The sequence below is a fragment of the Vanacampus margaritifer genome, chromosome 1 (assembly GCF_051991255.1).
Source record: "Vanacampus margaritifer isolate UIUO_Vmar chromosome 1, RoL_Vmar_1.0, whole genome shotgun sequence".
Lineage (NCBI taxonomy): Eukaryota > Metazoa > Chordata > Actinopteri > Syngnathiformes > Syngnathidae > Vanacampus > Vanacampus margaritifer.
The window spans coordinates 31,379,740-31,937,635 of NC_135432.1; the positions used below are offsets into that span (position 1 = coordinate 31,379,740).

At 39.4% G+C, this 557,896-nt stretch overlaps 6 protein-coding genes, 3 long non-coding RNA genes and 1 pseudogene across 18 annotated transcripts; 3 read left to right on the forward strand and 7 right to left on the reverse strand.

Annotated features, from left to right (window-relative positions):
- Window positions 1–29,105: 29,105 nt before the first annotated feature.
- LOC144041090 (dysbindin-like) lies at window positions 29,106–41,966 on the forward strand. The gene is made up of 4 exons (XM_077555259.1): window positions 29,106–29,362; window positions 37,923–38,072; window positions 38,253–38,405; window positions 39,299–41,966. Exons 1-4 carry the CDS (start codon window positions 29,320–29,322, stop codon window positions 39,607–39,609), a joined length of 657 nt encoding a protein of 218 aa, XP_077411385.1. The 5' UTR covers window positions 29,106–29,319; the 3' UTR covers window positions 39,610–41,966.
- Window positions 41,967–44,059: 2,093 nt separating this feature from the next.
- On the forward strand, window positions 44,060–61,992 carry cdh26.1 (cadherin 26, tandem duplicate 1). 5 transcript variants are annotated; one of them, XM_077574508.1, is made up of 18 exons: window positions 44,060–44,195; window positions 45,460–45,504; window positions 45,574–45,669; window positions 45,754–45,912; window positions 47,923–48,070; window positions 48,373–48,542; window positions 48,649–48,777; window positions 48,866–49,051; window positions 49,118–49,383; window positions 49,596–49,738; window positions 49,830–50,051; window positions 50,568–50,789; window positions 51,648–51,772; window positions 52,379–52,435; window positions 52,545–52,619; window positions 55,798–55,833; window positions 56,562–56,633; window positions 56,731–58,004. In XM_077574508.1, the coding sequence occupies exons 1-18, from the start codon at window positions 44,169–44,171 to the stop codon at window positions 56,947–56,949; spliced, it is 2,397 nt and encodes a 798-aa protein (XP_077430634.1). In that variant the 5' UTR covers window positions 44,060–44,168; the 3' UTR covers window positions 56,950–58,004. The 5 variants fall into 5 exon arrangements, with proteins under 5 accessions (XP_077430634.1, XP_077430635.1, XP_077430653.1 ...); XM_077574509.1 differs by having other exon boundaries at window positions 45,577–45,669; XM_077574527.1 differs by lacking the exons at window positions 56,562–56,633; window positions 56,731–58,004 and adding an exon at window positions 61,168–61,502.
- Window positions 61,993–67,742: 5,750 nt separating this feature from the next.
- Window positions 67,743–73,405, reverse strand: mtg2 (mitochondrial ribosome-associated GTPase 2). Its single transcript, XM_077548177.1, has 6 exons — window positions 73,041–73,405; window positions 72,225–72,372; window positions 72,028–72,143; window positions 71,717–71,935; window positions 70,367–70,505; window positions 67,743–70,070 (listed from the first exon to the last, which is right to left on the reverse strand). Exons 1-6 carry the CDS (start codon window positions 73,245–73,247, stop codon window positions 69,712–69,714), a joined length of 1,188 nt encoding a protein of 395 aa, XP_077404303.1. The 5' UTR covers window positions 73,248–73,405; the 3' UTR covers window positions 67,743–69,711.
- A 1,003-nt stretch (window positions 73,406–74,408) lies between these two features.
- On the reverse strand, window positions 74,409–83,893 carry LOC144061884 (calcium-responsive transactivator-like). Of its 3 annotated transcripts, none has more exons than XM_077582792.1 (8): window positions 83,679–83,893; window positions 81,915–81,991; window positions 81,744–81,825; window positions 81,483–81,615; window positions 80,860–81,219; window positions 77,337–77,438; window positions 75,906–76,033; window positions 74,409–74,732 (listed from the first exon to the last, which is right to left on the reverse strand). In XM_077582792.1, exons 1-8 carry the CDS (start codon window positions 83,733–83,735, stop codon window positions 74,673–74,675), a joined length of 999 nt encoding a protein of 332 aa, XP_077438918.1. In that variant the 5' UTR covers window positions 83,736–83,893; the 3' UTR covers window positions 74,409–74,672. The 3 variants fall into 3 exon arrangements, with proteins under 3 accessions (XP_077438918.1, XP_077438909.1, XP_077438928.1); XM_077582783.1 differs by having other exon boundaries at window positions 80,851–81,219; XM_077582802.1 differs by having other exon boundaries at window positions 80,851–81,219; window positions 83,629–83,735.
- Window positions 83,894–84,509: 616 nt separating this feature from the next.
- On the reverse strand, window positions 84,510–87,126 carry lsm14b (LSM family member 14B). 3 transcript variants are annotated; one of them, XM_077574967.1, is made up of 8 exons: window positions 86,932–87,126; window positions 86,689–86,849; window positions 86,342–86,471; window positions 86,082–86,261; window positions 85,687–85,770; window positions 85,450–85,614; window positions 85,178–85,313; window positions 84,510–85,107 (listed from the first exon to the last, which is right to left on the reverse strand). In XM_077574967.1, exons 1-8 carry the CDS (start codon window positions 87,050–87,052, stop codon window positions 84,981–84,983), a joined length of 1,104 nt encoding a protein of 367 aa, XP_077431093.1. In that variant the 5' UTR covers window positions 87,053–87,126; the 3' UTR covers window positions 84,510–84,980. The 3 variants fall into 3 exon arrangements, with proteins under 3 accessions (XP_077431093.1, XP_077431084.1, XP_077431103.1); XM_077574958.1 differs by having other exon boundaries at window positions 85,450–85,617; window positions 86,932–87,125; XM_077574977.1 differs by having other exon boundaries at window positions 85,450–85,611; window positions 86,932–87,122.
- Window positions 87,127–112,313: 25,187 nt separating this feature from the next.
- On the reverse strand, window positions 112,314–366,031 carry LOC144037061 (cadherin-4-like). Of its 2 annotated transcripts, none has more exons than XM_077548199.1 (17): window positions 365,783–366,031; window positions 364,726–364,837; window positions 262,019–262,042; window positions 199,266–199,492; window positions 189,439–189,636; window positions 156,013–156,168; window positions 151,543–151,687; window positions 149,657–149,829; window positions 143,493–143,630; window positions 136,636–136,821; window positions 133,194–133,450; window positions 127,237–127,379; window positions 121,808–122,047; window positions 120,248–120,484; window positions 117,741–117,880; window positions 117,495–117,659; window positions 112,314–114,810 (listed from the first exon to the last, which is right to left on the reverse strand). In XM_077548199.1, the coding sequence occupies exons 1-17, from the start codon at window positions 365,837–365,839 to the stop codon at window positions 114,604–114,606; spliced, it is 2,805 nt and encodes a 934-aa protein (XP_077404325.1). In that variant the 5' UTR covers window positions 365,840–366,031; the 3' UTR covers window positions 112,314–114,603. The 2 variants fall into 2 exon arrangements, with proteins under 2 accessions (XP_077404325.1, XP_077404330.1); XM_077548204.1 differs by lacking the exon at window positions 365,783–366,031 and adding an exon at window positions 365,520–365,621.
- LOC144037075 (uncharacterized) lies at window positions 131,145–135,043 on the forward strand. The gene is made up of 3 exons (XR_013288812.1): window positions 131,145–131,205; window positions 133,880–133,949; window positions 134,293–135,043. It is a non-coding gene; the product is annotated as an uncharacterized LOC144037075 (long non-coding RNA).
- A 10,212-nt stretch (window positions 366,032–376,243) lies between the features above and the next one.
- Window positions 376,244–378,800, reverse strand: LOC144035457 (E3 SUMO-protein ligase ZBED1-like; annotated as a pseudogene).
- A 128-nt stretch (window positions 378,801–378,928) lies between these two features.
- Window positions 378,929–399,891, reverse strand: LOC144062466 (uncharacterized). Its single transcript, XR_013296403.1, has 4 exons — window positions 399,842–399,891; window positions 384,635–384,674; window positions 384,425–384,534; window positions 378,929–379,696 (listed from the first exon to the last, which is right to left on the reverse strand). It is a non-coding gene; the product is annotated as an uncharacterized LOC144062466 (long non-coding RNA).
- Window positions 399,892–452,955: 53,064 nt separating this feature from the next.
- Window positions 452,956–455,189, reverse strand: LOC144044585 (uncharacterized). The gene is made up of 3 exons (XR_013291305.1): window positions 455,138–455,189; window positions 453,328–453,437; window positions 452,956–453,261 (listed from the first exon to the last, which is right to left on the reverse strand). It is a non-coding gene; the product is annotated as an uncharacterized LOC144044585 (long non-coding RNA).
- Window positions 455,190–557,896: the final 102,707 nt, after the last annotated feature.

The following is a 557,896-nucleotide window of genomic DNA, read 5'->3' on the forward strand; positions in this document are numbered from 1 at the left end:
GAATACCGTTTGTAGTGACGTAGAATGGCGGCAGGCTCTCTGCCAAGCAATGTTACATGCCAATTAAGAAAGCAAGGTAAGCCTCCGTAGCTTTCCTAAAGGGACGATCACAACAGACTTACAAATGAATGGATGGCAATGCTGCTTGTCCGTTGAGCATTGACAGACACTCCATTCATGTGTAAGTATGTGTGTGTTGTCGAGTCGCGCCGGGAGTGACGTCATGCAGCCGGGAAATTCGGCCTTCGGAGGACCCAGCTTTGTGAATTTGGACACAGGCTGGGAATGGAATGTGCATGCTTGGGCTAACGTGTCTGCTTGCACTTTTGTTTGAGCTCAAAAAGTTATTATTTTTTTATATTATTTCATGATTTGAAGATGCAAGTATTTGCACATTATTTTAACGTTTTGTCTGTCTGATGGTATTGTTTTTAAAAATAAATCAGACCATGTTCAAGTAGTTACTCAGTAGCCTACTTGAGTATTCTTTTCACCAAATCCTTTTTTTTTTTTTACTTGTGCTTGAGTAATTTTTTGATGATTACTTTATACTTTTACTTGAGCACATGAACATCCTGGGAGGAGACAAAGAGTCAGATATACGAATAGTTACGATGCAATGAAAGTGAGAAATGAGTGCAAACTTGTAAACAATGGCCACAAGTATTGATGATTGAACATGAAATCAGCAAGATTGAAGTGGTTTTAGTTGAAATTTCTGCTTCTTCCTCTCACTTCCTGTTGTTGCCATGTCTTTCCTTCATCATTACTTGTCTGTGGCTAAAAATACCTGCTGTCCTGTCACTATAACAGATCACCTCAGACGAAATCTGCTGCCAGCAATGGTTGGCGTTTAAAAGGGCAACAACACCACTCACTTGGCACACACACACACGTGCACACACGTGCACACACGTGCACACACGCATGCCATACACCTCCATAGATAAGCATTTGTAACTGTAAGCGCACATAAAAGCCTGTTTGCGTGTGTGTGTGTGTCTGTGTTAGACAAACAGGTGCGGCCAAACGACGCTGGCAAAGCTGCTAGAAGGGCCAAACGCGGTGTAATAAATGTATGAGGCCAAAGCATTACACACAGGCAATCTATCCACAACATAGCAGCTATATTATTCTCCAGCACGGCTCCATGGTGTGATGAAGACAAAGGAAATATTCTACATGCATACGTGTGAAATGTCTTTGTATGCAAGTGGGAGTTATAGAGGGGAACTCTGGTGACTGGTCGGGAAATTAAATAAACAACAACTTCTCACTCTTCTTTTCACACTTGATATGCCTCTCAACTGAGTCTCTCAGTGACAGCGTAAGGTGTCACTGTTTGATGGCTCTGAGATTTTTCTTTGCTGTTGCCATGGTTACAGTGACCAGCAATGACCTGCAAAAACTGGAGGTGAAGTTGTCATTTATCACAGGTCAGTGGATGAATATTGTTGGATATAATGCATGTCCAGGTCAGTCTGTTAATTAGTTTAATTTGGAATACAGTTGTCCTTTTAACATTTGAGCTCACCAAACATTTTTGCAGACAATAATGCAATTAATAGTTGATACAATCCTGCTGGACTGAGACGTCCAGCACAGTCCAAAATGAACAAAAACTGAATGCAACAATTTTTGCTTCGTTTTCTCAGCTGAACTACAAGATCTAAGACTTATTCTTTGTACACAAAAGGCCTATTTCTCTTGAATATGTCAAAAATCAGTATTAGTGATGTTCCTTTGCTGAAAAAATTCATCCTTGCGGATCTGAATAAGAGCATGTTTACTCCACATGTGTTCCTTAGGCTGCCCACGATAAAAGGCCATTCTAATATGTGAACTTTAATCACACAGCACAATGACACCGATTCCGACATTCTGAGTTCAGTACAACCAGTATGTTATGCACACACACAAAAATGCACATTTTGGAATGGCCTTTTATTGTGGGCAGCCTAAAAGGCACACTTGAGCAACAATCATGCTCTTATCATCATCCTGATATTCCACACCTGTGAAGGGGATGGATTATTTTGGCAAAGGAATGGCATGGTTCAGTGGAAAAGTGGTTGTCTCCCAATGCCGAGGTTGTGGGTTCGCTCCCTGGCCCTTGTGACCATGTCGAAGTGTCCTAGAGCGAAATACTGACTTCTCAGTTGCTTCTGATGCTGCACCATCAGTAGGCGAATATGAAGACAGTGTGAAGCGCTTTCAGTGCCTTAATAGGTGGGAAAGCGCTATACAAATGAAAGACCATTTATCAAAGGAGAATTGGAAGAACATAGATTTAGACAGACTTGTAAACACAATTTGATATTCATAAACTGGCCTCTGTACGCAGAAAAAGTCTTAGATCTTTGAGTTCAATCAGATCAATCACAAAAGTGTAGTGCTTTTATTTTTGTTCGGTGTATACGTGTATGTTTGTTTGCTCATATTAATACTACAGATGCCGACAGTCATGTACTATACATGCATGTTTTTGCATGCAGTTTAGTGCTCGCTTGTCAGTCTTATTGGGAAGAGATCTTATGTTCCCCATGGTAACATACATGTTTATTAGCGTGTGTATTAAGTTCAGTTTTTGTCAGATCTTGTCTAGGAATTTTTTTCTTCTAGTGCTTAACTAGTGGTTTCAGTTTACTAAGCATGTTTTCTTCCCACTTTCCTGTCATTTTTGTGGAGAGAGAAGCAAGAATCAATTTCCGAAAAATTGCAGTAAGTATTCAAGCAGATCCGATTTCATATCATAATCCAGAATGTATTAACCAATGTTATCTTGCTATCCTTCTGATATTTCAGCTGTGTGGCAACATTTCTCTAACCTTGATCTGCAAATTGAATCCTCACGGTATTTGTAAATTCACAAACTCCCGAGAATACATCTTGTACCGAGCCCTTTGATTTCCACTAATCTGAACCACATGGTGGTTCGGACCAATCACAAAGCGACATTGTGTTTTTCGGGGTGGGATATGCAGCTGTGACGAAACCAGGAAGCGGCGACATCGTGGGAAAATATACTAATCTAACATGGACGAATGGACGCTGCAATTAATTCTGTTCTCGTTTCCTCCGTTTCCTTATTGAATGTTGTATAGCGAGATGCACTTTGTGCATTTTTATCAAGTTGAAAGATGTTCGTGCTTTTTTTTTCTTCCTAAAACGAGACCGAGGATGACATTTTCATCCGTTGCTGCGATTGGTCAAACAAACGTGCACAGTGCCGCATCGTCCAGTCAGCCTGAAGTATTGTACAGAATGTCCCGCCTTTCCCGAGTAAATCACAATTAACAATCTAGCTATTGCCACGTTAACATTTCTTAGAATTCATGCACAATTTGTAAAAATTATAATCTTAAATACAACATTTCAGTGTGGAATTAGGAAACTCACAAGAACATTGCAAATGTGATTGATGTGAGACTTTAATGAAAGCAGTCAATGCTAAATCCTGTAACAGCATTTCAGATCCATTCGAAATTAAGACTGGTGTCAAAATTGTCACTTTGCCTCTTCCTCTTGATTATTGATTTTGGAAGAAGGATATGTGAGAAAGGGTTCAGAATCATTCAACTGTGGAACCAGCAAATCTCCAGAGTGGAGACTCACAGTGGGCACATGTCCAATTTATATCTACATGCACATACAAGGAGGCCTGGGTCAGATTTAGGAAAAAAAAGAAAAACAAAAAAGGATTGAAAAAAAAAATCTGATATGTCATCAAAGGTCATATAAAAATCGTAACTGACCCTGACATTATACCCCATGGGCATGTTAGCTTAAAATGCTCAACACCCCTGAAGCCCTTGACAAAGCAGCCAAAGATGTAAGAGAGGGAACCTGGGCTCATTGAATGTAAAGTGAGGAGGTTGGGAAATTGGTGCAGAGAAGGGACGAATAGATGAATGGAAGGAGTATGGAGGAGTGAGGGAGGAAGAAAAGGGATGGATGACAAGGATGAACGTTTGAAAGATGAAAGGAGAGAAGGCGTGGTCCTATACTAAACTTATCCCATGGGGTATGTTTGTGCAACAAGACAACATTTTTTATTTTTTTTGACAGGCTATATCACTTAAACTACAACGTTCACATTGAATCTGCTTGTTTGTAGATAAGTGTAACAAACCTGAAAATTATATATTAATATATGTAGTTTGCCCTTAAAAAAACCCACAACTACCTTCTTGTGGTGATCCTCAAAATGAAAAATAGCTCAACCTACCCAACTCTCCCCAACCAAAAATCCAACAACTTTACTTTGTGTTGTGTTATACAAAGTAGACGTGACAAGAATCCTGCTAGCAACTCGATATGACTATTTCAATGCATTTGTTTTTGTTGCTGTTAATATGATGAAATGTCTCAATGCTGTTTCAAAGTGGCAATCTTAATCACACGTTTACTGGCATATTATGTATATTAGTCTTGTGCTGGTTGGAGGGATAATGAATGCAATCTTTTTATTTTTCCATTCTTATTTGAATTGCTTGCTTCTTCTTCTTTTCTTTTTTTTGCAGCAGCAGACTTGGAACCCACCAATTTCATGCAATTTAGGCTCCCACATTTGGCAAGTGTCAACAATATGCCAACTGCTCCAAAAGCAAAAGTTAAAAATTGCACAGAGCAATGAACTGTGGGTAACACAGTAACAGACAGTCTGTGTATTGTTGGCATGGAGATATACAGTATATACGCACATACGTGCTGACCCCATCAAACCACTAAAGCACATATAAATGCAAGAAGAACGGAGCTTACACAATGTGCTTGATATGTGGAGTGCTTACCGCACAGTCTACGCTACTACACTACTGTGCAGCACATGCACAGTTCAGGTCAGTGGTGCACTATGCTTTGCGAGGTGCAGTGTGAAAAGGCCCTAACAGTTCAGGGACCACAAATAAGAGGTTGGTGAATCTGGGTGCTTAGTGCGAGTTTGTTTTTACTTGGTCAGCCACCGTTTGTAGCGCTGTGTTCGTATTAGCATGTGATGCGATGTAAACACTGGCAAGTAGGCTTCACAGCATAAAAAAATAAACAGTCCGTGTTAAATTTCCAGTGTATGATCAAATATGCAGTAAGCAGTGTTATTTTAACACTGTTAGGATAAAAAGTTACACTGTCAGAGTAAATTTCCTTGAGTGTTGGAGTGGACGTTGGGTGTAATCTGAATAGCACTACCTTGAGTAACCACACCCTAATTTCCGGTGAATAGGGTTGCCAACTCCCTGAAAAATAAATGAGGGACACCTCATTGAGAAGGATGCCCAACCTGATTGCTTCAACCTTGATGGCGCGATTTTTTTAAAGCTTTTTTTTGGGGGGTGGGTAGGAGAAACAATTTTTGAACGACATGAACACATGTAATAGTTGTTATCCAGAAATGTACTTTAATACAAACTAACAAAATTAACTTACGAAAATAAATATCTGTCAAACAGAAACCTTTCCTATACTTAACTTAAAGGGATACTTGACTCATAGAGCCATTTTCAGCAGTAAATAGTTAATATTTTGTCCAGAATGAATTTGAGAACTTCATGTACAAATATTTCCACTTGCTGTCGACTGAAGATGGCATCACCTATGCTGAGGAAGTAGGTAACGACCAATCATGCCTCACCTGTTTTCTGGGTTTGGTCAGCAAACTGAGCCATGATCGATTGTTGCCTACTTCCTCGGCACAGGTTATGTCATCTTCAGTAGACAGTAAGTGGGAAAAAAAATATTTTTAAAGGTATTTATTGTACATGAAAAATAATGAAGTTAGCAAATTTATTCTGGACAAAATATTAACTATTTCCTGCTGAAAATGGCTCAATGAGTCAAGTATCCCTTAAACAATAAATAATAAGCAGAACATTCAACCTGTAACTTATGAAAAGCTCAATGCCCTAGACTATGTATATGTATATATATTTGCCTATTTTTCCCATTTGTATTTCATCATCATCATTCAGTGTGTGTACTTTAGAGCACAGACAGCTGAGTTATAGCTCAAACCATGCATACAATGTGATAGACATGGGCTACGTCTGCAACAGTCACATGAAAATTAGATCAACTATTTTTTACTATATTTATTTATAGTTAGTGTCGTATATCAACTAAACATGCAGGAAAAATTATACAAATCTGTTTGAACTTAATAAATGTAAGGCTGTGTGTGTTATTCATCAATGCTTTTATGTATTATCTATTTAACTTGTACTTGTCAATCTACTATGTTTTCCATACAACACAGATATTCATTGCACATACAGTATATTTACCTTGATCAGGGGGTTAAAGAATCATTCTTTACATACCATATCTATCGCTGGCGTTGCCTGGTGGACAACAATTTTTTCTGGGGCTCCCCTAGTTTAGTTGTGCGTTGTATTCCACGTGTCCTACACGGCTTCACCACTGGAAGCATTACTTGAGGCCAGTCAGTCCACCATCGAGGCTATGGTAAAAGTGCGCCAGCAGGCAGTACAGTGCGCTTGATCGATATTTTCTCACATTTTCTCGACCCATGTGTTTTGCATCCCAGTCCTCTCTGTATTTCTACAATTGTTTCTGCCTTTATTTGGAGGAGTACTGCTGCTGCGCTGCCGGTCAGATTGTCAGCTATGCACTTCCGCAAACAACATTACGTCGACCAATAAGATGAGCGGATTCTCGTCATACATGTAAATGAATGTGTTGTCAGCTCATTGCTCACAGAGCAAGAGGTCTTTGGAACTTTACTGTAAGTTCTCACATAAAGGTCACTATTATTCATTGATTCCATTGACATCTTGCGGATTATTTTTGACTCTCACGGTATTACGGGATGAAGTGCATCTCTTGACAACTCAATATGAGACGCGTACTTATAGGTCTAAAAACGGAACGATTCCGTATTTCATTTGACCTAAAACCTATTAAAAATCCCATACCGTTCACCTAAACCGAATACTTCAGATTCCAGCTAGAGTCATGAAGTTGTCAGGAGACCCGAGGAAGGATCAAAGAAAAGAAAGGAAAGTGAAATCCAGCACCGACCAGACATCACCTACTACCCACCGGGTTACCAACCAGAATCTTTCACCAACCCCAGAAACATGTAAATTCCAACAAATTAGGGAGACCTCAAGAGACCAAAGGAAAGACTGAGGAAAGGAAGGAAAGATAGATGAAGCAGAGTGAGATCCACAGACATCAGCCTCCACCGATTCAACTACCAGAGGAAGAAACAGATTGTGTTTGAATTTCGGTAGATGCTGGTGTGGTGGATCTGGCATGCATGAAAACCTCCACCAAAGAGGGGATCCGTCGACCCCCCCGGCCAGGACAGAAAAAGCACAACTCCCCAGGCCCCCCCAGGCCACGGCAGCGCCAAGGCACAAACCACCGGCCGGAGAGCAAACCCAGGAGCGCCCCCCACCCCAACACAGCACGCGTCCCAAGCCCAACGCAGCAGAACGGGGCTGTCGTCATTTCAATGCTTTACAATACTTTGAGCTGATTGAACGATGCGGCATCTTGCACGTTTGTTTTGACCAATCAACACAATGGATGAAAATGTCTTCCGTTTCATCTTAGGGATGGGGGGAGGCCAAAGCACGAACATTTTTACCAGGTAAAAATGCCAGAAGCGCCTCTTGCTGTTCAAATTCGACAAGAAAACGGTGAGTAATTCAGAATTAATTGCTGCGCCCATTTGTCTGTTGGGTTTGTTTGTTCCCCCCCGCCATCGACGTTTATTGGTTTTGTCCCGCCCTAAACAACGCCTGATTGGTCCGACCTAAAAAAAAGTCGGCTGCAAACGTATCAGCGGGAGCGGTTCGAGATGTATTCTGCGGAGCTTGTGAACTCACAAATACTGTGAGAATTCATCTTGTTGGCAAGGTTAGGAAAGGTGTGTGCATGCCTAAAGGTTACTTAGCACACCTAATTGTCACCTGTCATCACCATCCCTGAATTGTCAAGCAGGAGCACACAGCCCGCTGGTATGTAGCCGCTTATGAACACCGATTGTCATGCTATTTTGTTTTGTATATGCATTTTTCTTAGCGTTAGTATTTAACGTTGTGTGTTAGTTAACATTTATGGATATTAACCGCGGAGTTTCATTCATGCGCAAATCACAGACGATCGATCGATCGCGGCCAAAATATAGTCAATTAATAATAACAACTGCGATTTTATTGTTTGGTTATGACTATTGCGTACGAGTTCTATGTGAAGCTTGAGTAAACAGTCGCACGTTTTTTTTTTACTCTCGGTGGCGGGCACAAGACAGCCTTTGTGCGCATGAGCCAACCACGCAAAGCAGTATGGGTTATGTAGTTGATTACATTCAATAACGATTATTGTGCATCAGCTTTGTTGTAATAAAAAATAGATGTTATTTGAAATCAAATGAAACAACATAGACCATACATTTCAACAATGAACAACAATGTATACAGTACTGTACATGTATTTGTATGATGACACATGTAATATTAGAATATAACATTATATCGTTGTGATATTATTTTTATCTGTTTTGTTCCAGGTTTATGACCTGTGGTCTTGTGTACAATAAACAAACAAAGACAAACACGAGTCATAACAATGTGTGTGTTCTGCGGAGACTTTTCGGAGGGCTAAAATAAAAAAATCCGAAAAGTGTCAGATTTACACTCATTGGTGTGGACACAAACACTTTTCTAGTGTTAGATAGAACTCACGTGTTGAATAGAACGACAGTTCAGAATTAGCGACTCCAAATCCGGGCTGCATTGTGTGTTGAGCTCTGTGACATCAGAGCACCATTCATGTATTAGGCCACCTTTTCATTTCCCAGATAGCTCTGTGACATGGTTGGTACGATGAAGTTGGAGGCTGGGGAGGTGTGAAACTGTTTGCGTGAGTTCACTGTCTATGGCAGTTACAGACTTTACCAATGTGGGAACACCAGTTGCTGCAGTTTTAGCTTTTTGCTAACGTAGCAGGGTAGTGGGATGACAAAAAAAAAAAAAGAGGCCAGCGACAATGTACAGCTGGCCTCATGTTTACGTCGCATGTTTATTTTCTGAACTTTGTTGCTTCAGACATGAGGCAAAGAGCAATCTCAAAAGCTCTGAAGTGTATCAGTACCTACACAAGAATACAGCTGGACACATTTTGTTAAAAGGAATCCCGACTGTAATGCCAAGTTTGCTGTATATTATTTATTTGGTTGTTACTAACAACTATGAGATTCATTTTTCAAAAATAATTTACAGTTTAATACATTTTGTAGAAACTTAATTTGGACCCATGCCGCCATTGTTATTTACGTTGCAACACATTCTGTGCGTAGTGACGTAGAATGGCAGCAGGCTCTCTGCCGAGCAATGTGAAACGCCTATAAAGAAAGCAAGGTAAGCCTCGTAGCGTTCCTAAAGACACAACTGCGATCGGTAGAGTCACCCTTACCACGCCGTGCTCTCGTCATTCACTGGACGCAGTCAAGAGTTTTGATCGTTCCTTTAGGAACGCTACAGAGGCTTACCTTGCTTTCTTTATAGGCGCTTCACCATTCCATGCCGTCACCATTCTACGTCACAACGCACAAATTGCTTTGCGACGTAAATAACAATGTAAGTCCAAATAAAGTTTCTACAAAATTTATGAAACTGGAAATGATTTTTGAAAAATGTATCTCAAAGTTGTTTGTAACAACCAAATAAATAATATAGAGCAAACTTGTCATTACAGTTGGGGTTCCTTTTAAAAGAAGTTGGACACAGTCTTTTTATTTATTTATTTATTTATTTATTTATTTATGGCTTAAAGCCGACATAAGAGCCAGTCAAAGCCACATCTTCCCACTAAATTTTAACTACATGACCGACCGGGGCAGTCTACAGTAAATGCTTGATGTAAACAATCTTTATTTGATGTCATAAACTGCAATCAATCTTCACCAAAATATATACGAGCAATTATGTCAATGTTAAGTGGTTTTAGTTACTGGTTAAATACATGTTTTGATTGATGGATGGATGGATGGATTGATTGATTGATCTCTCAGGGTCCTGTTATTACCGTATCTGCAACAAAACCTGACCTGAAATGTCTTCATAGAAATGTTGAACCATTGGCATGTCCATGTATCTCCGTGTGTGTTGTACAGTTGCATGAGCACTCAATAGGCCTATAACTCACCTACCTGTATTTTCTGACATCTCATTATCAGAGTGACATTCGTGCAGTCCTGCCGAGCCATCTGGATGCGTCCCACACATGTGAGAGAAACCAGCCTGGGTTTAGATCTGACTCACATCAAACAGCCTCTCTGCCCACACACGCCTGCACGCACGGACGCATGCACAAGGCAAACACACAAACGTCTAATACAGATGGCCCAGAAAGTGTTGTTTCCAATATCTGACATTTAAAGAATAGGCAGGCGACAAAGAGATCGAGACAAAGATGCTGACAGATGCTGTGCTCAACAACATATTCTCCAATCAAATGAAAGCAGCTGATTGAAAACAGCCTACACATCTTGCGGTGACCTTGGCTCTAGAGTTGAAATATTGTTTCTGGGAAAGTTCCATCAAAGTGTAGAATGAGATGAAATGAATTGTTTAGGTCTTCATCTTCAAAAAAAAGAATGGTATCTCCTTCCTTGCTGAGCTGCCAGACTGATAATGACGTACATGAAAGAAACTGGCCAAGAAACAAATAAGACAGCTGAGGAGCATCACACACACCACAAGCAACAAATCAGCAGTGCTATTTTATGAATTTCAAATGTATAAAGAATGGCTGATAATGTTCCACAATGTGTCATGTTGGATCAGCCTTCTCATAGTAAAAATTTAACATATGCAAGGAATGTAGTTGTGAAGTGGTTAGTGTAGCCGGTTCACAGTCAAGCGGTACTGGGCTCGACTCTTGATACAGACTTTCCTATTTATATGAAACTCAAAATCACCACTCGCCAAAACATCAGCTGCAATATGTCTCCATGCTGAAAATAACAGCAACATTTTGTTTAGCTTCAACCTGGACTAAACATTTACCTGCCTCACCAGCTACATTTTGTTGTGCTTACCCCTACATTAGGAGACACTACCCCCCACCCCCACCCCCCAATGAAGGGCATGAAACCTGACGTGCTGAGGATTATGCGGATCAGAATTGTCACAGTATTTAGCGAAGGAAGACGGCATTTTCTTGCCCATTATGTTAGCAAACTTGCATTCAAATGAAAGAAAGTGGCCGTTGTTTATGCACTGGATACATCATTACAATCACATGACTGGATAATGGCACGGCGCATCGTATGTTATTAATTTAGATTCTTAAAAATAATAATTCTCTCCATATATGCACCCATTACAGAAAAAAAGTTAATGCAGCTTTAATGAGGAAAATCTTAACGTCCATAAAATCCAAAACATTGGGACGGGCATTCTAATGTTTGCTGAGGTTGAAGTGGTCATAGAGACATCTCCCCAAAAATTGGTGATTATGGATCAGTTTTCTGACATTAAGCAACATTAAGCTTTTTCTCTCATGCGTGAGCATGGATGGACAGGAAAATGCTTAACAACTATAAAATTGAAAGATTGGAGCTATCATTCGGATATTTTCAGAGGTTAAAGTGGGAATAAGTAGAGATAGCCACACAAACTTGGGTGAAGACAGATCACAGTTTTCTGATGTTAAGCAAAGGTTTTTACGCTTATGTTCAGCGACTGTCCCATGCTCATCTGAGGTGAAATGTAGTCCTGTCTGCTTTACCTTCATCACTGAGCCGGGAGCACAGGAAGGGAAGAGGACTTTGGAGGGAAAAATAGCGGAACAAGAACCAGCGGCCACAAGATAAAAGATGGGACAAAGTGAATATGACAGATGCCAGAGCTGCATTTTCTGCGAGGATTCACGGCTGTAAACCAACCTGGGTTCTACCTTAAGCCATGGTATGATGGTGGAGCCTGATTAAAATAAACCATTAACTGTAAAAAACATTTACCAGAAGGAGAAGCGGCATCTTTCAGGTGCCATCGACTATCAAGCCATACATGAACACCCAGGAATGCAGCCGTCTTCTCTAGACCCGAGCTCCTCTGAGATGGACTGAAGCAATGTGGAAGAGTGAAATGTGGTCTGACGAGACCATATTTCAGATTGTTTTGGGAAATCCTGGTTGTCGCCTCCTCTAGGCCAAAGAGGACCATCCAGATTGTTACCAGTGCAAAAGTGGGCAATACCTCCATTACATTAGCCGTTCATTGACGGATGGCCAAGCCTGAAAAAAATACACGGACTGGATATCGACTGAAGCTGGTTTGCGTCCGTCAATCTGTGTCAATGCAGACGGTTCTTCTCAGTCTGTATTTTTATAAGGCTTCGCATCATCAAGCACTCGCCGATAAGGCAGAAGCACACACCAAAAGGTGGGTATCCGTCGGTGATCTATCATGGACAATCATCCATCATAAATACACAAAATGTAACATTTTGTAATATATTCTTTGTTTAAATTTAACATATGTGTTTAGATTTATCATTTATATAAAAATAAGTAACTATTTAGTTGGATAGATTTATTTAATTATTTTGTTATATTCTTGCTATTAATATTACTATTGCTGTTGTTATGTGCTTCATAATATTTTACTATCACCATTACTATTTTTAATCAACAATTGACCTCATTAAAAAAAAAGAAAGCTATATAGAATTTTGCCTGAACAACCCCACAATTCGTAACATTTGGAAACATTTTCAATTGAATCTTGAGTTTAAAAATCGTGTGGTAACGGAAAAAAAATACTCATCTAACCGGCTGTCTTGTGTCAACATCATTCAAATTGAATAGGTGTGTTTCCAAAGTAAATATAGCGTACTAATTCAAAATAGCTTACAAATTATCTCATGCAGACCATTTGCTTTGTGGGGCAGCATCAGTACAAACTTGAAAGGTTTTTTTCTGTCACAATAATTCATAGAATCTGTTCTCGTGTGCGTCACATGTACTGCAGCTACAATAAGCATAGACAGAAGGCCTGTGTGAGTCAAACACAGAAGAGAATTAAAGAGTTATCTTAAATTCTGCATCTGAAACTATTCAATATTACGCTTTCATGGCGAGCTGTAACGTGCTGAGGGCATGCTATGAACGTCTCTCGACATTTGTGTGGAAACTGAATGCAGTTTCGCTATGAGTGAGTCAGCGCAGTCAGCCATAGAGGGGGGTGGTGGGGACAACAGCATGCACACACGCAGGGGAAGCGAGGGACTGCAAATTTACCGTGCTGAATAACTGCTGCAGGTATGGCTCATATCGCATGTACGCTGACGGTGTCATAGCTTTACCCTCTGCTGAGAAATGTGGCCTGGAGAGTCAGGCAAACAAGTATCCGTCTCATGCAGGTCGCTGCCACCTTCACTGACATGCTTAAGCTTCTGCTGCATGCAAGGTGAGGTTCGCTTTATTCCCCTTCATCTCCTCCCTCCTACCTTCTCTCATCTATATTTGATTGCTCCCACTGTACCAACTTCATTTGCTTCCTGTGAATTATGAATGAGGCACGGAGTGGAGGCGCTTTTTCCTCTCTGCTGGTTTGATCCCCGATTAGCAGCAAATAGTGTTATCTGCACTATTCGTGAGCAGGTCTCATGCTTCCGATGTGTGCCACCCAGTGAAGAAACTGTGCCATCAAGCGCTCTGCCTCACTAAGAGGAGCTATGACAGCATGGAAAGTAGTAAATGGATTCATTAGCTTTCTTTAAGCAACAAGAACCCTTGATGATGAGCAATAGGAGTGGGTTCAAGCGACAATATGTTGTTACATGGAAATTAACTCAATGACCTCTTGTGAGTGCACAATCTACACACTCACACACGAACACAAGGGTGCATATATTGAACCTTGGCCACGCACACCAGACCAGTGATTCTTAACCCCACCAGCTTCTTATGCACATTCACTGAAGATTTCTTTGTTGAAAAATAAAATGGGTATCTTTTTTTCCAATTCAAGACATACTGTAGGCATAGGATTTAGTTTGCTGGTAAACAAAATGAACAGGGAGAGTAGCCTTTTCATCAAATCTGGCTCTCTTCACCCTCATCAAGTATTGTGTTATGTATTCCACATCTCCTGTCAAAAGAGCCATTTTAAGACAAAAAACAAACAAACAAAAGAATCTGTCCGTCATATGCAGCATCCAATATGTAGAGATTCACTTTCTTCTACCTTTCGTCTTCTGTTTTGGGAATTTGTGTGCGTGTGTGTGTGTGTGTGTGTGTGTAGGTGTTTGTGTGTAATTTTTCAGACTTTATTTTTCATACATTTTCAGACTTTTCTGCCTTTCTGTCAAATTTCTGAAATTTTTGGGCAATTTTATGGACATATAGTAATTTTCTGCCTCTCCTTTTTTGGACATTTTATGGCTATTTATTGAAAATGTTCTGCCTTTTTTTGCAATAAATTTTCTGACAATTTTAGTTTTTGGAACATATTCTTTCCTGCCTTTTTTGTTTTTATTTTTAAGAAAACTAACTTTCTGACTTTGTTGGAAATGTTGTGTACATTTTATAGTAATTTTCTGCCTTTTTTTCAAAATTTTCTTTCTTTTTTTACATTTTATGGTTACCTGTTGAATGTTTTCTTTTCTGCCTTTCCCTTTTCCTTTTTGGGCATTTATGGCAATTTTTTGGACATCTTTAGGTAACTTTTTAAAAAGTGGCCAAACGAGGGCCGTGGTGTGTGTCATGACCTCTGCTGAACCCCTGAGTCTGACTCGGGCCCTGTCCAACAATGGCGGTTAGCCGTGTCGTAGTTTTAGTTTCTTTATTCCCACGTTCAACAAGCGATGTCGTACTTGAATCACCCGCCATTGTCACTTCTCCTGTGTCCGTCTTTTTCATGTTGTTTTGATACATGCAAAGCCATGTTTGTTCTGTAGATTGCAATAAAGTTAGGGAAAAAAAGTGTTTGTCTTCTTCGCTGATTTTTCTTCTTCGCTTTCCGTTAACTCCCTGTGGCTGCGCTACAGCGCCACTCCAGACTTTGCATATACATTACATCCGTTAAACGTCCTCAGCGTCTTCTTTTGGACACACGCAAGTCTTGAAATGCTTCTGTGTGTACGAGATTTGTTTGAGGAACGAAGCAGGTTTTGCTTCCGTCTGGACAGGGCCTCAGATATGGTTTGATCGAACTCAGGTTAACATTCACTGCTCCAGACAAACTCTTTACCAGGGCGAAATGCACTTTTTGAGGTGCGTGCCATGTGATGCACATTACCTCCCCCGCACCGCTCAACCGACTTTCAAGCCAACACGCACACTTGCTCACACTCGCCTCACACTTATCCAAGATTATTAATAGCGTGTTGCAGTCCTACAATGCATTTGAGAAGTGCAAGGCAAGCAGTTCAAAACTCAAATGATGACGTTACTGTTTTCGGGGAGGGGGTAAGGTTACATCATCACATGTGGCACAATTCCTGGAAGAGCAAAGCTGACAGGGGTGTCGTCCTCGTTTAGTATGCCGCCCTCACACACACACGAGCGTGGTTCTCCATTCATGAAAACCTTGGGATTCGCTGACACAGACATGCACACAAACAGATAAAAGAGACACATTGTTACCAGTCTGCCTTTGGACAATGTTGTATCTAACAGAAGGGTCTCGGTGTGGGCAACAGAGTGCTGATGACACAAAAGCTGTTCAACTTTTCGCTGCCTGATGGAATGGGAGCGTGTGCATGCGTGCGAGCGCGCGTGTGTATTTGGAAAGCCCATCATGGCATTGGCAAGCACGCTAGTGAGAATTCGGAGTGAGGATGGCGTCTCCAACTGGAACGCAGGTGTGAAAAGCACCAACATCCTCTTTCTTTTCTCTCTCCTTGCTGCCACCTCCTTCTCTCGTCTGCCTCTTTTGCTGGCCTCATCTAACAGCTCAACGAGACAGGCCTAACACAGAGAGAGTCCCTGGGTGTCTGAAACGTTAGCGTTACAGACTGTCTGAGTCAGAACAAGTCTTGAACTGCAGAGGTAGATACACAGAGGCATGGTTCTAAAGAGAGACACGGAGGAAGTGGGGGGGGGGGGGGGAGAAAAGAGAACACAAGAGAGCGTGAGTGCATGTGAATGAGCGTTGTACAGCAGGGAGTTGGATGGAGATGGAGAAAGCTGCAGAGAAAAGACGAGCACGAAAGAGAGAGAGTGTGTGAGAAATAGAGAGGGAGGGAGAGAGCGTAAACAGCGGAGGGTTCACTGAGTTCAGTGTGCAGTAGCGCTGAGAGATGGGCATCAGAAATAGAAGCCCAGGAGGCTGTACAGTGGTGCGTGACTCACATACTCATACATACATTCGCACATGCAGTACATATGCACGCAACCGCTCCGCCATGAGAAACATTTGACACCATTGCCTTTCAATCATTACCCATTAAACACATAAAGTCCCAGAAGAACAGAGCACTTATTTGAACAACATGGCACATCTTATTTTATCTTTTGTGTCACCATTCAACAAATCATTTCTAGTTTGAAAAAGAGATCAAACAACAGTTCTAATCAAAGGCACACACATTACCAGCAAAGTAGTGCGTTCGGACATTAATGACATTCATGCTTTCCTCAGATGGATAGATAGATAGATAGATAGATAGATAGATAGATAGATAGATAGATAGATAGATAGATAGATAGATAGATAGATAGATAGATAGATAGATAGATAGATAACAATATTTACTAACAAAACAATGGCTAGGGTACTGGGGAAAATAGCCAAATTCAAAAATAAAACAAAAAACAATAAAAATCAAAACTCAACGTAACAAAGAAACACGAGGTGACATAACAATCACCACTAAAAGAGACAATGACTCGACAAGGTTAATTAACACTAGCGATAATGATCCCACACAGATGGAAACAAAGCAGGGAACTATGGCCCCGCCCAGACGGAAGCAAAGCCGGCTTCGTTCCTCAAACAAATCTCGTACACACAGAAGCATTTCAAGACTTGCGTGTGTCTAAAAAAAGACGCTGAGGACGTTTAATAGCTGTAATGTATATGCCAAGTCTGGAGTGGCGCTGTAGCGCAGCCACAGAAAGTTAACGGAAGCGTAGAAGAGAAATCAGCGAAGAAGATTAACACTTTTTTTTTTTTTTAAAGAAACACACAGAATATAAAATATATTAACAGACATTCAGCACCCCCAAAAATGGGCTAAACACGTGTCTGGTTGTTGAAGTTCATTCATTAAGGCACCTGAGGCAAGCTATGGGGGACCTCAAGGCTCTAGGGATTGGGAATCCAGGTCCAGAAAGTAAAAACCCTGCCACAGATTTACGCTCGTTTCCACCTGTTGAGTAGAAGCACCTGAGAGTAAAGCTATACTGTTTCTGGGTTTTGTATAGTACAGGCCAAAGGTCTGGACATACCCTCTCATTCAATACGTTTGCTTCATTTATTTACATTGTAGATTCTCACTGAAGGCATCAACACTATGAATTAACTAATGTGGAGTTATGTACTTGAAACAAAAAAAGGTGAAATAACTGAAAACACATTTTTATATTTTCTGGCATTCTCACCTGTGGGAACTCTTCAAAGACTGTTGGGAAACCATTTTAGGTGACTATCGTTTGAAGCTCATTGAGAGAATGCCAAGAGTGTGCAAAAAATAAAATAAAAATAAAAACAAAGGGTGGCTATTTTGAAGAAACTAGAATATAAGGACATCAGCGCCATATAACTCAGGTGACAGGGTGGTCGACTCGCAACTTGAAGGTTGTGGGTTGAACTTCAGCCCTTGTGACCATGTCGCAGTGTCCTTATTAAGCAAGATACTGATCTGTAGATGAGTGAGAAAACAATGGTTAAGAGTTCTGAGTACCCCAAAGGTTGAACAGCACAATATAAGTAAAACAATTTATGGTTAATACTAAAAATTGCGAGTATATGTCACTCAATTACATACTTGTTGCGTGTATACATTTTTTGGAGTTGTTGCCTCTTTTTTTGTTTGTTGATTAACTAAAAGTTAAAGTTTTGCAGAACTTGAATGGTTTGATTACACTAAATTAAATTATTTGATACATAGTAGAAACGTTCTGTTACAGTAATTCAATTATTCTCAGTTACTAATTTATAAATGTTATAAAACCACTGGATTAAGTTAACATAACTATAAGTACACGGTGGGTCGCAGGGATGCTGGAGCCTATCCCAGCTGTCTTCAGGAAGTACACCCTGAACTGGTTGCCAGCCAATCGCAGAGCACACACAGACAAACAATCTAAGGACAATTCAGTGTTCAATTAACATACCATGCTTATTTTTCGGAATGTGGGAGGAAACTGGAGTACCCCGAGAAAACCCACGCAGGAACGTAGAGAACATGCAACCTCCAGCCAGGAAGGCCAGAGGGCGGGATTCGATCTCACAACCTCTGGACTAGGAGGCAGACATGTTAACTGGTTAGCCGCCATGCCATGCTGCCTGCTATGAGCATATGTTTATAATCTCACATTAATTATTATTAATTTATTTAAACCAGGTAGGAAACTGACAACAAATTATCATTTACAATGTAAACTATGGGGCTAAAACAAAATTGCAAATTATAAAGTAAAATAAATTATGAAACATATACACAAAACTACATTACATAAATTTTTATTTTTAGTATGTTTTATATTTTAGTTGTTTTTTTGAAACAACAGAAACATTTTAATCACGAAATAACTCAATTTTATTAAGTTACAGCTAATTTATGTTTTTTAAGTTGCCCAAAAAGTTAAATTTATTCAAAACTTTTTAGTACAAATTACTCAAGCATACAAAGTTACACCAACTTAAAAAAGTTAAGTTAGTAGTATCGTTGTTGCGATACCGTTTTTTAACCCCCGATACAGATTCCGATACCCAGCTTTGCAGTATCGCCCAATGCCGATACCTAAATTGTTGTTTTTTTCTCAACATGAAAAAGCTGTCCTGCCATTGGTTCAGAGCATTCAAGGGCCAATAGGATATGTTAGCTCGGCATGCAGTGAACATGTCACACATCAGTGAATGTCGTGCATGAGAAAGACACAAGATGCTGCATCCAAAGTCCTATATTAGCGTCGGAATTAATGGTATCAGCATGGGACTTGTTAGTACTCACCGATACCACTGTTTTAATGCAGTATCGGGGCCTCTGCCGATACCAGTATCGGTATCGGAACAACACTAGTTAGTAGTAGTTGTCATAAAACTTTGAGTATTGTGGACTTAATCTATTTGATTATTTTGAACGTTCGGGTTTACAGTGCACCACTGATAATTAAAACAAAACATATGTAGGAGCAGATACTGTATGTGTATGTATGTTTTTATATTTAATTTACAGAATTAATGAGCATGAGAGGCTTTATGATCTAAGTTGTGACTGATGAAAAAACAAGCTCATCCCACTGAAATTCTAAGCATATTTAACAGATGCTTGTTTGTTTATATATATACGTAACTAAATAAATCCTCTTATCGTCATATCTGAGGGACAATGAATCCTTAGATCTATAGCTTGAGCTTCTAGTTCTTGTTAATGCCTGGTGTCAGGTTTGCAATTGAAGCACTTCCTCATGTCAAGATTTCAAGATACGGTAGAGACAGGCAACCAAACCATTACAAAGCACAAAAATGTTTTTGTTCATTGTGCATATATTTTTTCCCAATTAAATTTAAAAAAAACAGTCCCATTCATCCCATTTTTTTTTAAACTTCATCTTAAACCACTAACCACAGGTGTGTGCACTTATCCTGTAAAAATGAATATGTATATGTATTACTGTCTGCTTTAGAGCTGTTAATGTTTGCATCATGCTGTGGAAATACCGTATATGTTGACATTTTAACGTACTAAATAGTAATGACACAAATACATTTTTTACACACACTAGATGAGAACTTTTTAAAAAGTTACCTAAAAATGGCCCAAAAAAGACCATAAAATGCCCCCCCCCCCACCCCAAAAATGAAGAAAGGCAGAAAATTACCACAATATGTACAAAAAAATTCCAATAAAGTCAGAAAGTTTATTTTCTTAAAAAAAGGCAGGAAAGAAAATGTTAAAAAAGCCAAAAATGTCAGAAAATTGATAGCAAAAAAATTCCATTTCAATAAATAGCCATAAAATGTCCCAAAAAAGAGAGGCAGAATTTTACTATATGTCCCTAAAATTGCCAACAATGTCAGAAATTTTGACATAAAGGCAGAAAAGTCTAAAAATATATGAAAAATAAAGTCAAATTACACTTACACACACACACACACACACACACACACACACACACCACCACCAATGTATTGGAAGCATTTTTATTGAAAACATATCACACATTCATTCAGTAGTAAAAAGAAAAAACTTTATGCAGTTAGATTTTTTTTCCCCCTTCAATTTTTTGCCCTGACTAATTTTTCCAAGAAGATAATAAGTTAACTGTTGTGATGAGTCCAAGTGATACTAATCACTTAGTTCAAGCAGCCTGCTCTCCCCTCACGAGTCACTCGCTCACATTTAGACACACTTGCAAAACTGACCTGACAATCGTGTAAACTGTCTCTCACAGCATGCTCCTTTACAGCTTACCAGACAGCCACAAAGTACAGTATCAATTATATAACCTATTGTCACCACCAGCCTAGAGGCAAGGTCAAACCATGTGCGTAATTCTCTCAAAGGAGCCGTCACTGTTAGCATGAAGAAAGAATGCTTCACAAAAGCACTGAAGCCAACTGACTACACGAAAAAGCCAGACCGTTTGTTTGTCCCATTTCACAATATGTAATTAACACCTTGCCAGTGCAGTGTGCTTCTTCTTGGTGAACAAAAGCATCTCTCCGTCCTGCCACATTTAGCAAACAGCACGGAGATACTGTCGGAGTGCAGGCTCAGCAGCACACACTGGAACACTGTCAGGCAGGTGTGCGTGTTTGTGCATGTGGCACTGGGATGTCTGTTGCCATGGTGATCCCCAGAATATCCCCACACAACGCAGTGATCTTTTTTTAATAAAGTTGGAGTGCTTTGACTTGACTGTCTGTCACGAAGGTACGTCTCTGAGGGGTCGTCAGGGACATCATTCAGGATTACTCATACACACAAGTGTGGTTTTTTTTCTCCTCACACGCATACACAAGTGAAATGCTCCTACACTAGAGAAATAAACACACATTAGTAACATGCTATTATAGACACCAGTGAAACACTTTTACATACACAGGTGAAACGCGCTCATTCACCTTTCCTAAACATATATTTCTATACGAGTACATTTCAGTATGAAATGAAAATATTCCAGTAGTGTATGAGAAAGTGTTTCACGCGTGTCTATAAGAGCATTTCACGTGTGTGCATATGAGATGATTTTTTTGTGTAAATGGAAGCCCTTCAGACAGGCTTCAGATGTATGCTTAAAACTGCTGACAATATAGCCGGCCCATGGGTCAATATTTTTAACTTGAGTTTTGATTTGTACTTCCTTTGTTAAAATGAGGAATCGCCTCTGAATTTATCTCAATCTCAGAATTATGTATCTGGCAAAGGTATGTATATGAGATTCAGATTTAAAAAATAAAATAAAAACACTGTGTAGCTCTTTTTAGTGATCTGTCAAGTTTTTTATTTTTATTTTTTTTAGACAACTGACCACAGACTTTTAAGTAATATTTAAAAAAAGAAAAAAAAAGAAAAAAGGTATCTTTGATAAAGCAAGCACCTGTTTTTTGCCTGTCCAAGAGGACAGATTGTACAAATGGTTCTAATGTTTGTATTTGTATTCTCTTTGGGCTGCTTGGTTGTCTTTTGTAAGTCAGGGTGGTAGTGTGTCAGTGAGGTTGCCCATCCGTAGAGTCGCTAATGACAGAACCGCCACTGGCTGAAGCTATCACATTTTGAAACTTTTCATTCTGTTATATAAAAAAAAACAGAACAGAAATGTATTGGACAACTGACATTTAAAAAAAATATATACAGATTTCACAAAGCCTGCATGCACTTTATTAATTAGGCTTTTCAACTGTGAATGTGGAAAATGGAATTTGTGAATAATTTTTACAGTATAATCGTGAATTTTGTCCCTGATGACACCCCAAATGTGTGTGCCCAACATGCATTTTATTTATCAGGAGGCTCAAAACGCATGGCTTACAACCCAAATGTTTGAATTTGAGTGAAGGCAAAATTACTGTGGGTTGTGCACGACTGTGCGTGTGCATACATTTTTATTTTATTTGTATTTTTTATCAGAGTGACTCACAAGCCACATCATAGGCGACACTGCTGGAACCTGAGACACCGCTGTTTCAAAGAGGACTAGCCAACACTGAGACACATGCAGCACACACTCGCACACAGCAACGCTATAAAATAGTCTTTGGAAAGCCCATTTTCACTTGAACGTATCACGTGTCAAATTAATTGGGCTTCAGAAATGTGGTGTTTCACTTTGAGCAAATATGTTTTCCTTTCCCCCCGATTTGTCATGAAAATTAACACTTTTTCAGAGCCTATTTCGTCTTGTGTTCAATGTATTGATACAACTTTGCAGGCGACACAAATGTACAACACCACTTTAGCCAGTAGATGTCAGTATTGTGTCACACTTAAACACTCGATGAGGAACTTTCACTAGGCGCGCATCCCAAAAAAACAACGTTATTTATTCAGTTAAATCTCTTATTTTATTATGTATCAAAGCAGCACTATCACTTCAGCTCAACAATGGATCTAAGCAGGTTGGAACGGGTGAAGGAAAATGTCAGGGGTGTTATGTGAATACAGATTCTGCTAGGATGAAGGTAAAAGTTTAAAGGGAAGCGATGAGGCTGGCCATGATGTACAACTTAGAGACAGTGGCACAGAATAGATGACAGGAAGCAGATCTGGAGTGGTGAAATGAGGATGTTGAGATTCCCATGACCAGGTTGGATAGGATTAGAAGCTCTCTCAGGGCCACAGCCAAGGTTTAGATATTTTGGGGAGAACAATGGCTAGAGCAGACCAGTGTAGTGGTCCCTGGAGAAGTGGGTATATTCTCAATTCAATTTTCACCTTTTTTAATTTAATTTAATTTTATTAAAAGGAGTCCAGAAAAATGTCTTCTTTTAGAAACGGCGACATGTAAGAATTAAAAATACGTCATTTGTACTTGCTCACAATAAGAACATTATCATGACTCGTTAAGAACAGTTTGGGAACACAAGCAGCCTGAAATAATATAAACTGTATTTATCATGAGGTAAGCATAAAGTATATGTTATAAAACAAATTACAATATTTAGTGAACATTGAACAAAAATAGTGTAAAACAGTCTGGTTAGACTTCAGTATTGCTTTGTGCTGTCTTAAACTAGTTGTCCCCGTTCTTTTGTTTGTTGCTATAGACAAATCTTTGAGTAGCACCTGGAAGTGCACCTCATAAGAGAAAATTAAGTATTTTTCTTAGCAATGAAATGTACATGTAGCGCGTCTCCCAGACTTATTGGTACAACTGTATGCCATACGCAGTGGCAACTGTACACAATGTATCCTGTTAATCTAAAAACAAGATATACATATATTTTGAAGTATTTTTATTGTAGTGTTCCATTCTCTTTTTCATTATTTAACTTTTGTCCATTTCAATGTGTCCCAGCTGGGTGGGAGGGCGTCCATTTGTTGACAAGCCACCACTACTGGTACAACCTTAGATGGTTCCAAAAACTGTCAAAGGCCAAAAATTAATAGCCATGTCCATTGACAAAATATGAAATTGGCACATTACCTCATCATCAGAACAGAAATAGAGCATACATGTCAACCCTAATTTGGTCCCACCTGTATTACAAACCCATAAAATCCTTATTTTCCCATAAAAATCCTTATGTCAGTTTTATCAATACTAAAGCTGTTTCATGCAATAACATTAATCTTACCTTACTTTCTTTCTTATATGAAGACATTGACAGTATCTTGTTCCAAATGACATTTTATTGCACAAAGAAAAAACAGATTTCTAAATATCACAGTGACTGCCATCTGGCATCATAAGGTGAATCAATTTTAATCAAAATTTTATCATGGACGGTTGACTTTTTTGTTGCTTCACATTTCTCTCGTGCAACTTTGTCTTTGACATCGTAAATGCCAGATGCCGCAACCTTAATGTCCCGTGAACAAAGCGAACATGATGCATACTCTTCTCCAAGTTTTGACGGACCAATTACCTTAAATAAATCCGTCCATTCCGAACGAAAACGTCCGGTGTATCTTGTTTTTTTTGGCCGGCCTGTCCCCCATTTTCTCAACCACTGCGAACGACTCGCAATTTTCGCGCTAACACAAATTTCTTAACTGCGCATGTCAGGAAACTGTTAGAAGTCTCGCGCGATAGACGAGATTTTGTGACCGGTTGTTGTTTAAATCGAGCTTATGCACACGTGTAGCACGTAGCCGACAGTAAATACTAAATAAATTTAAAAAGGGTAAGCAATATATACTAATATTATTATTTTCATGAAAACAGTTAAATCCGTATTCATTTCCAAATACGCCCGTATGCTTTTGCAACACTTAAAAATCCGTAAGAAATACGGACAAACCTTATGGGTTGACATGTATGATAGAGCTAGCAAGCTATTTATCAAGTATTGACATAGACTGCAAAGATTGCCATGAGGTGGTTAGACCACAGAACCTTTTCCAGCTAAAAATGGACATAAATGGCTGTTAAAGGCCTCTTAACATAGCGGAAACCATTTGTGATACTACAGTAGATGCCAATTAACACACCATGTGTGAGCGTTATGAATCTTTGTACCGTACCAGTGCATTTGTTAGGATTCATTCATCTTGACAGTGAGTTGACCTGTGCACTCTTATTGACTAGATGGCATTGTCCCTTATGCAGTTGAAAATTGAGATGAAGTCCTTCGGCAGTCTATATTCAGAAACACTGCATTGAAGATTATAACAAGCTTTACATCAGAGATGTTATACCTGATAAACAGTATGTGGTTTTAAAGTGACCATGCTTGCAGATGCTTTTTACTCTCCTCCCTCCCTTCCCTTATCTTTCCTCCTTACTGGCTTTGTCTCATGAAGTCTTTTTGTCTAAAACTGTCACCCTACCGTCTCCTGCTGCATTTTTCTCAGAAAATCAAAAATATGGAATTAATCAGCCCAACTCCCTCCCTACAGATGATGAATATTCAGCAACAAGAAGCTACATAGCATTAGCCTAATAACATAATTGCCTGAGTAATGTTTAATTTACTGGACTCTATTTTCTTAGACAGCACATGTATGCTTGTCTTAGAAACGGGTGCATCGAGATTTTTTTGTGCAGGTGCTAGCCTTGGCATGTTGGGCGTTTGGAACTTGGAACTTGGGGCATTTTCTGTTAACTGACCATTTGGTAGCAGAAAGTAAAAGCAGGTCTAAGTTGTGGCTAAAGTAGTGTTACGTGATTTTGGTGGGTTTACGTGGGCTGGGAGGGAGAGGGTTTCATACGGGCACATGAGCGGTGGTGGATGGCGGTCTACAAGCTTTCACTTCACAGTGGTCAAGTACTGCAGCAAGTGTCATGTTTTGGTCCTGTGGGGTTGGGTTTTTGGGTGTTCTTGTTTTTTGTCTTTGTGACTGTGATCTGTGTTTTATGCTGTTCCCGTGTCCTCCCCTTGTCTCGTCAAGCTTTATGTGGTCCACCAGTGTTTGCCTGCACTTCCTTGTGTGTCAACCAATCAGTGCCCTCAGCCACTTGTGTCTTGCCCAGGTGTGTCTCGTCATGTCTATTAGTGTTGGTGGTCCATTGTGTGTGTGTCAGCAACATGTTTTGTTGTTGCCCCACGTCCGGCTGTCACCTTGTCTAGCCTTTTACTTAGCTCATCGGTTTTTGATTATGGACTTTTCTTGTTTACCTTCCAATTCCTTGTTTACCTACCCGCTTTTGTTTAGTTAAAGAAAAATAACTTCTTCTTTTTTTTAACCAAAACTCTGCCTCCTCGCTTCTTGCACTTGGGTCCACAACCACGCCAATCCCTGACAGTGAGCCCGTTTATGCTTCCCAAAAGACAGAAAACTTCCCACCCAGTTAGAGTGGGCACATAAAGAGGGCCCACTGTCTTAAAATCAATAAAATAAAATAAGAAAATACCAATGTGCTTATTAAACGTTTTAAACGGCTGGATCGGGATCGGACAATATTTTGCATTCTATCGGTGATCGGCTGTAATGTCTTAATTTTACCACTTGATCAGACATCATGTTAAACATGACATTACATGCTATAGTAAATCTTTATCAGAATTGTTTTGTGTTTATTTTTGTTCCATGTATTTCATTTGCCGTCACTTATACGTGGGTTTCCGCTCTTCGTGGGACAGTCTCTGTCCCCTGCGAATGCCGTCGGTCAACTCGAGTATATACTGTGTATATAAACGTGTTTTTTTTTTTTTAAATGCTTATATTGCTCCGCCATCAGATCGAATCAGTAAATGTATTTTTGCAACTCGTTGATTCCTGATCATTGGTCAGCCATAGAATTCAGATTCTGTGTAAAGCCTAGTGTTTTTCTTCCATTCTTGTGCTGAGGTTAACTACACGAATGTTGCCAGACTTTGACCCAAAATGTGTAAAAGGCAACGTTGGAAGTTGTGTTTATTTCTGTTGACACTGACACACATCTCACGTAATCCCACCATGGCAAACTACCCTCCATTCATTCCTGCAAACGTTTTTAGTCTGCTGTTGTGTTCTACTTAGAGTGCTGAGCCGGGAGTGAGTGCCAGACACTCGTTAGCTCTGGCACGGACCCGCATTTTTGTTTGTTTTTTGGAGAGGGGGGAGGGTAATTCTATGTTTTGTTTTGTTTTGATTTGTAAATATTGAAGATGTTTAACAAAATCAGTCAGGATAATCTTTAGACAATTCCAATCTGGTCGTTGATGGGACTGGACTTCAGGAAAAAAAAGCACGAAACTGGAAGATATCAATACAAACCAGACCATAACGAAAGAGGAGTCATGGGAGAAATTAGACACCTTGTTCAAGAGTGCCTTGTGGAAGGTCCCTTCTGTTTTAGACCATGTTGTTTCCCACTCCAGCTCTCGCTACTTAAGCAGAACTGGCCACATCATTAAGGACCCCTTTCACCCCAGTAATCGCCTACTCGAACTGTTACCCTTGTGCCGTCGTGACAGGTCACACAAAGCTCGGAATGACAGACTGATAAATTGCTTCTTTCTCAGGGCTACAGTATCACTAAAATAATTAACTCAAAATCATTACCCAAAGAACTGTTCTACGAACTGTCTTAATCATCATCCGTCCATCAATCCATCCATCCACTACCACTTAACCGGGGTCGGGTAGTGTGGGCAGCAGCTTTAGCAGCAAAACCCAGACTTTCCTCTCCCCAGCCACTTCATCTAGCTCTTCCGACAGGATCTCATGGCGTTCCCAGGCCAGTCAAGAGACATAGGCTCTCCAACGTGTCCTGGGTCATCCCCGGGGCCATCAATGGGACATGCTCGGAACACCTTTCCAGGAAGGCAGCCACGAGGCATCTAACCCGGATGCCCGAGCCACCTCAGCTGGCTCCTCTTGTTATGTTCTGAGTTGGCTGGCTTGCTCTCAGTATTTGTGTTTGTTACAGCTGCTGCCTCGTCCTCGCCTTTGATGCTTGTTTTAATTTTTTGTAAGTATTCCTGTTTTGGTAGTTTGGATTCTTGCTTTATTGCAAGCTCTTTTTGTTCGCTATTTTCCGCGTTCGGTGTTGTGCGTTTTCTGTCGTTTATTATTCTTGCTATTGCAAGCTCCTTCTGTTAAGTACTTCCGCAAATTGTTAGCTTGCGTTTTTGTTTGTTAGTCCTTGCATTCACAAGTGCGCTATTGTATTTTTGCAGCTGCGTGTTGCAATAACTTTTGTCAAACTTGATTTGCTTGTCCATGTTTTGGGGATCCTCACACTTGAACATAACATGGCGGAGCAATGGCTCGATTCTGAGTCTCTCGCAGGTGACAGAGCTTCTCACTCAATCTCTAACAGAAAACCCGGACGCCCTGCCAAGGAAACTCATTTCGGCCACTTGCATCCAGGATCTTGTTCGTCTGGTCACGACCCACAGCAAATGAACATAGATCAACCGATAAATCGAGAGCTTTGCTTTTCGGCTCAGCTACTTCTTTACCACAACGGACCGATACAGAGTCTGCATCACTGCAGATGTTGCACTGATCCGCCTGTCGATCTCTCGCTCCATCCTGCCCTTACTCGTGAACAAGATGCCAAGATAATTGAAGTCCTCCAACCCGGAAAGGGCATTCCACCCTTTTTCGACTGAGGACCATGTTTTTTTTATTTGGAGGTGCTGATTTTCATCCTCCAGTAAGAGTTGGAGAAGCCAACAGCACCACATCATCAACCAGACATGCTAATCGGATGGTCTATTAATGCGGATCTATGTGAAATATTGCTTGCACTTCTGTGTAATAACATTTATTTCATGTTATGTGCAGTAACTACTCCTCCCACCCATTTAGTTTATCCTTCTTATCTATACATTTCTTTATTATACATATCTCGTGTTTGTACTTTTCTTATTTAATTTTATTGCTTTTGCAGTAAATAGACACGAAGGAGTAGGAACCTCAAATTTTGTTGTGTTGTATACAATGACAATAAAGGTGATTCTGATTACCTTTTGCAAAAAACAATTTTATACCACTCTGTATTGGATCATAAGGTAGTAGAGAATGTTGTGGCTAGTTAGTGTAAGCATAGCATGATGAACAATGTGAACAGCTTTGCTAATAATGAGCATATTTATTTTTCGGATATAATTTATTAATACGATCAAGGTGGTGTTGCTACATTACAGGGCTTTAATCATATAACAATCCTTGGCATGTTCCTAAAGATTACGTAAAAGCCTGCTGATCCCATGACCCCCTCTTTGTTACCAGTTGGTACAGGCCACAATGTCTACTATCACTCACCCTGTCTCTAAGCTGCACAGTGTGCAAGACTGTGTGTGTTTGTGAGAGAAAAAGAGAGAGAGGGAGATGGGGGGCGGGGAGGGGGCAATAAGGATGCAAGTGTGAAGCAGCGTGAGGGGAACCTAGAAAGGACGACGGGGGAGATCGCAAAGGGGAGAGGGAGTCAGGAAGAGCAGAAACAAGCGTGTAGCTGCAATAGCCTGGTGCAAAAGTGTAGAGAAGCAATGAGTAGATGATCGTGCACCAGCATCCTGTCCCGCAGCCTTGACAGGAGGTGACAAGACAAATTGACACATATTGCTACATCCCTGCATCATGTCATCTACAGGGTCAACCAAACACAACAAACGTCTAGCGTGTAAGTAACCAATTTGTTTCATTTGACTTGAATGGAAGATGCTGCAGCACAATTCGAGCTGTATTTGATTTGCAATGCTTAATATTCTTATTTGTGCGGTACCTAATTGTTCCATCTTGAACTAATGCATTTCCTTTGGCGATATGGAGCCATTTATTGTAAATGAGCAAGGGGTATTAATATGATTACTTATGTTGAATTGACGTTTTATTCATTATTTTATTACGCTTGCTTCTAACATAAACCATAAGAACCAGTTATGTCGATCAAAAGATGTCTGAACTTAGTGGCATACAGTGTGTACAATTGGGACTAGGTGGCAAAAAATACTGATTAGAATATGTTAACTGACATATCAATAATGAATCCTTTATTGCTTTATCGTAGGTATTGTTGCTGCAGTTATGTCAATCGTTCTGACAAGAGCAAGACCCACACAGAAACAGAGTCATGACCACAGTCTTCCTTTCTGAGTAACTTCACCAGAGTTGTAGTGTTAAAATGTCAAGTGAGCTATATTCTAGCCCAGAAAAGGATATTCTTGGTATGATGGTGCATGTGAGTAGAGCACTACATAAGCCCAGTGAAGATGACGAAAAGCCCGTTTTTGTTTATTTGTTTGTTTGTTTTTTCAGATGGAAAGCAATGGGAAATAATAGAGATCATAGTTGCATTTAGCTGGAGTGATAATCCTTAATGGCTTTGGGAATGTGGATGGAAGTGGCCTGGGAATACACAGTTTTGATCACAAGGCTGAAGATGAAATCATAGCTTGGAGTTGGAAACAAAAGAGCAGTGGAAGTATTGTTGTTTACGTTCATTCTAGCTATTCCTACAGGATGACAGCAACCAAGGGCATCCATATCAAGAGCAGAGTGAGCCGTATATTTACAAATTAATACACAGTGTGTTTACTTTGAGGAGTGTGTGGTGTTGGGGGTTGAGTAGTATCATGGCAGGAGTGGTGGCTACTGTGGTGCAGTGACCTCACACATAAATGATTTAGGCTTGATGGTCTGCTCGGCCAATGGAGGGGAGTGATTGGCTAATAGCAGTAATACCTAAAGATGATGAGTCTGTACACTGCAGAGAGCTGAGTCTCACCCTCACTAATCCCTTGGGGGGAAATAAAAGCTGCAGGTCGTCTAGGCGGAATCGAGCTGGAGATGGATGAGCTTTAAAATGTGACTGCTCATGGAATGAAAGTACAATCTCTCTCCCAAATCATAACACGGTCACTTTTCCATGAAGACACAAAAGTGATCATGGGATTTCCTCCCTCTCGTCACAAGGGGATTGAAAGCCTCAGCATGTGACTGCTTGGTTTAATAGGAACATTTGTTCTGTGCTTCGAGTGCAGTTCCTACTGTAGCTCTCTTGATCTATGACTGCGCCATTAAAATGACACAGAGCAGGCAATGACGCATGTCTGTTAAAACAGAGATGCACCAATACACACGCAATACTCGGGTAAACAATTAACTAATTCACTGCCATTGATGGCTATAGACGTCATAAATTCATTTTAATTATTTCTATTAGTTTAACATTTTTTTCCAATTTTTTTTATACAAGAGTATGAAAACCTAGATTTTTTTGTACATATAGAACAGATATAACAATTGTGATTAATCATGAGTTAACTAGTAAAGTCATGCGATTAATTCCGATAAAAAAAATTAATCACCTGAAAAAATAAAAATAGAATAATTGTAATTATTTTTAATAATCTTTATTTATTTTTTTTAAAGAAAAGATTATTAAAAATTAGGGGCGTCAGGCGATTACCATTTTTAATCTTAATTAATTGCATGACTTCACTAGTTAACTCACAATTAACTCTTTGACTGCCAGATGTTTTCAGAAACGGGATGTCGCCAGTGCCAGCCGATTTAAGCATTTTGACTGATCTTTCAAGGTTCACAGAAAATGTTGTGTTTGGACTATGGAAACACACATACTACCAAATGAAAGATTGAACTCTCATCTTTCAGCAGAAAAAAAAGTTTGTTTCTACATTATTCCGTTCTTCAGTAATCAACAATAGAATATGGTTAGTTTCACCAAAATGCTCTGTTTTGAAACAAAAAACGGAGAAAAAGAGCTTTTTGTGAAACAATGTTATTTCATGCACTCTAGTGAATTGTACACTTCTTTTTGTCCATGAATGATGCCACAAACACTTAAACAGTGCTTTACTTCTGTAAAACGCTTTCACCAACAATGAAAAAGTGTTTTTAGTTTGCAAAATACGTTTATTTCCATTCAACAGTGTAACAATTTGACAAAACAATTTCACAAACTATTTACAAATGTGTGCAACTGTGGTACTACTTACAATTATGTGGATGTTTCAAATACAGTTTTTCTTTTTATAACGCTCTCCTGCGTGCAAGGAGAGGGAGCAGGACAACAGATTACTTTCACTTTCATTGTCCGTTTCGCGTGCAGACGTTACACTTTCTTGACGGCCTTTTTTTCCGGGGAATAGCAAATAGCAGACTGTACCCACTACTCCGATGAATATGCATTGGACTCGGGGCACTCTTCGTCGTCCGATTGAACGTCCGCCTGAGCGTGCTCGTTTGTGCGCCGCGTTTTCCGGTGTCAGCATCGCTCGCCCGTGAACCTTTATGACGTCGTCATAGCCGCCGCGTCAACGCTTCCAACTTGGCCGTCAACCTCGGAGTCACCATCATCATCATCGATGATGATCATCGTCGTCATCAATGTGCTCTTTAGCGTTGAAAATTCCCAACTGTGAGCTGCTTGCAACATTGTCCGCTTCCTCCTCCATCTAGCTCCGCCGAACGTATTCTACTGCCGCGTCAATGCTTCCAACCACGGAGTCACCATCATCATCATCATCGATGATAATCATCGTCGTCATCAATGTGCTCTTTATCGTTGGTCGATGCTTTTCGTCTTTGAAAAAAACGGCTCTAGCGTGAGCTGCTTGCAACCGCCATTATGGCTTCTGCAGCCATTGTCCCCACAACACTCTAGCCCCGCCTCACGTCTTCTGCTGACGCCCACCCGATCTTGTCAAAAGAGAGTCATCGCTGGCCTCTAGGGGCCAAAAATAGTCATTAGGCTCACTAGACCTGCTTGAAACTTTCAGCACAGCTCCGCAAGGCTTCCCTGCACCCGTTTCAAAAAAAAAATAAAAAAAAAATGGGTGGACGTCTTTTAACGTCTTTGGCACTCCTCCGTAGGTTTTTGCAGAAGGTCATTTAACGTCTTTGGCAGTAAAAGAGTTAATCACAAATGTTATATCTGTTCTAATACAATAAAACAAAATTCGAGGTTTTCATACTCTTGTTAACAAAAGTGGGAAAAATGTTACACTAATAGAAATAGTTAAAAGGAATTTTCGACGTCTATAGCCGTCAATGGCAGTGAATGAGTTAATGCTTACTCTGAAAGTGGATGAGGCACATCGGCAAGAACCCAAAATTTAAACAGTCTCTTATGCTAGGAGTTCACATCTTAAGCCACATTCCTTTGCAATATAAATTGCTGACAGCTTGATCCAAACAAAAAAAGACATGCATAAAGACATGGGCCAGATGATTAGGAAATGAAATTTGTCATTGATGTGTTTATATCCTATGAGTTTTGGCTTTAGTAACCCCCAAAAAAGGCCAATATCGCTGAATGAGTTACCAGCTCATCCAGTCAAGCATTTACAACAAATCACTGACATTACAGTTATATTTAATTGAAAACACGTCAGGTTACATAAAGCCTCATATGATGGTCTTGACAATTTCTCTCTCTCTCGACTAACATGCGTGTAGAAGGCAGTAGGTCTTGCACCGCGATGCACTCTGGAAGGGTGCAGCTGAAGAACTGTACGAGCATTACATAAGAGCAAGCCTAAGGCTATTATGATTCACTGTGGGCTTAGACAGAGAAGGAATTTAGAAGCCATTGGTCGTGCCTTAGATCACAAGTGGCCTGGAATTTCTGCGGCGATAATACAACACATATACTAATATTACAACATTACAATAACGCAAAAATTGAATGACATACTTAACTACTATCCATACAGTGCTCGGCATATATGAGTGCTGCGCCCCCTTCGGAAATTTTTTTAGATTTTATTCGATATCTCAATGAACATAAGAACAATTTACAAAATTTTGACAAAATGTTTTCTGTAGAATATGTGCTCAACTCACAACATGAAGGTAAGGTTGTAATAGGATGCATAGTTTACAAAATATTCAGTTTAATCAAATTAACTAATGCAGAAAATGAATGCATCCCACAACAAAAGCGACTACATCTAGTATTTTCTATGACCTCAATGACTATGGATAGCAACATGTCTGCTAGGCCTGGAATTAACTAGTTGCCAGTCTTTTTCTCAGGGTCTACTTATTTGTGCAAAATGTACTTTAATAAATTTTATTTCAAAACTACTTTTTTTGTGGGCTAGTAATTAACAAATCTTATATATATATACACAGTATATACATGGCAAAAGGGTCCACGTGGCAAAGACATTTTATATAAAAATAAAAATAAATAAATAAAATAAAAATAAAAATAAATAAATAAATATAAATAAATAAATTATATATATATATATATATATATATATATATATATATATATATATATATATATATATATATATATATATATATATAAATAAATACATGGATGTACCTAAAAAATTGACAAAGTTACAGCACGTTCAATGTTGGCAGGTTGAAATCCCTAGTTTTGAGGAAAAATGGGTTTAAAGTTCGGCCCTTGCGCCCCTTTATAACTTTAGGTAAGTTTGATCTCTCAACTAACTAAATCAGCCTCAACTTTCCAGATCACATTCAGCTCCGAATCTTTTGAGGCATCATCAGACAAAGTTTGGTTATTTTATTGTTGCTTCTTGTAATAGTTTCTTGTTTAAATGATGTCATATTACATGTATTTACAAGTCACTCCATATGCACTGTGTGCATGTTGGGGCGGGGAGACACCGCTGTTGGAGGACCATCATGATCATTTATCATCTTCATATTTATAGCTCGTATTTGATTTTAATTTCATCCCACTTAAAAGCGCATACAGTGAACATTTGTGGTGATACTCAACATTCGTGCAAATAACACAAAATTAGAATTGAATCCACTAAATTTTGTGGCAAGGTGGGCAATGGCCGATCTTGGGGATGCGGTCATTTCAATGTTGAGGACACATGATGACAAAATACAAACAGAATATGGCTTGTTGCATGCATTCAAACAGTGGATTGACAGCCAAGCACTGCACTTTCCTCAGTCCTGCCTTTGAATATGCTGAGGCACTTTGACTACACATTACACTTCAACGGCAGCCATCCCAGCTGTTCTCTCTTTCCTGACCCACCACAGTAAATCCTTTACATGTGACCTTTGTTTCATAGTCCAGATCAGGATAAAGCCGCAGCCTAACAAAGAATGAATCCGTTGTGGCTATGAACAAAAAAGTCTCAAAGTGCATTCCAAGGAAACCAGTCCATTTGCTCAAATTATTCCTTTTTTATTTATTTTTTTTCCTGGAGAGCTCAGTATTGTTCATTCGGTAATTTTACTGATTTGACATGTCATTATCATTGCTCTCTCTTTTTTTAAACTTTTTTTTTTAAATCATTTTCTTTTCTTTTATTTTGTATGTGGGTGATTATGTGTATGTGCATGTGCGTGTGTGCGTGCGTGTGTATTCATTAGTTCACCTAAAACCTATTAAAAAATCCCATACCGTTCACCTAAACCGAACACTTCAGATGATTGATTGAAAATGATTCATTTTTCTAATAGAAATGCTCTTAGACAACATACTCTCGAAGGCTATCATTTCTAGCATATGTCAATCTGAAAGCATTACATTTATGTAACCATGCTATACTACAGAGCTGGCATTTACTGTAGTTTCATTTCACGAGAGAGTTAAAAACAAAATGGGCGTGAACATTGATTCGCCACTGATCAAAATGGCTCCTTTCATTCCTTTTGAATAAAAACTGTGGGACGTCTGCTGATTGAGCAAAAACATTTACTTGTGTCCTGCAGCAGTCCTCGGTGTGCTTTTATAAGGAAGTGCAAGCCGACCTACATGACGGATGAAAAAGTTGGCCGGGGAGATCACAGATCAGCAAAGTGGGCAGTTTGCGCCGTGTGTGGACCCCCCATTTATGAATGAAAAACGATATACATCCACCACACGTTTGCAGCCTGCACCTTGACCAGATTTACCAAAATCACGTTACACTGCCAACAAATGCGTCTGCCACATGTTTAAGTAAAGGAAACTCCCTCAGTACGCCAAAACGCCCAGCTTGGAACAGAGCGACGAACCAAATTCCCAAACAAGCACATCGAGGCTTGAGTCAGCATGAAAATCAGGATAGGCTAATTTTTTACATAAGCGTAGCTGCGCTGTCTACGAATATAGAGCCCTTATAGTGCATTATGTTTTTTTTAAGCTAATTTAAGTGAATCAATTTTTAACTCGTAAAACCCCCCAAAACATTGAATTGTTGGGGATTTTTGAAGTCCAAACAACACATAATTTTTGGGCTTTGTACACCAAGCAAGGTAATGTTAGCTAAACTGCACCTCCAACATGTCTTTCGGGATGGATAAAAACACGAGAAGTTTAATAATTGTATGATTCACATTGCTGGGTGCATGTTTAGCTCCAGGCAGAATTACAGAGAGGAAGGCATGCATCTAAACAATTTTTATAGGCTATCTGACAAACTATTAATTCTGTTTACATTCTGTTTATGTTGCCTTTCTACTTCTGCTAAGCGATCAGGCTCACATTTGATGTTGATCAATGGACTTTGACTTGCACCAAAGATATCATGTTGAGGCAATTACTCTCAAATTTAACTTTTTGGTTGTAGTTTGCCAATTTGTCCATAACCGCATATCATTTTACTTGGACTAAGGTATAAGAAAAATGTTGGTGCCCATACACAAAAATAAATAAATAAATAAATAAATAAATAAATAAATAAATAAATAAAAATAAAAATAAAAATAAAAATAAAAATAAAAATAAAAATAAAAATGTAAAAAGTTTATCTAATAACTCACCAGGTTAAAAAAAAACAATCAAGAGCCATAGACTGTGAAGCACGGACCATAAAATAAAGGACTGATGTAATAACAGCAGTGGAAAAACCCTGCAGTGAGGAAAGAAAGTATGACAGACTATCTATCTTGGTCTGCATACATTTAAAAACTGTACGGTTGAAGCAGCATCCATTTGCTTCAATTGTGTAAACAAGTCATTCAGGGCATTCACTCACTAAGCAGTAAAGTGAGCATATACTAGTGCACGCATTCAGACGTGATCTCACACACACATTCGCGAACGAATAATGTGCACTGGTGACATGAGTCAAAGTGTCAGCCCTGGCAGCCCAGTGGGGGCAGGCCCAGTGTGTCGAGCAGAATTTAGCACAGTTACACAACCAAAGCTGGTCAGTTTGGCAAAGCATCGTACTAAAGGTGGATCTTAAGGCAGATGTTCAACTATGTGCAGTGGATACAAAAAGTCTACAACACCCACTGTTCAAATGCCAGGTTTTTGTGATATAAAGAATTAGGCCAACGGAAATCCGTGATTCGTACAATTTTTTGTACATTTTTATTTGTTTGGTTTTAAATAGTGCACCGTAAGGCAAACATAAATGTGTTCAATATAACACGCTTTAAACTACTGCTAGTGCTAACACAAACACACATATCGCTGGTGTCGGGCCAAAACCATTCACCTCCAAAATAGTCACTTTTCAGGAGATCCCAAAAGTGGCATATTTATTCAACCATTAACATATTGCATCCTCTAAGAGAGTAAGCAATTTTCAACACTTAAGATTGGTAAACAATTTGTAAAAAATAACATTACATGTGTAGAATGACCAACACTATAGATTTAAAAATATATATATTAATTTGACCGAATTGTGACCTATGAGGTTTCAGTCAAACTCCAGTAAAATGAGAAGAATGAATGTCCTTATTTTATTAATTAACTGCATTGCGCCATACAATGCATTCTGGGAACCAAAAAGGCAAGTTATTATTTTGCTAGTTGCGGGCAATATGGATGGAGGCTCCATGCATAATAGACACACAGTGAAATACATTGTGGGGACGTGCGGGGTGAATGTTATTATATTTTTTAAATTAATCCTCCAATTAATCGGTAATCAGCATTTATTCTACCCAAAATTGCCATCGGCTTCAAATTAACCATATCAGTCAGGCGCTAATAATTATAATACATTACTCTGATCTCCTGTATTCTTCATAAAGCTATGATTTGAAATACCAAATATTTTTTTTCTTAGATTCAGCCAGACACATTTTGTGTATTTGCACAAAGTATCGGTAGTAGATCAATATCGGCAGTATCGGAACGGTAATCAAACATCACTAATCCACACACGCATGAGAAGAAAAGTGACCCATTAATATTTAAATCTAGATCTCAACATGAGGAAAGCTATTCGTGTGTGTGTGTGTGTATTACAACTTAACTTGTCATTGTTCAGCGGAGACAGACAACTCCCAGAGATTGTTGGACAACGATTCTACGCATCATCTGAAGCTGAGGGAGAGGCAACGCTTTTTTGAGGATGTCTACCAGCAAGATGTGGATAATTACCTGCCCTCAGCTCACCTGCAGATTGACAGCAGGAAACGTAAGTGGCTTTAAGAGGACAATATAGCTACATAAAACGCTTGGAGTTTAACAACAAGCCACATGCTGTAAATTGCTATTCTACCAATAGAACATCAACAGATAAAAGCCTTAATGGATCCATTTACATCACAGTGCCTCTCAAAATGTTAACACTTCACAACACAATTTGTGTTTGCAGCCCCCATGGGAAGTATTTCCTCAATGGAGGTGAACGTGGATGTGCTGGAGCAAATGGACCTGATGATGGACATCTCTGACCAAGAGGCCCTTGACGTCTTCCTCAACTCCGGATCAGGAGCAGATGAGGGAGGGATAGCATCCCCTCTACCAGGTACACATCCAAATAACACACCAAATAAAAAGTTCTTATTTGTAGAAAGAAAAGCATGATTCTCAAAGGTTTGTTTTCTTTTTAATCACAGGAACACACACTTTTTGTCAGAGAAAGGCATAAACCAGGAATGGGTAACTGGCAGCCCACGCATGCCACCACGCTCTGGGTAGCCCCATGATTAAATAAATAAATAAATACAAAATTGTGAAATCCCCCCAAAAACGGACGATAAACACTGGAAAAAGATAACGACAAAATGCTAAGAAATACTGAAAAAATGAAAAACAAAACATGCACGAATATGCGTGTGCTGAATATGCATCAACTGTAGTTTTAAGTTTGAGTATCACCATTTACCACTAGATGGCAGAGATGACTTAGTTGCAGTCACACTGGGTATTACACTGCTCTATACTACAAGATAGGCCTAATGTTTTTTTTTTGCGGATTTAGAATGATAGTACATCAAGAATATTACAATTTTGAGTGAGTTGATTTTTGTGAGAAAATGCACAAAATGAATACCTGTACTTAATGTCGATTTGCCGTTCAGCAGTTTTATGCCATCCTTGAATGGTAATTTTATACACACCAAAAAATTCACTGTATTTGATTATTCCATTGTTTGCTTCAAAATTTGTATTGTTGGGTTGAGATCATTTATATTTATTTATTTTGCACGTATTTTGTCCATACCCAAGTAAGCATTTTGGTCATACATCTGGTTCATTAGTTTATTTTTAGATAACTGTCCATGCAGAGATCGAAGCGGTAAATGCAAGATATTTTGGGAGTAAGCTAAATTTCATTTCAAATGATTTCACAATCTAGGCTAACGAACTGAAACGAGAGCAGAGAGACAGGCATTTTTTAACAGCATCTCTTTACAGATGGTGAGGACGAAGATGAAGACGATGCAAATGAAGAGGCCGAGGTTGTCTACAGAATGTGTCCACCATTGCAACGGCAACATGAAGTCCACGTCGGGCCCAAGTCTCGCATGTCATCGACGTCATCGGGCTCCAGTGATACGAGCGGGGGCGGGGCAGACACACCTGTAATCCAGTCGGATGACGAAGAAATCCATGCTGATACCCAACTGCTGACATCTGTTCCCCACACTGGCGGGGATGAAGAAACAGAAGACGAGGAAGAGGAACAGAGATGCCTTCTGACTAAATCTTCACAAAGACTGAATTAGAGACAAGCAGGCAGGGTTAAGATTCAACATTCTCCTCTTGCTGTCTTATGACGTTTGCAGAGAAACCCCAGCATGATTCACCTGCTGTGATTTGTCCTTTGAAGAATTGTGTGCATTTATGAAAAAAAAAACGTATTCTTGACAACTTCAAATTTACATTTTTTTCCTCTTTGTTCATAGGGGGAAAAAAACTGTCCGTTGAAGTTTGTGCTCTTTGTTTCCTGACATTTAACGCAAATTATGCAGTAGGAGTTATTCAACGCCCACACACTTAAATGTTCTGGCTGCTTGCTGCCTGAGGAGAACCTCCCTCTTGCTCACTTTGACTTCAAAGCAGGTAACAAGCAGCCATGGAAAACAAGAAAGTTGTATGAAAGAGCATCTTTACAGATTTACAAACACATAAAAAAATAAACCATAAAACCCCATCAAAATGATGTCAGGTTGTCCTTTTGTGATGAGGACATGCCACTGACTTGAGTTCTGTTTTGATGGTAAACATTTTGCAGGGTGCAACGTAGTAAAAGTTAACAACTTGATTCTCACGCCTTCATAGCAGGTTTTATGTTGAAAATCACGCAGCAGAGGCCATAAAGTATCATTTGGAAAAAAGACAATTATAATGGGTGTGTTTATTCACAACACTGTGTGATGAATGCCACTTACTGAAGTTATGTTTGTGCCCAATCCTTTTGGTAGTGATTTTAATTTTGTTTCACTAACTTAATTTCTTCTTAATTAAAAAATGAAAAAAGCAATTCCCCCAAGGTTTTGTATGAATTTCTAGTTAGCCTTGTAAATATAGATTTTTACACAAAATTATTATTCAATAAAGGTCTTGGTGAAACTCAACATTTGAATCACTGCTAAAACTATGTGGTGGCCATTGTGGCCAAATATAGATGCTGGAATGTACACAATTAGAGAAATCTCAACAAAAGACTGTTAATTATTAAAGTGGTAAAAATTAGATAAGTGGCAGAAATCCTAATGTAAAGTTGATAAGGTAAGGCATTTCAGAATTCACAGACACACACACACATATATATATATATATAGATAGATAGATAGATAGATAGATAGATAGATAGAGAGAAGGCGGCCATTTTGCCACGCTGTCAAGTGAATATGACATCACAGTTGCTCAGATCTTGGATAACAGCCAATCACAGCTCAGCTTCAGAAAACAGGTGAGCTGTGATTGGTCGTTGTCTGAGCCCTGAGCAACTGTGATCTCATCTTTAGTCGACAGCAAGTGGCAAAATGGCCGCCCCCCGAGATGGATGAAAAACAGCTGGATTTTACCACATAACTCATATTCCACAAATGTAATATTATTCAGAATGCCATGTTTAGACTGGTGAAGTTACATATAACATATTGCCAAGAAATTTGAAGGTTGACTTCTCCTTTAAAAGATTGGATTTTCCTTTTACAGACACATCAGTTTGCTTTTAGTGACCCAAAATTCATTGATTGCAGCTTTTATGTGTTTTGATTGTGTTGAAATTGAAATCCAGCAGAATGTGTAACTTTAGGGAAAAGAATGACGACCAATTCGCTGATCATGCCTAATATTTCCTTATGCATGATTTTACATGTCCACCACAAATAGTAAAGTTGGCCCCTGCTGGGCAGCTCTGGTAACCAATGCAAAGCATTATTCTATTTTTCTGTGAGGTGCAAATGTTGTGCATCTGTTTAATGTATTAAAACTCACCTTAAACAATCTTCTGAAACAATTCAAGTAGCCATAAACATGTTTTATTGAGTGGTAAAACCTGTCTTGTGTATGAGCAATCTATTTACACTATTACAAATGCACTGTGAACGCATGCCTTTAGTGACTATATGTCTTTCTGTTGTGCAACATCATTGTGTTGTGCAAGACTCCACTCAACCAACGCCTTTTATTAACGGCTAAGTACTCAGTCGGACATGCTGTCCCCTCCCTTGTGTGAAATGACTTTTCAAAGTTTGTATACGATTGAGTGGGTGTGAAAGAATCTGGGCCTGGAGAGGTTGAAAAACCACAATGTCAACTGGGCTTCTTGTTCATACATTGCCATCCATCAGAATGGAGAAAATGTGACCCACCTCGTGACCTAACTGGTGATATATGGTCCATATTGTGCATTTATTGAAGGTATAGACTTGTCATGCCACAGTGAGGAAGGACTGTAAGAATGTTGTTGTGGATTTAAAGATGTGTAGAGTTCAACGGGTATTCATTCCCAAAGTTGGGCCCCTTCCCAACACTTCACAAACAAATTCTATGTGTACTGTATGTTGTTTCCTATTTGAACATTTTGCTCTCATACAAATAAAAATGATTAAAATTTAAAAAGCTAACGCAATTATTATTATTTTTTTTACTATTATTATGCTTGTTCTACAATTATGTCCAAAAAGGCTGCACACTCCATGTGGGATGCAATAATTTGCCACTCACTGTCATGTTGTCCATACCTGCTTTAATAAGTACTTAGATACAGGTGCACACAATCATGCAGTAGAGGATTAATACTGGCCATCATACACACCATTTTGTATACTTTGGTGTCTAGTTGAACAGGTTTTACAAGTTTGTAAAGCTATAGTTTTATTATCAGTTGTCACCAACAGCATTATCGACAGTACTTCTACCTTTGAATGGGTTGTTTTCCCTCCTAGAGGCATCAGGCAGATTTCTTTTCTTTTCTGTTTTTAAATACTTTTGGTTCCGTTAGGGGTGGGGCGATACGGGTATCTCTCCATTCGATGCTGTGACGATATGTGGCCCACAATGACGATAGTATCACTATACACGATATCTACGATATTCAATATATTGTCAGAAATTTTGTCATGGATGGGTGGATGGATGGGTGGATAGATAGATAGATAGATAGATAGATAGATAGATAGATAGATAGATAGATAGATAGATAGATAGATAGATAGATAGATAGATAGATAGATAGATAGATAGATAGATAGATAGATAGATCCCTTAGAGCTTGTATTATTGACACATTTTCGCTGTAGGCCCATCTACCAAAAGCATGCGTGGTTAACATTAAGTCAGTCCACCATGAGGTATATGCTAACGACCGCCCGTATCCCGCTGGGCGGGAACGTCTAAACATGGCGACTTTGGTGTTTTCGTTGGGGTTTGGAGTTGGGGAGACCGCTGGGGTTGTTTGTTCAAACAGTTAGTCTTGATGCAAGGACGTTAAAAAGAGGAGCTGTTTGCGAACACATTTGCAGTCTTTTACTAGCCCCGACGCGGCAGCAGGTTACTTTGTCAGTGTTCACCGCTCATTGCAATACGGGCAGTCAAACGAGGCTAATAAACACAATTCTGTATCATGTTAACGCAGATAGCACATTATTGAAGTCAGAGCGTTAAAATTAAACCTAATATTACTATTAAGATAAATTGAAACTCACCTTGTTGGCAGCTTCTTCCTTGAAGTTCTGCTTGGATTTTGATAATATTTTTGAGGAATCCGACTTGTCTTTATGATAGAATAATTAATACGCCTACATGCACGCTTCATCCATACCAATATCAGTGTTTTTTTGTTGTTGTTTATAAACTCACGCACAAGTTTTCCTGACCAAACTCCTTTTCACCATTTTTCTTGAATTCTTTTTTCGACAGTTAACTTACAACGGACAGAACTTACAATAAATGTAAAAAAATTTAAAAAAGTCAAGACAATGAAAAACTGCAAGTTTAACTTTCGAAAACTAGAACTACAACTATTGTTTTACAGTGTGTGCAGTGTAATTAATTTATTACTGACCATGTCAATAAAAACTGAGCATTATTACCTGCCTAATTTTGACCCATATCTTGTAATGGAGCTCATTGTGCATTGCATGGCGATAAAGTCATGGCTGTTTAGTGTATGTGTTGAAGGGTACCAACGTACCATAGTCTGTGTTTAGTTGCTGGGGGCGATGACGTGGGAGTGCTTCCTGAGCACAGTGCCAGATGAGTCAATCAGAGTAACTGCTGCACTCTAATTACACAGTACCCTTTACATACAGTTAAATGCAGGAGCTACATGCAATTGTTGGCTGTAAAGTTTCCCTTAAGTAACATATGTGTGCTTATACTACACACTGTATGTGAGCTCAGTGTGGAAAATAAAACATGATGTGCACTTTGTTCAGATTTATTTTGAAACTACAATTGAATATTTGCATGTTTGCAGGGCTGAATGTGATACGGGCCAGGCATAAAAAAGAAGTCACCTGAGCTGACCTGAATGGGGTACAGTTGAGCTGAGAACATTGTTTCTCAAAATACAGCTCAGAGTACAGCTCAGTTAACATTAACATTACCACATGAACACTTTCTGGGATATGAAAAATCGAAACATGCATACCCATAACACAACTCCAACTAAGTGTACATAAAAAGATCCCGCAATAAATACTGCGCATGTGAACAAACACTCCTTTGTCAATGCATTCAAGTGAATCGGCTGCCTGCAGGCTTAGTGTGCTCTATGTATCAACGCTGATAACAGGAGAACCGCAGAGGACATCAAGCAGGGAGGATCAAGATGAGGACCATTTCCATGCTTTTGCTGGTAGGCATGAATTCTTAACAATCCAGTTTTTTTGTTTTTTAAAGTACATTTACATTTACCTCTATGAAGTTCAAATTGTATTTCATCTCTGTGTATTTGTTCAGAAAATTATTTTTGCTATGCCTCTATTGCATGAATCTTTGGTTGAAAATTTTCATTGTACCACAAATCTTCTGAATAACGTATTTCACCCAAGTAAAGTTTTTGGGGGATGTTCGAAGAATATAACTGAATTTACGATTATCATTGTGTAAAGGTGATTTCCTGCGTTTGGGCTACATACGTGTGTGCAATTTCATTTAAAATGAATGAATTGGAATGTGAAATACGAAGCCATTAATGTTTCATTTGCACATTTCAAGATAAAGTAATTTTAACCTTGTGAGAGAATGGCCTATTATCATTTTCAAATACAAAACAATTGTCAAAATAGCTACTGCTAATAAAGAAAAACAATTACATGTGCACCCAACCTGACAAGTGACAGATACGTAAGAGGAAGAAGAGAGCGAGATTTAGAACTGTAAATAAGTTACTTTGCGATTCAAAACACAATCCCGATTGCACAAACTCATTGTTATTGATGACTAAACAAACATGATCTTTTAATCCCTGCTCCCTGCTGAGGCATGCTGGTGAAAAGGTAAACTCAGACAATATCAAAAGAAATAAAATAAATCGATAAATCAAAAGAAACTTTCAAACATGGGCATACCAATGTGATGGTCTGGGGCTTGGAAAATCCTGCATGCGAATGCCCAGCCATCAGTTTGTGCCATGAAGCTCAAACGCTCTTGGGTTATCTTGCAAGGCAAACATAGCAAGAAGTCTCTTGAATGGCTCCCCAAAAAATAAATAAAAAGATTTTGGGGTCGCCAAGTCAAAGTATGAACTGAAATGCTGTGGTAGCCTTAAACAGGAAGTTTGTGTAAAGTTGAAAGAATTCTGCAAAGAAAAGGGGGGATTACTACAATAAATAAATAAATACTGTAAAGAAATGACTCATCAGCAGTTATCGCAAACACTCAATTTCAGGTATTATATGCAAAACAATTTGAAGTCAGGAAGAGGGAAAATACATTATGAAGACACAGTATCTATGATTAATAGGATTTATTGTTACCACCGCAAATGACATCTCTATACGTCTTACAGATACAGGGAACAAAGTGTTAACATTTTCAGGTGCATGAATGAATTCAAGGGTGGACACGTTTAAGCCTTGGTTGAGGTTAATGACATTTGGATTCTCTTGTTTCTGTAGGCTTTAGTTACATCAGCGGCAGCCAACATCCAAGTTGATAAGCGGGTAACTTTCCATAAAAAATCTAATTATCAATCGATCATTTTTGGGTGTTTATTTTAAATGTGTGTTCAGCAGGAAATTCTGATACGTTCCAAAAGACGGTGGGTTTTGACTACAATTGAATTGATTGAGGAAGACCTGGGGCCGTACCCTAAACAAGTGTCTCAGGTGAAAACAAGATTGTGAGAACCAAATCATATCGGCTGAGTCAAAACCAGCAGCCAAAGGCTCAACTGTGTTTTGTTTGTTTAGATATTCAATGACAAGACGAATCAACACACTAATCACAAATATGTTATAAGAGGAATGGGCGTGGATGAGGAGCCATTGGGAATCTTCACTCTTGATGAACAAAGCGGGATAATCTACGCCCATAAACCCATCGACAGAGAGAAGTACAGCTTCTTCCACGTAAGCTCAAACTACATCATACACGGTGTTGTCACAGTTACCTTAAAAAGGTAATTTAGTTATTTTAATGACTACTTGCTTTAAAAAGTAACTTAGTTACTTTACTGATTACTTGATTTTAATATTAACTAAGTTACATTACAATTTTCTTTAATTCAAATAGTTGTATTCAGCAAATACCGACAACCCTTCTTAACATAAAAATGACACCCGCTATTGCCACTTAATTGGAAGTGCATTTTTAACAGTGGCATTTAAGAATAACGTTTGGTCTTATAAAAAATAAAGTAAAAACGACCTTTTGACTTAACATAATTATTTTTAGTTAAAAAATAAAAGATGAGTCTTTAATAGATTTTACGTCACATAAATGGGCTACTTGTTTTTTTATAATAAAAAACACATACACACAGTTAGTTACATGTCTAGTGGGGACATCTCATTGACATAATGCATTTCCTAGACCCTTACCCTAACCCCGACCATCAAAAATGATTGCCTACCCCCATTCCTTACCCTAACCTCAACCATAACCCAATTCAAACCTAAACTCTAATACCAAATTTTGACCCTCAAAAAGAGGTTTGGATGCATGGGGACCACCAAAATGTCCCCAGAAGAACACATGGTCCCCACAATGATAGTAAAAACCCAGAAAATGGCCCCATGATGTGATATAAACATACACACACACACAATCAGACAATCAGTCTTTCACTTAACATAAATGAATTTTTAAATTAAATCTAAAATAAAGGATGTTTTTTTACTTGACATATTTAACTATTAATGTTGTTATAGTAAAATTTAACATTTACATTGTACATTGTTTGCAAATATAACAATAATTTGGCAGCGCAGAGTATGCAATAAGCCTTAATACTTTTGTTTTTAGCTGTTCTTTAGCTAGGTGTTTAGTTTTTTGTTATGTTTTTTTTAGCTTGAAAGAATGAATCTCACATGCTCCATTCCTCATAATTCCTCCTTTGCTGTTTACGGACATGTCAATATATGCTGAAGACACTGTCTCTTTGGCAGACGATTTGAATACTCCCACAATGGCCGTCACTATGTTCAACCTGTAAATACCAGAGTTTCCATTTCTTAGGTGTCAATAATGTAGTTTTGTTGTTGTTGTTGAGTGACTTTAGTGAGTACTATAATGTTAGGAACAAGATTTTTCTCTATTTTATTATTCATTAGTTTTACATATAATAAAAAATGCACATGAGTGAGAAGTGTGCTGATATTTTACCTCTTGTCAATTCTTCCTTACTGGTGACTCTTGCTGGCCCTTAAGTGCCACTACCTGTTGAAATAAAAGGTGCCATTTTCTCAAACACTTATGTTACATGTATGTTGAAGTAAATATAGGAGACTATGTAACGTTTAATGGTATTGGAAGAGTGACTATAGACTGATTACTTGACTGGAAATAGTAAACAGTAACATGTTAAAATAGCCGTTACTTGAATAACTGATCGTACATTGAGATAGAGGAAGCCAAACAACCATGACCCCCCCCCCCCCCCCCCCCGCCACACACACACACAAATAAATCTTCAAACTAAAATTTTCTTTGCAGCCCCAATAGTGCATTAGTGGAATATGAGTTAAGCAGAAAAATCTAGCTTTTAGCATTTTTAGAAGGCAGCCATTTTGCCACTTGCTGTCGAGTGAAAATGACATCACAGTTTCTCAGGTCTCAGGTAACAACCAGTTACAGCTAAGATTCAGATAACAGGTGAGCTGTGATTGGTCACTGCCCGAGCCCTGAGCAACATTGATGTCATCTTGGGTCGACAGCAAGTGGCAAAATGGCCGCCCCCTGAGGTGGATAAAAAAAAACTGCTGGATTTTGCTTTAAACTCATATTCGACAAATGTAATATTAATCGGAATGTCATGTTTGGACTAGTGAGGTCACATATAGCATATTATTGTCAAGAAATGTTTAAGGTTGACTAGACTTTAATTATTACCTTTACAAGTGCAACATGTTCATCCGCAGATCAAGTTTGACATTTTGGACAGGCAAACAGGCAGAGCAATAGACAGAGAATTAGCATTTGACGTTGCCATAAAAGACATCAACGACAATGCACCAAAATTTGTTCTGCCGCAACTGAGCGCTGACGTTAGGGAGGACACAGAAGAGGGTGAGTTTCTGCCTCCGCTCATTGAACATTCATATTCCAGTAGTTACATATACTCTATGTACAGGGTTGGGGAATCCAGATCCAGAAAGTAAAAACCCTGAAACAATTTGGCATTAGCTACAGGTGCTTTCACTCAATAGGTGGAGACAACCTTGTTTACCTGCCAGTTAATTAGAAACACCTGTGACTAAAGCCAATCAGTGGCAGGGTTTTTACTTTCTGGACCTGGATTCCACAACCCTGTCTATGTATTTTATTCATCTACTTTTTTGTGTATGCCATCCCTAAAATCCCATGTTAAGGCTACTTGCCTATTAGGATAGAGGTTATTGACCTTGATCAAGACGACAGCCCAAACTCTGCAGTTACCCTGAGTGTGATATCCCAGTCCCCGCAAGTTCCTAAAATTGACTTACACCAGATTGATCCGCGAATGGCTCAACTTACGTTGAAAGGGTGTTTTGACTATGATGTGAGTGTCACCGACTTTTTCCTACCTGACTGCATTTGAAGAAACAATGATTTGTCCAAGTGACGTCTATAATGTCTCGTTATTCATTGTAATATTCATATTTCAGAAATTCAAGACATATGAAATAAAGCTTGAAGCGAAAGATCATGGAAAACCCTCCCTATCATCCACCGCTGTTGTCACTCTCAATATTATTGACACCAACAGTCATCCGCCAACGTTCAAAGCAAAGAAGGCAAGGATGTTCGTTGGGACGACTACTAATGAAGTTACTGATCATGATGATGCATGATGCTCAACATAAAAATGTTCCTCTGGTCCAGTTACAAGGTGAAATTCCTGAAATGGTCACAAGGGAAAATGTTTTAAGACTTGCAGTAGAGGATAAAGACACTCCGAAAACCCCAGGCTGGCGGGCCAAATACTTCATCGTCAAAGGCAATGAGGAAAACAATTACAAAATTGAAACCGACCCAGACACTAATGAGGGTGTCCTGAGTGTCATCAAGGTAACCCCCCCAAGACTGCACAATTGTTCATTAAACCAGATCTGACTTTGTAATTGTGTGTCCTAGGGCAAAGATTTTGAGACATCAGCGATTACAAACCTGCAAATTGGGGTAACGAATGAGGAGCCCTTGTTTGTATGTAAAGATGCAGCACGCTTGAGCAAAGGAGTCTCTGATTCAATTAACGTCACAATGAAAGTGACTGATGTCAACGACCCACCTCAGTTTGAGAAAGTTTCAGCTGACGTCTACGAGAAGGAAGAGGAGGAGCCAGGAAAGTTGCTGTACACGCCGAAGGTTCATGATGTTGATTCGGACGTATCCAGAATTCGGTTGGTGTTTACAATCAGCACACCTTATGATATAATAAACACATTTTTTAACCTATCATGCTGGGTGGGACACAAGGGCAAATTGGACATCCTATTAACGCAAAAAAGGGTAAAACACAAGACAGGAAAGACACACGTCACATGTTTTAGAATTTCCCCCTACAAAGCTGAATGGTATGGCTGCAATGCAGCGTGAAAACTCTTTTGTCTAGTTTTGTCTTGTTAGATGATCCTGCCGATTGGGTGACCATTGACAAAAAAACAGGACAAATCACAACCACTAAGAAGATGGACAGAGAGTCGCCCTTCGTTCACGATGACGTTTACAAAATAATGATTGCTGCAATAGATGATGGTATGGAGAAAATACAAACTACAATTATGTTGTGTTTAGTAAAAGCAAAACACAATAAAACAAGTGTCATTTTTTTGCTGTTCTTACCTAGGTAAGCCTCCAGCCACAAGCACTGGCAGCGTCTTGGTTCACCTTCTGGATATCAATGACAACAAGCCAAAGCTGAGCAATAATAGAGTTGCAATGTGTGGAAACAAGGTCAAGCTTGCTGCAAAGGATCTGGACTTGCATCCTTACAGCGGGCCCTTCACCTTTTCACTCAAGAGTAGGGATGCAACCCAATTGCAGCGATGGAAAGTGGATCCTAACACGGGTAAACATAACTATTTGTCTGTTTAACTCATTCACTCGCACCCAATTTCACTGAAGCAATCCTCTTCACTCCCGGCTGTTTTACTGGATTTTGACAGATTTTGCAAGGCCCACAGAATATTGTGTTCTATTGCTATAAAAACATGGAACCTACCAAAAGAAAGATTAGAATCTCTTCTTTCATCGAGAAAAAAAAGTACTTTTCTATTTGTTTCCGTTTTGCAGCAAATAGCATTAGAATATAGCAAAGTTTCATCATTATTCACAAATCTGCTTACAACTGTGGGTAAATCAGCTTGTTTTCAACGTGGCCCTAGTTGATCTCTTCTATTCTGCTCCCAACTGCTGGCCATTTTTGTAATAATTATAATTTCTTCAAAAATGTATTATTATTTTTAAACGTATAAATACGTCTTTGGGACATTTAAGGTAGAACATATTTCTACGTTTTTGGAGCAAATGAGTTAAGATTGCAATTGACAAACCACCACATACTTCGTTTTTCATCCTGCACCAGGTGAGGAGGTTGAGCTAGTTAGCCTGAAGACCCTTGCTTACGGCAATTACTCAGTGACCCTCGTGATTGAAGACCAGCAGGGCATAACCGGAGAGGATACTGTAGTCGTAACTGTGTGTGACTGCGAAGGAGGAGATGTGTGCCCAAATAAAAAGCCGCTCTCAACAAGTCTGGGACCAGCTGGCATTGGACTGATCTTTGCAGCGCTGCTCTTATTTTTGTGTGAGTATTTGCATATTTATTGTGCTAAAAAGTACCCAAAAGAACCCCCGTCTGTCATTCAGGTAGATGAGGACTGGAAGTACAGCAGTATCTTGAGTTACATGCTCAATTATTTAATTCGTTTTCTCCAATGAAATGAAGTCAAATGCTATTAAGCCGGCCGCGCTCACACCTCAATAAAACACCCTGATTTGAATATAATGAAATAAACTGATTTTATGTAATTAAACCAAAAGTCACATGAACGCACACCTCAGTATTTATGTAATATGTGCATATATGGGGTGTGGCCTAGTAAATTATGTCAGTAGCTCAGATTGCAGCTCTGGTTGGTTGCTTACAAAGCAGTTAGTTCAGGCTTAGCAAATGCTCCTTGTCGGTGTTTTCATTTGCAATTAAGCATAAATGACCTCTCTAATGCAGAAAGCTCACAAAATAAAGGGTTGCTTACATGAATTTGGTATGCAGGAACTGGCCTCAACACTAAAAACTATAAATACAAGCAACAACAGGGATTGTGATACCAATGACAAGTGACCTCACAAATGTTCTCCTGGATTGATAATGAATAAATGTCTTGCACAGTATTCGGTTCTTCACCAGTTCATGACTATTTTTGCATGCAGCGCTTTAAAACCTTCTGTTGTATCAATTTTTCCCAATAAAAATAAAAATGACTGCAATATGCTGCTCAACAGTGTTAGCACTCCTGCCAAGCTCCCTCATGAATCAAATCCTCATCTGTAAAATACTGAAAACACCCATCCCGGCAGGGTTGAGTTGATGCAGATTAGCATTGCTGTGTACCAACCATGTTGTTAGAATGCATGACATTCAGACTGTCTTTCGTGTTTGCAGTACTCGGCTTCATCGTCACGTGTGAGTGTGGGAAACAGTTCAAGCACTTATCAGAGGTACAACAAGATGAGGGTCACCAAACCTTAATCAAGTACAACCAGGAAGGAGGTGGCGCGGAATGCACGGTATGTTAGCTTTGCCGTACACAAATGACAGGTTATGGGTTGAGAGAATGTCGCTTCAAAGTCACCTAGGTCGTGGTAATTCACAAAATTGGAATCGCCCCAACTGACTTCTGAGTTGAAGAAGTGAAGAAGCCCAAAAGGCTTCTTCACTTCGCGCATGGCACAACATAAGAGACCGTAGTTCATTGGCACCTCAAACATACTAACAAGTAACATGCCGATACCATTAATTGTGACGCTAATATAGGACTTTGGATGCAGCATCTTGTGTCTTTCTCATGCACGACATTCACTGATGTGTGACATGTTCGCTGCATGCCGAGCTAACATATCCTATTGGCCCTTGAATGCTCTGAACCAATGGCAGGACAGCTTTTTCACGTTGAGGGAAAAAAAAACGTAGGTATCGGTATGGTATCAGCATCGGCCGATACGGCAAAGCTGGGTATCAGAATCGGTATCATGGGCCAAAAACCGGTATCGGAACAACACTAATCACCACTACCGCCACTTCTTCTCAAATATTTGCCATATTTGATTGCTCCATGATATAAACATTATGTTGAATGTCTAAACTAGCATTAATGAATTGCAATTTCCACCCAGATGGCTAAGATGGCTCCAGTAATGATCGAAGACTTGCATACTTACAACTCAAGGATGGTGAGTAACATGCCAAGACTACTTTTGTGTCCATAGATTGGGCAGCACGAGAATATTACACTTAATGTTGTAACAATATTTTCCTAATAGTAGTGTCTTTTCCCATCAGATTAATTCTGACATGGCTTCATTGGGCCAGCAAAATCACAGAGGGTTTTTCCGGAGCAACAACGGGCATAACATAGTGAGTATTTATATATCTATTAAAGGGAAGGTCCAAAGTTTCACTCATAAATAAACACTTGATAAACACTGGATGTATAAACGTGAAATCCTTCTCAATTAACACCTCTGGGCCTCTGTTAATGTCTTGTGGTGATTTTGTCATAAACCACCACCCCCAGACTGTATTTTACCATTTTGTTGTGTTTTGCCATAAAAAGGATGTTTCTGGGAGGGAAGTCAATATTTACTCCTCCAGCCGATCACAGAGCGGGGGGGGGGGGGGGGGTCGTGTCGCTGAAGGCAGGCGCAATGTTGATGAGAGGAGTGTTGGTTGAGCCATGGGAGGAGTTCGTTTTGAATTGTTTGTTGACAAACACAAACGGTCAAAGCTTAAGACCCCACATTTAACCCCTGGGCGTTATTTGTCCATTTTCTGGCTTTTTTTCTGTTTTTCTGTTTTTCATCAAAGAAAAAGCATTTGAAAAAAATACACTAGGGACCTGACATTTTACCAGGATTGTTTAAAAAGGTAGAAGTTCAAAATGGCGCCATGCTGTAATTTATAATTATTACCAAACAGGAGGGAGATATTCACACGAAGTTGTTGTAATAATGCCCGATTTTGGCTCATTGACTCCCGTTATAAATCACAGTTTTTGATATGCTGTAAACCTGATGTGTTATAATGCATTTTCCGTGATTACTGATGCAATCGCTTCTTTGACGAGTCATAAACATGAAAATAGAGGAATTTGTTTGTTTAGGGTGTTAACACAAAAATCCACTAGGTGGCGCCAAAGGCTAATAAATGAATACAAAATGCATGCATAAAAAATTCTATTGTGACTTATGGACTTGTTTGAGCCTCTAACTATGTCATATGAAATATATAAAATATTCTTTTATTTTATATATATATATATATATATATATATATACACCATAGTTAGTCTTGCTATTAGCATAATACTGCTATTGTTGTCCATAGGGGGCATTAAAAAAATAAATAAAAACTATATATGTGTAGATAGGTCTGATGCCACTGAACATTTTGAGTGGTTGAAAGTGAAAACAATATTCATAAATGACTAAGTTATCTCACTTCAAAGGAAATGCCGTATTTTGGCAAAATTACAAGAGTTTTGTGCTATTCGGAAAACTGCCATTGTGTGAAAACTAGGCATGCAGAAAAAATTCTATTGTTATGACTTATGGACTTATTCAAGCCTCTAAATATGTCATATGAAATATTTAAATTAGTATTTTATTTTATATATATATACACAGCATAGTTAGTCTTGCTATTAGCATAATACCGCTATTATTGTCCATAGGGGCATTAAAAAATTAAATAAAATAAAAACTTTTTATGTATATTTAGGTCTGATGCCACTGAACATTTTGAGCGGTTGAAAGTGAAAAAATATTCATAAATGACTAAGTTATCTCACTTCAAAGGAAATGCCAGATTTTGGCAAAATTACAAGAGTTTTATGCTATTCAGAAAAATGCCATTGTGAAAAACTGGGCATGCATAAAAAAATTATATTGTTATGACTTATGGACTTATTCAAGCCTCTAAATATGTCATATGAAATATTCAAATTAGACCTTTATTTTTTCCTTTATACAGCATAGTTAATTTTGCTGTTAGCATAATACTGCTATTATTGTCCATAGAGGGCATTAAAAATATATATATATTTTAAACTATATATGAATAGATAGGTCTGATGCCAGTGAACATTTGGAGCGGTTGAAAGTGAAAAAAATATTCATAAATGACTAAGTTATCACACTTCAAAGGAAATGCCAGATTTTGGCAAAAATTACAAGAATTTAATCAAACTATAATAACGCCCAGGGGCAAGCATTTGGAAGAAAATGTTTGATCACAATCTCAAATGGAGAATTTTAATATTCAGTGGATTATGAAAGTCTACATGTCGCTGTCCTGTCAGATAAAGCCTACTACAACATCTGAAATTGATTTGGGATTAATCAGAAACACATTTAACATGAGTTTGAATGTGACAAGTTGATCCTGAGCACAGCCACATCCTAAATATAAGGTGTGCACTATTGTGCAACCACATTTTTTTTAAATCAATTATAGTACAGGTTATAGCTCAAATTAACTCATTCACTGCCATCGACAGCTATAAAAGTCAAAGAAATAATTGTAACGATTTCTATTACTTTAAAAAAAAAAATCTACTTTTGTTAACAAGAGTATAAAAACCTAGATTTTTTAAATTGTACATTTAGAACGGATATCAAATTTGTGATTAATCGTGAGTTTATTGAAGTCATGCGATTCATTAGGAGTAAAAAAATGTAATCACCTGACGCCCCTAATTTTTAATAATCATCTCGTCAGGCGATTACATTATTTTACTCGTAATGAATTGCATGACTTCAATAGTTCACTCACGATTAATCACAAAAGGTATATCTGTTCTAAATGTACAATTTAAAAAAATCTAGGTTTTAATACTCTTGTTAACAAAAGTAGGATTTTTTTTTTATGTTGTAAATTTACATTTTCATACTCTTGTTACCAAAAGTGGAAAAAAATGTTAAACTAATAAAAATAGTTCAAATTAATTTTTGACGTCAATGGCAGTGAATGAGTTAATCACTGAAAAGTTTTTGAAATTATTATCTAGGTCTCTTTTTTTTCACACCACACATACCTGGCATTTAATTTTGAAAAAGGGTGTGTAGACTTCTTATATTGCTGTATGTAGTGCCTAAACATCACAGGAGCCCGCATGGCTCAGTGGCAGAGTGGTCGTCTCCCATCTGTGAGGGTGTGGATTCGATCGATGTCGAAGTGTCCTTGAGCAAGACACTGAAGCCCAATTTGCTCCCAGTGGACAATTGGCAGCAGCCAACCACTGGTGTGTGAATGTGTGCGTGAATTGGTAAATGTGATGCATTGTAAAGTGCTTTGGGTAGAAGGTTATATGGTGTAGATTAGAAACGCTTTATAAAAAAGCTGTCCATTTACCATTTCTAACATATGGGAAGCAATGTAGGATGACGGTTAGAGACAGGAAATATCCCCAGTCTGTATCAGAACTATACAAAATCCAATTAGAGAAGGGGACTTGCAGTACATTAGACACACTTTTTCAGACATGGTAAAACTAAAGACTGAAAAGTTGATTTACTGTTAATTCTCTTTCTTTCAGCACACTACATGGTCTGCAAACAAGAACATGTACCACGTAAGTGTGCCTGCATATACAGTATATATATATGGGTGGGAATCTTTGAATGTCTCACGATTCGACTATTCTGATTTTTGGGTGTGCAATTCGATTCAGAATCGATTTTCGATTCAGAATCGATTTCCGATTCAGAATCGATTTCCGATTAAGAACGATTTTTGATTCAAAATGATTTGATTAAAATGATTTTTGCTTCAATCTATAGATGTGCAAGGAATCGTAATTATCTAGTCTGACTCGCTAATGCTAATTAGCGCGCTACTCGCGGCACTTTATCACTCAAAAGAACGGCTCAAAGCTGCAAAAAAAACATTTTTATTGGAATAACTTGATTGGGACTTTTTCTTTCTACTCTCTAATGTGGCTACAACTTAACAGTGTATTAGAACGCGTGGAACCACACTGCCCTTCAGTGGCCAAATCGGGTACTACATGAACAGCGCTCTCAATAAAGGCACACACAAACAAAGGGAAGACAGTATAAAATAATTTAAATAAAATAGATTTTGGGGCATTTAAAATCGATTCTGAATCGTACTAAATGAGAGTCGCGATTCTTACGAGAATCGTTTTTTTTTTTGGCACACCCCTAATATATATATATATATATATATATATATATATATATATATATATATATATATATATATATATATATATATATATATATATATATGTGTGTGTGTGTTGTTCGACATACATTGTAAATCTACTTTCATGAGTAGGGAGGCTCCCTGAGGTCTCAGCGGGCAAGCAGCTTACTGACCAATCGTAACATTTCAGATCACCTCAACAGGGTAAGAGATGTTTGAGTTACATCAACAGTTAAATGGATAAATGGATGAGGACATCAGAAAATAAATACCACAGTAAAACATTTTTGTGCACCCACAGAGACTGTCCATGATTGACGGAAACTCTGTGAACCACCCAGAATATCAACCACATGAGTACGTCTATGAGGGAGAAGACAGCAAGTGTCAGTCACTGGATGAATTGTCTTTCAGCATCTGTGCAGAGGACTTTCAGTTTTTGAATGATTTGGGACCAAAGTTTAAGCCCTTTGGGAGCATCTGCAACCAGATCATTCAGGAAAAAGGCATGCACGTTTAAGAAAGGCAACAATGGCAAATTACTACAAAGAATGTATTTGAAGCAATTACTGGTCTAATCTGCACAGGATGATATCACATGTGGATGATGCACCTTGAAAAACAATTGTCACTAGGTGGGAGGGGGTGTTACAAGATGCTGTATACCCCGTCCCAATAAATGATGACCCTTGAAAGTTGACGGGTGTGGTGAGGGGGACAAAAAGCATCGGTTGATACACAAGCATCTGCTGTATTACTGCCTGGCTAAAATGGTTTGTGAGCATACACTTTCTGTATGGATTTCGACTGGATTTGCATGAGAACAGGTTGAATTTCTTGCCTTTTTATTTTACTCGGGGTACAGCTCTCTTTAGATCATTTCTAGCTTGGGAGTTTGATTTCTCAGGGCAGTATTATTTTAAAATGTGTATTTGGCAATGAAGGCTCATTAAATTTGGAAATATATTGGTGTGTAACCCAAAGTCACATCTCCTGCGACCCAAATAAGGTTTCACATTATGAATGGATGGCTCATTTATTGATCGCTATCAAATTGGTGGTAATCATAAATATCAGAGGCCTTTTAATAACACACGCTGCCTTGTTCAGTATGCAAAAGCGTGTGTGCTTACAGTTAATCAGCATGCAATTTTGTCATCATTTACTTTATGTGTGCTAATTCCTTTTGACACTGGCATGCAACAAGCCCAACCAAAGGATTATGACATGAATTGCAGGGTTAGGTGGGGTCCTGGAAGATTCACAGGGGAAAACAGAAGGAGGAAAAGTTGAGTTGTGTTATCTCATCGCACTCTAATAACTAAATTCATTCAGTGCACTTGACCCAAATCATGAAGGCTTTTTTAAAAATAACATCAACAGCTGTCTGTCTATGGCCAAGGTGTAAAAGATACACGTCAGACTGATGACTGTGTCATGCCATTTGGGTAGTGCTGAACTTTTTTTTTCTTTTTATCTTTATATGTTTAAACTGTTTGACAAAAATGGCACTGACGACGCCAAGGAAGAGGTCCAACATGTATTTGGATTAAAAATAAAGAAGAATGTACATTATGTTACTCAGCAAAGTTGTTTCATGATGTCAAAGCACTTGAGATCCAATGGAAATCAAACAATAATTCCACAATTTCATAGGATCCAAGAGCTGCATTTAAAATTCTGCCTTGCCCAATTTTGGAATGCATATGTCCAACTGTTCAACATTTCATGACATCCTGCACAACTTGCTCGACTCTAACAAAGAGCTAAAAAGCCGAATTCACAAGTGTTTGATCCGTGAATCAACCAATACATTTCCAAGGACATTCTCGTCCGTCTATGCCTTCCTGTGACTCTCTCAGCCTCTCATATCTCTATTGCAATCTGCTGATGGCACTCTGTGACATTCTCAGCTCAGTGTTGACTCAGAGAACATGCTGTTGCAGCCTCACAAAGGTGTGGTACTGTTAATCAGTTGTTAGTTGCCATTTTCGTCTCATAAGGTCACAATGTGGACAGATTGATGATGACTGAGGACAGTTTGAATACCAATTCTAGTTGAACCGGGAATTATTATCCATTAGAAGCCATTTATGGATAAAATACTATTGTGCACAAAGTGCTGAAACATTGAACAGCTGGGCATGCATTCAAAAGTTTAGAGAGGTCAAATAAAGGTCATAAAAGGTGAAAGACCTTTTTGTGAGCAGTGTGTGTTGTTTTAAGTCAAACTTCAGGTGTAATTACTGTAGAGCTTTCATTAAAATCTTTAACCATGAAATATCCTTGAAGTATTCCAAATATAACAAAAATTATATATTAATTATTATACGTCTACTCTGCACTCTCACCACTGCACAGTTTGCATCATTCAGGCCCATCCGCCCACTCACAGGTTCTGCTCAGCCCAAACCTGCCTGACATGCCAATACACTCTCTCATGTAGCTTTGTTGATTTAAGGGCCTATTCTCAGTGGGATTAACTTCTACAACAACAACATACCTGGATATGTTATGGAGACTTTCAACCTCAGTATTTTATTAATGCTGGTAAGAATGACCTTTGGGGGGCAGTCTTTAAGGCCTGAACATTTGAACATTACATATATATATATATATATATATATATATATACATATATTAGGGGTGTGAATTGCCTAGTACCTGGCGATTCGATTCGTATCACGGTTCATAGGTCACGATTCGATTAGATTCCGATTAATCCCGATACGTATCTATAAATTGATAGTTGCGATTTTTTTTTTTTACTCAATTTTAGAAAATACTAATCAGTAAACTTGTACATGTACACTGTAAGATTTGTATGAAAATGTATTTTTTTTATCTGAAAATTCAGGCTTATAACTGAGCCACTACATTTAACAGGTTGCAGTCTGTTTCATGTTTGAACAGCCCTGAAATAAAAAATATTAAGGATTAATGTTCCATTAATAGAACATTCTTCTATGCTTAATGTGTGACCCCTAACCCTAAGTAAGACGTTTTGATGTTTAAAAATCGATTCAGCCGCATATTGAATCGATCCGAGAATTGTACGCTGGTATATCGCGATATATTGCCGAATCGATTTTTTCTAACACCCCTAATATATATATATATATATATATATATATATATATATATATATATATATATATATATATATATGTATATATATATATATATATATATATATATATATATATATACATACATACATAGATACATACATACATACATACATACATACATACATACATACGCACGCACGCATGCACACACACAGTAATACAACAATGCAAATCGACTTCCAAAATTCCATGTGTAGATTTAAATGTGAAATCTTTATAGTGTTTGGGAAGGCAGTGGAATGCTGCAGCTATTTTGCAGTGACAAAAACAAAACTGGATCATTGATTCCTTTCCTATTAATGAAAGTTACGAAGGACCTTGTCCATATTCCGTGGGCACGGTGAGTACCGTCCAACATTGAACATGTTATATGGCAAGCATTCCATTCACAAAGTACGGACTATAAATTTGCACTTTTATGTTTGACTTTGTAAAGATGACAGTGGATAGAAAATCAGCCTATTTTATGTTGCATGGTGAAGGTGATGAGTTGGAGCCAAGAGACATATTAGAATTTGATGAAAACACTGGGGAGATTATAGTGCATGGCCCTGTGGACTTTGAAAAACACAAATCCTTGAAGGTTCGAGTGAATCTACTGAAATATACATCCTGGAATCTATTAGAATGAGATGCAAAGTGATTTTTTCACATGATTTGGCCTTTGCATTACAGCTGTTATTTCAAGCAATAGACAGGATCAAAAATGTAGTGGACATAAAACTGGGTGTGTTTTTCTAAATTGTTTTAGAGTATGAGTTCATACACTTGAAAATAGGAAAAAACAAAAATGTTTTCTCTTTGACAGGCACTAGACTCTGTGCTGTTCAGGCAGTAGATGCCGACACCAATGAAAATAAAATATTTGATTTGCAAATACTCTCAGTAACGCCCAAACCACATGACTTGAAGTTCTACCTTAAGACAACTGATGCTCAAACTGGAGAAAACAGAAAACAGGTGCGCTGTGATTGGTCGTTGCCTGAGCCCTGAGCAACTGCGATTTTATCTTCAGTCGACAGCAAGTGGCAAAATGGCCGCCCTCTGAAATGGATACAAACGGCTTGCATAACTCGTATTCCACAAATTTAATATGAATCCGAATGTCATGTTTATGCTAGTGAGGTCACATATAACATATTATTGTCAAGAAATGTTTACGGTTGACTTCCACTTTAAAAGTCAAGAGAAAAGTGATTAAGAATTAGCACACATATTTCAGCTACTTTGACAGGAGCAATAACCACATCCAAGATTCTAGTCAGAGAATCACCCTACCTCAGAGGTGGGCATCGTGGGCCGGAGTCCTGCAGCTTTTGCATGTTGCCCTTCTCCAACACAGCTGATATATGATCAGCTCATCAGCAAGCTCTGCATAAGCCTGATAACGATCCTGTTGATTGGAGTCAGCTTGTGTTGGAAGTGAGAAACCTCCAAAATCTGCAGGACCGAGATGGCCCACCTCTGCTCTACGTGAAGGACAATATCTACAAAGTCACAATATGTGCTGTTGACAACGGTCTGACCAGGAACGGGTTTTACATATTGTGGAAAAAATGTTTGTACAGCTTTATTCAAAATATGTGTGATATTATTTTGGCCACTAGGTGTGCCTCCAATGATGTTGGATGAGGACCCACTTCCCTGACAACGTCTTCTTGCTGTGCTTCAACTTCTTCAATGGACTTTCACACTATTCTAGTTAATAATGTTTAGTATCACAAACAATGTCAAAATGTTGCCTATTCGGCATCTATTGCAGGCTGATCATCTTGGAAGGTGGATTACCACATTTCCGGTCCCTTCTCAAGGTTTCTCCTTTTTCACCTGATGTTTTTTTTATTTATTTTTTTAGTTTTTCCTTGCCCTCTTGTGGTTCGATTAGGGGATGTGATTGCTTTGTCAACTGTGGGCATGTGAAGCCCTTTGGGACTCTTGTGTGATTAAGGGCTATATAAATAAACTTGACTTGACTTGAAATATATACATTTTCCAAAATTTAGGGCTGGGACCCGAATTCTGTTGAAGGTCAATTATTATTGAAACTAGCACACAATTTCTTCTGGATTAATGTTGTACAAAATCAATTTTTTTTGGTTCATTACCATGGGTTTATGGACAGTTCAGTTTGACTGAAAAAGAATAGCATTTTGAATTTCAGCCTGTAGTGATTCAAGAAAAAAAGATGGCCGTACTAAACAATTTATTAGTGCAAATCACACCGCATTTTCTTCCTGAGAAGGATGTGCCAAAGTTACATAGATGAAATGTTAAGTCAGTACTTAATATCCATCACCAATACTTTTGTGGCCTGCAGATGCTGAACACCCTCCTGTGTATGCTGAAGAAGGAGACCGAGACTCTCGCCCCAAGCTTCAAGCCATTTCTATCCCTGAAATTCCCTTTGACCCAGACTGTGACTTAGATTTCACTATCAGATCTCCCACTTCACTCCAAATGCCAGATATGAGCATGACATATATACAACATAACTACATCTCATGAAATACAAAACCTACAAAACAATACACTGATCCCAGCCATAGGCAATATACTGGAAATGGGCAAAAACCAGGAGTACAAGAGCACTCCATTATATCTGTAAATTGATACACGATAGGGTACGATATGATGATGTCAGTTAATTTCCACAGAAGAAAGTTATCTACACTTAATGAAGAAAGGCAAGTTTTGCCACATACAATAATGGCCTCTACCCATTTTGCTCCACCAATGCAGAACAGTGCAATGGGAGTTATGGGCTTAGCCTTGTTCCAAATAAACCTCGGAGCTCAAGGGAAAGTTTGGCTACATGCAGTATGAAATCATGGTAGCAGAGCTTCACACAAGGAGGACCTTAGGCAAGTCCATATAGGCACCGACAGAAGAACAATGTGCAGATATGTCAACCCAGATTCATCTTAATACAAGTTGTCAAGCTCTGAACTCTCACATTGTTGAGACAAGTTTTCTGCAATGTATCCACACATGTTAAATTCAATCATGTACACTGGGTATTTATTTATATATATATATATATATATATATATATATATATATATATATACACAAAAAAGCCTACACACCCTAGTTCAAATGCTACATTAATGTCATATAAAAATGAAAAGAAAAGACCCCAAAGACAAATATTTCAAAACTTTGCCAGCATTAAATGTGAGTCATGTGACCTTTAACCTGTGCACTCAATTGGAAAACAATAATAATATTTTTGAGAGGTCAAGTAAAAATAAACTCAACCAAGATAATGTAATTGATCAAGTCTATACTATCACTATCATGTGGCTGTGTCCATAATCCATCAAATTCGCGCTCATGTTGAACGGAAGTCGGCACACACTTGCCATAATTGTGGTAAAATGTCTTATGGTCATCTCGTTACATTACGTCCCCCCTACATGCATGAGGGAAACCACTGATCAGTGGGGGATCACAAACAGGACAAACTACTTCCGTTCAGTCCGTCAAAACAAACATTCCCACTAACTCCCCAGACCAGATCTTCCCAACGTTCCGTGGGTGAATTATGTACCGCTCACTACAAGACTAGCTTACTAATGTATAATTCATGTTTCCATTTTGTTAATTTGAGGTATACTGTCTGTACTTGTGACTTGTTTAAAGACATTACCTCGTGACTGCTTTCTCTGCTCCCAGTTTGAAATGAAATAATCTGTCATTGATTTTTATTTTCTTTGGTGCACACACACACACACACACACACACACACGCACACACACACACACACACACACACACACACACACACACACACACACACACACACACACGCACACACACACACACACACACACACTCATTGGGTCAAATACATTTCCATACCGCACAAACATTTGAAGAAGACGACGGAGATGAAGATCAACATTTGAAGAAGACGACGGAGACGAAGATCAACGTTTGCAGCACCTTTGTCAAAGTCCTGAAAGCGACTTGTTCTTTTGGACTATTTGCGAAAAGGTAAGGGAAAAACACACCAACTAATCATTTTTCCACACAGTGGATGTGTCTCTCCATTCTCATTACCAAATTACAACAAACAAATGTTGTTGTTTTTTTAAATGATAACTGAAACTTAGGGATGTCAGAAATGGAACATTGAAACGATCAAATCATTTGAAACGATTGATTCACAAAAAGAATCGATCTTTTGAAACATTCGAAACATCTCCCCACAGCGACATTTGGTGACCAAGTGTAAAATATTACAATCAAACAGTAGATCAGTGTTGCCAGCTCCCCAGTAAAGAAACTAACTATTCGCCTAATTTACACAACTGGCAATCGGGCTTTAATTGCAATGGACGCCATAAGAGAGAAAAATAATATCATGGGAAACAAAAACTGAATAACCCCCACCCCGTCAAAATAAGTATAGAAGTACAAATTAGCTTTTTGTTGCTGATAATTGGTTTGTTTTTAATTTTGCCTCTCAACATGACTTAAATGCTTTGATGAAACCCCCAGTGCTATCACATTTAATCAAAAACTACATTACAACAGGCTACATTTCAAAAGCTTTTTTTTTTGCGAAAGGGCATCAAGTTTTGACAGAAAGTATTAGAGAAGAAAAAGAATGACCTGCAAAAACATGAGAATTGAACCTGGGTTACCTGGATAGCGGACCTTTTTCTCAGCCCATTGTGCGGGTGCATTACTACTAAACCAACCGCCGCGTTTAAAGCCTTCAAGAGGATGTTGACATTTTATTATGTAGGGTGATGAATCAGCAGGGTAATTTTAAATATAAAGTATACTTAAGTTGGATTTATTTCAGATTCAAGCTATTTTAATATAGTGCAATGGTCGGATTTTATTTAATTTTAGAAAAGGCACTTGTTGAAACAATGTGACATTTGGAGGCGTAATGGAACGCGAAAGGCAACTGTCACGTGACATCCTGATTCTGAGACAGATTTAGGAACGCGATTCGAATAACAAGTTCCGCCTGGGTTCCGGTATGTACCAAAACAACCATACGTCACACATTGTGGCAGTTTCGCCGTAGAGTAAATAACGTGAAAACGCCGTGCAGAAATTAATGTACAGGATTCATGTTAGGCGATCGAAGTTAGAGAGTATTGCATAAGATGGCCGCCGGTGCGACCGCCTACTCGCCATAGCGAGAAGTGAAGCGACCGGCAGCCATCTTCCGACGGCCCATCCCCATCCTGCCTTCATATGCTATGGAAAAGACGAAAACTCCTAATTTTGACCGAGTTCTGTTCATGTGCTTTTGTTGTAGCAAAAAAGTGCACATAGCAGCTGATGTACTCTTCTGCTCGTAAAACCGAACAATTAAGGTAAACAATGAGTTAACGCCTTTATGGGTATAAATATTTCTTGCCATTTACGAATCCTTCGGCGCTCTCCACCCATGTTGAAACTAAACTTGAAAAGTTCTCTCAGCTCGGAAAATCTGTTATAAAAGTATTACCCTGCCTTCACGTGCTACGGGAAAGATGGACATTTTTACTGGGAAACTCGGAAATTACAAGTGAGTTCTGTTGATGTGCTTTTGTTGTTGTACCAAAAAATACAGCTGATGTATTATTTACTGGTAAAACCGAACAATTAATTGTACTTATTTGCCGTAATTACAGCAAATAATGAGTTGTGAAGAACAGGACATTGAATTGTGTATGCTACGTAATTTTGTAGAAACAACGTGCTAGCGGACGATAACGTCCTTATAAGTGTTCATATTTTTTTACCATTCACGAATCCTTCGCGTTGTCCACCATGTTGACATTTGTAATGTTCTCTCTGCTCGGAAACTCAGGTATCAAAATAAATTCCCAGTTGTCCAGTGGAAAATACGACATGAGCAATTTTCTACTCGACATGTAGTATTTACCATAATTTCGATAGCACGTGAAGGCAGCCTATTCCTAGTTGTCCAGTAGAAAATACGACATGAGGGGGCCTTCACGTACAATTTTTTACTCATATGGTATTTACCATAATTTCGATACCACACGAAGGTAGCATAACATTTTTCCATTAATTTATTTCGAACATGCATTAAGATAAGATAAGAGTACATCATAATACAGTAACTTGTAGAAAAAGGCACATGGAAAAAAAACATCAAAATCAAGCCCATAAAAAAGTTAAGAAAACAGAACAAGTTAGAAATAATCAATACATGTAGGCAATACCAGACCTGCTTAATGTTTGAAAAGGAGTAGGAGGTTGTATAAACTTATTTATTCCTACCACCATATATTTACTGTACTTCATTATTGATTTTTGATACCTAATATGTGACTTTTTTTTCCTAATTTAATTGCCACAGTTACGTACTTGCTCACAATGAATTCACAGATGTTCCCGAGAGAGGCCTACACAAATAGGTGGAAGCGGGTGCGGGGAGTGAATCTTAAAGTGAGAGAGACTGTAAGAGCAGAGATCCAAGCGGAGCAGGCTGCACAAGATGCAGCACAGGCGACTGCACGAGATGCGTCACGGGTAGATCAGCCTTCACAAGATCTGGCACAGGCAGCGCAGACTGCATAAGCTAGGTGGCATCAGAAACAACTACAACCGACAGAGTAGACTGAAGGGCAGCGAGAGTTTATGCAAGTGTTAACACGTTCCATCATCAGCTCTGAAGAGGACAGCATAAGCAGTGTTGGTTCTGCATCAGATCTTGAAATGTGGGATACAGCCGTGGCTGATACAAATAACCCCTGCAGCATTGACGACAACAACCCACGATGTTCATTCAGGAACTTTTTACAACACTGGGCCTTAAAACACTGTATTCCACATTCTGCTCTTGGTGATCTTCTTGTAGGCCTAAAGGCCAATGGGCATCCAGAGTTGCCTTTAACCGCCAGAACACTGCTATCAACCCCAAAACAAATCATGTCAGCTGCAGTATCAGGAATGGATTATTTCCATTTAGGCTTAAGGAGATCTGTTGAAGAACAACTCAACCACTACCCAGAGGAGGCACTGAAAAAAGTGAACACACTGGAGTTGTCTCTGAACATTGATGGCCTTCCACTTTCAAGAGTAGCACGTTACCCGCAATTCTCTGGACCCAGTTCAAGGTGAAGTGGCACTGAATTATCAATTTACAGTTAAGCACAATCCCATTACCAGGAACGTTAGTGGGAACCAGAAATTGTTATTTTTCTAGGACCGCCTCAAAAGTCTGCTGTTTACTTGATGCCGTATAGAAAACTGAGCTCAACTAATTCTTGGTGTTACATTCTGTACCAGATAACTTAAAACAATGTATTACAAAATGTGAGTTATTTTCTCTATATTCCTGTGAATTTTTCCATTTTAAATCGTAAAAGCTGCACTTTTACAATGCCGTTTGCGCATACGCAATTTATCATCTACTGCCCTCAAGTGGTCAAATTGACAACTTGACTAATTTGCTTCCAGTCTATTATTAGGAGCCTCTCGGCTTCAAGTACAGTTTAAGTACAGAAATAACAAAAACAACAAAGTAGTGAAGAGTAAAAACCTCAACCATCAAATAATTAGACAAAACGTGACTGCAGGAAGCAATAGATGGCTCTGTCTGCTGAAGCAAGAACTGTAGCTAGAAATGAGACATGCAGGGCCGGCCCTCTTTAATTTGGGGCCAAAGTGTAGATTGTACACCCCCTTACAGACAACTACAAGTAATACAAATAAATTGCATAAGTACAGTGCAATATAACTGTTTAGTGCATGGGTGTCAAACTCCGGTCCTGGAGGGCTGCAGTCCTGCAGTTTCCCTCTTCCAACACAAGCTGATTCCAATCAGCAGCATCGTTAACATGCTTATGCAGAATTTGCTGATCATGTATCAGCTGTGTTGGAGAAGGGAAACATCCAAAACCTGCAGGGCTCCGACTCTCCAGGACCGGAGTTTGACACTTATGATGTATAGACAACAACATAAGCGATCCATCCATCTATCACTACCTTTCAATGTAAACAGCAGCAGCAGCAGGTCAGATTCAGGGTGCCAGGTCATGATCTCATATTTATTTAGTCATAAAAAAATAATTATATAAAATATATATGCGGTATAATATAACATATAAATGATGTAATGTAATATAAATGTAAAATAAATATAATATATATGCTCTATAACATTTTGTAGCATCCTCGGTTGAAATAAAGGTGGTCTCTCCAACTGATGGTTCATAACTTTTATTTAACCTTCGTGTGAACACTGTCGGAGCTACAAAACAAATAACTCAAACGGTATGTTTTGTGTATCCTTTTACCGTATTTAAGCCATATACTAGGGTGACCATATTCCCATAAAAATAAAAATAGGACACTTGCCCCAGCCTTGAAATTGTGGTACCAGTTGCAGTTGTACAGTGTATTTCACCTCCTATTAGTCACACAATGTCAACCGGACATTTTCATGAATTTATAAAACCACCGGATGCCCCCAACAGGACGTAAGAAAATTACTCATTTGGTCACCCTACCATATACTATAAATGAATTGCCTTAAATTATTACCTTTTATAGCCTTGACAATCTCTTGAGTACAATTTATATTGTAAATAAACATTTTGGGTTTATGAGACCTTTTCCTGTATCCTTCAAAATAAAAGTATCAACTATATTATAACAGCACAACAAAACAACGCAATTCTGCAAAACAAAAACAAAAATAATAGCAGGGTAATTTACATATTTTAATTTAGAAAACCTGAGGGGTAAAAAAAATTTTTTTTTTTGGTTTGCCCTACAATTTGGCACCCCCTTCACTAGATGCCCCGCCCTAGGCGACCGCCTAGTTTGCCTATGCCCTGTGGACATGAATACTCATCCCTCATATTTGTCTGAGAAGATTGTGGCCTCTCTTCTCCCACTGCATATACTGTACATGTGGACAAAATTGTTGGCACCCTTCTGGTAATGAAAGAGAAAACAATAGTGGTCAAATAAATGACTTGAATTGGACAAAAATTATGATTGGAAAATATCATAATGAAAATGAACCGATCAAAATTAGACATTGCTTTGAAATTGTGGTTCAACAGATAAAAAAAAAAAAAAACAAGCTTTGACAAAAATTCTGGATCCCTTAGTTTGCTGCACAACCTTTTGAGACAATCACTGCAAGCAATCAGAATTATTATTTTTTTAGTTTTCAGTAGCACTATTATGCAGTTATTTTGGCAAACTACTTACGTTGCCTTAGGTTTGAAGGGTGCTTTCTCCACAAGCTGAGCTGTTGGCTTGTGACATTTATTCAATAGCAGCGCAGAAACAATTGTATCAGCAAAGGCTGTGTCTTCCAAAAGGACGAATTTGACAGCCCAGTGATGTAACTTCCGGCACACCGTGACCGCACGCCGGTGTCCATTCACGCAGCCTTCAAATATGGTCTTCATTCCCATGGAGACGGGCCCAGAGCAAAAGCTGCTTCCAAGCACACTTTGTAGCCTACATAACTCCGCTCTTCTTCTACACTGTCTCGTTCATGAACGCTAATAGCATGGCAATATGTTCAGTCAAGTCCCTCTTTTGCCTGACCCTGGTTTCTGATTGTTCATTCGAGAATATTCACAAGTGAGTGACAGACTCACATCTATGGCTGAGCTCAATTAACTTAAGGTTTGTCCAAATAAACTACAAGTTTCCCCTTCCATTGTGTGCTGACTCAATGAGGTCATCGAGGAAACACGTTTTAAAGATGTGGGCAACGTGATGGGGGCCATGGTATGTCGTTTTCAATCTTACAAGGCCCTCAAAGTGCTTTACATTTTGACTACTCATTCACCTATGTCCCAGCATCAGGAGCAACTGGGGTTCAGTAACTTGCTCAAGGATACCTTGACATGGTCACAGTGGGCTGGGATCGAAACCAAAACTTCAGGGTTGTGAGACGACGACTGTACCACTGAACCACATCACAATGATGACAGAGCTGCCAAGAATGCCAGAAGATTTTTTACAGGAGTGCTGGGAGGTGGCAGAGAAGGCTGTAAAAATGCATTACACTTAAAGGCATCATGTCAAAGAGGAAATTTGCAGTTTGGATTTGAACGCTATATTTTAGCATAAAGTCCTGGAAGTCTTTTGACAAAACTCACACTATTTTTACCATCTTGTGGGTTTTCCTTCCTCTGTGCTACCGTCTCAATGGAGATAGCCGTCATACAGCTCCCTAAGGTGAAGGATGAGTTCTTCTGTGTTGTGCCCGGTGAGTGCTGACACAGGAATGATTCTCTGAGTAACATGGCTCTTCAAAGTCTCCAAGTTCTCCCGAGCTTCGCGTAGGTCCATTTTATTGGCCACAATTGCATGAGGTCGCTGAGACAGACCAGGCTCATACTGGTCCAGTTCGTAGCGCAGGTGCTGGAGCTGAGTCCAGGGCTGTGGAGAGGATGCGTCCACAACAAAGAGCAGGAATCTGCAACGCTCAATGTGCCGCAGGAAAGAGATGCCCAGGCCTCGATTTAGATGTGCTCCTTGAATGATGCCTGGGATGTCAGCAACTGCATCAGGAAGCAGATCATTTGAAATGCATAGCATACTAGCGTATCACCAAAGTATTCACATGCTCACTATTTTTAAATCAAGTTTCAGCCTCAATCCAAAGCTTTGACAAATTCCACAACTTTAAACAAACCTTGTTATAATTTTTAAAAAAGGAAAGAAATCACATGTGCAGGAATATTCACAGCTTTTGCTGAATACATTTGTCCATTGTCTGTGTACATTCCTGCATTATTATTTTTTCTCAATACATCACGCACTGTGCTACAAATAACAATCCTGTTATCTTATCTACCTGCAACTTGCTCATGATCCCTGTAGTCGACAATTCCTACATGTGGGTTGAGTGTGGTGAACGGGTAAGCAGCTACAGCAGGCCTGGCATTGGAGATGGCTCTCAAGAGAGAGGATTTGCCAGCATTTGGAAAACCAACCTGATGGAATAAATGTGTGCAAATGAATCAAATGTTTGCAGAGACTATGGTTGAACGATTAATTGTATTTGCAATTAAATTGCAGTTTGACAAAGCTGCGATTTAAATGCTCATTGAACGGAGCGGAAGGAGGGAAAGAGGTGGGACGGGCAGGAACGTCATTGCTGTAACTAAAGCCTGGTTGGCGTCATAAGTGCACATCATTTTGGTGAGTTTTTTTTTGTCTCATAAAACCTTGAGACGAGTGTCTAACATGTTTAATCAGTTTGATCTAGGTTTTAAAACAGCACTTCACCGTTGTGAGTTATGACTTTTCGTCGCGCGTTTTGTAAACTGAGTGTACAAGCAAGTGTGCGGTAGCGGCTGATAAAGTTCAGTTCTCCTATATTTTAAGCCTAAATAGGTGGCCATATGTTGTGTCGTCTGATTTCATGAGTGAAAATTAAGACGGACGAAATTATTATTGCTCGTCATCACCGTCATTTAGGTGCAGCCTCTTTTAGTGTACATGTATTGTAGCGTTGGTGAACAAATCAGGCCAAGCGGCGCACAAACAACAACTCTTTAATGATAATTTGCAAGTAACTGTCGGCCGTAAGTAACCACGGCAGAACACAACAGCTCCGAACGCGCTTAGTTTACCAAAACAAAAGTCTGTGTTGCATTCACGGACCGTCCAGACTATGGGAAACTACCCAATCCGTGAAGAATTGCTAGAGTTTAAAAATCGTAAAATGTTACGTCATATAAGCAGGTATAACTTTACTTTGCCTACACTTAAGCATGTGTGAGTTTAATGACTGGAGAGCGCCATGTTTTATTTTTTTTAATTTGTATATTGAATGTATTTATTGATAAATGCAGCGTTTAAAAAGTGCAGTGTTTACATGTCATGTTTCATGCAACATGAAAAGTTGGATATGTTGAAGTGGTAAATTGTAACTGTAATTGTAGTAGAAAAAACTGATATTAAGGCTTCATATGCCTTTATCTTAAGATCTTATAATCTATAATGTATCTGATATTGTTTATTATAATTGACTTTTTGTCGGGTAAAAAATTCATTGAAAATGACGCTGATTTTTTTTTTTTGCATATATCGCAATCGCAATTCTGGGGGAAAAAAATTGCAATTACATTATTTTCCATAATCGTTCAGCCCTAACAGAGACTTTGTCAAAATGCATTATCAAACTAAACAAGATTCTTACCAGTCCAGCGTGGGCCATAGTGCGCAACTCTAGATGAAGGACTCTATCCTGGCCCTCAGTTCCAGGGGTTGCGGTGGTTGGAGCACGATTCTCATTAGACAGAAAGAACCTGTTACCTTTACCTCCGGACCCTCCAAATACAGCCAGATAAACCTGGCTATGTTCACAGAGATCCACTAGTGTCCTTTCATTCTCCTTCACCACAGTGCCAACTGGAACCTTAAAAAAAATGCAAGGTGTTTTAATGAATTTACCATGACAAAGCAGGTTCTTAACTTACTGCAAACTTGAGAAATACCATCTGGGCTCACATTAATAAAAGTTGGGCGGCCGTTCCGACCATAACAGTTCTTGCTGCTCCCTGACTGTCCATTTTCTGCCATGTATACAGGAACTACTTGAGCCAAAGACTTGACAAACCTATCAGCTGAAACAAAAACAATACAACATTTTGCTGATACTGTACATGTATCCAGCATGTAAAATTCTGATTACTCAATTTTCTCACCCTTAAAGGAGATGCTTCCTCCATCACCCCCATTTCCTCCATCCGGTCCACCCCACTCTTTTCTAGGCTCGCTGTGAAAGCTGCAAACCCCTTTTCCGCCCGAGCCGGCCACCAGCCGCACACGTCGGTGGTCTACAAAGTAACGAGTCTGTGTATAGAAGTCAGAACACCACTCACAAAACAGAATATGCAATCTTTATTAATCCTGAATCGGAGTCCTTAGTATTTTATAGAAATGTGATGGTTTAATTTGGTGACAATTAATACAAGTCTTTAATTTTGTCGTTCGCTTGGGGAAAGAGGAACACAAATATATTTTAATAAGACCAGTATTCCATTGGTTATTCCTCATAAGATTATCAACCAGGATACATGGATTCGGACCAGTGATTCCCACGGACGAAGATTTGGCTGGTAAAATATCCCAAAATGCATTTCGCGCTGTTATCACGGAAATACGTCAGGAAGACCTTACTCTGGCCATTATTACGTTTTTTTTTTTAAATTTAAAAGGTCAGAGAGACTCTCTTAGCAAAAAACTGCGACGAAGCAAGCCAACACAACAATCTTGTTACGTGAAACAATACACGAGACAACGTTAATGCATGGACCAACACCCTAAGTTGTCAGAGGTCCTGTCTTGAGGTCAAGTCAGACATGATAAATAAGATAGTGCTCGAACCTCTGAAATTATCTGTATAAGTTGAACTGTTGTATTCGAGCCACGCAAGCACGCAATTGGGTTCATAATATTAACCATGGATCGCTACTAAATTGCGCGTTCTTTTCGAATGGCAGATATTATCACAGACCTACCAGCTTCTTTTCAGAAATTTCCCCTTTCTGTTTAGCTCGAACTTTAGCCTGCAGCGCAGCGGCGGTGCTAACGTCTCTGGTGGGGACCTGCAGTCTCCACGCCGCTCGAAGCAGACAGCAAGCGGCCAAGGTGAGGTTCTTCTCCACTAAAGATCTGTCTGGCAGAATCCGAAGAGGACTCTGAAACCTCAAAAATGTCGCTAACATTTCGACGTTTTTGTCTTAACCACTTGCATCCCCACGTTTATTCTTATTACAGCTATTTATTTTATCGCTGGGGGAAAAAAAAGTGAACCTCTATCAACAATCATGACTTGAAAGGCGTCAAAAAGAACTCGTCTACGGGAAACACAGAGGGACAAAACTTCTTCCTGTAGTGTTTTATAGCGGTTGGCAAGAAACATTGAGGTACATTACCACCACCTATTGGTATGGAGTGTGAACCAGGTATCCATACTTTCCACTAAATAATTGTAAAGTAAAGATAAAGAGAACCAACCCAATGCTACTGTCTCTTCTTTTCCACATTGGTATTAACCAGACTCATGCTTTCCTATGTTGAAATTGTTCAAACCTGTGTTTTGATACTACTACTTCTAGTGTTTTGTCACTTTCAATGCATTGCTTCTCTCCAAGTCTTGATTTTGTTAAAACATCTTCCTTTTCTTTCATTATCCCATGCACTGCTTTTGCCATTTCCGCATCAATTTCTGTTTAATGATCACTTGCGCATACCACCATTTACATCTACAGTAGGCCTATACCCGACTATTCTGTTTCTTCTTTGTTATTCTATTTATCCTCTAATTTTCTTTGATTGCAACATGAACTGGTAACCAAAGCAAAACAAATATCAACCGCATCATTTTAATTCTATATAATGTTGAATTTCTGGTACTTTAGTCTGCTTTCTCTGTCTTTAAAATTGTATACTTTTTTTTTTATTACCAAACTAGAATCTGAGCATAAGTGTAGTAGTGGTCTTCTGCTCTACCCAATGTACTGTCAATAATAATAACAGGCTTTTCCCAGCATTTTATTAGCCCGGCAGCCATACCAGGGTTTCCTTATGATATATTCAGTATTTGGTTCCGTTTTTAGCGTTTTCTGAAAAAGGAGCAACAATGACGGAAGCCATTATTTCAGAAAGGTGATAATACAGTATACAGTACTGTATGAGCTCCCAATGAGATGGCCAAGAGTGACAAAACATTACACCACAAACAAAAACATCAGTTTGACCAAAACAGACATGTTGTACCTGCGGATCAAGTTGGGTTTTAGGATCTTCATAAAATGTATTAGTAAGCCCAGTTGTGTGACTGACGAAGTAAAATATAGAGCTTTCCTTTTACAGACTGACCTGCATTTATTGGCACAATTATGTGTACAAACAAAAAATAAAGAGGGGAGGATAAAGGCAATTACAAAAGAGAAAAAGCAACAATGCCACAACTTGCTTAACGGACTATCTTGCATTCAACTATAAACCTCTTACCATGCTACAACCAGTTAACATGAACCACAGGTTAAAGGAAAACATTTAACACTGCGGTTTCTTTTTTGATAATAAACACTGCCAAGTTAACGTAACTTTTCATCAAAATATGATCCACCATTGGAGCTGCTTCCTTACTTGCATCCATCAGGAAAACAATTTGATCCTCTTTGCTGATAATTCCCATACTGAACCTGAAATGTAAAGATATTTTAACCAAGAGAAAAAACAGGGGTTTTATCCATTGTGCATTTAATGTATTTCTTGCCACAATTACACTCTCTTCAAACCTGAACACATATGTAATGAATGCATGTTAATATGAACTGCATATTTGATTTTGTGTTCAGCAGTAAACAGTGAAAGCCACCTGTCATGTACAGTACATGACTACCCTTACCAAAAAGAAGTATATTTAAGTATACTCAAAATTAGGAAAGTATACTTCTAGTTTACTTTTCTTGTACTTATTGGAAGTATACTCCACCAAATAAATGTTATGTATACTTTAAGTATACTGAAACATATACTAAAAGTTTACATACTGTGGTATATACTTAAAATGTACTTGGCAAATTAGGAGAGTATACTTCCTGGTTACTTTTTTTGTACTTAATGGAAGTATACTCCACCAAGTAAATGTTAGGTGTACTTGTAAGCAGGGCTCTAAATTAACTCTTTTACTAGACAAACACAATTTCAAGTATACTTTCCGTATACCTAATAGTGTACTTAAAGTATGCTTAAGTATACTTATTATTATACTTTATGACATACTTAAGTAATTTTTTCGTGTACCAAAATGGGCCAATTTAGTCTCAAGAAGTTAACTTAAAGTTTACTTTCAGTTCAAAAATAAGTATACTCCAAAATAAACTTAAAGTATACTTGAGTATACTACGTTTTGGTAATGGTATGCCTAAATCAAACTATATTACTGCATTACTTTTTTCTGTAGCACTTTGTGATAGTGCTGACGAAAAATGCATTACAAATTAAATGTATTATTATTATTATTGTTGTTGTTACTTGGTATTTGAAAATGGTGGGTGCTTTGGCATTGTTGACGACCAACAGTGAATCTAAACATGTGGGAGATAAATTATGCAGTCACCCTCAAATAACAAAATCAACCCACTATGGTCCAACTCTGACACAAATCAACCTAGGCTTTCTCCATTTGATATTATGGAATTAGAAACTGAATATTCCTCCATCAAACTGTTACAATCATGAACAATTTTTTAAAATCTGGACAGACTCATTCAACATTAGGGTCAAATGTAAACAATTCCGTCTTTTTCGTTCTGATTGGTCTCTTTGATGTAAACAAAAGAGGGATTAAGTAATGCTGTCAATTCATGTACCTGTTGATAGGTGAGGGGCCTCTGTTCATGTGCTTCTGGTCCTCCTTGGAAGGAGTGGTAAGGCCCATACTGTTGGCTTTGACACTGCTGATCTTGAGAATACTGTGAGGATCCAATTTGGTAAAACCCTGCAGTGTTCAGGATTAAGTATTAGGATAGGATTAAATCAGTTGAATGTTTTATTTGACTTTCAGTTTTGCTGAAACGCACAGAAGCTTTTTTTTCTTCTATCGTATCCCAGGTGGTGGGGGGGCTTGCATTGTACTTAACAAGCAGACTTTGAAGTAAATTGCCCTCAACTAGTCCACATGTCACATGAGTGCATTGTAGCCTACTTATAAAAAAAAGTGTACGTGTGAAGTCTGTTTTAAAATTAGCCCATCAGTGACTGCATACTGCATCTTGCTAAGAAAAATTCAAACAGAGGAAGAATAAACATTTATTTACTTATAAACTTTTACATGGTACATGTTTCTAAATGTACCAACTTTTCTATATTTTGTTTAAAAACAAAATAGAATGTTACATGAAAAAATGCTGTTATTATTTCCTCAAATATTTCAAATAAGCACATTTTAGAGCTGTAATTTTAATACTTTGATATTTTTACTCTTATCGGCTCATGCCTATTCATAAATTTTCCTGGTATGTCTGTGAAAGCTGCTCCTTGCTCTGCTGTGCGTGCACATTTAGACCCGGCATGCTGCTTAGTGGTAAACCAGAAGAGCTGCTAACAAAAAATTGTTTTTGCCATCCAGCATAATAAAACATATCATTTAGGTATACATTTGACTGTTACACTAAAAATGCAAGTAAATTAATGCAAAATATTGGGATATGTATCGCCTTGAAGATCATGTATTGCAATACATATCATATCGTTACCCCTGTATCGTGATACATATCGTATCGTGAGGTTGTTGGCAATACCCAGCCCTAGTTTGAATACTCCCCATGTCCTTTAAAATACACCATTCAACACATTGAAAAACACTAAGAAATTCTAAGGTCTACTTAGAGAAGTGCATACAAACTTAAACTGGGGGAGGGAGGGGTTGTTTCTTTAAGAGATCAAAAATACTAGTATGCAAAATAGATTAAATTTTTTATTTATTCAAAGCAAATCAGCATCTATCTTGAGCGTTAGCTTTCCGTCTTTTTTATCTGCTGAACAATTTCAACTTTCAAATTTGAAGATGATCAAATGAAAATTGTGCCAGATGCCAGAAAAATGTTTCACGGAATCTCTGACCTCAGCAGTTGTTTATATCAATCCAATTGTACAGACAGATTCCCTTTCCCACAGTGAAAGAGAAAGATTGACAAGTGTTGCAAATCTGGTTTATGCCTGTGAGAAAGCACCAAGTAGAAAGGTAATGACTGGTGTATTTGAGAGCTGTGTGTATGAGGTTGATGATAGTGCATGATTACCATTGGGGTAAGGCTGCCAGTTTATGGGCTCGCTGGAGCTCAGCATGTGTCCAGACGGCTCTCCATAGAACCCGTGCGGTCCAATGTACTGCAGTGCACATCCTGGAAAGGCAGGTGACACCCAAGTGGTCAGACTAAATGAACTTTGCCAGGACTCATGGGCAGTTTAGAAGGCTTATAAAGTTTGTCTAGTTGTGTGTTTAAGATTACTGTGACATAAGAAAGCCTTTAATAGGGAGGGTGGGTTCTTGTGCGCGTGTGTATGGCAAGCCCTTTGAGCATTTATTCCATATCCTTGATTTCAGACAGTAGTGTTTCCTAACTAGTGCAGTCTTCGTCAGAACTAGGTGGACATTCAGCCACACTAGTTCTGCGCTTTGTCGTACTACTTGTACAAAAACACTGACATCTCACCCATTTTCTGCAACTTGTGCCACTTTAATCCAACTAGTGCTGACACAAGTCTAACTAGTGACACATACAAGCATGCATGTAGTGCCAAACTCGCAGCTAGTCAGCTTTTTTATGCACTAGTTGCCCACTGAACCAAACAAGTAATGTTCAAAGTCTTACTAGTTAACTAGTAAGGCACAAAAGCTCTAACATGTTTACTAGTTGACCGTGAATTATTCCAACATGTTAACTAGTTACCTCTGATTTGCTGCACTAGATTACTAGTGAGAGCTGAAATACCTACTTGTTAACTAGTGAATGACAAAACACTGACATGTAACTAGTGAAAGCCTCTTAAAGTCTACATGTTGAACTAGTGACACTCAAACGTTTTTACTAGTTAACTAGTGATGCCCAAAAGTTTCACTAGTTACACTAGTGAGACATTTTGACTAGTTAGCTAGTGACCCTGATGCTTATTTAACTAGTTAACTAGAGAAAGGCATTTTCTTTCACAAGTCAGACCAAGAAATGAACTTGTTCAAGAATTGACAAAACACGTTAGACATTTTTCCTTCATGTTGGGCGTGTCTTTTAACTAGTGGACCCTTATGTAGCACTGGTAAGCAACTGTGCACAACTAGTATAACAAATATCTAACAAGTAATGAATTTTGTTGAACTAGTTAATGTTTCTAGTATAATATGCGTCATTTACATCATACTAGTTTAACGAAAATTCTTACTAGTTGACATGTGCGCACAACTAGTGAACTTGCGAAGTGTTGTAACTGGCAAACATGTCAAATAGTGAAATGTAATTATTTTCACTGGTTAACTAGTTGTGTGCACATGCCAGCTAGTGAGCAATTGTGTGAAACTTGCACAGTCAAAGTCTGTACAAGTTCAGTCTTGAGGCCGACACGTGAGACAAAATACCTTCTACTAGTAAACTAGTGATAAGAAAATCTGTGTCACTAGTTTACTAGGTACTCACTCTGTAACCAGATCGTTCACTTGTAGGAAAACACGTGTTTCACTAGTAAACAAGTGGCATCATAATGAGCCCAACTTGTGTAACTAGTGGATATCTTTGCATTTACTAGTGAACTTGTGAACATTTTGAGCCTCACTAATTAGCTTGTAAAGTCCAAATAGATGCAAGTAGTTGTGTAGTCTGGGTTTCTGCATTCACTAGTTAACATGTAACCGTAATAGGCATCCACTTGTGAATGAGCTCCAATTCCTCAGGACAACTTGTAAACTAGTGTAAAACATGCAATTTAAAGGGGATGGGATAATGACAAAATCTGAATCTTGATTGGTGCATTTTAACTGCAGAGCCAATAGGAATCCTGGATGCACGTCGGCCCCACCTCCTCATTAATTTTTTGGGTGTAACTAGTTTACTAGTGAGCATGTTGGCATCCACTAGTTCTACTAGTGAACGTTTTGGACCTCACTAGTTGAACTAGTTCAGTCCAAATGTCTCACTAGTGTAACTAGTGGATATTTGGGGCATCACTAGTTAATTAGTAAAACATTTGCCTGTCACTAGTTCAACATGTAGACTTCAAGAGCCGTTCACTAGTTAACTTGTCAGTGTTTTGTCTTTCACTAGTTAACTAGTGGGTGTTTCAGCTCTCACAAACTAACTAGGGCAAGGAATTCATAGGACACGTCACTAGTGAGAAGAATTCACGTTTGACTTATTAACACGTTGCTGAAAATGAGCGACTAGTCAGAGTTTCTGTGCAACTAGTATGACAAAGTGCATAGCCAGTGTGGCTAATTGTCCAACTAGTGCTGACAAAGACTGAACAAGTGAGAAACACTACTGTCAGATATCAAGGATATAAAATAAATGCTCAAAGGGCTTGCCATACGTGTGTCTATTTGTGTGATTTATGCCTGACCTTTCTTACATGGCTTGCCTATGTGTATTAAGAACGTAACAGATATACATACATTGATTATTGTTGTTATTAGAAGCCGCTACAGATGACTAGCAAAGAGGTTATTGAAGGAATAAGGTGAGAAGCTGGTGCTGGTCTTGAAAGAGGTGGAGGAATATGTAGCGGTAGGGCTGCTCGATTATGAAGAAAATATTAATCACGATTATTTTGGTAATAATGGATCATTTATTTTTAGGTACAAAACAAGATAATGCTTAAACATAAAAAAATTAAGACAAATCATTATTTGAAACACTGCAAGTTCTTTTTGGACGAAACTAAATTTATAAAAATGAGAACATTTTTAAAAAGGTGCAAATGTATACATTTAGAAAACCCCAAAAATGTTTTACTATTATGCTGATTTTGTCATTGTGGAGTGTAATAATTGAAATTGGAATTGAATTTTGATTAATTGCACAGCCCAGGTGGCGGTCTTATTGGGGTAAAAAGAAGAGAATGCAGTAGGAACCAGCAATAACTAGAGCAGTAAAAAAGTGTGTCAGGCTGCCATATTGTATAGTATATTATACTATACATCATGCTCTGGGAAAAAAAACGATTCTTAAAGGGTAAGTCAACCCCAAAAAATGTTTTGACATTAATACTTGTATGTTCTATGCAGCCCCACTAGTCTAAATATGATATTCTGATTAATATTATCTATATCTATCTCTAAGCAGCAAAATCCAGAAGTTTTTTATCCATCTCAGGGGACGGCCATTTTGCCACTTACTGTCGACCCAAGCTGACATCACAGTTGCTCAGGTCTCAGGTAACAACCAATCACAGCTCAGCTTCAGAAAACAGGTAAGCTGTGACTGGTTGTTACCTGAGCCTTGAGCAACTGCGATGTCATCTTCAGTCGACAGCAAGTGGCAAAATGGCCGCTCCCTGAGATGGATAAAAACGGCTGGATTTTGATTCATAACTCATATTCCAAAAATGTGATATTAATCAGAATGTCATGTTTAGACTAGTGAGGTCACATATAACATTGTCAAGAAATGTTTAAGGTTGACTTTCACTTTAAAGCTTACTTAAAAGTGACTAGCAGCAGCATATGCAAAGACCATCCTATGTCGCATTTACACATCACTTGACAGTTGACACCATATTAATTGTTATTATCTCAGTTAATGTTGTGGTGATAGAGTAGCTCTATACCTGGCTCACCTTGGTTGGACTGCATGTTGGGAATACTGCAGGGAAAAGAAGATGAGGATGATGTGGAGGAGGAATAGGAGGACGAAAAGCCATAGCCGTGTCCAGGGCGCTGAATCACACTTTCCAGGGAAGTGGGTAGAGTAGGGTTAAAGTCGTAGGCTGAGGCCAAACTATTGTAGCTGCTGAATGGCAAGTTGAGGAATGCAGAGGGAAAAGTCAGGTGCACCTGACCAGACTGGTGCTGCATGGGAATATAACTGTGGCTTGATGACACATGTGCATGGTCACAGCAGCCAGCACACACGCCACTGTGGTACCCCATCCACATTTTACATTGAACAACATTAAGTTCATCACAGGATTGCATGCCTGCGGAAGGATAGAACATGGTGTATGGGATGGATTTGAAACAACAAAGAAAGCAATCATTTGAGCAGTTTCAAAATGCTATTATTTGTGACAAACAATTGGTGATTTTAATCAACAAATGAATAAAGAATAAAAACATGATCAGTATCAGACATGCGGCAAAATTAGGATGAGACAAGCACATTCAACAGGATGGATCCCTCCGTGGAGGTACAGTAGATATGGTAACAAAGACTATTCAAAAAAGATGCTGGTACTCTTACCATTGCTGATTGGACTCTGTATTGTTGCTGTGGGGGGCAATCCTGGTCCCATGTTGTCATTGAGATTGCCCTGAGTATGTCCCACACTCTGGCACATTCTTCCAGTACCCACGGACAAAATTGAAGTGGGAGGCTGTGAATGAAATGACAAAACTATACTTATTTTCTATCTGTGAACCAAAAAAGTCAAACGTGTTATTTTTCTTCCTGTCTAAGACAAAAACAAAATGTTATGTGATTGTTGTACCCAAACATACTTACTGCAGGTATGGACTGCAAGTCTTGATAGGAATCTGCAATCGTTGCCAGGTAAAGAAGATTTCTGTGCAGAACCTGCTGATATCTGTCAAAATACAAAACAAATGATAGTAACTTGGGCTTCATGGCATTTACGGTTTTAGTGAGTGTCACACAAAATACTTCAATACCTACAGTGTGCAGTCAGCTGCCTTGTCTTCGCTCTGGTAATACATGATGCATTGTATTAGATGATGGTTTGTGTCCAGAATCTTAGGAGAGAAAGAACTTTGAAGAGGCAAGCCACAGTACAAAACGATAATGCTGACATGATGCATGGGTGAAATTGTTTGGCAGCATATTGCTGTCACGCTAGGGGGAGTTCAAAATCGTGAAATAACATAACATTCAGCATAAGGCAAAGCAATTTTTCAGGTCACTTACGTAGATATGCATTGCATCTACTTTTTACAACTTAAATCATGTTCAATATGTGCCCCCCCCCCTTTTTTTTTTTTTTGTATTAGTAGTTTGTAACTTTGGAATATTGAATTTATAAAACGCAAAAGAAAGGTGGAAGAGGTGTTATTTGTCGACTGGGCGAGCCAAACTTACCACATTCTACCGTGATAACTTAGCAAATACATGAAACGATTACATTTATTTCTTATCACATCTTAGAATTTTGAATGATCACAATTAATCGCTTAAAAGGCTTTTTATCAACATTTTTTTCCCGCCAAATTTGAAGAGCACCGGTTATGTGTTAATTCTTTTGACGATTGATGTTATGAGGACGTCTTCAACAATTTTGGATCCACTGGACACGCTCATCCTCCTCTTTCTCTAAACAGTTAATTACTTGCATAATTTAAAATGACCCCAATATTTTGACATTAACAAATATTCTAAATGTGATACGCAAACATTTATTAAATGCTTTACTTTAATGCATGTTATTATGTTTATTGCTCAAACACAACCTGTGCTACCTTTAACGTAGCCATCCGCTGTCATGCTAAAGGATCATCTATGGTCAAAATTAATAATGCTATTAATCTGTGTTAATTCATGATTAATGCAATATTTTTTTGTGATTAATTAATAAGTTAATGCTTTAACTTTGACAGCAGTAGTTAAAACGTAAACCTTAATTACATTACTAAACTTTTTTTCTAGGATGGCATCAATACACTTCTGCAAATTGTCCTGGATGGGGGCCAACTAATAATGATTCTGTGTTTAAATATCTGCACTTAAATTGGGACCTAATTGTGCTTTGGGTGTCGAGGGCTTCTCAATTAGTTTTTTGGTACGTGCGCCCCCCCCCAAAAAAAAAACTCTCCGCCACGACTATAAATAGTATAATTTGTCTATAAAATTTTGAGTACACCTCTGCAGAGGAGTTAATACTCCTTGCGTACTCTGACAATGACAGCGCCACTGCCACCTACTGCAGTGGATGTGCATTTACATTTTAATTCTAGTACAACAAAAATAGTTTCCTGAGGTCAAATACACAGGAGGGCCCCCCACCCCCTTATTTGAGAAGGACTGGTTAGGGAGCTAATAAAATACTGTACCGCATGTGTGTTTGGCGGAAAACATTCTATTAACTACAAGTTCACCAGTTTCTCTTGGCCAACTACAAATCAGTATTTGTTGTTAAATTACGTGTCAATGTCTAATAGCCTATAAACACTTCTTGACTGCAAAAATCAGTTTACCGCATTTGAAAAAAGAAAAAAAAAGGGGGGGGGCAAGGTATTAAGTGTTTGGGATATTGTGCCCATCCCGGTTGAAGAACTCGATAAAATGTCAGTTGCAATTCCTCGTAATAATCACTACAGCTACTTTATGCAAACTGGAGATAAAACCGAACACAAATCACACACGGACTTGCCATTACGTGAAAGTGTAGCCTAGGAAGCCCATCGTTGCATCACACTGCTGTGTTACCTTTTGGATGGCTTGCTGCGTCACTTCTGTTCTGGAGAGCTGCGATGAAAAGGACATATTTCTACATGGGAAGTAAAACGCGCTCTTGCCTTCGGTCACTGCTTACGAACTTAGCCCTCTAATTGCAGTTTCGCCATTATCACGAAATGGGGGTGTCCAACATTTCAGACACCGCTAATTAGGAAAGAGTTTTAAAAACACTGATTTTTTTTCGAGAGCAACAATGACAGGACTCGTTTCACTCAAATTAAATGCATGTACACGCTTGATAAACGTAGCAATATATTGTGCAATACGATGAAGAGGGTGAGAAAAAAAAACTCCCCCTATGTTTGGTATGGTCGAGCAACCTACCAATTTCATTTGACGACTATAGACATCCTATCAGCAGCTCACTTTAAAAAGAAGTATCTCACTCAATAAAGAGTCACAACAAATCGAAGTCAGGCATAGTGGCATTTCCACAGAATGTCAAACAGAATCGGCCCATCACGCACGTTAATATGGCGGCACTTAATTCAAAAGTGTCTTCTTTATTTTGTGGAGCACTGACCACTTTACTATGACCTACTCTATCACCGAGATGGTGCCTGCGGTGGGCCTGTTCTTAAAATACCTCAGCAATGATTTGCCATGTTGCATTTTGATATCACTGTTCCCTATATGTTACAATTTACGCAAATTTGCTATTTCAGAAGTGTACTATATATCAAACTGGTAGTCCTTTACATTAGTACAGATGGAGCTTTGTTACAAAAAGACAACTTGTTAACGAATGCTTACTGCAGCTTGTTTGCCTCTCCATGTCCCAAATGCAGTAGGAAGCAAATATTTGACATCACTCCTGTTTATTTACATAAATTACACATGGCTTCAACAAAGCAAAACAAACTAATTTCATAAGCATCAAGGTCAGGTCAGCCTAATGGTTACAGATTTGCAAAAATATTTCATGACAAAAGCAATTCAAAACCATTTCCACTTCTGTCAAATTTTACAAGTCAAAGAAAATGTCATGAAAACAAAAGCACCTTAGGCAATTAAAGGGGGAAACAAAAAGGTATAGATACAAATAGTAGACTAGTGAGCCATGCAGTCGCAGGCAAAATGTGACAAAGTCAAATGAAAATTAAAAAACTGAGTAATAGACTAGGGAATAACATTTTAAGTGCATCAAACTACCAAAAATAGCATACGAAGACCCACCTGCATGCAACGTCAGATTTAGAAAAAAAGATAAACCGTGCGGTACATCAACGCTGATCTTCATCACAGCTGTCCATAATTGCTTCTGTAAGATATTCAAGTACGAGTTATGCCTTGTCCCCTTCTTCCAGCATTTGCCCCTCTGAAGCCTTGGCCCCTGCGGAACCAGCCAGGGGCCCCAAATGTCTCCAGATTGCGCTTGCGCTCCTCTGCCCACGTAAGTCTGAAACAAAAACACACATGAACAAGTTAAAGAATACATAGTGGGCTGGATTTTGTAAAAGTTGCAATACCTGAGTTTATTATCAGAAGAGATATTATCAAAGAATGACTTTGTTTTGTCATAGTAGCATTTTGGTCCTGAATGATTCTCCGGTTTGTTTAGTTGTGCTTCAGTGCTTTGTTCATCTCCTCTATTATTATTTCCATCTGCAGACAAATTATAGATCATGATATTGCATGACAAGCAAAGATAATGGTCTCAAACTGCAAACTCATTTATTTGTGACTGAACATGTATTCAGTTGAGTAATCCAAGCTGCAATTTGGTGCCGAGTGAACAAACCTTCCATCGTCAACCTATTCTGCAACTCCCGCTCCAACTCCTCCTTATTGAACTGCGCATTAGAGTAGTCAAAATCAAAATCCGTGTCAAATTTGAGGGTGGCTGATGGAACCTTGGCCACCATCAGCTGGCCCCTACTACGGCCCCTGCGTCTTCGGGTACCTACAACTCAATCATGAGCAATCAATCATTTATTCATTGTCAGAGTCACTTGTCAGCTATTTTAGGAATATTTACCTTGGCGTCTGGTCGGTGGCCCGTTTCCATTCTGCTGCTGGGAGGATTCTTGAAGAGAATTAGGCACAACCGGGCCTGACCTCCCTTTCAAACAATATGCACGTTGATTAAAATGTTCATTTAATAACTACATTTACTGTAGGTTCTCTACATTCATAGATGTAATGTTTGCATAAAGTCAATCAGCATTTCACAGATGTTCTACTGTGTATTAGCGCCCCCTATTGGTGAAGATCTGACACTACAGTGAGTTGGTAATTTATCAGTTACGTGCATATACAATAAGGAAGCCAGATTAAAATAAGCAAGCTGCTGTGAACACATCATTGTCTCATCATTACAATGATAACATGAATTAAAACGATGCATAGAGGAGAAATACAGTTCCCACTTACTGCCAGATCCAATGCCCCTTCTAGTGTTTTCTCCTCTCAACCTTACAAGCCTTCTCTTCTCCCAGTGCTGATCTTGCTCCTGGGTAGCAGTCAAGACTCTCCTCTTTCTAAACTCTTCCAAACTTACAGTTTGAACTGCCTTTTCCACCATGGGGCCTTTTCGAGCATGCAAGGTGGGGCCTGAATTGGAAATAAACGAACATTGGAATACATTTGAGTGAGTGTCAAATTTATGAAGGTGAAATGTGTCACGGATTTACCAAGGCCAAGAGCTGCAGCATACTGAGGATTGAGAAGCGAGCTGGCAGCAAGATGGCTGTAGGCAGGCATCTGGAGTGGACCGAGTGGTCCAAAAGGCGGGTAGACACCAGACGACCCTGCACTTGATGACTGACAAATAGATAGTAGACAGTCACACTGACTTACCATCAGAGTATCAATCTGATAAATGTCAGTACGTATAGTTTTTAATCACAAGATTGGTGGTGGTGTTTTTTTTCCTGCCTTGTTGGCAGTTGAGGTTAGCAGGATTCTCCATTCAAATACACAATAAGCACTAGGACAAATAAATAAATAATTAATACATCACTGGAAAATTATTACCCACTTGCACTATCGCTGGATCTTGAGGTAGGCCATGGTGTTTTGGGGCTTCACACAATGTGATATCTTTGATATCACTTCCCCGGAAGGTGATATATTCAAAAATATCATCTTTGGGAGGTGTAGGTCTGTCGGTAGGTCGTCCTTCCGTTCCACAACATTTAACTGATTAGAAGAGGACAACCAATTAGACTGCGTTGTTCTAGTATTTAGAAGTCGCTGCAAGGGTTGCTGCCATTTCACTCACCTTTCGCCAGCACAACTGTGGAGTTCACTTTGTCAATTGTATACAGAATCCCCTCATAGCGATTTTGAGCTCTTGAAATGAGCTCTATTTTGCAGCCGATGTATGGCTTCGTGGAACACATGGCTGCTTTACAAAGCGCCCATCAGTTGTTCTCAAGTTCGACCCACACAATGCAAGCAACAATTTGAAATTTGAAAGGTCTGCTCCCACACAAAAGCCACGCCCACCGCTTTTTAGTCACACCTGGCCATGATGAGGCACTGACTAAGCCTTTCATCCACAAATTTAATTGGCTGTATATGAATCATTCCATGACCACTTGCAACATGAACTTAATATTTGAAATGAACTGACTTAATTTCAACATTTGAAATTAATTGATCTTTTAAAGAAAATGGCAGCCACAATACTTTGGCTTCCTCCTGATTAAGGCAGGAGTGGCACACAGTAGTAAGTACTCACACTCTGTAGTGCAGGCACTTGTACAAAAGATACTATGGTAAAAAGTAGAAGAATGGACTCCATTTTTTTTTACTGAAGATAAAGTAAAATAATACAAACTCTGAAATTTAGGTACAACATTTCAACTTGGTTTGCACTGTCCAATTTTTACATTATTACACCACATGGTGCTCATACTTAAAAGAATAATAAATAAAAAAAAGTCTAACACAGCTTTGATATAAGCAAAATTTCTACATGATAAAACTGCCAATATTCTTCTTGGTCAGGAACTGTCAAATGCTCAGGTCATGGTGTAAGCAAGCGTGTTATCATGGTGAAGCAGCCAAAAGTTGCACAGTTGCATTTGATCTTTAAGAACTATTTACTACCACAATTTTAGGAGAATAAAAATACATTTCAGTGGCTAATAATAATATTGAATATACTTGTTAAGAGTAAAGACTGTGCCTCGTTTGGGATGGACACTTATCCCCACTATGCAACTGTCAAAAATAATAACATACTCACGTCTGACGAATTCTGTTTAGATCTTATATAAGGTAAAATGCTGGGGGGAAACAATAATAAAAAGTAGAAACACTTACATTTTAAAATGTACCTCATCATGCTTCTCTTTTTCTAATTCAAGACATCGAGTTCAGATAACTCTCCAATTTCATCAGAGTTTACATGTGAAAAACGTGCTTGTTTAGTTATCTACTCACTGTCAATAAACAGGAGTGCTACCTTACGCTGTATTTCCCATTATGTCCACTGGGTGGCACAGTTAATGTACTTTGAAAAGGGTCAAACTCCGGTCCTGCGTGTATTAGAGGTTTCCCTCCTCAAACACAATTGGATGAAATTGATCAGGATCGTTATCAGGTGTCTGCATAGCTTGGTGATGAATAAGGTGTGTTTGAGAAGTGAAACCTCTAAAGCATGCAGGACTGTGGCCCTTTAGGACTGGAGTTTAACACCTATGATCTAAGTGATATACTGTAGTGTGATATATTTTCATAGTAATTTCGACTATTGCCACTAAGTTGTAACCCAATTAAACTGAGAGCAAGTTTGTTTGGCGTCTACAAATATGGCACTATGAGAGCGTCAGGAGCCCAGGACTTTATTGTGATTGGTTAAACAGGGTTCAATCATTAGCCAGAAGTGCTGACCGTAACCCAAATTCAGAACATTTAATGGTTTAGAGATGCAGATGGGAGCAGATTCTGGGTCAAGTACCATCCGTAGCTGTGCAACAGAGAAGGTGACTGACATAATTGCACGACTCAAATCAGTGATGAAATTCGTTGCAAATACGAATCATTGTAAATTTTGTGTGTCATAGTCCATATTTTCATCCTAAAGCGTAGTCCATATTTGGTCTGCATGGTGTCAAATCTTAAAAGGATTAGTTAGATCATGATATTTGAAGCCCTTCCACAGTTAACTCTAGGCATATAATGATTCAATCTTACCTCTGACACCATGGCAATGTATTTAAAAAAATAATAATGAAATATTGGTTATTTTGCTGGCTATTCTTCTAACGTGGAAGTAAAATGCCGGTGTCAGTATCAGAGGTGATCGGGCTGCCAGATCGTATCGGGGTCGCCTAACGAACACGATACGCTACAGAATTGGCCGGAAATTATCCAGTTGACGTCAAACATTGGAAAGAAAATATTAAATATGTCATTTAAACAACAAAATGTATGGACTGAAATTGTAAAAACGTTAATAAACCTAAGAATATAAACGCAAGATATATTGAATAAATAAGAAAATAGATTGAATAAATGATAAATACACAAATTCAAATATCATTAAGACTGTTTTTGTGATGTATTAAAAAAGCTAAAAAAGAAACCAAACCGAAGTGAATCGCGCATCTATCTATTTGATTATTTCTTCAATCTTAAAGTGTCCTGCTTTTATATTCTTAGATTTATTCACGTTTTTACAATTTTAGTCCACACATTTTGTTATTTCAATGACATCTTTAATAATTTCTTTACAATGTTTTACCGTCAATTTTTTTCATACAACTTAAACGGATAATTTCCAGTTAATCCTGTAGCGTGATGTCATCTGTAGGCGACCCCGATACAATCTAGCAGCCCGATCACAGCTGCTGTGTTTGAGCACTCCAATGAATGGCCGCGCAAGCCATCAATTCTTCAATAAACATTTGAAACAAAATGGCTCCTTGCCGCAAGAAATTGTAGTGGAGGAGGAGGGGAGGGGAGGAGAGGAAAGAAGAAGAAGAAAAAAACAGAGTAGGGCGCATTAACCACTACATCATTCTTCCAGTTAGGTACAGCAGCGCATACATTTTACTTGTAGTTTACACAAGTGTCAGCCACTTCTGGGAATTAAAGACAGCAAACTGCCATTGCACTTTGGCATTGCAAATGTGAAGGATAACTGATTACTTTGAATTCATTTGGACAGAATGTTTACTGATAAAGGCTACTTTTATCACTATTCTGAGAGCATGGAGGTCTCAGAGAAAGTGGGCGTGTATTTAGTCTGCAGAGGCGGTGCGGGGGTGGGTCCGCACCTAATGACATCATAGAGTGAGCGCCCGCTCGTTTTCTCAGGGTGGGAGGGGCTGGTGCTTGGAGAGCAGAATGTCCTAAAATTTCTCATAGAGGGATGAATGGAGGAAAACACCACTTCGGTGATGTTTTTGGTAAGGAATTAGCATTTTAACATAGCTAAAAGCTCCAAAAAGTTTATTTTTCACGTTACTGTCCCTTTAAACCCACCCATCCACCTTCAGAACCGATTATTACAATTCTAGGAATTAACACATCGAGCAAGAGAATTTCAAAACAAAAACAGAGCCAATCCAAAACATTTTAGCATTTGAAGATAATTTAAATTCTGTGTAATGTTTGATGGAGCCACGGTGTACTGAAATAGGCCTACATGCAGTTAAAAATAAAATCTATTAGTCAGGAAAATATTTTGCTATAAGTTTAAAGCCATGCTTTTGTGGAGCATCTTGATTTGCTAGCTGGACTTTAGCTGACGGAAAAAGGCTCTCCTGCTAAAGCTTACAGTATGTCCATGCACCCAGAAAACAAAAGGGGATGATCAGGACGGATACATTTAAGTGGAGCATAATAAATACTCTTGCTTTTACCTCTTTCAGGTATGATTTTGGTTTGCAGTGAAAGTGGACAGCTTGTGATGATTCATCAACAAGCCTTGATTCAGATGCAAGCTCAGGCGGAGTCCCAAAATTGCCGTGACACTATGCCATGGTCTGCACTTCCCAACAGCACCAGCCAGATCACACCTCTGCAGGTACTGGGGCTGTTGAATAGATGGAAGCACACAAAAAGTGGTTTATTCATGCATGTACTGCATATTGGACTAATGTCCAGCTAAACAAAGAGAATCTTTGAAATGTTCTGGATTATTCAGCACTGCATATTAGAGTAGAGTTGCTCGACACAGCAGCACAGAAGAAACTGTCAAAAATTATACTATGTTTTTTTTCTTTTTTTTAAGTTTTGGTTAAAAAAAACAGCCACGACAAAGGCTGCCTGCAAGGCATATCAGACAGCTAGCTACCTGACAAGGGGAAAAACTCATTGAATGCTGTGTTAATTTTTCACCAATAGAGGGTGCTATTAAACCGTGAAAAGACCATATGTTGTTTAGATAGAGTACAACGGACGTGTGTTGTGGCCTGGAAATTCATGTCTGTATGGTGCCTGCCAATACCTTGGGGCAATCATTTTGCGTAGACACTGTTTTGTGATAAACTTGGTCGGCTTCTCCGCCCCCACAAGAATGTTCAAAGACAGTTGTGTCATGCTGGTGTACAAGGGTGCAGGTGCATGACTGTTCACTCATGCTGTTGCCCCCACCACCATTATCAAACCAACCTCAGCTGCCCAGACAACTGCGTGAACTGCTTTTCACACCACAGAAAGATACCCCGCCCCCACCCCACCCAGGGCTACAGGTATGTGCATGCTTCCAAATGTCAAGCAGGCCATCTCAGAAGTATACCCTGTTCTGTATCTGCTTGGAGGGAGAACCACAAACCACATCAGTCTTGCGTTTCTTTTTATAAAGTTTGCTGTCGGTGTAAAAATCTGTCATGGTCTTAAAAGTAAAAAAAGAAAGTAAAAAAAAGAGAGAAAAAAACACTCACAATATAATAGGAAGGGATTACTAGGAGCTGTACATCTCCAACTGGAGAAAAATGTTTCTCTTGGTATAAAATATGCTCCTCCAGATGTCTAAGCAGTGATAATTTTTGTCGACGAAAATGAAAGGAAAACTAAAATAGAAGCCATTCATTGAGATGCTAACTATAACTAAAGTTGACTGACAATTTCGTCAATGACTAAAACAAAAATGAAAACAACACAGTGACAAAAATTCACACAAACATAAATGATCATGTTTTTTTCTTGAATATCTGTTTGCTCTCTTCTCCATGTCCGACTCTCGCGAAGCCTAGCAGCTCTGCGCCTGATGTCCTCAGGTTCAGAAGCCTTCATCCGGCAGAGCCTTCTACCTCCTTCTTCTACCACTTTATTAGTCTCACTTAAATGCCACACAGTAAACTCCAAATGGTAGTTTTTTTCTATTTAGCCAACTGTACATCCATGTGGGCAATCTAAAGTGTTTTGTGCTTCATTTGTCTAAATGTGCATAGATCAAAACCCAGCAAAGAGGGACGCTGTTGCAGGCTCCAGTCGGTACACTCAGAGGACCGTCTCACAGTTGTTTTTGGACAGCCACCAATGGTCAAACAGCTCAATTCAGGTGGTAATTTTTCCCACCAACTAGCATTGCTGTTGACATCCTTTCAGACCATTGTGTGAAGTACAATACTTCGAACAAGAGTGGTAAAAGTGTTTGTTTGTTTTTTGTTTGTTTTTTTTAGATCCTGGAACAAGGCACACATTGACTTTGGGGCAAAAGTAGTGAGTCAAACTCCTCAACAGACGGTTCAGAAGAAATGGCTGCAGAAAACTGGCGGCGCCACTTTCAGATTTCTCATACAAGTCTCATGACAGTTTTGATGTGAAAAAGTCTCACTGAATGAGAAGCTTTAGATAATTTCACTTAAACCACTATGTCAAGTCGAGGTCTAAATGATTCTAAATATTTTGAACCAAATGGTCATTCTGTAATATAGCTGTTGTGACAATGATGTGTTGTATTGGATACAATGGAAATTAATCAGGACTCTTTTTTTTTGCCAAGGGATGAGGACGACATCAATGATATGGTCTCCATGGCAGGAGTCAACCTGTCGGAAGAAAGTGCCCGTATCCTAGCAACCAACCTGTGCTTGTTGGTGGTGTGACATGATCCTTGCTCACTTGGAGAGCTCTGGAGATTTGTGAGGCCTGCATGCATCCGAAAAACACAAGCCAGGCCAGGCAGCGTCTCCCTGCTCTTTGTCTCTCAGGAAGACAAATGTCATGAGCGTATAGCCATGTACGAGCCAGATCCGATTCAGAAGCAGAAGAAGGAAGAGGTGGAGAGGGAGAACATCCTCAAGGCTTCCAAGGTTAGCAGTTTAGAGCAATCAATAAACGATTTATAGAATATCCAAATGAGCAAATGGAAATAGCCCCAAAAAATTGTCCTATGCTTTCCCCAGAGCAGATCAGGCTGAAACAGAAGGCCAATGAGGTTTGTCCTATACATTATGTCGCCATAGGCATGTAACATTCTTTCTGAGGCGTGACGATGAATTTGTCTCTTCTTGCTTGTAATCCAGATGCAACATGGCACAGATCAGGCAGCGGGAAGCCGACTTAACAGCGCTGGCAGCAATCGGCCCCAGGAAAGAGCGGAAAATTGACTGGCCTTTCAAGGGTTCCAACGTTGAGGTAGGCAGTATTTTACAATTTGTCCACAGGCTTGATGCGTCTTATTTGGAATGAGGGACATAAAAACTTACTCGTCTATGCTTTGTTTCAGGGCGCAGGGTCGTGTTCCAATCAACCCAAGCAAGGGCTCCAGCAGCGGTGGCTCAGAGTCCAGACAGCTAACACGCCAGCGCATTACCAGAGTGAACTGCCTGGAGAAGGAAAGAGGCAATGGCCACTCGCACCTGCTCTATTAAAAGCTTCCTAAAAGTCACACTTTTAGCAAAATGACTAACCTCACGTATATCAGCTATGGGAAGCAGAGTTGACTGCGCTCGTCTTTGATCCCTCACTGCCATGATGAGACATCTGTCAGCAGGAAGAGAATTATCTGGAAGAGACGGCACATGTAAAAAGCCTCCTCCGGCTCAGGCCTTTTGTATTTTCACAGATGGAGCAAATATCAGTGCAGTGCCCTGATTTCAGCTTTCCCTTCAGCTCTCACACTCACTCACACTTCAGCCACATTGCACAAAAAAAAAAAAAAGGGTCTGCAGAACCGAGCACTTCAGATGCCAAAGGCCCTGAGAGCGGCAAAGCTCCATTTTTCTGCAACACTGCTAATTTTGTGAAAGTAAATGTTAAAGCTTTTATCTACCACCGTAATTGGAGCATATTTTAGATTAAAAAAAAAAAACCCAAATAGATTCACTCCCCAATGCCCTCCTTCTCTCTCCTAGAGACGTATTTGTCGCCCTGTTGTCTGCTGAGCTGCTATCTAATGCAGTCCACCCTAGCAGGATGTCTCATACGGATGTTATCTTTTGTGTCCAAGCCAAAAAATTCTCAGAAAAACAATAAGGCAGGAATTTAAAAACGATGTTGTTGTTGCCAATTAGGAGAGATACTCGGAACATCCTTTTCATAAATGTCAATCAAAGTACTGAGAAATCTGGAGAAGATGCTTAGTCATATCTAAAAAACATTTTAGTTTACACCTCGTCTACAAAAAATAAATATAGTTCTTGACTTGTTGGGATGAAATGCAAAGTGAAATTAGGGAGAGAAAACAACAAAAATGACTTTCAGCTGTTTAAAGCATTTGGTTGTATTTAGGTCACGTATCATCAGATGTGGTCCATTTAACCTGTGGCGTTCCTCAAGGCTCAATTTTGGGTCCAATTTGTTTTCTCCTATATATGCTACCACTTGGGGAAGTAATTAGGAAATATAAAAAAAAAAAAGTCCATTGTTTTGCTGATGATGTTCAGATTTACATGCTGCTAAGGTCTTTGAGCATAATCACCACCCAGCCTCTATTTGATTGGATTGTCTTGGAAAGGTCAAGGCATGGAGGAGTGCTAATTATCTAAGGCTAAATGAGTCCAAAACCGAGTTCATTTTGTTTGGGGTTAGTCCTATGTCAGGAACCTTGGTTTATCTTTTACAGTCATTTAAAATTTGACAAACCTATACCTAACGTATATAGAATTTTTAAACCTAATTCTGGTTACTTAATTCTGTCTGTTAGCGAGAGCCACTACATCGTGATAACTTACATTGATGTTTCTGCATTTGGCAATTTATTATTACATTATATTATTAGTATGGGATTTTTTTTAATGGGCTTTAGGTGAACTGATGAATACACACACGCTCGCACGCACGCACGCACACACACACACGCACATACACATACTCACCCACATACAAAAAAAAGTGTATATATATATATATATATTTTAAAAAAAAAGAAAGAAAAATGAGAAAAAAACATTTTATTTTTTATTTTTATTTTTTTAAAAAAGGAGAGCAATGATGATGTCAAATCGACTGAACAATACTGAGCTCTAAAAAAATAAAAAATAAAATAAAATAAAATAAAATTTGACAAACAAATCAGCGCGGTTGTTAAAAGTAGCTTTTTTCAACTCCAACTGTTGGCTAAGACAAAGGATTATTTTTCTACCCTGTGTAAAGCAGTTGGATCGACTGCTGTCACCCTACATGTGCTCTATGAATAAACTCGACTTTATACAATGACTTTGAATATATATGTGTTATCCGTTCATTATGGCTCTGTGAAAAACTGGCGATCAGTCCAGGCCGTAGTCTGCCTTTTGCCCTAAATCCCAGACCACAAGAACAGGATGTATTGTGTCAAAAAAAAAAGAAAAAGAAAAAGATTTTTACCTTTCACATAGGTGAGCACTACTGTACATCCACCACACAGGGCCTTTAGACCGACAGAAAAAAACTGAGCTCGATACCTCCACAGGGGGGCACTGTTGCATCATCTTTAACATGCGAGTAATGTACAGGGTCTGTCTGACCTGGCACGCTTATAACGCATATTTTTCATCATCTTTAACATTAAAAACTAGCTTCAAATGATCTTTCCTTTAATGATCTCATTGTTTGTCCTGATAAGTTTAGCTCATATATGTGTTCATGAAAGCTGTGTCGTATTTACACACAAAACATACAGATGGACATCATCTTTCAATCACAGTCCAAAGCAGTGCTTCATACTGATTAAGATTTGTTGGGTTTGAGGATCAGGAAGTTGTTTACTCAGTTCTCTCGGCAGACAAAATTTCTTGCACGTGTAAGGCGTCGTGTGGATGTTCAGACCTAAGCAAACTTCTAAGTCCCCTCCAATATGACTTGTCAGGCTGTATTTGCTCATGCTTCTCTGGGACAGCAAACTCAATTCCACAGTCTTGTTTGAGTTTGCATAATGAGAGCCTGCTGGCTTCTTGCAGGATAACACCGGTGAGTGACAGCTATGAAGATGAATGAATAAATTTTACATATTCATTTATATGTGCCATAAGTTTAGTCTAGTCAATTTGTCATAGGATGAATCAGGCCATGTTAAGCCACTGCGAGTCTTGCAGAGTCTTGCGTTTTGTTTACCTTGTGAATTTCTTTAAATAGATCAAAAGTTTCATGCATTTCACAAAAGTGAACGATTGTTTGTGGCGAGGATTCAGAGTGCACTCTATTTTCTGCCCTAATGAGGCAATGAGGTGAATTAGACAGCCAGAAATTGCAAGTTAAAATGTAGTGGGATATTGTATAGCACAACAGCCGTGGGGATAATATTTCGGGATTTCACTGAGTTGTGGGGCCCACCCGTCCTTGTCAGGACATTTTGCTGGGCCCCACAAGTTTAGACCTCTTTTTGAGGGTCAAGACTTGGTTTTAGATTTGGTTATGGTTGAGGTTTGGGTAAGGCAATCATTTTTCATGGTTGGGGTTAGGGGAAGGGGCTAGGAAATGCATTATGTCAATGAGATGGCCCCAAAAAGATAGTAAAACAAACGTGTGTGTCCACGCACGTGTGTGCGGCAGCGTACACAATGGTATAAATAAATGTAATGTATACATTAATATTTTCATTATTCACATGGACTGGAAATGTAAGTCTTCAATTAATCCCTCTCACTGTAGACAGGTCCCAGGTTCGACTCTCCATTCAGGGCCTCCTATGTGGAGTGTGGCGTTTTCTATAGCCATTATCATGTGTTTCCCCTTCGCCATCATTGGCAAATAAGCAAAGAAAAAGCAAAACACTTTGGTAGTTAATCCTTTTTAGATGCACACTGAGTCAATTGGTGTGTTGACTTCCCTTGTGATGTCCCATACAACATCAGTTAGATTCAGTTTTTGTTCATCTTGGTATGCATTTTTTTTTTTTTACAAAATAAAATTAACTGTGATATCATAGGAGCTAGAAAAAGGCAAGCTTTTTCTTGTCTGTAAGCTGCCAGTAAATGCAAATTCTGTTTATGAGAGTCATGACGATTGTCTTCATTGTCCTGTTATTGTAATAATAATGTCCATGTAAATGCAGTTCTTTTTTTCTAAAAGGTCACCAACCCGTAGAGAAAAAACTCACTGATAAATGTGTCACCTCATAATATCATCAGGTCTCGCTTCCTGACGCCTTCTCACAGGGTTGATGCCATCTCACCGGATCATTTATGAGGAAAGCTCTTCATTATACAGCATTTCCAAGTGATCACTCAAATATAATTGTGTTGCGTGCTAAATGGTCATATTAGCTTTTGTGAAATGAACGCACCCTGACAAAGACTCCCCCACACACCGAATCATGAACCCATGTTGATGTTCTTCATTTTGACTGTACATATGTTGGCTATCGATTTCATTATTCAGCTGATTCCAGAGACAAAAGGGCAGGAGAGAAAAGGCCCCTTGAGGTCCGAGAATCATCCTCCGCCTGTATCCTCTGCGCATAATTGAACAAATTAGCAATGAACAGCTGTTGCCTGTTACAATGACCTGCTTTAATTTTATCGCTACGGACAAGAGGTCTGACAGCATCTGCATGCTACATCTGTTGGCCTTTCTGATTAGCTCACCAATTCCAGCGCACACTATATCATGACAAACCTAATTACTGCCTCCCATTTCTTTTTATGGAGCCTACAAATTGCAAGGCGTACCCAACTTGAAAAGCCTCAATCAATTACTGTTTGCGCATGTGTCAATTTGGCTTGTCTGGACTACTGCAAGATCGTTGTATCACTTCATGCCAGGCCTGAGGATATGACGAAGTACAGTACCGCACCGTTTCACCGGACAGGTCTATTGACATGTTTCCTTACCAAAAATATACAAGCCAAAATGCCCTTGATGATGATGTCAATTTTAATCATACAACATAAATCTAAAGACAAGGGATAGTCATTACGGGCCACACAGTGGTTTTGTTTGCCCTTGGGAGACTGGTTCTAAAGGTGAAACCACATAAATGTCTCATGGGGTGGTGGGCAACAGACAGTTGCAGATGAACAATATAGTATTTTTAAATTCATAATTTAGTTCACATCCGGTATAGTAAGGCAGGTCTTTTCTGTAAACGAGGACAGATTTGCCGTCATTTCCAGGCAGACGATAAGACGCTACTTTTTTCACATGCTTTAAACTCTTCAGTTTAAACGGTTAATTTATGGATTTTTACGGGCCTAAAAGCGTCATGCCACCTATATGTGTAGGACCAATCCTAATTATACCCTTTAGCTTGTTTTCTTCGTTTCAACCCTCAGTTGTGCCCATTCACAAGAATTAATGGGTGTCTTCATCTCAGAGGGCCATCGGTGAAGCGGTGACAGTTCTAAGATATAGCTCTCAAGCTAGCAATGTGCAGCCTTACAAGCCCTCTCGCATACCGTCACAAAAACAAATAAGAAAAAAAGTCCCAGATATGCGCCAACCGTCTCCTTTTTTTTGGGTGACCAGACTGTCCCGGTCTCCATTTGAGTCTTGCATCCCAACTCCCGACTCGGCCCCATTATTTTGTCCCACTATTAGGCCTACGCAAGCCGCGTTGTGAAGTCCCGCTTTTTTTGTTTTTTGTCTAGTCAACAACCTAATTGTTTGTGCCGTGTGAATGACAATCACACAGTCGTCATCGCAATTCATATGATAAACCAATTTAAAAAAGGCATTTAACTGTTAAATTGCTAGCACGCATGTTTTCGTCATATTGGAACAAGAACCACTTCCTGCTTCCGTGTCTAAGAATCATGGGAGATTTTGTCCTACTAGAGGAATGGTGCGGTCGCCGGTCAGACCCAATGTAAGTTGAGCTTTTCTAGTGGCATATTTCCAATGTTACAATGCGGGACCAGAACGAGGTAAAAGTTTCCAATAGCTTCAAGGGCTGAGCAAAAAAGGTTGGATAATGGTGAGTGGATTGGATTATTTACAGCTGTTAAACAGATAGATAGTACTAGCTAAAGTAATAACACAACCAGATTGAGTAGCGATTAAATTAGTTATAAATGCAGTACTTCCTGGTGAGAATTTATCGTTTTTTAAAATTTTCTACGAAATTGTAAAAATCCCAATCTATCAAATTACTTTGTAGATGATATTGCATTTATGAGTGTGGATAACAGCAAATTTGAGAACAGTATAATACATGAGTATACAGGGGGAAAAAATAGGGTATAGTGGGGGCGAGGATAATATACAAAATCATTCTGTGCAAATATTCCATGTTACAATGTGGACACCTGCAGTCAAGTGTGGCCTATGTACGTACAAATGTTTTCTTCTTTAAATTTTGTGGGTGCTAGTTATATTTAGGTGGAAATTACGGTAATGACAGGCATTGAAACATCGACAGCTTTAACTTCTGGAAAGTGTTGCATTGATAGCTTGTCTTCTTTTACGGAAATGAAGGATAGACAGAGACAAGTGCAACAGTGGCGTGTTAGAATGACACCTATAGACTTAATAATGACTTTCATAAAATGGGAATTTGAGTCAGTGGTTATGAATGGAATGCTCAAACCAGAAGCATATTGCCATGGCAACGAGGAAAAAGTAATAAATAATGAAATTATAATACGTAATTAATATCCATTGATGTCAAATCAGACACAGAGGTGCTGCATAGAGCACCGACCTCCGCCAAGGCCAAACAATCCTGAACATAAAAGATGGATTTGCCGAATTGAAAAATCATAACTGATTGGTGGCAGTAATGCACTGAAAATGAGGTCCTCACTGACACATGCAGCAAGATGATTGAATCTGTTGGGTTTGTAATTTGCATGGATCAAAACACAAAACATTTAACCTCTGCCAAGCAGTGGGCAGGGAAATAAAGAGAAACTGAGCTAGAAATGGAAGATATGGGAATGGTTTAAATGTGCTAAAAGTCATACAAGTGGTTGCAGAAACCTGATCCCCACACAGTTTTATCATAAATGGACAGTTTATTTTGTTTAAAATGACCTAATATAATCTGTTTGAAGCTTTTATGCTGTGAGTGAATTTATCAATTTTCTATGTTCTATATATTTTTTTCCCCATGAATATTTGGTATAGAGCAGAACTGGCAAACATTTTAGCTGAATGCATAAAATCTAAAATATTTACTCAAATCCTTTATTTAAATGTGTAGTGTTTCCACAAAATAATCTAGAAGCCTTACTGCCATCTCGGGTACAATCGCAAGTCCTTTCAACAAACTGTAGCAGTTTTTCAAACTGTGCATTTGACTGCGACGACAAGTGAAATAAATTCCTCAGTGTGGGTAATCAAGGTTTTTGCAACGTATGAGGCTCCATCTCTTTGAGGAAGCAACACAAACTCAACAATTGGAATATGTCTTTCAGTGCAGTGTCGTTCCTATTTCCAACCTTTTGTGTTAACATTAACAGAAAATTCAAATTGTTGTTCTGTGATATCATATCCAAATGAGATACTGCCCCCAACACTGGGGGTGGAGCTTTGTGAGCTACTAGTGGAGCAGCACTTCACCACCAATCTATTCAATTACACTTGTCAATTAGTGTGTGGATCCAAGCCGGAAAAAAAACCTCACGCCGACAGCTTGCTAATGCTAAAAGCGCTGTTCTGAGTTCTAATCTGTACTAACACCACAGCTCTGCTTACCTGTTGGTTTCGACATGACAGTGCTTTCCTGTACAGCCGTAAATCCTAAATCATGCAATCTTCAACAACAGCACTAAAAGAAGGAGAGTGAATGCAATACTCAAAACTCAATTCACTGACAGACATGAACGTTTTCAGAAATAAAAATGTGACAAAAGATTTAATTACTGGTGCCGTTTCAGACTTGATGGTGACAGGCACTCCACAGATTCCAGACATTTTCCATAATATGTCACGCCTCGTGCATGCAGTATCAAATGCTAGTCTCAGAATATGGCACGGGCCAGTAAAAATCTATCTGTGTGCCTGATATGGCCTGCGGAAACTATTTTACCCAACAACTCCCTCAGACTACCAGAGAATGTCTCTCATGTATGTATAATGCATTATGTACAGAATGTATTTTGCTGGTGTCTGGATGTGCTGTGCCTGGGTCTGCGACCACGGGCTACGCTGATTCCCAAGACAGCGCCTTGTTACACTGGAGAGAGGTCTACCTCATAATGCTTACCCAATCAATCATTTCATTTGTAAAAGAAAAAAAAGACAATATAAAGCAATATTCATTTTTTACCTCTTTTCTTTTTTGTATGTGCGCGAATATGTGCGTGAGTATGTGCATGTGCGGGTGTGTGTGTGCATGCGTGTGAGCGTGTACTCATTAATTCACCTAAAACCTATTAAAAATCCCATACCGTTCACCTAAACCGAATACTTCAGAATCCAGTGTCGTGAGGTTGTCAGGAGACCCGAGGAAGGATCAAAGAAAAGAAAAGAAAGTGAAATCCAGCACCTACTACCCACCGGCAATATTCAAATTCAAAGTAAAAGAAATGAAAGGGGACAGAGAGAAGTGTGCCCCTGATCAACTCAAAAGAACACACACAAAAAAAAGCATAAATTGAATGACAGCGAGCGCGTCAAAATAACTCAACTGTGTGTCCTTGTGCTATAGATATTTTTGCAGTAGTTGTGCTTTTATACAATAAAAATTTTTTTCAAATAGACTGAGAAGATTTTGCTTTAAAATCCAGATTATTCCACAGACTGACACCTTGAGTTTCTTTTTGTTTTGTTCTATGTTTAAATTTGGAAAAAATGTCTGTTCCTCTTAATTTGTACTCACTTTCCCTTTTTATAAATTTGGTTTGTAGATTGACTGGTAAAATTTCATGATGGCTTTTATACAAGATTTTAAGTCGGTTAAACTCCATCAATTCATTAAATGTTAACGTTTTTTGTTGTATAAATAATGGATTAGTGTTGGTCATGTGTCTATAAAAGAAAGATGGATTCAGTGTACAATACAATACATCAGAAACCGTTGAGACCAAATCTTTAGTAAGGTTTGGGCCAAAATGGGTTCTGCGTCAGTGTTTTTGGCCACAATTTCTCTACATATTAATCAGAGAACTCTGTATGGGAGGGATACATATATGCATACAGGAATACAAATCAGCATACAGCTCATAAATATAGTATGGTATATGCTGTTCTGTGTCTGCCTGTCAATGTTTTCAATGGCTTGTTTCACAATTTTATTAGTAAAAAGCAAAACAACAGGACGCTCTACGTATCCTAACTCTGAAAAGTGAAGGTCTCATATGACATCATTTATGACTTTGGCCTTGTGACCACCTTTTGTCTCTTATATAACCCTCTAAAGCCTGAACCATGAAATATATGAGAGAACATTCTGATTCCTTGTAAATAGAGTAATTTTTGGTCCTTTTGAACAAACAAACGATAAATTATTAATTTTTTTGAAAATCAACTGACTTTTAATTTGTTTCATATTTGATACATCCGGTCACAATGCTCTAAATTACCATCATCATCATCATCGATGATGATCATCGTCGTCATCAATGTGGTCTTTAGCGTTGGGCGATGCTTTTCGTCTTTGAAAAAAACTGCTCGAGCGTGAGCTGCTTGCAACCGGTCGCCATGTTCTCTTCCCTTCCCCAGCCATTGTCCCCTCTAGCTCCGCCTCACGTCTTCTACTGACGCCTACCCAATCTTGCCAAAAGAGAGTCATTGCTGCCATCTAGGGGCCAAAAATAGTCATTAGGCTAACTAGATCTGCTTGAAACTTTCACCACAGCTGGGCAAGGCTTTCCTCCACCCGTTTCCCCCCAAAAAAAAATAATAATTGGAGAACGTCTTTTAACATCCTTGGCGGCCCTCCGTAGGTTTTTACTAAACGTCATTTAACGTTTTTGGCAGTCAAAGATTTAAGAATTGCAAACAGGAGCGTTTACAAGAAACTCTAAATGGATCATCAGGACTTTTGAGTTTGGAGCAATATGTGATATTTTTCGCAATCTGAATGCAAAGAGTGGACTTCCATGTCTGTCAACACTGGCGAGCACAGTTGTTGTGCAACAAAAAGATGCGCAGAGCAAAGGAAGATGTCAAAGCGGCTCCATCAGGACAACATCTTGCAGCCCAGCGGAGGCGAGTCCTGACAGATGGCGGGCTCACGTTGACGTTGCGTGTACGTGCGTGATAGATAGCTACCCTGTGAATAACTGCGGAGCCTAATAAGATTTGGATGTAAGAATGGAATCTAAATTTGATTTTAGAGCGTTCTATGGGCCCCGAGCTGCACTCCTTTATCTCTGTCCCTCGCCTGCTATAATGTGGTTGGCTGCAGCTGTTGTTTCAGTGGTGTGGTCTCGACTGACCCCGCAAGGGAACATTATCACCTCCACGCGAAGCTTTTAGACTCCCCCACCCTTTTTCTTTGGAAACACTAGAGCACTCATCCTACCTGCTGCTGCCAACCAAACTGTGCTTCCTTTGAAAGCCCAGTCAATATAGTATCTGCGGGAAAGTTTGAAGTTTGTCTTTCTGTGGAGTTTTCTGTTACTCTTGACTGTTTGAACCCACTTTCATTCCTCCTGAGAACTCACTCCCCCATGATGGTTGCCGTTGCTCCCTGGGAGGATTAGACGAGGAGTTCATTGTGGGGCCACTGGGCGATCTGCATAACAGCACCCCACGGTGGAGGGGTGGGGGGGATCGACATTGATTTAAGACAATAAAACTGATGCAGTCTGCCCATGTGGTTGTTTTCTTTGGATTAAAGGTATTACACTTAGAGGACTCGGGACGTATTCAATCCATGATGTCTGATGTTGGCCATGTCTGGGTCCTGAGGCCGTCCATAATGCGGCCATTAGATGAAGATTCAATCAGACTTGGGCTATTCCCTGTTCTTTTGCTCCCGTCCTCAGGCCATAGGAGAGGAGAGGAGAGTCACAGGATGAGAATATGTTGACACAAAAATATAAAGTTGTCCACAATATTTTTGTAATGTTTTAACAACGATTCACTGCACACATCTCTGATACTTTTCATATCGTGCGACTATTCATGCAAATCTGTAATATATTAATGTCGCTGATATACATCCTCACATTTGTACAGCAACATTTAGATCACATTTTTCCAAGTGCTTCCAATGTATGGTGTCACGAACGAAATAAATATCTTGGGATGCAAAAGTTTGCCTGTTCTCCCTGTCATGGGTCACTCGGGCTTCCCCCCATAGTCCCAAAACATGTTTGATGGCTTTAGTGAACATACAGTTGCGAATGTGAGTGTGAATGGCTGTCAGATGTCTGAATGGATGTCAGTAGGGATACACTTCAGCTTCTCTGTGATACTGAACAAAATAACTGAAATAAAAGGATGGACCTGAAGAAAATAGCATCTCTCTTTTAAACAGAGTGTGCACTTTTGTGAAATCAATATCCAACGAAAGCAAGTCTTATCTAGCAATGATGAAGGTGATAATAGGACAAAGCTTCTCCATAACAACAAATGACAAATGATTGCTAAAAGGTCCCATTATAATTCTCTTGGATGTGTATGTCAAAATCAGTGTTGATATTCATCCAAAATCTGTAGAAAGATACGGTAGCTTCGGTACAGACATAACAAGCTTAAGAGTGAAGAAGAGGAAGAAAAACAAGTAACACGATTTGAATTATGCTTGAATAGTGACCACAGTACACCACAGGCCTCCAAAACTAACCAGAAAATAGCACTGTGTCAGAAAACAAGTGATGTTCCTCCTTTTACTGAACTCAAAAAAGATCTAAAAAAAAATACTATTTTGAACCACCACTATGTTTTTCGGCTGCTCCACAGGCTCTCAGTAGGGGTGATGCCGGTAGCAGCACCAAATGGGCTAAAGCTTCAACTGTATTTTTCAGCATATACGGCATGAGAGTACATCATTATGGATGAGAATTATTTTACTGGCACGCTACTTTTTACACCATGGCCAGAAATATCCAGTTAAAAACCTCACATACTTTGCAGAGGTCAAAATAAGATATTTTTTGTTTTTATTTTTATAACACTGTAAACATACTCTGACCTCTTAAAACTTTGATTTTAGTACTTTGCGCCCTAACTTTGTAATGGTAATAATCTTTATTTCCTTGAACAAGAGCCAATATCTCCTTTAGTCAGTCATGTGTGATGTGATTCAATCTCTACCACTAATGCATGTATGGATCCATTCAGCATGGTGTCACATGCATGATAATGTGACGGTTAACTGGATTAATTCAATGTGACCTGTTCAGTCTAGCTTGGAGTTTTGCCGGTTGGAGGGGAAAAGGGTCTTTTCCTTGCTTTTCCCCACTTTTCTTGTAACGTGTAGTAGCACAATATTATTCTTTGTGAAAGGTCAAAAGGAAACATCGGACGTGTTGGTCATAATGGAGCAGAAATGTTTCTATTTGCAGTTTCCAAGCAACACAGGTCAGATTAAGGTTTGTGACAACTATTAAACACATTTGAAACTAATTGGAAGGAAAATGTGTACAGTATATAGTTTTAGTTCAGAGTGAATATTAAAAATTATTTCCAGGAATAAACCTTTATTGCTTATTTTAGATTTGCCTGTGTGACCCTTGAATTTAAAAATATGTTTTGGAGAGCAGGGTAAAAATGAAATACATGATTTGAATGTCTTGACACTGAATTGGTTAGTCAGGACATTTGATGTTGCAGCTGGCAAAGACTTTACAATCCCTGCGGGAGGACCGCCTCATCACACCCAATTGACAAATGAACTGACTTGATTGTGTTTATCATACTGGATGATGTTTGTTCACAAAAACTCATTTGGCAACTGTGGCAACATCTGCACATTAAATCAGTGATAAGAAGCATGCCAGCACTTCTGATTCTGACTAATCTTGCTTGTCACTGAAACACTGTGTCTTTTCCCAAAAATACATATTAATTTGTAAAATTATGGAGCATACCATACATGTTTACAGATGACTGATGCTATTGATTTTATTTTTAATTAAATTGCAAAAAAAATGCTAAAAGACTATTAACCCAATCTTTGTTTAAAGATCAAATCAAAAGCACGATATGTGCAAACTAGTCCATTGTGAGCTCATAACCTTCAAATAATGCTTGTTGGACCCGTTGTAAAAAGTAGACCTATGTAGTTTTTTTGGGGGGGGAGTCATTTGACTGTCCTGCCACCTTCGTCTCTATTCTGTGGTAGCAGAGTTCTCCCTGCAAAGGATTAACCTCCACAAAGACGCAATCCCAGGGCACTTACTAGGCAACTGTGCCCTCCAGCTGACCGAGGTGCTAATAAACACTTTCAACACCTCACTCCAACTAGGGTCCGCCTCGACTCTCAACGTGCCTCAAAACTTCCTTCATCGTCCACTTACCTCCACATTGACAGGTCTGAATGGGCCAGTAACCCTCACTCTGATAGTTATGAAGTGCTTTGAGAAGCTGATCAAGGAAGGCTCTTCAGAGGACAGTCAAAAGATTTGGTACAGCCATAGCCGTTTCTTGCTATAGTCCAATTAGGCGGCTGCCGAGGGCCCCCAAGCCACCAAGGGCCCCCCAACCTCTATGTGTATGTAGTCTTACCTGAGGACAGAGATGGGAAGTATTTGCACTTCGTTAATGTACTTAAGTAGTTTTTTCAAATATCTGTACTTTATTTGAATATTTTTTTATTCTGGTGACTTTTTACTTTTACTTTTACTTCTTACCTTTCAAACGCAAATATCTGTACTTTTTACTTTACATTTTGAAAATGGGGTTGTTACTTTTGGGGTGCGTGACGACGCAAAGTAAGACACGCAAAACTCACGCGCCGTGCACCGGAAACCAGACGAGTTGCTAGTCAATTATCACACGCCAGTTTGTCAATATGGAGGAAAATGAGCTCCCTAACGCCGCCATTTTTAAAGCGTCTCACACAGAATGGATCAGGAAGTGGTGATCGTGTTGACGGGAAGACTTAATAACATTTACAAAGTGAATGAGCCGTCAGTCATCCCAACTGCTGGTAGCATAGCAGCAGGCTAAAGTAAGTAAATGTTTTACTATCCTGTCACCGGGAATAATAATAGAAAAAAGAAAAAAGAAAAGTCACGGTTCACACACATGTATCATCGGCTTCGTAAAAAAGAGGGGAAAAGTGTTCCCAATTTCAAAATCATGCTATACAAACAACAACAACAACAAAAAACGCATAAGACTACAGTATACTGCATATCGAATGCTGAAAGCCAGTTGGGTATTCTGCCACTCATTCTAATGTTTGCTTGCATCCTTTCACAAACCTGCTTCTGTTGAGGCTGAATAAAAAATGTTGGTAGTTTTTTATTTTTGAATATGGTCCCAATCCTGTCATTGTTTATACTGGTACACAATCCTGGTAGTTTGGAGTGTTTTTGCACTTTTTTTCTGTTTGCACTTATATTTTCTATTATGTTACTATTTCTGTTATGACAATGTTGAGAACACCAAATTCCCCAGGTGGTTGTGAAAAATATAATCGCAGCCCCAGATATGCGCCTTGACATGTTGCTACAGATTTGTTCTGTTGATTAGTATTCTGGGTTTAAAAAAGAAAAAAAATAATTAATTCAATTTCTTTGTTTTATTTTGAAAAAGGTCTATTTACTTTTTACTTTTTTACTTAAGTACATTTTCAAATTGGTATTTTTGTACTTTTACTTATGTAAGGGAGTGACTTCAGTTCTTCTACTTTTATCAGAGTAGTTTTTTTGCACAAATAATAGTACTTTTACATAAAGACTTTTGACATCTCTGCCTGAAGAAGATTAAAATTTCCTGTCTTTATCTCTAATATTTGTTTATTGCATCCCTTTTATGCTTAAAAAAATAAACCTCGGATATACATAAAATAAACTGATGATAAGCAGTGGCTAGTGTTTTTGTGTCACACAGTTAGGGACGTAAGCAGAGTTTGGTAGAGTTTGGCAAACTAGCTGCCCCCAAACAGCATCTTGCCTAGGGCCCACATAAAGCTAGAAACGGCCCTGGTACAGCCTTCTCACAACCACAGACAATTTCACCAGTCAATGCAGAAACATGCAGGAAATTCATCAGGGGTGTACTGGCACAAAAAGATAAATAAATCGGCCCTGGCATTTTCACCCAGCCCAACTCCTGCCTAACATGTAGTTTTGTCACTGATGTTCATTGATGATGTTTCAGTTTGCTATCTATATTCGAACTGGATTAACGGACTGGCCCCTCCAAATTGTGGGCCAGTCTCTTGGGATAAAATATAGGGAAATAATCATTAAAAAGCACTGCAGCAGCCCCAAAAGAGGCCAGCTCACCGAGCATCTGCTTTTTATGCCAGATGGACAGTCCAGCCCTGCTTCTCATGTGGAGTAAAAATGTCTCCCCGTGCTTGTGTGGGTTTTCTCTGAATACTCTGGCTTGTTCTCATATCCCCAAAACATGATTTTTTTCTCTTAATTGATTACTCTAAATTGGTCACATGCACTCACTCCCCTTGGCTCGTGCCCCTCTATTTGAGAAGGGCTAGTTTAGGGAATAGCTGCTTTTGTCACTTCTTTTTTTTCAGATCTTTGTATAGCTTTAGGGATCTTCTTGTCAAAGTGGTCTTCTGTATGTAAAAGGCACAGTTCCTCACGTAATCATACCCTCAGGTCAGTATAGTTAGTAGTAGTGATGTTCGATCCCACTTTTTTTTTTAGACCAATATTAGTATGAGTACTCAACTCTTGAATAGTCACAGATACCAAGCACTGATACTAGTAAGGGGGACCGGGGCTAGTTGTATCATATTTTATACTTTTATATATTTCTTGGAATCAATACATCACATATAAACAACATGTATACCAGATAAAATACCAAAATCTTAGGTATATTTTTTGTATTTATGTCATTTTCATACTTTGAGTCAGTGCAGAGTTATAAGCCATCAAATAGAAGTAGTGAACATGTGACATGTTACCCCACCAACGGGTAAGTTGTCACACTATATGGGGTAAGATGTCACATTGGATTTTGCAACTAATAAAACAAGGACAAAATTATCTTTGTTCTCCTGTTTGTTTGTTTGTTGTTACAGCCACATAAATTGTTTAGCATTGATCTTGAAAATTTACCATAGTCATTGAGCAAACTTTAACATAAAATATTATAAAATAGATTCAAGTCCTTAGGAACTGCTGGCATTTAGGTCATAGCTCTCAGCCTCAAATGCCTGATTTGGCTTCCCTTAAACTGGAAATTTGAGATTAAATTAAATTTCCAAAAACAAAGCGTTTCGGTTAATGGATGGATGGTTCATCATGAAACTTAAACCAGTTCTGACATGTGGGCCTACTGTAGTTCCAACAATCGGAACATCAATTTTTAAACAATAAAACAAAACCTGGCAAACTAATTTCCTCACTTTTCAGACTCATCATCTGAAGAACAATTCTGGCATACAAAAACAGAGTTACCAGATGTGCAATTTTCATTGGCCCATTTTTTGCATACTGTATGTGACAACAAACCCCAAAATGATTGAGACAAGTTGCCCCAAACTACTACGTTGGCTAATCCTTGATCTAGTTTAAAGTTATCTTAAAACAGAGCAGTGACTGAGGCATGACAAAATGCCGTAATCTCTCCACATGATTTGCTGCTAGAATTTGTCTATGTACATCGCCTGTTTCAAAATATATGAAGTCGAATAATTTTACTTTGGGTTGTGCAAAACAGATAACGGGCACTCATCTCAGCTCACAATGTGCTATTCTCTTCTCAGACAGTAGGATACACAACCTATGACCATTTAAACGAAGAAAACTAGTATTACACTTTTTCGTTGCGTCCTCTGGTGGAGAAAAAAATTGCAATGTGACAACTTCCCCGTGATACAACTAGCCCCGGTCTCCCTACTTTTTATCCATTACTATTATTATTATTTTTAAACAATGACAGATCATTTTAAAGAAAGACCTACACTGCATACCCTAAACTAGCCTCTTTCCTTAAAATTGCATACAATTAATGGCAATGTTCTATTATCTTTTTTCCATTTGTTCATAAAATATATATTTTGTATAGAACACCCAATAAAATAAATTGAAATAAATAAAATGAAACTAATAATCTAGTGGCCAGAAAAAGTCTCAATCAAAATATGTGGTTGTTACGTCATGTAATGCAGTGTCTGAATGGGCATCTTCAGACATGCATGCCTTTAGTTCTTAATCATAAAACTGCCACTAGAGGGCAGCAGGTACTGGTATCGGCCACCGTTGTGAGTACTGATACCTTGAAATAAGGCCTGGTATCGGCCAGATACGCTATCTGGTATCGGTACTCGCCAATCCTTACTTCTCAGCAACTCTGGATCAGTTTTATGAGTTGCATATTTTTCTTCTTTGAACTGGTTTCAACATTAAGTCGATTTTCCTCTTTGTTAACCAGTGATCATATTCTAATTCAGCAATGATTCTATTTACGTACTATTAAGTACAATGGGAAGGCTTTGTTTATCTTGAAGCAATAATTTTGTAATAGCTGATCTATCAAATCACCAATAACAGAGGGACATTTTTATTTACAAAAAACCCCAAAACAAAACATTTGAGTGATGGAATGTGGTAATGCAAAGACGAAAGACGAAGCAGTGTTCTTATAAGGAGGGGAATTTGTTTTTATTTATAACACACAGCGCTGAAAACGATTCTCCAGCTCAGCATCTATCTTACAATGTTGATCTGCAAGGCAGCGCATGTATACTGTACGGTATTTGGAAACCAAAATTGCAGTGGCACTACAAACACACGCTTGAAACAACATAATCTCTTTTTTTTCTCCTTTTTTCCCTTTTGTACAAAATGGGTACAAACACCAATACAAAATGCTTGTGCTGTTGACAATTTACAAAAACGTAATTTTTTTAGACATTAGACACCTGTGCAATTTCATAATAACTTTTCATCTCAAACTATGTGGATAGGATATGGTAAGCCAGAACTCCATTTAGGGTGCAACCTCGGTCATGCGGGTTGCGACACGTTTTCACGTTGGATTGTTACTCTTATCTGGCCATCATAAAAAAAGACATGCAAAAAGCTCCAGTCGTACATTAAACTTGGTCTGTTTGGCGAGCAAATACTATATTATTTACATTTGGACTTGAGCAAGAGATTTGTAAGGAAACAACAGCCTTTGTTGTGGTGGCGAACATACCCTTGCTAACAGGTCACAAATTGTCCACAGAGAAATTATTCCATCATCTTTCGACTCACTTCAGGCTTTTAAACGGAATACTTCCAGACGACACAAATGAATAGTTGCAGTTTTTCAACATGCAACATTGACAGCGCCTTGTGATGAAATCTCAACATACGTGTGCATGTGTGTGTGTGTGTGTGTCCCTTAATTAGATCTGGATGTCTGCTCAGGGATCATAAAAGAGCGTCCTTGTCCACAACCATCAAGAGGACTCTTCGGCTTTGCAGATGAATTGCAACCGCACTGGAATAGCACTCACATATGTACAGTAAGGCTTACAGGAGTGTGTGTGTGTATGTGTATGTGTGTGTCTGGACTGTACAAGTCAGTTTTGAACGACGGACGGCTTCACGCTTTGTTCTGTGGGGCGGTGACAAGTATGGCTGTGCGAGCACTCGCAAAAGCGATCAGGTTCTCTTCACCATGGCTTTTTAGTGGTGAAAGCGACCTCACCCATTTGTTGTTTGAAAATCACACAGTCACACGTGATTTTCATGTTGACAAATGTATAAAAATCTTCTGTATATACAACATTTATGTGTCAGACACAAATCACAGATAGCGGGAGAGTAACAGCTGTGTTTATTTTGTGAGGATATTTGGGAGGTGGAGGAGCAACCGGAGAGATAAGAGCTAATCCGGTAGCGAGCGTCCCTCCTTGCCTCGACTCTGATTGCACTTTCAGCTGACAGCGCTCGGGAAAATGGTTGCTATCAAGTTCTGCGCTGCAAAGTGCACTCGGTACCTGTTTGCCTGTGAATCGTGAGATTCTGACCCTGTTCACCTCATTGATTAGATCATGACCTTCTTTTCCCTATTGGCAGGAACATTTGCTTCTTTTGTGTCTCTTGTCAGGACTGCATGAAAACGACTCAATTTAGTTTGGCTTTTCTTGCAAATGAGCCTCGTTCGAGGAGATGCATCATTAAAGTTCTCCTCCAGGAATTCATCAATTCACAGCAAATCCAGTTATCTAGCTTCAAGCTAACCACCACAGAGGAGTGTTTTCCACCCACTCTCTTCTGGGTCCTTTTGTATGTTTGAATAATTTAAGCACAGCATTTAGAACTCTTTATTTCAGTTCACCCTTGGAGTAGTGTAAAATATGAAGACACAAGCCCATCAGCGCAGCTGCTGTTTCATTAAGTCTCAATAAAACTTTTTCTTTTACAAAACGTCTATTAAAGAGCCTGTTTTAACAAGTCAACTTTGATATAGGGCTTGGTAACTTCATAACAAACTTTTGCCCACTCTAAACTTCTTTATGAAAACTCTTGAACTTGCAGCCCAAAAAATTCAGGGGAACATTTCAGATGAATGTTGAAGTGCGTCTGAAGAGAGACAGATTGAGGGGCTGAGAAATCCCTGGCTGAGGCTCAAATCCCTCAATCTCAGTGAGCACCAACATTTTTATATTTAGACATTGTCAAGAAGCAACAGTGACTCAATCAAAATAAGAACAATATAGCAAGGGATTAAATAAGAGTAACAACTGAGATTCCTCTGGTATGTTCTTTCACTTTGTATTTTCAATGTTGTTTTCCTTCATGGTTACCATAAGGAAATAAAATGTTTGGGTGTGTGGATAATCTTGCAAACCTTACAATCTTAAAGGTCTGTAACACACTATAATGTAATAATTTCCTGAAAATGTAACAACATTTGCACTTAACTCGATCCAAAACGTAATAAAACACAATAATGTAATAATTTCATCAATAATGTAATAATAATGAAATATATTTCAGGAAATGATTACATTATAGGCTGCCACATGCCCCGTTACATTTACAACACTAAAACTCTGGTGTAACGGCGAACTTAACACGTCTGATTGTTTAACAATAAAACATGAACATAACTAAAAAAGAACAGGTACATTTAGCTGTAATATGGCAGAGCAGTTCTAATCAAGTGGGTGGATCTTACTTTGATTAACTATCTGCAGAGTTGGTTTAACACTAAATAATTCAACTCTGTCAAATTAAAAGAAAATTAAACCAGGCAGAGTTAAAAATAGATTTTGGGGGTTTAAATCAACTCTGAATTATTTAACACCAATCTTAGATTCTCAAAACACAAAATGCAGAACTTTGGACTAAACTCACACATAATTACATTATTAGTCAAGTTTACATTATCAGCTTTGAGAGTAAAAAGTTCCACCTGAAAATATAATAAATCCACAATAATGTAATAAGGTATTACATTACTGGTGAAAATGTTATTAGAATATATGTCGAGACTTTTGTTGTTGTTACATTTTGGTAAAATGATTACATTATTGGATTTTGTTATATTTTTAAATGAGCTAAGTGCAAATTTGATTATATTTTCATGCAGGAAATGATTACATTATAGGGTGCTTACAAGGCCAATTATCCTTCATGGACCCTCATAAGACTGGTCATGCGTGACTCTGGCACAGGCCGAGTCGCGTGTAAGTGCGAGCGCAGCAAGCTCAAAACAAACACAGCTGCTAGCCAAGCAACAAGAAACAAAGACACTTCTCCACGACACTCTTGTATTTGATTGCTGTGATTTCTATAATCACATTCAAGATGGCTGCCATCTGAGGACACGCCTACTGTATATGATGGAAACATTTATGGAATTGGTCCATTCTGGCCAGCGTAGTACTGTATGCCAACATGACACACCCTCGTTCGAAAGCTCCGCTGAAAGCAGCACTGGCACCTTGCGCAGCTACCATAGCCCATAAGACAATGGGAAGGTCTGAGTTAAAGGGTCAGGAAAATGGAAACTAATCCTGAGTTAGAGGGAGTCTGTTAAAATATGCACCACCGAAGGCACTTTTTTTTTTTTTGAAAACAACAGTGCTTCTATTCTAAGTAATTCAAGTTCAAGAGAGAATAAACCAGGGCCCTCCACAGAGGAGGGACTGTCATATCGGGGTTCTCCTTTTTTTTGTCTGCTCCCCCCAAGACAAAGATGCTCAAACTTAAAGCTTCTGCAGGGAGGCAGGCAGGGGCTGACAGCGAGAGGAAAGTGAAAACCTTCAGGAACAGGGAATGACTCTTGTTGTGGAGTGAAAAGAAAAAAAAGAAAGAAAAAAAAAGCCACAGGGAAAAAAAGGCACACACACAGACAAAAAAAATCTGACAGAAACGACTGAAGCCAAAATTGGGCTAGAATGTTCACATGAAAAACTACAATAACCCAACAATTCAAAGCTTCTGTTTCAGCCAAACATGGAACAGCGCCCGCCCGACTTCTGGAGCTGGTCGTTTGATTGGCTGATCGGTCAGTGTGGACTTTGTTGCGTTCGGTAACAACCCCTGGTGTTGACGGGATGAGAGTGTGTGAGTGTGTGTGTTCATGGTGACATTTAATCCTCCTCCCCCCCTCCATACATGTCGGCCAGCTTCTTGAAGCGGGGCCCCCAGTCATTGAGGTAGTCGTAGTCCTGCTCCCCCGTACTGGAGGAGTTGAGAGAACTGACCGATCCCGAGGTGGAGCCGCTGCCCTCATAGTCAAACACCAGCAGCGAGTCATAAGGGGGCGCAGTGGGGTCGTTGTCAGCTGCTCGTAGACCCTAAACACAAGGAAGATTAAGAATGGTCAGTTTGTGTCTTTCATTGGACTTTTTGATGGAAAAACAACAACAAAGGTTTGCTTCAGTATTTACTAGGTGTCAGACAATTAAAATGTTTAATCATAATTAATCACATTGATTTCAATAGTTAACTCACAATTAATCGCAAATTTTATATCTGTTTGATATTTTTCCCTTCCAATATTCTTATTATAAAAGCAGAAACATTTTTTAACTAATAGAAATATGGCTGCATCTTTTAGTCATTGATACAGTAATTTCATAATAACTCCTAAAAATTAGTTAAAATTAAAAAGATGTACTGTACTGTAAGAAACAAGTGTGATTTTGATTTGTGTTGACTGAGGTAATTTTTCCTGCCAGTACACCCTAAAAACAGTTGGGTCAAAAGTAACCCAATTATGGATCAAAAATGGACCGACCCACTTTATGGGTCAATTTAAATTTTTACAAAATGACCCAATTTTTTGACCCAAGTAAAGGATCTGACCAATATTCATGAGTTGTTTTACACAAAAATACCCATTTCTTGACCCAAAGTTGGGTCAAATTGACCCAAGTAGAGGATCGGTCCATTTTTGACCCAATTGTTTTTAGAGTGTAGCATAATTGCATTTGTAAGACATTGGTGACAGCTAAGTGCATTTTCATTTTCATATTAAGAGCTAGCTAATCAATTAATATGAAGTAAATTGTGAAATTCTGCACATTTAAAAAATGGTAAAATACAACTTGACCTCAGTCTCCACAAATGGATGCATTATTATTTAATGTATTACTGCAATATTTTGACGTAGACGTGTCAGCTGCATTGGGACTGAGATTCTTTCCAATTAAGGGGCGGTCATTTATTGCACATTTAAAAAAAATGAGTGGCATAAAAGGAACTTTAAATTAATTCGAAATTAATAAACTAATTTTGACAGCCCTTGTATTTACTTTGCCCAGTGGCTTCAATGGAACTTTTCAATAGCTAGGAAATATGACAGATTGATATTGCTATATGTTTCGGTGAATTAGCAGCATTCTTCTTCTTTTTTTTTTAATCACATTTTTAGTGTTATAACAATTTGTTTGTATATCAATGTTCTTACCAGAGGTGGGCATTCCGTGGGGACTAACCGACCGGCCCAATTTTTTTATAAATTGCCCTCCTCTGGTTCTTACTTCATATATTGGCCAATATATTGGCTAATTGCGAATATATCAGATACTGTCTTTTTCTAAATATTAGCATGGTCCCTAAAAATGCCCAAACTGAGAACTGAAATTATTATAAAGAAAAACAGGAGAATTTGTGAGGAGGAGTATAAACAGTGTTTATGTCCCTTGAGGAAGGTGACCACATTTTCAAAATTTCGAACCCTACCCTAAGTGTGGGTTGGTTTGATGCCTTGCTCAAGAGCAATTCAGCAGTCGTTAGGAAACAAATTCCCTTTAAAATCTTTTTTTGTTTACAGCGTGACTCAAATTGTGACCATCCAGTTCCAATGCCTTAAAAACGAGAAACTATTACATCAAATAATGACTGCAAAATCTCATACAATTACGAATGAATAGAATCTTTGCTATAACATACAACTGAAGAAGTGTACTCTATGTCAAAATACATCAACACATTTAAAGGGATACTTGACTCATTTAGTCATTTTCAGCAGTAAAAAGTTCATATTTTGTCTATAATTAATGTGATAACTTCATTATTTTTTATGTACCATTAATACCTTTAAAAAAAAAATTCCACTTGCTGTCAACTGAAGATGACATCACCTGTGCTGAGGAAGTAGGTAATGACCAACATGGCTCAGTTTATTGACCAAATCCAGAAAACAGGTGAGCCATGATTGGCCATCAACAGCCAGTGGAAAAATAGTTTTTAATAGGACAAAAATCAAGTTTTCACTGCTGAAAATGGCTCAATGAGTCAAATATCCCTTTAAGAGTACTTTTAGGTTGTGTATTTCGAAAGGGATTTGTGCATATAGCACAAATAACATAAATCTTGATTAAGTTGATCTTGTTTTAGATGTTAAAGCATCTTCATGAATTATCTATAAAGTGTGTGTTTTCAGGCAGTGCTTTAGCGGCACCTGCTTCTAAGAATGACAAATGAGGGCCATTGAAGAGAAGGCTGGGCAGGTGACGGAGACTCCATCCACTTCATGGCGAGGCAACAGATCGAAAGTGTCGCAATCCCGTGGGACCCAGTGGGTGGCAGGAAGGCTGCGTGTTTGTTGTGTTTGTGTTTTACCAGGCGGTTGGAACAAAATCAGGTGTGTGTACATTTGTGCGTGTGTGTGCGTGTGCGAATGAGAGACAAGGTTGGATGGATCAAAGCTGAACAGCTGCCAACACCTCTCGAGTGTGAACATGCTGTCACGAGCCTGTCAATCAGCATTTTCTCACATCAGAGCGCCGGCATTCAAGAGCGCGCGCGCGCCTGTGTGTTTGTTTGTGTAAAAATGTAAAGCTGACGTGATGAGGGAAGCAGTAAACTAGCAAAATGTGTCCTTTCAGTGGCCATTCTAGAGACCACATATTGAACGTGAGAAAGAAGTGTCGAGATCGATGGCAAGTGAAAGGCCAGCCTGCTGAAGGGGAAACAATGCAACGCTCAGTAGAGCTGTGTGCACACAGGTCGCTTTCACCCAGGTTGCGTTCACCTCATGGATAAAGTCCCCGATGTCGCCAGGGTGCGGCACGACAGGCCTGATAGGGTACTGGGATTCCGGGATAATGGGCCGTTCGTCCACCCTGCGGACACCGGGAGGTTTGCTGATGATGTGCTCCAAAGAGTCGGGCTGCTGCAGCTGGCTGAGGTCGTAGTCCTACACGGCCGCACACATGTAATCAGGGTACAGCGGGTCAGTTTAGAGAGCGTGCTAGAGTGTCTTCTCCTGGGATCTCACCTGGTCCTCCTCTCCCCCGCCCTCTTCATCGTATTTCAGTATGTTGTCCCTGACATCATCCTCGGGGTCAATGAGCAGCTGTTTGGTGTGCCTCTCCTTCTCTCGCCGCTTGATCCACACCACAAACAGAAGCACCATGCCTGTAAAAACACACAAATGGGATAAAATGACAAATCTGTGGACTTGTACTGTATAACACAATCAATTGGAGATTATTACTATAATAATAATAATAATAATTGTTAGTATTATTTATTGTTAATATTATTATTATTATTATTGAATACCGGCGCTTTGAGCGAGGTGCACAAAACCTTGAACTGCTCGAGTGTATACTTGCTGGATTTCCTACTCTGATGGGTTAAGTTTCAAGAACATCCATCTTTATTTTAATGAAGATCGAAAAATTACCATAACAATGAAGGCAAGAGCCAATCATTGTATGTCATGTTTAAAGTCAATAAAGGGGTAATTTTGCTGAATCAAGCCAAAATGTGGTAGCTACATAAACATTAGCGATTTCATTATTCAAATTCTAATGTAGAATATCGATGCAATTGACCTTACCGTGGCACGCCCCTCCCCGCCCACTAAATGCGACGAGCAGCCCCTTCTGACATTTACCAGTCAAGATGAGCTAAAGTGCATACAAAGTAATGGCAAAGTTGTCAGATCTTCCTTGTGATTTCTTAGTCAGGTATTTTCAGGATGCAGATATTTCTCTTCGAAACAAGTAGAGGGGGGGGGGCTTTAATTTCTTTAGTGAAGGGTATCTTCACTCTCTCACCATGTAATTTTGCCCTAAAACAAAAGAAATACACTTCGCTGTCTGCTACTACAGAAGTCAGAAAAAGACAGTCGCCTCACTCATTTCGACTGATTGTCAGCGAAACCGAAGTTTTTAACATCGTTCCTGTCATGCAGAGTAAGAATGAATTTATATTACCTCATAGCTTCTGTATTTTTTGGCATTAATAGTATATAGTAAGTCAACAAATGCGTGAACAGTTAGCTACCCGGCGCTATCGTTAGCCTTTAGTTAAACACGACAATGGAGAACATTACCTTAGACGTAGTATTTTCTTGTAATTTTGGAGGGATTCAACTGGTCGTGTGCTCTTCCACAAAGTTTGATCCAGCGCAGACATTTTTTCGTAGTTTTCGAGAGTTTAGGGAAGGGAATAAAGTGGACACCTCCTTCCAGTCGATCGGGATAATGGTTACCTCTCTTACATAAGCCGTGACTAATACACCACCGGGAGCTGGATTGCTTTGTTAGCAAAAACACACGTGCCGACGCACACATGACGTCTTGCGTCTTGATTGGTTAACTAGGTCATTGCTCTTGAGACCTGAGAGGAACATAATGGGAGACTAACTACCATCATTTCTGTTTGTTCATAGAAACCCATTATCATGGACAGACACTGCTGTCATGGACATTGACAAGTCAGCTTTATCATTTTAGAACATTAGAGGAACAATGAAAATTGCAAAAACCATACAATTATGTTAAAAACAACAACCATCCAATGCAATATGAGTATCATTTTCATGAAGTACTTTGTTGTTGTTTTTCTCATGCACCTAAAAAAAGCAGCAATGTGACGAGAATCAGAATCATCTTACTGGTCAAGTACTGTAATGTGGAAAATTTGTCTCCAGTACTAAAGCAAAAAATACATTATAGCAAAATACACGGTCAATGTGACAATATGCATTTAATTGTTTTCTTTCGTGATGATGTACGATATAAAGTAGCTGTTATTTGGCAATATAATAAAAGCAAATGCATTGATTTAAGTCGGTCACTTATGTTGGCAAGGCAGCATGACATCGTTGCTATGTGAAAAACACTTATGTCCATTTTTGGCATTTCTATTTGTTTTACATGTTTATGTTTTTGGGATGAAACTGAATGCAGACATCCCAAAAATGCATATACAGGGAGTCCTTGAATTATGTCGTTTTGACTTTACGGTGCCCGTGCCTCGTCCGTAGCACCTTCTTTTTCGATAATTTCCCACAGTAATCGCGCCATTTTAAAGTTCTTTAAAGTTGGGTTGTTATTACCTCCAGCAACGGACGTCTACCCGCTCGCCATCGGGCATGTCACATTTCCGTGTTTAAGTTTGAATTAGCTCCGCTCTGCTGTCCGTCAGCAATGAATGTGCGTGCGTAAACACGAAATATTGGTTCGGGCTCTATGTTTTTTTTTTAAATTACTGTACAAAGTATTTGGATGTAGATATTGACTTTAACAGGGAAATCCGACTTAAGTCGAAATTTAGGTTACATCGCTAGCTTAGGAATGGAATTCCGCTGTAGCTTGAGGACTCCCTGTATATTAAAAAAAATGGACATAAGTGTTTTTCACATAGCAGCGACGATGAGTTAGTAAGGACAAAGCCTAGCCGATCACAATCTTTCACATTCAATATGTGTTGGTGTGTATGACCCGCCAAAGAGCTGCAAGTTGTTGTGTGATATGCACAGGTGATACTCACTGAGCAGAATGATGATGCATATCAAGATGGAGATGATTGCTCCGGTTCCCAGGCCGGCGGCTGCCACAGCGCCCACAGTAGTGCAGTCTCCGTTTGGATCACATGGACACACTTTTACTTTGATGACAGACCTGTTGGACAAGGTCGGGTTTCCCGAGTCGGACACCGTTATTGGGACCTCGTACATGCCTGGTTCCAAATAGACCTGGTATCGCAGACTCAGGCGTGCATAGTTGCCTGTGCAGAGGAAAGAGAACAAGGCCAAATATGTTTATATAATATATTGAAAAGCATGAGATTCACCACTCATTTCATTAAGTGTCTTCAACCATCCAGATGCACGCTGGCCTATGGCAAGCTGTGTGATTCCATGGTGGGCTAGCCGGACCGGACCACTCAGTGCCACGAGACAAAAATAAAAAGGTGGGGAGGGGACGTGCTACACTATGCAGGTCTAGGCATTGGTCAATATGCTCTGGTCCACAATTTAGAGGGAGTAGCCCATTAAACAATTATCAATGTAGATTATAAATGGATCCATTTAGAATTGTGAAGAATTTTTCGTGTTTGATAGCAAATAAAAATCAGTGCATGAGATAGAATTAGACTATGAGATAGCACATAAAAGCAAAGCAGTGGCTTGACTGTGTCAAGGTGTGCTATCACTTTGTCACTGTGCTGCCTCATTCAGTAGAAGAGCTGTCTTAAAACTTCTGCCTTTAGTTAACGTATGATTTGACAATACTAAATTTAGTAGAAGTAGTAGAATTCATTGATGGTGTAAAGATGAACTCATTCACTGCCACTGATGGCTATAGACGTCGACCCAGAATTATTATTTTTTTGTACATTTAGAACATATATAAAATGGTTGATTAATCGTGATTAACTATTGAAATCATGCGATTAATTACAATTAAAATTTTTAATTGCCTGACGCAATTTATAGATTATTAAAATTCGGGGCGTCAGGTGATTCCATTTTTTTATCGTAATTAATCGCATGACTTTAATAGCTAACTCACGATTAATCACAAATTTTATATCTGTTCTAAATACGTTTTCAAACTCTTGTTAACAAAATTAGAAAAAAAAGTTTAACTACTAGAAAAAGTTCAAATGAATTTTTGACGTCTATAGCCGTCAATGGCAGTGAATGAGTTAATTCCCCTGACTTCTATGAATGCCACGTGGGTTCAATTCTCATTCAGTTGGTGTGTGGTTCTGTGTGAAAGGTTGTCTGTTTCTGCATGTGACCTGTGATTGGCTGGCAATCAATGTAAGATGCAGCCTGCCTTTTGCCTGAAGTCAAACTGAATTAGCTCCAGCTTCCTGTGAAGGACTCACTATACTCACAATAACAAACATATTAGACAATGTTAATCAAAACGGAACATTCAAGTATTTGCAAAGGACCAATGTGTTGATCTAGCTCTTGAATCAGTGAGGACAAGAGAACCTAATGAAGAGGCCAGTGAGTAGAGATCCATTACAAGGCATAAACATTGTCAGATTTGTCGTCATCTAATTTGATATGGATACATTTGCATTTGCTCTCACCACTGATTCGTGTAATTGTCCAGTTGCGTCTGATGCTTGAAGGATAACTAGGCAGCTCAAAGACAAAAGGACCAGCGTTGGAGTCGGTGTCGGCGTCAGTGGCAGTGATATTGACGCCGTTGACATTCTTGTTCATCTGCTCACAGATCTGAGACTCCCTGGGTACGAGCGCTGGGGGGTTGTCGTTAATGTCTATCAGATAGATCTGCAGTGTGCCGGTGCCACTGGCTGCAGGAGAGCCTGAGAGCAAGAAAGGAGGGAGGAGGCAATGTGGAGAAAATCATATCATGTCAGAAGGAAAAGATGCCAAGAGAAGACGTGTGCTGTGAAAAAGGGAGGGTGCTCGGTGTTGTTTGGCCCAGCAGTTTAAGGCTGACGGATTGGAGCCAAACAGCAAAAATAAATAAAATGAAGACGAAGAGTTGAGAATCCTCAGCAATGATGATGTTGGTAGAACGGGAGGGGAATCTCTGTGTGTGACAGAAATACTTTTGACAGTGGTGCTCTCAAACTCATCGTTTCGCCTGGCAGGCAAATCAAACGCATCAGGGTCGATGAAGATGCGGCTGCGGCTCATCCACTTGCCAAAAGATGCACTTAACGATGACTGTAACGCAATCAAACAAGTACTTGCCTGTGCCCGTTTATGCAACACTACGAGGGGCACCTACGATAAAGGCATGTCTGTCTGCCAATATAATATGGACGACAAGTAAATTAAGATTTTGTTCTTAGTTTCTAGTCTTTTATTCTCAGAGATTACTCAAAAGCCTTGAAAACGCATCTGTCTTAAATTTCATATTTGAGAGAATTCACACACCAGGGCAAGTTTTCCACTTCCTTGCAGTTTAGGCCTTTTGGTTTTGTTATGACTGCGTTTTGGTTTGGGTCATTTGTGTCACGATTGGGTTGTGTTTGTTGGACCCCAGAAGAAAAGGGCAGACCCAGCCAGGGCGAAAGTCAATCAATTTTAATGAAACAACAAAAAGCGCACAACAGGTGGACAAAAGGTTGCTTAACAAAAAGGCGACGACGACAAAAAAGGTGTACGTCGTGGGTAAAAACGATGTCAGCTGCTATGCAGTGATATTTGATGATGACGATGGTGACGTTGTCAATTGCTATGCAGCCACTCTTAGTTTGTCCAATCACTCTTATTTTGCCATATATGCCTTTATTCTGTCATATAGAATTGTGATGAAGCGGGAGTTTCTGAGCAACATTTGGCAGTATGTTAAGGTTTCTGTCGAGGTTTTCTATCCCTACTCTGCTCTTCAAGCTTTCTACCATGCAAGCTGTCCTTCCATGTGTTCAAAGTTGCTTCCATGCATCCAGCCGTGTTCTTTCAATCAAGGTTTGTTGGTCAACTGTTTTCTTTGAGGCCATTTGAATCCAGCCCTACTCTGTTGTGGCTTTATATTTTTGTACATAAAGACCCTGTCTCGCACCTTCCGTGTCTTATCTGCGTTTGGGTCCTAAATCCGAACCTCACGTGACAAGGTTTTCCTCTTCAAAAATGCAACACGAAGTATAACATTTTCAATTATTTATGTTGCAAGTAGGACATGACAAAAGTGCAGTTTATTCTTTTGCTAATGGAAAAGCATCAAATTTAAAGCCATTCACAATTGCTATGAAAAACTTGTGAATGAATGAATGCTGGTGGTAATCATTATGCAACAGTAAGGCTCTTTTTATTTTCCCCTTACAGTTGTGAAGTGTAAATTTACTTTTAAGCTTTGTGTAAATTTGCCGACATGGTAAGTGGCAAGTAAATGTTTTGAAAAATGGTTGAATTACAACACTGATTAATGGAAGTGTGATGCATAATGGCAGTTTCAGCTAACTTTTAAGTACACTAGTTACACAATGAAAATCATATATTTTATAAGGCCGCACAATATCAACTGTCTATTTACAGGCTACCTGCACAAGTATACATTGATTGCACTCTATATATGGTATCATAGTACATAATGCAGAAAAACACAAAATTGCTGGACGTATTAAGAAACAAACACAATCACAGGAAAACCCACACATACACGTTTGCCACTGCTGCTTTGCTAATCCCAGCCATGTATGCGGGACAAGACGAAGCAGCTTGCCACGGTTGATAGGAGAATTATGTGGGTTTTAACCAGCTAAATAAATAATTATGTTTGTGTAAGTTCCTCAAAAGGATTTGTATTCAGTCCTTTCTGTGACAGCGGCTCAGGCATGTTGCGGCACGGTGAAAAGACTAGCGGTAAGTCTTCTGCAAATCACATATTTGCGCATAAACAGAAGCATCAGCAATGAACTACTGCAAACTGCATGTGTGTGAGAGTGTGAGGTGATATGACGGCGGTTGGGCAAAACTTTAAATCATGGAGATACGTGCACACCTTACATTCGTCTGTCACAACCGCCCCACATCCTCTTGTCCTACTCAATGTCCCACCGCACTTTTTAATTCTTCCCTAATCCATCTCATTTTATGACAGATGGCACCTCAGCACTGCCCACAAAGTCACCATGCACATAACCCTGAAGTGCTGGTGGCTCATGTTTGACTCAGGCCGCATTCTGTTATCGAGTAGAATCGCCACTTTTTGGCAAATAAAGTTGACATCAATCAAGTTTTGAAAGAGAGGCATGTGACTGTGGTCTTGGTGACAGGCTGGCCCCTGACAGACTGCTTTAAGACCGGCTTTACACAACCATGCATTTTTAAAGAACCTATTGTTGCCTCGAGGAAATACAGTAGCTAAGGCATTAATATTGAATGAAAAGACCAGGAAATGGCAAGGAAAGATGAAATTGTCAGTAAATGAGAAGTCTGCAAAGTCCAACCTATAGTTGGGTGTCAACATGGGCTATATCATTTTCTGTATTCTGTCACTTTATAACATTTGTTGCTGTCAGTCATAGCAAATGCATATCTTGATACATTCTTGTATCAAATGAGCACATTCAGACATGCATGCACTTTAAAATGAACCAGTATTTCAAAGTAAACTAAACTTAAGGTAAACATCCAGCTGCACGTCACTGATAAGGCAATTTGGAAAAAAGGGAAAGCAGTTAGGGTTTTTTTTTGGGGGGGGGGGGGTGTCTGCACTCCCACTTGAGAAAAGGGCAAACATTGGTTTGCTGTGAATGAGTTTGCGCTCATTTAAGTTTGAGGTTCAACTCTGAGGCAGAACAAATGATATATATGCCAAATGGATTGTGTGAGAGGGAAGGAGAGGAGGGCGTGTATGGACGATAAGAGAGGATCAGCTCGCTGCAAGAGTCACAGATTTAAGCTAACTCCCCTCTTTCTGCGCAGCACATCATTCTGACGCCATGTCCTCAGTTGCCTCAAAACATAGCCTCCATGCATTCTTTTAGAAAACAAATCAATAATCAATACACAAAAATTCCTTCCTTCCTTGGGAACATCATTGAATCATCGAATTCATGAACAATGAACATGTTAACGGGATAACAAATGACCCACTGAAAAAATGGGCAGACTCAATGTCAAGAAATGTAAATAAAACAACAGGACCTTTTTCAGTTCAGGAGAAAAAAAAATTTAACCAATGAATTGAGTGTAAAAAAAAAGAAAAGATTTTCATGATAGCCAGTTCCTTTGATGTTACCCCAAATTAAAAACTTACATCTGAGATACAATATGCGAGTGGTTCCGTTAAGTTAAAAAACAACTTGGTTTTCTTATATCCTACCAAATGAAAACTATATATGAATTATTTAATAATAATTATTTTTAAAATTAATAGTGAATTATAATTATATTATCTAATAATTAAATTATTATCGACTATATATTCTTTTTTGTATACTAAATAAAGCAAGTACATGTGGAAACTCTGCACGTCTTTGCTGTTTTTGGCTATCCCGCAGCGCCTGTTCATGGCTGTCCTTGGCTCAAATCACCACACGTTACAAGTGCAAATCCAAAACGCTAAAGCAATTAAAAACAATACTGGTTGTTTTCAGCAACCAGCTTGATGCCATGTCACTTTTAATATTTCTTTGTCAAACAATACGAATACTACAACGTGACACAGGCCGTACCAGCACCTCACTGTGTGTGTTGGTATGGGCCTATATTCGTGTTGTACTATATTGAAAATGCAACTTTGTTAAACACGGCATGTAATCTACATTCACAAAAAAAAGAGGAAAAAAATGACAAAGGTCAATTAGACCTATTTCTCTGCCTACACTGCTCTTCTCAAGATGTTCAATATGCAATGTTTAAGTCGAGCTACTTCGTGCATTTGACGCATTCAGAAACACCACAGGACTTTTGACAGGTCAACTTGGAGGACAACTTGGAATTTTGGCCTATATGAGCTTATTTGTGGATATTTTTAGCTGAAACTTTCAGGGGCCACAAGTAGTGGACAAGATTAAAGGATCAATTGTAGACGTACAGTATACTGTATATCCAAACCGTGAAACCAAAACTGATGGAAAATGTAGCTCTGGGTGAGTATTCATACTCACATTATCTATTACCTATAAGTTAATATTCAAAATGTCATGTATCATTGAGTTTTCATGCTCGTAATTGAACGAAGAGGCGAATGATTTCGCAAGTAGATGAGACTCACCGTACACATGCACATATATCCTCAAGGCGAGTTAAATAAAACAAAACATGTAGGTTTCCTTCGATTAGATATCGGAGTGATCGATGTAGTTTCTGTACCTCAGTAATACTGTATGTTATTTGCCTCTCCACTAACGAAGCACAAAAGCCTTTTTTTATATACAGAATATAACATATGCGGTAGCAACCGGCTGTTAATTTTACTGTTTTAAACAGAAGACAAAGGAAGCGGATGATCGTTCCAAAACAAGCCACTATGAATCCAAAGATAAGAGCAGTGGAGGGGAGAAAGTCATGTGACACACACATGTCTGGGCATGGTCACATGACTAGTGGAAAAGCAAAAAAATGTGTTTCAATGACACTTTTGCAATATACTTCCATATCAACATGTCTCAAAAACCTCCCCATGAGAGAGTTAAAACTTTTTTTTTGCAATATTTGAGAGGTTTCCATGGCCACTTTGTAATTGCACAATATTTGGTTCTAACTTCACAATTACATGGTACAATTACATTAATGTGTAAATATCTGTAGAGATATGTTGAGAAATAATGAAGTTATACTGTTACTCTAATTTGAAGTCGTTCTTACCAGCGTTCCCCTAAAATTTCAACTTTCACCACACAAAAAGCTGATTTTCTCTGGAACTCCTCATCCGATGTTCAAAATGTTGAACAAATATAAACGGACAAAGTATTGTAAAACAATCAAGTTCTACCTGTAATTTATATATTTGTTGTTAAAGTGCATTAGGAGAGCAAAAAAACAATTATTTTTTTTCATTATAAATCCGTTATATATATGTATATGTATGTCTTACCGTTGTCTGTTGCCAGGAACGTGGCTTCATATATGTTGTTTTTCACATAGACAGATTCCCTGTCGAGGATTGCCGTGGTCACTATCTGCCCATTGGTTCTGTTAATAGACAGCCAGTCTGCCGGGTCATTCAGTTTGGAGTACCTAAAAACATGGGCACAAGTCGATGGAGAAGTCAGCGTGACTGTTTCCATGTTTACAAGCAATTATACATTTTCTCGCGCGTGTGCATATATAGATCTTCTTTCACACACCACCATGAAGTCACGAGTCCCTAACCTTCACGGAGTTTAATTTCTTATTGACTTCTCTTCCAGAGCTTACAACCTCCGGTCGATTCCAGCCCATTTTTCGCGCCTATATACTACACATTGTAGTCAATTACCTTCCTTGTTAAGCACTGCTACAACTGCTGGGGCGTGCGCTTGTGATGCATTAATAGCATCAGAAGTGTTTGCTTAGGGTAGCGCAGGCTAAACTACGGACACACTATCTTGGTTGCAAATTGTAGGTGACTGCACGTTGGGATCTTTGTATTGATCTCTAAACATGAAAGGATGTTCAGGTAGTGACTCCTGGGATAAAGGGCACACGACTGCGAGCGGATCTTCTCCCCTACTGCATCCCTATCTGAAGCTGATCTGTTATTGTTTCTCATTTGTCTCTTTTGGCTCATTCCACACTTGCAATTCTCTCTGATCTCTTTCCCAACCCACGGTGCCTCACCTCATCTCACTCTTCTTCTATATTCATACAATTTCTTGTCCTGCCGGTATCGTCTCATCTACATTGCATTCCCTTTGTGATAGAGTTCTGCAACTTCCACCTTTTTGTGGTTGAAATCTCACTGTAACCTACCATTGGTGAACGTTGGGCATCTGGCCCTTAAAGACATTTTCTGCACCAACTAGATTTGCTTTATGAAACACCAAATTGGGGACAAAGGCCGTGGTGCGATTTGACACACACTTTCAGCTTTTAAATCCATTCAAATTGAAATTGATTTGACCACAACCTTGGCTTGTGCTGACTGAATTATAACATATACACTCATTGTGCAGCCTACTGTGCTCAATCATATTTCTTATATTCAGTACATTTGGTTTTCCATCAAGGTGAATCATAGCTTGGAATTGTGGGTTGGGAAGTAGTGGGGGTAGACAGGAGAACATAATCTCTATCCTGCAGCATGAGAGGTGGGATCGTCCCAGCAGGCAGTGGGCATGATCCTAAGTGAGGCAGCTTGTTTCAAAAAGGGATCACAGAGATGACATTCCCACACTCTGGAGGCTTTCACACAGACTAGCCAAGCCCGCGGACACTACCTGGCGGACTGTGAAATCCTTAGCAGGAAAAATGCGAATCCATCGCAGCGAGGATGTGGGGATAAACCAGTGTCACAAGGGAAAGGGCTATTTTGTGGGAAGGTAAAAAGGGCCTAAAAAGAGGTGGCATCTGAAGTATCAGCATGGCAACATGATCTGCTTGTAAAACCTTCATTAAGAACTAACCAATCAAGGCTGCAGCTTCATGTTTCTGGGCTTTTCCATGGCTCAGTGGAGGGCTGACACCAACTATCTTTATTCTTAGCAGGTGGTGATCTCACACAAAGTAGTTGGTGTGTCAGCTATACTACCACTGGAGTTTATGGAGTGCTAGTCTGACTTAAAAAGAAAATGGAAAAAAAGGAAAGACCTTTAAAATGATCAATTGTAATTATAGTAATAACAAATAAAAAAAATAGTAAACTAAGTAAAGGCAGTATAGGAGTATACTGTAGTGGTTAGCATCTGCCTCGTATGATTTGGGTCCAATTTAGGACTTCCTGTGTGGAGTTAGCATGTTTGCTGTAAAAGTGCTACCAGTGAGTTTCTCCTGCTATTTCAGCTTCTTTCCACATTCCAAAAACATGCAGACGATGTTATTTGATGAGTCAAAATTGTTCATTGCTATGAATATGATATGATGAAGTCAATTGTGTATTTGGTTGCACTAAAGGGCAAGTCTCATTTATACACAAGCACACTTGTAATGACTTTTTTATGTCTGTGGGAAACAAAAATAAAATGCATGAAGTGTGATATCTTAATCACTTTTATCATCTAGCAAACTTAATTGAAAACTTTACACTTAAATTATACTCAGTTTTTTAATGGGTTACATTAAAGTTGGGAATATGGGAAAAATAGCAATTTGAGAAGGGGCAGAATACTTTTTCACAGCATGATACATCTGCTTGAGCACACATCATCAAATCTCAACAAGGCACAAATGAACAGCTTCCCCTCTGTCATTTAACTGAGAGCCAATTTGAGTTATTTTTTTTTTAAATAGGAAAGTAAAGTTGTCTTTCATGTTCACGCCCTGACGTTGACGCTACAGAGGAGCTAATGTTGATCTTTCCCATTTCAGTGAAGGCTGCTACTGTGAAAGAAAGTTTTGTGGTTTCTTGCAGCAATACTCTCACAAAGTGTGGATCATTTTATGGGATCATATTCAACTGACCTGAAGTACAAACTTGAAGGCGGTAAAGTGAATCAGGAATAGCAAATGATGACAATGATTTCAATATCAGAATTGAGATATTCAACAGGCAGGCACAAAAGATGGTGTTTGCTGGTGTTTTATAATCATTTTTTAAATTTTGCAATGAAATCAATATTCGCAACTATTTCACACCATTTTAGCAAAAACAGGTCAAAACTGACCCCAAACTGCAATTTTACGTTAACTATTTCCGACAGCGCACAATAAGCAGACTTTGTTACTCCAAAGCGGTAATTTTACAAATCTCCAATGTCAACAAAATGACTGCAAGTGTCCATAACAATGTGATTCGGCACCAAAAAGCCACGTTTGAGAATTGGAGTTTTCTCTCATTTGGGACTTGGTTGCTATGCTGATGATATGATTAGCAGTGGCAGCTGAGTGATCTCAGCAAGCAACAGGAGGAAGTCTGACATTTATTTTTCAAACCCCTGACCCAGAGGATGAAAAATGCATGTCTCCAGCTTAGCCAAGGCGGTTTGGGTAATCATTTATGCCCGTGTTTCTGGTCCCGTGTCTCGACCTCACCGGTTCGGTGTCTGACAAGTGATGCATGATGCTTTCCCCTTCGCTTCCTCTCTCGTACACACGCTCCCACCTAATGCTGTCCACGTTGCCTTCCTCCCATCCCCAACAGGATGCTGTCAGCATGTCTCTCCTTTGATTTGCACCTGTCAAGTTCAAACCTTGACCGAGTCAGCTACCGTGCTCGACTCCCTTCCCTCTCTCCTTCCATCACTCCGTATTGCGTCTTACTTTTTGCTATTTCAATACCCTTTAAAACCTTTCACTGTGTCATGTATACTCATCATCCACTTACAGAGCTCTTTGTTAGATGCAAATACACGTGTTATGAATCACAAATTATGCAAAATGATTCAATTGTCATGTTCAGCTTCCTATTTGATGCATGCCCAGATCAGCTGTGTAATGAAACGTCAAAATTTTTTAGGGTCAGCACAGTCTGCCTCAAAGACAAAAAGTTATGGGTTCAAACCTTGTTTTTGACATGTCTAGCCATTTTGTTCTTCCTGTCCTCATGTATCCTTCCACATTTAAAACAGACTGCCACTCACCTGTGACGCTAAATAGGATAAGTGCTGGAAAATGGCTGAGTGGAATTTTCTTAGATCACAAAAATGAGGTTTAACTGAACTACGTTTTGTTACACCGTGGTGTGGTTTGTCTGTCTTTGTTTTAGTTATCCTAGCCATTTCCTGTTTTATTTTGAAGTCTGACTCATCTCGTTTCAGGTTTCTTGCCTTTCCTTGTGTGTTGTCATCCCTGATTGTTCCAACCTGTGCCTCGTTACCCCCATCTGTTAAATAGTCTGCGTCTCCCCTGTCGTGTGTCGATGTGATACCCTCGTGTCCACTGAAGCGGTTTTCACCGCCTTGTTCTCATGATCCTTTTGCCTTGTCACGTGAGTGGTTTTTTGGTTCCCATTTTTACCTCCCTTGTTGGAGCGCCTTTTGTTGTTTATCTCTGCCAGTGCCTTGTTTTTTTCTTCTCGTTTTTCAGAGGGGATTTTTTTGTTGAGAATGAAACCCTAGCCATTGATTGGCTTTTTTCCTACTCTGCATCTAAATCCTCCTTCATCTGCCTCGTGTCACGTTTTGAAAGAGCACTTTCGATTTAGTGTACTTTCTCAAACATTTAATGGCATCAGCACCATGCTGCCTCTACATGGTGCATTAACTCACAACTACCCTAACTTATGAATCAGGTGCGATCACTTGGAAATGTTTTTGATTTGTGTTGCAAGAACTATATAATTTGCCGCTTGTGCGAAAAACAAAACAACAAATCGGTTTCCTGACAAAATCGTAATACAAATTCTGCTTGGGTATTCAAATTATGCACAGTTTGTTTTCCCTCACACAGTAAAAACACGATTCTCATCACATATTTCACATTCACATTTTTTGTTTTTTCTATGGGCTATTATGAGCCTATAGAATGTGTTGCTGCTTGCTGAAGGCTCAACACATTTTTTTTTTTTATTGAATTGTTTCTTCTGAAAAGCTGTAAACACTCTGCTTTGCATCACCGGGAATAAACTCCTATCAGAAATGCCATGTGCCGATCAGTCTCTGCCAGTGCGTGCGCTGCAGTACAACTTTTTGGAAAACGCCGCAAACTATGGCCCACTCCGCCACCAGAGCTGCGGTGCAAGCAGGTCATCCAGCGGCGATGCAGCGGCTGGTGCGAGACTCTCAGCTTGGCATGCTCATAGTGATTTTGGGGGGCTGGAATTGATTGATTGATTACATTCAATAGAGGAAACTGATTTGATGTGAATAAATTGAGTTACGAGCGCAATCACAAAATGCATTCAACTCATAAGTCAAGGTACAACTAACTATTCTCTCCTTGCTGTTTGAAAGACGACTGCTTTCTTGTAGTATACTGTAGTGAGTATTATGTGTAGTTTCATGAAGAAATAGAGAGCTGATGATTTGGGCAATTAGCGGAACTTAAGTGTAGCCAAAAATCTTCTTCAAATTTATGCGAAATGAATGGAATGTGTTCCTTTGCTGTAAGGAAAGGAAAAGAATGATGCTAGTTTGAGAGGAGGGAAATTATTCTGTAATGAACTTAACTGTTGCACTACAGCATGGCAGGAAATGATTTAGGAGTTTAGACAATTTAGGAGTATCCATGAATCGTCTAAAGGTACAATATGAAGTCCTACAGATCTGTGAGGTATTCAAGTAAAGACACTAGGTTATAATTTGGTAGGTCATCATTATACACTGATTACCCGGTGCAAAGTTGGGTTAAGTCACATGAGCATTTGTTGCATGACATTTAACATCTTGAGAGATTTAGAACAGAGAAAGACCACTGCAGGCAGACATGCTGTGTCAAGTGTTTGGGCTCCAGCCAGCACTTCTGCCTTTCCTTCTGCCTAACTTTACTGCTTTCGCTCCAACTCACAGTGTGTCCGTCTGTGTGTGCGTATACTCCATGGGCAACCTAAAGAACACGCACAAGCGCACACACACAGACAGATCCAATTAGCCCGGAGGCTATTATTTCCTATTAACCTTCAGAGCATCCCTACTCAGGTTCTCCAATGGCTCATAAACTCTGCATGGTTGTCTCAAAGAGATGGATGATACCTTAAATATAGTCCCCTTGTTGAACTCTAACCCCTAACTACTAACAATGAGGCTTTTCGGCCTTGTGCCACTGCATAGGGGATATTTTTTTTTATTCTGCTCGTAATGCTAAACTTATAGCTACGCTCTGCCAGACAGTCTTTTTCAGTACAATTTTCATTCCAGTGAACACATATATAGTAAGAGCAAATAGGTTTTTCTCTGTCGGGTCTATAGAGTCCATCGGCTTCTTGTCAGCGCACTTCAAGGTTTCAAATTAGCACAATTGGATCTATTGGACCAGTACCTGATTGTCTGCTGCATCTGTAGTCGGTCGGGATCTGTAGCCGAAAATGTTGTCAGACTCGTGCCAGCTGCAACTCCCTCCTCGAATCGGATGTGTTTGGGATTAGTGGGGAAGTAAGGTGGTTCATTGACATCCTGTACCGAAATGGTTACACCAGCCGTGGATTGGAGGGAGGACTGGATCCCACTGGCCAGATGGGCCTGGTTGGACACCACAACTGTCAGCATGAAGGCTCGGTTCATCTCAAAGTCAACCGCCTAGAAGAGGAAAGAACGCAGGAGACGTTTACTTTGGATGGAAGTTACTAATCATTTACCAATATTTTCATGACAAAAAGCATATATCATCTGAGGGCAGGATAAAACCTACAGTCTAGTATTCAATAGGCAGGAGCAATCACTGCAATCAATTAAATCTATAGTCTCAGGTGTGAAATGTGCCTTTTCCAGACTGCATGGTTCAGCTCCTTCCATTGATGCTCAAAAGGATTTAGATCAGGGCTGATAGAAGGTTACTTCACAATTCAATATTTCACGGTTTTGTTCTTTTCTTTTTGTGGATGCTCTAAGCTTTAAAGCATGTACAATCAATGACTTGTGACTTAGAACTTGCTTCTTGACACATGACATGTGCATTTTACTCCAGCATGTTGTGACTTTATTGATTTTTGATTGTGACTTGCACAGATCCAAGACACCCTGTGTCAGATGAATTAAAGCCGCCATAGAACGAAGCCTCCTCCATGTTTCAAAATAGGTACAGTGTTATTTTCTTAACTTTTTTTTTTCTGGTTGTAAGCATACAACAAGCAAAAAGTTCAAATTTGTCTCACCTGTCCAAAGGACATTCTGTTTGTAGCTTTGTGGCTCATCAACAACCATGGTTTCCCCCAGTGCCTTATAGGCCTGGCGGGCCTGCAGAGTGCAGCTTTAACAAAAGGGTAGCACTAATGGACTTAAATGACAAAATTCTATCATTATACAATAAACCCTTCCGAAAAGTGAAAATCCATTTTGTGAACTCAACTACTCGCAAACTAAAAGTAAAACTATTTGCTAAAAAACATACCTATTTTCTGCACTTTCTCTCACACCTTAAGATGCTAGCAAAATACCCTCCTCCCAAGGCGCCGTGTTACAGCTGATAGCCTGCTGACATGACATCGAACAGCAGCATGTTGGAATATTTCAGTAGAGGGAAGACAAGCAGGCAGGGTGCCTTGTGGGGTTGACGCTGGAAAAAGCTGCATGGCAAACTTCTCAAGATGACGCAAAGAACAGTCTGGATTGCAATTGGCAGTGGTGGAAGTTTTCAGTTGATCATCTGGAACGAGCTAGCTACTCAATATAAGGTACAACAAGAAGGAATTGGTACATGTGATATATTTAGAGTTTAAACTTTAAACAGTTTTCGGGGAGCTGTTTACTACTTGCATTTTGTATATCCTGGTCCCTAAACCCTGCAAGTGTTCAGTGTAATAGGAATGACTTCAAGTTGTATTCTGAGCTGATAAAATTGAAAGCGCTATATAAATAAAGATGACAATGTAATTTGTTTTCTTTGATTTACAGTAATTACAGTACATTGGGAATTCTCCCCCCCAAAAAGGTGTTCTTTAAAAAAAAAAAATTCTTACAACATAATGTAAATTACACAGTGTTTAATTGTTTTTGTATTCACATATTTTTATGTCATAATTTTACAGAAATTCACTGTTAATTATACAGACATTTTTGTTTTTACAGTGGGTACTTATTTATTTCATTCTTATTTGTCTCCTTCTGGTTTTTGAACCTAACATGAAGAGCTTGGAACTGTCACTCATGTTTTATTTGGCTAGTACCCAACTACCATACTCCACGCAGGCACATACATTCATAATCATGCAGATGCAGGTGATGCGATACCTGACTTCTGAGTGAATGACTTTATATGTGCATCACCTGTCCATTCAGCACATTTTCTGTCTTTTAATGTAATAGAGTACAAATACATTATTTGCATCCTGTGTCTGGCTGGTGACTAGTCCATGTTATTTCCCGCCTCTCACCCAAAATCAACTGAGAGAGGCTATAGCACACCAATGACCAAATAAGGTCAAGTCAGGTTTATTTGTATAGTCCTTATTGTTGAAAATGTTATATATTATATTTTTATATTTTCTTTGTCTACTCATATTTCCCTGTGATACCCTCTAGGCACACCACTGACCTCTCCTACTCTCTCTAATCCACACATCACTGGCTCCTACAAAATGTGTCCTTACTTCACTTCTCTCCTCTTCCCTGTTTATTATCATCTGTGATTTACATATCTTAATGACTCATTGCGATCACATGTCTTGTGTTTGTCTACTTCCATGGAGTATTATTTTCATGTTTGTCTACTGCAAACCTATCATCCAAACCCTGAAATGTGAATGCCGTCTCATCATCTCCCCGGAGAGCTGTGTAAATGTGACAAGATACGGTTAAGACCTTAGCCTTTGTTTACAGATGAGCCTAGGTGCCCCATGGGAGATTATGCGTACCTGGTTGCGGTGAATTCTTGTGTGCGGCTAGCGGCACATTGGTAAAAAATAAGAGGGTCTGGTCTCGTACGATGTCTTGACTTTACCTATCGCATGACGTCTGATGTGAACCATTCCGCCTGCAGTTCCCTGGAGTGACTCTCTGTTTACCTTGTGCGGCAGTCTATTTCTTCTCATTCCCAGGGGGAGTACCGTCTCCTATTTTATGATTTCCTGATAATATCCCAAGGGTCTCTGTGGAAGCTTGCGGCTACTGAGCTGCCTGCTGAATTTTACATCAGGAAGTGTGAGGGATGGACAATGAAAGGCACTCATCTAGAGATAATGAAGAAATGCCACTGTGCACGATTCAGCGTCCTACGGGAACTACATAAAACACTATTGTTATTTCTTAAGCATTATTTTCGGACAGGAGATGACATTTGCTAAACTCATGCATTGTAAAGATGTCATTTCTACAAAATACGATGAACGGACACCTATAGGCAGTACACACATACATACACTAATGTTTTTTTGTTTTTTGCTTTCATAATAAATGGGTTAAACAAGTTGAGCCAACCTTCGTCCGATTGGCTGAACACAGGAACAAGACAAATCATTCTTGTTTCTGTCGTTCACTACAGCAGCTATCCCATTATAAGTGTATAAAACTGCTGCTGCCGTAATTGGGAAATCAATACCTTATTGCTACAGTGCTCTTGCCAGCCATCGTGTAAAGGTGTACGTGTGGGAGTTTTTCAGAAGGACTTCCAATCCCTCATTTTGGACAAGAAGGGTCATTCCAAAGGCAAGGACTGCATGGAGTCTATCCCTAGTAAGGACTCTGTGTTTGATTACTATTGTTTGCACTAGATATGTTATGTTATGATGACCTCTACGGCCAGAAACTTTGCAAAATAATTGGCTTACCTTTACCACAGTCACCATGCCATCATTGGTTACAGGGTCAGTGCGAATGGTGAAGTGCCCGGATGGATCGCCACTGATGATCCTGTAAATAGCATTCCAGTTGGGAGAATGCGGTTGGTCGGCATCTATCACCGTCAGGTTAGCCACCACGACATCCACACGGTTCTCGGGAACCTCACCGGAAAACTGCAAAGATCGGAAAAAATATTGCCTTGAAAAATGTTGCTTCAAAATCAATTTATTTTGACAAATGTCTTTTCGGGATATATTGAGCTGTTGAATGTGGCAATTTGTTCAAAACATTTCTATCTTCCATTTCTCTTAAGTGAGGCAGCCGTCCTTCCAGCTTTTCAAATAGAGTAAGTTTAATGATCCTGCTTTTGCTACTGCTGAGCTGCAAACAAGCGGTAAACACAATTGCACACTGGGAATGCACATGCACACAGGAGCGTTGTCTGAAAGTTTTCTGCCTTTTTCTGCACTCCTTGTCCTCATTCATGCACATTGATGTCCTGTCCCTTTGAAAGCTAAAGTCAAAAAAGAAGAGGAAGTGAAGAAAGCCAAGAGGAGCCACAGGTGGTGAAGGGTAGAACATCTGTTTGAGCACAAATGAGTGGCTTTTAGTTGTCTCCTTGCTGTGCTAACATGTGCTATGTGCCGATAAGCCTGACGACGAGTGAGCTGCTGTCTGTCAGATGTCTGTTATGGTGGGGATTGACCAAAGTCACACAGGCTCAGGGGATAAAGATGAACCAGAGGACCCGCCTACACAAACAAACCTAAAACTCAGGAGCAATCGCGTGTGGTAGAAGGGTGATTACGTACTTGCGTTGACTCATCTGGAAGCAACAAGCATGAAGCATCCTCGCGTCACCATGGGTAACAGACGTGATTGAAGCCACTGAGCCGCTTATGTGAGTGTATGATATCAAAGAGCAAAGCCCCAGACCAAGCACTCAAACGGGTCATAATACACGGCACAACCTTCGCATCAACCAGCAAGCAGCTGACAGCTGGGGCTGGATTAGGGGCCTATGTCTGGAGAGCTGTTCAGAGACTTGGTGACATTCTTAAGACAACACACAGGTCTGGGTGGTCCTTACACTCTGCTGGCAGGAAACAAGGGGCAGGTTGAGTGAGAACCAATAAGCACGTGTGTGCACTCATGTTTTTGTTCGGACACTCCTGAGTGCCAGTTCAATACAATATATTTTCATAATTTGGCTTCACAGCTTCAGAGAACCCTTGAGCATCCAGATGTGATGAGATATCTGCCACTGCTTCTAAAGTGTACCTCAGGTGGCCATTTGCCAAAACAGTATCCCCATAGCCCTATTGGTAAATTTTATTGCAAGGTGCCATGTTAGGAATTAATGTGACGTCACGTCATTGACGGAGATTTCACTTTCACGAACCAGTTGCTATTGAGTGATATCCCAGATTGTTGTTGTTGTATTTTGTTTAGTGGCTGGACTCGTACCTCAAATTAGCAATCACTGTTTTTTGAAAACATATCGAGTAAGCAAACCCGCTACCTGCAACGCAGCATCAACCTTTAGTTACTGATAGTTAATTGCTTAAAGCATCAGGATCCCCTACTGTAAACTGTGGGCAGAACCTAGAGTCCATCCATCCATTTACTGAAGCACTTATCCTTTTGGACTAATTTGAAATCTATCCACTTAACGTACAAGCTGCGTGCTTGAGCTAAGCTAACGGTGTATTTTCGTGTGCCTCTCTGGTGTGCAAAAAAGGCCAAACTCCCTTCGTTTGCAGCTGAGATGGCATGAGGCAAGCAATGAAGTATCAAAGACAAATTCGTTGATAAACTAATAACCTATTTAACATAGTTACATACATTGTTCATATCTTCACTCACAAGACTCATTATAAAAAAACAATTATTCTTAATGTGAATAAAGCTTTGTCATTCTAATCAAAATCAAACATTTATTGCTTCATTTACAGCATAAGAAGGATTTATTAGATTGATTGTTTTTTCTTTGTTTATTGAAATTGCTAGTAGTGGGCCTCCGTCGGTCAGAATTGACCATGGAAATGGCGCCAAGTTTTTCTTGGTGCTGCAGTTTGAACAGCGTTGTTTGGTAGCATTTAATATGTTCAAAACGCTGCATATTGAAATTATATTGCTAAATGAGTCTCATTAGTGGGCACTGCTCTACAGATGAAAATGAGCCTACCCGTCAATGTTTTCACAATTTTACTATATTTCACCTTAATTAAGGTATGTGGTGCGACCAAAAAGAAAGAACCAATTTGGGATTTTTATTTTGAAATACATTTGAAGACAGGAAGTTTATATCATCTACTAGACATCCAAGAACCAATGGGAGCAACTATCAGGTTTGTACTGTCTCGAGTCACGACTATGTAAAAAAAGTTATACCTTTTTAGCAACTGGTATGTAGTGGTTGGTCATATTTGGACACCATGTGGTATGGTCTGGAAAAAATATATACATTTTGTCTAACAAATACATATTTTCATTAGAATTTTACTTGTGTGGCTAGCAAGTTTGTTTTGTTTAGATGGCTAATTGTTAGCCTCATAACTTGTGGTACGACCAACCATCATCTGGTTTGACCATTGTAGAAAGCTTTCCATGATAGATGTATGTCCTAAATTATAGATGTCCTAAATTGTAGATAATCGTAAAATTGTAGATAATAATAATAATAATAACAAATATATATTTGACCTGATTTTGTAATAAATGAACTGCACTGGGTCTGATAAAATCCTTATATGTCAATGACTGACACTCATACATTTTTGCATCATTTATTCTGTTCAGAGTTGCGGGGAGCTAGGGTTGCCAACTCCCTGAAAAATAAATAAGGGACTACTCATCGACAAGGACAGCCTGATTGCCTTAGGGTTATTTTTTTTTCTTCAGATTTTTTTTTTGTAGGTACATTTTTTGGGGACTATTTCAACCTGAGTTGAATAGGATGCATATTTTTGAATGATATAAACACATGGAAGCTATTATCCAGAAATGTACTTAATAAAAACTAACAATATTAACCTCCATCCATCCATCTATTTTCTGAACCACTTATTACCTCACAAGGTCGCAGGGTTGCTGGAACCTATTCCAGCTGGCCTCTATCAAAATAAATATCTCTCAAACAGAATTTTATTTTGCTTAACTTAAACTGTATAAATTAATATAAAACAATAAATAATAAGCAGAAAATTCTTGTAATTTATGAACAGCTCAATGCCACATTATGTGGAGCCAGCCTATTTTCCTGTTTATATTTTATCATCGTCTTTCAGTGTCAGTCAGCTTCAGAGCACAGTCAGCTGAGTTATAGTTCAAACCATGCTCACAGATTAATAGACATGGGATACCTCTACAGCAGTCACCCATAAATTAGATATATTTTTTTACTGTATATATGCTATTTATACTTAGTGTCATATCAACTGCATGTACATATCTGTTTGAACTTGTAATAAATGTAAGGCTGTGTGTGTGTTTATTATTCATCAATGATTAAGTTTATGTATATTCTATTTAACATACTTGTCAATCAACTATGTTTTCCATTGAACACAGATATTCATTGCACATTCCCATATTAACCTTGATCAGAGAGAACCATTCTTTATATACCATAGCTATCGCTGGCGTTGCCTGGTGGACAACACATTTTTCTAGAGCTCCCCTAGATTTGTTGTGCCTTGTTCAGTATTCCGCATGTGTCCTGCACCAATGGAAGCATGTTGCTTGAGGTCAGTCAGTTGATGTGCCATCAGCTCATTGGTCAAAGAGCAGGAGGTCCATAGAACGTTATGGTAAGGTGTCACGTAAAGGGCACTGTTTTTCATTATTTCCATTGACATTTTAAGGACTATTTTTTTATTCTCACGGTATTATGGGACAAAGTGCGTCCGTTGACTACTCAATACGGGACGCGTACTTACATTTCTATCTCACAGAACGATTCCGTATTTCAAGGGATGGTTAGCAACCCTACGGGGAGCTGAAGTCCATCACAAACTTTGGGCGAAAGGTGAACTACAGTTTGGATTAGTTGCCAGTCATCTGCAAGGCACATGAAGAGGCAGACAGCTATTTACACACACAATCACACTGTTACGGAGTGGGAACTGAACCCACACTGCCATCACCAAAGTCACAATACTTACACTATCATTCATTCTCAAATTTGTAGTCGTGGATTAAAAAAAAAAAATAAAAAATGCTAATTGCATCAGCACCAAAGATTTATCAAAACTATAGCCTTCACATTTTTACAAAAAAACTACTTCCTTTTCTTCTACAATCAGCAGGATGGAAAATTTACAAGATAAATATTAGACAAAATACTGTAGTCCAACTTTCTGGGACACTATAACAGTTATTTCCAACCTGTTTGCTGTGGCACATTCGTGTGTTGTGAGAGGTCATAGGGGTGCTGCGGGAAATACAATTTAGCTTTGTTAATCTATTTATGCCATCTGAACAATTACAATCTCAGCCATTAGACTGTAGAAGTTGGAATGAACCTGTGTACCCACCTGTTATTATTCAAAAACATCAAAGTCGTGGCTTCCTGCGAGAATATCAACAAACCCAGATTTCCCGACGAGCAAGTAAATTTGTGAGTAAATTGATACGAGACCATCATTTTTTCGGTATTCATACAATAAACTGTGACATTTTGGTTCGGTAGTATGTGAGATTTTTCCAATGTAAAATGGCTGCATTGGCTTATTAAAGGTTGGGAAACGATGCTTTGCAAGACCTGTGGCGTTTATAGCAGACACTAAATATTTGCATAATGGTGTGCCTTCTCAACCAAATGACTTTTATGCAAACCCACCGTCCAAAAAGGGTGATTTATGATTCGATCGGGAGAAATTGCTCCGCTCAATAACCTCCACTAAATTTTATCATCAATAACCATGATAGCAATAACTTTGCTGTTTGGCAATGATTGAAATGCACTTAAACTAAAAGTTAGAAAGTACTAATCTTTTACTGGCCACCACCATCAATACACGGCCATCGCAGGAGACATTTTATGCAGGGAGAGGAGCGTGTCCAGACCTGGGCCTCTAATTTACAACAGTCTATGTGTGTGCTTTATCACCAATCCTGAAAGAATAGCCCTGGAGATGGAATAATCCGTCATTTACTCATCACTTCTTTTCTGTGACCATCTTGGTGTCCGCATCATGGTGGTCCACCCATCAAACATCCCAACTTAACATGTTCACTGTACATGTTTTTTTTTTTTTTTTTTTACTTCAGTTGCTCTCTCGCTGAACATTTCCTTTATGTCCAACACATGCTAACACATTAACAGTTGGAGGTTCTTAACAGCCTCGGGGGTAAATGCTAATGCTAACTCCTCAGTGACCACCTCAAAGAGCTCCTTGATAATGCCAAGCTCAGCGCCTTATAAGCCCGAGAGGCCCACTGCTGACTTTTCTGCAGGATTCCACGACAGCACATCATCTTCACGTTGTTGACGCAACACATTCAATCAAAATCAACACGTACCGTTGGTTCCGCTTTCCAGCTCTTGACCAGGCATTACCATTAAGCAACACTAACTATTGATTATTGCACAAGAGACAGCATGATAAAGTGTAGCGCACTTTTTAATAACCCTAAACCTCCTGCTTTTGTTCATTATTAATTGATGGTACAACTGACTTGACACCCAGCCTGCTCCCCATAACCCTCCCACCCAAAGATGATATGATACATTACATTACAACATGGACTTTACTTTAGACTTTTCATTTTGCCTCTCCAGCAATAATGACCATGTCTAATGTAATCATTATTCTAAATATCACTATCATGACAACAATCATTAACCATTTTTCTAGCTCCAGGTTTATTGTGATGAAAATCAATGATATGGATTAGCCATTTCCTTGTGTGTGTGCGCTTTCCTCCAGGAAATGAGGAAGTAGCACTTGTTCCACTTATTGCACTACAGTAACTGTCTTTCTTGTTTTCTCATTTGCCATTGTCATTCTCCTGGCCATCTGCTCGGTGCTCCCCACCCTCATTCTCAAAACAATCAATTCTACGCAAAGACCACAACCACTTTGTGATACATTTCTTGTAGGTGTTCTTCAGAAATGTTTATGTCACATTCATAATCAGTTCTTAAAGGAAGACACAACTTAAAGTTCCCTTTCCTTAATTCTATTCGGCAGTATGTATAAGAACCATGAAAAATGCAAATAACAATAACATCTGACTCATTGAAAAAAGATTTCAGCCTAATAAATATCAAAATAATGACATACCCTCAACTCAACTTTATTTATAAAGCACTTTAAAACAATCATTGCATACACCTTCATGGAGTGGAGTAAAAACCTTGTACGCTGCCATATTGGACATTTTGGACGAGTTCACGTAATCATGAAAATCAATAAATCACAATATTTTGGATTATACTGACATCAAAAGCGTTGCCACATTCATAATGCATATACAACGCTTACGACGTTTATATAATACAGCATTTTAATGGCACAATAGACCAGGAAACGTCCAAAATGAACGTTGCCGTGTTTACGCACACAATATGTCACAGCCATGACGTGGACTGGGCAAATATGGCCAAAATGTCAGCATGTGTCATCATTTTGATACTTAATCGGCTTAAAACTTTTTCCAGGGAATTAGATGCCATTGGTATTTTCACTTTCAATGTTCATGCATTCTGCCTCATACAATGCAGCAAAAGGAATTTTGAGTCGTGTGTCGTTTTAAATGGCAGTCTGCACCTGTGTTCGTAATGCTGTGACACTCAAACCATCGATTGTTCTCTAGTCCTGCATTTGCAGCCACTCACCGTTCTGGAGGTCAGCATGGGGGGGTTGTCGTTTATATCGGTGACAGTAATGATGGCGGTGGCCGTGTTGGAGAGACCAAAATTCAAGTTGCCCTCCATGTCTGTGGCTTGAACGATGATAGTATACTGGGACACTTTCTGTGAAAGTGAAAACAAAGGAATACAGTGCACTTAGTGTTCAGTTTTAGGCACAAAAACAAGTTGGCAGAATCATGTTTTTTGTGTCATTTTTGCCCATATTCAAAACTCCTAGGCTTTGCATTTTGACTGCACGGCAACCTCTTAAGCTTGGCTTCATGCAATCTGAGAGCTGTCATCTCGCAATATTATCATCATCGGCGAATTCAGTGCCACTGATGGACAGATGTGCAGACAACGATAAATCAGACAACGATAAATCAGACGATAAATCAGACGACGATAAATCAGACGAAGATTAATAGACGATCTGTGGAGCAATAGAATTAGGAATGATAAATGCTATTTCACATCTTGAATGACACAATGTCACTTAAGTGGAAGATGAAAAATGTGGCTGCTGTACTTTTGTATTTGAGCGTATTTGTGAGCGTCTGCATGTGCAGCCCCCTCCCTTGCCAACCTTTCATCTTCTATCCCTCCCTCTCCCTCCCTCCTCTGTATTTCCTACTGTCCCATGGTGCAGTTAATGGGCTGCGGGAAGGATGGAGCCCCACAGCCGACTGTAAGGATAATGTGGCTTGTCACTGAAATTCCAAATTACATTTCCAGTGTCTCTCTAACCTGCTAATTACAGAGTAAATATCCCAATTAGGCCATGACGCCACATCAGGAGGGTTAGACAGCTTCTTTCGGTGCTCCTCTTGATGCTAGACGAGATTCTGAACTTTACACGCACACCCTCATTACCTCACGTGCGCAAGCACACCACTCACAAGCGCACAAAGAAACACACATCTCTCCTTTGCGAGTCTTGTTTAGAGGTGGTGTGTGCTTGATTGTCCCATCAGCCGGCGTACGGCATGTACACAGCACTCACGCTAATTAGACAAGGGAGTTATTATGTAGAGCTCCTCTGAACCTCTCAGCATAGCAGCAACACTGCAGCAAGCCCAGCCATCTCTGGAGGACTGTGGTCTATTACTGTCAACACACTTTTAAAGGTCCACAGCAGACCAACGGAGACCTTTAGAAGAGATTCAGTGTGGGAGTTTGGAAAGTAGAAAAATACTTTTCAGAAGGAAAGAACACGGTAGTGGAAGGGAAGAAGCAGTAGGGGATACAGTGCAAGCACAGGGAAAGGGGATTACCAAAAATAGAAGCCCGTGTTTTATCTTTTCTTGATTTTTTTTGTTTTTGTTTTTGTTTTGTAGAGTCTAACATCCCCAACGTGGAACCCGGAAAAGGGGAAAAGGAAGCACAGAAAGTTTCACGGTTTCAAAGGGCCAAAGTGCTGACTATAAGTGGACCAGTATAACACTGTGCTATGCTGTGAAGTTTATGTTTAGTGGATAGGAACTTTTTCCCCCCCTTGCAGGTAAGGAGAATTCTCGCCTGCTCTCAAAGGAAAATACCGGAGGAAGAAAAACACATTTGTAATTCATATAGCAAAGAAATCATAGGTTCATACATAAGTATTAAAAAAATGTCACCAGTATTAAATTATTCCAATGCACATATTTGTAAAGCAAAGCTCATCAGGTGGATTATTGTGACTTTCAAATTATTAAAGTTTGTTTTATGTTTTTTTTCAAGGTTAAAAATTACAATGGCCCTCCTAAGTGAAGATGAACAACATCTGGAGGTTTTCATTCTCATATCATTGAATTAAAGTACACTAAAGGACTTTACTGGTTTGTAGTAATGTTCAAACCAAGATGGCAGAGGCAGTTGAACTATGAAGACATGCATATTGTTTCTTTTTCAACCTTTCACATTCAAATGAAAATGTAAACAGAGAAAACTAGGGATTTTTAAAAAGACCTGAAATGAAATAGGCAGTAGAAGGTCAAAGTGCAATTTAAAAGCAATGAGTGAAGATATTTTCTCAGTTGCTTGTGGATTTTCACAATGCCATTGGGGCACATGAATAGTAGGAGTTCACTATAAATATTCCTTGATGCTTCAGAAAAGATTTTCTTCAGATTTTCAATGATTTTTGTTCATGAATTATGTTCACTCTGTGCTCTATGCAATGTTCCCCAACCATTTCACATAGGCACTGAAAAAATGTTATTTTATTGCTCAACTGAGTCTGAAAGAAGTTTCATTTAAAATAACATGCATTTGTCGATGCTTCTATCTTGGTCATGTAATACAGGAAAAAAGCCCACAAGCTAGAAAAAAAAAACATTTAAAAGACAAACATGTTTGGAGAGCTTCTATGAATGAGGCAAAAGTCCAATAAAGAGACAAAAGACGAAGAGCCTACAACTTATAAGAATAAAAAAACTGTATTTAAGAGACTGTATGAGTCCTACTAAATGTACGGGTTTATCGCTCTAGGCGATTCACATGGACCAAACCTAATTTGCCTACGAAGCAATGAAACCATTAAAACTGCTTCGGTACACAGAGACCAAGCAACAAACCAAACACTTAGGAGTTTTTTTTAAATAATTAAAATGTTAATTAAAACAAGAATGACAGTAGAAATCATTGATGGCCACCACATAAAAAAAATTGAATTGACATGACAAAGAAACTTTTTGATTGGTGACAGAATGTTCCTGCCTATTTCTACAGGCATTTCTGTGAACTTCAAGGATAGGCTCCAGTTAAAAAGAAGAGTGCAAGTTTCTCTTTCATCAAGCGCCTTCTCTAGGCAACTAGCCGATATAGTGGCAGAAATAGAGGCACTAAATTCAGCAGAATTGGGAGTTGTTTATTTTAATGATTTGTATTTGTTTTAAGAGTCTGTCATATATTTAATGAATGTGTGTGACATTTAGTCTTTCTTATCGGCCAAAAAAGCAACTAAAAGTGTAATGTAAGGCGGAGTCCAGAAAGTACATAGCCGCTGCCACTGGGTGGCATTGTTGAGTTGAGCTCCATTGATGCAATGCGTAGAAGAAGCGCAGTACTCTTGACTCAGACTTACATAACCGCTTGATTAATCCATGGCTGGTTGCGGAAGTGCAGATCATGCTGCCATGCTGAAACGGGAGTCCCTAGTGATCTCTGCCATTCACTTGCGTTGAGGTAAGTGTGTTTGGCTCAGATAAATTCAGCATAACTCTTTACCGATTTTGAAAAAGATTGGTTTGTTCGAAATAGTCATGCATTTACTATACCAGATGTGGATAATTTTTAATCAGGGCTTTCATAACAGTAAGGTAAAACCAAATGTGTTTGAAGTAAAATGAATGAATGAATGAATAAAAAATAAATAAATACATACATAAATGACAAAAAGAGCAACAAAAACAAATTTGACCTTATATTATTATTATCAATTTTTTTTGTGCCTTTAAAAAAAAAAATAATAATATCGGCTAATCTTCTATTTTGGGTTCATATTTTCATATCCAATACTAGAGGAGTCAGTGCCTCACCACCAGTCTTGAAACTCACCGCACGCCACTGTCAACGGCATTTAGTACGGTGAAATAACATCTGGTGCAGCTGGCTCTGGCAGATGCTACCGTTTGGAATGGATCATCATGGTCAAAGATCCACCCGACCAGGGTGGATGCCATTTCAAGTACCAGGAAGAATAGTGGCATAGAGTGTACATGTGTGTGTGTCTGTATCAAGGAATCCATTTTAATCCCACATAAACGCAGGTTCATCAGTGCAAATGAACAGAGCATAAATAAAACCCAGACATTCAACAGAGGCATTTTTACCAGTCCCGCTCCCATCCTAGAGGACTCATGCTACGTTTGTGTCTTCAATATGTACAATTTACTCCAAATTTATTTTTGACTTTATCCAAAGCTGCCTCCCATATGCAGTATTTCAATTCATCTCCTTTTTTATCCTCTGGTGTGTCATATCAAGATGAGATGTAGTCATTACGTGGATTTTTTTTGTCTGGCAGACAGGTGTCAAGGGCATTCTTTCTCCACTGTTTCCACTCTATCTTTACCGCTCATGCACGGGATACAGAAACGTGAGTGGCCGTCTTCAGCATGATGTGTCGTTAATAAGTTTGTCAGTGCTGACAGGTAGGGAGGAGGATCTGTCACACAGCTAAGTCACCGCCACATCTAAAATACCAAAATAAACACATTTGGATCTTGTCACAACTTTTATGGCTGCACAAGCAATGTGACCGGAGAAGAGCACTATTTATATTAGAAAAATGTGTATGTGTGTGTGTGTCTTGAAAGAATGAACATTGACTTTTGGACATATTTTGGGCACTTGTCACCAGCAGAATTAAAAACAAAACAAAAACATTTTTTTTAAATCAATTTGCAGAAAACATTTTGGTGTGGTGTGAGGTTCTGTGGCACGGGCCAGGGTAGAACCAGTACATTTTGGGCTTGACCCAAAAACTCGCAAACTTCAGATTTTAACCACCCCCACCTCCCCCAAACCTACTAAATTAATTTAAAAAGAAACCAAAGTGCTTTAAGTGTAGACCCACAACTTTAAAGCTTTTAGTCTAATAGATATGGTATTCATGAATCACAGGCTTTTCAAGAAGAATATATAGATTTTCAGCAACTCAAAGTTATTTTGCACAATTGTAAATATTACCAACATTTTCAATACTATAAAACCCACTGTAGTCCATCATCAAATTTCTGTGTGAGTGTTTGGATTATTACGAGCATAAAATGAATTACCTCATAGAGGGCTAGGTCGACAAGGGCTAGTTTAACTCATTCACTCCCCGCTATTTTCACTGAAGCAAAACCCTTCGCTCTCGGCTGTTTTACTGGATTTTGCATCAATTAGCATTAGAATATGGCTACATTTCATCATTATTCATAAATCTGTGAACATCCATAAGGGGAAAAAAGCTTTTTGCAACATGGACCTGGCTGATCTCTTATACTCTGCTGCCACCAGCTGGCCGTTTTTGTAACAACTACCATTGCTTCAAACATTCTCTTCAGTCCAGAGGCAGCATCAAAGCCTTCTGTATGCCCTTGCATAAAAAAAACATTTAAAAAAAAGTGTAAATACATCTTGGGGAGCATGGTAATATTTAAAATAGAAAGTATTTATACATTTTTGGGAGCAAATAAGTTAATAGCCAGTTCGTTTGGGGTGTTGTCAAAGTTAATGTATATAACCATCCCCCCCGCCCCCCAGAAGTGTATCTTAATTGCCACCAAGGAGGTGAGGATTACTGACATACCGTAATAGAGACTACACGTGTTTAGATGCACCAGTAGCCAGTGGAAGCTCATAGATAACTGGTGCAGTGTAAGTAGCACCGAGCTTGCCTCGGCCTCCGACTACCTGTGCTAGGCGACGTGAGTAACGTGCATGCGCCCAGACCAGCAAAACGTTTTCACTGTTTTGCAATGAAATGTGTTTTGATGAGGCACAAAATGCAAATTTTGCCTCTCAAACTGTGGTGCGATGCTGCCATTTCGAGACTTGCCCCTTGTGTATATATCAAAATAACACAATAAAAAAAATAAAAATTAAGTTAAACATGTATTTAAAAAAATATTCACTAAACCTAAGTGGTTTGTATTCTACGTACGGCGGATGTACAATAATAGGCTAATGGATGTACAGTAATTCATCAGCAGCAGCAGCAGCAGCAGCAGCAGCAGCAGCAGCAGCATCATTTCAATAATCTACATTTCAATCCCATTTTGATAGTTGAATATAAAGAAAAGGCTTTAACTGTCTGAAACTCTGAATACTTGTCGACCTGACTTTAGGTTGTCTTTGGTCTGAACACTGCCGAGTGCTCTTGTTAATTATAACGTCCTTGCAAAAGACACACAGTCCTTGCAAAACAATCACTGATGAGGGGTGAGGCAATCAGGAAGCTTCTTGTTTTGAATATATGGAACAAGGATTATTCAACATTTGAAGCACGTGGGTTAAAAATTGTGACGAATTGAGCGCTGCAAAGGAAGCTGTAATTACATCAACTAAATCTATAAGCTATGATTTTTTAAAAGACAGAATTGCCACTATAAAAAAGAATAACAAATAACACTCAACTAACTTAACTTGTGAGTCAACAGTTCTTTGGGTAGAATACCTACCTCTCGATCGAGACCAGGCGCCACGGTCACAATATCGCCAGTCTCACTATTGATGGTGAACATGTTTGGGATGGGACTGTGTGGTGTCTGGGACAATATTCGATAGCGCACCATTCCGTTGGCCGTTGTGTTGTCATCAGCATCAAAGGCAGACAGGTGCATTACGTAGGTTCCTGATGAAGACACACACATTTGCCAATGATGTTCTGTAGATATAATACTGGACATAGTCATAAACATCTATCCTTGCATCCGTTTTCGATAGTGTTGTTAGACACACCCATTCACACCTGGACATTTAGATGCTTCATTTATCCAAACACGTATGTAAATAAATGAAGAACTGTCTGTGCACATGTGTGAATGTGAGTGTGAACGGATGTTTGTCTATGTGAGCTCTGTGATTGACTAGCAACCATTTCATGTTGTTACGCCAAAGGTCAGCTCTGAGATACCGTCCAGCATGAATGAATGAATACAATCACATTTGGGTTCAATTCCATTTATTTTCTGCCACGTTCCTGATCCTATGTCAGCTGACATCCAATATGGGAGTTTACGTTTCTTTGCCTTTTTCATGTTTCACATACAGGAGACATTGTCAAAACTATCCATGCTCACAAGGAACTGCAAAACGATTAGAGTTGAGAATTTGAGTTATGGGAGCTTGTCTGGCAGTTACAATAAATGGGTACTTTGCTTGAGAAGTGTAATTAAGCTCATCATCTTAAGCGGTGATATTTTGACATGTTTACAGTGTCAGCATCTGGGTAAATAGCTAGACTACATGTTGACAAATTATTATGCGTTGCATCCTATCTCCAGAAATGAGAAGGAATTCTGACTGCTGCATTATTTCTTAGTGGACACCTTTGAAAACATTGGTATGAAAGTAAACAAATGATAAGGATATATTAAATAGCACTACACTACACTGCCTGGCATTAAATCACCGCTTAAATATTGTCTAATTATGGTGGCTTTGACCTAAAATGAGTCGAACACGTTTAATGAAAAAAGAAGAAGTTTGTTTACCTTCCACTACATCTCTGACATACTGTAACTGTGGAGGATTACTCCCCATCACCCAATCTCCATCTCTGCCTGCTTCTCCCACAGTCAGTTCTAATTGGCAGTGATAGTGATATCACGGTAGTGACGGCCCCTGTCCGAGGATAATTGCAACCACATCTCCTATTTCAAACTTCATTACATTTCAAAGCAACAATTTGTAAATGATGGGGCTGGGGGGAGTGCTCTCAAGGCCTCACAGCAAGAAGTAAGAATTGAGTGAGGGACAAGGGAAAAAACAGGATAGGCCCCTGCTCAATTTGGTTTGAAGTGGAGGGATGATCAGTCCTTCACCCTACACTTTTCTTGTGGAGATAAAACGATAGATGGAAAGGAGATGAAGAATGTGTCACACATCGCCGAGGTAATTACATTAAGCCGCACTCTTAAGGGGTTTAACACAAGCCCTTTGTACGGGCATCCTAAGCCGTGCCTGACAGGATTAAGTCCCTGTAATGACTCTTTAATTTGCAAACTAATTCAAGTCTGTAATTGGCCTTCCACCGAAACCACTGGAGCACAAATTCTTTTCTAAAACTCTCTGTTTTATGATTATTGTTTAGCTGAATGGCACACACACACACCACATAGGCTTGTCTGCTGCACAGCAAAACCGAGAGAGAGAGGGAGGAAGAGAGCAATAAAGCCTGGCAACATATCACAATGTCTATCCAGCCATTTTTTTTTATATACTGCTTGTCCTCGTAAGGGTCACAAGTGAACTGTTCCCGATTCCAGCTGACTTTGAGGGAGGGGCGGGATACACTGCAGCCAGCCAATCACATGGCACATAATGTTTGAAGCCATACTGGTACCTGGTTTTGAGCCTTCATCCACTGAGCCATTGTAGACTTGGTTCTTGAATTCTGGTCTGTTGTCATTCATGTCGATAACAAAGATATACAGATCAATGGGGTTCTCCACTTTGTTTCCGTTCATGTCCACAGCATGTGCTCGGAGCTAGAAGACAACGTTTCAATTAAGACCCTTAATTGTCAATGCAGGAGATGCTTATGCCAGTTGCAGAGGGTTGTGATGTGAAGTTAACAAACGTTACTTGAATTAAAACCTCTATTGAGTTAAACACTGTGGAACACCACACATTCCGTTTTACATGTGAATTCATATTGGACATATTTGTCCAACCACTTTCTATTTTTTGCTCCACATAGGGATTACAATAATAAAGGAATCACACAATGTAATCACAAAAGTTGGTTGCTAAGCACACCAAATACCCTACAGTACAGATAGGCCAAGCAATGTAGTGATCACCTGCAGCCAATTATGTCCCAGTGGGATCATTTAAGTCTGGACTTCCGTTGAACCCGAGACTGAGTTTGTGGTTGAGTTTTTATTTTTTATGTGTCACTGTAGACAGTGCCTTGGCACAGTAGCTATCAAATACAAATGTTTGTGGTTGTGCAAATAAGAGAACACGTTGCACACGACATTCATAACAGTAGTGATGCACCGACTATTCAGCCACCGAAAATATTCGTCCGAAAAGCAAGCATCTGTTTGAATTAAACAGCGAACGCGGGAGTGAGTGTCCGCCTTCTTCTCGCTGGCTTTTCACCGTGTGAGTTTGCACCGGTCGGTCAGAGCATCTCCCGGGGTCATTGTGCACACCGGAGGAGAGGGGGGTCGCTTGGTGTACATTTAAGTGGGTCGAAAAAAGACAGGTGAGTCACTCTTTCTCCCGCAGCGCCTTCCTTTTTCTTTTTTTTTTTTTATATAAGAGCCCTTCAAACGCTTCCACTTTTTTACCGACATCCCGGTGGCCATGCTAAATACTTTAGCTAATGCTAGCACTATTGCTATCAACAGTTTTAAACACGGAAACACTTACCGCTATCTCCGGGTGGCGGCAGACCTGTACAGGACGCTGTGTGTGACTTTGCAGTCCGTTCCCGAAGCCGATTAGCTGGTGCGAACAAATTTATTTATTTATATTTAAACGTTGGTGAATATGTGAATGTGCCGATTTTAAGTGCGCCTCACCTTTTCTTGCCGCACGCATCCGTCACCGCCTGTGCGAACGACATTGACTATAAAGTGCAATCACACCGCCAGGAAATGCTCAACCCTCGTTTGGTGTTTAATGTACCATTAGCCAACAAGCCTGCGGTGTGGGCACATTTCAATTTAGATTGTGCTTGGTTAAAATGCCAGTGCTAAATAAATATTATATAATAATATTATAATTTTAATTAATTATAATTAATGCAATGATAGTAAAAATTGCCATACTTTTTTTTCTCAATGTTTCGGTTTTCGGCCAAGCATTTTTCATTTCGGTGCATCCCTAATAAACAGATACAGTAACTGGCTTGACCAACACCTAAGGAAAGGTAAAATAAAAACAAAAGTGTGTAGCTTTTGTCAGCGTTCACAGACTAATTGCTAATGTTATGTTAACTACTTTGTATATAGGCCTATAGTAATAGCATTACATTTATTGTGAGTTAAATAAGGGGGAAAAAAAAACATTCATCCCTTAAAAGTTTAACTAAACAAAGTTGACGACACTGTGAGGTCATATGATAATGTGTTTTCTACTGACTTCATATCTAACAGTTGTTGTTATCTCAGTAGAAAGTATAACAAAAGACACTTTCTTCTATTGGAAGCTGTGTCTGTTTTACAGGGCAACTGTAAGTCTGAGTCGGGATCACGTTTAAGGCTAACAGCGCTTTGCCTGCTTGCATCTCGGAATAACAAACACAGTTGGCTCATCACAAATTCCCCTCAGCTGCGCTCGGATCAGTGGAAGGGGATTTTGCCAGTAATCAAAACATGGTATACTTTTATTTGGGACAGTTTTGCTTTCTATGAAGTAGAGTCAAAAATATGAATGTCAAGGATAACAATGTGAGAAGATAACTGAATAATCAGGGGAACATGGGGATTGGAGGATTCCCCCCCTCCTCTACATGATAGGTGAAGGTCTACTTAACGGACTGAAGTGCCTTTGGTTCTTTCTGAAGCTGGTCTCGCTTACTTCACCTTCCCAGAGATTGTTTATATCCCCAGGCATGACTTATTCAGTGATATTCCCGTCTGCTGGAAACAGTGTTGAGTTGATATCGTATGATGTGATGTTTTTTTTCTTTTATAATGCCGACTAAAACAGTGGCTTATCTATTCTTTAAAAATGCCAGAAATCAGTACTGAGCAAACAGTGCGACATATGAGGGCTCTCCCTCATAGGATGCAAGGTGTATTTATCAAAAGGGAGGCAAAAGTAGTGGAATGAAAGTTACAAGGCTGGCGAAGGCTTGGGGGAGAAGGAACGCATCGGTGAAATCACATTTAATTGCTCTGTCATGTATGGAGAATTGAGGTAGTCTTTCATCTGAGCTCGGTTGATGGGGAATACGCTTTTTGGCTACTACGAGGACATGAGAGTCAGATAAGTGAAATCGCCTGCAGGCTTATTGCAGCAGGATATAGAATAAGCAGCATCCTTTGCAGGGTTCTTCGACTATGAGAGGTGAAGATCCTCACCACTAGAGCCCATCCTCTCCTCGTCACCATTTGCTTCCATTCTCCACCTCCACTGAAATTGCATCTCCAGGTCTCCTGGAGGTTAATTTAACTTTACTTTCTTCACTACATTGTCTGATCTGTCCTGCACCCAATATCCGTGCACTGCCATCCCATCTCGGCGGCTGAGAGCCAGGTCCTTTATCTCTGCCCACTCTCCTCCCGCCATCCCACACGCGGGCGCACCCTTAATTCAATAGCAGTGAGAGTTGGAGATTACAGTTATGCTTAAAGAGGGAAAAATGTAATTCTGGATTCACATTATAGTTATTATCATGAAGTACATGAGGAGAAAAAGCATAGCAGCCCGTGTCTTGTATTTAGAGACATTGTGACAGAGATAACTGCAAGATTTCCAAGGAATTTCTTGAGAATGTATATTATAGCAAAGGTTAAACTGCTTTTCAAATAAATACACAAGATAATTGCTTTGTTACGTTTTTTGAAGTGGAATTTAGTTAAAGAAGTCTAAACAAACTCAAATCATTGAGTTTGAGTTTTTCTGATCATATCAATCACATGTAGCTTCCAGTAGCACTTACAGCAACTTGTAAGATATCAACACTCACCACAAGAGAAATAAACAGTTCTTTATTATGTCTCACCACACAATCGTATTTCATAACTACTTTCTCAACAACCAATAGGGAGTTGAACTAAGCAGCTGTTCGTGAGTCTCTGCCTCAGCAAATCAGCTCATTGATTGGAGCTTCTTTTGGGAATAATCCTGCTCATCTCTAATTAAATAGGTCAGGGCTGCTTGGTTTACGAGTCTATAAATTGATTCGATTTACATACAAGAGACTGGTAAGAGGAGAGCAACTTGGACATCGACAGATGGGAAATACACCATTCCAGATAGTGGTTCTTAACCTGGGTTCATTCAACCCCAGGGGTTTACTGAATCAGTCTCTGGGGTTTGGCTGAGGTTAAGACACAAACCCAACTCAAATAATTTGTGATGATATGCCTCATTTGGCTGTAGGTGATTGCGCGACCTTGCTTTGCCTATCTGCGCTGCAGGTAATTAGGGGCGCTACGTAGTCGATTTGTGACTGTTGTGATGATACATCGTGTGATTTCTTGAGTGTTGTAATCCATTCATACTATGTCGAGCAAAAAAAAAAAATGATCGGACAAATATGTGCAATATGGATTCACATGTATAACGAATGGCATTGATGGTGTTTCGTGGTGTTCAATTCTTGTGCCTCCGCTGTTTTCATTGTACCTGGGTTCCATCTTAAGAAAACAGCAGTGGTTGTTTTAAAGTGCACTATAAATATAGAGTTCAGTTGAGTGATGGGAGTCAGCGTCCTAACTGCATGATTTGTAATGCCAAGTTGAGCACAACTAGTAATCTAAAGGAGCACTTCTTTAAGATGCTTGCTGTTGAGGAATACAAGAACACAACGCTTGCTGAATTCAAGTGGAAGAGAGCCAGTTTCAATGAAAAGGCTAATCTCCCTGTTTATTTTGTTCACTAGTAAACCCTATACTTATGTCTAGAATTAAAAAAACAACAACAACAAAAAACCCATAGTTTTCAATAAAGAGGGGTTAAGTGAATGTGCATAGGAAACTGGTGGGAATCAGTACCCCCAACAAGGCTATACGAACCACTGATCTAGGAAGAATGATATGATTAAATTTGAGCTTGGGTAGAAGGAAAGAATGATCATTTTGATGACTGGCACATAAAAACTGCTGTGTGTTGTGTGTTTATGTAAACTCACATGGTAGGATGATCGATGTTCTCTATCCAAAGGTTTGGTGACAAACATCTTGCCAATCACAGGGTCGATGTTGAATACCTCATTCGGCGGCTGATCTGCTCCTACCCCAGTAATGCTGTATCGGATAGAGATGTCCTGATCCTGGTCTGAACGAATCTGTGGCACCACAAGCAAACAGAATAATACACAATTAATAACGTAAGTAAAAATAATGATACACCACTTATTTTGGTGCTATATGCACAATATTTTTTTTATTATTCAAAGGCAAGCTTGTGATCTACTGCCTCTAAGTTTAATAATTCTGTCCTTGCACTGTGATCTTGGCAAGCTGATATTGCATATTATCCACAGGAAGCGCTCGCAGGAAGAAAAAAAAAGGCACAGAGGGCACGCACTGTTATGTTGACGTGCACACACATTTATCACCAACTGGCATTTCAAGTTATCGAATGTTCAAGGACTCCATTAGTGCTGCTGCAGGGATCAGTTCCTCAATTAATTCAACACTTTGAGGAGAAACAGAAGAAATCAACATATATTTATTGTTTAATTTAATCATCAAAGTATTGTGGTACTGGGAATGGTGGTGAGCAAAAATAATAATTAGACAAGGAAATGTAAAACTTATGAAAAGTAAGTAATAGTTATATGGTGAAATGACAGGATGTACATACTAAACACATGACGGACAAAAATATATATCTCATATACCTTACTGTGCAAAAGAGGAGACCCAGTTATTATAGTTAAGTAACGGAAACTAACTAAAGGAAAACTAACAGACTGCATCTTACGTTTATAAACTAACTATAATTACAGCAAAAATTGCATTTGTTTTCTTTCTTTTTTTTCTACCTGCTCCTTTTGTGTACCACCGTTATATAACTTTTGTTGTAAATGTTTTGTTTCTTCTTAACCTGATGTTACTCAAATAAATGAAAAAAAAAAACATCACACGAGCTTTTGGGGATCATTTTAAATATATTTATTTTGGTATTGCTGTACGTTTGTATACAAAGAACGAAGGTCAAACAGTTGTTTGAGAGACTTTATTGCTTAACTTAGTGAGCTTTTTTTTATTTTGCACTTGACAAATATTCCATATATTTAGAAAAAAAACTTATAATAAAAGTAGTTAAAATGTAGCTTAAAAAAATTACTAATAGAAATGAACAAACCTGCTCTGAAAACTCATTAAAACTAACTGAATAAAACAACAACAAAGTCAAAACTAAATAAAAACTACCTAGAATGACAAATCCAAAACTATTATAATCTTTCTTATAACAATAAATAGAAATAATAAAGAAAAAAAATAATAATAAAGAAAGAGATGACTTTCGGCTTTTCTTTGTCAGTTTGTCACCACATGGGAGTCAATCACTCCGATGTTGTTTTTGGCACAGTTTTTACACCGGATGCCCTTCTTGACGCCACTTACCAATTCTTACCCTGACTTAGGACCAGAGGCGGCTGGAAGGGGCATTTAGCGTAATAATTCTTCATTTTGGTTGAGTTGTTCTTACCAGATCGGTAGCTAATAAGTATGCTGAGTGTCAGGCCAGGCCAGGCCTGTGAGTAGCATAAGTGCTGAGTAATTGGAACCCAGTTAGGGGGCTTTTCAATGAAGAGTCTAAAGCACCAAAGCATCCCATCGCTGCCCATTAATGATTCTGAACATAACAGCCACCGAGCATTAGCCAATATGTCATACACTTGGGCTTGTACTGTATGTGGGCACATATTGTCAGCACACATTCGAAATCTAAAAAAATTCTATTAACATTCTCTGTAGCCTACCACACAAAACACTTCTTCGCAACTGAATCCCTAACATTGACCCAATGCCACCATTAAACCAAAGCCTACCAAATCACCGTGTGAAAATGCAAATACCAAGTGCATGTGAATATTAAATACTGAGTGGACAGTTGTGAACAGGGAAATAATAAGTGTGACTATGTTGATGTTTGTGTAGACATCCATCCATCCATCCATCCATTCATCCATCCATCATCTAGCGCTTATCCGGGGTCGGGTCGCGGGGGCAGCAGCTTTAGCAGGGAAGCCCAGACTTCGGGATTCCAAGGCGTTCCCAGGCCAGCTGAGAGACATAGTCTCTCTAGCGTGTCCTGGGTCGTCCCCGGGGCCTCCAGCCGGTGGGACATGCCCGGAACACCTCTCCAGGGAGGCATCCAGTAGACATCCGAACCAGATGGCTGAGCCACCTGGTTCCTCTCAATGCGGAGGAGCAGCGCCTCAACTCTGAGTCCCTTCCGGATGACTTCTCACCCTATCTCTTCCCGGACACCCTGCGGAGGAATCTCATTTCGGCCGCTTGTATCCGGGATCTTGTTCTTTCGGTCGCGACCCACATCTTGTGACCATAGGTGAGGGTAGGAACGCAGATCGACGGTAAATCAAGAGCTTTGTCTTTCGACTTCGCTTCTTCTTCACCACAACGGACCGATACAGAGTCCGCATGTTAATATAGGATAAAGTATAGAATAGGGATGTAACAATAATGGCAATATCGTGATATTGCAATATTAAAACTGCCACAATATCGTTGTCGTCATGTCACAATGTTAAAAGCAGCACATCTGTTAAAAAAAGTCGGGTTGATTTCTATTTGTACAGTTCTAGCACCCTCTGGTGGCTATTTTTTTTTTTAGTGCAGTTTAATTTTCATAAGGAATGTTTTGGCGCTTCTATGTAATAAAATCCACGCTAATGGTCAGACGAAGGGTAATGTAATATGCTTGTGAACCGAGTCAATGTGTGGAGGAACTCAGTGTGCGTGTCCATTAGCAAGTAAGTGCCTCATTATTAAGTGTTATTAGAGTTTGTAGGTGGTTTGTATGCATTGCTGTTATGTACAAAAAACAACATTTTGCTCTTTTTATTATGAGCTCTTTTTTTCTTCTTTTTTTTTTTTTTTACAATATTGTGACCTTTTCTAATATCGCAAATTGCCAACCCCACAATATCATGATATTTATTGTATCATGAACTTCATATTGTGATAATATCCTATTGTGATGTTTGGATATCGTTGCATCCTTAGTATAGAATAGTACTTAGGAATATTGTTACATGTAGGAAAGTGCAGTGGGCGTGTGGTCACACAAGTAAAAAAAAAAAAACGGTAAGCCCTTTATTCAAATCAATAACTTGTACTTCAGCGGAAAAGTTGAAGTTGAATTTGTCTTTCATCGCTTGAGAGAACCAATTTAGCCTCTTTGTCTGACACACCAAGAATGGTGCTGCCCAAAAGGAGCCAGAACAACTAATAAGGCGATGGGAAGGATGTCCCATACAAGACAGGTGTCATCCTGCCTCGCTGCACTGGTGCAAAAAAAAAAAAAACTGTCACCATCACAGACACTGCCTATCACCTCCTCATCCTGCTGCCTCAACAGGAGTTGTTTCTCTGATCAAGCAAAGGTGAAGCATCAGCTCCAAGCAGAAGAACATGATAAGGAGCTGTCACAACATCCTGTCAGTGTTAATTGTGCAGGTGTGTATGGGGAGTTTTCTTTGGAGGATTTCTGCAGACTTGATAATCAATGCACAACAGACTAGTAGAAGTTTAAAGCTGGAATGTGCATCCTCTTCAATTACTGTAGACAGATTGATTGGTAGTCAGATCCTTAATTCATCTACAAGAGTAATTCACTTCACAGGAGACAAAGGATAGGTCAAAGGGGCAGCTCCAACATCCCATTGGGTCCCATTTGAAGATAAAAGCAATCATTACACATCCATGCATTTATAGCAGTCTGTCTCTCCTCCCCTCGCCTTGTCTCGACACTTCTCTGCCCGCCCTCCTATGCAACTCTTTACTCTGGCTCAGTGGTCCTCCGCCCATTTCGTCTGATCTCTCCCCTATGTTGTGCTCTTTCATCACATTCACTTGCTTTGCTTCAGGTGGCTGTGAGGACAGACAGCATGCATGAAAAATGAAATGACTTCAGTCCGTTAGCTTTGGCAGTGCTGAATAAATCCTCCCCAGATAGGAAGTGATAGCACTGATGAATTCCTTTGGGGGTTTTGCCAGTTCCTTTTGATTTTACTCTTGCTACAAGCGCTTCTCTTTGGGATTGCACACGCTCCTCACACTTATTCCCGGCTATGATCTTTCACATGATCACATGAATGCCTATAAGGAGACTTTACACCGATCTGATCAGTTGGATCGGGATCAGACAAAATTTAGCATTTTATGCAAAAGGTAATCAGCTCTTAATTTGCCTGATTGATCAATGATGTCATTGATCACAAAATTAGACATTACGTGTATTTTCAATGTTTATCAGCGTTTTTTTGAAGATTCTTTTCCCTATGCATTTCAATTGCATCAATCATGGGTTTTCTCTATTTGTGGGCGGGGCCAGCCAATCCCTATCCCGTGCAGAGTAAAGTGTAGAGTTAATATAAAAGTGTTTTTAAAAGTAGTTAAATTGCCCCAGCTTCTGCTCCGTTTCGTGGTATAACTTCCACTTTATATTCACACAATGCTTTCTCTACATTTTAGTGTTTTGTGTATTCCACGTAATAAACTGGGGAAAAAAGATCCAAAATTTCCCTCTGTATTGTACAAGTGTTGACAAAAAAATATAATGTCATTTCATGTTTTCTGTGAGGTTGCTTAAAGTTTAGTTGCCTTAAATCTCCTTATTATTTACCTTTTTTCTCTCTCAGCACTGGTTTTATGATTAAAAGTAAGTCGTGCTCGTAGCCTGCAGTTAGTCTGTATGTTGTTGTGCGTCAGTTAGCCACATTAGCCATGTTGTTGGCTATTTTGCATATTGTAGATTCAACTAACGTAGCAATTGTTGCTCCTTGTAAAGTTACTATGGAAGGGTGTTTAATTTATGTTAAAATATACAGTATGTGGACTTTTCGTAACTAAGTGGAACTATTTTTTAACGGACACTCAATGGTGTTATAACACTGTCTACCTACTACATGGTTGGTAAATGCCAGTATTTTAGTTCAGCATACCTGTATCTGTAGGCAATGCAGTGCATGGCTCGAAACTAACTTTTTTTCTTTTTTTTTTACTAGAAGCACAGTGGGCCTTAACCTGAAATTTTTGGCCACAAGATTTAGGGATGCACACTGCAAATTAAATATTCACCTCACACATTTTCACTATGTTACTGACAAATGGGCTGAAGTGTGGATCAAACATTTGACAAACAAAACAAAAACATATTTAAAATAAAGTATTTAAAAATATATATACAGTATATTTTTAAAGTTGCACTGGCACAAGTTGTTTCAAACTTTAAGGGCAAAAGGCCACCATTTAGGGGCAGTCTGAAGCTCTGGAAAGCTTTGTTTGTATAAAGCTTTTCATTCACAAGGTAATTCAATATGATTCATATACTGTAATTAAAAATAGGCTACAATGTCATGACATGTTCAATCGGTTCAAACCGAATGAACAATACTGAGCTCTCTCTCTCAGAAGAAGAAAAAAAAGGTAGGTTACAATATTTAAAAGCAGTTACAAAGAAAATTGATTTAACACATTTTAAAGTAAAATAAAGAAATAACAAATAGCGTACTAAAATTATTGAAAGAGGAAAGAGCATACACAGTACATCTAGATTTTGGAAATCGCATAGTTTTTAACCTGGATTTAAAAGCTGTTGCACTACATTGGTATGTTTTGAATCTTCATTCATATTATTCACTATGATAATAAATTACAGTATATCAGCAAATCAGGAGACCCTATTATACACAAGTACAGGTAGAGAAAACAAAAACTTTTTAAATGCTTTTATTTTTATTTGGGGGGGGGGGTGAGAAGTATTATATAAGGGAGCGCATTATTTAAGGGAAAATATGGTAACATTTTAATGTTTGAATTAGCCGGCAGAGTTGGCTTGGGAAAAACGGAAGACTGCCACATGTGAAATAAATCAGGCACACACTCAAGACATTTACAAATTGCAATTAAAAACTTGGGTAAAACTAATATAGATTTGTGCAAAAAAGCTTATGGATTGCTTGGAGAAACCTTTGGAGGCAGTCATCCTTACTATAGGGAAAAGCAAAGCTACAAGCAAATTTATAAGGAAGTGTGCCTTGATTGTATTATATATTTTCCATTGTTATTTTGAACAAATAACTACATTTAAATTAGTTAGGAAAGCCAATTTAGAATATTGTGATCCCCCCAAAATTGTTTCTAATCCATTAATAGTGGTGAAAATTACACATGGAAGTGAGAGTGAGATTTATTAGAGCAGTAGATGTTGACACTGTTTTCGGAATCCTGCAGGATGGGATTCAACTTTAACTATAATCACGGGATTGGGACGGTACAGGATAAAAAACTCACGGGAGCAGACGGGAGCGGGATTATACAGTAGGGGGAAAAAACTTGGACAGATGCACAGCCATTTGTATTTTTCTTTCAATAAACCAGGGGGCGACAAATTGTTCAATAAGGAACATTTTCTACCTGGAGCAAAATTCTTAAATGGCGTGCTGCTGTGCACTTTTTTGGCAGCGCAGATTCTACTATACAGTAATTGTGTCTATTACGCACCTTTATAAAATGCACGCACTCGTGGGTGGAGTGATATTTAAATGAGTAAATCCCACGTTAAATCTAGCGGTGTGCATATTCCCGAAACTTAAGCATCTTTCCCCTTGCGCGCTCAGGAGGCTGTACTAAGAACTAGCGCCTCTTGAAGGTCAAACATCATATTGCACGTTTTGATTAAATTTACTGCTTCCGTGCTCCGCTGGTGACGGCCGTGTCACGCCAAGCAACTTAAATTTTTAAACATTTGTTTTATTTGATATATGCCGGTCGTGAAATCCACACAAGTGCACTCCTGCGTCCGTTGCTTGGCAACGTTTAAACAACAGGTGCTCACTTGATTACAGTACTACAGTAATTACTACAGTAATGGGCCCAAATAAGCAGTCTGTCATGAGCACATTACTCTTATTAATTTTTTTATTGTATTTCATTAAAACTAAATACAAAAAAACGCATTCTCCTTCAAAGTAGCCCGTTACATGTACTGCACACACGTCACTGGGGACGATCACTATAACTTCCGCATCCATATGCAAGCAATGCTTCACATTTGAAGAGTGAAATATATTCCAAATGGTTCACAATGAAATTTACATGTCTCAGGAAAACTCCACAATCCAGGATTTGCAGACATCCTCACCATTCAATAGGTCAGATGAATTTGGTGGCTGCACGAGTTTTCACCGATCTTAAATGATGGGATATTCTGAACGGACAACTGGCTGGGATCATTGGGCATAAAGTTTGGAAACATATTCCGTTCCCCCCCTCCTCCTTTTTTTTGATAGAGAGTCAAAATCTTTTAGTCGCCCCGTGCATCCACTGACCTTTTGGCGCCACTGCGTTCAAATAATACATGTCAAAGAAAGTTAATCAGCGAGCTGCGGGAGCATCTTATCAGTCTCCTCAATTTCTCGCTGGTAATTGCAGCAAGCGGGACAACCATTTCAATTCAACTCAACTCAACTTTTCTGTGGGAAAGTTGCCCTCATTCAATTATTATTATACTCCATCATAGGCATGTTGTCAACTAACTTGTCACCCCAAAGCCACAGTGGGTGTTCATTTCACACATTGAAACAACCACAATCTAACATTACATGGCTAATAAATTCTCAAATACTAACATTAATCAAAGTAAATTTGGTTTATTTTTTTGTACTGGGATTAAAAGTGAGACATTAACAGAGGGAGTCGCGACTGCTGTCAATAAGCATCAGGCAGCAGATGCTGTCTAAATGACCTAATTGTTAACAGATCAAAGCTTTTGCCTTCATTGATGACAACTTGTCTGCAGCTTCAGGAGCTCTTAAGAGTTTTTTTTTCCTGTGTTGGGCAAATCAAGGCAGAAGTTACTACGCCAGACTCAGCATGAAAAACAGGGTACAAGCAAGAAATAAACACATGAGCGTTCTTCTAATATTGTAGCCAGTGGACAGCCCTGCATTGAAAATATGTGGCACATTATGAAATGCAAAGTAGTAGCAGTAGTAGTAGTTTATTCAATTGAATACATGTTGAAAAGGATTTTCATGTCATTATATTCTGTTTCTACTTACATTGTACACAATGTGCCAACTTCATTGGAATTGGGGTTTGTAAATAGACTGAATGAATATGGAGAGGTTAGCATGTTGGCGTGACACTCAACAATCGTTCCACTTTCTCATGTGGGCTGTTTTGAAAATGAATTTGATGATGATTGATTGTATTTATTTACTGTAAATTACCTGCCTCATTACATAAGATGGCATTGATTCCACAAGCAAGACATGACAAAAATTTGAAGTGAAATGCACAGAGAGGTTTTTCTCATATTTTGCTTTTCTGAAAGTATGACACTAAGCAAGATCACGAAAACAGAACATACATACATATAGTACATATATAGACACAATAAATGACTTCTGCTTTACATTAGGCTGAGGAATAAAGACAACAAGTAAAAGCAAACACATGACCACAAAATTGTCATGACTAGCCCAGTTGGCTGCTGTGACACTACACTTTAGTTTCATAGAATGACAGCAGTGCACAGTTGAGACTATCTGTCACTTGCAGACAGCAAAACCATACACAGCTGAAAGCCAGACCTCTCACAGCTCTGAAACTCAACACTGTGGAACATACTACAAAATGTGCACCCGAACAGGAACAAACAGATGAATATTTTGCCCTAATGGGATGTTTAAAGCCTGACAGACACATGAAATATATTGCTGATACTGGACAACTTGTCAGAGAAGGGCTGATAAGCTCTGAATTAAACCCTTCACAAGAATGTTTTTTTTCTTTATACAGCATACACGCATCATTTGACAGATTTTATATGCTGTGTGTATTGATGTCCACTATATTTTCAGTGGACCTACAGACTAAATGAGGAGTACACATGACATCCGTAGTCATTGCAGCTGCATGAATTTGGAGTGCAGATGCAGCCCAACTATTCGTGACGCAGTCCAATAAATGTTCCTGACTCAATATAGTTGTCAAAAATAGTGGACATACACAAAAAATACATACATTTTTTCTTTAATTCCACAGTGGTTAATGATTGTCATAGTTTTCCTATTTATTTTCTCTATTATCTATTACTATTTATCAGGAGTGCGCATCTCTCCTATAAAAAAAACAAAAAAACGATATGTACAGTATCTCGATACATGGGGTGCAATACAATTTAACCACCAATATATAGAACGATACAATGCGATTCGATGTAATGCACTGACATCTTTTAAATCCAAACAGATTTTCTGATTCAAATCAGTTTTACATCCCTACTATTTATCTATTCACATTTATTGCTATTCTTAATGGAAAGATTGTTGCTGCTTGTGCTGAAACACAAAAATCCAAATTCAACGTCTTCGTCATCACATTTTTACTTTAGTGCCTTGGTGAACATAAATTTACAAATGGTAACTGCAGACAAGGATTTTAATTATCTCACTGCTTTGCTTTCTTCGGAACAATACTTTTTAGCATTTACGGAGAATAAAAAGAGAGAATAATAAAGATGCTTTGCGATTTAGTGAGTCACTTGGATAAGAGAGTACGCTCAATGTGCTTTTGTGTCAGTCGAATAATAGCCTCAGGTGATGCATGGGACTATTTTAAAAGACCATCTTTCACATTAGTCAGAATAACATGGAGACATGGAAATTAAGCAGTTGATGACTTTTGCAGTTATTGCTGCATGAAAGACGTCTGGTCTTTAATAGTGCAGGCTTATGGCGAATTAGAGGTGCTATTCTCCCCGGAGGTAACAATGTAATGACTCTCCCTTCTCCCAGGCACAGAAAATCAAAATAAGGCGGCAATTGTAGTGGCAGACAAAGAGTAGCACCACCCTGATGCTGTTGTGGCTTTTCAGGGTTGGAGTGTGAGGGCTTTCTATCCTCTGTCTGTTCCACTTTTTCATTAGGGGATTGATTAAATTGTGAAATGGGGAATGTGATGGATGTATGAATAACTTCCCAAGTTGCTCCCAGAGGCTTGGACAAGGACAGAATCAAGGACCCCTTGGTACTCACGCTTCCTTCCCAGCAAACCCAATCTGGGTAATTAGAGTAAAGAGCGTCAGGGACTTCAAGGGTAGATGGAAGCTACTGTCAACGCCACATTCACATGGACTCCACACTATATATATATATATATATATATATATACTGTATAAAAGTTTAGATACACTTTCTTATTCAATGCATTTGCTTTATTCCCTTCACAGTTTACTTTGTGAATTCTCACTGAAGGCATCAAAACTATGTATGAACTGATGTGGAGTTATGTACCTAACAAAAAAAGGTATACATACAGGTATACAGATATTACTTTTGGCATTTTTACCTCTGGGAACTCCTTAAAGGCTGTTGGGAAAACTCTTTCAGGTGACTACCTTTTGAAGCTCATCAAGAGAATACCAAAAATGTGCAAAAAAGTAATCAGAAAAAATGGTGGCTATTTATTTATGTAAATAATTTTCACTTATTTTTGTTAAGTACATAACTCCACATGTGTTCGTTAGCTGTCATACTTGTCGTCATAGTTTTGATGCCTTCAGTGAAAATAAAGCAAATTTATTGAATGAGAAGCTGTGTCAAATAAGTATCAAATTGTTATTAGAGAGACATATTTTACATTGAAATGTGAAATAAACAGTGCCTACAAATTACTTCTAATGTATATAAAATGACAACAAATAAGACATTGAATCATAGCCTACTGAATCAATCAAATCGTAATATCACTGAGTCGAACCATATTGAACCATTCTACTTTCAAAACAAACCGCCCTTGAATAGTTTCGCACACCCCATATTGAAAACCCTATCGAATCATCTTTTGTGAAGAGACGTACCCCCCTAGTAAGCAGATGTAGGCCTTTTCACACTGCATTCAATACAGCAGTGTGCCATGGACTAGACGACCCATTCATTGGTTGTGGTGCTGTAGCGCTTTGCCATCATCCAGCAGGAGAGATGCTGGCGGAGTGGTTTCACAGTGACAACAGCAAGACATTTTGGTGATGTCGTACATTGAAAGCAGCATAGATAAAATGGACAAAACAGTTTTGCCGTGTCCGACCCCTGGACTGAGCTCTGGGACAGAGGACATTGTACTACATCCTCTGATCTTCATTTCTTTGAATGTACCAGAAAAAAAAGGCACCAGCCTACTTCCTGTCCAGTAGTTTAGCAACTAGTGTTAAACATTTGCACATTTGCGCCGTGCTGTGGTCATTCCTGCATTACACTCCTCTGTGGGCACCACAAAAAACAAGTGCAGAATGTAAGCATCTTAAAGGTCCCATATTATGTCTACAATCCAACCAAAGAATGACCAAAGAAGCGGATCAAGCGTTGCTGGCTACGAGACGATTCGCCGTGCAAAGTGTGGCAGCCGATCACCTCCTGGAGGCGACGCCGGACGCGGGCCTGACGGTGGTGGCCGGAGTGGTGACACGGAAGCGGCGCAATAAGGCTCTCTGTTTCTCCACCAGCGGTTTGGCATCAAGGCTAGGCGTTGTGTTCCCCCCTGCACCTTCGAAGCTCCGGAAAACTCCAACGCCGGCGTTCCATAGCGGCTGTGGGCGCCGGCAATGAAAGCGAGCTGCTCTTCATCACAGACTCATCATCAGGCAGACGTTTCCTGGTGGACTGCGGGTCGCAAGTTAGCCTGCTCACACTCACCGCCGCGGACAAGGCGGCCAGTAGCAGCGGACCGTACCTGTGTGCAGCTAACGGCTCACCCGTTATCAGCTTTGGTTCCAGGCTGGTGACTGTGTGCTTCCATGGACGTGATTTTCAGTGGAACTTTATTGTTGCTTCAATCACGGTTCCAATTATTGGCGCGGATTTTCTGTGTGCAAATGGACTGCTTGTTGATGTTGCTAACCGCCGTTTGATTGACGCTGTTTCTTTCGCCACTTTCCCATGTGAGGCTGGGGGACTCGGACCATTAGCATACGCAAATTTTTGGGCATCGGGCGATGTTTATCAGCGTTTGCTGTCTGATTTTCCGTCGTTGACGACTCCCGCCTTTTCCACCGCCGATACTAAGCACGGGGTGGAGCATTTCATCCCCACCGTTGGCCCGCCAGTTTTTGCCCACGCGCGCCAACTTGACGCGGCCAAATTGGCAATTGCGAGGGAGGAGTTTGCTACAATGGAGCGTTTGGGGATTGTGAGGCATTCTAACAGCCCGTGGGCTTCACCCTTACACATGGTGCCTAAAAGCGATGGTTCCTGGCAGTGATTTTCGTCGGCTAAACAGTGTTACTACGCATGACCGTTACCCCATTCCACACAGTCAAGATTTTTCCGCGCGTCTGGCTGGCACCACAATTTTTTCTAAAGTGGATTTGGTCCGTGGCTATCACCAGGTGCCTGTGCAGCCGGTAGACGTGCCCAAAACGGCAGTGATAACCCCGTTTGGGCTTTTAGAATTCCTGCGCATGCCTTTTGGCCTGAAAGGGGCAGCACAGACTTTCCAAAGATTGATGGACTGTGTTTTACGCGACCTCGACTTTGTGTTCGTTTATCTTGATGACATTTTAGTGGCCAGTCCTTCACCGGAGGTACATCTGTCGCACATAACGCAGGTTTTCAAGCGCCTCGATTCACATGGCCTAATCGTCAATCCGGCAAAGTGTCAATTCGGTCTTACTGAGATTGATTTTTTGGGCCACTGTATATCGGCGCAGGGTGCAGTTCCCTTACCTGCCAAGGTACAGAAAGTGATTTCCCCCGCCCAGCCTCGGTTAAGGCGCTGCAGGAGTTCTTGGGCATGGTTAATTTTTACAACCGCTTCCTTCCGCGTGCAGCCCACCTCCTGCAGCCTCTTTACAGTGCCTTAAGGAACAAGAAGGCTAAAGACCCCCTCGAGTGGTCTACGCAACGGGCACAGGCGTTTCAGCAAGCTAAGGACGCCCTCCTCGTCCATCCGATCTCCACTGCGCAGGTGGCCTTGATTACAGATGCGTCCGATATAGCTGTAGGGGGAGTGGTTGAGCAACTCGTGGCGAATGTGTGGCAGATCCTTGCGTTTTTTAGTCGTAAGTTGCGGGATAATGAACGCAAGTATAGCGTTTTCGACAGGGAGTTGCTGGCGCTGTATCTCGCGACGCGACATTTTCGTTTCCTTCTTGAAGGGCGCCGTTTCACGGCTTATGTGGATCATAGGCCGTTTACGTTTGCGATGTCAAAGGTTACTGAACCGTGGTCGGCCCGCCAGCAGCGCCACTTGGCGGCCATTTCCGAATTCACGACAGACGTTCGACATGTGGCCGGTAAGTGTAACCCTGTGGCTGATTGTTTATCGCGCGCAATTGTATGTCCAGTCCAGCTTGGGGTTGATTTTTCCGACGGTAACTGGGTCGATCGTCTTCCTTGGGTTTTGCTCGGGTTGCGTTCGGCTCCAAAAGAGGATCTTAACGCCACCCCGGCCGAGTTGGTGTTCGGCCAGCCTCTTCGCGTCCCGGGTGAATTTCTGCCCGAAGGTCCCGACGCGCGGCCCTTTCTGTCGGGGATGCCCCTGACTCCGGCGCCGGTTCACCACTGTGTTCCTAAGGTTTTTGTACACTTATGTCTGCCCGTTTTGTTTTTGTGCGCCACGATGCCCACCGGTCGGCCCTCATGCCACCGTATGACGGCCCGTTTCGGGTGCTTGAGCATGGGGTTAAATATTTTGTGCTTGATATGGGTGGGCGTAGGGAGTCTGTTTCGTTGGATAGGCTCAAACCAGCTCATTTGGTTGTAGGCGATGTGCCGTTGCCAGCTCGGGTCCCTCGCCGTGGTCGTCCTCCGAATCCCCCAGCCTCGTTTCCGCATGATGATGTTGAGTGTTCTCCTGCTCCTTTTTCGCCTGCCCCCCCTGCTCAACAGGTTTCACCTGCTCCACCGGGAGATGGGCTGCGTAGTCGATGTGGCAGGCTGGTGAAGCCCCCTGTGAGGTTTTCCTTTTGAGTGCTCTTCTGGGTGTTCGGGGGGCTGTGTGGTGGACTTTAGGACCATGCCTCTCACCCAGTAGGCATACAGCAGGGGGTGTGTTTCATATAAATGTTTGTTGGCGCAATATTCGCCATTCTGTTGTTGGCAGTCGAGAAATAAAGACGTGTTTCCAGTCAGTCGTATACGCTCCTTACTACTGCCACGACATGTCTGTATTTTTCTTTTCTTCTACTCCCATGGCCAGTCGTTTCCATTCACAACATTAGCACATGGCTACCATGACCGAAATCACTGCCCCTTTGAGAGAGAAGGGTATGGCCTAGGCGTGGCCTGGTGCAGCTATTTACATACAAGTGACATACCCCTAAAACAGGTTGTTTTGAACAGGGCGTTTTTTTGGTTGATTTAGGGATAGCACAAATATTAGATCCAAAGTCAATTTTGATGAATGCATTTCACAGACAGTCTTTTACACATTTGAGAACTATTTTAGTATGTTGAAAAGTTGAATAATATGAGACCTTTAAGAGTTAAGGCAGGGGTGGGCTCTTTTGGAAACTTGCATGAAAAAGTTAAGCAAGGGGAGGTTGGACTGCACATCTGGGCCGATCATATGGCCTTAAAAATAATTTGGGTAGCCAAACAAAATTCTTGGGCATCACAAAGTAAACGGACATCCAAGGGCATACGTGTAAAAGCAGAATGCGAGGGGGCAAAGGTGTTATTGTAAAGCAGAGGATGCGCTTGATGTTGACTGGACGCTTGACAAAACGTGGCTGCTCCCTGCCAAACTGAAAAGACGCAGCACTTCATTGCTTTCTCTCATTAACACATGCACACATGCTCTCTCTAAGGCCCAACCTGCTAACCCTCCCCTCCACACACACACTGTATATACACTCTCTTCTTGGCGGGTCCAAATGTTTCCGAGGGATGTTCTGGCCCCCACTCAAGAAGGCTTGCATAGGATTGTGCTTGGCAAACTCCACCTCAATGAGGGTCCAGCTGTCATCTTGACAAATGAACCTTGGAAGAGCAAGGAGGTGTGCGCGTTTAGGCAGCCATGCTTGTGTGTCTGCCGCCGAATCACGGCAATGGATCATGTGCATGACATGCAGATTGCTGGTCTACGTGCACCATACGGGTGCATTTTCACAATACGGCTTGATTGAGACACATCAGAGTGTATTGAAGCTGGTAGAGGTCACTTTTAAAGACAAGAGGACATAAACTATGTATAGCAAGCAGTTGAAATCACCTTACAAAAAGAAGCCCCAATGAACCATAACATTGTCTCTCACGGGCCACAATGTCAGGCACGGTGCAAGGAGCCGTGCATCATTCCGTTTTTTATGAACAATGTGGGACGTAAAAGCTTTTATAGGATCTTAACAGGAAACAATCTTTTTTTCCTAGAAATGAAGAGCAGATAAAAATGTAAAAAGCTTAAGGGAGTATTTGCCACTCAAAGTTAAAGGACAAGTTATAAAATACGGGCAACTTTTTATCTGGTGCTAGACAGTTTATCTTATAGCAGCTTTCGTTTATATCCTCTGTAATAATATCTTAACCATACAGGGATGCAGCTTTTTCTTTGTACTGCAGCTGACATACTTAAAAAAAAATCTCAATGTCTGCTTGTAGGAAGTTAAGTACTTTTACTAGAGACAGAGAAAGCATTATCCTTGCATGAGAAGACTCAGACTGAGACCTGCTATTTTAAAAGACAAAGTAGTAGTAATAATAGCAGCTTTGCTTTTCCTGATATTCTTGCACAAGATGAGAAAGACACCCCTCAAAAAACATGAGCACGCTTGGCCTTACAATATTAGTGGATTAGCCAGGACTAGTGTGGTAACTCAATCCTCACTGGGTGCTGCTCTTATACAAACAGCTGACTAAATTGATCAGATGTTCATTTAAATACTGGATTTTAAAAAGCAACTTTTTATGTCATGCTTATTTTGCTTTTGACCATGTTCTGTTGCTCCTATTCCCTTCGAGTGTGAAGTTGTGTGGCACTCAAAGCCTGTTATTCATAAATGGAATACTGAAATACAAAAGCCTGATCACATGCCTCAAGAAGAAGGAACTGACCAGGCTACAATACACGCAAAAACTCTGCAGCGAGGCTCTTGACCCGCACCAACTGGAGAGCCCATATCACGGCAATCTTGAAGTCACTGTATTGGTTCCCTGTTGCTTTTAGAATAAACCTTTAAATCCTGGTCTTGACTTTCAGAGTTCTGCATGGACAGGCTCCATGTTATATTATTGGCTTAATCCAGCTGCACGGGGCCTGAGGCCTGCAAGCCAGAACCTGCTGGTGGTCCCTCGGATGTGTTATAAAACGTGAGGGGACAAATCGAGACTTTTAAAAAACATTTTAAAACGTTCTTTTTTAATCAGTACTAATAGACGTTTATTGTATTTTACTATATCTTACTATATTTGACACTGTTGGTTTTTCGCCTCACACTGCTCTTATATTTATGCTGCATATACAAGTATTGTATATGTGTGTCTATATACAGTATACACATATGTTTCTGTTTTATGGCATTGTATTTTATATTGCTTTACATGAGGCTGTCCTGTTTTTGTAAAGCACTTTGCGACTTCAGTCTGTGAAAAGCGCTATATAAATAAAGCTTACTTACTTAGAACAGAAGAGACTGAGACTGATTAACCAAATGCCTGGGGTTTGATCGAACCCAGGTTACGAACCAGTATGCCAACTTAAGACATTTGTTTAGATATTTAATCACTGCCACTCGGGATGCCACCCTCACCCCCACAGTTCATCACTGGCATCCACTTCCCAGCAGGTCCCATTCTGAATATCTTTCCACCAGTTCACTGCACATTATTTTTTCATGTCTTCTGAAGAATACAGATTTTTGGCTCTCTTTCATTCTGCTGATCCTTCAGGTCACTGAGGCCAATCTCAGAGGGGAACCACACAGAGGCAGTTTGTTAAGCTGTTATTTATCTCCTTCATAAAGTCCTCTTCATCTCCTATTAAACAGCCCAGAACTGTTGCCCTTGACTCACACATAACTCTTATGTCTTTTGCTGAGAGATGATTTACTATTTAATTTCACACCGACTCAACCCGGGAGGGAGCCTGCCTTCTGCTGCCTGATGTCGTATCAGAGGAGAATGTGTTTTCGGAGGGACTTGAGGCAAAATATGCATGTTTGCGCACCACCGGAGTGCACATGAATGAGTGGGTGGATGATGTAGGTCTTTTTTGTTGTTTATTTAGACTTGTGGTAGAAGCTCAAAGCATAGTTTTATGCAAAAAGGCCATCGTTGAAATTTTTTCTTTCTGTGAAATAAAATAAACCAAAGCTAAAAGTCCCCCGTGCAAATGTTTACAGCTGCTTCACTGCACCAATTTCTAAATAATCATACATTTAAAGACTGTGATTATATGCAGGACTCAATTGGTTTAAGGAAGTTGATTAATGTTAATGCATTGATGACATTAATTGGTGTGGGACAGTAAAGCCTGTCGAGGTCAGTATTAGTTCTCAATTGTTTTATATAACCCATTCATTTTTGGAGTTAATCCATTTAGCATGATAAAAATCAGCCTTGTTGGAAAACCTTCAGAAGCATACCAATAAACACAGACTGGAAATAAAACCCAACCTCGTAATTCTTTTTTTTTTTTTTGCCTGTGCAAACCATTACGTTGATGTTGCAATAGTTCAGTCTGGACCACCATGATGAGCAGAACAAGAGTCAGACATGCGATCTCAAGATCCAAAGCGGGTTAAATCCATCATCCTATCTACATCATTTTATTGCATTCCAAAGTCTGCAGAAATTTCTTGCTATCATTCTTAAGTAATCTTCTTTAAACTTTTAGAGATTTAAATGCATATTGAAGGAGGATCCCTCCTTCAAGAAGAATTTAGTTAACTCTGTTAAAAAGTCCAATAAGCAAACAACAGGCTGTCTATTTCCAAATATCACATTGGAGCCCTTTTCACAACTTATTGTTGATATGTCAAAACAGTAATCCTGCCCCCATCTTTCAATGAAATAACATTTATCAAAAATCAAACCAGTTTTAAGGTCATTTTTATGTCTCCAGATTATGAATTATTTACATGTCAAAAATACCTCTTTGAGTAAGATATTAATGTGTCCTAGTGCACTCACCTCCCTTCTAATAGTGTCACGCTATTCAAAATAAGGTCAAATTGCTTTCGTGGTCAAATGTTTCATTCATGAGCAGACACGTCAAACACGACAGAAAGGAACATGTTCTTCCGTCACAAAGACTCCATTAGCCAGTGTAACAATGTAAAGCACTCTCATCTCTCATCTTCTGCACTGATGTGCTTATGCCATCACAACTCATGCCTGGTTAGCAACTTTCATCTCAGAACAGACATTTTAGAGTACCTTTTCTCTTTTCTTAGAATTGAATTTTGCTCATGTAAGGTTGGATGCATAGCGTCTATTTGACAATGCTAATCATCATAGAAAATTGCATTGTCTTATTGACATTATAATATAGTACTTGCCGCTGCCTTTCATGCATATAGCAGATGTTCCATTCCCGGTTAATGCCCCAACACTGCCACTCCCAAGCCTGGATAAATGGGAGGATCATGTCAGGAAGTGCCAAAAACTGTCAAGGGTAAAAGCTGTGCCAGATAAATCATGTAAGAGACTTCCTGTGGCAATCATTGACGGTAAAAGCCAAAGGTCACATGGACAAGCTTTTATCACTGTTTTGGATTTTTTGGTTTGTTGAAGCTTCTAATAGTTGCTATGTTGACAACAAACACTTTCAATTATTTACTTAAATGCAATGCAAATTAATGTGGTTTTCATTTACTTTTCTGAAAAGCAAATGTCAGCTTTACTGCACAATAGACAATTGTTTTACAAAATTACACTTGGGAGCAGTTCCATTTAGCATGAGACAGGGGGGAAAAGCCTTGGTGAACATCGGAGTGATCTTCAAAAGCATACCATTAAACCAAATATGGACACACAGCAAAAAACTAACCTCATCATTTTTCTCAGAAGAATGAATTCCCTGGGAACCACGAAAGTTGGGCCTGTGCAAATCATCATGCTGATGATAGATGTGGAGATATTTCAGTCTGGAACAACGTGGTGAGCAGACACGAATCCAACACTGCTTAAATCCATCAGTGTATCAATATCACACTGTATATTTAGCCAAACGGCGGTTGTTTGAGCTGGAGCAAAACTCACATCAGGGGTTTGGAACGGAAATATAGAAAGTGAATACTCCAGGAGACAAAATCAAACAAAGAGCTTTAAGCAGCCAACATGTGTTATTAAGCAAAACAAATAAAATGCTGACATGACTGTTTGAGTTCGACACCCGAGTGGACCAACGTCTCTTTCTTCTCACGCACTTTACAAGACTCACATCCCTGCAGAACAAATTCTCAAGTAAGTACTTCATATTGGCAAGAAGCCTGCCAATGGAGGGGCATTATGCGCTTTGAGAACACGATCGCTAATATATGGCTGCCAATAAAAAACACTAAATGCTCACTGCATTTTCTTATGCATGCCTGTATAAGGAAAAGCATCTACACTGCTCCTCCCTCCACACCACAAAAAAAAAAAAAAAAACATTGTAAAATTTGAGTGGCCTTTTAAAGTGGACCACCTAAGGCCCACCTGTGCAATAATCATGCTGGCTAATCAGCATCTTGTTCTGCCACACCGGAGTTGAATTCATTATTTTGATCAAGGAGAAGTGCTCGCTAATATAGATTTAGACAGACAAGCGAAGTCAAGCGCGAAGTGCAGTCTGTGTGCATAGGTGGAGTTTTTCTTTACTTTGGTATTTTGGTAGAAATGGGTGCATGCCTCATTATGCGCCATTGTGGGAGGGAACATAGCCAAACTGACAGCCAATGGAAGCGGCTCCAGTCATTCCTTTTAAATTCAGGACACAAGAGAGGCACACGGATTGCATGGCATATAGACGTCAGAGATCGGCGCAGCAAAGCACATTTAAAAGGAACTGTAAGAAGGTCTCCATTTGTAGTTGATGTAAAGTTGGTGATTGTGCGTCCGTGTCTGACAACCCCTTATTTTGATGAATGCACCCCTAATAGTGCGATTAATCCGCGGTAATTCATGATTAATGCGATCATTTGTTTGTGATTAATCAGTTAACGCTTTAACTTTGCACTACTTCATTTGCATATTTTGTTGAATGCTGATTGAATGTGAAAATGGCTGACATTGTAATTTTCTATTCTTGTCCTTGCTCATATCAATAATAATTAGAATACAACATTGCAAGATAGTGTTAAATGTTGTTGTGGTTATATGTTTTAATGATTAAACTATTTGTTCTTTAAACACAGTTCTCATGATGGCTGGGTTTGTCTAAAGAAAAAAACCCTCCCGTTTTTACCCATAACTGTCTGTGTGCTACACAGGAATGCTCCAGAGTGGGAGGAAGAAAAAACAAGCAGCGAGTAATGAGGGAGAGTTAAAGACGTGTTGTTGCTTACCACCTTGTTGACTTGACTGGGAACTTACACGCTGTCCAGGCTAACCAAATCAGTGTGGAGCGCACTGAAACTACACTATCTTGAGAAAATGTGGCAGCTACCTCGTGTCATTGGCTGTTTTTTTTTTTGCTGAAGGTAGAGGGACAATGGGGCAATGGGGCAATGAATTGAGACATGACGACTGTAAGAGTACGGGCCAGGGACGTGCGGTCTCTCCACCCCTGCAAGTACAGACTAACAAAACACAAAGCTATTAATGATTATATTAAACTATTTTCCATTTTATTTCTCTGGTCCATGCTTTACATTGATGTCCTTTTCAATCCACTAATGTCAATGAGTTCATCATCAAAGTAGCTGAATTTGCATATTTCCTGTTCAAATACATAGGTGAGAAAAAATTGTGAAAAAAATTTACGCAGGCAGTTATTGCCGTGTGTCCTCACAAAAGACATTGCTGTTTATCATTATATCCCAAACATGTTTATATCACATATGAATTGCACATGCTGACGTTCAACAGTCCGTCTAATATAGTCAATGAACGTGCGTATTTAGTCTTTCTGATTGGTGTCGCTGCCAGCAGCTGGCAGTGCTGAAATCCATTGGTGCAATGTGTAGAAGAAGCGCAAATTACTGATTTTGACACAGATTTGGTTTGTTAGAAACATCAGACATGTAGGTAATATTTATAATTGGGCCTTTACGACATTAAATATAGTCACTGGAAGCACACGTTTCAGAAAGATTTTGTGTAGCTCTGTGCAGTTCCACAAAAATGTGTAGTTTTCACAGTGAACTAGTTCTTTATTGCTCTGTGATCTTTAACTACTTGCACCATCCTACGGTTTCTCCCATGGACTCAAAAGGGGTAAAAAAGTGTACAGTTTTGCTGTCTCGTATTGCCTTTGTTCAGGGATAAAGCTGGACTGTGACCAAACAAAAAACCCAAAATAAGCACCTATACAAAGGCAACAATGCAGCATATGATCCTTTGTTTGGTGCTTGTCTAGTACAAGTAATTACACTCTGCCTGCGCATTCTTATTCTCTGTTTGCTCGCGGCTTTATGTGTGTACCAGTGGATGTCTCTGCAGGAGGGAGATGGAAAAAGATGAAGGGGGCAGTTACAATGTCGGTGTTGGCCGGCGATCTGATGAGCAGAGTCCAAGTGGGCTCTATAGACCCTAAGGTGGAGACCGGGAAAATCATTTCTCTTTGGAAGTTGATGAGCACCAACACAAACAAAGACAAGGTTCGAATTCACTACTATATTCACTCTGGCATGCTTTCTCTCTTTCTGCTCTTTGGTTTTCTCATCTCTGCTGACATATACCATATTTTTTTAGGGCTTTGGATTTTTTTTAAATACAATAAAAAATGTGTATATATTATAAGAACGGGTAAAGTTGGGAAATCACTCACTAACCAAATTCCCCACTGTGGTACCCCTTTCAACACCAGGGTTTGTAGGGTTACTTTTAAAATACATTCCATTAAAGTTAGAAGTTACCTGCTAAAAAATGTAGTTAGTAATGTAATCCAAGTACCATAATATTAAAGTAATGTAACTTGATTACTTTTGCATTACTTTTGGATTACTCCAATACCGAGTATGCTCATGAAGACAAAATAAAAATAAATATCACCACAATATATGTTCTATACAATGTGCCCCTGCTATTTGCGGGTGATAGGGACCCGGGAAGCCTACAAATAGCAAAAATGCTTGTGTAATTGACATCTATTAAAAAGCATGTAGGCTATAGATAGGTTGATTGATCGATTAAAGGCCATATGCTGTAGATAGATGGATAGAGTTAAAGCTGGTGTTGCTGTAATGTGGAACGGAGAGGAAAGGGACAAATTATGCTTTTGAAAGCAACATTCCCCATGGTAGCTCATTTCACCCACATGCACGCACTAATAATGAGGATGACGATGCGTGACATCAACTGCAAAATGAACTTTTATCCAAGTCACAAGTTTAGCCGTGTATAAATTGTGTATGATTTTTAAATAGTGAATTGGTGGGAGGAAGATTTGTTTGGAAGGTGTAACTCACATTATGGTTGTACTGTAGGCTAATAGGCTAGCAAGAAGCTGCAGCGCGTAGCATGCTGCTGGACTCTCAGCTCAAATTTTCGGTCCTTGGGCAAGCCGAGTAAGTTCCAAACAGTGAATACCCGTCGCCATTTCCTCCTCTCGTCCGTGAAGCTTTTTTAAACTGCCCGCGTGTGGAGGACACGATGAGCCAGTTCCCAACCTCATCACCGATATGTACAGCTTCAATAACAACGGTCTCTCTCTCTCTCTCGCCCTCTCTCATCGTAGAAATTGTAATCCCTCGAAACAATCCCCATTTTTTAATAAAAGTACCTGTAATCTGATTACATGTTTTTTTTGTACTGTAACGCAAGACAGTTAATTTTTTTAAAATTCTGAGTACGTAACGCCGATACATGTATTCTGTTAACCACCAAGCCTGTTCACCACATCATAGGATACAATTTAACAAAATGGAATTATTCTCAGAATATTTAGACATCCATCCATTTGTCTTTTAAAAAACTTTCCCAGCTGGCATTTGTTGAGAAGCACGATACACTCAGGATTAGTTGGCAATCAATCACAGAATATTTTTACAATTAAGAACATTCAACATTATTATCAAATGACTATAGGCATCCTATGAGATTCAAAATTAGGTCGTAGATCTTTTTTTTTTCTTCCATAGAACGGCTATTGAAAGGGTTTGCCAAATACTAGTATGCAGCATTAAAATTAATATTTCAGTTAATTTCAAGCCATTCATTTGTTGAACAACAACTGACTCATGACCAAATTGCTTGATATAAAAGAGGACATTTACTGGATGCAGCAACAGCCAATTAAAATGCAGCTTCAGATCACATGACGGCTGTGTGACTTTCATACACTCACAAATGGCAGCTTCTTCCCCATCCATCATGGTGATAGACGGGCAAATTATGCAACTACAATTTTAAACATTGAACTTTTTTAATGAATAATGGCCGACAACCACAAGCATTTAAAATCATAATCAGTGTGCACTTTACATTTATTTGCAGCTGAAATTATGAATGTATATATTAGGGCTGTCAAAGTTAAAGCATTAACTAATTAATTAATCACAAAAATTATGGCAATAATCATTTTATAACGCAGATTAAACACACTATTAATTTTGACCACAGATGGATCCTTTAGCTTGACAGCAGATGGCTACATTAAAGTTGCACAGGTTGTGTTTGAGCAAAAAACATAACTAACATGCATTAAAGTAAATCATTTAATAAATGTTTGCATATGACATCCAGAATATTTGTTCATATCAAAATATTGGGGTCATTTTTTCCCCATTTTAAATTATGCAAGTAATTAACTGATTAGAAAAAGAGGAGGATGTGCGTGTGCAGTGGATCAAAATTTTTTAAGACGTCCTCATAACATTAAATTTCGAAATAATTAACACATAACAGTTGCTCTTCAAATTTGGCGGGCAAAAAATGTTGATAGAAAAGCCTTTTTGATCACAATTCTAAGATGTGATCATTCTGATTAAGAAATGTAATCGTTTGACAGCACTAGTATATATTCAACTCTCACTTACATCTTTGTTCCTACTTAAAATTCTCTAATGTGATCTGCTAAACTCTCCTCACCTTGTTCTGTATGCCTGCTCCTCTTTCTTAGACTTTTACTGCCTGTCTTTCAGCTGTTTTTGTTGTCGCTGTGTCTGCCAGTGAAGCACAGCAGCCATTAATCACTGGTAAAAACGAGCAGAGGACACCTTAGGGAGGGGAAAGTTCTCTCATTTTTGCTCTGAAAAATGATTTTTTTCCCTTCAATGCACTCCATGGAGAGATATGGAAACTGGAGCACAGGTGCTGCCACAAGCACAATAAACATTAACCGATGCATTGCAACCCACACCCAGTCTAATACAGTAGTCGCAATTTTGTTCAGAGTCTGCTTTGCAGACTTATTTAACATACTTTATAAAGCTTTAACATGCCAATGACAAATAACCAATGCAATGTGTTTAATTATTCATCATCAGAGTTTTCTGGGCCTTTTAATTTGTAGGCCAAAAAGGCCTGTAGGTACCTAGACTTTAAGGCCAATCATTAAAAACAACTTGCTGCTATTAATGTGCGCAAAGAATAAATGTCTTGTTACACTTCTAGAAGCCAATATACAGAAGAAAAACACAGGAAGCGAGCTATGCCACAAAGAAAAAAGCCTTCCAGCACTCCAAAATAAATTAGTCCTCTCTATCTGCCTTTTACCATTAAAAAAAACTACTGATGATTGATGGAAGTGCCCACCTTATGGCGTGTGCTTCAGCACTTTCAGCGATTGCTTGAAAATGTGAAGCCTTGAAAAAAAACAAGTGAAGCAGGATTACTTCTGTTGATCGTGGTGAGTACACACGGTTCTTCTCAATCTGTGTATTTTTGTGAGGCCTTGCATTATTAAGCATTTGCTGAAAGTGCTTAAGCACACGCCAAAAGGTGGGCACTTCCATCAATCATCAATTCCAGTCAATGACGATGCCCACCTCTGTTAAACATAGTAAACTTTTACAGACATGAGAGAGAGTAAAATACTCAACAAAATAAAATTAAAAACTACAACAATAAGACACTCAAAGGTTGAGGAACAATCCCACAACCTTCAGCATGGAAGGCGGACTACCACTTGAGCTATGCTAAACTTATTGTTAGCTGACATATTGCTCATGTGTCCCAAAGGAGGCCAAAAAAGGGAGGGATACGAAGATCCCACATGACACCAGCGATATGACTCAGAGTAGGAGTGGCATGGGTCAGTGGTTAAGTTGGCTGTCTCCCAACCTGAAGGTTATGTGATTGCTCCTCAACTGTTGAGGGGTTTTTGTGTGTGTGTTTTTTTTGAAGGGGGGTGGGGTATTTTACTCTCTTCCTAGTATAAAGTTGACTCTATTTAGACTGTGACAGAATATACATATATTTTTTTCAGAGTAAAATTTACTCTACAAAATTTATTGTGTGGGGGATTTGGTCATATTTGCTCAAATAGAATAGAGCTGTATATGTATGCAAATAACAGTCACATAACTTATGCCTCAAAAATATTACACATAAATAATACCACATCATTTACCACTGTCAAAACGGGGGGCTTTAGGACCCAGATGCGGGAAGGCAGAGCAAGGAGGCAGGGGTGTAGTTAAAAAAAAAGGGATTTAATTTCTATTAACAAAAAGGTTTCCAAAGTTCAAAAACATAAAACAAAGCATGAACTTGAACTTGAACAAAAGAGGGAACAAAAAAAAAACAGACAGCAACAAAACATGAACTTGAACTAGAACTAGAACTAGAACTAGAACTAGAGAGGGAACAGAAAACAGGCAGCATGACATGAGGACAAACATACATACCACAATGCACCAACACAGACAGAGGAGAGACAGCAGACTAAATACACCAACACTAATGACGCAACAAGACACACCTGGACCAGACACAAGTGGCTGAGGGCACTGATTGGACAACACAAGGAAGGGCAGGGTCACAATCAACAAGACAAGGAAAACACACAAGGAAAGCAGAAACTGAACATGACAGAACCAAAACCAAAACATGACAACCACTAAATTATGTACACATTTTCAGAAATTATAGCCAAATTTTGGCAGGTAAACGTAACCTAAAGCTTGAGAAAACCCTTCATTTATTTATAGAGCACAATGTTTTGCAGTTCTTGCGTTTATCTATTAGAATTTCAAGTTCACCTAAAATTGAAGCCAATTTGAACTCTGAAAAAAAAATCCCTTCTGAAAGACAATTAGTAAGAAGCATATTAACAACAACAATTTCATTATTGAGAGTAAAAAAGAGAGAAGTTCTGAGGAAAAACATTATTCATTGTGTGAACAATTACAAAACAGATTGGGAGAAAATGAGAAAGTATAGGACAAGTAAAATTGAGTTTACACACGGTTTACTTAGCACGCTGATTACATTTCGATTCCAAATAAGAAACCTCACTTGCCCCTGCCCATTGTCACAGGCAAACCCATGCCCAACAAACGCTAAAAATAAATGGCACAATAATAGTGTGTTTTTCTGGACAATCATTTATTTCTACTATATTAAACACTTTGATGAAATTGTTTTTCAACTCTATTTATTTTTTATGTGACTGTTTTCTTATGGGAAATTAAGGCAACAAGGGTGCCAAAAGTAAGCAAAAGTTATGTTGATGCTTATCTTTACCTAAGATACAAAAATTGATGCCACGGAAGATGAATCAATGGGAGGTTTCAGAAAGCTTTAGCTTTGCTGATGTCTGTTTTCTGTCTTTCAGCAGTCCACACAAAAGAACAACAAAATCTGCTATTTTTTAATTGTGCCCCACACTCGAACACACCAGAAATCTTTTTTTTTTTTGTTTGTTTTTTGATAGCTTCCTCACCTTGCAATTGCCTTTTCCGTGTTCATATATTTGCAACTTCATTCTTGTGTTCACTGATGAAAAACCAAGAGTAACAACAGCAAATCATTCTGACTTGACATGAGACAGCTCAGTTCACAGGTAACTGGTGTTATTTTCAAACAACTGTCTTTTAAACTGCTGTCTTTTGTTAGTGTTGAACATATAATCCATGATGCCTTTTCTAATTGACTTAACTAAGAAACAGTGGATGCTTGTTAAGCTATTACTCTGTCGTTTGACTTTTTATTTATTGATCTGGCGAGCTCTTAATGGAAGTGATGGACAAAGCATTTGTTCTCTTTAAGTCATGGCAGATGCACACGTTCCATGATGATGAGATGGTATGTTTGTCAATGTCAAACTCATTGCCTTTATTTATAGACTTTAAATACCAGGGGTGTTTGTTTTTCCCCATACAAAAAGCTCCATGTTTTCTCTCTTTTCTTAAAAGAGGACAACCACTCCCTGCAGACTGAAAACATTTGGGCTTGACTTAAAACGATTAATATGAGACAAGATCAACACTTCAGCATTTACTGTATGTACATCAGTGAAGATTAGTCAGCCAATATAAGAATGCAAGCCCTAGGCATGACATTACCTCTGGTAGCTTCATAGATGAGCTCGTATGTTGGGGATAAAGAGCAGATCTTTCCTTTCTGGATGCTTAGGTAACATTTATTTTTTTAAAGCCTATTCTTCTTGTATCCGTACTTTGGTTCATATTTGTGACGACAATTAGGACATTCAATGATTGTTATTGTGAGCAATACATCTATTCCCAGCTTTACAATAGCTTATTTTCCCACCCAGAGACAACTCAAAGATTTGATGTTGGTTACACCTCTGATTAATATACAATGTAGCCAAACCCAAATCTTAAACTCAGCAATTTGACATTTGATTAATCAAATATTATATAATAGGACCTCACTTAAAAAACAGATGGGCTCAAACAAAATGTGTTTTTCTCTAAAAAGTTGTGCATTAGAGGCAGATGAAAAAAGCTTTAATTAAAAAGAAAAAAAAAAAGCTCAAATGGTGATCGCTTGTATCATAATCGTCTTTTGTTGAAGGCAAATATTTTCAGTATACAGCAAAAATAAATGAATAAACCATAATAGTTCCATGCTTTTGAAGGGAAGTGTGTTTGATTTCATTAATTAAGAATTTGAAGAGAAAAACTAAATACAGGTCAAAACATGCACCAAAAAAAAGAGTAAAAAAGGCATACTGTAACAGCGGAAATGATCCTGTTCACTTCATAATGATGTAATTTGGAAAATGCTGAAAAGCCAGGGCAAGAATTCTAGCTATACTAGGAATGGAAAAACAAAACAAAAACGAACATCTGTTTGAATTCTGACACAATCTCAGCTTTTTGCAAGACTTTCAAGACTACACGTGAAGTCAACCATGCCCCAGAGCCACATCAGGCTGAGAGTTTGCAGGCCAGTCAGTGGGGTCCTGACACGTGACTCATCCCTTGCTAGCCTGATCAAAGTGGTGGTGCTGCAGAGATGTAGGTGAGAGCTACTGTCAGTGTGCCTGCCCAACTGACGGCAACCGGGCCGAGGCGGGATGAAGAGGAGAAGTGGTGCGAGGGCGGCTGTCTGCATGTCACTCAATGCTGCACTGGATGACAGAACGGCCCATTAGGGAAGAGAGTGACTTCACAGGCCATTAGGGCAGGCGGCACATGGCACATAGACCACTGAGGGATGGCAGAATTGCAGGTAGGCAGAGAAGAAGATGAGACACAAAAAGATGCACAACTAGGTCTCATTATTTGCATAATAAATAGATTTGATTGTTTAAGACTTCTAGGTGGTCGAGAGGAAAACCAGATACACGTCAGCCTCAATTCTCAAACGGAGTACCAAAGTGGAGCAAACAAATAAATAATAAGTGAAGTAAAATGATGCCGATATCATCCACTTTCCAGAGTCGTCTCCTTGTTAAAGTTTCTCGTTTTCAATATGCCCCCCCGGCTGCCCTCGAGTCATCATTAAAGACAGACATCCAACAGAGGCATCAAAACGCATCACTTGCCCCTTGTTCTCACCAGGCCATGGCGGTCCCATTTACAGCATCAAGTGGACACTGTTTGAATGAAAGATGCACTTTAAAACAGTTTTTTTTTTTTGCTCAAACTTCTCCATTCCTCTTCAAACTGACTTATCTTTTACAGCCAGTTACTGACAATCTCTGCACATTCTAAGACACCATACAGTCATGGGGCACTTATTAAAAAACAAACACTTTCCTTTTTGATGTACATTGTCCTTTTTTGTTTTTTTGTTTTCTCATTTCATACAGACGGGACAGAAAAAAGTTCCCTCTACGCTGCTTTTCCCTGGTGGCTGGATAAAACCTTTCTTGAAAAACAAAGACTAGATTCCAAAGAAAAAAAAATAAAGACAGATATGAGGCATCTGTTGCGCGATTTAGAGACAAAAGAGATGAAGTGGGAGGTTTTTCTTCAGATTGAGAAAAAAACTGATGACAACATATTTTAGAACTACAGCATAGCAAGAAAAGTAAAGTGAGAGATGGGAAAGAAGCAGCTCTCTTTCAGAATGACATCTTTTTGAAGAACTATACCACACGCGTGCAGATCACTATGAGAGAGACAAATCTTGCAATCTCTCAGAGAGAACCTCAGAATCTTAAAACACAACATATTTGCATCCATTTTCGTTCCAGTTTTATATATTTACCTTCCCTGACCCTCAAAATAGCTTCACAATATATTAGAACTTGCTATTTTACCCACTAAAAGCCAGTGCTGCCTTCTGAATGAATTCTTGTTTAAAAATAACTATAATCTGTTACTAGATGAATGACCATTGGCTTTTATTTATGAATGCATATGAGTGAGCCATTTGTTATGTTGGAATGGTGGTATAGAAATAATACCAGGAAAGACTTCTGAAAACGTCTGATGAAGGAAACCATGAAAGCTTAACAAAGCAGAAATAATGATTTGTTTCATTGTAAACACAGAATCCTTCACTGTTAGTGCTTGTTGCTACTTTGAAGTCTGCTCTATGTCTGGTAGAACTTATAAGAGTGGTTTCAAACACCTTATGCTTTTGTGGCTTTTATTGCATCAAGGGGACAGCAAAACCATCTGGATGAATGTGGGATTCAAAGCATTTTTCCCCTCAAACCCATCACTGCTTTGTATACGGGGTCAAATTTCGCCCCTATAAATTCTGCTACTCAAATAACAAAGACATTTTTTATTGTATTTTTTTCCACCACAAATTTAACTTCAAAAGTCCAGAGTGCCACTTCTGACCCCTGCATGGAGCTATCTAGTGGATGAATATTACACTAAGATGAGCCAGAGTGGTAGTGGCAAGATGGCTGGCAACATGCTGTTTTGTTGAGCTGGAAATGTATCCAAACAAAACCATCTTCCCAGCAAACCATCAGTTGGTAATTATTATTATTATTTTTTTTGTTAATCTATTTGGTATCATCTTGCAGAATGCCTAGAAGTATGTTTTATATATATTTTGATAAATTAGCTACTCTGAGCTAGTTTAAAAAAACATTGGGTCAAAAATGACACTGGGTGTATGGGTTAAAAAATGTCAGCCACTTTGGTTATGGTGACTTTGTCACAGAGAATGATGACAGTCTTTTATTTGGCTAAAGACTTGAAATGAGTTAATTTGTGTAATATATTAAGTTAAAGGTACTGAGATGAACAAATACCTACTGTATATTTTTTCAAGGAGTATGGCCAGTTGATCTTTAGGACGGGGAAAGCAACAGAGAAAGTGCACTGTAAGACAAGTATTGGAACAACTTGAAGCTGATGATAGTGACTTTGGCGCAGAATTGGACCGCGATAGTGATTCTGATGAATTGTTTCAACCGCATGAAAGTGAGGGTATCTTCTAAATCTTCTGCCCAAGAAGATGGGCAATTTACAGAGACTGCGAGCCAACAGTTAGACCCTAATTGTGCGGTCCCGGTCAAAATGGGTTTACGTGTCCTGCCTCGTATCTTCATCATTAAAATTAAGATTGTCCGCCCCGAACCAGTCGTGGCCGTTTGAAAATCCTCAGTGTAATGGGGGTCTTTGGGCGGCCTGGAGATAAAGGACCGACAAACGTTGGATTTTTACCGGGGTAACTTTTTTAAAATCCTCTGTGTCCTGAAGGTGTTTGGCCGGCCGTAGCTCCCCAGCCCTACGACCTACCGGGGATATATGGGCATCAGCGGATTTGTCTCGGCGAGACCTTTCCAACGGTGTATGGCTGGTTTACAACCTGGAGATAGAGGTCCGACAGTTTCCCCAATTTCATGCCCAGGAATCCTCCACCGCCCCATGGCTCACCCCTAGGAACTGTGAGGAAAAACCGTATGTCGGAGTGCAATCTGATAACTGACGAAGACCTGTCCAAGAAAGGCCGTGGATCCTACGATTATCGAATCGAGTCTAACACCAACACAGTTTGAAATGGCAAGACACTAAAGCCGTCAGTTTGATGTCAACATATGCTGGACCAGAGCCTTTGGGAAAAGCTAGGCGCTGGGAAAGTTTAAAAAAAGAGTACACCTATATACAGTAGATCAACAGAACATCATCAAAGAGTACAACACTTCCATGGGAGGCATTGACATGCTGGATGCGCATCTTGCACGCTGTAAATTTCTCATCAGGACCCGTCGCTGGTACAGTGGAACCTCAGAGTTAAAACGTCTCGGAACTTGTACAAATCAGACTTCGACCAAAAAATCTGAGTAGAAAATGCCTGGAGTTTGACCTCATTTTTGGAGTTTGAACATCCAAGCAAACCAAGCAAAGTCGAACGTACCTTGATTGGGTAGCCGAGTGAAGCCGAGCTATGCCGAATGCTCACGTTGCGGTAGTGGAGACGAAGCGCTGCTCATTTCCAGTCTGAGCGTGCTCCGTACATTCGCGAGTGCATTTTGATTTTTCCACGACAATTTTCTTCGACATGGGCCCAAAGAAAGACAACAGTGCCGGTGGCAGAAAAGAAAAACGTACAGTGCTACTGACCATAATGGATTTAGGAAGGAGATTATCGCGCCGTTTTAACTACTTCCGTAAATACTGGCACAAGGACCCCCCTTAACTGTTCAACAACGTGCCTGACGCTAAACAGCGCACAAGGACCCTTTGGTAGTCTAACAATATGCCCAATGGAAAATACACTAACTCAGCACTGAACTAAAGCATGCATTCATTAACATGGCATTTTTTATCGACTGAGGCCATCATACCACAACAAAAAAGGTAAGGTATTTTTTATTGTACAAATACTGTACAAGGTGTACATGTTTTTTATATAAATAGTAATTAAAAGAGGAATTTTCTGTTTTTGGAGCTTGGGAACGGATTAATTGCATTTACATTATTTCCTATGGGAAAAAATGTTTCGAAGGTTGAACAATTCGGACTTTCAATACGTCACAGGAACAAATTGTGTTCAAACTCCGAGGTGCCACTGTATATGATAGTTTTCTGGCACTTCATGTCTGTTGCAGTGATCAATGCATGGCTCCTTTATCAGCGTGACTGTGAGGCACAGGGAATCACTGGATTTAAAGTTCTCAAACTTCGCAAGTTTAAGGGTTTGGTTGCTCAATGCTTGGTTGAAGTTGGAACAGCAAGAAAGTGGGGTAGGTCATCAACTTCTAGCTCCTCTTTTCCTTTATCCCCGCCACCACCAAAATTTATTTGAGTTTATCAGAGTGCAGATGTCCGTTTTGACCAAATCAGCCTTTGGCCTGTCAAGGAGGAAAATCTCTGTCGATGTGCTGTGTGACAGGACCTCAAGACTGAAATGCACTGTGAAAAATGTGCATTACCAAGAAAAACTAAATTGTTTCAAAGACTACCACTATGTCTAGTGTGAGTTCTAACAGAACAGATATTTGGATAAGAAAGCTCCATGGGTTTTTTTCAGCAGTGCTTTTGTCTCTGTGTTCTTGTTTCCATTGGCCAAAGTGTGTTTGTACATCCAAAATCCAGTTCTAACATGCAACAAATAAAGCGAAACAAACACAAAAAATGTGTATTTGATTGATTATTTTCTTAAATTCAAAATTGTTTACTGACAGTTTTTGTTATTGTGATTTTTCGAAGTGATACCCTAAATCCCAAAGGGTCGAATTCCGCCTTAATCCTATATTAGGGAATACAGGGTTCAAATTGAAAATGATATTTTGGTGTTCAGTGAATTTATAGCAGTCATTTAATGTATAATTCATAATTTTCCAAAGAAGAAAAAGGTTCTTGGGTTCTCCAGGGATATACTGCACACCCCAATCAATATTGAGTCTAGAGACACCTTAGTTATAATTTTACAATGAATCACACTTACGCTGACGAGCATCTGAGGGAACGGTCCTCGAGAATTTTCAGCAACATTGATTGGCGGGATCACCCAGTCTCGCTTTTGCCTTCGGAGCCCCTTGGAGGTATTCCGGCCCGTCCCCGAGAACATGATGACAGGAGGTGGTGCTTGGAAGGCTTCCTTCTTCTCTTTCCTCTCAGCAAACTTCCCATCTTTGGTTGTGACCTTTGAGACAGGAAAAAGTTTGATTTGTTGATGCTAAGTAACTCGATTTTCTTTCAGCTTCTACACATAATACAGTATATGAGGCTATTGCAATAACATACTGCTAATTTAGAAAAAATGTCCCTTTCATTTCTTTATGATCAGTAAATCCTTTAGTAGTTGATTTCTTGTGGATCAAAGTGAATGTTTTTTCAGTGTCTTCTGTGCACGTCTTTAAACCTTATTCTTTATAGAGTAAATTTCATCTTGGAAATCATAGTGGTGCTTTTTTAAATATCACTCAAATGTTACTAAAAAGTGATAACAATAACTCCTGGGCAAATGTAATAAGCACGTCTGTCATCATCATAACTGAACATAGCATTATGTTGCTATGGAAACAAAGTGCACAATCCTCAAGATAATTAGCACCAGCGTGTATCTCTCAGTGACATGGTCAATACAACTTGCAATAATGGTGGACCGTCCAGCATACCTCCAATGATAGCACTAATGTTGGAAACCAAATCAATTCTGGAAATATAAAATGATGCTTTCAAATATAAAGGCTTGTACTCAATGGAAAGTGTCTGTACAGATGCTAGTAAATCATTTTAATCAGCAGGTCACTTGGCATCATTATCTTGAGATTTGTAGTCAATGTCATCCTCTGCTAAAAATGCACGGACAGAATGAAAAGGAAACAGATTCTAGAGTAGTGATAGATTTACATGTGACCCTGAATATTTTAAAACAAATGCAACAATACCATTTTCCAAATTCTGCAGTGATTTCACTATTAAGATAATGAGCATTTTGATCAGTTTGCAGTATTAATCTGGTTAGTCTGGGTTTCCGACCGGTCGGAGTGAAATAGTGCGCTGTCGGAGCATATTTCCGAACATACCCACGATTAAAAAACGGGGACTTTAGGTGCAAAATCAAACCTCTTCTGTTCTTGGTCTAATTTTTTTGTAAAATGAATTTCCCCCCAAAATTTGAGCTATTGTCTGTAAAATACAGTAAAAAGTTGTTGGATTGTAGGAGGGCTGGAATGGCACAAAAAAAATTGTCCCTGGCATTTTGACTTAAGCCCGCCGGTCCGACCCAGCCTGACTCCTGACCACACCTGCCTAACACATAGTTCTGCCACTGATATTGATTGATTATTGGTTCAGTTTAGACTATATTCCAAATGGATTAATGGACTAGTCCCTTTAAATTGTGGGCCAGTCTCTTGGGGGGTAAAACTGAGGAAAATAATAATTAAAAAGCACTTCAACGGCTGCAAAAGATGCCTGCTCAGCGGGCATCTGCCTTGTAGGCCAGATGGCTAGTCCAGCCCTGGATTGTAGTAAAACTATATGGATTTTAGTATAACTTCTCAAGTGCACTTTATCCCAAAAGTTGCTAGTTAGTACCATTGATGGCTGTAGAACTCTTAAGTGGGAGGACTGGCAGTGAATGAGTAAATGAGTAATTGTAATGGAGTAAAAGTAGTTCATTACTACCCACCTCTGCTTTTAATTTTTAAAAGTACAAGGCATCTTTTTGGCAACTTCAAAACAGCCTATTATTATTATTAAAATTTTTAGTATAAAAAAAATAGTAACATTTGCCAGGCTTAGTTGAGAGATGGTCGTTCAGTAACCAGAAGGTCAGCTGTTCGATCCCCACTCTCCCCAAGTCATGTGTCGTTGTGTCCTTGGGGAAGGCACTTCACACACATTGCCTCCAGTGCTACTCACACTGGCGTATGGAAGGTGCGGATGTTTGGTGGTGGTCGGAGGGGCCGTAGGCGCGCACTGGCACCCACGCTTCCGTCAGCCTGGCCCAGGGCAGCTGTGGCTGCTTAAGTAGCTTACCGCCACCACAGCATGAATGTGTGAGTGCATGAATAATGTATCCATTCCATTGTAAAGCGTCTTTGAGTGTCTAGCAAAGCGCTATACAAATATAAATCTGATGCATTATTATTATTATTATTGGATTCTGAAGTATTCGGTTTAGGTGAACGGTATGGGATTTTTAATAGGTTTTAGGTGAACTAATGAGTACACACTCACACGCAAGCACACATGCACACACATACACACGCACATGCACATACTCACATACATACAAAATAAATAAAAATAATAATAAAAAATATATATATTATTATTATTAGCCATCATCATGTCTTGACCACTTGACTTTATAAAGCTGACAGCATAAACTATAAATGATGCTAATCAATGAAAAAAAGAGAAAGACAATAAACATTTATCAAAATACATATTCTCATTTTAAAATAGCACAATAAAACAAACAAGAACTATGAAGTCTGCTCATCATGCTTCGCACAGTACATAGAAATAAAGACATTTCTAATATAGTTGCAGAGCTTTATTTGTTGTTGTTAAGTGATTCAATTACATGTTCAAGTACATCATCACTTGTAACGTTGTATTGGGTTGTTGAGTTCTGAATAATGCAACACATGCTCAAGGGCTACAATAGAGATGATGATCCAAAGGTTGTATCAGCTTGCTAATGCTGGGGATGTGTTGGGCAGCTATTTTATCAACATACAGGGATACAGAGAAGGCAAGACAAACATGTCAAGAATCCAGGTACAACCATCATTGTTGAAGCAGTGCATCACTTGTGCTCTGCTCTCTATCTCAATCACTCTCCCCTGAGCTAGCCCTTGCTCACATGCTCCCTCATGCCCTTCTCTTGCAGTGATATTGTTTTTCTCCCTGACAGCTTGTTTCAATAACAGGATTCCTGGAGCACTGCTATGTGTATGGCTGATGACGTACAGAAAAACAAACAAAACAACAACAACGAAAAAAAAACAGCAGGAGTTTACCGAGATTTGCCAGGAAGAAAACACTTCTGTTGTCTCAGACATTTGCCACACTAATGATGACCAAGTAAGTGTTCTCTGAAGTCACATGCAAACAAACATTTTGAAATAGGAGAGGAAGTTCGTCATTTTAGGTGCATTTTGCTTTTATTGCTTCCTCTTTTATTTGCTGATTTTACATCTTTTTCAGCAAGATGCAGCCACAAATTTTACGTGAAAGAATAGCCTCTTGTCTTATTCTAATTTCTCCACAATATATTTTATTACTTTTTAACAGACTGTGACCTGTTTTTGTGAATGTCCTCTGTCACATCCTCAAATGGGGATGTGTCCTGCTCCTCTGTTTAAAAAAAAAAAAAAAAAAAAAAAATATATATATATATATATATATATATATATATATATATATATATATATATATATATATATATTATTATTATCATCCTTTTCACAGGCATATCGCCTTATTGGCTCTTCTTAAATGGTCGAATGGGCTGAACATTGGCACTATGTAACAGGTGTTAACATTGTTAACATTTTTAATTCTTTATTTTATATTTTAACCATTTTGAATTTAGTTATAGATGTGTAGATGCACATCTACACAGGTGTAATAATGTCAAACTCAATATAACTCGACCTTAACCTATCTGTTATCTTGTTTTGTCTAAATTCCCTGTTTTGTCCTGTTTGTGAAAATTCAAGTTCAATCTAGCATACTGAGATTCTGTTTTGTCTAAATGTGAAAGATCAACAACCTAGCATACTGTGAGAATGTAATCTGATTTTCGTATTTGATGGGAGGAGAGAGACGTTTTTCTGTACAAACTCTGATTGTAATAAAAGGGCTGTGTCTCCTGGGGGGAGGGACACACATTCTTGGATGGCACTGCTTGGGTGATATGCAATTGTGTGACCAGAGATCTCTGTAATAAATCCACCTTGCAAGGACCCTTTTCACAATAATCTCATCTTTGATTTATTTGAACACACAAAAGATTACAAAAAATATAATATAATCCTTCACAGGTCTGCATGTAAAAATTATGCCAGTATTCGCCCCCCTGAAAAACCCAGCAGTGATTTAAGTTTTTTTCTTTATGGACAGCGGGCTGACTCGCCGCTCTGTCAATGAGTAAAAGTTGGTTGGATGTTTGATATTTGCGTATATAGGGACCATCCACAAGTTAAATATTTCAGGGTGACTTATGTCAATCAATCAATCAAACACATACACACATAACATACATTAAAATGCAACTCAAGGTGCTGAAGAATTAAAACATCCATAGAAGCTACAATAAAAAGAAAACCCACCCCTCCCCCTAACATTCCCATGATCATACCCACACCCAAAAACAAAACAAAAAAAAACATGGTACAGGGTGGGGCACATAGAACGACCGCCCCGCCCGCAGGAGAAGATCAGCTCACCCCTCCAAAAGCGGAGCCCCCCCCCATGAGAAAACACTGGAGCTAAAAACTTGAAGAAAACCAAATAAATACAATTAAAAGCCAGAAGAAAACAAAATAAAAGGTTAAAAGCAAAGCTAAAAATATGAAAATGGAACAGGGAACAGGGAACTAAGAAAATAAGCAAAAAAACGAAATAAAATAAAAATATATTTAGTTATCAATTCTGAAGCAGCTGGAAATATTAGACCTTTACAAACATCAAACTTTGGTAGTATCTATCATTATAGAGAAACTGGTTGAAACTGGGCGGCACGGTGGGTACAGAGGACGTGAGATCGAGTCCGGGCTTTGGCCTTCCTGGGTGGAGTTTGCATGTTCTCCCCGTGCTTGCGTGGGTTTTCTCCGGGTACTCCGGTTTCTTCCCACATTCCAAAGACATGCATGGCAGGTTAATTGAACATTCCAAATTGTCCATAGGTGTGATTGTGAGTGTGTGCCTTGTGATTGGCTGGCAACCATTTGAGGGTGTACCCCCGCCTGAAGCCAGCTGGGATAGGCTCCCGCGACCCTTGTGGGAACAAGCGGTTAAGAAAATGGATGGATGGATGAAATAAATAAATATAAATACTATCGATGGTGAAGAGGTCACATTGTACAATTATGTATTTGGGCACTGTGTTTGACTGTAATCTGAAATTAAGCAACTGACAACATTGCTAAGCGATCAAACGACGGTGATACCATTTGCTGAGGAAGCACAACTCTTTCCACTTAAATAGATATTATGAACGGAGGTCTTGCATGTGAAGCAAGCAGCCCAAATTAGTACTGTTCATACTTATTATATCCTATTTATTATCCACCATTATTCTGCCGTTTTTTTCCCCATCAAGAATTTAGCATAATTTATCATGATGTCCTACTTGATGATCAGGAATACATTACATTTCTATAATACATGTCCATTATAATGTATTTAGAAGAGCAGTAATAAAGAGAACACAATGGATCATGTCTAAGTGTGTGGGTGTTTCTGTCAAAGTACCAGTAAATCTGCTGTTGTAAATTTTAGATTAAAAATAAAAAAAATTTCAATGACCACACATTTACATATAAAGAGAGTGTTTTATGTTTTCTTCTTTTTATCTTTAGAGTACTTGTGTGCAATATGTTGCATTTGCAAACATTTTAGAGTAAAATAAAATGCATTTAGAGGAAAAAAAACTGGGAGAAGTTAATGGTTCCTGGCAAATATTGAGTGTTGATGGTCCAGCACAATAGAGTATACAAAAAGTGCTTTCTCCTTGGCTCTGTTTTTATTTTTATTTTATTTTATTTTTTTGCTCGGTCAAAGTCCCTCTGAGCTTTGTCTTGCATCTGCCAGCAGAAACAACACTTTCAAGGTTTATTTCATTAAAAAGACACCAAAGAGAAAAGCTTTTAAGACTGCTTCAAATGTGTCAAGCAACCATCCATATGGTATGGATTAGTCCGAGCAGGCGTTTGAGGGGTGGTGTATGAGGGGGCTTGGATGAAGGCAATGTGTTTAGTTTCAGCAGCATTTAATTTCCCCTTGAGAGAAGTGTTGAAAAGAAAAGTGGTCATTCAATTATGCCAAATCTATTTACAGGCAAAATCTTGACAAAAAAAAAAGAAGGACACAAAAATAAAAAATCCTGCTGCTATGTCAATTTTGAGTTTCATTTTATGGAAGTGTAAGCACTCCAAGAGAGCATTAAAAAAAAAAAAGTTTTCTTTCAGTCATGTCCAAAATGTAACATTCTAGCGACACTCTGCCACACTGTTTTTACACAAAACAGAGCCTGTCCAACCAAACACATGCATAGACATTTTAAACACCTCTTCTACTGTTTGACAAGTTTGCTCAAACATGCACACCATTGTTTGTTTTCAGGCTTTGTCAGCAGACCACAATCTGACAGACACAAGCCAGGTCTGTACAAATGTATTCTTTTTCTTCCGGGACTTCCAAGCTTGCTGGGGATAACTGCAAGGTGTTGTCGGGACAAGTAGTAGAAAGATGTGTTTTGGGGAATGGAAATCAAGGAATGAAGAGAAGGGTTGTCAGTAGCGGAGCTGCCCCCCCCCCCCACACACACACACTTCTCTACCTAAATAAGTAATGCTCTCCATTCCTTCTTTTTTACACACAAATAGATGCGAGGGAGTGATATTGAAAAGAGAGGTATTGAAAAAAGACAACAACTAGAGAAAAGCAGCAGTATTGTGCGCACCAGGGCGACATGAGACTTAAAAGGTCTTTTTACCAGCCAGTGTATAAAACAGATCAAATCCTGCTGCTCACAGGCACTCCCACTTTTTGTTCTTATACTCAACAACTACAGGAACTGATCAAAGAAACATATGCCTACATTGAGATTGTACAAAACTGCTGTCAGCTATCAGAATTATTGTAATAGCAGCCTCAGACATTCAATACACTTGACTGTGAATGTATTTCGAGACCACAATGGAAATAAGCCTATGGCTTTATTGTGTTTTTATCCCTTTGGCAGCAGTTGTGTCGTATGTTTGTAAACATGCTTTGTTTGAAGTCAATCAATATTTCAATCAATCAATCAATTCGCTAGGTTATCACTTCTTGACATGCAGTCCTATGAATCAATGAAAATAAATGAAAATCAAAAGTGCAGATTGGTTCCAAAACGCTAGTTGTATCATGCAGTTTAGAATCAGTACATCTATAAGCCATGCGGAGATTTTAAATTAATTAATTTACGCTTTCAACATATTTTTTAAGCTGCCCCTTAAGAGCCTAAAAACAGTGCCGTGCATTGGGGACCTTCAAAGTAAGACACACCAAGATGGCTGCACAGCTTCCAGTCATTTGTGCATTTTTTTTGTCCATCATATGTCTGTTGTCATATGTATGTTGTTTCTGTCCAATCACATTACAACTTCATTATGATTTCATGTCAATAAACTTCCCAGGGTCTTCAAACTCAGGATTTTTAGCCAATGCCAAATAGACACTATTGACTTTAACCAAACTGAACCAATCAGATTTCAGATTAAATAAACAGAGCCAGTTTGAGGGCCTTGGGTGATGTCAGCGTTTTTCCATCCTCTGATTGCTTCAGCTACTCCAGTGGCATTGAGTGAGAAGCTAACTGAGGAGGACTGTTGCACATGATTGAAAATGTATTTTCAAGAAACCGAAAAAAATCATTTCCCCCTTGACTGTGGCAATAACCACATAACTATCTCTGACTATACTAATACTTAGCAAAAGAGGATGGAGTTTGTCTATGTGTCTATGTTTATGGATAAATAATGATTGTGAACTGTTGCTGTATGCTGCAGTGAAGAGATTTAGATTTGAACTCTATAATGAAAGATAAACCGTTTCACTGTGTGTGTGTGTTTTGTTTTTTGCTGCATCGCCCACCACTGCTAAAAACACATGCTACCAACACAAAGACAGAAAGGAAATATATGTTATTTATCTAAGAATAGACAAACAATTTGAAATCAAATTCCAAAACTCACACTTATGCTCGATTGCTAAACACACAAGAACAAGAGCTACTGAGTGTGGAATGGTTGCAGCCCCCGCAGCAATGGTGCCTTCAGCCTTAGCCAGCTGGCGGAGGGCCAAACTCTTCCCCTCCACGCCGTTGCTTCCCCAAAATTCTGCACGCTTTGATATCAGCTAGGCCCTTCCTTGCTACCCAGACATCTGGAAGTTATCATTCAACAGAGTGCAACAGACATATATTTTTCTGTTGTTTCTGCGCTTTACTTTCTCTTACTGCTCTTTCTGCATACAGTACATGTTGGGCCCAATGTGAATCATGTCTGATCCATGACCCGCTCGCTCACTTAACATTCTCCTCAGGAGTTGACTCAGTAGGAATGCTCACTTCTACTAATTGGTCGTTGGCCCAACATGCTTCCTTTTGTGTCCGTTGGAAAAGGAATTGACCTAATTTTCCTCTGTTGGGGCCAAGAACAAGAATTTATTTCTACTTTAGATAATTTAGAATGAACTGTCAAATCCCAAATTCAAAAATAGGTTAATGTTTTTGGAAAACTCCCTACTAATCAAGACAGCTTCACTGATCCCCCCCCCCCCCCACACACACACACAATTGTTTTCCCACACTTGAATTGACTTTTTGTCTTGTAATTATTGTGGTACTCGGTTCATGAATGGACCTGTTCATGAAACAGATCCTGAAATTTAAATGAGTAGTTACAACATTGCATCTGGTAGTGTGCTTTGCAGTAATATTTTGTATGCACTCCCACTTGTCTGTACATGCATTCTGATTAATATTGTGTGGAATATAAATTATGCTGAGAAAATTCACACGTTTTTATCCATTTCAGGGGCGGCCATTTTGCCACTTGCTGTCAACTGAAAATGACATCACAGTTGCTCAGTGCTCAGTTAACAACCAATCACAGTTCGCCTGTTTAGTGAGTTTGGTTATGTGACATTCTCAAGCTGAGGCGTGATTGTTTGTTACCTGAGTCCTGAGCAACCAAAATGGCCACCCCCTAAAACGGATTTAAAAAAGTGGATTTTTGCTGTTTAATTTATATTCCATGAATGCAATATTCCTCAGAATGCCGTGTTTAGACTACTCAGGTCGCGCACAGACGTTCACAAGCTAGCTAAGCTGCTTGGTCGTTACCCAAGTCCTAAACAACTGTGATGTCATTTTCAGTTGACAGCAAGTGGGCAAAATGGCTGCCCCCTGAGATGGATAAAAACAGGTGGATTTTGCTGCTTAATACAAATTCCACAAGCACAATATTTATCAGAATGCTTTTTTAGACTGGTTGGGGCGCATAGAGCATTTTATCGTCAAGAAAATTTTGGCAGGGTTGACTCTTCCTTCACTCAACACAACGTTGCTTCTTTTTGTGTCCGCTAACAGCGCAGGCTTCAGGTCACTTCCTAATTAGCAAATACAAACAGTAAACATATTAAGTAAAAAAACAGATTTCAGTTAAACAGCCCCTAAGCTGGAAGTGGGAGGTGACGCTTTTGGGGCATTTGAAGCATGGCGACAGTTGTTGTCTGTCCTCTGACAGCAGTTGATTAGAAGAGGACATGTCAAGGGCCTGTGGGGTACCCAAGGCATTGGATGATTTCAGCTTATGACTGAGGGCAATCACACGCTCCCCTTGTGGCAGCATGATTCTATTACTTTTAACCATGTGCTACTCCACTTCCTTCTCAATCTCTCTGACTTCCTCAAACCCCAAGGAGTGTTGACCTGATTCATGGCTGTTGCCATCACCGCTAGTAGGAATGTAATATGAGGTTGAATCAGTGTCTGATAATTAAAAATTGAAGTGAAGTGTGCTTTTTGTTATTGTGACTTACCTCATTCTCATTTCGTTGAGGTGAAGGGGGTTCTATCAGTGCCAGCTGGACCACAGTCTTCCAGACATGAGAATGTGGACCACTTGCTGTTAGTTTAAACTGGACTGGCTCATCCAAGGTAGCTTTCTCTCCCTGAGCAAACACAGACCCATCTGTCCTCACACTGAAGTTGGGATCGCTGCTCTCGAAAACCACTTCTTTGTTCCCCATGCAGTCATCAAACGTTACTGTAGAAGAGAGGAAGAACATTAAAGAAATGTTTACTTTAAGCAGCTGATGGATAAAAAACGTATGCACACATACAAACACATAGTTTTGGAATACACTATTGCAATGTGAGATTTGGCTCAAATCCATATCTATGATTATTTAGGTCAAGCTTTCACAACAATAAAACTCTTGACACTGTCAATGCATTTTGCCCCCCCCCCCCACACAGTCCAAGTATTATGAAAATAAGTCTGTAGAGGGCAACCTAAGAACCGTGCGTACTAGATTGACGCTATTTAGGAAAAAGTGATACATCAAATAACCATATTAAGTTATACCTACTGTATATCACTTGTCATACCGACAGGCACTTAAGTATTTCAAAAATTCAAAGGTCAAAATTGAAATACATGTAACTGTTTAAGCCAGAGATAACTTTAAATTGTCCCTAACTGGATTTGACACACGCTTGATGCTTTTTTTTCCTTCTGTTGTTGCCTTTGACGACTAATGAGAGCACGTTAGTCACTGTCAGTTTATATTTATCAAAGCAGCTTCAATTGTTTATTCATGTATAACTTCCAAGTTAAAATTAGGTATGTACGTATGTATGTTTGTATGTACTGTATATATGTATGTATTACCTCAAATATGTAATATCAGGGCCCCAGGCTGCCCCTAAATGGTGTTGTTTTGAGACATTGCAAATCAAGTTTTCATCTACCAGCACCTGTTTGAAAAATAAATGTGCTGATTAAAAATACTAAAAATTGTTGAATATTTTTGTTGCTGAAAAATTTCTACTCGACACCTCGGCCCATTTGTCAGTATAGTGAACATGAGTGGACTTGCACCCACAAAATTTTAGGTAGTGCTTTTAAAACACCACAATGTCTACCCCCCACGCCATCCCCCAGGATGAAGAAAATTTCAACTTTCTCCCCCGTGACTAAATAGTATAATTTTTTCAATGAAATTGCTCATATGTACACCTCTGTCGGGGAGCTAATACTCCTTGTGTACTCTATGACAATGAGAGCACCACTGCCACCTACTGCAGTGGATGTGCAATTTCACTTTATTCAAGGGCAAAGTTTAAGTACCACTGATTGTCACACAAAACTAAGTGGGGTAACATTTATTCTGTACAAATATATAAGTTTATAGGGTTCTTAATAAATAATAATTTGCTGATAAATTAATTGAAATTGCATAATTTCCCCCGGCATCCCTGATGATTTCTCATGGCACACAAGTCTACCATGACACAATGTTTAGGAATCATTGCACTATCCCACTTTGCTTTTCCCACTAAATAGATAAACATATGTTTGTCATACAGCCAACATTTTTCTTTCTCTATGGGATAATACGTTTTCCACATGCTCAGAATGACACATTTAATCATTTAGGAAGAAAGAAAAAAAAGTTGCTGGGATGAAATAAAAGGATTGAATTAACATGCTGCCTGACACATTCAAGCATTCTTGCTCGATGCACACACTATTGATTCAAAACAGTGCCCAGACGCGGTAAATGAGCTTGAAATACAAAAGGAATAAGACTCATCCACCCACTCCTACTTCTTTAAGCGTAATAAGATTTATGTACTGTATATTAAATTGCAGTTCTACCAGAACTGCTTTCATTTCAGTATATTATCTGTATGATCTGCAATGAAATTAGCACAGTTCAAGCAAGGCTGAGTCAGAGACAAGTGCTCACTATGCTCGCCGATCCTTGCTCCTTTCCTGCCTCAAGGCACCCTATTCTCTCTCGGGGATTTGAATGTCTAGACACATTGCATGAAACCCTGAGCTGAAGCCTGTCACTGTTGTCTTTTTACATAGTCTTCTCACGTCTGTCAGACAGCAGAAACAAAGCTTCCGTTGCAAGTAGTCCACCCGGCTTTTTGATTTCTTGGGCACTCAATATGACTGTGCGTATCCTGTGTCACTATCCTTTTCTTTCAGAGCAGAGGAGCAGAAATCCAGAGAGAGATGACATCCTGTCCACTCGGTAAAAAAGGCCCGCGTCCTGAATTAAACGGGAGGGGACAGAACATGTTTGACGAATAACGACAAGAGGCAAAATGCACTCTCGTCCTCATCTAACTTTGTAAGGTTGATATTATGAAGTCAGTGTTACTATCCTTCAATTGTTGGGCCATCACTCTTAAGATTGCAAGGAGACTCACCAATGGTACAACATTTGTGAAATCAAAACAAAAACACACGAATAAACAAAAAGGAAAATCACAGTTTGTCTGTCATAACATAATTTACCCTATCACAACTGAAATAATTATAAGTATTTCAAATCAATGGACACTTTCCGCTGTCAATATGTAACTATGGCTGCAGGAATGCCATCAGACTGAAAAATTCGGTAAATGTGAAATGTGTAATTGGTGTATTTAATAATTTTGTTTTCAAGATTGAAATGGCATTTAAAGTGCATCAAAGTTTGTACTTTTCAAAAACGAGGACCTGCGGCACACCACCATGTTCAACATAAACTCGCTTTTGAGTTTTAATTCGTACTGTCAGGCAATTAAGATTGTTAAACTAATTAATCACACAATTTTACATAATAAATCGAGATGAATCAAATGTTTCTACTTCTACTGTTAATTGAGTAAAATCTTGACATTAACATAAAATCATCAAAATAAAAAGTATATTTAGATTCAAAGACTGTTCCAATAGCTTTCTTTGATCCTTGAATACAATTCTTCTGTAAAATATAAAAAGAAAATGGATTCAGCTTCACAGACATCTTTCTTATTTTCTTCTCATAGAAACAATTCTTAAACTTACAGGTTTAGTTCTGCCCACGAGCACAAAACTGCCGTGTTGATTTGTGAGGCCCTGTGGAGGCAACTTGAGCAAGATGATTTTGCTCTGAGATGATACGCTAAAGACCTACAAATAATATGATATTTGAATTTGGCTTTGCAAGTAATGGGTGGATGATTCCAACAAGCATCAAGCAAGTAAAAAAGTAACACCACCTCTAGTCCGTATTTGTCAATCTACGCGCCAGTCTTCCATTTAAGTTTATAATTGTGTTAACTGAGTTAATTCCTTTTAACGCTTTAAATCATTTAAATTAATCGACAAAGTTTGCCCTAATTCTAACACATTTCTCATGTTACCAGAAGTAAACCTGCCATATGCCCTCAAACACAGAAAGATTGGAGTCAATTGGGAAAAAAGAACTAGAGTGTTGTGCAAGATGGTGTTTGTTATAATCAGAGAATTTCTGAAACCCACAGAACCTATTGTTACATATTCTGAAATTCTTGTTGAAAACAGTAACCCCAAATAAACAGTGACTAAACAATGCATCATCAATTTATTTGTTTTTTTTCTGTCAACTTTTATTGCACCATCCAGCACACATGGATAGGCAATCAACTACAATAATGTTTTATGTTATGATTTGTAGCATGGCAAATAGGTTGGTTGAATAGGATTTGAGTAATAATTTTGTTCCTAAAACGTTCGCACAGTTATAGGTTTGAACCTAGGCTTCAGCTTTTTTCGTGGAGGTTGGCATGCTTTCCTCATGCTTGCGTGAGTTTTCTGCGGGTACTTGGGTTTACTCTAACATTCAAAAAATACATGGTTCTTAGGTTTATTGGAGACCAGATTCTAGGATCAGTGGTTTAGTGGTGCTATAAAGACATTTAGGAGTGTTTGGGTACTACAACTGGGGGTATGTGATATGTAGCTTGTCGTGGTTTGGGGTTACTTTCCGGCCAAAAAATTGCATGGGAAGTCAGTGAGTAAACCGAATCTAATAAAAGTTATGCAAAGGAGAAAAAGACTTAAAATATAAACATATCCCAACACTAATTTATTGAGAAGGGTACTCTTTTTGATACAACAGCTCCTCACCATACGCATTAACAGTATGCATGTTTCTGGAGTAAACCAGCTACCCACAGTTTACAGTGAGAATTAACAAAAATGGACCGTGGACTTGTTTTTGAAATTTTCTCTTAAATGAAACATACAACATATAAAATATGTTAACAAACATTAACTTAATACAGAATGATTGTTTTTTGACTACACTTGTCCGTACTATGTTAGAAAAAACATATATTACATACACATCAAAAAAAAAAAAATGCTTGAATCTACAAAATAATAATAATGCATGTACAAGTCTGTGAATGGGTGAAGTACAGACACATACAAAACTACTTATTGCTGCACTTCTTATTTATTTAATTTTAATTTTATCTCTTTCTATTCTGTTGTTTTCTCTTTACTGTAAACTGCAGCTGGACGGAGTCCAGGAAAAAGTTCCCCACGGGGAAAATAAAAGTATATCGTATCGTATCGTATATGAACAAAACAAATTGACTTCAGCACTGTTTGTGTCTGCCTTTTTACATTTTGTCTTCAATACAAATACTTCAAAATGGAGCTTTTGTCTGCTGAAAAACAATCTTATGTCCATGACCTACTCCATGAGGCTATTTACTCTGCAGACACACACACACACCACGCACGCACGCCACACACGTTATAGTAAGCTAGCCAATAGCAGCACAATAGAAACATTAATATTAACACTTGTTTCCCTCATTAGCACGTAGCAACATGATTGAGGAGCAAAAAAAGCAGACTCGTAATGAAATAATGTGTTGGTGTTGAGTGGTAGAAGGGAAGAAACTTTCCACATATCCTGGTAAAAGACACTTTCACTCAACCACAGAGACAGACCCTGTGACTGGACTGAGGAGGACAATACGCTCCACTCGTCTGCTTTTAAGCAGGGGGGGTCGAGGTGGATCAAACCATTTTAAATCAAATGGCGGGTGTACTGTATTTTTGTTGTTTAAATGTTACTTTCAAACTCTATGGTTATATATATATATATATATATTATAACTATAAATTTCTAGCTTGTTAAAAATAACACACAGTAAAAATATATCCATATACTCAAAACATTTGGGGGTGCTATTGTTCAGTTTGGGGGTCCTTCAAAAATGGTCTGTTAACTCTTAAGCCAGGTTTATACTACTGCGTAAATGACCGCCACACATCATGTGATTTACGCCAAGCAGAGCGCCGTAGCTCGTGGCCGGGTGCTGCGCGTACGTCACACATTATTGTACGCCGTAGATGGTTCGGCGTAGCATCACTCGTAATTGGTCCGTTTAGTCGCATGCTGTGATAGCTTTCCCCGTATATTTTTCGTGGAAAAAAAAAAAATGTTTGTAAATGTGTTTTGGCGTGGTTATGACAGACAGTAACCATTACAAATTGGCATTAACTCATTGCTACTATCTTGTTGCTTGCCCACATCACTTCTCAAATGTTACAATAAGCATTTGTATGAGGCATTATAAAGACAAATGGCAGCAGCCAACTCTTTTTTTTTTCTTCGCTTTGTTCCTTTTTCCGGAAACGAAAAAGGACTTCCAGAATCGCCATAAAATGCAGAGGAATCATCCTAGCCAATACCAGCCGTAGCGACACCCCCGACTCCCGCACAAGTATACAGAGACTTTTAGGTGTCATTAGAAGTGAATATGAGTGAATAGTTGTCTATACATGCCTTGCGATTGGCTGGCAACCAGTTCAAGTTTATTTCTCGCGACCCTAGTGAGGATATAGAAGATGGATGTGATGAATGGATTTTGTTTTGCCATAACATGAAAATGGATCTTACAAATTCAGGATATACAAAAGGAGACCTTGTGAATAGTAAGAAATAACACTGCAACATGACATAGTAGGAATGGTCACAACCAATGTGTTGATTATCAACCAGTTCAACACACTGTGAAAGTGCAACTTTTAACAAAGGTGACATGATTGTCATGGACCTGTCCACCCACAAAAAGGAGAAAACCAGCAACAAGAACCTGTTTTGCACCAATTAAAGAGAGAAAGAATGCCAAGATTCCTGCATCAATACAAAAAGACCTCCAGTAGCTCCTCAGGTCGATGCTCCTAAAAGAGGCCTTACATGTATGAGACAACAGAGCAGAGAAGCCCAACGGCACTGTGCTGCTCCTAAACAGCATCCAAGGAAAAGTGCCCACGTTGTGCATTGATCTAGTGCCTCCATGTTCAAGCAGCCAGCCAGTCACATCCCAAAAATATCGAAAATATTGAAGCATAAAGCATCACAAGAAGGAAATTTGAGTTTTTTTTTTTTAAATCAACAAGTATGTTTATTGCACTAAAAAATAAAACTAAACAAAACAAAAAACTAAACCTTCTCATTATATTGATTGTGGCAGTGTTCCACACACAAACAGTCTGATTGCAAAACCAACCTACTCATCTGATGTTTATCAATTCAACGCTAGATTCAGTTTTTTTTCTTTCTATATCTTTGAGTACCACAATATTTCAAAGAATCAAGGCAGATTTTATTTGAATGTTTTTATTTTTTTACATACTTTAAAGTTACCCAATTTACAACACTGCTTTTTCTTTTTCTAGTTATTCCCAGTAATGACCAATCACCACCTCTAAACAACATCTCCTTTGGTGAGAAAAAAAGCAACACACAGTTAAACAATCTGAAAGGAGCTCTATAGCAACCGAACTGAGAGCATGGGTGGAGTTTTCACGCTTTTGCTATTTAGATGGATAAGTGCAGAGGGTGTTTGCCTCACTGTGCATCGTTGTGGGATTGAACACAGCTCCCAACTTATTCTATTTAAATTTGTTGAAGGCCATGCAAGAAGTCATCACAAAAGTGTATTAACAGTAATGTGGATGGGCACTTGGAAACCGCCTCCTACCTGATCATATATCCATGTGCGACCCTCCTCGCGCCACCTTCACCCTTAGTTGTGGCGCACAGGGTCAAAATGGATTGATCCACTATTTGGGTCAATCTAACCCAACACTCGAACCCGATTTTTGGGGATGTTAGAAGATAGAAGAAAAAAAAAAACACAATTTTTTGGGTTGCCTTCTGCAAAAAACTACCCTAATTATTTTAGGTTGTTTTTAGTATTGTTCCGATACTGGTATCGACAGAGGCCCCGATACTGCATTAAAACAGTGGTACCCGTATCAGTGAGTACTAACAAGTAGTATGCCGATACCATTCATTCTGACACTAATATAGGACTTTAGATGCAGCATCTTGTGTCTTGTTCATGCACGACATTCACTGATGTGTGACATGTTCACTGCATGCCGAGCTAAGATATCCTATTGGCCCTTGAATGCTCTGAACGAATGGTAGGACAGCTTAGGCATCTGTATGGTATCGGCATCGGCCGATACTGCAAAGCTGGGTATGGGAATACCGGGGGCCAAAAAACAGTATCGGAACAACATCATTTATACAAAATGACCCAATTTTTGGAGTTGTTTTGAGCAAAATGCCCCAATTTTTGGGTTGTTTTATAGAAAATGACCAATTTTTGGGATCAAATTGACCCAAGTTATGGATTTTTTACCAAATTGGGTTATTTTTTACCTAACTGTTATCAGAGTTGTATGCGTGCAATTGGACATGTGTGCATGCATGCAAAATAATTGTAGCGTCCCCAACAAAAGGTTCAAAAGTAATTCCAACCCAGAGACTGGGAGGGCAATGAGTGGATGCATCCTGGTGCTGGCATTCTGGCTCATGGAAGCCTTGCCACACCGGGCTGGTTATGGCTGCTCAGATGGCTGTTAAAACAGGTTAACTGGGCCAGGTTCCTGAGAGATCCAAGCAGATGGGTAGTGAGAATGAGATGAGAGACCAAGAGAGAGCATACAAATAAGTGGAAGGGGGTAGGGTGATGGAGCGTACAGAGATGGAAATAGAGGATGGGATGAAGAGACGGATGCAAAAAATAAGTATGGCGCATGATTATAGTTACCACAGGGAGAGTGCAGTGCAAAGTAGACACTCTACATTGAGATTGACCCTCTGTGAGAGAGTATACATAAGCCAAGTTCACTGTTCATTACCATGACTACGAGGGAGGACAAACATCTGTACGAAGAAAGGACATTCAAGCATAATTGTTAGATGCCCAACAGAGATATATGGATCTTATCTCTCCATTCCTGTGTATGCAATTGACTAAGTTTACATGCAAGCAAACCCTTTTAAAATATTAAATTTATTATAATATTCAGGTTTTGTAAGGTCATGTAAACAGGCGCAATAACCCTTGTCTTGGTTTGGCTGAAACGGTTTGGCTTTAGCCACAGGTGCTTCTACTCAACTAGCAGGTAAACAAGCTTGGCTCCACCTGTTGAATAGAAGCACCTGTGACTAAAGCCAAACCGTTTCAGCCAAACCAAGACTACCAATAGTGCATTACGAATCTTTAAATTGAATGTGTTCTCCTTGGAGTCTGCAGTCTTGTATGTTTGTGATAAGATACAAAAAAAAAAGACCAAAAAAAGAACTCATTCTCAGATAGAAATAAGGAGAAATCGAGTCCTTTGGATATTAAAAACTGGCCTTAGTGGTAATTAGTAGAGACGGCAGAGATGAAAGAATAGGATATGGCAGGATATATTCACTTTCATGAAGAGAAAAGCCCCTTTTGGAAAACAAGAGAAAAATAGATATCAACGGAATGAAAAGGAGGCGCTAACTTCATGAACTTTTTATCTGCAAAAACTGTTTGGACAGCACAAAGTTCTGCGGTGTGGAGCGACGCATATTTCACATATAAGTAGTCAACCCACTTAGCCTCACAAAACAAAAAATAGTGTGTCTGTTTGTCATTGAATTCTCTGGATCAATTGTCTACAAACTCAGTGATGGGCATAAATATGAACAGTATGCATTAAAAATGGCCCGCATCCTGTATGATATCATGACTGTCTGTACTCCTATACAGCAATGTCAAAACCCCTGCAGTCAGGTTTTTGATACAGTCTGATTAAGCGGACTTAACACAGAAAAGAGCACTATACTGAGGTCAGTGTGTGTGCGTGCGATACAAACTGTTTAGTATGGGGCAGCTCATTTTTGATGGTGGCAGCAATGCTCATAGTTAAATGAGACGAGCAAAGATCAGAGAGGGGTGACGGCTGTTTTTGCGAGAGTACAGTTAACTTAAAGTGAGACTGTTGTTGTCAGCACTTTGCACCAACTCAAGCTCTGAACATTTTGGCTTAGCTTTCACGCATTCTAATTCCACTAACCTTGTTCAGACAACCCTCCAGAGTAGCCTCAAGGTTGGGGAAAAAAATCCAACTATATTTGAAATGTTTTCTCTCTCTAAAATCGACTAATACAGGTCCGTTCAGAGTGCTCCCTCTGTGACCACTTCACTGCTACTGTATATACTGCAGCTGTTATTACTTTAGGAAAAACATGAAATAGTGACATATTTTATATACACTGTACTGTATACACAAAGCTTTGTAAAGGCCATACAAACAAAAGGCTTGAAGTTTTGTTCTTTTTTTCCCCAGTGCTTGCCTGTAAGCACACAATATGGTTGGTGTAAACAAAAAGAAACATTTTCATAACATTTTTCTCAAGCTTGCCCAAGGAAGCAAATAGCATCAAATTGCTTTTCTCAACTGCTGGAGGAAACACAGTGTGTTTCTGCAATCTAATCAACATCTCTCGATCAAAACGTTTCAAAAGGTTCTGTTTTTCCTATTATAGGGGTCAAGGCATAAACCAGAGGAAACCCTCTAGCTGTTAAATTGTGGGAAAACACATGTAATTACAAAATCTCAATGGAGGATACAGATGATATTTTTTAGTGGTAAAAATGATATAATCTCTTTTCCCTGAAAAGAAGACTGATCTGTCAAATCTGGGGGCTGATGGGAAACTGTGATGACTGCAATGTGCAATGGTGGCTGTGTGTGAGTATGTGACATGGACTGGAACTGTTATAATTGGGAAAAAAAATCTAATGAAATTGGCCTGAACAAGAATGATGATAAACTTTTAACAAATAATTTTGTTGCACAACCACCGTCAATGCAATCTGTAATTTTCTGTAACTGATTGAAAACTGCTGCGGCTGTCTCAGTAAGACCAAGGCTTGGGTAGTTTATGAGGCTAATTTACTGTATTTGGAACAGAGTGTTTTGAATCTACAGGTACACTGAAACCTCAATACTATGAAGGCTCTCTGGAGACAAATGTAAAATAAAACAGTAAAAATGTTAATGTCAACACCATCTAAGGTATGTGTCATTGTAAGATGGTTAAAAATGATTTTTTTTTTTACCATAATGTGATTGTGATATATGTGAGCCGCTAGCCGTGGCTAAAGATAGATCTGGTGGTCAAGATGTTTGATTATTGAGATTTCTCCAAATACTGTCTTTAGGGTCTCTAGTTTCCTTTCCCAACAGCCCAAAAGTTGAAATTGTTGTTAAATTGTACGAAAACAAGTGATGTGTCAAAACGGGGGGCTTTAGGACCCAGATGCGGGAAGGCAGAGCAAGGAGGCAGGGGTGTAGTTCAAAAAAAAGGGATTTAATTTCTATTAACAAAAAGGTTTCCAAAGTTCAAAAACATAAAACAAAGCATGAACTTGAACAAAAGAGGGAACAAAAAAAAGACAGCAACAAAACATGAACTTGAACTAGAACTAGAACTTGGGAGGGAACAGAAAACAGGCAGCATGACATGAGGACAAACATACATACCACAATGCACCAACACAGACAGCAGACTAAATACACCAACACTAATGACGCAACAAGACACACCTGGACCAGACACAAGTGGCTGAGGGCACTGATTGGACAACACAAGGAAGGGCAGGGTCACAATCAACAAGACAAGGAAAACACACAAGGAAAGCAGAAACTGAACATGACAGAACCAAAACCAAAACATGACAGAACCCCTCCGTCGAGGGACGGCTTCCAGACGTCCCTTAAAAAGTTCAAAAACAGGGCGGGCGGAGGGGGCGCGGAGGCGGGAACCTGACACATCCCTCCAGTCTAGTCCGGGGGACGTCCCGGACGCCAGACGAGGGGAGCCCGGCGGCGCTGATCTGGAGGGCGCCCCGGACGCCACACCGGAATAGGACGGCCGTGGGATGAACATCTCCTGTCCACCCCCATGGGCCTGACGCCGCCATGGAAGAAGCGAAGAGACCCCGCACGAGAGCGGCCGAAGCCAGGAGGCCCGGGGCTGCAGAGGGTGAGAACGCCCGGGGTCCTGAAGCTGCCGTGGAGGCGCGAGGACTTGAGGCGGCCGTGGAGGCGCGAGGACTTGAGTGGAGGCGCGAGGACTTGAGGCGGCCGTGGAGGCGCGAAGACTTGAGGCTGCCGTGGAGGCGGCACGGAGTCCGGGGACTGTCGCGGAGCCGGCACGGAGTCCGGGGCCTGCTGTGGAGCTGATATGGGAACTTTGAGCTGACGCGGAGCCGGCAGTTGCTGTGGAGCTGATCCGGAATCCTGGGGCTGTCGCAAAGCCGGGACGGAATCCTGGGGCTGTCGCAAAGCCGGGACGGAATCCTGGGGCTGTCGCAAAGCCGGGACGGAATCCTGGGGCTGTCGCAAAGCCGGGACGGAAACCTGGGCCTGACGCGGAGCTGATACGGGATCTTGGGCCTGACGCGGAGCTGATACGGGATCTTGGGCCTGACGCGGAGATGATACGGGATCATGGGGCTGACGTGAAAACGGGACGGAAACCTGGGCCGACGCGGAGCCGGCACGGAGTCCGGGGGCCGACGCGGAGCCGGCACGGAGTCCGGGGGCCGACGCGGAGCCGGCACGGAGTCCGGGGGCCGACGCGGAGCCGGCACGGAGTCCGGGGGCCGACGCGGAGCCGGCTCGGAGACCTGAGGCTCCGACGGCCGACGTGGTTCGGGGACTTTGGACTTCGGCTGACGTGGTTCGAGGACTTGGGGCTGCCGCGGAGCCGGCACGGAGTCCGGGAGCTGCCGCGGAGCCGGCACGGAGTCCGGGAGCTGCCGCGGAGCCGGCACGGAGTCCGGGAGCTGCCGCGGAGCCGGCACGGAGTCCGGGAGCTGCCGCGGAGCCGGCACGGAGTCCGGGAGCTGCCGCGGAGCCGGCACGGAGTCCGGGAGCTGCCGCGGAGCCGGCACGGAGTCCGGGAGCTGCCGCGGAGCCGGCACGGAGTCCGGGAGCTGCCGCGGAGCCGGCACGGAGTCCGGGAGCTGCCGCGGAGCCGGCACGGAGTCCGGGAGCTGCCGCGGAGCCGGCACGGAGTCCGGGAGCTGCCGCGGAGCCGGCACGGGAACCTGGGACTGCGGCGGCAGACGTGGCTCAGGGATCTGAGGCTGTGGCGGCAGACGTGGTTCGGGGACTGGCAAGATAGGGACTTGAGGCTGCGGCGGCAGTCCTGGCAGGGAAAGGGACATGAGGATGCGGCGGCAGTCCTGGCAGAGAGGCTTGAAGCTGTGGCGGCAGACCTGGCAGAGGACTTGAGGCTGTGGCGGCAGACCTGGCAGGATAGGGACTTGAGGCTGCGGCGGCAGTCCTGGCAGGGAAAGGGACATCAGGCTGCGGCGGCAGTCCTGGCAGAGAGGCTTGAAGCTGTGGCGGCAGACCTGGCAGAGGACTTGAGGCAGCGGCGGCAGGCGTGGTAGGACAGGTACTTGAGGCTGCGGCTGAGCCGATACGGGGACCTGGGGCTGCGGCGGAGCCGACACGGGGACCTGGGGCTGCGGAGGCAGACGTGGCTCGGGGACTGAGAACAGCGGTGGCAGACGTGGTTCGGGAACTGGGAACAGCGGTGGCAGACGTGGCACGATAGGGACTTGAGGCTGCGACGGTAGACCTGGCAGGATAGGGACTTGAGGCTGCGGCGGCAGTCCTGGCAGGGAAAGGGACATGAGGATGCGGCGGCAGTCCTGGCAGAGAGGCTTGAAGCTGTGGCGGCAGACCTGGCAGAGGACTTGAGGCAGCGGCGGCAGGCGTGGTAAGACAGGTACTTGAGGCTGCGGCTGAGCCGATACGGGGACCTGGGGCTGCGGCGGAGCCGACACGGGGACCTGGGGCTGCGGAGGCAGACGTGGCTCGGGGAGTTGCGGCTGGCGACTCGAGCGCCACCATCTGAAGCCCAACTCCCTTAACCAAAGAGGACAGCAGGTCCATTTGGGCGGCCATGATGTGCTGGAGCTCCTCCTGGCGCGCCAGGCGCGCCTCCTGATTCCCCATCATGGTTTTCAGCACTCCCGCTGGGTCCTTCTCTGGTTGGTGCATTCTGTCAAAATGGGGGGCTTTAGGACCCAGATGCGGGAAGGCAGAGCAAGGAGGCAGGGGTGTAGTTCAAAAAAAAGGGATTTAATTTCTATTAACAAAAAGGTTTCCAAAGTTCAAAAACATAAAACAAAGCATGAACTTGAACAAAAGAGGGAACAAAAAAAACAGACAGCAACAAAACATGAACTTGAACTAGAACTAGAACTTGGGAGGGAACAGAAAACAGGCAGCATGACATGAGGGCAAACATACATACCACAATGCACCAACACAGACAGAGGAGAGACAGCAGACTAAATACACCAACACTAATGACGCAACAAGACACACCTGGACCAGACACAAGTGGCTGAGGGCACTGATTGGACAACACAAGGAAGGGCAGGGTCACAATCAACAAGACAAGGAAAACACACAAGGAAAGCAGAAACTGAACATGACAGAACCAAAACCAAAACATGACAGAACCAAAACATGACATGATGAGTCAACAATGTTGTTGTTTTTGTTGTAACATGCTAGCGCTGGTAGCTAGCGCGGTCAGGGAACTAGCTAACTTGGTTTCAAAATAACCCGAGATTCTTCGCCTCAAATTCACAAATGATAAATGCACATATTACACAATAGAACCACAGCTGAGTCCGCTGGAAAGTTGACCCACCACAACGATCCCGTGACGTCATTGAATACTACCTATACTGTATGTTCTTCAACTCACAAAGACCCGAAAACATACAGCCAAATACATCCAATAATGGTAAAGGACAAAGGCCTTTAAAGTTTAGTGAATGGCAATGACAAACACTCTTTCAAACAAGAATACCATTGACATATGTTTTTCATTTTAATTCCTGTAAGATTTAAAAAAAAAAAAATGTCCAACCTACTGTGGTACTGTGATTTGAGGTCAGCTGAACATATGTGCCTCCAGGTTATCATACAAAAATGATTGCGTAGGTGTGGTTAAATAAGAACATAGTGTCATCACGCAAACTAAAGGAGGAACATTAGTCACAGATGATTACTAACATTTTCCTGAGGGCATGTATATGCCATTTTGTGTATCTGCATGGAATTTGTTCATAACGTGTTAGTGTCAAGCCAGTTGCACCTCAAAGCTTGCCGATAATAACATGGTAATACCCAAATGATGACCAAGAGGTTAGTATACACGTTTATGATCACAAATGGGATGTACAGTCCAAATCTGTCTCCAGTGGCTGTAAATCGTGTAGCACATGATTGCTTTGAAGCTGATAAGGTACACACTGATATGGCAGTGCTGTCAGGCACCACCTACACGTCAGCAACACCCTTAAAGATGCTTTAACACACATCGGCTCTTGCTCATAGAGCCAGCACACAGCCAGAATTACAGAAGTGGGTGGGTAAAGGGGGCTTGTTGAGAAAAGGCTCTCTTGTGTGCAAACACAAACGGTAGTGTAATGTCATGGCAAATCCTCCTGCGCACATGGGTCAATATGGGTGCTTTGTAAACAATACATATATCATTTGTCAGCCATGTGGCGCTAACCTTCATTGTCGCTAATTGTTGTGCAATCTAGGAGAAAGCCCTGGAGCCAGCCCTCTTTGAGAAACTGCCACATGTGGCGTTTAGCCTGTCTGAGTTAAGGCCAAGTGTGACTGGAAGGGTATTTGAGTAAGCGGTATACGCATCAATATGCACCTGTGCGCCACTATGAATTGTATGTGTGTGTGTTTTCTCCTTGTACAAAGGAAATAAATTAGCAGAGCTAGCAGGTTGCTCTGACAAGTCCTGTTAATGAGAACATCCTCAAGAGCCTTTTTGGACTACGGGAGAGAAACCAGAGGCTGTGATCATCTGTTCAGCCTCAAAAGATGGCATAGAGGGAGGCAGGCTGAAAAACAGCACAACGACTGCACAATTAGACCACACCATCTGCAGCATCGGCGCAAACGTATAATTGGAAGTGGGAAAAACAAGAACAAAGTTAATATAATGTTAAAAGGGATGTAGAAGAGATGAGAGTCGTTTAGGCGGTTAGTTGCCAAATATATAATATATTTGCCAATGAAACATATACGAGTATGACACATACATATTTTTATTGTTAGCTGTAAAGCAACAACAGAAAAAGTTTTCAATACAAAAGTGTGTATCAGAGTCACACAAACTGGATCTTTGCAAATGAAGCAAAATGCTTTGACTCAACTAACTAACTAAAACAGAGGTAAATGTACAACAAATTATTGACCATTTGCACTGACGTCACATGATCACGTGACTGCCCTATGACGGACGGCGGAAGGAAATGGTTGTTGAATGGAAGTTGATGTGACCCGGAGCGACTTAGTGACTTAGCGACTGCTATTTTACAAATTAAAAGTTATTATTGCCCATAGAACCGAAGTTCGCCTGTCAGTCGAAGTTGCACATTTAGTCTGGACTCGTGGAGCACGATATTTACTTTAGTTGGAGATTGCTAGTTTGAAAACAACCCTTACAAAGTTAATCAAATCGCCGCCTTTGCCGGAATTCACAGCGCACGACCTATATTATTCTGTAGTCAATGCCGTCTCTTCTCCTTACACCAGGGCTGATTCAAAAGCTTGTCGCTGACTGAGTCTCTGGGACGAGATACTACGCTCACACCGGGGGACAATATACCTCCTAATACAAAGAATAAACTAAATAAATAAAACTTGTTTATCATGCTAACTGACTTATTTTTACATAGTCCGTTCTATTTTGAAACGCTGTGATGATGTTATGTTACTATGTTTACTAGCATGGAACAAATCGTATCGTAGTGGCAAGCTATGCAGTCATTTCATGAATATGACTCCGGATCCAGAGTGAAAAACTCCAAGCACAGAGACGAAATCCCCCATTATTAAACAGTCAAATGCACTTCATAGTTTTGAAGAAGGGGCATTTTAAAACTAAGCTGTGTGTTCGTGCAGTTGGAGTGGACGCTAACTATCTGGCTCGTTAATGTGATTTGAAACACGCAATTCGACACCTCTGTTACAATCTCTGTTAGAGCCTACGTTTATTAGTAAAATGTATGAACATTTATCTACCAATTACAACATTTATCTACTAACCTCGCAAAAAACGATTGCTGCAAATCCGTGAATACTTTGTGAGATGCCAGTCCTTTTTGTTGATTGCTGCTATCAATCGACGTCTTTTGTCTTCATTAGTAGGTATGCGATAAAAAGCAACATTTGGTTTTCTCTTTTGTCTGTCTGTTCAAACGACCACAAGGCAAGATATGACCATTTTATAAGATAACCAATTAGATAAAGGACTTTACGCTGTGTGAGATTCAATGTTACAATACAGGCAAGTGGCTCTTTTGCCGTCCAGCGTCCCGTAGGGGGCGTTCCCATGAGGGCTGTGACGTCACGTGCAAAAGGTCAATAATGAAATAGCATGTATGCTAGTTAGAATTGGCACGTCTTTAATAAACAGAAACCAAGTAGATGTGTTTTGAAATGCATCGGGAGCTTTACAGAGGAGCATTACCATGATTCATCTCCACAAAACTGCAAAAGCTTCAGATAATCGCTTCAGCTAATCCTTGCACGCTTTGGGCAAACAAGCATGGAGAGAGTGAAGGAGTGTTTTTTTTCTTTCTTGGGCGGATGAACTAGGTGATGGTGCCAGCGTGAGTGCAACACGGTCAGGCTTGGCTCTGATTGTACAGTATGGCCATCATATTTACAAAGCTTGCATGTGGAACACAATGCAAATATGAGCCCTACAAAGCAACATCACCAGTATTAGATTAACACTGAGAGTGTTAAATCTAACACTAGAAAAGTGTTTATATGTATGTACAATGAGTGTAAATGTTACACTTTTCAAAGTCTTACTTTATTCAAACTTAACCAGTGTTACTCCAACACTGTATAGTGCTAAAAATCTTACTTTGACATCAGTCACACTGGCCTGGGATCGAACCCAGGATCTAACTCTACCACTGAGCCACACCGCCCCAACAACAACAGTATGTATCGCTATTGAAATGTCGACAGCACACTGGAAAATTGGAAAGTTTCACCTTCACCGGAAATGAGGGTGTGGTCAATTTAACACTCAATGTAGAGCTATTCATGCTACAACCAACATCCGCCCCAACACTCAAGGAAATTTACTCTGACAGTGTAACTTTTTTATCCTAACAATGTTAAAATAACACTGCTTAATGCATATTTGATCAAACACTGGACATTTAACCCTGGGCGATTTGCTGCGTACTGATTCAATTAAAATTGATATAAAATAAATACATAAATAAATCATGCAAATTGCAAACACTAATGTAATTCTTAGTTAAGTCGACATTAATGTGACAAAAGTCAAGTTGACGTCGACTAGTCACTGATGGTGTTGAAATTTCATTGAAAGAGGCAAAACTTAGTAATAATCTATATTTACATACAATAGACAGCCCATACACCAAATTCACGTAGAACAGGGTTCACTAATTCCGGTCCTCGAGGTCCGGAGCTCATCAGCATGCCTGACAACGATCACAATTAAAACGATCACAACTAAAGTATCAGGTGTGTTGGTAGGCGGAAACATCTAAAACCTGCAGGACTCTGGACCTCAAGGACCAGAATTGGTGAACCCTGACATAGAACATCCACGTTAGAACACTCAGGTTTCCCTGTGACTCGCCTGCTGTTGCATGATGGTATTTGGTATTTCCAGTCACAGAAAAAAAAAAAATTCTCTCCCTTGGTGTGCTTGTCAGTGGGGCCCGCTTGCGCTACTTGACCAAACTGGGAAACCTGTCTTTGTTCTGTACCAAACACAGCAGTGGGTTCTGCGTCGTGAGAATTTGCAGGGTTTGCAAATAATCACTGTCCTCTTTGTTTGCGGCTTTCTTTCCATTTGAGGCTGGCTTTTTTTAATCTCTTTCCTGGTCCTCCCTCACTTACCTACCAACGTTGCACATTCTGATCACAATTTAAATCAGTTAAGGTGATTAATAAAATTCAAATCTGTTGCTCCAAGCACCTCTTAGGCCCCCGCCTCATGATATAATATGTATCGTTAAGAGAATTAAAATAACACAATAGATAGATAGATAGATAGATAGATAGATAGATAGATAGATAGATAGATAGATAGATAGATAGATAGATAGATAGATAGATAGATAGATAGATAGATAGATAGATAGATAGATAGATGGATAGATAGATAGATCCTGGCTTCATCATACCATACTCCTTCTTGAACCCCAAAGCAGAATCTATATTCAAGCATGTCCATCATTATCTGTCACATCTTTGACACAATCACTGCCTCTCACTCGAAGCATTCCCTGGTTGCAAGACTTCACCGGGGCTTCTTCTATTCTTGGACTTTGCGTGCCAAAAGCAGAGTGAAAGCACATTTTACACATAGACTGACACCTTGCTGGGACATGGCCAATAGACACGGCCACGGGATCACCTCATTAGCATCGGAAGGTGCTGCGCTTCGTGACAAGTGAGACTTGACTGCACTGCTCACGCGAAATAATGAGCAAATATAACCTCTAATGGCTAAATATAGGTAACTACACTCTCAGGAGAGAAGGGAGCTGCATTTATAAATCGTGAAGCAGTAACTGAACCTTTTCAAAGTTTGGTTGCAAAGTGGGATTGCATAAAGTAAACAGTAGGGTTTAAGAGGAGGAAGTGATAGTTGAACAGTGTTTGATGAGAGCTTTTTAGCCTGTAGCTATGGAGCATTAGGCACAGATGAGCCACAGTCAGCTACCACGCTGTTAATGCGGAACCCATTAAAACGGCACGATGAGTTATGATTGCCATTAAAGAGCAAATGATTCAGACTTCACAGCTGGATTCAAAAGGGCTGTGACTGCTGCAAACTGTCCTGTTTTTTTTGGTTCCTGCGCTCACAATGGAGAATGGTGACAATCATATGCCATGCTATACCTAACCTGTCGAGTGCATACACTCAGAAGTTGACATTTGACAAGCAAATGCATTGTTGAGAATGTGTTTTTCAGTACAGTATTTGTTTTTTTCAAGTTATTTTTGTGACCAGGTCAGGTTTTTCTTTCTTTACGGAGGGTACCAACAATCTGTTTGCGTGTGTATATATTACACCAGTGTTTCTCAAATGAAGGTGCGTGTACCTCTGGAGGTACGTGAAGGCACTCCTGGGGGTACGTGATATTTTAAAAGAATAATTAAAACGTAGCATCCATGCAAGTATGCTTAGTTACAAATTTATGCAAATAAGTTAGACCAATCATCCATCCATCCATTTTCTTAACCACTTGTCCTCAAAAAGGGTCACGGGGTGCTGGAGCCTATCCCAGCTGGCTTCAGGCAGTAGCTCCCCTGAACTGGTTGCCAGCCAATCGCAGGGCACACAGAGACAAACTACCATCCACACTCACAATCACACCTATGGACAACTTGGAGGGTTCAATTAACCTGCCACGCATGTCTTTGGAATGTGGGAGGAAACCGGAGTACCTGGAGAAAACCCACGCAAGCACGGGGAGAACATGCAAACTCCACTCAGGAAGGCCGAAGCCCGGACTCGATCTTACGTGCTCTGTACTGGGAAGCGGATGTGCTAACCAGTCAGCCACTGTGCCGCCCTTAGACCAATCAGTAAAATGTTATTCATCTTCATTGTCCTAAAAAGTCTCCCCATAGCAGAATGATTTGACCCAGCCTGTCATATTCCACCTAGCATCATCTGTCAATCATTTCAAAACTTTATAATTAAGATTTATTTAAGTTATTTATTTTTGAGAACAGGTGGACTATGGTCCCAAAGGAGACCAGTTAATGGTGATGTTTTTTGTGTGCACAAATCTATAATTAATTTAATTCTCTCTTTATTTTTCTAGTAACACCTTTTTTATTTCCAAAAAGTTCAAGATTAATGAAATGCAGTTCCAAAATGTAATAAATCAGAAAATTACAACACAACACTTTATTTCAAGTCTTTTGTCAACCAAAAATGTTTTGTGCTGGTTAGGAGGTACTTGGCAGAAAAAATACTTCACGGAGGGTACATCACTGGAAAAATGTTGAGAACCACTGTGTTACACCATTAACTGAAATTGTTAGCTCCAAGTTTTTCTGAATGGATTCACTGACTATTGTCTTGTTAATGTGTCTTTGGCTATTAGGACTAGTGGAGAGCTATATCATTATTGACGTCAATATAGAAAGACATGATCTATTTTACCTGCCAAAGCTAAGAGGATAACCATAAAATGAATAAAAGAAGGTGCTAATGCCTCTTTTTTTATGAAGGGACAGGTAATGAAAAAGAGGCCAGTATAAGCTAATGTTAACATTTATATTAATAAGCTAACATTAATAGGAATGCATTCCTCATCTGTAACAGACCCCAACCACCTCTCTCCATCTAGGAGACACAACAAACTGTGAGCAATAACAACAAAGCAAAAAGTTATCGTCCAAGAATCTCTAATGAGATGTATTTCGGGTGGGAGGCAACTGTTCAGTTGTTTGAATATGCAGACCACAGTGAGATGGCCTCGACTGAGAGAGAGATAATAGAGACAGCAACATTGCGTGATCGGGCAGCTTTGGGAACTCTGCGGTGTTGTCCAAATGAAACCATCAAAGAAACGATCATTACTAATTATCACTTCTGTTTAACATGAGACAAACATTTCAACTATGAATATGAAGTGGTCTGCATGGGTTAGATTGAGTCTCATTTATTTTAGGTCCTGCTGGAGTGTGATTTGCGGTTGCTGACGTCCATGCTGTGCGGCGGATACCAGGCAGATGCTTTGTTACGACCAAACCAGCAAGGACAACACTTAATAGTACATATTCACGACTGGAAGGCATTGGAGGAAAAGGAGGGGGAAGAAAACTTAAAAGCTTGGAGAAAAAAATTGCATGGAAAAACAGATAATTGGATCTGTAACGACAGAGCACAATAACAATGACAGCGGGAATGAAAATTCCGATATCAGATGAGATGAGCACATTGTGCCACTCTTTGGGTGATTCAAGCATTTATTAGATGATGGAGTCATATTTTTCATAATGTGAGCTTCACGTTGTATGCTAAACAAAAAAAAATCAGCGTTTCATCAAGTTGAGAGCGAACTGATAAATAGCACGGTAAGAGAGTAAAGTCTGTTGCTGCTTCATTAGACAGCTCATTAAGGAAATGTTTTCCAACAACACTATTTGTGTCACTCAATCTCACTTGTAAAGCTGAAGGCTTAGGGTCAGTAAGGGCCATCATTAGTTCCGTTACATTTTTTTTTTTGGAGTGGCTTGAATCAGTGACCCGCTCTTAGGGTCAGACAGCCTCAGGTCACATTTTGCATGCGTGACCTCCTCTAGTCTGAGATTCACTGTACATTTGCATTGTCTTGATGCAGTAAATTGCTGGTTTTACTTCTCCTGACCCTTACTAGCAAACTCCTGACACTATAATTGGAGCCTAGTCAAATATGTCAGCAATTGTACCGGTTTCCATGCTATGCATGGCCCTGTTTTCACAATTAAAAGAAAAGACACATCAGATATTCCTTCTGGAGGGCTCACAACAAGTGATTAAACCAATTGTGGGCTGGGAACACATTTGTTTTAGAATTGGCAATGGGAAAGAAATGACATTTGGCGGAGGTAAATGATTTGTTTTAATGTCTACCATTCTGTCTTGTTGTCATGCTGTAAATAGCCATACTGTTCTTACAAAAATGTTGACAACACTCTTGCAACATGTTCTTGCATCAGCTAGTCATGAATTCCTTAACAGTAATGTTCACTGGATGTGTTAGTCTACAGTGGCTCCCCCCTCTCTGTCAATTACGCTAACTTAGCCTGACAGTGCATCTCTCCTGTCTGGGCCTCACTTGTATGCCAGGATGTGTTCTGCCACCGAGACAAAGAGAAGAGTAGTTCCCTTGATAAACGCCCAAAGAGATTAATAACATCAAGCTTGGCTCAGACAGATAGCATAATAACTCACAATTATAATCATCATGAAGGGATGATTTATTTTGCGGCTGTTCAAGAGCAAGACATTACTTTTATCTTGGTGTATTTAATTCAATGTAAGAGAATGTAGATGACATGTTGCATGCATGGATCTTTCTGGATTTGGTTTGTTCAGTCTATGCTTCATTCTTGTCTTCTTTATACTGTTTGCCACACACAAATACAATTGATACAATTAGATATTGGACTGATCAGTACATTCTATAATGAATAAACCAGATGGGATTTTTTTTGGGGGGGGGGCTGAAATGGAGTCAAGGCCTTTCACTTATATTCAAGTAAATTAAGTTATAGCTTGATCACAGAAAAAAAATAAATCAAGTCAAGTTACCACTGTATTGGTTTTGAATTGTATTATTATTATTATCATCATTATTTTTCTTATTTATTATCATGAATATTATTACTGTATTTGGGAATTTTCGTACACAGGTGAAGTTACAAATAGGCGTTTGCGCCATTGTGGGACTGGACACAGCTGACTTCATTCCCAGCTTTTGACTCCCTTTAAATTCAGTGCAGGCAAGTCACACAGTCTACATGGAGAAAACAATTCCCAAACACGGTAACACGGTAAACTAGACTCCACTCGGCACGAAAATGAAGATGCAGCAGTTTTTACTGCTTGAAAACGCTAAATTACATACTGTGCAAATTTGATATTGAAGAAACAGCTAGAACATAACTTACCCAAAATGGTTACTTGTGTCCACAAATGCCATGGCAGCTCCAAATTGTCTAAAAAGATGCCTTCCTTGCCCATATAAAAATCTTAAACAAAATAATTCTTCCTTTGTCTTATTGTCTTAAAGCAATACAGTATATGACCTTGCCTTTGGCTACACTTGGGATGGATTCTCTCTGAGGGCTTGAAGACACTTGACAATTCAGAATAGAGCTGTCATTGGCAAACCTGCAGGACATTGCGGCACACCAGAGGATTGAGTCAAACTTGTCCAAAGAGAGGCTGATGAATTAAGAATGAGCTCACACAAGGGCTCAAAGGGCCCACCTGTAAGTGTAGACCGCTAGAAGGGATTAAAGTACTGCAGGAAAGTGTGGGAGATTTAAAGATGCAGATGATTTCATTCTCCTCATTTGTGATTGGATAATGATTATTTTATGCCAAGAGTCATCTTGAAATAGTCAATGAGAGTGAGATGCAGCGGAAAACGTAAAACTAGCAGACTGGCGTGGTATGTCAGAGGGTTACTGTGCTGAGTGCAATCCAATGGAGGAAGTATTGCGCCATGATTCAGTGTGAAAAGCTGAGAGTTGAATGAGAATGATTACTCCCGCAGTCCAGTCCAGGTAACCCTATTATAGCTTGATTTTTGGAGGCGAGATGTAATGAGAGCACAGTAGCATAAAAGTACAGTGCTGCCAATCACAAATGGCATGCACTCATTTAAAATAGCAACATGACAGGAGGTCAAAGAGGTGAAACTGCACAATTTGTCACAGCACCCTGGAAAATTCGCCCCACGGGAATCACTGATGTATGATGCAGATGCTCCTATGTTCTGCAATTTGTATTCCACTGTATTTGTTATGATCAATTTTACCGCCCAAAGGGAATTCCGCACATCAAGGAAAGACTTAACATAATTAACTTTCTTTGACATGAGTATTTCTCATAATTTTTGATTCATCAGGTGTATGCACAAAATATGCACCAGAAGGCAAAACAGATGTAAAGATCATTTTAATGATGTAGTGGAATCACATATGCTGGAAGACTGAAAACTGAAATCAGTTATATTCTAAAAACAGTTGGGTCAAAAACTGTGGGTAAAAAAATTGACCAATTCTCTACTTGGGTCAATTTGAGTCAAGAAATTGGTCTTTTACAACAAAAAAAAAACAACAACTCATAAATATTGGTCCGATCCTTTACTTGGGTCCAAAAATTGGGTCATTTTGTATAAAACAACCCAGAAAGTGGATAGGTCCATTTTTGATCCATAATTGGGTTACTTTTGACCCAACTGTTTTTAGAGTGTACAGTACATCATCTATGCATCAGTTTGGTATTTGCTTTCTTAGACATCTTCTAATGTATACTGCATCTCTGGTAACATTTACATTGTTCTAAGTTTGTTGCAGAAAAACGTAAAGTTTGGCAAAGAGGATGGCGATGGCTTTTACAGCATATTTTACCACCAACATTTAAAATTAATGGTGTTCTCCATATAGTTCAATTAAACAAAATTGACTCTGAAAATCTTCACAAACAAAGGTTCGTCTTGAAAGATAAAAAAAAAGGTAAGCCCTTTATTAATAGTAAAACTAAAGTTAAAAAGGCACCATCACTGTGTTGGTGTCCTTTGTGATTTTGATGAGATGGCACATATACGTTGTGCATCTTATATCGTAATATCATTGAAGTAGACAAACATTTGCAACTTTTTTTTTTTGTTTGAAAGAGATAATGCAACCATCTGCTGCTTATCTTCAAAGATAGGTAAGCAGATGGACGTTAAATGACAGTCTGTTCGCCTTCAATTATGTGATGTGACTGGAGATTAAATGAGGAGCTGCACTCTCATTCATCCCTGAATTGTCCTTGCGCTGCATCTCAGGGGCCAAAAGAATCATGGGCACCACTAGAACAATTAAGTCTGCTTCCAGATGCTATCGGCGCTGCACAGTAAACACGAGTAGATTAGGACGGGGCTCCAGGAAGTGGAATGAATCACAGTCTAGGTCCGATAAAGACACTCTTGTCTCCTTATCGTTCACAGATAAAAGCAGCAACGCTTCTGCATATCGCACTTTGTTTACTAGCTTTACTGTTGCTAAAAGCCAAAATGTAAACTTTATCAACCCATCCATGTTTGCTTTTAAGACTATTCTTGTGTTTGAGTATATCCAGTAAAAAAAAAAAAAATCTTAGTCGACGCAAATGAGCTGAGAGACAGCTGATTTGAGGTCGTGTCAGTCCAGAGGTGCAACAACTAGCGCTTCAAAACTTTCATAGCTCATCCTGTCAGATTAACAATCTGACAGGCTTGACTCAGATCTGAAACTACAAATGTCCACTTTAATTTGATTCTCGACTCGTGATGGATTGATGAAACATGATCTTGCCTGCCAACTAGACTGAAAAAGAAGCTTGATTTGAATTACAAATGCATTACAAGTTGATCACAGAAAAATCTTTTTAATGTTTTTAAACTATTTTCTAAACTCTAAATGTGGACAAGAAGCAACATTAAAACACAAAAATTAAACATCCAATCTATCCTAATTCTACTTGAAAGTATCACAGTCCTAAACTCAAAATGAAACAGTGCTCAGAGCCACACTGATATCTAGACCAGTGTGTTACTTAAAGCTGCATTAAGGAAGTTTAAATGTTAAAATTACAGATTTTTACACATCTATATGCAGAAGCAATGCCCTGATATGTAGAACAAGCCCTAACATGTTTACAATAGCTGCGTTGATAAGCCTATAAAGCTCTTCTAAATAGAGGCATTCGGGGCAAAGAATGTGATGTCATGCGCACTCCCGTCTCTTGTTAGTTTCCAATTCTATTTTTTTCCCCTTCCGCGTTGTTGTTTTAATTTATTTTTTTGAATGTATTGCTGGAATGCTCCAAAAAATAAAATAAATGTAATAAAAACAAACGTTTCCACTTCTGCACCATAACGTGTAGAAGAAGTGCTCACCCTGAGACACTTGGGATGAACAACACAACTGCAAGCTCTTACATTGATGAGTATGGAATCTGCCGTGAGTAAAGGAAAGGACGCGTTCGAGCACAGCTGCAACTCCGCAAAAAAGAAGCAACAACAAGTTTTATCCAGCGCGACAAAACGAGCCAAAATATAGTCTGATAGGCGCATAAGAGGACTCGTGTAAAAATTGGAGCAGTGACAGTGACAGTTGGCTTCCGTTCTACTGAGAAGGTAAGATATGATAACAACTATACGTCAAAGTAAGATGTAAGCAATTAGATGACAAATGAAGGTGGAACTCAAAAGCTAATATTGCTTATGAGCGTTGTAAATGTGATCTAGAAGATATTTTCCATGTATGGCTGACACATAAGTGATCCTGTCTTGCACTTTCTGTTGTCTGCATTCTGGTGTCCAAGTGTCTCACGGGGGTGAAAGGACTCACAGCTACGTGTTGTTGTTAGCGTGTGTGCTAATTCGGTTTAGTTTCTTGTTTCCGGCGTCGGCCGCGGCCAACAAGCTACTACTAGCCGGTTATGTGAAGACCATGTTTGCTGGCAGCATTCTTGTGAAACGTCACCGTATTGTTCACAACTTCAGCGTCTTTCTAGTCAACAGTTTATATAAACAGAACAGACACACGTTTCCAATGCATTCAAGAATACGTTTTAAATAAAGACTTCATTTTTAGTTGCTTGATTTGTAGTATTATGTAGAACAAATTAATTCAAACTTTATTGTGTGTTTGAACTACAGTATCATGGCCTAAAATATTACTAGATAAAAATAAATTCCTTGCAAGCAACTGCACTTTATCGCGGTTTAAAAATAGATTATCTGTGTAAGCAATTTATTCAGAATTGCTCTATCATTGTCTTATCTTTATCTTTCTATCATTCTATCAGTTGAAGTAATCTTTGCTAGTCTGTAAATAGTGGTCTCTTGCCAGAGGAGTTTCTGTTCGCTCGTGCTCTTACAGGCCTGCGCGGCTCATGCACGAGCATCGTGGAGGCTTGCATTTACACTTTAGTCCAGAGGTGGCAGTCGTGTGTAAAAAGTTTCAAACTTGATTAATGCAGCTTTAAATCTTCTTGCAGCGAGACTATTGATCTTCACAGTTGTTTTTACTTCTGTGTCTAAAGAAAAAAAAAACCTGCATGTGCTCAAGTACATCAAAAAAGGCTTCGAGCTGTCTCATTCTTACAATCCCACTATTAGTCTTACTATTAAATAATAAAATGGTAAAAAATAAATAAAAAAGGAGAGGTGTGATAATATATCACTTTTAATTATTGTTGCCGGAAAATCTATTCACAAGATGAATCTAATTAAGTTTGTAACATGAAACACATCGCTTCACTTGTTATGCAATGTGCTCTTTTAGAAATGATAAACATATTCTTGTAACCCTCAAGAGCTAAAAAGTTCAGGTAACTGGAAAATCTGACATAAATGCCTGGCACAACACTTTATTAACAACATTATGTTAATTCATTTCCAACATGTCCTATTTTAGTTTGAGATATCTTGAATGGTTGTTGCATTTTTACAACTAGGTTGGGTAAAAAGGGGCGACAAAACAAGAGTGCTGATGTCTAGCAGTTTATATCAAGACTATCAAACGAACAGGTCAGTTATAAAATATTAAGACGTGTCATGAAAAATTTGTCACAGTCCATCAAAGTCAGCGATCAAACAAGGGTTGATAAATCACTTGAAACATTTACAACAGCTTTCATTCAGTTAATTAAATTTCATTTCTAAGTGAAAAGTAGCCCATTTAAATCCTGCTTATGGATGTGCTCTAATTTTTCACTTTGGACTCATGAAAACTGAAACATGTTTGGGAAGATGTAGCACAGCTCTAAATCAATGCATAGCATTCATAATATAAAAAAAATTGTTAATGATGAAATCTCTGATAAATTGTCAATGCCAATCAAAATCTACTCTTCATTGGCTCAAAAAACACCTCTACTCCACATTTGACAGTCATTTTCTGTGTACTCTTTTTGAGATATCGTCTTCACCAGCAAACTAACAATAGTGAACACACAATCTCCCCGGTGGAGGTAAATGCATTAGCTGAACCATGACATCCTGGATGTGCACATCTTGCTCTCCTCTCAGACATCAACATCATGAATGGACTAATGTTCCAGTGGCGTTGTGAAGAGGTGCTTGGTGTGCCGTATAATGGTCCCGTGTACGACTGCACGGGGAGCTCTATGCACTTGCGGACCCATGAACTGTCATTCTTTATTGAAGACGACATGTACTCTTAGCGCACAACAGCGAAGGCTTTTTCCCCTGCACCGTTGCTTTTAAACGCACCACTGGGAGCGCCCGCTGAAGCACATGAAACGCATTGCAGCGCATGTGCTTTGATTTTGCCACAGAAAACCACTTGGATGGGGATACTTAATGTGCACGCACGCATGCACATACATTGATTGAGTGTCTCCTGGGTTATCCTTTTCTGACAATTATCCTTGTTGGAGATGCAAAGGCGCTGAAATGACAGCCATAACCATTCAATTGTAATTAGTCTTAGTGAGCCCCCACCCCAAGTCTACATATACATTGTCCTTCATGACAATTTGTATCATCACATTAAAGTTGTCATTGTTTAGATCTACCTGACAGAAGCAACTAGGGATGGGTATCGATTCTAATTTCCTCAATCGATTCGATTTCAATTCACAATAGTTCAGTTTGATTCAATTTCGATTTGATTCGTTTCACTTCACTTCAATCTGATCTATTAATTATGGAACATCAAGTCTTTAAATATCAAATACATGATTAAAACTCCACAAACATTAAATTCCAAACAAAATTTTGCAGAGGAAGTAACTGGTTGAATGATTTGGTGTTATATTTACTTAGTGTTAGTGTTAAACATTGGCATCAGCAAGGATGAGATGAAAATATTTTCATAAGTCTAATTCAATAATTGCATAAATTAAACAATTCTGAATTGTCTTAAAGTACAATAAGTCAGGTTTTCCATAAATTAAGAAAATACTTTTAAATTCATGTGCACAGTAAATGTTAGGAAAAAAGTAAAATAACCCTCCCACCCCCAAAAAAACGAAAAAAACTTGGCCTTAAAATTCTATTTTCTTATAAATGTATAAGGGAAAAAGACATATTAAAATAATCAATTCATGGTTTTATGAATCAATATCAGGCAACTTCAGGATCTCTCCTCAAAATCTCCTACACACACACACACACACACACACACACACATACACACACACATTAGCTCTACTTTATTGCGATCTCTGAACAATAATTAATGAATTTGAGCAGATGAACATTTTTCACAGTCACAATACATATCGTTTATCTGCCATAGGTTATTATTTTCCGCAGAACGTGTGTCAGATCATTTCAAGACAATCAATCAATTCTTGTAGCCGCATATCAAGTATTAATGTATAGCTTGCTTTATTAAAAGGCTACTTACGTGCTGCCTTTCATTTTAAAGCAGAACAAATGATCATTGATTGAATGGAAGTGATTCAGTGACTAAAAATAAGTCATGTGTGAAAGCCGCAAACGTTTGGTTACACCACTTACATCAAGTATGACAGTCAGTTTGAATGACTTAAGCTAAACCGAGCCATGCTCATTTCAGTGTTGCAGTGCAGAGAGACTGACTGCAAGCCAGGGGAGTGAAAATCACTTTCCATGGGTCCACAGTGAATACTCAAAACACCAAATGGGCGACTTCTTTCCCACAAATGTGATTCAAACGGGGTATTTTATGATCATAAACGTGTGGAATTCCATGCAGGCCACTTAGGAAGATTTTAAAATTCATGCAACAGGAGCCAAGCCAATGCTGTTGTACTGGTTCAACTGATTTATCAGCCCCTGCTTGAGGTTACTGTCCTGTAACGGATATTTAACGGTTACTATTGATGTTTTATGACTGGCTAATTTATTTGATGGTCTCAATATAAACTTTTAGACATCGTGTAGCAGTGAAGCTATTGTGAAATGGCGAGTTCATCAGAAGAAATGTTCTTGGATCTTAAGTAGAGTGTAGGAGTTGTATTTGCATGGCATGAATGCTGATTAGCATTAAGGGAATGCAGTTTATTGAACCCAGACTCCTTCTTGCTCTGACATACAGAAATAATATCTTAATCTTTGTAAGGTTAATTTTAAGACCCTGCAAAGTGAATTCCCAGATTTTTATTCTTCGAAATGCATTAAACATCTTTTAGTATAATTAGATAATAGTGAAAGACAATACTATGTTGTACTCAATTTCAAAGATTGCACCCATCCACCATTTTATTACAACTATAATCACCTTAGTTTACGTCAGTGGTTATCCGGTGGTGGGCTTTGCGAATACCGGTAGTTCTTGCGAGTTAGCCTACTTGGCCCACTACCACCACAGCACCAGTGGCAAACTCAAGGCACGTGGTCTAGATCTGGCCCGCCGCATCCGTTGACGTGGCCCGCAAAATCAAATCACGTGTATCAACTTCCACTTCCAAAATCTGTACCAAATTTCAAATTGTCATGTGTAACATAACAGTGTATATGTATATGTATGTATATACGTTGAGTTTTTGCATTATTTTTTTGTTAACCTTTTAACAGTAACTTGAAAAACTATTATTCTTAGCTTTTGATTTTAAAACTGCCGGTAGTAATCTATCAATGTGTTCTGCAGAGCTTGCTGATGAGCTGATTATATGAGTCATGTGTCTTGAGAGGACGGAAACATCTAAAACATGCAAGATTCCAGCCCTCAAGGATGAGGATTGGGGAATCCTGATGTAGGATGTGTGGTATTTGATTGACAGTTTAGCGTGATTTCAGGCCAGGGCTGTACTGGCACCCAAAAAAAATCTGCCTTGGTATTTTGATTTAGACTGGCAGACCCGCTGGTTCAGTTCTCCCTCTTTTGGGGTAAAATAGAGGAAAATACTAATTAAATAGCACTGCAGCGGCCCCAAAAGACGCCAGCCCACCAGGCATCTGCCTTGTTTGCCAGATGGCCATTCCAGCCCTGTTTCAGGTCATTTATCGGACACACCCAAAGCAATGGACAACTCATCATTTTGGAACCTCATTTTATATACTTGATCTTTTATCATGCGTCAGATTTACAATAAGTTTATTTTTACTTTACAGGGACTTTACAATAAAGCAGAATATTGACAAGAAACATGTATAATACTGAGTTGGCCATCAAAAAGAATATGATCCTGGTATTGACCAAAAGTTCTAAAGTTTAATTGTGGCAGGAAGAGCTCGGACACAAATTACATGCATGCCTGTACCAAAAATCAATAGAATTCTTACTTTGAAACTCAACCATTGGCTTATCGGTTGAATATTGTGACAGAAATAAACCTTAATCAATTTTATCTTAAGATGAGCTCCGCCTTTGTGTCAAATTGTGTCAGACATCATTTCAAATAAAATATACAGCAAATCACACCCGGTGAAGCAGCTCGGGTAAAATGCATTAAATACTGTAATTGTACATCTCTAACTCAAAACACATTTTATGGAAATGCTCAACACCTACATAATGAACTTAACTAATTGCTAAGTTGTGAGAACAAGCATGTAAAAATAAATCACTTGACAGTGATCCCAGTGATTGCTTTGCTATCTGTGGAATGGAATGTACCCACAGAATGCGTGCAAAACACTTCAAGTAAACATTAAATCCTCTTTGTCGTTCCGCTCTCTTCAAGGACTGAGGTAATAGAAGACGACGAGGTGGTACTGATGCAGAGGTGTTTCTTTTGGGTCACGTAGCGCTCAGATCAATAGTGAGTGATCCTTGTGTGCTGACAGGCCACGGCATATTCCTCCACGGAGTCTTTCACTGGCCCCTGGCCCGATGAATGCTGACATCCAGAAACATGACACGGCTGTGATAGACAAGCTGTTATGTGTGTGTCTGTGTGTGTAGGAGGATGGCTGCGGAAACAAAAGGACCTCCGCGCTTGCTCAAATCTGTAAGAAATTCTCCCGCTGGGTGTAACGTGCAGTAGCTAAGTCCAGTCTGGCTTTGGGGCTCAGATACTGGCGATAATTTTTCCTCCTGTCTGGATTCATCCCTCCATTGCAGCTCAAATTCTTTTTACAGACGGCACGCACAAAATGATCCACAAAACAGCTCTGTTCCTTCCCTTTAGGCGGACAAATTTTCACAGACAGGTGCAGCGACTTATGTTTGTGTGTGCGATGATGTGTACGCGTCTGTTTCCCTCAAAATGCAATTATAGAGCGATTATAGCAGACGAGGTGCCGTCCAGAAATGACAAATACACAAGATGAACACAGGGATTAAAACTAAACACAGAAAATTGCGTATATTCGCTGAAATCCTTTGTGCATCTTATGAGGTTGGCATTTTCTCGGGCATGAAAGTTTCTATCTACTCTTGAATTGTTTTTATTTATTTTTGCTATTCCACTGACCATTTCTAAGGTGTAGCGTTTTGTAAAATTAATCTAGAACAGGGGTGGGCACACTGTCCAACACAGCTGATATATGATCAGCTCATCAGCAAGCTCTGCATAAGCTTGGTAATGGTCCTGTTGATTGGAATCATCTGCGTTGCAGCAGGGAAACCTCCAAAAGCTGCAGGACGCTGGCCCTTGAATACCGAGTTTGCCCACCACTGATCTTGATGGTTAGATGATTTTAAGGGTAAAAAAATACAAAAAGAGAAGGGATAATTTCTCGAAGATTTTCATTTGTTACATATGTAACCAGGTTTCTGGTTAAGATAAGCCATTTTAAGATACAGAAGAAAAACTTGAACCCTAGTTATTCAGCAACCCGGTATTTATTCTACAGTTTGTATTTAAAAAAATTAATTTACTAAGTATAACAAGTCTTTAGAAGGATGTGTGTTTTTTGAGCACCAACTGAAGCACGTTTTCTGCCCTCGAACTGGGTCAGTACAGATAATCTATCATTCCGTATATTTTTTACAAGGCTTTGAGTTGTAATAATAATAATAAAGTAAATAAATAAATAAAATGTGATAAAGCACTCACCGAAAAGCGAGCAAAATCATTCTAGTCTTTGAAAATTGTGGTACGCTACATTGAAGTTTTACTATCATTTTCAAATCTGATGCCTGTTAGTCTTGTTTATATTCATTGACCTCATTTTTAAGGTGCAGCAGTCATTCAGGCGTTCGTCCCAATATTGATATGACAGAGATGCTTCTGCTCAATGCACCTTTACTATACTGGCCTCACAGAACGGTTTTGCTATCCAGTTAGTTAACAAAAATGGTGGAGCAGTCTGCAATGTAAAATTGTAAATAATTCGCTTGTTAACAATTTCAAATTTATTAGCTTTATCCATACATTTGTTGAACCGCTTATCCTCACGAGGGTCGCAGGCATGCTGGAGCCTATCCTTTATATTTAACCTGAATGTATCATTACCTATTTGCAAAATACTTACACGAAATGCCCCTTTGAAGACTTTAGCGTCAGACACAACTCAACAACAGCTTGTTTGCTTTGTTTTCTGATTGATGATTTTTTGAGCAGGATGCTCATAATCTTATAGTAATTCTTGCTCTCTTAAAGGGGGGTGGCACACCATAAAAACACAGGCAAAATGAGCTGAGTCTGTTTTCACTATCTTGCCAACATGCTATTATGATTACTGAAATAATCATGATATCTGGACCAAAATATTTACTGTCCCAATTACAATTATCGTTTGAATCAGACCTATTCTTTTGACCTGGATAGTGAATGGATGGCATTTGTTTAGTTTGTGTTGCAATGTTATCAGTGCTGGATAAATCGTGGAGTATTAGAGCACCTTTGTGTGTTAACAAGGCTTGGAGAGCCACCAAACACATCAGGGCCTGCCAGTAATCCTTCAGTAAATCCAGTGTTTGCTGACATTCTTGTTTTTTGTTCAAGAGAGTCTTTCATGCACAGCAAATGTAGCACATTGGAGATTATTGAGCTCTCTCAGGTTGACAAATTTCTAAGTCGAGCCTACTTAGAGAAAGAGGCAAGAGAAGCAGGACAGTCAATGTTAACTTTATTGAGACACACTCGACTGACTGCGCATGCACAATGGACCAACATGGACAAAATAAATCAGGCATTAAATTGTTTCGATTCAGGTACATTTCTTTTCTCTTCAAGAAAACAATAATGGGTACAGATTTGGATGCAGGAGAATTTGATGCCTAAAATAATTGCAGACAACAAATGTGCTTTTGTTTTGCTTTTGCTGTGATTACGTTTTGGTATAGGACTCTAGTCTTGAAGAAAAACATTTGATAAAATATGTGGATAAATATAAAGTTGGAATGACAATTCTCTACGGATATTATCTCCTTGTGTAGTGAGCCCAAGATGACTGTTACCTGGAAAATATATTCAAATTTCTAAGTCATATTTATCCAAGCATTTCTGAAAGCTGTCCAGATCTTCCTTTGATGAAATTGAAAGCTATGAAGTGATGCCAGTTCCGTATCAAGGCTAAACACTCCCATCAGACATTGCTGGCTCAAAGTAGGGGTCAAAAGAAACTCATTTCTGCAAGTAGTCTGTCTGCACAGTACTCAAGCCAGATGCTGGGAGGAGCTTTAGTCTTCTATTAGGATGCTTCTTAGGCAGTCCTGCTACTAGTTGTGTCTGCACACATCATTATACTCCTCTGAGTAAGGATTCAAGACTATTAATACATACAGTATTTCAATTAACTATCCTTCTCTTCAATGTACGTACTTGCCTCCATATATGTTATTAATTAATGAGAACAAATGTAAAAAAAATACAAAAAATATATATATATATAAATAAAAAAAAAAGAAGAAAAAAAGAAAAGCAATGATGATGACATGTCAAATCGGTAAAATTACCGAATGAACAATACTGAGCTCTCCAGAAAAAAATAAAAAATATGAGAACAAATGTCATTTTTAAACTGCACCCCAGTTTAAATATGACATTTGTTCTCAGTGGGAGGGGTTATTAAACCATCAAAATGGTGACCTTTTAACAACAAGAAAACATCAGAATATTACATTAATACTTTGTTAACCATTAACACTTAAAAGAAGACGTTAGTTTTGGGGGGGGTTTTTTCACCCATATAATTTTTTTTTTTTATATATAGGTTTGGCGGATGCAAGCATGTTTGTCACATGCTGCATGTGTGCCCTGTCACCAGGAAGCAACCAATTAGTACGGGCAGAATGTCAGACATTGCATTTGAACTTTTCCCTCAGACGATGTCAACGGCGCGAAAAGACGGCCATTACAAATATTTCAAATGACGTGCACGTCAGAAGAAAGTCACAGTCAGACATGTCCGCCATTACTTCCAGCACTCCTCATCTGGCTCTGCCTCAGAAAAGGCGATATGGTTTTCTTTTGAGATGTAAATTTAGCATGAGTGCTGGAAGCCATGAAGTAATACTTCATTCACAATCCTCAGGGTATAAACCTCTGTCTTAACCCCTCGTAGCTTCCACCAATCCATTTGCAGCGCACACAAACACACAACGACAAGAGCACATTACAAAGGCAGTGAATGACAGACTTATAGTGGATTTGCATGCGCCTGCAGATAATGCAGTCAGATGGTGAGGGAAAGCGATGTCAAACAGACAAGTCTTAAAAGGAGATACCAAGTCCCCTTTTTCCTCTCTGTGAACTGACAGTCGCTGGCCTGATATACAAGCTGAGTCGGGATGTCAAAATCCACTGCTTGACACCGACCGCTGTTCTCAGCAGAAACAATAAGGAGCAATAGCACAGAAGGGAGCAAATAGAATTGAAACAGTGGATGCAGCTTTTGGTCTTATTTGGTACGATTATTTCTATATTTCTTTGCTATCTTTCATTCCAATCGCACTATTTTTGCACCATGTTCTCCTCACTTTGCTTCCAAACATTCCTTTCATTGTTTCCTTCCCTACTTTATTATTTACCTTCACCCATTCAACCATGCAGTTTTAGAAGCTTTTTCATGAGTGTACGGTAGCTTGATGTCAACAGATATAGATCCAGTGCATTTACTGTAAATAATTACCACATACTGTTTTAGTTTACAGTGAGGTTTTGGGCTTGCAACAGAAACTACTCTGCATGATTTATGGTCTGCTAAAATGACAGAACTTATCTTTTCCCCGCCGAGGATGATGCAGCCGAGCAGCTTAACGACACGCTGCAGTGAACAATTTGCAACCACACGTTCAACTCTTTTCGATACTGAGGGCCAGGTGCCAAATTTAGAGTGACTATTGTGGCTTTTGCCATAATGATCCTGTCAGAAAAAGTCAACATTTATTTCAATCACAGCGGACAGCAACATGTGAACGCGTGAATCATTTTAGCAGTGGTACAAAGTCGATTAGTGGAAGGAGAAAAGAGAAGTGCGGAGGGAATCCTGGGGATTAAAAGAGTGAAGAGGAGGTTGATGAAGACTAGATTACATTTTGAGGAAAAATACTTTGAAGTTGTTATCTGGAAAAGCATTGCATAGACTGTTTATGTTGTGTTTCTTTTAAGAGAGGAGAACTGCATGCAAATCTAAGGGCTTATACAGTATGCTCTCTGAATGAAAGTGCAAAGAAAAATGAAATATATCAAATCAAACTAATTATTGACGTGTTTACAGTTTGACTAAACTGTTTCAAATGTCATGCAATTTGATGTTTATTTGTTCATGAGGGCAAGCTGTGGTTGCCAACGAGAATTACTGTTACTGTATGTGAGAATCCCAAATGCAAGATAGATAGATAGATAGATAGATAGATAGATAGACACACCTTTATTTATGATAGATGTGTGTCAGTTTTCTCACAGCTAATAATAATCAGAAAAAAAAGTCTACACACACCTGCACAGACAAACTCCCACGGATTTAAACAGATCTTTTACAAAATACAAAGCTCTCCACTCTAACTATTGCTTACGTTCTTAACCTGAGACTGCCATATCTCTGCCTCATTACTTCTCTTTTGTCTTGTTCACGACTGATCACAGGCAGCACAAACTGGGATCAATTGTTCTTTGTAATGTAACAATGGAAAGGAAAATCAATGGGGAAGATGGTTGCAGAAAAGATCCCCAGGTATTTTTTTTTCTTTGAGAAGAGACGAAGAAAGCCAATGAAAAGTGTTTGATCCATGATATACACGCAGTCAGACACCAGCCTTTCACATTGTTACTGTGTTTGAAGGTATTCAAATAGGAACGTGTTCTCAAAAGAAAAAAAAAGAAAACAGGTCACAGGAAATGGAAGCACGTCACAAAAAATGTGATGAGACAAATATGATCATCTGCCCTTTTAACCCTGTTCTTTCTGTCAAACATTTAAATAGGTCATTCAACAGGCCAAAGGCAAGCGACACCGGAAGCAACCATCTCAAAATGACAGTGCTTATCCTTTCATTTTCTGCCATATACAAAGAAACCAAAACACATTAAATAAATAATTCAGGGACTAATGATGGTAGAGATATAGGAAGTTAAAAGGGAGGAGAGGTGATACCGGTAATAGTTCAGGTGGGAGACAGGATTGACAGTAATAGCAAACGGCAAGCACACTCTCCATTTCACTGTTACAATGGAGTTCAGCACAGTAGTAGACAAACAACAGGGAGCTAGATGAAGTGAGAAGAATTGGTGGACCAATTAGTTGTACAGGTTGAGAGTTCAAAATCCCACTTCTGTTCACAGCGTGACTTAATGTGGAAGGACAAACAAGATTTTTTCTCCAGACGACACACCAAAGCGAACCTTTAGCAGCAATCAGTTCAAAGCTACAGTAGCCAGTAGTGTAAAAAAAAAAAAAAAAGTAACATATGACCTCTGTCTAAAGATTCCAAGAAAAAAGTCTTTATTTTCTGTCCATTCCTTAAATTAGGACAGAAATAAATAAATCACACAAGTCAAATAAATTGTGATACGTGGTGTGAGCTCTTCATTGTTTTCTTGCCAACTGTTACACACAGTTGTGTTTTGTTAGTTAAACACAAAACATTGAGTTGACCTAGCATTAGCTTGTTTTGCTTTGTTTTGTTAACAAACAAAATGCTATTGTAAGGAACAAGTTTACAAGTAATATGCTCATTAATTTGTTTGTGTACCCTCCGTCCCACATTTCAATACATTAGTCCATCCGTCCACATAACAAACCACATTACATACATATGTGCTCCCTTCATTTTAATTAAGGAAACAGGATTAGAGGTAGAAAATGGATAGAAAAAAATGGACCTCATAGTAAATGACTATGTGGGGGGAGTAAAACAGGTAGGGGAGTTGGGAGCGAAGCAGGTCGAGAGAAGTGAAGCGGTACACGAAGAATAAACAACACTGTTGGCCCTGTGAAGTGAAATGTTTCTATGAATCATGACCACTACTACCTTAACATTGCCACCACAAAGCACATGTGCCACTAAGGTTGTTGACTGTAATATACTTCTTCTTATATATGGGTTATGGTATCAATGAAATACACAATCATTTCGCCAAATTTAATCACTAGTCAATCGTCATCAATGGAGCTGGGGGGTGCAATTGCTAATGCTAAATGCTATCTTGATTGACAGTTCAACAGCGCTAAACATGTCAAAGCACTCACCATTACCGAACATTTTTTGCTCTGTACCAACAGCTATTGGAAGCTGGCTGTGCCGTTAATCTCGCGTTGGTCACACATAGTACGTAACATTGGAAATATACCCCTAGACAGCTCAGTTTGCGTTGTCTGAACAGCGAGTGGTGACCGCAATGGATAGTAGGACTACATTCCCCATAATTTTTACATGCGTAAGCAGGAAGTAGTTTTTGTTCCGGTCCATGCCCATGCCTGCTATCGCCTAGATACGGATGCGAATGAGAACACAAACGTGGATTTTTAAGTAAACAGGAAGGAATTTAAGAGTTAAATTCCCTTTTTATGGGTTTGTCGTATGAACTGCTATGACAACTGTGTGATTGACATACACATAGCAAAAAAAAAAAAAAGGACACGCGAGACAGAACGTGCGTAATAACATGACAAAACAATGAGGTTGGTAAATTCAGTAAAATGGAAACTGTCTCGGCCAAAACGGGACATCGGGTCACCCTATCCTAGCAGCAATTTTTATTTTGTCACCTACTACTTGATTTTGCCATTTCTTGGCTCGATCTAGGGTACGACCATAACAGCTGTCTTCTGCAAATATCAACATACAGTTCATGGGTGCCCAAAGACCACACACTGAAACTGATATATTTTTAGAGACTCTGAAAATATCTTATGACAGTCACAAGTCAGTGCTCCATGAGACAAGAAGCTAATCCGGATAGTAGATAAAAAAAATGAGAATAGCCTGTTTTCATTGTGTGTTTCCAAAGGGGAAATGAAACTAGTTTTTAATGAGCATCTCTGGAGATGGCAGGTGCGTGTTCAGCTATTCTTTTACAAGCTCAGCAACAAATAGACCAGGCCTCTCTCTCCAACTCCCAGCACGCAATCTTGTATTGAAACCAATCACTTCTTTTTGCACACCTTGATCTATTAGAGGAATTACAGTCTCATGAAAATGAACAATGTTTTTAATGACCATTTCTTTTTGACTCTTTTTAACAAAAATACATTAGTCATATAATATAGTAGGCCAGGAGGGAAAAGCTCGTTTCCATGAATGTATCCCACTTTCAAAACTAGTTTCTCCAACCTACAATCATATTCAAAGATATTGGAACAGTGGAACAGCCAAAATCCCAGGCTGGTAAAAAACTAACGTTATGCTCAGAGTTGTCTAAAGTCCTTGGACAAACTCTGATTCGTCATAAAATGAGTATGTGTGTCTTAATACAAACTGCAGAATAGCATTCAACCCTTGCTATTCAAGACCAAGACCCCCGTCCAGAAATAGTAGTTGTCACTGTTTTGATTGGTGTTATCACTAGGAGTTGCTGCTGTCAAGGACTATTGGAATGGTTCAGCCGTAGAACAAGAATCACAGTATGCAAAACATATTAAGATGACACGGGTGGTGAAATAAATGTTCACTTGATGCAACTGCAAGCCACCTCACTAATTGCAAACACGAACACGACACTCACCTCAAATATTGTTCAGAATTGCTAATAATAACTTAAAACCCTATACAATCTATCATAAAGCTTACTTTCATATAGCCCCTTTCAAGAGCCAAGTCATGGGAGTGCACACTTCCGGTGCATTTTTTTCTAAATCAATTCATCTGTAAGCACGCAATGATCGTTAAGGGTAATCCTCACACTTCCAGGGCAGTTTTTCAAAAGTTCAATTCATTCTTTGACCACACTCACAACTTAAAACACTCATATCTCAAATCCAAATTCTCTTATATTGAAACAAATTGAAATGTAATTGATTAATTAATTAAAATTAATGTGTTTAACACACCTTTGCCATAGGAAGCAATGTATAGGCCAATTCATACATACTTTCTTGCCTGGATGCATATATATATATAGCCATTCTTCACAGAAGATAAAGAATAAAGTGTTTGGTACTGTTATCTTTAAAACTGTAGTTTTCTAACCTTTTACGCCAAGTAGGCCTACCACCTAAAAAAATAAATTCTGAGCGCGCCAAGTATTAGAATACCGTAGCGTAGTAGGTCTAAATGGTCATGAAAACAGTAATATTGTTAGACATTGTAACATTATGCACAATTAAACATTAACATTGCACCTAAATAAAAAATAAACCGTTAAATTAGACTGAACTGTGTTTGAGCAGTGATAGTTTACCTACCACTAGAGTGAGACCAAGTACCAGTAGTGGTATTAGTACCAAACTTTGAGAAACACTGTGTTAAAATATCTGTTTCTCAAATGGTTATTATAACACAGCTACACAGATGCTAATAATTGCTTACATTAGCATTTGATAATATAATATAAAACCAAGCTATGTGGTTGTTTTAAATACACAACAAACTTGTTTGTTTACTTTGACAATACATTTAATCTGAGGATGGAAATAAACAGCTTGAAACCAATTAATTAATATTTACCAATTCGATCTGATACAGCCACCACACAGTGCTCTTATCTCAGGTTTGCACCTGCAAGTCAAAATCAAAATTGGCTGAACGATGGCTCGTATCGCCAGTCGTATCTCAATTCACCCATATATAAGCAATATGACTGTCTTATGAAATGTGCAAGGTGTGAATTCTTATATATATTTTTTAATAAGTTCTAAATCTGCAGGTGTTTTCTGAAAATAGTTTGATGTTATACGCAAAAATGCAAGTGGGCAGCGATTTATAAATTGGTGAGGATTGACTGTTGACTGTACATTGGAACATCAAATCTTGAACATCTTAGCGTTCATAAAAATAGAGATCTGGCGGAAATATCCCTTGAATGTTGTACAAATTGTTACCATAAAATGACACAATGGAAGCCATCATCACACACTTGCCAGCAACAAAGCTCTGTGTGACTTTTTGCTGCACTTTTTATTCTGAACATAAAAAGATGATTCTCAACCAAGTCTAAGAAGGATATAAGAAGAAAAGAAGCTACGTGGACTCACATTAAACTCAGACAGACTCCAGCATTCTAGCAATGCTTTTACTGAGTGTGTCAGACTGTTTCAGAGATGATCACCACTTGCCATGTGGATAACTGAGTGTAAGTGTTGGCTCGGTTGCATGATGCTTATCCCTGTAATTTTTCCTTGGTCTCCCTTGATGGGACTCTTATTCGGCATTGATCATATTTTTGTGGATAATGAACTTTGATTCGGACTGGTGTTGGCATTCAAATACCATCTGTTTGTGCTGTTTGATATTAATTCACAGCGAGTAAAGGTAGACTGCTAGACTAACTTCTGTGATAAAATCATATCATGTTTAATATTTATTATTAGTATTCATTAGGGGTGCAACGGTACAGGTAGCCTACGGTATGATCTGTATCTTGGTTTTTGAACCACGTTTTCAGTTCGGTTTTGGTACGTGATTTGTGCGTAAAGAAAATTATTTTTATTTTGCTTGTCAGCAGAAATTGCATTGTGCAACGGCAGTTTTAACACTATTCAGTAGTACAAAATATGTATACAAAATAAAATAACAATAATAATAATGATATACAAAAAATCCGTGTACATCAGGACGATGACGCTGGAGATGCTTGTTCATGTTGCACGTGTTTCCTTTAAAGGATAACTCAACAGGAAGTCAGACTCTTGCTCCACCCCTCACTAAGATTTGAAATCGGTGCTCAAAGGGGGTGTTGCCTGGATGAGCGTTGGGTTGCGAACGGGGAGAGGGTTGGGCGTGGTCTGGCTGTGATTGGCAGCAGCAACTCACTAAGAAAGCGTTTAAGGAGGCGTGTACGAGAATGAGCTAGTGGGTGGCGGGGGCGACTATGTCATGCGGAACAAGTGAGGTAGTACGTATCGTCTCGTGTAATGAGAGGACAAACAGCCAAATCGAGTTTATCAAAGTGTGTTACCTGGAGATGGCGCAAAACACGTGCTTTTTGGCCCAAATTCAAGCTTTCAACAAACATGCACTAAAACATCAAAGTAATGACCAGGACATGTAGACAGCATTTGTAAACCCCAGTTTTGACAGTTTATTGGCAAAAAAAAAGTTGATTTAGTGTTGAGTTATCCGAGCGAATTGCCATGGGATCTTATAACTCTAACCACATAAAAGTGAATTTTTTTCAAAAATGTTCCCTGTTCCTAACCCTAACCATAACCTTAAACTTCAAACATGTGGTAGAAAACCCAAAAAACATTAACATTCATTAGTCGTTTGAGCTTTTTATACGTATATAGATTTCTTACTGCGTGAGTGGTCATTGAACGCACCTAGAGTCCATTGCAAAATGCGAGCGTGTTCTTGCTTTTCTTTTGTTTATCTGCGATAAACGTTCCTTTTTTTGTTACAAAACCTTGTTTCTAAAATGCAAAAACACACGTGTCTTCTTCTACTCGCGGCAGGGGATACACGTTTTTTCCGGAGGTAACTACTTTGGTACAACACCGGGAGGGCGGATGTGTCATTTGTCTTGTTCTAGGTCGTTGACGGCCGGCGCGGATTCGCGGGAGTCGTGGGTTGGATGGCGGTGATGGGGCGGTGGGTGCTTCGAGCCAGTCGTGCTGGTTGACGGCTCAGCTTGCCGTCTGTCACCGTCATTTGTTTCATGGCTCCCGCGAGTCTGCATCACCTTCATGTGTGTGTTCTGATGCATTTCATCACCTGGGGGACCGAGAGTTGGTGTTGGCAGGGCAGGGTGCGTGCCCTAATGCCCGCTTTCCCGGCTTTGGGGGTGGAACTGCGTTGCCGCGCTGAGCCTGGCTCGGTGGTGGCAACGCTTCCGGTCAAAATGGGTTAACGAATGGGACAAGTTTCAAGCAACAGACAGAATTTCTGTTTGCTGTTTTCACTTCCTTGTCGTATTCGATAACGAAGCTGAATTTATTCCACACATTCTTCAAACTTTGATCTGTCAACTCTGCGGCTTGCAATTTTGTTTTTCTGCTTCTGTGTGGTCGGGTGAGTGGGCGGAACCGCAACAGTGATTGGACATTAGCTCGCGGGGAGGGCTTTTTTGCAGCAGACTGCCTCCGCTTGTGGACGCTGGACGGGCATGCACACACACACACACACAGTGGCCTCAGTATCAAGTATCAATACAACATTTGTTGCAGAACCGAAAACCCGCGATCCATTAAGCGCGAATTGTCCCGTGCAGGGCGGACCGAATGGTTCGTCTAAGACCGAGAACCGTTGCATCCCTAGTATTTATGGTAGTGTGTAATGAGTGCAAGTGGAGCCCTGGATATTACTTAATCGCATCATTTAATGCGTTTGCATTAATGCCTTGACATGAACTGTTTCTGTGCGAAAATCCACCCCCAGTTTTAACAATGAACAGATACTGTACTGCTCCACTTTGAATTGAAGTTGCATTGTCTCCACTTTGTGTGCTTTGGAAATTGCATCGTAGTGGCATCAATCAATCTGGGACATGAGACTTTAATCCTAGTCTTAGTATTGTTCACAGGACAGAGTTAGTTCATGAAACACGCTGAGGTTGTGCATCCAATAGTAATTCAGCAGGTGACTGAGACAGCCACTAAGTCCCAGACAGCAATAGGGGGGAATTATTATTATGTTTACTCTTTAAAGCCAGAGTGGTAGCAGGGGAAATCATTTAGTCCTCTCTTCCATTGGCAATATTTTTCTCCCTGTCTTTTCTTTCCCCAGCTCAACATTTTTCCTTAAGACTTTTAGAAAACACATTCCTGAAGTGATAAATTATGATGGGAAAAAAATAAAATAAAATCGAAACATCAATGGGGGGAAAATAATACATTTTCATTAGTTTTGTGTTTACGGGTGAAATGAATTTCAGGTCTCAGGGGGTAAAAACAGTGAGGCATAATTACTTGCTGTGCATCACGTGCATCCTCAAATGATGGAAACAAGGAAGTTTCTAAATGAGAAAATTCCTCTCTGCATGATGATACAATAAAACAGCTGAAACTTTGCCTGAACTGTAATCATAAGTGTGCCTTCTCATCCCCAACAAGAGCTTACAACTTCTTTCTTTAGCAAACCTTGGCCCATATCTAACTGCTTGAAGAATGTTCATTCATCAAATGGCAATGACTGTAGATGAAGTCAATAACCCTTTCAAAACTAGTGTTAATTTTGAAGACATTTTGATTTACTTTTAGTTATAGTCTTTTGACTAAAATTAAAGTATTAGTCATAATTTAGTCATCTTATTTTATTCTACTTTTAATGCAATTTTAGTCAACGAAAATAAAGAGCAATTTTAGTCGATGAAATAAAGAACAATTTTAGTCGACTAAATTGACAATTTAGTCGATGTTTTCCTCAGCATACATTTGAACTTTTATACAAAATAAAACAATAATATGCTATCTAAACTTAGTTTTCACGTAAATAAAAAAAAGTGCAGTGAACAGTTTCTGAGTGGTTCTTTTCTCCCAACTGCGTTTCATTCCTGATTGCATTTTGTGAATTTTTGTCACTGTGTCGCTTTCATTTTAGTAATTTACGAAATTGTCAGTCAGTTTAGTTATCGTCATTGTTTCAATGAATGGCTTCTATTTTAGCTTCATTTTTGTCTTTTTTTTTGTTTTGATGAGGAAAAGTATGACGGAAAAATTTGGCTACATAATTAGAACTGTTCAAAACCCGAATATTGGCACTATTTGGGTTTTGAAAGGCCGTAAATGAGCAAAACCCCGATTGTGCTCCTATTTCCTAGGCCACCAACTTACCACTTTACTAGTACTTATTTAAAAGCATATGTACCTCATTTGAAGGGAACTTTGTTTTGAGTTCTGCACATGCTTTATTTGCATGCAATCTTGGTCAGGGCTACTTTTATGCATGGCAAGGCCATCTTACGTTACCACTTGCTTAACAAGCCTAATTGGATACATTGATTTCTCCAAGGTGTTTTCACATTATGTTCTGTTTCTACGTCAAAAATGCCACAGTGCGTATACATACCAGTCCTTCAAACACAAGAGAGTGCGGTGCCATTGTGTATATATAAGTCAGTACGTCTGCCGCACGACCCACCAGAAATACATGCACGAAGGTAAACAAAAATGGCAATACACGGCAACACAGCACAGAACCAATTTAGGTATGAGGAAGAAACTGACTATTTTGTTGATGTGGTGAGTGACAATATAATATAATGGTAACCATGGAACGTTAAAAGCGGAAATAATGTCTGTTTGTGTAATAATGTTGGCCATGTGTCACAGTTAAGATTGGGATATACTGTATATGTAGGACTCTGTCATCTGACCGCATGCGGGTTATACCAACTGTTTCAGAAAGCAAAATATTGACATGAAAATGTAATCAATATATGCCACTTTGATTTGTTACAGCACATTTAATCATTTTCACCAAGCAAGAGTGATCATGAGCAAAGTGACAAATAATGTCAAGGTTTATTTGGAGCTTCGGGAACACAGAGAGGAAGCAAAAAATAAAAATAAAAAATCAATGTTGCATGTACTGTAGGTTGGTTAGTCATGCTCATGTTGTTCGGGATGTGGAAAACACAGGGACCATTAGCCTCACTGGGTGGCAACATCCAGATGGAAGATCAGACACTCTACATGAATAAACACGTAGCCACTGGCCACCTCCCACTCCCACCATTGGGCTCTGTGATTCCTCCAAGAAGAAGTGGAAGGGAGGGTTAAGGTTAGCGGGTGATCATCCATTTGAATTCCACGAGCGGCTGAAGTTGGAGTCTGTTCTCTGTTCTCTTCCCATCGCAGCACGCCTGAAGGCTGCAGAGAGCTTATTTACTGGAGCTGACACACCAGAGCTCTAATTGCTGCATTCTGCACTCATTCTCAACATGGACGTCTCACAGAGAGGAACCAAGGCGTCATGGTGGGAGATCACCGACCATGTCCTCTTTCAAACACAACTGGGGTGCACAAAATGCATTTCATAAACAAAGACTTTTCCATAGCAAGTGTTAGGGAAGCAAGCTCTTAAAGCCTGAGTGGACAGAAGCGATAAAGAAAGGGAGAGCTTGTGCAGTCACACTGACAGAGAAAGCAGAGCCAAGCACAGACTCCATCTCCCACTTACCATATCTAAGACTATATTATATTTTAAAAAGACAGCAATAACGCAATCTCATCTGGGTTGCCACAGTGATATAAAGCACAAAAAAACTGCATTGCTGAGATGTTGCCTAATCCCTGGTTAATTGTTGAGATTATAAGGATTTGTGCATGATTATGCCTCAGCAAACACCTAAACTGGAACAAGTAGTGTCCCTCAGGAGGGTTTACACATTTTCCTCTGCTATTAGTGAACATTAAGCTGCGAGCTAGCTGCAGACAAATATGATAATAGCTACAAGAATTAAGATTAGTGTTCCCTTGTAAAAAGAGAAACACCTCCTGTTTTAATCATGCTGTGGCATCAAATAATAATTTTTGTGTTGGTGAAAGTGTGAGTTGTTCATATTAAATAATAAAAGAGTTGAAGATGCAGACATGCCAAGTTTTGGGTGGCGTACAAACATTTTTTTTCTGGCTCTGATTCACTAAAAAGAGTAATAAGACTCATAATCCATGTCGCTTTTTCACTGTAGGTAAAAGTTACTTTTGCATCTAAAATGATATGAGAAGCATTTGACAGGCTGATTAATATTAAACAACCTCCTGTGCCCAAAAAAAAAAGTTAGCTATTTATGTTGATTGACCCAGGTTCCCTCCCACAGTGCCACTCTGGCACAGCTCTCTGCCACCATGTGTGCCTTCTCAGGTGCCAGTACAAGTTAGCTGATTAATAATTCCCACTGGACATTAACAGCAAGAAGTAGGGCACAGAACTCAGCGGTGTGCCCCTCTTCCCACCCTTACTCCCAATTCCCTCATCAGCAGGCTGTTAATATTTAAATATACAAGCTACATTTCAGGCTTTCCAGCTGAGGCCATGAGGTTGGAATGGAGGTCCTCAGCAACGGAACAGGAAATAAAAAAAAGTGAGGAATATGATAGAAATGTCATTGCAAGTTCATGAATAAAACTTCAGACTAAGTTTCACCACTAAACTAATGCAAGCGTGCCATGTATAGAAAATTCTGAGATCTAATACTTACTGTATGATACTGTAGGATTGTTATTTGTGTTATTACAGTTGTTACAAAATGTTATTCTGTTATCCGTTTAGCTCTTTTCAAATAAATTGTGTGTTGTTTTAAAGCTGTTCTATGTAGCAATTTGCCCCCAAATATCTTTAGAATAGCCTTTTATTTGATAATTTGTGACTCAAATGTCTTCTAATGAGCAGATTAACACCTTAGCTGTTCACAATGGGTACTCCTGCAAGCCTCTGACCAATAGTTTTCAGACTGGATTCAGGTTCAAATTTTCCGCCCTCTGTCTGTGCATGTGATGTCATGCGTGCAATGAGTATGTGAAGAAGGGAGGTTCTTTTTGCCACACGTGGCAGTAGTGATTCAAAATTCAATTTCCTGCATTTAGCAGCTTTAAAGCGGAAGTCAACCCAAAAATATTCTTTACAAATACATGTTCTGTGCACTTTCACTAGTCTAAACATGGCATCTGATTACTATTGCATTTTTGAAATATGAATTAAGCAGCAAAAGCCACCCATTTTTATCCATCACAGGGGGTGGCCATTTTGGCACTTGCTGTATAATGAAAATGACATCACAGATGCTCAGGACTCAGGTAACAACAAACAGTCACGACTCAACTTGAGAATGTCACATGACCAAACTCAAGGAACAGCTTAGCCATGTTTGGTCTTTACCTGAGCCCTGAGCAACTGTGGTGTAATTTTCATTATACAGCAAGTGCCTAAATGGCCAACCCCTAAAAAGAATAAAAACAGGTGGATTTTGCTTCTTAATTCATATTCCACAAATGCAATAGTCATCAGAATGCCAATGTTTAGACTACTCTATGGAAGGATATTGTAAAGACATTTTTTCTAGGTTGAATTCCCCTTTAAAATTGTGTTTAAGGACAAAACATGTTTAAGTGCTGTAAATGCTATAAAGAAAAGCATGCCTCGGGTGTATTTAAATTGGCAAGGCAACGTAACCCCCACATAGTGAACAGGATAAGCGGTAAAGAAAATGGATGGATGGATTTACAGGCCATCCGAACATCCTTATTTGGTCAGCACTAAAGAGAAATTTTCAGTGCAAGCTTTTACATTTCCTTATTTTCAGGGATAATAATTTATTCCTCCAATCATGCCCTTGCAGGATGCATGAAGACATCTAAGACAGTGGATGCACATGATGACCACTGAATATGTATCCCAAACCTTCTGGAAAGCTACAGATCTTCAACTTTAGATAACCCAGTGTGAGAAAGCAAGTGTCAGATATCTGAGCCACAATTAATTCTAATAAGTGGGGATGTCTGGATGGAGAATCTCAAAAATATTTCTCTGTTCAGCACTTAGGGGGCTTTCCACAGATTATCTGACAGAGGGTTGGATTTTAATGATATAAACAGACAAATTAAGCTGCTGTGCACATGAGGATTCCACCCAGTCTCACTGTTTACTCTTTAGACTCAACTAATTTAGTCTGTGAATCCTCACGATCCCCTAACAAGTTGCACAAGTTATAATGAGTAGGCGGGGTGGGAACTTTGTACCAATGTACAGGAAATGATTTTGACAGAAATATGGATTGTGAGTGCCTTAAATGTTTGAAATCATCCTAATATTAGACTTTGTGCTATCTCCTTTTCAGTAATTCTTGGCCAGATCTTAGATGAAGGGGTAGAGCATTAACTATTTATATTGGAGGCTTTTTATAGTGCTCTGCCTTTGAGATTCCTAATGCCTCTCCTATTAGGTCTCTGACAAAATGTTCAAGTTTTAATAAATAGACATTAAAACTTTAACTGATATTAATAGTGCCAATTAAAGGAATATAGCAGTAAGTCATACATCATCTTGATATTGCTACAGTGGAGATCTATTATTGTACTCTCTTATTTTCAAATAAGGAACAATCAAATAAGCTAACAGCTTCAGACATTATGTAGAACCGTATTAGAACTGCCATCATCATCAAGAAATTATCCGTACACCATAAATGAGAGAGACACACAGCATTTGAATCACTCACTTCTCTATAATCAATTCACAGAATATTAGTGCCACAAGACAAAACAAGGAGGACTGACCATCAATGGCCACAAGCTTGTCAACCACAACATCGTTCCCTCTGGATACGTACCACGTCAAACTGTGTGTGTTTTGGTTAGCCAAGAGCCATTTGCTTTATGAAGTGGAAACTATGCCGGATTAAAGACATTAACATGCACATCGTTGTTACCAATGTATCAAGTCCGTGCAGGCTCTTTTAGCCAAAGCTTCATTTCACAGGTGGCTGGGAAAGGCTACATGCATGTTGCTCCTGCTGTTTTATGGAGCAAGGCTACAGGCTTTGGTAGCTTTCGTACTAACTATTGGGAGTAATCGGTCAGAATCATTTCTTTCTTTTGCTGCCGCCCTGGAGCTGACCAAACCGACGCTGGAACCAAAAAGAAGACGCTGCCTTAAATAATAAATTTTGCGGTCTAATTTGTGTAGGGATTATTCTGATGCAGCTTTTGCTCATGAACATGAGCAAGCAGTTGGCGCAGAATGAAGACTGAACAAGAATAGAGACAGGAAAAAAGAAAAGTGAGGAAAGGAAGAGTGCCTCAAAGAAAGACAGCGAGTGGTTCTGCTTCTCTGCTCCGGTGATTCCCAATGAAATCGATTCTCATACCTCAAGAGATTTCCTGCTGTTCTTTTTCTCCTTGGTCCTCCTGCCTCTATTACATACCTGTCTAGAGGACGAATGATCTATACATTACCCATGAGTACTGTTGATCGCGACACGCATCAGTGTCTCCTAGTGCTCAGGGACTTGGCAGACCCAGTGTAGAGAAGGTGGAAAAACAGGACCGGGCAGATGGATATGGGAAGAATGAACAGGAAATCAAATAATGTTCCTGGGTGGCAGTAATGGCTGTGAAAAAGAGGCTAGGAAATGTTACTGAGGTTCTTTCTCCAAACACAAATACATTGGGATAGATACTTTTTAATGTCCTTATATAACCTCTGTATCTATACAGGTTGGGCCAGACAGATATGGAAAGATGTGTATATTCATAAGGGGATGATGTAGTTGCAGCTGCTTAACAAGAAAACTAAACTTGAGCTCTCTTGACGGAAGGTAGATATCTGTAGAGAGGGAAGATATGGGCGCATTTGGTGTTAAGAGGAGGGTGGGTGAAAAAAGATCATGCGCGATGGCTACCCCTGACGGGACAAGCCGAAAGAAAACGATTACTTATTACACACCAGGGACCCAAAATATTACTTTCCACTCTAATGACACATCCACAGTCAGACAAACGCAGGTCTTACAGTAATTAAACAATCAAGCATTTTACTAAAAAGTAACAACAACTCTGGTGATAGAAAAAAGAGGAATCATACAGAGGACAAAATTACATTTTAAACCAAACTATACCACTTAATAAAAAATAAAATACACAAAAGTAAACATCCATAATGTCAGAAGGGTGCGGTTTGGTGGAGGACCCAAATGCAGGGAGCAAAAGCAGCGAGGCAAGGATGCAGTTAAAAAGGGGATTTAATCAAGAAAAAGGCAAACAAGGTACTTGGCGGAACAACAAAATCAACAATATCCAAAAACACAAACCAAACAGGAACACTGCGAAGTAAGGAAATTATGACGACAGGGCATGGCATGGGTGTGACAACAAGGCAAAAACGGGCAGCATGACATGAGGAAAAGACAATGAACCAACACAGACAGAGGGGAGACAGGAGACTAAACACACAGACAGACGCTAATGACACAACAAGACACACCTGGGGCAAGACACAAGTGGCTGAGGGCACTGATTGGTTCACACGAGGAAGGACAGGATGACACTTAAACAAGACCAAGGGAGACACATAAGGAAAACAGAACCCAAACATGACACATAAGGAAATAATGATGTCATACAAAATATAAAACCTATTTTTTGTAAGAAAGCCCTAAAGCATAGTCAAGCATCCTTGGCAAGTGTGGCATTAGTGTGGAAGGCTGCAGCAACAGTGTATGATAATTACACCCAGTGGGAAGGCCTGAGAGGCGTGCAATCCCTACTATGCCCTACGTTTGTTTATTTATTTATTTGTTTGTCGTGGAACATTCACAATGCACAGTGGTGCATTGAAGTTCATCCATTCAGTAAATTAGATTTCGGAATTGCCTGTATTTACTGTTCAATGATCTAAATAGCATTTAACTTTATTAACCTGCATACAAGAATAATCAGACCATCAGTCTAGCAATATGTGTTAAGAACTCTTTAAACATTATCGTTAAATTAAAAAAATGTGGAGGACATTCACACAAACACAAACATTGTGTTGCAGATGAATCCCACATCAAAATAAATGAACACACAGAAATAAACAAAAACTGAAAGAGGCTGCCGTATAGGCCTAGAAATGCATTTCAAATAAAGAATGCAACAGTTTGAATGGGTCACAGACTTGATGCAGTTATTGCAAGTATTGGTTATACTACCAAATAAAAAATATTAATTACTAAGTTACCGTAAATATATGTTCCAATACTCACTCTAGAAATGGGTGACTTCAAACAAAAGGTGCGTTGTCCTGAATTGTTTAACACATCCATATGTAAATAGCATGAAATATAGGCTGGAATTCTGAACTTGTGTCTGATATTCATCTTTTGATTTGAAACCCAAATATCTTCAGTATACATCAAAAACAAAGGAATGGACCTTTCCATTTAAATACTTTTTGAGGGGACTAAATACTCAAGTGAAAGTAACAAGTATGTTGAATTAAAACTACAGTTCTCTATAAGCACAATTTATCCAAAATATAACTTGAATAACTGTAATGGAGTAAATGTAGTGTACTCACTTACTATCAATCATTGCTGATTATCAAGATGCGGAAAGATAGTTAAAATTTCAACTATAACACAAATTGCACATCGTATTTCCCGAGTGCTGTTTAGACTTCAATTGAATGAAAATTGCATTTGGCTTTTGGCTCCATTCATAATCTGAAGCACCTGTTGGCTCTTTTAGCAGCCATGATTGATTAAATGAATGAAATAAATGGTGAGAACATCTTTTTGGAAGTTGTTTACATCCCCCAAAAATTATGCACGGATCCCTCCTCTTCTTATCAGTGTATGCCTTGCTCTTAAACTCAAAACTGCAACTTGGGCAAGAAAAAGAGTGACACGGGATGATCGCACCCGAGATCTGACTGAGAATCTTCATGAACATGTCACACTCATGCACATTCCAATTGGCCATTTGGCTTAACTCTGGTAGGGCGGAGAGGATCAGAGAATCCTCAGAGATTTAGTGTTAATGCTCATATGACCACACTAAAATAGCGACTCAGCTAATTTCTACAGTGCAGCTAATTGATATAATTGCCATGTGATGTGATGCAAACAAGGTAGAGCTCAGGATCAAAATGTTTAAATTAATAAGTATGCCGTGCTTTTATTATCACACCATAAATATTATATGACTATATGGCAAACTTGTATAAACAATTGAGGTTAGGCAAATTAGATCAGGTCAGTCTTGGAAAAAATGAATTATTTGTAGTAGTTACGACAAATTTGACTGCAACAGAAGACATTGGGAGACGCAACAGAGCCATTGTACCTCAAATCGCAGCTCCCAAGGAACACTGATAACAGCCTTTTAATGGGATAAAAAAACATCCAGTCCCTCTCCCAGAGTCTTCTTATCCTAGCTACCTGCAGGCAGCACAGAGAGAGATGAAGATGGAGCCAGTCCAATCCTTCTGTTTCGCCTCCCTGCAGTTTCTTAGGTATTCTCTGCTTCCCAGACACCACTTGATGGCTCTAATTGCCTTCCTCTGGTTGGAAGCATAGATGAGAAATGCCCAGTGGATGCTAGCAGCAACAACAGCATTACGATACGATACGATACGATACGATACAATATACTTTTATTTTCCCCGTGGGGAACTTTTTCCTGGACTCCGTCCAGCTGCAGTTTACAGTAAGGAAAAAACAACAGAATAGAAAGAGATAAAATCAAAATTAAATAAGAAGTGCAGCAGTAGTTTACAGTGAGAAAAACAACAGAATAGAGAGAGATAATTAAAATAAATAATACACACACACTCCTGAATATATATATATTGCACCACTTAGTTAATGTGCATTAAAACATATAGAGAGCATACTCATATCCACCTACACGCCAATGTGTCATTACATACTCGGGTGAACACATAACGAGATGCAAAGAAATTTAAAATGCCCTCAAATACTCTTTCTCTCACTATTTCCCTCACTAAGGTTTTAAAATGATACATTTGATATTGCTAATTGTGCATTTTGATGTAATGTTCACACTCACTTCAACAAGATGAACTGTGTTGTCTATCTTTTGTCATATTTTGTAAACAATTTTAAGAATATACTAAAGCTGTGGGAAATGGACATATTACCAAACTCAACATCCTCCATATTCCTTGCACCACCAACAACTCCACCAAGTCATCAACTGTTGAATTTCAGAAGCTAACACTGTTATGCAATACTGATGTGGGAACAGTCCCAAAAACTGCAAGCACCTCTATAGTTTAAAAAATGAAACCCAATGTGAGGATAATTATGTTAATTATCTCCACTGTTTTGCAACAGTGGAGCAGAAGTACAGAATGGCTTTCTAATACACATATTCAACCATCAGCAGATGACTAAAATTCCCGCAGTTGTTGGATTGCCGGTCACTCCAGAAGTTAATTTTCAAATAGTTGTGCGGTTTAATATCACAGGCAGACTTTGAACAAGGACACGCAAAACAATAAAACCTGGCATGCAGTAAACACGACTGAAATGTGCAAAATATTGGATAATACTTAATATAAAGGATAGTCGGGCTGGGAGGTATTGACTTATGGAGCGTGATCATCTTTAGCATTTAAGCTTTGAGCGTTTAGTCGCTAAATGAGAAGGCAAATCTCTGAGTTGTCTGGAGAGCACAACAACAACACTGACAAAAGATCAGTCAAACAAATGCAACACATCCCTGCACCAGCTGTCACGCTAATTACCTCTCGCCACTGTTATCTTTAGCATCAATTCTATGGTAATGTGCCAGGTGATAGTGGCAATGGCTGTGCGTAAATTCTACTTTCTCCTAATGAGCATCACATTTCCATAGAGACCACAGCCATCTTTCTGTAGTGGCTACAGGCCCTCTGTATGTGCAGTTAAGCTGCGTATTGTATTCATACCCTTGTGCCATTGTGCCAGTCTATATTATAATGGTCTGTGCAGTTTACTCTTCAAATATTTCCACATGAATTATTAATGGCTGGTAGAGGTTTGTGCGCTAAGAATTAGCTGAGGATATACCATCTGGGCCTACCTCGCTTCCTCGGTGCGATGTGTCTCTACAGAGTAAACGAGCCAACTGGAAAATTGCGCAGCATTGCTACTCCAAGTTGTTGTCCAGGTTTCTCTTGAGTGTCTTAAGTCTCCTAAATTGAAATTAAGTGCTAACGTGAGTTTGTTGAATTTGTCCCATATCTGTACTTTAACAGCGTGTTTAGCACTGTTATCTCTTGTAAATGGGTAAATCCCCTTTCTCCATTTCAAATCATTCATTTGGGACAAAGTGGCGTTCCCAAAGAGGCATTCTATATTGATGCATAATTTTCGCCCTGACACATAATGGATAAGGAATAGCCTTTTATAGACTACCATGTTGGGTTCCTGCTGACCATATTATCTAAGTGTAGATGCCTATGTTTGTAAGCTTGTTTTGGAATGTAATATTTTAGAATCCGATTTAACCCTTGTAGCTCTTGAACTATAAAGTAACCAAGAACCCAATGGTCACTCTGTTGGAGCTCCAGACATCCTCTATGGAGAGAGGTGAACCTTCCAGAAGGACAACCATCTTTGCAGAACTCCACCTATCAGACTTGTATGGTAGAGTGGCCAGACGAAAGCCACTCCTTAGTAAATGGCACTGGAATTTGCCAAAAAGAGCCTAAATGACTCCCAGACCATGAGGAAGAAAACATGACAACCTGATGAATACCATCCCCACAGTAGCTGCATTTCTAATACAGTTTTTTCCACAAAAATAAAAGCGATATTGTAATATTAATATATTAATATAAGTACAATTGAGGCGCAATTCTCAAAATGTCCCGTCTCGCGAGATCTCGCAGTTCTGTAGGAGGTGCTCATGATGTTTACACCCGGAGTTGGTAAAATTACTTCATCGGGCGGGTTCGGGCATTTGGTGTTGGTGTTGTATGTGTGTGCGTGCGGACGGATGGATTTCAATAAGGACATGCACCGTATGTCGCTCGTTTACTCGTTGCCAGGGGTAACGACCATTTCTCATGCAATGATATGGAATGTGCATTGAACGGCGGCATATTGGCTCTATAGCTTAATTGCTTTGTCTTTATAACTACTTGTTTTCCGCTCAAGAGTCAGCTCCGACGCGAAAGCGCGTCCCCATACTTCCTACTTCCTTTCCTCCGTGACCGGGCGGGGGTCACATTACTACAGGGAATGCATAAAAAGATTTTCCATTACACTTTTTCAAAATACTTCTATTTCGACATGTCTCAAAAACCACCTTGTGAGAGCCTAAAAACTTTTTTGCGATATTTGAGATTTTTTCCAAAATCATGTGTCTCCATTACTAGCTTGCTTTTGCGCAACTTGCCTTTAGCGCAAAACTGGGGGTCATTGAAACGCATCCAATGAAGCAATGGTGGTGGCATCATCATTCTGTGGAGATGTTTTTCAGCAGTAGGAACTTGGAGACTAGTGAGGGCGGGAGTGAAAGATTAATACAGCAATGTACAGAGCCATCCTGGAAGCCTACTCCAGAGTGCCCAGGAGCTCAGACTGGAGTAAGGGTTTAACTTCCAACAGGATAAAGTTGCTTAAGTGGCCCAGCCAGAGTCCAGTTTTGAATCCGATCAAATTCAATCTTACAAAACATACTGTAAGATAGTCAGACATTTGACGTCCTTGGACAGGAAGGAACAAAATTGTAAAAAAAAAAACATAATTGGTTTTAGCTGTGTACTCAGCCTAAGACAACCTTGATCTGACCTAAAACACCATGATAATGGCCTTGAAATAAAAATGCAGAAAAGCGGAGCAGAGCGCAAGTGGAGAAAAAATAAACTGCTAATTCACTTTGACATGTACAGACATTGTCTTTTCATTTTAACCAAGTTAACTAGACAACACTTGTCTGAAATCATTAGTGAGAAGAACTGAAACAATATTCACACTGTATGCAGCTGACAGCATCAACTAGCTAACATATACCATCTGACTTTTTTCAAAACTATTGCAAAATCTGTGCTGAGTTGCGTCAATCAACTAATCACCTCAGTCAGGAGAGTTTCTTAAACGTCTGAACAAAGCTGCCATTATGACACTTCTTTATTTATTTATTTGTAGTCGACGCTGGATGGTTCCATATTGGCACACTGAGACCAATATTAAACCTTCCCTTCTTTTTCATCTCCACACTATTGCTTAGTTACGGCCCATTGTATCCATGAGTGACGCAGAGTCCATTGTCCATGCACTTAATACATCTTACCTTGATTTAGTCAATGTGCTGCTGCTTTCTGGCCTTCTAATGTCAAGTAATAAAAGCCTGCAGTTAGTACAAAATGATGCAGCAACACTGTTAAAGAGGATTAGAACATTTGATCACATTACCCTTATTATGGCCAACTTGCACTAGCCCCCGGTTTACCTGAAAATGTATTTTATTTCTTAATCAAAATAGTTTACATGGCTTAGCACCTTACTATCTTGTTGACTTAGGGGTGCCTTATGTTCCATCCCGAGAGGTGACTAGGTGGAGGGTGTTGCTGTGGAGGATTATTTATCGATTGATCGAGACAATATCTGAGTGGAACCACATCACTAGGGGCATTTCTTGTGTGTGTGTGTGTGTGTGGGGGGAGGGGGGGATGTCTCCAATCGAGGAAGAGAAAGAAAAGAGGGCAATCACCCACCCTGTATAAACAGTATATCGCATGAAAAAAAGTTGCACCAGCCAAACTCCCCAAGAGATCAGACCAGTCTTTATTCTTCTCTCAGTTTGCCGTTCTTATTTATGTCTGAAGGTTTGATTTAATCAAACAATTTATTAGCATGTGGCAGATGCAAGGCCTTCTTGTTTCTGACACCCTTGAGGGCTAAGAAAATAAATTAGGTCTGGACAAACAGTAACAAATAAAATTTGACAGAAAAAAACTAACACTGGAATGTGCAGGTCACGTCCTCGTTCAGCTGTTCAATAGAATATTTCAAGCATATAATATAATAATACGAACACACGAGACTCAATCCAATGTTCTGACAGTCTTGTGTGTTTATTACAGAGCTGGGAACTTCCAATAATCTGCAATTCCCATCTATGATGATGCCCATCTTTGGTGTGTGCTTCCACATATTCGGCGGATGCTTTATGACGCAAAGCCTCGCAAAAATACACGGAATGAGAGGGACCATATGTACGCACTCTGATTGATAGACTTAAATGTGCTTCACTCGCTGCTCAGTCCATGTATTTTTCTGAGGCATTGTCATAATTGCTGATTAACGGAAGTGCCCAGCTTTGGTTCATTGAAGAATTTGGTCATTGATTAGGGATCACAATTTTTGGGTACCCGAGTATGAATCTTTGATTTTAAGTAATTGATGATACTGAGTCCCAATCCAATTCCTCAGCAATGCATTAAGGAAAAAAGAGTATGCATCCGATTTTTCTCAAATCAATTAAAAAAAAGTATATACATCAATACGTGTATATGTCATTACATTTCTCTAACATTCCGCCAAATCACTTTTGTAACACTCTAATAAACTCAAAGTAATATATTTTTTCCTTAAGCACTAAATTTGATGATACACATTGAACAACTCAAAATGTATTTTGGTCCAACATTTTTTTTTTTTTGTGACAGCTTAAAACACAATATGTTGTAGGAGACTTAATAAAAAATTATTTTCATGTAATTGCCTGGGCACGCAAACGGTGCCAATTTGGTGGAATCGCTCATAAGCTTTTACACACAATGAGGGAATCCTCTGTCTGAGTGCATTTCATTTGTTTAATGGTAAACAATACATTTCCATGGTATTTGTAGGCTAAAATGACGAGTCCACACAGCTATGTACTTGTTGGGTACGTGCGTGATTTCTCTCATCTACAAATGACACTATTGATTTATGGCCTTGTGTTCAACATGATATTGGTGTTGTAGTGATATCAGAAGGGTGCCACCAATAGGGGAAGGGCTGGAGGAATGATTTCAGAGTGATAACAGCAATAGACCAACAAGTGCGAAAAGCCTACCTGGTAGGCTGTTATTCTGGCACTTCCAAATATGGGCAAGCTTGCAGTGGGGTGCCGTCGCCTTTGAATGCTGCCCTGCAGCGACCGCCAACATAAGCAAGTTTAGTGTAAAACAGCCTTTAACCAGAGCGTGAGGAAAGTGCAGTGTCATTTTGTCATAAGATAATTAACATTGAGATGGCTGCTGGGTGAGAGATTCTGCACAGGCAAATGAAATCAGGTGATGTAATTAAAAGCTCAGTGAGCTTCTCTCTTGTGTGCATTTGATGACCCTGTAAAGCGATGGAGCAGGATATTCCATTTTTATATATCTACTTATACAGACAATTATTAAAGCGCAAGACTTTTAAATTGGATTTTGTATTGTTCACAAGAGTTGCAATCAATACATGTTGGTGTATTAGGTTCAAATCATGCCGTACAAATTGTATGGATAAAGGCATCCAATTTTCGCAAAATACAAATTGTGTTTGCTTTTTTCAATTACATAAATTGTTTTAATTTTGTGTCCTAGTAAATGGATGATAAAAATGGTCAGTTGTATGAATGAAACAATTAAAAAGCAATCATACAAAACAAAGGTTGAATGTGATATTTGTATAATATACAAAGTTACAGCTTTTGAGAATTGTCTTTAAAGTTAAAAATCAAATACATTGAAGTACATTGAAGTTAACAAAACCATCTCACATTTTTCAGGAGTGCTGTCTTAAACGTCTTAAGATTCCAATTCCACATTGAGAGCAAATATTTTCCTCTTCAACAATGGTGCAAAGACAATACAGACAAAAGAAGGTGGAGAGAAACATTGTTTGCTTGTATGGATGTAAGCCGACAGGTATAGTAAGCATCAGCTTGCCTGCGTAATCGAGCAAAACGACCCCGGGCTCTCACAGGCACCCTTTCGCTTTTCACTCGCTTCCTAACCCAAATATTCTCTTTGTCACTCACATGCTGAAAATGCATACAGTTCTGGTTCACGCTGCAATAAAAAGAGTCTTAAAATGTTTGCACCTGGGCGTATAAGGACCGAATAAGAAATGATTGATTGCTATTTCTATGCCATATGAACACCTGGCTCATGACTTCTATTTTAGAGCATCATAAAAGTTTTTGAACAGGTTGAGGTTGGTGTTCTAACGCTCTTCCACACCAAACTTAACCAGCCGTAGACCTTGCAGTTTGCACTGGGGCACAGAAAGTTTCCAACTCCAAACTACTTCCATTAATTTCGTAATATATAATGCAGTTGGTCTTGTTTACCTCTGAAACTTTTTGACCGTGAGTGCACCCTCCCTCAGACATGTTGAAGATTCCCCAAAAATGGAACATACCACAGCTAAGTAATAAGTGAATGTCATTTTATTTGATTCTCTTAACTGGTTACATTTAATTATCAGGCATTGTCTTCTTTTAAACTCAAATTAAGCAAAAATAAATATGCGGCCTTGAAAAAAATTTTGAAAATTGAAAATAAATAATAAAACTTCTCTTGGTATATGACTATTATAACAGTTGCCAGAAAAATAAAAAAAACTGGAGCTCTTCAAATAAGATCCCTTTAAGCAGGCATTTAGACCAATAAATAAATACGAAAACAAGAGGAAAACAAAACACTTAAGAATAAAGTAGAAAGTCTCACATGTCAGATTGTTGATTTTTGCCCCCTCAAAAAATTCAGTTTCACGTTTCATCTGATCTTTAATTGTTGTGAGGCTTGACAGAGTAGCGCCACTGATCCCCGTTAGAGGAATTATACGCTCTGACTTCATTAGCCCTGTTAGCACTAAGCTTCTTTACCCTCACTCATGCCTGGCTTAACCTGCACACTGATAAATGTGAAGTGGAGAGAAGCAAAGATAGGCGGATACAAAGAGGGCTGAAACGGGAGGAGCGCAGGGACAAAGGCATTTAGAGCGTGAGGCAAAGGTGTCAAACTGGAGTACAGAGGATGAGAAAGTAAGAAACGTGAGGGGAGTGGCAGGGCAGAGAGCGTGTGAACCTGAGGCAGGAGAGACGATGAAGCTCAGAGTAGCGGATGAATTGGGAGGGATTTTGAAGGCAAAACAATCAATGAACTTGGATTGTGCTCAATCAATTTCTCTTCTAACACGTCAACATTCCAAGTGGTTTACTGACATTCCATCAAGAGCGTGTTAGAGAATTAACACTGACCTCTATGAACACACAAGCAGCCACACGCCTGCCGGAGAACGCATGCATATGCATTCACGGATCCTCGTCCTCTCGTGCATTCATTTGCTTTTCTTCCCACCAGGAACTCTCTCAACACTATGTCTTCTCCTGCTGCTGCTGGCAGAGCTTTTTGGCTGGCTTAACTACGCCCACGGCCCCCCTGAGGGGACAGCCCGTGACGGATGGCTGCGCGTGTGACTCCGATTCGATTCAGTCCATTTGATAAATTTATTGCTGGCATTTTCAAAATGAAATTAGAGCGATGTCTCAAAGAGACTGTTTTTGCAGCACAGGTGCCATAAATATAGTTCATGTGGCAGCGAGGGTGGGCTAGTGCGTGCAGTGCTGTTGGATCGGGATGTCATGGTGAGGGGGCACATAGCAGGGATGCGGGAAAACTAACGAATAAGGTCATGTTATAACAAGCTCTCGTATTAATCATCTTATGGGTGGGAACAAAAGGAAAGGTTACTGGCAATCTGAATGCTGCATGCCCTTCAGTCCAACAAGGAAAGAGTGGCAATGTGGATTTTTTAACAGTTGTGACACACACATCTATAAAGATTAATAGAGATGGATTGAGAAGTCTGTGGGCACAAATGTTCTACTAAATCCATCATTCATGCTCAGGCAGATTTCAAATTTATATGCATACAGAGTCTTGTCAAATCTATTTGTTTATGTCCAAACTCTTTGCCCCAAGGTCCCTCTCTCTTCAGTCCAGACGGCCCCGTCAAAGTCACGTCTGTCAGTCATGTATGAACACAAACACAATATTTTTCTCCACAGCAATAACAGCATGACTTGAAGAGTGTTTATAAATATTTTGGACACAACTGTAGGCAACCTCAACATATTGAAAGGACAAAAGAAGTCAGGCCAGATATGGATGCACAGAAGCCAATTTAAGTGAGCACTCATTCATTGTCATGGTGCGTGGACTTATTTATCTTCCTCTCATTCAGAAATATATGTGAGTGCGGTGGTGGTGGGATGATGTATGCTGTGCCAGCCCTTTAACATTCCTCAGAGTGAGGCTTGGCCAGCACACATCACTTACCTTTATAGGCCCGTGTGACAGCGTCATATATCGCCTATCATCACATATATGAGAGGTACAACAGTCTGTGTGTGCCTGTGTGTATTGAGTGAGCAGCCTGTCACAAAAACATTGAATCTGTAGCAATGCTTCATGTACTGCATGCAACTCTAAATTAATTTGCACAGTTATGACCTTTGACTTGTGCGTAATAAATCTAGAAAAAGAACATGCCTGCATTTAACCTCAGTAACTGGACTAAAACAAACAAAACAGTTCAATACGGTGACCATGAAAGAAAGCATTGTCAGAAAAGCATATGGTCAATATCTTCCTGCATTTAGTCCCTTAACTTTGTGGTGATAGAAAAAATAAACATGGCAGCACAGGTAGCAACTCCAACGGTCCTCTTACCTTTCTGTGATGACACACTGGCGCCTGCAGAAAGAAGAGAGAAGACACACATGAATGACTCATGCTGTATAGCATATGCACAAAATCCAGTCAATAATATCAGAGATGATAAAAGGACTGTTTTTTATTGTTATTTTGAGACTGAATAAACATTGACAAAATAATACCACACAGCAGGCAAGAACTCTACACACAAAAACACTAAACAGCTTTTCTATATTCAGAAGGACTCAACCAGGTGGAGGATGTGAGCAAACACTTGGAAGAGAGAAGCCTTAAGTAGAGAGGCGAGGTGGCCCGACCCCTGGAAACCCTCTATCTCTTAAACAATTCACCCCATGCGCCCTTGGTCACTGCTGAAGAGCACTGAGACAGAGCAAATCAAATCCTTTCGGAAAGCATTTTAGACTCTTTTTCAAAGCACACAATCCCTTTCCAGCCCACAGGATGTGCTCCTGGGTACACAATAATGCACTGCTGCTCTGTTTTTACAATACAGAGTATTATGGGGTTTTTTTTTCTTCTAAAAAACAACTAAGGGAAGGCAAAAAATAATGAACAGTACATTTAGCATGCTATTCGAATATAATATCGAGATTTGAGTGTTTAGAAGACTTTCAGACGTGTTTGTGCATGCATTGTGGACAAAAAGGTTTGACAAAGATTTCATAAGCAAAGAGAAATAGAACGAGGAATATTGTTTGTATTTGGTGAATTGAACAAAGGGCCACAGCCATGAAATCAGGGGATCTACAGTACATCAGGATGGTATTTGTGGGAAACAGTCCTCCAATTAAATACGACCACATCGGTCGTTTTGAAATGTGCCGAATTACATAAGTGTTACGTATTACCTATCGACCATGTCAATTTCTAAAAAAAATAGTAAAGTGAACCATAAGTGTAGTTACTGGGACCTGAACCCTGGTCGTGTGGGCGGAAGATGAATGTCTATCCAGCTGAGCTAACAGGCCAGTAATCATTTTTGTGTTGACTAAGTGTTTTGTAAGGTGAATCATACTACAACCTCAGCCTCTTCCTAACACCAACCTATTAGTGTCCCATGTAAAGACATAATGTGTGCAAGCTCACTGAAAGCCTGATACTAACCCCAACCGGCGACAAATTGGCACACGTCAACACTAAAAAACACTAAAAATAATACAAAAATAATTGCAGGTCGCTAAACTACAATAGGTAACACTTGGTTGTATTTTGGTGCATGGCAAAACGACCAATATGGTCGTATTGTGTTGGAGGGCTTGTTGATTTGTAGTGTACTAGGTTAGGTATGGCATACTACAAAACTTTGCTACAGTGAATATGGTGTCCATTGTGAGAATCTGTGCTTATCAATGCAGTTTAGTATGGAATAGGACTGATGATTTTTAACATGGTCAGATTATGAGGTGTAACAGTGGGTTTGTACATAGTCTGATTTTCAAATGTCCTCAAGTTATGCATTCCTAATCGGATTTCAAGAAAAGGGTTCAAATCATTAGTCAGAAAAAAGCAAAGCCAATCTTATCACACAAAAAAAAAATCATTTCCCCTCCTCTAAACCAGACCTTCAGTCTTTCGCCACCCTTAAAATACTGAATATGAGAGCACGGTGAATGAGTGGTACAGGGGGCTTATCACCATTCTGAAGTTTGGGGTTTGAATCTAAGCTATCTGTGTGGAGTGTTCCCTCCATGTTTTGCATAGGTTTACTCCACTTGCTCTGGCTTCCTCCTGTATTTTTATTTTTATTTTTTTAAATGCATGTTAATATTATTGAAGACTCTAAATTGTCCGTCTTTGTGAATGGTTGTCATCTGTCCTGCCTTTCACAAAAACGTTAGCTGGCCAGATGGGCCAGTCAGAGCCACGGTATCCAACTGTGGCCAAAAATGGCAAACAAGGCCAAATCCTATGCAGTCACTCCATTTGTGGAAAAAAAATGTGAGGAAATGTCATGTCATTGCCATGCCCTGAAAACACTTCTCTTCTTAGTTCCTGGTTGTGGCGTCATGGTGAAGGTGCCACACTTCACAGCTATATGAGCAGCATAAAGTGAATGGATTTAAAGCGTAATTTGAAGTGAATGTGTGAGTGACGTCCTGATTTGCCTGTGTGCCCACGGCAGTACCCTTGTGGCTTGGAGTATTATGTAAAGTAGGCCATATGCCAGCGCAGGTTTCCACATCCCAAAGGATGCATGCAAGCCAAATAACGTTTCAGCATGCCCGAGGACGGAAAAGTTTTTACGTAATTTGGAAACTAAGAAGAATAAAAATAGCCTGACTGTTTTTGTGTTTAGAACATGAATCAGGCCAATATAATCTCTAATTAAGTCAAACAGCATATTTGTACAAAGCTTTAGTCATATTTGTTTGTTCAGATAGCTCATCAGTTGTTATTCATCTAGACATTTACAATATTCATGACTCATTAAAATAACATAAATTAACCAAGTGATAATCTGACTGATTTGACACAAAGAAAGCTAATAAACAAGGAAATATCACATTTAAACATGAACAGTCTTTTTGCAATTGCACTAATTATGGTATTCCTCTTTTGTATTGTGTGAAGGCTGAAGGCCTCACACATTAATCTTATTTTATTTTTCTTATTTCTATATTTTATTCTTGCAACTTTTTTGACACACTTCTTCTTCCACATAATGTATCCAATTCACATCATTCTAATTTCAACATATTCAAAAAATTCACGCCACAGGGTTTCAATTTTTTTTATTCCAAAAATCCATCGTTTCCCCATACTTCAACATTTTTCACCTAAAAATTACCCCTTCATTCCAATTGAGGCCAAATTATCCCCTTTACTTGTTATTTACCACTCATTTTTTACTGGCACATTTAAAATAACGGATTCAGACAGTTCCCATTTTAAACTGAAATCATTCTGCTCATTTAATTCACCTTATGAACAATTTTCAACATGCCAACATTTTACACATACCAAAAATTACCATTTTTTTACTGCATAATTGCCAATATTAGGACATATTCTACATTATTTGCTCCTCCATCAATATAATTAAAAGTATTCAGACTTCAAGATGTGCAGATCATTCAAGCCATTTCATTTATTACTCGAAATTCCAAATATTTACATACTCAACTCCAATGTCCCTGTATATTGATCGATTAAAACCACTCCAAATTCATCACAGCTCATTCAGTGCCATTTCACACCATTCCATCTCATTTCATATTATTCCAAATCAATCAAATTTCCACATGCTTCAAATTTTTTTTATTCAGCCATTCACCCTTGAAACGCAATTCCTCGAAATTGCAAATGTCTAGTTACATAGATGGAATAGTAAAATGTGTGTCTTCATTGGGTGTATAATCAAATGCTCCAAGTACAGCCAGCCCATATCATTGCTGAGTGACAGCCGCATGGAGACCGTTTGGAGTGGATTACGGAGGTCCAAAACTAAAAAGTCCTTGTTGGTGCTTGCACAAAGCCAGCAGCTCTCACTTTTATTTTGAAAAGATACTGTAATAAGCATCAAGCCTATTAGTGAGAGACCGGTTAAACCAAAGTTCACAGTGGTACAACAGCATCAGCTCATTAGTGAGCTAATTATAATCAAGCACTTCTTTTTATCCCTTTAAACTTTTCACTGATAACGATGAAACTTGTCCAGTGTCGCCCACTGTAACGTTGATTGCCATGGACAGTGATTGGTCCTCTTGTTTTTGACAAGCCAAAACATATTTGTGAGGATTGGAAAAATGGATGAATCCATTCTGGAGCTGGAACCTAAGTCAGCTGAGATCCCAGCTACAACCCCTTATTGAATTCACTCACACACCACCTACGTGATAGTCAACAATGTGAACGACCACACAACTAATGACCCAAGATGGATTTGTGGCACTCCATCTGTCATATAAATCTGGCTCCTTCACACTTTTACAGTGAAGCTATCAAATAATAGAACACAGTATAGAACACAGTGTTGTGTTTTACAGGACACTTTGTTTGTACTAAACTAAAAGACTACTATAATCAGCACAGGTTAGTGTCAGCCCTTGTTTCCCCCATTTTACATGCTTACCATCTGTCAAAACATGCACATAAAAAAAACAGCAAACAAGCCATCTCTCCTTTGCCACTAATGATGTTTTCTTTCAACTTGTATGTAAAGGAAAACATAGGAAGTTGCACAAGAGGAGATTTTATCTTGTCATGTGATGAGTCATAATCACTAGCAGTGATGATTAGTGGCAATATTTCTTAGAAGTTGCCAATGTTTGTCTATTTTGTCTTCTGGGAATCAGTTTTCATCATTGACCAACCCTGACGTTCACTTGACTTGTCTGTAAAGATAGTTTGCTCATATTTAAATGTAGATTAGCATTCTCACATTTGTATTTGTTTGTTTGCTACGAATTCTCAACTTAAAAAGAAGAGTGGCTATAAATGAACTTTTTGAACGTGTCTTGAAATTTAGATGTTCCAGGTGTCTGCTTTGGTTGTTAACCTCTGGAAAAAAGCAGACATAGTATATACGGTAATCAGAAGAAAGCCTGAAGCCTAGATTGGTCTTTGCACATGAAAGAAAAAAATAATAATGTAGCTACTCTTTATCCACTCATTGTTATAGGGGTTCTAAAGGGGGTGGTGGAGACCCGAGGTGGGTGTACAGAAGGGCACTGTACCTTCTATAAAATGCTTTGAAAGTCATAGCGTCACTTATAGCCTCTCCCACCCAATATCTCCACGTGCACGTTGTGAACCCTGCCTTAGCTAAGGGAGAAGGGCGTAGGCGGGCTGCTGGCGCCTAAACCAGCATACCCCCCAACCATGGTCCTACTGCCTTGCGGGAAGGCATTATGCCAAAGGCTAAGGGAAGGCAAACCCTGACAGAAAACCTGCTCTGTGGCTGAGCATTAGGCAGTTCACCGATTACAGTGAATCCTGGCATGTCACTGCAACACTTCCCAGCTGCCAGTCGTCCTGGTTGTTTACATGCTATCGGATTCCAGCTGATGCGGGGCCAAGTTCGGTGGCATCAATGATTGCCACTGTCACCTTAATCCCTTCATCGCGCAGGTTTTGTCTAGCATCCATCATCTCACCTCATTCTCTTTCTCAAACCCTGCGGTGATAGGGGGTTGGCAACGAGGGCAGGCTCTGAATGCAGCTAGTAGCCTCTAGTCATCCTCCTGCAGGTAGGCGACATGGGCAAGATGGTCGTTTGGGACCAGGCCGGAACAGTGGTTCTCCTCGGCAGCTACCCACGTGGCTGTTTCAATTCCTTGGCATCATTTGTCGTTTTTGCTAACGATTGCCTTATCGGTTTTGTGTGGGACGATGACGTCACTACGCGTGCAAGTCGCGCAACATTTCCGTGTGCGTGAGTGCTCAAAGTTTATCTTAGTGTTAAAATGTTACTGGAGTTGGACATTATTGTCACAAATTAATCTAGGTTGTAATTTGTAAATTTCTACAGAAGATGATTTAAAACAAATGTAGTTGTATTTATTTTCAAATATTTTTTCTTTCTTTCTTTTCTTTTTTTTCTGGGGACCCCATGGCAGCCCATTAAGTCCTCGAATGTGGACCTTAAAACTTCACTGTTAGGTTTGTAAGGCCATGTTACTTTTAAACATGTCTCTTGTTTACAGATACAACTAAGACATAAAAAAGTGGATGCTATTTTTTTTTCTGGAAAAAATAAATAAATTAGAGAATCGATAAAGAATCAAATTGTTAAGCAGAATCGAACACGGAACCGGAATTGTAAAAAAAACCTGACCGAGCAGCCCTATTTAGGATCGCACTGCTCGCCTCTCTCGAGGACGGGCCTAGAAAAGGAAGCCCAAACATTGCTTGTTCCACAATCCCCATGGACTCAATCAACCATGCCCGTCATGGCATTCCATTTAACGGTCAAGATAACAGGACGCTATCTCCGTGAGAAGTCGTCTTGATGTGGCAGTGTGTTCAACCTGAGAAGACTTCAAGCAAAGACTAAGTGTACCACCTTCACCATCTTTGATCTGCAGTATGACGATGACGAAGCGTTTGTTTCCCACACCGACCTAGGTCTCCAGCATGCTCTCAACACCAAGGTGGACACTTACTCCCAACGTGGTCTCGTTGTCAACACTCGGAAGACCAAGGTACTATGCCAGTGCACAGCACGTGGCGATCGCCCCTCCCATTCTTCCTTCTTCGCAGGAGTAGACGACCTAAATTGTGTAGACAGATTTGACTACCTTGGAAGTGTACTCTTCTCTTCTTGTAGTCTCGAGGAGGAAATCCAGAACCGGGTCCACCTAGTCTCGTGCGCCTTTGGGCAACTGGCTTCCCGACTCTTCTCAAACAAGAACCTTACAACAACTACAAAAGTGGCCGTCCACCGGGCTGTCTGCCAGTCCACCCTACTCTATGGCTGTGAAGCCTGGACTCTGTACAGAACCCACTTCCGGAGGCTGGAGGCCTTCCACATCCGATGCCTTCAGCGTATTCTAGGTTTTACTTGGGTGGATCGCATCCCTCGTGTTGATGTTCTAGCAAGATCAGGATGTCTGTGCATCGAGGCCACCATCATCCAGCGCCAGCTCTGAAGGGTTGGGCACATCATCCGGATGCTCGAGTCTCGGCTGCCCCGTAGGTTGCTCTATGGAAAATTGAGCTCTGGTCACCGTCCCATAGGCCACCAACGGAAATGATTTAAAGACCACCTGAAAGCAGTCCTGAAAAATTTGGCATGCCGCCAGACCACCTGGAGGCCCTCGCAGCCAACCGGGCCCTCTGGCGCAAAACCTGCCACGAGGGTGTGCGGCACTTTGAGGCCAGCCGCACCAATAAGCGTGAGGATCGCCGGCAGCGCAGGCGCGAGCTCCTGGCACGAGGTCTCCATCCTCCCGGTGATGGGATTCCCTGTCCCACTTGTGGGAAGCGGTGTGCATCTATTTTTGGCATCTGCAGCCATCAGCGTGTTCACAATTAGGGCCAATAATCCATACTTATCTTATCATTACTACATCTGGAGCTATGGACGTCATTGTCGTATTGACGGGCTACCCTAGGAAGAGGATCCATTGTTGATAAGAACAATGCAACAGGCATGTTTCAAACTACGGAAACTATTTTTTAACATTTGCACACAAGTGGTGCTTAAGTCAAAGCTACGTGGTAGTCAGAGGTGCTCAGGAGTCGGGCCGGGTCAGGCTATTGGGCCTATGTCAAAATGCCAGGGCCAATATTTTGTGCCAGTCCAGCCCTGTTGACGGGTGTGCACTTTTTATTCAAACTAGTTTTAGATTTTTTTTTTTTTTTATTCAGACACTGATGTTGATGTTTGCTGTCTATATTGTAAATGGATTAATGGGTTGCTCCCTCTAATTTCTGGGCCGGTCTCTTAGGGTATACAGAAGATGCAGGCCCACTGGGGGTTTGCCCTAATGCCAGATGGTCAGTCCAGCCCGGCCCCTCAGCAACACACTGGTGTCACTGATGCAAACTGTAAGCAAAGACAGAGAAAGGCAGCTTGTTACTGCATTTAGCCAGTACCATTTGACTTGTCAGTGTTTATTGAATGAGAGTGACTTGTGATAATCAGTGTCCAAAAGGGAAGTCTTTCGGGTTAACAAAACCACATTCCAAAATCGACTTTATCGAAGAGCAAATTCCAATATTTGCATGGAAGTGTTTTTTTGCAAAGCAGTGCTGTTTCCATGGAGGCAAACAAGGTGTATATTTGTACAACCCGAGGAAAGCAACACACACTTGGGTTACCTTATGCTCAGGGAATGCCGTCATCTTGCTCATTATATACTAATGAGTTGTCTATTAATGAAAATGGAAAGCATTTATTTTGTGTGCACAAAGGTTTCAGCTGGATTAATTACTGCACTACAGCAGCAAAATGAAAACAGCAAGTGCAGCATCAGTCTTGTGTGGCACATTACCCATTAGCCAACTGTTATCGACGGCTGGCAAATGGCCCTATGTGACACAACGAGGAGCAGAAACTCTTTGTACGAGCGAATCAAACTTCAAGAGAAGTGCACTTTTGTTACACTTTTAATTACGGGATGCATGTGTGTACTTTAATTCACAATAAATCACTTTTGACATTCGTTTCAGTGTAACGCCAACACTGCTCAACGGCAATAATGGCATCATCTTCATCATCATGTTTGAAATAAAGGCAGCAGTGATTTGTCTGATAAGCCTTTAACTGATGAACGTTACACAAATGGATATTCAGCATAAAGCACTCGTCTCTGACTGAATTCTTGCTGACTGAGGCGGGGGCCAAAGTTGGAGAGCGAAGACATAATTGAGCAGAGCCACGAGCCAACTGCCACTGATTCGGCATTTTGATGTGTTGATTTGCATTATAAATATTAGATGTAAAAATATAATAGAAAACTAAAATATAATAATCTGTATACTGATTATTAATGATATTTATTGACTTAAAAATTGACCCCAGGTCGACATACTGTAGGTCACTTGTGTCATATTTTAAAACGATGGGGTCTTACTTTGATTAAACTTTTATGGGAGGTACTGAACCCCACCATTTTCCTATGCACATTCATCAAACCCTTTATTGAAAAATTAAATAAAGTGTTGTGTTGTTGTATTCCCAATTTCCATGCAGTTTAAGGAAGGGTTGCTTTAGTTTTGCTAGATAGCTAGTTCTGCTGGACTTGAATTGCTCAACTTGGCATTGCAAATCCTGCAGTTAGGACTAGGGATGTAACGATAACAGCAATATCGTCGTCATCATATCACTATATTAAAAGCAGCACATCTGTTAAAAAGGCAAGGTTGTTTTCCCTCTGGTGGTTAGTTTATTAGTGCAGTTTAATTTTAATTAGGAATGTTTTGGTCACTACAGCAGTTATCACTCCTATAAATCTGTCCAAACCAGCAAATAATTTTGAACATTTCCATAAAAACAAACAAACAAACAAAAATCATTTTTGGCCCGCTTCAGCCAAACACAACATTTGTCAACTCCATATACTACGATACTTGGCACCACTGAGCCAATAGGACCACGTTGCATTGACATGTGAAATGACATGAAATGAAAACGCATATTTCTCCGTCACTGCTGTTATTATGTACAAAACACAATACAGTACTGTGCTTTTAATTTTGCCAATGCAAGCTCTTTTTTTTCATGAGCTTTTTTATATCCACAACCTCCCCCACAATATCATGCTAATTATTGTAGCATGAGGTTCATATCGTAATATTTATCATATCATGTTACCTTCCTAGTTAGGACGCTGACTCCCATCACTCAGCTCAACTTTATACTTATAAAGCACCAAAGCTGTTTTCTTAAGAAGGAACCCAAGGGGAGCAGATAAAATGAAAACAGCAGAGGGCCCAGAATTGAACCCTGTGAGACGCCATATGTTCTGCTATACATGTGAATTCATAGTGCACATATTTGTCCCACCACTTTGTTTTTTTGCCCAACATAGTTAGCATGAAGGGATTACAATAAATCGACTACTGAGTGCCCCAAATTTCCTGAAGCACAGATAGGCCAAGCAATGTAGCATGATCACCTGCAGCCGATAATGGCCAAGCGGGGTATATCATCACAAATCGTTTGAGTCGGGTGTGTGTCTTGACCTCCGCTCAACCCCTGAGACTCACCGAACCCCTGGGATCCGATCAAACCCAGGTCAAAAACCACTGGATTAAACAACCCTGAATTTTACGTTCATATGTATTTTTCCCATTATTTTATATTGAAATAATTGAGTTAAGTGCATATTTGGATTACTGTAATGCAAATTTTTCTGCATTTACTGTAGAATTGGAATCAGAATGAATCTAATAGCCGGCTAACAGCTATCCCATCGGGCTCTCCTTGGAGAGGTCAGTCAGCAGGAAGGGGTACTGGGAGCGTGCCTATTCTCTAGTCGCCTCAACAGATGGTTCTTGATCAGATATTAGAGCCAGTACTTTGGGGTCGTTAAGCCACGAGTGTTCGGCTCTGCCCGAGGGAACTACCCCGTTTGAACCTCCTTGGTATAGCTCGGGTTCTGGTGCCAGGCGATTGGCTCTGAGTTCCAGCCAGACTGTTTGGACACCGGGATGATGACAGACTACAGTCCTTAAACTGAGTAGAACATAACTGTGGTTATTACCATCCAGAAACGTATTTCCACTTCAGCTGTCTGATGAGACATCCCGATTGAAAAATAATCACGAAAATGTTCCAACCTTCATCTTGAATGAATAGATCTGCATGGCCTCTCAGTACAGCTCATCATGTATTGTGCAAGGACAGATCATAAAATAAAAATGCCACAAAAAGATTTAGTCACATATTAAAATGAAAATTTTTTTGGGGGGACCATATTAAACTAAATCCTGCTTATGCAGATCAAACTGGAAAGGCACCCCTCCCTCCTCTTTCACACCTTCTCTGTATTTTGAACATCTACACATCATTTGTCATATATTGTATTTAATAATGTCCTGTCTTTTTTAGATGTTTATCTCTTCTATCACAGCTCACTCACACCATTTTACTTTGTGACACATTTTTCTACCTTCATCCCCTATAATTGTAGCAACACCCTTGGCACGGTAGGTCACTAAGTGAACAAAGCATTATTTGCATATTATTGTGATAAATTTCACAATAGTGCTCTCCCTTTGTCAGAGGCAAACAAATGTTTCAAACGAATAGTGACCCTCAGAGAGCTTGTGATTTACTTTCTTATTTTGGTTTGCTTGAAATATTATAATAGCACAAATTATGAAAATGTGAACATGAACACAAAGGATGGACCATCTGTTCACAGTCAAACAGACACAACTGGAAAAAAAAGGAGGTTCTAAGTCCCAGAAAACTGAGACAGTGTGCAGCAATAAAAATACGTATTTAGCAACAATGTTCCTCTTGAGGGCATACATTATGCGGTATTCGCAACAGAGGTGAAAGATTGCATTCTTCACAAAATGTTTACTGCATTGCTTAATATTAAACCTAACCACACAAATATTCAAAACATGACTTCTCATTTTCACCCTTGGTGGTTTCTGTAAAACCTCAATAACAATATAAATAGGTTCCAGGGTGGAGAAAAGCCAGAGGCTACATTGCATTATTGAAACTCTTTTATTTAGTCACATCCTACAAAAATATTCAAGAGCACTTTGAGCTTATATTGAAGCTGGTGTAAATGTAATGCAAATGTTAAACATGATATTGTTCTCTTAATGTCCTTATTTACATATGTAAAACTGGAAGTGAGGTGTAATGTTAGTGAGGAGTAAAAGTTCTCATTTCTGAGATAATATCAGTGATTCCGTTCTATTCAATCAGGAGCGGCGGCCCGCCATCCCTAAATTGTAGCCGCCACTCCTTCGAATTTCTAATTACAGCAGTTGGAGGCTGGAGAGGAGGGGAGTACATTATGCAGCTTTTTACACCGTGTGGATAGTGAAAAAGATTACCAGACATCATCGGAAATGGCTGGTCTGTTTTTGTAAGAATCAAATATATAGAATAAACCTTCCTTTCTTCTTTTAATATTTAAAAAGCTGGAGTGACTTTACGTTAGTCCGTTTTAAACAGGCAAACACTGAACAAGAATAATATTCAGAGTAGTAAGAGTTTTGTTTACATCAGTCATCTGTGCTTCAATGACAATGTGCTCTCATGCTCCTGGCTGGGAAGCACTCATTTGATTGGTTATGATCAGTGTTGGGAATAACAGCGTTTAAACTAACGCCGTTAGGTAACTCCCTTGTTTTTTTCATAAACGGACTAATGTAACTAATTATTTTCCCCATATTTGAAACGCAGTTATCGTTATTGTATGAGAAATGTGTTGCGTTACAATTTATTTATTAGATTCAAGGCTCGAAGTAAGCTTACAAGACATTGTGCGGTGACTAGCTCTGAAAATGTCATTTGCGCACAGTTAGAGGCACTGTTGTTGTCGGACCTTGTCATAATAAAAGTCTTGACAGCTGAAATGTATACTGACTTTTATTTTGGAGATGCAACAGGAAGCATGTCACAATGTGACGGACGTGTCGTCCTTCTTTCTTCTGGACCTTAAGGCTTAGCCTATTTTAGCATTTTAGCAAAGAGTCCACGTCCTCGCCTGGAGGAAAAATGACAATGCAAATGTTTTCTGCATAATCTACATGATTTTTATGGTGTGAACAGGAGTCTTTCTGAGAATGTTGAAATTAGTTTTGATCTGCATGTACCAGAGTGCTGCAATTTTGTGTGCTAAGGCCCATCATTTCCTCCAGGAACTGGATGTAATTCATATGAATGTGTGCAATTCACATGAAAGTTACAGAGAGTGTTACCTTGTCGGTAAGTGCTAGGTAGATCATAATGGATGCTGTAAAATCTCAACTAAGCCAGTGGAATACGATCTAGTGATTGTGGGGAAAATCTAATGCAAGATGGTTGAGATTTTATATTTTGTGATCACACATCGATTGTTTTTTTTCTTTTCATTTAGTTAAAGCCACAATATGGAACCTTTTTTTCCCCCAAAAATAACTTTACAATAAGCTTTTTATTTGACCATTTATGACTGAAATGCCTTTTAATTAGTAGATTAACACCTTAGCTGTTCACAATGTGAAAAATTTTGTGATTTATTTTAAGAATTGTTAGTAATTTTTCCTTTTAATTGATTTTATTTTAAAACGTGCAAGTCAGTCGAAGTGCTCTTTACTCTTTACATGTATTATGTCCCAGAAGCCTTGGATAACCTGAATAATATGTTCAACTGTTAAGCTGTACGCAGCTGCTGCTAAATCTCTGGCAAAACATTTCGTCATCATGGACATCTGTATAACCTTGTGTGCATTGTCACCATTGTAGAGATGCTTATTAGCTATACAACTTCATAACTGCAGTTTCAAACATTCACTTTCCTGAGAGTTTGCTTAGTGTGTAATGACAAATGAGGCTGGCTGAATGACAAAGTTGATCAAAAGTTAAAGATGAAGAAAGATAATACTGAGTAGCCACTAAGTAAAATTTAATGCTTTTTCAAGACTATATAAATGTACTGATATGATTTACAGATAGCCGGTGTTTTTTCATTAGTTACTTGTGATGAGGATTATGGATAAGAACAGCATCTCTGAGAGAGATCTTGGGATTTGTTCCGATACCTTTTCAAATCTTATCTGTGTTCTCCATCAAAAACATTAATCACTAAAACATTTTTTTTTTAACCACTCGCTGCTTGTATCAGATTCATTCAGTCATTTAAAACCAATAAGAATCTTTGACAAAATGTTTCCTATAGTGCCTGACAATTTCATGTAAGATGTTTTGGACAGGGCTTTGCACAATATGTTATGTTATTTATTTATTTATACTTTCTGATGGGGTTGCAGCAAATGCAATTAGCAGTACTTGCATTGCTCAAGTATCTTAGTGTAATAAGCAAATTCGATAAAGGAAAGAAAGGACCATGCAAAATGACAACAGGCAAAAACAGGGAAAAACTTTTGAGCAGTACAGTGAGCCTTAAACATTCACTATCCCGGAAATCACCTACTAGTGTCAGTTGTTTTTTTGTTTTTTTTCTCTGTAACTTTTTGCTGAAATTCTCACCTAAAGTTGCTATTTGTGCTTTGCTGATTACACACTGATAACACTAGCTAACTTCAAAGACCTAACTCTTAGTTAATTGGTGTATAGAAAGTATATGGAAGTGGCATATCCCTACTGTGAGAGCTAACTTTAGCTTGGGCTGTAAGAGGAAAATTAGTAACATGTGCATGTATATTATGAGCGCACCTCCGGCAAATTGAAAGCAAATCAATTGTAAGACATTAATAAATAATATGAGGCTTTTTGGACCGTAGTTTAGGACATATTTCATTTCTGTTTATGGTACAGTAATGTACTGTAGGGAGAGTGTCAACAATCAGAACTTCGGCCCTAAACCTCAAATATATTATTTTACCAACTATACTTAATGGCACGGTGGCTGACAGAGGTCATGATTTCAATTCTAGACTCCGGGAATTCCTGGGTGGAGTTTGCATGTTTTCCCCGTGCCAATGTGGGTTTTCTTACAGATAATCCGGTTTCCTCCCACATTCCAAAAAACATGCATGGTAGGTCGATTGAAAAGTCTAAATTGTCCCTAGGTATTATTGTGAGTGTGAATGGTTGTTTGTCTGTGTGTGCCCTACAATTGGCTGGCAACCAATTCAGGCTGTACCCTGCCTACTACTTGAAGACAGTCGGGATAGGCTCCAGCACCCCCGCGACCATTGTGAGGAATAAGCAGTTTGGACAATATAAATGGATGGATGGACGGATACTTAACTCATTCACCGCCAACCCAGTTAAAATGGATTTGGACGTCTATAGCTGTCAATGGCACCAAATAAGTTAATTTCAAAGAAAGGAAAAATGCATTTTAATTGCGTCACACTAGAAAAAGAAGCTCACTACTTATGAATATAACGTTTTTTAGACACCGCAATGTTATTTGACTTAAAAGTATGTAATAGCTGTCCTTGTGAGACATTCCTTCCCCTTTGCTAAGGCTTTGGTGTAGAGGTGCATTATGGTGAAGGAGAACAGGGTCGCGGCTGAAAAAATGATCGTCATTGTTGTCACACAGCAGTCTTCCAGCAGATCTCCTTGGAGATAAGAAGGCTGCTGTCTATCCTGAGCTCACCGTTGTCAGGGTCACCTTTCTTATTCAGGCCCTACTCTGATATCAGGTTATTTCTTTGACCAATAATGACTTGTTTTCCATTTTCTACTACAAATTGCCAACTACAATCGGCCGACTGATTGATCAGTGCACCCCAATATACTGTGTGTGTGTGTTTATGTGTATAGTGTCAAAATTAGTGTGTTAATTTTTAGTTAATTTAAAGTTCCTTTAACACCACAAATGTTTTTAACGCGCGATTAATGACCACCCCTTACATGGAAAGCCTTTACCGAGGTTAGGGTCGCAACGCAGCAAACACCTCCATGTCAAAATTTAGCAGTAATAAATGTATTAATAATGCATATATTTGAGGAGACTGGGGTTAAGTTGTATTTTATAATTTAAAAAATGTGCACTTCATGTTAAAGATTAGATAGCTCTTAATATGAAAAGAAAAATGCACTGAGCTGTCACCACCGTCTTACAATTACACATATACTATAGATATGTGGTATATATATATATATATATATATATATATATATATATATATATATATATATATATATATGATGAGCCATTTAAAAGACATGCGCAGAAGCATATTGTACTTGTGAAAACTCATACCCTCAAATACATATGCACACACACTCACTCTGCAGCGCCTAGTTAGAATTTAATCATTTCAGTCAAGCATCACATTGCTTGTTCAACGAAGCGTATCTCGCCATCTCTCCTTCTATTTATTTTCCTTAAATAGCAAAGAATTTTAATGTGTGTGTGTTTGTGTGCACGTGCGCATGCATGTGTCCATTTACACCACTCTGTCTACAATCAAGTACTGTCTGGACTTTACGATTTTGTTTCCATAGTGATTGTATGACTGTGGCAAAACTTTTTCCTGTCGATTGATGGATACTAAACTGCACAGCCATGATGGCACATAGATCTACTTTCTAGGTTTGCTAACATAGTAATGTTGTTTTCTTCTTCTGAGTGTTGGCCTTCCTGTTTCACTAGCTTTTTAAATTTGTATTTATAATATTTCGCATATACTCATCTGTATTACATACTGTTCTTTCAGAGAAAAAAGCAAATGCCGGACATGCCAGAGGTTTTGTTGCACAGATCCAACCATGGAAAAACCAACAGAAAAGTGCATTGCTAAAAGGCTGGTTTGAGCTGTTGTGGACGTGAACACAGCTGACTCAATTTGCCATCAATCAAAACAGCTCCTCTAATTTCCTTTAAAAAAAAAAAAACACGCTCACATCTTGCATGGAGGCATTTGTGTGGAAAAGGACACAGTGCTTGGTTCGTGTGGAAACAGACAACGTGTACCCTCAACAATACAGAATGAACTAGTGATCACCAACGGCAACTTAAGTAGGTTTGCGAACCTCATGTATCTATCTCTACCACCAATCGTTTACGTGCTCCCCTCCATCGCTGCATGCTGGACTATGATAACGAAGATAATAACAATAATAATTAGATGGTTGGTGAATCGAATACGACGACATTCATCCACATTTTCGTAGAATTCAGAATCTGTCTGCCTGTCTCCTAATCAAATTCACCGAAATCTTCTTTTGTGGGTACTGCTCAAGATAATGAACTTGATAGAGCCTTCTCCAGAGAAGTGTAAATATATTACATATACTGTGCCCAGATGTATTACTCTAAATTCAGGCTTTGTACTGTATGCACATTTTTAGTAACCTTTTACTGAGTGGCCATTAAAGTCAGCTATTTCACAGCTTTTTCCTGTCACACTATCGTGTGTGTAAAGTACGAAAGGGGGATCGGAAGTTGAAGTGGCCCTGCTAATTTGACATCTTCCTAGGTAGTACCACAGGCATGTCATGAGTGTAACACAGATGGAATATCGCTTGCAGATAACGGGCCATGATCAAAATGTGTAATTTAATACCTAGGACCCGCAGTCGACATGCCTTTGCCTCAACAAATGTCACTGATTCAGGCGCCGATGTCACCATGCATCTAATTATCTCAATATGCCATGTCACAATGGCTGTGAAGTGTGGCACACTCCAGAAGTGGCAATGTGTGGCAATTTGAAACGGGCTTGTGTCTTCTGGTGGTTCTCTAAGTGCTGTGTGAATTGGTATTGTCAAAATGTGTTTTTTATTCTTGTTATCTCACCGTATATATTTGTATTCTCACTAATCCAGTGGGCTTGCAAGGTCAAAAACTTAACGTGCACAAAAATAAATATTTAAAAAGTGCAGATTTGCAAGTAAACCAATATGTAATATAACTCTTTCAACAATTCTACCAGGATGGGCAACATGCAACATGTTGAGCGCTATAAGATACTGTGTGTATACTGACTGACCTCTGCTGACCTTCAAATCCAATTCCAATGGCGTTGGGATGTTGTGTAAAATGTAAATACAAGCAGAACACAATGATTTGCTAATCATTTTCAACCTATTGTTTATTCAATTGAATAGAGTAAAATGACAAAATATTTCATGTTCACACTGATGAACGTTATTTTTATTATATTTTTTTAGGGGGGTGTCAAATATGCTCTTATTTTCAATTTGGTGGCTGCAAAACTTTGTAAAATAAGATGGGACAACAGAAACAAAAGACTGTGGCACAGTCAAGGAATAAAAACCCCCAAACATGATCCAACCGTTGCAAACATTTCTCAATGTATGATTGCAAGAAATTAGTAGATTTCATCATCTACGGTCCATAATATCATCAAACAATACATATAATTTAGAGAAATCTATGTATTGTTGTATGCAAGCAATAAGGCCAAAAACCTACACTGCACACCTGTGACCTTTGATCAGGTGACTGCATTAAAAACCAGCAGGAATGTGCAAAGCAAATTGCCACATGTGCTCAGGAACCCTTCAGAAAGCCATTGTCAATTAACAGTTTGAAAAGTGAACCACTAGGCTTACCTGTGAAATCCTGTTTAAAACTGAAAGATACATTTAGGTTTTGCAGCACCATACAGTATGCCACCATCTAAACAATGTCTTATTCAGGGACATTCCTGCTTATTTCGGCAAGACAATGCCAAGCCACATTCTGCATGTTACAACAGTGTGGCTTTGAAATAAAATAATGTCAATACTAAACTGGCTGTTAAAAATGTGTGGTGAGTTATGAAGCGTAAATTACTGTATGGCAATGGAAACCTGTACATGCCCAGAAGTACAGTGCAACAAAATTGACTTAACATGCACAACTCATCCAAAAAATACTGTATGAAAAAGAACAACTAACAGCGGGAGACAGAATGGTATGGTGCCCTAAATTCTAGATTGAGAAAATAGGGAGGATGATCATCATCATTATCATCATCATCAAGCAAGAACGGGAAAAAATTCCACCTACAAAGCTCAACAATGAATGTCCTCAGGTCCCAAATGCTTATTAAGTGCTCTTTAAAGGAGAGGTGATGTAACACAGTGGTAAACATGCCCCCGGAACATTTTAAAGACATCAAATTCAAAATAAGTGAATATTTGCAAAAAAAAAAGAAGAAAAAACAATAAAGTTGATCAGTTTGAACATTAAATATCTTGATTTTATAGTGTATTCAATTGATTATAGGGTGAAATGATTTTCAAATCATTGTATGTTGTTTTTATTTACACTTTACACAGTGTCCCAACTTCATTGGAATTTGGGTTTGTACATATGCAGCTGTGCAACCTAATATTCTAGCGAAGTTGAAATTAATATTTACGGTAGAAACAGGTGCAGCTCAACTGCATGCTGCAAGGCACTAATGGAGAGGCTGCTTTCCAATGTGCCTGTTCATTTTGAAGTGGTAATGGGCTTAAGGTGCGTGTAATTTCATGCTGATAGTGGATGTGGAAGAGTGCCTCATCTGAGTGCCTTGGATAAGGAAGTGGGACTAGCTTTTTGCCTAGTGGCACTGCTCACCAGCCGTGCTATCTTGTGGCTGATAAAGAAGCAGGTGTGATGCAAGGGTAGGACACTTATAATCACAGTAGAAGGAATTTCCTTTAAAGTATAATGAGATGCAAGATGAACTGTCCAAATAATCAATTTGGGTTAATTATCATCTGTTTGATATATATACTGTAAGTGAATGGTAAAGTCTTTCTGAATGTTATGAACTCCTGTTTAGGTCTACCTCAACTTCCCATAGTTAATGTCATGTTTGAACTACACAGTAAATTATGTTGTGTAAATTTGACGCTATTTAGAATAAATTTGATTCTATTTAGAGTGGGACCAAATAGACTCAGCTCTAGAGTAATATGTATACACTTGGAACAGAGTAAGCTAAAGAACTGGGGGGAAAAAGAAGTCACTCAAGGGTTGAGGAACACACTCACGACCTTGGGACACTGCCACACTACCACCTGAGCTATGCCCCTCCTACTGTTCGCTTATCTTCAAGAGACCAAAAACGAGACCAAAAACATCATTTTTGCTCTTGGAGTTAGGAAGAGTCCAGTTGACAAGAGTGATATACTAACACACAGCAGGAGCTGCGTGGCTCAAGGAGTAGATTGGCTGTCTCCCAAGCTGAAGGTCGTGAGTTTGTTCCTCAACCCTTGAGTGACATTTTTGTTCTCCAATTTTTTTATTTTACTCTCTTCCAAGTGTAAATATTACTTTAAAACTGAGTCTATTTGGTCCCACTCTGAATAGAGTCGAATGTACTCAAAATTTACTGTGTACCGTAAAATCCTGTGTATAATATGCATCCATGTATAATAACCCCCTCACCCCACTTGTCCCTGTGAACATTTAGTGTTAGCATATGATACAAATGGAATGGAAACTGAAAAAACAAAAACAAAAGGCCAGCTTTGAGCACAGTCCAAACTCCAGCTCAGACTCTAAGAAAACTGACCAAAAAAAAGGACAGCTTATTCGAGTGCACGTATTCGCACATGCACCGTGCACGAGCTTGATTTAGAGGCCGCAGTTACAAATTAGGCCAGAGGTGGCAGTCGCGAGTAAAAAAAAAAGGGGAAAAAAAGTGTCAAACTCCACAAAGCGCCTCTAAATAACATGTTGAAATGAAGGAATGCCTTTTTTATAATTCCATACAGTCTTTCTCACAGATCAATAAAGTGACAAATCAATTACTGTGCCCATACCTAGCATATTTACTTTATTTTCCCAAACTATTTGACCAACATGATTTCAGAATACCCTATTACACTTGTGATTACTTGAATGTGCACAAGAATGATGCCTGCAAGCTATAGGTTGTGAAATACCGTGGACCATTGATTTAATTGACCCCAATTTAAAAATAAATCTAATTTACCAGACAGAAAATAGTATCCAGTCCACTTAAAATAGCCCCTTTGTACAGTAATTGTCGAAGTCTGTTGTTTACAGGATTGCTTACTGGCGCTGTGATGCACGTATTTCCCGGTTGTGCCACTGTTGTCACAGATGCACATTACAGACTAGATTTCAGCTAAAAGACATGACTGCATGGCGGCCATGTTGGCAGGGGATACGTTACCATCAAAGACAATAGAAAACACGGTGGTTAGATTTGCGTCGCTGTAGGTATGCAGCACAAGTGGGGCGAATCTACGTATTTATACCTAAGGCTGTTGCTTACTGGAGCAATCTTTCGTTGAGTAGCATGCTTACATGTCTGTTGTTGTTTGTCAAGCCTTTAGCTATGACATCCAGAGGTGAAAAAAAGGAAGTGTGTGAACTTCGCAGCTCATGAGAACGATCATCTATACACCAGTGAGGTTGGATTAAAAAAATAAACAGATTGAAGCATTTTTATTTTTTGTTTGATTTTGCCACAAAATAAATACAAAACAGTAACTGTGTAGTCAATTGAGTCTTTTTTTTTTTAGGCAATGAAAAAAAGTGATTCAATTTAATGCATGAGCGCACCTCCCACTATTAGTTCATTAAATGGAGATTCTATGTCCATTCTTCACGACATACCCTGCCTTTGCAACACAATTAAAGGTCAGCGCCACATGTATGCAACAATACATGTTAAGCAAACAAGAGTATTGGCTCTATGCTAAACTTAGAAATCATGAAATAAGAGTTGAGTTTGTTTATGTAGGAGGCTATAAGGATGGAAGACAGCCTCAGTGTCCTCTAAAGTATCTTGTAGGCCACAGCTAAGTTCACCTTCATCTATCAGCTGCATCACGATGACCACTATAACTCATCACCTACACAAGATATGGAGGGTAAATGCTGAGGTGGGGAGCAAGGACGAGGAGAAAAAAAATTAAAGATAAAGATAATAGAGAAGAGAATAATCGGTGCCCTTGCTTCAATACAATAAATGTTGGTTTTAAAAAATAGATGCACAGATTAACTCTCCACATGAAGCCATATAGTGTAAGCAGGCACGTAATGTTTTAAGCTTACATTAGAGTGGACTCTATTGGATTACCTGAGGACACATTGTCTGTCTTTATTGCAGAGGTCCTTGTCGATTTAAGTCGTTGATAAATTGATTATGCCTCAAGGCCACCTGCTGGGCACCATCTGGCAACGATCAGACTCAATAGTAAATCAATATCACATAAACCAGTTATTATTGCCCGTGGTGACCTTATCAAGGCATATATAGATATAGATCACAGCTCAAGGCTGCTCGACCAAAAAGCGGACCTGTCCTCTTGCAAAAACCTGGATCAACATCAACATTTGACCATCAAAACACGGCCTTATTCATCATTTTGAGAGGAAACAGAGAGGACCTGACCTGTTTTTTTTATTTTTTATAAACAGATTATTAAATAGTAAAAATTTGGAAATGTATTTGCATTATGTCCTATCTAATGTCTTGTCTAACACGTTTCACATTCAGAAAATGTAGCCCACATCCAATTCAACAGTTCTGATTTCCAGCAAGGATGTAGATTGATCTTCTCTTTTAAGTTGGCAGATAATTTTGTCACAGCATTGTGTGTTGACATGTATGCATTGTACACTCTCTGTCTAAACAGGTGTTGCATATCTCCTGAGAGGTGTTCCACATATAGTCACCTTGAGCAGCCTGTGTCCAAATATGGAGTGCAAAGCATAAGGAAGACCTGGCAGACAAAGGGGTGGGATCTCTAACAGAGCACACAAAAAATCGAATTTGCAAGACACAACCGATAATGATCGAGCTCACACTCAATTATTCATGTGCTCTCAATCGGTCTGGTTGATGGAAAGTCTGACTTTTGATGATGACTTCAACGAATAAATAAATAAAGACAACAAAATGTTTACAAATCCGAGGAAAGGCTGAAAAGACAGACGGACTGTTGAAAATTGTATTTTCCTCCAACTTCCATCTTCTACAGCAAAGAAAGTGAAACCAAGGCGTAAATGTGGTCAATGGATCAGAAAGATGAACATAGAAAGCAAGCAGTGGGGAATGCACAGCAAAAATAACCTTAGTTACACATTTGGTGCCATTAATGTACAGTGTAAATCCTACTTTAATTAAGAGGAGCTAAACATTAGCGCTAAATGAGCTGTGATAATTCCACCTGCCTCCATCATCCCGCTTCCCAGCAGCTCTGCTTTGGTTTGGGAGGAGGGGAGGCTGCTCCATGCAGTGTGGGGATTAGGAGCGCGACACCAATCCAAAGCTAAAGACTAAAAACAAATTAGTTAATGGTGCACAAACAAAGACGGGACCACATGCATCTGCTACTTGGAAAGAGTTGCTTCATGCAGCGTGTTGAGAATTTAACAGGGAATTTGAAAGAGCTAGGAACTAGTACGTCCTGTATGTTCTAGTTGGACTGTTTCCAAGCATCTTGACTGTGACTGCATGTGCATTGCATGTGAGGCTCTCCCACCCAAAAAAACTGTGAGTCCACAACTCATCACTGGGTCTCAGAGACTGTTTAGATGAAGTATTGCATGATGACTTTGATCCAGGAGATATGCTCTCTCATGAGAGGTGCCTGTGAAGATGCGGAAAAACAAAGTCTGCAGGGTTGAGATATGAGTGTGGCGATAAGGAGCATAGAGGAGATTGGCCCTTTATCATGTTTCAGAAGAGTGAGAGATGAGAGCCTGCATCTCTGGGATGAGACCAACTGCTCCTATGCTGTCTGACACACCTGTCAAGTGACATCTCTTAGGTGCTCCGGCGAACACTCCCAAGTACTTAAGTATCTCTGTAGCGTTCTTTGTTATCTTCACAAGGATAGTTCAAGCAGCGGTGTGTCACTTTCGCACATGGTTACAAAATGTAGTGGTAACCACGGTGTCTTGCACACATGTGAATTGCTAAAAACAAACATTAGTTTGTTCCTTTGACATTCTCTCCAAAACACTCACTAGTAAGCCATATTTTTTAAATCCTCAAATGTGAAAATACAGCCCTAAAATCAAATACAATATAATTGCATATTAAAATGATTCATCATCATCACTATGCGTATTTTTATCACATTTTCCCAACCACTGATGCCTGGGATTAGAAGTCAGTCTGACAGTAGTTCATCACCTGTTATTAAACTTATACACATATACGTTTACTCTTTCTGTGGCAGGCTATAACAAATTAATTTTGGCCACCGCATTTTTTTTTTCCTTTTCATTTTTTCAGCTAATAAATCTGATGCAAAAGTATGACAAAGTTTGTGAGGTAAACATAGGACTGTCATGATTTGGGTTTGTTTTTTGTTGGATTTAGTTGCCATGTTTCCTATTGTTTGTTGGGATCTGTGTTTTGTTATGTTTTCCTCGGCTATGTCCGAATGTCCACACTTAACCCTTAACCCCTCACTCACTATGTAGTCCCGCACAATATCCCTCCATTGTCACTTCTCCTGTGTTCGTCTTTTTCATGTTGTTTCGATACATGCAACGCCATGTATGTTCGGTAGATTGCAATAAAGTTAGAAAAAAAAGTGTTTGTCTTCTATGCTTTCCGTTAACTCCCTGTGGCTGCGCTACAGCGCCACTCCAGACTTGGCATATACATTACAGCCGTTTAACGTCTTCAGCGTCTTCTTTTGGACACACGCAAGTCCTGAAATGCTTCTGTGTGTACGAGATTTGCTTGAGGAACAAAGCCGGCTTTGCTTCTGTCTGGACGGGGCCTGAGATCGAGTCTACTTTCTGTCACCAATTTGCGAGATGCGCTAGGGTGGTGGCAGCCGTGTCCGCCGGAATGCCCAAACTGCAGTGGCGCCAACTTGACAACCTCCTCGCTAAATCTGGCGACTTTCCAAAGCCTTTTGCCGATTTCTTGGTCAAAAGCGACTAGCGTTCTCTGGTGTTCTTTAGGGTGTTTTTTTTATTTTTATTCCTCACTCCTACAGCATCCATTCCTATTACATGCAAATTTCTATTTATCTGCAAAATTGACAATGCGACTTCTAGCAACTTTTTGGACAGCCAATAGCTAGTTTCCTTACTGGGGAGAGTGAGACACATTGCAGTCCCAAACACCGTAGATTAGACTTGCCCCAGCACTAAAATGAAAGTAGCCCGTTTTTACACCAAGTACACTTGTCTACAAAAATAGGGTACATTGTATTTATTTATTTTTCATTCATCTTTCAACATAATTTTAAAACACACAGGATTCTAACTTCTGACCAATGGGCCAAATAGTAGTTTATAAATAAATTTGTTTTTCTAACACAGGCAGGTAATACGTACATGCAACCTTTAATGGAATGCATCCAGCATAGTTAAAAAAAAGAAAAACTTCCAGCTGAATGGAACACATTAAAACACTTTAACCATGAAGAACCCAGCAGAGAAGTATAGAAAATAATTGTTGTCAACTGTATCACAAATGTGTGTTTTATCAACTGTTGGTGAATCAGGCTGAGTGCCCCCACCGGTCATTCAACATGTCAATCAGGACTTTAATAAATGCAGAAGTTGTCCCAAAAAACTCTGGGAAATGGAACATAACTTATTTGTTGTTATGTCATTCCTTTTTCCATTAGAAATGACATTTCATCTAGAACTAACCCTCCAGGGTAAACTAAAAGCTGGAGAGGAGATGAGGAAATAATAAATATTTGCATGTTGGTCCATGGAGATATTTATGTTGTACTGCCTGTGTCTTTGCAGATTCCTTAAAAGCTGGATGGTATTAGCCAAATGTGCACCTTATTTCATTTGTATGATTGGAATGTGTGTACTACTGGATGTATAATGAACTAAATAAATAAGAACTAACAATGACTGTCAGACATTGATTATGAGTTGTGGTTCAACAGAATTATTAAAAAAAATAATAATATCATGAAACTGGCCTGGACAAAAAGGATGGTCACTCAGATGGGCTGGCGCTGGACAGGAAATGGTAAAAAATGTGTGAGTTGCACGAGGACAGACTGTGCACAACACACTTTTAATGAGAGTCTAGCGGTGATGGTCTTGGCACCCAAACCGGAAGTGACATTGAGATAAATGAATCAGTATTTTTATGCAAAATTTAATTTTTTTCGTTTTTGTGTCTTTCAAGCTGATTCAGCTGGGTGGGAGGGCGGCCTTGCACCCCCTATTGATGAGTCACCAATGCTATCACTCATTTTGTTGTATAGACGATCATTTAGAATCTCTGTGAAAGTATAATCCTGTGTGTATGTCTTTGGGCAACATAATTCTTCTGACAACTCTAAATTGAGGGAAATGTCACTATTTGTATCCATCATAAGGAAATCAATGCAATTATGTTTCTAGTCTCCTCTTGGCTCTTTTCTATACCACATTATTTGCAAACTCATAAATGGCATTAGTACATGCTCCCTCCAGAACTCTTCTCTCTTAACCCTTGATTGTGTGAACACGTCTGATGGAAAATTAATTACTCTGTGTCTTTTTGATGCATGGAGCCTTGTCTGCACACTTTTGGTAAACTACAATAATCTGCATTTAGAGAGTAAAATGCTCAATTCTACATGAAACCACAGCCAGTCATGCTTAAACATGGTGACACAATCTATGTTGTGATGCAAAAATATGAGCATAGACTGCATTACATCTTCCAGAATATATACTACCATTAACTAAATGCTGACAATAGCTGAGGGAGTTTATGAAAATAACTCCTTTTGAATTTTGACCTTAGCTTTATTGATCAAAACATTTGAGGTTTTCCAAGGATTTGGAAAACAAATAAATTGTAAGGGATGACCACAATGCACATCCACAAAATGTGCCTGTTCAATAGAGCAATATGTGTCCATGTTATTAACAGGAGCAGTACCTGCATTAAAAAGTGACAGTTTCTATCGTAAATGTGGTCTCTTTCAGCCCCTCAGCCCCTCACAAACGCCCCCCCGCCCAAATGAATATGTCCAAAAAGATTTTTTTTTATTAAGGAGCTGGCATGTTTCCCTGCAAATTGCTCTTTTAAACACTATACAAAATGCTGTAGTATTGTTAATCTGATCAAATTGATGGGCGGCAATATAACACTACATACTGTATGTATGTATCACGCAAAGTGATATATTGTATATTGTTAGGTCTCTAATCTGTTAAAGAATTAAGGACGATGACCTAAGCAAAACTACTGTAAAACACATTTTAAAAGCATTTAACTCTGCAAGCTACACTGGTAAATCAAAGCCCCTAAAATTTGTCTTCACATGCTCTGTGTCCTTATTCCCCCGAAATTACTGCCTCAGATAAGTAATGTATTCTGTGAAAAGGTTACATCTCCAAAAGCAGGGCAATCACATTAAAAGCTAATGGGATACATAAAATCAAGAGCTCATGGGTGATGATTAATCAACTGATGAAAAGTACATGGCTTAAATCAGGTTAGATCGAATTAATCCCCAGCCTGCCACTGTTCTACTCCTCCGGGCAATTTAGTGCAAAAATACAATTATGGCCTATACGTTACACCTCACTGGTTCATCTCAACTGCAGTTCCTCTGAGGTACTACACCTTGCCTGTGCACCTGATATACCCCTCACTCAGAAGTGCGATGATGTGGGTAAAGTATCCGTGTCAGCTCCTCAAGGATGTTGTTTTTGCATGTAAGATTGTCAAGTCAAATGAAATACATTGTATCTATATAGCTCCAATCCACAGCGAAAGTTATCTCAAGGCATTTTTCATATGGTGCACTCTTCACATAATACAGAAAACTTAAACCCACATACAATAGTTGCAAAGCATTTTACATTTTACACTTTACACAAGCTTTTATTTTATTTATTTTTTAATACCCATTACCTTGTTAAGTGTCACTAGAGCCTTTGACAGAGGACAGCAAAAGGCAGACTGGTCACCAGCAGGGTCAATGTGGCTGCGCCGTTCGATGGGAAACACTTCCACTCTGGTCTACCCGGGATGCTCCACAACATGAGAAGGTAAAATGCTAATTTGTGACTTAAAATAGCTAAGTCATTTTTGTTCAGAAAAAATAATGACATGAAAAAGCATTTGAAAAACAGACTGAACTGTTCTTAGTTTGACCAACAATCAACTCTTGATTATTATTATTATTATTATTTGTGGACGGGTCTACTGACTGATGTGGTGTTGACACTGCATCTGTTCACCCTTACTATGTTGAGATACGTCCTCATCTTGTGAAATGAAACACAACCGTTCTATTGATACAGTATAAAGGACTTTATTGCATCTGTCGGCATGCATTTTTCCTTTATGCTGTTGCCCACACTGCCTAGTGATTGCAGATCAGTTGGGGGTTTACCCCGGCTTTCCCCCTAAATCAGCTAGGAGACACTACTGTCTTCCTACTGAACTTCAAAGGATAATTGGTAAAGAAAATAAATGTGGGGAGCCTAGGATCAGCATCTATTTTGGAAATGGAAACTGTTACTGTAAATTAGATGTACTGCTAACACATATGCTACAGTATAACATACAACAGTTTAAAAGTGCATATTTCTTACTTACAGAAAAAAATTACATTTCATACTACGGTTTATTGAGTGCTTCAAGGCTGTAATTGTTATTCAACCCAAGTGTTCTTGATTGACTAACTGTTCTATTATTCTGGTCATTCTTTTCTCAAATGTCCACTGAGTGAGGCAAAAATCGACTCAGAGAATTAAAATACAGAGGTGGGAGTAAGTCACAAAAGTGCAAATCACAAGTCTCAAGTTGTAACCTTCAAATCTCAAGCAAGTCCCAACTTACTGTGGGAGAAAAAAAAATCAAGCAAGTCAAGCCAAGTTGCCACATTGAGCCAAGTGATTACTTACTGCCGACATGCGCATCAATCGCTAATGCTATCTTGGTTGACTCTTCAACAGCGCCAAACAAGTCAATGCAAAGCACTCACCATCATCCAACCTTTTTTGCTCAGTCCTGATTGCTATTAGAAGCTGTCTGTGCCTGTTTACCTCGTGCCAGTCACACATTGTAACACTGGAAAGTAATATACCGCTAGAAAATTCAGCTTGCGTTGTAGCTACCGACGACCATAGCGCATAGTAGGACTATAATTTCCCATGACTCTTTGATGCGAAAGCAGGAAGTAGTTGTAGTTCCGGTCACCGCCTGCTACGCACGGACTTATTGACAATTCTGAACACCTGGGCATTTCTGCTATTTCCACAATTCAACACTTCATTTCCACGGCGTAGGCTATTGTATTGCTTTTGTCTGTGACTAGTGCACAAACCAGGCATGTTGTTGTAGTAGTCAAACAAAATTTGATCACATTTTCAAATTAAAATAATCCTCACAAATCAAATTACAATGATCCAAAGTCCAAAGCTTTTTAACTTGGATTGTGTCAGTCCCGACCTTAAAGCGTTCGAGCTAGCAAATGTAAATACAAGACATGTTCCGTGACATAATGTGATTTGGAATGGCTGCGTTAACCAGAAAAACAAAGACTTTATTGGAATCAGCCATCTTTGTTGTTTACATTTGCCTCAAATTCTTTTAGGGCGGAACAGGGACACTGAGTGGGTTAAGTCCGACTTAAAAATCTTCTCGAATGCAGCATAAGACCGCCATTTTGACATGTGACATCATTTTGGAATCGTCAATGTATGACTTAGTGGTACAATCAACGACAATGATGTCTATGCTTAAATAATGATTGCTGTGACTGCTGAACAAACCTAACTGGTTTAGATGAATAATCAATAATTAATAAATATATCTCTTACCTTCCAGTCTCAAACCTTGCATGTTGCTATTGTGTTCTGTTCTAGAATCCAAAACTTTTTTCTCCACAACTGACTAGCTACTGAGCTAGCTACTAGCTGACTGGCTAGCAATGCTTCTTCGCTTCTCTTTCATTTTCGGTACTTGATTAGGCGAACCCCCATGTCAACCAAACCACCCTGCCCCTTAGCTGTAATTATATGTTTACAATCTCACAGGCTTAACTGACCTCTTTGTGGGTCTTATAGTGATGAATAAAGTTAGGTGTCTCTGTTGCGTCTTCATTCTGTGAGTTACTTGCAAACCATGCGTTTTGCCATCCTATTTTTGACAACGTCATCGACAAGATAATCCATTAGGCCCCTACATGTCATTCAAATTAATTATCTTTGGCACTGCTCCCATTGTTGGTGTTTAGGTAGCCATTTCAAACCAACAAGTTTCAATGAAACAAAGCCCCTTTCTTTCTTTCTTTCTTTCTTTCTTTCTTTCTTTCTTTCAACTATAATGCCAGTTTGGGGTAAGCAAGTCGCAATCAAGTCCTTAAAAAAGTAAACTCGAGTATGATTCGTCAAAGTCATATGACTCAAGTCCCTCATCTCTGTTAAAATGAATTGGCCATGAAGAAAAACATTTCTAGAAATGGAAAAAGGAAAGTCCATTTTAGTCATCATTCACAACAAAAGGAGTTGTTGCCCATTTCCTTTCTGTCTGCTGCTATAATTTGGGAAAAACATCCGAACATTAGATGGTGAAAAAGAAATTCCAAAAGGGAATTGTAAAGAGAAAAAAATGCTTTTAGTCTACAAGACAACAACATTAGTTTCCAGCTCAGCATTGACGCTTGGTGTTTATTCATGTGGTCAGTCACTTTCTACTCAGAGCTATAAATATTAGAGATTTGTGGTTATTGATGTGTTTTGCCTCTTTCTGCTGACGTGCTCAAATGATAAACTGCTTTCCTGTGTTAATGGCAAATAGATGATGTAAACAGACACTTCACGGACGTCAAAGGGAGAAAACCAATAACACGCCATTTGAAAATGCTGAGGGGAGTCGGGTGCAAAATGGTAAAACGAGAAGGAAAGTATTGTATTGGAAGATGCGATCTGACGATAGAGAATTTCTACAATATAGTCTTGCACTGAGATCTTGATTAATTGTAAATCAATATGGACATGACCAAAATGGTCCTTTCAAACAGGCAAACCTCAGCAGTCTTCTTGGTTTCTAAAGAGCAATAATTATTGACAAAATCCATTAGTTGTCTACCTTTAGAGAAACTAGTTGTCCTTGCATTTAGAGTAAATGACGCCCACTTGATAATTAGCAATGTTATTTAAGATAGAATGAAAAGCTGCTTGCTCTCTCCCCTGACATCAACTGGGTTTCGAAAATGAAGACAATCATATAAATTTGTTTGTAGGGGCTGCCATTTTTGGGCTCTACATTTAGAGTAATAATGCTTAAATTAAATAATTTGGCTTTAAAAGTGACATTAAAGTACACCCCAAATTGAAATGAATTATTCTCAGGCAAAGAGAGTTGAACATTTCTCCTGTGAATTTGTCAAAAAAAGCAAAGTGCTGCCATGGTGACAAAATCTCACCTTAGATCAAATTGTACTTTGGAAGGTTTTTTTTTTTTCCTGCTGGAGATAAGAGCACCATTTTAAGACGAATATTGTGATGCTGAGTGACTATAAATTGAGGTCTGTCTGCTATTCATTCATTCAGTCTTCTGTGTCCATCAAACAGGGCCCTCTCTGTTCTACCCTGATTTGGGAATACATCCACTGCAATTGGAAATAATGGCTAAAATGTATACATATTTCTACAGACATACACTTATGCTATGATACTGCTTGTGCTTTTTTGCATCTTCTGTTCTGTTCTGTCTCCTCAGTTATCTTGGGGTACGTTGCTGGGCAGAGCACACACCAGATAACTATCAGCTGATAAGAGGTGAGGTAGACATCTAAAACCTGCAGGACTCCGCCCCTCGAGGACCAAGTTTGACCAACCCTGATTTATACAGTGACAGAAGTGCTTCTATTGGGAGGAATTTCCTTACTTTAAAAAGAAGTCCTACAATTTTATCCTTTTTTTTTTACAATCTCCTCAATGTGTTTGTTTGTTTCAGTGGTAAATTAACAGCACAGTATGTAGAAAAAAACATATTGTAACAGAAAATAGTGTTAATAATAGCTGCAGCTAAAGGTGCTCTCCCTTCCTCCCTGATTTGCACATTATCACTATTTGTCATGAACACTTCTTTAATTACAAGGCCCTCCTTTTGCCTTTCAGCAAATACTAATGTATAATTTCATTAGAAAGCATTAGGTACTGTAGCTGGCCCTTCCTTCCTTTATGTGCTCCTATTAGCCTCAGTCCCTTGTGTTTGTGTGTGTGTGTGTGTGTGTGTGGGGGTGGGTGTGCGTGTGTGTGTGTGCGTGTGTGCGTGTGTGTGCGTGTGTGCGTGTGTGTGTGTGCGTGTGTGTGTGCGCGCGTGTAATGAAGTACCCGGACGTGCATGATACATTTTAATTATACAGCATATTGTACACATAGTGATGTGTCAGCAACAAAATTATCAATTACAATCTTTATTCATATCATTATTCATCTCCAGGAAGTAAAAAAATAAAAAAAAGACTACCAAGCAGATTATCACGCTTTTGTCTCACACATGTTGCAAATATGTATTACACATCACAGAAAAGCCTACAAAATAATCCAGGATGAGCTCCAACAATTAGTAATTGGATTTGTGTTCACAATAGCAAGCAAGGTTTGTAGTTTTGAATATTTCTCACTAAACAACACATTGCTTTGCTTGTGAATTATCTTCACGTTAGAATGTATTGCTCCCCCTTCCATCCATTTCCTACTATACCCTCCTACTGACAGACAGTTATTGGAATCTATCTGATGTCATGAATTGTTTTATGCTTTCTGACTCAAAATACAGTGGTACCTCAGAGGTTGAACATAATTCGTTCCTGCAAAGCGTTCAAAGTCTGAATTGTTCAACCTCCGAAACATTTTTTTCCCATAGGAAATAATGTAAATGCAATTAATCCGTTCAAGCTCCAAAAACAGAAAATTCCCATTTTAATTTATATTTCTGTTTTTTACATTTACAGTACAGTACAGTATTTAAAAAATAAAAACAATACCTTACCTTTTTTGTTGTGGTGTGATGGCGTCAATGGATGATAAATGCTATGTTAATGCTAGCTTTAGTTCAGTGCTGAGTTTGTGTATTTTACATTGGGCATATTGTTAGACTACTAAGCGGTCCTTGCATGCGTTGTTTAATGTCAGGCACGTTGTTGAACAGCTAGTCCCTCGTGCCAGTATTTATAGAAGTAGTCAAGGTAGTTACAACTGCGCGATAATCTCCTTTCTAATTCCACTGTGGTTCGTAGCACTGTATGTTCCTTTCTAATTCCACTGTGGTTCGTAGCACTGTATGTTTTTCTTTGCTGCCACTAACACTGTTGTCTTCCTTTGGGCACATTGCAAAGAAATTTGTCGTGGAAAAATCAAAATGCGCTCGCGAGTATGGAGCACCTGCGGGAGTATTCACGAGCTCACTGGAAATGAGCAGTGCATCGTCTCAACTACTGCAACGTGAGCATTCGGCATTGCTCGGCTTCGCTCGGCTACCGGTTTTCAAGGTGTGTTCGGTTTAGCTTGCTTTGCTTGGGTGTTTGTACTCCGAAAATGAGTTCAAACTCCGAGCCATTTTTTACTCAGATTTTTGGGTTGAAGTCCGAATTGTACCAGTTCCGAGACGTTCAAACTCTGAGGTTCCACTGTATAAAAGTAAATACTGAAAACTAGTTGGACAGCACAGTGACCAAGTGATTAGTACATCTTTCTGACGGTTCATTTGTTTGGGATTCGAACTTTGGTTCCGGCTTTCCTGTAAGGCGTTTGCATGAGCTTCTCTGCGTACTCTGGTTTATTAATCTGATTTAATAGTGTAAAAGTGTAAATCAATGGTGTTCAGTGAAGCAGTGAAGGCCGCATACAGAATAATAGAAGAATGCAAGGGCCACTTTAGTTTGTTTTCCTTTTAAGTTTTTTAGGTGTTTTTAAACAAACAGTTTGAGATTTTTCATGATTTTGGGGTGGCCCACACCCCTGTATCCCACTAGAATAGATCTGCCCCAGCCGTGAGCCAATCTCCACATTCAGAATTAAAAGAAGAGTAATCTGTAATACAATTACCATTTTAAAAGCAGTGTGGACTTAAGGATTTTAGTTAATCATTAACTCTTTTACTGCCAAAGACGTTAAATGACGTTCTGCAAAAACCTACGGAGGAGCGCTAAAGACGTTAAAAGACGTCCTCCCATTTTTTTAAATTTTTTTTTTTGAAACGGGTGCTGGGAAGGCTTGCGGAGCTCTCCTGAAAGTTTTAAGCAGGTCTCGTGAGCCTAATGACTATTTTTGGCCCCTAGAGGGCAGCGATGACTCTCTTTTGACAAGATCGGGTGGGCGTCAGTAGAGGCGGAGCTAGAGCGTCGAGCAGGAGATCAGAATGGAAAACAAAGGAAAAATGGCGGCCGGTCGCGAGGAGCTCACGCCAGAGCCGTTTTTTTCAAAGACCAAAAGCATCGCTAAAAAAGCACATTGTTGAAGACGATGATCATCATCGATGATGAAGATGATGGTGACTCCGTGGTTGGAAAGCATTGACGCGGCTGTAGAAGACGTTAGATGGAGCTAGATGGAGGAGGGAACGGGCAATGGCGAGCGTTTGCAAGCAGCTCTACACTTACAAGACGAAAGGCATCGACCAACGCTAAAAGAGTACATTGATGACGTTGATGATGAAGGTGAATCCGAGCTTGACGGCGAAATTGGAACCGCTGACACGGCGGCTATGACGGTGTCGTAACGCGGAGCGCAACCGAGCACGCACAGGCGAACGTTCGATCGGATGACGGAGAGTGCCCCGAGTCCAATGCATATTCATCGGAGGAAGTGTGTACAGTCTGCTACTTGCTTTTTATTCCCCGGAAAAAAAGCCCGTCAAGAAAGTGTAACGTTTGCACGCAGAACGGACCAATGTGAAAGTGAAAGTAAACTGTTGTGCGAGTCCTGGCGTCTCATTGCACGCAGGAGAGCGTTACAAAAGGAAAAACTGTATTTGAAACATCCACATAATTGTAAGTAGTACCACAGTTGCACACATTTGTAAATAGTTTGCGAAATTGTTTTGTCAAATTGTTACACTGTTGAATGGAAATAAACGTATTTTGCAATCAAAAAACACTTTTTCATTGTTGGTGAAAGCGTTTTACAGAAGTAAAGCACTATTTAGGTGTTTGTGGCATCATTCATGGACAAAAAGAAGTGTACAATTCACTAGAGTGCATGAAATAACATCGTTTCACAAAAAGCTCTTTTTCTCCGTTTTTTTGTTTCAAAAGAGAGAATTTCGGTGAAAGTAACCATTTTCTATTGTTGATTACTGAAGAACGGAATAAGGTAGAAACAAACTTTTTTTTCTGATGAAAGCTGAGAGTCCAATCTTTCATTTGGTAGTATGTGTGTTTCCATAGTCCAAACACAACATTTTCTGTGGACCTTGAAAGATCACTCAAAATGCTTAAATCGGCTGGCACTGGCGACAACCCGTTTTTGAAAACGTCTGGCAGTCAAAGAGTTAATGTGATATGTTCACAAATCAGACCTTTACACAGACAGCGGAACATGGAGGAAAACATTTTTGCTTCTGAAACCGAAATATCTGACTTCATTAATAAATTACAAAGAGCAAAAATTATATTTCAGTTTTAAATAGTTTCTTTGCCTATCTCGAAAAGCAGGCTGTGTTATTATTATTTTTTTGTATATGCTGATGGCCGCTACAAAATGGACAGTGGGCCGCAAATGGCCCCCGGGCCATAGTTTGGACATCACTGGTGTAAAATGTCTTTAGGTGTGTGTGCTTTGCCAATGAAAATTAATTCAACATAGAGTTAAATAAGAAAATGTAAAACATACTAAGTCTGGAGTTTGGATCGAAAGCCCTTCTTTAGTCCTCTATTCCTGTTCCCACCATTGTTATCCAAGGAGTCATTTTGCTGAATAACTATTTCAGTATTAACATAATCTATTGCCCACTTCCCTACTTTGTTATGCAGGAGCCAAGCACTGGTATTAAATATTAAACTCAAGTGCCAAGGAGAGACGATATGTCACCTCTCTAATAGTATGTATGGGTGAAATAAATTTACATGAGCATTGTCTCTCCTATATTAGGAGAGGATGAAGAACAGATTGAGGAGGTGTGAGTGAAAGCATATTACGATTCCTAACTTGAGTTGTTTGTCACCTTTGACATGCCCCCACAGGGCTGATGATGCGCATAGATGATGTGTTTGGGTTTCAACGAGCTTGTAACATTTTATCAAAGTTTGCTGTTATGTAATAATGTATGGAAGGGATGGGCAAGTACGGATACCAGTATCAGGCTGATACCAGACCTTTTTTTCAAGGTTACGGTACTTGCGGCGGCGGCCACCTTATTGTTGCCGAACTAGGAATCAGAAGAATACAAATTTGACATTCATTTAATGCAGTTTTAGGGAAAATGCTATGTTTGTATGTATCTTTTTTTAAAATGATCTTTCGTTTTTTTGGGGGGAGTGTAATTTTATGTATAAGAAGTAGCAGTAATGTCAGTACTTGGTATCGGTATTGGTGACTAATCATGAGTTTGAGTACTCATACTGATATCGACTTCACTGTTTACTTATACACAACTTATAATAAATAAACATACATTTTTGCAATTTGCGGTTAGTGGCTGGGGTGATATATCCAAAGATGGTGAAAAAAAAAAAAACATTGTTCTAATTTCTAACTGCAAAGCGTGGTAACTGCGGGGCATTTTTCAAAAAAATTCTAATATAATAGCCCAAACAACAGTTCGATCCAGCTCTGAAATATAAATGTAATTAAAATTAGGCTCTCAATGCTGCTCAATAGCTTAACTAAGGCAGATACTGTATTACCAGCACATGTTGAGATAAACACCTGACATTCAACTAACACCAAAGTACATCTGAGCTTTTTACATTTAGAATCCTCACAATACAAATAAAGACAAATTAGTATATTCTCAGATAGGAAGGCATCTTATCACTTCTTCTTTTAATTCAACAGTAACTTAACACCAGATCAACTTTTTTTGCTGATAAACTGACATAGTGTTCTGCCACCCACCGTCCCACTCTGGTATACACGCCTCCTTAGCAAGTTGGATTTGCAATAGTTGTGTTTTATGAACATCTTCATATTCCTTTTCAGGTTAGTGATTTATTAGCCTAGCATTTAGTTAGTTTATAGCCTTTTTCATTGTTAGTATGCAACTATATGAGAGACTGGGAGGGATGAAAAGATGATTGACCAGAACTAAAAAAAAAACAGGAAAAAAATGAATCCTGCTTTTGAGGATCACAGCACAATGGTGCAAAGAAGTGCAAAAGAAAAACAGTGCAAATACATTAACACAGGTATGTATTTATTTGCATGTGCTAATGTGTTAACAAAGTGCATGTTTTTTATGGGTACGTTTTGATTGAATTGTTTTCTGTTTTCTGTAGATGTTGGAAAATATGTGTATGTCACATGTAGTATTGTTGAATGTCACTATTGACCCTACTTTAATAGATTAGCGCACAAATTGTGTCTGATTTGTCCTTCTTGACAATTGTGTGGGTTGTTACCCACATGAGTCTACCCTTCCGAAATGCCCCTTATTTTGAAGCAATTACAGACACCATTATGACAATGCAAACTGGATTGGATTGGTCCCTTTTGAGTATTGTGAATGGAAAAAGAGATGGAATATACATGATATTCAAAAGGCAAAGTCAAAGACACTGACAGGACCTAAAACCGGACTTACAATGTACTTTTGGTTTAGTTTGATCAGTAACAAACTTAATCCAGCAAAGCAACAATGAACACCTAAAACCAGCTGACAGCAAAGGTCTGCTACTATGTTCGAAAGTTCAAGCACAAGCAAGGACCGGCTCCTTATCTGTGTGCATTTAAAAATAAATAAATAGCCATTTTGTCTGCCATATTGTCGTAGATTTCCCTCAGTTTTAAAGTCTTTTGGCTATTGTAAAAAGCCTCATGCCTCTCAAATATTCTTAAACATTTCTAAAGCCACTCCCCTGAGACTTGCCTGGAACAAAATAACTCTGGTGTCCCCTTGGCACAAACAGAAAGGCACCAAAACAGTATAATGTACAGGTGTAAATAATTTAGAATCTGTGATTGTAAAACTCCAGCAGAATGTAAGTATTGTTACTTTTTATCAGGACAGATTTTTCAGTTGCCCCATTTAGCTGGCTGTGGACAGATAGTGATTTACATTTTGCAACCGTGCAGCACTGTTCTCAAGTCAGGATGGAGGTCTAATGGAAGCTCACATAGCTTTTATTAGCTGTGAAATCCAATGGCATCAAATATTAAACACTTCATTACGGAACACTGCTTGTCTTGTTCCACAGAACAGCCACTTAAACCTACAACAGCCCGGAGAAAATAAAGAGGAAAGCAATGTAAGATGACAGCAGTAATTATTGGGAATCTATTTCATGAGATGTGTTTGTCATGAGGAAATTGTGCTCGTGTGCATGCACGTTTGCGCAAATGCCAGTCAACAACAGGCAGTGTTAATAATTCATACTCATACATTTAGTCTTCACATAGCAGAGAGTGTGTTTAAAGTAATAGTAAAGAATATTTGCTTTTTTCTATCACAAACCCCCCAAACGTCAGCCAACTTGTCTGTGCTATAACATGGTGTAATAATTTTAGCCATCATAAGGGTTCCAGTCTGATTTCCCCACTGTTTAGAGTTGCTGAGAGTAAATGGCCCCTCAAATATGATGTATTTTTTTTTTCTTAATGCTTATTACTGCTACACTATCTGTACGTGTCTACAGCATAGGTGTCAAACTCCGGTCCTGGAGGGCCGCAGTCCTGCAAGTTTTTGAGGTTTCCCTCTTCCAACACAAGCTGATTCCAATCAGCAGGATCGTTATCAGGCTCATGCAGAGCTTGCTGATGAGCTGATCATATACTGTATCAGCTGTGTTGGAAAAGGGAAACATCCAAAACCTGCAGGACTCCGGCCCTCAAGGACCGGAGTTTGACACCTATGGTTTAGAGTAAGTGTTCAGTGGTCACCATGCCAATTGAAGTGGTAAAAATAGACCGATTATTTGTTTCAGAAAGCAAACAAAAGATAACAGAGGTCAGACAATGAAAAAGAGGAAGTGCTGAGTGAGGAGAAAGGGCAAGGACAGCCATAGAATGGGGATGGAATTGCAGAAGAAGCAGACGAGACATTTGTTCGACCACATAAGTGACAGCTTCGCCGATGACCGAGGAATGATTTATCCCTGGACATGCTTCTGTCTGTCAGAGCATCAGAGGACATTAACATGAGAGAACATGCTGAGAGCAGACAGATAGGAGCCTCTCCTCATCTGTCATGTATTTAAAAGTTGACCCTCAGGAAACAAGCAACCAATCATTCCCTGTCTACTAAAGCTCTCTTGTCCTTTAAAACAGGGAGAAGCCCTTGCGCAGACATTTCTTTTCCTTCCATTTTGGTGTTGACAAAAGATTTTGGAGCACGAAAATGTAAGCAGTGTTACTCTATTTGTTTTTTTCTCTCCTTCTAATTATACAAATTCCATGATGACAACATGAAGCTTTTTTTCCTGAAATGTAACATGAGGCCATAAGTTTGGCATACATATTTGGGAAGTTATACCCACGCAACTGCAGCATTTCTCAAGATCCATCAGGTTGGATGGGAAGCATCAGTGTGCAGACATTTTCAGTTCAATCCAGAGATGTTCAATCTGATTCAAGTCTGGCCTCTGAACAGAGCTACTTGAGGACATTTACAAAGTCGTCTTAAAGTCACTCCTTTGATATTTTGACTGTGTGCGTATAGAGTCATTATCCTACTGAAAGATCAACCGTCAACCCAGTCTGAGGTCAAGAGCGCTCTGGAGCACATCTTCATCCGGGATGTTTCTGTGCAATGCTGCATTCATCATTCCTCCAAACATAACAGTTTCATTTATGGCAGAAAGTTACATTTTTGTCTCATCTCATCAGACCACAGCATTTTGCCTCTCATGATTTGAGTGTCATCAGGTGCATTTGGGCAAACTCAAAGAGTTGCTGAAAGTCCAGTTCACACTTGCATTCCTCATCTCACCAAAGATTTCAGTTGCATTAAGTCACAACATGATTGGACCAGCTATGTAATTTACCATATTACACTAACCCACATTGTCCAATGAAATTCATCCAAAACAATGGGTCAGCCTTCTTGGTTATTTACACTCCTAGAATGTTAGTTTATATGGTGGCATTATATGGTGGTATTAATTTTATTAGCCACGGTGAGGCACATTCTCTCGAGCACTCTCTTTTTATTTTTTTACAGGGCGTTCCAACGACAAAATGGTTCAGTCCTTATCTTGTAATACGGGCACAGTTCCTGTTCTGCAGCTGCAAGAGCAAGAGTCATGCTTTGCAATACTATAAGTAGTAAATATGGGATAACTTATGTACATTTATTCTGACAGTGGCCTGAAATGAAACGAGTTAAATGTTTTGGATGGTTGCCAAAAACTGTTCCACACCTAACTGACATATCCGACTATCTACATATATTTATTGTGCTAGAGTTTAAAAACATTCATTAAATTGTTTCAAAAGTTTCAATTACCTCAAAGTTATATGACATCAGGGATATCATTTTCAAAATCACTGTAGTCCGAAGTAAGATTTCATTTTGGGGCGTCTACCCGGGGGTGCAGGGGCAGGGCGTGCAGACAGCGTTTTGGACAACACGTCAAGTATGTGTCAGAACATTCCGTTACATTGGTCATTTCTTGGCTGGTGCAATGTGTCCCCTCGAGCAAAATGGGAAACCATTAGACGATGTGGCCCTATGCACAGTGTGAGATATGTGTATAGGGAGGGGTGGCTCTGGGGTTGCTGAGAACATGGTGTAAACATATATTTATAACAATATTGTAATTTGAACAGTTTTGTTTGTGCTAACACTTGTACATATAGCCCACTAAAAAGGCCAACCAGGATCACCATGGCAATTTCAGAGATGTTATTCTGATTCTCATTTCAAGTGGCCGCATCGGACATACATTGTCCAACGGCAAAATAACATCATGTCATGTGTGTGTTTCAAAATCATGTCTGTGTTTCTCTTCACACCCATAGTTTTATGGGAGGGGAAAAAAATCAATGTCAAACAATGTGCTTGGGTGCCCCTGGTGGTTAAATGATTTCCCTTCATTCACTGTTTTGGCCTTTGAACCCAAGAAACTGGAACAACCTGAGCCAAGATTGAGATCGTAACCCTGCAGCTCTATAGCAAACTGTGAAAGCGTACTTTCCTATAAACACACACACACACAAAAGTGCTGCTTAAAAGTATCACTGAACTGACATTTGGTTGACAGCCTTGGCTTTGAGACAGCAACTCAAACATTTTCATCAAGCAATTTCCATATCAAGACGATAAAAACCGGAATAGAATAACATCTATTACGCCCTGGGCCGTGTGATAATGTAGATAAAAGCGATGAGAGAGTGGGGAAAAGGAGATGTGGATTGAGAGATAGAACAGGAAAATTCATGGTTAAGAAAAATGTGTGGCTGACCTAGAAGCACAAGTTATTTCCTACCCCACAATGGAGGATGTGATGTGCAGCAGAAAGCGTTTCTGATTGAATTAGCAAGCGCTCTCATTAAAGGACCCGGCAAGCATGACGAAGCACATCGCTGCGGTTTAAGGCTCAATCAGGTGAAAAATGTTGGCTTGTTTACACACACTTCCACACATGACAACTGAGTGGCACTTTCTTGAGTAGGAAAATGTGAATGATTTAATCATATGATTAAAGAAAGATGCCCAATCAATAAGTTGATCTCTTGCTATCAATGACAAAGCAGTTGTTCTCTTGCCAAATATTAGGCATTATTCTAAGTTAACAACAAGTCTTGACCTCAAGCGGAAGTGGATTATGATTGTGTTCCTCGATACATAAACTGGACAGAGCCGGTAATGAAGTCATAAAGAGAATCTATCCATTGCCCTCACATCACTTCGAGCAAGCAGAGATGGGAACCATCGATTTTCTCCAGGGCCCTCGATCTTGTCTGCAGACTGCCAACTATGTGCATCAATACACACTGGCCCTGTTTAGCTATTTGGACCCTTCAAAAAGGCGGAGGAGGGGAGGGGTGTGGAGAAGAGGGACGCGGAGGGGGGAGGTCTGTTTGTGCCCAGGGGTCATTTTTGAGGAGGCTGCCTGCTGATCACAAGTTCTGACTCCCAGTTAATAAAGGACCAAAAATGGGTCAAGAGATTTGCAAGCCATCAATGATTCAAAAACATGCATATTTTAAATAGGAATACAAATATTCAACATTAGCTGTGCTTGATAACAACTGAAATGGAGCAAAATGTGATGCTATGAAAGTAGCCCTGGAACAAAGTTTTTTTTTTTATCCAAGCACTTGTCCAAAGTTGTTTGTTGGGGTTTTCGACTGTATGTGATTAACTAATTTACTCTCAACAACGTATAAATAAGTTCTATTTTAAATGTTTTAAGTGTCCCAACGACGTATTTATATGTTTTTTATGTGTGTTTTTTTTATGCTAGAGCATAAGAAGGCTTTGATGCAGTCTCTCAACGGCAGAGAACAGTTAAAGAAATGGTAGTTATTACACAAACGGCCAGCAGGTGGCAGCAGAGCAAAATAGATCAACCAGTTTACCAGTTTGTTTAAAAAAAGAAGAAGCTAATTTACTCACAATTCTAAATAGATTTGTGAATAATGATGAAACTTAGCTATATTCTAATGCTAATTTCTGCAAAACAGAAATTGATAGAAATGTAATTTTTCCTGATGAAACAGACTCTTTTTTAGGTTCCATGTTTTTATAGCAATAGAACACAATATTCCGTGGGCCAAACATGGGATTGCTTCAGTGAAAATGGCTGGGAGTGAATGAGTTAAGCGTCTACGTTCACCCAACCAACTGGCCTCATGACCAAACCGTTTTGAAAGTTTAATTCTACATAACACTTGAGCACCGAGGCGTCAGAGAACATAAAGATAAATTAATTTACTATGTCGGTTAAAAACTTAAAAAATTATAGCATGTTAAACAATGTGTAAAATGTTAACAATGTGTAAAATGCAAATTCCAGACAATAACTGAGAAAAATTTAATAAAAGGTACAAACTGTCTAGCCAAGGTGACAAGATAATAGGAGATGAGTTTTTTTTTCTTTCACTGTGAGCTTTGCCTTTAAATTCCAATCCTCTTCTTGCAAAGCACAATACACACTCATCATAAAAATCACTATTTTTGCTGAAGTTGCTCTACCTTTTTTAATCAACACAGAAGGGCATGTTAACGTTTTTAGAACAAAAAAGATTGACAACAACATAAAGATTGGAAGCGCATTTACAAAATAAGATTAAAAAAAACTTTTTTTTCCATGATTGTATAATCCAGAGCAGCATTGCTGGGACTAATTTAATTAATTTCTAATGGGTGTACTGTTTATTCATTTTGGGGGGGAAATGTGTTGCCAGGGTAACACATAATTTCATAAGAATAATTTTGATTTGAGTGAGGTCGAGACACATCTTTTAATACTTCATTCAATTTGGCAAGTTCAAAGGTGATGTCTGAATTTTGTCTGAGAAAAAAAGGCAGAATAATGAAGAAGGTATAATAAGTAAGAGCAATACAATGGGCTGCTTTGCTCTAGTAAGGTATACACGATATTAATACGGGCTGCTTAGCTCTGCTAAGCACTGCCGCTATCTGCTTAGCATTAGTAAGGGTCTAATGAAGCTACTTATTCTATGTGTGTATTTGTACACCTAAAGCATTTACTACTTGAGGTTGCTGTATACTGGATCCGGCGGGTAATCATGGGACTGTCAGTGAAGTGTCTTCCTCTAGCGGGCAAAGCATATTAATATTTATAGCATTCAAAATCAGCCCCACACTGAGCACCATGGCAGCAATCAGCTCACTTTTATTTTTTTTGTAATAGATCAATTGTGATTAGCATTTCAAGCGCTTGCCAGAGTCCACAAAATCTCTTGCTGAACTTTTCACTGATCCCAGAGATGAAGGCAGAAAGTGAAGGAGAGGCGGAGGAACAAAACGCAGCTGACACAAAGTTAGAGTAGAAATAAAACATTTGCCGTGCAAAAAAACAAAGCAAATGGAAGCAGATTTCTTGTTTGCACATGAAACACTTGAGTGATTGGATTTGAACTGCGGTAAAAAATATACTGTAATACAATTCCTTCAGTCTTCAATAGGTGGTCTGGCCCTGAGGTGACCATGACAAAAACACCTGGGTAGGAATTTGCAAGTGACATTTGCAAGCATTAAAGGAAGGCTTTGGCACTCTGGCGAGCTCGGTTCAGCTTCTCCCCCACCGCGATGGTGCCATTTTATGAACCTTTGTGTGGATTGAGATCCTATTGTCTACCCCAAAAGACAAACCAATCTGCTTATCTCAAAATCCAGAGGGAGCGAAGGCGTTTGTATCCACAGATCGAAATAATACACAGGAGAGTATAGTAACCTTCCGAACGCCAAATGAATTGGTGGAGGAGGCGGTGTGTGTGCCCGCCGCAACAACATGTGTGTGTTATGTGCAAGAAAAAGCCTTTGTTGGCCTGCAGGCCGCAGCCACAAACGTTCATTTGCCACAATGGTGTGGTTTGTTCTTTCTGCATTCCCATTCATCACACTGAGCTGACTATATGGCTGCAGCCAGCTCCCTGCAGAGAGGACACACAAACCGCCACAACCGATTTGTATGTGTAAGCAATACAGAGGCATGAGTCAACTGACTTAATCGATCAGATCAGCAGGTCTCCTCAAGAAAAAAAATGAATATGAGTGAGGCTATAAGGGGATGCAGAATATGAATGTGTTCTTTTTGTATTATTTATGAGTAAAGATTTGTGATGGATGCTAAAATCTCATCCTCTAAGCAGAATGTGCAGCATCTGAAAAACATGTAAATGATACACATCAGCATTCTGGAAGAAATGGGTGGGAAGGAGGAGGAGCAACTCCTTTGGGGAGCAAAATGCTCTTAGCGGCTTTAGTGAAAATAATGACTCACCAAATGGAGCACTTTAAGGATATTCACACTCAACTCTCTCGGCTCACTTACTTTGCCATTCGCTCTTGTCTCTGCTTCGCTCTTCACTTCACTGCTACATTGTCTGCTTGGCTCCCAAGAGGAATACCATAAGGCTTCCAAAATGCACACAGAGGAACTTTTATCACTTTTTTTCCTTGCAGTTTGTATCGAATAAGCAAACACACACACAAATGCGCGCACACACACAGGTAGACTGCATACACCTGCAAATCTTCAGTGTGGTGACCTTTTCACACAACTCATGTTCTTCATAAATATATTCTTTTTGGTGCTTGCTTTTCAATGTGTCTATGTGAGCTTGTCTTGAGCCCGTATCTGTGCTTGTATGGTGCATGTACGCACCACAGTGCACGTCTCCATCGTTCGCTATAGCACTGCAGAGCTGACCTTTCAATCCCTGCCTTGTCCCAGATTAGAACCGACACCACCCTCTGCTATCGAGCCTACTGCAATGCACAGTGACAGTCGCACACTTTACAATCCCATAACCGGAGAAGATACATGCAGCTTGTGATCATCCAGACTCGATGAAAACTGAGAAAAACAAAATCCTTTGCAGCAGGTGTTGAACTGAATAACTTTACGACACCTCATTGAGTTTTAGACAAAACTTGCTTCACCAGTGGATACTGTAGCTCTGTTTGCTGTCATTCAGTTTGAGAACTGACGCCTCAAATTTCAAGTGCAGTTAACTTGCAACCCCACGGCACTTTTCATAATGAGCATGGCAACCTCCTTATGAATGCTTTCAATGAAACAGGCTGAAAGATACAACCAAAAGAAACCTGGCAAAAATAAATCACAAATTTATTGTTTTAACCCGTCTTCTTGCAATAAGTTGTCACAAGATGCTCTGATAAACAGAAATAAAAGTTTCCTTTTTGAAGAACAACGAGAGGCACTTTTTCCATTTTTATCTGTTAAAAAATGTTTGTGTGTTTTTTTTCTTTTTTCCTAAAACCAGATCGAAGACGACATTTTCATCCGTTGCCATGATTGGTCAAAACAAACGTGCAGAGTGAAGTTCTAGATTGATAATGTGAAGAACTCCCATGAGTGAGTCACAATTATCAATCTGGCTTTTGCCGGGTTAGCGCGCTACACTCCCAAGATGAATAAATACATAAATATATCGTTTATTAACAAATGTTTACACTGTGCAATAAAGCGTGCAATACATCATGGAACAAAGGAATACGTTTGAAGTCCTAAATGCAGTACCATTGTGTCACCAGTGTGCGTCCATCTCAGGTTGTTGTCATGGCGACAGTGAACCGAATTGTGGCACTTTCAATGATGGTGTTTGTGCGTGTTGAAAAGAAAAGAAAAGGATAATAGATCTAACACTTGATAACAGTTAGTAATGGGCTTAGGTCTGCGCTTCCAATTTTGAGTCCCCGTTCTACTTGCTTTCACAGAGGATTAATAGAGCAATTATTTGTGACGCAGACCATTTGGTAGAACAAGTTATGAAACCGCCACTCTCAAACAAATAGAAGTATGCACACAGAGAATCAGTAGCGCAAACAGTCCAGGCACAGACACCAGGTGTTTTGGAACAAAGAATATAGAGTGTGGAATAACACATTTAGAAAGTCTAAAATGGCTGTGAAGAGGAAATACAGAAATAATGAAATGATATCCAAGATTTGAAGAGTTAACATAAAACCATGCATATCTTTCAAAGTAGAAGGAAATAAAACAAACCCTTTCTGAATCTTCAGCCGCATGGGAGGAATATTTAACTTTTGCTCTGTAGTGCATAGTGCAAAAACTGCTTGGTACTGCTTTCAGAAAAGGTTCAGTGAACAACAAACTCTCAATAGACCAGACATATTCCTTTGAAAATCGAAGGGAAATTGCCTCAATCCAGCTCCTCGACAAAGCAGTTAATTGTTTTGCATTGCAGTATATAAGGACAAGGTGGAAGCAAAAATGGTGTTCTTGATGAGGGTTTCTTATAAGCATGCCGATTTATTCATGCGCAAGCGTCGGAAAGCACTTCCTTTGGGAGAGCTGAGGTCAAAGACATTAGCTCCTTGCACTGAGTGAGAGCAGAGCATTTAAGGAACTGCCTGTGATGAACCCTGATGTCTCATAGGACGCATGTCTGAGAGGCACACAAAGATGAAAGCACAACATGAGTTTTTTGGCTTAGTTCAGCTTTTGTACAAGAACTAATTTCACATACAATGTATTACGATGAAGATACTCATGTAGAAAAGAGCACCTATGCACCACTACATTAAATAAACTACATTAAAAAAAAATCACTGGAAATACTTGAAAAAAATGATGTCCACAGGGATGTACATGTGAATTTAATTTTAATTAAAGTAGGACATGTGTGCTTGGCACTGGATATTTATTGTTAATAAACTTGTTTTAAATTGCTTTTATGTTTCATGCATTTAAACAAATCCCCTCAGACCTCTATCAGAGCCATGAAGGTCTTAATAATCAAAGCTCTGCTTGTTATGAACAAATCAATATTACTACAAAGACTGGAGTGTGGATTAAAACAACTTTCATAGCTGCTGATCCTGCTGATTTGGTCCACTGCTTTAATTATGAAAAACGGTTTGGGTTCATATTGAATGTCAACATCTCACCCAGGACACATAATGAGTTACCAGATCAGCTTATATTGTGAGATTCACTACATGGCCGGATATCACTTTATTCGGGATCTGCTTTTTTTAAATTAGCATACTACACATTTGACTTCCCATATGATTAGGAAAATTATATTCTCAAACATTCACCTCAAGTAATTGCTATTTAGGGATGGGTGGAGTTTTCTTTCATTTGGTATTTTCGCAGGTGTGTATATTATAAATTGCATTTGCACCATTGGGTATGAACAAAGCCGACTTGCTTCCCACGAACGCGGATCCTCATTCGTTTTAAATTCAGCACAGAAGAGGTGCACAGTCATCTGACATCTGTCCCCCCTTTTCAATCCCCCCAAAGCTGTGCTGCACCCAGGGCATGGTGATACAAAAAAATAATAATTAAAGATGATGATAATAATAATAATATTGTGTTCAATTATTTGATTTCTTCAATGATTTAGAGAGTTTGATGCATGCAGTTTTTATGTTTATGACTTGAATACGATGACATCCACCATACTTGTCTGCCTGCACTGTACACGTTACACCACCAGCGCCATAAGATGTGTAAAAAAAAAAAAACATCCTTGGAATGTCCAATATGGCCCAGTACGATCTGCCAATTTTCCAAACACACTAAAGAAGGATTTGCACCTGCAAAAATATCAAGATGCTTGAGCGCACGTGTGCTATCTACGAAAATAGAGGTTACTTTGTCTTTTTGTCTTCATTATTCAATTCAATTGACTGGTAAACAGCCCAGGGTGTGCCCCACCTACTGGCCAAATTCAGCTGGAATAGGCTCCATCTTACCTATGACAGCAATGATGCTAAGCAGCATAGAGTATGGATGGAGTTTAATTGCAGGGATAAGGGAGAGTAAAAATATTTAATAATTTCATCAAAAGCACTTTTCTTTTTAAACAAACAAGATTTGTGAAACTACTACAAGCTATCAGTGGGTATAACGGAATTTTCAGGGAGATGCTAATTTTAAAGGCAAATTAATAAGTACTGAGTATATTTACCTACCATGGTATAGTTACATGCAACTGTATACCAGGCAGGGGTAACTGGTACCAACATCACTCTTCAACATATGGCTCAAAAAGTAGGCAGATGCTACTGTAGGGGAGACCGAGGCTAGTTGTATCACTATTTATACTTTTTATTTCTTGGAATCAATACATCATATAAAAACAAAATGTGTAACGGAAGACCAAAGTCTTAGGTATATATTTTGTATTCATGTCATTTTCATATTTTGTGTCGGTGTGGAGTTATGAGCCATCAAATAGAGGTAGTGAACATGTGACATGTTGCCCCACCAACGGGTAAGTTGTCACACTATATGGGTTAAGAACATTGGATTTTACAACTAATAAAACAAGGACATAATTATCTTTGTTCTCCTGTTTTTGTTTTTGTTTTTTTACAGCCAGAGAAATTGTTTATTATTGATCTAGAAAATTTAGCAGTCATTGAACATACTTTAACATAAAATAGTACAAAACGGATTAAAGTCTTTAGGAATTGCTAGCATGTAGGTCATAGTTCTCAGCCTTAAATGCATGTTTTGCCTTTAACTGTAAATTTGAGATTAAATTGAATTTAAAAAAATGAAGCATTTCGGTTAATCATAGATTGTTAATAATGAAACTTAAACCAGGCCTGACAAGTGGGCATAGTGTAGTTCCAACAACTGGAAAATCATGTTTTAAAGAATGAAACTAAGCATGGGAATTTATTATTATTATTAATTGTTAAGAACTCATCTGAAAAACAATTCTGGCATACGCCAACTGAATTGCCAGAAGTGCATTTTTCATTGGCCCATTCTTTGCATATGTGACAACAAACCCCAAAATGCCTGAGACAAGTTGCCCTAAACTTCCATGTTGGCTAATACTTGCTCTAATTTAAAGTTAGCTTAAAACACTGGTGACCTGACAAGATGCTGAATCTCTCCTCTAATGAGTCCACGTGATTTGCTGCTAAAAATTTGTCTATGTACATCGCCTGTTTCAAAATATATGAAGTTGAAAAATGTTACTTTGGATTGTGCAAAACAGATAACTGGCCCTCATCTCAGCTCACAATGTGCTATTCTCTTCTAAACAGTACACAATTCCTAACTATTTATACGAAGAAAAATAGTATTACACTTTTTCGTTGTGCCTTCTGGTGGAGAAGAAAATTGCCCGTACCCGTAATACAATGAGCTCTGGTCTCCCTATGTTAATCAGGTCCAACTGGTAATGATTTAAATCACATACATAGGGAGATAAAAAATAAATAAAAATAGGGAAGCTCGGCAGCTATCATCTACAGCCATGGAACAAGAACACTTTCGGCAAGTCTGCATGTCACTGTGAGTGACACCACTATGTGGGATGGCGCAGGAGGATTTACAATGGATGGGATGTTGGTGCGCAGCAGAAATTCACTGCGCCCACTAGTTCTCACCTTCTCTCCATGGTGCTTGTCGGATTCAGCTGCTCGGTACAGTTTGATGTCAGTGGTGGTGGTCAGACCCACCATGTCGCTTTCACACTTTGCCATCATCGCCACTGGTGGAGGTGAGTGTGTTCTTTGAAACATGTTTAAATGTTGCATGTTCATGTTTCTTCGACTGTCTGAATGGGCATCTATTATGCGTCCTTGTGTAACTAAAAATAGTGACTTGCACTGAGCAACTGCAATGAGGGGGTCAATTTTGCGGCTTGCCAAAAAGGTTTGGTTGTGTCCTTAAAGCTACACTTTGTCCAAAAATATCTTTACAACAGCATTTTATTTTAAATGAGTTGATTAACACCTTAGCCCTTCACAATGGGTACTCCTGCAAGCCTCTGGCCAATTGTTTTCAGACTGGATTTGGGTTCCCACCCTCTGTCTGCGGATGTGATGTCATCTGTGCCTTGTGTACGTGAAGAAGGAAAAATGCAGTTTAAGTTTTCGGCCACAGGTGGCAGTAGTGATTCAAAATTATATTTTCTGCGTTCAGTAGTTTTAAGCATTGAATGAATCCTTGACCGAAAATAATATTCCACAGCTGATTAGGAACTGTCAGTTGTGACAACCATCATTTTGCCATAGCCAAACGAGAGGCGATCCCCAGAGTATGTATAGATATATTTTATTATTTAATTTTCCAATGTGCCATTATACCCAATGGGCAACTTGAGCACTGCAGTTGACAGCGGTGTATAAATTCAGAGAAAAAGACAATTGCTTTCACAATAGCTCTCTAGTGGGGTGTTATGGCTGTTGTTGGTGCAGAAAATTCATTGGTGTCACTTTTCTTGTTATGGCTATTAGCTGTTGATCTGCATGTTCCTGCTTAACTTTGTCTAATATTCTCAGCACAGAAAAATCCCTTTCACACGGGGTTTACACAAAATTAGGAAGAGACTTTTGGCTGCAACAATTCTTCCTGTGCTTGATTATGGAGACCTTTTATACTCACATGCCCCAGCCAAAGCTCTACATACATAGGACTCTGTTTTTCATGCCTCCCTGCGCTTCATAACAAACTATGGTCCATGAACTCATCACTGTGAACTGTATTCCTGGGTTTTATAGCCCGCCATGGACAATCGTCGGCTGACACAGATTTATTTACAAGGGACTCATAGGGTTACTCCCTCCATACATGAAAGTGTATCTTCAGCAAAAGTCTGATGGACCTTACGCTCTCCGTTCTTAGGACATCTACTTACTGTCAGGACAGAGAAAGGAAAGATGGCTTTTCAGTATTGAGCACCTTCAGATTGGAATTCTTTACAAAAGACAATTCAACTCCCAGATCTCATAACTTTGTCTCCGTTTGAGGACATTTTAAAGGACCTGGAAATTAAGTCATTAATCTGTTGCTGTTTTTAATTTACTGTTTTAACTGTACCTAATGTTGTGTTGTGTTTTGCGCCTCTTGGCCAGGACTCCCTTGAAAAAGAGATCTGCAGACCTCAATGGGATTTTCCTGGTTAAATAAAAAAAAATATTGGTGAAAATTCAATTTTTAGGAATACATGGACTGCTGCATGAAATGTGGTCAATTTTATACATATTTTTTTTACACCCTCATCTCTATAACTTCACCTCAAGGGGGGGAACAAGATGCATTTAAAATAAATTGGCTGTGTTGATGCCCTGTGCCACAGCTGGTTCAGCTGCTAAATGAAAGGCTATGAAATTAAACAAATTAATTTTGCTCTTTTGCTGGCTGGCAGCACTGCTATGTGTCGCTATGGCTTAGTGTGCAGGAAGGGATGAAGATGGGAGAGGCATGGTGGAGGGGCAAAGCCTACAAGTTAGGTGACAACTGTCAGCCGTGACGCTTTACACTAAGCCTGACAAATACCAGTAGTGTAAAGATACTTGGAGGTAGGAAACAGACAAGGAAGTATGGGAGTTGAGGGCATTGGATGACACAGTCAAACAATAGCAATAAGAGTGGATGGAGAATGTGAAAAGAAAGAATGATGGAGATGGTAGTGGTGGGGTGGTTATTGCAAATTGCAAGTAACTGCTGCTGATGTGCCGCCATTTCAATTACACACAGCACAATTTCACAGATCTGGAGCTAATGTGTCGCTGTCAGTATCATTTAGGCTTGCGCTGCTCTCTGCCACAAACCTATGTCCTTCTGTCTACATTCTCCTTCTCTTACCTCCACACCTTCCCCATCACCTCCACAATCTCTAAATGAGCTTTTGAATGGTTAAGCGTAAATATGGACTATTCAGCTAAGACATTTGCACTGTTAGCCCCGGCGGACCGACTTTTTTATTGACCATCATGGTGAACGAGCTCATATATGTAAGTGGTCAAAATTGCTCATTTCTACTCTGGTGTTCCATTTGTTTTTTTACAGGTCCATACATCTACTTTACATATGTTTAAAATTTAGAGCTGCTTTTAAAAAACAATATTTTTTTAAAATCAGATTATTCACATATTAGAATTTTTGATTAATCACTTTTTATCAAAATGTTTTGCCCACCAAATTTAAAGAGCAGCTGTCATGTGTTAATTGTTTTCCAGATGTAATTATGAGGATGTCTTCAAAATTGTTGGTCCACTGCACACGCTCATCCTCTAATCAGTTAATTACTTGCATAATTTAAAATGGAAAAAAAAATCACCCCAATAGTTTGACATGAACAAATATTTTGAACGTCATACGCAAATGTTTATTAAATGCCTTACTTTTTTTTGCGAGAGATTAATGCTTTACTTTAATGCATGTAGTTATGTTTATTGCTCAAACATAACCTGTGCTACTTTTAACGTAACCATCAGCTAAAGGATCATCTGTGGTCAAAATTAATAGTGTGATTAATCTGCATTAAAACATGATTAATTCGTGAGTTATTTTGGGATTAAGTAATTAGTTAACTCTAACTTTTACAGCACTAAGTCAAGTATATTTTATCATGTGATACATCATATAATACATCTATCCATCCAATTTTCGAACCACTTATCCTCAAGAGCGTCACAGGCATGCTGGAGACTATCCCAGTCAATACATTTTATTTAAATAGCAGACGGTTTGACCACTCTAGCACTGAACCATGCCACCCTCGTTTAAAGGCACTTTTCTTGGTGCTCATGGATCCACTGTACAACATATTCATTACATCAAGTCAAGTTAAATTTAGGTATACAGGCCTTAATCACAAAATAGTCTCAAAGGACTTCACACACCCACAGTTGACTAAGATTAAATATTAATTATTAATATTATAACTAATTAATATTATAACTAATTAAATATGAAATAAAACAACAATAACAAGTACAGTTAATTAGCTTTAGTAGGCAGTTTTAAATGCATGTTTTTAATTGAGATTTGGGTAAAATAATTTAGAGACCCATTTCGGTGAGACGGGCGTAGGTGACAGTTGAATGGGGGAAGAGAATCTGAGGGTACGGGAGGGAATGAGGACATGGAGAAGATCAGACCGTTATGGGGGCTAGGAGTGGGGGGTCGGTTGTGGATGGCCTTGAATGCAAACATCCCCTTCCTCTCACTTCAGGTGATCCTGGGGGAGGAGGAAGGGATGGAAGGACTTGAGTTAGATGAACTGAGTACGGCCACAGAGAGATGGGAACCAGTTCAACAGAGTGTGTGTGATGCCGATGGAAAGAGGGTCAAAATAAAAAAATATCAGAATGAAAAAATGAACTGTGCATTTGCAAGCTGAGCAAGCAGCCGGGCCTTACTTGCATTTGCAATAAGAAGAGATCAGGAGAAGAAGGCATCAATGAGAACTCTATCATATTTGTCTGGCTTTTGTATAAAATGCTGTCAGCTGACAAATGACCTTGATTTTTAGTATGGCCCATCTGGTGGTGCAATTTGCCAACAGCCATGCATGGGGAAACAGTAGCTAGATTGTAAAGCATTAAATAATATTCAAATGACTTTTGCGCACTACATATATCATATTTGAGGATATGTTACAACAAGGGCAAAGTACGCTAGCAGTTGAGCATTTGAGTTGGGTTTTTGGACTTTGCAATTAATTGGTCTTTCTATTCAACCTTTTGACACAAAATAAAGGAATAATATCAAGCTTATCCTGTCAATGTTGCTACCTTGACCTTGGAACTCAGAGCTATACACTGTAATGCCATTATGTGTTGACAAAGGTTGAGTTTAAATAATAAAAAAAAAAAGATGTGATGGACCAGGGCTAAATTCCTACATAATCCTGCGACACTGAGTACTTGAATTTACATTTTTTAAAGGATTTTCCTTGAAGTCAATGAGTAAAAGAACAAAAAACAAAGGCAACCCAGCATTAAAGCACACATGAAATATGGTGCCACCAAAGGATGTCTGTTAAAGCTGCACCAATAAAAGACTTACGGTTCATTAGTGGACTTATACCAAACTGGCTTTTATTCAATGTTCTGACACTTGGATACTTGCTGAAGTCCAGCAGCCTTCACCATGATGGGTTTGAGGGGTTAAAATAATGGCGAGATAAAGGGGTGCACAGGGGGTTTGGATGATTATTATTCATTTGGGCCATGTTGTGAATAATTTATCTCTAAGATGAGGGGAAGCTCTGGTTCCATAATGAAGCACAAGTCACAGTTTGAAAGACTTTCAACACTTTAAAAGACTTGCAATACTAACTATACTGGCACCAATCTGACAAATAAGTATCGCTGTAACTTGCATCTTCCTGTATGCAAATGTCTCTGTGCACAAACCCATCAAACCGCCAATAGCAACCCAAAGCTAGCTATATTAATCCAAGTTTAACCCTGCCCCCATCTTGATGGGATATGAGCAACATCAGCAGCACTCGCAATGTAGAGCACAATACAAGGGATCACGAGTAGATTGTAGGGTGCCGTCACTCGGTGCATCACACGCACCTGAGCAGCTGCAAGAATCTGTCAAGGAATTGAGTGCTGAGTCGGGGGAAAGAGAATCAGAAGGGAGAGGGAAACGCAAAAGCGAGATCTACTCAGTCTGCAGTGGTTTGATAAGACTTATTGTTTCATTATCTCTCTCGCTTTTCCTTTCTCCCTGGGCAAAGTCCTGAGCTGGCAAGCAGACATAAGAAAGAGACATGCAGAGACACATTTTTTTAGTAATATGCACACTAAACAGATATAAAAAAAAAGAAGTTGGGAAAGTAAATGGCTGCTTAGTGCTTATCACGTTAGCAATAAACGTTTTTAAGTTGTTTTACCTTTGACTTGTTGCCTGTTGAACTGCCCGTGTGTAATAACTATTGGCAACATTCACACACACGCACAAAAACATCCATTCATTGTCTATAGCCTACTACTTGTGATCAATAGGATCATAGGTGACCTGGAGCCTATCACAGCTGAGTTTGGGTAGAAGACACCCTGCAAGCACGTGGAGAATATGCAAAGTCCACACAGGAAGAAGACCAGGGCCGAAATTCGCACCCAGGACCGCTTGACTGCTAGGACGACGCGCTAATCACAACAGAGCAACATTCATCCGATCATCTGTGAAAACAGCCTCTGCATTACACATTTGCTATTAACTCATTTGCTTCCAAAAACATATAAATACGTTATATTTTAAATATTACCATGCTACAAAAGACATATTTATGTTTTTATGTTGTTGTTTTTTTAATGGTAGCGCATACAGAAGGCTTTGATGCAGCCTCTGAACTGAAGAGAATGCATGCAGCAAGTGTAGTTATTATAAAAACGACCAGCAGGTGGCAGCAGAGTATAAGAAATCAACCAGGGCCATAGATTTGCAAGCGTTTCGGGTTGCAAACGGGGTCATGGAATGAATTACCTGAGGTTCCATTGTGTAGAATCAATATACAACAATTAACGGTACTCAAACTTATCTGAGTATATTTTTACGAAACTAAATAATTGTTGGCCAAAAACATACAGGATTTCAAATTATAATGGGGAAGGTTGGGTTTTATAAACTGGATCAGAACTAGACCATAAATGCTCAGTGGACTAGTAGTAGAGTGTCCGCCCTGAGACTGGGAGATTGTGGGTTCAATCCCCAGATGGGTTACACCAAAGACTCTAAAAATGGGACCCATTGCCGCTTTGCTTGACATTTAGGCATTTAGGTTTGGAATTGGGGGGGTTGATCACCAAATGATTCCCGAGCATGGCCCCTGCTTCTGCTTACCACTCCCTCAGAGGATGGGTCAAATGCGGAGAACAAATTTCCCCCCACTAAGGTGGATGTGACAATCAGTGGTGCTTTAACTTTTAAATGGTGGATAATAAATGAGGACGTGTTCGGAGAATGATGTAGAAACTATGACATCTAAACATCAATAACAGCCTCTTGATTGCAAAAAAATGTGAACAATGAAGAAGCAGGCAAGTTTGCGTAATGGCAAAAGGAGACCGCAGAAAGTGTGTGAGCTATCCAGTAAAAGTGTTGACATTTTTTAGTACCATTTTTATGATAGTCCACTTATGGCGCTTTTCCACCGGACCAGTTCCACACCGAAGTGGCATTTTTTGTCCCCGGATGTTCCCAACTCCATGGGGCTTTTCGCGGCCGAGCGGTTACAACTGAACCATTTCATTTCCGGGGCCGTGTCATCACTGTCATCTGATTGGCCAACAGCAACGCAGCAAGCAACGCCGTGAAGCACGGCCATTTCCTTATTTTATGTAAGCGAGGCAAGAGGCACCCGCAGGTATTCGCCAAAGTCATAAAAATGCAGTTTATACTATAAATATAATAATGTTTTACAACAACGCTTAACTATATTTACAATTTCAAAGGTACTTGTGGATGGATTTGTAATGATTGTGGTTTAAAAAAATTGCGAGTGCACACCACTCGCCTGGTTGTATGTTCCCATTCACTTGAATGAGAGTTCCAGTGGCAGTTAAATGAATGAGGCTGTGCTCTCCATTCAGAAATAGCTTCGCGAGATGATCGTGAAATGATCCATGGTGGGCCATATGAAATTGTAAATATGGTTCAATGTTGACGCGACTTGCCACTCGTGAAAGGTTATGGCGAGCCGCACGCACTGCGGGAGTGCAAGCTTGGCTTGGACAGTTCAAATAATCCCACCCCCTTCCCGCCGTGCCAGCTGTAATGGAAATGCAATGGAGGCCGTGTAGTGTTGTTCCGTACAATGTGGTGTGGTAGCGTGTCGTGCGAGGCCAATGGAAAAGCGGCATTAGAGCAAATTATAAGGTCCTACCTAAAAAGAAATAGGAAGTTTAAAAGACATATAAATAAAGTTGTGAGAAATTATTGTAAGAAGGTGTTTTTTTTTCTTTCAGCCCACATTCAGTTCTCTCGCTCTCAACTGGCCCGCCTCCCGTGTGGAGTTAAACAGCAGGGGGTACTTGGCAGGAACCATGCGGCCGTCCTCATCCCTTCATATTTCATTAGCGCTTCCTGTTTGCACCCGCTCTCTCTACAGACTCCCTGGGGGATGTGCAACAAAGACAAAAAAAAAGATTGTGTGGGAGAGAAAAGGTTTTAACAGTAGCAAGCACAAACACATACTCATCTGTGGACCGGTTCTGCATCTGCAATCAACTGTTTGGACAAAGTCTCGTGCTAATAAATCATTTCAAAACGTTTTCTACTATTAATGAGAACTATAACCTCCATCCATCTATTCTCTGTATTGCATAGGTTATCCAGGGTCGTGGGTGTCTTGGTGCTAATCCCATCTGATTTTGGGCGGATACAACCTGACCTGGTCACTCACCAATCTCACATAGACCAAAACCATCCACGCACACACCTACAGTATGGGCAACGAGTAGAGTCTCCAAATAAACTACCATCACATTTTTGGAACGTGGGAGGAAACAGGAATACCCAGAGAAAACCCACGGATGTGTGTGTGTGTGGGGGGGAGGGGGGGGGGACATCAAACTCCACACGTGAGCCTGGATTTCAACCCACAACCTCAGAACTGTGAGGCTGATGTGCTAACCAGTCAGGCACAAAAAAAAAAATCCCTTTCAGACTCTGTAAGCACACATTACTTGTTACACAGTCATTTAGAAGGATTTTTAAGGACATTATCTAGCTCAAAAAAATCTATTTTTAGATGACGACAAACATTGATATTAAAAATCGTTAACACAAATGTTGAAGACCCCATGACTGGATTTGCCTTGTGCCACCAAATGACTAAATACGCCCCTGCGTGTGAGAGAGGTTAAACTATAAAACACTTCAGGGTTCACCAATTGCGGTCCTCAAGATCCATAGTGCTGCAGGTGTGAGATGTTTCCGCCCACTAGCACACCTGATTCATATGATCAGTTCATCAACATGGCTGATAACGATCCTGATCTTTAGTATCAGGTGTGTTGGTAGGCGGAAACATCTAAATCCTGCAGGACTCCGGACCTCGAGGTCCGGAATTGGTGAACTCCGCAAAGTGTCATTAGAATGTGTTTTATCAGAGTGAGAGACACTGTTTCTCCAAGAGATACCATCCAAGCAATTAGATTTTAAAGTTCTAATGACACTTAATTAACAGTTATATATATCGCGGTTTCTGCATCGTTTTGTAACACATAACGCATCACCTGCTTTACTGCTTCCAGTAATTTGCTGCAGCAATTAGCAAAAGAAATTCTAAATCTATAACTCAATGAAAGAAGTTGTAGCTAGGGGTAGGCCCATTATCGGCGCCAAAATTGAGCATTTTAACCAATATCGGTATCTGCCTCTTTTTTTTTAAATAAATAAAAATCTAATAGACGATAATAAAGCCTATTTAAAACTGTGTTAACTTCATTTAAATTTTTTTATAAAAAAGTTTATAAAAAATGCTGCTGACCCCGGGAACTCTTTGCACCTTTCTGTTTTTGCTTGAAATTAAAATGAATATGTGAAAATTTAACATTTCAGATATGTTGATATTTTTGAAATTGCTATTCACTGTAGAATACAAAAGGAAACTATTGTTTAAGTTTTCATTGAACTTTTTAAGACATGCTAATGAACCTAGGGGTTGAACCATTTGCGCTTTCCAAGAGTCAATTCTTGAACGAGACTGACAAACCTCTTGTCTAAATTCATGTACATGTATTTTGTGTTGAACACATGTGGCACAGTTTGAGAAGTACATCAACAGAAACTTGCTCAATACGCACAAACATGCAAACTAATTTCCCACAACCTCCATTCTTAAGGACCTCAGTGGGTTCAAACAGAGAGCACCCTGCTTAGTAATGAGGGAGAAAAGTAATATTTGGAGTCCATTAAATTGTTGATCTCGGGTAGTGCTGAGGCTAAGTACACCAGCAGGTACTTGTTTGTGCGTTGGAAATGAGGATCATCCGGAGAACCTTTCGTGTGGCAGTAGGCATCTGAAGGCAGCATCTACTTGTGTGTTTGTTTTTTAAAGCATCCACCAGCCTCCGATGGGTGTACAGTATTTGTACATATCACATCATCCATCTTGCCGGCACAATCAAGCACAAGCACACAACACATCAGCGTAAGTGAAGTCAACTCTACATGAACCTTTCATTTACAAAATAATGGCTTATAAGAAACAAGTCATTCTGGACTCATGCTACCAAAACAAAACAAAAAGAGCTTTAATTTTTGCTTTGCGCTTGTATATTAATTATAGGGTGATCAGATTTTCTAAATTAAAAACCGGGGTGCTACAATCTCGCTGTAAATGAATAACAATAAATTTCAAGGCTAAAGAGCTAGCTGAGCTCCTAACATGGTAAATTGAGGAAGCCGTCTGCAAAAAACTCCTGACTGGAGTCCATCGCTAATACTAAATGTTATGCGCTAAACAAATCAGTGCACTCACCATTGCAGCCTTTTTTGGTGTCTCGATAGCTATTGGAAGCTGGCTGCTGTGCCGGTTATCTCGCGCTGGTCACAAATTGTCGCATTGGTAATATACCCCTAGAAACCTCAGCTTGTGTTTTCTGACTAGCCACCACAGTGGATAGTAGAACTACATTTCACATAATTTTTAGATGCAAAAACAGGAAGAAGTTCTTGTTCCGGCCAACTACCCATTTCGATGGGGATGCAAATGAGTACACAAACATACATTTGTAAATAGGAAGGAATTTAACAGTTAAATAATCTTTTAAATGGATTCATCGTATGAATTTTTAAGACAACTGTGTGATTGACATAAACATGCCAACAACATGCCCCCCTTTACCCCCACCTATGTGTTGGAGTAGAGAAACCTCGAAAACATGAAGGACTCAGGCCTTCAAGGAGTGGATCTTGACACGTGTTTTAGATGTTTCCACCCACAAGCCCACCTGATTCATATAATCATCTCATCAGCATGATCCTGATCTGTATGTTAAATCCTCTTCCCCTGTCAAGTGAACTTTTAACCGTGGTACAGAGACTGAACAGGCATGTTCTCTTTTCGTTTCTTTCGCACAAACTTTACTTCTGCTTTTTCACCAACGTACAGTGCGCTCAAAGCAAGCTTCACTACTCTCATTCACTTCCTTGGACCAACATCGCCCCCTGTACCAAAGTGTGGCACTGCAATACTAACATTTAGCATCAGGTTTGTTGGTAGGCGGAAACATCTAAAACCTGCAGGGCTCCGTATGTACACATTCTTGACTAAAATCTCATAAAGTCACATACTGGATATTGTGCATTGAACCATAACGTATTCTGTAGCTCTAATTGCCTTCATCTTGCATTTGCATGCTTTTCTGTGATTGGTCTTTAAAAAGCAGCAGTTTCTTCCAAGTGGCAGACAGGAAGACGCAGATGAGGTGCCACTCTGCAGGAAAATTGTCCTGAGGTGACTGGACGGAAGCCAGAAGGGTATGTGGGGTGTCATTTCCATTTATTCCAAGCTCCCACACACGGTTCATAATATTACAGTGAATCTGCTGAGTGGAGTGTGATGGGGAGGAAGAGCCACATGAAAGTGGATTTGAACTACAGCTGACAAGCAAATGTGTGAGGCAATAATGGCGCAGATCTAATAAAGACTGCATCATTTCAGGCTTTCCTGAAGACCAGAGAATTAAAAATCTTCATGGACTCATTTTCTCGCTCACTTCATAAATCACCAGGTCGCAGACATGCAGATTTGTCTTGTGTAGGCAAAAAAAAAAAAAAAAAGCAACATGGCTGGCATGATCACAACTTGTATAAATCACTTGCTCATAGTGGAAATAAAACAAAAAAATAATTGAAACCATGGATTCATTTGTTGTCACCGGCTCATTCTTAAAACTGTTTTCCCCTACTGTAGGTCATCCATATTAATCTTGTGGACAGTGGCTGTTGTTCCCAATAACTGTTATTTGAGCTCATTTACCTCACTGGACCACATGATTAGAAATGACAACTATATCTCTGTGGCCACGCCAAAGGGTCGGCTATATCACTCTTGTCGCCAAAGCTATCAAGGCAGCCAAGGCTTCCACAAAGAGTTTGTGCTGAATTGTCAGACTCCATTAAGTGCTGGTTCAGTCTTGAGCACATGTGGTTAACTAGGGAGGCTGCAGATTGAAACATCAGCTTCATGTGAGCATAATGAGAGCTTGCATCTGTGTCCCTGAGTCAATTAACATAATTCTCATCAAACGTCTGCACGGACATAACGTACACTTTAGACATTGAACATCTAACTGACTTGTTGATTTATTTGTAGGATATTGTAATTCAAGAAAATGTGACAAATAGAAGGCAACCTAAACTAACTTTTGTAAGTGTGGTGGTATGGTCAATTGCTAATTGTACCGTCATAATGATGGTAAAAGGTAAATGGCATTTCATTATACGTATAGCGCGTTTCCAAGGCCCTCAAAGCGCTTTACATTTGACTACTCATTCACCCACAGATGACGCAGCATCAGGAGCATTTTCGGGTTCAGTATCTCTCTCAAGGATACTGCAGCCTCAATTTGATTTTAAGTTAAGTCATATTTGGATAAAGGTGATTTACATTCATTCTGCTAAAATAATATGATTTACATTATTTGCAAATTGAAATGTTTATATTTTACGCATATTTTGAATAACATAAGTTAATAGTCTATATTGTTTGCATTTAAAAAGTGTGAATATAGGATGTAACATTTCATATAGCTTAGAATTGCGTCACAGCTTTGTTTATTTAGGACCTATTTGATTGCCTTTATGCAGAGGGACCTGTGTGGTACACAGCAGTAATGTGTTCAGGCAATATGGAGTAGAACCACGCAATTTTTTGACCTTCTGGACTCCTAGACTCCTTAATTACTCCTAACTCGTTTGATATTTCAAGCTGTTGGATGTTTAATTTTTGTGTTTCATTTTTCATTTTTGTACTGCTGATTTAATTTTTTACTTAAGTGAACGAAAACCAAGACAAGCACGAAGCCGCAGACACTGACTAGGAAATAAGTTTGGAATGTCAAGTTAAAGCTTTACTAATTACGAACCTACAGATACAGATACTTCGGCGTGGTGACAATGGCATGGGTTCAAACCCACAATCTCTGGGTTAGGAGACCACCACTCTACCATTGAGACACGAACCTTATATTAAGACAATAATGAACCTTCCTATAATATTGGAGTAGGTTCGACTCAGTGGGATAACAATTTGATTGAATATAGCGCGGCTCAGTTTGAGATGGTATGATGCAATGGCATTTTTGTTGTCATTTTAAATAGATTTGTATGAACTAGTTAGTATTGTAGCTGTGCCATGTCCTTCTAAGAAATAGTTCTCCAATAAAAGATAATTCAATACGTATTTCGATATATTATCAAGTGGAACGATTCAACGATCAAAAAATGATTTTCCGGTTAAAACCGTTTTTTGTTACACCCCAATAGATAGATAGATAGATAGATAGATAGATAGATAGATAGATAGATAGAGAGAAAGAGAGAGTGAGAGAGAGATAGATAGATAGATAGATAGATAGATAGATAGATAGATAGATAGATAGATAGATAGATAGATAGATAGATAGATAGATAGAAACAGTGCTACACAGGAAAGAGCAGATAAAAAGGGGACAATTAGCAGAATAGCATCCGCTAGCGGGCCTCACTTGGCTAAGATCAATAGTTATTTACTACTTCCAAATGGCTGGAGAAAAAGAAAGAAGAAGGTGAAAGAAAGGGTCAGTATGTAAGAGTCAAAGAGAGATGCAGAGTAACAGGGAAATCAATTCCACTTGTATATAAAAACTTTTTTTTTAACTCCTAAGCCCAATGCTGCAAGGAAATGAGATATCTGAGCTAAAGAAAAAAAAAAAAATTAATGTCAAGCCACGTGTTACTTTATAATCACTCCATCCATCTTTTTCTACATGGTGCACGCACCCAATGCCTGTGCAGCTAGGTAGAAACTAATAAAATACAATAATCCCTGGTCTTCTGATTTGGGTGATGTTGCCGGGTTACGGTCTACTTTGCAGAAGAAATGCCATCACACATTTCTCAACCAAAGGATGAGTGGGAGGATAAGCAAGGCAGGAATCAAATGCTCGTGTAGGTGTCTGCCATGGTGAGCGTGCCGATAAAGCAAGGAAAGCTGTTGGAAAGAAGGTGATGAGTTGCACAAATGTAAGAGAAAAGGTAGTCTGAGGTCAACATCTGGAAAATGCAGTTGCTTTGTCAGTTTCCTATTCCAGCTGGCTGTGGGCGGAAGTGTATTGCCAGTCAAATTCATACACCCAACCACAGCCCAAATAATCCATCCATCAGGTCTTTTATATGTTCCAGCCAAAGCACAAGTATGGTACTATATTCTACAGTAAATTAAAACTTCATTTTCTAAATATTTAATACTATAATTTCTCAACTTGTACAAAAATTACCTTTTGCAGCATTTGTTTCCCCTATACTAATTTGTTATACAGGATCCACACTCAAATATTGTCAATTGTAATTTTTTTCATTGTCAAATCCAATAATAATTTGATCGTTTGGGATATCTTGTGTTCAGACAAGTATTTTGTGTATGTGAAGAAGAAGTGAGAAGTTCCCTTACCTTGCTAACAGATTTAGCTCTCAACACTCGAGATCTAGTTGAAGCTGTTTGAGCTTTCTGTTGTGAAACAATGCCCTCTCAGGCAAAAAGGTAAGATTTTCTTACACTATTACAGTGATCAGTCAACTCCTCGCTTTATTTATTATGTAAAAAATTGTTTGGGAGGTGATGTAGCCATAGTCATTTGCTCCTGTGAAAGCATTTCTGTGCTGTTGGGGGCATCAGCGTGACCACAGACTTTGATAGACACAGCTGGCAGACAAGTCCATACCATATTAGGAGTTGAGGATTATTGAGTTAGAGGAGTGACTCAATGACATTGTTTTGTTTAGTTGGAAGCTGGTCAGAGCAAGTTAGTTTAGTGCCTAGCATTGCTCCATCAGTTTCCGAGTAGCTGGGAAAGCAGGGAGGATGGTGACTGCTTGATGTAAACGTGTTTGAAGCAATTTTCATACAGAGGAAGATCCGATGAAGTCATCAACACCATAACCATAAAACAGGGGTCCTAAACTCAATTTATTTATGCTGGAGATTGAATCTGGGGTTGTCCGGGCTGCGTCAAGTATTCCACCAAAAAGAGGTTCAAGTATTCAAAAAGTAAAATTTTTCCAATCTTCTCAGTCGTTATTAACCGTTCCCAACATTAACGGTTCTTCAGACCGTGAACAACATTGGTGGCCCGGTCTTCTTGCTCATCTCCCTGCGTACTTTGCATACTCTACTTGAGCAATGATTTCTTGAGCATCACAACTTTTTCTGTGCAATCAATAAATGTTGCAGTTGGTTTGTACTCAACAAAAAACATTCCGTCTCCTTTTTTTCTTGAAATTGGCTGTTCTCACTGTTAACCTTTCGCTTTGTGGCAGGTTTTGGAAAACACATGTGTGGGACTGGGTGGTAGGAAATATTTTTCTTCCAATTGTTATCACTTCAGAATTACATTTCACCCAACGCTGTCATGTGCCTGAGCTATGGTAGCCCATAAGTGATAACACAATAACACACAAACACAAAACGCTCAGGGCAAAGACACGGCAAAAGAGGTGGGGGCCACACTAACTAATAACTAAAATATGATCCTGCGAGTTTGAGACCTCTCTATAGTATAAAAATTATACTGCTTACCGCATATACTGCTCATCCCTAGTGTGGAGGGTATTGTTGAGAAAGAAGCGCAGCGAGATAGTCAGCCACGATGAATTACACATGACCTGAAGTATTACCACTCCCTTCTTGCTCAGCCGCTTTGTCTGTATTAAATATTCACACCAACATCTTTATAGGCCATTGTTAATTACACATCTCAACAATAAAAACGCTCTTCCAGAATTTGCTTGTGTCAACTTTCATTAGTATGTGCAGCCTGCATTGGAGACGCCGATAGTTCATGTAATAATTCCCTTCTTCCAAACTTTTACCCGTAGCATACGTTAAACAGTTTTCATTAGTCATCCTATTTTTTTATCCAATCACTCGCAACTTGGCATTTGATTAGCTTCACTTTATTTGGATTCAGGCTTCTTCCAGGCCTTTAAAAATATTACATTTCTATTGCTTATAAGGGCTCTTGAATGTTAACTTGTTCTAAGGATTTGGCTTCATTTTGCCTCAACCATGGAAGTTTTTGTCTAGGCATTTATTTAATAAAAAAAAAAAACAGCTGTCAAAATTGTCTTTTCCAAAAATCGAAGCAAATATTTTTTCAAGAATCCTAATGATTTGGAATGATATTTGACACAAGTTGGCCAATCTTGCAGTAGTTTTAATCAAATCAGTATAATATCATTTTAACTTCTGCCAGAGGTCTCATGGGTTTGAGGCCAAATGTTTATTGTACCATTTAATCAGTGGTTAATAACTGCCGTGACACATTGTTGTTTGCCACAAATATTTACTTGTTGAATGGATTTAATTATGCATTTTTTTGCATGCACACTTAAGTCCAACAACTAATAAAGTGGAGCATGTATTATTTGTAATACTTAAATAGGAAATTAGTGTAGCAGCAGGAGATAAAATGTTACAGCTATCTGGCCTAATGGGATTAAAAAGCACTTTCATTCTCCCTTTCAAAGAATATTGTTCATTACTCTAGATCGGTGGTTCTTAATCTGGGTTTGATCGAACCCCAGGGCTTCGATGAGTGAGTCTCTGGAGTTCAGCGGAGGTCAAGACACATTCACAAGTCAAATGATTCATGATGATATGTTGTTGCATCTAAATGCAACTCCGTATATAGCGGGAGATGATGGATGGATGGATGGATGGGTGGGTGGATGGATGGATAGATGGATATCCCACTTATCCCTCGTAGGCTGCAGGTGATCACGCTATATTGCTTGACCTATCTGTGCTGCAGGGAATATGATGCGCTCAGTAGTTGACTTGTGACTGTTGTGTACATCATTTGATGTATTATTGTAAATCCCTTCATACTGCTATGTCGAGGAACAAAAGAACGTGGTCAGACGAATATGTTCAATATGAATTCACATATATAACGGAATGTATGGTGTTCCACAGGGTTCAATTCTGGGCCCTCTGCTGTTTTATTGTACCTGCTGCCCCTGTGTTCCATTTTAAGAAAAGTTGAGTGATGGGAGTCAGCAACTGCATGATTTGCAAAGCCAAGTTGCCCAATTCTAATCCAGCACAACTAGCTATCTAGCAAAACTAAAGGAACACTTCCTTAAAGTAGAAGTCACCGTTAAACATTTCTTGACAATAATATGTTATATGTGACCTCAATAGTCTCAACATGACATTCTGATTAATATTACATTTGTGAAATATGAGTTATGAAGCAAAATCCAGCTGTTTTTATCCATCTCAGGGGTCGGTCATTTTGCCACTTGCTATCGACTGAAGATGACATCACAGTTGCTCAGGGCTCAGGCAACGACCGATAACAGCTCACCTTTTTTCTGAAGCTGCGCTGAGACATGCGCAACATTGATGTCATCTTGGGTCGAAAGCAATTGGCAAAATGGCTGCCCCCTGAGATGGATAAAAACGGCTGGATTTTGCTGCTTAACTCAAATTCCACTAACGCAATATTAACCAGAATACCATATTAAGACTAGTGGGGCTGCATAGAACATATTACTGTATTGTAAAAAAAAAAAAAAAAAAGATTGTAAGGTTGACTTCCTCTTTAACTCTTTGACTGCCAAAAACGTTAAATAACGTTTCGTAAAATCCTATGGAGGAGCGCCAAAGACGTTAAAAGACATTCACCAATTTTTTTTTTTTTGGGGGGGGGGGGGGGGGTGGAGGAAAGCCTTGGCCAGCTGTGCTGAAAGTATCAAGCATATCTAGTCAGTATAATGCCTATTTTTGGCCCCTAGATGGCAGCGATGACTCTTTTTGGACAAGATTGGGTAGGCGTCAGTAGAAGACGTGAGGCGGAGCTAGAGTGTTGAGGGGACAATGACTGACAATGAGGAAGCCATAATGGCGACCGGTTGCAAGCAGCTCACGTTTGAGCATTTTTTTCAAAGACGAAAAGCATCGACCAATGCTAAAGAGCACATTGATGACGACAATGATGATGATGGTGACTCCGAGGTTGACGCTGAAGTTGGAAACGACGCGGAGGCTATGATCACGTCATAAAGCCTCACCGGCTAGCGATGCTAATGCCGGGAAACGCGGAGCACAACCGAGCACTTCTGCTCAGGCGGACGTTCAATCGGACGACGAAGAGTGCCCCGAGTCCAATGCATATTCATCGGAGGAGTGGGTACAGTCTGATCACGGAGAAGACACTGGTTCTGGACTACGATGCCACCATGAATGGAATGGATACGATGGATCAGAACATCTCTTACCACCCGGTATAGGAAGAGAAGGACATGAGGAAGCCAGACGTAACACCACCGTAATGTCACCGTATCATTATCCTGAGAGTAGACTTGATGGCAACATGGCCAAACACACACTGCAGTATATACTTGCTATTCCCCGGAAAAAAAGGCCGGCAAGAAAGTGTATCGTCTGCACGCGAAGGAGCCATCGCAGTGAAACTAATTTGTTGTGCAAATCCTGCTGCGTCCCCTTGCACGCAGGGGAGTGTTACAAAAAGAAAAACTATTGAAACATCCACACAATTGTAAATAGTAGTTTGCCAAATTGTTTTGTCAAATTGTTACACTGTTGAATGTAAATAAACGTATTTTGCCATCAAAAAACACTTTTTCATCGTTGGTGGTAGTGTTTTACAGAAGTAAAGCACTGTTTAGGTGTTTGTGGCATCATTCATGAAAAAAGGTGTCAAATTCACTAGAGTGCATGAAATAATATCGTTTCACAAAAAGCTTGATTTCTCCGTATTTTGTTTCAAAACAGAGCATTTGGGTGAAACTAACCATTTTCTATTGTTGATTACTGAAAAACGGAATAAGGTAGAAACAAACTTTTTTTTCTGATGAAAGATGAGAGTCCAATCTTTCATTTGGTAGTATGTGTGTTTCCATAGTCCAAACACAATATTTTCTGTGGACCTTGAAAGATCAGTCAAAATGCTTAAATCGGCTGGCACCCACGGCATCCCTTTTCTGAAAACGTCTGGCAGTCAAAGAGTTAAGCTGCATGGAGATGGAGAATACAACAGTTTCTGAGTTCAAGGTGAAAAGAGCCGGATTCATTAAAAAGGCTACTCCCCCTGTTCATTTGGTTCACCAGTAAGCACTATACTCATGACTTTAATTTGAAAAATAATAATAATCATATTTTATAATAAATAAGTGTTTGCATAGGAAACTGGTGGGGTTAAGTAACTCCAATAAGGATATAAGAACCACAGCTCTAGATAAATTTGCACGAGTTTGGAACCTGAAATTGTACACTAGCTCTAAAAAGCTGCTGGCTATGTTGAATCTCAAAGGGCCGAGAAATTAAATACCTGTTACACCACATTGCACAGCGTTTTCAGAAACCAAATTGAGGAAACAAACGCATCTATATGTGAGTTGTGGGCAGTGGCCTTGTAGAGTGTGGAGGTCTTGGTAGTGTAAACACACCAGCCTACATGGATTGGGCTAGTATCCAGTTTGTTACTCAGCTCCACGGTGGCTGCAACGCATTTTCTTCCAATTGACCTCACTGCCACTGGCACAATCACTCTCCACCGGCGACACAACGGCCCTGGAATACGGAGCAGTCTGCGCTGAAAAAGAGTGGGGATTGAACCAACCACGAAGCGGAAATGAGATGAATTAGAGAACGAGGGGGAGGAGGCACAAGGAGGTGAAAGAGTGAATTTATTCGGTGGTGTAGTGGCAGTGACAAAGCACAACCATTTAGAGATCAGCTCAAGAGGAAATTACGAGCATTACAGGCCAGCCCTGGTTGTTTCCGCACTTTTTCTGTCTGACTTTCAGTTGTTTCAGTCTGACTGCTGGCAATAATGAATTGAAAATGTAGAGCTTTAAAGCCACTGTAAAACACACATACACACACACACATAAACCCAGATTTCCTGCCTCAGCTAGAAACTTCTAGGTGATTTAAAGAAGCATTATCACAATTATGAGATTCTGTCCGTATACAAATGTCGATAAGTAATGTTGCAATAACACAAACATGAGGGAATTGCCCAAAGGCCATGAGTTAGAATTATGAGTGCAATAGTCCAGCCAAAGGCTAAAAGGTTTTATAACAGCAAAGGATTTCCAATAAAAGTGAAGTTGGAGCCCACTAAGAGCTGCACTCTGGTGTAATAGGATTAGTAGAAGTCGAGAGCTCGGCAATCTTAACTCTTTATGTTACAGAAATCGCTGAGAAGCATCTCTGCCTTAGTCAATAAAGCTCTGCTGATAGTGCAAGAAAGATCCTGAACCTGCTTCGTCACACGACCTACAAGCACACACATGTAGCCGGCATAGAGGAAGGACCACAAGCTGTTGACCATTTTCCAGAAATCAAGGTAAAAATGATGAGTATAACAGTTGTGACTGCAATAGTTGAAATGAGAAATACTGTATGTGAAGTGTTGAACGAGCTTATCGCTCACTTCACTTACAGGAGGAATTACTAAGTGAAGACCTCCCCCTGTCCCTCTCTGAGCTCTCCTGTCTCCCTTGCTGCTTTGCCTGCAGCAACTTTAGGTCACCTGGGCTCTCATTTCCTTCAATCAAAATTAGCACAACGCACCAGTGTGTTGATTGAATTGCAATCTGCTCTTCAGAGAAGACCAAGGTACCAGGCAACATGAGGATTGATAAAATATTGACTTATCTTCCCAAGGCATAGAGTGCTGATTTTCTTTGTCCCTCATTCCTCTATTTGCTTGATGTAATTGTCTGTCTGTCGCTCTGTGTTGGCTAAAACTGTCACAAGTGAAATGTTTGGGTCTCTATTAGAGGCAGCAGATGTGCAGGGTATCCTCATTGGATGTCCGTGTCGGAGCGCATTGGCAACTTGGCATGTGCTCATGTTTTTGTGGCTCGAAGCACATACGGAATGTTTGAAGACACATGAACCTGCTGGAAATGATTTCTTTCTTTCTTTTGAATAGCTCACTTATTTACAATGCCCTTTGTAGTTTGGTTCTAGCTTCTCCATACTCCCAAAAGCTCATTGGGTCTTCCAGTTTGACAACATCACAGCAGATCTCTTGTGCCATGTTGTGGGACTATCTACAGAGCCAGATGATTCCTGGCCCGTTACCATATGAAGACAAACTGTGCTACGGAAGTGCTAACCACTACTGGGAGTCCAGCAGCAGGAGAATGTTGATTAATGAGTGATGGAATTGCAAGATTTATATTCACCTGTGAGGGTATGCAAGCTGAACGTGAACGAATTCCAGGTATGGAGACGAATAGGGGGAGACAGGCAACCACTGCTTGGGGGATAAAGGGTATCTCTGAGCTAAGGAGTAGAGGCATAATACAAGATAATTCAAAATTGCTACCGTGTATGAATGTATGCTCCCCTGAAGCAAAAGATGCTACAATGCTGCTCTTTGTTTGTGGCAGCTACTTTTATGAGTCCATGTCTTTTGACAGGCAGACGTAAACAGATGAAAATAATGATTTTACTACTATACATATTCTGACAGTAAAAACACGATCATCTCGTCATTGTCACCTTACTATGTCCTTTATGATGATAATGTTAGATAATGATGTATTAGCGCAATGATGATTTTGCCTTTTGTCTGTTTGTCGAGGTCTCTTAGCTGACTCTCAGCATGTTGAGGATTCTTCATGTGGGGATGTGAGGGGAGGTGGGGGTGTTTGCTCTGGAGATTGATGTGCGAAAGATGCTAACATGCACCAAGAGGGGTGAGGCAATTGCTAAAATGCTACTTTGGTTCACAGTTCAACAGGGTGCTAAACAAGTAAATGCACTCGGGCATTGTCCAACCTTTTTTTTGCTCTGTCTCGATGGTTTTAGGAAGTTGGCTGTGCCGTTTACCTTGTGCCGGTCATGCATTATCAAATTGGAAATATACCGCTATCAAAAGCTCAGCTTGCATTGTCTGACCGGCAAGGACTACATTTTCTATGAATCTTAGATGTGAAAGCAGGAAGTAGTTCTAGTTCTGTAAATTAAAAACGGGACTGCCCGTCAATTTTTTTTGCTGATCAGTACATTATCTATGTGTCTGGTTTGGTTTTATTAAACATATAAACATAAATAAAACACATTACAAGTATAAAATATAAGTTTAAGTAAAAAAGAAAAACAAGAAAAGGGAGAAAGAAAAGAGTTTATATGCTCAAAAGGGTTAAGAAGAAGTTAAAAACGTATCTAGTCCTACCCCTTATTCGTTTTATGTTGATACAATGATAAGGTTAATGTCTCAATTGATAATGTGTGGTATAATGTTTGTGTATAATTCTAGTGCATTTTGGAATTTTAGGCCACGTAACACTAATGATGATGTTCATATGAGACGGTGCTAAGACAGAGCTGGTCACCCACGGTTAAGGTGTTCTTTCTCCTCCATTATCAGTAAGGTAGTCCCTGTTCCCTGTGACTTCTGAGTCGAGTCCTGATTCTCGGCTCTCAAGAGTCAGCTCTGGCGGATGCTATAACACTTGGGGAGGCCTTTCATGCCACTCTCACACACTGACACTTTGTTTGCAGTCACACTCCGCCAGGACGTGCCATGAAAACAAAACGAAAGCTACTTGGTTGTGGATACTTCACTGTTGAAACAGACTCACATATGTAATTAAGGGCATCCGCACGATGTGTGTTCCAAATAAACACTTGTGGAAAACGACTGTGCAAATGTATGGCACAAAGGGAGAGCAAAATTAAATGGAGAGTGGAAAGCTCAGCAAGAGAACTGATTATGTAGGCGAGACTTAGTGAGGAAGGCAGCATGAAAGATGCAAGGTGGCACAGAAATATAAAAGACAAGAACAAAATGAGGTGACAGAGGAGATAAGACCAGGCTGAGACGGAGTGCGCGAGTGAGGGAAAGACTTGAAAAGCATAGAATCAGTCTTCAGTGGAATATTTAGAAATCTTCTCAGTGTCCTCTCTGTGTATTGTCCAGCTTCTCAACTGTGAAACTCTGCGTTTCTAAAGCAGTCCCATGAGCATTCATTTTGGGCTGGAACATTTTCTTTCCCATTCCTGTTATTCTTTCGCCGTCTCTCATAACCGAACCTCTTCCTCTGATCCTCAGTCTGCAAGTGTTGGACACTTGCCTCAGAGCACAGCTCTGCATGAGTGAGTGTTTTCACATCTTCCACCTTTAGTGCCACCATTTCCCCAATGAGTTTGACAGTAATATACATGCAATCATTTATAAACACACGTTGCACCGATCCAACCATTGACTCAATTTGAGTATAGCTCCAAATAAGTACATGAGATGAAACACTCTTGCATAAAAAAAAAAAGACATGGGGTGAGTTTAATTAAACAATGCTAATGAGCAACTAATTGAAAGCTTTTCGATCAAAACAAGCCAGTAATTACCTAGAGCAGAGATGGATAATGAGCACACTACAATCACTGGCAGACAGGCAATCCCACAGAGGCCTGAGCAGATCAATTCCCTTCCTATTAATGGGCCACTTTTTTCTTTCTGCGTCCCTGTCTCCCGTAATTTGTTTGGCTGTGGCTCTTTCAAAGTGTCGTACCATTCAGAGGATGACTGAGGACCAACAAAGCACCGCAATAGGTGGCACTTGAGGAAAACCCTTCAGCAAAAATCAATGCTCAGATTCATATTCCATTGTTATTTCCATTTTATTTGAAGACACTCACCAAATACACAGTACTTGAGTAGTTGTATTCACTGGGTAGTTTTTTTTTTTACTGGTACTCAAGTCATTATTTGAGGACTACCTTTTACTTTTACTTGAGTACAATTTTTTTATATTCTACTCACTCACTCACAAAACTTATTATGTTTGTCATGATGACATCACACAGTAGAATATGCCTGTGTCGCATCAATCTTTATTAATTCTAATCTCTTGAATGTGTCTCTGATTGTGGGGGTGCATCTATTTAGTGACAGAGTGATCTTTGCTTTCCAACCATATTGCCAGCGAGGTTGTTTGTCTTTCTGGCAAAATCCTGTCCACCAGGGTCCATGCCTATGGAGAGTTCAGGAGTCACCATGTCAAAGTAGAGCTGATATCAAGAAGTACTGTACAAGCTTACCTCCAAACTGCATCCCATTTGGGATGGCACAGAGTTTGAGTGGGCATGTAGGCGTGACAGGTAAGAGTGCGAGTAAGGGATGAAAGACTGGAAATATTACAAGTGTGAAATCCCACTGATAAAGATAAAGAAGCCCAAGGGCTTGTTAGATAAGAAGGAATGAACCATGACTGAAAGACAAAGGCATGAGGAAATGAATAGAACAGAACAGCACATCTGAATATAACAAATGGCCAGAAGGTATAAAGTTGGCTGTGTGGGACAAGCAGAGATAAGAGAGAGAAATAGATGGAAAGATATCGATACGTTCTCTGGAATACTCTTCCTTTTGATCCTCTAAATTCAAATGGAACTATTTAGTCAGACCCAGTTTGTGAAATTGGTTAGAGATCTTCTGAATATGTGAGTACTAGGGCTGCAACTAACTATTATTTTGATAATCGACTAATCTGTTGATTATTTAACCAATTAGTCTGATTTAAAAATAGATAATCTGATTTAAAAAAAATAATAATTCAATTACCAACCATTTATTCAGAAAGGGGACATTATTTCAAATTGACTGTGGAGAAAATGAATAAAAACTAATGAATTAAAATTTATTTAATGGTTTGATGGGCAACATGTCAGAAAATAGGCAAAAATGTTGTTCATTGTTTTCCAAAGTAAAAGCTGTTGTTACATGCAGAAATCAGAGAATATTTACGATTGAGAGACTGAAATTCTGACTATGTCTACGTCTCAAAACTATTAACTCTATTAACTGATAATCTAAATAATCATCTATTAATTTGATAATAGATTAGCTGTTGAACTTGTCGATTAATCGTTGCACCTCAACTGAGCACAAGATTATTTTGTTGTTCAAATGGATTTAGACTTTTTTAAGTGTAACGACATTTTCTGTCTCCTAGTACATATAAGGCTCGCATACACTGCGAGGCTGAAGCAACAAAGACATTTGTAATGAATATTTCCAATGGCACCCAAGGTCTTTCAAACACATGCATCAGCTGTAGCCCTCTCCCATCCACTAAGTTTGAAAAAAAAAGTAGTGATGAGTGAAGCTAATTACTTTGTTTCAATAAACTTGGCATTATTATTATTTATTTTTACACAAATAAACACAGCCCCCAGGTGTTAATTTAATAAAATGTATTTGACATGGTTGCAAGTTCCCAGAAATGACCTTCTGCCAGCCTATACCCACACCATTGGTAGCAATTTGTCCAAAATGCAAATGAACATTTGCATTTCAAGGTGCCCTTTTGGCGCAAAATGCGGTCTAACTGTGCTGGGGCAAGCCACAACAATTGTTGGTATTTTCACAGACGTGGACAGCTCAACGCAGGTAAAAAGAGGCGTTTTGTGTCGTTGTGGGCTTTAAAATAGTTGACTAACCGAACTGCAAGCAGACAAGTTAGCCATGGTGATCACAGATCACCACTGTGAAGTGGGTTCTTCGTTCGTGTCCATGTGTGCCCCCTGCCCCCCATCTTCCCATAGCTGTGCTGTGGCCAGGAGAGTGATTTTAAAACTATAATAAAGATGGTAACAATGATAATAATCATATAATGCATTCAATGAATTGATTTCTACAATGATTCAGATGGGTTGATGCACGGTGTCAAATTATGAATGAAATATGTCATCCATCACACATGCGTGGAGATAAGACTCTCTTCCTGCACCTCGATCAAATTCACCAAACTCATGTTACAGTACCTGCTCTAATACTTACAATAAAAATACTTACAATACCAAACCGTCAAAGAAAATCTCGGTACGCCAGAATGTCCAACATGGCAAAATTCCCAAACACACTGAACGACTCTTGCACCGATGTGAAAATCAGGATGTGCCAGTTTTTTACGCCTGAACGCACCTACGCTCTCCATGAATACAAAGCCCTAAGAGTCCAACATTCCTAAACATTACCTAAAGATTACTAAGGAACATTACTGAAGGTAATTTCATCAAAGGTATTGTTTTTTGGAAGTGTGCATCAAACCGCCCCCTCTCTTTTAAGCACTTTTGATTTATCTGTGCACAGATAAGGTTGGTGACCTCTGCTCTATGAGTACCAACTCATACAAAGTACCCATTATTCTGTAATGTAGGTAGATTTGAACAACCAACACATGTATAAACACAATACAGTACAAATAAATCTCCAAATACAGTACATTAGAAATAAACATTTCAACTATACTAAGGCACCGATTCACCTCATGTTCACTTTTGCCTCTGTATAGTGTTTTCAGAGAAGCTCCAGCTGCTATACTCTTAAGTAGGATAAAACAGCAGACTTTGGCTGGCAGCAACCTGCAACCACAGAACCGATAAGGCTGATTCATCAGGAAATGGCTGTGGTTTTGCATGTGCTGCCTGAGAAAGGCTGAATTTGGCAATTCAGGGGAACTGACACTGTGTTTGAATGTTGACCGGTCCAGGCCTCACCTATTTTCTCAACTCAGCTGGGATAGCCTCCAATTACCCATGAGGACCTACTATTACCTATTGAGGACAAGCAGTATAGAATATGGATCAGTGGGTTTGGCCGTATGATTACAGTTGACATAATTCGCAGCAGATAGGAGCCGGGCCATCCCGCGAATGGCATGAATTTGAGTATAATTGATGTCCACTGAAATGCATATTTGAAAACCTGTAGCAAAGTTCTTTATGTATTTATTTATTTACTTTTCAAAACCTGTAGCAATGTTATTTGGGGCAGCAGTTCAATATTTTCCAAATTTTTTTTCCATTTTTTTTTTTAAATTGATTATGTTGTTTTGATTGGTGGTGGTGTTTTTTTGTTTTGTTTTTGGTAAGCCAACCCCGGTGGAAAATACATATTATATTGTAGGTCAATCAGCATAATTTCATGTTTTTGTTTTTTGTTTTTCGCAACACATTTTAGTGGTCATCAATTATATGCAGATTTTCACTTATTCACAGAGAATACTACCATGGAATGGTGCAACAGCTCTGCACTTTTTGTATTTTATTTATAGACAATCTGTCAAGACTTTTACATACACATTAATGACCATTTCCAGCTTAATACAAGTTAACAATTGTTTATTGAAATCTCTTTTGTTCAAATCAGAGTTCAAATGGGACAATGCTTCTTGAGAATAGAAAACTCAAAGCTGGTGTGTGTTTTTTACTTGACAGGCCAGCTTTCAAGGTGCATTGCGGACATTAAAATGTCAGTGTTAAAGGATCTTTGAGCACTTTGTCACTTTTTTTTACTCGTGACTGCTACCTCTGGCCCAAAGCGTAACTGCAGCATCTGTGTCAGGCTCTTTCCTGGTGCGCATGCGAGTACGTGCACAATCTTAAAGTGACAACCACAGTTGACAAGCAAAGAGATGACTTCAAATGAGATAAGAAAAACTCCGCCCCTCCCCAAAGAAACTGTGGCGAATGTATTTCTGCACACATACATACACACAGAGGCTGCAATTGCGGTTTAGGCCAGAGGTAGCAGTCGCGAGTAAAAAAAATAGGTGACAACCTCCGCAATGCATCTATAACCAAAACCTCCAATTGTTGTACTATTGATTAAACTCTTGGTTGGCTGACTTTTTACTCCGATTTGCTCTTGAAGAAATGATTAGCCTCAAGGTTCACATTTTCCACTCCGCACTGTGAATGTTCACATGTGAAAACAAACTGTATAATTAAGCAGCAAATATTTTCAAAGGGGTCACATACTTTTTCTTGAAACTTTCTTTTATGGTGAAATGACTGTTGACCTGCCTGTCGCCTTTTATACATTTTGTTTAATTTACTGTGGCATTTGAGTTTCAAATTATTATTCCTTGTCAGTCAGTAGCATTATACATTTTCTCCTAACTTTTGACTGGCACTGTAGGTGGCACATGTTAACAGAATCATGGTTGTCTTCACCACTTTACTTAATTGCTCAAGAAATCCCTGGGGCATTGGTGCAAATCTAAAGTTGTGTGAGGTTTGACTGAAAGGTCAAGATTGGAAAATTTAAAATGATTGTTTTGTTTTTACTTTTATGATCATTTTGGCTTAGTGCAAACATGTTTTTCTACACGGCAAAAGAATTCGAGAGCAGTGATTGCACAGCACCCCTGATGCTGGCACGAAAGTAGCCTCGCGCTAAATTTTGTGCAATACTGCATTCATTTTAATATAATAAAACTGAATGTGTATTGAATCATATAAACATATGCTATTATTATTATTATTCCCTCATCTGCAATGGCAAATAGATGTTTGTTTTTGCACCATCTGGTTTTGCACCTAATCCAGTGTGATCCTTAAATTGGAAGACAAAGTGTTGAAAAGAAACGAGAAAGACGCTTCACGCCGTCTGTGTACATGCCTGGGAGACATGTTACATGTCTGGGTTACACTGATGCTTTATGCTCTATCTAGGGCGCATCTCAACATGCCAGAGTCAAACTGGATCACAGATTAGGTGCTCTGATCGGAGCAGATGGTAGTTTCACTCATTATCATTCAGGTTCCAGTTTGATGGTGGAAAAAGAAGAACACTTCAACAGTTCGTTTGGTTGACTTCATCTATTAGGTTGTATTAATCTGACACAATTATTTTTTGAATCATTATAAACAAGTTTCGTTTTCATAAGTAAAACTTTGAAGCAGACCATATAGTCTGATAAAGGTGCTACATAAAGTACACGTACATCTCTGAAATATTGATGGAACTAACGTACGTTGCTCAGTGACCAGAGGTGATCCACAATAAGACTATGGAGAAAAACAGAAAGAAAATATAACGCTCACTGAGTTCTAAAAGAATGAATGATTTTAGACTCACACCCAACACTTTCTGACTAGGGAAAAGAGTCAACCTAAAAAAACTGAATATTAGAATATAACACATTTGACTTACTAATATACAAGGAGGGGGAATCTCTTACCACGTCATGATTTAGTTTTCAACTCCCTACTTTTGATAAAGTATTTGTAATGCATGTTTGCCAACAAATGTTATGCATTGTTTTGCAACCGTGGAGAAATTAAATCGAAAAAGCAAATTTTTGAATTTCTTGAATAATGTCATCATAATTTGGTCCGAGATTTTATTTTGATCCCACATGCCCACCATTAGGTAAGTAAGGCACCACAACTGGATTCAGTACACTCACTGATCAAGATGGATCTGACAAGCTCGGCTAAATTACAAATCCATCACTAATTTCCAGTGATAGAAGGATACATCGAAGTTAAGGTTTGGACGGTGTGGGGGCGGGGCTGCTGAGGTGCTGATGAACATTCCCGACCGTGTGATAACATTTGTTTATATATCAGTGTGGAGCGGTACCAAGGGTTGCTGACCGGTGGTTGGGGACCACTCATTTAAAAACTTTCAAGCTCTAGCGACCACGCGATTTCCATCCCTGCTTTCAAGTCGAGTAGCTGAAATGCTCCCATACTGCTGACCTAAATGAGCTTCGAGGGTGCTTTTCCAGTGTTTTAGTAAGCAACAGTAGTAGTAGTAGTTAGACATTTTTTCCCGCTCCTTCACACATACCCAAATTAGCATTACTGGTAGTCACACATTTGCTCACCGTGACACTGAGGAGGCTAAAAACATATAGTGTCAAATATAGACTGTTTAACATGTTCTTTAAACAATAATAATAATAATGATAAAATAAAAATAAATATTAAATATAAAATATTTTTATTATTATTATTTTGGTAGCACTATTAGCTCACTGTGATCTTCTACGCTGTATCTTCAAGGCCTTATTGATTTCCTGTTATTAAATATCTACCACTACCACTAAAACTAAACTTAAGCTGTTTCCCACTGAAGATTCCCCTCTCCAAAGGATTCAAGTCAAATAGTATCTCTAAGCTTCTAAATGTGAGATCTCATTTAATTAAAGCGATATTTGAGCAAACAAACCTTTCTCTGTTATATGCTGGAACAGCGGCCAGTTGTTAAAAAAAATATTTTATATGTCTGATTCTTATCACAACTTAGGAAAAAGAGTAAACTCGTTGGCTTCAACCTTCAGAGAAAAATCTAAAATTAAGAAGACGGGTTTTGCACAATCAAGACGGTAATGGCGAAACTGCACTCATCAAACTGCACTATTTCTGATCCTACCATTTCCACATTTCTGAGCTAAAAATTGAGCAACGATGTATCCTAAAAGTCTGCGAGAGGTACTACACTGTTATGTATTAGTGTATGTGTTATCCTAGAGGATGGGAAATGATGACACATGAGTTTACCATGGGGGCTAGGAGAGCCTTTGAGCAATGTCAAATGAGTATTCTGGCTCCAATAGGCAGCATTGGCCCTCAGGGTCAAGGAACGGGTCAAATCAAGACTTCTCACAGGAGATGAAAGATTGTTGCAGTCTCGTAAGCCACTGGGTCTTACTATCATCACTAGAAATGTTTCCCGCAACATAGCCTTGGGATGGAATAAATGAGCCTTTAGCCCAAATAAATGGCTGCTCTGAAGGAGCCCTTGCTTGGCTACGGTGAGTGTCTGCCATCCAACAGACAATGTGATTCTATTTCAGTGGCCTCTCCACGACCCTTTCTCAATGTGACATGAGTTCAGTCTTCAGCAGTGGCCACCAGAGAGACAGACTGTCAACATAATGACTCCAACTTGGATCACTCAGACACAGGAAATGAATGCAAATTTGGGTATTCCTTGTATTCAAACCGCAGATAGTTTGGAAGAGGAACATAAACTTGTTATTGTTGGTACTAAAACACCCCGGAAAACAATTCAGCAAGTGCACAGGTATCCCATTAGCCTTTGAGTCTAAATGTCAGTGGCTCCACTGGCATTAACGTACCATCCAAGCACAACACACACACACATGCAAGCACACTTGGCAAACACCCCAAGATTAGAAGGAAGAATAAGCGGAAGGTCATATTAGACAATTACAATAAAGTCTAATGGCTGTCTAGTCTCAGCTCTGCTGATCATGCACATTTGTCAAAACAACTCATAATTAAAATGCTACAAATGCTCTGTTTGCAAATGAACATGCTAAGCAAAAAATAACAAACATTTAGGTGCTCTAGTACAATAAGTGAGCATTTCTGATCTTGGGGTTGTTTCAAATGGGCCGGTCCTCCATCGCTATTAATACCAATGGCTGCATGCAGAAGGCTGTTTTTGAAAAATGTCCATAGGATGAAAATAAAGTAGTGTTACTCCAAAATTGTACGTAATAAAATGCTCTAATGACTGCCTCAATATTTTTTTCTGTCAAAACACAGCAGCATGTCAGCAGTGGTATGTGCCAGGCTTGCGATCTGCCGCAAGACTCGCCACTTTATGGGAGTTTGAGGCTGAGGGGGGAGCAGTGTTTCACACACTCATGTTGCTGCAGCAAAGTTTGTGTAATTGTTGCACATTAGAAACTGTGAACAGCAGCAACCAAAAGGAATCTTCACGCATCATGACCGAACAACATTTACTTTAAGTGAAGACAAAATATTTGACCTGTACAACTTGATGTGATGGGAAGCGTCAAGCATGATTGTGAACAACAAAGGTAGAGAAATGAGATATAAAAGAAGATTTGTATTGAAAACAGGAAGACTGGTTTAGCACTAGCTGCGATGTTGGCAGAGACGTTGATCTCCATGTAGTGAGATACAATAAATGATGCTTCATTGATTCCAATCAAGGCAGTGAAGCACATTAATTACCATGGCTTAGAAAGAGGAACTGCCACAAATACTTGTGCCACACAGAAATCTTTGCATGTACAGGGCAGATAATTCCATGAGTCTGTCAACTCAAGAAACATTGAGACTTTAAATGGTTGAAATTGCTTTGAGGCAACAAACAACCACCAGGGCCAAGAATGTAACGCAAGGACTCAGACGCATGACAACATGGAAAAAGAGAAACCTCAGACTGTATGATCTATCCTTTCTTTACCTTACCTTACTACTGCAGCATTGCTCTGTGACGACCAGATGAGACATGATGCAAGTGAATCAGCATAGAAAGGAGCCAAGGCAGACTAAGTATATGTGGTAAAAGGTGGAGGTTTGTGGATTATGCCAACAAAATCACCCGTTGTTTAACACACAATTATATTGTTGTTTTCCTTACAACTAAATGATGACAGAGTTTAGTTCTGCAACTGCTTTTAGTTAGTTGCCGGCCATCTGCAACAACTTTGGTCTGCAATTCCAAAATTTGAATTACATGGGAATAGCCATAAACGGTACTGTTGTGACACCAATCAAAATACCAGGTGATGTCACATTATCTTCACAGCAAAATGTACAGGATATTGTGCTTAAAAAATGTAAATATTTTGTGTAATTTCATATGTACCTGCCGTTGAAATGGATGCATGAAAGTTGGTGCAGTCATTCAATGTGGCTATGAGGCATGAACATCTTGACACCTGGTGGCAAGATTAGTACACCTTTAATGTGGTGAAAATTCATCTCGTCAGTTTCCTCTCTTTGCAATCTCAGTAGATAGATAGATAGATAGATAGATAGATAGATAGATAGATAGATAGATAGATAGATAGATAGATAGATAGATAGATAGATAGATAGATAGATGTTTTGAATGAAAATGCTTTCACTGAACACCTCAAAGGAGTGTTGTTCCCGACCAACTTCGCAATACATATCCAGACTGCTCTCCATCTATTTATCTAGCAATCTGTCTTATACATAAATACAATCACACAAACCCACACACACGTGCACACATGCAGAGATGCCTGCTTGGTCACACGCAATGATTTTTTTCTTCTTTTTTTCCCCTTTTGGCATAGATTAGTGTTCTGGCTGCGAGGGAAAGACAGCCCAATTTGTCAAGACAGAGCATGGAGCTAATCAAATGAAAGAAACGCCTACCAAAGTTAATATGAGCCAACAAACAGAACACCTCATTCATTAGTCTGCCTCTGTGGGACAAATTATTTCTCTGCTGACATAAAGTGGTAGACATCCAAGCAATGACAAACCAAGTGCAACTTGTTCATCATGAGCTAATGACATAACACAATCTATATTAAAAAATAATAATAATAAAAAAAATGTGCATATTCAACTTGTTTCACTGTTTTGTACAGTTTGGCCATATGGAAACATTAAAAGTGTTGAGATAAAACAATTTCAAAGGGTGCCATTCAAGCTAGCACCACCACTATTTGTACACAGTAATTTTATTCAAGATTTAAGATGTGTTTTTGTCATACACACAGTAATAACACAATGTTACCACTGAGGAATTAAATTATTATTTAACAAGCCACACTTCACTTATATAAAGACAATGAAAGATAAAAATAGAGCACTTCAGATAATGAAAAGGCATACAAAAAGTGTGAGGGAGGCAATGTACCCTATATGCAATAGATAACTAGCCAAGTAGCTTTTTTAATCCATCCAATTTCTATACAGCTTGTTCAAGTAACAGGAGCCTATACCAGATGATTTTTGATGAGAGACTGGCTACACTCTGGAATGCTCGCCAGTCGATCATGATACACATGACTGATTTAGAGTCTTCAACAAAGCTACATGCGTGTTTATTGTAATGTGTGAGGAAACCAGTGTACTGTGACAAAATCCACACAAACAACTCCACACAGAGGTGTTCCAAAAGAAATCCTAAATCCGACCGCAGACGTGCTCCCCGCTACCTTGCCACAGTCATCCTGGGGGGAAACTAATCAAACGAAATGGGTGACAGTTACAAGGGAAAAAAACTTACAATAAAACATATTAGCCACTCTTGTCGTTGGTCTGGATTTTACTCCTGCTTACATATAGAGCAATACATTATGAGAATGACAACGTAGGATGCCATAGCTAGCCTGGGACTGGCAGCTAATTCAAATTCATACACATTGCTTATCACATGGCTCAGTGTCCTGTATGCGTTAGTACATATGTCTGTTTTTTGTTTGCAACTCTTGCTTTACATTATTGGGGCAATCATGTCCGCCGCGTGCTAACGTGCGCATCATGATGCGTGAAAACAAAACACCTAAAACAAAATCAAGCCTATTTCCTTAGAACACCACAGGAAGTTTTAGATTGCAGCTATTAGATTTGCACAAACTGAATAATTTGTGCATGAATTAAGGCAATGGAAAATGGGAAAGGCCCCTTTTCTGTGATGAGATGGAACAAAACGCAGCAGTGGCCAATCAACTCCTGAAAATGGGAATCAATAATGTCAACAGCCTCCACCGACAAGATCAGCAACAGGGATGGGATAAACTTGCTACGCAGTCAATGAGAGCCCATTACTGTGGAGTCTGACCAACTGTAAATGAGGAGGGGGGTTTCTTGTGGCAATTACAATAGAAGCAAATGACTACTATCTAAATGTAGCTGGTGGTGCGCTTATAAGGTTATCATATACAATCAGTCATCTTCGTATCATTTATTTCCTCGATTGGTTTGACTAACCAATGGTAAAGGGCCCACTCCCACTAGGTCAGTTCAAGTATGCCACACTTCCCCCTACCAAAGGAAAGTTATGTGCATAATAGTAAAGTGGCAGTTTCTGTATCATTAATAGCAGCCAGAAAAAGCCATCACTTTGATTATACAACACATCCAACATGAGCCCTCGTGCATTAGCGAGGCTCACCTCTTCTAAGCATGCTAGTGCCAGTCGAAGAGCAGCATCAGTTCTTGTCAGAGCACTCGGTCGAGTTAAACAAGCCACAGTTTAATGTCAACTTGTATGAATTACCTTGCGTGAGTGTGCTCCAACATTGTTAGGGTTAATTGTGTTGCACTGCTTCTATAAACACATGAGACAAGTTTCAGAGCGGTTTGTACTGATCTTGTTTAAGAAAAACTAAACGAGCCAGTCAACAGGGAGCTTATTCAGTGACAACTGTGGGCACAAGAATGGGCGCTACTGGTTTAACCAGACTGGAATATATGTTAAAAAGAACTGGTGCTCAGCAATGATCCTGAAATGCACTTCTGTGAAGAAATTGCAACAAGCTCTTTGTGCTCAAACGGCTTCCTCATCTCCTAATTTTTCCTCTTTCGCCCAGGGTGTCTGCCTGGGAGGCACTTCAGCATGAATCTCCCTTCGCTCCGTCTCTTTGCCCATGTGCTGAATCAATTCTTAATAAAGCATCTGAAGGCTTCCTCTGCTATACCTTTCATTTCCACCCCTCAAAGCTGCAGGGCAAATTAGCCTGCCAAGAGGATGAGAGCGTGTGAGCGGCAGAAGAAAGCAAGGGGGAAAAAACGCCTTGCACCTACAGTACAATTAAATGAACAAATCTCTGTTCTTAATTAATCAGGGAATTACAAGTAGGTTTGGTGGTATGAGACATGACTGACATGGCAAGCGCTTGCTACTTCTGCATTTGTTATGACTGCTGCAAATAAAAACTAGGTAGAACGCCCCTACAGTGCCCCCCAGGCAGAAAAGTAAGGCTGTTATCTAAACTCTTTCTCACAGCCATCTCTCTTTTTGTTTTGCTCTTCCTTCCACAATAATATATGGCAATCTCTCTTTCCGTAATCTTCTTTCTCCCTTATTCCAACTGGCCATTGACTATTCCCATTAACCACTCAATTCTCCTGAAATCCCCATCTACAATTTACTAGCTCTGAAACACCCCATATGTTTGCTAATGAGGTGTGGGATTGACAGTCGGATTAAACCATCGCTTTGTAATCGTTTACTTCCAGTGTTTTCCGTAATCAGCCCCCAGACTAGCGCATGTGCATGCATGGCTTTGTGCATGTATGTACGCCCCTAGATAGTTTTTGCACAGCCTCCGATTCTAGCAGTGCAAAAAACGTTGATTACCTCTGCTGCACTAAAGGCAAAATATGCCAATTATCTAAATCACCTGCCCTTTCATACGTTGTTCTTTGACATAATAATGGTTCAGGAGTAACCCATCCCTTCATCCAAATCTGGAGCATGTCTGCTTTCCAGCCTGCCTGTAGCACCTCATTCTGTTGCGCTCCCGAAATGAAACTCGTCTTGGTGTGCCACTCCTCCTTCCCTCCTTTCTCCAGCTCTCTCGCAGGAGCTTGTTCCCTCGACGGCCACCGGATTTCTTTTGTTTTTGATGATTCTTGCACTTAGAGCAATACAACTTCTTTGCTTCAACAGTCTGCCAGGCCCAGAGGAGGATTGTAGGCCTTTTTATTACCCTCACGCTTTGGCTTTTCTTCTGATGTGCTGAAAAAGACAATAGACAGACATAGCAGGAAAGAAGAAAGAGAAATGCTGGCCGGTGTGGTGTTAAAGGCAACTGAGTTCCAAAGCCTGAAACTATTATCACACTAGTGGAGAGAGTTTAAGCAAAAACACAGTCACAAAGCCTACAATGTCACGTACCAAATTTCAGTGCACTCAAAGTACCTGTAAAGCAAAATTAATAAGAGTTCAATAATAATGCATCAGATTTATATGGCGCTTTCTCCTTTGTTTTTACACACTCAAAGCACTTACAGTGGCTACATTATTCACATACTCACACATTCATACTCTGGTGGCCGTAAACTATATACGTAGCCACAGCTGCCCTGGGGCAGGCTGACAGAGGCGTGGCTGCCACTGCCGTGTGCGCGCCTACGGACCCTCCAACCACCACCAAACATTTACAGCTGCCATTCATCAGTGTGAGTTGCACTAGAGGCAATGTGTGGGAAGTGTCTTGCCCGAGGATACAACGACACGTGACTTGTAGAAAGTAGGAATCGATCAGCTGACCCTTCGGCTACTGGACAACTACCTGCTGAGCCACGGCCGTCACAATCACACAAAAAGGATTCATCAGAAAATACAACGCATGTATTTTCTTCTTTTTTTTTTCTTTTTTTTTTTTACCACACTTTATTATTGTGTTAGTATAACATTTCTGAACTTCCTAAACTCCACTGGTCATTAAGATGAACAACACTATTATTAGCGCTCTTATTTTAGCACAAATTAAGCATTTCTCAGGTCAGGTAGCACCAGCTTTGAACTGTGTGAAGCAATGTTTCACTATAGCGTCTTTTTTTTTAACTAGCAGATATAATAATAGTTATGTGGTAATGCCTCTCGCACTCTCATGTATGCACATCTCATTGTTTGTAGTTGCAACAATGCTAATTATCAACATGGCTGTTGCATGAAAAAAAAAAAAACACAATTTGGCACGTGTTAGGTTAACACCAGTTTAAGTTTTAATTCAATTTAGTCCTTATTTAATACTGTTAACTTTAAACTCATCCCAGTATCCTCTTCCACAATAACAATGAATCTTAAAAATCTAAACATATGTTTTGACATGAATCATGAAACACTGTTTGCAAAAAGCAGCTTGTATGCTGGTGTTACCCTCTGATTAGCCTTTTGAGTACCATCATCCAGGGCATGAGAAACATGATTGTCTTTTGTTTAATCACATTACTGACTTTTGTCTCCATCTTTTTCCTCCTGCATCCCCTGTATTCCCCTCTATTCCCTGTAAATCAACTGTGTGCTGAACCCAAGAAACTAATGTAGTCCATTTATAGGGAGTTCAAGACTAAATTAGTGATTAACAAACAGTGTGGTCTCCTGGGGGCCTCCATTGTCGCTTTCATCATCTCAGAACCAAGATTCCAAGGATCCAAAGTGAAGAGAATAACATATGAGGTTGTAATGCTCTTGGATTTCCCTGTCCACACTCTCTACGGGATCAAATAAACATGTTCTGGTTGATGAGAAAAGTGTAACGAACAGACATTTGCTATGGAGGTGTGATCTCATACAAAATCCTACAAGATTGAGATATTGAAACAGCTGAGTTATGCATACAGTAGTAACATTCAAAAGCATATTGTTTCAGAGAAGTACCAGGAATTAAAAGCCGAAAAGCCCCCTGGCAGCAAATTGGTGTTGACATTTTGCAGTGTTTAATTGATTCAATTAGGCTGTAATTAAAACACTGCCATAGCTAAACAGAGGCAGTGGGGGTGTAAGAAGCCAGTGGGCAGGAAGAGGAAGCCAGCGCTTCTTTGGGCTCAGGCCAAAGATATACTGGAGCAGTAGAAACCGGAGGAAGAGAAATTCACATTTGTTCTGTAGCATCACTAAGAATTTCTCTGCTGGACTTTGTGTTGTTTGGTCTTTGTATAAGTGCTTTTTTTAATTTTGTTTTGTGAGTTGTTTTGTTTGTTTTTTATGATAGAGTTTGTGAAATGTTAAGTGGTTAGAACATCTGCCTCAAGGTCAAGAAGGGTTCGAGTTTGAATCTCAGGCAATTTATCCTGCTTGCATGGGTTTTCTATCATACTGACTGTGGCTTCCTCCTATATTCAAAAATTCAAAACACAAACAAACATACAAAAACGGGAATGCATTCACTCGGGAAATAATAATCCTATTTTTCTGACTCATTTTTGTGGGGAGCTTTGTTTTTTTTAGTTTTTTTTTTCCTGTTTTATTGAATTTTTTTTCCCCTGTTTTTTTTTTTTTTTCCCGTTTTTTTAAATATTTTTTTTCTGTTTGTTACAAAAATGTTTCCTCTGTTTTTCTGAATATTTTTTCCCTGTTTTATAAAATAATATTTTTTTCTGTTTTTCTGAATATTTTTTTTTCTCTGTTTTTCTTAATATTTATATATGGGGATTTCCCTCAGAGATTAAAGACCCAAACCACAATACAGTATACACATTAATCCCTATATTGAGACGAATGACCCAATTTATTGCATATGGAGGTATGCGGGAAAGTGTCTGCTTCCGCTATTAGCGAGGCTGCAACAAGTCACTTGGAGTTCAGAAGTAAAAAAAAAAAAAAAAAGAAATACTCAGAAAGACAGAACACCAGCTCTGTTTTATAATAAGAATATTTTTTTTACGTTTTTTTGATAATTTTTCCCCCTGTTTTTCTGAATAATACAACCCCCCCCCCCTGTTTTTCTGAGTAGTTTTTCTGACAAATTTTTTTCAGCCTGTTTTTCTGAATATTTTTTTGACAGAAAAAAATATTCAGTAAAACAGAAAGAAAAAAAATTGTCAGAAATTTCCAAGTGAATGCAATATGCTTCCGTAGCAACCAGTCCAGAAAGTACTCCACAGTCAGCTGGGCTGTAGGCCCCAGCTCACCTGTGACACTCAAGGTCAAGCAGTGTCTGAAATGGATAAATAGAAGTCTTTACATTAGACTGAAGTTCAAGTCGCAATTTATTGACCACAGAGTGTTACAATTAGTGCATCAGGTTTCAATTTCAGTTAGGTTTTATCTGAGGGTTAATCATTTTGTTCATTAGTGTGTTTCCAGTACTATTTTTTTCCTTGGCCCATACGGCAATATTTTTTGGAAATGAGTTATTGTTTAATAGGCGCTTTGTGAAAGCAACAACATGCCGTAAAAACATCAAAATCTACACACCCTTGTTCAAGCTTTTTGGGGATTAAAAAAAACTGAGACCAAATTAACCATTTCTGAACTTCATCCACTATTAATGAAAACTATAAGATGTACATCTAAAATGTGTTTAAATATTCCCATGGAATGAATGGGGAGTTTGTGTGAATGCTTAGACACATGGAAAATTGCTGAACACATTGGTGGTGGCAGTATCATGCTCAGGGGTCAGTGGGAAAAAAAGCTTGGAAATTATTTGTCTTGGTCAAATTGTTTTCATACATCACAGAAACCTGTGATCTGAAGAAGGGTGTGTGGACTTATATAAGTGTGGGTCTAAAGAGAGAAGAGGTCAATTCCATCATTCAGCTGACTTTAACCTTGCTAACGTACTTGGTCAGTTTCAGTATTTGAAGGCTTGTTGCTATCCTGTTGGTGTGATGTCCCCCACATTACAACAAGGATGCATTTAAGAGTGTCCAGCACGTTACAAGGAACTGAGACAATGATCACACAACTACTATTACGACTTTATTGTAATTGTCTAATATGACCTTCCGCTTATTCTTCCTTCTAATCTTGGGGTGTTTGCCAAGTGTGTGTGTGTGTGTGTGTACCCGCAGGAAGGAGACCAAAAGCTGAAAGTGTCCCTTTGTCATTTTACAGCCTTCAAAGTCCATACAGACCATCTGTGCATTTACGTGCTGGAGTTCAAGCAGAGCTTTTAAATGAGTTTAATGTCTTTGCGAGAGGCATAACCTTCGTATTGTTGTACCCCCAAAAGGCCTGTCAGACCAAGGCGGGAGGTCTCTTAATGTACCAAGCAGATGACAAGGATACAGAGTTCAAACACACCATGGAGTAACTCAATCTGCAGGAAGTCGCACCCCCCAGTTTTTTCTCTACTCTCTGGCAACTTTGCCCCTTATTTCAAAACAAAGTGTGGAGATGTCAAAAAAAAGAAAAGAACTCATTAAAACTAATGGCCTCCACCTGCTTGTTTTTATTTGTTCCCCCTTTCTTTCCCATCATCCCCTGCTTGCCTTTCTATTGAGCGACTTGGAAAAAGCTGGAGGACACTTGCTACCTCAGCACACACGACACGTTTAAACTTTTACCACAAATTAGAAAAAAAAAGACCAAAGTGCATACATTTTACAAAGTATCAATTTCCAAGGAACATTGTTGTTTAACATTTGATATTTTTAAGATTCCCGTTTGCTAAGTGTAAATGTGAACGAATGTCTGATGTGCCCTGCAATTGTCTTGCGACCAATCCCGGGTGTAGTCTAGATTTCACCCACAGGGTTTGCAAGGCTCCAGCATCCTGACGACCTTGAACAGTAAAAATAGTAGAAAACTGATGAATGGATGGGTGGAGGGAGGATGGAGGGATGGTTATTATATCAATAATTACAAATATTAAACGTATTTATTGCACAACGCCAAACTGTTGTCAAAAGGCATGAACTTGTTTCTGGTAATGATAGCCTTTAAAAAGTTTCACATGTATTCGTTCAAGTTTTGATCAGAAACATGTACAAAAATGTCATGATCTGTGTTTGTTGATTTTGGTTTTGATTGGATTTTGGTTATGTCATGTTTCCCTTGTGTTTCTGTTGTCCATTGTCTGTCTCGTTAAGTTTAATTATATCCACCTATGCTTGTCAACCCAACCCCTTTCCTTGTGTTGTCCCATCAGCTCCCTCAGCCTCAGCTCGTCTCGTTAGTTTGTGTGTATTGAGCTCCATGCTTTCTTTCTGTCCTTTTTGTCTCCTTTTGTCACATCTTGTTGCTGTTTGTGTTAGTTTTGCTGTCTTGCCATTGACATTTCATTTAAATATCTTTGTTCACCAGTAAAGCAAGAATAGAGCAGGAGATCGACAGGCAGATCGATGCAGTGCCTGCAGTGACGCGAAGTCTGCATTGGTTTGTCGTGGTGAAGAAGGAGCTGAGCCAAAAGGCGGTCAATTTGCGTTTATACACTGGCCTATGGTCACAAGCCGCATGGGATCGAGACCAGGGCTGGACTGGCACAAAAACAACAACAAAAAAAAACAGTGATGACATTTTGATTTAGGCCCACCAGCCCAGCCCAGCCCGATTCCTGCCTGACACCTACTGCCACTGATGTTTATTGATGATGTTTCAGTTTGCTATCTATATTCAAACTGGATTAACAGACTGGCCCCTCTAAATTGTGGGCCAGTCTTTTGGGGTATATTGTAGGAAAATAATCAACAAAAAACATTGACTCGGCCCCCAAAAGAGACTTTTGCGTATGCCAGATGGCCAGTCCAGCCCTGGTCGTGACCGAAAAAAACATGATCACGGATACAAGAGGCTGAAATGAGTTTCCTCCGCAGAGTGTCCGGACTCTACCTTTACGATAGCGTGAGAAGTGTGGTCATCCAAGAGGTGCTTAGAGCAGAGCCGCTGCTCCTCTGCATCAAATGGAACCAGATGAGGTAGCTCAAGGCGCCTTGTTAAGAGGTTCTCTGGACATGTCTCATCATGAGGAGGCCTCAGGGATGACCCATAGCATGCTGGAGTCACTCTCCCACCTAGTCTGGGAATACCGTGGCATCCCATTGGAAGAGCTGGATGAAGTGGCAGGGAGAGGGAAGTCTGGTTTCCTGCGCTTAAATTGCTGCTCCCGCAAACCGACCTTGGGTGAGCAAAAGATGGATGGATGCAATGAAGGATTAACATTTGGCACTGGTAGGACACTAAGTCTTGAAAACAGATCTTAAACAGCCGTTTGTTTGTAGCTCTGTGCACAACCATTCAAGTTTGTATGTCTTTGGATGTTGGCAGCAAACGCACACATCCATCATCTGCTTGCAGGTGTAACACTCAACACCTCCCACAACCCTAAATGACCCGCCCTCATTTCACCCATCCACCCACACCCGTCTGGCGGTAACCTCATAAATCACTCATGTCTAGACCATAGCAAGGAAATAAAACGCCCAACCATGTGTCTAAATCATCAAAATGAGCCTGTCTGGAAAATCCATCCACGTTTTTTTCAAAATATTTGACACATTCAGCACAGTAAATTGTGGATGATTTTACACAAATGAATGCAGGACATTTTAACAGATTGGGATTAACCAAAGAGCATAAAGCAGACCATTATTGTAGTGTCTCCACAACTTTACAAGACACCGAACAAAAGCAAGTCGTGTTGCATGTCTAATATCCATAAAAAAATAAAATAAAATTGTCCACGTCTGTGCCTTTTACACTTATTAAACAATGTGATGGATAAAACAGACGGTGGCAACAGAAGATTTTTTTTGTTTTTTGTTTTTATCAGAAATTAGACGTTCACACATGAGTGAGTCACAAGAGACCCAATATGGATGATTTAAAAAAAATCAACAACATAATCCAAGGCAGAGAGGATTTTGCAAAAGATTAGGAGAAAATATGAGGCCACAATCAGCTAATAAAGACAGAAAGAAAACAATAAAAGATTTAAGGAGGAGCCAAAAGCGGCAAAAAGGAGGCTGTATTTCAACAATATCTAATCTCCACATGGGCGCTCGGCTACTATCGACCCAGATAATGCTGCAGTCTGTGTCATGCGATTCAGGGCAAAAGGTAAGCAGGAAATCAAAACATTGCAATTCTCTTTGAGGATAGGGTGGAGCGAAAACTGATATGTTGTCAATCCCAGCAGAGCAATGAGCTCCTTTATTCATGCTCGTATGAAACAATATTTCAAAGCATAGCTCTATCACAAAATCTGACTTTGGGCTTCTGCTGTAATGACTCTCCATTGGAGGGAAAATAAACACACTTTCATTCTTAAATGAGCTGCATGTAACAAAGCAAAAATATATTGAAATTTTAAAACAGCAACACGCTTCAAAATAATGGTGATCATCTCATTAATTAGGAGAGTCTTGTCACCTTGTAGTTACCGTAGCAACACCTGATACTTAATAGATCTGTTATATAAGGAATAAATGAGTCCGCCACCATTTTTATTGTATCTACATGGAGGTAAAAGGGAAAAAGGACCATAATATGTGGGAGATGACAGAATCAAAGTGTAGGTCTCAAGGGATAGAATCAATTTAAATGTTAGTCATTATTCCTACCTCAGCTGGATGACAGTTTGCTTAAGTGTGTGGGTGGAGGTTTAAACTATGAGAATTACAAGCCATCTAAATGAAAAAAGATGGGATCACCAAAATACAGTCATTCAAAACTTAATTACTGCTGATCACAAAGCCTAAAATCTAAAGTTTCTTAATAAAATAAAGCAATGTCTGCAGAAAAACAATTTAATGTAGTGTATTTGATAGGAAGCTTCCCAATGAAAATTTGCAGCCAGGGCCATAGCAGAGCCAGGCTTAATGTAAAATTCTTCTTGAATGTGTTTGTATTCTGTTCCAATTACTTTAAAAAAAAATAATTTAAAAAAGTGCAAAAACAATTGCTACTCGGTTCATGTGGGAGGCAAATGACATTTTAATAACTTTTCAAAGCATGCAGCACTAATTAGCTAGTTAACTACTCATTCAATGAAAACAAGAGTTCACCATTCCTAGTTGTGCACATCAAAAAAAATTCTAAAGTCCAAAAATTAAATAAAAATAACCATGCACCACCTACGTCGCTCCACCATACCCAACTATGCACATCAGAGCAGAAACAGAAAAAGATACACTGTTGCAAAAAAGACTGTACACAATATTAAATACAGAAAGGTGGTGGTGGTGGTGGGGGGTGGGGGGGGTGTTCTGTATGTCAACTGAATGAATTAAGTTTCAACAAATCCTAATCTTCCAGTTTATGCCATTCAAACACACAACTTCAGTCATACACACACAAAGCCAGGGCTGCCCCAAACTACACAATTCAATTCAAGCACATACAGTATGAGTGACCCACTAAGATCACCAATAAGTCACCATTAGCCCTGGAGCAGAATCAACAAATGGAAGGAGAACATGGGATAACATTTTGTTAGATGGCTGCGATTATATGCACGAGAGTGGTCTGGACCAACTTACACATCATATTTTATTGGTCAGACACAAAATACTGTACTGTAAATACTAGTTATGCACCGTATATTCGGCCACCGAAAACATTCGGCCAAAAAATGGCTATTTTTGCCATTTTCGATATTCAGATGAAATAAAATTAAATCCGAAAGAATATGGCCGAAATAGGATGTTATGATGATGCAAGCAAAACACAACGCTGCAAGAAAGCGTATGTTTGAATTAAACAGCGAACACGGGGGTGAGTGTCCGCCTCGCTTCTCACTGGCGTTTCACCGTGTGAGGTTGTACCGGTCGGTTGCAGCAGCTTCATTGTGCACACCAAAGGAGAGGGGCGGCGCTTTGTGTACATTTCAGCGGGTCGAAAAAAAGACAGAAATGCCGAGCAGTACAGGTCAGCAACTCTTTCTCCTGCAGCGCCTTCCCTTTTTCCTTTGATTAGAGCCCCTTGACACTTTGTCACTGTCATGCCGTTGGCCGTGCTAAATACTTCAGCTAATGCTAACACTATTGCTATCAACAGTTTTAACACACGGAAACACTTATCGCTATCTCCGGATGGCGACAGACCTGTACAGGACGCTATGTGTGACTTTGCAGTCCGTTCCGAAGCCGATCGGCGGGAGGGAAGAAATGTATTTATTTATTTTTAAACGTTGTTGAATGTGTGAATGTGCGGATTTTAAGTGCGCCGCACCTTGTCCCGCTCCAAATACAAACACGTTTTAATATCCACACCGCACGCATCCGTGCCCGCCCGTGCGAACTACATTGACTATAAAGTGCAATCGCATCACTGGAAAATGCTCACCCCGCGTTTGGTGTTTAATGTACTATTAGCCAACATGTCTGCGGTGTGGGCACATTTCAATTTATGTTGTGCTTTGCTAAAATGCCAGTGCTAAATAAATATTTTATAATAATATTATAATTTTAATAAATTATAATAAATGCAATGATAATAAAAATGTGCTCTTTTTTTCGGTTTTCTCTTTCGGGCAAACATTTTCATTTTGGGGTATATAAAGATATCGATCATATGAAAAAATTCTAAATTTATTATGAAAAATATATATTTTTTAAACATAACTTGCAGTAAAAATAAGCCATTGTTGTTTTTTGATGGGCTAGGCCAAGTTCTGGAGACATGTGATACATCAGAGTACGGTACTTGGAATGTGTGGTGACACCTTATCTGCAAGCAAATGACTCCATGACAGGAAAAACGATTGAGAACCAAGCATTCAAAGCAGACTGCAATTTGAGGTTTTTGTTCGTAATAATGACTTTACTATATGTATACTACTTTCCCCCCTTATTGCCATTTAATACAAACACTTTACATTGTAATATTAGAGAGAAGGTGCAGTAAAATAGGGAGAACCTATTATTGGCTTGAAGAGAGAGTGTGTGTATATGCAAGTGTATATGTAAGTGTGTGTGTGCGCGTGTGAACAGAAAAGCTTTCATAATTCTAATGAAATGCGGGTACAAGACGGTGAGTATCTGACATGCTAGGGGATTACTACTGTCACCTGTCTTTCCAGAGACAAGCGTATTGATTGTTTAACAATTTACAGCTCCATTACTATTCTGTGCAGGTTGCATTGGGATACATTTCTGCATAAAATACAATAAAATCCAGTCACACAAATTCAGCACTGCCTTTTTGTACGTGTATATGCATGAAATTTGGCGTGCAGAGCTGTCCCAGACTAATGGAGGCTAAATCAAATCACTCCGCCGCATTACAGTTCTGGGCTTGATGATTGTGAAAGCCTGGAGTTCACCAGAATCCATATAACATTTGAACCCTACTCATAAAATGTTGAAAATACTATAAGTATACAAAGACTGAGAGATGTTTTCACTATAAAACATTCAAAATTACATCAAGGATCAAGGATTCCTTGCCAATTTGTGCACTTTATACACTATATAACACACGCACACGCACACACACACAGACAGGCATACATGGACATACATGTTAGCCACTCTGGGAATAATGGGATGGACAGATCTAGGAACTTGGCCTCGATGAGGAAAATCTAGACAGGCAGCCAATAATGTTATTTATCATTTTGAGTAACTTTGATGTACAAAATTGGCTCAAATACAAGAGTGCGTGTGTGAGTGAGTGCGTGTTGTGTTTTCATGACTTTTTGGGAACATTGCTGTTTTCACCATCACTCATGGGGACCTCTTCCGGTTTGGGGACCAAAAAGCAGAAAAGATAACCACTGTTAGGGTGCTTTCTTGAGATAAACGGAGACAACTTTACGGTTGGTAAATGGATGGACTGGTTTTTATACAGCGCTTTAACTACACCATATGTTTAAAGGGATATGTGAGTCATTGAGCCATTTTTAACAGTAAGAAGAAAATATTTTGTCTATAACTTAATTATTTTTCATGAACAGTACCTTACGTACACACCTTTAAAAACTAATTTTGCCTCTTGCTGTCGACTGAAGATGACATCTGCTGAGGAAACAGGTAACGACCAATCACGACTCAGTTTGCTGACCAAACCCAGAAAACAGGTGAGCCATGATTGGTCGTTACCTATTTCCTAAGTCAGTCATTTTCAGTCGACAGCAAGTAGGAAAATGTGTTCTTAAAGGCATTAATTGTACATGAAAAAAAAATAAACTTTTTACTGGTTAAAATGGCTTAATGAGTATCCCTTTAAGGACACGTGCGGGCAGGACTGTGAAGCAGGCCAAGCATGGTTGGACATGTCAAAGCAAACAATCGCAAGGCTTAATCACGTACAATGAAGTACTTGTAATGAAAGGGGCTACAAGAAGTGAAATAATGTTGGATACTGCGCTGAGGGATATTCCCAGTCCTCATACCTTTTTTTTTTTTTCTGGAGAGCTCAGTATTGTTCATTCGGTAATTTTACCGATTTGACATGTCATCATCACTGCTCTCCTTTTTTTTTTGTATTTTTTTTTAAAATATATATCTATTTTTTTTGTATGTGGGTGAATATGTGTATGTGCGTGCGTGCGTGCGTGCATTCACCAGTTCACCCAAAACCCATAAAAAATAAAATAAAAATCCCATACCGTTTCCCTAAACCGAACACTTCCAGCCAGAGTCGTGAGGCCGTCAGGAAACCCGAGAAAGGACCAAAGAAAAGAAATGAAAGTGAAATCCAGCACCGACCAGACACCACCCACCAGGCCACCAACCAGAGTCCTTCACCAACCCCAGAGACATCTAAATTTCAACAAATCAGGGAGACCTCAAGAGACCAAAGGAAAGGAAGGACAGACGAAGCGGAGTGAGATCCACAGACACCAGCCTCCACCGATTCAATGACCTGAGAAAGATTGCGTCTGAGTTTCGATAGATGCTGGTGTGGTGGATCTGGCGTGCATGAAAATCTCCACCAAAGAGGGGAGCCGTCGACCCCCGTCAGGACAGAGCAAGCGCAACACCTCAGGGCCCCCAGGCCGCGGCAGCGCCAAAGGACAACCCCTGGGCCCCGCAGGGGCCACCGGCCGGAGAGCAAACCCAGGAGCAGGAGCGCCCCCCACCCCAACGCGGCCCGCGCCCCCAACCCAACGCAGCAGGACGGGGCACTGCAGGCCTGCCAGGAACACCACCGGCCCACAGCTCCCCCCCCCCCCCCCCCCCCACACACACACAGTTGTGTGGTGCATTAAAATTGGAGGGGAGTTGTAGGGCGAAGACGGTGTTTCCACCCTAACCCACCCCCCCCCCTCCCAAAGTGTGTTATGTGCCCTATATCTCTATAAAAGTGTATTGTGCAAAACTAGTGCAGTGAGTTAAGATGAGCGACCAGCGGGGCCCCCCCTCCCCAACCGGGCGGGGGCGGGAGGCGCACCCGCCCACCAAACCCCCATCCACCCCACCGGGACCCCGGTGGGCATGTGGGACCAGCCCAACGGGGCGATAGGGCTCGCCCCCCGCATATTGGGCCCGCCCGAGGTGCCAGGAGGTCCACCGGAGCGGGGCGGGCACAACACCAACCCACCCGCCCTCCGGCCCCCGGAGCGCCGAGACCCGGGCCACGGATGGAGCCCCCGGTCCAGGGGAGGAGGAGGAAGGCGGACAGGGGAGGGGGAAGGGATGGGGGAAGGAGACGACAAGAAGGGCAGGAGGCAGCGGCAGGGCCGCAGAGAGAGGGGGAGAGGAGGAGGAAGGGTGACAAGGGAGAAGGGACAGGGAGGCGGAGGATGGGCGGGGAGAGGCGAGGAGGGAGAGGCAGCAAGGGGGAGGAGGGGAGAAGGGACCACGGGGCACCCTGGCAGCCCACAGGCCCCGAACTACGTCGCCGGGCCCAGAGCGACGGACCACGCCGGGGCGGCGCCGCCCCGGACACCAGGGAGAGCCCCGCAACGCAGCACCCCCCAAGAGACCCAGGGAATGGCCAAGACGCAGCCGCCACCCAGCAGCCAACAGAGGGGCAGACCCGCCCACACCCAGCCAGGGGGGGACAGCACCTATAGAATTAACCCCCTGGCATGCAGTGAATCCGAATATTAACCCTTAGTGCCCATTGGAGGTGAATCTGTTCGATCCTGTTGGCAGCAACCGGTTTCTTGACTATAAAAACACAACCATTAGTTACAAATTGCCAAATACAGAAACATCAATGTAAGTTATCACGATGTGGTGGCTCTCGCTAACAGGCAGAATTAAGGAACCAGAATTAGGTTAAAATATTCTATATACGTAGACCATGTTTCTATAAATTTTGATATTTGGTTTTTATTTGAGGCCGATATTTTTTCCATTAAAATGTGATTTATGAGGAGGTTAGACCATTGGTCGATATTCAGAGTTTGTTTATTTTTCCAGTTAACAAGGATTGTTTTTTTTGCGATAGTAAGGGCTACAAGTGTAGATTGAAGTCCTCATACCTTTCACCAAAGATATCCTAATATCTAAACAAAATGTATGATGACCCCCTTATGTAACTTGCTTAAAGCCCATCAGCACAATCCTGGATAGAGCTAGCAAAGGTGTGTCTTAGCCAATGATTGTTGAGTCCATTCCTTCTCCATAGTATTTTTAGCCAGAGACATAGCTGATCCCCACAGAGGAGCGAATTGAACGTTCTTTGAGAACAACCAGTAGGCTACCAGCCACCATGACCCATTCTTGGGTTACGGCGCACTACAATGCCTCCGCAAAGCTTTGTGGTGCAAATTTTCCCCATGTCACTTATATCGACAAAGCCGTGTAACCACACAACTACTTTCTTGACTGTGTTAAAGATAACGGGCACTGAGATGGACGAGCAGGCTAATTTCTTTTGGCATGACATAAGAGTCCATCGTGATCAATAAAGTTTCATTTGACGCAAGTTCAGTGAGTAGCACTCTTTTATTAATAGCAGTATGTGTGTAAAGTGTCCAGGAAAAGAAGCCTGTGGGCGGGATTCCAGTGAAGTGCGTTGGAGCATACGGTCCCCTCGACACATGGAAACCTGAATGTGAGTATGTGTGTGTGTCTTGGCATCATTCCTGCCCCCAACTGACAGTTTTAGGTTAAACAATGTTATTATTAAAGCCCTCCCAGACCTCCGCGCTTCCCTCCATTGTCACCCTTACAGTCAATAAATCAAGTGTCTGAAGCGTGTGCCTACATAGATCCCTTTGGTACTTCTGGGCATGCTTGCATCTGGCCCCTGCAGCTACACTCATGAAGGTGTGCCAGAGAGAAGAGATCCCTTTTTGTCTAATGCCAATATACATGTATATGAGCCTGACTTATCAAAAGTTTGCACATGCAAGGGGGCAAACTTGGTTGCTCAAACACACATATGTGGAAGCTAATCTACTAACTTGGCCTACTCACGAAACAGTTCATTTTGCACATTCTGATCCGAGTGTACACACATTATTTTTCATTAATTTAACATGACATGACAACTGACTTTGTGTCTCTAAATAGCGCATCTGAAAGGCACGTGCAAACCAGCTGACAAAGTGGTGCCAGCATAGCAAAGGCAAAACAAGACAAGATGGGCGCACTTTTCCGCTCTTTGAAATGCCACAAACAAAAATTATCGCGACATGCTATCTATTCAGCTTTGCAGTTTTGGAGTTACATTAAAGAGACTTGCCAAATCACCTATTTAAAAAAATAATAATTCATCCTTTAAACTCTGCACTACCCTGTGTCTGGGTCACATCACTGTGCACAGTGACAATTGCCGCTGGCCTGTCCCAGAACAGTTTTGTGGATGTGCTGTCCCAAATTTTAATTGTAATACTACGCAGGATGAGCACATACATCTGATTTTCGTGATCTCGAAAAGAGAAAATTCAAACAAAACACAGTTTTTATGCAATTGCTGGTTTCCCCCTAGATTATTAGAGCAATAGATTTATTATCTGTAACCTAAGAAATTATTTGATTCCCTTCCACTAACACTTCCAATTCCATAACTTCAAACTTCATTTTGCACTTGTCCCCACCTCGCACCCCCAATGTTGAATGAAATTTTATGCCAGCTTTTAAACAGACACTGGCTAGTGGTTTACGAAAACTATTTAGAACAAAAAACATCAACTTTATTGTTGCATGTAACTAAAAAAACAACAGTATTTAATCAGCGTTACACAATAAAACAAAAATTCTGATTTTATTAAAGTGCAACCTCAAGTTACGAATGTCCCTTTTGCCGAGCTTTTCAAGTTCCGAACAAAATTTTTATCGAAAATATGCCTATAGTTACGTAACATGTTTCGTTATGCGAACCGACTCAGCATGGGTGAGTGGACATTATGGAGTTAAAATCATGCCAAAACTCCGCAAACACACAAAATATGATCTACGCACACAAAAAAGCATATCTTCAATTACAAAAAAAAAAATTCAAGTGCAAAATGAAATCTTTCAAGTATGAAAAAATACTGCAATAGGTATTTCCAGAGCTGTGGGTGTTTCTATTGTTGATATCACTTACATATTGCAAATATGCTGTGTTGCTTAGCATGGCGCTGTTCACAATCACAAAGGCCAGGCAGTGGCGTTGTGATGCAGGGTTAGAGTTAGGGTTAAATAAAGTAAGTAAAATAACATGATTTGATGTAGGTAGGGCTGCACAATGCAGCTTTATACCTCGTCAAATGAGTGTGCCAAGTTACTTTTTTTTAAGACTGGCAGACCAGGGCCCTGTTTTATCAAGAGTTAAAATTGATTATAAGTTACAATTGGCTTTAAGTCCAGTCACTCTCTACAGACTTCACTCTCTGCTTAGACTGATTCAACAGCTTCCCCTGCTGTAAAGTTTACTGGTATTTGGGTGGATCTTGGGGTTTGTACACGTAGATCTGCTCAGCAGAATATTAGTGCCAAAAGTCACGTGACTGTTTTCCGTAATTGTAGAATTGATTTTTATTTGATTTTTTTGCACTTGAAGGATCTTTTTTCATACTTGAAAGATTTTAGTTTGCACTTGAAATATATATATATATATATATATATATATATATATATATATTGAAGAAATGCTATTAGTTTGTGAATGACGTTTCGTGTGCGTAAATCACGTTTTGTGTGCGTAAATTACGTTTTGTGTGCGTAGATCACGTTTTGTGTTTGCGGGGTTTTGGCATGATTTTGAATCCATAGGACGGATAATACTTTGCATCTCACGCTATTTAACCATCATTGGCTCTGTGCAACTCATTGCCATAGTTGTGCTGATTTCTTTATTTTGTTTTGTTTTTTGTTTTTATTTGTTCATTTTTCCTTTTGGACAATCATAGAGACAATTTACAACATTCACTTTTCACATACAATTATACCCGAAAAGAAAAAGGGGTGACGGGATGAAGCCGAAGCAATTTATTCTTAATTACACCTCATTGAACTCATTGAGAGCTAATTAAGAATAATTAGAGGATTTAAATGCCCCAATCTGCAAAACCCAAATCGCCCCAAAACAACAAGCTGCTTTAAAGGATCTTTGTGCAATTTGTCACTTTTTTACCCGCGACTGCCACCTCTGGCCCAAAGCGTAACTGCAGCATCTGTGTCAGGCTCGGTCATGGTGCGCATGCGAGTACGTGCACGATCTTAAAGCCACAGGCACAGTTGACAAACGAAGACATGACTTCAAATGAGGTAAGAAAAACTCCAACCCTCCCCAGTGGAGAGTGAGGGTTTGCACACTCTACTATAAAGGGAAGATAAAAGCTGATAGGTGCAGTCAGAGAAAAACAGCCACGGCTTTTCGTACTCATCTGGGCATTGATGGAGCATGCATGATGTAGAAAAAGCTTTAATATTACCTTTTTAAACTGCACAATGCACGTTTAAAGTCATTAACATGTCAAAAAAGACACATTTACCTAGATTGGGTTTTTTTGTGTCCAAAGAAAGAATTATATATTTAGAGAAAATAAACAAAAGGAAAATATGAATAAGTTATGTTATTTTGGAAGGAGACTCCCTTTCATTGGAGGAGCTGTTATCCTTCCCTCCTCACGTAAAGTTAAAACACAATAAATATTGTTTGTTTAGTGTGTGATTTCCTCAAAGTGATTAAGTTTATATTTCAGTTATTTTTATGTTATACTGTATTTATTTTCAACCACACACCATTTAATATATATATATATATATATATATATATATATATATATATATATATATATATATATGAAATGTTACCTGTACAGTACAAGTAAAAGAAAGCAAGGCAGCGCCACTCATAGTGGGAACTGTTTGTGATTGTGGTGACACCCCCTGCTGGACCAAAGACTCCACTACCACATAGAATGCAACCTCACTTCCAGAAAGTGTTTGCCTGTCATTCAATTTCATTGCAGCCACACCGCAACAGAATGAAGTTTAAGACACAGCCATCCTCTAAGATAAAAAAAAAACTAAAGATACAGCATGTACCCCATACTGTATGTTTCACAGTCTATACACTTGTGCACACTGGGGGGAGAGTCTAGACAGTTGTCTCCCCTAACCAGGATTGCCCCGGCCAAAGAGATACATATACTGTGCAAAGAGCAATTGTGTGCCCACAGCTAAACAATACAGCTGAGCAATGGGGGGGGGGGGCGCAAAGGGATCAATAGAGAATTGCAATTAGCCCACATTGGCAGGAGCAGTGCCAGATTAGACACAGGATGTCGATTCAATTTCCTGCACTATCGGCTCGAAAACTTGCTGGGCTGGCTGTGTAATTGGAGCAACAAACGGAGCCGCTTAAGACGTTGTGGTGTGATCGCGACAACATATACTGTGAGACTAATCAATGCGGGGGGCCAACACGCATTGAAATTCATACTGAATTGCTACTTCAGTTTACATGATGATTCACAGACAACATGCGACTGAATAACTCAAGTTAAGCACGAGGTTTTCCAGACACCAATAATCAAAACAGTCAGTCCTGGTTTTAAACATAGCATTTCTTTTCAATGATGCGACTGCAGTGACTGATTTTTTTCACATCTTTTTGACTGCCAAAAAAACATGCATCCTTACCTTTACGTATAGCCTTGCCTTGTAGTATATCCCTTGGAATCAAGACGGAGTAGAAGCTTTGTGAGAAGCCCGGTCGGCACGGACCTTTAGAGGAATGCTCGCCATTATTCACCTGAAAGGAATTGTACAGTGTAAGATACCAATAATTGTAGAATATTTTTATTTATTTATTTTCTCTGGTCCAGAGGCTGAATTGAACGCATCAGGTAGTACCTAGCAACAAATTCAATGGTGGGGTTAACTATATGTTCTTGAGAAGAAACATTTTCATCAAGACTGCCCATAAAGAGACACACGCACGTGCGCATACACAGCATGCAGCAAAATAATTTAAAGTGGTTCAGGGAAGTTACACTGCATGTGCCTAGCCATACAAACTGTCATACCCAGTGTCTGTAAATTAAATTATATGGCCCAGGGCATTAAGGCCACTGAATGTGCATATAGTCACATTCTTGTATCAAGGCCGGCTGGCTGGTGCCTGAATAGAGACATTGCATTGATGTGAGCACATCCAAGGTGGAAAATAATTATGTACAACGAGTCGTATTCTTCATCACATGCACAGGCTTTTTAGGCTACAGTGACATCATTGGAAATATGACGAGAGGGCTATAAGAAACAACTTGATCGCATTTTTGATGCCCTGCGCCAACCGTAAATGTGAAGAGGTTGAAGTTGAAAAAAGTGCATGCAATTATGCACCTTAACGACAAGAGTAAAACACAAGCTGAATGAACTAAAATAACGATTTCACGGCGTAAATGCGCCGTGTTGCATTATACTTCTTGTACCGTTTCTTTGCCGAGATCAGAAACCTATTCATGATCAATTAGAGTATCACTTCATCTTCAATATGTCTTATTTGCGAACAAAAATTAATTACGGAGCTGGTTGTAGTATAAGAGCACTTGTAGGAAATCCGCACAGTCGACTCGATCCACCCCAACGTCCGACTTTATCCAATATGTGAATAACGCTTTGAAACGGCACCACAATGTTCCTTAAAACAAACAAACAAACAAAATTAGTCACCGCGCAAAAGGATAAATCTCACCCGGAATGTGTCAAGAAGAAGGGCTGCTGTTAGGACCAGAGCCAAGTCAGTCTTCATCGCGGCGGACGAAGCGAGCGACAGCCACAGCAGGCTGGGCGAGGATCCACAAAGAGAAAAGGAAGAGCCCTAAATCTTCTCCCCAAATTGTGTAACGTCTCCTCAGTAGGGTCGGACTGTGCCTGGAAGGTTCCGTGTTTGTGGGAGTACAGCAGCTGCTGAGTTTGCGCGACTCTTGTGTGCAGGTGAGTGCTTCACTCGGCACCAAGGCGCAGCCGCGTCAGCCTCCGAGCCTCCCTCACAACCTTCACAACCCACACACACCCCACCCCACCCCTCCCTCGAACACTTACACTTAAAGCAACTCCGCCAGCCACGCTACCCCTGCATTAGCTCTTTTTTCCCTTTTGCAACTATCTCACTTTTTATCATGAGCCTACTTTTGCAGACTTTTTGTAAATTAAACCCCTCCAACAATTAATTTTAGCAATTGCCTGGGGGATTTATAGAATGCCTAATTTAAGGGACACTAACAATGGCATTTATTCATGTACAGTCAACATCTATCTATCTATCACAATATAGAATAGTTCATTCATGTCCCAGCTCAAATTTTCCAGAAGCCCAAGATATACATTTGTGAGTAGCACCCTGTATAGTAGGCCTACATATTGCAACTCTTAGCTTAAACTAAGGTTTCAGAATAGTCATTTGTGTTTCTCAAAGTACAGCACAATCTATCTCCAAAGGGTCACCATTTATAAAAGTACAGTATGTTCATTTTGTCATGGCGTTAACACAAATAAGGTCAGATTGGGTTAAGTGATATTACAGTGTCTATAACAGGTGTCCTCAACCACCGGAGCAGGGACCCGTACTGAGCCTCATGCCATTTGTTACACAAGACTGACCAACCAAATATTTTATTGATCAGAGTCTGAAATAAGACTTATTTTTAAAATTCTAGTGCGTCCACCTCTGCCTCTCTCAAAACACTCATCTCGGTCACATGAAACAGAGGAAATTGTATGTCCACAAGCTAGAAAAAAATGACTAAAAAAACATGTTTGGAGAGCTCCTTTGAAAAGGAGAACAGGCAAAATAATGAGAAAAGGAAAGAGATTGCTGTATTTAAGAGGCAAGATTGTTAGTCTTTCTTAAGCTACAGCTTAGTTGCTAGTTGATTCGTATGAACCAAACCCATCCATCCATCCATTTTCTTAACCGCTTAGTCCTCACAAGGGTCGCGGGGAGCGCTGGATGGAGCCTATCCCAGCTAGCTTTGAGCAGTAGGCGGGGTACACCCTGAACTGGTTGCTGAACTAAACCTACTCTGCATAATATGTCGTGACAGGCTCACAAATTAGACAATGAAGCCATTAAAACTGCTTTGGTTTATGGAGCCACATGATATTGAATTCCCAATCAGAATCAGGTTTATTGCCCAATTATGAAAAAAAACATACAAGGAATTTGGCTTAAAGTAGGAGCCACGCTAGTATTACAGCAGCAAGCAGTTATAACAAAAAGTACGTCTAGGACGTAACACATAGGTACAGAGAGTAGTTAACCAATGTAAGGATACCATTAGCGCAGAAGCACCGAGCAATGACAGCTATGCAAATGATGTGGCGAGTCGAAGGCAAAATAAAGTGACCAGTAGTGCAATAATTATGATACATTGACAACTGTGCAGATGATGCAGAGAGTGGTCACACTATTTAAAGTGACCCGTAGTGTAGATACTGAGTTTTTCAGCTCTTTTAAAGTGTCCAGTGAAGACATGCTTTTGGAGTATTTTTGAAAGAAAAATGATTACCCCCCGGCTCGTTGAAGAGGATCAAGGATCAAGGAGGATGAACTAAAACAACTATATTCAGTGTAATGGTGAGTTGTAAAAACATTTGTTTTTATTTTTTTTCTATGCCAGCAAAATCAAAACATGTCTTTATGTGGCACAAAAAAGGTTGGGGATTATCATACAGACGAGCGATCCAACAAATACACCCTATTATCAGTAACTGAAAAATTGTGTAATATTACAGGTAAAATGAGTGTGTGTGTGTGTGTGTGTGTGTGTGTGTGTGTGTGCGTGTGCGTGTGCGTGTGTGTGTGTGTGTGTGTGTGTGTGTGTGTGTGTGTGTGTGTGTGGTCGTGCACGTGCGTGAGTATGTTTCCAGTTTATTTATCTGGATATCTCTTCGTGTCTTTTTGGCCTTTTCAGAAATCTGTCCATGCAAGAAAAATGAGCCAGCCAGTATGTGCACGATTGATAAAACCATCCTGCCGCCATTAAATATGACAGGAGTAAATGGAGGAAATTAGGTGTGCTTGCTGTAGAGTAACAAAGTCTCCAAAAGGAGGAGGATGAGATGGATGGGTCAACAAATCATTATAATTTATAGCCCCATTTATATTTGATATTAACATGTGCACTCATTCTGGATACATTAATTGGTTAATGACATCTACTCCATGGCTCTTTGCACTTTACTGCTAATAAAATGACTTATGAGATGTGTTAAATGAGTGCCCATGTGACTGGATATCAGTATTTAAGACAGGGCATGTGCATTTGGCAACAAACTTAGTACATCCCAAGTAAAGAGCTGTGAAGAATAGATGCCATTTATGCACTGGTTACAAACTATTGGGTTTAAGTCAGGTTTAAATCATTTTAGTATGTGTTTTGTAAACATAATTCAGTTCCCCAATGTCAACCATTTACATTGCATTTATATAATTTAAAGGCTTGAAATACATTTTTTTCTTTGGGAAGCAGTTTTGCTAATCACTTACCACAGGAGATCAACACTGATTTTGAGAGGCTATAAAAGTTTTTATTTCTATAATTTTCATTGTAAAATAGCAACAAACTACATTTTCTTGTGTAGAAACATTTTCAGTGGTGCAATTTCAAACACAAATATACATTTCAAAAATGTCAGGCCTTTTCACACTGCATTTAGCAGAGTGCAGCGCACCATCGTAACCCTATACTCATTCATTGTGTATATGGGGAGGGTCTGGGACCACGGAATGGAGCGTTGCTGGGCTGCAAGGAGCAGCGCGGCAAGATCATTTCTGCCGCAATAGTCTGTTTGAGATCATTGTCGCAGCACTATAGAGAGCTGGACGTCATGTGACTATTCCCCACATGCCCTACTGTGGCAGTATCGAAGCCTATTACTTGCAATGGGTGTACTCGCGTTTATCTGTCAACTTTCTGTCTAAGAGAATTCACACTCACTTGATGAAAAGGACATGATATACATGCGAGAGGTGGACAGGTTGGATGATATTACCACTGCCGATGAAGTGTCAGGAGTGCTTTTCTTTTCAACCCGGCAAAACTGCTACGTGAATTTCCCCCCTCTCTTACACTGGTGAGTGCTTGCAAATGTGATCATACAAAGGCCTTACAAGTTTGTACAATTCGGATTAATTTCCCGAAGTTAGCAATGTAACGCAAGTCTTGCAGTGTTATTTATGTATGTCACCAACTTAGCAACTGCTAGTTTGGCCGGCACCGCTGTCATTTATTGCAGAAAAAAGTCTTTATGGTGTTGGTCATTGGTCGGTTATTACATTCAACTGTGTAACATCTATCAGCAGTACAAACTAATGAAACAGATTATTTCCCCCAAATTTTGCGTGTGCTCGGGGGCTAGCTTCATGCAATCTGCTGATTCAGCCCATCGTATGCAAAGTGCCTGATCAATGGGTATAATAACTATGGCCTACAATAGAGCTACATCTACACGACTAACTGATTCAGTAATTGACTTACCTGATATGAAGTGATCACTACACAAGCAATGAGGAGGATCCCAAATCCTCCATCTTGTTGTTCACAAATTTTATGGCTGCTGTGATCCATTGGCCACACATTGGTTCCTCTTTTGGTAGCCTGGAGAATGCTTGATCCTTTTTTTTTAACCTCTTCTCATCGTGCCAGCTGGTCCACAACAGCTGTCCATCCATCTATCCATCTATTTTCTTAAATGCTTAGTCCTCACAAGGGTCGCGGGGGGTGCTGGAGCCTATCCCAGCTGGCTTCGGGCAGTAGGCGGGGAACATCCTGACTCTGGTTGCCAGCCAACACAACAGCTGTCCATCATTGTTAAAGTGTGGTGTTTTTCGTTTACTCAAAGTAGCGGACGCGTTTTCTATCCTGCCAGAATGGCGGCGCTAATGCCCGCTCATGTTTAGCTATGCAGCGTTACTGTGTATAATTTTCTCTTGAGACATTTATTAATTTCTCTCCTACTTTGCTGTTCAAAGTTGGACATAAGGCCTGAGATTTAGCCAGCTGGGCTTCTAACACGGGAAATTGAGGTAGCCCAACAATTTTCCAGGCAACTGAAAGACAAGACGTTTCAAAAGCATCCCTTTTTATTTTTTTCTACCAAAATATATATTTTTTAAAAATCAGATGGAATGACATGCACGGTGGGACTTCATGATAAATGACAGCGAGAGAGAGAGAGAGAGAGAGAGAGAGAGAGAGAGAGAGAGAGAGAGAGAGAGAGAGAGAGACCGGCAGACTACAGCCTTTGAGTGTCATTCTTGATAAAGATTTTGAATCTAGAATAGAAGAACCAATGACTAAATGTTCAATTGCCTTGCATTAAAGAATTTTTTTTTTTTTAACTGACACTGTTAATTATATAAAGCCACAAATTGCCTACCTAGGGTGGGTGTGAAAATGCAATCAACTTTTGATTGCAATGTCCAGCAAAAAAAACACTTTTCTAAAGATGGTCAGATGGACCCCAAAAGGAGGAGAGGTGAGTATTCCAAATATGTGTTCCTTGTGAAATTGAATCTTGTGAAATTTAATCTTGTGAAATTTAATCTTGTGAAATTTAATTAGCAGTATCTAAAGATGGTTGTCAGTTTGGCATGTGTATCAAAGCTAGTGTCACTGTCACTGAGTAAGGTCCTCTGATATCTCCACTGTTCCAAATAGCAGATGAATGTGAATATGGCATGATTTAAACAGTATTTTCGCCCTACCCGCTTTTAAGAGTCTTTCCTTGTCTCCACCCATTCGGAGACCCCACCTGAGTTGTCAAGCACACTTTTTAATGCCCTTCCGTTTAAAGTAGACATCAGAGCCGATTCATTTGGTGAATGCCAGGAGAGAGGAGATAATATGTCCTTGTAAGATGTTAGTATCACTCTCATATTTAGTCCTGGAGAAGCTAAACAGAGTTTTTTTGATGGAAATTTTATGAGAATTAAAAAAAGGCTTTATTATGCACTTTAGAAATAATTTTAAAAACAATTCAAGATTGATGAACCCCCCAACCACACTCCCTCCATTTTAGTTGTTGTTATTATTGTCGGCACCGTGGCTGACTGGTTCGCACGTCTGCCTTTCAGTGCAGAGGTCGCGAGATTGGCTCAGGCCTTCCTGGGCGGAGTTTGCATGTTCTCCATTTGCCTGCGTGGGTTTTCTCCGGGTACTCTGGTTTATACCCATATTCCTAAAAACGTTGAGGAGGGTGACAGGAACACACAAAAAACTACAAATGTGCTGACTGCTTTATGGCATCGCCCTTTCATTACAAAGACGGAAGTTGATTTGTATGTCTATGTGAGATTACTGCTGTCATGGCAGAAGCTGCAAAACAACCAAAGAAACAAAAAGTTTTGTCTGAGGAGACAAAAAATGAAAAAGGGAGGCTTCGCGGATAAATAGACAGTCAAGGATCAACATTGGCCCGGCTTTCACTCGCTAGCGTGAGCTCAAAGTCGACGAGATGCGCTGGCCATCATGGCAATCGTGGTCTTCTTTGAGGCAAAGCATTGCCATAGGGTCTTGCTTTAAATACGTTAGTTTCCTGCATTACATGTTTAGATTGTCACTCGTGCGTCACGGTACAGGAAGTGAGGAGGGACATAAATCAACACTGGCAACTAAAGAGCCATTTGAACCCGTTTCATAAAAGAAACCATTGGAGCCACAAACAGTTTGGACATCTAAAAAGAAGATACATTTTATTTTCCTTCTTTGATTTAATTTCTGCTGCAGACACCCAGGAGGCCCGTTCAAAGTTATAGGCTTATGTCAGCACATCCACCATATTGAATGTGGCCTTCGTATTCCTAATAAAATCGGCAAATAATGTTCACAAAGAGTTCACTTGAGTTAGAGTGGCATTACAATCAAAAGCAATGATTCAGTATTAATCCAAATAGTTGTGGTTTGATGATGCACCTCCAAGCAAGCGAATGAGGCATCTTCGAAATTAACTTCATTTTGTCACATCCAATATGGCTGCAGTGTCAATGTACTCAAGATGGTATTATATACAATATATGTACTGTAAATGTTGTCTGTTATAATACTTGCCAGCTATTGTCGCATAGGGCGCCATTCTAGACTATTGACTGGGAGCAGGGGTCCTACACAAATATATCCAAATATATGGAGCATAGTAAGTGCTGTCTATAGAGTAGAATAATAATAATAATAATAATAATAATAATAATAACAAAAATAATTGGGTTGCATTTCACATGCCCCCCTCCCCTCTAAGGCTGGGCTATTGCGAAGACTCTGACAGTGGCTATTCCTGAAAATAAGATTTTGTTGATATATTACTTTTAATGTTGCTTTCAAGATTTCAGGAATAGTTGCTCTCAAAACATTTAGGCTATCTTACTGTCTTTATAATATTCACTCCATTCATTATAGAGGGCTTACTATAATTCTCAATTGCATCAATGACACATACATCTTTGTCTAAGCAAGAAAAGATAGCACGTAACCCCCAAGTATCCTATTTGAAAGTCAAAGTGCCCCGGAAAAAAATAAGGAGAGAGTTCAGTTATCAAATTCTGTCAGAGCAGAGCTTGTCAGAGTGGCAAGCGATCGGAGCGCCTGCTATTTCCCAAACAGCATCTATCTGCCAAACTCCCATTCTGACTTGTCACTGTACTGTGTGTGGAGTTGTTCATTATGTCATCTTATATTACTCTATTCAAAATAGCCCAAAAAAACTTCAGCCCGGGAGGAGTAAATAAGCAGGCAGCCTCGGTCTAATGGCAGTAAACAAGAGTCAGGGAGACAGGTTTGCTCTATGTCATCTGTAAGCATATTCTGAGAGGCCTTGTCATCTTGCTCTCTGGATAATGATGCTTCCATTAGCCATCAAGATGCCAGGCATGTCCCATACACTAAAATTGGTAAGCTTCTCTAGCTAGCTCTCTGCAGTGATTTGGTCTCACTTTTGGTTTTTACTTTTTCCTCACTCACTCATTCCTCTCTCCACTTCACTTTGCCCATTAACGCATTTGTGTGAGAAAAGAGAGTGGTTAAAAGTGTATGACTGCGTCTCTTGCTGGATATTTGGATAAAACCAATTAGGTAATGATTTTGGAAATGTTTATTCTAACAGTGAGTGCATAACCCCTTCCTGGTTAAATGCAGCCACTGGGTTTTCCTTGTCTTGGTCCCAGCATCCTGTCGTATGGGTCATTTTTGACCCAGGAGACAAGGCGCTCACAGTGTGATGATAGATTAAAGACTTGCTGAGAGTTGTTTAACAATGGCCGAGGCAAAGGTCAGGGAAATTCACACCTTGGAGCAATGCGGGACACCATTGTTCTCATCTTTAGATGGAGACACCATTGAGAGACATACAGCTGGGAAGCTTCAGTGGAATGGTACGTGGGAATAATCAGAAATCTGAAATACAGCTGCAATGCATTCAGCCAAACAATGTGCATTAGTGGCACCTTGAATAACTGTTAAAATGGGCAGGCGGCGGTAGGCAGTATCTTTCTCATGCATTCATCTCTGACATGAGTCATTCAAATCCTGGTGGTGTGTTCATCTAAAAATAATTGTTCGTCCCGCATCATGTAACTGCGGAGCCCCTGAGGTGACATGGTAGGGAAAAAACAATAATTTGCGTTCCCTCGCAAAAGACTTTGCGTTTTCTCACAAAAAATTGCAATCCCTTGTAAAGATTGTGTTCTCTTCCAAAGATTGCGATCTCTCGCAAAAACATTTGCGTTCCCAATAAATGTGAGAAAACGCAATTTTGGGGGGTAGTGTATGTCTTTTTATTTATGTATTTTTTATTACGTGTTTAAGTACTTCCGGGTCAGTTTGGATACTTATAATAATACTTAATTTGATCATTTGAATGTGCTCTTGAGAGGCAGCGGCACCATAGCATAGATCTCTACCGCAGTAACTTTTCAAAATAAAATTCAATTAAGCTTTCCAACTGCTGTAGACACTCCATCCTAATTGCTTTAGGTCACACCCGGAAGTCCCCTCGCAAAAAAACAACAACATTTTGCATTATCTCGCAATCATAGCGAGGGAACGCAAACATTTTTGCGAGGGAATGCAATCTTTGCAAGGGAACGCAATCTTTGCGAGAGAACGCAAAGTATTTTTGCGAGGGAACGCAAATTATTATTTTTTTCCCTACTATGTCATCTTAGGGGCTCCGCATGTAACGGGAAATGTTAAACCAAAATGGGGGTTAGACAAAAATGCCAACATAAATGCTGCAGAGACTACATTTTGATTAGTTTTACATTCTCATTTGCAGAAGGCCATTCAAGAAAATAATATGTTGACTACCTTTATAGCAACACCCGGCTGTTGTGCCCATCATCTTTACTTGTTGCTGAAGTAAGAATCATTATTGACACATGTCCAAAAAGCCCACATTCCATATCTATTATGACTATTACGTGTGTGGTGGGCCCAATTACAATGGACAATGGACATAAATGGAAAATACAACGATGAGTTTATTGAATCAAAGGTAAACCATATATACAGTATAAATGAAGGCATCGATTTATTATTTAAAATAAACAATTCCAGACAAACATATAGATTTTAATTAGGGCTGGGCAATGATTAAAATTTTCTAATCGCAATTAAATACATGAGGTTCTTGCGATTAATCACGTTTAATCACATTGTACATAATCACGCAATATACAAAATCCCCAAAATGGTAAAAATATTGTATTGCATAGCACCATTTAATTTAAATGTATTGCCATACAAATTTAAGTGGCAAAACATTTATGGGGCTAACACTTTAGACCTTTTTCATAGACCTGCAGTTAAATTAAATATTCATGGTTAATCTTAAATAAAACAATAATAAATAACTTAAAGCTTATTGCCACTGCCAGGGTATCAATCCTGTTTGAACTGGTTGGGGGGGGGGGGGGAATCACCCACAATTATAAAATTAGGTTATAACACGCAATTTTTGAGGTAACAGCAGAAACATTATGCTTTCATCCAGGAGCAGCATTTGTCACATCCTGCAATTGTACATTTCAGTCCTCTGCACTAAGCCAGTTGCTAAGACATACAAGGTTATTAACATTTTCTGATAAGGAAGCTCTCTTCCGTACAATATGACCAGCAAGGGAAAACAACCTTTCACAGGGAACGGACGTTGCAGGTGTCGCTAAGTATTTTTGTGCATAGCAGGCTAGTCTGCTGTGTGCACCTGCATGTTTGGACCACACATCGAAAGCCTCTTTTCCATTGACAGCATCTACCCTACTCTATTCTACTCTACTCTGAAAAAGCCTCCACCAACAAATCTACCCTGCTCTACTCTACTCTACTCGCTTTTTCTGGTACCTGCTCCTTTGCGGTTCTAAAAAAAAGTAGCCTAGTTCCAAAACGTGACGTAATTATTTTGGAGGCCAATGATTGGTTCGAGACATGTTGTCATCAATGTGCAGCTGCGCAAAACACCACCCCGGGAAAACAGCTGCCATTAACGATGAAGAGAGGACAACAATGGCTTCCAAACAGATTCATGCTTGGACTTTTGAGGAGGTGCAAACCTTTTTAACATTATTGAATGCAGTCTTCTGGTTGCTGCAATATTCATTTGATGTCTTCAGGTTGAAATAAACAGGCACAAACTATTGTTTGCGCTCTCCATTGTTTTTGCCTGTGTGTGCAGTGCACGCTTGCTGCGGTCGCTTTAGCATGACATCACTGGCAAGGTGAGGAGGGGCTCCCGAGTGGTGGCTGTGAAGACGCACTGCTTTTTGGTGTAGAGCAGAGCAGAGCAGAGTAGAGTAGAGTAGAGTAGGGTAGATATCGTCGGTGGAAACGAGGCTTAATGGACAAGATTCTGAACTGTATCGACGCACACAGAACTCAATTGATTCTTCATCCGGTCAGAATCAGACTTCAATGAAGCAACCAAAAGGATTGTTGTTTTTTTTTCTGGTGGCTCTGATGTTTTTCGACAGATTTCTCTTCAACAACCAGCTGTTGCATGACTAAATTGGTGACGGAGGCCAATACCTCATTCCTCTCAGCTAGGGGTATACACTTGAGGTCCTCAAATTTAGGGTCCAATGCAATGCAGTATCCATCCATCCATCCATCCATCCATTTTTTTAACCGCTTGTCCTGGGCAGTAGGCGGGGTACACCCTGAACTGGTCAGTCAATCTCAGGGCACACAAAGACAAACAACCATCACACTCACAATCACACCTATGGACAATTTAGAGTGTTAAATTAACCTGCCATGCATGTCTTTGGAAACCGGAGTACCCGGAGAAAACCCACGCAAGCACGGGGAGAACATGCAAACTCCACCCAGGAAGGCCGAAGCCCGGACTTGATCTCACGTCCTCTGCACTGGGAGGCGGATGTATTAACCAGTCAGCCACCGTGCCACCCAATGCAGTAGCAATCTTTAAATATGCAATGTTGGCATTTTCCTTACGTGTGTCTCCAGGTCCTTTCTGAATATAGATTTAAACTTGGCCACATACGCAGGATCATCATGAGCTGAGTTCTCCATCACCCGAGCGAGATGGCACAAGGCAGGCAGAGCCACAGAGCATGAGACGTACTTTTCACCTCCCAAAAGTTCAGTCACATACCTGTAACAAAATCAACTCCACATCAGTCAAATTTCATTCATTTTAGACCCACATGGTTCCTAGGGGTGCCTAAATTTCAATGTTGTGTTTCAGAATCTGAAAAGTGCTTGGCATTATAACTCCATATATTTCACTAAATTGACATCCTTTAATTATTTTTTTCTAAACCTGTTTATATAATGCAAATCAGATTAGAAGTTTATAGCATAATAAATGTACAATGTGCTGTAAATCATACATGCATGGCTCCACTAGCGTTTACAACCTGCGCAATATGTTCAGTTTCCGATGGCATGGCAATCTTGGTGTGTGGGGTGTGGACATCCTTCAGTGGCTGTTTGTTTCTGTTGATGCTTTTGATCATTTCCAGAGTTGAATTCCATCTTGTTGGAAGGTTTTGTATAAGTGACTCCTTATTTTGTCCATGTTCAACTTGTCGTTTCTCCAATTCTGCAGCATTTGCTGGACGGTTTAAAATGCCCCACAATTTTTCTGCACTTGGCCAGGACATTGTCAAACGCACTGTTATGCAGGGATACTGTGACAGAACGCTGGAGAATGTGTGCATAGCAGGGCATATGTTCGAAAAGCAGGTGTCTCGCTGCAGCAACTATATTTCTTGCACTGTCTGTGCTAAGCGTGGTGACTTTGTTTGACACATTCCACTCCTGTGCCACTTGCATAAAATGTCCCGCGCCCGTTTCGGCAAAATGCCTGTCTTATGTTTTCATTATAGTAAGAGCATGTGAACACAGCTCCCACTGTTCATCAATATAATACACTGTAACCCCGGGTAATTATGGTTACCCAAAGATGTCCAGTAGTCCCCGGTGAGAGCAACAAAAGGCGCACGTCGTAAATCTGCCTCTTTTTGTACAACTCTTGTATTCTTCTTGTGATGGTACGTCTTGATGGAATTTCATATCCGCGGTCATTTGTTGTGACTCTGAAATCATTTCTCAATACAAAATCTTCCGCAAGACCCACAGTCCTGCAGTCCGTTGCGATCCACCTGGCGATGGCATTTGTAAGCCTCTGTTTGATAGTTCTTCCACAAGTTGCGTCTAACGTAGTCTGACGAAGTGTAGCTTCACTGCTTGTTTCATTGAATGGTTAAGTAGTGTCGATCGTGTGTTTTGCATTCAGATGATATTTCTAACTGGATGTACTCCGATGATAAGAAAATTCAGCTCTGCAGTGGTTACAAATGGCTTTGTTTCGGTCGACTGAGCCGTCTGGCAGAACTTTAAAACGTTAATGACCGTGTAAAAGTTCCGTGCTCTTTTCCATGTTCGTAACTTGTTGTTTTTTTTAATCTGGGTGGCGGCCGATCCGCCACTATACTTCCTTTTCCGTCTTGAGCCCCGCAACCGGAAGCAACACACTTTCATAATAAAACAAATAATACGAACGACGTTAATGCACGATAAAATAATTGTCGGCATTAATAAATTAGTGAATGAACGCATAGTTAATGCATTAACGTGCCCAGCCCTATTTTTTATACAACAGAAGTCAAGCAAGTGAGCCACTCCACTTTCTTTTTATTATTCAAACAATAATGTTGATGGTGAACAGGTTTGTAAGTATTCATTGCTATGGTGACCCCATATCACCTTCTTGGTGCGCTGTGATATTGGTGGGCCATCTGTAGTAAACATGCAGGTGTTATTCATGTGCAATGTAATATTGTGTGAGCTGCTGGCAATGGATGGACAAATATCTGAGGAGTACGAAAGGAGAGGTGTTAAAATTATTCCTTGGTAGGATGAATTTTTAGCAGCTATGGGAGGCACTCAGCGGAGATGCCCTGAAGGCTGATAGGATGCTTTGATCAGAGATGGAGGGATACGGCTGTTAAAGATCCACAGCCGCACGTTTTCACTTTCCATTGCTTTATATTACTCTGTTTTGCCTGTTTTCTCTCTGACTTTTGCATATTTTCGCCTCCACCAATCTTTCTCCCCCAAACTCTGTCCTGTGTGCAAACATAAGAAAATGTCCGAGGAGATGTTCCGTCTCCAGCATAGTGAAACAACCTTCTCCAGTGGCTGTTGTTCAGTCAAGCCCTCAACAGAATGCAGCTTTGGAATGATGGCCCACGGCATGCCTTGACACCCATAATACCCCTGAGACAGTGTAAATAAGCAAAGACGCAATTCCTGAAGTATCTTTTCACCAATTAATCCCCCAAAAAGTTATCCAGAAGAAATGAATACAAAACAAACATTAATAATAGCGTTTAGGATTATTTATTTAGTGATTTGGCTATTTTGTTCTCCATGACTTTTCCAGGATCTGTTTAGTTCTGGGGATTGTTTGACCTTGAGCAATATTAGTGAGTAAATTATTCCATTCACTTTTCTGAGCATTTGCTCAATATAAATACCATCTGGGTGCTTGAAATAGATTAGTTTAAGGCCATACTAAATTATTAAACTATTCCCAGTCAACCAGTCCCTGTTCCCCTTTAAATAAAGTGGACTTGTGGGGTTCATGCTAAGCCTCTGGTCATTGGACAAATTTGATTGTTAAATTGCCTTTGCCTGGAAAGCTGCCATCGAATTCCAAATGTGAAAATGTAGATTCACCACTTGGCCCACGCTTCATTTTGTGGACCAAGCAGTTAACCCATTTCCCAGACTCCATGTGGCCAAGTGGGCATGAAGACAGAGCACCAACTGGAGCTGCATGTAACTCAGCTTGGAGATGAAACAGTAGCAGCAGGCCATAACGTATTAGACAGAGTTCTCACATGAATTCAGATATGACCTCAACCCTTGTTCTTATTTCTTTTTTCTGTTACAGCCTTGTGGCCGGTAGTTTGGCATGTGTGTGTGTGTGTACGCAGGTGTGGCGTCCAGAGGAGCCTCCCAGCCATGGCAACAGAGCGGGGAAGCTTATGGCTGGTGGGCACGCCCATACTATGGAAGGATGCTCGCGTCATGGGATCTCCTCTGCTTCATAATCTCTGCCCACCATCTTCCACCCGCCTCTTCACCACCTGCAGACAATCCTCTAATCATTAGTCTCCATTTAAAAGTAGTTATTTCTCTTCATTCAGCAAGATCAGACATTCGTGTTACACTGCGTGTATTGAGTGCTATTTGCTAGTCCCCTGTTAGCTACGGCTAAATGTTGTGTGTCAGTGTGTCAAGCAAGTGTGGGTAAGGAACAGTTTAGTATAGTTTTGATTTGCATCCAACACGTTTCCTTTGACTGTATTAGTTCCATTAGGTTTAGAGTTGCACTCTTAGTTGTATTTTTTGTTAGTGCAGTTAGCTATCGTTTTCTTTGTTGCTGAGAGCGTCCTTTTTATGTTCGTCACGCCTCAGATTTAGTCTAGAGGGTTTTGGGGATCTTTATTTCAGCTAGTACTTTCTGTTTTTATTATTTGTTCTTTTTGGGCGTTGATAGCTGCCCGTTTGTGTTTTATTCCTTCCTGAACCAAACCTCCGTATCTCACGGTTTAATTGTTTGTCTGTTGTTATTGTCCATATGTGTATGCCCAGCCTGGGCGGTAACATTTCTTTTCTCCTAATTTATTAGCATAGAGTCAGACCAGGGTTCACCAATTCTGGCCCTCAAGGTACGGAGTCCTGCAGGTATTAGATGTTTCCGCTTACCAACACACCTGATACTAAAGATCAAATCAACTAATCTGCGTATTTATAAGCAGCACTTGTTCGTCATTGGAGTGGTCGAGTCACGGAAGGCGGTGATTGTTTGGGAGCATCGCCAATAAAAGCAAGAAGGCCGAGTTGCGATAATGCCACTGCAAGGCGCACAGTGGCAGATTTAAAAAAAGAAAGAAAGAATATATAATAATAATAATAATAATAATAATAATAATAATAATAATAATAATAATAATAATAATTTGGTCTGATACAAAGGTGAGCATATAGAAAATAATTTGACCAATTTTATTGTCTTTACTCAGACTTTACTAATGCACTAGGGAAAATAAGTCATAGGCAAAAATTAGGCGATCAATAGGCCGCCCTATTATTGTTGTTATTATAATTATTAGTATCTATTATTATTCCCAATGTGTTGTTTATGGATCTTCATCCAGCATTACGACTGTGTGGATTGCATTGACGTTAATGACAGACTTTATCGACAAGCAAGTTTATTTGCAGGACAAAAGCCTAAAATTATAGCAAGCTCCTTAGTAAAGATGCTTGTACCTGAGTGTATTTTTCGAGCAAATTTTTATCCGTATTGTCTTGTGTCAATATAAAACAAGTAGTCCCCGAGTTACGAAAATTCACAGATACGAACAAAGGTTGGCTGATGTCCATTAAAACTGTATTTTGTGTGCAGGTTAATATTTAAGTGCATGCCACATCATACATTATGGTACAGTATTGTACCCCGCCATTTTTGCATTTCAACTACCTCTCTGGCCGGCCAGGGCGCACGCACTCTTCACGCACTCTATATTGGCGCCACACTGTGTGTAAATTTCAGAGGCTCTCCTGGAAGATATTCATGAAAATCAGCTCTCAGTCGTCTTCTTTATCGGCGTAGTAGCAAAACGTACAAAATCTCTTAAGTCTGACTCGGCGGTCGCCATCTTGACTCGTCATACGCACCAATCACAATTCATGTGCACTTCAGGGACAGTCGGAAAAGATAGTTTCCACTTTTTTAGCCTCACATGTACTCAACTCAATAACTCCTCCACCATATATGTACAGTAAGCATATTTCTTGTGATTTTATTGCATCATACTGTGTAAAAATTCAATGTAATGTGAGGAATAGTGTTTCAGATAATGGATGATGGATGGATTATGTCATTTAATGTTTTTTTTTTTTTATTTATGTATAGAAAGTATATATAAGTTATACGGTTACATTGTTTAATTTTTTTAAACACATTTTTAATGTATTTAAATTTTTCTTAATAATTTGATTAAATTAAATTTTGAAACAAAATTTAATGTGATTCTATTGACAAAAACAAATTTGACTTACAAACAACCTCTCGGAACCCATTGTGTTCGTAAGTTGAGGACTACCTGTAGTTTTATTCAGCCTTTTATACTTCAATGACGTTTGTGCCGACGGGCGGGTGAAATTACTGTATAGGCGCGTATTGTTGTGCGGCGCGATCATGTAATGCATGCAGTAGGCCTACTGTATGTGTCCACATTAGTTGTCATTGATATGATTTGTTGCAAAATAGCTGATCAATGAGAGAAGACAAGCGTTTAAAATGTTTAATTAAGTTTGTGTGCTTTCTGCCCCGCGGCGTGCTTGTGACATCGGAGCAAGTCTGGAGCAAAAACATTTATTGTGACCCAACATCCAGCATACATGGCATTTGAGGAATCAAAATGCACCACAAAACTGTTTGTGTCACTGTTTTCAGAACGTGCAGATTGCGTACGGTAGGTCCAGACTTGACGTGGCGGTGCGAACAGTTTCATGTTCAGTTTGTTTTCTATAAATACCACCTTTGGAGCAGAAATGTTCGTATGTAGAGTTTTTGCTTAATTTTGATCGTACACAAGCTTTATAAATGAGGCCCCAGGATCGTTATCAGCCAGGCTGCTGAGCTGATTATATGAATCAGGTGTGCTAGTGGGCAGAAACATCTAAAACCTGCATGACTCCGGACCTTGAGGACCGGAATTGGTGAACCCTGGCATAGACCAAGGGTGGGTAACAACATAATTTCCCAAATGTTTGAATACCTTTCCGCAGGAGCATGTCTCGCGCTGTTTCTCAAATTTTGCAACATAGGTTTTTAAGAGCATTGTGCTTCCTACACCAAAACGCTCAATATACGTGTAGATCGTACATTTACTAGGTCACGATTGATGAAGGTTCCTTGAATAGCACTCGCACCATTTCCAGAGCCTTCCCTTTGTGGGATGTATAGCAGCATGCTAAGACCTACTGCGTTCCGCGTTAGTTGAGCAAAACCAATTGTTTGTATAACCATTTCTTTCATTTTCTTGGTGCCAAACAGGAGAATGACTATTTTATTTAGTATGGAAAACAACCACGGCACGTCTCATGCTGGCTTAAACTCGGAAATTGATTTTTTTTTTCTCCATTTGCAAGCTTCTCGTCCCAGTCCCACCTCATTTTATCGGTGCCTGTTGTAAAGGAGAAACAAGGGCCAGGCCAAGCAAGTCTAGAGTGGTGTGGGCCAGGCTATTCTAGAGCCTGTAATGTAAAAGTGACTGAATATGCATCTTGTTGTAATATATTTTAATGCTGCTAATGTAGATATTAACAGAAAGCTTGCCTCATATGAGTGAAAATAGATTTGGCATAACACTCTACAGGTACTGCATATCGCTGGAGTCAAGCCGGAACCTCCTATAATTTGGAAATGTTTTATTTTTTCCACAAATCTATACTATTGGCCAGTATGGATGTTGTTTTTAATTAATGACCAATCGAAAGTGTTGAAAATAGCCTGCTCTCTTTGACTTCATAATAATGTAATGTTAATAGTTGAACAAACGTGCTGTGTTTGGGGTCTCTTTGAAAGTGATGATTTTGGAGGTACAGTAAGAGGATTCAGACCGATATGGTCAGCAATATGTTGTTTTTATTCTATTCTATTTGCATTGTCTACATTGATGACGTTCACATTATTTTAAGTTTATGTACTGTATCATGCTCTAGCAATGTCTGTATCAGACTAAAAACATTATGCCAGTTTATAGCTCTGAATCAGCATTGCTAGAAAATGTTTCCTGCATTTAGGTGCTTATTCAGGATTGCTGGTACAGGAAACAACCAGTTTTATGTATCTAGGAGGAGCTTTAAATTCAGATTTGGAATCTGTCTGTTGTTTGTTTCCCCTATGTATTGTAGTGAAAAGATGTGATTTGCTTGTTCACTCAATTTCCTATAGAGACCCCAGTAATTGTGCATAGTGTGCCAACAATGCAGTTCCGAAGTATACTATATCTGGGCATTAAATGTAATAAAAATAAGTATCAAGTCATTTGCAATATTTCCCTGCAGTTTTTCCTCAACTGTCAGCTCTGCTTGTTAGAGAACCTATGTAGATTTGCAATAAATATAAATACATGCATACATCAGCTTTCGCTCCTACTTGAGCTTCAATTTATGACTGACATGATAACCACGCAGAGTCAAAAATGATTTTCATTGATAGACGGGTGTGTTGTTACAAGATTTAACAATCTTCTCTCCAGAGATGGCAGATTTAAGTTCACTGGTATTGCTATTTTGACATCTTCCCTACTCTAACCTTCAACTAAAAATGCAATAGTCTGGAATTGTGTTGAAATTCTCTCTGCACCCTTGGTTACAGCTCTGTTCAGTAGGAACAGTAAATATAAGAAAGTGTTTACTTATATTGTATTCTTATGAATAATACATTTGGTTGGGCAATTTTAGACCACTGACAGTGATGCTACACTTTGTTTATGCTCACAGTTGCACTGCGGACAACCTCCATTTTGCGTTATGTCTTATTACTCAACTCAACTTATTTTATAGAGCACTAAAAAATGTCAGCTAAATTAATGTCCTGTATGTAAAGACTGAGGATAAGAAACATAATATAATAATAAATTAAAAAAATGATAGCAATAGTTAATGGGTGAATGTGAGGCTTTGTAAAGTGCTTTGGGCACCATTTGGTTTAAACAAAGCACTGTATAAGTGCACACAAACAAATAAATAAATACATTTTTCACAAAAAATTCCATCTTCAAAATTTTTTTACTCACCTACCGACACACAAATTTGTAGTTGGTGTGTGCGTCTCAATTTGCAACTGCCTGCCTACCCAAACCTAGAGCTCACTGCACGTCACTGCAAACCACAAGACGAACCGGTGCTAGAAGTGAAAAAATAACTTGGGTTATTTGGTTAGCAGGCTATTTCCAGGTTCATAGACAGGGAAATAAAATAAAAAATAATAATGTAAGTGCACGTGCCATTTTAATTCAGTTGCTGTTCCTCTCATGCCACAGTGACCTAAAAAAAAATTGTCATGTTTACACCAATTTACATCAACACGTAATGGGTTCCATGAGCTTCCTGTCCACTTTGTGCAGATGCTGGTAAAGTGGTTCTTTTTGACACGCGCACGCACGCACGCACACACACACGCACCAATCAATAACATCTCACTCTCATATACTGCATTTGGCAAGGGTAATGGAATAACGGGAATGCACACAAAATAATTCATCATACGTTCTTTATTTTAACTTCAACAAAAATACTTATTTTTCAGTTTGCAAAACATAACAAGATGTGCTTAATACGGCCCTTCTTACCAATTAGCAAATTGAATATTTAGAAAGCGATAGATTGCTGCATAGCTTCAAGGAAATCAATTTCTCTAATTTGATTGAAGATTTGATGTTGGAGTTTCTGCGCTTATTATTATTGTTCTGTAAGCTTCATTCGAGAGTTTTACATGTTACATCCCAGTAATGTAGAGGAGAGATCTGAAATATTTTGTATAACTTTGTATGCAAATGTTTATCTGGGTTTTAAAGGTTGATGTAAAAAAAAAAAAAAAAGATGTACAAAAGGTAGACTGCTGGACTGGAAACCAGACTCATCGCTGTACCAGTGAATGAGTAACACAACTCAACACAATTGACCCAATTAATACAATTGAGTTCCATGGCCTGTTCAAAAAATGAAATGCCCACATCTGACTTGCCGTATGGGACACTGTGATCAGATGGCTATCTTAAGACATTTCTCTGGGGCAGCAGTCCAGTTCCCAATGTTTTTTGGACCACGCACCGTTTTTGTGAAAGGACATATTTTGATGGACCATCGGACCTGCGGAGATCTTTTACAATCTCTTGCTATGCGTCTCATGGCAAATGTAGTCATTTCGCCTGTATCTCACTGAGCAGCGAATACATATGAAGGTATAGTAAATGTTAGATTGGTTAACTTTTCTGCCAAATGTTGGCGAAAATCAAAATCATTAGTGACATTTAGCAACTTTTAGCCACTGCCAGTGGATTCAAATGCTCATGTCAGTAATATTAATTGAATTTCAAAAGGATATTATTTGGTGTATGACTTTACTGTTATTGATCAAATTACATGAAAACCCATACTGACCCATACTTACTGTATATTAGCGGCAGCCGTCTAAATCTCGCTTCATACCAGAAAACATAATTTTGTAGTGAAAGCTTATGTGACATGACATTGATTAGCAGCTGTGATTCAAATATCAAATTGCAGCAAAAATATTTACTGGAGGTTGCCAACTCATAAAAACTATGTAGTTACACAACTTTGCACATGCAACAATTCAGTTGCATTCATCTATGTTGCTTGATGACCAGCTGGCCTTAGTCTCTTTGTTGCGCTTGTGGTCCCATAAACCTTCATGGAACCAGAAACTACGTATATCTGAACCCAGATCAGTGACATTGCTGCAAGGGGTTGTTAACCCAGCGGGTGTCTGAGACTCCCGTTACGGAACATTGATGTGGAAGACTTATTGGTGGAAGGCACTCCCACCTGAGGAACTGAACTGAGCGGAGGTCAAGTCGACAGTTTATAGCAGATGAAGACAATCGTCCGCTCTTTGCTGTCATGAGTATGCGGCCATGAGAACTAGTTTGACCTGATACTGTATATCAAGTTGTATGTGTAGGTAGCATGGTCAAAATCATTTTTGACCTGTAGCATATACACAACCAACATTATTCACTCACCTGTTCTTTAATTTGCAGTATGTTTCTTGGAATATTAAAGCTGCTCTGTAACAATTTCCCCAAAAATATCTTTACAATAGACTTTTTATTTGACAATTTAGGACGGAAACATCTTCCAATTAGCAGATTAAAACCTTAGCTGTTCACAATTGGTTCTCCTGCAAGCCCCTGGCTAATAGTTTTCAGACTGGATTCGGGTTTGAATCTCCCACCCTCTGTCTGAGGATGTGACATCATGTGCGCATTGTGTACGTGAAAAAGGGAGTGTGCAGTTTCATCTTTCGTCCACAGGTTGCAGTCGCAATTCGAAATTTCAGTTAGATATGTTATGCGCCTAACAAATGTAAAGGAAATCCTTTAGGCTGCCCTGAACGTGCCATTTCCAACCTGTCGAGCTGACGACAGCTTTTGCTCTCATCTGTTTCTACCACATCTCGTCTTCAAAGTGCACGGATGCTGGCCCCTTGGCAAGCTTCCAAAAACAGGCCAATCAGATTAAAAAGGGCTTCTACGCACGGACACCTTAAAGATGAATCATATAAGCAAGTACTTTTTTTATCCACAGATGGACTCCCAAAATAAAACCGTAAGGCATGATTGGTCCACTTAGAACTAAATGTTCTGGAGCACCTGGATTTGATTTCATTACAAGGGTATAACAAGGGCATATGTTAACATGAGCATACAATGTGGCAGTAATAGCTCCTTGTGTTAGTCCTAATGTGGTGTGGATATATGCATAAAACATGAGCATTTGCGTGAATATTAGTCATTTGGATTTCATTTGTTTTGTATGGTTGCATATTGTAGTAGCAGTACTGCAGCGAACCACAGCCAGGATGAAATGTTACAGAATATTGTTTATCAGGTTGGCACTTCCACTGCTACCTGACTATGTGATGCAATATGCAGCAGTGCAGCACTAATAATAATGATAATAATAACACTTGAAAATACAGTAATTTGCCAAGGCAAAAATGTGCAGTGAACATTCTTAAGTACAATATATCTAGCAGTTCTGTATTTGCTTTTGTCTGAATATTATTATTTTTTGTTGTTTTTAACCTATACTGCTTGACTGCTTGATCATTGCTGAATGGAGGATCTGTATATACATTTTCACACTGGATCAGTTTTTCTGTGCAATTGGGAAGTTTAGTATATTGTCTTTGTGGGTATTTGTGTTATGATGGATATTTATTGAAATTAGCAGTCAAACCGAGCAGGGTTTGTGCAAAGTTGGAGACAAAAGAGCGGGCAGATGGATCCCTAGCTGTAAGAGGAACAAAACAAAACATTTAACTATTACAGTGGAATTAGGTTTTAATATTGAACAGTAGTGCTACACCCTGTGAGAGAGGGACACCGAATGGGGACAGGGTGAGAGCAAAATAGGGCAAGGTAGTTAAACCGGCAGTACAGTTGAAGTGTGGTGGGAGTGGCTATGTAATACCGAAACACATGTAGAAAGGAGATGGGGAAAGTACTGGCATGCTCTACCTGAGTAAAAAAAAGTACAATGACTTGTGTAGAAAAAAAATAACTTTGGTAAAAGTAAATGTACTCAGTCAAAAAATTACTCAAGTAAAAGTAAGACATTTTTACCAGATGTTTCCTTCTATGTCAGTTTGAGGGATATTAACTAATGGAGCAATACTGGCCATTTTTTGGCATGGGTAGACATCGGCCAGTTGACTGATTTGTCCTGCATCGAGTCGACAGTGTTGATTATCACATGTTCAAGTTGCTGGCCCACTCCTCGCTGACATGATTGTACCTTCTTTCATATTGTTGACTGGCAGTCTGCAGCGTTTTGCTTAGCAAGTTTAATTTATCCTCTGTTGTGACAACACACATTGCCCTCATTTTACTGGTTGTCCTAATCTAGCCAATGGCACGTCATGTCATAGCTTGACGTAGAGCCAATCACAAGCTCGGATGTAGGGGATCGGGTGTAACGCTGCATATGATTGGCAGAGCCAGGAAACATGGACGACTGCTTTTTCTTCCAGGTCAGTTATTTTAATCGTTTTCATGCATTTAAAGCAAAAGTAACAATCTTGTTTTGAAAATGTATCGAACAAAAAGTACAGATACTCATGCTAAAATGTAAAAGTAAAAAGTAGTCTTAAAAATAAATACTCAGGAAAGTACAAAGCAAAGAAAAAACAAATGACATACAGTAACAAAGTATTTGTACTTGAACTGAAAGTAAAATAAATAAATAAAAAGTGAACGTTGCATGCATGTCAAATGCAGGATATATTTTACGTAGATGTCACAATACCATCCGCAACTGATATCATGGAGCCCGTTGGATGATTAGCAGCAACGTTAGCACAAGCAGTAGCTCTGTATGCAAGAAGGTCGAACACACCAAACTCCTGGAATATTATTTGATGCAAGTTAGCTAAACCATATTTGAACACTTGCATGAGACGACTAATTTACACAAATTGCACACAGCTGTCTTCTTATCTCTTTTTCCAAAATACAACCATGATTGAGAACACCTCTCATTCTCCGTGCTTCCTCGTGGCTGAAGGAGGTCTGTGCCTTTATGTGTCATAAATGCAGCATATAGAGCAGGGGTGGGCACACTACAGGTTTTGGACGTTTCCCTTCTCCAACACAGCTGATATATGATCAGCTCATCAGCAAGCTCTGGATAAGCTTGGTAACGATCCTGTTGATTGGAATCAGCTGTGTTGCAGCAGGGAAACCTCTAAAACCTGCAGGACGCCGGCCCTTGAGAACAGAGTTTGCCCACCCCTGACATAGAGTATGTGACGCCACGTGATGTTGTGCAAATATTGTTAAGAATAATCAGTAACATTGGAGGTGTGCAATTCCATCCATCCATAATCTACCGCTTATCTGGGGTCGGTCACGAGGGAAGCAGCTTTAGCAGGGAAGCCCAGAGTTTCCTCTCCCCAGCCACTTCAACCAACTCCCCCGATGGGATCCCAAGGCGTTCCCAGGCCTGCCGAGAGACATAGTCTCTCCAGCATGTCCTGGGTCGTCCCCGGGGCCTCCCGCCGGTGGGACATGCCCGGAACACCTCTCCAGGGAGGCGTCCAGGAGGCATCCGAACAGATGCCGAGCCATCTGCCCGAGCCACCTCAACTGGTTCCTCTCAACGCGGAGGAGTTGCGGCTCAACACTGAGTCCCTCCTGGATGACCGAGCTTCTCACCTTATCTCTAAGGGAGAGCCCAGATACCCTGCGGGGGAACTCGTTTCGGCCACTTGTATCCGGGATCTTGTTCTTTCGGTCATGACCCACAGCACGTGACCATAGGTGAGGGTAGGAACGTAGATCGACCGGTAAATCGAAGGCGCTCCTTCTTTACCACAACGGACCGATATGGAGTCCGCATCACTGCAGATCGCTGCTGCACTGATCCGCCTGTCGATCTCCCGCTCCATCCTACCCTCACTCGTGAACAAGACCCCAAGATACTTAAACTCCTCTTCTTGGGGCAGGATCTCGTCCCCGACCCGGAAAGGGCACTAAACCCTTTTCCGACTGAGGACCATGGTCTCGGATTTGGAGGTGCTGATTTTCATCCCAGGTGTGCAATTCTACAATTCAATTCAAAGACCACCGTGCCACCTGACAACCTCCAGTGAGTATATATAGCAGCCATTGCTACTGCTGCAGTGAATACACATGCCTGTGTTTAAACTTTTGTTGCTAAATCTGATTACACCAACCCAACTGCGTCAAAAAAATTGTGCAGGGCTACATTAGTGAGACAGGTGGAGGAGTCAGCAGAGGCAGCTTTGATGTCAGCAATATGTCTGTGAAGCCCGGAAGCTCCATAATGTGCTTTAAACATTTGTGTGCCTGAGTAGAATATTGAACTTGAATAGGTACCCCAAGCACATCGGTGAACGCATTTGCCCCTCACTCTAAACCGGAGATAGTGACACTATTTTTGTAAAAGTGCATCATAAAAAAATAAAATATAATATCTCATATCATATCAACTTGTCACTTTGGACTTTTTACTCTCTTATCACCATTAAGTTTTAGCAGACACCATCAAGCAGAATCAAAAAGCTTAATTTGTGACTCATGTGCAGCGTAACTGCTCAACTGCTCAACATGCTTTCTTCCTCTGTATGACCTCAACTAAGTACGCCATCACGCCTGAGCACTAAGCAACGGATGTGTTGTGTGCAACTGAGCTCCACTACCACAGCTTGTTGTACTTGTAATTAGTGCATTTTGGTTTGGATCATTAAATATTCATATACGAGCTACTGTGTTCAACTATTCACATAATGATTGCTAATGCATTCTTTTGCTTTGTATTGTAGCTACCTTTTGTTAACCAAAACTCACTTTAAATGTCTCACACAACTTTCACTTGCTAATGTGCATTTGCTTATTAGCAGTGATGGGAGGAACAGCATTATAAGTAACGGTGTTACTGATATATGTTACTATTTTCAGTGTAGCAAAATGCCATTAAATATTTTTGCTATCACAATAACGCTGGTTTTGTTATTAGCAAATTATGCTTGTGCTTTACTTTTTACTTACTAGATCATTGGAGCTGGGGATTTATTTCAGACTGAGATTGTCATGGTTTGGGTTAGGTTTTGGTTAGTTTTGTATTTTTATTTTGTCATTGTTCAGTTTTAGTTTGGGTTCTGTCTGATTTTGTCATGTTTCTTTAAGTTTCTGTCATCTGTTGTGATAAAAAGTCCCTATATATATATATATATATATATATTTATATATTTATTCCCCCTCCCCAAAATTTTAGAAATAAAAGCCCCGCATTAAAATGTAAGTAAAGTGGACAAAATGACTAGTCGGGCCACCCAGTTAGTGAAACCTATATTAATAACTATTCATTTATCTGATTGTGCCGATAAACAGAAAGGCGGCAAGATGGGAAATCACACAAACAACACGGCAGCCTCATGTATCACAACAAAATATGCAGAGATGAAACACTTCCACATGATTAAGTCTGTGAATTTCTATAGCAAAGCTTCCAAACCTATGTTAGGGAGTGTGTTTAATATGAGAGATGGGTTTGTTCAATACACTTAGCTGTATTGACCATGTGTATTTATTAATGAGGTCATACTGTATATTACATAGTTTAAGCTTAGGGGCAACTGGAAATGCAGTCAAAAACAATAGGTGCCCATCTTTATTAAGCTAAATCTAAATTGTAGGTAAATTATTCATAAAAATATTTATCAAAAAATGTGGCCCACCCGGGATTAAAACATTAAACACATTAATCATTTGTCTTACAGCAAAATGTAGTTTGTTGTGTAATTCAAAATGTATTGTGTGTGTGTGTGGAGTGGGGGCTTAAGTACTTAAGTTACCGGTACTCTGAAATATTATCAGTGCAGACTATTTTCTCTGTAGAACAAAATTGTTGTATATAACCAATTTGATATTTGATAACTTTAAAAACCCAATTCTAAGTTTAGCAGGCATTGCCCATTAATAACACTGTGCTGTCACCAATTTGGTCCAACACACTGATATTGAAGTAGTAGTAATAAGTGCAATTCCAAAACTACATTTGTGGCCACACAAAAATATCAACACTGTATTTACACTTAGGAGTGTATTCACTTTTGTTAAATTTTGTTAGGCTCAAAATTCATTTTTCCTTTTCTTTGATTTTGCTAATCAATAGACTCTAATTAATCCAGGTGTGTCTGGCCATTGTCATAGTGGTTACTGAGGTCAAGCACACCTGGATTAATCAGTTTGTCCAAATCATGAAAGACAGGAAATGAAGAAGTAGTACTGAGGTCAGGAAGTTGTGGATTTATGCAAAGCGCCCGTAACTTAATTTGAGAGACAATTAGCTAATTTTGATCAGCAATTTTTTGCAGGTAGGTAGATATCCTTTTCCCAAGAAAATTCTATAGAAGAATCATGTAAATGATATTTTTATTTAATACATCTTAATAACAAGCAACCAGTTGGTTGCCTTTTTGTATTCAAATTTATGTAATCATCATGTTTTTGTTTTTTTATTCACATTGTGCATAACATTGTGCATAGCACCAATTGTTATTTTATTATCCATCTATTATCTAGAAACATTTTCAGTGGAAATAAATGTAAACCCTGCATTTTATTTAAAAAACATAGGCATTAAATAAAAAAAGGCTTTCAGAGCCTTTTGTGCAATGACATTTGAGCAGGTAGCATTTTAGCATGCAACGATAATACAGTTTACGATAAAGTAAAAAACCAACTCAAACATCACATCAAGGGATTAGCGGCCCTCTTTTGCTGCGTCTGGGACACATGTGCATGCTTCAACAATCAAAAGAAAAGTCAATCGACAAGGCTTTCATGGAAGGCTTGCTAGGTGACAATAACCCAAAGCATTCCAGCAATACAACCAAGGAATGTCTGAAGAACAGCAAGATTCATGTTCTGGATTTGCCCAGTTAAAATCCTGACTTAAATTATTTCAAAATACTGTAGCGGGACCTGAAACGGGCAGTTTATGCTCGACACCTATCCAACCTCTCTCAACTGGCTGCATTTTGCAAGGAAGAGTGGCAAAAATCCCCCAAAGTAGATGTGAAAGACTGATAAGTCACTAAAGAAAGTGTTTGGATGAAGTTCTTATTGCAAAAGAAGGTGCAATGTCTGATTAAGTGAAAGGTTCACATACTTTTGCACCCATGAAATCTGAGTTTTTCTTGAATCAACAACTTTTGTTCAAGAATGAATGACAGTATTATCATTCTTTTTGTTTGTCAAAAAGGCAACGTTTGGTGGAGGACCCAGTCACAGGGAAGCAGGTCAAGGACGCGAAGGTGATGTACAAAAAAGGACTTTAATTACTACAAAACAAAAGCGAACTCCAAATGGCAAGAGAAAACAAAACGTGGGGAGGACAAAAGGCAAAAACTGGTAGCATGACGGGAGGGAAATGACAATGAACCGACACAAGGGAGACAGGAGACTAAATACACACACGCTAATGACACAACAAGACACACTTGGGGCAAGACACAAATGGCACGAGGGCACTAATTGGGTAACACCAGGGACCGGGATGACAAGCACAGGAGGACATGATAAAACTTGACGAGACATTGACAAAGTGAGACACACTAGGAAAACATGACCAATAAAACAAACCAAAACACAGACCATGACACATTGTTCAAGTCCATTATTTTCAATGTCAACATTGTAGATTTGGGTATGACTTATATATATATATATATATATATATATATATATATATATATATATATATATATATATATATATAATTATTATTTATTTTTTTACATACCCCAAATAATGCTGCAATATACAGGAGAAGAAACCTTTGAGTACAGTATTAGATGAAGCTTCAGAGTGGAGCAATGGTCTTCCATTTAGGCTGTTGGGAAATTAGAAGAAACCAAGAGAATGCAGCAGCACTCTGGAAGCTCTGCTCTGCCGGCTGTAATAAATTGCCTGTTTATTACTTTACAGGAAATTAAACAGTGGGCCAGGAAAGGCTGCACATTCAATTTAAAATCCCCGAGAAAGGAGGTGATTTTAAAAGGACCAATAAAGTCCCTCAACAACTCCAGAGGTCATTGAGATGTCTCAGGGAAAAGTGTGTTTTCTGTCCTCTTTGTTTCATGAATGTCAAGCCTGCTTTATATATTATATATATATTAATCTTTAGCTGTTCAAGTGGTTTGATCCAAATGTCACTAATATTGAGACAAAGTCTGGATGATGAAATATCTATGCACATTATTCGAATGTTTATACCATTTTTGCGGTATACATCACATTTAGAGAAAGTGCATGTGAAAAACAAAAATATTTGTCGGGTGTAGAAAGATAACATCATATATATGCCTGTACCTGCTGGACTGCCTTCGGCCACCACCCAGCTCACATTGCACTTAACTTCCACAGGAAGTGAGCCCATGGTTATGGTGACCCACAATTCCTCTTTTGAGCTGTACCAAATGGGTCTACCAGGTGCTTGCCATCAAGCCCCACCTCAAGTCCTGGTGACCCACATCTGAACTAGGGAAAACAAAGTCCCAAATTGTTGTGTTCATCCTCGTGGATTATTGAGCTGTGTTTTGTCTGGTCTCTCATCCAGCACCTCTTTTCCCTGGGTGACCCTGCCAGGTGCATAAACTCCTAGACAATTTAGCTCCTATGATTGGGAAACACAAACTTTTCCATCAATAAGATGACAGCTCAGTAAAAGGTTGATCAAATTGTTTTTCAGTTACAGAAAAGAATGATAAACTGTATGCTTGCTTCTCAACCTTGTGAATTTAAATAGTAAAATTCACAGCGGTTACAACTCATGACTCATCTCAAACACAATAAACTATTTGAAAAAATTCAATCTGGTTTCCGCCACAATGGGGTGGAAGACCCAAATGCAGGGAGGCAGGAGAACCACGGCAGGGATGCATGTAGTACTGAACACCATTTATTTAACAAAAACTCTAACAGGGGTACTGGGTAAAACTCTAAATAAACAAAACCAACAAAGACCAAAAATCAAAGTACCAACAAAACACAAGAGTGGTGACAGCGACAATGCTGCAACCAAGACTGAACGAAACCAGGAAACTAAATGCAAGCCAACTGGCGAGACAACGAGAGACACCTGGACAAGACACAAGTGGCTGGGGGAGATTATTGGATGATGAGTACAGGTGCAAACAAAACACAAAGCCAAAACAACAAACCTAAGCATGATATACACAAATCATAACAAGCACTGAAACAGCCTTGGTCAGGATCACAAATGACCTCCTGATGGGCAGCAGACTCCTGTTCCCCATCCCTACTTATCCTCTTGGAAGTGACAGCAGCTTTTGACACAGTTGACCATCACATCCTTCTTCACCGCCTACAACACACCATTGGACTCTCAGAAAACGTGACAGATCCAAATAAGTCACTTTGGGCCAGGCAAAGTCACACACTCACACTGTCACCTGTGGTGTCCCTCAGGGTTTGGTATTAGGTACCACCCTCTTCACCCTCTATCTCCTAGGTGTCAAAATCCGGTCCTCGAGAGCCGAAGTCCTGCAGGTTTTGGAGGTTTCCCTCTTCCAACACAAGCTGATTCCAATCAGCAGGATCGTTATCAGGCTTATACAGAGCTTGCTGATGAGCTGAATATATATCAGCTGTGTTGAAGAACGGAAACATCCAAAAGGACTACGGCCCTCCAGGACCGGAGTTTGACACCTATGCTCTATCTGTTCCCCCTGGGAAACCTCATCAGCAAATATGGGCTTTCCTACCACTGTTATGCTGGTGATGATGCACAACTCTACATAAGGACAACTCCCACCTCTTCCATCACTCTGCCAACATCCAAACTGTCTACCTGCCTGGAGGAGATAGAGATGTGGATGAAGCATAACTTTCTTCAATTAAATAGCTCCAAATCAGAAGCCAGTCAAATTGGCACACCACAAATGGACCCTCGACTCACATTTGACACACACATCAAACAGCTTCGTAAAACATCATCTTACCATCCCAGAAACATTGCAAACTCCGTCGTACAGTGTCCCTGGCAGATGCAGTGAAGCTCGTCCACGCCTTTATCTCCTCCAGGCTAGACTATTGCAATGCACTCCTTATCTGGATTCCTGGCAAGAACATCCAGAAACTGTGCTGCCAGGATCATCAGATTTGACTCAAGCACAAGCAATGTGAGGAGAAACATATATCCTTTATTGTCATGCATTTTCCCCAGTCTGCAATGCTTTCTCGCTGTGGTTATGATGCAACAGCCTGTTGCACAATAAAGGTTATATGAAAACAGCATCGGACAGAATAATAAAGTCGGAATAAAGTCAAACTATTGAGATGAATTTGTGGTAAGAGAGCCAGACTTGTAGCAAGATTTCAGCGCATTACAAGGTAAAAGCGAGGCAAGACAATTTGCATCACCAACTTGGCTAGGAGCTATGCAGCGCAAACTGTACATCCGGCCTTATCATTGCTCTGGTATGAATAGCTCAATAAATAAATACACAAACATTGAATAATTCAACAATTTGTTGTACTCATTTGTCTTTTATTTGGTGTATTCCTGCTACTTTCATCTTTTTAATTTAATTCTTCCATGGGGTTGTGTTGTTCATATTCTCTCCAGTTTCAAGCATTACTCAATTTTCCATTTCTCTCTTCTCCTTTCCAGCTCCCCTGCTATGATGAGAAAATGATTACCTCTACACAGAGGAGATTCTCATCTGCTTTATTACACACGTGGAAAAAGAAAAGTTCCACCATCACGGTTCTCTCATGACTCCCACAGACCAAAGCAAAAATAATAATCACTAGGATTTTTTGGGGGTGGGGGGGGGTGTATTCTGAATGACTTTATCTTTCATGTGGTTGTGGAGTGGACTCTACAGTGCCTCTGTGGGGAGGGTTGAATCGAAAAGTTAATGAATAAATATGACACTGTGTCTTTTTTGCCTGGCCTTATCGAGGATTCCCAGGGAGAAGCGGAGAGGACGCTTGTTGATTACTGCAGTTGCAGCTGACTTTCTTACAGCAGATGTCTTGTTGATGATAGGGCACAGCACATCTACATAAAGGCAACCTATCAACCTGTTGAAAGTTAGCACACAACCTTAAAACCCGGCTTTAAGCCAGTTATTTAGGGATGTGAATTTGCTAGAGTGCAGTAATGTTCAGCAATGACATGAAGTCAAGTGGAGCGTACCTTAAACTGTATTCTGCAGCCATCAGGCATGACAACTTTGGTCTGTGGGGTGCAGTATTTGCATTTTTTAAATTGACATTATCGACCAAGAACTAAAAATAAATAAATAAATTGAACAAGTAACATTCTCACTCAAAAAACTAAACAATGTATCCTGCTAATTGTCCTCTGCTGAGCTCCTGCTGTGTTCAAGAGGCTTAAATGTGTACTTTATTTTACATGACTTTATTTTAGTAATCGAATGGGGGGGGGGGGGGGGCAGACTGGGTAAAATGACACAGGTGGGCTCTTGGTGATATTCCGCCACTCGTGCGTGATTTATTTGAAGTAATATCAGTGTTCCTTTTGGAGAAATGGGCATAATAAGAGAAACAGGTCTCTGAGGGATAAGGTCTTCTGCTTCTACACAAACCCGAGCAACTCAAAACGTTACACAGCCTCATGTACCGTTCTTGTTTTTCCTCTACCTTTTCACTTGTAGATTATAAGAGAAAACAAAAAGTTGGATAGTTGTTGTTTGGCTAAGAGGGGTTAAAGAATCATTATGCGTTAGTCAAAGCAACGCCTGAACCAAATGGACTGACAAGAAAACATTTAGGGAAAATTATTGTCTCCATGAACAGGAGTTTTAAGCTAAGTCAATTATAATATTAGTAGTTAGTACCTAACATATTGCAAAAATTGTATCTTGAAGTTTCACAGCTCCACCAAAATACAGGTATTTATTTAGACTAGAGAAGCAGCTGCTATATTTAATGCAATCCAGCAAATTCAGAAAGAAAGGAGTACTATATCACATGTTATCCAACAACCAAAGCAAGGTTCAGCAATACGTGACTGATGCTTTCAGTCTGGATGGAACATTGCTAGATATCAAGCAGACTCAGATCTCAGTCTACGTCAGTGTGTACCCTGTTTGACACACCAGGAATCCATTTGTGATTGAAAGCATACCTTTATTGCTGGATTTGCTGTAGACGTCTTTCACAGAGAGAATTGCTTAAACTAAAGCCTGTCATCTACTTTAATATCCAGGGCATCATAAATAAAGTGGCATGCAGTTTTTAACTCTAATCTAAGCTTCTGTTCAACAGGGGCGTGCAGTGACCTTTGGTGGGGCAGGTGCTCAAAGCAACAATAAAAAAAAGGGGCACATGATAACGTGCCTTCACTATCCGCTTGGGGTGTTAAAAAAAATCGATTCGGCAATATGTCGCGATATTACAGTGCACAATTCTTGAATCAATTCAATATGCGGCCAAATTTATTTTTAAACGTCACTTTTTGATGGAAATATTCAACAAAATGTCTTACTTTGGGTTAGGGTTCACACTTTAAGCATGGAAGAATGTTATACTAATGGAACATTAAGCCTTAATATTTTATTTCAGTGCTGTTCAAACATGAAACAGACAACAACCTGTTTGTTAAATACAGTGGCTTATAAGCCTGAAGTTTCAGATGAATAAATGTTCATACAAATCTTACATTGTACATGTACAAGTTTACTGATTAGTATTGTCCAAATTTGAGTAAAAGAAAAAAAAAGAGCAATAATCAATTTATTGATTCGTATCGGGATTAATCGAAATTGATAGAGGGTGTCTATGTAAATATGTGTGTGCGTACGTGTGTGTGTGTGTGTGGGGGGGGGGGGGTATCCATTGTAAAATTCTTAATTGAAATAATGGCTAAAAAATAAATCACACATAATGAAACTGTTGTTTGTCTGCAATGCCAATGCCAATCACCATAAAAACGTTTTGACATTTGTGTATGAAGAATCATTTATGAACAACAAATGTACATGAATAAAAATGATTATGTAAAATGTACATGGAATTTACATTTTAAATAACACAATTACGATTTTTCCTATAGTGCAAGTAGCATAAAAAATGTCTTACTTTACATTTAGCTTGATTCAGGTAAGAGCAAATGCCTTTTAATATTTTTCTGCAGGTGTAAATGTTAATATTTTATTATTGGGACTGTATCCAACAATTACTGTAACTGCCACATCTCAGCAAGCTACAGTGTTTGTTTTTGATAAAACGCTGTGATTGTTGTTTTTTCTTCTTCTTTTTTTTTGGTTCTTTATTGTCCCCCTAATTTATGAACGCATTTCTACCTGTTTCTTATTAGGACCTTACTCTGACCGCAAATCCCCCAAAACGAGCTCTTAGTTCAAATAAAAACAAAGATCATGTAGCAATGTCCTCTTATATTTTGAAGTATATTTCAATTCAGCTATTCATTGAGTACATGCTACAAGTTGGAGTATTCAGGAAGATTTTATTAAAATTATGAGCGAGAGTTACAAATTCCGACATATTCTGTGTACCTTAAACGCATCAGTAGTTGAAGCAGAAGCTCCATGCCCCGTCCCAATGGAAGAGGAACGTTAGTTTGCTGCAGCGAAAGTGGATGGGAAGGATCGTGGTCTTTATAAAACTGAGGGGGACATCTTCCCCGCGTCCTCAGAACCAACTGCGCCCAAATGTCAGACTTCATCGTAGTCGCGAGGCTGATTACAACTTGTGTTACTACATTTCAATTGAAGCTAGGCTAGCACACAGCATGCTCTGTCATCATGTCGACAAGATCTATCAAATAAAGGCATTAGTTTTGGTTAAGTTTTCTGCATTCTATGACCTTGGCTTTTGTTTAACGTGAGTGAGACTACGTAAATTCAAACGGAGAGACCAACTTACCGACCGCAGGTGTCGTGGCGAGCGACCTGGCAGAATAGGGCGCGTCTGGTAGTATGACGTCATCCAAGGACAACGTAATAATAATTTGTTTTATGTAAATTATGTTGCTGAATTTTAGGTTTGAAAGGCAACAAAAATACTTACTTTAAATATATAAAATAGATGAATAAATAAATGAATGGACAAAGGGGCACTTTGGGCAACAGTGCCAAAAGGGCATGTGCCCGGCACCAATAGCCCCCTCTGCACGTGCGTATAGTGGTATAGTGGGTATACAAAAATTGGATTCTGTGCTGTTCAAGAAATGAAGCACAAATACTAGTATCAAACTATTAAAAGTGATTAACTAATTAATCACTTAACATTCTGTAATTAATCGCGATTAATCGCATTTTGTACTACAGTTTTCTAATAAGCTTGTGACTGATATTTGCTTGAGTAAAATCTTGTAATTAATGTAAAAGCATCAAACAGAGAGTATATTTAGATCCAAAGAATGTTCTAATAGCTTGAATACAATTGTTCTCCTGTAAAATACAACTGTTGAACACAATGATCAAAGCAAAATGAAATATTTTATATTTTATATTTATATCTCCAGGAAAAAAATAAAATAAAATAAATATTTCAATATTTTATATCTTGGGTGATTATAGTTTACAGCTAACAAAAACAAATTCACCATCTGAATTAATTATAGATATGGGGGTGTTTTGAAAAACATTGTCATTCAATGGCAAAGCGCCTTATGCATCAATCACTGCATCGTTGAGACAATTAGCTTGCGACAGTTGCATCGATAGCATCCTTTAGCTTGTCTGTATCATTGGTCTGGTTCTTTCTTTGGAGTTTTCTAGTCAATAAAGCACTTCTCACATCTTTTGGCAGTTTTGGATGTCTACCATAACAGAGATATTTGTCCTACTGTTTAGCATAAAAATGTGATGCATCCACTTTTCTTTTCCAAACAACTGTTCACACAACAATGGCTCATGTTGGTAACCTTCTCAACAACTCTACTTTTGCAGACAATATTACTGTTCATTTTCACAAATGCTGATTTTTCCTTTCTAAAAATGAAATGAACACAGCAATTGTATTTGCCTTTCTCTCTTTTCTGCTCCTTGCCGCTGCAATTGTACCTACCGTGTTGAACACCGATTCTGACCTAAAGAACTGACAAATTAATAATGCACTGATTCAGACTATTTACTTCACTTGGACTGCTCGGATCAAACTTCCTAATCTTGGCACCGGATTAAGAGGTGTAGCGATGATGTTTCATCTCTGATCTGAACATGCAGACTCAAAAGGCGAGTCCTCATCATTAGCCTCCAATTTAGATTAATACCGACGTAGAGTATCTTGAAAGAGATGAGAGTGAGAGAATGGATCCCATAATGATCTCTCCATCTAAATTCCCCTCATATCTGCTTTATTCTTCTCTAGGAGGTGAAATAATTTAACAGAAGAAAGAATAAAGGAGTTTTCGGTCATCATTTTGATTCCACTAGGTGAGAGTCAACATACATACACATTCATACACGTATATTTTAATGCCCACATATAGGAGGCCCTTTTTCTTCACCTGTCTGTTACTTTCCCTTACTATACCATTCTGAATTTACAGTATTCTGAATACCTAGGATAACCTTACAGTTTAGGGGTTATTGCTTCCAATGTTGCTTTTACTTGCATTTGACAGTTTGGTTATTTATTTCTTATTTCTAAAAAAAAAAGGGGGCTGTTGAATGCGAGAAAATGACCATTTGCTCACAAAAAATTTTTTTTCTGTAATCATCATAAGAGCAAAGACTTTTTCTATGCAATCAAAATGCCTATTTCTCTTTAATATTGCTCACAAATCTGTCAATGGGTTAATGAGCATTTTTTCATTGCTAAAATCATTCATTCACCTCACATGGCATATCATGTTGACTGGACAGCATGATTATTGCACGTGTGCCTTAGGCTGCCCACAATAAAAGGCCACTCTAAAGTGTGCACTGCGCACACAGCACAATACCACAGATGTCACAAATGGCTTGTCGACTGCAGGAATGTTCAACAAAGCTGTTCGCAAGTGAATATTCATTTTTCTACCATTGAAAAATTTGGCAAAACATCCAACCTCATGATCCAAGCCGATCAGCGAGGATCAGTTTACATCACAGGAAGTGTCATTGCAGTGATTCAATCAGCAGAGTTCTAAAGCATGCCAAATTTATTTTCAAAGCCAAAAGAAAGCAGACCTACCGCTGCTTATAAAATAATCATAGTAAGTTGACAACCAAACACTCACATATTTTATGACAGAATAGTTGTTTACATTGGAGAGATAAAAGTAAGTGAAATGACCTACCTAATTAGTTTTTTTTTAAGTTTTTTTAGGGATTTAATGCATGTTCTTTATGTTTTATTTGTCTTAAAGCCAGACGATGATGATGATGGTGACTCCGAGGTTGACGCCGAAGTTGGAAGCGTTGACGCGGCGGCTATGATCACGTCATAAAGCCTCACCGGCTAGCGATGCTAACGCTGGAAAACGCGGCGCACAACCGAGCACTTCTGCTCAGGCGGACGTTCAATCGGACGACGAGTCCAATGCATATTCATCGGAGGAGTGGGTACAGTCTGATCACGGAGAAGACACTGGTTCTGGACTACGATGCCACCATGAATGGAGCGGATAAGATGGATCAGAACATCTCTTACCACCCAGTATAGGAACTGAAGGACAGACGTAACACCACCGTAACGTCACCGTATCATGATCCTGAGAGTAGACTTGATGGCAACATGGCCAAACACACACTGCAGTATATACTTGCTATTCCCCGGAAAAAAAAAACAGCAAAAAAGTGTAGCATCTGCAATCGCAGTGAAACTAATCTGTTGTGCAAATCCTGCTGCGTCCCCTTGCACGCAGGGGAGTGTTACAAAAAGAAAAACATTGTATGTATTTGAAACATCCACACAATTGTAAATAGTACCACGGTTGCACACATTTGTAAATAGTTTGCCAAATTGTTTCGTCAAATTGTTACACTGTTGAATGTAAATAAACGTATTTTGCTATCAAGAAACACTTTTTCATTGTTGGTGGTAGTGTTTTACAGAATTAAAGCACTGTTTAGGTATTTGTGGCATCATTCATGGAAAAAAAAGGTGTCAAATTCACTAGAGTGCATGAAATAATATAGTTTCATAAAAAGCTTGATTTCTCCGTATTTTGTTTCAAAACAGAGCATTTGGGTGAAACTAACCATTTTCTATTGTTGATTACTAAAAAACGGAATAAGGTAGAAACAAAGTTTTTTTTCTGATGAAAGATGAGAGTCCAATCTTTCATTTGGTAGTATGTGTGTTTCCATAGTCCAAACACAAAATTTTCTGTGGACCTTGAAAGATCAGTCAAAATGCTTAAATCGGCTAGCACCCACAGCATCCCTTTTCTGAAAACGTCTGGCAGTCAAAGAGTTAATATTATTTTGGCTAAAAATTTAATTTTGTTTGTTTGTTTTTTGCCATTCCAGCAGCAATGATGACCGAAGAAAGGAAGAATTTGTCCTACCAGTCTACAACCTATACAAGCCAAGTGACAGGTGCCCCTCTGCCAAGAAAAGCGCCTACAGCCTACTGCTGACCCTGAACGCGCCGTGCGATACATGAAAATAAACAAACACAATAAAAAAAAAAAATAAGCATGCTTTTTCTTAGGTTTTTGTGTGATGCCACAATAGAAGAGTATCAGATTACCACTGAAGCAGAAATTTATTTTTTTTAAGACCAGGGAAAGCAGTATACTCAGAGTATGAATCACAGTCTAGATTGTGATACAATACTGTAAAATTTTGCCAATGAAAGAGAGGTGGGAAATCAATTATGAACCCACTTAACATAAAGTTATAAAATAAATTGTTTAATGTAAAAAAATTAATACAACTTTCAATTTAATAATATAATGAAACAGTATTATGTGTGTGTTTTCATCCCAAATTAGCTATGATAAACATGACCATGAACTAGGCCTGTCACGATAAAAAATTTTGCTTGGTGATAAATTGCCCAAAAATTATTGCGATAAACGATAGTATTGCGGTGTTCAGATAATCTTTCAACTAATATAATGATAATGATATAATGAATAAGTCTAAAGAATTTCCACACATGAGCAGTTGCGTTCCGCTTTGATACCACCTCCATTTGTCCGCATTATTTCCAAATGATGGCTGTCCCTATTACTCAGGCTGAATCTGATGCGCAAAATGCGCCGCTGTTGTGCCAGGGTGGTTGCCCCGCAGGATCTTATAATTTTTACCACATAAAAGTGGTGATTTTTCGAAAATGTTCCTTGTTCCTAACCATAACCCTAAACTTCAAAAATGTGGAAGAAAACCAAAAAAACATTAACATTCATCAGCCGTTTGAGCTTTTTCTATGTATGATGAGATTTCCTACTGCGTGTGTGGTCATTGAACACACCCAGAGTCCATTGCAGAATGCGAATGTGTTCTTGCTTTTCTTTGCTGCTATATTTAATGCAATCCAGCAAATTCAGAAAGAAATGAGTACTATATCACATGTTATCCAACAACCAAAGCAAGGTTCAGCAATACGTAACTGATGCTTTCAGTCTGGATGGAACATTGTTAGATATCAAGCAGACTCAGATCTCAGTCTACGTCAGTGTGTACCTGTTTGACACACCAGGAATCCATTGGTGATTGAAAGCATACCTTTATTGCTGGATTTGCTGTAGACGTCTTTCACAGAGAGAATTGTATAAACCAAAGCCTGTCATCTACTTTAATATCCAGGGCATCATAAATAAAGTGGCATGCAGTTTTTAACTCTAATCTAAGCTTCTGTTCAACAGGGGCGTGCAGTGACCTTTGGTGGGGCAGGTGCTCAAAGCAAAAAAAAGAAAAGAAAAAATGGGGTCACATGATAACGTGCCTGCACTATCCACTTGGGGTGTTAAAAAAATAGATTCTGCAATATATCGCGATATTACAGTGCACAATTCTCGAATCAATTCAATATGCGGCCGAATTGATTTTTAAACATCACTTTTTGATGGAAATATTCAACAAAATGTCTTACTTTGGGTTAGGGTTCACACTTTAAGCATGGAAGATTGTTATATTAATGGAACATTAAGCCTTAATATTTTATTTCAGTGCTGTTCAAACATGAAACAGACAACAACCTGTTTGTTAAATACAGTGGCTTATAAGCCTGAAGTTTCAGATAAATACATTTTCATACAAATCTTACATTGTACATGTACAAGTTTACTGGTTAGTATTGTCCAAATTTGAGTAAAAGAAAAAAAAAATAGCAATAATCAATTTATAGATTCATATCGGGATTAATCAAAATTGATAGAGGGTGTCAATGTAAATATGTGTGTGCGTACGTGTGTGTGTGTGTGTGAGGGGGGGGGGGGGGGGCTATCCATTGTAAAATTCTTAATTGAAATAATGGCTAAAAAATAAATCACACATAATGAAACTGTTGTTTGTCTGCAATGCCAATGCCAATCACCATAAAAACGTTTTGACATTTGTGTATGAAGAATCATTTATGAACAACAAATGTACATGTATGAAAACTTATTACCCACCCAGTGTCTTTGGTAAAGCCCGTATCTCACTAAGTAGCACCGGATTGCGAGGGTGTGGGCACGTAGCAAGTGTTTCTTTTTCGGCAGGCTTTGAAGCACAAGCAATGAATAAAAACAACACCGATAGCTGTGGTGCGCTGCTAGCAATAATGCTACATGGCTATTAGCAGCGTGACTGCCGCGGCTCACAACTGAGAAGACCCGATGGGACACATGCGAACCAAAATGTTTAAACTGGTTTTAAAAGCCGCTTTATGGGCGGTGGAGTGGTGCCGTGGGTGCAGGCGGCGTGGGTTCTCTTACCCGCTCGGGAGACCATGTTCGTGTGTGAGCGTGAGTGAGTGAATAGAAAGGGACAAAAAAAAACTGTGACTGACAGAGTGAAGCAACGGACCAGCGGGAATGTTGATGACGTACGTAAACAAACACGCACGTATATGGCTGAGAATTATCGCGTCCGGCAAAGTTATGGAGTTCATTTTTTATTATCGTGCAATTAATTGATTTATTGCATATCGCGACAGCCCTACATTGAAACAGATAAGAGATATAGAAAACGGATGAATGGATTCAGCATTACATAGAAAACCTCAACATAATTGACTGTGTTGCAGGTTTAGTAGCAAAAAATGTAAATCTACTTTTATTTACTGTTTAGATATTTCAAAATTTTTCAGTGTTCAAATTAAGTGTGATGAAAGGTTGAATACATCAAATTCAGAAGGAATATCAAAATCTGAACGCATTGCTTTGTAAAATTTAAAAAGTTATCATAACTTTATTATAGTTATATTCTGGAATTGATTGCTTGAGTTACATGAAATTGTTTTGAAATAATTGAAATCTGAAGGTGACCAGTCCCCCCCACTAAAAAAAAAATACTATGTCTGACTGTAGAGGTTAAAAAATCATCATGTGCTGCATAGATGTACAGTTTATGCTGAATTGCTGATCTGTAAATTAAATTATGAGAGGATCTAAAGGTGGGATTTCACCCCAAGCTTTTCGGACCACTGTTGTTGATTTATTTGGTCTAATGATGAAAATCAATCATTCTAATGAAGGATAAAGAGAGGACCTTATTATAGCACACTGAGCGTCTTATCAATATCCCTGCTTCAAAGGAGAGTGCTTACACTGCAAGCATTAGAAAAACCTTCAAATTTGGGCAGCTGTTTGAAGAAAAGAACCTCCAAATAATGACATGTGGCTTTTGAGTAAGAAGAAGAAGAAGAATGTCTGAGATCTTTCTCCACCCCTACCAGGTTTTGGTCATTTATACTACTGGACATCAAAGTACACTGACATGCATCTAACTTGCTTAACATTAGCATTTAAATCAACCAAGACTACCATAAAAAGTGGCTCTGGTTCAATAAAATGGTGCATCTCCAGCATTTGCCTGATTGGTCACACAGAAGATCAAGGACAAGATGCCACTTTATGTATTTTATTCTCAGTAAAGGGAAACTGGCATTCATGTTTAATACGGTAATATCAATCCATTTAGGAGAAATTAGTAAGTAATTAATCGCATCTGGAACACCCCTTTTTTCATAACCAAAATCAATACGTCCCCATGTCGTGGTGTGAAGTCAGAGAAAGAGCTGCAAACAATAAGTCCAGTTTAAAACGCTTAACGTATGTCACTTATAAAATGTCAGAAAACTGCTATCAACCCTCACCAAAATGTATGTGGCTGGATGTACTTATGCCCACTTAAAATGTCAGAACAATCACCGTATCGAGAAGAGAATGGGGAATTTTTCTCTCATACAAGATCTGTAATAATAACAATAATAGATTTGTATGGTGCCGTTCAAGACAACCATCAAAAAAAGGAACCACTGTCCATGGAAATTCTGACCTGTTTTATTAACAAATTTGCGTTTTCTCTCTGCATTTAGCTGTGCGATTTCCGACTTATTTTGTGATGACAGGTCACAAATAGCTGTGGTATACAGTTTACTAATTGAAAAGAAACAAAGTGGCATTGTAAATTCAATTGTTATAATGATGTAAATATCACATTTTTCATGAGCTGAGCTCAAACATCCAAAAAAGTCCTGCTTCTCTCAAACTTTGTTCACAAATGTCTCCTTTGCCAAGATAACCCATCCCTGTGGGAGGTGTGACATATCAAAATGTTTATTTCACAAGTGTGCTTCAGGTTGCCCACAAGAGAAGGCCACTCTCAATAATGGACTTTTAGCTCTTGAGTTCATGTAAAATGGGAGCAAAAACATTTTGTTTATATTTGAATTTGGTGTCCATTCTTTTAGACTTCTCATTTCCTCCCCATGGGCCATGAGAAACAATGTAATAAAAAAACTTCTACATGGCCTTGAAAAGTAACAATTTTGTTGCTAGTGAGGTCACACAGACACACACACACACAGAGACACGCACGAACACGCACACACACACACACAGACACACACACGCGCACACACATTTTTGCTTTACTATCTTTGTGGGGCCATCTCATTGACATAGTGCATTTCCTTCCCCTAACCCCAACCATCAAAAATGATTGCATACCCCTATTCCTTACCCTAACCTCAACCATAACCCAATTCAAACCTAAACTCTAAAAGCAAGTTTTGACCCTTAAAAAGAGGTCTAAACTTGTGGGGCCTATGTAAAAAAAACAAGACCACACACACACACACACACACACACACACACACACACACACACACAAGCAGAGGAACTGGCTGTCTGATTGGCTACTTATCACAATGACATTATAAGACAGTCCAGCAGACATGAGTGCTGCCAAGTTGATTCCGTTCAAGTTGACATCAGGACACCTGATGTAAAAGAAATCCAAGGAGAACATTTGGCAGAAATGCATAAGGGGGAAAAATATATCATTCAGTGTTTCTTTTTATCTTAAGATCATTGAATGTGTCTCCTCTGATATTCCCTTCACTCATTCACTGATCTGTTCATTTATTTATGGATGTGGCTCAGCATCCAGTAGAGAATTCACACCAGCCATCTCTTGAGGAGCCCTGTCAAATCTACATATTTTTAATAGCTCAAACGGTCCTGGCTTGACATGTCCCTTGAAGAAGATGTACACTTCCTCTGACGTCTAACTTGCACCACAAACCTTTAGATGTGTGTCACATTAACCCGTCACAATCCCATAAATCAAACTGTCCCCACGTTTCATGGTAGAAACCAATTTAAGCAACTTCAGCACCTTTTTAAGAGGTGTTCGTGTGCAAGCTTTACACAAAATTGACTGGAAAAATATGAAACCATGAGCTGTTTTTCTTTTATTTAGATAAGAGACTCGCAATATAAATATACAGTAGTTCTCTTATGATGCTTGGTTTTAAAGGACAGGAAAACATTTTGAATTAGATCTAGAATAATGCTAAACACGTAGAAGAAACATGTAGAACTTCACTTCTATACAATTGTTGGTTGTAGCCTACTTTTGTGGTTTGACCTATTATGTACATTGTATATCCTTCTCAATGATCAGTTGAAAAGCACAATCTGATGATTAGCTGCATAAGCTAACCCTAACCCTACATCCTCAAATTAATTGTGACCCTACTTTGAAACTCTAACCCTACTTTGAAATCCTACTTTTAAACCTTAAACATACGTTAAAACCTTATTTTTAAACCAAAACCCCTCTTTTAAACCCTAACACTATTTTGAATCTCTATTTTAAACCCATAACCCTACTTTGAAACCTTCCTTTGAAATCCTACCCCTAAATTGAAACCCGACTTTGAAATCCTAACCACATTTAGAAAACCTAAGTCTGGTTTGAAGCCCTACTTTGAAACCCTGATTTCAACCCCAAACCAACTTTTAACGTACAATCGTACTTTGAAACTTGAGGTCACACAACACATTCTGACTGTATTTGTGTATTTGTTGAACTTAACAACAGAGCGAAAAATAATCCGATTATTTTTTTGGGGGTATCTGCAGGATATTTTGTAAAGCCAAATTAAGTTAGATAGAACTGAAGTCAATATTTCCACATAAAATCAAGGTGAGCGATGAGTACAGCAGGCTGCAACCTCTTAGTGACGATGCACATTTTGCTCTCAGCTAGCATCATTCAAGGTCATAATAATCATTCCAACTAACTTGTTCTTACACATAATGTATAGGGATCACTGTATTGTATCTAAGGAGGAGCCACATAGATTCTAAAAGAAATGCAATGTGACACAAATCGCCCAAGGTAGCGAAGGTAAATGGTTAAATCAATACAGTGCTATTCGTACAGTACATTTTCACCAATTGCGTGCCATCAGGGCCTTCTCTGCTGGCCTAAACATTATCAAAAGCCCTGACCTGAATTTAAAATTGTGCATACATTTGTAAAATATTGTTTACATTTATTTCCAACAGCCTTTTGTCTTCATTTAATAGCGTGCATCTTGGCTGTGCATCTTGCAGTCGTTTGTGGGTTATCAATCAGATTTCAACTTCCATGTGTTGCCATACTGGTGTTAAACTGCCCAAAGCTTTCAGAGTCAAAATTGCAGGTACAATTGCAACAACACGGCAGAATTATTATTATTTTTTAAGAATCTAAACCAATGAGATTACAAGTCGAATACACAGAAAATAAGCAGAGCCAACTTGATGGTCTTGGGGGATGTCAACATTTTTCCATCCTCTGATTGGTATTCAAGTGGGATTTCATTAGAGTATATGAAGTGGGGTAATGTGGTGTTTACTGAAGGCCTAGGTGTGATATCCACCGCCTGCCCATGATTTTCATCCAATCTTCAGAACATTTTCAGGGGTTAATGTCAGACAAAACCTATAGATTTTAAAAGCCATTTGACAAAAGATGGTCTGCTGTAGTCAAAAGTCAAATTGTTAGGTATTTTTTATTTTTCCTCTTTCAATCCCTCCTCTGTGTCAGAGCATTAAGTTATATGAAAATGTAAAATGACATGCTATATCTACACATATTATTGATAAAAGATTAGCGTCAAGTATTCATTATTGTGGTTTAGTTTACTAAATGTGCTGTATCATATTTCTTATAGAATATTTCACTCCTCTCATTTAGCTGAATAAGGTAACCAAAGTTAAAAGTCTCAGTGCTGTTATGCTATATTGATCAGAAATGGGCAACCGACATGAGCCACCAATCCTGTAATAAGCATCAGAGAAGAAGAGTCTGTCATGGCCAATACAACAGGAGCTCAAAAGTACACGAACAACAAGGTTTATGATTGCTTTATTCTAATTGTTCAAAATCTTAAAAAAATCAAAAATCCCAGTGATGCCTTGGTGATCCTCTTTGCTGGCTCCACACCATTAAATAATTCATCCATCCATCCATTTATTTTTCAAACTGCTTATGTCAAAAGCAATTTGTGAATGCACAATCTCCAACCCATCAAAGCAACCAATAAATTACAACAGTTTCATTAGGGCATCATTAAAGATAAAGCACTTCACTATTTGTTGAACCACTACATAAAGTATTTGTATTATGTACAATTTGTTGTCAGTCATGTCTGTTCTCCCCAACCCGTGAGGATAGGGCCGGCCCAAGGCATAAGCGAACTAAGCGGCTGCTTAGGGCCCAATGACCATCAAGGGGCCACAAGAGAGAGAGAGAGACAGAGAGAGAGAGAGAGAGAGAGAGAGAGAGAGAGAGAGAGAGAGAAAGAAAGAGAGAAAGTGAGAGAAAGAAAGAAAGAGAGAGAGACTGACTCATTGTGTCAAATGTTTGTTTCTGTAGAAAAAAAATGACAGTTTCCTATTGCCGCTCTCTCTCTCTCTCTCTCTCTCTCTCTCTCTCTCTCTCTCTCCAGGGTGACACGTATGGTTGGCCGACACAGGAGTGGATTTTCACTCCCATCAAGGGACGTCCCATACCACTCCCACAGAAAAAGAAATCCCGAATATAGAGCCAAATATTTGGATTGCTCAAATTTTTCTACCAATTTTTATTCAAGCTTTTGCAAATTGTTTACATACAGTATACATAATTTCTGACAGAATGTTTTTATTTTTTTATTTATATAACATTATTTTATTGTTTCAAAATGATTGCTTTATTTTATTATGTTGGTACTTACAGTCGGCCTAGATGACAGTCAGTGTCCCACTTACTGTACCAGTGTAAATTTGCTAACATTTCAAATTAAAACATGACAGGCTTCTCTTTGGGGCTTTATGTGTCCAGTAAGGCGGGTTGTTGAATTTGCCAAATATTGCAGTTCTTCAAAGATTTGCCTGCAAGTTTGTAAACCAGTTGTCTACTTTGATTGCTTTAATCATTGTGGGTAGCAAGTCTCACATATAACTTTACTAGGGAATTCATAATGAAAGGGTAGAACATGAAATAAGTTTATATAGGAGTATGAATGACCAATAATCATAATTATTGGCGGTGATAGGGAGCCCCAAAATCAAAATTTTCTTTTCTTTTTTGCCATACTACAATGAAGTGTAATATCACATCCACTACTGTAGGTGGCATTGGCCTTTTCATTGTAAGACGATTTGCAAGGAGTATTAGCTCCTCGTCAGAAGAGGACTCAGACAAATAATACTAGTTAGTAGTAGAGGCAAAGAGTTGGGTGGGGCCGGTGGGTGAAATATTTTCTTTTTATTGAAGAGGGTCTGGGGGGATGTAACAAAAACATAATTGAGGAGCACTGCCTTAAATACATGACAAGCATTGATAGGCAATTCTTTTTTCTGCAAGTTTTATTGCTTTTTGCTGCTGCGACGTTTTGAAGTTTTAGTCTGTTTTTGCTCCCATTCCTTAAATGCTGGGTTAAGTCTTTATTTTCATCATGAAGAACTAGGTGATATCTGCTACTGGAATGTAGGCCAATGTGTCGTATGTTGTAATATGTACAATGGTTGGTTTTGTTTTATCACATACATTTATTATATCGACACTAAAGGTTAAATTGTTTAAAATACTGCTCAATACTTAATGCAGTTTACCCCACTATTGGATGCAGGTTCTTCCCACATTGACTGACTCAGCAACTTGTGGGCTGCCAGAGACGGTTTTAGTTTGGAATTATAATCCTTTTAGTCGATCACATTTGCTTTACTTCCCACGTGAAATTTCATCAAATACAAACAGAAACCCTTCGATGTTAAGATGTGTTACATAATGTGGTTAAAAACAGAGTGGATTGCATTAGAAACGCTTTTAGTTTCAGGCTGGTAATTGAAAAGAAAACGCTCATAAATCTGCTGTCAGCAGAGTATTTTCATTAATCTGAGTGGGGACAGTTAAAGACTTAACTTCAGTTTTAGTGAACACCACGTAAAAGGTCACTACTCGGGCAAACTGCCTGTGCCAAGTAAGGCGAAAGATGTTCTGCTTTTTTTTTCTTTTTTCTTGTAAGACAATCTGACTGTGACGTTAATAAAATGCTGGATAGTAATACAACAAATGAAATAACATCAAATATGAACTGATGAGCGCTTAACGGTTGGTACATTTGCCTCACAGTTCTAAGGTTCAGTGTTCAACTATTTCATTTTTATTTATTACCTTGTGAGTAAATGATCGTAATTGATGTTTGGACAGGTCTTGTGCAAAAAGACATTTACGGATCGTGAAAGTCAAATGTAAAGTTTCAGTCAACTGTTTTGAGGTTTAAGAAAGTGGGACAGAAATGAAAAAAAATAAAAAGTGATATAACTCAATGTACCAAATAGCCTTTGAGCAAAGACAAAATTGAATGGTGGGGTCAAATTAATTGCTGTTGCGCTGTTATCATACTCCCACTGAAAGGCTTTCATCAAAATTATCAAATGACTGCAATAATCTGTTATAGGCTTTCACAGTCAGTAACAACTTTTTTTTTCATTGTCGCTTAAATGACCCACATCAGTTTTCCACCCACACTCGCCGTCCTCGCGATGCACTTAATGCTGCGGCACGTCACCCAACCAAGCTGTGACAGCAGACAGAGAAACGGAGCAGATTTGCACCTCATGGTGATATCGCGGCTCATTTGTAAGCACATTGACCCACCTACTCACCTTGTCACCAAGGTTGACCTCAAGTCAGTAACGGCATCATTAGCTCCTGCAACCAATCATAATCTTGCAGCTAAATCACGCTCAGACTTGCAACGCCTTTGACCCCAGCAATAAAGTCATAGAATATTTGATGTTCTTGAATTATGAATTAAATCTAACGTCCATATCTGTCAAAGTGCCATCATTGTCATTATGGAAGCATGACTGAGCTGAGACTTGAGAATCAAGTATTCAAGTATCTTGCTCTCAAAATGCATATATCAAAATTGAATTTAAATACAGTTTATAATAGTGACTTTATTTAGAGAGCACTTTCAAAAATAGTTACAAAGTGCTAACAGTGCAAATAAAAACAAATAAAGTATTAGCATCTATCTTCTATGCTACTGGTCTTTGTTATGTGACCTGTAGCCTGTCGCAGCTGAGTTTGAGTGTAAGGCTGGGTACGCCCCCCGGACTGGTTGCCATTCCAATCGATCAATCAATCAATCAACCAATCAAACAATACATCAATCAATCAATCAAACTTTATTTATATAGCACCTTTCATACATCAAAATGCAACTTAAGGTGCTAAACGATTAAAACATCCATAATACAATAAACCCCCCCCCCCCCCCCCATACCCACGCCACACCAAAAAACAAAACAAAATATGCCGTGGCACAGAGAAACCATGTGAAGAAAGGCACTCCAGGAAACACTGGAGCTAAAAAGTAAAAGACAACAAAATAAAAACAGTTAAAAGCTGAAAGAAAACAGAATAAAAGGGAAAACAAAGCTAAAAGACTATATAATAAAAGGAAGTAGGAATCAAGAAATATTATAAAAGTAGTTAAAAAGATATTTTTTTAAATGCCAAACTAAAAAAAGTGTCATGAGCCTCCTCTTAAAAATATCAATAGTCTCTGCAGACCTGATGCCCTCCGGCAGGCTATTCCATATGTGAGGCAAAAGCATGTAATATACAACAAAAACAAACTAATTGACCTTGCTGTTTCAAGACTTTTGGAGGCTGTTATGCAGCATCCAAATTAATGGAATAACGTGCCAACAGAAGTGAAGTCAGCCCCAAGTATAAATCCTTTTAAATCCAAGTTGAAAATGTTGCTTTTTTTCCTATACATTATAATAAAGGTCTTTCAATTTCTTTGTAAAATCAAGTTCCTGCACTGTATGTTCTTTTGGTGATTTTCCCAAGTTACTTTTTACTTCTTTACTCTGCATTTATATGTCTTAAAATGTAAGAAATAAAAATGCAGACTTATTCCTGGTGGCTCTCATGGAGCAACGTTTATGTTTGCAACTTTCGGAAGGAGACTTCAAGTAGGAATTTGCTATTTTGCTATTTCCATCCTCTTTTTTAAGCGATCATAAGCCCCTATTGCAGCATTTTGGATTTTATGAACACTAAGCATTTTTGTCAATAAGCTGTAGTGAGCGCCGATGGAGAGGAAGACGTTACACTCATTAAATTCAAAACATTGGGGTGATCGTTCTAATACAGTATTTGCAGCGGGGATAAGAGATGTTCACATGCATTATGCAGATTGATTGCAGTTTTGTGACATTGAGCGATGTGAAGCTTGTTTACATTAAGCGTCGTGGTCATGTGGTACAATGCAATGGGAAGTAATGGGAATGGGAATGTAGTAGGGGTGTCAGGTGACATTTTTTAATTGTAATTAATTGCATGACTTCAGTAGTTAACTCAGGATTAATCGCAAATGTTGTATCTGTTCTAAATGTACAATAAGATGTACAATAAAATATTTTTTCCTACGTTTCATACTCTTGTTAACATAAAAGTAGAAAAAAATGTTAAACTAATAGATATATGGCTCCATCTTTTAGTCATTGATATAGATATTTCATTATAATTCATAAAATTTAATTAAAGTTAAAAGAGATGTACTGTACTGTAAAAAACGAGTGTGATATTGATTTGTGTTGAGATCATTTTTCTGCCACTAGATGGCATTATTGGATTTGTAAGACGTTGTTGACAGCTCAGTGCATTTTTCTTTTTCACATTAAGAGCTATCTGATCTTTAACATGAAGTAACTTGTGAAATTCTGCAAATTGTTTAAATTGTAAAATAGGCTACAACTTGGTCCGAGTCTCCACGAATATATGTATTATTAACATTAAATTTATTACTGGTAAATTTTGACGTGGACGTGTCTGCTGCGTTGAGCTTTTGAGATTGCTCATTGCCTCAAGTCTAAGTCAAGTCTATATATAATTGTCATTGGTGTAGGGAGGATAAAGTTTAATTTCTTACTGCAGCTTTAATTATCTGCATTTAAGTTTTATGTGACACAACACCAATTCTGATCAACATTTTAGAAAGTCTTAATTTCAGCTGAATAAACCAGGTTACGATCAGCAAGGATGTATCCAGGGCAGGTACGTGCAGTCAAGGGGAGGCAGAGCCTCACTTTCATGTAAAGAGTCAGAAAATAAAAAATTGATATAATTTTTACATAACAATGTTTTACATTGTAGTTCTCCCAGGTGTGCTTTATATTGATTTTTATTTTGAATACAATACCCCTGATTTCATCAGTAGAACACTGAATTTGCATGTTTCCTGTTTAATTACTCTTCATGTCTCCCCTATGTTTTCAGGCACTTCTAATATGCATTCAGATTTTACATAGTCAGGCTAATGCATTTAACATTTGCGTGCGGACGGATTGAACCGAAACTATTTAACCGATGGGATTTAACGGTTTTCAAAAACCATTCCAGCCCTGTGTGTGTATTAATTTGTCCTAAAATTTGCTCAGGCCATGAAACAAATACTTCAGAAATCAAATTAAAAACAGCAATTTGAATATTTGTTATTCTTTGGTTGAACAGTTTGAGTTTGACCGTTGCAATAAAATAGCTTCAAAACAGAATAAAACCGTAAATACAAATGCATTTTATGCACAACTCTTAGCAAGTTATTGGGTAGCCTTTTTAATGAGTAAGAAATTGTACTGCCTAATATGCTCTCTCTCAACCATGGGAAATAAAGTTCCTTAAGGCCAAATATGTTTGTGAAAAGAATGCTGATATATTTTTTAACACCATTTAGTCTGGCTGCTAGTTTAATGGTACATACGTAAATGTGTTACTCTGTTTGGCTTATAAATGTGTACATCTGACTGGAGTATTTCTGCCTCATCCGCCTTCAACCTCACCGCACATGACCGCCTTTATAGCTGGTCATAATGATGATGTGGATTTTCATGCTATTTACATCATTCTCCGCTTCATTTAACTCTTATGCACTAGTACCTGTGTTGGGAAGAAGAAAAAAATAACACTGATTGTATTAAGCCAACAAGCCCTTCATGTGTCTGCTACCGTCACATTAGTCTTCCACGGTGACTGGCGGAAGAATTCCTAGCATTCCATTGTCTTGCGGCTGTTAATCGTATGCCTGGTTTTAAGTTGTTGTGAAAATCAGCACCAAACAAATCATTCTATGCTTACTCTCTTCTTGCTTACTTCTTCCACTTCCTCAAACTTTTGTCCATCACCATTATATAAGCTTAAAGTTTTGAGTCTGAATATAAACCGGTAGACAGCCTCAAATGAGCTCCCTAATGGGCATGTTTTTGAGTGAGTTCATGTTCAGAAATTTAAATACTCACCAGTCGAATTCTGTCTGGTCTTGCAGAAAATCATCTTCCTCTGAGCATCTTTTCTTCCAAGTTTCCTGCTGCAATCGAATGCTGCTTAGATGGGGAAAGAATGATAATATTAATATCAAGGTGAAAATGCACTCACAAAGAGCTATGGCTTTGGACTTCGCTAAACTTGCAGTTGTGCATGTCCAACTGTTCAATGTGTCAGTACTTTTTCAGCTTGGCTTGCTCTTGTCTAACAAGGAGCTGAACTTTCAACACAAGAGCAACCCTGGCCCTGACTAGTGGTCATTCCCATCAATTAAAATAAAAATTACATCAGGTTTAATCAGGTTTAATAAGTGACAAGAAAGACTAGATGCAGTTTTAAAGAATGGTTTTGTGTTAATTCACAGCACAGTTGATACAATTGCAACTCTCAACTGCAACATTAGTCCCAATACTAGTGCACTGCTAACACTGCATGACAGGTGCCCTGGCTGGTCGAAAATAGACCAGGAGCCACTAATTGTATTACACTATATATTATGTATTGTGGTTTATTCAAAAATTAAACTGAACATTTAGGTTACGCTAACACAAGTGGTCACACCAATATGCTCTAAACTGTAGTGTAGTTTATTCATTACAGCAGAGTGGAGCAAGCCTGAAAGCATTAGCATGACAAGTGCATTTGTTTTGACAGCGTTGTTTACTTCCCAAATCATCTGCCTTCGTGTGCTCTCACTCTATGTGAGTGTTCCGGCACTTTGCTAGTCCCTGGCTGTGAAACCATGGATGATAAAATCCATCATCATGATACAGTCAGCCATCGACTCCCACATTTTTTTTTCACCACCAATGCAACATTTTGGCCTTTACGTTATTAAAAGATTCAGCACCTTACCATCCTGCCCTGACAGTCTCTCCACCCCGGTGCTGGTCTATCTACATATATTGGATACAATTCCATACATTATTCATGACAATCCAAAGAGTGTGTTGGCCACTCTCCTGAAGCTCATCTTCAGGCAAGAGTTGTTCCTTGGATCCTCTTTCATGGAAAAGAGGGCAAAGCAAGAGCAGAGGGAAGCACAAAATGAGAACACAGCATCCGGCAATATTTCAGCATGGGACGCGTGTTCAGACTTCAGGGAGGTAATTAATTAACAACAACAAATATGTCCAGGCTGAGGCTTCCAGGGCTACCCTATGGTGTCTCACATCTCTGTCCAGGAAACGGATGACTGGGCTTGATGTATGTTAAGTGGCGATCCAGGGAGAACGGCGCTTGCAAATAAGAGTATGCTATCTGTCAGGCAAAACCACAAAATCCAGTTTATGAGCACAGACATAAATGCAATCATCCTTCACATAGAACATTACCAAGCCGAGAGTTTTCATTTTTCACAGTCTGTCACGAATGGGAAGTGGAGACATTAATATTTGTCATAATTTTAGCAAATATATGACTGTACATATCATTCGGAGTTGAAGTGATATTTCATCATTAGAGTGGAAGTAGTAACTCATTTATACTCAGTTAGCTCAGTGGAATAATAGAGAAGCTTTGCATTGATTAAGCTGATCATGAAAAATATTACTCACAAGAAGGATGTTGTCTACGGTGCGGCTGAACCCAGATGCTTAATTTACACTTGGACTTATTTAAAATGGTATCAGATTTGGACACATGTAACAAACAGCTCATCTATCCACTCTAATAAAGTATGTAAATGACAATTTTCCCAATGAATGAATGAGTCAACATTCATTTTAATGTTGTTTTTTTTGTAACTATGTATACAATATGTACACTCAAACACAGTCTTTAAATAAAAGTAAATGTAACACAATAAATCAATGGTTTTTAACCACTTGGCATTCGGTGAGTCAGTCTCAGGGGTTTGGTGGAGGTCAAGACACACACCCGACTCAAATGATTTGTGATGATACGCCCCATTGGCCATGATTGGCTGCGGGTTCACACTGCATTGCTTGGCTTATTTCTGCTGCAGGGAATTTGGTGTGCTCAGTAGTCGACTTTTGACTGTTGTGATGGTATGTCGTGTGAGTTATTTATTACAGTTTTTTTTCAATTGTTAAAACACTAAAATGGCATGCATAGCACAATTGTTTAAACTGACACACAGAGCAAAACCTCTTCTCAAGTCTCCAACACTCTAAACACATTTTCTGCTTTACACACATTTTGCAATTCAAAATGGCACTTTTTAAATGCACTGAACACTGCCATTCAAAGTGACAATACATTAGCTAATTGGCCAATATATGTGCCGCCTGGCCAAACACCTCAATGGTTAATTGTTACCACCTGAATCAGGAAGTAAGCACTATAAAAAGACCACAGATAAACACTCTTTATTTGATTTTTTTTTTACAACAATGGAAGACGTGGCAGAGAGGAAGAAAAATAAGAGAGGGTGAGAATGAGGAGTGGGGGGAGTGAGAGGTAGGGGTAGAGCTGGTAGAGGAGTTCATGGCAAAAGAAGACAACAACTTTCAAATGAAATCAGAGCAACCTTAGTTGATCATGTCATCAACCACGGGCTGACGATGCAGGAGGATGCCTAATTTTTGTTGCCTCTCTTTTTATATATACATTTTATTCTGCAATCTTCTTTTTCAGTTTACTGTTTTGTGAGCATATGTTTGTTCACTGCAATGTAAACATATCTGCTGTGCATATGTTGCACTGACGGGAAAAAAATAAGTCAATTTAAATTGTTACAAAGCTTCAACAGCATGTGTGTCTCTTCAAATATTTCTGAAGAATTACAATTTTAACTATTTTAGTATTATGACAAATCATACTAAAGATGAGAGTGCTTTTCATTATGCCCAACAGTGTGTAATTGATTAGACATAAATCTGATAAATGAATAACGTGTGTGCCACTCGGTGCAAAAGTTTGATTTTGATAAAGCCGTATGTAGTTTGGGCTGCAGTGCTTGATTTTGCAGGATATGTGAGGGATTTTGCAGTTTGGGTGTGTGGTTTTGTGAATTGCGTTAAGTATTTTAATAAAACTAGCCTAGTTTGCAAAATTGTGTTTTGGCAATTGGAAAAAAACTGTTTTATCATCCCTTCATACTAACTACATAACAGAATATACTTTATGGTGTTGCACAGGGCTCAGTTCTGGGGCCTGTGTCGTTTTCATTGTATCTGCTGCCACTGGGTTCCATTTTGAGAGAAGAACGGTGGTTGTTTTAAAATGATTTATAACTATAGAGTTGAGTTGAATGATGGGAGTCAGCCTCCTAACTGCATGATTTGCAATGCCAAGTTGAACTATTCTAGTTCAGTACAACTAGCTCACTGGCTAAACTAAAGGAACACATTCCTTAAGCTGCATGGAGAATGCAAGAACACAACGCTTTCTTAATTCAAAGTGAGAGAGCTAGATTTGATTAAAAGTCAAATCTCCCTGTCCATTTTGTTCAGCAGTAAACCCTATACCTGTAAAAAATAATGTTATTTTTCAATAAAGAAGAGTTTGGTGAATGTGCATAGGCCACCATCATATGAGAAACTACAGCTCACTATCATTAAAGGATCTTTGTGCAGTTTGTCACTTTTTTAGTCGCGACTGCCACCTCTGGCCCAAAAGCGTAAGTGCAGCATCTGTGTCAGACTCGTTCATAGTGCGCATGTGAGTAAGTGCACGATCTTAGACCGACAGCCGCAGTTGACAAACGAAGACATGACTTCAAATGAGGTAAAAAAAAAAAACTCCGCCCCTCCCCTTCCCAAATAAACTGTGGAGTGTGAGGGTCTGCACACTCTACTATAAAAAGAAGATTAAAGCTGAGAGATGCAGTCAGAGTAAAACAGTCAGGGCTCTTTGTACTCATCTGGGCATTGATGGAGCATGCATGATGTAGAAAAAGCTTTAACATTACCTTTTTAAACAGTACAATGCACCTTTAAATAGTGCACTTAAACAGAAAAATTTTGTTTCAAAAATGCATCTTGGGGAAAAGCCCACAGAAACTAATTGGAGCAAGAAAAACAAACTGCAAGCAAGAAACAAACAAACCGCAAAGCGATTTGCTAAATGTTTTGTCTTGTTGTCTCCGCTGCAGACCGTCATAACAACTTCATAGTTTTGACACGCAGAGTGAACACATATTTTCCATCAAAAGCCTTCACAGCTTTTAATGAAGACATCTTCTCCAGTTAGTACAGAGGCTGAAGGCAATAACCTACTTTTTTTTTCTTAATACATAATTTGATTATTTTTTGAATTACTTTTTTTTGCCACAATTGCTTCAGTTGTAGATGAAAACCTTTGCTCTGCCCTGTTTAGGTACCTAATTCCAAAGTGTGTTAGTCCATGAATGAAAACAGCATCCCAAGGGCTGAAGTCACATCATTGATCAATAACCCGCCCATGTGTTTTGCCATCACACATGTATGCAAAGAGGCGCCTGTCTCGCAATAGAGGCTGTTTTATGAGCTCCCTCAAACTCAATTTCCATGCCTGGCAGCTAAAGGTGTAAATCTGGCCTTATCTGGCCCCTGCATGCACACTTCATATCCACACCCAGTGCCAGCGCCAGATCTATAATTCATCGCCAAACACATCCATGTTATTGGCTCCCCATTTATTAGAAACCACAACACAGGAAAGAATTTAATGCAGAGTCGTCTAAACAGATCAGAAGGCAAAGAGGGTATGTTTCACCTCCCAGAGGAGCACAAACTTCTTTACAATGATATTGGATTCGAGCAGGCAAGTACGCATTGGATTAAACTTTTTGCACATTCACATTCTGCTGGGTACATTTTTGTGCCATTATGCCAGCAAGAGGGTTAACGTTGGTTTGACCCCACAGGTGAAAGAGAGCTGTGTTTGACAGACGGTGAATTATTCCTCCAATTTGGCTAATTGGATGACTTAGGTCAGGGCATATTAAACTAGTGAGTTTAGTTGAACAAATAAAGAGAATGAATATTTTAGTCAGTTTGTGGAGTTTTATATATATATATATATATATATATATATATAAAATGTGCCTATCCCACGAAACGTGTATTCACCAGCACTCAATATTTATTACTTAACTTTACATCATCAAAGCCACAAAAATTTTCATCAACACTTTTACTTTCTAGGCTTTAAAATCTTTCGCACAAACGTTAGGATTCGTTATGGACCTGCATGATGCACGCACACATCATGACATCTACTGTATGTCTCTCAACACATCCAGTACTCAGACTTCTACTCCTATACCCGCTTTCCACAATCCTTTAGATCGTGCCTGTGCTTGGCCTTGACATTCCGTTTAGGAATGACAGCAGAGTCAATGGCCTAGAGGGAATCACTCATTGTACCTGACTCACAATAGTGGTGTGGTGTAGCAGGAGAGCACACAACGGGTGGGAGTGGGTGGGTGGCCACGCGGCATGTTTGTGTTGCTCTTGAACATCTGGAGGCAATGACGGAGAACACAATTACAATTTTCATTCAGTCAATGCATAAGTTCACACTCATCAGCATTTGCTGACATGATGAGCATATGACAATACCCATCATTAGTAGAAGGCAGCAAGCATCCCAAACATCCTCTAATATGATTTAAGACACTTGGGATAGCAGGTGTAAACAAAACCAGTGTAATTAGACTCAAATAGCGACTTGCACATGTGTTCTGACTCCAAATGCACAAACTTTATGGGGTATTGACTCAGCACTGCAATGATGTGCCTTTTATAGCATACAAATAAACAACAGGAAGAATGCATGTATTGTATGTATAAGATTCAAGATACTGAAAGCAGTGCATCAGATGATACGCTGGACTTGATATCATCTAACAGTTTTCCAAAGGAGAGAGCAACGTGATGTATTCTCTTCTATTTTTCATATTTTTATAAAATAGTTACCCTTGATTGAATGTTTCACTCTACCTACCTAAATTGGTCAAATTAACCAAAAAAAAAAAGGTTCAATTTGACCAATTTATCTGATAGTCATATGTCCGACAGATCCTTTGGTTAAAACAACCACTCTAGAATGGTAGGTGTTTTCAACCAATGTATATTGGTGATTGGGCCAACTGATACAAATTGGTCATTCTGACCAAGAGATTGGTTAATTCTTGTTAGAGGCTGATATTTTTTCAGGAATCCCGCGGGTCACAGGATTCCCGAGAAAAAGCACCACTGATTGTCACACCTACCGAAGTGGGACGAAATTTGTTCTCCGCATTTGACCCATCTCCTGGTGAGCAGCAGTAGGGGCCGTGCTTGGGAATCATTTGGTGATCTAGCCCCCCAATTCCCATAATGCTGAGTGTCAAGCAGGGAGGCAAATGGGCTCCATTTTTATAGTCTTTGGTATGACCCAGCCAGAGATTAAACCCACAACCTCCCAGTCTCAGCGTAGACACTCTACCACTATGCCACTGGGCTGATCAAGCCTAGTGCTCTATCTAGACACACATTTTCCTTTTTAAACACTATATTTATAGATATTGAAATCACTTATAATAATTAATAAATACATTTACAATACAATAAATTGATACAATAACTATATTTGCAAGTGATGTATCTAGACTTACTTTCTATTGTAACCAATTGTATTGGTTGTTTGGCTAACCAATAAAATTGGTATGCCCGTAACCACCCGGAACGATCAATGTCTGACCAATCTATTGGTTAATCAAGCCAATATGACCATATCCTACTAGATTGGTAGTTTTTTTTAACCAATCCATTTTTAGAGTGCAGATTTGCAACCCTGTTGCTGTGATTAGAGTGACAGGTACATTGCACTATATAAAGAATATTATAATAAATATTGTACCATTGATCTGGAACATGAGCTAATCGAGCCTTTGTTATAATTTATAAATATGTACCAGAAAAGTAAAGGTTGATTTTTCAAGAATTCAAAGCCCAAATTTCCTCCAATTCTGGAATGACCCTACTAGTGTCACATTTACTAATGGATTTATGAAGGTTTTGACTATTTCAGTAGGCTGAATAAATGAAATTACTTATTTGGCATGCCAAGCTTCATTTGAATGTGTTGGTGCTCAGAAGGAGAACTATATATGTATGGTTTATAAAGAAAAACGGCATCAAAATTTTTTTTTGTTATACAGGTTGTATTAAAGCAAGCTTATAATAGTTCCCAGAACGTATTTGTCGAGACACAATGACAGTTAAGAGTTCACAGCCATACTTGCCTGCAAGCAGCAAAGACGAGAGAAAAAAAGGAGAGGTCTCCATGAGATGAGGCGCTGAACAGGCTCGCCTCATTTTCACAAAATATTATTTCTACATCCTCCTGCATCACTCCTCTGTAGATATGAGATGGTAAAAACATGAGCCCCGACGACGGACTTATAAAACTCCGTGGCCCTGCCTGGCTGCTGGACCATATGTATTTACATCCGCAAATGTTGTATCCTCTTCTGCGCGTCACTTTGGGGACGCATTATGTCCTCACAGCAGACAGTCTGAGGTCACAATTAATAGGTAATGTGAACGCTTACTCAAAAAAAAGGGATTTCACCCAAAAATCGGAATTGAGCATTAAGACCTGCAGTGTGAATGTAGCCTAAAACACACAGGTCTGTGTGGGTCGAGGACCAGGGCTGTCTACCATTCATTCATTCATTTATATTTTTTACAGTAAATTTAACCTGTACCGGAAGTATAGTATTTTTATTTAGTTTTCTGGACTTACACTGTTGGGACACATTTTATTGTGATTGTCTAACTTGACTGATTTTGTTTATATGAAGACAAATTAATCCTATTTTCAATAGTGTGTAGCATTGATCTTGTGTTTCATTAATTTACAAGGTTGTGTATTTGTACTTTCTTTGTGTACTTTGCTTACAGTGACTGCTAAAAGATTGTTAAGTTAAACATCGCAGTGTGTAACTGGTTCCTTATCACACGTATGTATGTCATATTATAATATAAAATAGTTTAGAGTTTTGACAAGAATGATTCACTTGAAATGAAATCCGAGCCCTATTTTGTATTTCCTGCTCAAGGAATCGTAAAAAAACTGTAATAGGAAAAAGTATGCTTCTTGGCGATTACGCGTACAAGTCCAGGTATGAAAATAAAAAATAAAGGAGGCGCCACCTTGTGGCGCGGTGCCACACTGCGGATTGTTGCAAGATGAGGTGCTGTACGTGCACGTAAGTAATGCCGGAAGCCTGTTTGTCGGAACAGGTTATAACCTTTCCGTTCATATAAATAATAATAAATAAATAAATATGTGAGATGACTATGATATCTAGATCTAGATCTAGATGATTTATATCCATTGGGAAGGGAACTGGGCATCACTCAATAGTAATTAATGTGTGCGAGTGACGAGCTGTCAACGTTGCATCCGCCCTAACATAGTGAACAAGCATGAAAAATAACCAGCGGGATTATTTTTGCAAATCCAATACTAGACATAAAAATGGCAACACCAGATATGTGTCAAACTTTACAATATTGCTCCATTTCCACCACGAAATGAGACACTAGAGATACACTTTAAGGGAACTATCTTCTTCTATCATCTTTATATTGTTACTGTTTCTAACATCCAATGAAGGCAAGTATATGCATCTGAAAGCTAGCTTGCACATTGAGAAGCTATTGTGTCATATGAGTGAAATATGTGAGCATTCCCCAACCACTGCATATTACCGCAGGTTAAGTAGACTCTTCACACACTGTCTACTACAGAATACATTATGCTTATCAGTATGCCGGATAATGGTAATGGTAGTAAAGGTTGTGGTGACATACTGTATATTGCAGACAAAGCGCTGTATAATGTTCAGTATCATTAAAACTGATGTTGTTTGAATACAATATTGATATGAACTCCTGTATGGAATTAGTGTTTTGTTATATTGTATTATTGACAGTATAGCTATCTGAAGGTGACATTGGAGGATATCACAAGACTTTTTCAAATCATAAGAGACAGGGAGAAAATTAAAGTCCCAAAAAAGAGAGAATAAGATTAAGCAATATAAAGGGTAAATTCAATTCACTTCCCTTTGACCATTTGAAACCCTTTGAATAGACAGGGAAATGATGGCTATCTCAGCTCAGACAAAGAAGCGGTGGAGTGCTTTAAAGGCGTTTCTTTTGTCATCTTAAGCAGGTCTTCTGAAGCTCCCTTGTGAGCTCCAAAGGGCTTAAATGAACTTTGGCTGATCAGTTATGGGCTCCAACAAATATACACAACTAAAAATAGCCGATTTGAACTTGGCCAAAGAGTGAACCTGATACTGGAACGCTGCTGGAGTACTTAAATGTAGACCTGTTTACATTTATGAGTGAAGATGCAATGAGACAATGAGCATATGCTGTATTTACAGCTGTTGGGGATGAACTATTTTATAGGAGCTTGAGCTAACTTCATTTTGAATTAAAAACTTCCATACTGTATCCTGAGGGTGGGTCTCTGATATATGTTTATGTTTATTATTTTTGCCTTGTTTTATTTTTGATTGGAGAATTGTTAGAACTACAGTAAGTAATTATTGTTTCTTAATTAAATGATATAATATTGCCATAGTAGTAAATTATTTAAAATACTCCAAACTAATGTGACTTTGTAAAAGAATAAAAATGTGCAGACTTATCTAAACAATTAGATGCGATTTAGCAATGAGAAACAATTGTGACTCTCCCGTGGATGACGTGATTATTTGCTATAGCAGTGGGTGCGGTTTGCCTTTGGTCAGACTCAGATGTGCATGTTTCCATTTTTGGCATTTTAACTTCACCCTGGAAAGTGCAACTACAGTACACCTGTAAAAGAAGACGTCAAATCCTTCTTTTCTGAACGTGTTAAAAACTACATTAATATGTACAAGAGCAAATCTTCTGCAACAACAGTTTACATGTAAAAAAAATTCTAAGCATGTGCAGAAGTAGTAGTTGTCACATTGATGACATTTTTATCATTAAATTGGTGAGTGTTTTGTTGTGGGCATTTTTTCTATGGTGCATTGCTTTCATGTGATGAGACTATTAACACATTTTGTCTTCCTCTCCCACAGCAGCTCAAAGAAGGACGACGGCATGGGCAGAAGGCCAATTTACCCTATCAAAGCATTTGATCGCAGTTGTTTTTGTTGGTGTTGTCCATTTCATCTTCTTACGCGTCTCACCTGTCCTCTGTTGTCTCAGTTTCGGAACCCTTATCTACAGTACGTATCTGTATCGACATGCTGAAAATATCCTGCCTCCTGTGATGCCGGTATGTGCTTGCATTTGCTTCGTTTCCCACTTGTTTGCACCTCCCACTCAGTACAAAAGTGCTTTCTCTCTTTCTTAAGGTGTTTTGTCTTGTATCTCACAGTAAGGATTAAAGTTATGTCCATTAAAATAATGTGCTGGCCATTTTAAGATACCCCTTTTGTTGTCTTTATTTTAGAAGTGAAGCAAAAAGATGAAGAAAAAAAACTATTATAACCAGGTGCCACACAATGATGCCTCGCAAGCATGAAACGCAGCTCTAAATCTAAGTCTGCGGCTGGCGCTGAATATTAAAAAGTCCGTGTCACATGCTCATGTGGTCAAAGTAATTATTCTCAAAGCTGTGTGCTGGCATAACAAGCATTCACCTAGGTAGGTGGCCTTGTAAAGCTTCAGGCTGGAACACAAGGCAATTACTAATACATTATTAAAATCAATAGTACATTATTATTATTATTATTATTATTATTATTATTATTATTATTATTATTATTATTAGAATTATTAGGTTGTTGTTGACATTATTTATTTATTTATTTATTTATTATTTATTTAGTTAGTTAGTTATTATATGTTCACAACTAAAACAACTTTGATATTTGATATCCTATTTCCTGTCCATTTATTCAAAGTTACAGAAGTAAGGTGTTTTTTAAATTTGGTAATTTGAGCACATTTGTTGTACTTTAAAACTCAACCTAAAAGAATAAAAGCCCTTCTCTTTATCACATGGGGATCAGATAGGCTACATATATAAGAGCCTTAATTCTGTTCATGCACACAACTATTTCAATTCTATTTTATGTTTTTTGTTTTTTTACATGACAAATTCTCATGTACTTTTTTTAAAGATAACATAACATAAACCTACCAAATAAACCTCATATGATACAATTCATTAGTCTAATAAAGCCTATTTATTTGAAATGCATAATCCTCAGGTTTATATTTTTAGTATTATTAAAATACTACTTACTTTTGAATGTTTTTGTAATGTCTGCATTCAGTTTCATCCCAAAAACATAAACATGTTAAAAAATGAAGAAAAAATGGACATAAGTATTTTTCACATACAGCAGTATATTTATCTTGTATAGGTAACCTGATTATTATCAAATTGAAACAATATACTTTATGTATTTTAAATAAATACTCACATTATTATTAATTTAAAGTAATTATACTTGATTAATGCCAAATACATAAAGCATAGGATTATGCATTTCAAATAAATAGGCTTTATTAGACTGATGAATATGTACCATATAAGATTTATTTGGTATGTTTGTGTTAAAATTATCTTTTTAAAAAGTAAATGGGAATTTGTCACGTAAAAAAATACATAAATCTTAAGTTAGGCTTGAAATAAGTGTTGTTGAATGATCAAATCACAAAGTAATTGACTCGCTAATTGGTGGGCTGACAATCTTTGTATTTTGCCAGTTTTTATTTTTTATTTTTTATCTCACAGAGACAGTCAAATTGCATCAAATGACATACACACAACACCACAGGGCAAGTAAAACAAATCCATCAGAATTGAATGGAAAGAGGACTCCTCCGTTTTGAACATCTCAAAGGACTTATTCAGAGATAAGAGCCTGTGTGTGTGTTTGGGTTTGAGGACAGCAACAAGCAATGGCGTTTTAATTAACAATAAACTTCATTGATCCCTCATTGTCAGAAAGGACCACTTTCAGCTCCCTCCGATGATCAGACTCATCAGTTGTCTGCTTAGCTCTCTATTCATCTCTTTATTGCTTAGTTACATCAAATTCCAGAGTATATACAATACTGCATTCCCCGAGGAGGACATGCTTTGGAGCTTTTAAGGTCGTCAACTAAAGAAACTTAGCAGAGGACCTTTCGTCTGTGATTGCGTTTTCATTTATTAGAGACCTTATAAATTATAAAGAAGTCTTTTATTGTGTAAAAATCAGTTTCATTTCAACATATCAGGATTAATCACTTACATACCCTTGGGTTACGAAAATTTACGAGCTCACTGCGTGGTGAGAAAAAGGCTTGATGCTTTAATACTGTGGCAGTTTTGATATTTCTCAGAGGTCGAAGTTGACATGAGATGTGCATGTGAATTTTGGTGACGATTCATAGAATAGTAGAGTCGTTGGTGCAACAGAATTAACTTCATACATTATCCAGTTTTTTAATCGGTCATACAAGGCACATTGTTGTTTTTGTCATCCCTCAATAACAAATACGTGTTTGACATTTATAGCAATGAACGAAAGATCCAGCAAAAATATGTAGTTATACAGTATGATCAAAAAGGTTGACATGGATGGCGCATGAACATGAAACAGTCTGCACTTAAAGCACTTTGTGATGCTGGCTGGTCCTGAAACAAATAGGTGGTGTTGGTCCAATAAACATGTTAAGCACTGTACATCTCTGAGTACAATATATACCCTTTCCCAAAAATCACGCAGCATTAGATGTTGGCCTTCTCACTGAAATGTGTATGTGCAATGATTTAATAAGCTTCTTTCATACAAATATTATAATCATGGGATAAACAGCAGATGGGACGATGAAGAGCGTTGTGGAAGTGGCATGCATCATGCAAGCTTACACTCTGAATATTATTCTACACGCCTGACAAATAATCCCCCACAGTGCTGTTTACACCTAACAAGTGTTAAATTTGTAACTCTAATCACAGCAAAGCGTGAAACCTCAGCATTGTGTACGGCACCGTAATATATTATGGAATACTATCATTGTTATTCAGCTCCAATCTCATTACCGCTATTCAACATTTCAATACAGCCAAGATGGAGATGGAGGCAATCGAAAACACAACACATCAGAGAGAGAGAGAGAGAGAGAGAGAGAGAGAGGGGAAAAAAGCACCACATTGCTTTCATTTCTGAGGTTTTCTTTCCCTGTCACACAATGGCATATCTGCGGTGCATGAATGGTACAGCATAAATATTTGAAAAACAAAAAACTAAACACAGACGTTTTCATATTCAGAACAATGCAAACAATGTGTGTAAGCACCTTTAGATTTCATGCATCTAAAATTGCATCTTCCAAACAGTTTTTTTCTTTCTCCCATAGGCAATGCAATTCATTCAGTGAATGTTTCATCATGTGTCTGCCTGAGATGCTATTGAGAAATTACAGTGGCGCCAATGAGTCAGGAAGCTCAGTGACAGTGGCCCGAGTGGAATCGAGGAGAGATGTATTGTTATGATATTTTCATGGAGGAATCTGGAATTGAATTCTGATTCACTGGAATTTGATTTGAAAGCAAGGTTGTACTATCCCATGATAGATGACACACAGGCAAGAGTCACGCTACATGGAGCATCGCAACAGATACACTGAGTGCAGAGTTGGCCTTGCGTGACACTAGTGGGTTGCATACAGATGAGATGGGAAGGGATGGGATCACTTGGACATACAGTACACACAACAACACTGTCAGGAGGGTGGAGTTTGGTGGAGGACCCAAAAGCAGCCAGGCAAGGATGCAGTCAAAAAGGGGATTTAATTAAGAAAAAGGCAAACAAGGTATTTGGCGAAAATAACAAAATCAACAATAACCAAAAACACAAGTCAAAGCACCAAGCCAAACAGGAACGAGACAACGAGAGACACCTGCACAAGACACACGTGGCTTGGGGAACTGATTGAGGAACACTAGGGACCGGGATGACAAGCACAGGAGGACATGATAAAACTTGACAGGACATTGGCAAAGGGAGACACACGAGGAAAACATGACCAAAAAAACAAAACACAGAGCATGACAAACACATGTTGTAATGGAGGCGGTTAACAGACATACATCTTGTATATTTACAGATAGAGTCATTTTGAGTAGATAATGTTTCGAATGCAATGAGCATTTTTGTTTTGGGGTCAAACTCATTTTGCTCAACATTATAGTTATGGTTTCCCTCGGGAGGCTGTTATTTACTGTGAAATTAACGTAACGATATCATCACCTACACGATTGACACTGCATGTATCATTGCAGTTTTTCACACATTTCAAAAACACAAAGACTTTTCTAGAAATCTCCTCATTTTCTCATAACATTCTTCACCAATCCGAAAATTCCAAACACATTCACAAAACCGAAACTTTTCTATCAAACTGTTTCACCTCCAAAACAGTTGTCAAGGGTTCCAAGCCAAACATGGTGTTCACATCACACACACACAAGTCAAAAATATAAAAATATATTCACCACAGAGAATTTGTTAGACACTAAAAGTGACAGTGTGTAGAAATTTTAGATGTCACTGTCTCTGTCTCAGAAAATGTTAAAATCACAGTCATAGTGATATGTATATTATTTCAGTCACCTTCTGCTAGATTTAATTGATTTAGCTAGCATTATTTTGAGGACCATTTAACAAAAATTACACAACACTTCGATTTCCAGCCAGAAAAAAAGTCAGAGCCGGACTTACCATTAGGCTAACCAAGGCAGTTGCCTCGTGCCTCACGTTAATAGAGGGCCACATAAAATTCCTCATACACTAATGGCCAATATGTTTTTTTACTTATTTTCTTTAAACTTATTTACGCACAATAATTATGTTTTTGATCCAAATCATTTCGCTAAAATGCCCGCAGAAGGCTTCTTGTATCTTATGTCTCGTATTGATCAGTCCATCTTACTCTGCATGTGCATGTGCCAAAACTAAGCGGAAGGGCGCGAAGTGACGGCAGTGAGCGATACTAGAAAGGAGAAAGTAAAAAATTAATAGAAGTATCACAGTGGGGCAAAAAAGAATGAGGAAAAAATGTATTGCAAAGTTACCAAAAATCACAAATATTTTCACTGCGTCTATGGCGACGTACAGCCTGCAGCTGTTGGGGATGCAAAAGTAGTGAGTAACTGTTCATCTGGTGACATTTCCCCTGTATTGATAAGTATTTCTTCGTCTTATTGAACTTGGGAGGGCCCGTTATCGTCGCAGCATGACGGTTGCTATTTTTAGAACAAGCCGGGACATGTACATCACTACCCTGGCTACGTGACATTTTTAAGCTCATTTTAAATGAATTTGTGTGCTGTTAGCCATTTTAAACAGTGTTCATATCTTTGTAGCATCACTTGTTATTCCTGTGAGTTGCAGCCGGCCTGTTTTTAGGCTTGTCTTGATGCATTTTCAAAAGTGGCCCAGTGTGATTTATTTTTTTAAGCATTGTCTTACGAAGACACCCCGCAAAGGAATATTCTTTCACTTTAAGCATTAAATCATAATTTTGGGGTATTTGGTTTTCGTTGCGCAGGAAGAGTTTGAAATATGTAATCAGCAACATATTGTACAGTGCTCAGCGTAAAAGAGTACACCCCCTTTGAAAAGTAACATTTTAAACAATATCTCAATGAATACAAATACAAATGGGAAAGTTTTTTCTTTAAGTAACACCCATTTATAATCAACTGCCTGTTTGAAACCTGTGTAATAAATAATGAGACTCACCTGTAGACGCTTGTAGTCTAAAATTAAAATCTAAAAAGACGTTCTGTGGGGTGTACTCAACCCTTATTTGAGTAAAACTGAAAATGTTCTCTAATTCATATTATTAACCTTACTTTCATGTTATAAGTTAAACAGGTGTTATATAAATGTAGTCTTGCCATCATTTTGGAAATTGTTTTTGTGTTCATTGACATATTGTTTAAGGTGTTATTTTTTAAAGGGGGTGTACTCACTTATGCTGAGCACTGTATAATAGTGGAGTAGAGAGTGCAGTATTTGCCTCAGAGATAAAATCCCCAAATTTCTACATTAGCACTTGACAATATCACTGAATAAGAAGCCTTATACTATGTTGTGCGTGTTTGTTTCAGAATGAGACATGGATGTGCTGTGAGAGTTCCAAAATGATGTCATGCAATTTTGAGGAAAAGTACTATATTGGGATTTATAGGTCTGCCTTTAAAATTATCTGTCTTTTTGGGGGGAGGGAATTTTTATGTACTAGTGGTATCGGTATCTGTGACTACTCAACCGTTGAGTATCGGTATCGGTCTGAAAAATTAAACGGGATTGAACATCCCTATTTAAAATATATGTATATGTCTTCTCATTCGAAAGGGCTCCATGCCTACCATAGCCTGGGGCACCAAATTTCTTAAATCCGCCCCTGACAACGATACTTACAGTGTTGTATTCTCAATGTCAAATGTTGTACAACAGAACATTTTTATATAAGATTTTAGTTTTCTTAAGTATTTTTTTTTCTTTACTTTTTTTCCTTCTTTTTATGCATGTTTGAAATGGGGGGGGGGGGATCTCCTCCAACAACAACAAAAAACATTCAATTCAATTTATTCATTCATTCATTCATTCATTCATCCAAACAATCACCTCTGAATGTTGTGAGAGAATCTGCCTAAATTGGGTTGGGCTCTTATTACTGCTTCCCACATTGGCATCCCATAAACAAGGCCACACTAATTTGCACATGAGTGATGATTGTTCTTGGTCTTGCTCATCCCCTTCTCCTTGTCCACTACATCTTATATAAACATCTCTGCCTCTTTATATGTTTCTGTCCATTGTCTATAGAAGCACATGTTCCACCTGAACAGGATTTTATCCTGCCCTATTAGTCTTATTACATCATTAGAAACTTGTGTGTTCAATTTTAAGTGGTTGTTTGTAAAAGGTGACAACTGTGTTGTTGTGTTGACAGTTTTCTGGCAGTGTTTACAATTTTGCAACATAGATGTATTACAGTGTGAAATGTGTTAAAGGTTGGTTAAGTGGTGTGTTAAGGTGCAAAAAAAGAGGACATGAGTTTGACTAAATGAGTCTAAGCAACAGAAAAGTGTTTAAAGTTTGGCCAAAAGGGTGTTTGATTTGAATGAAAAGTTTAGGCGACTACAAATGTGGTTTAGAAAAAGGGGTTTAGTGTTTAAACAATTGCAAAGAGCTGTAACAATAACTTTTATTTGAAATCAGAAATAATGGAAATGGTGACATCGAAATCTACAAAGTATATACTGTACTATTGATTTGTTTGGGGAAAATGCTTGAATGTCTGTAAAAAGGGTAAAAAATTTGCAAAGTCTGCACAATTTTTCTGCCAAAATGTAAAGAACAAATCTATTTGTCAAGAAGTATCAAAAGTGGGCTGCAAAAATATATAATTTGGCAGGCAGGATCCGGCCCCTTGGCCTTGAGTTTGACACCTGAGCTTTAGACTGCCAGAAAAATACAGAGGTGGGCACTTCCGTCTCTCCATCGGGTCGTTGTTGACAGATGCCCACCTTTTTGTCAAAGTGCCCACTTTTTCGGCAAGTGCTTTATGACGTGAAATCTCAGAAAAAGTACATTGACTGAGCATCGACTGTAGCAGGTTTTCGACCGTCAGACTGGGTCAGTACCAGATATGGACTGGAGTCATGTGACTTGAACTCGAGTCAGACTCGAGTCATGAATTTGATGACTTTAGACTCGACTTGACAAAATGTTAAAAGACTTGTAACTCGACTTGGACTTTACCAACAATGACTTGTGACTTCAGTCGGACTTGAGCCCTTTGACTTGAATAGACTTGTTTCTTCCACCAAAACAAAAAGATTAAAATGTATGTTCTACTCAGGTTGGCAAGGCAAAGAGACAGAGATGGAAAAGACGTCAGCAGGTTAGAGTAATAAAGGATAGGAATGGAAGTGTGTTGACAGAAAGAAAAAAAAAAGAAAAGAAAAAAAAGGAAGTGTGTTGACAGATGCCAGTAGTGTGATGGGAAGATGGAAAGAGTACTTTGAAGAGTTGATGAATGAGGAAAATGAGAGAGAACAAAGAATAGAAGAGATGACTGTTGTGGACCAGAAAGTAGCAAAGATTAGTAAGGATGAAGTGAGAAGGGCATTGAAGAGGATAAAGTGTGGAAAAGCACTTGGTCCTGATGATATACCTGTGGAGGTATGGAAGTGTTCTAGGAGAGGTAGCAGTGGAATTTCTTACCGGGTTGTTCAACAGAATCTTAGATAGAGAGAAGATGCCCCAGGAATGGAGGAGAAGTGTGCTGGTGCCCATTTATAAGAACAAGGGAGACAGGCAGAGTTGTAGGAACTACAGAGGAATAAAGCTGATGAGCCACATAATGAAGCTTTGGGAAAGAGTGGTTGGAGCTAGACTGAGAGCAGAGGTGAACATTTGTGAGCAGCAGTATGGTTTCATGCCAAAAAATGATAATGCGGTATTTGCTTTGAGGATATTGATAGAGAAGTACAGAGAAGGTTAGAAGGAGCTGCAATGTGTCTTTGTAGATCTGGAGAAAGCTTATGACAGGGTGCCCAGAGAGGAACTGTGGTTTTGTGTGAGGAAGTCTGGAGTAGGAGAGAAGTATGTTCAAGCGGGGCAGGACATGTATGAGGACTGTAAGACAGTGGTGAGGTGTGCTGTAGGTGTGACTGAGGAGTTTAAAGTGGAAGTGGGACTACATCAGGGATCAGCTCTGTTCGCTATGGTAATGGACAGAATTACAGACGAGGTTAGACAGGAAACTCCATGGACTATGATGTCTGCAGATGACATTGCGATCTTTAGTGAGAGCAGGGAACAGGTGAAGGAGAAGCTAGAGGCGTGGAGGTTTGTTCTGCAAAGGAGGGGAATGAAGGTTAGCCGTAGCAAGTCGGAGTATCTGTGTGTGAATGGGAGGTACCCAAGTGGAAGAGTGAGGCTACAGGGAGAAGAGACCAAGAAGGTGGTGGAGTTTAAGTATTTAGGGTCAACAGTGCAGAGCAATGGAGAGTGTGGAAAAGAAGTGAAGAAGCGTGTGCAGGCAGGCTGGAACGGGTGGAGAAAAGTGTCAGGTGTGATGTACGATAGAAGAGTTTCAGCTCAAATGAAAGGAAAGGTTTATAAAATTGTGGTGAGACCAGCGATGTTGTTTGGTCTGGAGAGACAGTGCCATCGAGGAAAAGACAGGAGGCAGAGCTGGAGGTGGCAGAGATGAAGATGCTGACCAGGATGGATAGAATCAGGAATGAGTACATCGGAGGGACAGCACATGTTAGAGGCTTTAGAGATAAAGTCAGAGAGGCCAACCTGAGATGGTTTGGACATGTCCAAAGGAGAGAGAGTCAGTATATTGGCAGAAGGGTGCTGAGTTTCTAAATGCCACGCAGGAGATCTGGAGGAAGACCAAAGAGGAGGTTTATGGATGGATGTAGTTGGTGTGAGAGCAGAGGATGCAGCAGACAGGGTTAGATGGAGGCAACTGATTTCCTGAAGGGAAAAGCCGAACGGAAAAGAAGAAGAAGAAAAAAATAAATGAATAGAACTTTTCCTTCATTTATAATTATTTTATAAAACACTAGCTTTTAAAAAATAAAATAAAAAAATAAAACATTCAAATTGTCCAATATTGCCATTTGGATTTTAGGAACACAACTTCAAGTGCATACAAGTGCAATATAACGTAAGGCAGGATACCTTCAACTTGTTATTTTATACATGGACCATGTATAAAATAATTATGCATCTTGCCTTATATTGCACTTAAAATTGTGTTCCTAAATCCTAATGGTCCTATTGGACATTTTGAGTTTATATATATATTTTAAAATTTAATAGGCAAAAGAAATATAAAATAAATTAAGACAAAGTTCTATTTATCTGATTTCATTTTATTATCTTTTTGAAAAACAATCCGCTCTGTGACTTTTGTGATCCGTTACACCTCTAGTTGTTTGGGTACAAAAACTATGAGGTGGTCAACAAAAGATGGCACGATTGCATATCACGCAGATGGCCGCATGCGTGGGGCGGCGCGGAGGACGCGTTTGGAGACACGGTGCGGTGCGGCGAAAATTCGCATATTCGCCAAAGTTGAAAAATGTGAACTTTCTTTGCATTTGGCTTCGTGACCTGATAGGCTGAAATATGTGCCACATCGGCTTCGGGGGTGGACTACGTCACACACAGCGTCCTGTCTGTTGTCACCTGTGTGCAACAAGACGGGCAGCCACTTAATTCCCCCGTAAAAAAAAAAGTATGCCCTCCTGTGGGTACAACGCATGTTTTTCAATAAATACATAAAAACACATGTGGGTTTTGTTTTGAAACACGAAAAAAGTATTTATCGAGTAGAAGCAAAAGAAAAACAAGCACTTGCGCTGCATTCAATGACCACACACTCTGTCACAGTTATTGTTTTTCTGTTTTGTTCCAGATGTTTGAAGTTTAAATATTTGTTTACAAGGAACCTTTTCGAAAGAATCTCAACTTTTCAGTGGTAAAAGTTATAATATCCCTCGGCAGGGGGATGCAATTTTTGTACGAGGGTAAATACTTTTGGCACGACAGCGGAACGCTTCCCCCTATTTTGGTGTGAACATACCATAAAGTGCTTCTGAATTGTTCCAGTGTGCTTGTGTAGCGTAATCCGTTTCCAACGATACTGTATCTATTATTTATTTATCTCACAGAGTTCTGTCCACCGGCTCCGTTCTTTGTGTATTTGACAAGTCACGTCAATGTGTGCATGTCGTTGTTTTTGTTATCTGCTATTTTGAGCATCATTAAAAAAAAAAAAAAAAAAAAACATTCTGACTGCGCAGCCACCTTTATGTGAGGGAGTTCCGGCAACAAATTCTAGCCACTTTCACTCCTGCTGGTAACACATTGCAAACACGGCAATCTGTTGCACCACTCTGGGTTCACTCCCTGAGTCCCTGACTCCTACTTTGATGGTCACCCAAAATAATATAATCTACGATGTTGTTAAAATGACTCGAAAGGTCTTGAAACTCAAAGTGTAGGACTTGTGAATCGCTTGAGACTTGTCAGTCTTGATTCGGGACTAGAGGGCAAAGACTTGAGACTAACTTGTGACTTGCAAAACAATGACTTACTCCCACCTCTGGTCAGTACAGTCAGACGGTCCTTCTCATTTCCTGTACTTTGTTGGTACTTTGCCGAAAAGATGTCATCAGTGAACAAGGGGCCGACAATCCAGCCATTATTATCCATCTCAGTGTCGGTCATTTTGCCACTTGCTGTCGACTGAAAATGACATCACAGTTACTCAGTGCGCAGGCAACGACCAATCACAGCTCACCTGTTTTCTGAAGCTGAGCTGTGATTGGTTGTTACCTGAGACCTGAGCAGCTGTGATGTCATTTTCACTCGACAGCAAGTGGCAAAATGGCCACCGTCTAATATTGATAAAAACTGCTGGATTTTTCTGCTGAACTCATATACCATTAACACAATATTAAAAATACCATATTTAGACTAGTGGGGCTGCATAGAACATATTATTGTCAAGATTGTATTTTTTTTTTTAGTGGGGGAGGGGGGGCACATTGAGTATTATATTAATATGTTAAATTACGCCCGCGACCTCACCCGACTGAAGATAAGCGGTTCGGAATATGCATGGATGATTACGTGATCCAAAATAACCGCTACTTACAAATGTAGACGTGCACTTGCAATATACAGTATTACAGCATGTGAGGTACTGTGAGAAGTTGGGGCCCATTGAAATCAGATGTTATTGCTTTTTTTTTTGCTTGCTTTTTTTTCTAAGCGACAGGGTACACCCACATCCACAGTAACCGGCTAATATACTGTAGATATAGATAGATAAAGTCTTCAATCAACATATCATGTTCCATACTCTGGGGAAGCGGCAGTACCCAGAGAGAGCCCCTGCAAGCACATGGATTGCCTGTCAAGGCTTCTCAAAAATTTATTATCACTATTTTCCTTGATGAATGACTTGGGGGAATCCTCAAATCACAGTGAGGCATTCATGGTTATAAAGTAGATTCTTACTTGATAAAAGGAGACTCTGCTCAGAAGTCTAACATGTAGTTACTCACAGACTTACCAGATGGTTTGCAGCTATTGCATCTACAGAAATGCATCTCATAAATGTTGAATCTTAAATCACAAGTGGAAGCAAAAATTTTAGCACCAGATTTTATAAGTAGTGAAAATTGTTGCGAGTCGTTTTTGGTTCCCGCATATTTTGACATCATTGCAGTTCTTTCCTGTTTGACTCTGCGTCTCTGTTTTCATTTTCAGTGCTGGAAGTGATCAGGTGTGCTGGGCTCCTCACTCAGCTGCTTCCCATTATCAATCACCCTCAGTGTTTAAGCTCTGGTCTGTCCTCCACTCCTCGCCAGAACATCTTGTAATTTTCATGGTACTGGCTGTTCATTCTGTCTCAAATAATTTCCAGTTTTTTTACCTAGCCCCTTGCTCCGAGTGTTCGTTACTTTGGTATTTTTGAGAAGCTTTTTCCTGGGTTCTCCCAGCGCCCTTTGTTTGGACTGATTTCTAGGGATGACAGAAATGGAGCATTAAAACAATTGATTCAGAAAAAGAATTGATCTTTTGGAATGCTCAAAACATCTCCCCCTCAGTGACATCTGGTGACCAATTGTAAAATATATGAAATAAGCGATTCCCCAATCTTGAAATATAAATATTTTTCATTCCGTTGTTCTGAACTGACAGGAGACTTTACCTATCCACAGCCATTTAGTTAACTCTTTGACTGCCAGACGTTTTGAGAAAAGGGATGTTGTGGGTGCCAGCCGATTTAAGCATTTTGACTGATCTTTCAAGGTCCACAGAAAATAATGTGTTTGGACTATGGAAACACACGTACTACCAAATGAAAGATTGGACTCTCATCTTTCATCAGAAAAAAAAGCTAGTTTCTACCTTATTCCATTTTTCAGTAATCAACAATAGAAAATGGTTAGTTTCACCACTGTTTTGAAACAAACGTCTTTTAACGTCTTTGGCACTCCTCCCTAGGGTTTTACTAAACGTTATTTAACGTTTTTGGCAGTCAGAGTTAATCACAAATTTTATATCTGTACTAAAATCTAGGCTTTCATACTCTTGTTAACAAAAATTGGAAGAAAAAAAAAGTTAAACTAATAGAAATAGTTCAAAGGAATTTTTGACGTCTATAGCTGTCAATGGCAGTGAATGGGTTAAAAATGACTATACTGTTAGTGACTCTCTTGTGTCACTCTGTAGTTTCTTTCCCTAATGAGCTACCCCCCTCAGTCATACAGTAGCATACCCTTGTAAGAAGCTCCACCTGCTAGAAAGCTGCACATCTTGGCAGGTAATATGAATTTTGTCGACTAGATTTTGGTGAAGCCATTGGTTAGTCTTTCTTTGCCCACAAAAAAAAAAGAGCTTCCCCTCCGTGAATGACAAGCAGCCGCTACAGTACAAAACTGAATGAAATTTGGAGAAGAGAAACAACTGAGAAAATGTGATTGCACACGTGTGCACAATCTTAGAACTGGGGATGTGGCCTTGTTCAGAATTCACCAATCACATTCAAACTCAGATTAATTGGGAGTCTGCGACACCTGACACAATTTAAAGTGCCTCTGATCCACCACAAAGTTTATCTTGTCTAGTGGCCTTCACAGGAGGCCATGGTAAGCAAGGAGCTTCCAGCCTTCAACCATTATTGGGGGTATCTCAATGTTTCAATGCTTAAAAAATAAAATCCAAGACATTTAATGATGGAACGCAGTGAAGACAGTCATCATCCAGTGGAGAAGATATGGCTTAACAGTGACATTACCAAAAACTGGACGTCCCAGCAAAATTGATGAATAGACCAGAAGATATTTAATTAGGGCCCTGCCAAGATGTTGACAGCAACATTGAACATTGAACAACATGTAGGAATTTCTGGGAAGGACTGGCTGGTTAAGTGAGTAAGTAAGTAAATATGTTCATGTCTAGGCAATGGGCTAGGATGGCATGTACTATCTATTACAAAAAAATAATAATTCAAAAACACACTTAAAATCTCCCAAACGTGAGAAAATGCGCTATGGTCCAATCAAACGAAGGTTGAAATTTTTTTTTGCTGTAATTTCAGAAGGGGCGTTTGGCACAAAAACAACACTATCGCTGACATCACCTAAAGAAAACGGTGGAACTGGGACCTTAAAAAAGGTGGAAGGATTTATGTAAAGGTCCAAATAGCAATAATCATTGTTAGAACAAAAGCTTTTTAAAAAAGAAAAAAAAAGCCTACTTAAAGAGCTGAACTTAATTTGGGGTCAATCCTAAGCATTTTAACTTGTGGCAGTTGTGTGAGTTTGAATTGACTAATTCTGAGCACAGCCAGCTACTGAATGAGGGTGTGCATACGTATGCAACCGAATTATTCCTGTTGTTTATATCCCCGCTGTTCAAAATATATTTAATTTTATTTTGGAATGGCTTGTGCAGGTTATAGGTCACATTAATGTTGGAAAAAAGATTGGACATTATTTATCTTGGCTTGTCTCAGTTTTTTATAACACAAAAACCTGGCACAAAAGGGCTGTGCAGACTTTTTTTTTTTTATCTCTATTGTATGTACAAAACTCATGCCATTCACCTCTATTATAAATTAGTAACAAACCTGTGCACTCTCAGGCTCTGCTGGACTGAAGTAAGAAGTATAACAATTTCATTAAATGTTCATGATGTGGAAAGCCGACCTGAAATCTTAAAATGTCCAAACAGAGATTGAGCGCTTCTCGATTATTGACCCTGGAGAGCTACAAGAAGCCGTCCTGGGCATATTTTGTGTTACATCATTGCAAATGACACTTTTCATTTCATTTTCATTTTCATTTGTTTGATTTCCCTTACATTGACAATTAGTATTGATTCCCAGAAACAGCCTGGTTACCTGTGGCTTTAAAATACTGTGCAGTGTTTTTTTGTTATTAGCAAGCCACTGAAGTAAACACATGCTGAACAGGGAGCTGAAATACTTCCATATAAATAACGGGTTCACCACATGAGTGGAGCATAGTTTAGAGAAGCCAAAAGACGGAAGGTTTAATTGGTTGAAAATGTCTATTTCTAGCACAACTGTGCAGTGCATCCTGACTACTGAATCATTTGGTAGTGAACAGGCGCTGTGGGTGATGAATTAGTGCTCTGTATTGGGGAGGTCATCCACATGGCATCAAGAGCGATTTGGGGCCTTGTCCCCAATCTATCGGGCAACACTCATCTATTCTATCATCACATCTACCCTTTTTGTCCATTGTCCATGCCTTATTGCTCATCAATTCATATAAATGTGCAGTCATGAACAAGGTCACATTCCAACCAGACATATGGATTATGGTCGTCCTCTGTGTTTCTACATGCTAATACATGTGTGAAATGACCAAAAAAAATGGAGGATAGGAAGCAGTCTCACATCCCTGAAGAGTCATCCATCATGAGTCATGACTAGATCTGACGGTGGCAGTACGATCAGGTATAGGACTGCACTCACCCACACTGGGTGGATCCAAAGCTCCACAACTGCACTTAGGGAGTCAGAGTGGTTGGACTAAACAATGGAGAGACTCTGGGGAATACATGGTCCTGTCCTTTAGCCTAAGGAGGGATTAGTCGACCTCTGTTGCACAACTCTGCAAAAGTTTCTTCTACAAACTGGCACTTACCACTTCACTTGATGTAAGAAAAGGTGCTCCCTATATAGCAGGATTGTTTTTATTTTGCTTTTTGAATTAGTTAACACAGTTTTCCTAGTTTGACTAGCATAAAGCTACATTGCACTTTGGGTTTTCTTTAGATTTTGTAAAGGTTTTCAGGGGCAACAGAAGCCTTTCTTTCATTTTTACAGGTGTAAACTGCCTACTTCATCATCTTTACTCCATCAAATATGTTACGGTTATTTGGGTAGCTTACAATTACACTGTTGATTTTAAATTTTCATTTAATTTATTTAATTTTGAAAAAACATTCAAATCCATTTTGCTTTAATTCCAAAGCTGTCTTATGTCTTTTTTTATTGCACATTTTTTAAACGCTAGCTGCTGCTAGGTTGTTTTTACCTCTAAATCTGAAAGGTCGGTTCATTGCTGCATTCTAACCGTCAACCTGTCAGGCTTTAGTCAGCCCTCCAACTGCTTACACTTTTGACAGCAATGGTCAAGGTGTCACTGAGACGCCAGACGAGGCAAGGTGCCAATGGCTGGGGTATCAATGAGAAGAACAGTCCAGGGACATCAGATGAGCTCTCTGATCAACATGGTTGGCTGTTTTTACAGAGCTGTATGGCAACTAAATGTCCATGAAAAATAAATACTGTACGTAGGTCCAGTGGAGAAAACTCTTAAAGACAAGATTTGACTTCATTAAGCAATCCCTTATAACAGATTATTACAAATGCATAACTATTTGTAGCCGCTAATAATGAACTATTATAGCTGGACAGTCAGCCAAGTTACAGAAAGTTACAAAATATCATCTATTCACTGCGGTATATTATCTCAGTACTGCTTGCATTCTTTGACGTGTTACTAAAGGCAAAATTGAAGGTCCTTGTCAAGCTAAAATGCTTGAGATGATATAAAGTCCACACATTAAACAAAAAACAGTTCAATGGGTGCATGCATAATGTTGCAGAATGTTTTACTCCTGCCAAAGACATGCCAATCAAAGATCATGTGTGAAAGACTTACAGATAGCAATAAAAGCGTTCTCCTTGAGTTGTAAACTGAGCTGTCAAGAAGTCTTGCTAGGGAAAAATATGAAACAACTGGTGTCGAGCTCTGGTGGTACTACAATTTAAGTTGGCACTGTTGTTGTCAGCCTTTGGTCATCACGGCAGTAGTGCAAGAAGACTTAAGTCCATTTTTCTCCGTGGGGAATGTCTACTGATGTACGTTCACGCTCCACATCTTTTGGTAAAGAGTATGCGAGCAAAAGGTTTTGCTATGTTTAAAATTAAAACATGCTTTCATATGCTTTTCTCATATAATGCTATAGGCAAAAATAGATCATTAGAATTTTGATCATTGCACAGTGGACAGTTAATACAATCAGGTCACATTTTTTACATGAAAACTGACATGTGCATCAAGACTTAACAGAAAGGCAAGGTAAGTTTATTTGTATAGCACATTTCATACACAAGGCAACTCAATGTGCTTTACACAAGAAAAAACAACACCTATAAGCATCGACAAACACAGTAGTTAACAGAGCAAAAAAGAGAAAACAAAAATAGGTTACAAAATTTACTAAAAACATACATTGACAATGTTAAAACATCAGAAGAGCAAACTTTAAAAACATTTTGCGTAAGGATGCTTTAGATAATAATAATAATAATAATAATAATAATAATAATAATAATAATAATAATAATAATAATAATAATAATAATTAAAATGGGGAAAAAACATGATTTTAAACTGTTTAAAGACCTTTAATCAAAGGTATGTGGGAAAAAAACAAAGTTTTCAACCTGGATTTAAAAGCATTTATACTCGAGGCTGACAGCAGCTTATTACATTTGTGTGCAGTATATCAGCTAAATGCAGCATCACCATGTTTACTTCGAATTTTGGGTTCCACTAGTTGGCCCAAGTCTGTAGATCTCAGAGCCCTTCTGGGTTTGTATTTAATCAGCATTTCTTGAATATATTCAGGACCCAAATCATTCAGTGATGTATAGACCAGTAGCAGCTTTGTTTTGGTCAGAACTCAAGCTGCAGCGTTCTGAATGAGCTGCAAACTCGTACTCAACAGTGGTCTCGGAACAGGACGGAACAACAAGGAGCATAGGCAATGTCAAAGAAAATAATGACCCAGCATGGCATATAAACATGAAAGAATGTTGCTAATGGAACTTCCAAAATGCCTGTGTTTTGCATGTGGGACACCCTGCTGGGTGGAAGTGCAGGAACTGTATCAATATTCTACAAATATAAGAACACATTCTCTTTACATTTTATCCTAAATAAAATCTATCTATCTATCTATCTATCTATCTATCTATCTGATTTGTCTCACGTACATTCTTTACATTCCAATGCACATGAAAAAAAAAAGTTTCATAAAAACACAAAATATTTCTCCAGGCCAGCAAACAAAAATCCTTATTTTTACAATACAATCAACCAATCATTGCACTCCTCTTTACAATCGTTCGTTATATAGCTCCAGAGTGTCATTCGGCCTTTGTTCTCGCTGCATGAATTCTTCCAACTCACTCTCTACCGCCATCCTCTGCTTCACAGCCTTCATCCCTGAGGGCTGATCAATAGACCACAGCAGCCTCCCAGTGAGATCTCCTTGATGCTGTGCAAGTAAAGAAAGCCTGCTCAATCAACTTTCTTTAATCATTCCATCCATTTTCTGACCCGCTTATTTCTCACATTCCTCTCTCTTTATATACAGAGTATATATAGTACAGTAAGTGCATCCTGCAGTGCGAACATGCAAATCAAATATATGACTTCCATACCGGATCGGTCAAGGCCCGGGTTAACAACGACCTCCATCGGTGCTGTTGACCTACAGGGAGCCGGTGGAAACTGCACTACTGTTGGTCAAAGAAGGAGAGGAGGAAGGTGTGTTTGTAGGAAGAAAGAGAAGAAGAACACCAAGAGTCTAGGACTGAGAGTAGGGACTTTGAATGTTAGAACTATGACAGGAAAAGGTAGAGAGCTGGTGGACATAATGCAGAGGAAGAAGGTGGGCATATTGTGTGTTCAAGAGACCAGGTGAAAAGGGAGCAAAGCTAGAAGTTTAGGAGAAGGGTTCAAGTTATTCTATCATGGTGTAGATAGGAAGAGAAATGGAGTAGGAGTTATCGTGAAGGAGGAGTTTGTTAGAAGGTGTGATGCACCACAGGTAGGATGTGAGCTGGAGGAGAAGGAAAACTTTTGGTTGGACCTTGATGAAACGATGCAGAGCATCCCTACAAGTGAAAGGGTTGTCATTGGTGCAGACTTCAATGAGCACGTTGGTGCAGGAAACAGAGGTGATGGGCAAGTTTGGTATCCAGGAGAGGAACGCAGAAGGACAGATGGTGGTTGACTTTGCAAAAACAATGGAAATGGCTATTGCGAATACTTTCTTTCAGAAGTGGCAGAAACATAGGGTGACCTACAAGAGTGGAGGCAGGAGTAGGTAGACTACATCTTGTGTAGACGGTGTAATCTGAAGGAGATCAGCGACTGCAAAGTAGTGGTAGGTGAGAGCGTAGCCAGACAGCATAGAATGGTAGTGTGTAGAATGACTCTGGTGGTGAGGAAGACAAAGACGGCAAAGGCAGAGCAGAGGACGAAATGGTGGAAGCTGAAAAAGGAAGAGTGTTGTATGACTTTCAGGAAGGAGTTGAGACGGGCTCTGGATGGTCAGGAGTTGCATCAAATGTGATCAGGGAGACAGGTAGGACAGCCCTTGGTGTGTCATCTGGAAGGAAAGGAGATAAGGAGACTTGGTGGTGGAATGAGGAGATGCAGAAGTGGATCCAGAGAAAGAGGTTAGCTAAGAAGAAGTGGGACGCTGAGAGGACTGAAGAAAGTAGACAGGAAATTCAGCGTTAGATGAAAGTAGAAGTGGCAAAGGCCAAACAAAGGGGGCTTACGATGACTCGCATGCTAGGTTAGTTAAGAAGGGAGAGACTGATCTATACAGGTTGGCAAGGCAAAGAGACAGAGATAGGAAAGGTGTGCAACAGGTTAAGGTAATAAAGGATAGGGATGGAAGTGTGTTGAAAATGAGAGAGAACAAAGTGTAGAAGAGGTGACTGTTGTGTACCAGGAAGTAGCAAAGATTAGTAAGGATAAAGTGAAAAGGGCATTGAAGATGATGAAGTGTTTAAAAGCACTTGGTCCTGATGATATACCTGTGGAGGTATGGAAGTGTCTAGGAGACGCAGCAGTAGAATTTCTACTGGGTTGTTCAACAGGATTTTAGACAGTGAGAAGATGCCCGAGGAATGGAGGAGAAGTGTGCTGGTGCGCATTTTACAGAACAAGGGAGACGTGCAACTACAGAAGAATAAAGTTAATGAGCCACACAATGAAGCTATGGGAACGAGTAGTGGAAGCAGAGGTGAACATTTGTGAGCAGCATTATGGTTTCATGCCAAAAAATGATGATGCGGTATTTGCTTTGCTTTGAGGATATTGATAGAGAACTACAGAGAAGGTCAGAAGGAGCTGCATTGTGTATTTGTAGATCTGGCGAAAGCTTATGACAGGGTGCCTAGAGAAAGGAACTGTGGTTTTGTATGAGGAAGTCTGGAGTGGCAGAGAAGTATGTTCAAGCGGGGCAGGACATGTATGAGGACTGTAAGACAGTGGTGAGGTGTGCTGTAGGTGTGATGGAGGATTTCAAAGTGGAAGTGGGACTACATCAGGGATCAGCTCTGTTCGCTATGGTAATGGACAGAATGACAGACGAGGTTAGACAGGAATCTCCATGGACTATGATGTTTGTGTTCTATTGCTATAAAAACATAGAACCTACCAAAAGAAAGATTAGAGTCTCTTCTTTCATCAAAAAAAAAGTATATTTCTATCTGTTTTCATTTTGCAGCAATTAGTATTAGAATATAACTAAGTTTTATCATTATTCACAAATCTATTTAGAAATGTGAGTAATAAGCATTTTTTCCAACATGGCCACTGGTTGATCTTTTTTGCTCTGCTGCTACCTGCTGGCCGTTTGTGTAATAACTACCATTTCTTCAACCGTTCTTTGCAGTTGAGAGGCTGCATCAAAGCCTTCTGTATGTTTTAGCATTAAAAAAAAAAATAAAAAATTAAAAAGTATAAATACGTCTTTCGGACACAAAATATTTAAAATATAACTTTTTATTAACTTCGATGAGTTAAAACAAACAAGCAGATATTTGTTTGGGACTGAACTCTGTCATCCAAGTTGACAATATTCGCTTCCACAAAGTGGGTTTTATCAGAGTCTACTTCCAGAAGTTGGGAGTGTTGGCCAGATTGTAACCGCATTGAACAAATGTGGGATCAAGCAGCCTGGGTGTGCTGTTAGTGCCAAAATAACCAACACATCCACAATGGCTGACTTGCATGAAATGCTGGTTGAAGAAAATGATGCCATCCAACAGCAGTGTGTGAACAGGCTGGTGACCAGCATGAGGAGGAGTTGCCAGGCTGTTGTGGGCTGACACACACAATTGAGAATCCTGATTTTTAAATGAATAATTTGCCAATATGTCTTGATTCTTCAAACATCAATCATCCAATACACTGAACATGAGTCAAAGATAACAGCAAAATAAGCTATTTGGTATTGGCGGAGAAGAAAATAGTTCATGTGCAACCCACATGCTCAGCTCTGCTACTCAGTCCACAAAAGTGTCTTCCTTACAAATATTGCACCATTTAAAAATATTATTTATTGATTGATTAAAGCTTAATTCAAATGTGCAATCATAAAACAAAAACAAAACTCTACAGTATTAATATCCCAAATGAAAACATAATGTACTTCTAGTCCGAAAAGGAGTAGGAAGAAGTCAAACTTAATAAACTTTGCCATGGTATAAGACTTATTGCCAAGAAGCATTGTTACAACAAAGAGATAATCCACACAAATGTCCTTACTTTTTGCGGCAAGTTTATAAACCACATTTTGTGCGTCATCAACATCATTCACATTCAGCTTTTCTAACGTCAAATGTAAGATTTTGTATATGAGTTTTGTTCATGTGATTTTGTTTGCAAAATTGTGTATGCTACGTAATTGTGTAGATTCTAGAACAACCTGCTGTGCTAGCGGACGTTAACAACCTTACAAGTGTAAATATTTCTTGCCATTCACAAATCCTTCGGTGCTCTCCGCCATGTTTAAACTTGAATAATTCTCTCAACTCGGAAACTTGGGTATCAAAATAAATTCTCAGTTGTACAGTAGAAAATACGACATTACGTCCACGTGCAATTTTTTTCTCGACATGTTGTTTTTACCATAATTTCGATACTACATGAAGGCAGCATTAGAATCACAAACTTGAGTGTATTTAGTTGAGAATTAATGTGGTCGACTAACATAAAGTAATGCATAATAGTGAAGTGGAATGGAAATAATGTATGTTTTTCAAAATTTTAAGGAAAAAAATATGCATTTCTGTTCGGCCCTCTGTCCTCTAATATTCCTAAGAAAATATTTTGTGCAATTAATTAGCTTGAGCAATCAGCCAATTAGTCAGTAGAGTGTAAATATGATTTCTGTGAAGGACTCAGTGATTTGGTAGAGAACACGAGTGAAGTGACCTCAACCTTTGAGAGAACCTGGAGAATCCTTTCGTAAACGCTGTCACATGCAACATACAGTACATATAATGAAAAGACTACGGAATTCCATTGCAGACATTACTCAGATTCGGGATGAATGATCAAAATAAAGAAAATTCATTCAATTAAAAAGTATTAAAAAGGCATTTAAATATCAAAGGAAGCAATAACCTTGTAAGACCCAACGTGCCTCTGCAAATGTTCATTTTTGTATGGAATTCTTTGTGCACAATTACAAGATCAGACAATGTCCATTTCTAGGCATGATCTATCTCAACATATTCTGTACAGCCTACTGTAGATGCATGTTCATTTAGGTGCCTTTCACAAGCCGTGTCTTAATTGGCTTGACTTCTGACTGGGTCTTTGTCATTCAGGTATTATTTAGCCTTAGTTAGAAATCTAATCACCAACAGACTTTGACTAATTATCCAGTTATTAATTAGTGATGAAATCATAATTTGTAAAAAGCTTATGCATCCTTCATGATATACAGTACAGGCCAAAAGTTTGGACACACCTTCTCATTCAATACATTTGCTTTATTTTCATGACTATGAACATTGTAGATTCTCACTCAAGGCATCAAAACTATGACAACATCTATGACAACTAGCGAACATATTTGGAGTTACGTACTTAACAAAAAAAAGGTGAAAATACAAAAATAAATACATAAATAAATAGCCACCCTTTTCTCTGATTACCTTTTTGCACTTTCTTGGTATTCTCTCACTGAGCTTCAAAAGGTAGTCACCTGAAAGGATTTTCCAACAGTCTTCAAGGAGTTCCCAGAGGTAATAGTGACAAAAGTATGCAAAAAAGTAACCAGAGCAAAGGATAGCTATTTTTAAAGAATCAATAATATAAAACATATTTTAAGTTATTTCACCTTTTTTTGTGTGTTAAATACATAACTGGACATCAGTTCACACATAGTTTTGATGCCCTCACTGAGCATCTCCAAAGTAACCAGTCATGAGAATAAAGTAAATGCATTGAATAAGAAAGTGTGTCCAAACTTATGGCCTGTACTGTATATTGAATATTGAATACTGGTTTTGCGAAAAAGTCCAGGTGTCTTTCACAAAACAAAATCATTTCTTCATGATCAATATCAGAAGATAAACAATCCATGGGAACCCCTGCTTGATGCCTTCCTCTTGAGTGTTGCGCTCACCTGTTGCAATGTATTACCACTTCAGTTTTCCTAAGGAAATACTATTTCGATCATCTTTACAGTGCCCTTGCATTGGACAGCTTTGCCGCATTTTTAGTGTGGGGAGGGTATCAGGAAGCTGGAGCATGTCTCAAATGACACTGACCACTCAACTCATCGAGAAATTGCTCCAGCTGTGGGCTTTTAAGGTAATTGTTTTGCTGCTTGTCATCAACGTCTGCCTCAAGCATGGCTTCTACTTATCCCCCACCCCACCCCAAAATAGCACAAGTAATTGGGGTGGGGGGGACGGTAAACCATCAAAAATGGAAGGGGGGAAAATGCTGCCTTCACTGTGCCCTCAAGTATTAATTCGGTAGTTCATCTTGGATGACTGTTAATTGCTGACTTTTGTCAAAGTGAACACTTACAAATGGATTTAAAATCAGCACGTGTGCATTTCCGTAATTTGAAATACATGTGCAGGTTTACTTATGCATGAATACTTCATCTATTTATACATTATGAATGTATAAACTCATTTGCAGATCTGCGTATGTATCTGTCCGTCTATTGATGACATATTACTGTATTTAAATACTTTACATATATGCACATATTTGCCGATGCAACCGCAGCCAAAAAAAATACTAATCTTTGCCAGATAGCCTATTGGTTTCCGATCTAAAAAGTTTTGTGTTGGTCCATTAAAACTGAGGCATGAAAATGGTGGACCACAGCCCAATTATAGGGTTCATGGATTGCTCTTTGTCTGCTGCAGCACAACTTTGCAAGTCAGTAAGTGTCTGGAAGCTTTGCTTGCCTTAAGGTGCTCTCTTAATGCATGAGCAGGAGTCTCAGTGCCTGATCAGCAGAAAGATGACATTGATGCTCAGTCTTAACCATTTGTCCTACCCGGGCTCCCCTTGCTTTATTACATGGCCAGATAGCATCTTTAATTCTACTTCCTTCAAAAAAAAGAAGAAAAAAAAAGGTTGACGCACGGGTCATTAAACCTCCATTCATGGCGTTAATTACCTGATAAGGCTCGCTGAGTGAAGATGGACATAAAGTCTTTTAACAGTGAATAAAATGGTTGATTTTATTTAAAACTGTGGAGTGTACATTTTATTCACCCACATAATCATGCACACCTATCTGAAAGGTAACAAGAGAAATCTATTGCATTTCTTTTGTCATGCCACCAAAGCAGAACAATAGATCAATCTTGAGCAAGTGATATTTGTGGCTGTCCCAGTTTCAAAAATTTTCAAACAAGTATCCATTGACACCACTAACAACAACATAAATTAACACTTAAAAAAATTGAGACACACCCATTTCTACGCAGAGTGCATGTGCAAAAACAGGCAAGGCAAGGCACGTTTAGTTCTCAAGTATATTTCATACACAATTCAACTCAATCTGCTTTACACAAGGAAAGACAATATCTATCAGCATCAACAAACACAGTCGTTAACAACATTCAGAAGCAAAGCAGAGAAAGCAAAAGTAGCTTACAAAATTTACCAAAAGAACATACATTGGCAATGTTAAAACATTATATATAGGAAAAAAGTAAAGTTTCTAACCTAGATTTAAAAGCATTTACACTCGAGGGTGACTTCACTTCTGTTGGCAGCTTTTATTCCATTTGCGTGCAGCATAACAGTTAAATGCAGCTTCACCATGTTTAATTCAAACTCTGGGTTCCACTAATTGACCCAAGTCTGCAGATCTCAGAGCCCTGCTGGGTTTAGATTTAATCAGCCTTTTGTGAATATATTCAGGACCCAAACAATTCAGGGATTTATAGACCAGTAACAGAATTTTGAAATCTATTCTACAGCTGACGGGAGTCAACCTTAAGGACTGGAGTGATATGTTCTGATCTGATTTTTTTTTTTAATAGAACCCCTAATGTTACTTGTTGGTTTGGGCTAATCAAATAACATTTACCTTACAGTGGGACCGTTCATTTTGCCTCATTTTGCTAGGTTCCAAGGACAATACCTAAATTGCCAAGGGATTTATAGAACATACTATATCTATTAGGCCACTTTAAGAGGAGATTTCGCCTCACTTTGCTGCAAGGATATTTGCAGTTTTTTTTTTAAATCACTTTTCCTCACAGCCTTTATCAGGAGCCTTCAAGGGTCAGCTAAAAGTAAGCTTATCCTCTACTGCTTGTGGCTGGTAGCTTGAGGCATATTTTAGTGGGCAAGCATTCTTGGTTTATATTGTGGCTACTGGTATGTGAACATTTTTTAAGTTTTGTATGGACAAAATAACGACCAGGTATTATTATTATTATTATTATTATATCAATTAAAACTAAGGAAAACTAAAGAGATATTTGGATTCTATGTCCAAAACTGCCCTAGAAAATGTTGTTGGTTACTACAGTGTAATCCAGTTTAAACTCTTAAAGCTTCTGTCACATGATACAGTAACATATAATACAGCCTGTATTAGGTAGTTTCCTTGCATGTCAATAGTAAGCCATCTGCTCTGGCTCCTGTTGCGAGTAAGGACCCAGCAGAGAATTTTACCCACAGGAGATCTGATTTGGATGAACAAAGTACATCCAGGATGGTCTAGAGGCCTAGCAATGGTCGAATCATCATGTGGCCAGCCAACTGTCGAGAAAAAAAAAGTCAACTTTATAAAATGAGAGTAAAGTATTGCTGTTTTTCTGCTCTGACCTGACTGTAACCCTTGACCTGACCTAGTTAGGACTCTCTAGAGAAGGATGCATCATGAGCAATCTGTCGAAATTCAAGAGCAGCTGCAGTACATGCTGCAGGTGTTTCAGCTGTAAATATAGAAACAAAAACAATTATGGATTTATCCTCAGCTGTTTATGGTAATTACCGGAAAACAATCAGACACAAATCCATCACACCAACAGTACACAACATTCAGCCCACAATGCCAGGGTGCAGAAACATTTCTTTTTCACTTTCTCTCTGTCTTATATGCACAAAACACACTCAAAAACATGCAAATGAGTAGATGCGCACACGCGCGCGCACACACACACGAATGAAGTCTAGTTCAGGTTTAAAAGAAGCAGTGCAATCATTTGGAAATGCAAGGCAGGATTCAATTAAATGTCTTACTGCGGAGGAAACATCATCCACAAAATATAAGCTTCTGTTAACATTCCATTATATTGTCACTGACAATAATTCATAATGAATCCCACAGCTTTGACTTCCCTTAAATGGTGAGTATGGATTATTCTTCTGACCCCTTCTATGTGTTAATTATGTAAGCTATTGAATGAGTGTCTCTCTGAGAATTTAGCTTGTTTTTAGGTAAATATTATAGAATTGATTAAAAATCCCCCCCCCCTCCCCCCAACACCACCCACCACCCCCATCAAAAATTCAACGAAGGTTCCGAAATTCCGTATGAAGACTACCTTCAATGTGATGTTTGTAGACACTTCTTTTTTTTAGATGTTGTAATTGTAAAAACATGTTATATTTAACCCTAAAAAAACCTGACCCATGAAATATATGAAAGAAAATTTAGATTTTTTTTGTAAATTGAGTATTTATTGGTAATTTTGAACAAACATTTTAGTTATTTTTTATTTATTATTATTATTATTATTTTTTAATCAACTTCCACATGACTTCATTTGTGTAATATTTGATACGTCCGGTCACAATGCTTTAAATTCATTCAATTATAATTGTCACATATATAATAATAAATAGACATATCATTTCCCACTATTAATAGGTATAGGTGTTTCTCCTTTCTCATTTGGGGCGATCTTGCAAGGTCGCTGAATAAGCCATCAGCCGGATGATACTGCCCTCTAGTGGATTATCCGTGCAATGCACGTGTCAGATAATATACGTCAGGGTTTCAATGGGGAAAAAAATATTATACTCATGAAATAGAGGGCTCAATAGAGGGTGATGATACGCTTGGCGCTATAGGATTTAATAGCATTTTGCTTAAAAGAAATTATTGGGTTTAAATTATTTTCCAATGAATTTCAGTGGGAGTTGTGGATTTTCTCTATGGCAGGATTCGACTGTAGAGTAAATATACAAGTCGCTAAAACAGATACGCGTGTATGTCTTTTTTTTTTTTACCAGTTTTTATTTCATTTTATAATTACAACAAGTTATAACTCTGCTTAGCGACATGCAAAGCTCACAAGATGACCAGGGTGAACGGCCGTTTTTGCTGCCTCGAAAATCATGTTATGGACGAGGGGTTGGGAGTGGGTTTGTGGTGGAGGTTTTTGGAAATCGAAGCTCCTTTTACCAAAATCCTTTCATCAACTCTTTCACGTAATACCACATGTTGAAGGACAGCCGAAGCCGCTACGCAAGGAGGAGATAACCACCTCGTCTGCGATATGCCTGCGTTCCGCCGCCAACACGTCGTTAGCATGAGGCTAAGGCCAAGCTATAATGGTTGTTCACGCTATTCAATGCGCCACTATGCCAACTTCAAAATAAAAGCAAACAAAAGTAATGCTATACATACTGTAGAGAATAGGAAGGCCGCAGTCTTTCAGGTTTTGGATGTTTCTGTTCTCCAACACATCTGATATATGATCAGCTCATCAGCAAGCTCTGCATAAGCCTGATAAGGATCCTGCTGATTGGAATCAGCTTGTGTTGGAAGAGGGAAACCTCCAAAACCTGCAGGACTAGAGCCCTCGAGGACCGGAGTTTGACACCTATGCTGTAGACCAGAGGTGGGCATCGAGGGCCGCAGTCCTGCAGGTTTTGCGTGTTGCCCTTCTCCAACACAGCTGATATATGATCAGCTCATCAGCAAGCTCTGCATAAGCCTGATAACGATCCTGTTGATTGGAATCAGCTTGTGTTGGAAGTGAGAAACCTACAAAACCTGCAGGACTCCGGCCCTCGAGGACCGAGATTGCCCACCTCTGCTGTAGACACTGATGCCATAGTAGTCTTTTATTCTGAAGTTAGCCATAGGAAAAAAGATGTTGTAGCTGTTGACTGACTTTGTTTTTGTAGACTGGCACACGAGCACGGTGCGTAAAAATGGGCGCATCTCAATTTGAGTCCGCACTGACAACCCCAGCACACTTCTATAATAATAATAATAATTTTGGGGGACATTGAAACTGCATCTAATGTGCTTCGCACACCAATGCAGGCAGTCAGCATAATCATCATAATTGGGCATTTCAAGTGCTTTACACAATACAGTCAGTCATAATAAAAGCCCTGTGGGACCCAAAGGCTGGATGCCGATGTCACTCTTCTGCTAAATTAACATGTATAAAAAAAATTCTGGGAAGTTGAAAGTACCAATAATAAAAGGCAATAGTTACAAAATCTAACTGTATGTAAATGTCATTTAACAAAAAATAATGTGAGTGTAGGGCGAGCTGGACAAACAAGGACACCGCAATACACTGTATGAAATGCTATGAAGGATTACGATTATTCTATTAACTGGATTATTCTATTAACTGGACAAAATCAACACTTCTACCTATTACAGAAAATTCATGGAACCCTGCAAGCAGGACCCTCACTACTCATTTCCTGTAGGTAATTTAAAATACTTAGGCATAAAAATCTCACCTAAATTAACTGATTTAATTCATTTAAACTTTTCTCCACTTCTGGATAACATTTATAGTGACTTGGAGCGCTGGAATAATATTACTATTTCTCTAATAGGATGAATAGCCACCATTAAAACGAAAGTTTTACCCAAAATAAACTATTTTTTCTCAATGATTCCATTTAAACCTACGGCTAACTGGTTCCAGTTGTTGGACTCAGCCATTACAAAATTTTACTGGAATAAAAAAAAAAGCAAAGATTAGTCTATCGACTCTTCAGAAAAGTAAATCCAAAGGTGGTCTAGAGGCACCAAATTTTATGCACTACTATATAGCTAACCAGCTACAATATATCATTCTATGGGCACAACCCAACAGAGATACTAACTGTTGGCTGGAACTAGAACAGAAGGATTGTAATAACCTCAGACTTCTAGATTTACTCTTTATTACAACATCGATTAAGCGACCTAATTGTTTTAAAAACCCAATGATTTCCGCCACCCTGTCTGCCTGGTGGAAGGCACTAGAAATTACAAAAGCCCAAGTGGAGCCCTGTGGGCTTTCTCCCCTATGGCATAACCATGACTTTCAACTTAACAAGCAATCGTTTTATGTAGGTGTGTGGGAGCAGAAAGGAATTACACATCTCCACCATCTCTTCTCAGATAATATGTTTATATCATATACATCCTTGCTCCAAAAATATAAAATAAAAAACGGAAATTTTTTACATTATCTACAAGTTAAAAATATGATAAAGAAACAAATTCCAACACTTCGGGGTACGCTCCAACCGCCTGTTTTAGCTAAAGATATTACCAAGCTTTCTCCGACAACAAAAAAACTTTCAAAAATATCTAAGTTACTTTCATATACTGATAAAATGTCTTTACCCATCTCAAAATGGGAGACAGACTTGTCTATAACTCCGGAATCTGACTTTTGGATTCAAGTTTGTGAAAATGCATTTAAAATGACAAAACACACAAATTTACAACTTATCCAATATAAAATTATTCATAGAACATACATTACTCAATATATGATGAAGAAAATGGGACTCTCCGACTCCGACATCTGTCTCCAGTGTTCACAAAACACTACAGACACTTATTTTCATGCTTTATGGTTATGTACTCCGGTTATGTATTTCTGGACTAAAATCTTAGAAAAACTTTCCGCTATCTTGGACTGTAGGATACCTTTATCTCCAAACTTGTGTTTGCTAGGCGACCTAGCAACAACTGATTTACCACATAAACAATTTCAATCTACACTTGTAGCCCTTACTATCGCAAAAAAAACAATCCTTGTTAACTGGATAAATAAACAAACTCTGAATATCGACCAATGGTCTAACCTCTTCATAAATCACATTTTAATGGAAAAAATATCTGCCTCAAATAAAAACCAAATATCAAAATTTATAGAAACATGGTCTACGTATATAGAATATTTTAACCTAATTCTGGTTCCTTAATTCTGCCTGTTAGCGAGAGCCACCACATCGTTATAACTTACATTGATGTTTCTGTATTTGGCAATTTGTAACTAATGGTTGTGTTTTTATAGTCAAGAAACCAGTTGCTGCCAACAGGATCGAGCAGATTCACCTCCAATGGGCACTAAGGGTTAATATTCGGATTCACTGCATGCCAGGGGGTTAATTCTATAGGTGCTATTCCCCCCTGGCTGGCCTCTGTTGGCTGCTGGGTGGCGGCTGCGTCCTGGAGGGCCTGCAGTGCCCCGTCCTGCTGCGTTGGGTTGGGGCGCGGGCCGCGTTGGGGTGGGGGGCGCTCCTACTCCTGGGTTTGCTGAGGTGTTGCGCTTGCTCTGTCCTGGCGGGGGTCGACGGCTCCCCTCTTTGGTGGAGATTTTCATGCACGCCAGATCCACCACACCAGCATCTATCGAAACTCAGACACAATCTTCCTCAGGTCATTGAATCAGTGGAGGCTGGTGTCTGTGGATCTCACTCCGCTTCGTCTGTCCTTCCTTCCTTTCCTCAGTCTCTCCTTTGGTCTCTTGAGGTCTCCCTGATTTGTTGAAATTTAGATGTCTCTGGGGTTGGTGAAGGACTCTGGTTGGTGGCCTGGTGGGTGGTGTCTGGTCGGTGCTGGATTTCACTTTAATTTCTTTTCTTTGATCCTTTCTCGGGTTTCCTGGCGGCCTCACGACTCTGGCTGGAGGTGTTCAGTTTGGGGAGACGGTATGGGATTTTTTTTTATAGGTTTTGGGTGACCTAATGAGTGCACGCACGCACGCACGCACGCACATACACATATTCACCCACCTACAAAAAAAATAAAAATACAAAAAAAATATATATATATATAAAAAAAGAAAATAAAAAAAAAGGAGAGCAATGATGATGACATGTCAAATCGGTAAAATTACCGAATGAACAATACTGAGCTCTCCAGAGGAAAAAAAAAAATGAAATGCTATGAAGGATATTTGATTAATTAAGGGAACCTTAATCAGATTACCGACAGTACAACCTGACAGTCACCGACGTGATCCATTTCTGACCCTCTGAGATTTGACATGAGGAAGCAACCAGGGAACCCATTCACTCATTGGCTTGTACAGAATTGTGCACTGATTCACACATATGCGCCCTTGCACTTGGCATAAAAACGGGTGCATCTTTGTTTTCGTGGCAGGGTAAGTTTAGTTTACCGTGCTTGGCACCGTGTGGCCACACCCCAGCCGTACCTGACAATTTAGTCTGCCTGTTATTACGGATGTTATTACTGGAAATACAACATTGTGACAGTGATCCAGACTTACGTCTTCTGATCTGTTTGTCTCTGTTTGGTATCAGATTAATGAAAAAAATCATTAAAAAAAAAAATCAAATTGTGTTTGTGCCACATATGTCAAACTAACCAGAGCTTCAAAATATTCAAAAAGGCCAAAGATATTTCAGCATCTACAAAAGAAATGTGAATAGATAGTATCAGGACAACAAGTGTAATTTGTCATTGGAGAACGCTTTGCACAAAGCAACCAAGATGATTTGCTTCTTGTCCTTCGCCAAAATGATGTCATGTAGCAACAACTGCATAATGTAGGACTATAGATAGTTTTACCTTCCATTTTACATTGTTGCACATCAACCGTTAGAGAGTAAACTGCATCATGATAAGTGTTACAGGGCAAGGTGATATCAAGCAAAATCTTTCACATGAAGTCTTTTTTCATCTGTCAAAGGTTCTTAGGTTGTTTTTTTTCATAGTCATTGCAAAAGAGGAAAATCTGGAGAGTTTAGTGCATGTTTTAACAGCAACACCCCAGAGCTGAAATCAACATATCTTTCTGTCTCAGTTTTACATTTTAAAACTGTTTTGATGTTTGTGCATATTTGCGATGGCGTTAGACAAATTGTGCTGGGTGCAATGTACATTCATTATATATTCTGACTGAACTGAGTGGGCTCTTCTCGTCTCATCATTTCAACAGTATCAGCAACAAGGTTAGTTACACCACTTTAATACATATTTTTAAATGTTTCAATAACATTAGTAGTCAGTTTTGTGAGCATGATATGCTTTTAATTAGTGCAGATTTTTTCACGTCTGTTGCCATCATTGTCAAGGGACACTCGTGATGGTTTATGCTTATGAGAAACATGCAAAGCATTAACAATCAAGGTTCAAATAACTTTCTTTACTTCGAAAAGCAATTACTCTTGCTCGTTACTAATCAGTGTGTGGGCCATCCAGAGCTCACTCAGCTGCATGAAATCATCAAAAGACCAAAAGAAACATCTATATTCAATTACCACATGGCCTTGGATAAAATTCAGTTTGGCTGGAATCTAGGTATACATTGCTGTCAGCTGAGTGATAGCAATTGTTTTGAAGTGTTTATGTGAGAGAATCTGTTTCATATCATCTGTATAAGGTGCTGAAAACCTAAAGCACAGGTACAAAAATGCAGGCATGAATGTTGCAGGATTGTCATGAGCAAGTGGCTTTCAGCTGCTTCATGTTTTACAAATGATAGCAAGCTATAGTGCCGATCACGCTGTTAATGTCAAGTTCATTATGTTATCAGCAGTTTTGCCCTATCAGCATTTAGCTCAAGCCATCACTTTTGGTACAGTTATTATTAGATAATTTAGTTTTGCAACTACTGACAAACTTCATCAATCAGCTGAATAATACAGCAATACAATTTCTAAAATATCTAAATTCCCGGAATATTAGATGGTGAAAATTAAACAAACAACAACAACAACAAAAAACAGCAACACCGTAGAAGATTGGATAGCAGTTTAGTTTGCAGTTTTTCCTGTGTTTGGCCTTGTTCATACTGCCAACCCAAATCAGATTTTTAGCCCATTCAGATTGAAACTGGATGGCTCTTTTGTAGTCTGAGCAGTCACAAAGCACATGAAATCTGATCTTTGCGGGACCGATTGAAACCATGCATTCGATTTAAAAGTACAATTACTTGTGTAAAAAAACAACTTTGGTAAAAGTAAAAGTACTTACTCAAATAATTACTCAAGTAAAAGTAGAAAAGTAAAGGCTCTGAAATGTACTTGATGAGTAGAAATAAAAAGTATTTTACCGGATGTTTTCTTCTACATCAATTTGAAAGATATTAGTTAAAGGAGCAAAAATGGGTATACATCGGCCAGTTGACTGACTTGCTATCAAGTTCAAACTATTCTCTGTTGCGGCGGCGTGCATTGCCCTCAAATTTACGGGTTGATCTAATCTAGCCAATTGCACTTAATGTGATCATGTGTGGTAGAGCCAGTCACAAGCTGGGGTGTATGGGACCGTGTGAAACGCTTAATATTATTGGTGGAGCCAGGAGACATTGATGGCTGCTTTTTCTTCCAGGTCAAGTATTTTAATCTTTTTGTGCAATAAAACAAACAACGACAACAAAAGTAACGACCTTGTTTTGAAAATGTATCGAGTAAAAAGTACAGATACTCATGTTAAAATGTAACGGATACAAGTAAAAAGTAGTCTGAAAAATAAATACTCAGGAAAGTACAAAATACTGAAAAAAGCTACTCAAGTAAATAACAAAGTATTTGTACTTGGTTACTTCCCATCTCTGCTGTCCGTGACGTCACTCTACGCGATGCAAAACCCAATGCCCCACACCGCAAAGCGCTGGTCAGTATCCCATCGGTTCCACCTTCCCGACTGGTTCTCAGCATACTACGGCAGTCAAACGCCTAGACGGCTCCGCTGCCCCGCCGGCTCCGCTGCCCCGCCGGCTCCTCGCATGCGCAACTGAAAAGACAGTGACAGTTTTATGTTACTTACTCAAACACTTAAACCGGTCACGCCTGGAAATCAGACTCATCGCTTTACTAGCAAGTAAGCCTGGACAGTGGAAAGAACCAGAATCAGCGAAGAGCGGATGTGACGTCAAAAAGCGACGTGCCGAATCAAAGTAGTAAACAGTGGCGGTGGACGGAGACTTCAACATGGCTAGTCGAAGAGAGACAATAGTGATTAATGACTTATGCCGTTGTTACGGTAAAAATTTGATTTGAATGCTATGAGGAGGGGGACGGACTCCAATGCAGCACCAAAGAGTGACGTCGCTCACAAAGAATACGTCACAGTAAATAAGCAAATTTGATTTGATTTATCAACGGCAGCCTTCTCCAGACCCACTTTCTATCTTTCAAGAAAGTGGGTGTGGCTTGCCAGGCAAGGTCACGCTACCCCGTCAGTTCTTCGTCGTAGCCATTGACATATGGTCGTAAAAAAAATTATAATAATAACAATAAATACATAAAAAGAGGTCATCTCTATCAATGTGTACATTGCCTTGCAGAGCAGTAAAAATTGTTGCATTTATATGACGTCAACCACTGCACGTACTGGGTGATAACTCTGTTCCGACGTTTTGTTGCTACGGCAACCTGTCAAATGGGTCAATGATGTGGCCCAGTCTGAGCAGTGCAAGATCCCATTTGGACACTTGCTAAAAACAGTGTGGACAGTCAGCCCTAAAAATCGCATTTGAGGAAGAATCCGAAAAACAGACGTGCCTGCAGTCTGAACTCAGTGTTTGTGTGTTTGTTTACCACTCATCTCTGGATTCCTTCAGTCTAAAACAGGGGTGTTAAATGTATGGCCCGCGGGCTGGATTAGGCTCACAAAGGGGTTTAAAATGATCTTGTAAAGTAAAAAAAAAAAAAAAGTAATGCTGGACGGACCAATTAATTAGACGGCCAAATACAAATACATTTATAATTTCACAAGCAATCCTCAGATGAGCAATGCAACTTGTACATGAAATTGACCTGGATTGTTTTACACACAACCTAAAGTTACAGTTTGTTGGAAAAAAATAAAACATAAAAACATACACCAACATAAATCAAACATAAACGTGCTGAATACGACACAATCAGCTACTGGTAGCACAAACACATATGACATGGATTAACATCCTATAACTTCATTAACTGCTCCACACAATGCAGTCTGGGAGCAATATATTTGCAAAACAGGTAGATATAACACGGCTGGAAATTAAATGGGCAAAGTGTTGTATTTGTGTTGTATTTTTGGAACAATATATTAGCAAAAATCTGTGTATAACTTACGCCAACTGTTTTTAAGTATTATACCATGATTTTGGTATATTACACTTGGTAATATATTTTCCTCCATGTGGCCCCTGAGCTAATATGAGTTTGACACCCTTGGTATAAAAACATGCTTTCAGGTTCACTAAAGACTTTAAATTGCCCACAGGTGTGAATGTGATGGCTTGTCTCTCTACATGTGTTGTAAACACTCTTTTGTTTTATAAAGTTTTTCAAATGTTTGTCATAGGGTTCAAAAGGGCTTCCATCACCTCCTCCATGGCCGGTGGGGTCAAAGGGAAAATAAGAGGTGGTGGAGAGTAAGTCACAACAACACAAAACACGCGAAGTCTTTACAATTCCGTTTGCAAAGGGAGATTACACGCCATGTTAGCAGCCTTGCTTGCGTGATGACTGTGACACTGATCAAAAGTTGCTTTTACAGGAGGAGACAGGCGGTTGGAAAATGAAGGAGCGTACCACAGAAAATCACCACCACACATTAGGAGAAGCCTAGAGGTGTTGATTGAGAAGGATTTCATGTGTATACATCCAGTGTTTATGAAGTGTTTATTTCTGAGTGAAAACTTATGACCCCACTTTTAATAGCAGCTTTGCAAGTCTTGCATCCATTGAACTTGTAAGTTTGTGCAGATTCTCTGCTTGAATTTATTTGCAGCATATCAGAATATAGCCTGGGGAAGGTGCTGTTTGGATGAGAACTGCCTAGTTTTTCAATGTAACTGTGGCAACACTTCAGGAGAAAGGTGTAGCTTCGGGATATGCAGGTACACAGTACAAAGAATGATGGAAAACATCCTTCTATTACTGTTGCTGTCTTCAAGTTAGTGTTAGTCAGCTCAGTAGTACACCAGAAGTGGTGAGAATAGGTTTCAAAATAAGAGTACTAACAGGAAGAACTTAGCTGCCTTAAGCATTCAATTCGTCACCCTCAAAATAATTTAAAAAAGTCATTTTTTGCAAAAAAAAATATTTTTTGCCTGAATCAAATACTCATGATGCAAATGGTTCGATTTTCAATTTTTTCCTGAAAAATCTGGAAAAAAAAGACTTAGGCGAATATTTTAAGATTTTTGATCAAATGCAATATGAATATTGTTGCTCATTTATTTTTACATTAATACTGTAAAATTGTGTATGTTCATTGAAATGTGAACTTATGTGGGCCAGTCTGAGCCCTTAAACTTCAGGGTTGAAAATGAGTCCTAGCCAGGCCCCGGGTATGGGGTTTACTGGTGAACGAAATAAACAGGGAGTGTAGTCTTTTCATCGAATCAATCACCTTGAATTCAGAAAATGTTGTTTTTATGTAGCTTGTTGTGCTGGCTTGCTCAACTTGGCATTGCAAATCATGCAGTTAGGACGCTGACTCCCATCACTCAACTCTATATTTATAACACACTTTAAAACAACACTCGCTGTTTTCTTAACCCGTGGGTGGTATTTTATTTTGAAATAGCCTGGTCAGAACCATCAAAAAGACCAAAACAGTTCACAACACCACCCATGGGGTTAAGATGGAACCCAGGGGCAGTAGATACAATGGAAACAGCAGAAGTGAACCCTGTAGTGAAGTGAACACCATGCGTTCTGTTATACATGTGAATTCTTGTTGCACATATTTGTCTGGCCACTTTCTTTTTTTTGCTCAACATAGTTAGTTTGAAGGGATTACAATAATAATGGAATCCCAACGTATCGACGTGTCGACTACTGAGTGCACCAAATTCCCTGCAGCACAGATATGCTAAGCAATGTAGTGAGATCACCTGAAGCCAATGATGGCCAAGCGGGGCATCTTGACCTCCGCTGAACCCGAGACTGACTCACCAAACTCCTGGGGTTCAATTGAACACAGGTTAAGAACCACTGTCTTACATGTTTCTCTGCTGTAGTGACTGGCTGCAGCTTCTCCTCCGCTAACAATTCTGTGGAAATTGCTTCATCAGCTTCTAAATCCTGCTTTGTCCGGCAAAAATCTGGAATCAATGGAAAGGTACATATTTAGACTTCAATTTGACATTCAACTTTTTCATTGATCTTCTCATCTCTGAAGCTAATTTTGGCCCTTAAACAAAAGACACACCACCCTGGGTTTAAAACTGGCATGATCGTTTTCCAGTGAAAGGCAATCAAGCTTATAAGCGTGTGTTCTCTGTTTCACTTCGCTGTTTTTGTCAGCAGCTGCGATCATGCTTACCTGGTTTGAAAGACAATAATCAAGCTTGCTATCCGTTTGACCTCAGACTGCTAATTTTAACGTACAATCCCTGCATTGTCCTGCATTGTGTAGATTTAAATCATTTTCTCGTTCGTATCAATGCTTCACACGTAAAAATGAGAACCGTAAAAGGATTACGTCAATGATGCGTCATTTACCAGCTACATGGTAAAGCCGTTCACATTAAGGCTTCTCCACTAAATATAGTGTCTTAATGTCTGTTTGCCAGGCACTTTGTCCTGTTTCCTCCTGATCAAATTTAGTTGATAAGAAAGGGGGTGCGTTCTTCTCCTTTCAGCATGAAGAATGAGCTTAGAGATGTGATTAACAGACACGGCTGTCAGATTACTGGCTCCAGCTGTGGAGGACGAGGGAGGAGGGGCTTTATCATAGCCACGCTGTGTTTCGGCATGCTGAGCCGCCGAGAGCGTCCGAATGAGAGTTGCTCACAGGAAGAAGGTACGCCACTGGCCAGGGCTAATTATTTCTTCTGCTTCTTCCTACCATCGCTGCTCGGTTAATCTTGTATGCCTACGTAACCCTCTGAGAAGTCACAGAGCTTGATTGAAATAACACGCCGCCCACGGCACCATTAAAGAAGACGCTCCCACTTCTTCCTGCTCTCCTATTCATTCTTACAATTCGACCATCACTCTTCTCCACAAGCCACATGGTCCATAATTTATAGTTCCTCTGAAATGCTCAAGCACATTTTATGGAACAGTTGTGCATTTCCAACGGATATTAAAGTGCAACTACTTCATCATTTTAGATTTGAGAATGCTTTTTTCCCAATGGTTTGTAAAAAAATAATCAGTTGCAACACTACCACTGCCAAGTTAGTTGTTTTTTTTCTTCACACCCCACTCTCAGACTGAGATTTTACAAAGACTGTGAATTTTGCAGGGTCACTATTTACAAGACTACAGCTAGATTATTCAGCTCAGTGCCTCCCTATCAGGATTTAGGGCCAGCAAAAATCACAAACTTGTTTGCGCATACTCGATCAATAGACATCTTGTTCGCTTTGTAGAGCGTTGCTCATATACTCCTGTCCCATCTGCATTGGCACGTTCCCTTAAGACGTGCATGGTTTAATTGGCTTAAGAAAAATATATGCACAAACTCCCGTTTCACCTTTTACTCCCCTCAAGATACGTTTGAAGAGTAAATAGCCACTAGGAGGTTTGTGGTCATTAAAACAACATTTAACTTTCAACATTCTTCTGTAGAGAAAAAAAAAAAAATTCAAATGAAGGGTAATAACTCAGATAATGACGCTCTCATCTTAAGCAGGGTACACACAGTGATTTTTAAAAGTTTATTCAAATAGGTTGTTCTGAACACAGGTCTACCATCAGGTCCTCTTACTGAACAGTCCTTCATGTTTTTGCCGATGTTTCCCTTTCATCCATGCCACTCTCATAATTGTTTGCAAAGTTTCCTGTTAACAGTTTATCTGTAATTATTGGTTGTGTTACATCACTGCAAAGACTGAAAGACTTGTGGTATCAAACAGATTTGATATTACCGTAAGGGTAAGACCGTAAATTACATTTAAATTAGCACCGCACGGCACGCTACCGCAACCCCACCGCACCGCACGGAAGTCGCGCCAACATTGAACCATATTTACAATTTCATATGGACCACCATAGATGAAATATTGTGAACTTAATTTCACGACTGGCTATTTGTACAGTAACTATACAAATAAAATTGACAATGACAAACTATAAGACAGACCTTCCCTCCCTGTGACAGATCATGCAGACAGGTGAAACTTTAATCTAATCAGATGAATGCTTCATGCATTTTTAGCAGATTAAGATGTCTGTGCTTTTTTTTTTTTTTTACCTACAACAACAACGCAGATGACATTTTTATCCATTGGCGTGATTGGTCAAAACAAAGGTTGGTAAGCGTGCAAACCAATGTTTTGTTTGGGGGCAGGATATGCGACTTTGAGAATTACTCAAATAATTACTTAGTTTCCTTGTAGAATGAAAACCAGCGAGAGTTGCTTCGTGCATTTTAAGATGGTAAAGATGTTTGTGCTTTTCTTTTTCTTTTTTTAAACCTACGATGACAGTTTCATCTGTTGGTATGATTGGTCAAAACAAAAGTTTGGTAGGAGCACACAAGTCGCCGCATTCTCCGATCAGTTTGAAATATTGTACTGAACGTCCCGTCCCGCCTTTCTCGAGCAAATCACAGTGGAGTGGTCCGAGATTGATATTGTGGAGAACACCCTTGATGAATCATAATTATCAATCTTGCTATTGCCAGGTTACACAACTACGGTGAACACACTGTCACAGTTGTTGCGAGGCTCACTCTCCACACTATAAAAGATGAGCTCTTTGCTCAACCTGAAAGATAGAAAGAACAATTAACCTAGATGTTTGTAACTTTTTTTTTCTCTTTAGCTAAATACGTCATGTGACATGTACTTAACACTAGCTGAATTGGAATACCTGTAGCTTGAAAATATCTGCGGAGATAGCTGCAATTTGGGTGTTTTATTGAACCAACAACTCAGTTTTGTTGTTGTTTCTTACGGTGTGGAGATTGTGCCCAGTGTGTTGCCTGTTCAAAAACCAATCACATTTCCTCAACAAACAAGCAATATAAGAAAGCTAGCATCTCCTATACCTGTTGACAAGATGTTGAGTCTAGTCACACATCATAAATGATTGAGAATCTTTAAAGACAGAAATAATAAATTACATTTGATCTTACTAAAAGTAGGCTAAAAGGAAAATAATGTAAATATGTTGTGTTGATCAGGCAGTTTTTTTTATGTCATTTATTACTGTATTGTTTTGATAAGATTTCAAAACATATTTCTACAATGACTGTTGATTATTTTTTAAATGCTGTCAATGTTAAAGCATTAACAAATTAATTGATCACAAAAAAATATTGCATTAATCATTTTTTAACACAGATTGACACTATTACACTATTAATTTTGACTACAGATGATCCTTTAGCTTGACAGCGGATGGTTATGTTAAAGGTAGCACAGGTTGTGTTTGAGCAATAAACATAACTACATGCATTAAAGTAAAGCATTTAATAAATGTTTGCATATGGCATTCAGAATATTTGTCAAATTATTGGGGTCATTATTTTTTTCCATTTTAAATTATGCAAGTAATTAACTGATTAGAAAAAGACAAAGATGGGTGTGTGCAGTGGATCAAATAAATGTTGAAGACGTCCTCATAACATTAAATGTTGAAAGAATTAACACATAACAGATGCTCTTCAAATTTGGCGGGCAAAAAAATGTTGATAAAAAGCCTTTTTAATTCAGCGATTAATCGTGATTAATCAAGATTCTAAAATGGGATTAATCTAATTTAAAAAATTAATCGTTTGACAGCTCTATTATTTTTATAAGCTTGTCCCCCCCATCAAAGTTCCATAATGTAATATGCGCCCCTGCGGCCACCAACTCATGTTCTTAAAGCAATGTCATTGCTGAAATCAATTGCCTAATGAGCTTCATTTCATTTGGTGAGACATAACACCAACTAACCTGAAGCGTTCACAAGTTGAAGCCTATCCTCATGAGGAAGAATCACTGCATAAAAGAGCCCTTTATTATGTGATATCACAGTGATATCACTCTCACTCATAATTTTTTTTTTTTATGATTTTTTTTTTTTGGGGGGGGGGGGACTGCGGATTGGCTTTGATTCTAACATGGCACATACTGTAACTTATTATATTTACTCCTTACCATCCACTATGTCTGGCCTATATTTGGTAGCTATGATACTTGTGTAGGAAAAAAAAATCCCCTGTGGAGTTAAATGTGTTTGAGAAATAATAACTGAGATGTTGCCCCTGCAGGCAACATGTGCTTCATGGAAATGGGTTTCCACTGAAACATGAAAAAATGAATAACTGCACCACTGAGAAAAAGTAATTACTTTAATTCATGCAGTGTTCATTCCCAGTTTTATCAAAGGGTATTGTTTTAATTGTGTCCAGACATGCAAATTATATCTAGGATGGGTTCAAATCAAATATACACTAACTTGCATTTATTTGCACACATGGTTTTGTGCACATGGTACATGGTTTTGCTCATGGTTTTGGTACTACAAAAGCTGTAGTAGTTTATTAGTTTCTGATGGGAAAAAAATGAATATGTTATCACACAGTTATTGAGCTCTAGTATGTTCCCTCCAACACCACCTCTCACCCACGGCAGTGATGCTGACTCTGAAACCGGACTGGTCACAAAAGCTGCTCAGTGTCCACGTTTCAGCCTTGACAGAACATGACAAACCTGAGAGACCCCATCAAGAACATGACGGACCGGGAGGGAGGGTAAACTAATGCGGGGTGCATTAGTTTGCCTTCCTGGACTCAGCAAACCCTTCCCCACTCAGCCTGTGAAGGATACTGCAATACACCCTGAGAAAACTTAGCAAGACTTAAATACAGAGAAATCTATGGCCAAAATCGCATACCACATTATGTTTAAGTCTAACGGTGCTGATGTGGCCACCGAGAACATAGTGTAAACGGATCCTAAGATTTTATAAAAATTTCTGTGTGTTCCAGGCTGCAGTGAGTCTCCACCATGTAAACAGCCCACTGATCTGAATATATGACTGGACAGCCGATAGGCCAAGACTTTTGAAGCAGCAAGGCCGCCATATTGCTCCTCTCAAGAAACGTTTCTCGGCATACAATCCTATACATTTACAGTATCGAAATTGGAGAACATTTGAGACAGTACTTAGTAGAAATAGCATGATTTATGATGTTTTAAATGTGTTAAACATAAACAAGAGGACTTTTTATAACTTGCCTTAAATACATGTATAAATTATATGCTTAATGGTGTTTACAGGAGGAAACTTTTATATTTTTTATTAAAGAATTCTAACTGTAATTCAACAAAAGATGCCTCTGCCAAATCTGATTCTGGGGTCTAAGGACTGAGCAATAAAAGAAAAAGGGTGTCTTCAAAGCAGCACATACCGTCCACTTGTTAATTTGAATTCTTTTACTTGTCAAAAAATAATTACTACGCGCCAACTGCACCACATCACACAAAGCCCCCACCCACGCCCCCCGGCCCTATACTAACTGCCTACAAGCTGTATATGTCTAATCTGTACGTAAACCGTATAGTTTATGCAGTAGTCTGCTCGCAAGATGGGAGGAGTAAAATGGCTGCCCTGTCGCTTCAACAGCTCGCACAGGCGTGCATGCGCTATTGGCAAACCAGTCATATATTCAGATCAATGAAACAACCCCAGTGGCAGTGGTGTAATGTCACCACCAACCGTTGTGAAATGTAAAGAAGGTTAGCTGCCACATCACTGAGAAAATGAAAGAAACCCATCCATCCATCTTCTACCGCTTATCCGAGGTCGGGTTGAGGGTGAAGCAGCTTTAGCAGAGAAGCCCAGATTTTCCTCTCCCCAGCCACTTCAAACAGCTCCTCCAGCTGGATCCCATGGTGTTTGCAGGTCAGCCAAGAGACATAGTCTTTCCAGCGTGTCCTGGGTCGTCCCCGGGGCCTCCCGCCGGTGGGACATGCCCGGAACACCTCTCCAGGGAGGCGTCCAGGAGGCATCCGAACCAGATGCCCGAGCCACATCAACTGGCTCCTCTCAATGTGGAAGAGCAGCAGCTCTACTCCGAGTCCCTCCCGGATGACCGAGCTTCTCACCCTATCTTTAAGGGACAGCTGGACACCCTGCGAGGAAACTCATTTTGGCCGCTTGAATCCGGGATCTTGATCTTTCGGTCACAACCCACAGCTTGTGACCATAAGTGAGGGTAGGAACGTAGAACAACCGGTAAATCAAGAGCTTTGCCTTTCGACTCAGCTCCTTCTTCACCACAACGGACCAATAAAAAGTCTGGATCGCTGCAGACGCCGCACCGATCCGCCTGTCGATCTCTCGCTCCATCCTGCCTTTACTCGTGAACAAGACTCCAAGATATTTGAACTCCTCCACTTGCGCCGACCCGGGGAAGGCACACCACCCTTTTCCGACTGAGGACCATGGCCTCGGATTTGGAGGTGCTGATCTTCATACCAACCGCTTCACACTCGGCTGCGAACTGCTCCAGTGAGAGTTGGAGATCACGGCCTGATGAAGCCAACAGCACCACATCATCTGCAAAAAGCAGAGATGCAATGCTCAGGCCACCAAACTGGACCCCCTCAATGCCTCGGCTGCGCCTTGAAAGGGCAGCCCTGGCGGAGTCCAACCCTCACTGGAAACAAATCCGACTTACTGCCAGCAATGTGGACCAAACTCTGACACCGGTCGTACAGGAACTGAACAGCCCGTATCAAGAGGCCACGGAAGTGCCCAGCTCTGCACTTCCACAATCAAGTTCAACACCTCTCTTTGTGTCTGGCATTAGGATGAGCTTCAAGTCGCTTCCTAGTTGTTGTTAGTTAAACATAACAATTGGTTAACTATGTCTTAGAAATATGACACACCCCATAGAAGAGTGCTGTTAACAAGCATGGCAAATTTGAATGAATTAAAAAAGTGTATATAAAATTAAGCGCCAAAATCTTGAAAAAAAGACCTCCTCCCAGCTTTCAGATGATTATGGCTGTGTTCACTGAATGCACACAAACACGCCCTTTTCGACCTTTACCTGTCAAACAAATTCATATGTCCATTCGTACTTAATGTGCTCACTTTCCTGTCAGTGGCATCGACAGGTTGATTAACATGTGCCACTGTGGTAAATAAATTTTTCTTTCTGTCAAAAACCTTACAAATATTGATGTCCATTTATTTCCTTGTTGCATGTGTTATTTTTGGGAATAAGACATGTTTTTACTGTTAACCTATTATTAAAATCAACTTGCAGGCAACCGCTGAGAGCAAAAAATCATATTTCAATAGTTTAATTGCCATGGCTGTCAGTTTGCTTTCAAAAGGTATGACATATGTAAAGCTGCACTTTGCAAATTGTTAGATAGATGTAATGTACTTTTGTCATTGAATACTATTTAATGTCAAAATGTAGAAAATGTCTAATGGTGTGTTTCTCTTGATCATAAACATGATTTACTAATTGCAAATACTAAATAGATGCATGTTATACATTTAATAGATTTTGTACATTATTGCTCAGCCTTCTTTGTTGTTTGTTGACGCTACCACAGTTAATAATAACTGATCATATTTCAAAGGTACTGAGTGAATTTATTTCTCACTGGAATGATGTTATACAAGACTGTGGATGTGTTTACGGCACTGCACCGTCACCTTTGATGCCGTTTGTTTTCATCTTCATAATGTATGCCCACAACTTAAAGTTGGTAGCACAAATGTTTCCTTATGATGTTCCCAAATTCACAGTTCAATGTTTTGTAAACCTTGAACGCCAAATGAGCCACTGATTAATTCAAGTGCGGCTGAAGTCATGAATTAACTCACCATGCTGTGTTTGTTTCAATACAGGCTTGTTGTTGCATTAAATGCCGATTTGTTTGTGCCAAGGGCAAAAACCCATTTGCCTGTAACAGCTGGACCACTTGGATTGCGAGTGGTTGGACTGGCTGCAGTATTTGGCTACATGATGTGGCTAATCATTACCCAAAGTTTGTTACCGAGGAACAGGTCACACAACCTTCGATGGCCCTTTTTCTCATCTTGTTACCGAACACAAACTGCATGCAAGGTCAGTTAGGGCTGCCACAAACAGTGATGTAACCAAACACAAATTAACTGAATACTTGTACAATTACAGTCAGTCTGATGCGCAGCAAAAGAAAAACGGCAATCTCTGGTTTTCTTATCATGACGCGTTTTCAGGTCCCACATATATGATATGGTACTGTATTATTATTATTTTTATTGAACCATAAACAACATAACGTGATTGTCAAGGAAGAACAGATATCCTTGTCAAACATACCGCAGCTATATTCGAATAATACAAGGAGAGGAAAGCCCCATTCATTGACTCAACTCATGCATTTTGGCGATACAGACTCCCAAGGCTTCACTTTTTAGCCACACGTACACGGCATAGAAAAAGTCTTTGCACCCTTGTTAAAATACCTGGCTTTTGGGTGGAAAATCTGATCAACATTGTGAACGTGACCTACAGTATAACTCGTACAATTCAACTGGAAAAAAAATGTGTACACTAGTGCTGCAACGGATCACAAAAGTCACTGTTCGGATCAGATCACGGATTTGAGTCTTGGATCGTTTTTCGGATCAGTAAAAAAAAAAAAAAAGATAAATACTACTTTGCATTCATTTATTTATTTATTTATTTGCTTTTACCATTAAATAAAAAAAAATCCATTCAAAATGTCTAGTATAGCCATTTCGGATTTAGGAACACAACTTTTAAGTGCAATTTGAGGCAGAAACATTCTTCTTTTTACATGATTCATGTGTAAAATAAGGTATTAATACCAGCTGTCAAACTTACTTACCAGCCATCAGCCGCTTGCTTTGCTCCGTTTCTCCCCACAGCCAACATTTCCAAACCCTTTTCAAGCCTTTAGCCTCAGTGTTATTATAAAACTTGTGCGGGCTTAAATGGTGTAGATGCCACGGACTTCCGACTTCCACTGCTGGCCGTGTTCCAACACCCGCACCCGGGAGCGCGTCTCGGCTATCTGAAATGCTTCGGACACTGAGACAGACACTACACACTTGCAGCCTCGCACCTGTCGACGCGCAAGTATTGGGACGCGGCCCACATATCGCAAACCGGACACGGAAACAAAATTGATGTGTGAAAACCCAGAAGTCGGAAGTCCCGACCCTTCCGTGGCATATAGTCCATAAAGACTCGTTTAGAGGAGAGAGAAAAAGACAATAATAGCAATTAACTCATGCTTGAGGAGGTCACATGATGCGCACTTGTTGCATGCTGACAGGTAGCTGCTGGCCACTTACGTCGGAGACTTGTGCCATATTGTACATGATAGCGTAATTAATTAGCGGTTTCTTAGCATCTAAAATTTAATTGAATATGAGTTTGGGATAGCGTTGTGTTGATGTTGGTCGCAACTACAATGTCAACTAGGATAAAGTAACGTCTAAAAGGGAAGTCAAGCTAGCCATCACGCCACGATGTGGGCGAACTTCAAAGTAAAAGAGTACTAAGGCTATTTGCTTTGCCATCAATGTATGAGTGTATTTGGTCAACTTTATTTTGAAGTTAGTCTTAGCGTGTTATGTTGAGTATGTTTCAGTTTCCTTGACATGTCAGAATGTTTTGAACCGTGGGGCGTGATCCGAACCGACCACGGATTCAATGATGATCCGCTGCACCACTAGTGTACACCCATGAGTCATGTGACTTTGTTCAGAGCGAGAATCTAATGTATTCCATTACAATGAGGTGCAGTCTGGGCCATAATTCAGGATTAGCTCTCACACATTTAAGTGAAATGCTCTTATAAACACCACCAAATGTTTTTTGCTCATACACACTATTAAAATACATTCATACATACAAATAAAATACTCTCATAAACACAAATGAAATGCTCTCATACACACTAGTGAAATACGTTCATACAAGTGAAATACTCTCGTAACACAACTAATATGCTCTCATATAAAAAACAGGTGAAATGCGCTCATACACACTATTGAAATGTGTTCATACACCAAGGTTACTTTAGTTAATTAAAACTAACAAAAAAAACTAAAACAAAAATTCAAAACACGATTCCGTTAGTGAAATAAAATAAAAACGAAAATGCTTTTTAAAAAAACTAAAACTAACTGAAACTACATTAAATACAATGCAACTAACTATAATTAGAGCAAAAATGTCATTTGTTTTAGTCTTTGGTAATAAATTTAATGCATGAGCCTTTGGGGATGATTTTAAATGTGATTTTAAGTAGATTTATTTTGATATTAGCCGGAATAAGGACATTTGAAAGTATGTCATCTAGCAGCAACCAATAGAAAAGCATCTTCAGATAACGTTGCTTTAATGGTGTTTTTTAAATATCACGCACAAGTAATACACTTTTTTTTTTAACTAAAACTAATACTGAAATTATCTAAAACTAAACTAAAACTAAGCATATATGAAATACCTAAAACTAATAAAAACTGACAGAACCACCTTGAAAACCAACTAAAACTAACTAAATTTAAAAACCAAAACGAAATAAAAACTAACTAAAATGAAAATTTCCAAAACTATAATAACCCTGTCATACACACAACTGAAATATTCTCATAAACACCACTGAAATGTTTTTTGCTCATACGCAATACTGAAAGGCTTTCATACTTACTATTAAAATGCTTTCATAAACAGTACTAAAATGTTTTTTTCTCACACACACTAATGAAATGTGTTCATGCATACAAGTAAAATGTGCTCATACACACTATCGAAATGCTGATGTTGAAATGTTTTATTCCTAATTTTTTTCTGTTGAACATTTCATTGAACGCATTTTATAGTGACATTTATCATGTGTTTATCGTGAGACAATTTAATATTGAATTATAGCCTAGCCCTAGTTCTTCTTTTTCTTTTTATGCCAGTACTCCGTGTTGCATTCCACTTGACGCATACTTGCTAACCCCCAAGATGAAGAAGCTGAACAATGCTGCACAATTAAAGCGAAAATGAATCATTTAACAATAGCTGCACACTCCTGGAAGAAATATTCTGGTGTGTATGAACAGGCTACTATTATTTGAAGTTATAAGCTTATTTATGTGAAAAGAAAATCAGAGAGGATTGAAACAATAAACAACTCAGCAAGAAATCACTTAGGAAAAAGTCTCCAGGTGGTGCACACTGGGTTGGAAATACCAAAGCTATTAAAAGCCCTCTGAACACTTTAGCAGCTCTCTCTTAATTGAAACTGTCCGAGGATGGGGGGCAGGTGCGAAGCTGAACAGACTGTTGGGATGGGGGGGGGGGGGGGGGGCAATAAAAGGAAAGACAACACAAGTGTATTGGTAAAGAAGTCCCAGCTCCTGTACTTTTGTTTTTTTTTTAATTGAGTGAAGGTATATAAATAGCAACCAACTTGTTAATGACATCTGTATGCCTATAAATTCAAATTGCTGATAAAACAGATAGATGTTTCATTAATTTATCAGTTCAAATGCAATCTTATTGTTGTGTGTGTGTGTGTGTGTGTGTGTGTGTGTGTGTGTGTGTGTGTGTGTGTGTGTGTGTGTGTGTGTGTGCGTGCATGCGCGCGCGTTTGTGCATGCCTTATAAAGCATGATTGCTTGTCGCAGTTCTTCTGTTGATGCACGCAGAACAGGGTTAATTAATTTTCTGACCTTTTCCAGAGGCTAAAAGAAACACTTCAATCATAGCTGAAGAGATAATGCTGACTCAATGGCTGAACTGTGAAAAATATAAGTCTGCATAATATTTCAAGTGGAACCTTATTTATACCACCAGTGCTTATCTTATACAGTATGTCTCAACAAAACTGTTTACAAGTTTTATTTAATGTTTGAGAAATGCACTGCAACTGTTAGGCTGGCTAAAGTCGGGCAGCAACAGTCTACACTGGCTTAATGCAGAAACTTGGTCCTTGGTACTACAATATTCTCTGCATCTTCCCTAATATGTTAACGAAATAAGCAATAGGAGCTTTCTTGCAAAATAAAAAAAGGGTAACTGAAATTACTTAAAATTGAAAACGTTTAATCAGAATTGTTTTTTTATGGTCTCAAAGTATTGCTGAAAAGACAAATGAAGCTTGCCAGTGACTTGTGGGGGTTGCAGAAGTTTAATGAACAATTTAATCTTCCTGTGCTTTTGGCAACACAATATTTGCAAGTACAGTGGTGTAGGGCTTGACATTAACTTATTTGGACACCAGCTCCTATGGCTAGTCGTGATAGGCGATAACAGACCGTTTTGACTCGATATGATACCGTTGACTTTTTTGGGGAGTAACCCTCCGTCACACCATCACATTCAAAACAATGAAAGGACACGAAGTAAACAAAATGAGCTGTACTTTTGATGACCAGGAAGATTCATCAAAACAAAGCAAATAAATAATTATTAAATCACGCATAATTTAGATAATAAGTTATTAAACTGTCAAAAAACAATTACCATAACGTTTTTGTTTTTTACATTTACTTTTTATCTATCTATCTATCTATCTATCTATCTATCTATCTATCTATCTATCTATCTATCGATTGTTTTTACAACGATGTTCTACTTTTTCATTTATTTCTATCATCTATCGTTTTCATTAGGGTGAGTTGGGAAATTCAATCTGTCGCTCACCCAGAGTGTGTGTGCATGTTGAGAGGCAGTGTGTGCTTCCCTTTTCTTTTTTTTTTAATGGTGAACATTTTTTTGTCAAAACCATTCAAATTATTTGTCAGACTGCAACCCTCGTATTGTGCTTAGATCTTGGCCTGCCTGATGCTCTGGCCTTTGCCTTTCCTCTTTACTTCGGGAGATGTCGCGACTCCATTCAACTTGGTGCCGCTGCCATTACTCATTCCACGTTATCGTGTGCGTTTATAAAAAGATTATTTTTTCGTTGTGTGTGTTATGTGTTTACGAACTGCATGTTTTTTTGTTTGTTTTTTCTCAATTAACTAATAATCTGGCGGCATTTCCACCCAAGAGAGAAAAAATCCACATTCATGTCACAGGTACATGAAAGCTATTCAAGAATATACTACTTTATAATTTCAGAACCCCATGCACAAATACAGGGTAAAAAGCATTACAAAAGGATCAATAACAATTTCAGATCATAGCCCAGTTACTTTGGAAATTAACTTGAGAGCCAATAGCAAATATTCTAGACTTAATGTTTCTTTACTAACAAATGTTCATATAAAACAAGAAATTAAATCAGCCCTGGCTGAATATATTGCTCTGAATGACAATGATACTGTTTCTCGTGTTATGGGATGCAGGAGAAGCTACAATGAGAGGGAAGATTATATCTCTGGGTTCTGGTCTCAAGAAGCAAAGGCTAGCTAAACAACTTGAATTGGAGAATGAGATTGAACAATTGGAGAAGAAACGTAAACTAAATAACGCAGAGGAAATACTCAAAAAGGTGAAAGGGGTTAGGTTAAAGTTAGATGAGATTTTGACATATAAAGCAGAGGGGGCCCTGAGGTTCTTGAATAGAAAATATTACGAAATGGGAAATAAGGTAAGTAGATTGCCGGCCTTCCAACTTCGTAAACATAATCCAATCGGATAGTTCCTAAAATTAGACACCCAGAAACTAATCAGATTGAGTTACACCTAAAGAAATATCACAAGCTTCTGCAGAATATATGAACAATTGTATAAAAGTGTGGCTCAGGACTCGAAGAAAGATGACATAAATACATTTTTAAAAACCCTGAAAATGAGTAGATTGACGAGGAGGAAGCAACAGGATTAGTAGAACCAATTAGAGTAGGTGAGATTAAGGATGCAGTAGCAACATTAAAAAATAATAAAACACCGGGAAAAGATGGTTTTGGAGGAGAATACTATAAAGCTTTGGAGAGGGAACTCACACCCTTGTTGTGTAAAGTGTACAATTGTGTTTGGAAGTCAGGAAATCCTCCAGATTTATGGTCAGAAGCAATTATCACGGTCCTACATAAAGAGGGGAAGGACCTCCTGCAATGTCCCAGGTAAATTTACTTTGTGTGGATTATAAGATATTGACATCAAACATAGCGGCTAGAATACAAAAACACTTAAGGAAATTAATCAAACTGGACCAAACGGGATTCATTTCAGGGCGCCAAGGAACAAATAATATAAGAAGAGTCTTAAATATACAATTAACAGCATCACGAGATATACAGCCCTCAATGCTTCTTAGCCTCGATGCTGAGAAGGCGTTCGATAGGGTGAATCGACAATTTCTCAGACACACAATATTAGAAATGGGTTTTGGAGAAGAATTTACCAAGTGGATTAATGTGCTATATAAAGACCCAAAATCGGATGTAAGGGTCAATGCTGAGGTTTTTTCAATGTAGAAAGAGGTGTGAGACAGGGGGAGTTGTTATCACCGATCCTTTTTGCGATCAGCATTGAACCCCTAGCAGAGGCTATACGCCAAAAAGATGAGATACAGGGAATAACTGATGAAGGGGAACAGTCCATAAGGTAGCACTTTTTGCAGACAACATTTTAATTTTTATTAAGAATCCACTTACTTCTGTACCCGCACTTATGCGTTGCTTGGATGAATACGGAGTAATTTCGGGATATAAAATTAATCAAAATAAATCAGAAGCGATGATGCTTTCACTAGTGTACAATTAAGGACAGACTTTTCATTTCGCTGGTCCAAATTGGGTTTTCGTTATTTGGGGATAGTTCTCATCCACCGTCCAACAGAACTGTTTAAGGCTAACTATGTTAAATTGACAATACAAATAAGGAATGACTTGACACGATGGGAGGTCCTCCCTTTGTCTTTGTTTGGCCAAGTAGCAACGGCAAAAATTAATATACTTCCGAGACTCCTGTTCTTATTTTAAGCTTTACCCACGAGAGTTCCAGTTTCCTTTTTTGGTTTGTTGGTGGATGGATGATTGAATAGATAGATAGATAGATAGATAGATGGATGGATGAGTGGATGGGTGGATGTATTGTTTGGTGGATGGATAGATGGATGGATGGATGGATGGTTTTGGTGGATAGATGGATGGTTTGGTGGATGGATGGATGGGTTTGGTGGATGGATGAATGGATGGGTGGGTGAGTGGATGGATGGATGGTTTTGGTGGATGGATGGGTGGTTTGATGGATTGATGGATGGGTTTGGTGGATGGATGGATGACTATGGTTTTGGTGGATTGATGGATGGAAAGGTTTGGTGCAAGGATATATAGTTTGGTAGATGGGTGGATAGATGGATGGGTGGATGAATGGTTTGGTGGACGGATGGTTGGATGAATGGATAGATGGACGAATGGATGGATGGGTGGGTGGGTTTGGTGGATGAATGGATGGAAGGTTTGGTGGATGAATGGATGGATGGTTTTGGTGGATGGATGGGTGAATGGATGGATGGATGAATTTGGTGGATGGATGGATAGTTTGGTGGATGGTTTGGTTTGATGAATGGATGGATGGATGGACAGATGGTTTGAATGGATGGGTGGCTTTGGTGGATGAATGAATGGATGGATGGGTGGCTGGATGGACAGATGGATGAATGGATGGGTGGGTGGGTTTGGTAGAGGGATGGATGGTTTGGTGGATGGATGGATGAGTTGATGGATGAGTGGGTGGGTGGATGGATGGGTTTGGTGGATGGATGGTTTGGTGGATGGATGATAGGTGGATGTATGGACAGATGGGTGGGTTTGGTGGATGAATGGATGGATGGACAAGTGGATGGATGGACAGACGGCTGGATGGGCGGGTTTGGTGGATGGATGGATGAGTGGATGGATGTTACTGTAAAGAGTACTGTATCTCTTTTAATCTCTAAAGGGATGGGTTTGGTGTATGGATGGATGAGTGTATGGCTGTTACTGTCAAGAGTGCCTCTTTTAATCTCTTAAGGAGAGCAAGATTGACAGCCCCGCATCAAATATATGCTTGGGTTTGATCAGCATGGTAATATTTGCTAGTGAATGACTTTAAGCATGATAATTGGTAGAGAATGGATTAATGGAACTTTACATACTAATACAGTTGATAACCAGTGACGTGCAGTGAGCTCTAGTTTTGGGTAGGTAGGCAGTCGCAAATTGAGACGCACACACCAATTACAAATTTGTGTGTCGGCAGGCAAGTGTACAACGTATCCTAGGGTGATATTTTCATTTCCAAAAAAAGAGGACACTCAGCCTGACCTCGAGATACTTAATACTCAGATACAAGATGCCATTCATTCAAACTAAATTAACATATGCTTCCTCTGTATGGGTAGAAAATAAAACAAAAAACATTACTCTCTTTTGAAGTCTTACATTTTTTGCTTTGCAATCTTTTTTTTACTACGAGCGGGGTTCGTATCCATCATCTTCGGTGTGACAGCTCAACACTTGCCACACAACTAAAGTTCTGGGCCACCGTTAGCCAGTCCGCAGTCTGCCAGCCATAGTAAACCCATTTGCCGCACAACAAACAATTTTAAACCCGCCCGGATGCCCGGAAAGAACGTAATAAAGTGAATATCTCCCTGTAAAACAGCCTAGTTCCTCACAAAATCAAGCTAGCAATCGCAATGCCAAACACCATGTAAAGTCAAACAGGCAGTTAATCGAAGCACATCAACAAAGCCAATCTTTTCTTTTGCACCATTCTTTGTAAAAAGTACGAATAATTCTTTGTCCCTTACTTTGCTGAAGATCCGGTAGCTAAGGCGTTGGTCTCCCATCCTTCAAAATATGGCGTTTTCCCTTAAAAGAAAGGCGTGAAAATAATTTTATATTTTCTTACGTTCGCACAGGAATAATACAGCGACGTAAAAAGGCAGCGTAGTGATCTGCCTATTAGCGTAAAGGACTTTTCTACTGGGAAACTGACTATGCATGCGCGAGCACACATCGCTACGCGGACAGGGCTGGGAAAAGCACAGCAGCGGTTTGCCTTCAGGAGGATAATTTTTGCAGCATTTTTGCCTGCAGGCCAGACGAAGTAATGAGTCATTTTTAATTGAGGTTTGAAAATCACCAAATGTTGTCACTTTTAAAACTATAGGTAGTGTAGGCTTTCTGAAATGAAAGAAATCCTTAAAATAAATAGAAAAAGCCAAACGGTTTCAACTTTTATTTCAGCCTGAGGTAGGCAGTGCCTACCTTGCCTATCCTGACCACACGTCACTGTTAACTGTTAACAATGAAATGTGTACACTGTAATGTTATTGACGGTGTGTCAAGATAATGAAATAACAGTGTTAGTTCAACTTTCAAAAGTCTTACAACATAGTTGGTGTTGTTGTCACGCAAGTACATACCCACACTTTATTGTCCTTTGTAATTAAAGCTGTGTATTTATCTGTTACCCAGAACTGAAGGTCATTGGGGGCAGCTTTTAGCAGTTGCATCTACCAAATGTGTCATGCTGATCCTTTGCAGTACAGAGGACATCTACTGCTAGTCATCATGAAAAGGTCAGCCCAAAAAGCACTAACACAACCTTTAAAAATAATTTCCCAATCACGATGAGGTACACATACTGATGTTAATGGCCAGGTTAATAGCAATAATTAAGGACCACAGTTAAGGCATCACAAATGCAACGCTGTACCAATGAAGACGTCACAGTTTGCAATTGAAGGTTATAGTCAGTTGTGCATCAAATTATATCATATTGTTGTTGGAAACAGAATACAACAAAAGTTATGTATAATCATCACAAAAGAAACAAACTTCCAAATAATTATCAAGGAGAAGATCGCATGTAGGTTCATAAAGCAAAACCTCTATAGAGGTACTTGAATATATAATCAATAAATTCTTAATTAAATAAACGGTGAAATACAAAGGCTAAAGAACAGACGATTGCTAATCTAATTCCTTGATTGCTAATACTCCCAAGGTGTTTGTTTATTTGTTTTATATCCTCTATCGGCAGGCGGAAACGCAATGACGCTATTCAAGTGGATTATTTACCTGGTTGCCAAATGTTTTTCTTTCACCTCCAACAACCCTGTATAAGCATTTATTATGAATTGATTATTTTTCGTCAGAAGGCAGGCATTGAGCATATAAGTGGCGGTAGCAGTGGACCTGTTTTTATATAGCACTGTCCTTGGTCATGAGTTTGATTTTGAGTTCTCTCTCACCATAAGAAAAAAAATAAAAAGATAAAACCACAGCCTTTGGGAGCATCACTGTATAGCTTTGCTTGTGTTGATAGAGAAAGAAATCCAGGTCTGATTAACACAGATTAGCCCCATTATTAAAAGAAAAAAACATTGATCCCTCAGGCAGAGAGCACTATCACATCATAATCAATAAACACGGATTAAAGTACAAAGCGTCTTGATAAGTCAATATTTACAGGATAGCCAACAGAGGCATCACATCCCCGAGCTGTCTTGCTTACTTTAGTTGGGAAGAAATTGATTTCAAATCTCTCTTTTAATCATTCAGTCCGGGGGAGCCACAATATTCGTTGCATAACTGACCCTTAAACTTAAAACGTATCGTTCAGTTAGAACCCCACAATCAATATGAAAGTATTTATCTCATTAGAGTGTTCTTTTGTGAACAAGATCAGAATTTTCCAACCTTTATTGAACAAAACAAAAAGCGTGAATACTGAACTAATGATGATTTCAGTTCAAAGTATCTAAAAAGATCCACTAAAGGCTTGCGTGGCTTTTGCGTGACGCTAACTGGTATAAATGGAGCAACGTGATGTAGATTTACATGACGTAACCTGCGCTGAACGGCCATCGCGGGGAGGGGGACATTTTGCGATGTAGGTTTTTGTGACAGGACGTAACACAGCCCCCAGACTGAACAGCATAAATAAAATGATCAACATACTCAAAATAATTTACACACAAGGGAAAGATGAGTTTATATTGCCAAATGCCAATGTGTGTTCATCTTACCAATAACACTAACACAATGTCATTTTTTTTTTATGTATTAAAGTAAACTTGATCATTCGTCTAACAATTAACTCACTCATTGCCATTGACGGCTATAGACGTCAAAATTCATTTGAACTATTTCTCTTTAGTTAGTAATGTATTGTACATTTAGAACAGCTTTAAAATGTGATTAGTCATGAGTTAACTATTGATGTCATGCGAGTAATTACAATTAAAAAATGTAATCGTCTGACGTCTCTATTTTTTTAATAATATTTGCTTCTTTGTTTAATTACTTAATTATTTAAACTCAAGATTAATCACAAATTGTATATCTGTTCTAAATGTACAATACGTGCACAATTCGTGTGGCAACAAACTTTTAACACGTTACGGGAGTTAGTAAGTGTAATAATATTACAAAAATATATTGAGTAACTCGTTCTATTATGTCGTTACTGCCTAAATGTAGTATATTACTGTAACACGTTACTACCCCAAACAAATGGTAAATCAGGTGCAAACTGCACTCGACTGTCAAACTTTGTGGGCGTGTTTGCGCTGCTATATGATTAGAGCAATATCCTTAATGATTAGGGAACAGAGAGCAAACTGCGGATGCATATGAAGAGCAATTTTTGGCACTATCAGCGGAGGCAGCGCATTCTTGCTGGATTTGGCCCGAAGATCTCTCGTGCGACGGTACACTGGCCGGCAATCACTGCTAACAAAATATTGTACATGTACACACATCCAGAATATTTTTCACAACAGCACTTTGGTTGATGTTGGTGCTCTCGGCTTGCTTACAGTATGTTACTCCCATGTTATGTTCATATGAGACCCATTGAGCTTTCGCCAAGCAATTTAAAAGCCATCTGTGTGTTTTTAATAAATTGCTTCTGTCACTTTGTGTCAATGTTTCTAAAAGCGTTTTGTCCTCAGGTCATCTTTGGAGCTTTTCACACTGACACTGCTTCTCATCACGCCTCCTCCTCCCTTCCTTATGGGTGTCAGCTGGAGAGGGAGTCCACCAAGACCCCCACCACCACCAAAACACCCCCAGCGGGATCCGCAAGGTGAATCAGGGTTCAGCTGTGCCAAACATCGGCAAATGCACTGGAATGGCTCATATGTGACAGGTTGGGTCACAGAGCGTGTGTGTGCGTGTTGGGGGTACTGTCAGAGGATAAAACGCAGAACCACATGCCATGGCATACCATGGCTCTATGTAGGTCATTTATGACCAGGCTTGGGGAGTAACGGAATACTGTATGTAATGTACTGCAGTTACGTAATCAGATTTCAAAACAAATTGATTACAGGTACATTTATTAAAAATGGGATTACTTCTAGGGATTACAATTTCTACGTTGAGAGAGAGAGTGAGGGAGAGCGAGGGCGAGAGAGAGACAGAGAGAGAGAGCAAGAGAGCGCATGCACATGAGCATACTCGGTATTGGTAAAAGTAAAGTAAAGTAAAAGTAATCAAAAGTAATCAAATTACATGACTTTAATATTGTGGTACTTGGATTACATTACTAATTACATTTTTCTAGCAGGCAACTTGTAACTGTAACGGAATACATTTTAAAAGTAACCCTCCCAACCCTGTTTATGACCAACCAGATGGGCGGGGTACAACAATAAATCCTGGTTCAGGACAGTTGTATGTATGACTTTAATCCAGTTAAATTGATTCGTTGTAAGGACATCCAATTGTATTTTCTTTGCAGCCCATTAGGAGATTCAGAACAGTCGGAAATTGTTACCAGTGCAAATGTCTTCTCTCGTTTTTTCCTTCCAAATGTACACTCCTTTCTGTTCAAAGTTATTCAATATCAAGCATTTTAACAGCTCTTGATATTGACTTACTTAGAAGGAATCCTTATTTGTGGCACGCTGTGCAAGTGATAACACGACAACATTCATTTAAACTGTCAAATCGCTCCATATTTTATAAACAAGATTCTGTTAAAATATTTTTAAAAGAGACGGAATGCTCTCCTGTATCAACACACATTTTTAACACTTACCGTCATTCTATTCAAGATATAATAACAATATGCATTTTGTTCATACAACAGAATCCAATGTTGGCACCGTGAGAGTGCAAGCAGATGTGCAAGATTTGACGTGTAACAGCATTTCACAGTCTTGTCATCTCCAGTCTTGATTATTGTAACTCCCTCCTCTTTGGCCTCCCACACAAATCCCTACATAAACTCCAACTGGTCCAGAACTCAGCTCAGCTGCACGTCTTATTACAAGAACCCCCTCCAAACTAAAAAGCCACCAATTCAAGATCGCCTACACGCTATAACCACACCAGTGTTACTTTTGACCCAAAAATAATTTAGGTTTATTTATAGTCTTTTGACTAAAATTAAATAAAGTTTTAGTCAGAATTTAGTCATCTGATTGTATTTTAAGTTTGAATTCAATTTTAGTAGACAAAAAAAAAGAGCAATTTTAGTCGACTAAATTGACAATTCAGTCGATTCTGCAGCATATATTTCAACTATTATACAGAAAATGATAACACATCTATTTGTAACTGTAGTTTAACATGCAAGACACATTTAATACAACGGTGTCTTTACTAATTGTTTCAACGAAACATGTCAAACTCACAATAATATGCCGTTTATAACTTAGTTTTTACCTAAATAAAAAAGTGCATAATTGCTTGAGATTAATCTTACAGCTGCACAATGAATGTAAACATATTTGAACATTAAATAAAGTTCAGTGAACACAAACCAGTTCCTGAGTGTTTCATTCCTTCTGATTGGATTGTGTGAATTTTTGTCACTGTTTCGTTTTAGTCACTGATGAAATTGTCAGTCAATTTTAGTTATATCGTCTTAATGAATGGCTTCTATTTTATTTTTTGTTAAATTTTTGTCTGGGAAAAAAAATTTGGGATGAAAATTTTCACTGAACCACTCTGCTCCTTTATTTCATTAGTTTTTTTGGTCGTAATTCTATTTAATCTGTAGAATTTTGAATTTTTAACTGTTGTACAGCGTCCTTGAGGGTCTTGAAAGGCGCTTCCAAATGCAATGAATTATTATTATTATTATTTATATTTATATTTACTGTATATTTATATTTATATTTATATTTATGTTTCATTCACAGTAGTGTTTGTGACTACTTTCCTAAAATAAAGGGGTTAAATATTTCCTCAAATTCAAAAAGTAACAATTTAATAACAGTACCAAAAATGTGCTTAAACTACTGAGAGTCACCCTTTTGTCTTCTGTGATGTAAAATGTAAAAAGCTCATTTCCATTACTGTTTGTGTGCAATTTCTTGGAACTACAGGTATGGTAACGTTTTTGAGGTGAATTTGCATATTTGATGATGTTTTTGTTTTGTTTGTGTGTTGCATGTGGGGGCGAGGGTTTAATGCTTGGAAGTAATTTACTTTTGTTGGCAAGGTTGGTCGTGCACAGTTCTGTTGAGAATCTCGAGTGTCTGCTTCCTTCTCCGTTGCAGTTTGCATTGAGATTCATGGCACCGGATAGTGCAGAGTTTGAGAGGGGGCAGACAGAAAAGAAAGAGCAGAGGAAATTAAAGGGTGTAAAGTGAAAGAAAACAGCAACAAGATGTACAGGACATTTCTCATCTGCCGCACCGCACAACCCCCGAAGCAAGGTTTAATCTGCCTGAGTTTGACTGTGCGAATGTGGGTTGGCTTTTTTTAAACAATGGGGGACAGATGGTCTCGGTATGAGGAAGGCAGGGGCCCACAGTACAGGTGTGTTCCAAACACCAACTCCTGTTGGTAGTACACGTGAAGTTTAAACAAAAAGCTCTACAGTAGGATTTTTGCACTCAGTCACACCTGCAAAATATCCATTTTTAACATTTCATTTGCTTCTTTAGAAGGGCAGAAAGAAGCTGTTTTATAAAAAACATGTAGCAGGATTTTCACACTCTTTGAAAGTGACTTCATATTAGAGGAGTGCAAAACAAAAAGATCCTGACAGTGAGTTATTTCCCTTTGAATTCAATAGTTTAAAAATAAGTTGAAACGCTTATCACATAAATTGGACTCCTAAGACAATACACCGCATAATTTTCTGCTTTTGTGTTTAACAAGTCTGACTTGCTTTGTACTCTTCCTGTCATTTAATATCAGCTACGCAGTTACCTAACATCGACACTTTCACCTGCAAACCATCTTGAAAATACTTCAGGGGCTGCTTTATAAAAAACATTAAAGCAATTCACCACTGAAAAGTCATTTTCCAGTATTCCATTAGGCACATATTTAGTGCATAAAGAATAAAAGTGCATAGCTATGGTATCTTCCCTGAATTTCTTTTTCTAAGTGGATTAACTATCAAAATAAGAACGTTCCTTGGGTAGCGCCATTAACCAGTCACGTGATTGCTATGACATATCCAGTGCCATAAAATGGCCACTGTCGTTCATTTGAATGTGAGGTTCCTGATGTAACGGGCAAGAAATATGTCATCTTGTATCGCCAAATTTTGTGCCTATTCTGACTGGCATAATCGTCAGTAGGGATGTTCTATACCGCTTTTTTTCAGACCGATACGATACTCAAATCTTCAGTACTTACCGATACCGATACCATGTGCCGAAACCATTAGTACTTTTGATACATAAAATTTCCCCCAAAAAACAATGACATAATTTTTTTGAAAAAAAATACATATATATCCCAACTACAGCAAAGTTCCTTAAAATTGAATGAAATTAATGGCAATTATATTTTTTTCAATTTGCTCATTGAGTAATTTTGCATCGAGCACACAATAAAATGAATTTTAAAAAAAATCGATAAATAACATGAAACAAATAAGCCTGGATTGGCTGGCAACCAGTTCAAGGTATGCCCCGCCTATTGCCCAAAGGCAGCTGGGATAGGCTCCAGCACCCCCGTCACCCATGTGAGGAATAAGCGGTCACGAAAATGAATGGATGGATGGAAATAGTCCAGTGGCCAGAAAAAAAAAAGTCCCAATCAAAATATGTGGTTGTAAAACTTATTTTTAAGAAATACAGTGAAGTGCAAATAAATCAATTCAATACAAGGGCTTCAAGTAATTTAGTAATATCTACCATGTTAAGAATTCCTCAAGCTGTTGAGTGTGTGATGTTTAATTATATAATAATAATAATAATAATTTCAATTTGTAATGCACGTTTCATCACATGATCTCAAAGTGCTACAGAGGTAAACAAAAAATACACAACTAAAATAATAAAATAAAAGGTATCTTGTTTTGAAATCCATGCTTTTAATTTTGAAGGCTGCTCTGTATTTCCGTTTCCTGTTTCACATTCTCTGTTCATTACAAATCTAATGTAGTATATATAAGAGCTATAATTGCGAGGGCCGTAAACGACACCGTTATATTTTTAGCACCAGCTCGACAACGTAAACGAGGCAATTAATCGCGCGGCAAACGTAAACAAGGCAACTAAACACTGCGAAGATAATTGAATGTGATGCGGTTCGAAATGGACTACATGTACCTGGATTTTCCTGCCTAAATAAGGATACTGTAAAACCATCTGAAAATGTCTGTGAACTTTTGTTTCATTGTGTTCTCTACCGGTGGGCCCATTAGCGGCATGTTAAAAGCCTGCTCTCACATTTAAATCCACCTCCTCCCAAAGTGATAGTGAACAGAGCACTTAGCCGAGGGACAATCAGTCAACAGCAGACTGACCTCGTAGCCGCCGCTGTCGGCACCTGGCGGCGACGGTCCCTGCGAGGCGGGCAGACCTTCACTCGCCGAACAATCCCAGACATCCTCGTAGGCCTTGGATTTATGAAGGCCACTCCCCTGACAGAAGAAGACGCGCTGTTAAGTCGAAGCCAGGCTCGAACAGGATGTCAACCTCAAAAGAAATCTAAATTCATGTTAAGTCTCAGAGATTAGAAATTCTTTTACAACATTAATCAGACATGCAACAGTTGTCAAAATATATTTTATAACAGTCTCCCAAGACATGTATTTATTTATTTTGGATTCAAGCTCCAGCAAATGTCAGTGTCACTTATGACATTAAATGTGCTTATTAAAAAAATCATGCTTTTAGACTTACAGTGTCATGGAAAATTAACGTTCTAATTGCTTGTATACCAGCAGTTGGGTCTCTGGAGTGTCTACCCACGCATCAAGCGTGAAATACAACCACCAAATAAATCTTTTATTTGTTGCATATTTGCAAATATGTGTCTATGAGCAAGCCAATCTGAGTTTTCTCCACACAATTTATACAATAGCAACCATACATTAAGTTTCATCATGGCAACCAAACAGCAGCTTATGGGGTGCAATGTGCATGAGACAAGACCACACCTTCAAATCAGAAGTAAGATTCGATTTCACTGATATTGACAGCTAAAGATGCCAATTATGTATTGTAACTGGGAGGATTGGTAGTGAATGTGTTTTAAAGTCAAGTCAGAAATGTTCTTTGCGTGTTCTATGTGCCCCCGTGAGTCTAAACCCAGTACTCTGTGTTTGCATAATTAGACTAATCCACCAGTTTTCAAGCATCATAGGAAGCTGATGTATGTAGCCCGGCCACCTGTGTCGACTGATATTGTCACGTGATGTTCGACCAGAGCCGAAGCAAAATGGCTGCTTAGTTTGAAACCAGCTGTCAAAATTAATCGATTAATCGACAAGTTATCGATTATCAAATTAATCGACAACTATTTTAATAACCGAGTAATCATTTGGAACCTTTTTTGTTAATTGTCCAAATCCTCTGATTTCATCATATCAACAGTAATTGTTCACTGATTTCTGTAGTCCTTCATGAAAGAAAACTGATTATCTTATCAAAATAAGACATTTGCAAACATCTGTTTTTACTTTGGAGAACAATAACCAAACCGGTAACATAGTACAACATCAATCCCCACTTTTTTAATCACTATACAAATAGGAAGTAAGAAATAACCACCAATCACTGGTTAATAAACAGTAATCAGGGGAAAATGCTTTTGTAATACACATTAATGCTAAATTAAAATGAATACAATTAGTCAATGAATCGATTGAATAATCAATAGATTAATTGATTCTGAAAATATTTGATAGTGACAGCACTAAAACCAACAACTCAAGCACTGACTATTAGCTGCCTTTCATTCGTAAATGTAGCCAAAGCGCAACGCAATGGATGGATGGACGGACGGATACTGTCCCTCTTCAGATTGATTATAGTATCTCACACAGGTTGGATGTGGAAGGTGGGATCAAAGGTCATAAATACTAACATGTCTGCTTTGACTAGTCTGTGGTGTTTTTTTCACCCTTTACATCAAATTGCTGTCAGTGATTTTTCTTAACTACGCTCTCTGTAAAGAAAAATGGTTTAATTGAAAAGCTTTCCTCAAGAGATAATAATCATTCACAAAATATTTTCTCAGCCTTGAATTAAACAGCAGAATTGGTCATTATGACCAATTCAACCAGTTTGCATTACACTGCCAATAAAGCATGTAACATAATTTTTATCTCAAGAACAAGTGGGACCTCAAAAACCAGATTCGGATGTTTGATAAAAAAAAAAAATATTTATATATATATATATATATATATATATATATATATATCCTATTTTGTTTAGGTTGTGCCTCATCTTGTTTAAAAGTGGATGATGATCATAGAGAAACACATTTTTCCATTCCTTTATACAAACACATTGAGATGGAATGTTTTGATCCTATGAGGAAAACTGTCGTTGAGCTATTGAAACATTTAGAGCGTGGACAAATATTTGTGCAAATTGAATGTGTATTACTTTACATTACTTATGCCCCTGAATGTGTATATTTTTGAAAGTCACCTCTGTTATCTCATCGGGCTGCTGTGATTTTCTAATGGGAGGTGGTTGAGATGATAATAAAAGCATACAGGATGTCCGTCATTGAAGAATTCAAATATGTAGCAAAATCTGCATGACGGGTCCTGTGAAACTGTGCTTGCTAAGAAGGCATTTATGTATATTAACCCTGTAAAGTAGCCTCTTTAAATTCATGAGAATCAGCAAGTTTATTATCCCTGTTCACTGCTCAGTCCCCTTTCGCTCTATACGAATAATCCCAACCAACTCTTAACAACCACTACAGGTTCATGTTCTCGTCAGTAAATGGAAAAGTTGCCCACTTCTCGGCCAACTTTCTCCGTCTACACCTGTATCGATAATACGCTCGTGCAAAGTCACGGCATTTTGTCTTTTCAGGGATATTTCCATGGATTTCATCCTCCGCATCTATCTATCTGACACTCTCGAGTGTGGTTTTAACGATCCTTGTGGGTGTGCGGCTACGCTGATGATTACAAATTGTCACAAAGGTCAAGCTTGTTTGTGGACATGAAATAACGAGCTACAACAACAGCAGAACAATAAACACAAATAGCGCTCTGCCTTCTGCAGTGGCATTAACAGTCGGCTCTGCCACAGGCTTCGCCACATTCTGCTAATTACAGTGTTGTGACGTGTGTGGGCGGCGGGGTCGCAACGCTAAGACCTCATGTTATGTGTCTGTCTGTCTGTATTTATGTCTGTATGTATGTATGTATGTATGTCTGTCTGTCTGTCTATCTATCTATCTATCTATCTATCTATCTATCTATCTGGCTAGCTAGCTAGCTAGCTAGCTATGGGAGAAAGTATGCTCGGAGAAAGGCTCAGGTGACCTTCAGGGAGCAAGTGTTGATGTCAGCATTTACTTTGTCACAGCACATTGAGCAGTGCTGTACAAACACACACACTCTCGCTCTCTCTCACACATACACACGCTAAAAAGGAGCGAAGTAAGTGTGGTACGGAGAAAGGTATGACAGAGTGTGAGCAAGATGGAGGGCAAGCATCTAATATCATCAGAGGGTTCATGGAAGAGGAAGGGGTGCTGAGAAAGCATATGAGATGAGGTATGAACACACACGCGCACATGCTACTAGGAGGAGTAGCAAGTATGGTACAGTACATCCATCCGTTTAGTTTCAATACCACTTATATTACTTTTACCACTAGCACTATAGTACTGTTTTGTTTTTTTAATGACAGGTCAAATTTGACCGTTTCAAATTTTTTGAATGCACATCTTGTAACTGTTCAGTGTTTCAGCACATTTGTAAAAACTTGCTGTTCTCAGACAAGGAGATGCATAGCAAAATTATTATTATTATTTTATTTTATTATTTAATCATTATTATCATTATTATTATTATTATTATTATTATTATTATTATTATTATTTCAAGGATGTATACTGAATAATGCCTTTCTGTGATGACACAATATTTGTCCGTACAAATGTAGCTTTAGTTGTATTCGGCATTTTAAATGAACAGGAATCTGAAGAAACAAGGATGGTGTCTTATTTTTTTTCCATGACTGTATATACCTGGGCGGCACGGTGGCTGACTGGTTAGCACGTCTGCCTCCCAGTGCAGAGGAAGTGAGACCGAGTCCAGGCTTCGGCCTCCCTCGGTGGAGTTTGCATGTTCTCCCACGTGCTTGCGCGGGTTTTCTCCGGGTACTCCGGTTTCCTCCCACATTCCAAAGACATGCATGGCAGGTTAATTGAACACTCCAAGTTGTCCATAGGTGTGATTGTGAGTGTGGATGGTTGTTCGTCTCTGTGTGCCCTGCGATTGGCTGGCAACCAGTTCAGGGTGTGCCCCGCCACCTGCCCGAAGCCAGCTGGGATAGGCTCCAGCGACCCTTGTGAGGACAAGTGGTTAAGAAAATGGATGGATGGATGTATATAACTGTATTAAACTGATGTCATCAGTATTTCACTTGTCTATGCAATTTGTGCCATTTCTATTTATCTGTGAGATGTGTTTTTTATCATTAAATGTAAATAATTTTGAAATTCTAAATGAGTGATGTGCCTTGGCTTATAACATCTTAAATGTTCCAACTCTCAAACCACTCGAGGACTAACTGCCCAGTGTCCCCTTTGGTACTTAAGCAAAGAAAACTCTCTCAGACTCGACACAAGTTGAGCGAAAGACGGCACCAAGATCAGCTAAAGTCCTTGACAGCAAAGCAGGTAATAGATTCCCCATACACATCCTTATTATTTAGCATGTTGAGGGCTTTTTACAGTCGCTGCACAGGTTGCTTATGGGCTGACGGAGCAAAGCATCTGTCTGACCCGTGCCTCATATAAATCTGACACCAAGCTACATCAGACTAAATTGCTTTCAATGTAAGCCTCGTGGCCTCAAATATGCCTCTGGATTCTTAAGAGCAAGCAAATCAATGCAGGTAAATAAGGACAGAACACCCTGTGTTGAAGGCGCAAGAAGATAACATGCACACTGAGAAATACATACAGTGTACCGAAGAACATGACAGAGTGCAATCATGCATTTCTTGTTACCATGTATTTACCGCATCTATGGTGTGAGTGTGATTCTTTGGGTTCCAAAAATAAATAAATAAATCTTCATCCCTCTGTCGACAGAAGGACCTGCACAAATCTGCTTAGGAACGGATGAGAAGTGTTTGTAATCTTAGTTTAAAGCGCAGATCTCAGGGTAGAATGCTACACACGCTAATGCAAGATGCTCTCATTTCTTAACTAGATTATACACTGCAGCCAAATAAAAGGCCTCAAGTTAAGTTAACAACTTTGAAATTAAACATTTGCTGCTGTAGGAAATGTAAAAAACTTTAGGTGTGTGTGTGTGTGTGGGGGGGGGGGGGGGGTATACTGCCATTTAATAAAGACAAAGTTCAATGGTTTCTATGTAGCTCTAATTGACAAAAAATATTGATTCTGTATTTTTTTTGTTAATCAATCACCATAAATCAGTGCTTTATTATTATTATAATTTTCTTTATGATTTGCACTGATTAACCTTCTGAACCTTCCGCCGGTCCTGTCTGTTTATCTTTAATGCACACTATCATAACAGTGACTGCCTGAAGACTATATATATTTTCAGTTGAACTATTTAATGAATGCCTAAAAGTAAGTCAGCTTTATTTATAAAGCGCTTTTTGCAGACAGAAATTACTAAGCGGTTCACAAAAAGGGGACTGCCTCATACAAAGCAGAAAGATCAAGTACAGAGCTGTGGAGCTTTTTTCTGCCAAACGCAGAAGAAGGTCTGATCGATCCCAAAACAGTAACTTGCTCTTATAATATCTTAGCCACGCCCATGTAGGATTGCAGCATAACCTAAACAATATGTTGGTATCTTCCTGTGTGTGACTCCACGGTCTTGGTTTCAACTTGTGAGGTGTGCAAGGCTGCAGATAGATAGGAAGATGCAGAGCCAGCAAATAGAAGGTCACAGCAATTTTATAGCCTAGCTCAAGTCACCTACCCACCGGTAATTATGTGTGCCAAAGGAGGTCTGATCTATCACTTCTGTGGGGCTTGTGCATTTAACTCATTCACTGCCATTGACGGCTATAGACGTCAAAAATTCATTTGAACTATTTCTTTTTTATTATTTAACATTTTCCCCCCTTTTGTTAACAAGAGTATGAAAACCTATAATTTTTGTGTACATTTAGAACAGATATAAAATTTGTGATTAATCGTGAGTTAACTATTGAAGTCATGTGATTAATTCCATTTTTTTTTTTAAATCAATAGTCTGACGCCCCTAATTTTTAATAATCTTTTCTTTTTTATTTAAATTAGCATCTGGAGATTAAAATTTTGAATTGTAATTAATCACATGACTTAACTAGTTAACTCAAGATTAATCATGAATTTTATATCTGTTCTAAATGTACAATAAAAAAAATTCCTAGGTTTTCATATTCTTGTTAACAAAAGTGGGAAAAAAAGGTGAAACTAATAGGCAATTATGAAAGAGATGAATACATTTGGTTCCTGTATGGCTTGCTTTGCGCAACCAAGAGATGAATATAGTCTACCTGTCACAAAGGATTAAAGGTAATGGACAGAAAGGTGAAAGGATGGGGTAAAAAGAAGAACTGATGAAGCAAAAAGAAAAGACAGTGGATTTAAAACGTCTTAAGAAGAAACTATGGCTCGGAGGCACAATTATTGACATGCTTTTGTGGCTGGATGCATGTGAGTTCACTTCTGTAGTCAATAAAAGGTTGCTGTTAGTTGACTTGTGTCTCAGAAAAAGCTGTAAAGAGAAAGTGGCGTCACACATGCTGTTCTATTTTTGTACGTTTGAATATGATTGGTTGAAAGTTGCTCTTCTGTAGCTTAGAACAATATTCTTAACCAATGCCTGCACAAAGCCTGTTTGGATCCAGAGACGTCACAACAGTGTAGGCAAAGAAGGCAATTGTAGAGGGCCCCGACCAGAAGCCCTGTTTTAACAGTGCGGCGACAATAGGTGTCTGTCAGCAACACTCACAAATGGTGTTGATTCTATTGACGCTGGCTGGTGGGCACCACCTCCGTCAGTCGGCTATATCAACGACATAACTCCAAAGAAGCAGCGCAATGATAAATGGATGTCAAAGAGCGAGATCATGACAAGCAAAAGAAAAACACAACCAAGAGGATGAAGTAAGGAAAAAAGAAAAGAAAGGTAAATGTCTGTTACATGATCAAAGTCGTAGGTAACATTAGCTAAACGGCTGAGTTGAAGCTCATTTAAGCACAACATATGATTATCTATTTGAATGTGTTTACACAGAAAAGGTACTGCATATATATGACATCAATAGCCATGTTACAAGAGGTTAGCATTTGGTGTGAAATGCAAAAATGGATACCGACCTCAATTCTGGTAAGATATTACTGCAAATAGCTGTTCATCAATTATTAACTATTCAAACAATATCACAGTGTTTGAATCAGCACACAATTTGTCACTTGCATGAACAAACCTGTATAAGCAGCCTAACCAAATATGGTATCCTCTGTGCTTTTTTTTCTTCCTGTTGTTTTGCGGTTTTGTTATGTTTTAGTTTTTAGTTTTGTTTTTTTCGACAACAACACCAGTCCCTTTATAAATCAAAGTAGCTATTAATATGCCTACTCACTTTCGTTATTAACTTAAACTTACAGTGGTTATTTAGTCAAATTGATCTTTGCTTATTCTTGGTCCTGTTGTTTTTCTTTTCTTTCTTTTCTTTTCTTTTTTCTTTTTTTTTTTCCTTTTGGGTGGAAGGCTCTTTGTTTTTGGGGACCCCAAGGGTCAAGAAACACCGCTATTTAGTGAAGCAGAGAGACTGACCATTTACTGTGTCATTAAAATGGTCTTTTCTCCAAAAGCATTACTATCAGAGTTACCTGCGAAAGAGCACTTGCATCTGCATTCAGCACAACAAACCCAAGTAAAAATAACACGCAAGACATTTTGATCCTATTGTATTTTGTGGCAAACAAGCAAAACGAGGCAGGGAAAATTAGATAAAGGCAATGTTGAATTTCTGAATCGCTTACAGCTTTTGTTGTTCGTCTACTGTGTGTGCGTGTGTGTGTGTGTGTGTGTGTGTGTGTGTGTGTGTTTCCTGAGAACACACGATTCTGCGAACAACGGCTGCCAGCAAACAAAAGCAAACAAATTACACAGTCAGACCTCATTGTGAAATCGCAGTGATGGATGATGATGCGCCCTGGAACCCCTGTAAGAAACATACTTGGTTATTGAAAGTGCTGCTATTGCAAAGAAGAAAGAACACTTGTTAAGTTTTCTTCGTATAAAAGCAATGTGAAAACAAAACATTGCCACATTTCACTCTTATTTTTGCTCTTTGTTATCAGGAAAAATGAGCTTCACACAACAGTTGACTGAACCTCGACAATAAAAGTCAAATTACAAATTTTGCTGGTACGTTTTTATTTTTAATGACAATGCGTGATTACGTTAGTCACGTGGAGAATAAAGAATAATAGTTATGTTATTCTAATTCTGAAATTGTTTCCTAAATGCTGCATGTCACCTTTTTATCTCGATCATCAATGATGCTGTCGGGGTCTAAGTGATGCCGTTTGTTAAGTGGGCCATTGTCATCAGGTTTCAGGGTTAATGTGAAGTGTGAGCTAATCCACTGGCCGCTCAATACCACTAACAGTGCATGAAATCTCTTCAGTTAGTAAACCCGGTGCTCTGGGACATATCTGAAATTGATCACTGCTCGCTCTGCCTTCCTTGTGTCATGTGGCTGTGGTGGTAGGAGTATCGACAAATATCTAGCTGGAAAGGTAATAGGAGATGCGCTGAAAAGCGGTGACGAGGATTAGATAGAAACACAGGGGCCACTGTGGAAGATCTGTTGCTAGTGCCTGATTGACTGCAGCTACCAAATAGCAGTGGACAAATAATACACAATCAAATAACTTGGGCAGGGTAAAAATAATGACATACTCGGACATCATGTCATTAAGGCAATAATAATAAATTGATACAACTCAAATGCTGGGGACTGGAAAAAAATAGCATTACAGAGGTAAACTGTAGTTTGTAATCATGTGAGCAAAAATGCTGCATCAAGAATCTGCCAACTTTTGTGGTTCACCACAACAGATTCTTGCGTGCTACTGAATCTTTCATTGGAGGAAGCAAATGATAGTTATTTTCATTTTGTGTGATTTTGTGTGTCGACTTAATCAAAATGTTGTGTTTGCAACAGACGTGTCTATGTTTTTATAGCTAGGAGACACGAAAGAAAAGAAACAGCCGTATCCTGACTTTAAGGCCACGGCACGCACACTCTCCTCATCATTAGAGCTTGTAAGCTTTGCCCACATCTTTAAAACCCCAGGCGCCCAATTTATGTCATAGGCTTCGTATAGGAAAAACATCTCAGAGCCTGAATCTATCATCTTTATTATCTTCAGACACGATAAAGCTTCTCCAGAGCCATACAGCGCATATTCTCACAGATGTCGGTTTGCCAATTGCGACAAGATAAGGATTTTTTTTTCTGTGTAAGTGCCTATTAATGGGAAATTAATTGACTCATTATTATGTGATCAGCATTTGCACTTTGGAGGATACATTTCCTTCATTTGTATGGCATTTTGGAAAAACGTCATTTACAGTACACTCAGGGACATTCTGCACTGGAACCAAAGCACTGTCAGTCTGCAAATCCTCCATTTGATTTAAGTTCAAATCCTAGCGTAATATTCATATATAAAGTGAGAGGAAAACATGGGAGTGGATTCTGGTAAACTGCCTCTGTCGTGTATACACATCTTGTGTTTCTGAACTTGGCTTGGCACAATTTTTAACTCCAACTTTCAAGGATTAGTTCTTAATCAGAGCAACTGACAGCTAACAACAACTACAGTGATTATCAACAGAAGTGGGTAGAGTAGCCAAAAATTGTACTCAAGTAAGAGTAGCGTTACTTCAAAAAAATATCACTCATGTAAAAGTGGTTTTTAAAAAAAACACACTCAAGTACAAGTAAAAAAGTATTCGCTGAAAGGAATACTCAAGTACTGAGTACCGTATTTACCCGAATGTATGACATTCAGAATATTTGAAAAATTCATTCAAAAAATTTGTCTGCTTTTTCCAAGACTGTTCAAACAAAACGATCAGAACACACTGGTCAAAATTGGAGTACAATTTGCCACACCATGACGTAAAATTAAAACGTTATGATGGGAATTACATTTGTCTTACACTCACTCCTCTGTAGTCCCCTCCTTTGAAAAATGTTTTGCAAGCAGATAGAAAGACACACGGTGTATTTACTGTGCCGAATGCTGCTGGAAAATTGTGTTGTGTAATTAACTGACAGATGAATGCATTTAATTCAAAGTCAGATTGCTAAAAGTCAGACGTGTATTAATTGAAAAAAGCCAGGGTTATTAGTCTTTTGAGTTTTAATTGGCAGTTCGTAGTGAAACCTTTGTAATGGTTTATTTATATTTTCCCATATCCTACCGCCCTTTTAATAGATTGGAAAATAACGGGAAAATAACTATTAATTAGGGAAATTGGGCAGTTCAGGCTTTGTGTTTTATGTTCCTATTTCATGTGTATTTTCCAGGGGGAAACTTTGCAGGCTTCACTGATTGACAGTTTGCAGCTTGACGTCAAACCTGTACGGGCCTACGTGCAGCAAATCTCCATTTATGCGTCTTCTCTCTCATCTACAAGCTGACACATTTCTGACGAGGATCAAGAGGCTTCAGCGCCTCTTCACCTGCCCCACCATCTCCCCACCCCCCAACACCACCAGCAAATCTCTAAATCACTCCCACGCTTCCCTCCATCCATCTAGTGATCTGCGGCTGCCTCCAAGCTAAATACGGGGTGAGAATCTGCGTGGCTCGGCGACACATGACAAGTTTCTCCAGCTCTGATCCGTATTCTGTAAAGAATCGTCAGTAGCGGGGGAAAGCATAGCTGCGGCGCCCGGGTTCACATTGCTTCATCGTCTCCCTCGCCAGCTTCTTCTGAGGAGGAGGAGGCAAAGCTAAAAAAGAGGCGCCTTTCCTCCAATTACTTTCTCACTCGCGCTTCTATTACCAATTTTTATTTCCTTCTTTAATGAGCTGACCTTAACGAGCACTGACAGCATGTCTGGCGTCTGGGCCTTCCCGTCACTGTCACCGAGGTGACCTCCTCCCATGTGACAAGCCGGCGTCTAAATGAGGATGTGAGAGGCTTCTGAGCTATGTTTAACTAGCAGAGCACCTACGGAGACAGCTCGGCTTCACTTTTTTTTTCATGCCGGTTGATTGTGGCGAGATTTTGGGCTACGAGATAAAAAGCCGTGTTGACAAGCTGTCGGTTTGTCTGCTTGGAAGTTGAATAGGTGCTATCAAGAGGGAGTTGGGATGGGTGGGGAGGCTGGCGTAGCTCATGTGATGTTGCAGACAATTGCACAGTTCCACTGCTTTGTGTCATCTATCATGCTGTTTGTAAAGACTGCGCCACTCGCTTCCACTGAGAGAAAGGGAACGTGAACAGCATGAGCTCCATCGCGACAATGTTCAAATGAATGTACAGTAAACAGGGTACGCTCACATTACACATCTTATGCTGACCTTAAAAGCGCGCAAAGTCAAGTCAGCCATGACTTGGGGTTAAACTGTCAATCAGTTATCTTCAAATGAAGGAATAACAAGGTTATTCTGTAAACATCGATTGCTCCAATTCACAACAATCCAACAAGGCAAACACTAGATGGCAATTAATCTTTATTATTTAATTTGCTTATCATCAATCAACAGTATCATCATACAAAATGCATGAGTGAGTCCCTCCATTGAGTGTCCACAAAGAACCAAGGCAAATTATACCTTTTTTTTTTTAATTGTAAGCAAAGAAAAATCTGAAAAATTTGTCAATACTTTGTAAAGCCACCGTTCCCTGTACCTACAGCTTCAAGTCATTTGAAGTATTTCTCTACCCACTTCGCACATCTAGACACTAGGGATATTGGCACCAATAGTCGGCATTTTGACAAATATAAATATCGGCCTTTAAAAAAAAAAAATTATCTGACGGCCGATAAAAGCTCAATCTAAAACCATTTTACACTTAGGGAACTATTTATTCACATTTTCAGTTGACTTTATAAGAGATACTGCTGACCCTGGGAACCTTTTGTTTTTGTTCAACTTTATTAAAACAAAGAAATCTGAAAGTTTAAAATTTCAATTATTTTTTAATTTCGATATTGTCTCAGAAGGAAAAAAAAACATGCCAACCTCCAGGGAACATGTTTGTTAGTTTTTTCCTGACAGCAGGGATAGGCACCTCCATGCCCGTGACCTTTGTGAAGATAAGCAATTCAAATAATGAATGGATGGATGGATGGATAGAATGAAGTGAAATTGCACATCATATACAGTAGGTGGCAGTGGCGCTCTCATTGTCTTAGAGTGCCTGTATTTAGCTCCCTACGCTTGCTGAAGAAAAGCAAACCCACAGCGAGATGTTGCCACCACCATGTTTCACAGTGGGAACGGTGTGTTTATGGTGATTGAGCAGTGTCAGCTTTCTGCCACAGATAGCGCTTTGCATTGAAGCCAAAAAATTCAATTGGCTGCTTCTCTGTCAAGGGCTCTCCTCGCTCACTCTGTCAGTTAGGTGGACAGCCGGGCTGGCAGTTGTTCCATACTGTTCCTATTTTTGGATGATAGATTGAATGGTGCTCCTTGAGACGTTCAAAGCTTGGGATTTAAAAATAATAATACTCTAACCATGCTTTAAAAGTCTCTACAACTTTATCCCTGACCTGTCTGGTATGTTCCTTGGTGTTCATGATGCTCTCTAACACAGTGTTTCCCAACAGCGGTATGTGAGCACAGTAAGTGGAAATATTTTATATTTTATTTCTAAGGTAAGGTAATATTCTCAGTCATTTCACAAACTCGTCAATAAAATTGTATGCGTGCGCTACAACTTGTTTCCCTGGGGAGAAAAGTGTTTTTTCCCCCTGATAATTAAAGTTTAAATGACGGTTAAATCATATATATTAAAAGTTATATCTTCCAAAGACATGTTTTTAATGGGGGTATTTTCATGTTGTATTTTTTTTTTTACATATTTACTTTCAAGACACCAATTTTAAAAATGTTATTTGAATTAAAAAGAAGATAATGTTTGAAAATTAAATGTTAACATTAAAGTGTTTTAGCTCCAGTGTAGTTTAGTGCATTTCCATTGGGTAATTTTGACGTGTCGTGATTGGAATTCCCTTCAGTAGAGGCTTTCCAAATAAGGGGCGGTCGTTAATCAAGCATTAAAAAAATCTGTGCCGTTAAAGGCACTTTAACTCTTTCACTGCCACTGACGTTTAAAGACGTCAAGTAAAAACCTACCGAGCACTGCCAATGACGTCAAAAGACGTCATCCAATGATTTTTTTTTTTTTTTTTTGAAACGGGTAGAGGAAACCCTTCCGCATGTCTGGTGAAAGTTTCCAGCCTGTCTGTTGTGCCTAATGACTATTTTTGGCCCCTAGAGGGCAGCGATGACTCTCTTTTGACAAGATCGGGTGGGCGTCAGTAGAGGCGGAGCTAGAGCGTCGAGCAGGAGATGAGAATGGAAGACAAAGGAAAAATGGCGGCCAGTCGCGAGGAGCTCACGCCCGAGCCGTTTTTTTCAAAGACCAAAAGCATCGCTGAAAGAGCACATTGTTGACGACGATGATCATCATCGATGATGAAGATGAGGGTGGTGACTCCGTGGTTGGGAAGCATTGACGAGGCAGTAGAAGACGTTAGATGGAGCTAGATGGAGGAGGGAACGGGCAATGGCGAGCGTTTGCAAGCAGCTCTACACTTACAAGACGAAAGGCATCGACCAACGCTAAAATAGTACATTGATGACGACGATGATCATCATCGATGATGATGGAGGTGAATCCGAGCTTGACGGCGAAATTGGAACCGCTGACGCGGCGGCTATGACGGTGTCGTAACGCGGAGCGCAACCGAGCACACACAGGCGGACGTTCGATCGGACGACGGAGAGTGCCCCGAGTCCAATGCATATTCATCGGAGGAAGTGTGTACAGTCTGCTACTTGCTTTTTATTCCCCGGAAAAAAGCCTGTCAAGAAAGTGTAGCGTTTGCACGCAAAACGGACCAATGCGAAAGTGAAAGTAAACTGTTGTGCGAGTCCTGGCGTCTCCTTGCACGCAGGAGAGCGTTACAAAAGGAAAAACTGTATTTGAAACATCCACATAATTGTAAGTAGTACCACAGTTGCACACATTTGTAAATAGTTTGTGAAATTGTTTTGTCAAATTGTTACACTGTTGAATGGAAATAAACGTATTTTGCAAACTAAAAACACTTTTTCATCGTTGGTGAAAGCGTTTTACAGAAGTAAAGCACTATTTAGGTGTTTGTGGCATCATTCAAGGACAAAAAGAAGTGTACAATTCACTAGAGTGCATGAAATAACATAGTTTCACAAAAAGCTCTTTTTCTCCATTTTTTGTTTCAAAACAGAGAATTTCGGTGAAAGTAACCATTTTCTATTGTTTATTACTGAAGAACGGAATAAGGTAGAAACAAACTTTTTTTTCTGATGAAAGCTGAGAGTCCAATCTTTCATTTGGTAGTATGTGTGTTTCCATAGTCCAAACACAACATTTTCTGTGGACCTTGAAAGCTCACTCAAAATGCTTAAATCGGCTGGCAGTGGGGACAACCCGTTTCTGAAAACGTCTGGCAGTGAAAGAGTTAAGTTACCGTGATAATTTTGACACCCATAATTTTAATCATGATAACAACCATTTGGTCCAAAGAAATACCCAGAAACACCAAATGTGCAAATAGTCGCAGTGCTATATAGATTTCATTGAAATTTCACAATTTTCAAAAATTTCAAAATGGCGGCACTCTTTACATGGACTAATGGCCTGGTTAGAAGTTGGGTTCCAATGTAGAAATTTACCTAAAAATATATTTACAATAGACTTTTTGACTCAAACATCTTCTAATTTGCGGATTAAGACCTTAACTGTTCACAATATGTACTCCTACAAGCCTCTGGCCAATAGTTTTCATTGTGTGAAGGGAGAAGGGAGTGTGCAGTTTCATTTTTCAGCCACACGTGGCAGTAGCGATTTGACATTCAATTTTCTGTATTGAGCTGCTTTAAGGAGACGAAATAAAATTATTTTCAAATAATAGTCCGTTGTTTTCCGTTCTATTTTTGGAGAATCATCAACCCGTATGAGTGTGTTCGGGGGTACACAAGACAAAAAAAGGTTTGAAAATACTGTTCTAACAGAGTGCCCTGCGATTGGCTGGCAACCAGTTCAGGGCGTACCCCGCCTACTGCCCGAAGCCAGATGGGATAGGCTCCAGGGACCCTTGTGAGGACCAGCGGTTAAGAAAATGGATGGATGGATAGATGTTCTAACAGACCACTGAGGACTTCACAGAACAGGTGCATTTATACTGAGAGTACATTACACACAAGTGGACTATATTCATTAATTAGGTGACCTCTGAAGGCAATCATGTGCCACTGGGTTATACACTACTCACAAAAAGTTAAGGATATTTGCCTTTTGGTGAAATTTCAGGAAGAGTCTAAAATGCATTCAAACCTTTCCAGGTGAACTTAATGAGACCTTCTCTAAGCTTTTGAATGCACATGTCCAACTGTTAAATGTTTCATTACTTTTTACACAAGTTGCTGTTCTCCAACGAGCATGTCTTGCCAATAGCCATCCCAGCAAAAAACTTTACATTTCCTGCTTGCTCTTTACCATCATGACATAATAGTAATAGTAATAAAAATGACACCTCTAGGAGTGTGAAAACACAATCGCTCCTGGCTTCTGCTTTAAAGTGGACAAGTACTTTTCCAACAGCTTGCTCCATGAAGAAACTTTCATTCTAATTAATGAGATTCTAAAGCTGAATCTCATCTGAGTGAGGATAATTAGGCTGACACAAAGAACATTTAAATCCAGTTGCTACAATACACACATTAAATCCTATGAACTCTACTTGCTGACTCTGCTCTGCTTGTGTCAATGTCATGGTGCAGTTGACTTTGTCACAGACAAACACAGAATCGGTTTAATTGGACAAAACAAAGGCAAAAGATAATGGGCTTCATTGTGCCCATTGTGTCCTGTAATTGTCGCTTTGGGCTACAGTAAAAGACTTTCACGTGTAAAGTTACTTAAATTACCTCGTGAAAAATAATAATAATAAATAAAAATCCACTCTTGGAACTCTGTTTTCATGCCTAGCGCAAGTCTAGCGATGTTGGCCAGAGCAATTACAGATCAGCAATTACAGATCAGCGTTGTGAAATGAACACTTGGTGACTGAGTCCGTGAGTGATTTTGAATACCATCAAAGTATTTGTTTGGCATAATAATATTTTTGGGACTCTGCACTCGGCAAATTTGTTGATACATCCAGACATGGTGCTCAGCATACGCTTATCACGCACTGCATCAACTGCCTGGTAGGGGCACCCAAAAAAAAATTTTTTTTTGTAAAAAATTATAATAATAGTAATTATAATAATATCAGTATGTAATATTAAAAATAAAAATGTGTTAAGTATACATTTTGTGTTCCTTTTCTTTTGCCCATATTCAGTGAAATTAAATAAATTTCTTGGACGTATGCGGAGCGAAAGGCAAAGACAGAGAGTGCCTGGAGGGCATGCGAGAGCGCCTAGTGCGTAGTCAGGATCGATGGTTCGTCCCCTGAGTAAATTTGCGGTCCTCTCCTGTAGCCCATATTGAGTGAAATTTAAAAAATGTGTTCACATACGCGGAGGTAAAGGCAAGTTGAGGCCCCACAAAGCGGGGCCGAGAGCGCCCATTGCGTAACAGGTGTTGTGCCAATGTACTTACCCCCGAAAAAAATCGTATCCCCTACCGCGGGAGCGCGCACTCAATAGTCAGGTTTCCATCCAAATGTTTCGAAATTTTTATGTGAACTTTGTGAAAATGCGCCCAAACGGACATGCGACTTATGCCCATTTCCATCCGCTCTTTTTTCGCAAAACCCCTTTCCATCGCCAAAATGCGCATTTTCCTTTTTTTGATACGCTTCAAAAACCACCCGCTCCAAGCATAAAAACTTTTTTTCAAAATTTGGGGCCTTTTTTTCGAATTTCTGGCATTTCCATTCAGTTTCTTTTTCGCAGTTATTAAAAATTCGAATAAAAATAGGTGCATGGAAACCCACCTAATGACGTCACACTACTAGGCGCGATTACTACGGCCGGTCTTTTCATTTAAAGACACGAACAACATGCTTATATTTCAGTTTTATAAACGAGTGCTTGTATTTAACGACCAATAGCTGCGTGGAGAAGCAAAAGAAAAGCAAGTAGAGTACTCAAAATCGCGTTTGGAAGCAGACTCAAGGTGCGTTCAATTACCACTCACACAGTAGGACATCTCAAATTTCCATAGAAAAACTCATTCAGTGCACCAAACAGTGATGACTAGTCCTACGTGAGCACATTGCAAGGGGTAGGTGGAAACATTCTATTATTTATTTGCCTCATCATCACAGATGACTGATGAAAACAAAATAAAAATGCCATAGCAGGTCTGATTATTCTCCTGTTGTTTACATGGAACTTATTCAAAGGAGCTCCAGAGTTTTTGTGGTGAATGTTATGAGAATTATATATTACAAATGCAGGTTTATTCTTTATTTTGATTATTATTATACCCATATAGCATATTAATTTGAGAAGCAAAGCTCAAATTAATGAAATGTGATCAAATGATCCATCATAATCTGCTCCATTCTACTTCTGTAGAATCAACACACATGAGTGAAGGACTACTCTTTTCTTCTCTCCTTTATTCACACAAAGCAATAGAGTAAGGGATGACTCATGACTCCACCGAAATAGGTGGAAAGCTATGCCTATTTGCAATAGAAATATCATCAATTTTTTGTGATGAAATCATTTATATCCATAGTGAACTTCAGTAGGTCTCTTATTCAAAAACTTTCACAAAAAGAAGAGACTTATTTTTTTGAAAGTTTTTGAAACATTAATATTGACGAGTTATTTTGTAAAATAAAGCAAAACTGACAAATACTCAGATATTGTTTATTTCTGTCAGGAGTGGGTGGTGGGTGGGGCACCACAAAGCATTTATGCTTAGGGCACTAAAATGGCTAGTGCCATGGATGCATCACATGCAGAATGAATGACAGTGTTCCGAGAATATATATATATATATATATATATATATATATATATATATATATCAATGTAATCACACAATCAAAAAGCAACTGAATACCTTCACAAAGCAAATAAAACATACAGCACACAATGTATCTTATTAAAAATACTAAATGGCAACATTTAAACACTACAAACAAGAGATTTACAGACATTTAACATCAAATGCAAGAAATAAATTGCTTAAAAATCCGTAATCAAAGGTATTGTAAGCATTTAAAAATAAAAATAAATCATTTATACTTGATGCAGACTTCACCCTGCCCATTCAATGACTTATAGGTCAGAAGCAGAGTTTTAAAATATATCCTATAGCTGACTGGGAGCCAGTGTAAAGCCTTTAAGAACTGGAGGAATATGTTCTCATCTGTTGCGGTCAGAACCTGAGCGACAGCGTTCTGAATGAGCTGCAGCTGTTTGATGTTCTTTGGCGGGAGTCCAGTCAGAAGAGAGAACATTACAATAATCAAGTCTACTGGGGATCAAAGTATGGAATAGCTTCTCCTGTTCTGCTTGGAACATGTAACCTTTCAGTCTAGGTATGTTTTTCAGACGGTAAAAGGTTAGAATTAAAGAAGATGAAAGAAAGATTAGGGTTTTTAAATCTATTAAAAGTTTAAGAATGATTGACTAGTGTGACTTTGTTGTAAGGAGCTATTGAAATAAATGGACAGCACACAATATTATGGACATTTGTGCAATCTAATAAGATCCTGTGAAAAAAAAAAGCTGCATAAAAATACTGACAAAAATAATAATGGTTCATTAGGACTAACACAGGTGTGAATTCAACAATATATTTATTATTGTGGTTGAATTTTGCCATGATGCAAGACTGCACTCTACACTAAAGAGTTTTTTTCTAATAATCCCCCCTACCATAAAGGTAAACGACCAACACGTTTTTTTTAATTCATCTTTTGTTGTGGATCCTGTTAGAAATATGCTGATGTACCTCATAAAATGTCCTTCAGTTGCTTTTGCAGAGAGTTGCATATCAACATTTACATTTATATCAACATGTACAATCCTTTATGGGACAAGGATTTGTCAGTGAAGTTGGTCATAAGACACAAGCGCAAATAAAGTTCAAGGCACATCCAAGAAGAAGAAAAAGTGTTTGCCAAGAGATTTAAACCTAGCAATAATGCGGAACAATGATGGAAATGTCAGTAATTACATTTTTGTCTTTACTCTTTCTGTGTTCACCAGGTTATTATTAAGTGAATGAGAATGTGAGTCTGTGTAGCTCACTCCTTTAAGTCAACACAACTCTCAGTCCGGCTACACCAGCACTTCTTAATTAGTCTCCCAATTAATTGTGGAGGGGTGAGATCTTGGCAGCAACGAGAGACATGCTGCATTCCACGAGATATAAGGGCAAACTGAGGAGCATCTCAGTTTCCATAATTGACAAATCACTCATTATAAACACTGAACTATTCACAGGTGTTCTTTTGAGTGCTTAAAAATTCACCTACAAGCCACGGAGTCTGACAGCCCTCTTCCACGTGCTGCTGTGGAAATTGCACAACTTCAATCAAGACTGTTCCTGCTTTGTTACAATTGAGATTCTGAAACGATTCACCCTCAGGGCCACCCTTGGAAACTGGCACAAAGCCAGGGGCCAATTAATCCGAGTGTCTCTTCAGGCTGTCAAACCTTCAACATTTGACTGTAAGAACACTCACGCGTCTCCTATGGCAGCTCTCACTGTGATGCTGACAGAATATAAACATTTCACCTTTTGTTTCACAGTGCTTGTATGGCGGTGAATAATTTGCTTCGCTATCTTGTCAAAAAGAACCTGGGCAATATTCAAGACTTAAGGGAATAACAACTAAAAAATGGTTCTGTGGGCTGTAAATGTACAGTATGTAGTCTGGCCTGGCCAATTAATCTGCTTGTCAATTAGATTGGTTGTTGACTGGGTATTGTACAAGTGGGCCTGCAACTAGCTGACAAATCTGTGCAGATAAACTGAAAGGAACAGTTTTTTTTTTTTGCTAACTTTGTATTAGTGTGGCAAGGCATCACCAACTGCAAGAGACCTTTCTCCAAGTGGATTACAGCAATGGGTTCTCTACGGAGGTGGGCATTCCATCAATATTTACAGAAGTTCTGTCAATCCGTCAATGACGGAAGTCCATTTTGTTGACGAGTGATGGGAAACTTGGAAAAATAGACAAACTAACAGAAGGGGATTTTTGTCTGGCAATGCAATCATCAATCCGTCAATAAATTTTTGGTGACCGATTGACGGAACATTGACGGATGCCCACTTCAAATGACGGAAACATTAACGGACGCTCATTTTGATGCACAATCGACAAATGACGGATTGATGGTTCGGCTTCAAATAATGACAGATTGACGATGACGGAAGGGTGTGCTGACTTTTGACCATTGCCAAATGATGGATGCTCAAAATTCATTGACACGCCTACCTTTGGTTCTCTAACAATCTAAATCAGTTCTACTATCGATTTGAACAGCATGTTAAAGAAGGTAGCCCCTCAAGCTACCAAACGTGTTTTCAGCAGTCATTAGCAGTGTTCAATGTAAGTAAACTAGGCACTGCAAGTGACTGAAGAAAATAGCTCCCAGCCTGGATGGTGTCTCTTCCGCCTTCCTGAATTCCTGTGCTGATCAGATGGTTCTAGTTTTCACTCATATAAATATAATGTCGACCAAAGTTGGCAAATATATCTATTTAAATGTGTTGTCCCATCCTGCTTCAGAATCTCTACATCAAGGGTGGCCAAGTTCAGTCCTCGAGAGCCCCTATCTAGCCTATGTTCCATGTTTCTCTCCACTAACACACCTGTTTCATGATAAGGATCATTATCAGGCTTCTGCAAAGCTTGCTGATGAGCTGATCATTAGATTCAGCTGCGCTGAAGGAGGGAGACATGGAAAACAGGCTGGATAGTGGCTCTCGAGGATCGAACTTGGCCACCCCTGCTGTACATCATCATCAACCTGTAATTTTGGGACTGAATGACTACAGGTATGTCACCCTGACATCTCTAGTGATGAAGTTCCTTGAATGCATCACGTTGAACCATTTGAAGAGCATCATAGGACCCTTGCTGGGCCCTCTGCAGTTTGCCCACCAAGCAAACAGGTCGGCGAATGATGCGGTCAACATGGAACTGTACTTGATCCTGGAAAAAAACTTGAACAGCTTGACGGTGGCGTAACCTAAACAACCTCTCCTCCCTCAGGTAGTGGGATGGAGTTTTCTCCATCAAAGGAAATGTAAGGAGCCTCCTTTCCTCCACTAGCCTTTGGCCACTCTTCAGCAAGGTGCAGTATTAACCACTTAGCCCTCCTGTATTGGGTTATCATGCAAGGTACGGCATACTCCCTAGGATGGTGAAGCTCGTTTGCCTTGGTTGGCAAACCACCTTGGGAAGTAAAACCCTGATTCCAAACCCCTGCTGCCTTGCGGCTATACCCGTGTCAGAAAAGGCTTCAGGAGAAAACGTCCAAGTCCCAGCTTGGGTCAGTCACCTGACGCCACCTGATGTTCTTTTTGACTGCCCTGCCAGCAAACGACACGGTAGCTATAAACTGCATCTCCCATGATTTCACTATTACGCTAACACCACTGGGGCACTCATCCAGAGCCTGAACTCTTATACCTGCTACAGATCCAACTCGTAAGACTATCAACTACCTGTACCGCACGCCACGGCAGCAAATATTGTTGAACCACTGGCAAAGCCGCGAGGACCCAATGGCTCCAGCAAGCCCAAATGTGTCTGCAAAAACTTCATAAAGCACAACTAGCATCTTGGAATGTGAGAACTCTCTCTGATGCCACAACCACCAAGCATCTAGCTCCCAAAGGATGATCTGCCTTAATATCAGCCGAGCTTGAATGCCTTGACACTGCGCTAAGGACGATCTGTGCATTTGCGGCTTACCAGACAACTTGCTTCTCACGGATGACTGCACCTCAACACGCTCACTTGTCAAAACTCAAGTATGCAGTCGACTCCACAGTCATCTGCCTCAACACCAGCAGTTGGTGTTCTGGTGCAGCCAGTACAACATAGAGCTGAACACGCCTCCAGAGGACTGTTGAGAGGATTGTTGACTTCCGGAAACATCCTTTGCCAAAGGTACCACTTAAACTGTCCAACTGCCCAGCATCAATGTTTGAGACCTTCAAGTTCCAGGGAATTAGAGTTTCTCAAGACCTAAAGCGGGAATTCAGCATTACCTTGACCCTTAAAAGGTCCGGAAGGGGATGTTCGTACTTCCTACGGCATGCCACAGAAGAAGTGGCGGCAATTCTATACATCAGTCATTGAAATAGTACTGTGTTCTTTTATCATAGTCTGGTTTGGTGAGGCCATAAAAGACAAACCTTGACTGCAATGGACCATTCATACTGCAGAGAGAATCATCCCCTACCAATTCTCTAGAACGTGTACGTTGCAAAAACTAAGATATGGGAAGAAAACATTCTCTTGGCTCAGCAATCATCTTTTTGTTGATTATGAGATTGAATATTCTCCAATAAATAATGGAAATGTGTTTAGAATCTTATTTCTGTTTGTGTGGAACCAAACCATCCCTTCTGTTTTGTAAGGCATATTGCTTGCTTTCATCGACCAGCCACACACAAAAAAAAGTACGAGGGCCGTTTGATTACTTTAGAAAGGCGTAAATGACTGCTTACTTTGATGCTGATAGCCTGACACCCTTGCCGTGCTGATCACATTTTAACAAACCAGGCTTAATTGAATGTGCAGATTTGGTCGGGTCGGCAAAATCGCTACTGTGGTTTTCACGTCACCTCGTCTCATACTGTCAACTTAACTTTATAATAAAGCACTTTAAAGCACCATCGCTGCATACAAAGTGCTGTGCATGGATTAAAAATCGGTCATGGAGTAAAGACAGGTAAAACAAAAATAAATTAATATAATGAGTCGGCATGTAAATAAAAATTATTGATTAATAACAATAAGTAGGTCAGTGAATAAGAAGTAAATAAATTAAGTGTAATAAATGAACACAAAAGACCATAAAACAAAAGAAACATTATTACTGAATCTAATGTTGAGTAAAAAAACAGATATGTTTTAAGATTGGTTTAAAAAGTGGATAGAGACTCATAGATCAAAATCTATGAGAGAGAGAGAGTTTAAATTCAATATTATATAAAAATGAAAACTAGTTGGTCGCTCATTAAGTGAAAATGTGTTTTTTTTAATATAATTGCATTTTTGTTCTTTTAGCAAGCAAAAATATATATATTTTTTTATTTTACCTGTACATGCAAATGTTTGCTAGAATTTTCAGTAGGATATCTGAATATCAAAAATATTCCATAGCTGAAGCCCTAAAACTATTCAGCAAGATGAAAGTTCTCAGCTTCTTGTATGGCAGCAGCATTTGAAAAATGAGCCTCGAACAAAAGTCAGTCACCTGTTTATGTTCACATTTGTACTTTTGTACATTTGAGCTAGATTGTAAATTTTCTTGCAGTCTTTTCAATAAAAAGAAAAAAAATTGAAAACTAAGAATGTTATTGGCCATTTAAAAAAAAATAATATATATATATATATATTACAAAGTTTGCAAAAATCTCGTCTCGTTCTCGTGGAATCTCGTGAGACAGCTTGTGTCGTGAGATTTGTGTCTCGTCCCATGCCTACAATTTATCATTTGTTTTAGGACAAATGTACAGGCTCAACTTCAAAGGAAAGTAAATAACATAGGGATAAAAGAAGTTGTTGTATAGCTGTTGGATAGCCTCTTTTTTTTTTATCCTGGATTTCTATTTTATCTGTAATATTTTCTCCATTGGGGAAAACAAATAAAGGCACAACAGTAGTGCTGCTCCATCTTTTCACCCCAAAGGTGGCATCTGGCCACCAAGCTGTGAAGAAGACGTGGCTGTTGAGATGCATGCTGGGAGACTCTACAGGACTCCATTGAGAAGCATGCTGTGCGCTCTGTCCCTGTGCTGGAAAACCATCCTGTTTGTCCTTCATACAAGCAGGACTATGACAACCTGCAGAGATAATCGTCTGCCACAGGGGAGAAGTGGTCAAAGTAATGTCACAGGTTTCTTTCCTGGTGTAAACCTTCGCCGGGCAGAATTTTATGATCTCACTGAATCATCTTCAGTGTTCTCATACAGTTCTAATAGTTGTGTTGCTGTGACAACTTTACCTTGCTAAATATCACATTGCCATGGTTTGTTGCTGCTTCTGTGTCCTTGTGTTTATAACTTAAAAAGTTAATTACATTCAACAACTTATGAAAGAGTGATGGAGTAAAAAAAAAAAAAAAAGGAAAAAGGTGTAACAGTGGTATTGACATTTCCCTCAAGAGTAATATTTCTCAAAATGTCACACAGTTTCTTCACAGCAGAGGTGTTGAATAAACTTTTATGAGGCCATATTGTCATGGTTTTATCTGCAAAGTGTCATAACATTAAGTTCAAATAACTTTTAAAAATACATTTTAATTAAAGCATCAAATATTAGACTAGCCAACTTGAAGGCAAATGTATTTGATTTGTCATTCCTCATCCCAGCCACGACATTTACAACTAATTGACTATACGATTTTTATGACCTCCCTCAGCTGCATGAGAGAATGTGATTTAGTGTCATTCTTATTCGTGCTGTCCTTTCAATGCATACAAGCTTGGCCTTGGGTCAAGACCAGAATGTGAACACTGAAAATGAAAACACTTGATTTCCCCCAATCCCCAGGACCGTTGCATTGCGCAAACAGTGGACCGTTTTATGACTCCACAGCTTCTGTCTAGGCTTTGGAAGACTGTAGCACTTGGCATCTTGCAGTCAGTCATTGGAAACATGAGACTCGGTAGGGCCTTTTCTACTTGAGTAAAGCAATCACCTCCCTCATATGTTTTTTGTGTTGTGACTTGCCATAAACTCAAGCGAACATACTCACGGCATGTGGCCCCTCAGGGGGCGAGATGACATCACACTAATTTCTCTTCCTTGTCAAGTCCATTCACATGCTGTATCTGCTACTATATTTAAAAAAAAAAAAAAAGAGAGCGAGAGTTTCATTTGCCCTTTTTTGTCAGGATGGCAATAATACACCCACATCTGCCAGCTTGGTCAGCTATTAAAGTAAACCTTAAGTTTACCTCCAAATCTCAGAGGCCTTACACCAAAGCCCCAAACACATCACATAAAACCAAAGAGGGATATTTCTCAGTAGGTATTCATTCAAGGCGTCAGCATTGAAGTTGATCTTTACACACCACCATGATGGACTCCAATATTATATGTCCTGATCCTACCATGTATTCATTTCTGCCAAATTGGAACAATACCGTTGTCAAACTACCTAGAGCTAAATATAGCGATACTATGAGGCAGTGTTATACAAAGCCGGAAGAAGGAGTGCCTTACATAATAAGCATAATAGATTCAGGTTTCAGGTTTGATCAAAGGAAAACGTCACATAAGTAAATGTAGAATAAATCCAAGCATACTCTGAACGAAGGTTTTGTCTATGTAAATATCTAAGGATGCTGACCTTGCTCAGAAATGAACCAAAATAGGTGTATGGTTTGACACAAGTTGATTAAAAAGTGTCAACCAGTATGTCAACAACAAGGTCTCAATACTTATATCAATCAAAGATGTTACTACTATACTCAACAAAAATACAACACTTCTTTTTTTTGCTCTTATGAGATGAACTCAAAGAGCTAAAAAATTTCCACATACACAATACTGTATCTACATACCAGTCAATACTGACTGGTTTTCTCCACCCCAATAAAACAAAAATGCACCTTTCAGAGTGGCCTTTTAATGTGGGCAGTCTAAGGCACACCTGTGCACTAATCATGGTGTCTAGCATCTTGATATGGCACACCTATGAGGTGGGATGGATTATCTTGGCAAAGAAGAAGTGCTCACTATCACAGATTTAGACTGGTTTGTGAACAATATTTAAGAAATATGGTGAAAATGTGTATGTGGAAGAGGTTTTAGATCTTTGAGTTCTCTTTGGTCATGAAATGCTGTTTCAGTAATCTGTTTATTTATGTATTGTTACTCTGCAATGTGTTCACAACTGAATGTAATCATTTGACGTTTTTGGTTTTGATGGCACACAAATGACACTCCAGAATTTGAATCTGTTTTTGAAGATGTCTGAGTGAAAATGAGCCATTTTTTAAATGATGCTACACTTCGTAGATATTCACTACAAATTTGCAACGTTAACTACGACAGGCAAATGGCAGGGTCCTTGCATCATGGTATTTCAAATGTGTTATGTTTATGGTTTTGCTATGGTTTATGGATTTATTACATTGTCCCGTTATTCTCTTTATTCCTGAGTTATATTTTACAGTGCATCGGGAAAGTATACAGTATTTGTTAGGATTTACAGCCGCAAGTATTTTTTGATAAGATGGGATAATTGTGAAACTCCTATCTTATTTTCGCCATTTCCTGTTGCACCACTGCTTAAACTCCATCAGGTCTTTCCAGAGATTTTCAAAAGATTTAAGCTTAGGCTCTGTCTGATCCACTCAAGCCACTCCTTTGATATCTTGGCTGAGGGCTTAACGTTGTTCTCGTTCTGAAAGATGAACCATTGCCCCAGTTGGAAGTCAAGAGTGCCTGAAGCAAATATTCAACCACCATCTCTGTATTGTATTCTTGCATTCATCTTTCTCCCAGCCCTTTCTCGTTTCCCAGTTCCTGACGCTAAAAACATCTCACTTCTTAAGGCTGCCATCACAATTCTTCTCTGTAGCGATGGTACTAGCCAGGTGATGAGTGGTGCATTTATTCCTACAAAAATAATATCTGACCCTCTCACAATACGGGCTTGATTGGTATTTTGCTCCTGAAATGGTTGTCCTTCTGACATGGGCATTTATAGCCCATTATGGGATATTAAAGCATCTTCAAAGTAAATCAAATCCATTATATTTTTCACAGCGTGTCTACGGAAACATTTGTGATTTAATGATGTTATGTTTTTTAAACCGATTCAAATATATTGGTAAAGTTGGAGTCCATAGATTTCCCTAGCAACCATACATTATTTTATTATCAGTTTTACTGCTCATACTTTAATGTGTTTTAAGGCAACTTCTTCTGTTACTGTTTATGGTGGTGCGTGGTGACTACCTTTTCCAGCAGAATTGTACACTACCACACTGGCAGTTCACTGTCAGAAAATTTTTCAATGAGAACCTGCCAAACAGATTGATGGGCCATGCTGGACAGGATGATCATGTGTTCTGCAAGTGCTCTTTAATGTCACAGAACCTAACTGCTCGTTACCTCTGTCTTTATAGAGCAGGGTTTATGTACCCCCACTTCCTGCAACCCTCATGAGCAGAAAAATGTTACCACTGAAGCAGTACGTACTTCGGATATGCTGCAGAGAGTGGACAGAGCTGGACTATTGCGTCAATCTTTGCAAAGTAACCAAATGAGAGCACATTGGGTGTTCATAATGCTACCCACTGTAAACTATATGAAATCATGCAACTGTGGCTGCCAGGTGTATAAAAAAAATATCTCCACCATAGGACAAGAAAAGATCTAACTTTTCTTCATTCTTATGGGCGAAAATCACACATTTTGTGGGTTTGATAGTATCCACAAAAAATATAGAAAAATATTCTCATTGTATGCAAATGCATGCACAGTAGTCCTAAGAAATATAAAGAAATATATTTGTGTAATTAATGAAATTAAATCTAATAATAAACCACCAGTTTACTGCAAACAGATAAGAACGAGGCACTTAAAACATTTAAGTCAGTAAATGCACCAATTGCTGCTTTAAATGAACAATATATTAGCTGCTTCACTTACACTTCTGTCTTTCACATTCTTTATTAGATATATTTTGTAACTTGTTACTTTCCAAGTGTCATATTCAACTTGCCATTGGAAGGAGCAATATGTGTTTACAAATCTTATCTATAACTGCTACCTCAAAAGACGAGTAAGCCTCCCTTTGCAACAGACCAAGAGTCAATAAATTAGTGCACGAGACGAAGGCATATGGTGTGTCTGCAGAGTTACTACCTCCCTTTACAAGTCATCCATTTTCATTTAGAACAAACCACTGGAGCGAGACGCTCTCATACCGACACATCTGCCGCAGTTATATTTCAAGAGGATGCATGAAAACAGGATGATTTAGGAGAGAAATTACATTCTGACGACGCATTCTGAGTGATTGCACTTGTTGGCACCCAACAGTCACTGATCTACGATAAAAGCCTCACAAAGGTCCAAAAGTCCACTTCATTACCTGCTACAGAGCCTTAAACCAAAACATCAGTTATAGATGTATCGTCCCCAAAAATGTCCGTGGTCTTTTTTTCATTTAACTTCAAGATCTGCATCCTTCATTAAAGATCATCCTCCCCCTCCTTCCCTATTTGGAGGGCACTAAGGGCATTCTATCGTGTGGTGCCACTGGGTCACCTTGCAGGTTCAGATAAAGTATTAAGAGATTAAGACACAGCGGCTCAGCCCCTGGAAAGTTCTGGTCTGTGGTCGCATGCTCGCACCTTAATTGGCCGTGGTGGCAGCAAGTGCCCCGCCGTTACCAAGCCGTGGGCTGGTCAGGGGTCAGTCCTGTTGCGTCAACCCGACTGTCATCCTGAAGGTCAACGCAGTACACCAGGATGACAGGAAGAGTAAAAGATCAGGTGCATAGTTTCAAAGTGGAGCTGGAAAGTAGAAAAAAAGTTTGAGGCCTCAACCCTTCTCCCATGCATCATGTTGGAAATTCTGGTGGAGTCGGCAATGCGATGTAGTCGGCATACCAGAATAAGAATGCAGCAGTTTTTGTGATTAAAAGATGACGGAAAAAGAAGAGGGGAAAACTGGCAGTTTTTAGCTGCATCACATACTTTGGTGCAAATATTGTATGAAGAAATATCAAGACCCCCCTTTTGGAGAGGGAAAAAAGAAAAAAACATTACCAAGGGGCAAATCTCATTCAATAAAGTTGCACCTAAAAAGTAGTACAAAAAAAGGTACCAAAAAGTAGTACTACTTACCTTAATCTCACAGATATGTGGTGTCTGAAGCGGAACTCAGCCAGATGCTTTCTGCAGCAGACAAAGATCAGTAAAAAGCTGGAGGCGTTTTAATGATTGAGATTTCATTTTGATGGGTCAAGGCCTGTGCAAGTTGTGTTAATTAAAATGTGATATCACACTCTGGCGTTGCCACCATCTTTAACAGAAAATGGTTGGGAAGCAAGGGTCAATGATGCTCTTACATTGCTCATCACTATGCTTTTAGCTCTCTTGAATATTTAGTTGGTCTTTTCATTGCATGTCAATGTTCTCCAAGGTGTGCAAGTAAGTGCTTCCAATACATAAACAGTTGAGAAAGGATTCAACATTTCCTCCAGAAGAATGTGGAACATAATGAGTAACGCTTGGCCAAAAACTTAAAACAATTATTATGCCAATTTTTAGTAGTTTAGCTTATTTTGTTTATTTATTTATTTATTTATGTGTTTATTTATTTTTTATGGCTATGGCTGTGTAACTACCTTACTAAAGTCAAGGCATTGCAAATGCATAAAATAATAAATAAATTTAACTTTTGCTGCATTTGAGAAAGATGGGAAGTCGGATTTATCTTACTTGGATTGTCCTGGTTCCAACTTTAAAGTATTTGAGGCAAATGTAAACAACAAAGATGGCTGATTCTGATAAATTGTTGGTTGTTCTAGTTCACGCAATAATTCCAAATCACGTTGTGTTACGTGAACCTATGTCAAATAATTGAATTAAAGTAACACTAAATAAAGATAAATATCTGTTTAAAATCTTGTAAATTACGTTTTGCCATTCACGGTATGGTTCTCCATGGAGGTCGCCATTGTCGAGTGATGTCAGATTGAAATCGGTCGTGGAAGTCGGGATCCTTTTTTTTGGGGGGGTTATTTGGTTTGTTTTCCTCAATTTCGCAAATCGGATCTCCAAGTTCAAAGGGGTGTTGCACTATACTCTTCCTTGTATGAAGTCCGACTTCCCACTTGGACTACGTCACATACAACGTTCTGCACAGTTGAACGTTGCAAAATTCCCGGATTCATTAATGAGCCATCTCATGATGTCACGTTTATTTATTTTTTGTTTTATTTTGTTTATTTTACATGATAAAAACGTTTTTCTGATTGTTGTCTGGTTGGCTTGAAGCCCCCTCTAATTATGGTGCAATAGACTTAGACAGCCAGAATTGTTTCCATGATCCAGTGAGATCAAATTTCAGCCCTCTCCCTCTCCATCTGTGCATTGTCATTACCCACTAAGGCATGCAAATAAGTAGGCATCTTCTCTCTTCTGTTGCTCTCTGCCTCCACAGCTCACAGTCACTGTGCTTGTTGGCTGTGTAAGGATCCCACACAAGGCCAGTTGATAAAAGTACATTTGTTAGGTCACAGTAAATGTCATGTGTACCAGCCAACGACAATTATATAACACATTTTGGGAACTTTTTGTGCTGCACTGCAACGTCCACAGACAAACACACTGAATGGTTCAAATTCCATAAGAATTCAGTTGCAGTTACAGGCTCTTAAAACCGTTATTAGTTGTTAAACAATGTCTTAAATAATGCCTTGTGTAAAGAGTAGTTGACCAGTGGATTATTAGCGTAAAATAAAAGCGCTCAATCGTGACTCCTAACAAACACGTAATGGAGAGGCAACAGGGACGCTTGCAGAGCCATTGGGCCGCTTATGACATTTTGCTGAGAGGCTTGCACATACTGATGGATAATCCTTGAGACGCTTACTGATCTCAAGTCCCACATGATTTGCCAACAGCTCATGTGATGTCACAACAGTGACATGTTTTTGAGTGACGGTATTACCAGAACTTCAGTGGGAGTGCTCAACTTTGGGGGCCCCGCTACTGCTTGTTCTTGGAAATACAAAATTTCATGTGCAGAAAAGTGACACTGAATGATTGAATGATCAGTGAATGATTTTTCTTTCAAGTATTTTCTTATTTAGAACTTCAATCATTTTTGCATTATTGTCCGTACGTATGTCCCTTGTCCGTGCACAACATACATTTGTTAGGTCACATAATGCTCTACTGTCTCATAGTGAGCAATGGAGGTTCAATGTTAAAATCCCATTTGAGATTATTTGCATTCTGTTATTGCTGTGTCATGTGGACAGACGCGTGTGCTTATTTCAAGTTGAATGTACATGGATATTTAAAACATGGGTGGTTTATGAACGGTGTCTCTATAAACTCAGCTGCTATCAAAAATGATTGTATATCGCCATTTTGTAGACCTAGGATTTGTTTGCTCAATACATACGTTTTTGTTTGTTTGTTTGTTTGTTTGTTTGTTTGTTTGTTTGTTTGTTTTGAGGAAAATAACTTGAACCAACAGGTCAATAAGCAAAGCAACATATGTCTAACAAAATCCCATGTGGAAAAAAAAGAAAGATGTTTTGATATTTTGCATTCAGGTTATATAATTGTTGATATCATCAGTGTGAAAACAGCCATGCTTATAATTTGGCGCATTTTTAATAAAAATAATTGACTCGACTCACTGACAATGATGAAAAGAAATTGGGGAGTAATCATTCACTGTCTTACTCTGTTTATTTGCAGTTAACCAAAGCACATGCACTGCTTGCTAATGGCTAAGTAAAGCCAATTTGATTCTGCTTTGGCCTGAGATGAAAATTGTTTTCTCATCAGTTGTTGCTGGAACTCCAACACAGACTTTTAGAGTTGACAAATGCACAAACAAAATCCATTGTTTCCCGAGCGATGTGATTGCAAGCGTTGTGTGATGGGATGGGGATTGGCCACATCTCAAGATGGCTCTGAGGCTTCGCTCACCGCCATGCTTTATAGTTAAGTAGCCAACAAATTGGAAAAGTGGCTTTATCTAATTAGGAAATACATTCCTTTAGCAAGCAGTCCCCCCCCCCTCCACCCCCCAGGCAGGCTCATGATTATTTAAGCTGGCTGGCCTTGAGAGAAGCAGCAAACGGCAGTCAGAATTCTATCTAATGTTCACCATGGTAAAGGCGATATACGCTCAGGCTATAATGATTTTGTTGTTTTTCTCTTTACCTTGTTTCGCTATTTAAACGTAATGCTCTCATTATGCATAGTCTCCCCAGGCTCCCACATCTCTATTGTGTATTAAAAGGCTAAGTCATATTTATCATGGTGCCTTTTCATTACACAGTGTCCACGCTGTGCTGAAAATGCTCTTGCAAATTGTCTCAGTGTGTTGTTGTTGTATATTAACGTACTGGCACAGTTGCAGTGGCTACAACCGCAATCAACAGAGGAAATTGCTTTAAGCTCGAAGCTGAGCGCTTGTCTACAATGTTGTAATTGAGCGTGTTACATGTGTGATGTATTTTTTGTATCAACTCTACTTACTGTAGAGTTTGGAATAGTACAATTGAGGCTCAGTAGAGCTGTGCAATACTTGAGATTTTAAGTAAATACAGGTGCCAATATCGCTGATACCGATACCATGTATTTTTACACTGTAAAAACAGTTGGGTCAAAAATAACCCAACTATGGGTCAAAAATGGGTCGATTTGACACAATTTTGGTTCAAGAAATAGGTCTTTCAGCGTAAAACAATTCCTAAATATTGGTCAGATCCTTTACTTGGGTCAAAAAATTGGGTCATTTTGTATAAAACAACCCATAAAGTGGATTGGTCCATTTTGGATCCATAATTGAGTTATTTTGACCCAACTGTTTTTAGAGTGTAGGTTCACAAAATATGATGGTATTTTAAATCAATTGTCCTTTTTAAAAAAAATAAAAAATTCTAAATTAACTCTTTCACTGCCATGGACGTTAAAAGACGTCAAGTAAAAACCTACGGAGGGCCGCCAATGAAGTTAAAAGACGTCATCCAATTTTTTTTATTTATTTTTTTGAAACGGGTGGAGGAAAGCCTTGGCCAGCTGTGGTGAAAGTTTCAAGCAGATCTAGTTAGCCTAATGACTATTTTTGGCCCCTAGATGGCAGCAATGACTCTCTTTTGACAAGATTGGGTAGGCGTCAGTAGAAGACGTGAGGCGGAGCTAGAGGGGACAATGGCTGGGGAAGGGAAGAGAACATGGCGACCGGTTGCAAGCGGCTCACGCTCGAGCAGTTTTTTTCAAAGACGAAAAGCATCGACCAACGCTAAAGAGCACATTGATGACGACGATGATCATCATCGATGATGATGATGGTGACTCCGAGGTTGGAAGCATTGACGCGGCAGTAGAAGACGTGAGGCGGAGCTAGATGGCTGAAGAAGCGAACAATGGCGACCGGTTGCAAGCAGCTCTCACTTGGGAATTTTTTTCAAAGATGAAAGGCATCGACCAACGCTAAAGAGCACATTGATGACGACGATGATCATCATCGATGATGATGGTGACTGCGAGGTTGACGCAGAAGTTGGAAGCGCTGACGCGGCGGCTATGACGACGTCATAAAGGTTCACGGGCTAGCGATGCTAACACCGGAAAACGCGGAGCACAACCGAGCACGCTCAGGCGGGCGTTCAATCGGACGACGAAGAGTACCCCGAGTCCAATGCATATTCATCGGAGGAGTGGGTACAGTCTGCTACTTGCTATTCCCCGGAAAAAAAGGCCGTCAAGAAAGTGTAACGTCTGCACGCGAAACGGACAATCGAAGTGAAACGTATCTGTTGCGCAAATCCTGCTCCGTCTCCTTGCACACAGGGCAGTGTTACAAAAAGGAAAACTGTATTTGAAACATCCACATAATTGTAAATAGTACCACAGTTGCACACATTTGTAAATAGTTTGCGAAATTGTTTTGTCAAATTGTTACACTGTTGAATGGAAATAAATTTTGCAATCTAAAAACACTTTTTCATTGTTGGTGGATTACAGAAGTAAAGCACTATTTAGGTGTTTGTGGCATCATTCATGGACAAAAAGAAGTGTAGAATTCACTAGAGTGCATGAAATAACATCGTTTCACAAAAAGCTCTTTTTCTCCGCTTTTTGTTTCAAAACAGAGCATTTCGGTGAAACTAACCATTTTCTATTGTTGATTACTGAAGAACGGAATAAGAAACTTTTTTTTCTGATGAAAGATGAGAGTTCAATCTTTCATTTGGTAGTATGTGTGTTTCCATAGTCCAAACACAACATTTTCTGTGGACCTTGAAAGATCAGTCAAAATGCTTAAATCGGCTGGCACTGGCGACATCCCGTTTTTGAAAACGTCTGGCAGTGAAAGAGTTAAACTTTCTTGTTGGATTCATAAACATGCCATAATATAATGTAATATCTTTAACGGGAATATACCTAGGCTATTATTTAAATTTGCAATATACACTCTAAAAGCAGTTGGTTAAAAGTAACCCAATTATGGATCAAAAACAGACCGATCCATTTCATGGGTCAATTTGACCCAACTTTCTGGGTTTGATACAAAGTGACCCAATTTTTTTTGACCAAAGTAAAGGAGGTGACCAATGTTTAGGAGTTGTTTTACACTGAAAGACCCATTTCTTGACTCAAAGTAAAGGATCAGTCCATTTTTGACCCAAAGTTGAGTTATTTTTGACCCAACTGTTTTTAGAGTGTAGTAATAATCGTCATATTAGTCCCTATCACTTGTCTGCACTCAAGGAAATGTCAGCCACCAAAGTTCCTCTGGTCAAGTCACGTTACAGAAACAATACTTACATGTTATGCTACACTAATACCTAGCTCAATTATTAGTTGAAAAAAACCCAAACGAAGCATAATATGCCTCTTTATGTAATTTACTATAAAAAAAAAAAAATTGTTACGGCCCGTGCTGCCCACCGCTGGCATTGGCAGGACAGCACATGCACGTGTGCTAGAAAGGGGTTGCATCAAGGACCCATAAGAAACCAAAATAAATAAATACATGCAAAATATCTATACTAGCACTTTGGTATCGGTACGATACCAATACTCACACGTAAGTATCGATTTTATTGACACTTCGATCGATCTGCACAGCCCTAATGCTGAGCTTAATGCGGAACAAGGAACAAAAAGATTAAGACAGACAAAACAGCAACTCAGACCGGCATCAGGACAAAAATAAAGCTGTAAGAAAAGGATCGAAGTTGCGTCCCATATTTCAGTGTATGTGTCTGTGCGTCCACTATATGCATGTACTGTGTGCAGTGGTGTGTGTGTGTGTGTGTGTGTGTGCGTGTGTGTGTGCGTGTGTGTGTGTGTGTGTGTGTGTGTGTGTCCGCTTTGAGGCTTTTGTTTGTACACTCAACAGTCTCTTGCTGTCTTGGGCTACAGTGGGCTCTTGTCTCGCTCAGCACTGTTAATGAGGCCCCTGGGGATGGACCTGGAGGTGTGTGTCCACTCATTCGTACTCGAAAGTTTTACAAACCTGAACGACTGTGTGTGTGTGTGTGTGTGTGTGTGTGTGTGTGTGCGTGCGTGCGTGCGTGCGTGTGTGCGTGCGTGCGTGTGTGTGTGTGTGTGTGTGTGTGTGTGTGTGCGTGTGTAGCTACTTTCATTTACAGATTTTTGTTTTTACAATTCTACAGACTGTGTACAATAGTTAGCCGTACTTGCTACCCTCTAAGGCATCAGCTCTTAATAAAACAACACCGTAAAACAAAACCAGATCATCTCACAGTTATATCCGACCTTCACACATCATGCAGTGGTATTTGCTAACTCAGTGGATGTCCTTGTTTGCGGTGCAGAAAATGTCAAGGTTGTATTTAAAAAAAAAAAAACTAACTCAAACAATTATTTTTGGGCATACTGCTCCCACTCCTCTAGTTGCAGGTGGTACAAACGTTATTCCCTACCTGCACAGAGACATCAATCTTCTGATGACCATTTATGAAGTCAATCAATCTAGATAAATGTTTTGCCAAAATGTATGTTTCATTGTATCCAACTAACCATACCTACAGCAAGGTTGGTAGCATTCTGAGGAGACAGTGAAGTCAAGTTCGAATTGGCGATTTACTCCCTTAAGGATTGAGCCCTTTTTGGCCTCAGAGAAAAACCTCACTTCTCTTGCTACAAACCCCATCATCTTGTGTACTTTTGAGGCATGGTTGGAGGCTCATAAATGATTGGACACAGACACCTCTCTGATAAAAGACGCCCTTAATCCCAACATTCCTTGACCCTTTATAAATGGTGTAAGTGGATTAATAATGACATCAGAACTATATTGTAGAGTAAAGATATTCTGTCAGGATTTTCAACAACTACCAACTATCTATTTTCAGTAATGCATCTCTTTTATAGTTAAATAGAAGTGCAGAATCCCTGCAATGAGATGTGAAGCCAACAGCCAAATAAAGTCATAGTGCAAATAAGTAAATGTCACCTGTGGTGTAAACAATCCTCACATTCATCTATAGATCTATTCATCCACTCCCACACCAAGGCCTTCCGTGCAGGCCGAACCTCCTATAGGAAGCATCCTGCTGGAATGGCCTACATGGACCTCGCCACCACTGTGACATTGTAGATCAGTGATGTGAGGCAGGGTGAGAAAAGGTAGCAGCAACATCTGTGGATAATGTTGCTCTTTCATACTGTACAGGAGGGGAGAAATTTTTTTTTTTTCATGTAGCAGAAAGAAGAAATTGGCTATTCATTCAGTGCTTGGGATGGTCAGTGGTCACTCATGATGCATGTGATGATGTATGAAGCCAGCATTTCAATGATGACAGCTATTAGTTCGAATTGAATGAAAATAGACTATAAACCTACTAAATGAGACTGTTTTGAGCAAAATTTCCCCCAAGTATGTGATGAAAATCATGACTGTTGATCCATAATAGAATTAACACATGAGAAAATTAATTAGACTGTGACTTGATTGGGTTTTTTCTTTTAATCGTGACAATTTCAGGCTTGACGAAGCTCATATTGGCCAATTTGTCCAGAGGTTAATAGGTTCCTATTAGAGTTCGGTTTCTCATTGCACAGTGAATTGCCAGTAAAAACATATGTCTGTCTATCTGTCTGTCTATCTGTTTGTCTATCTATCGATCTATCTGTCTATATTTCTGTCGATCTATCCGTCTCTGCCTGCCTGCCTGCCTGCCTGTCTGCCTGCCTGCCTGTCTTTCTGCCTGCCTGCCTGTCTGTCTGCCTGTTGATAAACATTTGTGTCATAAGGCACGAGGACAAGCGTGAACATGGAGTGGTAGCTTCATTTCAAGGTTCATTGTTTCCGCTTAGACGTGAACTACATGAACTTGTAGGTGCATTCATGGTCTAATTGGCATTGAAGGATTGTGTTATTATTTATTTGTCTAGTTATTTGCCAGCTTGGACTTCTGGGGTCAATCAAGCAGAAAATTGCCCTGCAAATATATATTACACACCATACATGGTAGATTTGTTGTCTCCATAGAAACTGGTTTCCATTTTCTGTTGCTAAAGCAATTACCAGACAATGCGGTCAATAAGAAACATATTGTAAAAGAGTACAAGTCATGTTTGAAAAAAAAGATGACAAGTGGGAATGTGACAGAAAATAAAATAAAATGAATGTTTACTATTATACGGTACAATACTGAATATTGTGCTTAAGTGAATGATCAGGAAAGCACTAAAGTAATGACCAGGGGCCTCATGTACTAAGGCTTGCGTGGCTTTTATACTAAAACACGCCATATGTCCGTATCCAGAAAACGTCGCACGCATTAAAAAAAAATCCAGATGTACGAATCTTTTGCGTACGTAGGAATCCAAGCACATTCCTTTCATACGTCTCAATCAATGCGGAAATGTTATAGACTCCTCCCTCTCCACGCCCGCACATCAATATGCAAATTAGTATAAACAGGGCTTGAATGATTACGATGCATGATAAGATAATCACATTATAAAGCACGAGGCACAAATGAAAACAAAACATGTGAGATGGAGACACCTGTAAACAAAGTAGAGGCCCGAAAAACTATGATTTTTGGCAGGCTGTCTTCGGATGTCAACAACAACCTCCAGCTTTAACTTTTGTGTTTGTATTAAAGAAATTGAATACAATAATATAAGACAACCCTCCTCCGCCGCTGATACCGGATGAATGACGTGTTTAAGGAGCACCAATCTGATTATGATCGTGGAGGTTTAATTATGTTAATCGTGACTACGTTTATATGCAGTCAGACTGTCCAGTGATTTATTTTTGTTATTGTTGGTTGTTGCATGGTCAAAGTTGATAAACTGATGACAATTTTTTGTTGCAACCAGCAAAGGGAGTCCACCCACCGTCCATCCAAAGTCATCTGGGATTGGTTCCATTTTACCCATGGAGATGGTAGGAGAAGAAGAAGAAGAAGGAATGGTTCACAATCATAAATATTAGAAGGCCGTTCGTGTATTTAGTGTTATAAAATCTCCATGGAGTTTTAACATTGACGTCTTTCCAGGATGTGATCGCCGTACTGTACAGATCGATACAGTAGCTCATGTGGTTTTTGTGATACTCTTTACAAATCCTGAGGCTTTTGGATGCCCAGAATCCGCAAAGGTCCCATAATATTGGATGGATGTCTGCCCTGTAAATCCTCCATAAACCTTAATCCTTGCGTAGACTAAAACAGACGGATCAAAAAATAAAATGGTTTGAATGAGGACTGATGATGAAACCCGGTCAGGGTATCTGCTCACAAGCTATTCATTTCCCAATCAGCCATCCTTAGCGTGCACTCAATCTCTTTCCATTACAGAGTAGCTGTATCCCCTTGTGCGTAGTGCTCCGATGTCAATCCCATCTGACACTTTGCGCTTAGCTTTGGTGCCCCTGAAAAATGACAAATCTGGAGCCCCACTGGAACTTTTTGTTCCACACATCACAGGCAGAAAATTGCCTTCTTTTCACTCGCATGGCTCGATTTCATGCAGTCATTTGCAGGGCTGTAGAACACTGCCAGACCTTGTCAGCTCTGCATCGTTTCTGAAAATTATTTAGGATGAATACATGCATACATACATACATACGTACGCACACACGCACACACACACACACGCACATGTTGAATTTACATTTCTAGTGGGGATATCTCATTGATATAAATCATTTCCTAGGCTACGTTAGCACTGCAGCAACGATACAATTCGATTTTTTTTCACATCCGACCTGGGCCTCTTGTATGTGGATATAAATCGGATATGTATGCGATGTGTCTGCACTGTGAGCACTCATCCCGATTCAAAGGTCATCAAAAGCCCAATATGCGCTCTGCACGGGCGGGAGAGAGTGCTTGGGAAGGGAGAATACTGACACGTCTGTGGATTTTTTTTTTGTCTTTAATTTAATCACACTTGAAACATGAAGCATAAAGTTGACATACGTGGCGATAGTAGAAATTCAGCCCTGCAGACGGTTCATCACGAACGGCGATGACGCGACATCATCTTCGGTAGACTTCTCAACGAAATGAGGGAGGTCGAGGAGTGTCCCCTCATTTCCCCCAAATTACCTCTTCCAACCTCGCTACTCTGGCGACCTGAGATGGAAAAATAAGTCAGACAAATTTCTGTTGCTCTTTGTAAACAGCACATTCAAAACTGACGAACGAGGAAGCCGAGGATAGCAGCCAACCAGGAGCAAGCGTGAAAACAGTCAACCAACCAGGAGCGCGGGCGTTTCACACAGCTAAATTTGCATAATATATGCAGACAAGACATATGAATCAAACTCCTAACACGTCCGCGAAACGAGTCTACCAGTCCACCAATCTAAGCTAAATTTGCATATGGCACTGATCAAAGTCGCTTGCCTCAGTAGCTTGGCTGGCGGTAAAACGTTGCGAGTCGTGATGATATTTACTCCCGTGAACACTGCAACGTGACGTTGTTTTGTATTTGTACATCACTCAACGTGTGCTCTTTGCGCATGCGAGTCGCATCACGGCCACGTTGTGTTCACATTAGACGTCGCATTTGTTTTTCTAATCTGAACGGTACATAAAAAGATTGGAGTTAACAAAAAATCTGAATTTGGCATTACGACCTGCAGTGTGAACGTAGCCATAGAACCTTACCCTAACCTCAACCATCACAACTGACTGCCTTACCCTAACCCCAACCAAAACTCAATCCAAACCTAAACTCAAAAACCAAGTTTTGACCCTCAAAAAGAGGTTTGGACTCATGGGGACCACCAAAATGTCCCAGCAACGACACCTGGTCCCCACAATGATACTAAAAACCCAGAAAATGGTCCCCATGACACACACACCTGGGCAAGACACAAGTGGCTGAGGGCACTGATTGATTGACAGGCAAACACAGGTGGACATGATAATGTTAAATGAGACAGACACTGACAGCAAAAAACAACTGAAGTCATTATGAAAGACAACAAAACCCAAAACATGACACCAAAAACCCATCCAAAGCCACCAGACCCAGAGAGCAAGTAATTAACTGATTAATCGTTATTAACTCTTTGACTGCCAGACGTTTTCAGAAACGGGTTGTCGCCAGTGCCAGCCGATTTAAGCATTTTGACTGATCTTTCAAGGTCCACAGAAAATGTTGTGTTTGGACTATGGAAACACACATACTACCAAATGAAAGATTGGACTCTCATCTTTCATCAGAAAAAAAAAAAGTTTGTTTCTACCTTATTCCGTTCTTCAGTAATCAACAATAGAAAATGGTTAGTTTCACCGAAATGCTCTGTTATGAAACAAAAAGCGGAGAAAAAGAGCTTTTTGTGAAACGATGTTATTTCATGCACTCTAGTGAATTCTACACTTCTTTTTGTCCATGAATGATGCCACAAACACCTAAATAGTGCTTTACTTCTGTAATACACCACCACCAACAATGAAAAAGTGTTTTTGGATTGCAAAATACGTTTATTTCCATTCAACAGTGTAACAATTTGACAAAACAATTTCGCAAACTATTTACAAATGTGTGCAACTGTGGTACTATTTACAATTATGTGGATGTTTCAAATACAGTTTTTCTTTTTGTAACGCTCTCCTGCGTGCAAGGAGAGGGACCAGGATTTGCACAACAGATTACTTTCACTTTCGATTGTCCCTTTCGCGTGCAGACCTTACACTTTCTTGACGGCCTTTTTTTCCGGGGAATAGCAAGTAGCAGACTGTACCCACTACTCCGATGACTATGCATTGGACTCGGGGCACTCTTCGTCGTCCGATTGAACGTCCGCCTGAGCGTGCTCCGCGTTTTCCGGTGTTAGCATCGCTAGCCCGTGAACCTTTATGATGTCGTCATAGCCGCCGCGTCAGCGCTTCCAACTTCGGCGTCAACCTCGGAGTCACCATCATCATCATCGATGATGATCATCGTCGTCATCAATTTGCTCTTTAGCGTTGGTCGATGCCTTTCGTCTTTGAAAAAAATTCCCAAGTGTGAGCTGCTTGCAACCGCCATTGTTCGCTTTAGCTCCGCCTCACGTCTTCTACTGCCACGTTAACGCTTCCAACCTCGGAGTCACCATCATCATCATCGATGATGATCATCGTCGTCATCAATGTGATCTTTAGCGTTGGTCGATGCTTTTCGTCTTTGAAAAAAATGCTCGAGCGTGAGCTGCTTGCAAACCGGTCGCCATGTTCTCTTCTCTTCCCTTCCCCAGCCATTGTCCCCTCTAGCTCCGCCTCACGTCTTCTACTGACGCCTACCCAATCTTGTCAAAAGAGAGTCATCGCTGCCCTCTAGGGGCCAAAAATAGTCATTAGGCTCACTAGACCTGCTTGAAACTTTCACCACAGATGGGCAAGGCTTTACTCCACCCGTTTCAAAAAAAAAAAAAAAAAATGGGTGGACGTCTTTTAACTTCTTTGGCGCTCCTCCGTAGGTTTTTGCAGAACGTCATTTAACGTCTTTGGCAGTAAAAGAGTTAAACTGATTAAAATAAAATGTAATTGTTTGTCAACTCATATAAAAATATAAAACACAACAAATACACACAGGGATTAGTCACGTGAAGTACGGAGCTCACCCGAAAGTGACCGTGTGTTTAGTCTACATGGGCGTGTGTTTAGTCTGGTGGTACAGGAGTGGCTCCTCTCATGCTCTTCACTTCTCTATGTCACAGTCAGGAATCACTCATTTTCTTGGGTTGGGGTGCTTTGGGGGTGTTTTTGGTGAAGAATTAGCATTTTAAGATGGCTAAAAGACTTGTTTTTTTAAAGTTGATTTTGGATTATATGGATTATGGACCCTTTTAAAAGCTGTATTCAAGCCTTGTTTTCTCATGGTCTATTATGGTATTATGGCGGGGCTGTTGAATCCCAAAGAGTCAAGGACACATGACACCACAAAGCCCACTGTGTTCCTCCAAACCCATTACGTTTTGTCAAGAGTTTCTACGGATATAATGTGGATGTCAGGTCGCTTTGGAGCACATTCGTGGCCCTGGAAGAGTCAAATGAAGTTCAAGGCCTGGCACCAGTCAACGTCATCCCGGGGAGGCACTTGTATATTGCTGTTCAATAAATTTATTACATATTAGTTTTCTGTCTACAACTAATCCACTAATCCATTTTTTTGTACAAAACATGCACAAGAGACCATTATTCACATACACAGTCTCACACACAGGTATGCCACGGCAGAATTTTGAGAAAACTAAACACATGGCTTAGCTTTAGAAGAGTTGTAAGCAGCAAATGTGAGATGCCGGGGTAACAATATACTTCTCCTTTCACTAGGGACCGCCTACAAAGTTGTGCTACGGCTTATTACGTATTGTCAGGTTTACTTACACTCATTCCGTTTTACTCTGGCCGACAAGGTTTCTCATCTACGCCGTGACTGCCATCACAAATGTTCTCACAATTTAAACATCTTGCCAGGCATCCACTGTAATGACAGCCTGTCACCTTTGGCCATCCCTTCCACTCACGTTGTTTCATGATCACCTTTTTTTTGTCCACGGTGGCCTGAAATGGGCCTGCCGGGGGTGCTGGGAACATAGTGTAAACAAAGTCGAAGGAAGAAAGAAAAGGGAGTGGGGGATACATTGTACCAGTACTTAATAAAGAATCTGTTGCTAAGAACAGTTTGTGAATGAGGCCAAACGAAAAGGGTTTTTGTCTCATCATCAAAGAATTGTCTCACAGAGAAAGCCTCGCTCATGGTAATGTCATAAGGCTGGCGTGCTCAACAAGTGAAAAGAAATTTATGCTGACCCCAAACTCCAAAGGTTTTAATAAACATTGACAGCTGCAAGTTGCTTGTTTTGTTTGTTGTGCTATAGTTTAAAATAAATCAAATTAAATTTTTGTTATGGTTTATCTTATTTTAATAGCCAATTCAACATTTGTGCGTTGTCTTTTGATATGCAAAATGAAAACTTGTATTGCTGCACACCATCTGTTGATCAAACTAAGCAACCACCTTAGGGCAACACAAGATAGTCATGGCACTAAATGAAAACTAATTTGTCTAATACTTTGGTTTATGACCAAATAACTGAAGAGCTAATCATTCCGCGTTTTGTTTAGTGCTAATTAGCAGATGTTTGCACAGTTGCTCACTTAATGCCACAAAAGACTGTGCATGAATGTAGAGTCTGAAATGGAGACAATTTCGAAGCATAAGGTTTTTAGTTTGCTGTCTGAGCAGTATTGACCAAACATGTCTGCGTGCAAGTGAAAAAAGTCTTTACTTGAATGCAATTTTAATCCCATCTGCAACGGCCTGTAAACAAATTAGTGATGCCATTTATTAATACTGTATATCATTCTTAGTTTTGAAATAATCAATTTGGGGAAACAACTCCAGATCCACTGCAACTTACTTACCGCGCACTGTTAAATGACAGAGGAAGATTTACCATGTTTTATTTAAAGGTCTCATATTATTCAACTTTTCAACATACTAAAATAGTTCTCAAATGTGTAAAAGACATGTCTGCGACAGGCATTCATCAAAATTGACTTTGGATCAAATTTTTTTGCCGTCCCGAAATCAGCCAAAAAAATGCTCTGTCCAAAACAGCCTGTTTTAGGGGTGTGTCACTTTTATGTAAATAGTTGCACCACCTTTTTTCTCGAAGGGGCAGTGATTTGGGTCATGGTAGCCATGTGCTAATGTTGTGAATGGAAACGACTGGTCATGGGAGCAGAAGAAAAGAAAAATACAGACATGCCTTTTACACATTTGAGAACTATTTTAATATGTGGAAAAGTGGCATAACTTTTTACCATAAGAAAAAATGGCATAACGTTACTATAGAGACTATGTTGTAGCGTTAGTTTGTGATTGTTTAGGCAATGGTTATTTTGCCGTGACCGGCAAATTTCCCGCAAACGTTATTTTGCCGTGAATGTCTCGGATTTGCTGTGAATGCTTATAGACATTTACAAGCCGTTATGAATAACACAAATGTGCACATTTAGGCCACTGCGCGGTCGCAACGTGCAAGCCGTCTCTTCGAGACCACTTAGCGGCCGGTTAGCATCACAAAGTCATGTCAACTAGGTGGCGAGTTGCCAGTCACGGCAAATTAACCACCGCGGATTGTATCTTGACAAAATACGCAACCGCTTCATATTATCCAACCACTGTCTGTTTTATCATATCTGACCTCTTGTAACCAAACAACCTCCACACGACAAATGTAGCTCCCACTTTAGACACAAAAAATACACCAGTAATATGGTAGAAGGTGCACATCTCTTATTAGAAAGGATAGGAAAGAAGGCTAAATCAAAAATGTTAAACTTACATATTTTCCCGTCGTGTCACACTGTTGGGAACGATCCATTATGTTTAAACATGTTGCTAATCCAGCTCTGAACAGGCTTTCACTAACAAAACAGTCCTTTGAGAAATTATGTCGGTACACGTCTTTCAAAAATAAAAGTAATCCACTGTCTTCTCAAAGACTTGGGACGAAGGAAGCAACCACTTTTTTAAAAGAAAGGCGCAGCCAGCTTTGCGAATTTCAGTGGGCGTGACAAACTTTTACCAGAGGTGGTGCCACTAACCCGAGGGGGCTGGGTCGAGTGCACTTCCGTGTCTTTTTGACGTCACTAAATCACGGAAGTTTAATCTGCCCGTTTGAAGCACACATTTAAGAAAGGAGGAAAAAGCTAAAGAAGACGCAGACTGACTTTTTTTTATACCTGGTTGGATTGTAGACAGGCCGGGGATGCATATTATTGATAGAAAACCCCACTAAAGTGCATTTTCATACTATGGGACCTTTAAGGTTGGCGTACGGCTATGTCCGATTTAAAGAAACAATGTTATTGTCATGCCCAAAATCAGATGGGATAGATTCCAGCATGACCGTGACCCTTATAGTATAAGTGGTACAGAGAAGAAGGATGGATGTTATAAATATAAGATCATCTCAAAATAATTTGAATGGTGAACTCCATCTGATTAGGGGGACTCCTGGCTGCCTCCCTGGTCAGGTGACGTCCTGGAGAGGCCCGGGACACGTGGAAAGGCTATGTCTTCCAGCTGACCTGGTAATGCCTTGGGATTCTACCAGAAGAGCTGGACAAAGTTGCTGGGGAAGCGGAAGTTTGGGTTTCCCAGCTAAAGCTGCTGCCCCCAACAACCTGATTTCAGATAAATGGAAGAAAATGGATGGATTGATGTTTGCCAATGAGAACACTCGGGGTATGGCGGGGCCTGGGGCCAACTGCCCGATGTGCGTGTGTGAGTTGCCAATTGTATTTTCTTCCTGATTGTCCAGTTCAGTCACTTTTGGCCGTGCTGCTGTGTGAGGCGGACTTCAGTCCACTCGGATTGATTTACCTGGAGCTAGATGGTCTAATCTGCTTTGCCTTGAATCTTAACTAGCAAGAAGAGTGATTCCCAGGAGTAGCCCAGTTTTGAGCTAAGGGCTTGTGGTTGATGGAAAAGCAGCCTTCAGGTCATAGTGCATGCATGAGTCTTCGCATCAAATTTGAGAATGTAGCGATAGCGATACACACGACCACAAATGCACACAACTGGGAGGTTTTAACAATTGTGTTTGGTCACTGGGATGAATTTAAAGGTTTAAAGAAGAGCTGCGATTAGCTGACAAACGGTTCAGGGTGTACTCTGCCTACCACCCAAAGACAGCTGGGATAGGCTCCAGCATACCTGCGATCCAAGTGAGAAAAAGTGGTTCAGAAAATGGATGGATGGATGCAAGACAGGAGAGCAGTAGAGGGAAACGATAATGCTGCTGGATGATCTTGTTGAGCCATATATCAAGTTATCTAAAACAGTGTGATAATTTCTCGCAACACTTTCAGGTCTGGATTTGATCTTGTCTTAAAAGATTCTCCATTTCCCTGTATAATCACTAATTTTCCCATATGACCTGTGACATGGAGTACATTTACATGTAGTCAATAAAACTTTAAAATGGTTTTGAAAGGCCATGTAAACCCTTGCAAAAACCCAAATAGGCTTTGTTTCGAGTTTTTAAAAACTAAAATTTGCTCTTATTCAGGTTTTTTAAAACCCGATTAAGATCCCTGAGTTACCCCTTTTCTAAAGGGAACATTTGGTCATATAAACAAATTCTGAATACCTCAAAAGTATGGGGCATAGGTTTGCCTTCTGCGCAGGCTCTATTTGTAAGGAATCTTGCTCTTTGGAGTACTGGAATGACGTGGATGTGTGGCACCATCACACTTGCTAAACGAGCCTCACTTGAATACATTGATTTCTCTGCTGCATTTTCACATTATTTTCTGCATCTATGGTAAAAATGCCACAGTGTGTGTGTATATATATATATATGTATATATATACATATATATATACATTCACGTGTATATATGAGTCTGGAGATTTTGCGATCATTTTCACGTGACTGTATGCCCACTTCAACCTCTGAAAATATAAATTTTTAAAATGATTGCACCAATAATTTGTATTTTAAGGACATTAAATGAATGACGTCGCCCGTTCACTACAGCTTAATGGCGCTAAATGAGGAAAACGCTTTTGGTCCTATCATTAGATCAGGGGTGTCAAAATGTTTGTGATAAATAGTAAATCATATTTAATATATATAAATGTATGTATATATAATATTGTAAACTGCAGTGGTAAAACTAAGTTGTGCAAAAAAAAGGGCTAGATTTAATTGAGTATTAAATATTTATTATTATTTACGCTCATAAAAGGGAAGGAATACTGTACTTACAAACGTGATGCTGGTGGGGTGCAGCAATGCACATGTCGTCCCTAGTCTGCCGGAAATGAAAGAAGAACAAACATGATGCTCCTCCGCTGCCATTCGTTCCTTGAGTACGAAATTCCTCTTTGGATATTTTCCCAGCCAAGCCTTCACCAAGCAACAACTGATGCATCCTTGGTTTAAGATAGCAAAAAAGAACCACATCCAGGAAATCCGGGTGGTTCTTGGCTTTTGCATACTTCCGATTGGAACAGTACTTAGTACGTATTCATTGAAAGCTAGTCACATGATAAAACTGCGATGAATTAAGGAAATATGCCAGCGAGATATGCGTGCTTGGAAAGTACATTCTTGAGACCGGGCTTACCAAGACCCGACTCGTTGCGTCACAAGAACTCTGTCTGTGTTCTTGATATTGAGAAACGGCCAGTGTGTAATATTGATTTTAAATGAAAAATAATGAAGTTATCAAATTAATTCTGGACAAGATATTAACTTTTTACTACTAAAAATGGCTCAATGAGTCAAATATCCCTTTAATCGTTTCATCGTATCATTACATAAAAACAACAAATTGATAGATTACTAGTTTTGAAATCAAAAGTCAAGGATAATAGTTTTTTTTTCAAATATCTTGCAAAATCTCAATGTTACACGACAATTTGTAATTTGGTACAGATTTTAACAAGTAACATGGAAGTTGACACACGATTTGTTTTCGCGGGCCACATAAAACGATGTGGCAGGCCGAATCTAGACCCCGGACCTTGATTTTGACACCTGTGTGTTAGATCATGTTACAAACGGATGGCCAGTGCTGTTAGAATTCTAGGATGGGTGACAAAAAATAAGTGCATGCATAATGTACTGAATACAGTGTAAAAGTCGAATGATGTGGAAGGAGAACTGCTACAGCCTCAGTAAGAGCATCACTCAGCTAAGTGTTGATAGCCTTTTCATTAAGCGCCACAGAAAGCTCACAGCCAAACGCAGCACAGCATTGCGCTGCCGCTGTTGTTTTTGAGAGAGAAAAGTGCCTGTGAAAGCAAGCGACAGACAGACAGACAGAGATAGTCTGTAATGAGTTTCCTTAAAGCCATGTGTGTGCGAACATCACTGTGATTTTATGAATCCATCATAAAAGAGTGAGTAAATGTCACGGCTGCTGGCTATAGGATAGGCTGTTGTGTTTGAAATGAAAGGCAGGAGGGTAAAAGAAGGAGGATGAAGAGAAGGAAATTGTAGAGTCCTCCGGTGATGATACGGCCGATAACAGAACCAAGTGTGTGTTTGTGGGGGTGCAAGGTTACTGTGGCCATGTTGTAAAATAAAATATGACATTGATGTATGAGTTTGAAGTTGCAAAGATTGAACACACACACACACCATATCTTGGGTAGTTAAACCGCAACAAGCTTCACAGGTCAGTTTCTACCTTTTTGGGAATTCTCATCAATCTTCCACTCCAACTGAAACACCGTGATGACAGCACAGCAGATGAATTATATAAAGATCTATCAATACATATAATATGAACGGCACATTACATATATGTAAAATGAGATGTGTTCGTTGAGGTCTGAATACGCAGATAAATCTCTGTGCTCAGCGTCAAGCAAATCAGCAATAATGCAGTGCATAATTGCTTCGCCTATTAACGATGAAGAACATTTCCTGTAAATACACAAACCCAGCTTGATCTTGTTGCAACTTTTGGCTTGTGCCGATCATTGGTTGCCACAGTAAAATATATTGTTTGAGTTCAGGCTTCAAAACAAAATGGTGTTCATACTGCATGTCTTGATCCTAATTACAGAAACACCTCCAGGCAGCTTCAGGGTGATCACCAGGTCACACACTCAATTGCAAGAAGATAAGAATAAATAATGTATCTGATCCTTCGCCTGCTTATAAGACACTTTGTGGACACATCACACTGGTGCAGAACCAACTGGCTTTGTATGGAGTATTTTTAGATTCATTATGTCTGATTACCGCCTAAACCCAGCAGTACTTTGAAAAGCTCACTCTGCGATCCATTAAATTAACCAAGGACCTTTTAAATGAAGCAAATCAAAAGAGCGAAACTAACAATTAATACAGCTCTTAGAATAGCATCGGCTGAGCTAAGACAAAATCACGGCACAGATGACTGGGCCTTTCGGGTAAAAAGTTTGGGGACGAGAAGAAAAAAACACTCCACAAAAACTTTGTCAAACTAAAACAAAGGAATATTGTCTCTGCTAAGTGGCTATGGTTAGTGGCTAAATTGCTCAATGGGCTCTGGAAGAGACATTGTTATTTCCATACAGACAGATACATGCTGTCTGTATATATACTTGTACACCAATGTTTGAATATTTTTATTATTGAGCAAGAAACCATTAAAATAGCTGTTGTTTGCTTCATTGTTGTTTGTTTCAGCCTTTGATTAAACCCATTTCTAAATGAATATGAGATATTTGAGCCCTTGACTTTAAAGAAATGTCTACCATTTGGAGAGAAAAAAAAGCACGATAACTGAAAACAAACAAAACAAAGCAGCTCGGTTGTCACCATTTCGACAGACATTGGGAGGAATTAGCCGAAGCAGTGAGAGGGAACAAAAGCAAGTTGGATCTGTGATCTGAAGGCTACAACAATAACTTTGACTCTTCTCCAAGCACTTTTACTTTACTGTATTTTTCTTTTGGTTGATTGTAAAACATTTTCTCCAAGGGTAGATGGGTGGCAAGAGTAGCGAAAAAATGTGCCCACAAGTGAACTGGCAGAAAGCCATGTAAAATCAGTCGGGTTGTTCATACACCCTGAATATTTGAACATCTGTTCAAAGCTGGGCTTCACAGAACACTGACTAGTACTGGTTTGATCTTTGGCCTCACCTTTTGTGTGTTGAATATAAATCACAAAAATTGCTTCTTTTTCCCCCCTTTTTATATACTGCATTCTAAATGTTTGTTTTGGAAATGCATACAGGAGACAGCTGAACTGTTGTTCTTTTTCAGGCAGTTCGGTCAAGAAACAAACTGACAAAGACAATGGTTGAGCTCATAAAGTGGGATCAGTGTTAAACGCAATCTACAATCAACATGTTTCTCTGTCTGATGTCTTTGGACGAGCCTTCTATCCATCCATTTTCCGGAGCCTATACCAGCTCTAGGCAGAGAGAGACTCATGGTTACCAGCCAATCACAGTAAATTGTATCCAACATAACATGGTAGATCTTTTTTCTAATATTTCTGGTCAGGATTAGCTGAAACCTACCTTTAAGACTCCTACACTTCGCCTGCATAAGACTGTGAGTAAAGTCCACCGCACGCTGAGTAACATTCCAAAACAACTGACATGGACTATTAGAAAATAAATAAATAACGACAGTTGGCAACACTTTGCTGCACACAAAGCAATTGACGGACACATATCGACGGACACGTTGCAATTGTAAAATCTGTGACCATCCATTGGGTTTACATAGTGTGTTAAATAGTTTACAATTGTTTTTAATGAACGACAAACACACGATTGCCAAGGAAGAAGCGGAGAGCCACAAAGAAGGAACAATACCAGTGGATCACCCGTGACAGTCAGTTTTGGACGTGTTGTTCAGTGCGCGACAGGCTTAAGGCCCGATTTACGAAGATATCAAATAGCGGGCGCTAAATTATTTGCTCTAACAGATTGCGCACGCTGTTTATATGTGTGTTGGGCATGATTTATTAAGGTTGCAATCCCTTTGCGCATTTGAAAGAGCACTGCAAGCTCAAAATGTATTCAACTTTATTTATTTATGGAGTACTTAACAGAACGTAAAACAATGAAACATAAAACCGAGGTTACATTCTCAGGAGCCAAAGGTTCATCCTGCTCTGAGAAAGCAGAGGAGTGCAAGGTCCCTCAGACGAGCTGGTGACCGTACCAGGCAGGCATCAGTGGAAGCGCAAGGTCACAACCGAGTGAAGGATGAGGCCATGTCATGCCTCCACGGTACACAAGAGGCTGCACTTGCCTGTTTACTACAGCAGTTAGTTCTTCTGTTTTGTTGGCAAGCAACCTCACGTTCAACGTAGATGATGGAAAGAATGGCTTAGATGTCCTTCTAAATCTTCTAATACATGTTCAAATTCGCCATATGATTGCGTTAGTATTTCCAGTTGAGAGGAATAAAAAAAATTAAAAAACGCAAAAGCAGAGAGGGAGGCGCCGCGCTCTGCGCTTCCCCGTAGCCAGGATGACTCAGTTGGAATGGGGCTCCATTGATGGGGACTTTTTAGTGTAGTGGCAACGGCAGGTGAAACTACTCTGCGTTGATATAACTACCTCAAATCAGCTGTCCTGGAACCAAAAACGCAGAGTTTCCTATCTTAGAGCATGTCAACTGGCTGTTCAGAGTTAGTCACGGTGTTTGTTGAACATGCTTTGTGAAATGGATCCCAGAAAAGATGTAAACGCTTGACAAGAGACCTTCAATTGGAATGATTCAGAATGATCAGAATAATAAAAAAAAGTCTCCATGTAAACTGCCGTCTGTTTTATGATGAACAGGATAAATAGTACACAGTTATTGATGAGTAAAAGATATTCATTTATCTTGGCATCTGAGACTGAGTCGTAACTTGTAGTTTGAGTGCACAGAACGTCAAGGAGATTGATGAGATCATGAGGCGTGAGGCTATTTGTTGATGTTAGAAAAAGGATCTTTTTTATGTCAGTGGTCGGCAAAAAGCGGCCCCTGATTCAAAATTGGCTTTTGTGTTTCGGGCTATGTAGTCAATTGAACCCCAGTACAGGCACCCAATTGGCTACCTAGCCCAAGAAATACTCTGCTGATTGGCTGATTAGGCACAAGACATTTTTTCTCTGAGTGGTTTAAATTGCGGTTTAAGAATGGGTTGTTTGGTAGGCCAGTGAAAATTATAGTAATTAAAATGGGATGTGACTAGTGTATGGATAAGAGTAGCAGTTTTGTGAAGGAAGAGGGGAATGGACGGAGGCGGGAGATGCTGCGAAGGTGAAAGCAGGCAGAGTGATGGAGTTAATGTGTGACTGAAATGAGAGAGTGCCAACGAGGATGACAACCAGACTCTTAACTTAAGGGGGTGGAACCGTTATCAAGTGGGAAGGAAAAGATGCCAATAAGGAAAATTTTTGTTTTTTCACTGTTAAGTTTGAGAAATTGAATGGCAAGGCAGGAATATATAATCAGGCTTGGGGAGTAACGGAATACATGTACCCCTGTTACACAATCGGATTACAATTTTTTTTTAACTGTATTCCCTTACAGTTACAGAAAAAAACATGTAATCAGATTACAGGTACATTTATTAACTCTTTGACTGCCAGACGTTTTCAGAAACGGGATGTCGCCAGTGCCAGCCGATTTAAGCATTTTGACTGATCTTTCAAGGTCCACAGAAAATGTTGTGTTTGGACTATGGAAACACACATACTACCAAATGAAAGATTGGACTCTCATCTTTCATCAGAAAAACTAAGGTTGTTTCTACCTTATTCCGTTCTTCAGTAATCAACAATAGAAAATGGTTACTTTCACCGAAATTCTCTGTTTTGAAACAAAAAAAGGAGAAAAACAGCTTTTTGTGAAACGATGTTATTTCATGCACTCTAGTGAATTGTACACTTCTTTTTGTCCATGAATGATGCCACAAACACCTAAATAGTGCTTTACTTCTGTAAAACGCTTTCACCAACAATGAAAAAGTGTTTTTAGATTGCAAAATACGTTTATTTCCATTCAACAGTGTAACAATTTAACAAAACAATTTCGCAAACTATTTACAAATGTGTGCAACTGTGGTACTACTTACAATTATGTGGATGTTTCAAATACAGTTTTTCTTTTTGTAACGCTCTCCTGCGCGCAAGGAGACGCCAGGACTTGCACAACAGTTTACTTTCACTTTCGCATTTGTCCGTTTCGCGTGCAAACGTTACACTTTCTTGACGGCCTTTTTTTCTGGGGAATAAATAGCAAGTAGCAGACTGTACACACTCCTCCGATGAATATGCATTGGACTCGGGGCACTCTCCGTCGTCCGATTGAACGTCCGCCTGTGCGTGCTCGAATGCGCTTCGCGTTTATGACGCCGTCATAGCTGCCGCGTCAGCGGTTCCAATTTCGCCGTCAAGCTCGGATTCACCTTCATCATCATCGATGATGTTCATCGTCGTCATCAATGTGCACTTTTAGCGTTGGTCGATGCCTTTAGTCTTGTAAGTGTTGAGCTGTTTGCAAACGGGGCGCCATTCTCCGTGTGCTCCTCCTCAGCCACCTAGCTCTCCCCCCCACGTCTCCTACTGCCGCGTCAATGCTTTCCAACCACGGAGTCATCATCATCATCGATGATGATCATCGTCATCATCAATGTGCTCTTTATCGTTGGTCGATGCTTTTCGAATTTGAAAAAAACGGCTGCGGTCGCCATTTTTCCTTTGTCTAACGTTCTCGTCTCCTGCTCGACGCTCTAGCTCCGCCTCTACTGACGCCCACCCGATCTTGTCAAAAGAGTCAGCGCTGCCCTCTAGGGGCCAAAAATAGTCATTAGGCTCACGAGACCTGCTTGAAACTTTCAGGACAGCTCCGCAAGCCTTGCCAGCACCCGTTTCCCAAAAAAAAATAAAAATAAATATGGGAGGACGTCTTTTAACGTCTTTGGTGCTCCTCCGTAGGTTTTTGCAGAACGTCATTTAACGTCTTTGGCAGTAAAAGAGTTAAAAATGGGGATTACTTCGAGGATTACAATTTCTACGATGAGAGAGAGCGACAGAGCGAGAGAGAGAGAGAGCGACAGAGAGAGAGCGACAGAGCGATTGGGACCATTGCTACATGTCGGGGAAGTGGGGGAAAACAAATTGACTAGTCGTGTCCTCCACATGCGGGCAGTTTGAAAAAGCTTCACGGACGGGAGTAGGAAATGTCAATCAGTATTCACTGGAACTTACACGGAGCGAAAGTTGGAGCTGAGAATCCAGCGGCATGCTATACGCTGTAGTTTCTTGCTAGCTAGCCCGCTAGCATACAACCATAATGTGAGTTACACCTTCCAACCAAATCTTCCTCCCACCAATTCACTATTTAAACATCATACACAACATATACATGGCTAAACTTGCGACTGGGATAAAAGTTAATTTTGCTGTTGATGTCACACATTGTCATCTTCATTGTATCTATCTATCTATCTATCTATCTATCTATCTATCTATCTATCTATCTATGCTTTCAGTGATAGTTTGAAAACAGCATATGGACATCAATCACAAGGATTACAAGGATTGTTGCTGCCCGGGTCCCTATCACCCCCGCAAATAGCAAGGGCACATTGTATAGAATACATATTGTGGTGATATTTATTTGTATCTTGTCTTCATGAGCATACTCGATATTGGAGTAATCCAAAAGTAATCAAGTTACATTACATTAATATTATGGTGCTTGGATTACGTTACTAACTACATTTTTTAGCAGGTAACTTGTACAGTAACTGTAACGAAATACATTTTAAAAAAATAAGCCTCCTATCCCTGTATATGATCTATATATCTAAACATATATCCACCACCCCCGGTGAAAACTCCACCAGCCACCACTGGAGATCATTATAATAATGATCAGTGGGAAAAAGTCAGCAAGCGGTGATATTCTCCACAGAATTATAAAATGCTGTATTAATGAAACTATAGCACAACACAATAAGAGTACTAAATGGCAAAAAAGAGTACAAATAAACCTGAGTTTAAAAAGCTGATGAAATAGGCCACTGACTCAAAGCACTTCTTTAATCAACTCAATAAAAAAATTAAAAAGTTAATCTTGAATGATGATGAAATTAGAAGTGTGAGTGGATGAGAAACAAACACATTCCTGAGTTACAGATTTCCTTTGATTCATGTTTTGTTTGACTGAACTCATCCCAAGTAAGTGGCAAGTGGATGTATATGTGCCCATCCTGCATAATATTGCTTCAAAACTTTTGTTTACTGCTAAGAGAGCGTCTAGCAGCAACCAATTTGTCACAGTGCACTGAAATGGTAACCAAGTTGCGCTGCAAGTTGAATTTGCGCGGGATTTGTGAGTTCACGAACCCCCGAGAATCCATCTCGCAACAAGCCCGCTGATTTTCACAGATCCGTACACTTTTCGTACAGACCAATCACAAGGCGGTGTTTGGGGTGGGATATGCGGCTGGGACTAAAACCAAAAGCGCCGAGGCTGTGGGAAACAAATAAATCTAACATGAACGAATGGACGCTGCAATTAATTCTGTTCTTGCAGAATTACTCACAGTTTTCCTGTTGAATAAAGAACAGGCGCTTTGTGCATTTTTAACTCGTATAGATGTTCATGCTTTTTTTTTTTCAACCTATGACGACAACAACATTTTGATGCGTTGTCATGATTGGTCAAAACAAAAGTTTGGTAGACGTGCACATGTTGCGCATTACCCAATCAGCTTGAAGTATTGTACTGAATGTCCCGTCTTTCCCGAAAAGATCACATTGGAGTGGTCCCAGATTGATATTGTGGAGAACTCCCTTGAGTGAATCACAATTATCAATCTGGCTATTGCCAGGTTACTGAAATGTCCCAGAGACAAGACATGTATTAGTTATTTTTGTCATTGGTGACACGGTCTGTCTCCTTCTTGTGACTGACTTCAAGTCACGCTTTAGACCATTCAGAAGCTCCAGAATGACATTGCTGAATAATACACAAAATGTCACAATCATTTTTGTCCCTGCCATTTCAAAAATGTTCACGAAGCAGTTAAGTTCTCTCATCGCCTCTCATTTTACCTGTGTTAGGCGGACATCACTTTGTGAGCTATTTAAAGGCAAAAAAAGAAAAAAGAAAAATCAGTCACCGGATTGCGCATGCTAAATTCATTTATTTGCATATACTCCTCCCACAACACGCAAAATGGACTGCCTGGCAATTTAGTGCATTTGGCAGACGCAATCCTATTTGCACTGCACATCTGTTTTTGTGCGCAATAAAGTTAATGTCTATTTTTTCAGGCGCAAATTTAATGAATCAAGGCCCTTAAGGTGAAGTAAACGCATATGAGCAATGCTGCAGTCCTTCGTTAAATGTCAAGTTGTCCTTCTATGCATATTTATGGTATGGAAGATGGGAAAAGATGCATACATGAAGAAATGTTCATGCTGTCAAAGTGTGAGTTCATCCAAGTCATCTATTAAAGTTGTATTCAAGGGCTGAAATCTCACTCATTTCTTGAATATTTGATCAGTCAAGCAAAGGAAACATCCACCACGGGGGAGGGGAAAAAAACATTTCTAGTGTGAAGAAGTACAAGCTTGGACCATGAACATAATTACTCAGTTGGGGTGCAAGTGGCGCACTGGTAAACACAATATATCACTTAGAGACAATTTCAACACGCTTGGTACATCCAAGTCACAGTATCAGACTCAGTCAGTTGAACATGATGCGTGTCTTTAGCTCCCAGCTACCGACATTGCTCTGACATGCAAACCAGTGCCAACGCACATGAAGTATTCAACATTTGTTATTACACTCCTCTGCAAAGACAGGCATGCAAATAGACACTCGACTCACTGAGTTCAAGACCCAGATGTATGGTTGCTGACCAAGACACAAAGTTTCATATACACATTAGCATACAGAAAACTGTATGAATACATTATTGGTAACAAACACATCATAAATAAATAAATACAACTCTCTGCCAAAGAAATGTGTGCCTGCTGACAAATAGCTTGCAGCATGTTACAATGACAGCCAATGAAAAAATGACCCAGAAAAAAAAATGATACTTGATACAAAGTTAAGAAATGGTTGCATAACTATCAATGTTAGGAATGGGAATAACTACTACACAACCAAATGCTTAGAGTGCATACAGTTCACTGGCCAGTCACAGCAATATTACATATTTCACACTCTTTTCCCTCTTCCCTGCAAATGCTTTATTCACTTACTAATCTGAGTCAATTAGTCAGGTCCTAATCATTTACCCTTTCTTGTTCCACCTTGTAAAAGAAGCATAGGAACTGCATTAGCCAATGCATCAATTTTGGCGCGTGACGTAAAACTGTGCAATTTATTTTTGTAAAACAAAATAACAACAATGGACTACTGGTTAAGAGAGAAAGCTCAAAATGCAACAATGAGTGAGCAACTGGAAGCCTCAGCTTCTTTTATCTCGCGGCACACCAAGCAAATGCGGCTGAAGTGGACCATCGTGCAACATTTACTGTTGGCGACTAACACCTGTACAACAAAAGATCTACTGACAAGCTGCAACAGAAAAAAATGTGACCCTAAATCAGTTTTTCAGGCTCCAGGTAAGGTAAGTTTTTTTTTAATGGACTGTTACATCTATAATGTTACGACACCGTACCCCAGCGAATCAAATATTGAATTGCATTAAAACTAGTGATAAGAACTACCGTAATGCCCAAACCCCATGCAACAGCTGGACGGCACCCTGCAACAAAAAGCTACAACAGCACCTATAAGGTTGTTTGTGGCTACAATAAATGGGAAATATTGCCAATATTTGGGTTGTTATAGTTTAGGTTACATGAATTTTAAAAACATCTTTTCACATCACCATCAACAGCTACAGTTTAATGTGATAGGCAAGTTCAAAGGTCGCATGTGACTTTCCAAAGACTTCCATGTCACCAGCACCTTTGATTTACTTCAACATATGCTTTTATGAGAGCGCTGAGGGATCATTGAAGATCATGTCTGAAAAGGGAAGCTACTGGTGCATATGCTATCAGGCTGTGTGCGGAGATGTGGCATTTGAAAAAAGATGAGCTTGCGTGTTAAAGAAAGATGAAGTGTGTGGGGGGGGTGTTCGTATGGAGGCGAGGGGGGAGGTCAGTCGAGCGACAAACATACAGCAGTGTACCGAGTGCCAACAAATTGCCTCGCTCCTTCCTGTTGCCTGGTGCAGGGACGGAGATGCAACCTGTCAGTGAGTGAGGGGGCCGGCTGAATGACTTCACATCACCCTTTCAGCTCCAGCAACTTCCCATTTATATTGTAATGCAAATCCATGGCCTGTCCCAGATGGTGCTTTTCCAGCATCGTGGGTGCATAGAAATATGATTATTTATCTCAAGCACTTCTTTAATGCACCCTCCTCCAGCCTGTGCTGTCCCCCGCACACTTCATTGGCACTGCTTTAAAGTCTGTGCAGTCTGATGTTCATCTGCTTAATGGTTAACCAGAAACAGAATAGGAGGAAGGTGTCAAAGAACCTGAGAGATTACAGGAAAGCATGAGAGTGCCAAGATGCACACGTCACAAAAGGAGGGAAAGGGTACCAAACATTTGCTAGGTAATTATCCAGGCTGAGCATTAAGCTAGGAGGCATAAGCACTCATTTTCACGACTCAAGTGTGATTTTAATCAACCCTGCTGAGAAAAATATCGTTCACATGCACATATCTTTAGTGGAATCATTTTATCGATTTATTAATGACTTCAGCAGCACTGTGATTCCCCCCCTTCCCCCCACCGCTTGCATGTTCTACTTGTGCTTGCATGTTTTTTCTCCAAGGTGTCTGGCTTCTTGTCTTCCATGTAAAATGCATAATGACAGCATGCCTGATCTGACCAAGGCATTTTTCATTGTTCTATTCTTCCAACAGTTTGGTCAGTGTGGTATCCATCAGTCCCTCTCTAGGATTCACTTTTATATATTCCAGGGTTATTGTAGTTTTGGAATTTTCATTTTGGTTAGTTTTTATTTCGTTTTGAGTTTAGTTTTTAAATTTAGTTTGTTTTAATTCGTTTTCAGGGTGGTTCTGTTTTCATTAGCTTTATTTATTATTTTTTTTTTAATCTTAATTTTATGTTAGTTTTAGTTAGTTTCAATATTAGTTTTAGTTTTTTTAAGTGTTTTACTTGTGTGTAATATTTAATAAACACCATATTAAAATGAAAAAAGTAACGCGTTTATTACCTAGCGTTGCATTTCGTCTGAGTTAATGAAAAAGCAGGCGAGCCGAGCCATTGGAGCCAAAAGTCAAGCACGCAAAAATTGTCGCCTCGGAGTGACGTCATCTGAAGGTGCTTTTATATTGGCTGCTGCTAGATGACATCACTTCTGTGTGACACATTTTCAAATGTCCTTATTCAGTTATTAGTATCGAAATAAATATACTTGAAATCACATTTAAAATCATCCCCAAAGGCATTAAATTAATTACCAAAGACTAAAACGAAGGACATTTTTCTGCTATAATTATAGTTAGTTTTTGTTTTTTAAAAAGTATTTTCGTTTTTATTTAACTCATCCACTGCCATTGACGGCTATAGACGTAAAAAATGTATTTGAACTATTTCCATTAGTTTAAAAAGAAAAATCCACTTTTGTTAACAAGTGTGAAAACCTAGATTTTTTTATTGTACATTTAGAACAGATATTAAATTTGTGAGTAATCGTGAGTTAACTGGTAAAGTCATGCGATATATTTTTTTTTAATTGTAATTAATCACATGACTTCAATAATTAACTCACGATTAATCACAAATTTTATATCTGTTCTAAATGTACAATATATTTTTAAGGTTTTCATACTCTTATTAACAAAAGTGGAAAAAGTGGAAAACTAGTAGAAATAGTTCAAATGAATTTTTGACCTTTATAGCCGTCAATGGCAGTGAATGAGTACATTTCTTGAGCGAAATTGTTTTTTTAATTTTAGTTTTACTTTTGTCATTAGATTTGGTTAACTAAAATAACCTTGCTTGTGTCACCACAAAAGTATTTCTAAATGACCAGACACACATTTCCACAGACACTCCAAAGTCGTTATACAAAGTCACCCAGAAGAGTGCAGTCACAACGTGACCCAATACTTGTGTCTATGTAGTGTGTCACTCCTAGCAGAGTAGAGCATAACGTTGCCTCTGAAAATACACTTTGCCGCCTAAAATCATTACCAAGCCAAACTTCAAGCTGCCCTTTAATGTGACAGCACTTTGTAGTCGCTCTTGAAGGTGTCGTTAAAGCGAGATTATGCACACCAGCGTAAACATCATATCGGGAGGCTTCAGTATGTGAAAAACAGGCACATCCTTGGGGACCATGCGAGCAGTAATCAGCTGTGAGCTATAAGTTGTTCTATTATACTGTCAGCGCTTCCATATTTTTATCGCAACACCTTAACAGGATCCTCTGCCTTCCTCAGATGCTTTTAGGCTGCACTTGACATTTCCTACGCTGAGTAATTAGATCACAATCTAGTGTCAGATTGACTTCACCAACCGCTGTCACTTCATCATATAATATGGCAAGCGTTTTTATCTACAGTGTGAGTTACGTTGACAATTAAAGTGAACTGAGCGTTCATTATTGGGGTGACCCTGGACTGGTCACAAGTCAACCACAGGGCACATACAGTATAGATAAACATTTATATTCACATCCATAGTGAGTTTAGAACATGAACGTTTGTGGAATGTGGGAGGAAGCAGCTATAAAATAAAACGTTGTATTCAAGGTCAACTAACAGTAAGCAAATGTAAATGGCTTCATTGGGCTCTTCCCTGTAATTGCTCCACTTAGTTAGAATTAATAACAGACTGTGGCAATAGTTACTCAGAGTTTTTTTTTTTTATGTGAAAAGTGCAAACGCTCCTGCACTTACAGCATGTGAGGCATTCAGTTTAACACCGTTGCACACTTTTTTTTTTAAAACATTGTTCCCCAGGTGGATTAATGGTTTCCCTGAACACTTGTGAAACTGCAATAAAAGAACGATTCTATCAGAGTTCACATGCGCACCGCCATCGAGGAAAATGACGGTCACAAGCGCAGCTCATCAGAATGTGTGCTGACCCATTACATCACCCCTTGAAAGCACAACTCTTACAATCCATTTCAACCCATTTCAGAAAAACAAATTGCAGAATAAATCACTGGCAATTTGGCTAAAATCACGAGCTCTTTTTTTTCCTGTTTAAAAGAATCGCTCCTTCTCTACAAGAATCAAACATTCATCTTTATTCAGTGATTCAGCCATCACAAAATATTGCGTTTGTCATGTTTGGCCTGTTGTCGTTCCACATCACTCTCCAAACATTTTTACCTGCCCACACAAAGAGCAGTTTTGGCCACAAGCCTGGACGGTCCCCACAGTTTCATGTTGCTCTCCATCTGTGCTCAAGGAAAAACCTCAGCGAGGGCATTATGGTGAAGGACCAACAAAAGTAATGTTTTAGAGAGATGACTGGCAAAATTGCAGCAAATTCCATTTTGTATCGCGCTTGTCATTGTTTGGGTCACAGGTGAGCTAAAGCCCATCCCAGCTGACTTTGGGGTAAAGGCAGACAACATTTTCGACTGGGTAGCAGTCAGTTATGGGCCGTAAATGGAGACAGACAAACTTCCACACTGAATTGAACCAAAGGTGCTAGGATGGAATCCAGGCGAGTGAACCATTACAGCATCAGTGACTTGTCATAAAGTAAAATTCAAAAAAAGACAACATATAACATCTCTTTAACTGAGTGCTCTGTTCATTATTTCAGGGAGATTTAGAAATTGTAATCATTTTTTTCCTCTTACCTTTTTTCCCTTTTTCTTTTTTTCTTTCTGTCTTTTAAGAACATCATTTGGCACTGGAAAATGCTTAAGAACATTAGTAGCCTAATTAGTCCAACCATAGAAGCTGAGGACTGTTGAATGCCATTGAACATTTCAAATGTCGTCCATGTGAGAAGTTCTTTGTCGGTCATTGCGGTTGACTGTGTCTTCTGCCAATAGTGTCTGATAAATGAGTTTTCTAATGCATCATGTATTTTTATTTTATTCTTTTAAGATCATTGCATGAATTTTGTATGTGTAGATTTGCTTCCCATCAGCAGTTTTCAATGATCACTTTGTTGTTGTGTAGTACTGGCAGCAGCACATACAAATCATATCATATATCCACTCCATTAAAGTCAAACATCCAACTTTCTTGGCAACTGTTCATGCAGCATCTTCCTCCTTCTTCTTTATATGATTTTTCTTTTACTCTATTTTTATTCTTGAAATCACAAGTTTTCTGTGTGTCGGCACCATACAATGACAATTGCCGTTTTCTATTATATTGTAGTTTCTATTACATTGTACTATTTTAAAAACGCATTTTGTCAGTTTGCACTGACTTATGTATTTACAGAACAAGTTTGATTTCACAGGATACTTGGCAAAACAGGGACATGCAAAGAAACTAGTAAATATCTCACATATTGCTGAATACAACTGAGACATTTACCCTTCCCAAATAGGAGTTGAACAGGAATATCAAAGCATCAACATGTCGTAATTTCACCTGACAGACTGTGATAATGTATCTTCAAAATCATGTTCATCGTACACTGTCTGTGTCATTGCATTGGTCGGCCTGGATAATCTACTTTAGTGGTCTGTAATGTAATGTAATGTATTTCTCGTGCTGTTTTCGCATTAACATTGTGTTTAGACATCAAATCCACACAGAAAGGCTATAGGTTCTGTTTTAAACGTAAGATAGCACAAACAGTTTTGGGTCAAATACATTTGACAGCCAATAAAATAATGTCTGTAATTCTTTCAAAGAACAACATACAAAAATCTCAAATCCTAACCATTTTTTCTCTACTAAATTTGTGCAAAAATAAAAAATAAAATCCTTGTATATATTGTATTTAAATATGAAGATTTAAATAAGAACTTGGATGCATTTGTGACCTAAATATGTACAGTGGGGTCTCATAATAATTCCCACTCCACTAAAAACCCTCAATTACAACTCTGAAAAGGTTGCAGTCAATATGGGGGTGGTGGGGGGTTAGCAACACAAGAAAAGTTTTTGGGTTGTTTGTTTGTTGTTTATTATCAAGTGCTTCTCCTTATTATCATATTAAAGGGGCAGTGTATGATTTAGTGACATCTAGTGGTGAACTAATAATTCATTCATTAAAAAAAACACTTCTAATTTCAATAATATGCAAAAAAAGATATGTTCTATCACATCAACATATTTTTTTATATAATGGTAGGTCTGGTACACGCCAATTATATTACATAGGTCACGCTGCGCCTTACAGGAGACTGACATGTTTTGCTGCCATCCTTCTGCTACAGATACCCTCAGGAGAAGAACCTCGTGAATGTAGTTAGTAGGGGTGGGAATGTCTCATGATTCGATTCGATTCAAATTTTTGGGTCTGTGATTCGATTCAGAATCAATTTTCGATTAAGAACGATTTTTGATTCAAAATGATTTGATTGACAGTGATTTTTGCTTCAATCTACAGATGTGCAAGGAATTGTGATGATCTACTCCAGTCCGACTCGCTAATAATAATTAGCGAGCTACTCACGGCACTTTTATCACTCAAAAGAACGGCTCCATGCTGAAAAAAAAACAACTTTTATTGGAATAACTTGATTGTGACTTTTTCCTTCTTCTCTCTAATGTGGCTACAACTTAACAGTGTATTAGACCATATGGAACCACACTGCCCCTCAGTGGCCAAACCGGATACAACATGAACAGCGCTCCAATTAAAGGCACACACCGACAAAGACAAGACAGTATAAAATAATTTAAATAAAATCGATTTTGGGACATTTAAAATCTATTCTGAATCGACTACGATTTTTTGGCACACCCCTAGAGTTAGCCACTAATGTTGCTTGCAGCTAGTGTCACGCCCAATGATCGACCGCTGCTTACCTTCCACAGCTGGGACCCGTGATTCGGGCTCTCGCTGCTCATCTACCTCTGCTTTGCGCTCACTAGCTTTTGGTAGCTTCTTCTGCGAGCTGCTTTTGTTAGCCACTCTTGCGCGCCGCTCCGGCTAGCTCATGTTTGCTGGGCTGCTTGCTCACTCGTTCACGCTCAAGCTTGTGAAGTGTGGTATCGCTGAGGCACTGTAGCACAATGAAATCGTTTTAGTTCACCACTAGATGGCACTAAATCTTACACTGACCCTTAGAATAGCAGCTCAGTGCTGTGCTCGACCGGTCTTGACGGAAAATCCAGAGTCCTTTCGGTCCGAGACTGAGACCAAGACTTTTGGGAATCGAGTCTGAGGCAAGACCAAGAACTTCTACTGGTCTTGAGCTACCTCAGTGACCTCACAATTGTGTAAGTTTACATGTGAAGGAGTGTTAATGAATCAAACATAATGAATGGATTCTATCCATTTTCTATTTTCATAATGCCACGAGTAAGCTGGAGCCTATCGTAGCTGACTTTGGGTACACCCTGGACAACCAATCGCCGGACATATTTACACACACACAAAACATTCACCCTCACATTCACACCTGAGGGAAATTTAAAGACTTAAATGAAGACGGTGGGGAGAAGACAAAGCACCCATAGAAAACCCACACAAGCGCCTGGAAAACATGCTTATGGAAGCCAAGAATTGAACCTGGACCTCAGAAATGTGAACCACCTGCTGCCTGAAATAAAATTATGTATTTGTATTTTGTGATGGAATAGTTAAACACAAATGGTGACATATAGTGTAAAGTTACAAGAGAACGGGAGGAAGAAGTAGGACGTATTAACAATTTAACATCCAGCAGTGAGCGATGATACATGAGGTGCAACATTGCCCTCTACAGGCCATGTTTATAAGTGATCACCTCTCTCTTTACATGGTGCCTGCTCAGCCTGCAGACACACACATTGTGCCCTCAAAGACTGCTTTCAGAATCAATCAAACACACACACACACACACACACACACACACACACGGGTCACAGAACAGTTCATTATTGTTCAATTACCAGTGAATGTTCAATAGCGAGCCCATTACACTGGAAAGTTTCGTGCTTGCTGCCAAGAGACCTGGGGAACAAGTATGACATTTTAATGATACCATTAAAGATGAACAAGTACAAATAAATCCGTTAAAGTGAATTGTGACCTCTGTAGACTTCGATAGGGAAAGGAGAAAGCTACTGAGTAGTGAAATTAATGCAAAGTCGGCCCATACCTGAAATCATCTGAACCATCTTTATTTAAGAAAGATTCACAACCACCTCGATATTATTCCTCATCATTCTTGCTATATTGTAGTAAAAGTTGGCTGCATGTCTTTACTCATGTAGTTCGCAACATTCGACTGCAATGTGTGTGAGAATCAGTCTGCATCACTTTGATGATAGTTCATTTGATGCACCTTTTTCTTTCCTTTGCATGTCTTTGCACCATAAACCGCGGGTACGCCCAAAAGTGCCCTCGTCCATGACTGCCGCATTTGAATTCATGACTTCGTTTCTCAACTGTCACCGCACTTTTTCCCCCCAGATGGGAGATCAAAGCTTTATTCATCTGATGAAAATGTAAACGTAATGAGAAAAAAAGTCAAATAAATCAAATAAAAAGCATGCCTTTGAGGTTTGAGCATTGTAGCAAACATCTTTCAGTGAAGTACTTCACACAACACTGAAAAGTGACTGCTGATACCTTTTGTAAGCAGGAACACTGGGGCATCATAAAGATAACCGGAAAAGTCTCAACATTCTAATGAATGTATTTTCTGCGCTATCAATAGGATCGCTTGCATCAAAACGCAAAACTATTGTGTAAAGCAATGTTTGTAAGATGTGCTACCAAAAAGCGACACAAATTTGTTGTATAGTCAGACAGCCATAAATCAAGCAGAAGACAATGAAAGTGTCACAGTGTTCAATTACTCCAGAGAACGCTTGATGTTTGATCAGCATGAAAGTGTTTTCTTCTTCAAATGCTCCCTTTGGAGGGAATCATCAGAGTGAGAAACAAGAGAGAGAAAGCCGGGGAAAAAAATAAAAATAAAACTTAGCTGGCAAGTACCAGCTCCCCTGGCTTCTTTTAGTTCTCAGCCAAGATGGACATATTGCATCTGTAAACAAATCGAACGGTTGGCCTAGTGACAAGCCAGCACCGTTTCATTCCCATGGGTCACCACATGTAGCAGCCAGCAGGGAGTCTCGATTATGTGATCAGTCTTTTGGCGGCCGGCTGAAAACAAAGACTTCTGCTTCGGCTTTCATGACTAAATGCAGTCTGCTTTATAACTAAATTCTCTCTGCGCTTCTGTCCTCTTTAACCTCCTTGGCCACATACGTGGACAGCACTTTGCATGTAAAAAACAGCTTGGGCCTTAGGAGGTTAAGGTGAACACTGCAGATGTCTCTGTAGTTCAATGGTAGAATTCTCACCTGCCATTGGGATGAACATGGTCTATTCCAATTCAGGGACGACATCAATGGTTGTCTTTCTTCATATGTGACTACCCGGCGTGGCATGGCTCAGGTGGTAGAGTCGTCATCTCCGGACTTGAAGGTGTGGCCTTGATCCTCAATACTTGTGACTAGAGATGCTAGACATATTTCACGGTATCTGCACTCGCCATGAATATCGATACTGGTATTGGTCCCACTCTTGTGGCCGTTTTTCGATTAGGAACTAACGGCTTAAATGGTTATTTTGCATTTATTGACCGCCACAGGTACCTCAAGTACTGTTTAATTAAGGCTTTAGCGTAGCGGATGCACGGGCTACTTTTAATTTAGCCACTTATTTCACCAACGCAAAGGAAGGAAGAAGAAGTGGATGTTACTTATTAGATTCAAGCAGTGGGAACGAAAGTATTAAAGACAAATCGAAGGGCGAGCAGTATGCGGAAATGGCGGCGACGACGAAGAAGGTTTCCTTTGGTTAAACCTGCGGAAGGATCAGAGAGAGAGAGAGCAAGAGAGAGAGAGCGAGCGAGCGAGCGAGAGAGAGAGAGAGAGAGAGAGAGAGCGAGAGAGCGAGAGAGAGAGAGAGAGAGAAAGAGAGAGAGAGAGAAAGAGAGAGAGAGAGAGAGAGAGAGAGAACGCCTGCAGCGAACGAGGCCGAGGGTGCGGCCGACTCGCCGGAACCCAGCTGGCCCGAAGCTGTGGGACGACCGGCAGTGGCGCTTGCAGCGGTCCATCCGCCCCGCTGGGCCACCGCCGCCGCCGCTGCGGTCCACTCCCGCTCAACCTGGTCGAGGCCGGCCCGCGGCATGTGTGGGTTAAGTTGCCGCATTTGCGCCCAAGGCGCCATGAATGGAGCGAACTATAAGACACATGAATATGTGTACAGTATGTGTTAATCAATGGAGGAGTGTCTATGCACAGCCGCCAATGGTCAGGTGCTGGTGGGCAGCAGGAGCTCGGAGCTTGTGTATGACAACCAGTAAAAAAGAATCCCCCGCACACTGACAGAACTTCACTCAAGGAGTTTATTTGAGGGAAACAACAAAAAATTGAGATGAACCTGATGACGCTCAACGCAAAACGCCTTGTTTCCCTCAAATAAACTCAATAAGTGAAGTTCTGTCACAAGCTTCTTCTTTCTTTCTTTTTTAATAACCTACAACGCAAAAAAAAAATACCCTAAAAATACCAAATGTAATTTGCCTTATTAGGCCCTGGTCAACTGCTCCAAATTCATAAATGCACAATCACTACCCTGGCGTATATTGTAAGTATACAATTTGAAAAAAGTAAATAAACTGTTGATTAAAAAATATATATTTTAAGTACTTTAATTACTCTTTATCCAAGCAAAAAAATATTTAATCCGAGTACTTCAGTACTCAATAACATTTTCAGTCGAATATTCAAATACTAAAATACTCTATAGTTGCAGCCTTTCTGTATTCCTTAAAAGGAAGTTGTACAACCACATATTTTGATTGAAACTTTTTTCCTGGCCACTGGATTATTTATTTCATTTTATTTATATATTTTTTTAATTAATTTAATTGTGTGCTCTATGCAAAATGACTTTTATGAGGAAATTGAAAGTAATATGAATTACATGTACATTTGCTACTGGCAAATATACGTACATGTCAAAGTGCAGTTGTATACACTAACAGGTTTATCCTATTATTATACCTTATGAAATAAGTCAAAACATAAAGGGTAGGACTAGATAAGTTTTTAACTTCTTCATACTCCCTTTTGAACATAAAAACTCTATTCCTTCTTCCTATTTGTGTTTTTTTTTCTTTTTTACTTCAACTTATATTTTATACTTGTAATGTGTTTTATGTTTTTCTATGTTTATATGCTCAATAAACCAACTAAACCTATATATATATATATATATATATATATATATATATATATATATATATATGTATATATATATATATATATATATATATATATAGACATATAATGGAATTTTAAGGAAATTTGTTATAATTGGGCTATATAGGTCTTTAAAAAAATAGTTTTTTGGGTGGAAATTTTATGTAATAATTGGGCATTGGCTGGCAGGCATTTCAGGTTTAGTTGCTATTTGAATGTAAAATGATAGTTCAGGTTTATATTTTTATGACAAGTAATAATCACCAAATCCACTCAACAGCTATTCCAAAATTTCCAGAGGGAAAGGAAGTTATCTATTATCTTTTGTGGGTAAATGCTGGCCTCTAGCGGTGTCGTATATAACTTCAGCTTCCTCAGACATTCCCAAGGAGAGTTGTCCCCTGCAGAGGGCCCC

Coding starts and splice junctions, on each gene's coding strand:
- LOC144041090 (XM_077555259.1), top strand. CDS start 29,320: ATGTCATCTACAGGGTCAACCAAACACAACAAACGTCTAGCGT. Junction 29,363..37,922: donor ACACAACAAACGTCTAGCGT/GTAAGTAACCAA, acceptor GTCATTGTTCAG/CGGAGACAGACAACTCCCAG. Junction 38,406..39,298: donor GATAGCATCCCCTCTACCAG/GTACACATCCAA, acceptor ATCTCTTTACAG/ATGGTGAGGACGAAGATGAA.
- cdh26.1 (XM_077574508.1), top strand. CDS start 44,169: ATGAGGACCATTTCCATGCTTTTGCTG. Junction 45,505..45,573: donor ACATCCAAGTTGATAAGCGG/GTAACTTTCCAT, acceptor ATGTGTGTTCAG/CAGGAAATTCTGATACGTTC. Junction 48,543..48,648: donor AAGGGTGTTTTGACTATGAT/GTGAGTGTCACC, acceptor TTCATATTTCAG/AAATTCAAGACATATGAAAT.
- mtg2 (XM_077548177.1), bottom strand. CDS start 73,247: ATGTTAGCGACATTTTTGAGGTTTCAGAGTCCTCTTCGGATTCTGCCA. Junction 72,144..72,224: donor AGGAAGCATCTCCTTTAAGG/GTGAGAAAATTG, acceptor TTTTTGTTTCAG/CTGATAGGTTTGTCAAGTCT. Junction 70,071..70,366: donor GGATCATGAGCAAGTTGCAG/GTAGATAAGATA, acceptor TTCCTGATGCAG/TTGCTGACATCCCAGGCATC.
- LOC144061884 (XM_077582783.1), bottom strand. CDS start 83,735: ATGTCCTTTTCATCGCAGCTCTCCAGAACAGAAGTGACGCAGCAAGCC. Junction 81,616..81,743: donor ACTTGCAGTCCATACCTGCA/GTAAGTATGTTT, acceptor TTTCATTCACAG/CCTCCCACTTCAATTTTGTC. Junction 76,034..77,336: donor CTGGCAGCCTTACCCCAATG/GTAATCATGCAC, acceptor TGAACACTGCAG/GGTTTTACCAAATTGGATCC.
- lsm14b (XM_077574958.1), bottom strand. CDS start 87,052: ATGTGTTCCACGAAGCCATACATCGGCTGCAAAATAGAGCTCATTTCA. Junction 86,262..86,341: donor TGCTGCAGCTCTTGGCCTTG/GTAAATCCGTGA, acceptor TTTCCAATTCAG/GCCCCACCTTGCATGCTCGA. Junction 85,108..85,177: donor TCTTCTGATAATAAACTCAG/GTATTGCAACTT, acceptor TTTTTGTTTCAG/ACTTACGTGGGCAGAGGAGC.
- LOC144037061 (XM_077548199.1), bottom strand. CDS start 365,839: ATGAAGACTGACTTGGCTCTGGTCCTAACAGCAGCCCTTCTTCTTGAC. Junction 151,688..156,012: donor AACATCGATCATCCTACCAT/GTGAGTTTACAT, acceptor GTTGTCTTCTAG/CTCCGAGCACATGCTGTGGA. Junction 133,451..136,635: donor GCATGGTGACTGTGGTAAAG/GTAAGCCAATTA, acceptor TTCCTCTTCTAG/GCGGTTGACTTTGAGATGAA.